At 33.0% G+C, this 551015-nt stretch overlaps 38 protein-coding genes, 2 long non-coding RNA genes and 1 pseudogene across 59 annotated transcripts; 19 read left to right on the top strand and 22 right to left on the bottom strand.

Annotated features, from left to right (window-relative positions):
- Nucleotides 1–6651: 6651 nt before the first annotated feature.
- LOC140056201 (pyruvate dehydrogenase phosphatase regulatory subunit, mitochondrial-like) lies at nucleotides 6652–19344 on the bottom strand. Its single transcript, XM_072101497.1, has 17 exons — nucleotides 19251–19344; nucleotides 17990–18315; nucleotides 16750–16883; nucleotides 16381–16462; nucleotides 15703–15866; nucleotides 15316–15437; nucleotides 14765–14879; nucleotides 14434–14586; nucleotides 13951–14075; nucleotides 13085–13277; nucleotides 12263–12412; nucleotides 11756–11898; nucleotides 11268–11416; nucleotides 10549–10756; nucleotides 9712–9801; nucleotides 9135–9317; nucleotides 6652–8220 (listed from the first exon to the last, which is right to left on the bottom strand). Exons 2-17 carry the CDS (start codon nucleotides 18262–18264, stop codon nucleotides 7849–7851), a joined length of 2658 nt encoding a protein of 885 aa, XP_071957598.1. The 5' UTR covers nucleotides 18265–18315; nucleotides 19251–19344; the 3' UTR covers nucleotides 6652–7848.
- An 8609-nt stretch (nucleotides 19345–27953) lies between these two features.
- On the top strand, nucleotides 27954–37677 carry LOC140057633 (pyruvate dehydrogenase phosphatase regulatory subunit, mitochondrial-like). The gene is made up of 16 exons (XM_072103350.1): nucleotides 27954–28276; nucleotides 28799–28932; nucleotides 29382–29463; nucleotides 30395–30588; nucleotides 30843–30964; nucleotides 31381–31495; nucleotides 31713–31865; nucleotides 31971–32095; nucleotides 32376–32568; nucleotides 33055–33204; nucleotides 33322–33458; nucleotides 33955–34103; nucleotides 34906–35113; nucleotides 35590–35679; nucleotides 36239–36421; nucleotides 36629–37677. The coding sequence occupies exons 1-16, from the start codon at nucleotides 27990–27992 to the stop codon at nucleotides 36998–37000; spliced, it is 2694 nt and encodes an 897-aa protein (XP_071959451.1). The 5' UTR covers nucleotides 27954–27989; the 3' UTR covers nucleotides 37001–37677.
- Nucleotides 37678–54081: 16404 nt separating this feature from the next.
- Nucleotides 54082–63983, top strand: LOC140056704 (T-box transcription factor TBX20-like). Its single transcript, XM_072102168.1, has 6 exons — nucleotides 54082–54279; nucleotides 57879–58152; nucleotides 60032–60190; nucleotides 61318–61394; nucleotides 62059–62279; nucleotides 63132–63983. The coding sequence occupies exons 1-6, from the start codon at nucleotides 54137–54139 to the stop codon at nucleotides 63398–63400; spliced, it is 1143 nt and encodes a 380-aa protein (XP_071958269.1). The 5' UTR covers nucleotides 54082–54136; the 3' UTR covers nucleotides 63401–63983.
- A 1396-nt stretch (nucleotides 63984–65379) lies between these two features.
- LOC140056618 (beta-1,4-galactosyltransferase 6-like) lies at nucleotides 65380–71014 on the top strand. Of its 2 annotated transcripts, XR_011846789.1 has the most exons (9): nucleotides 65380–65668; nucleotides 66260–66361; nucleotides 66470–66520; nucleotides 67150–67415; nucleotides 67932–68048; nucleotides 68606–68793; nucleotides 69058–69282; nucleotides 69739–69956; nucleotides 70451–71014. XR_011846789.1 is itself a non-coding variant. In XM_072102046.1 (8 exons), exons 1-8 carry the CDS (start codon nucleotides 65464–65466, stop codon nucleotides 69902–69904), a joined length of 1320 nt encoding a protein of 439 aa, XP_071958147.1. In that variant the 5' UTR covers nucleotides 65380–65463; the 3' UTR covers nucleotides 69905–71008. The 2 variants fall into 2 exon arrangements, 1 of the variants encoding a protein (XP_071958147.1); XM_072102046.1 differs by having other exon boundaries at nucleotides 69739–71008.
- LOC140056619 (uncharacterized) lies at nucleotides 70632–72808 on the bottom strand. Its single transcript, XR_011846790.1, has 3 exons — nucleotides 72024–72808; nucleotides 71068–71208; nucleotides 70632–70692 (listed from the first exon to the last, which is right to left on the bottom strand). It is a non-coding gene; the product is annotated as an uncharacterized lncRNA (long non-coding RNA).
- Nucleotides 72809–78305: 5497 nt separating this feature from the next.
- Nucleotides 78306–84480, top strand: LOC140057634 (adhesion G-protein coupled receptor G6-like). The gene is made up of 11 exons (XM_072103351.1): nucleotides 78306–78321; nucleotides 78414–78626; nucleotides 78816–78925; nucleotides 79129–79272; nucleotides 79646–79961; nucleotides 80412–80575; nucleotides 81383–81535; nucleotides 81632–81744; nucleotides 82343–82614; nucleotides 82845–82911; nucleotides 83140–84480. The coding sequence occupies exons 1-11, from the start codon at nucleotides 78306–78308 to the stop codon at nucleotides 83516–83518; spliced, it is 1947 nt and encodes a 648-aa protein (XP_071959452.1). The 3' UTR covers nucleotides 83519–84480.
- A 628-nt stretch (nucleotides 84481–85108) lies between these two features.
- Nucleotides 85109–95960, top strand: LOC140056189 (adhesion G-protein coupled receptor G6-like). Its single transcript, XM_072101483.1, has 11 exons — nucleotides 85109–85169; nucleotides 88521–88727; nucleotides 88919–88956; nucleotides 90489–90641; nucleotides 90995–91319; nucleotides 91570–91736; nucleotides 92218–92367; nucleotides 92473–92588; nucleotides 92795–93060; nucleotides 93545–93614; nucleotides 94201–95960. The coding sequence occupies exons 1-11, from the start codon at nucleotides 85157–85159 to the stop codon at nucleotides 94676–94678; spliced, it is 1983 nt and encodes a 660-aa protein (XP_071957584.1). The 5' UTR covers nucleotides 85109–85156; the 3' UTR covers nucleotides 94679–95960.
- A 430-nt stretch (nucleotides 95961–96390) lies between these two features.
- Nucleotides 96391–147813, top strand: LOC140056187 (enhancer of filamentation 1-like). Of its 3 annotated transcripts, XM_072101481.1 has the most exons (4): nucleotides 96391–96503; nucleotides 97439–97567; nucleotides 137709–137939; nucleotides 144975–147813. In XM_072101481.1, the coding sequence occupies exons 2-4, from the start codon at nucleotides 97550–97552 to the stop codon at nucleotides 146967–146969; spliced, it is 2244 nt and encodes a 747-aa protein (XP_071957582.1). In that variant the 5' UTR covers nucleotides 96391–96503; nucleotides 97439–97549; the 3' UTR covers nucleotides 146970–147813. The 3 variants fall into 3 exon arrangements, with proteins under 3 accessions (XP_071957582.1, XP_071957583.1, XP_071957581.1); XM_072101482.1 differs by lacking the exons at nucleotides 96391–96503; nucleotides 97439–97567 and adding an exon at nucleotides 115158–115434; XM_072101480.1 differs by lacking the exons at nucleotides 96391–96503; nucleotides 97439–97567 and adding an exon at nucleotides 137282–137403.
- Nucleotides 147814–149913: 2100 nt separating this feature from the next.
- On the top strand, nucleotides 149914–156008 carry LOC140057829 (transmembrane protein 143-like). Its single transcript, XM_072103583.1, has 5 exons — nucleotides 149914–150056; nucleotides 150484–150813; nucleotides 151192–151386; nucleotides 152837–153482; nucleotides 153965–156008. The coding sequence occupies exons 1-5, from the start codon at nucleotides 149979–149981 to the stop codon at nucleotides 154276–154278; spliced, it is 1563 nt and encodes a 520-aa protein (XP_071959684.1). The 5' UTR covers nucleotides 149914–149978; the 3' UTR covers nucleotides 154279–156008.
- On the top strand, nucleotides 150081–210791 carry LOC140057831 (uncharacterized). 4 transcript variants are annotated; one of them, XM_072103587.1, is made up of 9 exons: nucleotides 150081–150097; nucleotides 199772–199823; nucleotides 202022–202161; nucleotides 208295–208393; nucleotides 208501–208591; nucleotides 208866–208983; nucleotides 209194–209288; nucleotides 209672–209868; nucleotides 210656–210791. In XM_072103587.1, the coding sequence occupies exons 2-8, from the start codon at nucleotides 199791–199793 to the stop codon at nucleotides 209864–209866; spliced, it is 771 nt and encodes a 256-aa protein (XP_071959688.1). In that variant the 5' UTR covers nucleotides 150081–150097; nucleotides 199772–199790; the 3' UTR covers nucleotides 209867–209868; nucleotides 210656–210791. The 4 variants fall into 4 exon arrangements, with proteins under 4 accessions (XP_071959688.1, XP_071959686.1, XP_071959687.1 ...); XM_072103589.1 differs by lacking the exons at nucleotides 150081–150097; nucleotides 199772–199823 and adding exons at nucleotides 200126–200241; nucleotides 200865–200951; XM_072103585.1 differs by lacking the exon at nucleotides 150081–150097 and having other exon boundaries at nucleotides 199706–199823.
- LOC140057873 (5S ribosomal RNA) lies at nucleotides 158527–158643 on the bottom strand (annotated as a pseudogene).
- On the bottom strand, nucleotides 159881–181649 carry LOC140056040 (uncharacterized protein KIAA0513-like). Of its 2 annotated transcripts, none has more exons than XM_072101263.1 (9): nucleotides 181571–181649; nucleotides 178097–178853; nucleotides 175124–175172; nucleotides 174533–174651; nucleotides 164606–164682; nucleotides 163951–164020; nucleotides 161547–161624; nucleotides 160805–160980; nucleotides 159881–160348 (listed from the first exon to the last, which is right to left on the bottom strand). In XM_072101263.1, the coding sequence occupies exons 2-9, from the start codon at nucleotides 178816–178818 to the stop codon at nucleotides 160218–160220; spliced, it is 1422 nt and encodes a 473-aa protein (XP_071957364.1). In that variant the 5' UTR covers nucleotides 178819–178853; nucleotides 181571–181649; the 3' UTR covers nucleotides 159881–160217. The 2 variants fall into 2 exon arrangements, with proteins under 2 accessions (XP_071957364.1, XP_071957363.1); XM_072101262.1 differs by having other exon boundaries at nucleotides 164606–164712.
- On the bottom strand, nucleotides 182195–189430 carry LOC140056663 (uncharacterized). Of its 2 annotated transcripts, none has more exons than XR_011846799.1 (7): nucleotides 189314–189430; nucleotides 188719–188768; nucleotides 187340–187884; nucleotides 187142–187186; nucleotides 186102–186157; nucleotides 183954–184052; nucleotides 182195–183762 (listed from the first exon to the last, which is right to left on the bottom strand). It is a non-coding gene; the product is annotated as an uncharacterized lncRNA (long non-coding RNA). The 2 variants fall into 2 exon arrangements; XR_011846798.1 differs by having other exon boundaries at nucleotides 188719–188808; nucleotides 189314–189397.
- Nucleotides 190422–197997, bottom strand: LOC140057635 (uncharacterized). The gene is made up of 6 exons (XM_072103352.1): nucleotides 197466–197997; nucleotides 196990–197052; nucleotides 196163–196258; nucleotides 195276–195446; nucleotides 195032–195175; nucleotides 190422–193790 (listed from the first exon to the last, which is right to left on the bottom strand). The coding sequence occupies exons 1-6, from the start codon at nucleotides 197995–197997 to the stop codon at nucleotides 191551–191553; spliced, it is 3246 nt and encodes a 1081-aa protein (XP_071959453.1). The 3' UTR covers nucleotides 190422–191550.
- Nucleotides 202624–205950, bottom strand: LOC140057830 (lipopolysaccharide-binding protein-like). The gene is made up of 9 exons (XM_072103584.1): nucleotides 205528–205950; nucleotides 205209–205385; nucleotides 204830–204889; nucleotides 204505–204672; nucleotides 204046–204119; nucleotides 203812–203866; nucleotides 203649–203709; nucleotides 203342–203418; nucleotides 202624–203216 (listed from the first exon to the last, which is right to left on the bottom strand). The coding sequence occupies exons 1-9, from the start codon at nucleotides 205651–205653 to the stop codon at nucleotides 203106–203108; spliced, it is 909 nt and encodes a 302-aa protein (XP_071959685.1). The 5' UTR covers nucleotides 205654–205950; the 3' UTR covers nucleotides 202624–203105.
- On the bottom strand, nucleotides 206087–207837 carry LOC140057832 (bactericidal permeability-increasing protein-like). The gene is made up of 6 exons (XM_072103590.1): nucleotides 207642–207837; nucleotides 207424–207512; nucleotides 207050–207181; nucleotides 206573–206646; nucleotides 206389–206479; nucleotides 206087–206216 (listed from the first exon to the last, which is right to left on the bottom strand). The coding sequence occupies exons 1-6, from the start codon at nucleotides 207642–207644 to the stop codon at nucleotides 206096–206098; spliced, it is 510 nt and encodes a 169-aa protein (XP_071959691.1). The 5' UTR covers nucleotides 207645–207837; the 3' UTR covers nucleotides 206087–206095.
- Nucleotides 210394–215517, bottom strand: LOC140057828 (ER degradation-enhancing alpha-mannosidase-like protein 2). Its single transcript, XM_072103582.1, has 10 exons — nucleotides 215375–215517; nucleotides 215015–215125; nucleotides 214629–214774; nucleotides 214408–214533; nucleotides 214029–214240; nucleotides 213788–213929; nucleotides 213023–213147; nucleotides 212143–212287; nucleotides 210962–211083; nucleotides 210394–210879 (listed from the first exon to the last, which is right to left on the bottom strand). The coding sequence occupies exons 1-10, from the start codon at nucleotides 215470–215472 to the stop codon at nucleotides 210394–210396; spliced, it is 1713 nt and encodes a 570-aa protein (XP_071959683.1). The 5' UTR covers nucleotides 215473–215517.
- Nucleotides 215518–215788: 271 nt separating this feature from the next.
- On the top strand, nucleotides 215789–234986 carry LOC140056498 (protein NDRG3-like). Of its 4 annotated transcripts, none has more exons than XM_072101884.1 (13): nucleotides 215790–215880; nucleotides 217247–217433; nucleotides 220282–220381; nucleotides 221324–221444; nucleotides 221911–221973; nucleotides 223524–223584; nucleotides 223839–223925; nucleotides 224238–224315; nucleotides 224871–224974; nucleotides 225104–225221; nucleotides 226723–226858; nucleotides 229684–229752; nucleotides 233283–234986. In XM_072101884.1, the coding sequence occupies exons 2-12, from the start codon at nucleotides 217287–217289 to the stop codon at nucleotides 229725–229727; spliced, it is 1059 nt and encodes a 352-aa protein (XP_071957985.1). In that variant the 5' UTR covers nucleotides 215790–215880; nucleotides 217247–217286; the 3' UTR covers nucleotides 229728–229752; nucleotides 233283–234986. The 4 variants fall into 4 exon arrangements, with proteins under 4 accessions (XP_071957984.1, XP_071957985.1, XP_071957986.1 ...); XM_072101885.1 differs by lacking the exon at nucleotides 233283–234986 and adding an exon at nucleotides 231066–231377; XM_072101883.1 differs by lacking the exon at nucleotides 229684–229752 and having other exon boundaries at nucleotides 215789–215880; nucleotides 217244–217433.
- A 3081-nt stretch (nucleotides 234987–238067) lies between these two features.
- On the top strand, nucleotides 238068–267587 carry LOC140056788 (neuropilin and tolloid-like protein 2). 2 transcript variants are annotated; one of them, XM_072102269.1, is made up of 9 exons: nucleotides 238068–238523; nucleotides 262660–262707; nucleotides 263067–263234; nucleotides 263333–263581; nucleotides 263767–263796; nucleotides 264137–264276; nucleotides 264510–264756; nucleotides 265098–265214; nucleotides 265329–267587. In XM_072102269.1, the coding sequence occupies exons 1-9, from the start codon at nucleotides 238451–238453 to the stop codon at nucleotides 265805–265807; spliced, it is 1551 nt and encodes a 516-aa protein (XP_071958370.1). In that variant the 5' UTR covers nucleotides 238068–238450; the 3' UTR covers nucleotides 265808–267587. The 2 variants fall into 2 exon arrangements, with proteins under 2 accessions (XP_071958370.1, XP_071958371.1); XM_072102270.1 differs by lacking the exon at nucleotides 238068–238523 and adding an exon at nucleotides 248924–249419.
- A 3457-nt stretch (nucleotides 267588–271044) lies between these two features.
- Nucleotides 271045–312374, top strand: LOC140057637 (nose resistant to fluoxetine protein 6-like). The gene is made up of 15 exons (XM_072103353.1): nucleotides 271045–271377; nucleotides 271660–271820; nucleotides 305688–305781; nucleotides 306310–306406; nucleotides 307231–307394; nucleotides 307544–307720; nucleotides 308062–308155; nucleotides 308510–308602; nucleotides 308876–309044; nucleotides 309132–309211; nucleotides 309969–310088; nucleotides 310273–310408; nucleotides 310539–310725; nucleotides 311350–311492; nucleotides 311752–312374. The coding sequence occupies exons 1-15, from the start codon at nucleotides 271272–271274 to the stop codon at nucleotides 311920–311922; spliced, it is 1992 nt and encodes a 663-aa protein (XP_071959454.1). The 5' UTR covers nucleotides 271045–271271; the 3' UTR covers nucleotides 311923–312374.
- Nucleotides 312375–327107: 14733 nt separating this feature from the next.
- On the bottom strand, nucleotides 327108–331002 carry LOC140056234 (valacyclovir hydrolase-like). Its single transcript, XM_072101532.1, has 6 exons — nucleotides 330710–331002; nucleotides 330243–330352; nucleotides 329738–329907; nucleotides 328960–329113; nucleotides 328107–328362; nucleotides 327108–327595 (listed from the first exon to the last, which is right to left on the bottom strand). Exons 1-6 carry the CDS (start codon nucleotides 330853–330855, stop codon nucleotides 327496–327498), a joined length of 936 nt encoding a protein of 311 aa, XP_071957633.1. The 5' UTR covers nucleotides 330856–331002; the 3' UTR covers nucleotides 327108–327495.
- A 1062-nt stretch (nucleotides 331003–332064) lies between these two features.
- On the top strand, nucleotides 332065–365975 carry LOC140056876 (uncharacterized). Its single transcript, XM_072102390.1, has 5 exons — nucleotides 332065–332109; nucleotides 335299–336217; nucleotides 360341–360724; nucleotides 361625–361838; nucleotides 363513–365975. The coding sequence occupies exons 2-5, from the start codon at nucleotides 335726–335728 to the stop codon at nucleotides 363689–363691; spliced, it is 1269 nt and encodes a 422-aa protein (XP_071958491.1). The 5' UTR covers nucleotides 332065–332109; nucleotides 335299–335725; the 3' UTR covers nucleotides 363692–365975.
- Nucleotides 340099–360758, bottom strand: LOC140056880 (uncharacterized). 2 transcript variants are annotated; one of them, XM_072102396.1, is made up of 3 exons: nucleotides 360661–360758; nucleotides 341792–342226; nucleotides 340099–341431 (listed from the first exon to the last, which is right to left on the bottom strand). In XM_072102396.1, exons 2-3 carry the CDS (start codon nucleotides 342198–342200, stop codon nucleotides 341025–341027), a joined length of 816 nt encoding a protein of 271 aa, XP_071958497.1. In that variant the 5' UTR covers nucleotides 342201–342226; nucleotides 360661–360758; the 3' UTR covers nucleotides 340099–341024. The 2 variants fall into 2 exon arrangements, with proteins under 2 accessions (XP_071958497.1, XP_071958496.1); XM_072102395.1 differs by lacking the exon at nucleotides 360661–360758 and adding an exon at nucleotides 342914–343065.
- On the bottom strand, nucleotides 346512–349671 carry LOC140056879 (uncharacterized). The gene is made up of 3 exons (XM_072102394.1): nucleotides 349553–349671; nucleotides 348498–348932; nucleotides 346512–348375 (listed from the first exon to the last, which is right to left on the bottom strand). The coding sequence occupies exons 1-3, from the start codon at nucleotides 349626–349628 to the stop codon at nucleotides 347930–347932; spliced, it is 957 nt and encodes a 318-aa protein (XP_071958495.1). The 5' UTR covers nucleotides 349629–349671; the 3' UTR covers nucleotides 346512–347929.
- Nucleotides 365976–368579: 2604 nt separating the features above from the next.
- Nucleotides 368580–372848, bottom strand: LOC140056884 (large ribosomal subunit protein eL13-like). Its single transcript, XM_072102399.1, has 3 exons — nucleotides 372579–372848; nucleotides 370225–370398; nucleotides 368580–368862 (listed from the first exon to the last, which is right to left on the bottom strand). Exons 1-3 carry the CDS (start codon nucleotides 372822–372824, stop codon nucleotides 368638–368640), a joined length of 645 nt encoding a protein of 214 aa, XP_071958500.1. The 5' UTR covers nucleotides 372825–372848; the 3' UTR covers nucleotides 368580–368637.
- Nucleotides 372849–374020: 1172 nt separating this feature from the next.
- Nucleotides 374021–383642, top strand: LOC140056870 (probable leucine--tRNA ligase, mitochondrial). Of its 2 annotated transcripts, XR_011846837.1 has the most exons (20): nucleotides 374021–374053; nucleotides 374678–374805; nucleotides 374986–375081; nucleotides 375359–375487; nucleotides 375571–375662; nucleotides 375968–376028; nucleotides 376397–376537; nucleotides 376795–376887; nucleotides 377148–377258; nucleotides 377569–377743; nucleotides 378152–378360; nucleotides 378761–378925; nucleotides 379128–379413; nucleotides 379965–380138; nucleotides 380575–380757; nucleotides 381504–381652; nucleotides 382181–382411; nucleotides 382859–382936; nucleotides 383237–383501; nucleotides 383552–383642. XR_011846837.1 is itself a non-coding variant. In XM_072102381.1 (19 exons), the coding sequence occupies exons 2-19, from the start codon at nucleotides 374698–374700 to the stop codon at nucleotides 383414–383416; spliced, it is 2661 nt and encodes an 886-aa protein (XP_071958482.1). In that variant the 5' UTR covers nucleotides 374021–374053; nucleotides 374678–374697; the 3' UTR covers nucleotides 383417–383642. The 2 variants fall into 2 exon arrangements, 1 of the variants encoding a protein (XP_071958482.1); XM_072102381.1 differs by having other exon boundaries at nucleotides 383237–383642.
- A 6504-nt stretch (nucleotides 383643–390146) lies between these two features.
- LOC140056874 (uncharacterized) lies at nucleotides 390147–396813 on the top strand. The gene is made up of 14 exons (XM_072102385.1): nucleotides 390147–390306; nucleotides 391396–391542; nucleotides 391929–392165; nucleotides 392384–392496; nucleotides 392899–392990; nucleotides 393264–393293; nucleotides 393465–393560; nucleotides 393706–393822; nucleotides 393923–394018; nucleotides 394211–394300; nucleotides 394526–394636; nucleotides 395085–395108; nucleotides 395412–395435; nucleotides 395748–396813. The coding sequence occupies exons 1-14, from the start codon at nucleotides 390175–390177 to the stop codon at nucleotides 395846–395848; spliced, it is 1410 nt and encodes a 469-aa protein (XP_071958486.1). The 5' UTR covers nucleotides 390147–390174; the 3' UTR covers nucleotides 395849–396813.
- A 965-nt stretch (nucleotides 396814–397778) lies between these two features.
- On the bottom strand, nucleotides 397779–414213 carry LOC140056869 (membrane-bound transcription factor site-1 protease-like). 2 transcript variants are annotated; one of them, XM_072102379.1, is made up of 22 exons: nucleotides 414092–414213; nucleotides 411598–412014; nucleotides 411063–411217; nucleotides 409892–410006; nucleotides 408389–408504; nucleotides 408111–408231; nucleotides 407587–407807; nucleotides 407290–407406; nucleotides 406819–406886; nucleotides 405822–405924; nucleotides 405155–405306; nucleotides 404861–405025; nucleotides 404682–404778; nucleotides 404377–404469; nucleotides 403768–403905; nucleotides 403121–403293; nucleotides 402912–403027; nucleotides 402420–402576; nucleotides 401438–401562; nucleotides 400763–400978; nucleotides 400327–400576; nucleotides 397779–399784 (listed from the first exon to the last, which is right to left on the bottom strand). In XM_072102379.1, exons 2-22 carry the CDS (start codon nucleotides 411806–411808, stop codon nucleotides 399460–399462), a joined length of 3234 nt encoding a protein of 1077 aa, XP_071958480.1. In that variant the 5' UTR covers nucleotides 411809–412014; nucleotides 414092–414213; the 3' UTR covers nucleotides 397779–399459. The 2 variants fall into 2 exon arrangements, with proteins under 2 accessions (XP_071958480.1, XP_071958479.1); XM_072102378.1 differs by having other exon boundaries at nucleotides 408389–408507.
- A 46-nt stretch (nucleotides 414214–414259) lies between these two features.
- LOC140056866 (uncharacterized) lies at nucleotides 414260–422827 on the top strand. Its single transcript, XM_072102375.1, has 7 exons — nucleotides 414260–414415; nucleotides 415138–418264; nucleotides 418648–418788; nucleotides 419115–419355; nucleotides 420029–420213; nucleotides 420773–420878; nucleotides 421004–422827. Exons 2-7 carry the CDS (start codon nucleotides 415163–415165, stop codon nucleotides 421213–421215), a joined length of 3987 nt encoding a protein of 1328 aa, XP_071958476.1. The 5' UTR covers nucleotides 414260–414415; nucleotides 415138–415162; the 3' UTR covers nucleotides 421216–422827.
- A 4278-nt stretch (nucleotides 422828–427105) lies between these two features.
- LOC140056878 (palmitoyltransferase ZDHHC3-like) lies at nucleotides 427106–433471 on the bottom strand. Of its 2 annotated transcripts, none has more exons than XM_072102392.1 (8): nucleotides 433404–433471; nucleotides 432652–432835; nucleotides 431515–431700; nucleotides 430999–431144; nucleotides 430295–430370; nucleotides 429730–429811; nucleotides 429225–429361; nucleotides 427106–428457 (listed from the first exon to the last, which is right to left on the bottom strand). In XM_072102392.1, the coding sequence occupies exons 2-8, from the start codon at nucleotides 432817–432819 to the stop codon at nucleotides 428293–428295; spliced, it is 960 nt and encodes a 319-aa protein (XP_071958493.1). In that variant the 5' UTR covers nucleotides 432820–432835; nucleotides 433404–433471; the 3' UTR covers nucleotides 427106–428292. The 2 variants fall into 2 exon arrangements, with proteins under 2 accessions (XP_071958493.1, XP_071958494.1); XM_072102393.1 differs by having other exon boundaries at nucleotides 432652–432826; nucleotides 433404–433470.
- Nucleotides 433472–433580: 109 nt separating this feature from the next.
- Nucleotides 433581–438127, top strand: LOC140056882 (exosome complex component RRP42-like). Its single transcript, XM_072102397.1, has 5 exons — nucleotides 433581–433738; nucleotides 434181–434614; nucleotides 435488–435611; nucleotides 436521–436679; nucleotides 436834–438127. Exons 1-5 carry the CDS (start codon nucleotides 433682–433684, stop codon nucleotides 436936–436938), a joined length of 879 nt encoding a protein of 292 aa, XP_071958498.1. The 5' UTR covers nucleotides 433581–433681; the 3' UTR covers nucleotides 436939–438127.
- On the bottom strand, nucleotides 437499–443913 carry LOC140056885 (uncharacterized). Its single transcript, XM_072102401.1, has 3 exons — nucleotides 443841–443913; nucleotides 438875–439270; nucleotides 437499–438499 (listed from the first exon to the last, which is right to left on the bottom strand). Exons 1-3 carry the CDS (start codon nucleotides 443856–443858, stop codon nucleotides 438365–438367), a joined length of 549 nt encoding a protein of 182 aa, XP_071958502.1. The 5' UTR covers nucleotides 443859–443913; the 3' UTR covers nucleotides 437499–438364.
- An 80-nt stretch (nucleotides 443914–443993) lies between these two features.
- Nucleotides 443994–448366, top strand: LOC140056873 (uncharacterized). Its single transcript, XM_072102384.1, has 2 exons — nucleotides 443994–444124; nucleotides 444522–448366. Exon 2 carries the CDS (start codon nucleotides 444580–444582, stop codon nucleotides 446143–446145), a length of 1566 nt encoding a protein of 521 aa, XP_071958485.1. The 5' UTR covers nucleotides 443994–444124; nucleotides 444522–444579; the 3' UTR covers nucleotides 446146–448366.
- Nucleotides 448367–452267: 3901 nt separating this feature from the next.
- On the bottom strand, nucleotides 452268–457761 carry LOC140056868 (uncharacterized). Of its 2 annotated transcripts, none has more exons than XM_072102377.1 (5): nucleotides 457636–457761; nucleotides 456963–457189; nucleotides 456348–456485; nucleotides 455801–456003; nucleotides 452268–455683 (listed from the first exon to the last, which is right to left on the bottom strand). In XM_072102377.1, the coding sequence occupies exons 2-5, from the start codon at nucleotides 457113–457115 to the stop codon at nucleotides 452893–452895; spliced, it is 3285 nt and encodes a 1094-aa protein (XP_071958478.1). In that variant the 5' UTR covers nucleotides 457116–457189; nucleotides 457636–457761; the 3' UTR covers nucleotides 452268–452892. The 2 variants fall into 2 exon arrangements, with proteins under 2 accessions (XP_071958478.1, XP_071958477.1); XM_072102376.1 differs by having other exon boundaries at nucleotides 457405–457761.
- A 130-nt stretch (nucleotides 457762–457891) lies between these two features.
- Nucleotides 457892–460084, bottom strand: LOC140056877 (STE20-related kinase adapter protein alpha-like). The gene has a single exon (XM_072102391.1). It carries the CDS (start codon nucleotides 459946–459948, stop codon nucleotides 458902–458904), a length of 1047 nt encoding a protein of 348 aa, XP_071958492.1. The 5' UTR covers nucleotides 459949–460084; the 3' UTR covers nucleotides 457892–458901.
- Nucleotides 460085–460162: 78 nt separating this feature from the next.
- LOC140056872 (beta-catenin-like protein 1) lies at nucleotides 460163–470806 on the top strand. The gene is made up of 12 exons (XM_072102383.1): nucleotides 460163–460286; nucleotides 460659–460808; nucleotides 461727–461833; nucleotides 462100–462337; nucleotides 462745–462838; nucleotides 463484–463648; nucleotides 464083–464141; nucleotides 464663–464811; nucleotides 465388–465569; nucleotides 465843–466021; nucleotides 468822–469035; nucleotides 469543–470806. The coding sequence occupies exons 1-12, from the start codon at nucleotides 460257–460259 to the stop codon at nucleotides 469629–469631; spliced, it is 1656 nt and encodes a 551-aa protein (XP_071958484.1). The 5' UTR covers nucleotides 460163–460256; the 3' UTR covers nucleotides 469632–470806.
- An 85-nt stretch (nucleotides 470807–470891) lies between these two features.
- On the bottom strand, nucleotides 470892–473872 carry LOC140056883 (glutathione peroxidase 2-like). Its single transcript, XM_072102398.1, has 2 exons — nucleotides 472322–473872; nucleotides 470892–471386 (listed from the first exon to the last, which is right to left on the bottom strand). The coding sequence occupies exons 1-2, from the start codon at nucleotides 472631–472633 to the stop codon at nucleotides 470892–470894; spliced, it is 807 nt and encodes a 268-aa protein (XP_071958499.1). The 5' UTR covers nucleotides 472634–473872.
- A 1000-nt stretch (nucleotides 473873–474872) lies between these two features.
- Nucleotides 474873–483107, bottom strand: LOC140056875 (L-methionine gamma-lyase-like). 3 transcript variants are annotated; one of them, XM_072102389.1, is made up of 10 exons: nucleotides 482819–483107; nucleotides 481921–482163; nucleotides 480719–480877; nucleotides 479695–479829; nucleotides 478784–478959; nucleotides 478300–478411; nucleotides 477701–477814; nucleotides 476715–476849; nucleotides 475863–475999; nucleotides 474873–475091 (listed from the first exon to the last, which is right to left on the bottom strand). In XM_072102389.1, exons 2-10 carry the CDS (start codon nucleotides 482152–482154, stop codon nucleotides 475028–475030), a joined length of 1266 nt encoding a protein of 421 aa, XP_071958490.1. In that variant the 5' UTR covers nucleotides 482155–482163; nucleotides 482819–483107; the 3' UTR covers nucleotides 474873–475027. The 3 variants fall into 3 exon arrangements, with proteins under 3 accessions (XP_071958490.1, XP_071958487.1, XP_071958488.1); XM_072102386.1 differs by having other exon boundaries at nucleotides 475863–476008; XM_072102387.1 differs by lacking the exon at nucleotides 482819–483107 and having other exon boundaries at nucleotides 475863–476008; nucleotides 481921–482194.
- Nucleotides 483108–491391: 8284 nt separating this feature from the next.
- On the top strand, nucleotides 491392–491823 carry LOC140057638 (uncharacterized). Its single transcript, XM_072103354.1, has one exon. The coding sequence runs from the start codon at nucleotides 491392–491394 to the stop codon at nucleotides 491821–491823; it is 432 nt and encodes a 143-aa protein (XP_071959455.1).
- Nucleotides 491824–492693: 870 nt separating this feature from the next.
- LOC140056871 (uncharacterized) lies at nucleotides 492694–520845 on the bottom strand. Its single transcript, XM_072102382.1, has 17 exons — nucleotides 520723–520845; nucleotides 510451–510726; nucleotides 506812–507057; nucleotides 506467–506573; nucleotides 503133–503221; nucleotides 502421–502450; nucleotides 501870–501962; nucleotides 501391–501498; nucleotides 500712–500738; nucleotides 500206–500223; nucleotides 496202–496303; nucleotides 495650–495708; nucleotides 495059–495171; nucleotides 494451–494659; nucleotides 493683–493905; nucleotides 493379–493407; nucleotides 492694–493259 (listed from the first exon to the last, which is right to left on the bottom strand). The coding sequence occupies exons 2-17, from the start codon at nucleotides 510706–510708 to the stop codon at nucleotides 493198–493200; spliced, it is 1773 nt and encodes a 590-aa protein (XP_071958483.1). The 5' UTR covers nucleotides 510709–510726; nucleotides 520723–520845; the 3' UTR covers nucleotides 492694–493197.
- Nucleotides 520846–536481: 15636 nt separating this feature from the next.
- Nucleotides 536482–548112, bottom strand: LOC140057114 (uncharacterized). Its single transcript, XM_072102656.1, has 12 exons — nucleotides 547800–548112; nucleotides 546215–546288; nucleotides 545094–545281; nucleotides 542961–543014; nucleotides 542430–542489; nucleotides 541772–541831; nucleotides 541632–541679; nucleotides 541239–541349; nucleotides 540156–540209; nucleotides 539313–539408; nucleotides 538370–538858; nucleotides 536482–538098 (listed from the first exon to the last, which is right to left on the bottom strand). Exons 3-12 carry the CDS (start codon nucleotides 545276–545278, stop codon nucleotides 537840–537842), a joined length of 1416 nt encoding a protein of 471 aa, XP_071958757.1. The 5' UTR covers nucleotides 545279–545281; nucleotides 546215–546288; nucleotides 547800–548112; the 3' UTR covers nucleotides 536482–537839.
- Between the last annotated feature and the right edge of the window lie 2903 nt (nucleotides 548113–551015).

Genomic DNA, 551015 nt, shown 5'->3' on the forward strand with positions numbered 1-551015 from the left:
AACAAATGATTTAATCATTATTATCCTTTATTGCTCATGATTACTCTTGATTTGCTCTTCGTTCAATAGTATACAATACGAATTCTTTTTCTTCAAAAACATTATTTTAACATTATTCTAAATAAAAAATTAATAATTTATTCAAGATAATATAATTTGATTGGTTCATTAAGAAGCATTGAATTATATATCGCATGATATAATAAACAAAATTATTAATTTTCACTGTGTATTGGTATGAGTCATGTCGTATCAAATAAGTTTTGGTTTTATTTTCATAACTTTAATGTAAATAAAATAACTTACAAAATATTGTTTGAATTATTGAATACAAAGAAAAGTAATACAAATCAGCAGAGATTAGATCAAAGATTGAAACAAAAAAGAACAAATACATGCATTTTTAGTCGCGTGCAACGAGACTCTACAGCTCACTATGTCGGTCGGTTGGTTGGTCGGTCGGTCGCTAAACACTAACTTGAGCACGCGCGCGACTGCAGCCATGTATATGGCCTTGTGTAAACATAGCTCAAATAAAAGAACATACTTTTGATTTAAAAAAAGTCAGATCAAAGAATTTTGACAGATTTGCAAGCATTATGCTGAAATTGAAATGTTAGTTCAGTTTATTTAATACATTTTGGCGCGCAACATTCGCAAACATAATTGTTATACAAATCAGCAAAATTATCAAGTTATAATCTCTTGAAAATATCAACGCTATATCTGCTATCTGCTAACACAATTGGATAATAAATTATTTACAGTGCATATTAGGACACATACTTTCTTTTAAATTGGCAAAATATTACACAGACAACAAACAGCAAAGAACATGAAAAACTAAATATCTTTTCCCGGATAACTCATAAAAGTTTGAAAAAAGGCCATCTTGTTTCAAACGGGGTCTAAAAGATATTTGTTACTTATTTAAAGTCTTAATTTAAATCATTTAACACGATAGTATCTGACATACACTCAAATGGTTTACTGGGATCTATTGGTATATATGGTTTTCAACTTCCAGATACGAGTCATTGTCATTCATGCCATCATCCTTATCTGAATCTGTAAAATCGTCCCAATCATCATCATCATCAACCGTCACAATTTCTTCGTAAACGTTATTGACATCATTGGAATTTATCATGGAAGTAGAAACATGTCCACATACTTCGTCTGTATAACGGATATCAGTGCATTTGTTTTCGATGGTCTTGGTATCATTCTGTATTTTACCTTTGACATTGTCCTTTAATTCGATGTCTAACGACCCTCTTTGTGTTTGACGTCTTCGACAGTTCCTTATACAGCATCCTGTAAAAATGATTACAAGTAGGCATAGGCCTGTGATAAAGCCCATTGCAAACACTAAAACAGAATGTCTCGATATTTTACGGACAGGACTACCGCTTGTTGACGGTGGCAAAGATTTGACTTGTGGAATATCCTGATATTGTAGAAGTAGCAGCGATGACGTTAACGGCCGTGGTATATTCTGATACTGTAGAAATAGCAACAGTCATGTGACTAGTGGTGTTCATGGATGTAGTGGAATATTCTGATACAGTTGAAGAAGTGTCAGCGATGCTGTTAACTGCCGTGGAATATTCTGATACTGTAGAAAAAGCAGCAGTCATGTGACTAGTGTTGTTCATGGATGCCGTGGAATGTTCTGATACAGTTGAAGAAGTGTCAGCGATGCTGTTAACTGCCGTGGAATATTCTGATACTGTAGAAAAAGCAGCAGTCATGTGACCAGTGGTGTTCATGGATGTCGTGGAATGTTCTGATACAGTTGAAGAAGTGTCAGCGATGCTGTTAACTGCCGTGGAATATTCTGATACTGTAGAAAAAGCATCAGTCATGTGACCAGTGGTGTTCATGGATGTCGTGGAATGGAAATGGAAACATAATTGTTATACAAATTAGCAAAAATATCAAGTTATAACCCCTTGAAAATACCAACGCTATATCTGCTATTTAACACAATTGGATAAGAAATTATTTACAATGTATATTAGGACACGTTATCCTTAAATGCTCCTGAGTAGTCCGTCATTCAATAGTATATGATTTATTTTCTTGCAAAAATATTATTCTAAATAAAAAGTTCCTAATTTATTCAAGATACTCTAATTTGATTGGTTCATTAAGAAACATTGAACTAATAATTTTTACGGTGCATTTTTGGTATGAGTCGTGCCCTATCAAGTAAGTTTTGGTTTTATTTTCATAACTCTAATGTAAATAAAATAACATACAAACTATTCGATATTCAATTGCAGGGAAAGTAAAATAGAAGCATTGGTTCAATTATTTACAGACAGAAATGTTTAAAATTGTAGTACAAAGGAACACTGTCATTATTTGAATATGAAGGCAAGTAATACAAATCAGAAGAAATTAGATTTGTATTTACATAAATTGAATAAAAAATGAACAAATACACACATAGCTCAAAAAAAGAACATACTTTTGATTTATAAAAATCAGATCAAAGAATGTTGACTGATTTGCAAGCATTATGCTGGAATCCAGATTCCTACATTGAAATGTTGCTTCAGTTTATTTAATACATTTTGGCGCGCAACATTCGCAAACATAATTGTTATACAAATTAGCAAAAATATCAAGTTATAACCCCTTGAAAATACCAACGCTATATCTGCTATTTAACACAATTGGATAAGAAATTATCTACAATGTATATTAGGACACGTTATTATTATGGAAAAGTATTACGCAAAGACAACCCGTAAAGAACATGACAAACTAAATATCTTTTCCCGGATAACTAATAAAAGATATCTGGTAGACGAAACTTAACAATATTTTAAAATTTTACTTATACAAAGTCTTAATTTCAATCGAAATAACACGGTAGTATCTGAAATGATTAACTGGCATCTATTGGTATATTGGGTTTTCAACTTCCAGATACGTCATCCTTATCTGAATCTATAACATCGTCCCCCCAATCATCATCATCATCATCAACCGTCATAAGATCAATCTCAATTTCCTCGTAAACGTTACTGACATCATTGTCCACATACTGCATTTGTTGGTGTTTTCGATGGTCTTGGTATCATTCTGTATTTTATCTTTGACATTGTCCTTTAACTCAATGTCCAACGACCCACTTTTTGTTTGACGTCTTCGACAGTTTCTTATACAGCATCCTGTAAAAATTATTACAAGTAGGCCTGCAATAAGGCCCTTTGCAAACACTAAAACAGAATATCTCGATATTTTACAGACAGGATTATCGGTTGTTGACGGTGGCAAAGATTTGACTGTGATGTCGTTAACGGCCATGGGATCTGATACTGTAGAAATAGCATCAGTCTTGGAATGTTCTGATACAGTTGAAGTCGCATCAGTTATGTGTCTAGTGGTGTTCATGGCTGTCTTGGAATGTTCTGGTACAGTTGAAGTCGCATCAGTCATGTGATTAGCGGTGTTCATGGCTGTCTTGGAATGTTCTGATACAGTTGTTGAAGTCGCATCAGTCATGTGATTAGCGGTGTTCATGGCTATCTTGGAATGTTCTGATACAGTTGAAGTCGCATCAGTCATGTGATTAGCGGTGTTCATGGCTGTCTTGGAATGTTCTGGTACAGTTGAAGTCGCATCAGTCATGTGATTAGCGGTGTTCATGGCTGTCTTGGAATGTTCTGATACAGTTGTTGAAGTCGCATCAGTCATGTGATTAGCGGTGTTCATGGCTGTCTTGGAATGTTCTGGTACAGTTGAAGTCGCATCAGTCATGTGACTAGCGGTGTTCATGGCTGTCTTGGAATGTTCTGATACAGTTGTTGAAGTCGCATCAGTCATGTGATTAGCGGTGTTCATGGCTGTCTTGGAATGTTTTGGTACAGTTGAAGTCGCATCAGTCATGTGACTAGCGGTGTTCATGGCTGTCTTGGAATGTTTTGGTACAGTTGAAGTCGCATCATCAGTCATGTGACTAGCGGTGTTCATGGCTTTCTTGGAATGTTCTGATACAGTTGAAGTCGCATCAGTCAGGTGATTAGCGGTGTTCATGGCTGTCTTGGAATGTTTTGGTACAGTTGAAGTCGCATCATCAGTCATGTGACTAGCGGTGTTCATGGCTGTCTTGGAATGTTCTGATACAGTTGTTGAAGTCGCATCAGTCATGTGATTAGCGGTGTTCATGGCTGTCTTGGAATGTTTTGGTACAGTTGAAGTCGCATCATCAGTCATGTGACTAGCGGTGTTCATGGCTGTCTAATTGGAATGTTCTGATACAGTTGAAGTCGCATCAGTTATGTGATTAGCGGTGTTCATGGCTATCTTGGAATGTTCTGATACAGTTGAAGTCGCATCAGTCATGTGACTAGCGGTGTTCATGGCTGTCTTGGAATGTTCTGATACAGTTGTTGAAGTCGCATCAGTCATGTGATTAGCGGTGTTCATGGCTGTCTTGGAATGTTCTGATACAGTTGTTGAAGTCGCATCAGTCATGTGATTAGCGGTGTTCATGGCTGTCTTGGAATGTTTTGGTACAGTTGAAGTCGCATCATCAGTCATGTGACTAGCGGTGTTCATGGCTGTCTAATTGGAATGTTCTGATACAGTTGAAGTCGCATCAGTTATGTGATTAGCGGTGTTCATGGCTGTCTTGGAATGTTCTGATACAGTTGTTGAAGTCGCATCAGTCATGTGATTAGCGGTGTTCATGGCTGTCTTGGAATGTTCTGGTACAGTTGAAGTCGCATCAGTCATGTGACTAGCGGTGTTCATGGCTGTCTTGGAATGTTCTGATACAGTTGTTGAAGTCGCATCAGTCATGTGATTAGCGGTGTTCATGGCTGTCTTGGAATGTTTTGGTACAGTTGAAGTCGCATCAGTCATGTGACTAGCGGTGTTCATGGCTGTCTTGGAATGTTTTGGTACAGTTGAAGTCGCATCATCAGTCATGTGACTAGCGGTGTTCATGGCTTTCTTGGAATGTTCTGATACAGTTGAAGTCGCATCAGTCAGGTGATTAGCGGTGTTCATGGCTGTCTTGGAATGTTTTGGTACAGTTGAAGTCGCATCATCAGTCATGTGACTAGCGGTGTTCATGGCTGTCTTGGAATGTTCTGATACAGTTGTTGAAGTCGCATCAGTCATGTGATTAGCGGTGTTCATGGCTGTCTTGGAATGTTTTGGTACAGTTGAAGTCGCATCATCAGTCATGTGACTAGCGGTGTTCATGGCTGTCTAATTGGAATGTTCTGATACAGTTGAAGTCGCATCAGTTATGTGATTAGCGGTGTTCATGGCTATCTTGGAATGTTCTGATACAGTTGAAGTCGCATCAGTCATGTGACTAGCGGTGTTCATGGCTGTCTTGGAATGTTCTGATACAGTTGTTGAAGTCGCATCAGTCATGTGATTAGCGGTGTTCATGGCTGTCTTGGAATGTTTTGGTACAGTTGAAGTCGCATCAGTCATGTGACTAGCGGTGTTCATGGCTGTCTTGGAATGTTCTGATACAGTTGAAGTCGCATCAGTCATGTGATTAGCGGTGTTCATGGCTGTCTTGGAATGTTTTGGTACAGTTGAAGTCGCATCATCAGTCATGTGACTAGCGGTGTTCATGGCTGTCTTGAAATGTTCTGATACAGTTGAAGTCGCATCAGTCATGTGATTAGCGGTGTTCATGGCTGTCTTGGAATGTTTTGGTACAGTTGAAGTCGCATCATCAGTCATGTGACTAGCGGTGTTCATGGCTGTCTTGGAATGTTCTGATACAGTTGTTGAAGTCGCATCAGTCATGTGATTAGCGGTGTTCATGACTGTCTTGGAATGTTTTGGTACAGTTGAAGTCGCATCATCAGTCATGTGACTAGCGGTGTTCATGGCTGTCTAATTGGAATGTTCTGATACAGTTGAAGTCGCATCAGTTATGTGATTAGCGGTGTTCATGGCTGTCTTGGAATGTTCTGATACAGTTGAAGTCGCATCAGTTATGTGCCTAACGATTTCGGCTGTCGTATGATATTCTGGCAATGTAGAAGGAGCACTCTCATACACTCGTAGTTTAGCAATGTTTGAGCCATCTATTACACTGTTATAAATGTTACAATAATAATCGCCTGCATCTTCTTTCAATACATGTGTTATAAATAACACATTTTTCAGTTTGTTTTGGTTGGTAGCATATCTATTTTGAAACTTCGTTTTCACCTGATTGTTTGGTTCGGTAATTCCAACCATTTCATTTTCACTTCTCCGCCACCATCCTATTCCATGCTTTTTTTTAGGAGGTTAATCCAGCTCACATGAAAACGTAACATTTTCACATTCGGATACATTTTGACTCATAGGATGCTGAATGATCTGTAGTGCATTTAGTCTACAGATTACAACACTCAAGATAATGATAACAATTGATTTAGTCATTAGCCTTCTGATTCCCAATGTTTCCTTTCTTTCCCTCATCGTTAATGTAGTGTTCTTTCCTTGTAGCTTTGTACTAAATTGAAATTTGTTATAAATTATTCCAGGTTCTGGAATTTGATTGGTTCATTAAATAGTCAACCTCTGTGAAAAACTCAAATTAATAACAATTTCTCACGATATTTTTTTCTTTTGTTAATACAGATTTGTTTTATTTTCATAACTTTAGTATCGATATTCATATTGTTTAAATGAAGTACAAACCAAGAAAGATGTTATTTATTATTTGTTTTAAGACATACTCAACTGTCATGTCTGATGGCTTTGTGAATGAAGAGCATATAACAAATGAAAACAAATATGATACACAAAATTACTGACACAAAATCGTTTTGTTGTAATATTGATTTGTAATATTCGTGAACGTACGGTAACAATTAATTGTTAATTATTTTAAAAATGAGTAAATCAAAGCAGTCAGAAGTTGGCAAATGTTTTGTAACTTTTGTAACAAAATCGACCTAAAGTAAACAATCGAAAAGGTGGAAATAATCAGAATGTATGATTCGCCTGGACGGTTCCATTTTCTTTTCGAGTTGAGTAAATTCTTAGTGAATATGAATAATTAGCAATGGCATATCTGGGATCGTTCAGGTACATACATAACAGCAGGTTTTTAATCATTATCAATAATGAATATAATATCTCAATAAATCAAATAACATCATGCTTATCAAAATACATTCTTATGTTAACTTACATAGCACCAAAATACTAATTATAAACATATAAACTTATATTTAACATCCAATTAAATAAATTATCAAAACATTTATTAAAAATAAATAATTAAACAGCAACAGTATTATATATATATATATTTATTTTAATAATTGAGTAGTAGTCATTAAAAGTTGTTAGTTGACCCAACAACCTTGATATGATTTAGAAGAATAAAATGATATCCCCACCCAGCCATGTTGGGATGTTTGCATTTGATGTGGACTTCAAGAAAGATCAGCTTTAAAAGATAATAAACAATGCATAATTATTTTCGACGTTTGGTAGAGTAGTCTGGGTTCCAGATGGAGTTTTGACCTAATATTAGTAAAAGATAAATATTTTGGCACATATGACCTTTCATATGTATACCAATTGACCTGTATTTCAGACAAACATCGACAAGTCTCAAAATAACTAGACTTGGGGAAAGTCTAGGTAGAGTACTGATAGGCTAGCACAAAATAATATACATACACTTGCATATTTAGTTTACAGAATCTTTAAGGGTCGTAGTCGTAGCAAAACAATTAATCACAAAATTAATAAATAAAAAATTTACAGAAGTAAATACGGTAGTTAACAGATGATTATTGCATATTAAATTAATATCCTAAAAATAAAATCAATATAAGCATAATTTTGCATATAATTTTAACCAAACTGTGGTTGCTTCAGTTGAAGTTTTACCGGGTAAGGGCTCCCTCTAGCTTGGAATCGTTTACCTGCCAGGTCAATCTCATAATGACCTTTCAAAACGTAATCATTTGTGACGATTCCTCGTTGACCAGACTTGTCATCTTCATTGGTAACCCATCCAACCACAACCATTTTACCAAGTGTCGGTGCATAACCACTGGACGTGGAAAGTCCGGTAAACTTGCCATCTCGGTAAATCGGTTCATCTCCCCATGGCCAAAGGTCATTATCAAGGTCATGATCTTCCAATAGGAACATGGTTAACTTAGATTCAACTCCCTTGCCTTTTTGTTCTATCAACGCTTGTTTACCAATGAAATCGCTTTCCTGGATATCAATGTAAGAAACAATTAATGTATATCAATATTTCATTCAATCAATTCAACATTTTCATTGTAACAAAAAATTTAAAACTACAGATTTAAAGATGTATTGTCCCCCAAAACATGACAAAGGAAGATTAATTAAATCAGACTTTGAATAGGTTATTTTGTAGTTTTAATCAAATTAATCACTTCCACAGAAAAAAAAATGGAAAAAATAGTGTTTTCATTTATTTATACCAAAAACCCATAGGCTGGCAGTTAATTTCGACTATTTTTTGCTTTAAATTACAGTTTTTTGGTAAAGTGGATAACTATTATGGTACATTGAAATGGCATATTTAACACAAATGTTTATAAGAATTATTTTTTCAAGGGGACAATACATCTTTAAACAGTACTCCAATGAATTGATATTATTATAATCGTGAGATATTGTATGTATTACAATGCGTGTATGTTGTATAAAGAATGAATAATTGATATTATTATAATCGTGAGATATTGGATGTATTAAAATGCGTGTATGTTGTATAAAGAATGAATAATTGATATTATTATAATCGTGAGATATTGGATGTATTACAATGCGTGTATGTTGTATAAAGAATGAATAATTGATATTATTATAATCGTGAGATATTGGATGTATTACAATGCGTGTATGTTGTATAAAGAATGAATAATTGATATTATTATAATCGTGAGATATTGGATGTATTACAATGCGTGTATGTTGTATAAAGAATGAATAATTGATATTATTATAATCGTGAGATATTGGATGTATTACAATGCGTGTATGTTGTATAAAGAATGAATAATTGATATTATTGCTTTGCTTTTAAAAATAATTATTGTTGTTGCATAGTGTGTAATACAATATAAGATAAATGAGTATATATTGGTTCTGTATACCTTATTAAGCTTCACTCTGGTTTCTCTTCCTATTTCAAATGGAGTATTACTTGAGTTGAAGTCTTCGCCCCAATAGCCAAAAAACTTTTCAATACGTAACCATCTCAACGCATAGTAACCACAATTCCGGATGCCGAAATCCTGACCTGCGTCCCACAAACGATCATATAGGGGCAGAGCAACCTAAGCAAAAGTATGACATTGTAATCCAGAAATAATTTTGTTTAGGTAAACAAGAAGTATATGAATTGAAACTACATGTTTGTGTATCATAGTATAAAGGTGAATCATATATTGAATATAAATGTATTAATACTAAACTACAAGGGAGGCCAAAAGAGGTGGTTATTATTATTCATGCCGCTTTCTTCATTTCAGATAGTACATCCATATACAAAACAAAAACAAACAAAATTCAACCAGAAAATTAACAATAACATCTTCCAAAAATTAAAATAACCTAAAATATCAATTTGCACCAACACTGCTGCAGATTGTCATGTTTATGTCGATGGATGACAATTCTAAAAGAAAATATTATTTAAATAAATAGATTGGTTCTGATTTGAAAACTAACCTCATTATTCACATATAGAACAAATCCTGGTTCTCCAGCATGTGTTATACTCAGTGCCTTCACATTGTTTGCATAGCCTATACTTATTTCCTAAAAGAAGTTAATTAAATATGTTTTAATAGTTTATCATAGCATTTTTTATTGCAATATAAATGGGTCGTTCCATGCCCCCGGCAACTTTGTCTGAATCTCTGTCTACACTATCAAACTAGTTTGAAAAAAAAGGTGCTCAAATATGGTAGTGATATGACATCTTCTTGTTATTTATATCAAATATTCCCCCACAAATTCAAACCTTCAGCTTAATTAGTCAGATATTTCCCCAAGATAGTTAAAAAAAAAATGTGCATGTTTGTACCAGTTAGTTTTCAATTATAACACGCCTGAGTAGATTGTGGGTCACATGATATTCAATAAACTATTCCAATGAACCCTTACATCATCAAGAGTGCAATTTCATTATATTGTGCGATTTGAATAATGTACTGTTAGCATATTCATTCTTGTAGCTATTTCTACAATGTGCGACACAAGGCTGTTGACTTTTGTGTTAGAACGTCAACCTGTAGTTCTGTTTCCACTCAGCCTCAACTTGTGAAAATATAACCTTTCATCTTTCATCTCATGAAGTTATTTTGACTATTGCACTCATAAACATCTATTATTAGTATACTAATACAACTTTTACTTTAGGAAGCCAAGATAATTTTTGAGCACTGTAATTTCCATTTACAGTATATGGAATAATAAAATGAATCTGTATCTTTAACTCTAACTTGTGTTGTGGTTGTCCAGTAGACAATATATATTTAAATTTGAATTTCATACATACAGTACCTTACAACAGAATGGACGGAAGTCTGTATTACTTAAAGACTCAAAAGTAAGCGTTTGAAGAAGCTCTCTAGCTTTTGGACCAATCACATTAATGCCTGTGTACTGATGCGTAACATTATGTAAATCAACTGATCCATCTTTAGGTAGATGTTTAGAGATCCAATGGAAAGCTCTAGTTTCTTGTGTGGTTGGAGAAATAATGAAATATCTAGAAACAGATATAATTATAATGAAAATATGTAGTTCAGTGAAAATACTGTTGATTCGCAATACTGTTGATTCGCAGTAGAAATATTTAACGTTGGAAAAAGAAGGACTATCAAAAAGATAGAGATATTATCTCAATAATCAAAGGTACAATGTCTCTTGCTGTAACACAGTAGCATGAACCACTATAAAATACAAATGTGTAAATTAATCCTTGACACATATAAATAGAGCAATCAGGCTGCGCATATGATTTTAGACACGAGTATGTTTATATTTTTTTACGATATTAATAACTAAAATTAATTTTTTAAATATAATTAACAGTTAATGTACACATTTGTGCTGTAGCAAGTTCTAAAGAAATGTATGTTTGATTGACAGCTGTTTTTCAATACAGGCTAGTGGATTGGATTGTCCTTTTATTTTATAGTGGTTGCTTCTCTTCTATTCTTCTTGATATGTTAGTATAAATGTTAGGTATTCAACACACAATACATACAGTTATATACCTATTCTCAGCTAGCCTAGCCACACTGCAGTCATTTTGGTAGTGACCATTCTCATCTAACATTGGGGTGTGGACAAGTGTCCCTACAGGAACATCCATCTCATTTGGACAAAGGCGTTGTAATAAGTCTGTTGCTTCAGAACCTGTTGACTAAAATCAATGGCACAAAATATTGTTTTGTATTCTTCAAGCTAAATACTATAGATTATTCTATTTTCTGCTTATGTCTCATTTCCATTCTCCCAGAAAATCCTCATAAATTCTGAAATTATTTTCTTTAGACCAAAACATCCCGTAAGATAATGGTACTTATCTGGGATACAGTAATACAGACCTTATTCTGCCACAATGTAAGTGTCTTATTAATAGTTATACATTAATAGATTTTTTTGAGGTTAGTAGTTTGTTGTTAAATTAAATATCAATGTTATTATTGTACCAGAGCCTGCCAAAATAACAATCATCACTAATACTGCTTGATGTCATTACCTTGATTTCAAACTTAGAGAAAGTTGACATGTCCATAAGGCTAACGGAATCCCGACAAGACCAGTATTCTGCTTTCACGTTATCAAACCATGATGGCTTTCCAAACGTCTTTTTACTCTTTACAGAAACGAAAAAGGGATCATCTATTCAAACAAAAAGAGATGTTAATTTCATATATTTTAAAATTCTAAACACTTACGCTACAATACTTCATTATAAAGAATGAGAAAGGTAGTCTATTACATGCCTAGCTTATCTGAATAAACTAATATTTGCATTTTCTCCTGGAAGACTGATAATTATAAAATTCAATGAACTCCCCTAATCTATAAATGGTACAATCGATAATTATAAAATTCAATGAACTCCCCTAATCTATAAATGGTACAATTGATAAACTCGAAGCATTTACAACATACTATCATATTCATACTATCGTTTTGAGACATGTAACGTATACAGGTAAAGAAAAAAATGCTCTTGGACTAAATGGAATAAGATGTTTACCTTTATTATTAAAATATTTTGGCCTTTCGTAACCCATTAATTCTCCAAATACAGCCCCAGCCGCTTGTTGTCTTGGATACAGCGGAGAGCATCTTTGGTTACGTGCATGTGTGTAATCATCATCAGGGTAGTTCACAGCATAAAATCGACCTTTTAAATTGAACACAATAATTATAATTATATTTAACAAAATAATCATATATTGAACACAATAATCATAATTATATTGAACAAAATAATCATATCCTAAACACGATAATCATATCTTGAACACGATAATCATATCATGAACACGATAATCATATTCTGAATACATGCAATAATCATATCATGAACACGATAATCATATTCTGAATACATGCAATAATCATATCCTGAATACATGCAATAATCATATCCTGAATACATGCAATAATCAATCTTGAATACATGCAATAATCAATCTTGAATACATGCAATAATCAATCCTGAATACATGCAATAATCAATCTTGAACACATGCAATAATCATATCTTGAACACATGCAATAATCATATCTTGAACACATGCAATAATCATATCTTGAACACATGCAATAATCATATCTTGAACACATGCAATAATCATATCTTGAACACATGCAATAATCATATCTTGAACACATGCAATAATCATATCTTGAACACATGCAATAATCATATCTTGAACACATGCAATAATCATATCTTGAACACATGCAATAATCATATCTTGAACACGATAATCATAATTATCTTAACACGATAATCATATCTTGAACACGATAATCATATCTTGAACACAATGATTCAAATGTTACTTACCAACAACCTCTTTAACTCGTTCCTTCAGAAACAACTGATTGTTGTGACAATCAGTAAACCTTTGAATGTCAACAGTAAGACTATCATGAGGAGCTTTGCCACTAATGATCCAATCAGCAAGAACGCTGCCTACACCACCACTGGCTGATACACCAATGGAATTAAAACCTGTCATTACAAAATAGTTGCTCACCTAGTAGAATATAAACATATAGATATAATGTTAGGTGCTGCAGCTAAGGAGAAAATGAATCTAGTTTAATTTGGTTCTTTTGAGTGTATAGTACATGGAAGTTGAAAAACATAAAAAGTTTTGAGTAATGGTGTTATCGAAGAATACCGTGGATGTCATGGATGAAGAGGAGAACAAACAAGTATGTGCTGGATAGGACTGGAGGCTTTTTGAAATTCATTGAAAAACAAAAACTATCGCTTGACACCAGGGGACTCAAACAAGACATATGGCAGCTCTGAAAAAGAGCAATGCATGGATGGAGTAACAGAAAAGACTAGTACAGCTGTGGGAACAGTTGGCACAGGATCGTGAGGCATGGAGGAATCTCATCGGAAACTCTGATTCATCTGTATCAAAAAGGAAGAATATGACTTCACCAACTTCTACACCTATTGTACATAATGTGTCCAATCAAGTGGAGATTTTGACATCTCTAGTATAGATGTCTGGTTCATTGCCTACCTCATCAAAGAGTCTTTCAAACTACAAATCTAAAGCTCTGTTACTATCAAACGGGACAAACAAATGTGATGTGCCCCTTACTACCATATTTGGGCACATCACACTTGTTTGTCAAACTAGTTTGATAGTGTAGATAGATCTTAACTGCTCCTGGTAATCAAGAACCTACTTCAGGTGCTTCACCCAAAAGAAAGTTGCCATCTGGTGTAAAACTCTCAGGTCCATTAAACAGCTGTTGAACCTCTGCTGTCTCTGCTGCAGGCGCTCGAAGAAGAAAACTGTCAAGCAATGGCTCTATAGAAAAGATAGACTAACAATCATTAGTTTTGTTTCCTATAATCTCTTCTAAAAAACATGAATATTCAAAATAGGGAGATACAGAAATATATTTTGAAATACGGAAAGTTTTGTATGAACTAAATTTGAAGAATATTCAATATAATGTTTCCATTTGTAACATTGTTTCCAAAGAATCATTGCTTATGGCACTGTGGACTTAAATGTTACACTTTTCAACTAAATAATTCTCCCTAAGGGTCATGTAAGTGCTACCAACGCTCTCTCATCTGTCCATGACTTCACATTTCTTGAGTGGCAATATTCTATTTTGTTAGGATTTCCCCTTTAAATCAAATCTAACTATGGAACTTACGAAATTGGTCCCAATCAGGGGGAAGTGTTTCAAACATGAAAGGCTTTGGAATTCCATTGCTAAAGATTGGTTTGGCCATTTTCTCGAATCCACCACAAAGGAGGCCTCGGCTCCATTCTATAATGTATATACCACCATCGTAATCACGAACATCTTAAAAAAAAGTTATAATTAGATTAGGTTTAATAGGGATTCCGAGTTTTACGAGTATCTTGAAAACCACAGTATAGCCACGAATCATTTTCTGATATGACAAATAAAAGGACAATCTTTCTTGTTGCAATGAGACATGACAGCACTTTTTATTAACAATCAAATTATATATACTTACATGGCATTGATGGTGAGATTCCTTCAATAGCTTTAGTAACAAGGTAATAGTGCTCAGCAGGATGCAAAGGTATTTTGACATTTGGTGTGCTTTTTAATCCTAACTCACGACCCCACTGAAAATGGCAAAATATATTGAGTTTAAGGTGCTTTAAAGATATCAGATTGTGTAGTGGTGTTGGAGTAAGCTTCTTCTAAGATGCATACAATTTTAACTACATCAATTCCTATATTTCTTATACAGTTTTTTTTTCAGATTTTATAGATTAAAATATCATTAATAAAGCTAGGTTTGCAGTAAAACATGTTTTCCAAAGGGAAATAAAGTATGGTTGAGAATGTCTTGACGTTTTGATTGTTTGCTACAACCATCTTGTGAAGAATACTTGGCAATCACACTTTTGGAAACAAAACTCAACTTTACTATTTTAATGTTAAACTGAATAAGAAATATAGGAATAACTAACTTTGACTAGTGTTCATTTGCCATGCAAAACTTTATATTAAAACATTGCTTCTACAAATTGTTAAATAAATTGGAGAATACTATACCTGGCCAGCTGCATTTACAAAGTATTCACAATTTACAGTACCACGACTAGTCTCTACTCCTGTAACTCTATTATTTTTTGTTAAAACTTTTTCAACTTCAACACCTTCTAGTATTTTAACTCCTGTAAAATGTAAAATGTACAGTTTTTACACATGCTTTACTGCACACAAACAACATTTGTTTAAAAAAAAGAGTAGACAAAAAAAAATTATGTGAGAAAATTGCTTCATTGTAGGGGAAAATCACAAGAATTTATAATAAGCAATAACAATAGTAATATTAGGAAGTGCACTAGAATAAAAGTTTTTATCTTGAATAACATTTTAAGAAACAAAATCCTTCTTTTTGGTTAAATTATCCTAAATTTGCACTTCAATTATCCCAACCTCTTTGTTTAGCAGCAGCTGCTAAGGCCGCTGCTGTGTCGGATATATTTGTACGACCATCTCGAGGGAAATAAACACCTCCCAACAGATCATCAACTTTGATAAAAGGAGCGAGTGATGCAATTTCTGATGGCGTTACCATTTGAAATTCTTCTCCTCTGGCTCTGAAAAACATTTTGATAGTTTTATGTGGTCGGTAAAAACAAAGTCAGTAATAAAGTTTATTTGAATAAATATGTGTTTATAGATCTAACAGTATCCGCACTCACAGTAACTAATTTGTGCTTCAAATGGCGACAAAAAATGGTTTATGTATTTATTGGTTTTAAGTTTATCCCCCAAGGGACCATAAATTTACCTACTTGTGGTATACCAAATAATTATACTGGGAGACTGAGAGATTAGAATGTTCCATTCATCACCAATCAATACGTTTGTATAAATGTATATTAAGTCTATTAAAAGAGTATTTTTTAAAGAACATTATGATGCTGTACTCGAGCTGTTTGACCAGTTTTCAGCTATTAAAAACAATTATTTTACTTTATATACCATCAAGTAAAAATTAGTAAAAGTAAGGCATGATTTACCAAATTTTGCCCTTATGTAAAATTTATAAATAGAAGCTGGTACATTAAAGTTGTCTTTTTTAGGGTTTTATCGAATAAAAATGCATACTTCATAAGAGATGTAGAGCGTTTCAACAAAGTCATTCTCTCTTTTGTTTTTGCTACAGCAACAGAACCATTGCAAATGCGCCCTAAATAGAAAAAATAAAAAACATATTTCTAAATATATAATGAATATGTTCAAGCCGGAATCTTACAAACGATGTTTAGGTGTGAGTGTAAACGTATGCCATGCGCTACGGAAAAATTGATGTTTTATAAATCTGGCTTAGTAGACGCAATTGTCCTTGCGTAAGATTGCCACTGATTTAGAAAGGGCAATTTAGGAAACCTACAAACTGCACTGGCTGCAGGCTTCTGTCAAACTAATTTAATCACAAACTGCATTTTGGACGGTAGACAAGGAGACGTTATTTACCAGTGCTCATTCCCGTTTCTTCTTGTATGCTTTCATAAAGCTGGCTACTCATGCTACGACATTCACTAATAAAATCAATGTGATGTGATATGCCAAGTAGACCAACTGAATGCCATGTTGTGCCACATGTCAGTCTGCAAGATACAATGAAAGAGAAAAACAAATAATATTTCATATTTTGCAACACCTGCGCTTTATACACCACCTGTGCTAAGACCCACCTATGCTTTGTGCACCACCTGCGATTAGTGCACCACCTGCGCTTTATACACCACCTGCGCTTGGTGCACCACCTTCGCTTTGTGCACCACCTGCGCTTTGTGCACCACCTGCGCTTAGTGCACCACCTGTGCTTTGTGCACCACCTGCGCTTAGTACAACACCTGCGCTTGGTGCACCACCTGCGCTTTGTGCACCACCTGCGCTTTGTGCACCACCTGCGCTTTGTGCACCACCTGCGATTAGTACACCACCTGCGCTTTATACACCACCTGCGCTTGGTGCACCACCTTCGCTTTGTGCACCACCTGTGCTTTGTGCACCGCCAGCGTTTCTGCACCACCTGTGGTTGGTGTACCACATGCGCTTGGTGCACCACCTTCGCTTGGTGCACCGCATGCGCTTGGTGCACCGCCTTTGCTTTGTAAACCGCCTTTGCTTTGTAAACCACCTTTGACGTACACCACCTTCGCCTTGTGCACCACCTGTGCTTTAAACCCCACCTTTGCTTTGTAAACCACCTTTGCTTTGTAAACCACCTTTGACGTACACCACCTTCGCCTTGTGCACCACCTGTGCTTTAAACCCCACCTTTGCTTTGTAAACCACCTTTGACGTACACCACCTTCGCCTTGTGCACCACCTGTGCTTTAAACCCCACCTTTGCTTTGTAAACCACCTTTGCTTTGTAAACCACCTTTGACGTACACCACCTTTGACGTACACCACCTTCGCCTTGTGCACCACCTGTGCTTTAAACCCCACCTTTGCTTTGTAAACCACCTTTGACGTAAACCACCTTTGCTTTGTAAACCACCTTTGCTTTGTAAACCACTTTTGCTTTGTAAACCACCTTTGACGTACACCACCTGCGCCTTGTGCACCACCTGCGCTTTATACTCCACCAATTGCGCTATATACACCAAATATGCTATACCCTGTGCTGTATACAGTACACACCTCCTGTGAATTACAAATGGTTGTGGTGATTTAATAGATAAACCTGAACCAAAATACATACTTTCCCTGTTCTAACAGCAAGACATCTGTCCAGCCTGCTTTCGCCAAGTGATAAGACAATGAGATGCCGGCGATACCACCTCCACACACCACAACCCTGGCTTGAGGAGGAATACTAGAACTTGTGTCAGTAGTGGCAGACCTCACACCATCACTTCTCAATCGATTATGTATGTTAGATGTAGTTACAGGTAAATTAATTGCATCTACTCCTCTTCTGAACGCTGTCAATGGTGGCAGCCTCATTTTAGAAGCGAATACTGTCCAAAGGGGCATGATGTTGATTAGTGAAATGTTCTTTTTAAATTAGTTCCTGAGATAATATATCTAAAAAAATAAAAAATGTTTCAATCTGTATTAATTTCAATTATAGAATCTGAACGCAACAAATGTATTGCTTTTTGGTAGTAAAATTTCACTTAAAGCACAATTGACTACATCAGGATGACATCACAAAGAAATTCGATTTATTCATTGATCCCACACGACACGAAAAGCCTACAAATACACACAAAAAAAACCATGAAAAATTAAGATCAATTAATACAGTTTATAAATCAAATCAATTTAAATTCAACAAAAAACACATTGGCTACTGGCAGCCAATTCAAATATTTTTTTTGCTTTAAATTTACAGTTTTTTGAGATAAATAATTTGTTTTTTCGATTCCAAGTTTTGGTCAAAGTGGATTATGTGACATGAAAATGGCTTAATTAAAAAAAAAATTTTAACTATTTTTTCAGGGGGACACATCTTTAATAGTTTGATTGTCGCCCTCTATAAATGGGCTGACCTGGATATAGAGAGAGGGACATGACACCTGAGCTTGCAGTTGCTCTAAGGCCTAGCCTAGATTAGATAGTTAGTAGTTCTAGTCTTTCTACACTACTTTGTTCGCCGGCGTACTTTGTTGGTGAAGTAATTATTTCATAGTTGTCTACCTAGGTACTAGCATCGGCTTAAAGGGATTGCATTAGTAAGTAAAGTAATATTATTACTACTCCTAGTCGTGCTAGCTATAGGCCTAGGCTATCATTAGTACTATTAGTATTAGTAATAGTAGGCTAGCTAGGGCCCAAGCTAAATAGCCTAGGCTAAAGGCCTAGAGTAGGCTAGATAGATTTTTTTGCAGCAATCTCCTTTTAGCTTCTTATATTAGCGATCCTGTTCGTTGGCTTGACGTGACCTTCTAACTAGCTAAACTACTATTACTAACTAGGCCTAGGCTAGGCCTACTCGTCGTACAACATTAACATTCTACCTTATTTGGGTTGAATTTATTCTCCCTATTTTCCAATCCACTGAAACGGATGCATTTTTGTTTACATTAGAATTAGTACTATCCCTTGATCGAGCGGTCAGTCTAATTACCGAAAACAACCGAAAACAACCGAAAACAACCATAAACAACTGAAAACAACCATAAACAACCAAAAACAACCGAAAACAAACCGAAAACAAAATAACAATATCTAAATACCGAAAACAAATTTGATGCAGCTACTATATTGACCTCGCACGCCAAACAAATTTCTACAGTATATTTTTTTAATGTCGCCCTCTATTGATAGGTGTTTCTAAAGCCAACAAGACCGCGCGCGCAAAGCCAAGGAGATAGAGAGACCATACGAAATGGAAGTGTGCACAAAATTTAACTCGATATCGTACAAACTCAATGATAACACCGTACCATTTACTTACAGAATCTACAATATGTTAGATATTTAATATATATGTTACATGAATCTTACAGAGACAAGGAATTGTCTGTAGTCGTAAGACCCTTTGAAAAATAAAACATTATCATAAAGAAAAAAACATGAAATAAGGTTTTAAAGATACAAGTTGGAAAGTTAAAGTATTGCTACATATAATATAAAAGAAACTACATAATAGTAGCCTAACACTCACACGCACCACGCATAATATATAAGCATTTTAATATATAAGCATTTTTAAGTACTGTAATTCGATATAATCACTTATAAAATATTTTTTAGTATTTTATAACAATTTTAACAACTAGGGATGGTTCTCGAATACATAGTATAATTTCAGCGATTTCAAATGTACGTACCGCATGACAATAATACACCACTTCTACGACGTTTATTTGTGTATATTGTGTTTATATGTAAAACAGTTTGTGAAAAACACCTCTATTCGGTGCAAATCGTAAATTCGCTTTAACACTAGGAATTATGTTACAGATTTTCAGTTGTGTTCTCATGTATTATTTAAAACATGAAAAATGTTATTTATTTACTACACTATGTTATTTAAATTTAGTTTGTTGTAGTTAAACAAACATGGCTAGATGTTGATAATACATCTGATATCTTGAATCGAGTTTGTACCTCGAAAACAAAATGAAATTTAGTACTTAAAAGATGTTACAGACTTGAGTTGTGTTCTCATGTTCTCTCAATATGATTAGGCCTAAGGTTAATAAAGATTTACAAGTTAATGTAAAATGTTTGTGTTTTCACTTCCTGTCATCATTTTTGTCAGACTATTTTATATATATATATATATATTTCAACGGAGAAAAACATTCATTAACTCATTAATCAGGGGAAACAACATTACGTTTAATTGTTAAACAACTTAATCAAAATTAAGCTGTCGCTGCAAAAGGGCACTTAAAATGAATCCTCTCTAAAACGCACACTGCTGGAATTAAGAATTTAACTTATTTAATAAATGTTTTATTAACTTTATATATTTTTTTATTTTATTTTAACCTTGATTTTAATTTGTATTACAATACTTGTAAAGTCTAGTGGTGAATTGGGCATTACACCAGAAGGCTAGCTATACTCTTTCTTTTCAAAGTGATTTTTTAATGAAACAAGTACTTTGAACAAATTCATGCGTGAGCACATAGGCATCATTTTCTCTCTATTTGCATTCAAATAAATTACAGTTATTCGTTTAGTGAACAAATAAATTCAAGAATCAACATTAAAATAACGTCAAATGATATGAGGTTCCATTTTTCATGAATTTTACGCGCGAGAGTACCCATTTCCGGCCATCTAGCTAGGGGTGTCATGGGAGTAAATTAGCTTCGCCACAGGCCCCACCATGGTTCCAATACTTCTTATCATTTTATCAGAACTAAACCCACCCACCCACAATGATTATCTCAGGCATTACAAATCTCTTAGTAGGCCTACTAGCTGTTATATGGCCACCGAATAACAAAGTTTAATAAATAATAGACTATTGAATTAATTTTCAGTGGATTATTTGTGGGGTGGAGGTATAGGCCTACTATAAAACAAAAAAACACCTCTGACGTATTTAGCTTTGCTTTTTGCTTCTCAGTTTGAAATGAACATGTCATAGGGGAAAACTTTACCTTTGCCCCCCCCCCCCCCTCCCACCTCCCTATTTCAAAATCCTGGATCCGCCCCTGATATTGGTGCCGAATACTCGTCAGATCCTGACAACCAAACCAAGGCTCACGTGTAGTAACGCAGTGCTATCTACTTCAATATATCATTAATATAGAGGGCGACGTAAAAAAAATTTGTTTTCGGTAATTAGATTTTTTCGCGCCGCGGCTCTAGCCAGCTATGTCCCAGGAGGACACATTCATTAATAAGCTGTTTCATAGCGGTAGCTTTAGTATCTAAGGCTGACAGTTTTGTGAATTTGGAAACTCGACTATAATTTATAGGTAGCTGCTGGACCCAAAAAACGTCTGGGAGAAGAGAGTCTATATGAAAGCCTTTGCTGATAATACAGTATTATTGAGATGTAGACGGAAATCTGTAAAATCTTGTTCAATAAATAATAACTTCGTTTTTGCTGTCAACCAGGCCGGTATTATAATAGGTCACTGTCAAATAATCATTCGATAATGGTCAAAACTTTATGTTGGCTCTGTCAACATAAAGGGAGATATTTACAATGACTTTCTTTTGACTGTCAATCTAGGCCAATGTTATAATAATACGCCGTCAGATATTAAATCATTGAAACAGTCCTGGTAAATTTTTTTTTTGGTTATCAGATGCCGTGGGTGGGGGGGGGGGGGGGGTCCAATCAATTATCGTCAGAAGGTGAACAATCAGTCTAGGTAGCAGCAGCAGATTATTAGGAACGCCTGCTTCATTAATTAATCCAAAAAGGTTTGTACATTATCTATTTGTTTATTAGCCTTCTCCTAACACAATTATATTTTCTTTAAAAAAAGGTTTATAAGTGGTTTCAACATTTATGATAGTAATGTCACAGTTCTGTGTCTGGACGCAAGTTCATAGACCTACTAGTTATATTATTCATATTAACTGATATTTACTCTTCATTTACCGTAAAGTTCAGTTTTAATGAAATATATAATATAAATTGGCTTCGTACCAATTAATTAGTGTTGAAAAGGTTAGTTTTTTGGTGATAGGTGAAAATGACATGTAACTTCGTAATCAATTTATTTTTTTTGTATAAAGGCCCAATTACACTATGACGATAACGACGGACGATAAATATATAGCATGCATTTTTTTACATAAACCAAAAGAAATTAGAAAGGTTTTCGTTCTAGACCTATAGGATAATCATTTATGCTGTCTTTGATAAAAATAATGTTTTTCAAATTCCAATCAAATGACGTCATGATAAATAAAAACAATAAAATCGCTGTATTGTCACGATATTATTGGTCTTACTAATCATGACGTCATTTGATTGGACGTGTGAAAATATAATTTTCATCAAAGGAATTGTTTATATTTCTTTTGGTTTATGTATTAAAAATGCACATTTGTCTATTTATCGTCAATCGTTATCGTCCTAGTGTATGGGCCTTATGCTGTAAATGTTCAATTAATTGATCATTCCGATTTTATTAGTTGGACTCTTGCACAGTTGCTGTCTAATCGTTGTTGTGTAATATCATTTCGAACCATATTAAAATCATAAAGAGATTCATATTCCTTAACATGTGGCTGTGCATGGAAGTCCGGTCTACAAAAACTCGGGCCCGGGATCATTGTTATTGGGCCTGAAAGTGTTGGTGAATTCATAATTATACTTATTATATTTATCTCAAATCATTAGGACTAGAAATTTGGCTTATCAATCAAATAAATACTTTCGTTCAAAATGAAACTCCAACCTCTCTAATAATCAAAAGATTGAACTCGAAAACGGACCGTTTTTTTGAATTGGGTATGTTGAAACATTTCAATATTCATTTAAAAAAGTACATTAATTATGGTATTGATCAGTGGCTATAGGCGTAAAAACCCTCGGTCAATATCATGTAAAATGCACTGTGGAAGGGTCATATTAAGACTGCAAAATTGGGCTTATCAACAAATAAATACTTTCGTTCAAAATGTAGCCTAAAATCAAGGCTGAAAAATTGGGCTTATCAACAACAAAATATTTTATTATTAGACGCGATAACATCAAGGATAATCAGTATAATTATTAATATAGCCACTGTTACTAGTTTTATTCTACATGCTAAAGTAAATAAAAATCCACTAGAAAACAAACAAGTCTGAATGTTATGCTTATTAGCCATGTTATGTTTGTTACTGTAGGCCTATGATTGTTTGCAATGTCCACATATTATTTCCGTGGGCATATCCATAGTGTATCACTCACAAAAAAGACGTGTGAGGTCCTTTCTTTAGATTTTGAAGAATGATTTGTGTTACAGGTTGACACATGAGTCAAATGCTCAAGATATCGGCTAACGCCATGGGACCCTTGGCTTATCAATGAATAATAAATACAGTACTAGGCCTACTTTCGTTCAATTGAAATCGGAATCTGACTGTTTCATTAAATTGGGTGTGATTAGGCCTAAACATATAATAATTTATTAAAAAGGTACAATAAAAACAAATGCATCAGAGGCGTAAAGAACCCACGGTCAATATCATGTAAAATGTATATGGTATAAGCACTTTGGAAGGGGTCATTGTTATTAAACTGGAAAATTCGGCTTATCAACAAATAAATAATTTCGTTTAAAATGTAAAATTAAGACTGGAAAATTGGGCTTATAAACAAATAAATACTTTTTTTCAAAATGTAAGAAAACATTTTTTAAATATAATCCTTAAGCTCTGTCTATACTATCAAACTAGATATGATGTGCCCATATTATATAGACATGACGATGTCATATCACTACGATATTCGGGCATATCACTACCATATTTGGGCACATCACACTTTTTTTGTTAAACTAGTTGGGACAGTGTAGACACAGAACTATGTGATCGAAACATAAGTCGGAATTGGACTGACGCGATTGATTTAATTGGGTATTTTTATTAATGTAATGATTCATTAAAAAATATAATACCGATACGCGTTTGGTATTGATCAATGGTGCAAAAAACCCTGAGAAATAATGTTATAACGCGATTTGGTGATTGCTTAGCAATAATACAACCCATATACTATTATTATAAATACCTATTACAAATGCATTCATATAACTTTTCATCGCGAACCGAAAATGCATAAATGCTATTCTACAGACAGTAATTATATATTCAAAAGCCATATTATTATTATTATTATCAATACCTAAATGCGATAGTAATAACCACATAAACATACATTATTCCCAATACAAGTGTGTGCGTTTAATTCTAGAAAGAAACGACTGTGCTGACAGGCCAATGACATAAATCACAAGTAAAGTCCCAATTGTTCACTTGCGTTTTGATTGGCTGACCTATTATATTAGATTAATGAAGACTGTTCTTGCAACTGTCCAGTCAAAAAGTTACGCGGCGTTTTTTGTAAGAAATATTTCTTGTTTAGTTTGTTTTCGGTTTGTTTCCGGTTTGTTTTCGGTTGTTTAGGGTTGTTTCCGGTTGTTTTCGGTTGTTTTCGGTTGTTTTCGGTTATTTTCGGTTGTTTTCGGTTGTTTTCGGTAATTAGACTGACCCTGATCGAGGCCTCGGCTCGTCCGTCCACTTCACATGCATGCATTGCTACTACTGCTGCTTGACCTCTGAACTAAAAATAATGATGTCATCAAGTAGATGACGTCAGTTTTTGACGACGTTCTGTATAAGTCTTATGACGTCATTTTAAAACCCAGGTGACAGGTGTATTATTAAATTGTTGTGATGTTCATCATAATCAATAATAGTCTTAAAAGTTTCCAAAATTCATTTCTTAGAAGAAAAACTATATATAATGTCGTAGTTTAATACAATTAAAAAAAATCAGACCTTTTAACTAATTTAAAGATGTATTGTCCCTTTGACTTTAATAAAAAAAAAAAAAAAAAAAAAAAGTGGGTCATTTTGAAGTATCGTAATAGTTATTAGTCGAAAAAAAAATCATTTAACTGAAATACAGACGTTTTTTTGTTCAAAAAATAACTTTGACTTCCAGTCAAAGTTTTCGATCAAAACATATCTCATAATGCAACGTGCTTGTTTGTCTACTCTGTATACATAATCATAAAACTTCTTCGTGATCTGTGTGAAAACACCTTCTCAACCGTGACGAGTTGTAAACAATTCTAATTTGCATCATGCATAATGCATACTCGTGATTTGAAATCTTTGTTTACTTTCGCTCGCGATGATTTTCTAGAAGAAATGTAATCAAATTAATTTACCTGTTAATTACGTAAACTTGTTGTTTTTGGCTCGAATTTTCGCCTTAAAATGAATAAATTTAATATTACTTTGATATGGCCAATTTAAATTTAAAATATTTTGACTTTCATTTTTTTGTGTTTCAAGGGACAATACATCTTTAAATGCCATCAAATTAAAAACATTTATTTCCAAAATGGTGGTGTCACCAATGAAGCAAATGCTTGTGTCAGGGACGACAAAACAAAACATACAAAAGCAAACAATATATATATATATATATATATAAATCCAAAGGCAAACTAGATATGAACTCGTCACTTGAGGACGAGTTTGGTTATCCGCCGGCAACAAAACGTATCTTACCAAAGTCGGTTGCACTACACATCGAGCCAAATGAGCACCTGCTGAAGAAAATCCGAAGAAAGTTTACTCGTTCATTCGGTATGTCGTAAACCCCTCGATGCAAATAGATTATTACATACCAAACTAAATCATAATTTTTACTATGATGAAATCTTCAAAAATTTTTAACAGTGACATATTATGAAAGTGCATGCTTTTAAGTTTTATATATTAACATGTGAAGACAAAATATAAACGTTATGTTTATTGTTCTGCTCTTTGAAAATGTTTATGTTTGTTTGATGATAAAAATTTCAAAAATTATATTTAATATGCAAATAATGTAGCCTTCAAACACGTTTTAACATTCAACACTATAATAAATCACACCTATGATTCATACACTGCAAGAAAATAAAATAAAAAATAGGCGTAACCTTGCATTCTGATGAACTGTATCATTTTTAAAAATAGACATATTTTGCAACATTTTCACAATTTTTTAACGTTTTACGTGGGCAACCAGTCATGTTTAACGTGCTCGTAGAACACCATTTCAAGTTGAATAGTGAATAAAATAACGTAAAATTGTTAACCGAAGTTTGAAAAACACAATTTATGTAAAAGAAATGCTCATACGTGTTCCCTGCGCCGTGCGTGCGTACAAATGTGCGCACCTGGTGGCAAGTTTTCAAATGCTTAAAATGACCTGAAACGTGTTCTAATTTAATCAGAAATTGATTTAGAGCATTTTAAAATTTCAAACGCCGTTTACGCGCACACTTTCTAATGTTACAAAATTCGGTAGCAATAAAAAAGTTAACAATTGATGTGAAGCAAACGTGGCTGAAAGTTACGTTAAAAAATATTTATCTGTTTCGAAGTTATGATCAACTTAAGATTTTCAGAAAATCGCGCGTGACTTACGCTACGCGGATCTGACATCGTCAAAAAGCTTGGCTGCACATCTTCAGTTAAATGTCTAAATGGTTACGAAGTTACAACATGTTATGTTAACACGTTGCAGAGAAAAGTTGAACACAAAAAGTGGCGGAAATATGGAAGAATAATAAAAAAAAGAAACACTACAATTCCAAGGGCTTATCCGCTTGAGGCGGATAACCAATTACTGACAATGCTGTGGGTATCAGTGGCTGGATCTCAATGGAGATACAAAAAAAAAACGAAAAGCTAAATCAAAACGATAAAGTAAAACAGCCAGAAAAGTTAGCAGAGCTTTCGGGAAACACTAGCCCTTCATCAGTGCAAATATATATATAAATGACAGAAATGAAGATAATAAGACGTCAAGCGGTATACATTTCAATTGCAGTATAAATCATATTAATACATTTTCAATTGGTAGAGGAAAATATAGTAACAAAAACATGGCCGCTAAGTATCGTTTGATAATAAATAATATTTTGCAATCTTTTTGAAACTATTTATTTTGTGTCTTTTGGAATGAAAGAGGCAAAACATTCCAAAGATTTGCACCAGACAGTATCTAATACTTTAGTGTAGTCCTGTGGTTTGGGAGATAAATATAAGAGAATGACCCGGGAGATGACCTATAGTGTTGTAATTATAGAAATTAACATTCAATTTAAACATATCGTAAAATCTAGGATAATTATGATGAATACAGTTATGAACAAAAATATATTGCTGATAAGTATATCTTTAGTGTCATTAGATTCCTTAAAAAGAGGACCCGTGATTAGCTGTAAAAGAAGATTTTTATATTATACGTATTCTTTTTGGAGCAATGTTAATTTAGTAAGATTTGATTACAATATGAAAAATAAGGAAGAACAAGAGAATTATACAAGGTAGAAAGAATATTTACAGGAACGTTTAATTCTGTTGGTACACCTATACTTTTACATATTTTAGTCACCAATTCGGTGATATGGTATTTCCAAGTTAACTGCTCATCAATGAAAATTGATTGTATTTTTGAAAATGTTTTTTCTTTTAAAATTGCCTTTTTGTGCTTATTTTTTTCAGGAAAAAAAATGTCAATATGAAAACCTTCTTGTATCGTACTATATAGTGCAATAGCCATGACTTTCTGTATCGGAACAGGGTTTGCCTGTTTCTCATCAACCATCAGAAGACGCCTGTACTCCTTGCCATGGTTCAGAAGAAGCAGACATGCGATTCAAACTATTTCAAATGGCATACATATTCAACTGAGAAGTGATGGTATAAGCAGTACGTCTGAAACGAGTTCTAACATGCCTACTCAAGCCAGGGTTGTGGTGTGTGGAGGTGGTATCGCTGGCATCTCATTGTCTTATCATTTGGCCAAGGCAGGATGGACAGATGTCTTGCTGTTAGAACAGGGAAAGTATGTATATTAGATCAGATTTATATTACTATCACCATGGACCTTGACCATATTACAGTCATTCACAGGTGGAACCAGGTGGTGCACAAAGCGCAGGTGGTGCACAAAGCACAGGTGGTATAATATTAGGTTGTCTACAAAGCACAAGTTGATTTTAATTACAACTTTTTTTTCTTCATGTCTTCCATAATATAAAAAAATCAAATTTAAAATTGTATTTAAGAAAGTTTTGGTTCAGGAGTGACTAGATTTTAAATTGTAATTGATTGAACTACTAGGGAGAAGCTTTGCATCAGGGTATTTAGTAATTGGTCAGATGTCCTATAGCCATCAGCGCAAGTGCTGTGGTTTAGAGGTATGAATGCCAGTGGCTGATCTAAAGGTCCAGTCCCATCCTAGAATTACTTGCAAATTTCTCAATGTACTTAATATGAAGTACAAATTACGTCAGAGTAGGGCAAACACCTCACCAATTAGATTTTAAATATTACATATCTACTATTCATTCTATTATTTCACTAGATTAACATGTGGAACTACATGGCACTCGGTTGGCCTGGTTGGACTTAACCATAGTGTTGAGTTCATTGCCAAATGCCGCAAGATGAGCAGTAATCTCTATGAGAGTTTAGAAGAAGAGATCGGAATGAGTACAGGTAAACGTAAAAGTAATCTACTAAAATAGATAAAATTAAAATAATCTTATTATGTTTTAATGCATGTTATTTAGGCTCCTGTTATTGATGAGATAAAGACATCCTGGTTACGGGCGAGTCAAGTTTTCATCTGTAGAAGAAGAAGATATCTGGCTTTCTTTTACCTCACAACAAAGAGGAAGATGAAAAAAACTAAAGTCATATATTATTGTATTGAAAATGTACTGGACTTACTGCAGTAACTGCAGTATATTTATTTTGAATTGATCCTTAAATTTAAGAAAGGTGATCTCAGGTATTAGATTGAGTAATAACAATTTTTGTTTAAAATTTTTTATTTTCATGGTTGTTGATTGTTGTATTTTTAAACAACGTGATTTCTGTAATTTTCTGTACTATATCATGCATTGGAAATAGGCCAATTAGAATGCTATTTTGTCTCACAACAGGTTTTCTTCGCAATGGTTCCATAGCTGTAGCTCAAACAAAAGACAGAATGACCTCTTTCCACCGGTCAGCTGCCATGCTCAGGTATACAATCAATTGTATACTGCACAACTAATATGATAATTTTCACTTTAGGGTCATACTTGATCACGAAAATCTTTCTTTCATACATGGGTTGTTTATTTTCTAATTTTAAATTTATGTTTTTTCATTAGCTCAGCATATAATGTTGTATATTTCTTGCAGTTAATTTTCTATATTTTCCTTGTACAGTATACATTTAGTCTTTTAGAGTAGAAATAAACTACTATATATTACACAATCTGTAATCTTTATTTATTTTCTGTCATTCTTCTTTTCATGGGTTTGTTACATTAATGGATACTACAGTATATTATATGGTGGTCATTTACACTGTACAGTCAGGTTATTTCATTATATTTATCATACAATTAATAGACACTATTTATAATATGTCTTATAATTTACTAAGTCATCAAGATGGAGGATCAATGTTGCAGATTGTTTTGGTTAAACTTCATTCCATGTTTCACATGTATTTATTGTTTCAGAATAATCAAAATCTCACAGATGATGGCCTACAGTAGCCAACAAATCAATTATTTATTGGAATAGAAATAACACTATCCTACACTAACACTATTATTAATGAATGTAATCAATTCTATTTCTGTTCTTGAGTCCAACCAAGAACACAGTGTTGACAATCTGAATTTAAAAGCCCTTGTGATGTGCATACTTCCAGGTTGTTTGAATTCTTCTCTTATAATTTCCTCATTTTTCCCATTTCTAAAATGTGGTTTCAAAGTTCAAACCATGGTTGACCTTTTATTAAAGCCTTGAATAATTATTTCATCTTTGCTGTTTATAAATATTCATTTCACTGCTAACTGATTTAGAGTTTTCCTTTTTCCATTTACAATATATTATATTCATCTCAATTTTCATTTCTCTTGTTTATGTATGTCATTTTTAATTATTTTATTTATTACAGAGGAAAAGGCGAAGATTTTCAAATTTTAACTCCTTCAGAAATTACATCACTCGCTCCTTTTATCAAAGTTGATGATCTGGTGGGAGGTGTTTATTTCCCTCGAGATGGTCGTACAAATATATCCGACACAGCAGCGGCCTTAGCAGCTGCTGCTAAGAGAAAAGGTGATTTTAATTTTCTTGTTTGCACTTGTAGTTTGTCTGAAAATGCTTTTTTTCTTTAAGATCCATGCTTTTGCTAAATAAACTTTATTTGAGTTAGAGAACAATGTGTAATTATTCATTTAACTGTAGAAAAATAATAATACAATTTTCTTTAAAAAAATGAAACATGGACATTGTCGAGTCAACTTTATGATGAAGTTTTATAACCTTAAATTATTATCATAATTATCCTACTCTGTCTTTTGGATGAACGAAATTAGATCTAAATTCTCATTTCCTTTAAGGTGTCACAATACTAGAGGGAGTTGAAGTTAAGAAAGTATTAACTAAAAATAACAGAGTGACTGGTGTTGAGACTAGCAAAGGCACTGTGAATTGTGAATATTTTGTAAATGCTGCAGGGCAGGTAAAGTAGGCCTCTTTGGTGTTTAAACATTCATGGAATTCTGCCTTAAATTATACTAGTTAAACTAAAGCGTATATGGAAAGATACAATATAGAAAATGTATTTGTAATGGGATTTATACTGTCCAACTGTCTTAAAGCTCAGTGCACTAGATGCTAACAACTTTCATCTCTTCTAAGGCTCCCTTCATTGATGGACCCATATACCCGGATAACCACCTACTTTTTTAAAAGATGCACACAAACCAGTTGTGTACACTGGACAGGTTTTAGTTCCCATTCCAGAAGAGAAGGGTCAGGTACTATAACTGTGGTTCTGCCCTAACTGCTTGGCCACTCGACTTGATAAAATGTCATAGCATTACAATCAATACAGAAACAAGCTTGTTTCAAATATAGCAATCATGTCTTTTTCAGTGGGGTCGTGAGTTAGGATTAAGAAGCTCTCCAAGTGTAAAAGTTCCTTTACATCCTGTTGAGCATGGTTACATTGTTACTAAAGCTATTGACGGTATTTCACCGTCAATGCCATGTAAGTATGTTACGCTTTCCCTGATTGCTTATCTCTACAATAGCAAAATTAAAATTGTACTAGAAAATTCATCCATATATCCATAGGCCTACACCAAGAGAAGAGATATGGTAACATAATGTAACATACCAACGTCAAAAAACTTTGCCACATGCATTTTTATACTGTAGGTATGTTTATGTAATTGAATCTTCCATATATTAATTTCTATACATAGATATACGAGATTATGATGGCAGAATATATATTATAGAGTGGAGTAAAGGTCTTTTAAGTGGATGCTTTGAAGAGAAGGCTAAACCGATTTTCATGAATGGTATTCCAAAGCCTTACGAGTTCGAAAGCCTGCCACCAGATTGGGACCAGTTCCGTAAGTGACATTTGACAATACCTACCAATTTGTAATACCGTATTATATAATAATGATAGGGTTGATACTGTGAAATTTGTTTTTTTTTCACTTTGTTTCTATCAGAGCCTTCACTCGACAGTTTCTTACTTCGAGTGCCATCAGCAGCCACAGTTGAAGTTCAACAATTATTTAATGGTTCAGAGAGCTTTACACCAGATGGCAACTTTCTCTTAGGCGAGGTGCCTGAGGTAAGTTTTGTAATGTAATGGTTCAGAGAGTTTACCACAACATAAATGCCTTTTAGGTGAGGAGTCAGTATCTGAGTGTAATGGTTGAAAGAACTTTATACAGGTTGGCAATTTCCTCTTGAACTTGTGGTAGGTGTTTGTCATGGTTCAAATAACTTACACAAGTTGGCAACTTCCTCTTGTACCTGTGGTAGGTGTCGTAATGGTTCAAAGAACCAGAAGAAGTTTTTTATTTAAATGCAATTTTTAGTTAGCCTAGATATTCTTTTTTTGAATTTAGGTTGGACACTACTTTGTGTTAGCTGGTTTTAATTCTGGTGGCGTTGCATGTGGTGGTGGGGTTGGTAGCATTCTTGCTGATTGGATAATCAGCGGCAAACGTCCTAACAACATCCTTCCTGTTGACATTCGTCGGTTCACTAGTTGCCATAACAACCCATCATTTCTCAGAGACAGAGTCCAGGAAATAGTTGGTGGGCCATTTATTAGTTTGTAGTAGTGTTTATTATTCTTTACTTGAAATTAATAAATTTTATCATTTTGACAACAGGATTCAGACCCATGAGAGTTTATATAAGAAGATTCATGTATCACATACTGCATATTATGCCCTTTCCACGTTAAAACACTGGCTCTATTTGAAACACCAAAGTTTGATCAGGGAGTTGTAACTCCCTGGTTTGATACAAGACTGTCTGGGAATACAAAAGAGCTATTATGGCAAATGATAAAGGATACCGGACATGTGAAAGACATTTGATTCGATACCTGTCTGTGCCACATTGCTTGTATTCTTTTACACAAATTACTCCCATTGGCTCATCCTTTAGTTGCTGACCCGATACAGATATGCAGAACAGAACCGTCTTGTACAACCTAGATGTGTACATCCAGTAGGTAGAAGGTAGTACCTTAGTACAAGAAATTTTACTAAACACTTACTTACGTTTGTTTTGAAGGTCGGCACTATGCTCTGAATTACCCTGGTGAAGACTACAAGTATGGCCGAAAACAGAAGTGTTCACCTCTCTACTCCAGACAGAAGCAGGCTGGTGCTGTATTTGGGGAATATATGGGCTATGAGCGTCCAAAATATTATCTAGATAGAGGTACTATTTTTAATGGGAATATCTTTATTATTTACACTGTATCTTAAAATATAATTAGTTGACATCACCTGACTAAAACAATACACTTTGAATGTCTCTTTTGTTTTATTACAATAGATGATTTTTTACCTATCAACCCTAAAGGAACTTTTGGAAAGCCAGCCTGGTTTGATAAAGTTAAAGCAGAATACTGGACCTGTCGTGATTCTGTTAGCCTTATGGACATGTCAACATTTGCCAAATTTGAAATAAAGGTACTGATACTGACTTAAATTGGTATAATATTACAATATTGTTGTAAAGTTGTCTAAACTAGTAAACTTTACCAATAACCTTTGTTTGAAAAGTCTTAGTTTTCCATAGTTAGTTTGTTGGCTGTTACTTTGTGTATCTACAGGATCACATGACCACAAAGAATGTTATTTGATTCGCTGAGTTCACATACAGTACCTCAGCAAACAAATTTGTTCACACCTACTACTTGTTTTCTCTTTTCCGAAGTGTGTTAGCAGTACTTTAGAAAACTTAGAAGTTTACTCAAATTTGCCAGTGTAGACTTTCTTATTTTTGCCTGCAACAAATCGACAAACTTTCTTAATAGCTTCACATACTCCACTACTGTTGACTAAACCTACCAAAAGTAAAGAAATTGAACCAGGTTTTAGCATGTTAGGAATATAAACTGTTCATGTTGTCTTTTTATTACTCTTTTAATACCTCTTGTTGTTTCATTCTTTTTTATTATTTTAGTCTGATGGTTATGAAGCAACAGACTTACTGCAACGCCTTTGTCCAAATGAGATGGATGTTCCTGTAGGGACTCTTGTCCATACCCCAATGTTAGATGAGAATGGTCACTACCAAAATGACTGCAGTGTGGCTAGGCTAGCTGAAAACTGGTATGTTTAGAGAGCTTTGTTTATATATTATGACAATGTTCCTACCCCTGATGTGTTGGGATTTAATGTATCTTTTTGCTTTATGAAAGTGTATGTAATAATGTTGTCCATTTTTAATAATATTTATTGTTCTTGCCCTAACAGTGATGATTTTTTCTGTATTCAACTTGTTTTATAACATTTTATGAAATAAACACAACAAAAATTATTATTTAATATTTAAATGAACCGTTTCAAATTGAAGAGTGCTCTACAAAACAACATACTATATGTATATAGCAGAAAGTAGAGGAGCGTAATATCCAATCTGCAGACAGTACTGTTTCAATCTTATTAGATCTCGTCAGTACAGCTAAGGTTTCGAAATGAAATGGACCGCAGTTAATTGATGTATATTAATTAATTCATCAATATATTCCTAAGATTTTGTTGTGGTTCAAAGGTTAAATATTCTACTTGCTTAACTATATCCTTCCATCCATAAGCAAAGCATTATCATTTGTGGTTTGTCTTGGCCCTCTGTGTTTCTTTCCTATTTCTGCCCATCGAGCAACTTGCTTTAATTTAATGTATATTTATATTTTTATATATATTTATGTTTTTAACTTAAATTTTATTTTGTATTGAGGCATATACATAAGGCGCTATTCATTATCATCCCTGCATTAATGATAATGTTCTTAATAAAGATTTTATGAAATACATTATTGATATTCATTTTTATTCCATAGTGAAAACTTCTTTCCACCATTATTGAGACAATTTGTTACTTAAGCATAACTACACATTCTGATTCATCCAGGTATTTTATCATATCGCCAACACCGCAAGAAACCAAAGCTTTTCATTGGATCTCCCAACATTTACCTGAAGATGGGTCAGTTCATTTGCATAACGTTACTGGTCAGTATGCAGGCATTAATGTGATTGGTCCAAATGCACGAGAACTTTTACAAACTCTTACACTTGATTCCCTAAGTACTACAGACTTCCGTCCATTTTGTTGTAAGGTAAGAATGAACATTTTTCCACATGCTGGAATTCAAAATAGCTAAAAAAGTACAACTTTTTTTTTATAAAACCGGTTGTAGTTTAAGAGTTGAGTGTAATAATACGTAAAAATATCTGCTTAGGTTAATTTGGAGGGCTTTAAAATACATGAATTTGTGTGAGCTTCACACTGTTACTAAATTGTTGAATAAGAGATTCGGTTCAAAGAAGATGGGTGATTTTGGGTGAGGTCGAGTCGGAAGGCTTAAAAGGTTGTAGAGGCCTGTGGCGGGTTCTCTTATTATGCATGTCCACAATATTGTTTGCAGTGTGATACACACACATATAATATGCTTATATCACAAATCATTTTTTAGAACAAGCTATTTTTCAATATCCCAATATAGATAGATTGTAATAATATTTTGTTTATACTTTCTGAAAATATTTTAAAAAGTGAATTACAGCATTCTCTGTCAATATTTGTCTTGGATAGAATATGAGTATTGGTTATGCTAATGATGTGAAGACTATGAGCATAACGCATGTTGGAGAACCAGGATTTGTTCTTTATGTACCAAATGAGGTAAGATATGACAGACTACTATCTTGTCATTGGCTGTAAAAGCTCTGTGGCTGCCATTTCTTCAGACATTTTGACATGGCTGAAATACACCAGTACACTACGGTTCTTTTTAAGTGCACAGGAGCCAAATGCGTATCTCTAGTCCTTATACAAGTTACCTACCATCAGAACTACATGGTCAAGGATTGTCTTGAAACTATGCAATAATAGGGAACTTCAGATCTGCAACGGATACTAGGTCAGGTCAATCTATGTGTCATCGGTTGTGCCCTGGACCTAGGTGGGGAGCAAAGAAATGCATCCCAATGCGCACAATGAAATCATGTGACATATTTTGTTCGTTGATCGTTGCAAATCGAAAGCTTCCTAGCATGGTTAATTTGCGGTGCCATTCCTTAAAACCACTCAGCCCTAAACTTGATTTGCAATTACTACCATCTTTTCAACTACATTTATACCCTATTGATGCAAAAGTCAACAATTTTTTTTATACTTAGACAAAATTGTCTGGTTTGATATTCAATTTTTGCAAATAAGTTTTTCATTCTTTTATTTCCAGTTTGCTTTGCCACTTTATGATAGTGTTTGGAGGGCAGGTCAAGATTTTGGTATCCAAAAGTCTGGTTATCTTGCATTGAGATGGTTGCGTATTGAAAAGTTTTTTGGTTATTGGGGAGAAGACTTCAACTCAAGTCATACACCTTTCGAAATAGGAAGAGAAACCAGAGTTAAACTTGATAAGGTAATTTTTGTTGACCATATCTATAAAAGTGCACTATACTGTATACGAGATATCGGTTCGAACTCCCGAAAGTGATTTTTACTGTTTTACTGTCTTGTAATGGGAATGGGAGGGTATTGAAACTTGATAAGATAATTTTTGTTGACCATATTTATATGTGACATATATTATATGATTAAGCATATAAACTACAGTGTTTTGTTTCAGGAGATTGATTTTATTGGTAAACAAGCATTGATAGAACAAAAAGGCAAGGGAGTTGAATCCAAGTTAACCATGTTCCTATTGGAAGACCATGATCTTTATAATGACCTTTGGCCTTGGGGAGGTGAACCGATTTACCGAGATGGCAAGTTTACCGGAATGTCAACATCTGCTGGATATGGTCCAACGCTTGGTAAGATGGTTGTGGTTGGATGGGTGACCAATGAGGATGAGAAGTCTGGTCAACGAGGAATCGTCACAAATGATTACGTATTGAAAGGTCATTATGAGATTGACCTGGCAGGTAAACGATTTAAAGCTAGAGGGAGCCCTTACCCTGTGAAACTGCAGCTGAAGCAACCTCAGTTTGGTTAATAAATTGTAAGTAATGCTGCACTTAATTTTCTCCCACTTTTGGTTTTGTTATTCATCACTAAAACAAAAGCAACTGCCATTTCTGCAGCTCAATTGAGGATTCAACGAAGGCAATTATGTGCACAAAATTGAAGCCTACAGGCGGAGGGGTGGAGATTCTGTAACAATAGCGGAAAATATCGATTTTAACTAGGCTATGTAAGCATATTTATCATAATTTCTGGTCTCTATGTATCTAGCCCCTAGGCTACGGGCTAGACCAGGAGTATTAATGGGTTCCTGAGAGAAAGAGTACAAAGACTATGACACTAGGATTTCTGAAAAACAATGCATATACATTTCAATAGACATTGACTTAAATAATAGTGTGTAATTGGGTAAAGGTATTTAATTAATTTAAGAGACATTATATACAGTACTGTTCAGGGATTATTTCTAAAATAAATAGTAAGTAGGCTAATATAGAATATATTATAATTATAATATTTCATATAATTATATAGAAGTTACATTTCAATTGCTGCATGACAATACCAGGCTCCATAAGAGAATCAGGGGTTTTTTTTGTTACTAAAATATCACCTCTCATACAGTACTATTAAAGATTATTTTTTCAACAAAAAAAATATATTTGAAAATGTATAGTTCATCATATTAAAATAAACAAAATAAATAAATCAAGGATAACAGTATATATTTATATAATAATAATCTGACGTCTTAATAGTAATATATACAAAAATATATAAAAAAAGGTACTAATACTTTTGAAGATAATTTAAATATATTAAATTTCGTTTATATCAGTATATATTAAAATTGATTGAGTAATTTACAAAATCACTTTCTTCTGGTTATTCAAAACAAAACATATTTGTAAAAGACCAGTGGAGGCATTTTGTCTTATCTGTAGTAAGTGCTTAAGTGAAAACTGACGTTTTATTTATCAAACCAGTTCTTTTTTTCTTTTTTGTTTGTTTATATACATTTAACAAGATATTAAAAAATTCATGCCTGTACACGAACTTTAAGGAATGGACCTATCATATTTTTTAAAGAACATACCTGCTTATGTTATTAAAAAAATAGGAGGAGTGGAGCTGTGGCTTGGTGGTTATGATGCTTGGCTACCAATCTAAGGGTCCTGGGTTCAAGTCCTGTCATATGTCAGGGTTTTTTTCTCATGACAATTTACAACTCCACTCCCAAAGACTTAATAATAAGTCTTTGTTTATGTAGAGCATCTTGTGTATATGTTTGTCTTGTGAAGTTATTAAATAGTTTATCCATCCTGTAATTGGCGGGTTACTCGCTGTTGGATGAGTATGAAATAAAATAAAAATAAAAAACTTGAGCAAAATCATTGTCTTACAATTGCTAAGAAATTGTATTGACATTTTCATATTAAAATCATAGATTACATTTACATTTACATTTGTCCGTTTGTTCTACACTTTTTTTTCAAATAATTCAAAGAATAGAAGTTGTTTACTTTGTACACATTTATTCACAATATCACACCGACTTGTTAAACACAATTAAAACTAGCCGCCATTTGCTTTTGTGATTATTTTAAATATTTTAAAATTGTGAACATTGTTTGCTGCCATCATACTATTGACGTTTGGTTAATTTGTATTCGTCTATTTTATTTGCCTCATGTATTATTCATGAATTAAGAGATCGCTCATATGCACAAATAGTGTATACACTATTTAAAAAAAAAATTCGGATAGTTATTATAATCTAGTCATTTTCTGACTTTCATGATTGAATTATTGATCGATCAATCGAGGAAACTCGTATATTTGCTCTTCTCTTCTACAGCTAGTTTCAATCCCTCCCACGTGTGAATTTACTATTGTTTCACACCAGTCCCACCCTTTCCACTTATATTCGAAGTTTCTGGACTTTCTGCATTCTCACTCCTGAGGATGATCAAAGCATATTGATCGAAACGTCGAGAAACTCAACAGTTCTTTTCAGAACTAATATACGTGGTGTACCGCAAACTTTATATCATTTGATTTCGCAAACCTTCAAACTGTATATATAGTTTAATACTTCTACCATGGAGTTATAGTTCAATCAATCATCAATCAAAGTAACATTTATTTTCTTCAAATTAAAACAGTATACAAAATGGTGTAAAAAAAGGTAATTAAATTGAAGAAGGCATGTTCAAAAAAGCAAAAAGCTTGTGACAGACATGCCTAAACAAAGATGAAATTTAAACAACACAGAAAAAGAAAGAAATAACAAAATATAAATGTACATAACATGGGTTAAACTAAATAAGAAAATAATGTTGGTATAAATTATGAATTGTTCGTTATTATTATCTATTTTATACATCCATGACTTGTACAATGTTGCATATCGGAAGAAGTCGACATAAAATACCCGGAGGCACCCGGATTTTTTATTTCAAAAAGTGCGCGATGTTAGAGATATCGGTTTGAACCCCCGCGAAAGTAATTTGTACTGTTTTACTTTATTGTTGTTTGTTTGCTTGTTTTACATACACCACCAGTAAACAAGATTTTCATTGGCGAGACATTTTGAATTTTTTCGATTCATATTCAATGATGAATACAGGTAATAACCAGTGGCTATGCGCTCACTGGCTAAACCCAGAAGCCCCGGTGCTTACGTGGCCCCTTAGTAGTTCTGTGCCCAGCATTAAAATAAGTCGAAAAAGGCTAAAAACTCCCAAGGCCTCCAGCGTCGGAGGGCCACTTAAGGTTTCTAAACCAGGGGCCAGGTCTCGCCACTGATGATAATGTCGAGCTTAGATGAAGTTAGATGATAGTGAAGAGAGGCACAGGCCGATCCGTATGACTTCATTTACCATTTGTGAGCCCCTCCCCAACCCCTCAAACATCGTGGTCTTGTAAACTCGCTGTTCTCGCTTATATCATGTGTCCTGAAGACGAATAATAGTAATGAATTATCGTGCGGTTATTTGTATCCATCTATCTATAGTATCGATCTATAGTAATCGGCTAGGTAATCGGTCGTTCGCCCCATTCACACTAAAGACATGATGATGTATAATAATTATAAATTGTAATCATTCATAAATCAGCTTTGTATTTCCTCGTGGGTTATGAAACTCAGATAATACCATTACGTAAAATACCTCTCACAATCATTGACACAGTTCGAAATGTTCCATCGCTACCCATGTTCCAAAAATGTCGTAAAGCTATTTATTGTCATTTTTATAACACTCAAAGCGTACCTGCACTATTAGTAGGTCTACCTGACCGTGTTTCTTCTCTGTGCGTTATTTTTAATTCTTATGGCTCGAAGGTGTGACCGAATTCTAGAACAGGCCTGCAGTAGTTTTACCCGGCTTGCTAAGTCAGTTCCCCCTCACTAATCATCAAAACTGTTATTAATTAGCTTAAAATGTGTCCTCTTTATGGTTTAAAAGAAACTGTGTTTTTATTTCAACTCAACGGATGTAGGTTTCGTGTTAGTAATGCCCTATGACCTAATTCAATAGCAGTTTTTGACCGATTTTTCTGAGCGTTTATGATTTTAATGACGCTTTTAGTTGTCTTCAGATTTAAATAACCTGCTTTGTTTTTTGTATTAAGATAGACTCCTTTTTATTTTTGTCAATGCATTGTGTAGTTCTCTATCTTAATTCTAAGTAACTCTAGAAAAGAAAATAGATTAGAAAGTATAGGACAACTTCTTTCGATAAAATAATATGTGCACAAATTAAATAATTAATATATCATCAATAAGAACAATACAACCGTATGTTGTTAATGACCATGACGTCATTTGGTTAGTGAACATATTCTCATCGAAGAAAGTGGTCATCCTAATATCTCTTTATTTCTGAGGATGAAAACATTTATTTTGTTCAATTATTTCTCTTTTTGAAGAACCAGTACATTTCCGTGGTTGTTCTAACAACATATGCTAAACCGCATTTATTACTTTCTGTCATTTTCTGTCGTTTGTATAATGTATCTTTTAATCGGATTTGCAGTGACAACCAACATTTCTTTGTTTTTTAGATTTTACGAAGACAAATAAAGTTTTTTGTATCTTGTATCTTGACAAAGAAACAAAACAATATTAAAAGCTCGTTTTCATTTTTCTTTAATTTTAATTTTTTTTTAAATTGATTTGATTTTAACAGTTACATTTTTGCTTTTAGGCCTATCGATATTCTACTGGTTTTGCATTTTTTGTAACCTTTATTTTTAAACGTTTTTAGGTTGTTATACATTCTACGATTCAAATTAGGCCTAAAATATTAATGATGATGTCTTTGTTTTTTCTCCTGATCTTTTGGTAATAACGACATTCTCCTTTGACCTGTCACATCGTTGTATCTGGTTAGCGTCAGTGGCCAGACCCTCTGGACAGCGGCGTGTTAACGGCTCAGCACTCGTGTAAATTATGTAGACAAGCCTCGTTTTAATTACTCTGTAGTTTAATGGCTTCTAACAATCACACCCGTATTAAATTATGAAATAAATGCGAAGAATTCCTCCGTAAGTGATCTTGCGCTGTTTATTTTCTGATGGAAGATAACAATTGGAAATTTATAGAAGTGACATTGACTGTTCATGTAACAATTTGTTTTTGCTGAAGTGGTTCACTGGTGAATTATAACAACTCAAGTAGTTACAAGAACAACTTCGTATAAACAAACAGGGAACAACTGTCCAAACTTACCAAAATAGAATATTTGTAAAGATCGAAGTAGGCGACAAATTGAGACAAATGTACCTTGCCATCGCAAGGTAATCATTTACCTATAAATTTACAGATCCTCATTCTCGCCGGTCTAAATGTTTTTGTTTGACTAACCCAAATGTTTAATTTAATAGCCATCTGAATTTTAAAATATTGAATTGGATAGTTCGTCTTATTGAGAGTAGAAGGTATACAGTTATATTAGGTGCGTCTCGCTTATCCGTTCTCGATCGATTCCTCCCAAATTTCAATCAATGTTATTGCTGGAAAGATTGTTCCCATACTTTTCAATTTTGATTAAATATGTTAGTACACTCATTAAAAAGTTTTGGTGTGACGACACCTATGGTTGAGATTTCTCATTCTGGTCATAGATAAATTACACCTACTGTAAATCACACGCACACGTATTTCCACGTGCACGTTATGTTGTCGTAAGAAGTATTGTTTCTGAATAATTATATCTTCACGAGACATGTACTGTTATCACTATTTCGATTACCAAGGTCTGTTACTCGTCCATAGGCCTATACTGTTTTCTATTTTCTTTGTTTCCCAATTGTCGAATTTCCATTTCTTCATTTAGTTTTGGATATGTTTTATTGAATTATATTATTAATTTGATTAGTATTATTTTTATTAGGCCTACTAGGCCTAAATAAACATTGTATTTGGGGAAAAAAACCAAAAAAAAAAACCAAAACAACAACAAAAAACACTTTTAAAAATCATGGTTCAGAGACAAACACTAAATACATATACATTTTTACTTAATAATAATAATTAAATAATAAATTCGGGTATACATGTTTGAGGTCTACTTCATTGAACCTAACATAACTTGTAATGATGTTATGATGTTGACCGCAGTGTTAGTTTACTTGCAATAACAACTCGGACTATAGAAGGTCGTGTTGAGTCGCGGGCTAATAGACGGCAAATTGACTATTTTAACTGGCCTAAACACACTCCCTGAATGCTAAGGGACGTAATGAGGCCACGTGATCAACACTCTGGTCATTTCTATGGTCATTTGTAATAATAAACTGACGCAAAAGGCTATTTCAACGGCAAACAGCCTCGGGTACGGAGACTTCTAGCATCGGAAAGATTTTAATATTTTTGTATCGTATACGTATAGAGAATTTATTATAACGAATGAAGTTTAGTTATAATTATCTGAAAAAACGCATAAAAACGAGAGAAATAATATAATCAATGGAAACCGATTGATTAATTATTGATGAATATTGTATTAGATTGGAATTTATTATTCTGCAATCTGAAAATATTAAATTTCCCAGATTGAAGAAGTCAATCCAATTATCGAACTCAAATTGATTTCTCAACTATTCAATAATTGTTTATAGAACAATAGATAATTTATTAATTTATATACGTTGATTCCTTCATTCGTTCATTCAATTAGTTTAATACGACTTGATTTTTTATCTACTCGCTAACTGATCGATTCAATAATTGCTTATTAAACAATCGATAATCGATTGATGTCTTTTGCATTCGTTTATTTACTCAATCGATGTATTGGGTGATTTTCTGGTTAATTGATTTATAGGTCTCATCGATTATTGATAGATTCATTAATTGCTTATGGAACAATTGATAATCGATTTATTTATACGCTCATTCCTGCCGTAGTTTATTAGGCTTACGACTAATTTTATTAATGTAGGTCTCCTTGCTGATTAATCGATTCGTTTATTGATTATAGAACAATCGGTAATCGATTGCTGTAATGCATTACATTTCTGCATTCGTTCATTCAATTAGTTCTTATCGATTATTGTTAATTGTGAACAATCGGTAATCGATTATTGATTGAGGTAATACATTCATCTTGGCATTCGTTCATTCAAGTAGTTCAATCGATTTGTTTTATTGGTTGATTGGTTTATTGATTATCTAAATGATTGATTGAATTGATTTATTGTGTTGATTTTATCGATTAGTTTATTAATTCGATTGATTCATTGTTTATTTTTATTGTCATAATTGATTATTTAATTGATTATTGATTGATTGGAGTGATTGTATTTTATTGATCCTTTCGATTTTGGAATCATGGGACACCGATTATTAGTCAATAAAATCAATACATGCATACCTTTGTATAAACGGTCTGTATAAAGGTATTGAATTGTGTTAGTTAATCGCGTGTAATTTAATGTATTTATTGTTTCTTGTTAATCTTAATAGGTCGCAAAACAAACGCATTAAATAGAAATTGCGTTAATACAGACAAATGATAAGACATGTAAATTTATATCTGGTATTAATAACCTACCATAAGCTATTAATATAAAATTAATACAGTGTACACACGTCTATCAACAACTATTAGGCCTTGATGGCTTCCGTTTTTTTGTAACAATACATATCAATTGATAGCGGGTGAAGGCGTTGTATCCGCCCTTATGAGGAAGTACATGGCCTGTAGTCGATAATAGCACGGCCTAGAGACGCCAATCGTAATCCTAAGGTACCCTTGCACCTAGATATTAATAGGTTGTTAACCTCACGGATTCCCTAACCCATTTTCAATCATTAGGCCTATATTAGCCTGTAAAAATGTTTTTAATATTTATTGCTTATGCCTAAACACTCATACCATGTTTTTTTTTTAATTGTTGTGTTCTCCCTGTTTTTATATCCTAAAGTCTAAAAGATGGAAAAAGGAAAAACAATCTCTGAAAAAGAGAATCCCCTGCACACAATTGTGCATAGGCTATGCTATTGGGAGAATTTATGGGGGACTCGCTTTTCCGATGCCAAAAACAACGACATTTTTTATACAAAAATTTGTTTTAGTGTGTTCGACATTTCGATATTTTGCTTTTTGGACGTAAGTCTAAAATGTCAATAGTTTAATTGCGGTAAATGTTCTAAATATAGGAACCTAAACATTCGGTATCTTTAATTACGATAACGAAAATATGAGAATCCCCGCCTCCATCTCTCAATTCTCCGCCCCCCCCCCCAACAATCCATACATAATAATGTTCAATATAACAATATGTTCCACATTTAAAATTAAATTTTGCAGGGCAGTGGATTGATTTTATTAGGCCAGTGGCCTGGTTCCCTGGGCTTGATTTAACGCCTTAGCCCGACATCTTTAAGCTTTACAATAAGCAGAACGGTTGTTAAAATTTAATTCTCGGTATAATTCGAGCTGATCATCTCCAAATGACCTGCAAGAGTTGAATATCTTTTGTATGATTCACCAGCAGCTTCTATTATTGAATATGATAACTATACAACAAGTAGATTCCGTTTTAGAAGACTATTGTAATTGCCCTTCATTAGCTCCTAATGGACAAAATAAAACTTGTTGAGTGAGAGAATTTTCCTGTAAAAATTGTAAATTTGTTTTATAACGTCATCAAAATGCAGGAAATTAAGGTCATTGACACCTGCACTGATTTTGATATTTCGAAAAAAACAATTTGACCTACTTTTGGTCAATACTTTATAAGTACAATGAAATCGACAAAGAAAATAATTTTATTAAAAATAGACCGACTTCGTGTAAGACCAACACTCATTAAAACTTATTGTTAGCAATGTCCTAGTAGGCCTAGATATCAAGGCAGAATACCCCATTCATGCTGCTCCTATTCCCGAATTATATTTAAAAAAAATTCCAAATGAACTCTTGCATGTCTGATAAAGGGTATCCCGGATAGTGCAAGTGTACATTGTACGTTGCCATATAGTATTTTTATTTTATCTACAGCTCACTATGTCGGTTGGTCTGTTGGTCGGTCGGTTGGTCAGTCGGTAAACACTAACTTGAGCACGCGACTGCAGCCATGTACGGCCTTGTTGTTAAGTATTAGAGAACATTGGTGGGACGGAACCCAGGTGTACAAATGGGTACCTGCATCTCTATGGTACCTGGTATTAAGGTAAAGACAAAACTTTGCGCTGATTACTAGCTGCATGATGGGCGTATGTTTCCATATTAACATGCCTGGGGTAATAATGTCCGTGCTGCGAGCTTTCACAACATTGGGCGCTTTATAAATCAATAGTACCGTATTACTATCATTACCGTATTATTAACATGTAGCAATTCCGTATCAAATAAAAATAAAAATGTTTATGTAATTTCAATGGTATTGTCAAGCTCATAATATTAATGTATTTAATCGTTAATTATAATTACCGAAGTTTTTTCCTGATCACCAGGGACAGCAAAATTTAAAAAAGATTAACAGATTAGAGTGTGGATTATCCAATTAAAACATACTAACAATAATTGAGATGTCATTGCATTGTCATAGACCTGTCACATGCCTGAAACAACAATGTAAATGTAGGCTATTCACATAAAGCAATGTCTACCGCCCCCCCCCCCCACCTCATAATACGTCACTGTGTTCCGATTCTAAATTACAGGCCATTATGGTCATATTTACCACTGATAACGAATTGAGAAATCTTAATTTTTTGATATTCTAATTTTGGATTTTTGTTCTTCACATTCTGGTATAAATAATTCTTTTTCTGGGTTTTCATTATAATCTGCACTGCATACAATGTGTATACCATACGGCATAAAATGGAAATATTTTACTGAAGTGGCTTACTAAGTCTTGTCGATTTAAAATGATAAATCTTTAGGATATTCTTTTGCTTTTGTCTAGGCATAATGTGTGAAATTTTCTGGGTGAAAGTTTGCTTTAGGGGTTTTGGATAGCTGTCATAGTAAAATAAGTGTTGAATTGAATATTACTTGACGTATTCATTTATCTGTTTGTATACCGGCTTATCTTCCCGAAGAATTATTCTGGATGAGTGCTAAATGGGCAGTTATCTTCGTGTCTCCAAAAAGCTTTCCTTGAAAATAATGAGCTGATGTTAAAAGCCTTTATTACGCCTGTACTATCTCTCATCCAGCTTAGTAAATGTGATGGTTAAAATTGCTTTTTGGCTCGTTGGCTCCTGTGCCATTTCAGGTCGTCTAGACTTAACAGGCCTAGCGTGGTCATTTGACGGAGACGGCCGCTACACCGGCAAGGTGTTGACGTGGTTCTAGGTGTATATTATAAATCACCGACTTAGACCCGCTCTTATTGGTCGCTTGTGAGCATGTGTGGCCCGCGGCTTCAACTCTCGTAGAGCAATTAGCTAGTCCACACATCCTCAAATTATAGGCTTGTATACTTTACAAGTTGACATGTTATCGCCATTCATCGTTAAGTCCTTCGTGACGACCCATACCACTCGTTAATAGATTTCGTAGCCACGCCTTCCGTTATCATCCAATATTTGTAATTTTTAATACAACCAGGTTAAATGATACGTTAAAGTTTGAAGATAGGAAAAAATGTTATCGTGCGTAAATGCGTTTGCTGATCGACTTTGAAACTTGATGGTGTGAATCACGTGTCAGGTATTGATTATAGAACAACTTTAAGAAAGAAGCGACTGTATTTTAATGACATAGGAGCTTGGTGACAGGGACAGTGCTAGCCAGTGTCTTTTCAACGGATCGATTCATCTCTTCACTTTTTGCAGACTTTTGTTTCATTTATACGGCGCTGGAAGACGATATGGAGGAGAACACAAAGGCGAAGCCGCGTTCCTCCTCGTTGAAGTCGAGTAACTTTACAATAGACGCGTTGATGGGAAATGAACAACCTGCAAGCAAGGTAGACAAAAAAGAAAATCGCAACTTCCTTCTTCAACCGTTAGGTAAGATAATATTTTTTTTGAAATAAATAATTAAATTTTCACACTAAATAAAATTGCAATTATGTGCCTTATTAACTAAATACAATTTTTAACAATAGGCAATACATCTATTGCGTATCACCTTAATATATTTTAGGCATATAGACGTCCCTAATCCTATATTACGGTACCGATTGAATGAAATGCTCAATCCTGGCTGGTCGTTAATAAACAAAACATTGAAGCTATATAAGGCAAAATTAGTTACATAATTTATATTTAATATTGCATTAACTATTTTAGTATAAATAGTAGGCATATTTTGCCTTCTACATCCTTCATTGATGTTTTATTTTGTCTAAATTTCAATCAATGTTTAAAACGTAGATAGCCTGATAGCCATATAATGGTATGTACATTTGCCGTAAAGTAATAGGCCTAAAAGTGGTCCTTTCAAAATAAAAAACATATCGTTAAATACATTAAAATTAGGATGTACTATAAATAATAGGTCTAATGTAGACCTATAGCGTATGGTACGTATTGTATTATATTACACAATTAATATCTAATCTCTCTAGTCTCTAGTTTGAGACAAATTAAAACAAATTGATTGGATTGACAAAGAAACAATACAAAAAAGCGAAAACAGGAAAAAAACTACAACTTACTTTGACTTAAAACAAAAAGTGTAATGCCTTATATAGTATTTATTTGGTCTAACCTTTACGTTTATATGTTGATATTGGCATCCCACCTTGCACTGCTCCATGGAACTAAAATGAAATAAACTTCCAACAGATTGAATTGAATTATTACATTCAAAATAACAAAGTATACGGTAGTGTAACAAGGTAAAACAAAACATTTGTATTTCAAATTAAGAATAAATTATGTTTTACCTGCCTGTCCGCTCCATAATAGTATACATGATTTATTGAGTTACATTAATGTTTATATTACATACATACTACGGGGGAAATTATATAAATAAATACAATGTTAAGAATAACAATACACAAAGTATTGCGTATCACCTAGTCACTGTTTTACCTGTCCGCCGAGTTCAGTATTTGGTATTTTTCAACTTCGCCAAAACATTAGAGGCAATGTGTTTTGTTCTTTTTAAACATAGACTTTATTATAAAAAATAGAAATCGGATTTCTTCAGCCTTAAAATCTGCTTCATTTTGTACAGGTATATATTTCAAACAGGAAAAAAGGAACATTAATCATCTTATGTAAATATACATTTGTTTTAACATTGTGTAAAATTAGAGGAAATATTTAGTTATCACAAATGTACATAACAATGAATTTAAGTAACCACACAAGCCAGGACAAATAAATATAGAATTTTTCATCACGATTTTGATGATTTTTTACTGCACACAAATGTTCTTATTTGGTTTTTTATTCTTAAATGTGTCTTATTATAAATTTATGTTTTATTTTTCTGAACTTTAAAATTATTATAAAGAAGCGACAACCTTATTTTTATTTGAAACTGTTGTTATTAATTTTATAATTCAAAATTTCGTTGTTTTCTGAACAGGCAGTACCAGTTGAAAAATATTTTAATTTAGTATGTTCGCAAAAACATTTAAGATATCAATCCTCGAATTTAAACAAACATTTTGTTTGTGTTCATCGAGATTTCAGTAGGATAACAAATGTCCACCGTTGACCGATCACCCAATTTACTTTTTTTTGGTCTCTTATTTACTTTAATTTCTTTATAAACAAATAATAAAAGTAAAACATACCCATAATTACATTACAAAATTCAATTTTTTTCCAAGAAAATTTAAAGGACATGCTTATGGCTACCACAAAAAGAAGTGTCTTAAATTATTTTATGTATTTAAATTATAGTTTCTCATCCCGGCTAGGCATCAGAGCATGTAAAGTACTTTTATGGCTACTTATTATTTTTTACAAATGCAATTTCGCCAATTGTTTTTTTTTCTTAGATAAATTCATTATTTTTTTAAATCATAATTTAATAACCCCTTTAAAGCGTCAATTTTTTTTTTGGTTCTAAAAACAATTGCGAGTATTGTAACGTTGACGCTAACGAGCCATATACAGATCACATAAAATGTCTATATTGGAATTTGATGTACACATCACCTTTCAAAATGTCTCAATATCCCATCAACGCATATATATTTTCACAGGTTTTAAAATGAATGATTATTGCTAGTAAGGTTGTTTGTACCCAGTAGTTTATTTGATAAGTTGACACAATTTAAACTTCTTTTTACCCTTCTATTTGTTATTAGCTGTCTACGTTTAATAGAATTATGAGCAATCCGTGGCCTACTGTCGGCAAAGTTCTTAATAATAATTTTTTTACTGTGTACAGTATTGTACGAAGGTGATCGGCGCATTACTTGATCCCCCGCCGAACCGGCAAATAAGTATGTCACACCTGTGCGTTTGCTGGGTACGGTTTCCGTAAAGTTGGATTAGGAGAAAGGGGTGGGGTGGGGTGGGGCTTGGGGTTGTTTAGCATTATGTGATGTATTGTTACCAATAAAAAAATCTTCCTTCTATTCTACATTAGAACGAGAAATGTTACGCACTTGTTTTTGTTTTGGTAAATAATAACTTATTTCAGGAAAAATTTTAAACAAAATGTTTTTTTATGTTGCAGTTTTAGTGATTACAGAATAATTTTGTGAAATAAGTTTATTGGTTTTTTTTTTCTAACTACTCAGGCCTGGCCTGCTAAACTCAGTTTAAAAGTTGGCCTAAGCCTTAGCCAGAAAAAAAAGTGTTAAACCATTAGTCTTCAATTAACACATTATAAGCTGCATTCATTGTCAATTTCCTTTATATTTGTAACAACATGACCATCACTTGTTTGAATAACGTATACCCTAAAGGAAATGTTTAAATAACTTATCGTAAACACCCGTGGAACTAAAATAACACCGTACTTTACTACTGTCATATTCATGAGCATATTAAACTGTCTATTCCGATTTTATAGCCACTAACATTCGGGGACAGTTGATTGAAATCTCCACATTTACATAGTATACTGTACAGTGTACAGTATAACGTTTTCAAAAGAAAATAGCAAAAAAAGAGGGCTAAATTGCGATTAAAAAGGTGATTACAAAATCATAATTAATTGATTAAATTGTATGAAGCATATAATTGAATCAATAAAATGGTGGTACAAGCCAAAAAATCGGAAACAAAACTTGAAAAAAAAACAAATGTTAAAATAAAATATAATACAGTACAGTGTGTATTTTAAAATAATTTAATCGTGATTGCTCTTATTTCGTTTGATCTTTTTCGCGTGCATATTTTATTTTTGTTTTTTGTTTGTTTAAGGGTTTTTTGTATCTTGCTGCAAATTTGTTTTAGAGTTTATTTATTGAAAAACTAACAAAGCGAACGAATTTTTGAATTATAGCAGTATTTTTAAAATGTTTAAAAAGCCTAAACAATTTTCTAAAATTGTAGCCTAATTTAATACATTTTTGGTAATTACTATACTGACCAAAGGATTAAAAGAAACATAACGTGTACATAATCACATGCCACCAACGTCATAATTGACCTAACTTACCCTCAATTTTATTATATAATTTATTTTTTGAAAATCCACCTTAAATTGATCATTAGCAATAACTAAATTCGTTATTAATCACAAAGGAGCACCTTTTCTATCGTAAAATGACAATTACGGTATATAAAGTAAATAAAGCTCTGTCTACACTATCAAACTAGTTTGACCAAAAAAGTGTGATGTGTCCAAATATATGATAGTAGTTATATGCCCAAATATGACGTCATCATGTCCATATATGGGCACATTCTTTTGTCACATAAAGTTTGATAGTGTAGACAGGGCTTAAAACAAAGTGGGTTTAAAATTGTAACAAAATCAGATTTTGTTGGGCTCGTACAAATTTCATTCACAATTCAAAACGAGTATAAAGTATGTGCTGAAGGCATTTATCAGTCTATTTATTATCATAATGCAAAACAAAAAAATGGTATTATAGTATATTGTAAAATAGATTAATTCATAATCGCAAAATGTTTCAGTTTTAGTAAAGATATTATTGATTCTTACAAATCAGTAATGATATTAGATAAATATCTTATGAAAACATTTTTGTTTTATTCGTTGATTTATCTGTTTCAGTAAAGATATTACTGATTCTTACAAATCAATAGGCCTAATGATATAAGATAAATATCTTTTATGAAAATATTTTTGTTTTATTCGTTGATTTATCTTCGGTTTTATTTGTTATTTCGGTATACCTTATTAGGCCTATAGATGTTGTTATCGAAATCTTAAAACGTTAATGTTCTTGGTGCAGACAATACGACCATGGGTTATCTTTCACAAAAAACATGTGTATGTAAAGGTTGTTAACAGAGATAGAAGAAAAGAGTATATTTTAAATGTTCTTCTTGGTCTACATAACCTGAAATCAATATAACATGTTTAATTTTGACATTGTTTAGTTTTTATTGACAAAGAAAAATTGATTTTCAAGTGGTAGGTAAGTTTCTTTTTGCTCGTTGAACAATTTACGGGTTTCTTTAAGCCTAGGCTTCGCGAACTTCGTGAAAGCTGGTTAAGTTTGACAAATGATAACGACGTTCGAAACCTAAACATCAAACATTAACTAAACGATTTGCCGCCAAAATTGAAGTAAATCAGCATCAATTTGAATCTTGTTGTGTGTTTGATGAATGCTCGGCGTCATGCTCTATGGACATTTAGTAGAATGCCTTTTTGCAACTTTGCTACATATATCTTGATGCGAAGATACTCTTAATGTTTTGATGACTATGTATGCATTTTGTGTGACAGAATTTACAAAGGTTGTGGATAGATGGTTTATATCACACGTGCTAAAATCAATATAACAATACCGATGCTAAGATTATAATTGACATTGTTCAATTCAACCGCCGTAGCTGAGTCGATGCCCAATCGGATTTAAACCATTTTATAATATTTGAAAAATAATAAAACTCCCGATTCTTGGTGTTTCTCAAGATGTCTTCATCTTCACGGTTGATAAATTAATTAATAATTAAATAATTTCCAGAGATCTATAGTCTTATACCACTAGGCGGTTTGGAATTCCTCCTGAATGTCAAATTTATATATTATAATGATTCAGAATTTCATGCGATAGTGTTTTTAATTGAAAATTCTTCAATTAGAAATTAACAATGTAGGTGATATCTCGATTATTTATAAGGGCGAAAATTATAATTACGGATAACATTTTTAAAATATGATTTATTAATGTTCATAAGAAGTAGGCCTACTTACATTCTTCAAACTTTATTTTTATTTTTAGGCCTACTAACAATTCTATCGCAATAAATTGAATACTGTAGGCCTACACAATACTATTGTTTTATAAATTAAGTCCTATTGTTGATTCGGTCTGATTGTCTGAAGGATCTGCTCTTTGTTCCTAATATTAAGGAAATAAATAGGGCGTAGATAGTGTCACCATGGAGATTTTGTTGTTCTTATTGCTTACAGTTTTCGACCCATGCTGCGCTCACATTATTTGATCGAACCAAGTACCGTTATTATGTACGACAGTAATAACACAAGTCGTAATAATTGTTTAAAAAGGGCTTGCTACTGTCGACCCCAGCTGTGCCTTACTTGTTGCTGTAGTATAATAATAACATCACAATAATAATTGTTTAAAATAGGGCTTACTGTCGCACCCTGTGCTTTACTTGGTAGTATAACAACACAAGTCGCAATAATTGCTTTTCAGGGCTTACTTTGTCGACCCCTGTGCCTTACTTGATAGTAAAAAAACACAAGTCGCAATAATTTCTTAAATAAAGGGCGTACTATTGTCGACCCTTGTGCCTTACATGGTAGTATAGTAATAACACAAGTCATAATACTATGTAAATTATTGCCATGTTATTTTTAACCTGGGTAGTGGACAGGTGTTAACGCCGTGCAAAAGTTAATCGGCAAAAAGTTTACGACTTGTCTTTTATTTTTGTCTCTTTATCTATTTCAAAAAATTGAATAATTCTTTATATAAATAATAATCTATGTGCATAATCGCAATGCAATGCCAACGGTATGGTTCCATAAAAAAATTATTTCATTCAATGTAGAATTATGTTTGAGGAGACCACTGAGATCCTATTTGGTGGTTCGGCCGACTCATAATAACCGATTCTCTATATATTTCCACTGAGGCATTATTATGTCCAGTACCTTCACGTACAATGTTAGGTTAGGTTAGGCTTATGTAGTGTGGTAGGCACATCAGTGGTATGGTACATCATTTTTTAACGTCTTTTTACAGTACAAATGCACTAAGAATAGGTTACACAACATTGACCGATCAAATAAACTGTAGCTTTAGGATTGGTAAATATTAGGCCCTACTTAGTTTGCGTCTGATGATGGGAATTAGGAGAGTTTTTAGGGTTTCGCTATATCCTTTGTGAAACTAGGCCTATAAACTGTCATTATCCATGTTATAGTAATACTAACTACTTTTATTTATTACTATTTTTATAGAAATTCTAATTGACAAACCTAATCACATTTACGATAACAAGTACAAAGAAGACGGCATATACCACCGTTACCCCCGTCTACAAGTCCAACCGGTATCTCCGGCATCGTCGTTAGCGATACCCCGTCGTTTCACTACCTGCCCAGTGTCGTCAATGTTTGGTGGTCTATCCAGCGGCGTCGGGCGCACTTACACCGGGAGTGAGCTTAGGACGATTGATTGCAGGCTAGAGATGAAGGAATTGTGGGATAAATTTCATGATCTCGGTACAGAAATGATCATCACAAAATCGGGAAGGTGAGAATACTTTTTTTCACAATTGAAATAATTGACATAAACTAATAATAATAATATTAATAATAATAATGATAGTATTGAATAAAATGTCTTAATTTTACGACTGTTTATATAAATAATGATGGTATTTTAAGAGATGTGGTGGGTTGGCTGGTGTTTGAATGATTCTAAATAAATCACAATATCCGCCTTGAAAATATCATACGGTGCGCCGTTCGAGACATTAATATTTATTCATTCATTCTGCGTAAACATAAAAATGTGTATAATCCATATATACCACACATTTTTTATGTTAAGTTTTTTTCTTAAATCTTTCTCCCGGTTATAAGCATTGTTGTCCCCCTCCACGTGAAATGTTGAAAATGGTGTATGATGCATGGTGACTGCTAGAGAATAGTTATTATTATCATGATTATTATTAATCATATTACATACAGTTCTATACTGTCATTTTCCTTATTAAACTGGAGATGGATCTAAATGTATTGTATGTATATATGATGTTGAGAAATGTTCGTCATATTAAACATTGAGCTTATGCTGTGGTGTTACAAATGTGCCTTAAATGCTACGTGCAAACACGCGTCACTTCTTTTGACACAGATATCCCTTCATAGATAACTCATTTGGTCTGTGACGCTACTACCCTAGTGCCATAGCACTTCATTCATCGAGAGGTACTGGGTTAAAAGCGATGTCGGCCAGCACAGATAAACGATAAATTACCGTAAACACACCGCATTTGTCATTGTAGAAATCGTGACATACCGTTTTCGGCAGACTTGAGGTGGCAAAATATTTTCTTTTGCGGCTCGACACGAAAGTAAAGTGGCACTTTTTAAGGTTTTAATAAGCAGTTAAAATGTAAATGTTAGTTATAAATCTTGAATAGATCACTGGGTTTGTTGGTAGCTAATGGTATTGTGACAGAGCTAGGCGACTTGGATCTTACAAATTAATAGAACGTCTGTACACTCGCGAGAGGTTTCACTGCCGAGTAAATAAAACGTTCCTATACGTCATACATTTGTTTAGACCATGGTTATACAACATTACAATTTACTGTTCCATCTCTCTTATATAATAATACTTACTCAAAAAATCAGACAAAAATTTAATTATACATTATAATGTTCGTTTGAGTAAATTTATATTTGCATTACTATTCATCATAGTGGATGCGCTTTGTGCTGTTACTGAAATGCAAATAAATATAATATATAGGCCTACTCTGTCTACACTATCTAAGTTTGACAAAAAGGCGGGATGTGCCTAAATATGGTAGTGATATGCCCAAATATGGAAGTGAAATGCCCAGTGGTAGTGATATGCACAAAAATATGGTGGTGATATGACATTGTCATATTTTTAACATAAATGTTGTAGAAGTATATTATGAGTGTCATATTAAACAACTAATCACTTATGACTTATAGTTGAGATCGTGTTAATTTTAATACTAATTAATTATATACTAATTAATTAAAAACGAAGGAATGACAAGACTAATAAATCCTATTTTACATTTTAAATATAAAATATTGTTACTTAAATAACGAGCGCTAAAAATAGAGTTCCTAAGAAAAAAATAGTGTTTAGATTTTCTCATTTATATATTAAATTAGGTGATTTAATTGATATTGTATGCGGCGGTGTGTATTTGATGGATGCCTTAGTCTTAACAACTTGTTAATTAAGGCGTGAAGAATTATAGAATATTCGATTATCTGCCGAATCGTGTTTTAAAAATATTCTCACGATGATAAATTAATTTGCACTCAGACAACAGAGAGAAATTCTTCAAAATCTACACTTTAACTTGACAGGTATAGTATTAATTTGATAATTTCAACAATAAATATTAACTATGATTAATTTTTTGTTGAAAAGTTTCGTTTTTAATGAGTTTTTGATCACACGAAACGTTGGATGAGTTCCACAATGATCATTCACTGAAAATGAAACTTTTCAACATAATATTATTATTTGGAGATGAACTTATTTAATGCTATGATTAATTGATTCCTTATCTATGTTTAATTTTACAGTATTTAATACAATTACACTAAAGCTTTGAGCTAAAACAAAATTGATGCTATAGAAGAAAACATTTTGAGTGTAGAACTCTTACATAATCTGATCATGAGAAAACGTTATGTACTGATAACAAAGAAAACAGAATATAGGCCTAGGTTTTGCTAGTGTAGGCCTATATAGTACCGGTACCCGGATTACACTAAAATAGAGCCAGTGGACTTGTAAACATTTTGCCAATTACTATAGCATAATTTCAAAGTATTTTTTAAGAGTTTTTATTTGAATAATTCACTTCAATAAAAAAAAGTTATCGCGTGTCCAAAGTATAGGGTTTAAAAAACTATTAAACTATAGTGTGGCGTCACAGTTATTCAAGATTTCAGCCTTAACATTATTAGGAAAAAAAATGCCCGGTCTAGTTAGAAAACGTGGCATAATTTAGTATGACGTCGGGTCCACGTCTTCTGATCGCAGTACTGACGTAGGTTTTCGTCTTAGCCTTATTTGACCAGCCTAATTTGTCGATAGCGAACGACTCATTTTTCTATTGCTGACATTTTCAACTCAATTTATAAACTTTTATGTATTTGATGAACAGCCCAGAACTTTCGCTGAGAAATTCATGCTTTTAACGGGAAGGTCATATTTTATAGCAAGTTCAACAACAGTGAATTCATGCTTGATAAAACAAGCACGAATGTGCAATACTCGGGGTACAGCGAAAGAAGCTGTATACAGACGTATACAGTTAGAAAGTAAAGAAAATAGGTTTCGCCAGGGCTCGAACCGGGACCTTCTGCGTGTTAAGCAGACTTGACAACCACTACACTACGAAACCTCTTACATTAAAAATGTGGGTTACAGAAAGTTTTTTAATCCATTTAAATTACAAATAAATGGTAATAAGTACAAAGCAAAATAAACATGTGTAAAAGTGATAATTACCGATTACACAAAATAAGTATTTTAAAAAATAATAAAAATAAGATATACTCTGTATAATTATCATATTGCGTATACAGTACTTTTCACCATAAAGTTTAAAAAAAAGGTTTCGTCCGGGCTCGAACCAGGTACCTTCTGCGTGTTAAGCAAACGTGATAACCACTACGCCAAGAATCCGCATATAACCATATAACTACATAACGCTGTGGTGTGTCACACACATTGTGGCTTCTTAATTAAACAAATTAATTAACAAAAAATTAAAAATCCGGCTCTATAGCTTTGAGGACATGTCCCTGTAGTATGTTCATGCCAAATCCCAGCTCAATACTATAACGAATAAGGGAGGAGTAGTACTTTAAAAATCGCACTTTTTACTCAATAGTGTCCAGATGGAGGAAGAGAAGGAGAAAATGAGTAAGTACTAGACTCGGGTACCCCGAGTAAAAAAAACATAACCTCATGCTTTTATGAACAACAAAGATGAATAAATGGGATATACGAACAACATAATTGACCATGGCCAACGAAGACGTTATTTTTAATTTTATGTTAAGTATCGTTTAATAAATAAACTTTCTTTTTTAATTAAATATTTAATTATTTTTTCCCAGACGAATGTTTCCGACAATCCGGGTGTCTTTTAGCGGACTACAGCCATCATGTAAATATGCAGTTCTTCTCGATGTCGTTTCTTTAGACAATAAGCGCTATAGATACGCCTATCATCGGTCATCGTGGCTAGTGGCAGGTAAAGCAGACCCTCCCCTCCCCCGGCGGCTCTACATACATCCAGACTCTCCGTTCACTGGTGACCAGTTACTAAAGCAAATTGTCTCGTTTGAGAAGTTGAAGCTTACCAACAATGAGATGGACCAACATGGCCACGTAAGATTTTTTGATTTATTTTAGACAAATGGAGCGTTTCTGGGAAACTGAATCAACAATAGCTTTAACAACAACGATTGCGCATGCGCCATAAGTGCATACTAAGTGCATGACTTATTTGTATTACGAAGTAGGTAAGACTATTTTAAAATATTTTTCTTTAACGAAACGCGTTTGTAAACTTTTAACCAATCAGAAAGCGATGCTTTACTCTGCTTAAATGACTCGCTTGTGACGTTTTTGGTGAAGTTTACTTGTTCCTTTGACTTTTGTATTTTTCATTAACAAAACAGTGTGTGGAAGTAGAGATTGCTTCCCACATGACGAAAATGCAACCAAAGCAATTTGACTAATCACGACGTGAAAGAGGATCCTTCACGCCGTGATTGGTCAAATCTCTTGAGTTGCGTCCTAGTATAGAAACACCTGTTAAACATTAATGTAAACATAAAAATACATATACATACATATAAACAAATGAAACATCATCAGTCTATTGTATGCAAGTTTAATATATAAGTTGATAATTGAGTAAAGTATTTTGGTTGTAAAGCAGTCTTCTACATCGACGGTGGGCCAACGAAAGTCCTTGTTAAATTACTCAAGTCAATAAATAATATGTTCATTTCGTCATCACTTCGCACTTCAGGCCTATGTAATCCCAACCACGTAGATTCAACAAACGCGGTTTTTATCGACGAGTTGGTTTGCTAAATACAATTTAACGATCATTAATGGTTTATTTCTGGTATCAATGTTTCTGTGATTCGTTACTAATCAAAACATGTTCATTAAAAATATGTCTGTTTTTCGTCTATTCGGCTTTGCATTGAGCCCAGGATTAACATGTTAGCAGCACCGACAAGCCCCATGTAGACAGTTTGGCGCCTGCCGGTAAAGCACCTTGGTTGCGGGCTTGCGTTCCTCTTCCAACACATTCCAGGCTCATCGTAAAAACTTGACACAGTAACCGTTTATGGTTCTACTGTTTGTTTGAACTCTCGTTTCAGAAGAAAGGGTTAGAAAAACGTTAACACTTCCATAAATTGTCCCAGTAAATGCCGAATAACCACAAACAAATTAATGAATACGTTTAGTTTCAGAGTTGACCTAATGGCAAGAGCCCAGTTATCAGGCGGAAAGTGGAACTTTATACACTTACACAACAGTCTTGTTAACTTATACGTCAATGGTTGTTGTTAAATATCTATACTTATCGCGAATCTATTAATTATTTAATGTTGGGTTTTAGACACAGTATGGCACGCGATGCAGACATGAACAGAATATAGGCCTATTGACTGGTGGCTGCTTTTATTTTAATTCGAAATATATGATTTCATTCGTTAAGTTAATAGCATTAGCGGTCCATGACATTGGGACGGGACGACAGTGAGAGTATCCTGTCCCCAAAATGTGGCTGTTACGTAGTGTAATATATATAATCCTTAAATACCGTGTTTGTTTGTTTATTTTTTTTTTCGAATCCGTCGTATACAACATACATAAAGACAGACAAATGAAAAACATCAGAGAAAAAAACAAAAGAAAAACGTTTGATGATGAATTCAGGACAACCCAATTATTTTAATCATAAAAAAAAGAATTAGTTTCCATTGGGGTCCGAATAAAATATCAAAGGCACAAAACAACGTTGAAAAGTATGAAATAGAGATAAACAAACAGTGATATCATTGTATGTTCCTCGGGATCTAAGCATGACCTTGTTGTAACTTTGTTGTTAATAAGTAGATGTTTCTTTATGTTTGAAAGTGGTCTTATTGTCGATATCCTCAATGAAACAGGGAGAGAGAATTCCAATTAGAGATGCAATTAGAGAAAAAAAAAAGTATTCTAAAATAATCCTTTTTTTTTGTAGATTATTTTGAACTCAATGCATAGATATCAACCTAGGGTGCACATTATGAAATACAAGGACAAGATAACGACAGTTGCAGCTCTGGAGAAAGAAGAAGTACGGACGTTTGTATTTGACGAGACTTCATTTACCGCCGTCACCGCCTACCAAAATCAATTGGTAAATACAACGAATAATAAATGAATACCGTAACATTCAGAAATCGATTATAAATATAAACTATAATGTATTTTAAACCATGGAGAAAAAAAATTTCTCCATGTTTAAACTAAGGAAGAGTTTTGTTTGACACCGCACGACGGATGTGACACTTTACACATTGTTGGGCAGCAGAGAAATATTGTGCATACCTTTACCAAGATTATACCCTGTCCGCGTTTGCCATATAGGCATGTGATGTATTTAAATTATAATGGCGATCCACAATACACTACCTAAAGCGTGGTTCCCACTATAACGCAACGCATCGACGTATCGACGCAAAGTGCTGTATTGCCTAATCACAAGTGGGAACCGACGACGCAATAGTGCTGAAACATCGCAGGTTTGATTTCACGCAGGCGGAGGCAAACACAATTATTAGGGCATTTGCTTACGTTGCGTAGATTGCGTTACGTTGCGTCGCTAGTGGGAACCACGCTTTAATACCAATTATAATTAATATATTATACGGCTGAAGTGAGTCTATTGTGCAGTATGTTAAACAAGTAGTCTGACATACTGATATTAACTAGCACAGAGGTCCTGTCGTAGATATATCCTTTTAATTGGTCAGATGTTTGCATGCCCTAAAGATAGATCTTTCTAGTTTGTATTATTATTTATGCCGAATCTGTCTGTTTCTACTTAGTGATATATGCAATTTATGTCACATTAGAAGAGGGGGAAATATCCCCTCCAGCCTAAGAATGTACCTAAGTATGAGTTCATTTACTTCTATTTGTCACCTTACTACGCAGTTGACACATTTTAGCTGCTGCCAGCCCGTTGTTCGCAGAATAGACTGCGTGTCAAAATTAATGTGCGTGAAATTTCTCGCAGTGACAAAATGTAAAATATTGGGAACGTCGTGAAGTTGTAAGGCATATTTTAAAGCAAATGGATTTTCCCAATTAAAGCTTGTTTTTAAAAATATAGCCTTGGTTACTATAGTACTAAATAGTGACATGCCCTTCATTGATCATTTTGAAATATCATTAATGAATTAATTTAGTGGTTTCGATTAATTACCGGGATTATAACTGAGTAATGTGTAATGTTGAAATGCTATCCTGTATTTATTTTAGATAACACGGTTAAAGATAGATAGTAATCCATTTGCTAAAGGTTTTCGAGACTCATCTAGGCTGTCGGAATTCGAAAGGTGAGTAAGATAAAAGTATAATTATCACTGCTTATCACTGCATCTTATTTGAAACAAATTCAATTTAGAGTGTTTTTTCTATGCAGTTTGGATACTAACTGACCTGTGACCTGACTAAATTACCACAATTATGTTAGTTTAGGCCTATTTAAAAAAAATTGAAAAAATTGCTTCCATTTATTGCCATTTGCATATAAAATATACATAGAAATTATTTAATTATTTAAACAAATTATTTTACAATATAAAAACAAGAAATTAACAGAAGTATATAAATGTTTAAAATAAAATTTAATGACAAAAAAGATCGACGTTTCGGAACCATCATGGAAACGTCGATCTTTTTTGTCATTAAATTTTAGTTTAAAGTTATACATATAAATGTTGTAAATTATCTGATTGAAAAAAATAGAATGTATTTAAATGGTTCACAATTACGACTTGTGGGTGTAATCATGCATTGCATGACGAATGGGTATAATCAAATTATGTTAACAAACCATATTGCAAATATATGAATGAACAATGAATGAATAAAAGAATGAAAAAAAAAATTTTTCTATAGGCCTTTAACAAATTTTTGAAATAGTTATAACGCTTAGGCCTACTACTGTACAGTTTTGAATAGCATAACAAAGTTATATCATCCATTTTTTTTCCGCAGAGGACGTATAGATAAGATGATACATGGGCATACGTATGCACGGTCACCAATTCGGAGTATTTCAGAAACCCATGGCGGATCATCTAAGGATAGGCCTATCTCAATTTCACCTAATTTAATATCATCTAATTTTAAGCGTCCTCAACGATTTCGCTACGAAATGGTACAGACACTACCCCCACTTGTTATGCCGATGCCCAGGCTTCAATCGGGTCATCTTGGTACGTGGTAACTATATTAAACTTGATACACATCTTAAGTAGATACCTTTCTATTTAGGGACTGCCTTATGCTTGGTTCCCACTAGAGTCGCAACACAAGCACGTAACGCAACGTAAGTGAGTTGACCAATCACAAGCGATGGATTATTTGAACTTTCGCTTGTCATTGGTCAAGCTTAAATGATAAATGATGAGAGGGTAGTGTACAAAAGACGAATTGCCCAATGTAATAGACATTAGTACGATGGAATTGACAACTGTAAGTATATTGTATAGGCCTACGTTTAATATAAGTAGGCTTATATGCACTACTGTAAAGTAGACATACGTGTTAGTCAAGCTTGGTTCCCACTTTGACGCAACGCAATGACGTATGCACAGCGCAAGTAAGTCTACCAATCAAGCAAGATTCGGATGATCCGTCCCGTCGTGATTGGTCAAATTTCAGTGCGAACCGCTTACGGTCGTTGCTTTGTATCCTACCAGTGGGAACTTGCGAGCTTGCAATTTATTTACGTCACCCCTACCCCTGCCCTTGTATCTCCTTAAGCTCATCCTTTTCTTGGCCTGAAGTTTCTATGTGGGATGAAACAGAACGTTAACTCACCTGAACGTCGTTAATCCCAACCCATACTATCCACCATTGCCCATATGAACCTGGGTTGTATGCAGTCGAGAAAGCAATTAGGTGTTTCTACTGATAGGATCTCGTTTATTTATATAAATTAAAATATATGATTAGCAATTTACTTACAGTAGTGAAAAGTATTAGTAGTTGAATTAATGTTTGATGACCAACTAATGCATTACTATAAGAAAAACATGATAATAAATCTCTTTAATCATCTTTAGGTATGCATTCATTAATATCGTCGTCGTCACATCTGCCGTTGAGTTCTGGAACGTCTATGCCATTTTTCAGCAATATAACAACATCGTGTTCTGCCCCCGGCCTTCTCCACCCTGTGCTAGGTCAACCGCTCTGCGACTTAACCACCGACAACTCGTTACATCATAGTACAAATCATAGGTACCATCGACTGTTCTCTCAAGGTCCATACGCCTCGATTCAAGCACTCAGAACAGCTGCAACGCAAATATCAACACATCAACCTATGTAAAATGAACTACAGTGTATTAATAGTTTAAATAAAAAGAAATTAATAATAGTTGTAATATAATGTAAATAATATATTCAAAGGCTAAAAATAAAATGAAGAATATCGTATCAACCGAATTGTCAACGACACAGAGTGCGCTGCAACTGCAGTAGGCCTACTACCGGTATTATCTGTCGACGAATGGGCTTGATGATCGTCAAGGGAAATATTGTGTTTCTATTTTATTTTTGTATTATGTTATTATATATTAACCCATCTAAAACAATAGTTTTTTGTCAAAAGAATATTCATAAACTCACAATTGTCTTATTTGTTCAATAAAACTCTTCTTTTGTAAGAATACGCGAAGGTTTGACACGATGAGGGCAGTAGAGTACAATCCAAACGATATCTGGTTCTTTTTTTACATAACACTAACAGTGAATCCGTGCTATTTGATTGGTTAATGCATCATTAATGAACTTAAATCAATGTAAAAATGTTCTGCCACGCGAGGTCGTTGACTGACCTGCTCTTTAAATCAACATATGGTGCGCGCCGTCTATAACTGTTTTTCTCCGCGTCCGAAATTGGAGATCTTATTTTTTTGGGGCCTAGGTTCCCGGCCTAGAATTGAACGATGATTCAAGATGGATTAATTGAATAAAAGTTTATTTTAGATCAGCAAATGTGTTATAAAACAAAAAATGAATGTTCTGTATTCGTTAAATGGTGAGAATACTAAATACATTGAAAGAATGACTGCTTTTTAAACTAGGCCCCGCCGTTAAATAGCATCATTATCCAACTCATGCAAACATTCGTTATTTGTAGGCCTACAAAATGTACAGTTAGGCCACCTTCTTGTATACATTATCACTCACTATTACAGAGATATTCTTTTTATTACAATTCGACACAACAATGTTTAAAAAAGGCCTCCTTTGCAAGCATTTTCGTCAACTAACAAAATGCGTAAAGCAAAAGTTATTCCATAAGCTCACGTATAATCTAGAAGGAAGGACGCGGGCAGGCGGCGAGGGGTGGTGGGGGAAGATGATCCTCCTCCTATTAGGCCTACCAACTTAAATAAAAACAGGCGTGTGAATAAATTAATAATAAAACTCTCCGAGTTGACTTCTTTGAAATAAATATTCTGTAGAATAAGTTTGTCTTTTTCATAATTGTTACAGTATAGGCCCATGTAATTATAATATGTAAAAACAAAACGTTTTTGTTTTGTTGCGCGAGTCGTTTTAACATTTTGTCTTTATACAACTGATGACGTATTATTTAAATGCATAGCATTACATGTCAAAATACTGCCTTAATTTCTTTTCTTTTTTCTGATGTTTTTATTATTACAACCTAATTATTATTATACTTGAAAAATGTATTTTACTCAACAAAATAAAATGATTCGTGGTTGGACAAGTAGCCTATACCATAACACCTAAAAAAGCCCCCCCCCCCCCTTTCCCCCCCTTTTTTTATCTCTGATAGTGGGATTATTTTTGAGATAGACGAAAGTATTTGAATATCAAAGGAACAAGCTGATTCAATGCCAGATATGTATCTATCATATATATATCATTAATAATTTATATCATTACATTTATTTTACAGTTTAAAATGGTGATATTTTGATAACAAAATATGTAAAATTTGGTAATTTCTAGAAAATCCTATTACTGGTAGCAATTCACATATTTCGAAAAGGTCATCTTGAAAATAAGCCCACCCAAACGTGTACTATAAATGAAAAAGCCCAAAGTTGTTTCTTCGCAAACCTGGGCTAGTTTTAAAAGGGAAGATTGTGTTGGTGACTTTTGAATGGGGCCTGATAACGAAAAGGAGTGACGTGACTAGAATCCTTTAATTGTTTGATACTGTTACGCCTCTGGTGCTCAATCGACTGTGTTCACAGTTCTTTCACATGCAAAACTATTATTTCAATAGGTTTCTTTTGAAAAAAACCCAACAGTGCTTAATCTTTTGTTCAGTCGTAGAGTAAATACCGCATGACAAGAACACAAACGTTCTAAAATGATTTAGGCCTATCTATAATAACTCTAGTCGTCAATATGACGAATATTTTTCTCAATAAACCAATATTGGTTTGGCGTAGTATGTATACCTGTGCTATGAACATAAATTGGCCTAAGATCAGTTTAAGAAACATTCTGACGGATTTAAAACTACGTTACGTACTTCGGACATTGTGGATTCTTGTCTGTCTTGGTGTGATAACGACAATCATGTTGTGGAATGAAGTAATGTTAAAATCAGGTGAGCTTGTTAAGAAAATATATACTAATTATAATACTAACATGGCATATATGCCATATGAAAGGGATAAATGAAGATCAGTGACTCCCCTATACTTTTTTAGGCCTGTCTCCTATTCTATCTAAGTCAGTGAGAATTACCTAAATACTAAGCCCTATCAATTATAACCAAGCCGGCCCAGTGTAAATTATACAAAATAGGATATATAGTGTTACTTGAATTTTTATCAATAAAATCATACGTTTGAGTCGATTTTGGCGTAAAAAATTGTCATCACCCTCGGAAATGAATAAATGCGTCAATAATGTTTGTATTGCGTCAACTAGTATGTTTGCGTTGTAATATGTTGTAATATACAATGTTGACGCGATAGATTTTCAGCATTTATTTTATCGCCTCAAAAGTATTTTATTGAGGAAAATGCAATTAACAATCTAAATATATCCATTTAAAAATGGAGGCCTAGCGACTTGTTATTGGTTCCAGAATTTATCATTTGCATTAATTTTCCATTTCATCAGCATGAGTTAACTAATGTAGGCCTATGTAATTATTGTTTGTAGCTTACAAAACATGATATTTTGATTTCAGAATCGGTAGACAGAACCGGGATGGGTATTCCACTCACGGTACCAAGAGATAAATCTGTTTTTAGGCACGTACGGTCTTGGATGAAGAAACCAAGACATAGTAGTAAGTCAAAATGTAGAAAACACCATAATAAGAACGTTATATTTTAATAATTCATCAGCAAGGGTGCTGAATCGTTTTTAAATATTATTCTTCTTTTCTTTTTGTAAGGTGACCAAGCTGGCATAGTATGTCCATCTGAGTTTGAACTAACAGGTCTACGTAAGTACTACTATAAAGGAAAATATAAATTTTACCAATCACAAGCGATACTAGACTTCGGATGATCATCACGACGCGATGATCATCCGAACTGTAGCTTGTGATTGGTCAACTTACATGCTGTTACCTGGGGACCAAGCTTGAATAAAACATGGTCGACAGATTATTTGGAAATACTGTAAGTACCTAAACATTGTAAAATGATAACATTAAGAAAAATGAAACTTTGCCTTAATTTATCAATTTTTGACAGAAAGTGATTCTAAAAAACATGTATATACAGTAATGTACAACACCAACAAAACAACAGTATTAAAACTCATTTACCTCGCCATGTTTTATGCTTAGGCTTGTTGCTACAGTATAATAGGAAACGGGAGCCCTCATGGAACGTCACAAAATAAACCTGAATATTCATTAGTCGTATCCATAAGGTGTAACGTAAGAATTGATTAGACTCTGGACATTGCAAGCCGATGTATTGAGTTCGAACCCCATTACCAATTTCTTTTTACTTTATAGTGAGAGAGGGATTATTAAGAGAGATGGGTTAAGTTTTATTTTATTATGAAGTACTTCGGCAATCTTTTACAGCCAGTCCAAATTTATGTCTTATTTTCAAAATGTAGGTGGCAACTTATCTGCAGATTTAAATGCAACTACGTTAACTTTTACCGAACAAGAAATATTTAGAGAACAAACAGAAGAGGTTCTTCAAGTTACTCATGATATGAATTTAAGACTGAATGTGAACTTATTCAATAGAAGACATAAGCGAGATTATTCACCATTGACAATAGAAGACATTTTATTGCCATCAATTCTTTATGTTAAAGATTATTTATATATTCCTGGAGGACACTGGAAACCCACAGACTGCCTCCCTAGATGGAAGGTAAGCTATACTTGTGTACAGGTATTTACCCTGTCCCGTTTAGAGACCCGACTACTGCGCGCTAAAGCGAGGATAGGCTGGTGCGTGACGAAACAGCCTACGATTCGAGGTTGTCGTCAAAACACCGTTCCCTGATAATGTTGACGTAAACATAGAGGATCTGCAAAAAAGAGCAAAATGCAACACCCAGTAATAATTATGGCGTTCGATTTTCAACGACCACCTACTATAGGACCAAGTACAGGACTTCTGTCATATTAATCCATTGTGCGCATTGGACATTGGTGGATTGATTCCCCGACGGCCCGACACAAAGCGCGTAGGTCGCCATAACACAATTACCATCAACAGTTTGGATAGTCTATCTTCGGATTGGTCAAATTGTCTGCGTCCATGCGTTGCGTCCTAATGGAAACCTATAGTTTTAACAATTTCTCAATTCTTTTATCATATGCTGTAGTAAGAAATAGTAAAAACCAGGACCGAATACTAAACCTCTTCTATTTCCTTTTTCAGGTTGCAATAATAATTCCATTTCGTGATCGGTATTCACATTTACCAATATTTCTTAAACATATTATTCCAATGTTACATCGGCAGAAATTAGAGTTTGGTATTTTCGTGATTGAACAGGTGAGTTTTGTAACGCTTAATTAACTATCGACTTTAATGATATTTTTCTCCAACTTTATTTCACCACGTCATGGAGGGGGTCTTGCAGGGATGTTGTAATGTGTGTACATTAATAGCTGTCATGATAGGTTGTATAGGCCAACTCAAACTTAAATATGTTTAAAGTTATCCCGACGATCTATAAACTACGCCCGACGCTAACTCAAGACAACTCCGACGAGTTAAGATGTTTGAGTTTGAACTTTACATTCAAAACGACAAGGAAACTTACCACCCCGTGGCCTCTTTCAAATCCTGGAGGAAATTTATTGTATCCAGGGGAGGTTCTACGAATTAACGGACAGCGCCAACATAATATAGTAGTCTGTCAAAAATAGATATCAAATTAGTAGTTTCCTTCAAAGAAGTACTTTTGCCAAAGGAAGAAATTCTCCTGGCATCCGGACGTCATGTCGGAAATATATCGGCGGTAAAAAATAAGCGCAAAAGGTGCTTACAATAAAATAAAAACGGAACGTGCTCATTATATGATATTTACTCGTATTTCATCATTTCAGGATAATATGCTGTTATTTAACCGTGCAATGTTGCTCAACGTTGGTTTTCTCGAATCTCTAAATTTTACCAAATGGGATTGTTTTATATACCACGATGTTGACCACGTCCCATACAATGACGGTAATTACTACGGTTGTATAGGAATGCCTCGTCATTTTATCACAGGTGCTGATAGATGGGGATATAAGTAAGTTCATTTTGTTTAGAAAATTAAAAACACTTTCTGTCCCAGTTCCTCATACAGCTTATCACTTGAACCAGTTTGTGATTGCCGTGTCTTTGCTGCCTAGTGACAACCATGTATGCCTATGTGTATTTTAGCTGTGTTATTGCTGATTGGTCAAAGTTTAAAAAAAAATCCAGTACTATGGTAAAATACAATATGTAGTAGCTAGTTTGTTTCAAAATAGCATACATGATAATATGACGTGAATTTTATTTTCATTTACAGATTACAATACAATAGTTTTTTTGGTGCTGTGACGGGTATGACTAGAGGGCAAATTTTTGAAATGAACGGGTTTCCAAATGTGTATTGGGGATGGGGTGGAGAAGATGACGATATTTGGCAACGTGTAAAAAGTATAGGTTATACAAAAACAAGACCACGGTCATATATTGGCTGGTATGACGTCATTAAACAAGATCATAAAAGTGCACCCCATAATAAGGAAAGGTAGGATGAATTTAAAATATACTATTTTAATGGTGATTTTGGTTAAGACGATAAGAATAATATACTGTAGGCCTATCACAGAAACATTGTAATCAGTAATTAGATGCGGTGATCATAAAGCCGGTATATTGTGATTGTGTGACGGTGGTGATGATCGAATCGTAACATGCCAGGCCCTCCCTGTAGGCCATTGGCTCTTACCAACTGTCATAGTGTTATATCTTTGTGTTGGTTATGATGGCGGCAAATGATAATTTCAGTAATTATTTAATGGTGTCTTTAGGCCTAATGACGTGTCCGAGTTCTATATGCGTATAACATCGGGTGTAGTACTCGGTAGAATTCGTTTTGGGTGTGATGTGTTAGCAAGTTGTAAGGATATGATGACACGTTTTATTTTATTTTTACGTATTGAATAACTGTATTTATCTTTTAATTGTTTTCTTTTGTACGCAGAGTAGCTAGTTTGAAATACTGGAAAAAGCGGCATCTTATCGACGGATTGAATAATATCGTTTATGACGAACCAATCATAACATTGTATTCATTGTACACAAATATTGCCGTTAATATTCAAAAACTAAATATTGATATTGAATACGAAGACTACCCAACCGATTGATGTACTGTATGTGTTTATTTTGATGTTTCCACCGATCTAAGCTGGGAAAATTGTGAGTTTTAATATTAAGTTTTAATATCAAGTCGATCAACAAAGTTAATACAGCGGTTCACTATCACAAGTAGACGTGTATGCCTACTTACAAGATCCAAGTAAACGTGCATTACTATTACAAACCCCGTGATAATCTACTAATTATGAATTATTTATTCAGAACTTAGGCCCTACACCTACTGTTAAAGTTGTGCCTTCTTTTCGCATTCGCACAACTCCAATGTTTCGCCGAGGAAAAAATCGCACAAACAATTCAAAATACCAACTTCGCTGAAGCGAACAACTCAAGAAACTAGAATTCGTCGCAGAAAGGGATTTGGAAGATGGAAAGACAAATTAAATTCGCATGCGTATAAGTAAGACGCTTTCGATTCGCGCGAAAAAAAATTCTAGTTGAAAACATGCCTTGGGTATAAAGCGTTGCTGAAATCATGAATTATTCATTATAACGTGCATACTGACGCTTTCTCGTCATGTGTTTTTTTTTTTCAGTCTGCGACAACATATTATGAAATACCATTGAAAATTATGCTCGAAGTTTAATTGTTGCTACAAAAACTAAAACGACAATATACACTATATAAACACTATTTTGTTTGCAAACAATTCTTCTTATGAGTAGTGATGGATTTCACTCTTCTTTATGGGATAAACTTTTGTCATGCGCCACATGTAGGCATATCTCTAGGTGGTTGAGGGATGGTGTGGAAGTCAACAATCATAGCTTGTCCAGTCTGCAATAGATTAAGTAACACAATTGTATTTCATTATTTATCATTATTTTAAAAAGAATTTGTCTACATGTAAATAAATTGAATTAAAAATTTCTGTTTGGAAATTAAATTTTAAAAATTGTTTATAGGCCTATAGCAACGTATTTATAAAAACAATTGTTTTGTTGTTTTTTTTTAAATCTTTTTAAAAATATACCTGTCTCTACCCAGGATCTCCTTTCTATAATTGTACGTTATTTTATTTTATATATTGTGCATTATGTAACCTATTATACAATTTTAAATATTGATGCAAACTCCGAGTTTTCATCAAAAGTTTAGTAAAGTTTAGTTCCTTATCTCCTCTTTGGCGGAAGTAAATAAGTTAATACTTACTTTTAAATGACTGTAGATGCATGGATAAACCAATATCCAGGATTATCTGTTTTCCATCTTACGATTACATAATCGAGGATGCAGAAGCATTACAAGTATCTTTAATGGTAGCATTTTCAGGAGAAATTCTTGCAAGTAATCCTAAATGGTAATTATGGTAATTGATATTATAAATTCCTCTTATTTGATAGGACGATTGTGGGTCACATGGCGTACAGTAGCACGCACCATTGAACGGTCGCTCTCGTACGAAAACAATTTTTTCGCGTTTTGAAATATTTTTAAACAATTGCTTTTGAAATACAATAGCGCCACCTATTTTGAACTTCCGCTGCGAATATTGAATGTTATGACTGGTTTCATATTTTTGGAGAGGTAGGCCTAATTATGTAGGCCCTAGTACTAATTTTGACATTTAAATTAGCTTTAGATCGTTTGTATGATTTTGATTAATTAATGGGAACATCTCTACAAGACGTAATCGTTGAAAAAAAACCCAGAATTAGCCTAGACGAGTTCCAGTTGCCTGTCGAAGTTTCGATGGTATCACTGCCTTTCTAGCCTAGTTAGGCGTTTAGGCTAGTAGGCCTAGACGCGTCAGCCTTGCTAGGCCTAGGATTGTTTGTTGACATAATTAACTTAAAATCAAAATAAATATAATATTAATTTATTATTAAAAAACAAATCTTATGTGAATCAAATGTAAGCCTAGGCCTTATTTTATTCAATCTGATTCAATTGACAGGAATCTATCAACGTTCAACGTTGCGAATACGATAACTAAAACACATACGTCACATTTGCTAAACATTTGAGCTGATCCCCCTCTTTCAAATTTATATGGATGGGGCCCTCAATATTTTGCGAAAGTTTTTGTATGTCTGTACTGTAGCTCTCAGGAATACAGTATTTTGATTTGACACCAAAACAATATCTTAACGTTTGCGCATACTCACAAATCGTTATGATAACTTCACGCAAGCATCAAGCACTTGAAATCGTGGAGTGTCTGTAAGATTCTCCGGAGTTTGGGCATTGGAACCTAGTGTACGTCTGAATGAAGTCCAAACATTTAGTATCTTCCGTCGTGAGTTTCAATAGCAACAGATAAATCCTGTCTTTTCTTGACATCCCAAACTGTTGATTAAACTTTAGGGTATTGGAACATTATTTCAATATACGAGATATACAAATCATTGGAGAATACGAGAATAATGAAAATATGAGGTATTGGCCCCCAATAAAATACGAAAAATAATAATAAAGTTATTTATTTCCACAGGAAAATAAAAGAAAAATAATAAAAGAATTGCGCATAATTAAAAATAACTCCGCCGTAAACCAATGTAAAGTAGTCCTCTGGGGAAATAGTCATCTGAGAGAGTAAACTCTCGCACAAAAGTATTAATAGTATCTAAAGAAGATCTGCAAGAAATTCAAAAGCTTAACAAAAACCCTGAAACAAATTTTAAAATACATAACACAATTAAAACATGAAAGAATGTCGCAACAGGAGACATAGCCTTAGGCTACTTGGCCTAACTGGGCTATTCATGGGGTACCTAGTCGTGGCGAACTTCTTTTATTTTCTGCATGTAATGTATTATTTTTATGTATTATATTTCCTGTTTGACGGTTAAGGCCCACCTTAACCAGAGCAAGTAAACATTTGTTATCTTTCAAATTAACGTCGAATTTAGAACATTATTATCCTAATAAATAATCATTGCAATTTATCTTTAATTAAAAAAAATAGGTTCATACTGAAACTTAATGAAAAACATACAACTTTGAGTAACAATGACTCCAGATTCATTTGAACATAATTAATTGTTGCCACGCCAAATCAAAATAATTAAACATTATCAAAATAATAATAATATACATTATTTTGATTTAGAATTCTACTTTTATCGAACACCATATGAGTAGTTAGAAATATATGGAAAGGCAAAACAATAATGAAAGCCTTCCTTTAGGAAGTGTAGACGATGGTTCTCGGAATGATAATGTTCTCCTTGTACGTTTTCTGTCGGTTACCATTATTGAAAATGCTTGACATTCGTAAAACTACACTACTTTGTTTCACAGTGTTTTAGATGATTAATAACATTTTAAAGTATAGTTTTTATTGTTTGGTAGGGCCCTTTGGGGAGGCGGAGTTCATTTGAGGGAGGTGCTTATTCGAGGGATATATGTTAAATTGTTTAGTTTTAATAATATGGTAACATTTATAATCAAATAAAATCCTCTAATAGATATGAAAAGTGGTAAAAAAGAATAACAAATGCTTGGTAAATTGTAGATAACAGTGCGATGAATTCTACTACAAATAGTATAATTGTGTTATTATAAATGTGGATGGACGTTTATTAGATAGTTGGGTTGGCGGGGTGGGGATTATTATTCAAAGTGATGTTTTATTGGAGAGGCGTTTATTCAAATAAATACCATCCTAATAATTATTAATACATTATTTAATTTAAACATCTTTTGCCCAAGAAAGAAGACATTACGGCTTACAACATGGGCAGACATCTCGGTCCTAACGGGACACAGGAAGATAGCCTACAGTTATTCCTGCCAGCTTACTCAATAAAACTCAGCTATCGGGATTTCACTCGATTTTAAACAAAATGTCTTATCATCAAATCTCGCTATGTAATTTTATAATAATATTCCCCACAATATATTCCGATTCTTTATGGCGTATATTTAATTTGATCTTTATTAATTTGCAGTATAATTTCTATTTTTTAACTACTGTACCTTCACACACGCGCGGTATGTTTTAAAATAAACAAAAAACTGAAATGCCTATGACTTAACTTTAGCTCCAGTCCTACTATCTATTTTTTTCTTCCTTCTTCCAAAGGGACACTGTATTGATTGATGGAAAGTGCCTGTTTCCAGTCACCTTTAGGGTCAAATCTATTATTTTAACTGCTCCCTTGTGTATACAAGAGAGAAAATAGTTGAAACCAGGTTGTTGCAAGGTGAACTTATCGTAAACCCGGAAATTACTTTGACCGCGAAGAATTGAAATTGAGTTGAAAATCTACTGTTGAAATCATAAATTTTGTTAAAAACCCTTTATAATATCTTCCTAAGATAGAAATATGGAACACTAATGTTATCAAATCTACGTTTCGCGGTACATCTGAGATAGATAAGGTAGGTATCCAAGGCGGAGATTTGTACCGAAGTTTTTGCATTGTGCTCGCCTATGTCAGAATTAACCATAATTTATATAGATACACCGTACATTCAGTGTGTACCTTGTCGGTGCATTCTAAACCAATGTACTGACAGTGCTTCCCTATCTTGTAGATTCTTAAGTAACTTTACTGGAATATCATTTTTAAAGTATAAACAACTAATTTATTAACGATAGGTCTGATATAGTAGAAAGTTTAAGAGATGTTGCTTCCTTAAACGGCGATTCGGATTAATGGAACCTTCACCTTTCTTTTTCAATTCTTGGATATAAACATTCTAAAAGTATAATTTTCAATGTGATACGTTCTCTTGGTTGAATTCTGTTCTTTGAAGGCCTATATTACCCACCACCTCTGCCACTTTCCCAAAACAGAATGTGTAGGCCTATGCAAAATCAATTATAATAATATAATAAGTAGGCCTTGTTGTGAACAGCTTGCTCAAGTACAATGGTACTGGCGTAGTGCTTTTGAAAAAAGATGAACAAATTCTTATTATTTTCTTAAACTTATCGAGGTTAGAGCTGCAAATTCAGAAAACTGTAAATGTGTTTTATTGTTTGTACTGTACTATGAAAATATAGATTTTATCTGTAAATGCACATTGTCATCTTTTTAACTATGATTCAATTATCCATTTTAATCTTAACAATACGGTTAAGAATATCGGGGTAATAAAAGATAAATTTAGACCAGTTAGTGAACAAATGTTATTTTACTATTTCACGACTCAATGATTTTATACAATCATTAAATGTATTAATTGGCGTCATAAATTGAATAAGTAGATAGTTTTATTCTGGTAGCGGTTATGTTACTAAGACGCCATTTTAAGATTTTCGCATTCGTAATGCACGATAATAGGTGTACCATATTTAACAGCAATACTGTTTTTTCTTTCATTCATAATTATGATAAGAGTGACGGCAGCCGTGTGTTTCTGATCTTGTTCTGTGTGTTTAACTCTCTCCAAGGAGTTGCAATATTTTAATGTTTTATATTCAGAAACAGAAAATCAACAATTGAAGTTTTAAAGAAGAATTAAATAAGAATTACATTTTGCTTAGTAAAGTCATCATATCTCAACCACGGAGTTAAATACGGAATTAACTTAACTTGAAGTTAAAGTTCATAAAGTTTAGAATGCAAACTGGAACTTCTACAAGGAAACCCGTCTATTCCAGTAAAATACCTACAGTATTATTCACTTTCGTATTAACAGAAATTGAACAATTGTTTTATTTAAAAAATTATTAACCAAGTCCGGTCAATCTATTTAGGTTTAGTATTATTTTTTTATTGTTTTATTTATTTTTTCCATAATAGATAATATTGGACAACAACATATTGGTTTTTAGCAATAGTAAGAGCCACTTCGAACATTTTTATTTATTTGATTGATTGTTAAACAGTGTATATTATATTATTGGTTTATGATTAAATTATTGTGTAATCAATGTGTGTACATAGTTTGTTTATTTTTTAATTCTTTGCGTCAATGGATGTAAACACACAAATATAATTTGCAATGTTACACGTTCTCTCGCTTGAAATATGTTCCTTATTTTGTAGGCCTCTATTATCCACCACCGCTTCCAATCCTCCAAAACAGAACGTGTATGCAAAATAAATTATTGTTGTAAACAGCTTGCTCAGGTACAATGGTACTGACGTATAGTGCTTTTGAAAGAGAATAACAAATAAAGTTGTATTTCCTCAAACATAATATGTAAGTTAGAGCTGCAGATTCAGAAAACTAATTAAAAATAGTTTCAATGTGTTGTATTGTTTGAATTGTTATTTGGAAATATAGATTTTATCTGCCGTGTAAATGCACATTGTCATCTTTTTAACTATGATTCAATTGTGCATTCTTTATCTTGACAATACGGTTAAGAATATCACTGTAATAAAAGTTAAATTTAGATCAGTTAGTGAAAAATGTTAGTTTACTATGTCATGACTCTATGACTTTATACAATCATTCAATATATTAATTGGCGTCATAATTGAATAAGTAGTTTTATTCTGGTGGTAGCGGTTATGGTACTAAGACGCCGTTTTTTTAAGATTGCAGCAATTTGTAATGCAATCGATAATGGGTATACAATATTTAACAGCAGTACTGTTTTTTCTTTCATTATCAACTGGTAAGTACATAATGTATTATTTTTTATTTGAATTTATGTGTGTTTTGTTTTTTTTCAGATAACAATCTCCACTAAAAAATCGTGCTAATACTAGAAATTGCAATCTTATTATTAGTATATTTAGTAAAAAGTTGTAGGCCTAGGCCTATTTCATTTCAAGAAAATGTATTAAACCAATATTACCAATAACAATACATATAATATGATTAAGACATTTTAAAGATCATCATTATTCAGTTAGGGGGTCAGCTGTGGTCATGTTACAAAGAGAGAGTTGTCAAAACAATATAGATAACTTAACCATATAAAACTCCTATAAAGTAGGAATCATTTTGCCATTTCCCCTAAATGTATTTGATCTTGGTATTATAAAACAACGTTTCCTGTCGCATGCAAACGCCCAAAGAAACAACAAAAACTACTTGCATTGCACCTTATGTATGTAAATCAGTAATATGAAATTAACCTTTTTAAATTAAAGAAGAATTAAAGATAGTTGTGTCTGTGTCTAAACTAAACTAAAGGTGCCCGACTTTATGAACCACCCTCATAACAGTTTTAGGGTATGTTCAGACTCAAGGCGTTAAGGTAGAGTTATGTAAGCGACGTACACATTTTTGTGTCTGAACCAGTCCGCGGATATTTATTTATTATTTAATTAGCGTTAGGGAGCTGTTACTCCGCGCCAGTGGCGTTAATAACCCAGCGGGAGAGAGTAGGTTTAATAACGCTAATCCAGTGATGCATCTGTGATTTTAACCTTAACCAATTAAAAGACACGCTCTCCCAAATTTAGCTCAAAAGGGATACTAAACTAAAATATATTTTTAGCAGGCCTATAAACAAACAAAATATATCAGATGAACCTTTACCCTAGGCTCTAGGTTACACATGGCAGGCAAGAAATCGATCAAGGCTGAGGAATTTCCGTGGCAGATTGTAGAATTAATTCGATAACTTCACCCTGCTTTATGAACTTTTGTGAACTTTTGGTTCAATTATTAAAGACTTTTTATTTTACCATAATGTTATTATTTTTTTTTTTTTTTATTTTATATATTTAGGCAAATTGCCAAGGATAACCATAAGCAAATTCAATCACTATCCTTCTTAAAGGTGGCAATCCGTTCACGAGACAAACATATACACACAATGCTCTACATAAACAAAGTCTTTATTACAAGTCTTTGGGAGTGGAGTTGTAAATTGTCATTAGAAAAAATCCTGACATATGACAGGACTTGAACCCAGGACCCTTGGATTGGCAGCCAAGCATCATAACCACCAGGCCACAACTCCACTCCATATACTTATCTTCCATATGTATTAGCCTAAATTCTGAAGTCATTTTGTATACTTGCAATTTGCTTGTCCTCATAGTTTCTCTTATAATGCCTCTTTGGCAACATTCTCTTTTGATGTTATTCTTGCCCTTTAACAGAACTGATGACTTCAACAGTGGCAACATCAACAGAACTGGTTACATCAACAATGCCAACAACAACAGAACCGATTACTTTAACAATGGCAAAAACAACAGAACTGATGACTTCAACAATGGCAAAAACAACAGAACTGATTACTTCAAAAATGGCAACAACAACAAAACTGATGACTTCAACAATGCCAACAACAAAAGAACTGATTATTTCAACAATGCCAACAACAGAACTGATGACTTCAACAATGGCAAAAACAACAACAACAACAATACTGACTACAGGTTTCTTTCTTCTTTATAATAATAATAGTAATAATAAAAAGTATGAAGCTGACGATGATTTCCACAGTATTAAAATCAAAACAGTAATGTACACAATGTCTGCATGAGAGAAAGTTTACCTTCATTGATATTTGTATTGATATATCCATGAAGAAACAAAATTGTAAACGCCTGAATAAATGCCTAACTTCACTTTACATTCGAGTACTGTATTCTAGTGCACTTGATATTGACTATAAACCATTTTTACGACAGCTCCACCAACGATTGTGTGCCCCGATGATGTATTATCATATACATCATCTCCGGATTGGGTAGTACCAATAGCAAATACGAATGAAACACCGGTTAATTGTACAAGTCAGCCCGGAGACTCTTATCCAATCGGATCGATTACGAATGTTACGTGCAGTACAACAGACGAAGAAGGACAGAAAGAAAGTTGCAAATTTAGAATTGTCATTTTTGGTAAGAATAGAGATGTTCGAGATCCTTGGTTAATACAGGATCAAATAATTTGATTTCACAGAGAGCAATAGACTAGGCTTACAAACCATTTCATGTCGTCATCGACATCTCTATCGCCCAACACAAATGACCAAGCCGATTGTCGTATTAAACTATCTAAATAATGAACTTATTATTTTAAAATTAAAGTTCGAATAAAAGAGTTCAAATGTGCAGACATGTATAATACTTTAAAAATCGTATTTATTTTTATTATAGCAACTGATGATCTTTCTACAAAGATAAGCGATCTCACAAAGGTACTGTGCCATAATGTATACTTTTTATTATAGTTATGTGATCAATGATTGTATATTTTTTTCAGTGTAGGCCTACAGTAGACGCAAGTGACATACAATCGTTATAAAAATAGAGTTTACACACCAGGGTTTTGCTGATCAATGTTAACCTATATTTTCCCTTTCCGGACCTTGATTATCTTAACTAACACGCTTCTCTTCAGGACGTTAATGAAGAAAATGTTGAAGAAATTGCGATTGAGCTTGAGGAAATAGTAGAGAAGGCAGACGACTTTCAAGCAGCTGATGTACAAGAAGTATCTGTAGCTTTGGATAGAATAGCTGACATCGAGTCACCAAACGAAATGGTAAGTTAGAAAATATTACTCTGTATTCGATTTGAAAGATAAAATGAAAAATAAAACATACAGTGCTGATACAGAGGGTAGTAGAGTAAAAAGAAAATTGAAAGAACATAAAACAGAATAGCTAGTTATAGAACTATAAGAATAAGCTAATTATATCAATCATACCAGCGTGGTTTTATTCCATGGGCTTAAGCTAGACTATGTATATGCATAATGTTGGTGGGTTTTGCCTATCCTAGATCCGAAATTCCCCAATTAAATGTTGGTATCCTATAACTTCATAAGGTGGAAAATTGAACAAGCCTCAATATCACGTGTACGTATGGTGTAAAAATATCATAAATACGAAGGCACAATCTATGTCCCATTGTAGGTTACTGGTGCCGTAGTCGGTATCGTCGATGCAGTACTCACATCAGACACGGAATTAACGCCTGAAACCACCTCTGTCATCCTTGAGTCTTTGGAGCAACAAATTAGTACAGCTGCCACTGATGGTCAGAATTACACTCAGAATGAAGAAACGTTGTCTGTGCAGACTTTAAGTTTTGAGTCTGATGTTCTTAAAACTGATGTTGTATTTATGGTGAACGACAAACAGACAAGACCTGAGATTTGTTTTGATGATCAGTGTGGGGTGATGTATGACCAGACGTCTATCACATTGCCAAAGAATGTGGTTGCAAATGGTATTAACAGTGTAAAAGTTGTTTTTAGATAATACTGTAACTATACTCTCTTGTTCTGAGTAACCTAAGTAGCATTTATTGACAATAACGAATACTTAGTCATCAAACCTTTTAATGTTCAAATAGGACTAAATAAAGACACTTGTGAAACAAGTATTACGGTAGGCCTACCCATGTAAATAATTATTATGCCTAGCAAACAGCCTAGTGCATCTCTATAACTAGAATTACTAATAACTCTTGGTAAAGCACCGGCGGATACTACTGTACAGCTGTATCATTCAGTGCACAAATATATCATTGTTCTTGCGCTACATTTATGGTGGACACTACAACATTATTTTTCTTCAGTTGAGTTCATACATAGGTCTAATAATAAGTATGATATTGTATTCTCATTTATCACTTATTATTGAGTGCTTGATTAATTGTTTATTTTATTTGAAACAGATCAAAAATCCAACATCAGTTTTACATCTTATTACAATTCAAACTTGTTCCAGAGCTCTAGAAATATAACGTTATCGAAGGTTATCCTATCTGCTACTGTGTATGATGACAACCTACCACATGTGTTTGAAGAACCGATTACAATTGTGTTCCAGAATATAGAGGTTGGTGTGTTTTTTGCTTGAGTTGTGTTTTGTTCAGGAAAAAGGAAAAGGCCTCAGACATTAGAATAGGTAGCCATATGGATGGGTATTAAACATGAAGGTTGTAAAAACCAGTAGGCCTACTTACGGGTATCCAAAATATTCTCGGTGCTGTGTTAAATCAAGGCAACCCAAGAACAGGATTCTGAGTTCAAAAAGTTTATCTGTGGCTGCATGGGTGCTGAATTAACCAAGTCATCGGGATGCTGAACTCCGGTTAATTTAACGCTTCGACAGGATAATTCGTTGTCCACTAAAAACTTTTTGACTGTTGCGATTGGCCAATTATAGACATCCCCGAATGTTTAGAACAGACACCGCGCCGTCGAGAATATGTACCCTATGCATACAGTTTACTGTGAATATTTCTCGCCGTCAAACATAAGATCAAGGGACTGTTACGATTTCTTACCTTGCCAAGGCGAGCTCAGCCTCCTGTTGCCTTGGTTAAACTGGATAACATTAACATCAGTTTTAGTGTAGAGATTTTTGTTCTTACTAGTAGTGACTATTTTGTTTTTATTTCGTACGCATCAAACAGTCTTGCCAGGATGGATAAATTATGGATTATAATTCATCGTCCTTATAAACTCAGTCTCATTTGAGTTACATCCCTGGAACCAGGGCAGGATTGAACTCTGGACTCTCGGATTGGAAGGCAAGCACGTTAACCACCAATCTACAGCTTCACATATAGCCAAATACTAGCACGTAGCCTAAATTTTCAACACTGTTTCTAACTTTTCAAAACCAATTCTAATTGAACAGGATTATGTGAATGCCACCTGTGTATTCTGGAACACAACACTCAACGGCTTTGGCGATTGGTCAGAAGAGGGATGTACGCGTGTAAATGTGGACGATGAGAGTGGTATAACATGTCAATGTACCCATCTTACCAATTTTGCTGTTTTATTTGATGTACGTTTTACTTATTTTCAAAATGCGTGTAAAATCTAGTTACTGACTTATATTTCACCAATCATGAATATGGATTTTTTTTTCATTTCTTTACAGTTTCAAAATACACCGAAAGGTCTTGAAACATTTTTGGACATAGTGACGTATGTAGGCTGTGAGGTGTCGATATTTTTCCTGCTGCTTACAATGGCCGTTATTTTATTTACAAAGTAAGTTACTAGTTACTACAGTTCTTGTTGAATTGAAATTTATATTTATACTGGGTAACCTCTTCAGTCAAAGACTGGTCTCCCAGAGGGCCCAGTTGGTGATCAGTGGCTGTGATGTACTAATACACCGGGGTAACCCCCTACTCGTCTCGAAAGATGTACTAGGTTCTTTAAAGTGCACACGAGCTAGATGTGTACACTGGACCTACGGTTTATAGTCCTTATCCGAGAAGACTCGTTCTACCACCAGAACCGATGTTATGGCTACGTAATTACGGTTCCACTGTCTTAACCGCTCGGCCACTCACTCACTCACTCACAGTTTGTATCTGGAATGTTATGAATTGTATATTTAAATGCCTATGAAAGAATCAGGTAGTTTCTATAGTATTTTATAGTAGGTGACAAAAAATGTGAACAGTCGCTATTTTTTTATACTGAAGCAACTATATTCATGTTTGCTTTAGGCCTATAAATAATCCAGTTAAAAATGTTCAGTTCCATTCCATAATCTTAAAATGTAATAACTGCAGAATATTTTAATGTATATTTTTATATGAGGACAGAATAGTAATGTCTAAAAATCTAATTTAAACAGATCTCTTCGTAAGCTTCAACCTCAGAAGATACTTTTAAACCTTTGCGCCTCTCTCACTTGTCTGTATATCACATTCATATGCGGTATTGATACTGCAACTCCTGGTACTGTACCGTGTATAGCAATCGCTGTATTGTTACATTACTTTCTCTTGGCATCTATCGCATGGACAGCTGTGGAAGCAGCCAACATGTACTTGTATTTTGTTAAAGTTGTTCGGGCCAAAACTTCAAAATCAAAAATATTACAGTGTTCGATGGTCTTAGCTTGGGGTAAGTACTGATGTCTATTTTCTAACAGAGTTTCCTAGTTGCATCGTAACAAACTTGTTAATAATGTTGTAATGACTAAAAAATAGTAACTGTCCATCATAAAGTGCAAAGTTACAATTTGAAATAATAATGTAGGCCCTGACAATGTTTGTTGTTAACCCCGCAGATTTTTAGTATTGGGAAAAAAGTTAATACGTTAATTATATTCTTTGTTTACTAATTGTTCCTAGGTCTTCCGCTCATACCACCAATATTTCTACTCTTATTCGATTTGAAATTCTATAAAAACACAGATTAGTAAGTACATTTATTATAAATAATTCATTCTCTATACCGGTAGACTACTGGTTTCGGTTTCTATAGGCCAAAGTCCAAAATATAAAAAGGAAAACAATATGATGAGATTGATATATTTTACATGCTAGAAAAAAAAACTATAGGCCTAATGTTTTATCTAACATTATAGGCTTTAAATGGTAATACTATATCTGTTTTGTGTATACATATTTTTTTTTAACTTCACAGTTGTTATGTTAACACAGATGACTCAGACAATTTCATCTATGCTGTTGTTATCCCGATTGCATTTGTCATGGCCTGTAACTGCATTATGTACATAATGGTTCTTAAAAGTTTGTATTTTTCTCGTTCTAAAGTACGGGCAAATATGTATAAGCCTAATAGATTGAAAAAGAAGAAGAATCGAATCTCAAACGCGATCGCACTGTCTTTCCTCCTAGGCCTGACATGGATGTTCGGATTTCTCTCTTTTGTAAAGAAGGACAGCAGTCTTGTGTTTCTGATCTTGTTCTGTGTGTTCAACTCTCTTCAAGGAGTTGCAATATTTTACTTTTTTATATTCAGAAACAGAAAAACACAAATTGAAGTTTTAAATAAGAATTAAAGAAGAATGAAATTTTGCTTTAAAGTAAAGTTATTAAGTTAGCTATCTCAACCACAGAGTTGAATACGGGGTTAAATTTCATAAAGTTTAGAATGCAAATTGGCGACTTGTTTCATACAAGGAAACCCGTTCAATAATTTCGTATTAAAAGAAATTGAACAATTTTTTTATTTGTAAATTAATAACTAAGTCTGGTCAATCCACGTTGTTGACATTTAGTAGCTATTTTTTCCATAAAAGATAAGACTTGACAAAAAAAAATGGATGTCGTTAGTAGTTTTCAAAAGATGGCACTTCGAACATTTCTCCTTTTGATTGATTGTGAAACAATGTTTATAGTTATACTATTGGTTTTATGATTACATTATTATGTAATCAATGTGTGACGTGTACCATTGGTTTGTTTTGATACCATAAGAAATTATCATTTTAATAGACGTAATAAAACATTGTTGCTGTCAAGATTACAACGCAATTACCTATACAGCCTTTAGTGCTATGATAAAGTAGCATGTTATGTAACTGCTTTTATAGACAATTATATTAGACTAGTACATGTGTGAAGTCTTATATTTTGTTGTTTGTTGTTGACGTGATACAGCTTTGTATTATAGGCCAAATGCCCACACTATAATTTTACTTCGTTACTATTTCATGAGAATGTCGGGTAATTTCTCAAAATGTAGGAATATACTATTGATTTTCTCAAAACATTCTTTAAAATTTAATTCAAATTTTCAAACCAATACAACTTAATGTAGGCCTACAGTATAAATGACGTATAGGCAGACCCGTAATACTTTCAAAGGAGAATAAAAGAAAATATATTTCTTGTTATTTTTATTCTAATTCTGCCTAGGATTTAGTAAACTGTACCAGTACTAAGAATCAAAAAGATGTGCGACTTTTCTTTTTTATTTGTACCTTTAAGAGCATTGAGGAAATGAATTTATTTTCTCCATGTTAAGAGGTAGTTAAGTATGTGCCTTTGTCCGGATTGTTATCTCTTTGACTATTCTTTATTATAACTTGACAATACACCTAATCATAACAACGATCAAATATTGATATAACTTTTTTATAAATTTAATGTCTTGGTGATTTTTGTCACGCAAACATGACATTATTCTTACTATGGTAGTTACCGTATGTAGACCTTCCTAGATTGCAGAAAATTAAAAATTCAAATGACAATCACGATGGGCATACCATATTTTAAAGTCATACTATTCTTTGCTGGTAAGTAACATTTTATTAGTAGTAGGCCTAATCACACTAACAAGAGAAATATTTTTTAGGAAAAACTGTTGAATTTTAATATAAATTTTTAAGACGCAAAACATTTATAGGCCTACGTATCAGTGAGATTATTTTTTAGGAATGGACGTGAACTATTGTAATTCTAACCTGAACCAACCCATTCCACTATTTTAACTATTTTCAAAAAATATAAGGAAGGAAGAAGTTTAAATTATTAGTTATCGTTTTACAGTACTGCCGCTTTATGATGTTGCTGCTCCATGGCCAACTACAGATATTTCGATGACAGTGGAATCATGGAGATCCCCCTCCAAATCTGACATATCTTATACTACGTGGGTGGTATACTATAATATTACGATAACTGCAACAGAAGAAATGCTGACTACAGGTTGTTTTTTAATACCGTATATCATGGACAAATGAAACCAGACTTGTATCGGTTTTTAGATGAAAGCTACAATGTATCTTGCCGCCACCGCGCGAATCTCCCATAATTGTTAAAATTAACAACCGTCTTCTTACTGCGCATGCGCCGTTAAGCTGAAAATCTCGCATTAAAAACCGCGGTTTGAGACATGCTTGCATTGTACACTACTTCACATGGCAATGCAATGATCATAAACATTATTTAAAGATATATTGTCCCCCTAATTTTAATGTATGCCGTTTTAATGTGGGAGTTTTCTGGAACAAACTAATAAAATAAAATATTTTTAGAAATATGTTGACGAAATACTAAAAATACAATCTTCACAATCTTCACCAACTTATCTTTGTTGTCAATTAACACTCGACATGCATTTTTTTTTAAATATGCCGTTTTAATTTCACATAAAATTTATTCTCACTGACCAAAAATTGGCTTGAAAAATAAATTATATACCAGAAAAACGGTAATTTAAAGCAAAACATAGTCAAATTGACTGCCAACCAAGAGGTTTTTGGTTGAATTTAACCATTTTATTTGATTTTTTATAGGTAAAATCATTATTTCCATTTTTCTTGCTATGGAAGTGATTAACTTGATTAAAACTATAAAATGACATATTCAAAGAAGTCTGATTTTATTAATCTTCATTTTTCATGTTTGTGGGGGTAGACCTACAATCTTAGATTAACGTAACTTTGAGCTTTGGGAGTTTTCCGGAACAAAATAATAAAGCAACTATTTTTAACAATATTTTGACGAAATACTAAATATACAATTTTCATTAACTTATATTTGTTTGTTAATTAACCTTTGACACGCATATGGTTATACATGCCATTAGAGCAATCAGACTGCGCAATACCATCACACTCACGTCATATTGCGAATTTTGGACAAAAAGTGTTTTGAGAGCGCTTTTGATTTAAACATTAGCGCGAGCCTATCTTTACCGCTGAGAATTGTATTGAGAAACCCGAAGACTTCACGCGAGCGAGACGAACTGACTAAGAACATTATTACTATAGATTTTCACTTCATACACGCTTATTATTGAACAATAGTTAGTATAAATAACTGCTAGTTAATTAGAGACATTCGATGTTACTAAGAATACTAAAGAAATTACTTATAATACAAATTTAAAAGATTTATAACGATTCTAGTTTAGGTAACATTCGCCCATTAACAATGAAAACAAACAAATCCTGCGTAGGAAATCGCGGAACTCTAAAAACTTTGTTTTAATATCACGCTAAAATTGTTTCCGAATTTTTAAATACATATTTGTAAATATTATGTTAAATTTCAATATCTTTACTTTTAAGCCTCAAAAAATCAAAATGTTGATATTTTTTTAAAGAATTTTATGATCATTTGAAATCGGGTATATTTACTATCGATCGCGCTCCGCCGGTGCCCGAGTAGGTGTGTACGCGTCGCTTTTGCAGGCTCTATTCCCAGTAGCGAGTTTCGGTCGCGCTAACATAAGCAATGTTTTCTACATTTACATGCATTAGGGGTAAATTATGTTTTAATTGTTTTTACCGCATAACAAAATTCCCAAATTTATTTCTTTTCTTGCCTAACCGTTTCTGTCACCCTAAAATCAAATGCTTTAACTGCATAATTTTAAGCGACAATAACATACAAATAGGCCTACTATAATTTGATCACTTCTGCGCAATACTTTAAAGTTGTTGTATACAATTATTTTAAGAATATAAATAAAAACACACGGAAACTAATAAAATGGCAACTAATTGAAAAGTCAAACTCATTTATTTCATCAATTAAATATTTGAAAAAAATCAAATCAAGTAAGGTACTGCTGTGTAGGCCTTAAATATGATTACTGTATTTTTTTAGTTTTAATTTGTATAATGGCCTAGGCCTAATAATATAGTACTAACAACATGTTTATTTCTAAAGGCAAGAATAACAAACAGCTTTATTTATTTACCTTCAATATTAAATCTATGAGAAACCTCAATTATGAGAATCATTTAAATTTCTGTCACCGTACATTTCATTATAATGAAAACCTTTAATTTAAAAGACATTTAATTAATAAGAGCTGGTCAAATTTTTTTTAATGTCAACATGCTGTCCATAAATAGCCGCTTTCAAGTGATGCAAATGTTTTCTGGAGTCAGATCCTATAAAAAATATAGAAATATAAAAAGTATGTTAATTTAAATATGTATTTGAAAGATGGGCTAGAGGTATAGGCCTACTGCATGATAAATTAGGCTGAAAAACCTAGCATGTGGTCCTAGGCCTACTATAAGGCCTAGCTTAATGTTTTAAATCCCATAAAACGTTTAAATTTAATACAAGTACAAAATCTAATTTATATAGAGTTGTAAAGTGTTGTACATTCAGTACATTAATTAAAATAAATGAGAATGGGGCCTAATATTAATAAATAAACATGTAAAAAAATTGGCCTAAACGACTACGTGTGTATCTTATACGCATTGATTAACACGCAGTACGCGTTGGACCATCAAGGCTAGGCCCAGCTTCGCACAAACCACCGTTATACATGTGATTTGTTTACCTATTTCAATCGCCATTTAAAAAATATCTGAAAATATCAACATGCCCATTTTTTGTCAAACGAATATTTACATTACATAGTAACTTTTTATTTAGTCACTCGTTTACTCAAAAATTGAGGAATTTTTTTATGGTCTCGTAAAAATGTACAATATTATTATTGATAAAAACCGTATAAAATCTAACAAAAAGAAGAGCAAATTCAATGATTACCTGACACGATCATAACTGCTATCCTGTTCCAAAAACCAAGTCACATGCTTCTTCAACCCTTGCTTTAATTATTCTCATGAATTATTCATAAGAAACTATAATTTAAGGCTTTCAATTGGTTAAAAGAGTTTAACCCTATTAAAATTTTTAATTCACATCATTTCCGGGTGATGTTGTCGCGCTTCGATGAATCTCAGAAATCACAAATGACCGCTAGAGGGCTCACTACTTTTTGTCTAGTCTAAATGAATGTGCCATTTAAAAAGTAATTCTCGTTGATATTTATTCACGATATCACCTGTTGATTTGCAACTTCCTTAAGGCCACGGCCGGCAAGATATATGGTGTTTAAAAGTGTTTGCTTTAGAACAGGCTTTCATCTTACCACTTTGTATGTATGTCTTGTTTAATTTGTCCATGGATTAATATATTTGTATTTACTTTATTTTTCTATCACAATGGTCGCAAATTCTAGTAACAGGCTATTGTGTCTATTGAATATACATTACTGTATTTAAAATACCATTTTCACGACAGCTCCACAAACACTCGAGTGCCCCGGAGACATATCTACGAATACATCATCTCCAGTTTGGGTAGTACCGATAACAAATACTGTACAATTGGTTGATTGTACAAATGAGCCCGGAGACTCCTATCCAATCGGATCGGTTACACAAGTTACTTGCAGTGCAACAGGCGAAGCAGGACAGACAGACAGTTGTACATTTTACATTACTATTGGTAAGTAGACGAGACTATTGTACATAACGACACTGTACTCTCTCGATAGTGCTACATAACATTTATTTTATATCATGTGACACACAATCGTCCAATCAACTAGAGACATGGCAAACACATTCATGTAGAAATCTGCATTAGTAGGCCTATTGCTAAATTGTTAGTAAGCCTACTTATTTATTTTATTACAGAAACTGATCTATCTGTAAAAATAAACGATCTCACAAAGGTACTGTATAATGCTTGAATTTGTACTTACTATACATTTAGTGAGAAGACCTCTGAACTATCCCGATATTTTAGTCATCTCCTGCTCTCTCCCCAAATTGCAATTTCTCCCGATATTTTGGATAAACCGTAAATCACCCGATATGTATCAATTTATAATTTCTACTACTCTAAATATTAAGAAAATAGAAAACATAGGGAATATCGGTCAGTATATGCCTAATTAAAGTGAAATAATGAGTTGCAAGCGCATTTTTTGACTTCGGCACGCATTATAGATGCCAATAATATTGTTTTATTTTGTTAATAGCGCCCTCTATGGGTTGATGTAATATTATAGCGCCCTCTATAAGTGTTCAGAACAAGTTTTGTCGATTTTATGTGCGTAAATTTGGTTCTATTAGCAAAGATGTTCTTATTAATTTAGCGGGTAGGCGTAAGTTATTTGATTTAATTTTTCTTTTTAAGGCTGTGAACTCAATTTTCCATGGTAATTTTGAAGTGTACTTTCCTATTTCTGTTCCACAATATCAATTGCGTAATCCTGCTTTATTTTCTATATCAAGAGGGAGGGTAAATATTACTAAAAATGGTTTTGTTAATCGTTTGCCTAAGTTATACCACTCACTATGTAAAATTGATGGATCTGTTGATATTTTTTTTGATTCCCTTGCTTGTTTCCGTCACAAGGTTTTGTCTAATGTCAGTAATATTTAAATGTTGTCTTGTTATCTATTGATTTTTGCTTGTATATAATATGTTATATTTTACGACTTTCAACCCTGTTAATGGTGACGTTTGGTCACTGTAGGGTGATGATGAAATAAAATAAAAAAATAAAAAAAATAGTTTCATAAAAACATCCCGATAATTCATTTTCCAAGTTTGGAGATCTGAGTAGAGACAAGACTAGTTTACAAGAATTGTAATTAATATAAAATAAAATAAAAGTAATTTCACACTTCCCCGATACAATGAATCTGTTTAAATTGCGTTATTTCAACGCACTCACGTGACTCTTGTTTCTTACTTTGAGCTGATTTAATAATGAATTTGATATTTAAATGGGGTTTTTTTCTTTTATAAGCATCTGCTTCAAGAATTTTCCCCTTTTCTTTGTTTAAATCAATTTTGTAATTATAAATGTTAATTTTGTCGTTTATTTATCTACTTTATTTACAAAGAAAATAAAGAAGTTGTCATTGTCATAACAAGAAAGAGCGTTCAGGCTTCAAACTTAATTAGGGCCTACACGTGTCATAAATAATAACATTTTCACAGCAAGTTAATATTTCATGTATCTTTTTGCACTATTAAGGTCAAATTGCTCTTTATCTTGCGGTTAATCAGATTTCGGTTTAAGGTGTAATTAACAAATCCATCTTTTTTGTGGGAGTTGGATTTTTGGAACAGCTGGTTTATCTCAAAATTTACCATTAGGCCTACATGTGTAAATTGTAAAGTCCGAAGGAGCCCTTGGATGGGTTTCTCAATCCACAAACAGACCCCGTCTATGTTTAAGTTTCTATTCAGGACGTCAACGAAGAGAATGTTGAAGAGGTTGCTGTTGAGCTTGAGGAAATAGTAGCGACAGTAGAAGATTCTGGTGGCCTTCAACCAGCTGATGTACAACAGGTATCTGTAGCTTTGGAAACCATAGCGGATATTGAATCACCAAATGAAATTGTAAGTTAGATTATGTATAACACTGAACATGTCATTTAGTTAGGACTACAATTATCTATTTGAATTTACCTCAGTGCCGGTCCGAAGTCGAGACCTACGTTTTTGTTTACACTTGGGCAGAGCCATGAAAGAGTGAAATTAATTTGAAAACAATTCCTGGGTAGAGCATACCGATCCGGTTCGGTGTGTGGATACAGCAACGACTACTCAATTAAAAGCAGCTGTCATGAGGCAGAATTAAATGTTGCTGACTATCGACACCTAGGTACGAGTCTAGGTGTATTATTTATCTACGTCATATGACAGCTGCAAAATCAGTCGCAAAATGGTAAGCACATTTTTTCCATTTTCAGGTTACTGATGCCGTGGTCGGTATTGTAGATGCAGTATTAGGCACGTCCGAGTCATCAGACACGGAATTAACGCCTGAAACAACCTCTGTCATCCTCGAGTCTTTTGAGCAACAAATTAGTACAGCTGCCAGTGATGGTCAGAATTATACTCAGAATCAAGAAACGTTGTCTGTGCAGACTTTAAGTTTTGACTCTGATAATATTAGAAATAATGTTGTATTCGTGGTGCAAGAAGAGAAGAAAACGACTGAGATTTGCCTTTATAGTGGCTGTGAGGTGTTCGACCAGTCTACTATCACATTACCAAGAAATCTTGTTTCAAATGGTATATTTTGTACAAACAGCAACATTCTCTTCGGGCCGCTAACCCGGTCTCTTTTTCTTATTGGTCAACTAAAATAAGTAATATATAATAATGATATATTTGCAACAACCTTAACTTACTCAATAACAATGTAAAGCACTAAATAGTCAAATAATTATTAGGTTAAACTATGGTCGCCTACAAAATCATGTATGAACACAGCGTACTATGTGTCTGAAACATTTATCATTATTTATTTTATTTGAAATAGATCAAAGGTCCAACGTCAGTTTTACGTCTTATTACAATTCAAACTTGTTCCAGAGCTCTAGAAATATAACGTTATCGAAGGTTATCCTATCTGCTACTGTGTATGATGACAACCTACCACATGTGTTTGAAGAACCGATTACAATTGTGTTTCATATTATAAAAGAGGTAAATGTTGAACTTGTTTAGTGTTATAACAATCAAAGGTTAGACTTACCTCTCCTTAACTATTTTATACACAAGTGATCTCAGTACTGTATACAATGTTTGCAGTCAATTGCCGTTCTGCACATAATTTCGGTCTAGTGCCTAACCTAAAATTACCCCTTTCTGAAATTTGATCTTAATTCTATGAGCACTATATCATAATGATAACAATACATAGCCCGAAAAAAAACACTGAGGCTGTGTTACTTGGACAAGTATTTTTTTTTTTTATTTTGACCATACTGACCCTGTGTGACCTTTGACCCAAACACCACAAAGTAACATTGCCAGTCCATATATCTAAAAAGTAAAGGTGATTAATCAATGAAGTTTAGGAGTGTCCTCTAATTCGCAGTAGTTAAGCCGAGATATTACATATACTTTATCAACACACTTTCTTACTTTCTAATTAATAATACAGTATACTAATACATTTTAACAGGATTATGAGAATGCTACCTGTGTATTCTGGGACACAACACTCAATGGCTTTGGTGATTGGTCAAAAGAGGGATGTACGCGTGTCAATGTGGACGATGAGAGCAGTATAACATGTCAGTGTACACATCTTACCAATTTTGCTGTTTTATTTGTAAGTTTTACTTTTTTTTGTACAAAAAGTGTGTATTGTCTCACATTGTGAACCCGTTCATTAATCTGCTGTTTTATTTATAATTATTATTATATTATTTTATAGTTTCCCAATGAATTGCCAGAAGAATCTGGTGTGCTTTTGGACATATTGACATATGCAGGTTGTGGGTTGTCGATATTGTGCCTGCTTATTACAATAGCCATTATCATATCTACAAAGTAAGTTACTATAATTTTTGGAAAGTATATTTTTCTATCTGAAGCATGCAACAGGCGTGCATATTGCTTTACAGGAGACTATAGGTGACGATAACTATCAATTTCTTTATAAAAAAAAAGTGCCAAAATAAACTTTCAACCGCAATACAATAAGTAGAATAGAAAATTTATAGAATACTGTAACGTAAATAAATTCGTTTGAACAGATCTCTTCGTAAGCTTCAACCACAGAAGATAATGTTAAACCTTTGTGCCTCTCTCACTTGTCTGTATATCACATTCATATGCGGCATTGATACTGCAACTCCTGGTACTGTACCGTGTATAGCGATCGCTGTATTGTTACATTACTTTCTCTTGGCATCTATCGCATGGACAGCTGTGGAAGCAGCCAATATGTACTTGTATTTTGTTAAAGTTGTTCGGGCCAAAACTTCAAACATTTTACTGCGTTCTATGATCTTCGCTTGGGGTAAGTATGATTTATACAGAACAATGATAAAAAATAACCCAAAATGTTGATACCGAAATTCATTTTGAGTATAACAGTACAATGCATATTAGTATTTTATAAATATTTTAGTTTTATACTCTCCTTTTTTTTAATCTAGTTTAATCATTTCATTTGTTGTCTTTTGCTGTTTTAATTTGTATAATTGTCAAAAAAGGCAATTGTCCAATTTATGGTCCAATAAAGGATCTTGAACAATAACTGTTGACATCATCATCATGAAATGCACAATTAATAATTTTAAAAAAATGTTTCCTTAAAATCTCGACGTAAGGTTTTTCCGTAATATTACGCACATGCGGGCATCAATTTGTTTACAAATAATAATAAAAATATAACGTTACCGGCACATATTGAGAAACAACGTTATAAATAACCGAGATGTAGATGCAGTTACCACTCCCTACAAAATAATATAAATTCTTTGTTTACTAACTTTTTCTAGGCATTCCGCTCATACCACCAATAGTTCTAATGTCAGTAGACAGGATGTCATTCTATGAAAACAAAGACTAGTAAGTACTGTATATTTAGTAGTCATTCATTCTCTACTGGTTTGTTTTCGTTCTGGTATATAATAAAAAAAAAACATACAAAAGTCAGTATGAAATTATATTTGTAGTAAGGAGAATACAAATGCATAATAATAGCAAAAACTAATGAAATAGAAATATTTATATAATTGATATTTATAAGAAATTAAATTCAAATACATTTTTATTTTATTTCATATTTACAATATTAATATTGAAATATATACATATGATTATAGAAATACAGACACTTAGGTCTTGCATTAGTCTCCATGTGGAAATGCGTCTTAGTATTTAGTCACTCATACTTCTTTAATTGTTAATCTATGCGTAATTGTTAATATCTATGGACCACCAGAGATTTCGAAATAAAAGAATGAATTGAATTACGACGACTGTAACAGATCCTGAAAAATAAAACAGATGAGCCAAATTCATAATCTATTTATTCCAAACAATGAAAACAAGAAACAAAATGAATCCATACATGATAGAATAACAAAAATGTTTCGGTTTTATCTTTTTTTTATGTGAGGTAACCCGTATACAAACTATTTTTACCTTTCAGTTGTTATGTTAACACGCATGACTCAAACGTGTTCATCTATGCTGTTGTTATCCCGATTGCATTTGCCATGGCTTGTAACTGCATTATATACATGCTGGTTCTTAACAGTTTGTACTGTTCTCGTTCCAAAGTGCTGGGAAATAAGTATTCTACGTTGGAAGAGAAGAAGAATCGAATCTCTAACGCAATCGCATTGTCTTTCCTCCTGGGCTTGACATGGGTTTTCGGATTTCTGTGTTTTGATAAGAATGACGCCAGTCTTGTGTTTCTGATCTTGTTCTGTGTGTTTAACTCTCTCCAAGGAGTTGCAATATTTTACTTATTTATATTCAGACAAAGAAAAACAAGAAAAGATAAAAAACATAATTTTAAAAGAGGTTTAAAGAGGAATGTTTCGGGGAAAAAAGCTATTAATACGGCAAATAGCGATAGCACCATTGAGTTAGCTATCTCAACCACCGAATTCAATACTAAGTGAGTTCGAAAATCCAAACGAAGGTACGGAATAAAGGTTACCTTTAAAATGCAAATTGGAGATTTTTGCATACAAGCACATTCTTTTCGCATTCCATAAACAAAATTATTGTTATTGGGCCTAAGTTTCAGATTAAAACAAATTGAATAACGAAATGTGTTTGTAACAATTGCAAGACAATTTAATATATTAGAGAAACTATGCCTATACATCAACCGTGTGTTGAACCCCCGGATTATTTATATAACAAATACGGTATGTTTCATCTTAGGATTTTTTTTCAATATCATGTGTCAAACCACCTCATTCATGATTTATCCAAAACAAATGTAAAAACTATTATACATTAATATAAACTGGTTTTGGATCAGAAATTCTAAAATGAAAATAATTTTTCTTCACTCTTTTTCTTTCATTTTTATTTTACCCATAAATATAAATTATATAAACATTGTAACATACAAATAATAATATATCAAGGGAAGGGCTAAAAATAGTTAAATACTAATCTTGATTATATGATTACATTTCCGTTTACATAATATAGTATAGAAGAAATATGAAAGAAATTATATTATATTATAATAATTATTTTCAAAACGCTAAATGCGAGATACAAATTTAGGCTCATTACAAGGTTTCGCGCTTTTGTAGATAAGCATTGTTTTACCAAGAGATGGAACACACTAAAAGGTGTAATTGAAAAAAGTGTAAAATGAAATGTCATGCTGTGTCGTTTGAGGTGATTTTGTGCTTAGGTTTTTTGACAATTGTGAGCTAAGCTCTATTTTATATAAATCATTTCAAATTACAGTACTATTATTTTATAAATCAACTCCAAAAAAGGTTTGAAATTCCTCTCCTTTTCATAGTTCATAGTTCATATACATTTATTCAGTTATTATTAAAATGAGAACAACAACTGGGGCCCGCACTAGAAGCATAAGCTTGTCTCATGAGGGCCCCAACAAAACAAGATGCAGAAATACATAAAAGAAAAAGCATGATAAAACAATAAACAAAATATAAGTCAAAAATGAAGGAGAAAAAAAAAATATAGAGCGTAACAAAAGTATGTTGTTTAAATGGCTAATAGGTAGCGTTTTACAGATTTTTTAAGAGTAATTAAAGATACAGAAAGTTTTATTTTAACAGGGAGATCGTTCCATAGTTTAGGTCCAGCTATTGAAATAAAAAATTGATTTCTAGTTAATCTTGTAAAGGGAACATATAAACGTGTCATTCTCAAATGATAATCATTACTTAAATTACTTTTTGATAAAATTCCAAGATTTTCTTTGATTGATTGTTGAAAAATGTTTATTAATTTGATTAATTAAATGTATACTTTTGTTTTTGTTATGATTACTTTGTTGTTTCAATTTAGATTGCATGGCGGATATCAAAGATTACAAAGCAATGGACAAAAACAAAACTTCATGAAACTCAGTTTGATCAAAATAAAATTGCAAAATTACAGTATTCTGATTCATCCGCAAATGTTCAATTTATAAAAAGGAGGAATATAATGATGTAGATGAGTCATATTATTAGGTGGTAAGTGTAGACGACTTTTGTTGCGTATGGCACCCCATAATTTCCAACAATTTACAAAACCATGTGGCGCCTCGATCCCCTCCTATGCTGCTGATGATGACTTATGAAAATGTTGTCTGCCGCCCTCTTTTTTGTTTGAAATTCTGACAACACAACCCCGGCAATTTAAGCGATCCACCTGCATCGTCGTACAGTACTGTACACTGTTGTGTTAGTTACGGAAGCTGCAAGTGTTTTGTTTCTCCGTGAGGTTGATTATAATCTTGTAGAGGTAAGTTATTACATTTTAAGAATTTAAAGAATACTATTGCAGTTGAATAGATATTGCATTATAGTTAATTGTTAAAATTGGTGTACATCATCATTCTTTTACACCTGCAGCAGAAACAGGACCCACCCACAATCACACACACATACAGTAGGCCTACGGTGTAGTGACGTGAGTAGCTTGTCTGTCCACGCCCACCCACCGTACCCAGGGACGTATGTAAAAAGGCCAGGGTACACTAAAAGTAAATCATAATATTTAAATACTATAGACTAGTTGACTTTCCACCTCCTTCTGCCCAAAATGTTTATTTTGTTGGCCTATAGATACCCCTTTTACACCGGCGGAAAAAATGCGGAGATGAAATCCGTAAATTGTGTAACCCGCCGAGTCGTAACCGGAATGCAGAAATCGGGAAAAATGTAGAACAGTGTAGTAAACGATGTAAAAAGTTGATCCGTGTAAGTGATGCGGAATGTATTCAGCATCAAGTCAACCTGGCTGGGATGAACCAGTGTTCGGGGTGTAAATAGTCCTGCAATTATTTTCCCGGGTTGTTTGTACATTACTGAAAAAATCTAAAAGATTATATTCCCATCTCCTAGTCCTATGGGGCTGGGTATTATTACATTTGTGTGAAATTAGGGGGTGGGATTACATTCAGATGATTGCCATTTTACCATGGGTCTTGGTATTATTACATTTGTGTGAAATTAGGGGGTGGGATTACATTCGGATGATTGCGATTTTACCATGGGTCTTGTGTAGAATTTAGTTAAAATTTGGTGTGCGATAATAACACTCAAGCATGGTATTATATTTGGTCATTATTTAAAATAATAGATAATTAATAAAGGTTACGTTATCATTTCAGTATATTTTATTATACATTGACTTTCTATTCTATTACATTATTTCATTTATCTCACTTTTCTTAGCTTTACAAGATGTACTGGAATCTTTAACATTGAAGCACGGGAATAAATTACTTTCAAAAAAATTTTTTTTCAATTTCTTGGCATTTTGGAAATACAATTCATTCTCTAAAGATGGCTTATCGAGGCTTGGTGAGTTTTTGCTTCATTAAAAATTAATAAACAATTTTTGTTAGCTTTGTTTGGCGGCATCTTGTTAATTATTTACCGCAAAGATACATATAATAAATGAAAGTCAGGGTAGTTAAATGTGTTTTTTAAAGGTTTATTGAAAGGATTTTTGTGTCAATAGAAGTTGTTTTAATAGTATTGATTTGACATTGTTTGTTTGCCTTGTGCCTTTATAAAGATGAATTCTTTGATATAATACAGTAGTACATGCTGCAAATTTGTTAAGACAAATGTTTTTTTGTGTTACAACAAGGTTGCTGAGGTCTAAATAGGTCATTGCAAAGTGTATCCTTGAAGCCAAGGGCTAGAGTCAATGGAGACAAATTCCTTTAATATTGACTGTAGGCCTCCATTTCTGCTGCAATGGTATATTTTATGATTTTTTTTAAGCTGAAAAGAGAATGTTTGTTGATAAAAAGAAATGTTGTTCCATAGTGGAATAAAGGAATAATTAATAATAAATTGGTTTAAAAAAAATAATGTTTGAATTTTCATTTAAAAATTTTGTTTAGCAATATTGCTAATCAAACTGATTTTTAAGTCGAGAAACATAGTTTTGTATAGTATTTTTTGCTACACAATTTTCAAAATGTGTAGCAATAAGGTTGTTTTGTATAGCTTTTTGCTATGCTACACTGGCGAAAATGTTCCCTGCGCACACACACTTTATGACAACAAACAGGATATATATTTAACAGTGGAATTAAATTTATTCTCACTGTTAAAAAACCAAAAAATAATGTATTAAAAGCAGAAAAATATAACTGAATGCTATGAATCAAGTTTCAGACAGCTGTGGCTTTATTTTTTCATTTACTATTATGCCAGTACAACTGATGCTGCTTATTTTACACAACACAGTATACCAAGATCCTTCTTATTTTACAGCGATGATCCATGTGGATTAACATTTCCTCCCGGATGGTAACTCAACACTGTCATACACATGAGAACATTAATTATTATTACATTTTTATTGTTTTCTCATGAAATCCTGTTTTAATTTGGAATAGCCAAGTATTACTGAATAAAATGGAAACCAATAAAGCATAAATGGTATGGACAAACTTATTTTATGTATTGTCCCCCTGAAAACATTTTAAAAATATTTTTTTTTTTTTAAATATGTCATTTTAATGTCATGATAGATATCCACTTTGACCAAAATAATGGATTGAAAAAAAAATGTATTGTGATTTTTGTGATTATGTAACTTGATTAAAACTATAAGATAACATATTCAAAGTCTGATTTCATTAATTTCATTGTTTGTGTTTTTGGGGGTAAATACATCTTTAAAAATATCAGAACTCATTACTTTTTACAAACCATTGATTCATTAAAAATTATCAGTAAAAATACGAATAAATATTTGTATGCCTATGGTGCAATTATTTCATCATCATCTGAATCTGATAATCTCATTTCCCATCAACGAACCAAAATAATGGTTAAATTTGCAGTTATTGTTAATATCATATTTTCATAATTAGTCACACATTGGTCAGTCTTCAAATAACTTTAGACGCTCACGAATAGATAACATCCTTTTTAAATTGTCTATCAGATTGGAAATGTTTAGCTGATTATTTACGCTATCCTTTTTTCTATTTCAACCATGCATTCACAATTGGGCTCGTCCTCAAGGTAGCAACAGTTGTTTTGAGACATGGTTGACCGAGTAACAATGAGGGGGTATTTGAAGTTCCCCGATTTTTAAGTATTGATGGTGCATTTGGCATGAGAATCAATGATTTTAGACTAATTTGGAATGTTTACATTTCAATAGACTATCTCCATGAATCCTAATTAGCATAATTGGCATAGCAAAAATAAGTTGTTTATTGATACTCTACTACTAACTGTAGAATAGCAGTTTCAACTGTATGTGTACAAAAACCTCATTACAATAATACTAAAAAAAAAACTATAATTTGCATGTTTAAAAATCGTTTGGTGCCACCTTTTAAGACTTGGGTGAAGCCGAATAGGAAGACTACTGAACTCAAACAATAAGTTGCCCTCGGTCCCATGGCAACAACAATTTTACATAAAAACAGTACTTCACTTAACTAAATAATACCCGGCATGCCTTACTGTGATAAATCTGAATGTATAGTACTGATATGTACTTAAAGGCCAATTTACACAGATGAGCGGTAACAATAATAAAATATAGAATCTATGTTTTTCTTTTTGACCATTTACTGCTTTTTGACTGATTTCTGCTCAGGATAGACACAGATTCTATACATGGTTTTCCGCTTTCCGTTACCGCTCGTTTGGCCTTACGAGTCAGACATGGGAATGTCATGAAATACAGTAAGCCTAATGTACAATAGTTTTCCCTCCCTGGTATTACCAGCTTACGAATACTGTAAATTAAAAAAAAAATGTCTTCAGCAGTTCTACAGTAACATCTCTGACCTGAAAATTTGGTAAAACACCATAAATGCTCACCACGGTTATTGTCATTCCTGAAGATACTGCGAATAGTGAATCACAAATTGTCTTTTTTTAGTTATTTGCTACAAAATGTAATCATTGTTTCAAGTGAAATTATAATATTTTCATGTTTCAAACTTCAATTATGAATTGTCATAATTTTCTAAAAATATAGAATCATATGTTAAAAAACATATACAGTATTGCTGCAGTGAAATTGCTTTGTACATGCTAAGCCGTGTACTCAACATGCCATGTTTATAATTTATGGTATGAATCCAACATTCACTGTGAATATTAAATAGGAATGGCAATTAGCAGTGTTGGCCTATTAGAAATTGAAATAATTTCACTTGCAAAGTCATAAACATCAGACTAGAAAAACTCTGGAGTTTACCACAAGCAGTGTTGGCCTATTAGAAATTGAAATAATTTCACTTGCAAAGTCATAAACATCAGACTAGAAAAACTCTGGAGTTTACCACAAGCAGTGTTGGTCTATTAGAAATTGAAATAATTTCACTTGCAAAGTCATAAACATCAGACTAGCAAAACTCTGGAGTTTTATCACAAACCAGGTTGCATACAATACGAAAATACTAAACATATGTTGAAGACCTGGTTGGTATTAATTTCAGATAAATTTTAGACTAGCAATTAGACAGAATTTTTTATTTACGGTAACACAAATATAAAATACTGTACATATTCTTATTTCAAGTGGGAATAACTCCTGATTATGGATCAATGTTGCTTTCCTTGGTAAAATAATCTAATAAATTAATTTAGGTAAATTTAAGTCAATTAGCAGATGCTATAAGTAAATTAGATAAAGATTTTACGCATATTAAAGTCCATGATTCACAGTGAAATCCATAAAGTAAGTTTAATAATGGATGAATATTACAGTGATGCTATTTGAAGCTATGGATGGCACCTGCAATAGTATGCAAAGCAGGTGATAATTAGTAGGTCAGCACCTGTAGTATTCAAAGCATGATTCATCTTTAAGAGTTTTAATTAACCCAATATTTTTCTGAACTGTTGTACAGTACTGTATGTTAGTTATTTATTATGTTCTTCATGGGAAAATGCAGTTAAAATTTAATCATAAAAATAATTGCGTAGTAAAGAACAAACTTTTCATGTGACCCAACCCTAGACAAGAACTCATTCTGTTTCAATGTTTGATAACAATATGCACCCTTCCATTTAACCAAATCTGATTCATGCTTTCTTGTCCTAGTTTAGAAGAAATAATTTTTGCGCTGCTCCTTTAGGCATGAGAATGGAAGCATTAGGAAGCAGTTACCATGCGGTAGCTAATAGTTTACTACGGCTGAAAAAATGTGTATTGGAAACTCGGACTGGGAATGCCCACACCCTAAAGCACGTCTGGGAAAAGAGAATTTGTGAAAACATTTGGTGAGAAATATTGAGATGCACGATACAGTAGTTATCGTGAGATGAGCTGTGTCAGTGTCTATAAAATATAGTTTACTTAAAAAATTAATATTTTTAATAATGCATTCTACAAGTGTAGTACCGCGAGTATATGCTTTTAGTTTCAACATTGACATTTCCAGGGTATATCAAACTATTAATTATCTTAAGAAGAAATAATGTATTTATAATCTCTTTTATTGTACAATTTCACAACGTGTACCAGAAATAATAAGATAAATCCTATGTCGTGCTCGACCCCATTTATTTGTTTGCCCAATATTGGCACATTGCTGCGTAGGAAATCTGTATTTCCTCTACTGTATTCCAGCCAATCAGGGCAAGGGATGCTTAGTATTTGATACCGACAACTGAACGTGATGAGACCCCAGCCTTTGAATCTGTGGTAAATGACTGGTCTCCAGATACAAGTCACCTTAGCCACCTCCTTCCTATCGTAACTTAATTACATATTTTTCATACTTTGATAAAGACATCACACAAACTTGCGACAGATACAGGCGTAGCCTGGCACTGGCAGGCAATTTAATTTTTTTTTGAGTTAAATGCTTTTTAGTTTACTTTCAGCACTCATCAGGATTTTTTAATTGAATTCATAGAATACAGTAGTTTGCTGGTTGATGAATTGGAGAATTTATAAATTAATCTTTTATAGTTTTACTACCTGTAAACTATAACTGTAATTTGGAATAGTAAGAATTGATGATATTTTTTGAATACTTTTAATACTTAATTTCCGGATTTTAGCAAGCCATGATGAAGATCTGTGAGTGTGCAAGTTCCCTCGAGGTAAGATAGTATTCCTTTTTGTTAGATTGCAGGTCATTTTTGGCTTAATGGAAGCACTCTTTGTACTTCGTGCATTTCTGCTGTGTACAGGCACGTGTCCCCTTTTTAAACTATTTTAACAAGATAATTGTTTTAAAGCTGAATGACATGTCGTACAGTATTTTGCAACCATTAAGGCATTCTAACGTTAATGGTTTCTTTTAATGACATTTTGTCAAGCTCAACATTCTTATTGAGTAGACGTTTCCAGTTTCAATTTAGCTCATAACAACTTATTATACACGTACATTAATGTGTTAATATTGTTGGCCTTAATGCCGTTTTTTCTGTGTTATTGATTAAAATCGAAAGTACTCTATCTGTAGAAACACACCAATTTAATAGGTAATTTTAACATTTTGTATTAACAAAAAAACAATCATATATATAGACAATGGTGCATTACCCGTGGATCCAAGTTCAGTCTACCCCTGTTATACTCACTACTTGATACTGTAGGCCTACTAGGATTTTGAACATAATATATTACGATTCTTAACTTGTTTATACTGTAGATGTATTGATAGGAATTCCTAAAATGCTGTAACCCGTTAATAAAGGTTTCTTTTAAAATTACATGACAACTATCTTTCATACAATTTAAAGACTACTTTAATTCTGTGTTTCACTGTTTGTCCAGTGTAGTCCGCTACTCAAGTATAACCTGCAAGTGAGTTGATAAAAGAACCTTTCAGTAAATTAAGTGTTTGTTTAATTAAGTCCCAGTCTATTATTTCTTATATTGTTCAAAGATTGTTACCGTATGCACTTGTTATATTGTCATTCTGTTCTCTATTAGAACTTAAACCAAGCAAAGGATTACATAGTTTAAACTTAAACAAGACAAATGCAATGTAATACTGTATGAATCCAAGGTTGGTTTTTATATGTTGTTAGTTAGACAAGTTTTGTCTTCAATTCACACACATGCATTATTCTTCACAGCTCATTATCCTAAACTTACTGTCTAAAATCCCAAAGTTTAAATACTGTATGTTTTTTATTCACATCATTCTTCGGTCATGAGAAGCTCATGATCCTGACCTACTGTGTGAACATGACTTTAACTGAAACTCTCCAAAACATCAAGGTTGGATACTGTACGTTTTATACTGTATATATTTAGAATAAAGCAACTTTTCACACTTGCTTTCATTTCCCAGAATGTACCAACATTCAGTTCTTTATAGAAATAGTTTCTCTATATTCTAACGAAAAAGTGTCATCTTTAGTTCTTTGAATTCTGTTCCACAAAATAGAATTTAATTAGTATGTAGCTTACTGTATTTCCAACAGATTTGAAATGGTTAATAGTTATTTTTAGTATTTTTATTGAGTTAAAAAATGTCTTGAAGGTGAAGAAGATCACCTATATTATCAAATCGATCAAATAAAATGTGAAAGTCAGATGTGAAGGTAGTAGTAGTATCATCAATACAAGATGTTTCCTTTTTAATCCTTTTAAATCGTTTAAACCGTTCATGGTTATTTTTCAAACAATGTGGTTATCTTGTAATCCGAAAGATGGTAAAGAACTTGAATGAAAACTAAAACTACTATATTATTGTTCACATTATCATTCGTTATACAGTACTACATTTGCTATTATGGACATACTTTTTTTTACTGATTTACAGTAGTCCCAAAATTAGTATGAACTTCGGCGAAAATGTAGCGGGTGCCGGGATTAATAATAAATTATATTTGTTAATTAACTTAAAATTTCAATCATAATATCATTGGTTATTAAATTCAGTTATATTCTCCAATATATACCCATTAATGTCACATTAATGACTGACAAAATAATGAACCTGTCTCATTAATTGTACACTTTCTTTAAGGTGATATTGTCATTTCATTGGATTGTCCTATAAATTACAATGCTGATAAATAGCCTTCTGTTTAACACAGTTGGTATAGTTCCCATTACTGTAGATCTGTCCCATTAAAAGCAAGACTATTAAAGTAAATTAATTGCCAACTATCTTGCATTAGAGTTGTCCAACCAGAAAATGATTGGTATGTCATCATTGTTTTCTCTTTGTATACCTGGTTAATCAATTTGTTTCTGAACTGTTTTATTACTACAGTATTAGAATTCCTGTGGCAGCCTTCTCTTTTTAATGACTAGATAGTTGTTTTTTACCTCAAAATATTGTGTATCCATCTTGTTAATTTGCCATTACTACATTACTATTACATTATTATTATTACTAATACAGTTTTAAACACTTTATTTACATAATCATTACTGACATACTTCTGTTGGCCAACTTCTACAGTACAGATTCATCACCATCACCACAAAACCACAGCCATAAAATTGAAAGTAAGATTCAAAGGATCTCATTGGCCAAAGATCTGGTGGTAGAACAAGTCTTCTGATAATGACTTAAAGCTGGAGGTCCAGTATGGACATGGTTTGTATAACTTTTGAGTAGGGGGCGTAACTCTGTTGTAATACTGGTCCATTTCGGCCACTGTTAGATGAGCATCGTTTGGTGGCAGCACAAACTAAATGACTCTAGTGCGAAATTAAGCCCACTTTACCGTAGCACACCGGTTAGTATCCCACATTTTTAAAAAAGAAGTAAATTGGTAATATTCGATGGAAAAATGTTTTGCACTTAAAAATTAAAACTAAGAATGATTTATTGAAGATTTAGAGATTCAATTTATTATGGAAAATGATTAATGATGTAATTATTGAATAACTTTTAATTGGAAAAAGATTCAAGCATACAAAGTATTTACAAAATTATAATGGTAAATATACTGTTTGGAACTTACTTATTTCAAAATAATAGATCCCCCCCACTGAAATGGCAAACTCTGCTTGGCTTTATTCAATTTGTTTTTTACAATAACCTACAGTAATAATGTTCAAGTCTTGTTAAGTTACAATTAGATACTCTTATAATCTTCAAATGTCCATTTGCATAGTTACCACCTAGACAGTATTCTTTATTGACTGTAAACCCCAGTGTATTTTTCTATGAAATATCAAGATCATTATATCAAATGTGGCTATTAAATTGTTCTTGGGTATATTATGTTGGACACTTGATATCAATGAGCCTTCTGACTTAACATTTGAATTTACTACTTTACTAACTCCACAATAAAGAAAATTCTTCAATTCTAGAATTTCTCTCCCACATTGTATTAATAGTTGGTCATAAATCTGGATTGTTAAACAAAGATTGTTGTTAAAACTAATGTGATGAATTTACAAAATGGCAAAACCACTCAACAAAGATAAATAAAAGTGTAATTAAATTAAGTCTGAAGAGAAATATCACAAAGAACAAATTTATCATATATTTATCATATTTTTTTATATGTTTGAAAAGAAAACTGCATACTGCACAATTAGGAACACAGGAAAAATTGAGCTAAACCTAAAATGACTTATGTTGGTATGTTGCTTAAATAATTTATTATATAGGTTTATGAGATCATACAATTGGAATAAAATTGCAAAACAATTTAAAACAAAATGTGAACAAACTATTACTGTATCAGAATTTTTAAAATTGCAAAAAAAAAACCAAAACAATACCATACAAAACTAAGTTTTATTAGGTTATATGCATGATATGCATATAACCTCTTGATTCTGTCAAAATCTTTATTTATTTATTTATTTATTTATTTATTTATTTATTCTTTCCTTAGCACTATTTGTCCGTGAATTATCTTGGCATCAGTTTCATCTATCTAAGTCAATTTTTCAGAGTATATTCCTTATGGCCAGGAATCGATGTGGTTATGTTTTCACGATGCGCAATCAAAAATTACGCGGTCTACGCGTGATTTAACGAAATCACGTTTGTAATCATATCTTCACAAACATGAATCACTTTTAAACAAAATTTGGTACTCATAAATTTCAGGTCATATTTCATCATATGGCAATACAATTACGTGCGTAGCGCATATAACGCATGCGTACGCGCGCTTAAAAGGTTGAAAATGGTCAGAATTTATTTTCGATGAAATTAGAGTACGTTTCAGGCAATTTTAAGCGTTTAAAAAATTTCCATGAGTGCGCAGATTTTTGCACGCGCACTGCGCGTCAAACGTTAATGCGCACTGTTTGTGTCCGATTACTGTTGTATAACCTTTCTTTAATAATATCATCATATTTTATTCACTTTTCAACGCGAAACAGCGTTATACGAGCACGTCAAAAGTGACGGGCTACGCACGTGTAAGTTAACAAAATGGTGAAAATATGCTAAATTTTAAAATTAATATATATCGTTAGAATGCTCGGGAACACCTATTTTTTATTTAATTTTCTTGAAGTGTATGTATCATATGTATGATTTATTATGAAATTAGAAGAACAAAAGTTGATTAAGTCATCATTAATGGCATATTAAATTTAACAAAATTAATTTCGACAATCAAACAAATTATAACATTTTCTTAGGCCAAAATAACAAACTTAACGTTAACTTTCTTCCTTAAGAAGTTCATATATTAAAGTTAAAAGTATATAGTTTGACAGTGCATCATTTTTTTTAATTTTTAAAGATGTCATCATAGTAAAACATTATAATTCATTGCGGTATGTAATAATCTATCTGCACCAAAGTGGTTACTGCATAGTAAATACACGGAGGAATTTTTCTCCAACTTTTAGTCAGTTGTGTATGGCTCGATGGTCTGTGCTCGTGTCAATGGCATTCAAGGTACCGAGTTCGAGTCTCACCTTGGGAAACGAAATAAGATTTTTTTTTTATTATCCGTATTGTTCAAATTTATTTATGTATAGATTATACACATGATTTATAATGAAATCTAGATAAAAAGTTACTTTATGTCTTTATTATTATGTAACAACAAATGCGGTTTATGACATTATACGCAGAGGGATCTTTGATCGGATTGTGATACCGGCTATGGTGTTCGCGTTAGCAAGGTCCTATCATATATTATAAATAATTAAAGATTCTGAGAAAATCAATCAATCAATATATCTTTTAAAAATCAATTATCTTTATTTAAATCAATGCATATAACCTATAATTCGTCATAGTGACGAATTAAATCTAGTTTATTTATTTATTTTTTTATTTATTTATTTATTTATTTATTTATTCTTTCCTTAGCACTATTTGTCCGTGAATTATCTTGGCATCAGTTTCATCTATCTAAGTCAATTTTTCAGAGTATATTCCTTATGGCCAGGAATCGATGTGGTTATGTTTTCACGATGCGCAATCAAAAATTACGCGGTCTACGCGCGATTTAACGAAATCACGTTTGTAATCATATCTTCACAAACATGAATAACTTTTAAACAAAATTTGGTACTCATAAATTTCAGGTCATATTTCATCATATGGCAATACAATTACGTGCGTAGCGCATATAGCGCATGCGTACGCGCGCTTAAAATGTTCAAAATTGTCAGAATTTATTTTCGATGAAATTAGAGTACGTTTCAGGCAATTTTAAGCGTTTAAAAAATTGCCATGAGTGCGCAGATTTTTGCACGCGCACTGCGCGTCAAACGTTAATGCGCACTGTTTGTGTCCGATTACTGTTGTATAACCTTTCTTTAATAATATCATCATTATTTATTCACTTTTCAACGCGAAACAGCGTTATACGAGCACGTCAAAAGTGACGGGCTACGCACGTGTAAGTTAACAAAATGGTGAAAATATGCTAAATTTTAAAATTAATATATATCGTTAGAATGCTCGGGAACACCTATTTTTTATTTAATTTTCTTGAAGTGTATGTATCATATGTATGATTTATTATGAAATTAGAAGAACAAAAGTTGATTAAGTCATCATTAATGGCATATTAAATTTAACAAAATTAATTTCGACAATCAAACAAATTATAACATTTTCTTAGGCCAAAATAACAAACTTAACGTTAACTTTCTTCCTTAAGAAGTTCATATATTAAAGTTAAAAGTATATAGTTTGACAGTGCATCATTTTTTTTAATTTTTAAAGATGTCATCATAGTAAAACATTATAATTCATTGCGGTATGTAATAATCTATCTGCACCAAAGTGGTTACTGCATAGTAAATACACGGAGGAATCTTTCCATAACTTTTAGTCAGTTGTGTATGGCTCGGTGGTCTTTGCTCGTGTCTATAGCATTCAAGTACCGAGATCGAGTCTCACCTTGGGAAACGAAACAAAATTAGTTTTTTTTTATTATCCGTATTGTTTGTTCAAATTTATTTCTTAGTGTATAGATTATACACATGATTTATAATGAAATCTAGATAAAAATTAACTTATGTCTTTATTATTATGTAACAACAAATGTGGTTTATGACATTATACGCATATGGATCTTTGATCGGATTGTGATACCGGCTATGGTGTTCGCGTTAGCAAGGTCCTATCATATATTATAAATAATTAAAGATTCTGAGAAAATCAATCAATCAATATATATTTTAAAAATCAATTATCTTTATTTAAATCAATGCATATAACCTATAATTCGTCATAGTGACGAATTAAATCTAGTTTAAGCTTGGTTTTCTCTATAGGACACAATGATGACTCAACTTGGTAAAAAAATAATAATAAAAGACCATTACACCGTAGGATAGAGCTACAGTAAAACTGGCAAAATAAAAATAGATATCCTGTGTCCTAGAAAGATGTTACATGGAAATAATACAAAAACTCATCATTTTCTCTTTACCAAACTAGAACAAAATGTATAACATTATGTAATAGGACATAATATAGTATTACCATTGATTGCTTGTAATGAAATTAGTTTCAATAAATGATGATGATTACAAATACTAATTATGTTTCATTGTTCAAGAAGAAATGCAAATAATTTGTTAATTGTGCTAATTGTTTGAACGATCATTATTCCATTAGTCAGAGGTGTATATTAGCATGTATATCAATTGTAGTACAACTAATTGTTTTTGTTTTATATCATAAAGTACAGTACAGTATTAAATTACAGTTTCAAGACTGTAGTTTAGAATTGTGTCAGAAATAGGCAATGGATGAATACAGTACAATTTAAACTTACTGTAGCCAAATGTTATAATACCCATAACTGTAAACCTTATGCAACAAATCTCTTCTTGCCTGGTAATGCTAGTATTGACTACAATCATTATGTCACAAATATTAAAATATTAATTATTATTTAATTTAACATCTTTTGCTAACTCCTGATTTTATGTTACAAAATATGTAACTGGTATTACAGTATTTTTCATTAAAAAAAAGTTAAATGTATTTTTTACACCGTGCCTTTAGCCAGTTATATTCAAGTGTACGGAAGCATTAGGAAACTGTATCACGCGGAAGCTATAGTTTACAACGGCTAAATAAAAAATGAGAACTGGGCATGCTTAAACGTTAAAGCATGTCTAGGAGAAGAGTCACTAAACAATGTTTTCGTATGGTTATTGTTAAACTAAAAAAAATTGATAACTCATTCTTTTTTTGTAAGAAATATTTCTTGTTTAATTAACTTTCAACTTGTAATAAGATAAGATAAGATAACTTTTATTGATCCTCAAAAAGGAAATTCATTGCTCGTCATAATAAAAAACAAAGAAAACACAATAAATACAAATATAGCATACAGTATAACCATCAACATAAAAACATCTAAAAAAATACAAAATAATAGTATCTTCTTGACTTCCTGTTGTACTGGATGATACCGGAGGGAATAAAGAATTTGACATATCGATTTATTTTCACACTGAGGAGCTTCAATCTACCACTTGGATTAAGTTGGTCAATGATTACTTTGTGAAGAGGATGAGAGGCATCCGACTCAATGCGTTCGAAATCTTTCTGGAGGGTGTTCTAGGTGCACATCGGTAATGGAAGGCAGTTCCAGACCAATCATTTTACCAGCCTGACGGATGAAAGTTTCAAGGCGTCCTTTATTCCCTCCGGTAACATTACCAGCCCAACAGGAAAGGCAGTACGTCCAAACACTACATATTACGGATAGAACGAAAGAACATCAAATCACCGGAGTTAAATTTAGATAAAATTCTCATACAATACAATACATTCTGGAATTTAATTTTTTGCTGATGAAGTCTATATGGTCTCCCCAACTCAGTTTATCATTGAAAACAATGCCTAGTTACTTGTACTGGTCAACAATGAATCAGTTTACATTTGTTGTACCTACAGCACCTATGGTTTGTAGCATCACTGCATCTGTGTTAGTACTGTAGGATGTGATGATAAGAATCAAATAAGAATTTAGAAATAAACTCAATTGTAACAAAAACTGAATGTAGTTTTATTAATACTGTAAAATTAACCATTTTCTTCTTGAGGATGAGCATTTTAAACACCATTTAATAGTATTCTATACTACAAATACTCATCTGAATCATTGTTTTGGTATTGAATATTCCTTATAATTTGTTGAGTCACTAAATACCTAGACCATTATAATAATTAATTTCTCATTTGACAATCCACTATTAAGGATTTAGAAGATTAACCCATTTATCAATATTTTTGCGTACTGTTATACTTTTCATATGTCATCACTTTTATTATAGGCTTCACAGTACCCTCTTAAATATTACATGTGTGTACATTACAAACGCTTTCGTTATTCAATATCAATTCAAAGTTGCCGCAGATGTACACGGTAGGATACTTAACCTAGATATTAAACTAATTTTTGTAGGTAACCATTAACTTTTGATAGACACCTGTACAAATAAAAGGCTCATGTAAACCCTAGTTGATTAAAACTACCCAACATTAGTTTTGTTAAACTTAGGCCTGTTGCTAAAAAGATTATTAAATTTGAGGTATCCGCAAATTTGTAAGCAATAGAGTGTAAAAAAACAGGTTTTTTAAAGGATTTTCACTGGAGTGTCGGAGAAACAAAATATGTTTGTAATGTACAGTACGTGTCTTTTTGAAAATTTAATCAGACTACTGTAGTTTCTCGTTTGCTTTGCATGATCTTTGCTAGGATATACCAAGGCAGACGACATAATTCAGACGTGTAGTATTCATTAGTTGTTATTACTGTTCTTTGAATATTGTTTATAAAACTATATTATTAGATCTCAATAGCTCTTAAGATGTTGAGACTTTGGTTTATTTCATTTGTCATGGCTAATCTATTGATTAGATCCCTCTATGGATTACTGGCACAAGATCACATAATCAATGTAATTCCTTAATAATAATTCAGTTTGATTATCTCTATTGAACACTGGTAGAATAATATATCTTAATTGGATGCGTTTGAAGATCTGAAGGAGAGACTGGAGTGGAAACCATTGACTGTGAAGAGGTCCTAAAGTGGAACGTCTCTAGAAAAAAGGCAATATCGGTTGCTATGTTATCAATACATGCTAATCTACTATGACAATAACTGTATTAACAGTTAAATGAAAGAAATTAGACCATTGCTGTAACTATATCATTTCTAAATTTATATTTTATTAATTTTCAGGTGATTTAGCTTTTGTTCTGTGTCTGTTAATTTATATTTAAGTACTTAATTATCTATAACACAATGTTTTTAGATGGTGTATGTATACTGGTAATGTTGTACTAAAGAGAAATCTGTAGAGAAACTGAATTCAAGAGAGATACTGTACCGGTATATATAGCAGTATCTATCTATTTAATTAGACCAAATTTCTATAAATTATTATTTGATGTGTATCTAAATAATGGTTCTAAACTAACAATGTTCTGTCTACAGTATATAGCATGTACTACTACTGTATCAATACTGACAATTTTACCTATGGTAACAGTAATTCATTTATTAACTCTTTATTGGCTATGCATGATAGTTTTAAGGAGAAAATTGTTTCCATGAATTAGTTATAATAGCACAATATTATTAATAATATAATATGGTATTTTTATTATATTTCCTGGATAACATTGTTCATAGTTTTTTTTTTCTAAACTTATTTCTTGTCCTGAAATTATGAAATACTGTATCAACATATTACACATCTTCAAAAAACAAGTCAAAACGTCGCACACATACAATATATTCATGAATCGGTTTAACGTTTACACACTTATTCAAATTACTTCTCCAAATTATAGACATTGCTATAGACATTTGCTATAGAAATTTGCTAAAATATTTTTTCAGAATTTTTTTTGCAAACTCTTACTTGTACAAGTGAAATATGTGTGAATACAATTGAACAGAATAGATTAAATTAGTTTTAATACATTTTGGATGATTCACTTTGAATCTAAATAATTTACTGTGTTCTCCTACTATATACTTTAAAATTTTAAAAGCAAAATACTGTAAAGCACCTTACAGTATTATAAGGTTCGTCAAGAAGAGGTTATAAAAATATACATCAGATATTCAGCATAGAGCAAAAGTTCAGCAGACCTTTAAAAACATGTTTTTACAGTGTCTGTGTATACTAATACTTGATTTAACATTTTAAATATTCATTTTAACAATTCAAATACAAACAATTATGCAATACTCAAGTATTGTGTATTTATTATCACTAAAAGTTCAATGTCTTCATAAATATTTCTTTATCCCTAAAAAATATTCTGTCTACCGGATGCCAAATCATACACATGAACACCTTGGTATAGTAATGGTTTAATGGTAGAAGAAGCAGTGACAGTGGTCTTATGTTTCGATTATTATATAGAACCTTCCCACTCAACTGCAGTCCAAAGTTGAAACTATAAAGTATATTTCATGACAAGCTTAACTGAACCTAGCCCGAGACATACGCCTGTCCCCTTTTGAGGGAGAAAAGTATGGTGAGGCATGCATGGGCATAGTCGCACCCCTGAGGGTGTGGCTCATAGATGATAACACTGTCTTTGAGGGGGGTTTTATTACTTTTTAGTATGTTCTCTCCTCCGTGGAATATAAAGTTTATAAACACCACTTTTATTAAAATAGTCAAATGCTAGGACTCCAATATGTCAAAAAGCAAGTATATTCAAACTGATATTGACTAGATGTTTGTTAGTACCATATTATTTTTTTTTAGTTGCGTTTCAAATTTGGTTTTACCACACTCGCAAAATGACATTTTATAGATCTAGAATTTCCCCAATGGAAAATATTGCTTGATTGCTTTTCTGTATGAAAGCGAAATAACTATGCATCCGGCAATTTTCTAGATGTCGTTGTGTCTGAATTGAATTAGATGTTTTGCTAAAAGTAGGTCGGTTAGAATGACCTAGTTAAAACATTACCAGACTGAGTGGTCTGCCATATCAATTGTGTGAAATTATTTTATTAATTGATAGATACAAGTACTTAAATGATATGACATCTTCATCCATCGTTTGATAGTTTTACATATCTTTTCAAATTACATTTTGAGTGTTTCTCGCTTTTAGCATGCAGTACACGGCAAAATAAGATCCATTTCGTTAAAATTAGACAAATGTATTTAGAGAAATTTTGACAGAAGATAATACTTGGCTTTTCTTCTGTTTTCGTATTGGAGTTTTATTGGATTTTGTATGTTAAATTAAGGTGAATTCATTTTTTGTTTATATCTCACACTGAAAGCTAATTTTTCAAAAACTACTGTACAGTGGAATGCAGTAGCAATGCAAATGGTTGAGGGTTAAAAATAATAATTATGGATTGTAGAATTTCATAAGATGCTCACTTTGAAACAATTCCAAAAGAAAAGATTCTTCAAAACCGGTCTTAGAAAAGATCGTGTTACGGCTAAAAATTGCTCTGCGGAAACCATTTTTAATGGAATGATAATCAGAAAACTACTGTATGCATGCCTAAAGCTTGGTTCCCACTAGGATACAACGCAGCAACACAAGTGCTACACAATGATCATCCAGATTGTTTCTTGTGATTGGTTAACTCACTTGCGTTGTGTGGACGCCTTTTGCATTGCACATCAAAGAGTGAAAAACAAGTTTTAACTCTGTGCAGTGAACACGTACAGCAATTTGGGGTGCTATCGTAGCGATGTTTGTTAGTAAAAGTGAAAGTAAAATCAAAGTGTGTTTATATTATAATGTAGAGTACGATTATTTTTTTTTAAATATAAGTACTGTGTTGTATTAAAGGTGAGCATTCTGTTGTTTGTGTTGAAAAGCAGGTACCAAGGAGCATATTGTACAGAGAGCCTATTAAAGTGATGATGACATAGTATAATATCTTGAAATACTGAATACCTATTCACCAAAAAAAACAAAATTCTTTTTAGAATTCACCTGAAATGCAAATCTTGCACATTTGTTGAAAGATTGCCATAAGCAAACTTTTCACTGTCCTGATATATTATACTATGTCATCATCACTTTAATAGGCTCTCTGTACAATATGCTCTACAGGAGACAATTCATTCATAAACATAGAGACAACAAAAAAAGTTTTTTAACAAGTTATTGGACCTGTTTCTAAAAAACCAACAAAATCTAAAGTACAGTATTTATTCTTTAAGGCTAAAAAATACTATTCTTTCAAAAATCTGTTAAACTGTTATAATCATTTTTTCTCCCCAGTTAAGTTTTTAAAAGACATCTGGTAAAAAGCTTTTGCTACTTTATTTGTAAACATATTAGAAGTTTTAGTTTAAAGTGTTATGTTATGCCCTAGAAATGGGCTACATTAAAAAAAAACAATAGGTGCATTTACTAAGTATTTTATTCATAGTTAATGTGTAAATAATACATTTACCCAGAGTTATTGTGTCTGTTCCAATTGTTTGACCCCTCTTTGAAAATGGTTCGAACCTATGACATTTGCATGACATAAACAAGTGTTTGTTCTGATTGGATCATTTCCTGGCTGGTGAGTCATAAGGTAAAGTTTATACACTTTAGTTTAAGGTCATGCACTCCTCCTATTGCACACCCTGTGTTTATAAGCCTTTACTACCTGTCTAAACCTGGTGATCGCAACAAGTACAGAAACTGTTAAGAATTAGGAAACTTACGCAATCATCCTGCTAGATAGCGTCTTGTAGAACTCCATTTTCGAAACTTTCTCTAAAGTTGCAAATAACATTTGTGAGAGGATTTTGTATTCACCTTAGAAGCAGATATTGTCCCGCATGTTGGATATCTAAAGTCAAAATGAAGGTAGGATTTTGCATTACAAAATTACTAAAATGTACATGGAAATATGCAGCAGTAGGCCTGATATGTTGCTTTTTATTTGTGGTGTAGACATCAGGTGTTGAGTTAAGAGATGAGATTATTTATTAAGCATTACATCTTAGTTTGACCATGAAGGATGATTTCAGATGATCAACAACACATATTTCTGCAAAACAACCTATTAATTTAACTGAGTCATTCTTTCTAATCTATTCCTAGTAAATATTATTTCATCAGTATGACAAAATTGAAAATTACTCTTATTCTGTAAATCTAATTAAATTCGAAACAAAACCTACTTTTAAGATTGTTTTATTTTGATAGAAATCTTGCAATTCTCCTAAATTAAAGATTACAGTACTCTCACTTTTGGAATGCAGATCTAATGTTAATGTACTGTACAGTATCTAATTGTGTTTTTCAAAAAGGTCTAAAGGGTCTCTCCTTCTACTGTACTGTACAGTAGCCTTTTTTCTGGTTTTTATCTACACTAAATCTTCAAGTTTATTTTTATAGAACTTGAATGATTCTCTGCTCTCTCTGATTGATACTTTAGTAAATGGTATTACTCTTACCATAGAGTAATTATTTATCTAACAATTCCTCCATGATCTTACCATACAATACATTTCTTATCTTCAGACTAATAAAGACTGTTTGATGTTCTAAAACATCATTAATAACTGTACTTACTTCATTGTTTAAGTTAATATAGTAATGACTTTATAGCTAATAGCAGAATAGAAACTGCCACAAATATGTTACCACTCAGCATAGCCTGCTAATAACCTAATTATCAACTCAATCAAGGCACTCATAAGCTTGTTATTTGACCTTAACTCTGTGGGTTCTTAGGGAAACAGTGTGAAAACTTCTGTTTCAAATTCATGTGTAATAAATTACTATACCTGTAGATCATAACTTTTATAATTTAATCTCTTTAGTGTGGTACCGTACAGTACGTCACTCAATAGTATTGTTTTGTATCCTACAGCCTACAGTACAGTACTACAACAGTTTGTTTTTGTATATATTACTGTATTGTATATGGGCAGTAAACCAGGATAAAGGATTTCCTTTAAATTTAATAAATGCTCAACAGCCTCGAAACAAAGTACAATTATTATATAAGGTATCATTATCAATACTATTGTTACAGTACATAAGAAATGTATACAGTACAGTAGCTACATTTCTTTTACATTTTTTAAAACAAATTACAGTACCACAAAAGGTGGTATTGGTTGGTATTACTGTATATACCTTGTAAGATGTCTACTCATTGATGAAAGCCTGCAGCCAGGATTTTTACAAGGGGATCGTCATGATTAGCATTTGTAAGTCACATCAGGATGGGTGGTACAGTGTACTGTACAGTAGGCCTACAAGCTACAGTACGTTGAAAGTCTGTTGAGGCTTTTGACTTTATAGAGTAAAGCAGAAACGGAAAGAACATGTTGAAAGTCAACAGGTTGATGTGTAGTCATACAGATAAGACTGTTCATATGATTATTCTTTTGTGAAGATGTTTAAAGTAAATTTATATACCAATGAACTTTGGACTCCAATGATTGGATCAGATGATGGTACTGAGGTACAGTTGTTGTACTGAAGTACTGTATATTAAAAATCAATCCCTGTTAAAATGGTTGCCCAATGGACGTAAAATAGGTTTTCTATAAAGATTGTTTAATCAATTATACATGACATTAAAGTTGCTCTGTAATGATTTATAATACAACATATCTTTCTAGAGCCTTTTACTGTATATTATGGCTATGACATCTTTGAAAAAACATTTCTATTCCATACTGTAGTGTGTACTACAGTATACAGTATATTGTAGACACTGTACAATACGTATGTATAATAGGATGTGTGAGTAAAGATATAAAACAGTAATTTCAGATACCCAGTGCCAATAGAGAAAAAAATACACCACAATCGTCCTTCTCTTTTGTGTAATGATCTTTATTATCAGACTAGCATAACAATATTACTGTGTCACAGTGACCATGATACAGTACCAGCTGGATACATTAGCTGTGCTGCCATCAGACTGCCACAGAGGTTTTTTTGGGTATGTACAAAATGTCACATGTGTTGAAATTTGACTAAGTGCAACGCCTGTCATAGCATTTTACATGGATAGAGAAGAAGGATTTGATGGTGGTCCACCACCAGCGCAATTACATCCATGTACATTCATACTGACATATACAATTTTTGTTTCTTTTAAATACTGTACTTGGCAACATACTGTACTCTTTATTTCTTTAGAGCCTGACTACAGTAAATGGAGATTTGATTGATTATTTGATTTTTCAACAAACCTAAAATCTATTTGAAAAACATTTATTGTTTGATTGGGTAATTAATATCGGCGTAGTCGTTCAGACAAACTTAAGCAAACGCTTGTTAGTGTTAAAAATATTTTAATTTGCCTACAGTAGGACGCTGTTAATTTCACAGTAACAATACACCAAGTATAAATAGTGTATTATAGTTGTTGAGCAACTATTATTCTAAGGTATTAACTGTGGAAATACAATATTGTAAATTGTAGACTTTTCACATATCTGAAATTCCACCGTTTTTAGAAAGGTGACTCCAACAGGTTTGGAATAAAGTGACAATGTATTGTGTTGTTTACAATGGCTCATATGATATTGGTGACCATTAATAAAAATACTTTGTCAACAAGCACTGGTTGGTAGTCAGAATTCATTTTCAAAGTATAGTCTTATTTTCTGTTAATACTGTTCAAGCATTTGCATTACTGTATAATCAGTTACCAGACATGGGTGCAGTTGTTATTTTTATTGCCAATTCATTTAATTCTTTGGGTTCTGCTGCGAAAAAGTAAGCGATTAATCTTTGAATTATATTTACCCCCTATTTCTTGAAACAGTATGCATTTTAAACAATTGGTTAAATGGCAGTCTAAAAATAATCGTTCAAACACCCAAAACATCATTTTAATTGGTTATGTATATCACCTCCTGTAACTTAAAGCTGCAACACAAAATAACGGTGTTGACCGTCGTTGACCTTTAAACCTATACTGTAGAATTGTGAACATTTGACCGCCTAAGCAATGCCCATTAATAGTTTACACTTTTATTTGGGAGCACAATTTTAGCAGAGAAATAAGAAATTAATAACAAATCCGTTTCAGTAAATGATGTTACAGTCTTTGTACTGGTAAATATTCTAACATTGTGAGTGAATAATACATGTTGGATTTAAAATTATTTTTACCTAGAGTATACTACAACTCAGGCAATTGTTGGATTAATGATCTAATGTGTATTGTGTATTATTTTCACACATGAAAAGTACCGCCAAAAGCACTTCTTGTAAAAAAGCAAATGTTAAATGTCTCCGCATGACCTCCTCTTGAACCTCAAATGTGCTAATTGGATCCTTATGGGAACCAAATAATCTTGAACCAGAAACATACATTTAGTACTGGCAGTAGAATACTGTAGGTGCTTGCTTAGATTTTCCCCAAGTCTGTATTATTGTCCTTTTTTCATGTTAGTAGTCCACCAGTCGGCATTTCGATTTTTGTCCTTAAGCTCAAGTAGTATACAGTACGTATGAAATGCCATATGTGCCAAAATATTTAAACTCTGTCTGGAACCCAGACTAGTGCATGCTATGCAAATGTGTGTTGCATAGAAACTGAAAGATTCAATAAAGTATAGTGGTGAATCTGAATCAACCTCACATATGAAAGTAATTGTATGATGCATACACCCAAGAAATCAAATACTTTACAGTACACACGTCATTAGATCATTAATAAATACTGCAGTGCAGGTATCTATATATATTTATAGAAAAGTTTAGTTACAATACACAGTAGTAAACTCCAGAAATGAGAATAATACACATGAAGATTTCTAGTGTACAGTGCAGTCATTACTTATTGATACAGTACAGTACTACTGTATTCAATACTTTTGTAAGCATTTCTTGTCTGAATTTAGAGTTTTTCTTGCCTTGTTAATTTCTTACACGGTAGATTTTCACAGTCGATTCGCATGTGTATGTGTACAGAAATTTAGTATCGAAACCAAACTAAATACTCTTTCGATTATTAGTCTCTGTCAAATGCCTGCATTTATCTACTGAACTGTACTTTCATAATGTTTTGATAAAATAAATTGCCTAGAGTAAAACACTTATATTGATGCCTTGTTTAAAGTGTTTACTGGTATTTGTTTTAATTTGATACCAAAACACCAAAAACTTGATTTAACACCTAATATAATTATTGTACACAAAGTTTTAATCCAAGACAAATGTCCCCAGAAAATCCAAGAACTAATTGTTCTACTGTACATAAATAAACATCCTAAGAAAAGAAAGAATAATGATAACAATTACTACCATAGGCTTTTTTAAACCAAATTCTTCATTCAGTCTCTTTTGATGTATTTATTCAGTATTTTATTTAACTTGGACTTTATGTTCAGTTACATATTTACTTAAATTATCAAAGTACCAATTGTTATTTTTTAAGCTATATATTTTAGCCTTAAGGTAAAGTTGGAATGGTATTGTTAATCATTTATTCACCAATGCGACCAATGCAAGTTTACTGTATATTTAAATAATACTGTATATACTTTATCTGTTTAGTGTAGTTCTTGTCAGAATGATTTCAGGAGCAAATTTTACATCAAATAATATATTAACCCAACTCTGATCCAGGATTTGTTTTGATGGGGATGCATTACAGTAAATATTAATGTCAAAGATAGGTACTGTATAACAAAAGTAGTTCATTAATTAAATTTAGCTGTCAAACGTGCAGGAAGCATGCTACTCCCTGCTGAAATGAATGGTAATGATGTTTCATCTAAAAGAAATTATTAATTTTCTTGCCGTACTGTACAGTATTTGTACCAATACCACCTCTTATGTGAGAAGGGGATTCCATGTGTAGTTGTTTATATAAGTGCCTAAATGAATTAAGTGCTGCTGAATAAACAGACCCAAAAGGGTCATAATAGAACCACGCTATAAACTGATTCCCAGTTTTGCTAAGACGTGTGCGTCTATTAATATGGACATCAACTCAATTTTCGAAACTTCCTACCTTGGCAATGACCCTGATAGTCATTGGGTTAAGAGATTTAAAGAGTTGATGCATGACACAGAAATTGCATTTTGGAAAAGTGAAATGCTAAGAAAATCGTCACTCCAGACATACTCTCTTATTAAGTCTAATCCGTGCCTTGAAAAATATTTATTGGATTGTACAGACTTTCTAGGATCTAGCCTCAAATTCAAACTACGTTCTAACACCCTTCCTTTAGGTCACAGGAGTTGTAAGTGGCTTCCTGAATATGATGGTATCTGTAAAATGTGTAAGAATGGTTTAGAAGACATTCAACATTTTCTATTCACATGTAACCAACTCAATGGCATAAGGATTGAAGAATATACCAAATTAGAATATATGTTAATCGATATCAATCATTTAGATGTATGGGAAAATTTTATCTCTGGTGACCTGAACACCAAATTAAATCTTGTATTAGGTGGAACTGATAACTACTATCATTATATGTATGACGTCGATTCCATATCAAATGTCTTTGATTGTTACTGTAAGCACTATGTTAAAAGAGCATGGGCACACAGATGTATGTTCTGGGCGAGTAATGTTCATATCAATCAAACTAAATGATTGATATCTCATCTCATTATTGTGTTAGGTCTACATTGTTGTTGCCCAATTCATTTTATATTGTACAGTTCCTACCTACAGTATTCTATTATTGTTTATTTCTTGTAATTTTGTATTTTTAGGTGTCAGTGGGTTTCCTGCTGCTGTAGTGTTAATTATCAATGGTATTGTAATTACTGTAGTTGAATTGTTTTGACATTTTGACCTACGTCGACTTTTTATTGTAATTGTTATTTTCTATATCATGTTTTTTTTTTTGTACATTTCTTTTGGATGCACCTTCCATTTGGTCGAGTGTCACTGTTGTAAAAGCGTATTATTTCATTTGACATTGTTTACTGGTCCAAATTTATATTGACAGACTTTTTATTTATTTTCTTCAGAGGAAAAATAAACATCTCTCTTGGATAGTACTGTACTGTAATATTGGTTTGTTAAAAATAATTTGTAATATGGTATTGTGTTTGTTGGTTTCAGTGTCTGCAGTACACCTTGAATGAAGAAAGGTCTGTACGGTACACTATGTTCTGTCATGCTTTTAGCACCAACAAAAACAGATGTAATATCTGTATAATACATTCCTAAAGTTGTTACAGTAATCATCAAAATGATATGACTTGAGTTTATAAGCTTTTAGAATGTAAATGCGATTTCAAGCCTTCAACATCTATTAAATACTGTATCATTGGTGACCAATTGATAAAAAAAAAATTGTTTTCTAACAGATGGTATGGACTTATGATTGATCCCCTCAGGAGTTTTATTCAACTACTAGATGGTTAGTCTGGCCTTAAAAATACATCAGTGTTATCTTTATATGTATCTTTAGTCAGCATGAATTATCAATGGTATCTGATCTTGAGCATACTTTGATCTTTTAATCTTGTCTCTTACGTTTGTTTGCTGCATTGATGATGCGTAAATGGTCGGGTAAATGACTCTTGTTAATGATATCCATGTGAAAGAATTGCTATTGGTTAAAATGAATCAACATGGCTTTTCAGTAAATTTTTACCTGTGAAATTTTTACAATATTTAATATTGGATATTCTGGAAAAGCTGCTCCATAATCTCAATACCTTTCATATTTTTCCTTATCTGTATTCTAATCAATTTAACACCAACTACTGTAAGCCGAAGTGCTGTTAGTATTGCTATAGCTTGAAAATGTTTTAATTTTCCTCTTGTTTTTTTTAATGATTTAGCTAATTATAAGTATAAAATAATGAACTTGTATTTATTGCAAACGCATTAAAAAAAATGTTTTCTATTTCTTGACAAATTTTAATCATATACCAAATGGACCTATAAATTAAGTCTTACAGTAAAAAGTTTATAACTTTAAACAGATTTTTGCAAGAAGTGTGATAGGGTATCAGTGTACTGTACGGTTAGGTTAGACCAGTTTGGGAAGCTTTAGCAACTGCAGTCATTATGTTGTTGAAAGTTGCTGAGGTTTGGAACAACATTTCCAATCAAATAACAACAGAACCCACCAGTAAACTACTGATAACCTTTGATTGTCACAAAATCAGCAGGGAATAGTTTAAAAGTAATTCTAAGCTTTATTCTGCCAACAAAGCTTATTCATTTGTGAGCTGCTGTACTGTACATTTAGAACACCTCCTTTTAATCCATTCTTATCAGACCAACAAGGTATCCAGGTATCCACCATAGGTGTGAGTAGCTATATTGAAGCTATTCACCTTCAAAACAATTCTTTTGAATAAAGTGGGTAAAGAATACCCACTTTTAAACCAATTCAAATCAAAGACTTGTTCTCAAATTCTGTATTGATTGGCATTACTGACAGTTGTGGGAATATACAGTTGATGCACATTCAGTAATAACTTGATATACAGTTAATATTGACATTGACTTGTATGCATACTCTTTAGTGCAGTCAAATGTGCGGTCCTTCAATCACATTCAATCAATGTTAAGTGCCTCATTCTTTGGATACTCTAACTAAGGCGAAATGTAACAAGTGAATATAGGCTTGATAAATCCATACTTGTTAATAGTCACGTTGAATGAGATCTCAAAGTGTTTAAACACACGCTTAAATCACCGTAGCAAATGTTTTGTAAGGTTTGTTCAGACATGATCGAATAGTATAGTGTTTTTAAGCATCAAGGAAAACCAATTTCATGTTCGCCTTGTTGTGTTCATAACAATAAAGATTTATCTTATCTTATCTTATCTATATCAGTTGTATTCATACCAAGTTTGTTTGTAAACTGCATTTTCCCCAAGAATGACAGATATTGCATTGTTTATGAGAACATACAGTACTATAGACCATCCATTCAAGGCCCAAGAAAATATATTATAATTATGCTTCTTGTCATCCATGCAGAATTTTGGTAACTAACTTTCAGATTTTAACACTCAGCAGTATCAGGTTGTAAGTTTATGTGATAACCTAGTTTTGCCTAGATCTTCTGTAAATTAGAAAGAAAATAAGATTTTTTTTAAATTTTTTTGTAAAGTACAGTATGTTATTGTTACACAACAAATACGGTACAACTCACAGAAACAATAATTTAAGATTTAAATCCATAGATTGTTGCCATAGGCTTACTAGGAAATGAGTCTGCTCTCATTGGTCTGTATAATTTCCGATTAGTGGGCAATCGGTTGGTAATAATGTACGGTAAATGTAGTTCCTTTATACTCCTTCTTTTGTTGGGATTTTAAAGTAATTGAATACAGTAATGCAGATAATCGAGAACATCATGAAAACCAATTATGGGGGTAGATGTCAAGTAGACAGTAGGCTGTAATAGTAAAGTGTGTGTAGGAGACAGATCTAATGTAACAAGTGAGGGCTACTGAACTACTGCCTTGTAACCTACTGTATCTCAGTTATCAGTGGCATATCACATGAGGCAAAGCCCCTGTTTATAAGCCCTTTAACGCTGGGTAGTTGCAGTGGAGTTGCTTATGCACTGATGCCCCTATGTTTAGCCAATGAGCGCCCGTAGTCGTTACGCCACTATGCGTTATGCTGTCATATCATACGCAGTGTACCACTCCATACTGTAGGTCTGAACCAGCAAATGATTATTGGACTGACCTCTCGTTTCGTTTGAACACCATGAACACATACGGTATAAATATTTTAAACTTGAAAACAAACTATGTTCACGTATTTTGTGCTGTTTATAGTTACAACACAAGTAAAAACAGTACTACTACTGTTTTAACTTTGACAACCCTGGGAATTATCAGCAAAAAACACCAACAAAGTACATACCGTATAGATAAAGTTGAATGAGGTTTACAGTAATGTAGTATAAAAACAAAAGTTATTATTGTGGTTATTAAGCTTTACACTGGGCCTGTTTCTGCTGCAACTGCTCAAAATACGGTATAAAAATACGGTATTTAAATATATGAATAAAATACGCTAATATATTTTTTAGAAATGTCTTTATAAATGTGGTTGTTCCTTTTATTACCTTTTAGTTGGCCAGACATTTTTTAGCTTCCCCACACACATTTATTTAGTAAATTGTGACGTCTTCGCTCCACATTTTCGCCGAATATATCTATACACGTGTGTAAAGCAGCTGACAGCGACAGAAAATAAAAACACGAATGTTGACCTTTTGTCATGTAAAAAAAAAAATACGGTATTTTTTATTGGCAGCAGAAATGGGTACAAAAAATACGGTATAAATTTGTAAATACCGTATTTTATCCACAAATTTTGTGGGGAAAATACGGTTTACAAAATACGGTACTGTATATTTTTTATGAGCGCAGTTTCTGCTGCCAAAAATATACCGTATATATACGGTATTCAAAAAATACCGTATAATATACGGTATTTAGTTGGCAGCAGAAACAGGGCCACTCAAACTTGTTTGACAAAAAGTGGGATTTGTCCAAATAATGGTAGTGATATGCTTAAATATGGTAGTGATATGCTTAAATATGGTAGTGATATGACATCATCATCTCCATATATGGGCATATCACAAAGCTTGATGGTGTAGGCAGAGCTTTAGAGATTTTTACTTTTGATGGCTCACTGTAGAGAGAGTATAACTCTTTGGCTTTAAAATTACACATTGTGTTTAGGTGCAGATGATATTGGCTCGATACTGTACACCTACACTCTTTAACAATCTATTAAATATTTAATGTCATTACCATGTTAAATCCATTTCAAGAATTATCTCATCTACAGTGTTTACCTATTATTGGAAGGTAATTACCTGAAAAGTCTCAATTAAATGCTTTTGCCCCTGGCTGTTAAATTGTAGAACCATAGGTCTAATTCAGGCTATCAGCCAATCAATTTAAGTCACTCATTACTTTCATTATGTTTTATACTGTATTACAGAACATGCGTCAATTGAGCAACATACATTGAGCATGATCTATAATTATCTTTTCGTAACATATCTGTGTCGCATTAGCGGTAAACTTGATCTATTGTATGTACAGTAATTAAAGTCTAAATATTATGAATTTAATATGATGATGTATAACTGTCTGTAGTATAGTAGTAACATCTTAATATTAATAATTTTTATCTTTTTATTTCTGGCTAGCAGCACACAGGTATAAATGGATTAAATATCCTGTGGTGTACAGTAATAATAATGTTGCATAATATTGCGCACATTACCGTATAAAGCTTTGAATTACAAATAATTTAGAAAAGGAATAACTAAATTAAAAATAATATGAAATTAAACATTGTATTGTACAATACATTACAGTTTTTAGTCGCGTGTAAACGCGACTCTACAGCTCATTATGTCAGTCGGTTGGTTGGTCGTTTAAAACTAACTCAAATTTGAGCACGCGACTGCAGCCATGCAGCCTGTAATGCACAATCTTCGGATGAAATTTTGCTAAAATGACAGCCTAAATAAATTGAATTCAATCAAAATAATTCTTAAGCATAACTTTAAAAGTCATTTTCAGTGAAATTGTAGATTATCAAACAAGTAGAATGTGATTTCAGCTTGATGTAATCAATAAAAACATTTTGCAGAACATAATCGATGAATATCTAGTGATGCGGTGTGTTCACACTCTCAGCTGCCTCATAATATCATGCTTCAACGACATTTGTTAACAGCAAACATAATAAAGTCTGTAGTAACATAATAAGGAGTGTGAACATAGGTGTAAAACAAAGGGCCCGATTTACGATTAGTCTGCTCTCCATATGATGTTGATATTGGCTAGCTAGGAAGTTAGCATAGTCACTGATTGTATGCGTATCTCGCAAATAAAGCGTCTTTTTTAGCAGGATGCGTTTATTTTATGCAGCTATTTTGGTTTAACTTTAGTCTACTTTTTCTGTTATTTTGTAAACTTAAATTATTTTGAAATTCTCAAAAATACTGAAAATTAAAATTGTACAAACTTTTATCAAAGGTTTTGAAAAAACCCTGTGTACTACTGTATTAATGAAATTCTGTAAATTACATTACTGTATGTAGCATATGGAGCACAAGTTGGTCATACAGTGCCTTAGATTGCCCATGAAACCATATCATATGACTTCACATTGCAGGCTTAAATGGGTTTGCCAAAGCCTTCTAAACTATAAGCATACTGTACAGTAGCTTAAAATTGATAGTCAAACTTCATCAGATTTTCATACTCGTCACGTCAACTGTTGTTCAACACTGTCTACATTCAGCATGTCAATACAGGTATCTGATATACTAGTATGCCTCAAAAGTTAACATTAGATGCTTTTTGAATAATTTAGATATGATATTACACCAAGGTTGTGCCGATCAAATTTAAAAAACCTTTTTTTTTTTAAAGTAAAGTATGTTTACTGTAATACATGCTTTAGAATGCTAGAAATAAAGAATTGATGATGACATGGAATTAAGTTTTACTCAGGATTTAATAAGTGTATTTTCTGTAGATACTGTAGAATTGGAAAAAAGGTTTATTTCCCTTGATAGCATGCAGGCAACAATCTTGTAAAAATTGTAATGGAAATTATTTTGTATATTTGGCTGTGTGCAGCTGTTTTGGAAATGCAAAATGGAAAGATATACTGTGCTCATTGGGAATTTTATTTTACAAAACAAATATATGATCCATAAGAGAAGTTATTATTCAGGATGTAGAGATTGATAAGAGCAAAGTTCTCTGATTTTATTTTTTAATATACAGTAGAATGAAATGTCTGTGTGTTTTAATTGCAATCTAATCTTGTACTCTTTAACTCAAACTTTGGTTCCTACTAGGGCGCAACGAATCTTCTGTCATTTGTGTTTAGTAACGTACTTGTTGGCATACGTTCCAAATCTCTATTGTTTTTGTGTAAACCATGCTTTTGAAGATATTAAAACGAGAGCTGTCTGTACATAGTATTTAATCGTATTAACGTTGCTGTTTCTCCACACAGTTTTGTCCAGACAACGACCGGCAATACATCAATGTGTAGATCTTAGGTCAACAATTAAAAGCTCCCTTTTGTCTTTGCATGCAACTCTCGATTGGTCCTCATTTTTGGAAAAATCTTTTCATTTAATACCACACAGTTTCCGAGCCAATATTGACTCTCATTTTCTTCATTGTGATTTTAAATGCAAAAATTGTGGAATTTGTTTAAGCCTGTATTTTACCCCTAGGCTACTGGTTCCATATTTCAGGGTTCATAAAAAGGCTAAGGTCACTCTTCACTATGCTGTCATCAACAGTAATCAAATACCACTTTACCTACTTACAAAAATATAAACCAGTCAATATTCCATTTGGCATTAACTTTTGAAAGCAATCCATTTTGAAGAAATTAAAAACAAAATTTAGAATAAACAAATTTTAATTAATACCAGCCTTGTTCCATGATTAATTAACAACAAGCTTAATTAGAGCCAACATGACAGTACAGAAAATGTCAACAAAATTAGGAAGTACAGTAGAGTATTTATTTCAGATTTACGTTTTCGAAAAGTTGTTTTAATTACTTGCAACCTTGTGAAAAAAATTAGTCGGCTTAAAAGCTGATGCGAATATGAGTATCCACGTTCTTTTTAAGTACCATAATCTGCTCCAACTAGTCATGGTACCATAATAGAATGAGCAATGCCATCTGCCTCCTGTATAAATCAAATAATATGACAGTTGTAATTTTTCTCCTCTATAAACTGTCCTTCCACCTTTAATAGCTGAGTGACTATAGGATGAATCAGACAAAAAGACGTCAGGGAACCATTGCTGTTTCCCCCTGAGGAACGAAGCAGGCTTGATGCACCAACCTAATATGGGGCTTGTGAGTGCTTAGAAGAAATCAGATACTATAAAAAAATCCTGGTGACTTATTGATGGCTCCATTAGCAATAAGTAGTGAAGATTTTAATGATTTCTATAATATGTTTTATATCCTAAATGATTTTCTTGAACTCCATTCTTTGTCCAAGTCATCCGTAATAAAATAGATTTACCTTTATTATATTATTTTAATTTATATTGTGAAATTAGTTTTTGTTTTTACTTATTTCTTTCCTTTAAGTATCACTAAAAATTAATGTATTCATATAGAAATTTGATAAAATGAATACATACAGTAGGATCTTCCTTTATAAACTTCATAGCCTTTCACAGTATTACAGTATATATTTATTTATTTGCAATTAAACCATTTAGATCGGTGGCACACTTAGCACAAAGGTGTAAAATATAACAATTAATTAATTTACATACAGAAAAGTATAAAGGCAAAAACATCAATATATTATGATGACAATATACTAATTTTAATATTTTAACAGAACCATGATATTCCCATAATATCAATATTTTTTTGCCAATTATTTTATCAAAGATAAAATGACATTTTATGGTAATATACTGTAATTGCATTTTTGTAAAAAGAGGAATAAATACAACTTTAGTACTGCAGTAAACCTTTTATATTCTCACATTCGAGAATCTAGCTATTACAGTAAATTGTAGAGGGCGCTAGTATACATTTGTGTAACATGTGCAGAGTAAGAGTAAAGATTGAAAAATCTTAAAATCATAAAGGTTTCATTTCAAATAAAGACAGTACAGGCATGCATCCATACCAAATATATATTTTAATATTGCTACATGTCCAAAGGTAGAGAATTGTAAAGAAAGTGTAAACAAATGGAAAATATACGCCAACCAATATGTAACTTTGCTATCATTGTGTTTTGTTTGTTAGAATAGTTTAACAGTAATATATTCAAATATTAAATTCACCATATAAAGGTGTCGGGCAAATTTTTTAAAAAGGGTTCCTTTTCAATAAAGCATTTGCATATTGGAGAACAGTCTTGCCAGTTTTCGCTCAGATCTCCTTTCTGAAACTTCTCAAAATGTTATATTATGTTAACTTATTTTACAAACTCCCTGGTTATACCACAGGATTATTAGAAATGTACTTTCAGAAATGGAACCTAATTAGCATGTTGTTATTGACTGTTCTGTCGCATCAACATTGAATAAATAGTCCATCTTCATGCTACATTGACTCGGATGATGATCTTGTCATAAAAATGATTGGATTATGAAAAATTAATTGAGACAATTATGCATCAAGGTTTAAATCATGTATTTATCCTTCTTAAATTATCCTACTAAACAAACAATATTCACAGGATAATTTGCTTTATAATTGCAGTAATTGAAGTTTATTGATGCAGTGCTTTGTTTACTCATGCGTTTACTTCAGATCAGTTTGAGCATGGAGGAAACTCCATGGTTTGAGCAGGGAGTTGAACTCCCTGGTTTGAGTGAACATTGATATTGTAACTGTATGATCAGACTTTGATTGAAACTTCTCCCAATGCCATGTACACTTGATATCAGCCTACTGTACTGTAGGTTAATATTTCCTCAATGATCAAATACAAAGATGTATCCATAAATATTGAATTAGCTTTTGACAATTGCTAAAACCAACTCCCTGAATACAGAAATGTCTTGCAAAACATCAATTTTTTTTGATAACTTTTATCAAAGTTCTATTGTCTTTTTTACAAAACAAATGCATTCTAAAAAACAAACAAGATGTTTTTATACAGGAACACCATATCTCTTGAAATTGCAAGATTTATTTTTAGATCTATACAATCTTTATTTTACATCGTTAGTAGGTGCCATGTCACTGAATAAATAAACTATACGAACTTATTCATGGTAGTTTTCTGAGGAAGTACTCTACACAAATAGAAAGTTACTGTATATTAGGAATGTCATCTTAAAGAATATCAATTGTCGTTAGACATCTAGCCCATTCTATTTTGTGCCAATTTTTTCTGTCATGGGCCAGGTACCTGTATGTCTCAAGTAAGCCAGCCTTATTTAATACTGTTTTCAAGTCATCCTGATGTATTGTTCCTCAAAACTAAAAGAAAAAACTTTGAATAGGCATATTTTAGTTTTAAAATGTATTCACATTGGTAAGAACATAAAATAATGATTCTTGTTTTGTTTTATTCCAAATTTTGGCCAAAGTGAATAATCAATTTCTTTTTTTTTCTTTAGACTATTTTTTCAGATGGGCAATCTTTTTAACTAAAAAATTCCCAGTATGTTTTATAGGTATTTAGGGTAAAAAGTTGAATTTTATGAATTTATTGTTGATTTCAGAGTGCCAACCCCCACAAAGCTTGTCCTAGAAATGATGGTAATAAATCAAAGTGATTTGTTTTCATTTTAAATATGTTTTGATAGATAAAAAATGCTAGATATCACAACAATGGATTTACAAATATGTTTCATAAGAATGAGGAAGTTCGATGTACAGTACAGTAATACTACAGTAGTATCCTTCTTTTGTACAGTATTATAAAGTTATACAGTATCATCCTAAAAGAAATGGTGTTCCATAAATTGACAGGCACAGAACAAATTCTAAACTGTCTGGTGTTACTTTTATACTAAATATCAATTAATTAAAATATGAAAAAATTATAAAAATATTAAGGAAATCTGTTAAAATTAGAACCGAGATTTGTATGCAGATGCTACCATTAGACCACTGGGCTCATCATGGTATTTTTCAAATTTGATTAGATAGCGAATCTTTACACTTTCAGCGTATATATACAAAGTACTGAACAACAATCAAAACTTAACCAACAATCTAAACATTTTATTCACTGTACATGTAATTCATACAGTAATATTTACTAAAATTTATTATGGAAAATTCTTGTTGGACCATTTTTTTTTTTTTTCTATCCCTTTAAAATAACACATTATTGAACATTTTGATATTTTTTACTGAATAATGGTAACAACTAGTTTTATTTTAGAGTAACACATTTCTGTTTTGTTCCCAAAATAACTGCTGTGTGTGTGTACAGTACAGTATGTTAAAAAAGTTATTAAAGTGAGCAGACATCTTTTACCTCCAACGTTGAAACTAAATAACTCTTAAGTTGCTGCTTATTATTATTATTATACAGCTCATTACTGAAGTTTAAACATGTTTATTATTTATTTGAGAGCTCTTTGTTTTTTCTACTGTTTTTCCAGAACCTGCTAAACTCTCTGTTTACTTTTAGCTTGATTTGTAGTTTGTTGAGAGTACATTCAGAGTTAGTTAATGTTTAGATTCGTGTGTACAGTACTTGGAATTTAGTAATCATAGAACATAAGCTGACGTAAGCAAATACTTGATGAAAGAAATATAGTTAGTTAGGCTAGTGTGAACGAAATGTGATGAATGATTTTATTGCTTTAAAAAAAAAACGCTTGTGATGAAAATAAAATTCTAGTAGTGACAGCCAGTAATTTTGAATATTTCAATTCAGGTCTGCTTCCTGAAAACAACCAAATAAACCTAGTTTGTAATTTGAAACAGTTGACAGGTTGTCAACAAAGTGTTGTTGAGGTATACAGTACTATCATATTGTATTTATTCAAATTAATGCCCCAGGGCAAGAGGTTTTTTAGGTGGGTGGGGGGAGTTTATTTGTTGGGTGTGGCTGGTAAATACCCCTCAGATATAATATGAAAAATACAACACAATTATTTATTTATTTATTTAGGAAGTGATGACATAAGGTAAAAATTGTATCAAAATGCTTGGTAAATTTTAGATCACTTGTCAATCAATGAATTGTACTAACAAATAGAAATATGTTGTAATACAATATTGTGTATATACTGTATGCATGTGGCAGGGTGTTTAGTCAATGGAAATAAACGCACCGGGGAATTTAATTGAGGTTGGTGTTTGTTCCAAAGAATTATCTATGGGTGGGGGTGTTTATTTGAGGGGAGAATTTATTCAAAGTGGGGCGATTATTATTTAATATATGTGCATGAAAAAAACCCTACGGCTTTAAACTCTAGATATATTCCATGTTCACTGCCTTAAGTAGGTCAGACACAAAATGTATGCTGTGTGGATTTCTGTAGGCCTACAGTTTAAAGTGTTATCAAACTGTACTTAGTCCAAAATAGTACCAAATCATCACTTGCATTCTACCTGGTTCATGAATTATTTCAAAATAAAAATGTTTAAAAAGAATACAGAAAATTCTTCCACTGTCAGTGTCAGATCTTAATAAATTGTAATCTCTAAAAAGATGTTGACATTTAATTTAATAAAAACAACAAATTTGATTGTTCTGTCTTGAATAGACAAGTATATTGTATAGATAAATTGATGACACACCTACCATTGGATGTTTCGCAACATTAAAGAGAATAGAACATTTCCTACCGGTATCATTCTTAATGGGTGTGTCATCATCTCACATTACGGTATTTCATTTGATGAAACTTACAAAGCCTTCATCTTCAAACTTACTTTGGTGATTGGTGATTGTTTTTCTATACATCGCAATATCATTCCTTGGTTTACTAGGCGTACAGTAATGTGCCTTGGGGAGGTCTAACACACATGACACAAATATTTGCTGTGGCTTCTTTCTCCCTAATTAAACCATGCAACATGAAACTGATCTACAATTTATCTACTTTAACATTTTATTTTTTACAAAATGAAAATGTTTTTAACAACCAACAAATTCTCAAAATACTTTCAACAGTTTGGTCAAAGTTTGTATTCCCTCTGTTAGATTGGAAACAGTTTAGAAATTACTTTATTGATCAGATTTATTAATTAATCAATTTGTTTTCATCAGCAATGACAATAAATGGAATGGTTGATGTCAATGGCATGTTTTATTTATTCCTTCTCTCTTCGGTACAGATATTTTCTGCATATACTCTGTAAATGATGTAGATATATTAAAATTGAATTGAAATTTGTATGATTTGTAATGATGGTCTGTAACACATTTAACACTGTTTGACTGGCATTACATTTGTTTACAAACTAAGGCTCTGTCTACACTACAAATACTGTAGTTTGATAGTGTAGACAGCTTACACCTGTCATAATTTGAAGATCATATAATAACCCAATAAAATAATGTCTTGAAATGAATATCATATGTGCTGGTCATGACACTGTGTTATGTTTGACTTACATCATACCATATGTCAATCAAATATTTACTTTATAGAAATCTCTATAAATTGACGTCATTGTAGAACTGCTTTTGTACTAGTACGTAAAACTGGTTGAATAGAGAGGTGAATGTACAGTAGTACGTAAATAAATTGGGTCTAAATTGTTATGTTGCCCAAGCCCAACCAACCCAATTTATTCAAAGCCAGGGTCAGCTTTTTGTGTGTGTAATGTAATTAAATCGTGTTTGTCCTATATTTTAGATTTAGATTTTTTTCTTATCCTATTTTATTATCTATTTTATTATCTATTTTATTACATTATATTTTATTATAATTTATTATGTGAAATTAAAATGGCATATTAAAAAACAAAGTGTTTTAAATATTTGTTAATGACGACAATTGCCGTTATTTGTTTTTGATAGGACTGTTAACTAAATTTGGGTAAACAAAAACTTACTTATTAAAAAGTAAGTGGATAACGGTTGTTATTGTAAATTATATTAAATTTGGCCTAGCCTAGTATTATCAAATTTGCAGGCTACACACCAGGCTTTTGGAATTTTATAGTTGATTTATACTGTTATAATACTGCACGTTTTTAAATTGTTGCAATATTGTTGTTTTAATCTACCAAGCAAAGTGAATTTCCATTTTTATGGACAAATAAAATTTCTTGAATCTTGAATCTTATACAAGAGACTACTTGTTGTAGTTTACTGTAGAACTTGGTTGAAAGGTTTAAACATTACAAACATTAATGTTACTTTAAATTGCATCATTTTATACATTATTGGCGAATACACATTAAGGTTGAGTTCTTTCAATATTTATGTGTCTGGCGAATTACTATCCCTTTAGGCTATTGTAAATTTGATCAAATAAAAAAGGTTGATGTTCGTTTAAAACAGACTAAATTGTGCAAATTACTAAATTTTGAATGACTCAGATACTGATATTACTTTAGGGGGCAGTGATTATTTACGAGGCGGATAGTAATTCTTTGAGATTTCCTATCGGCTTAAAAACAAATTGAATATTTTGCAATAAGCAAAATAACATTACGGAATCTTTGTCAATAATTACTTTTTGTGTTTAAATTCTTTTGTTTTTAATAAATTGTTTATTTCTTCTGTTCCAAATTGTTACCAAGGGACACATAAAAAATGCTAACCATTCTAGATGTTTTCGCCTGTAAATTACAATCATATAATTGTATTGTTTTCTGTATATCTTGTGTAGATTCGTATTCATTCATTACAAGCTCACTCCAAAAAGTGATTTTGGCACTGTTTATAAAACTTTTTAAAAATGGCTGATGTAGTTTGACTTTAGCTGGGCTTCATATGGGAAGAGGATAGTGTTGGCCTAGTATTATCAAATTCGCAGGCTACACACCAGGCTTTTAGAATATTATAGTTGATTTATAATAATTCTATGCAAATTGTGCAAAATTTTTTTTACTGACGAGATTCAAAGAACCGGTTTTCTGTCGCAGCAGCATGTTTTTGGTGCTTTATTAAACATTTAATAAACAAAGCATTTTATATTTTCAAGATATGCTGACATTGACCCACTGAATTCATTGGTCCATCTTTCCTTTCAAAAATTGTCTCCAATGTAGGTGGGCTTAATTATAAGTCATTCATTTTATATTGTCGTTTTGTGTTATTTTTGGAGTTTTATGCTTATTTTTGGATGGGATTTTATGTTTTGTGGTGGAACAGTGGGTGTACTGTACTTATCCACAGTAAAAGTACTACAAGTGAGGCTTTATTGACTAGTTCAAGGACACTGACTCATGGACTTGACAGCAGTCCGAATTATACTATATCATACTTTGTACATTAACAGAGAAATCATTGCAATTAATAAGTTCTAAACCATTTCTTGAACCTGTAAGTGCATTGTACATACAGTATGGCACTTGTGAATAAATGTACAATTCTCGCGTGTTAATGTTTGTAAAAATGGGATTTTTCGTAGACTGTAGACTGTCAGTCATCTGCTTATATAATAGTTTGTGTAATTAGTTGATTATTGTGAATTAGACATTTTTTATTGTAGTTTTTCTAAATTTAATTGTCTGATACATAAGTTGGTTAGATAATTTTAAATAATTTTAAATTACAGTATTTTATTAATGTTTAAATATGAATCTAATTGTTATATACTGTAGTTCTTATTTATACAGTATATGTATATTTTCATCGTGTAATTGGTGTTTTACACTGTTGGATGTACAATAAATAAAAATAAAATAAATACAGTACTTTCCAGACGGGCCTTGCTCCTTACTGTACATTGCAGGGAACAGTGCGGTGGAATCATCTTTGTTGTTTTTTGTTTATTTTTGTGCAAATAAAATAATATTTAAAACATAAAATGTAGGTCAAAAATTAATTTAACTTTATATTAGAAAGTGACTCACCTTGTGGTACCAACCAGTATGCCTATTATCAATATGTTGAAAACAATTTTTCAAAAGGACTAATCAGAAACATCCTGGGATTTAAGAGTGGATTGGACATAGGACTGTTTAATTCAAGGTCAAGCACCTGGACAACTAAACCACAAACTTTTTATTAAATATATTTTAGTAAAAATACATTTTCAGCAAAGTTGACAAAATGTTTATTTTGCGTCCAAAATTAGATTGACTGTGTCTGATACAATTATAGGCTCAGTGTGTGATGATGTATGCACAGGGGGTGGTGTTTTGTTGTGACTGTGGAGATCAGTTTACGTTATACAGTACAGTATGTACTGATGTCTAGGCACATTGAACAATGTTAAAAAATGGCCTGTGATGTCATCGACGGAAACATGAGGCCATGTTTATAATATTTGTCACTCATATGAGGAATGTTAATTTTTTTTTTGCTAGAATGTGGTGGTCTATTGTTTATTTGGAATGTTGAAAAAATGAATTATTATTAACATAGCAAGCCCCATGAAATATTATTAAAAGTTTAATGTCTACTAAACATATACAGTAGTCCTGGCAAAAGGAATGTGCCGTAGATAAATGTTGGTACAAGTGTTGGTATATAATTAAATATTCATAAAGTGATATGATTAGTATTTAATACATGAATTTGAGAAGAAAGAAAAAGGTTTTATTTAATTAACCACACATAAAGAAATTATAATTAATAATTGTCCATTGTTGTATGGACCTAGTCTAGTATATAGAATGGTCAACAATATACTTCCTACTGTATGCTGTTGTCATAGTTACCTATGTGGTTATTCCTGACCTATGTGTGACATCACTACCTCATATTATCCTAGGACCTTGTAGGAGGTCCATAGCAAAAGTTAGTATAAAGTTTCTAAAGTTGTTTTCATTAAAGGTATAAATATTCATAAAGCTTCCTTTGACATCACAGTTTACCTTGCTTTGATAACCTTATCAAAGGTCATCTTTTCCAAGAAACTAATGAATAATTAATGAGGTATTTATGTTTAGCCCAATAAGGTTGTGTTTATAAGTGTCTAAATATGAATATGTATAAAGTCTACAAATTCCATTGCTTGTGTGGAGTATCCTTGTCTGGATGGTGAATCCAAAGAGGAAATCCTGTATACCGGAAATGGGTGATAGAGTTAGAAATACGTAGGTGTATATTGACAGTTGAGAGTATAAGTACTTTGGTATAAGATTATCTGACTCACTTGGCATTCAGGTATTTGTTGTATGGGATGTATAGCTGTTGGTGATAGGAATTATGTCCATTATTTACACAAAGGATAGTTTAAATATGGTTGTAGATGAGTGTAATAATTCTAAGGTAAAATATATTTATTTAATTTTTAGCTGATGATAATAGTTTGCTTTGTGTACAGTGTACCTTTATATTTGAGGGTATGGCCATAAATCATGTTACTGTGTCTTTATTTTTCATGTTCAATAAACTCTTCAATGTTCTTAAAATAAAATAAATAATGTAACATAACATAATGTACATTGAATTTGTTACTTTATATTATACTATAGTGCAGGTATTTTACTAAAATATTCTTTTTATTTGCTTAAAAACTATAAATACAGTAATTGGAGATTTATTAATAACAAAATATTTTTTATATCTTACAGCATGCTTTGGCTAAAGCCTTGTATGACAATAAATCTGAGGCTCCGGATGAACTTGCTTTTAAGAAAGGCGACAGAATCATTGTGATCGAACAAAACACTGGTGGTCTTGAGGGATGGTGGCTTTGTTCATTAAATGGTCGTCAAGGCATAGCCCCAGGAAACAGGCTGCAGATTATTCCAGGAGTTTACGATAATGGTTCTGGTAGCCGATTTGCTGGCAGTCCTAGAAAGGTAATACTAATAATTTGCATATTTAAGTTGGATTTTTGCCCATTTTCTTAAATGTACTGTACTGGCAAAAAAAATGACCAATACCTCTCTGACAAAAAATTACTTTCGCTATAGTTATATTATCTAATTTGCATATTAATTATTTGTACTGTACTAGATTACGAAATAATTCACTGTACCATATTTCACAGGTTGAATTCCACATTATTTTTTGAACTACAGTACTGTAGTACATATTGTACAGTTCATTAGTTTATTATGCAATTGCAGGTTATACTATACAGTAGTATAAATAGCAATGTATTAAGTTATTTTATAGTTGAAATAATACTGTACACTAATTTAGCCAGGCATTAAATGATCATCTCTTCTCTTCCACAAATTATAAGTTCAATACTCACAACGATCAAATATGTATTTGCAATCAATAAAGCAAGATTATATTTTACTTAACATTTTTCTGATTTTCTGATTACATTGGTATTACTATAAATTTAAAATCTATTATGCTTAAAATCGCAGGTCTCTGTGGGAAAATTATTAGGTGTGTTGAGGATAAATTCTTAAATATGAACAGGTGGGAATGATTTAATTTATGGAACTTAGAGCTCCTCATGCATGGGCGTGTCCACCTATCCATCTCGTAAATATTGAAATTGAACCACTTGGTATTTCATGATTCACAGACTAGACCTTGAGCCAGTGGGCTAATGTTTCGTTACTTTCACTTTTTGATGAACTGAAAATCTATATAATTAGTAATAGGATCATAAAAGGATAAAGTGAAGAAATCTACCTTGTGGAGATTTGTTTAATTTTGTAAGATTGGTGGTAATATTCCGAGTATTGATTTACCACAATTTCTTATTCACTCTTGGTATGGTGGTTCTTCTCTACTTTCAATTCAATATTACCCTTTAGAGGAGTTTTAAAAATTCTGTATCTAGAACTTAAGAAAGTTGGAGATTTAAATGCATTGAGAAAGAGATACTTGTAGAAAAAACCAATTCTAAAGTCAGATATTTATAGAAATGTGAGAAAATCCATTCTTCAGATAGTACGTCAGTAGATAGCTTTCTTCATTTGCTCTGATAAATAAATTTAATAATTCTGGATGACTTATGTACTATTGCAATTTCAAGCTTCACTACTTTAGTCTGACAATAAATGAAAGTATAAAAAAAATTTGGTTGTTTTAAAAACATTTTAACATTTTAAGTTTAAATATTGTTATATAATAAGTTCATAACCATTGATAGTAGGGTTTAATACCACATTGTGCAGTATGACAGTACTGTATTAATGTACTTTTGCCTTCACAATGACATTTGTCCAAGAACTAAACCTACATTTGAAAATGAAACAATAAAATAAATACAGTATTTTCTTAAACAATTGGCAATTCAAAGGATTTACTAAGTGTTTTGTTTGTTCAAGAACTTTTATTAGTATGTCACCTAAATATTTACTTTAAATAAACATTCATACAGTACTTAATAGTAAATACACAATTCTATTGATTGTTACTGTACCATATCTGTACAAAGAGGATTTCCTTTTGTATTTAACAAGTCAAAAACTAAAGGTATTATTTACAAGGTAATCTGTTTAATAGTTAAATAATTGTTTGGTTTGAAGGTTTATGTGTCAAAGGTGTTAATTAATGTATTTGTATTGTTTGCTTTAAAAGTTTAAAAGGATATAAGAAATGTATCAATATTTTGGTTTTCTTTGAATTGTTTTATTGTAATTTGTATTTTTTTTATTTTTTTACCTCGAGTCATTTGGCTTATTAATGACAATGCTCATTATATAAATAAATTGAACATAAAATATATTGTTGCATTATAAAAAAAAATCAAAAAGGAATCAAAAGTTTAAACAAGGTAAACAAACACATCATTCACACGTCCAGGATTGCGTCACGTCAATATTTTACCAGTTCATGAAAACACCATGATTTTGCTTCATTTGTACTGTACTGCTTCCAAGATTGAAGATGTCGATTCTTACACATTGGCATTTATTTCTTTCAAAACAAAATAATAATAAAAATTAAAGAACATTTCTTTTAATTTACAAATATTTTATGAAATTAAAACAGACTGGAAAAGAAAGAAGTGTCCTAAAAAATGGTAATATATTTCTTTGAGGTTTGAAAGTGGCAAGATCCCAAAAAGTAAAATCAAAAGAAAAAACCAAGAGAAACTTGTGTTGGGCAAGCCAATGCCAGATTATTAATGTATGTTTTGAAATCTATAGCAGCTACAGCTATAGGCTACATTGACAATCTTCTGATATTTGACCTAGAGTATATTGAGGACCATGTCAAAATGATTTTGGGTTTTTTTTTGTGGATAATAATATACTGTTTATTGCAGTGACTTTATTTTAAGTTGTTAAAACTAAATTCATAGGTCTTTGCAAATATGATCTACAGTAGCTAGGCCCTTACTACTGTATAAGGTTAATGAATAGTCATGAGACCTACAGGAGTACATACTGTATAGGCTTTTCACTACTGTAAATATTATAAATGTTTTATACTCTACTTTATCTCTTTTTACAAAACAAATTGCTTCCTTTATTTTTCAATTCTTTAATACCAAACTCCCTGTGACAATGTCTAATCTATTAAGTCATCATACAAAATAACACAAGTACAATTTACGTATCGACAATAAATTTCAGCATCTTAATGTACCTCCTTTTAGACTGAAAATTTCGGAATATTTTATTTCTGTTTCAGGACCGTGAATCTGGAATGATCTTGATGACAAACTAAAGCATTTTAAATCTCTTTATACTTTTCGTAAAAATTTTTAAAAATATCTTATTTCTTTATACTAATTTTAATATTATTATGATTGTAATACACTGAAAGTATCTATTTTTATTTCATCGTTTTTGTTTTTATTTATTATTTTATGTAGTAAATTGTATTAGTTTAAATGTATGTGTATTGTTTCTGGGGTCTTTCTCAAGACAAGAAACTTGATTTCTTCTAGAGAAGACCCAAATGATGGCTTATTACTAATGTTTTCATTTATGTACACCATCTATATATTATACTGTATAATGCCATTGTTGAACAAATAAATGTTTTTTGAACATTTGATCATTTGAACATCTAAGAAGTTTTAATTTACAACATAGTACATACAGTAAATGTATTCCATTTATGGGTTGTAGTAACTTTTTTTAATCTCTTGGAAACATAAATGTCATTCACCTACTCAATTTATGGCTTATTCACCTTTTAAATCATAACAACATGACGTTACTACTAGTACTACTGTACCGGTAATTTCATAAATAAATGCAGTCTGTCTATGGGAAAAAGGACACAAAATATCTTTAAAAATTACGATTAATAAAATATAATAGTAAAGAATGTTTATTACGTAGCAAACATGATAAAGTTTAAAGATGCTTTAATATTTGAAATTAAATTAAGAAATTTACATTGTTTCATTATTAATTATTGAAAATATGCTTATAAATATTCAAACAAAAAAATTGTTACTAACATACACATAAAAACATTAAGGAACTTTAATTGTTATTAATTATTATTAGTATGGATGTACAGTAATATAGTATAATGGGAAGAAGACACACCCCTACTACCAGACAATGGTTAGATAAATACCACAGGAAAGTGCGAAGACTCTTAGAATTCAAAACAAAGACAAACCATGAAAAAATGAAAAAAACAGTTCAAACTTCCTGCCGCTCCTAGACCAGAATAAACATTGTTATGATTAGATTGTTAAATCTTTATTTTGTAAGAGTTTGTATCTACTGTAGTATTAATGGTTTTTTAATATAAAACCCCCAAAAACAAAAATGGCTGTTTCTGCAGGGCGCAATAACAACATTTTTTCAATCCATCCAATCTTTATACTTTTTTAATAAAACTAGTTCAAAATGCAATATAATGATTATTTTGATTGACCTTATACTTTAGCCAGCATCTTGTCCATTGAACATTTTTTGTCAACGACTACTCACAACGCATTTTTTTTATCAGCGCAAATTGCGGTTGATAAAAAAACGGATGTTCGGCAGTTCCCAGCAGCAGAAACCAGCCCCAAGACTAAGACTAAGAGATGTAGTTTGTAAAGTGTATTAGAAATTCATCAAAGATTATTTATTTATTCGACTTCTCACTAACTCAGTTAGTGAAGGATCTGGACCAACAGGTGGTAAACACCTCTAAAACGGTCCAGTCCCAATTTGCACAGTGGCTGTGTGTGACAGTGGCTGTGTTTGTGTGGACTAGTACACCGGGGTAACCCCCTACTCGTCTCGAAAGATGTACTAGGTGCTTTAAAGTGCGCATGAGCTATGTGTACACTGGACCTACGGTTTATAGTCCTTATCCGAGAAGACTCGTTCTATCACCAGAACCATGGAGCAAGTGAGCCTCGAACCCTTGCCGATGTTATGGCTACGTAATTACGGTTCCACTGTCTTAACCGCTCGGCCACTCACTCGCCGAGTACTCTATCCAAGTACATAGAGCTATCATACGTTGGTAGAATTTAGGAATTGTTCTCATTCCAGCATGTCTCTTTGGTGGGCTATAAGTATTTAGGGATTTATGTTTACAGTATTTCTAAAACAGTATAAACAAAAACTGTTAACAATTATATAGACTTATTGTCATATTATTTATTATCTTTATAAATTGTAATGCCATAATTCATTTTGAAACCCTTTATAGGGGACAGCATATTACTGTATACTTATAGTTGTCAAATTATGACATGATAAAGGTACATGGTTAAAAGGGTGTTAATATATTATAGATCTTTGTAAAAATAATAATTAAAGGATACTGTACATACCAATTACTTACTAGAAATCTTAGCCGATTTTTTTCTGTAATCTCATGGGTCAGATTTTAATTAAAATAATATGTTGAACAATTAACCTAATTAATAACTAATACATTTAAACCTATTCTAAATCGTACAGATAAAACTATTTTATTACAGTGACCATCTGCATTGACAGGAATTAAACTTTGTTTTCTTACCAACAGTATTGTAACTCTCGTAAAATTACTGGGGAAAAAGGCAATGCAATGGGTAACAAAAAAATAACAAATATCAAATCCTAGTATTAGAAACGTTTTAAATTTGTGTTACTGCATGACACAGTACATACAGTACATGCATTCAAAAATAGCCTATTTTTGTGGTTTGAAATTTGGTGATGATTTAGCAATGTGATTATACTGTAGTGGAAGTATTGGTTTCAATGTGGTTTATATACATTAATTTAGGATATTGATAGGCCTTTATAGGTACTAATAGGTTATAGGTACCGGAAGTGAGATTAGTGGTACCTGTAGTATGGTAGAATACGTGATTCGTTTTCTTTTATTATCAAACCTTGAAAACTGATTTAGCAACTAATTATTGGTAAAAGAAAGAGTTTACTTTTCCTTGTCGTTTGCCGCAACAGCAAATTATAAATTTATTATTGATATCTTAGCAATTCAGCTACCTCTTTTGCTCATGATGAGTTATTGTAGGAAGGGCTGGCGATACCTTTTTTGAGCACAGAAATTGTAAATGTAAATAGAGCTGCCTAAACCCATGCATCTTGTGTACAGTAATTGAATTCAAATTTGATGGTTGAACTTTATGGACTGTATTTTGAATGAATGTATTAATTAATTAACATTACATACACAATACTTACACTACTGTACCCCCTCCCTACAACTGAATCCCCCTTGTATTAAATTAATTTAGTTTTGGGGATGTGGGGCTGGGGACACTGGATATGAAATTTGGAAAAATTAGGATATTATTTATATTATTAATTTATACTTTACTCTCTGTAGTGTATGGTATATTTAAACATCAGTATCACCAGTTATAACTTATGAAACATTATTGCTATATTATGATTTAATGGTGGAGCCTGTGGAACTGACATGCCACAGGATACATGATTATAGCCTATGATTTATAAATAGTCACAAAGTTACATTAGGCCCCATCGGGGCAGAAAAGCGTGTGGATTCTAGTGTGAGGAACTACCATGGGGTATGGTGTTCCTCAACCTTAGATAATTAACAGGAAATGATTCAGTTAATATACAATAGAATAATTGAAGTGGTGTCATTAAAGGGCATGTGAGTGTACTATTATTTATTAAACTAAAGGGACAGAGTTACTTTATGATGTGTGTGATTGTACTATTAAAGGGACAGAGTTACTTTATGATGTGTGTGACTGTGAGTGAATTATTAAAGGGACACAGAGATCCTTTTTTTAAATGTGATAACATTTTCGTGTGCAAGTGTATCGTTTACTGTACTTTGTGATTTGATTATATTGTCATGTGTGAGTTTAACAAAGGGACAGAGTTACTGTACCTTTTTGATGCTTTAATGAGTGTATGCTTTTTTTTTGTGATGACATACTCACACAGAAATGAATAGATTAATGTGGAAAAAATTTGATGGAAATAATTATAAAATTTAAAATTATTAAATTAAATTATTTTAAAGAATGCTACTATAAATAAATGTTTATGTACAGTATAACTAATGTGGTCTTGAACTTTCTTGTTTGGAAATCATTGATTTCCTACTATTGTTCACTGTATGTGCCACCAACCTTGAATAAGTTTTGTACACTCATTACAACAGAAACTACCATAGAATTTCAATAGCTTCTGTTTGTTGTTATTTACTTTGAATTTTACCTGTTTTTTTTTATTGTTCATAGTATAAAGAATGTATAAAGTACAAAAGTACAGTTAGAAAAAAAACAAAAACATGTAAAATTATAAGAAAGCCCAATGATAACATGTTTGGTATTTCTAGGCATATAATTATTTAAACTTATTTTATAATGATTATTCTTTTTATATATATTTTTTGGTATACTCTATTACTATTTATTTATTAGGTGGACTTTTATTTATGTAGATTGTGGAAATATAACATTTTATGTTCCTTTTTCTTTATTAATTTATTAACTTGTACTTTGTTTCTTATTTGTCTTGTAGGTTGTTACACCAAATTACACAAAACCATCAGCTCATGTACAATCTGATTACGATGTGCCACCAAATCCCAGACCTGCTGGTCACTCATCACCACCATCATTGGTATCTGCGTATGACACGCTACCAACAGGAAACCGACAAAAACTTGAAATTGCTAATCCAGATTATGATGTTCCTCCACCTGCTAAGAAATGTCTGACTCCTACTACTGAAAACAGTGGATTTGAAGAGTATGATGTACCAAGACCTCAGGCTGCTCATAACGACGAGCTCTACGATGTGCCGAAAAGTTTTGCAAAAAAGGGGAATCCTATGACTGTGAATGCTCCCAATTTGATTGAAATGACTTATGATTTTCCTGTGCCTCATAGAAATGCTATGGTTCTAAACAGCTATAAGAATACATCTAACGATATTTGCGATGGTTTGGCAAAGCAGACAAAGGTGACTGTGTACAAGGCACCACAAGGAAATGAGCCAGACGACACATATGATACACCACCCTCTCATGGTCTTACATTACACAACATCAATAATACATCAATATCATCTAATGGAGGTCCAAGCGAGATATATGACACGCCACCATCACGGATTATGCCAGAGCAGGAAAATTCTGATTTGTATGATACTCCTCCTAGTCATTACCCAGAGAGTTTGTATGACACACCTCCACCAAGTCGAGTTATTCAGGACAATTACGACACACCAGTCGTTGACAAGTTTCGAATGATGAAACTAAACGGTCATCAAGATTCCGTTTATGACGTACCCCCTCAAGTAACCAAGGACAAACCCGGTAGTCTTACTCACCCAAGTCAAAGACACTCTGTTAACGAATTAGATTCCCATGTACCATTGAACAACATATCAACACGATTATCAAAATCCGTAAACGACCTTGACGACGTAAATCACGGTCATTTGAACTTGGATCGTGATGCTGCTATGGACTTGTTTATACAAAAGCAGCAAACGTTAGAGGGTTGCACTGCAAATTTCTTAAGCTATGTGAGTAGTACTTGGAGAACTCGCGAAGTACTATCGATACGATTACAGGAAATTCGCAGTGCTTCCGAACAAGTGCGTGTCGCTATGAAAGACATTGTTAACTTTGGTAATGGTGCATTGTCAAATGCAGCTTCTCTTCCAGAAATCAAGAAGAAAATTAACTTAGAATTTCAACCATTACTAGACTTACACGCCACATTATATAATCTTGGAATTGCTCTTGACGAACAAGGATGGGACATTAACAAACTTTTGAAATTACAGGCAATAAATAATGCAGATGAATTAGATAATTTTGTGTTTACATCCAGAAGTATTCATGATCAATTAACGAGATTTGCGTCGGTCATTAGCACATACTCTGCACAGATATTCAAAAGGTCAGCGACCTCCGCAGCAAGACCGCTTCCAGAAACACCAAGTAACACTAATTGGGTGACGGCAGAAAAGGAATACTCACCCAATAGTAGAGATGTGTCAAAAGTGCGCCCTCTACCAGATATACCACCACCCTTGAGTCCGAAAACAGCACCTTACAATAAGATGATCATACCTGAGAAACAACCACTCACAGTGTCGCAACACGATTTGGAGATTTTAAGTTACTATCGCAATGAAGTTGAAGCACATTCGTTAGAACTTAGCAATGCGACCGCGCTGTTTTTCACATGTATTGAAGAACATCTCCCACCAAAGATTTTTGTTGCTCACAGCAAGCATGTAATTTTAACAGGACATAAAATGGTGTTTATTGGCGACACACTGCATCATAATGTTCAAAGTATTGAACTACGCAATAAAATTATTCACTGCAGCGATTTAATGTGCGAATGTTTAAATACAGGAGTGACTGCAACAAAAACCGCTGCATTACAGTTTCCAGCCGTGCAACCTTTACAAGATATGGTAGACAAAATGACGGAGATCGAAGCTGCAGCCAACCAATTAAAATCTAGTATTTTATTCTGTTTAAATAATAAATAATTAGACACCAAGCAATCTGTACTCCTGTACTGTACCGGTATGTAAAATAGATACATAACATTTACCTTGCGAAATTTAGAGTATTGCTAAAAGGGCATACATTTTGATTAATAAATTTTATGTACATTTATAAACCTGTTTTCAATCAGAATTTGTACATTTTATTAATTGTTATATTAGAAAAAATAATATAATTTAGCAACAATTGTTAAAAAACATTTTCAGATTTAAAGCAAAATACTGTGGTACTTGAAACCATTTTGGTACAAATAATATCTAATGTAGTTATGTTATATTCCAATTCAACTGTTAAAACATTCTGAATTTTGTTGTTTGATGATAATTATAATAAAGACAAATTTTCTTTAAAATTCAAAGTATGTTTTGTTATGAAAGTTTTAAAAAAACATTTTTCAGATTAAAAATTTAGTTGGAAACAATAAGTGGGCAAGCAGGAATAGCTTTATAGAAGTTTTTTGAAATAAAAAAATATCTAAACAAGTATTACGCAGAATAATATAGAGGGGGCTATGACAATGAGGGTAAAATGAAATGAAAACTAAGCAGGAAATTGGGGATACTCTGTGAAAAATTGTAGATGCTATTTGGGATATAAAGAAGGGTGTTAAACCGTATGCAAATTAATTGCAGTACTACATTATGTTAACATTAGTTCCACAAAATTAAATCGCTTAAAAATAGAGTTAAATATGTTCTACACAGGTTGCTAGATAATAATTAATGTATTCAATAATAGCTAAATATCTACTCATATATTCATGTTAAATCTCATGTTTCTAGCTTTTAAGTTGCTGAATAAACTTTCGATCAAGTTCACTTTTTGGATGAATGAATTTTGTGTTTGTTTTTTCTTTAATTTAGATTTATTGTCCAAAACTTCAATCAGGCTCTGAATTTGGAAATGACAGTTTTCTAGTATAGCTGACAAACTTAACAAACTGCAAAAAACTAGTTTGTAAAAGTTTGGTTTGACAAATTAGATTGCTAAAGTTTTGGTGAAAGCAGCAAGTCAAATATAAATACTTGTAAGTGCTTTACAATCTTCTCAAAACAATGATAAACTCACAGTTTCCAAACAAGATTAGCAATCTAAGCTACCATTAAAAGCCTAGACAGTCAGTGTACACCAGTTGACAAACTTTCGGTAAACTAAAGAAACTAGTTTTTAACTGGTAAACTTTAGTTTGCAATCTTAAGCAAACTTTGGAGTTCAGCAACAAAAATGTTTAAGTTTGCCAGTGTCAACCAGTTGTAAACTGTTTTTTTCCAGTTTACCATGTTGTCAACTGGTCTACACTGCCAAAACTTTCTTGGGCAAAATTTTCTCAGTTTGCAAACCAATGTTTTTTTTAGTGTAGATCATTTTTAAACTTGAATACCAAAGTTTGTCAACTGACCTACACTGGCAAACTTTTCTAGTTATACCAGTTTAAACTAGTTTTCTTCAATTAACCAAAGTTTGTCAACTGATCTACACTGGCAAACTTTTCTAGTTAGACCAGTTTTAAACTAGTTTTCTCTAATTATATCAAAGTTTGTCAACTGACCTACACTGGCAAACTTTTCTAGTTAGACCAATTTTAAACTAGTTTTCTCTAATTATACCAAAGTTTGTCAACTGACCTACACTGGCAAACTTTTCTAGTGTAGGCCAGTTTTAAACTAGTTTTCTTCAATTTACCAAAGTTTGTCAACTTCATTGTTTGCTAGAGTAGACTAGGTTTAACATTATATTTCTTAATTTCCAGTTTAGAAGAATGAGATCAGAGTCATCATTACAGTTTTTATGTATTCTAAAATGTATTTGAATTGAACAATGAACATAATAATAAATACAGTGGTAGGAAATCCTAATATAGTATACAGCAGTTCGGTCAACTGGCAGGTGGGCTAGTAGCCATCAAGTCAAATCATGTTTTTTTATACTATAGTTCTTCACATTTTTGCGATAACAGCTTGGCGTGAGAAGGATTTACAAACTTAGATATGATCAGTTCACCCGAACCTACATTTTATTAATGGACCCATTGGCGGTATTAACTTTCAAGAATTAATTTTTGAATATGTAAACAAACAGCATCGCTCTTTTATTTATAGTCTTCAACATCCAGACCTATATAGACAAAAGCTGTCACAATTTGCTAGAGGCTATTTTTATGAGCATGTTACTGGTGAAAAGGTTATCTTATGCTATCATTGGTTTACTTTCAACATCAAAACATAAAAAATGAAGATTAATAAAATCACATTTTGAAAAGGCCTTTTCTAGTTTAATGAAAGTTAAAAAAAGAATGTTTTCACTTTATAAATGAAAAAATTGAACTAAAAACCAATTTGACTAATTCTGTTCTATTTATTATTTTCTGCCACATGCATATACACAATATTGTATTACAACACATTTCTATTTATATAGAAAAATTCATTGATTGACATGGTTACAATTTACCAAGCATTTTGATAACATTTTTACTATTTTATCACTTTCTGATATTAATTTTGTTTCATTTTTTTTTTAGAGATTATTTATTTGATTACGTTTATTCGCCTCCCCTGAATAAACGCCTCCCTTGAATGATGAATCAATATAAACTATGTATGTGATTAAAATGGAATATTCAACAACAAAATGTATTAAAAGAAGTTTTTTGTCAGGATAACAATATATTATTATTAAGTACACTTTCATACGAGAATTTCTAAAGTACTGGGATACTGTATATAGTTCTATTCTAAAGTAATATCAAATCTGAAAACAAAAAAAGCCCCAAAAACTTTTTTTACATCTTGGTGGCGTCTTTCCAGAAGAACCTATCTAGCGCCATCTATATTTCAATTCTACTCCTCGACATGACTTTCGGACATGTGGGTTAAATTTGACCCGGACGTGCCGGCCGGCAAAAAACCTCCAAGTATGCGGAAATAGTAAATGCAGATTTCCCATCACACACAGAAATTAGCTAAAAAACATCGGCTTTTAAACAAAATATGGCTGCTAAATTATTGTTAACAGAATCTATTAACTTCCTGCAAGTTTCCAGATTTTCATTTTTTAACTTTAAACAGGTAAGATTGCCTAGGCCCTAGCTAGCTAGGCCTAGGCCTAGGCTAGGCTATATATAGTATAGAGGCCGGCTGCTGCAAGCTAGCCTACTAATTAGTCTAGCCTACTAGCCTAGCCTAGGCCCTAGGCTTCTAGTAGAGAGGAGGCAGAACTACTGTAACTGCCACCTTACCTAGTTAGACTCTACAGCTAGGCCAGGAGGTTAATTGAGTTTATTAGCTAGGCTAGGCCTAGTAGTAGCAGGTTGGTTATTTAGAAATAAATTTAAAACTAAAACTAAAAGTAATTTGTCCAACAAGAACTATGGATTTTAAAGTAACTTAACCTCATGTTCACTGTGTTTACTCTGTTGGGTTACAGCTGTATTTCTGTTCATGCTTTGCTGCACTGCACTCTTTGCAATAGATCAAAAAAAGGTTTCTATTTCAGAATCAGATTTGTCAAAATGCAGTAACATCTTATAAAAAGGGACATCACATTGTTCGGCTATGCTCCACAACATCAGCACCATCCACCACCAGTGTTGACAGTGATGCCAAGCCAGTGTCTACTACAGAACAAGAAGCAGCATCTAGGCTACCACCAGTGCAGGATTTTCGTGAGAAGTTCATACCAATGTCAAGAAGGAGCCTAGTACGACAACTTATTCAAGAGGATAATTTTTTGGATGATGATGAGAGGAAAAGGTTTGAAGAATTTGCAGTGTCTCTTGACAATGCAATTGTCAACCAATACCATAGCACACTATCAGAGTTAAAGGTTTGAAACTTATCCTTTTGGCAGAATAATCTGTGTTTGTATTTCTGTTTACAATTAACAATGCAAATATAAAGAAGTACTCATCTTCACTTACCAATCTCCAGAAGACGGTTCTAGCTTATCAGCCGAAATGTTGAGACAGTCTCCACCATACTTTACTTCCTTATGGAAACACCTGGTGATAACGCGAACCTAGCGTTACTAGTGTTTTATTTGCCATGCAAACCTATAAACAATATTATATGTATACAGGAAAATTAATCGTGTATTTGCATAGTTTGTTTTTTGAAAAGCTTAAATTTTGTAGCATTGTTTAATAGTTTTATGTCATTGAAATATTTGCACTAAAATTCTACTACTTTTTTATTTTTTTTTCAGTCATTATTTGATCCTCTAAACCCAGATAAAGATACCATCTCAAGTCGACCAGTCACTAGGCAGGAGAGAATGGACAGCGAGTTTTGGCTCCTTCAAAAACTTTCTTTAGTGATGGAAAAGGCAAACTTCCATGAGCTTCCAAAACATCAGGTTGATGAGGCTCTTGCAATTCACGCTGCTGGTGAAGGCGTCATGGTGAGTATAACTGGTTTATGATAATATCAATAGTTTTTTATTTGTTGCCTTCAAGTTGAGCTGCCCAACCAATAAACATACTTTCCCCACCAATAAACATACTTTCCCCCAAACAACATCCAAGATGAGTGAGTAAGTTGAGCCTAACCCTTGTATTCAATAAACTTCTTTTTTTCTTTATTACTAAATTTCATAATGAATTTTCATAACATAATCATTTCTTAACATATTCATACATATTCATTTTCTAACACATTCATACATAATTATTCATTTCTTAACACAATTCAAACAAATTCATTTCTTAACACATTCATACATATTCATATCTTAACACATTCATACATACTCATTTCTTAACACATTCAAACAAATTCATTTCTTAACACATTCATACATATTTCTTAACACATTCTTACATATTCATTTCTTAACTCATTCATACATATTCATTTCTTAACACAATTCAAACAAATTCATTTCTTAACACATTCATACATACTCATTTCTTAACACATTCATACATATTCATTTCTTAACACATTCATACATATTCATTTCTTAACACATTCATACATATTCATTTCTTAACTCATTCATACATATTCATTTCTTAACACATTCATACATATTCATTTCTTAACTCATTCATACATATTCATTTCTTAACACATTCATACATATTCATTTCTTAACTCAATTCAAACAAATTCATTTCTTAACACATTCATACATATTCATTTCTTAACACATTCATACATATTCATTTCTTAACACATTCATACATATTCATTTCTTAACACATTCATACATATTCATTTCTTAACACATTCATACATATTCATTTCTTAACACATTCATACATATTCATTTCTTAACACATTCATACATATTCATTTCTTAACACATTCATACATATTCATTTCTTAACACATACATATTCATTTCTTAACATATTCAATAAACATGATATTGAGTAGAAACCTGATGATCAGTAGATGATTATTAAAATCTTTTCTAGTGGTGCTCCATACAAAATAGCAAAAGATAATTTTATCGTGACCAAAACAAAAAAACTTGAAGCTATACATATTGTTGTCATGACAACAGATGTCCTACTTGAAACATTATGACATTGAATTTTTAATCAACCTACTGTATTTTGTCTGTTACTAAGTAACCATTTGTTCAATAATGCAACGAAACTTGCAGTAACATTTTAACAGGTCTGACAGTGGATGGCAAAATAAGTATTAAAATATTGAATCCCACATGGGGTTAATTGGGTTAATTTTATTGCATATGTATTACATATGGAAAGAGAATAAAACAAATCAACAATATTTTTATTTTTGGTATATTGAGCAAATATGTATTATACTTTCGCACTTTTGTGGTGAATTAAATGAACTTTTTGGTTACCTAATATTTTGTACATGATTACTTTCAGGTTAGCGTAGACACAAAAAACTATGATGTGCTTAAGTACTGGGCTCTGGGCAAAGGCACACCAGTCATCAACAAACCTTGGTACAACAGATTGGCATCAAGTGCTTTCTACAGAATTTCGAAGCGAACACCACCAAATCCAATTGAATATTTTAAAAGAGTGGTCGTTGCCGTCAGAACAAAGAACTCTCCAACACTGATGTTGAAAATGTTCAAAGAGGTTCCAGTGACAGCCCTGGAACAGCTTCTGCCAGATGGCAAGATTCAAATGACCAAATTAGATCAAGGAATTCTTGCCACCATGATAAGCATCGGTAGTCTAAGCATCTTTGTAAAAAGCGTCAGCTACCTCGCCGATTTAAAAGTACAGTGGACTTTGATAGCAGCCTCTGTAACTGGACTTCTAGCATTGAACGCATTTAACAGCTATAAGAACCGGCGCACACGTTACATGGTTAAGTTGTCGCACATGTTGTATTACAAGAACATTGCTAATAATCGTGGGTTGTTGACGCTTCTTGTTGATCGGGCAGAAGATGAAGCGTTGAAAGAGGTGCTTTTAGTTTATGCATTTCTTCTAACTCAAAGAAATTCTTCAACTCTAACAAGTGAAACCCTTTCAACCAGCAATGCATTATCAGTAATAGGTAAGTATTATTTACCATAGTGATTTTAAAACACACCACCAGACTACACAGCTATCAAGTAGGAAAGTCGTTCTGTGCACACTTAGGAACATAAGCATGCGCAGAATGATTTTTGGTCACAATAGCTACATATTCAAGAGGCGTGTTTTGGAATCGAAAAATCACTGTCATGATTTTAAAAATTAATACAAGAAGCTGCCATTTCTGAGAATTATAGTATATAAAAGTGTGTTCTAAAAAAATACACATAAAACTAAATATTTTGTTCAATATTCTAACATTTTAATTAATTTAATTTTAATAAACAGGATCTTTCTAGAATACAGCATACTTTTTAGCTGAATTTACAATATATTTTATGATTTTTTATGACAGTTATATCAATTATAATAATAAAAAAATATACATACAAAATATTCTTGTTAACAACATATATAAATAATAAAAATGATTTTAATAGTAAATAACATTTTCAATTTTAGGTGGATTATCATCATCAGATTTGGAACACAAAATTGAATCTTGGGTAAAAAGTAAAACAGCAGGCAACATCCGCTTTGACAGTAAGAGTGCCACCAACCTTCTGCAGGACTTTGGCATAATGGTTGATAGTGACGATAGTCTTGCAGTGGTGCCATTAGATGCTGCCCTCTTGAGTCTCCCTAGGAAACATGTATCAATTCTTGAGCGAGCTAAGGAGTCTGATTTAGAAGAAGACTATGATAAGGTGTACTTTGAAGAAGAGACAAGTTATAAATTAAAAGATAGAAAACAGAAAAAGCATGGATGGAAATGAGGTTATAGCATAACCAACAGACTATAGATTTAAAAAGACACAGATTAAATTGTTTTAAAGGAGGAATGCAATATCAACCATATTATACTATAATATATATATATATAGTTTATATATTATAATATAATTAACTATATTGAATTGTGGTTCATAAGATTTACTACAAATAGTTAGAAAGGATCACATTGTTTACGCCAAATAAGGGCAATTTCGCATTATATTGGAGTGGTTTGTAAAATCAATATTTCCCTCTTACAAAAATTACTCATTAAAAAAATTGAATTACACAGATTCCTATACAAGCAATATTTTTAAAATATTGCACACAGTATGTCTGTTTTATGGCACTAATTTTCAAATAGTGTGCCACTCACTACTTGTTTAGTGCACAGTCTAATTTACTGTATACTTTCTGTACAATGAAGATGTTGTTTCAAGACCTCTAATTTTTCAATGGTGTATGTTCTATGAACCCTATTTATCTATAGTGCACTAGCTATACATGTATTACTTTTCAAACAGTATATAATCTATATACTGTTTGAAACAGTTGCCCAAGCTGTTTGCCAAGTCTAAATCATACTGGGCACTTGGTAGTTAAATGCCCAACTCTTACAAACAACCCTAATCTTTTTTTCAATTAGACCTACAAAAATACTAACTTAATATTGTTGTATTTATTCTAATAAATTATTTAGTGCATATTACTTATTAGTTTCTAAATATTGCAGTTCTGGAATTCTGAGATTCTCGTCAAGTTTAAATTCTGTATTCTGCGCAGGCATTGTCCTTATCAAGCGTGCTTGTTGGCTGGCTCTGCATTGTTGGTAGTAAAACTGCAAAATAATATGCATCTTCAGTGAATGCAAAACAATATGCTGCATTTAAATCCTTTTTTATCTGTCCCTGCATATATATTTTATGCAAGGGTAATATAAAACAGACTATTTCCCTGCTAGCAGGGCATATTCAAATATCAGCTGCCAGAAAGTGTGAATTTCCACATCATACATGGTACAGTATATTAAATGTATTTTATATTTCAGGTAAAATATTCTATTAATTAAATTTACGCCCTAAGAGATTGTCATATAATTCCACAATTTAAAACACAATAAATAAGATTAGAAATTGAAATTACATATTTTATTTCTGAATGAATTAATGGAAAGATAATGGCGTGGACAAAAATAAACGTAGTAAATGTGTTCATATTTAATTCATTTACAGTTTATACTTTCAGGTTTGTTTTGAAACAGTTTAAAGAATTGTTTACAATTCATAAGCATAATGAAATAAAATGTTTTAAAGACAAACTGTAAATTTGCTTTGTTCTGTTTAGTTGGTCGTCATTAATGCGTGGTTCCCACTAGTGACGCAACACAACGATGTAATGGACTTGACCAATCACAAGTGATGACCTGTCGCTTATCATTGGTCAACTCAATTGCGCCGCGCCTACGCCCTTAATGGTTAATGCATTATAATAAAACATTATTCACCAGCATAACATTTTTCAAAATGTTTTTTAAAAAGCAGTGATTTGTAGATGTGTGTATTTCATTAAAATCATAATTTTCAAATTTATCTTTATCAATTCTATTTTTATTTGCCTTGTTGTTATCAAATGTTTATTATATAAATATTGAAAATTGCAATCTGGCAGTGATCTGAAAATGAAACTATTGTAAACACAACATTAAAAGTGGAAATTACAATAAATGGTATTTGTTTGTTTAATTTAGGTGCATGGTGTTATATAAGACATTGGCATCTCATTTGCATCTTGGTGTTGTACAGTTGGGTAATTCTGCCTTTTGTTCACTTGTGTTTTCAAAGGTAAACAAGCCACTGTACTAAAAGTGTCCTGCTCTGAATTCTAGTTTGGATTTATAATTACTGTATAACTTGTTTGGATATATTGATAGAACATTTTGAGATAATTGCTATGTATTTCACTGTGGATTATAATTTACTTGGATATATATATGTATATAGGCATCATTGTGATGAAGTTTTCAAGATAGTTTTGTTAATGGAGGACCAAAGACTGTAGAAAATGATGTACAAGGTATGTAAATAATATTGACCAATCACTGGTCTTGTTTTTAAAAAAAAACCTGTCTTATGATCTGTACTAGGGTAAATGTACATCATTTAGTTTAATAAATTTTAAATGCTTGCATTTCAAACATTTGGCTCTGTTACAGTATCAGATATGGTTTTTTTTACACTTTATTTCTTATACAGAATTTTATATGCACTGTACAATTTGATGGTAGGCCTACTGTACACATCTGTTTTATGATGGTGTTTTCTTTGCCTGTATTTTATTCCAGTACCAGCATATTATTTGATAGTATTTTTTTAAAACATAATTGAGTAGCCTATCATAAACATCAAAGTTATAATCATTATAACTTGGATGTAGTACGGTACGTCACAGAGGGATGAACTTGCTTATTTTAAACCTATCGTTTTGACTTTGTTCTAAAATGCCTTCCTGTGTTTCAAATATCAAATGTAGGTCTAAATCTCATTTAATAGATATTTTAATGGTGTGGTGATGTCACTTGGTCACACCAACCATACAGTTTACTAAAAACTAAAAAATCATCTTTTCTTTCTCAATTTATACACCACTAATTTAAAAACATGAAAAGAATATTGTCCCACTCTATGTTGGCACGTTAATGGCGCGACTGCTGTATCACCGACTAACGTAATTTTATGTTAACTGTTGGCATAATTGTAACTTGACTATTGTTTATCATCATTAACATCCAAGTGATGGTCAGCCCACTGCTTTACTGCACTTGATAAATTGTCACCGAGCGGTTAAAACGAGGGAAGTGCAAACCACAGTAATGAATCAGGCATATTGAAAAGGCACTCCTTGTTCTGGAGGTAAAAAAAATCTTCTGGAATAAAAATTAAAACTAGAGGTTTAATGTACACATCTGGTCAGTGTGTCTTTTGAAATCACCATTTTAGCCTCTGTCGTTTTATACAGTAAAAGCAATCGCTTTGTTACAGAACAGCAAGCGTGGCCCTATCCCAACGAAAAGGGAACTAAACTCTTGCATGTCTCACACAAATTTTGTAATGAACATAATCTTTTCATTTCATTCATGACTTACATGCTGGTTGTGCATTGACTAATTTGCATTTTGACTAATTTATTAATTAATTAATTTTTGTGAAAGGAGTCGAACCTCGATTAGTGAAAGCTATTTTTTTTTGGCTCCCTTTGAAAGAAAGAATTTAAAAAGAAAAAAGAAAACAAATTTCATTTATACATTTTTAAACATTTTAATAATAGGCAAGTGGTTATAATAGCAGAGTCTGATAGACTTGAATAATGTTAAGTTTAACAGAAATTTCATAACATTCTTTTGTTGAGTATAGGTAACATTTCCTAGTTGTATACTAAGGCATTAATATATGTTAATACATTTGAAAAGAAATAATACATTTTAAACAATAATTGCATTGAACATAAATAACACAAAAACATGAAGCGTTATACATATCTGTAAATAGTAAATTAGTTGGGTATAATATGAAGATGCAGTTTAGATAAATACAATGTACATATTGCACAAACATTTTTATATTTACAGTACATGAGCAAACTAATAAATATACTGGTTTATAAACTTTATTATCAGAATTCTAGATTTTCGCATGATCCTTGAAGCCTTTGTGATGACTACAGAAAAACATATATGATTATAATACAAATATAATATATCACAATTTTATATTAACAAAAATACGGATAGGTAGCATCCCAAACAGATCCTACACTCTCTATTTATATAAACCATACAGTACCTACGATATGGAGAAGTTAGACAAAGGGTTATTTGGGAACAATACAAGAAGATTGACTGCTACTGAAAAATGTAACGATTTGGTCCTTAGCATTTAGCACACACATTTAACATTTATTAGTTTTTATCAATGGTAAAGCAATACATTAAAAGAGTGGTAATTTTTTTTAAATTTTTTTTTTTATTTTATTCAATCGAAACCAACAGCGATAATTACCGCCACTAACAGGTTTGATACAAACAAAGCCAGGACTGTTTAAAGCACCTTGATTGGTCCTGACATTGATCAAGGGCTTCTCTCGTCCAGTGCCCACCTTGACCAGAGGTCTGAGGCAGATACTAGATGCAGGGGCTGCCATAAGAGTCAGCAGTACTGATTTCAAATGCCTATGCCTAACGGGACCCCAGCTCCGTATACAGCACCCGCTATTCCCAGATGGTCTCCCATCCAAGCTCTAACCAGGCCCAACGTTGCTTAACTTCGGTGATCTGACGAGAACCGGTGTTTCAACGTGGTAAAGCTGCGACAATACAAAAATACCATTAATAGAGGATCTTGTAAGAAATTGTCACGCAAGACCCATAAACAAAAAGAAAAAAAAAACACATTTGTATTATTATATCTAGAGATTATCATTATATTTTTCTATCTGACTTTTTTTTATTAATTTAGATAATCCAATATTATAATCATTATATGGTATTGAATTCAAGAGGTTTTTTTATTCTGAAATTGTAACTTATAAAATGCCGATTTCTAAAGGTCAATAAAAGTTCTGTATTACTGTATATCCAATAGTCTTATTGTAACTCTGGTACCCACCCCTTAAAAATAGATAGATGGTCCTGGTTTGTTTTTATCCAAGGACTAGCATTAGTAATAGGAAATATCATGTAAGAATCAAATAAGAAAAAAAAAAATTTACTTCATGTTTGGGTAGGGTTTATACCCCAGGTTGAACTCACCAATGTCAGTACGTCACCTGACACAAATGTATAAATATATATTCATATCTAGGTTAAATTTAAATGTCCAATTCTAAGTCTTATTTTTTAGGTAACGCACTAGTGATTATTACATATACCTTTTAAACACTTTAATAGCAATGCAATATAACTATATAATATCATAAAATATATTTTCAGTAGTCATGTCATGCAAAAATATTGTATAATATGTTTAAAAAATTGTTATTATTGTACATGAAGAAAATATATATCTCCCAACCCCTTTTTTCAATCATATCATAAAAATGTTATCCTCTTTATGAAAATATGTCTTTACAAAAATAATTTCAAATTTCATAATGCAACTTTACCCTCATGATATTGTATTAATCTTAAAGGAATGCAAATATGATATTATTTGGTATTTAATAGTTGAGTTGTTTATCTTGATTAGATTAGCATGGGATTCAGGCTGTGATGTACGTTGCAATAAGATGTACTGTAGGCCATCAATATATAATTTACTGGCTGAGGGCCAATTAATTAGCACCAAAGTAACTAGAATATCCATTAAAGGAAGATGCATCATTTAGAGTGAGGATTATTACTGCAACTATTTATCACAGTTTAGCTGACATATGAGTAATTAATGAAATACATTTATACTAAATAAACCTATACATGTTGAGATGGCTCCTTTATTCCTAAGGTGTGCCTTGTAGCATAGCATTAGAGATGTTCACTATAATATATCTATGCTTGTTGAGAGCAATAAACAAAAAGAATAATACCAACCCCCCCCCCCCCCCTCCAAAAAAAATACTGAAGAATAGCACCTGTGTCTTTGAGTTGATATTAATAATTTCACCTGTGTATTTGAGTATGCAAAACGTTGGATTGCTACTAATAACACCTGGGCCTTAGAATATGCAAAGTATTGGATTGCCATTAATAATAACACCCTGTGTCTTTGCATTTGAAAAACATACTTTTGATTTTTATAATTAATTTTACCTGTGTATTTGAGTATGAGTTTAGAGTATTTAAAGCATTGGATTGCTATAACAAAACCACCTGTGTCTTTGAGTATGCAAAACATTGCTAATTAATAATTTCAGTTGATACAACATACTGCAGCATACTGGACATATTTCATCATGATACCCCTGGTATTTTGCGCTTTATTTTATTGATACTTTTTTGCAGACTTGTCACTGGTTTTTCTTCTATAACCTTCTCCACCTTGTAATGTTCATTTATGTTGCCAATTATCATATTAATTTGAACTGAAAAATAAAATGTACAGTAATGGATATTTAGAATTTAGAAAACTGCCTCTCCCTCTTTCAATGATGCAACTTATTTAAGATTAATTAAGATTTAATAGTCCAAGTGATCTCTTGCTTCACACTAATGGTGCATTTTCTCCAGATTGATTTGAATACAGCATATGATAAAAACATCACAATAGTGAACAAAATTTACCAATTATGCTTTACTATAAGCCTCTGCGGTTTACTAAAGGCAAAAAAATAAATTACCAACATATTTTCCAAATTTAGTTATTAAAAAAACACACAATGTACATTGTCAGTTTGCATAGATGCTGAGCTGAGCACCCCCGAATTTAATTTTATATCATTGTCTTATGTGTTCTAAATATTTAATTTTCCCAGGGAACTTTGGGCAATGCAGCAATGTCTCGGCTATTTGCCTACTAATTGCTAACAAACAGAACTCACAGTCATTAAGGCTTCCAATAACACTTTGCTTATCCACAAATTCTTCACACATGCTACGTGGTAGGCCAAGGTGCATCATGTTATGTACAAACGCTGCCAGTTGACCAAATGTAATGTTTTCGTGAAGTAACTCTGTGTTCTCCCGTTCTTCTTGAGTTTGTTTCCCCCAATTTTCTCTTTAAAAACATAAAAAATGCTGTTAGTAAAACTTTTCACTTAAAGCTTTTTTTTTATCAGCAAATAATTCAATTCATGCTTTCAATTCATGTTTATTAAACAAACAGGGGCGAAGATCCAGGGGGAATGTTCTTCTTGATATTTAGTTTTGGCAGACTATTGATATGTTAATAGTGTTCCTCCATTTAAACCATTTTTAAAACAATATTTGTTCATGTATAAAGCCTGCTTTGTTGTGTAAATGAAACCGAAACAATAAAAACAGTATATGGTTTGTTATTCTTTATCCAAAGCCATGGATTTGTTTGCATACTGCATATAAATGTGGAATACTTTACATTGAAAATGTTAAAACTTCCTGGTTTTACACTACCTGCTGCATAGTATGGTAGGCAGCAATATTTAATGTGTGGTAAAGGGGAAGCATTCTAAGAATAGAGTGTTAAATCCAATGTACACTAGGCATGTAGATTTAGTTTTCTGGCGTATTTCTCAGGAAATGGTGCTTTTTTGCAAAAGGGAAATAACTCGGGGCGAAAAAACAGGTCTAGCGTTTTATCCTCACCTTCCAGTAGGCATCCTTTTCTTTTTTTCTGAGTGAACTGAATCCATAAAGGCAGCTGTCCAAAAACGCTGATCCCTCCTAAACAACAAAACAAAGGATTTAAATTAAAATAAGAAGAATACAATAATCATAAATAATAAATATATAAACAAAGGTCACAGTAATAAATAATAATTAGCATAAAACAAAGGTCACAATAAAGTACTCTAATATTAAATTGTAATTGAATAAATGCTGTACGTATATTCAATGTATATCTGTCAATCCTGTCTATGAGCAAGATATAATTGTGACTGCTAATCAATCAATCAATCGTTCGATTTATATAGCGCCATTCCAACATTCATTGCTCATGGCGCTGTAAAAAATCAGAAAAGGTGAGTTTTGAGTAGTGACTTAAAGTGACTCAATAATGATGTGTGTTTAATGTTCAAGGGTAGGTGGTTCCAGAGCCTAGGTCCAGCAACACTGAAAGTCCGATCTCCCCAACTATGTTTGCTCCTTGGAATGTCCAGTAGCACCTGATGACTAGATCTTAGTTCTCGCTTTCCCTTCTTGACTGTCAACAATTCTGAGAGATATTTTGGAGCGCAACTATTTAGGCATCGGAACACCCGCAGCAGGATCTTAAATTTAACACGTGACTCCATGGGTAGCCAATTTAACTCTTTGAACAATGGTGTGACGTGATCATACTTCTTGGCACACATCACCAAGCGAGCTGCCCAATTTTGCACCTTCTGGAGAGTCCGCAACAATAATTTTTCATACTGTAATGATTGCTTGCAATAACATTTGTCGTATTGTAATGATTTATTATTATTAAAGTTTTTTGTTTTTTTTCGCTTAAACATATACAACAATGAACTATTACAATACATATTATTAAATTATTCTAGACTATGAATAATTGGTTAACAACATATAAATTAAAGGAAACACGATTGATTATATTATATCACCTCAAGGGTTCTGTTGTCATTGTGAAATGTCTGAGGAATTCCTTGTCATTTATTATTATACAAAATAATTTTACTACAACATTTATTAATAGTTGATGTAAGTTTCCCAATGATTTTATTTAACTACTTTCAGAGTGATGTTACATGGGAAATTTTGTTCATTTTAGAATTGGAATTAAATTATGATTACCTAATACAATATGCATTCAATTAGAGGACATTATATATTAGGAACAATTTGGTGAAATTGAAAATTAGGTTTTAATTAAAACCAATAAGTTTGACAAAAACAGAGGAAATACTTAGATACAACTCACTACAACTGTCACGCAATATTTTGGGCCTATGTTCAATTCTATTGTTACAATAGTTTCTTGTAAGCATTTTGGGGCCATTTTCCTACATTTTAAAAGCACATAAATGCTAGACATTTTTAATCTTTGAAATTACTAGCTATACCTTATATCCTAACTTTCCCTACCCCACTTTTCTCATTTGAAACAGAATCTGAAAAAGAAGTATTGTTTATTTTCTGCATTTTAGATTAGTATTTAAAGTGAAAGAAAACTCTGATCCCCTTTATAGATAAAAGTCAATAGGTAAGAAATTGAATGACCAAATTAGCTATTTGTCAACAAAATTAATTACACAATTAACAAACTGACCTAATAAACTTTTAAATTAATACTCAAGAGAGTCCCCAATGATGATGCCTCTTGTAATACACTCAATTTAATCTTTGTGTTAATCAGAATAGGTAAATTGTTATTCTGACACTTTTCCTTTCATATCGTTATAAACCATAGTATTGAAATACAGTTTTAAAACAGAGCAATTATGTAATTGTTAATGTGATTAAAATAATACTGTAACTTTATTAAATTTTCTTTAAACAAAATGAAAGTGTACAGCTGGGTTTCTATTTGACTTTTACTGGTTATAATTCCATCTGAGTGTTTAACTTTTGGAACTTCCCCTAAAATCTTGTGGTCAAGAATATGCTGTAAAATCTTAACCTTTATCCTTGTAGGTATCAAGCACAACATTTGCAATACTGTATATTACAGGATATGTTGTTGCAAAATTCAAATTAACAAATAAGTATGCATTTTTTGATACAGAAAGTTTTGTAGGACCTAATTGTCTATTTCGTGCCTAGCATACCTGGATAAACCGACAATAGCCTGTGCTCTTCAGAGGGAGGACTTAGATACGAAAAATAAAAACTTCCTATAGAGAACCCCCTTTACCATAATATACTAGTATGCAACCACAGCCTCATGTGGAAAAGTTCCGACATCCTCACCATGACGTATAATACAAGCGTGATATGTCTTCATTCGAAAAGAAGCCCATACTACTAACTTGAAAAGAAGCCCAGTGGATTTCGTTGAATTGATATACAGTACATTATTACTCAAAGTTTATAGTAAAACACTTACCATATTTTTTGATTATTCAGATGTGTATATAGGTAGCTTTGGTGGGTGGTATCATCATTGCATGGAATACCTGGAAACAGAAAAATAATAAATAAATGGCTATATAAATTGAACGATTGATTGATTATCATTTAAAGTAATAAGGAATGGATGCAATTCCCTATGTTTCAAATTAATATATAAAAGAAATTTTTTTTAAACACACACACACAAACTGAATCAACTGCTTATTTTATTATTTTGTGAGAAATGGGTGGGTGGAATCTATGAACGGACTCAAACATGAGTTTATCAATTTGGACACTCGCAGTAACAAAAATGAACCAACCCAACACCTTCTAAAATGAAAAATAGATTTCAAATTTTGGGGCCTCATGATTTGTTTTAAACTATTAAAATAGCTTCATATTCAGTAAGAAATTATAAAAAGGAGGTTTGCAACTGTGCTTTTTAACAACCATTCTCATTGGCACATCATAATAGGTATTAGTATTAAGCTTATAAAGCCAAATCCTGGATATGAAATAAATGATTATTATTCTAAAGCCCTCCCTCTGGAGAGCATGGGTTATTGTCGGTTTATACAGGTAAGCTAGCACTCATAGACTACTAACACCACTACTGGTTTGTGTAATTCAGCCTATTATTACAGTACCTTCTTGTTCATGATAGAAAGTGAAGCACATATTCATGAGGTGCTTGGCTGGAGAGAAATCATCAGATTCTTTACACCTGAAAAGAATTAGTTCACAAAAAAACAAACTACATAATAAATTATCTCAGCATAAACAATTACTTGCTAAAGTAGTATTTGTTAGTTGTGTATTTATACATACCCTGGTACTTATCATAAAAATGAACAAAAGGTCAATAATATTCTAAACAAATCACATTATGTTTATAGAGGACACACTACTCCTTTTGAAGCATGTAAATACTGAGCTATTTATGGAGTGAATTTAAGATATATTATATGTACGTTTAAGTAACTCATAATCAAGAGTCAGGTGTAGGCCTAGCCGTAAGGTAATCTGAAATATAAATATGCAGTTCAAAGTAGATTTTTTTTTCAAAACAGTTAAAAAATACCACTACTTCCAGCAGACAGGGTTTGCACAAGTTCATGCTGTAATTAGAATTGTTGCCTTACAATGTTTATACTTCAAACACCATCTACACTTGTTCAATTGTCAGTGGCAGATACATTATTTTGAAATAAGGCACGGTATAAGGTGGAGACTGGTGATAGGGGCTAAAACTGATTAAATAAAGTCCTGAGCTTAATTTGAAGTCTTGTCTTTTGCATTAAAATTTGTTTTGACCAATTGGGGGTGGCACATATATGATTTCAGTTTGATGCTACTGTAATGATGCTAATAGTAATACACATTTTTTCTTTCTTTAGTGGAGACTTGCATTGAATATGCCTGTGGTAATCTGCGCCAGTTTGGCTGTTATGTCACGTACGGCGCTCCATATGAGCCCCCTCGTGTGGTTGTTTTACATACGAATGTTTACTGTTTGCTTTGTTAATAAAGTTACATTATTGTTATACCTCAAGTATCGGTTATTCAGTTGTATTATCTGTGTGAGTATTGTCTATATTATTACCAAGTTGGCGTGGTGGCAGCGTCGGGAGACGAAAATCCTACGCAACACATTTTACTGCCCACAAGAATATCGACTTACCGTCTACACAGGAGGCAGACCTAGGCCTAGCCCTATAACTATAGTACTTATACTGCCGTTATCGCACATCCACAGGCGAGCAACTGACCGGCGCATACTGCAGTCGCTGTAATTCTCCGTTCGTCAATAGAGGAATAACGTTTCATTCAGTACACTTTGTATAAACACCACAACAATGGCTGCATCCAATCGTGCCCCAAGCAATGGTGCTTAGGTAAAAACGAAACAATAAACACATTTGAGAATTGGCGTCAAAACCTCATGTACACGTTAACATTAGACACTAAATTCGCCAATTTCCTGGTGGAAGGTTTCTCGTGGGGCAAGAAAACCAGAGCTTCCCCACTCCGAGGGTTCACTGATGACAATGGTTTTGAAGACAACGTAGCTAATGCTTTATCTGCACAACAGAAAGTAACCATGTTGGAACTAATGTTAGGTCAAATTGCTAACTATTGCCCTGTAATCTCAAGAAACACTATCGTAAAATCATCCACATCACTACCTTGCATCTGGCAATGCATACGATTACATTACGGGTTCCAATCTAGTGGGGCTCATTTCTTAGAGTTTGCTAACATTAGTCTGGGCCCAGATGAACGCCCAGAGGATCTATACCAACGTTTGCTAGCTTTCATTGATGACAATCTTCTTCAAGCAGACAGTGTTATAACTCACCACAATCAACCTATTACGGAAGACGAAGAACTCACCCCTTCACTTGAAAACCTACTCACACTGACATGGCTACGCTTAGTTCACCCTTCACTTCCCCAACTCGTCAAACAGAGGTATGGCACAGAGCTTCGCTCACGTACACTGGCGTCCATCAAGCCTGAAATTTCACAAGCTATGACTTCCCTATTAGAAGAAATCAAAACTTCCGATGACACAAGAGTCATGCGTTCAGCGATTTTACCGTTTCAAAGACCAGCTTCTCTTCCTTCTCAACCACCGCGTTCCCGCTACCCACCTAAGACATTCAATACTCAGACATACAATAACAAACCAAATAAATGCTGCCCATTTTGTAAACAAGGTGGACGACCAGACCGCCACTTTCTCAGTGAGTGCAAGTTCCTTCCGGAACGCGACCGCCGCTACATGGCACGTGCCCGGGCCGCAAACATCTTCGACGATGACGACAGTTACTGCTATGAACAGGATTCCACCCGTGTCGAGGATCCCAACGACCCACCATCTGGTTCATCCTCAGCTCTTCGAATACAGGTACGTCAGTCGCCATATCTCGAAGCCTTTCACGGCTATAATACCGTACATATTACTATAGACAGCGGTGCTACTGGCAACATGATCCGTGAATCAACTGCACGTTTACTTGGCGTTCAGATTAAGCCCAGTAGTCAATCAGCACACCAAGCCGATGGATCTTCGCAGTTACAGGTTATGGGCGAGACAAACGTCACCTTTACACGTGACAATAAAGACTTGACTTTCAATGGCCTCGTCGTTAAGGACCTCGACGTTGAGCTACTCGCTGGTACACCGTTTATGGAACAGAATGATATTTCTATCCGCCCCGCTAAGCGTCAAGTAGTTATGGCCGATGGCACAACATACATCTATGGCTCCTTGCCTACCACTTTGTCCGAATGCCACTCGATCAGACGCGCTCATGTTCTCCGTGCTCCCTCAACACGCACTGTGATATGGCCAGGTAGTTACATTGAACTTTCACTCCCAAATGACCTCACCGACATAGACACTGTTGCTATTGAACCTCGCGTTGATGCACCAATCTCGAAAACATCTTTGCCATCTCATGTTTGGCCTGAACCACGTATCATATCGTGCGTTGCCGGACGAATTCGCATTCCTAACCTGTCAGACGAACCCAAAGTGCTTTCACGCAATGAACAGTTTTGCCAAGCTAGCCCTGTGTTTACACCTAACCTACCTGACACTTCATCATCCCCGATTAAACCACCAAAGCTTAGCACTACAACAGTTCACACTTGCTTCTCTGATAGCATTAAGCTGGATCCGGATAGCATTCTACCTCGCAACATACTCGAACAATTTACTAGCCTCCACAAGGAGTATGATGACATTTTCAACCCTTCCTTTAAAGGTTATAATGGTGCTGTAGGCCCGTTTGTTGCCACCGTAAATATGGGACCAGTCCAACCCCCACAACGCAAAGGTCGCCTTCCTCAGTATGCAAGAGACAAGCTCCTCGAACTACAACACAAGTTCGACGAACTCGAAACACTTGGAGTTTTTGCCCGTCCAGAAGATGTTGGAGTTGCTGTAGAATATCTCAATCCGTCATTCCTCGTGAAGAAACCCAACGGCGGTTCCAGATTAGTGACATCCTTTGCCGATGTCGGCAGGTACAGCAAACCACAACCGTCACTCATGCCTGACGTCGACTCCACTCTTCTTAAAATCGGACAGTGGAAATACATTATAACAACGGATCTTACCAACGCTTTCTACCAAATTCCACTTTCAAAACCGTCTATGAAATATTGCGGAATCGTCACTCCATTTCACGGTGTCAGGGTATATACCCGTTGCGCAATGGGCATGCCGGGGTCAGAAACCGCATTGGAAGAACTTCTAAGCAGAGTAGTGGGTGATTTTTTAGAAGAAGGTTCAGCTACAAAACTCGCTGATGATCTTTACTGCGGCGGTAATACAGTTGAAGAGGTCTTGAACGTATGGAGAAGAATCCTTCATGCACTATCCAACTCAGGACTACATTTATCCGCTACCAAAACCGTTATCTGTCCTAAGACTACTAACATTCTTGGGTGGATATGGAGCCAAGGGACACTCCGAGCTAGCTCTCATCGCATCTCAACATTATCTAGCTGCCCGAGACCAGTCACCGTGACCGGATTACGATCGTTCATTGGCGCATTTAAGATGCTATCTCGCGTTCTCCCGCGATGTGCACCTATTTTGTCACCTCTTGAAGCTGCTGTCGCTGGACGACAATCCCAAGAGAAGATAGACTGGTCTGACGAATTGCTCGCTAGTTTCGCAAGTGCGCAATCTATCCTCAACTCACCACACACGATTGCCATCCCACGAGCAAGTGACCAATTGTGGATTGTAACTGATGGCGCCGTCAAGAAATATGGCATAGCTTCCACCTTGTATGTCTCCCGTGACAGCAAACCATTACTCGCTGGTTTTTATAGCGCTAAACTACGCGGACGACAAATGACCTGGTTACCATGTGAAGTCGAAGCTCTTTCAATTGCCGCATCCACAAAACACTTTAGTCCATTTATCATACAATCCGCACATCAGGCACACATTTTGACAGACAGTAAGCCATGTGTCCAAGCCTACGAAAAGTTGTGCAGAGGTGAATTCTCTGTGAGTCCTCGGGTTTCAACCTTCTTATCCACTGTTAGCCGCTATCACGCATCTGTTCACCACCTCGCAGGTTCCGCAAATATGCCGTCCGACTTCGGGAGCAGGAACGCACAACCTTGTGACGCTCCTTCTTGCCAAATCTGCTCTTTTGTCCAACAAACCGAAGACTCTGTTGTTTTCCAAGTGAACATTAAAGACGTTATATCTGGCTCCACAAAGCTACCTTTCACTAGTCGTCCTGCCTGGCTGGCCATCCAGTCTGAATGTCCGGTCCTACGACGCACTCACGCTCACCTTTCTCAGGGTACTCGCCCCCACAAAAAAATCACAAACATTAAAGATGTCAAGCGCCTTCTACGATTTTCTACCATAGCCAAGGATGGTCTTTTGGTCGTTCGTAGGGATGAGCCACTCGCACCCGTACGCGAATGTATTGTTGTTCCTCGTGATGTCCTCGGGGGCCTTCTCACAGCACTTCATCTGCGTTTTGACCACCCTTCGTGCCATCAGCTTAAAACGATCGTTCGTAGATATTTCTTCGCTCTCGACATGGATGCCTCTGTGGAGCGTATCTCAGCAAGATGTCACCACTGCGCTGCCCTTCGCTCTATTCCACATACCGTTATCCCGCAGTCCACCGGAGACCCACCCGATGCAGTTGGTACCACCTTCGCTGCTGATGTAATTAAGCGTGAACGACAACTTATTCTAGTGATGCGAGAGTGTGTAACATCATTTACAGTCGCGTGCATTATCGACAGCGAACGTCACGACAGTCTACGAGACGGTTTAATCCGCCTTTGTATTGAGCTCAGGCCTCTTGACGGCCCACACGCTGTAATTCGCACCGACCCTGCTCCTGGATTTGCTTCGTTGGTCAGCGATAAGTTGTTAGCGCACCACAGAATAATGATTGAGCTAGGAAGAACCAAAAACCCAAATAAGAATCCAATCGCCGAAAAGGCCGTACGTGAAGTAGAAGACGAACTTCTTACACAAGAACCCACTGGTGGATTAGTCACCCCAACTATGCTCAAAATTACTATGGCTTGCTTAAACTCTCGACTACGCTCATGTGGTCTCTCTTCTAGGGAGATGTGGACACAACGCGACCAGTTTACTAACGACCAAATTCCTCTGTCTGACAGTCAATTAATTATCTCACAGCACAAACGTCGTTTAGCCAATCATGCACATAGTGAAAGATCAAAGGCTCCAACGGGCCGTTTTCCAGCAAGCTCCGATATTGATGTTGGTGATCTTGTGTACGTCTTAGCCGATCGCAACAAGTCAAAGGCCCGTCATCGCTATCTCGTAACGTCGGTTGATAACACTTGGTGCAATATCCGCAAATTTATCGGTTCTCAGTTACGTAGTACGGCGTACAAAGTCAAGCGTACGGAATGCTACAAGGTTCCCTCGTCACCATCTCCTCGATCGCAACATTATTACCAAGAGGACTCGAACAGCGATGATGATTATCAAATTCCTGAGCCACCGCGTACAGAAATACCTATTGAGCTGTCAACCCCAGCCGATCACGCTTACCAGGTTGATCCATTGCCTGCTGGTACCGACTCAGAGTTCTTAACTCCTGCTGCTTCTGATGATGTCCGCCCTCTCACCGACCTTCATAAAGTCGTTATTCCACCACCAGTGATAGAACCCAGACGATCTACTCGCAGTCATCGCTTACCCACTCATCTTAACGATTTTGTACTTGACAAGTGATTCCTGATAAGTATTGTGGGGCAGAATAATCCCCAAGCTGGAGGGCAGTCTACCCGATGACAGCTCGTTTTTCAATTTTTTGTATATGATTCACAGTTTGTCCCGATTTGCCGTTTTTGTTGTTGACTTTGTTTTTTTTTGAGAAAAGGAAAAAAAAAAAAAAAGGTAGTCACGCCAGTTTGGCTGTTATGTCACGTACGGCGCTCCATATGAGCCCCCTCGTGTGGTTGTTTTACATACGAATGTTTACTGTTTGCTTTGTTAATAAAGTTACATTATTGTTATACCTCAAGTATCGGTTATTCAGTTGTATTATCTGTGTGAGTATTGTCTATATTATTACCAAGTTGGCGCTGGGAAGGTTTATTTGGTGTTTCACAAATTAACTTCTAGCAAAACAAGCATCCATACAGAAAATGTTCTGTTCTGCCAGCACACAGCGGAACTGTTTAATTCTTCAATTTCAAATCTACAGTGAACTTGATAACTACCATATTTGCAATATTATTAACAATTTGACACTCATATTGCACCATATGTTCAATGCCATTATTAGCCACCTGCCATCAACACACCACAAGCTATAAGCATTTTATCTCCTAATGTTATATCTCAGGTCAATGACCTTGACAATATCTAGCAATATGCAACAGGATCTACAATTTCTACATGTCACTTCTCACGTATGTAAATATTGTTTATAGCAGGGAGGTGTTTAGTATAAACAAAATAAATAAAATGATACAATTTTCAATAATTATAATCTATTTTATGCCTAGCTTTACCTGTATAACCCAACAGTAGCCTTATTCTATGTGAAGCTTACCAAGATGGCATGGTTTGTGTACTGTACCATTTATGTTTAATGGCAATTATCTATACTTTGGAGGATATCTTGCTCTTTGAGGAGACTAAGACCCCATTTACACTTACGTTTGGGTCCAGGGCCGGTCCTGGGGCGGTTGCAAATATTTACCTTTTAGGCCGGCCCCAGAGCGTTTACACTAGCGACGCAGATTACTGGTCGTAAATAATGTTATTGGAAGTACCATTGCATGCTATACGAAGTACAGTTTGTTTACATTTTTCTCTCTCAATCGTCAATTCAACTCTCCGCGCAAACCGACCGTTTTATATTTATACTGTATTGTTGTTTTTTTGTCCCATTAAAAACAAAATGAACACCACTGTTTTATATATAATATGGCTGTATTTTATATATATGCGAAACAAGCGGAGGAATACTTTATTGAAAGATGATGTCTGAAAATAAATTTAACTATATAAATGATGAAGAAAACAAATTGTAGCCCGAAAAGGAGGAAGGTATGTACTGAGAATGTCAGATAGTCATAACAACAACCTCATAAAAAGGTCAAACGTTGTTCACGGTTCACTGCGTAAGCCGGCCCAAACGTAAAAGCCGCTCCTGAACCTACCTGGAGAGGTGGCCCAGATCTGCGTCCGGCCCAGGGCCGGCCTAACTTTTTGGAGTATTTACACTTATCAATTGCCGACCCAGGGCCGACCCAGGGCCGGCCTAAATCGTAAGTGTAAATGGGGTCTAAGGCTATTGTCGGTTTGTCAAGGTAATCAGAACTCATAGACTACCAACACCATTGCTGGTTTGTATAATTTCAAATTCCATTAAGCATTTTCAAATACAAAACCAAACACAAGCAATGAAATACAGTAAATAAACATCCAAGCCTGCTATAATATACAGCATGATGTATTATTTTTAATTTGTTTTGAAACTTTAGTTTATAATTTTGTGAAATGCTTGGTTATGTGTTGTAACATTTTTATTTCCTTGCCAATTGATCAGTAGAAAACAAAAGTAATTTCTTTCATTCCATGTTTTTGTTTCAAGACTCTACTATTTAGTTTCTATGTCTGTGGATGACAGCATTTATGACTCAATATTATTTGTCATGGCAATAAAAGTAATTTCCTTGATAATGTTGTTCATTAATTGTACATAATGAATTGTTAATTTCAAGGATATAAACTAGCTCTTTATTGACATTCAATTTATAATATTTAATTACAACAACCGTCTAACGTCCTGCTATTGGCAGTTAAGTGTTTGTTCAGAATTGTGGCTTTTTAAGAAAAGTAGCGTTTTTTTCAAATGGAGCTATCACATTTTTCAGTCTGAACAAGGCAACAAATTAGTGCAAAGATACTACCAGAGGTGGCTTAAGAGAATTGAATATAATGAAGTCTCCTGTGACCATTATTTGTGGTTTTAATTTGGTAAAGACTCATTTTGTAGTTTTGATGTCTCATGGCCTTATATTACTGTATTATTTAAAATAACAAAGAGTAGTCTAGAATTGGGATACTGGTCCGGATAGATTAATGTAATGGAGTCCTTCATGATCATATATCCATCTGCGGTTTAAATTTGGTAAAGGTCTGTCCTTTAGTTTTGACATAGAGCCTTACTGTATATTATTAAAGAATAAAAAGTGGGCCTGAATTGGGATACTGGTCTGGATTGCTTTCAAAATTTAATGAAGTTTTCTGACAGACAAACAAACAAAAATCGGAGAAAAACATGGCTGATAGAGGTAATAGCAGATTGTTTATATTCTAAAATATGATTTTACTAAACTTTAATTTCACATGGTAACATAATACATATTTCTCTTTGATATCTTCACAATTTAATTGTACTGTATTAGATTGTATTTCATATGCATGATAGGTGTTATTTAAAAAAGATTGAAATGTATGCATCAGTAACTCAATAGTAGTTGAGATATGTTTTTTTTCCTAGCAGAAGCACACGCCGTTAGTACACCCTGTGTAGCTACAAGCAGGGAGAAGGTGGTTGCTCAGGTGATTGAACGCAATGAACCCTACAGTATATGCCAAGCGTACGTTAATCTGAACACATAAGTTCCTCTATTACTCTTTTGTGTTGATTACACAATCAAGTTCTGCATGAAATTTAAAGTATGTAATCCTTTACACACTTGCTGGGATCAATCAGACAATTTTTACACAATACGCCTTTAATCACTGTAAGACTACTTGTTATTACACACACGCACACAAAAGTCTATAAAAGTCAAAGGGGTGTCATAGTACAGTACTCATATTCAGCATTGACCGTAATACAAATAAACAGGCCATAGAGCTACAGTTTTTCTGTTGAAGCATAGAGTTGTGAAACAATATTTACATTTTACAGTATAATACAACAGTAAAGGCTTTAAACTTATTTTTAACTGAAAATAACTATACAAGTTGAAATCATTTTAAACATTTCGCAACCATCAATTTGGGATAGATTGTAGCGCAATTTTTTTAACTGCTTCCTGTAAGAATGTTTGGCAGAATTAAAAGTAAAAATTCAATAATGGAGACAGTTACAGATATTACATTACATAGGAGATACGAGGGCAGCTAGAGGGTAGGAAGAGAGATCCATACCAGTCAGAAGGAGTATATAAAACATATTATGATAAAGGGGGAAACAGGAACAACAAGAAAACTCTTTTGAAATGGTATTATGCAATGGCAATTAGAGGTAAAAGGAAGAGAGCAATGCCAGTCATACTGGTGGCACACAGGATTGCTGTCAAAAGTAACAAGAACTTTTAAGTCAAGCCAGTGAGTAAATAGTGCACACCCAGAAGTAAAAATAACATCAATACAAATCAAACTGGTTGGAGCAAATGAAAGTATCCTGATAAGTTATAGAGAGCAAATGACCCATATACAAAAGGAAATCGTCTGCATGAATATCTTCCCCTTCCTCCCACCCCAACCAAAAAGGAAGAAAACACAAAAGACTTACTCAAATAAGCAGACAGCAAAGAATTGTACAAGTCTGTAGAACGTCTGCTCTGGTACACATTTGTTGTAGATGCGTTTACCATCCACTAATCTTGAAAACCATTTCCTTCCTTCTGCCGTCTGAAAAATAAATTGTAGTGAAGACAGTTTTGAACTGAATAAATTATGTGTAAATCTGGTACAAATTTAATTATTATAGGATAAAAAACATTTCAAGATTATAAAAGGGTGAGGGTTTGCGGCTGTGCTCTCCATTGGATCCAATGGACATGAAGTAATGGGGTAAATATGAGGGAGAGGCAAAGTTTAACATTCAGGATTGAATAAACCCATCACCAATGTTGTTGGAAGAGCAAAAACTGGGAACAAGATTTACTCCAAGAAAAAGAAGTGATAACAAAATGTGTCATCAAGCGATATATACTGTATACTGTACACATTTTTCATCAAAAATTGAATTTTATTTTTTTTTTAAATTTTAATTCTTAATATGATGTAATATTAGAGATATTTTCAATTTTAAATGGATTCAAATTCAATGATACACATAATTTTTTCTTGATTTTTCTGAATAATAAAAAAAATCACTTACCCGACAATATAGATCAAACTGTTGATTATCTACCTGTGTTATTGACCCACTGTAAAGATAAAGTTTAACAGGATACAATTAGTTTAAGTGGACTCAAACTGTAGGTTGAGTCTGATATTATGATCCTTTCATTGATAAGTGTCTAAATGACCCTGATACCACCTTTTATTTTAAAAAAATCTAGAAACATTATTACAACCTAGAATTCTTTGTATTTGTTTCTCTTTTTTTATTGTATGTATGTTTCATTATCAACAGTTTGTCTGAAATAAAGTTTAATTGAATTGAATTTCACTAGTTGGTTATGTACAGTAGGCGTGGCGTCCTACATTGTGGCGTCCATTATTTGCAAATGAATGTATTATATTCATGGAATGGAGATAATTCATTCATTGGAAAATGTACCTTTTTGGTCTATTCAATTCAACTTATGAAAATATTCTCTCCAATAATTCCACTCATAAACATTTATTATTTATATATACTCTAAGGCTCCAAATATATTATCCTTACATTTATAGACATTTTTTTGGAATGTCAAGGCAGTGTGTTCAGAGTATTCCCCGGGAAGGAAGGCCCCTAGTTCCTTACCAAATTCCGTCTTGTTTAATAATAATAATAATAATAATAATAATAAATAAACAGCTCTAAGCATTACAAGCTATTATTTTTGGTCATTAAGATCAAACTGATTTGCCGTAAAGTATTTGAAATTTGCATGTGGACATGGATATTTGATTGTATGTATGCAGGATGAATGATTCCGCACAAAAGGTTCGAAATTTAACAAATATAATTTACATACTGCACTGTATCAAAACAGTTACATACTGTGATAGTATCCTCCGTAAAAATACCTTCCACAAATTCTAATATCAGTTTTACTGAAAATATTTTAGCTTCATATCAAAATAGTCCATCAATTAGACTACAAAGCAACACAAGTTATAAAGATTGTAACTAAAGATTGTTTGAAATTTGATGAAAAAAAAAGGCAAAGCAATATGTAGGATGGTATGGTATGGTATGGTATGGTAATGTATTACATGATCTGTTATCAATTTCAGATATCTAGACACTTATATTTAATGACAAATTTGTGTTTGTTCAACAATATATATCTATTAACTTGATAGTACACCTACGCAGATATTCAATAAAATGCAAAGACATGTAGTCTCTTCTTTAATGACATTATCTATCAGGCCTATATTTTAATGAGTGAATATAACTTTATCACCTCCATTTTTACATTTCAGAAAGATTGTATCTGCAGGCCTACACAGTAAAACTTGCGACAACCCCTATGGGACAAAGTGTCCCTTAATAGGGTTCTAATGCTTGCAGTAAACATCATACAAAATTTAATATTCATATCTCAAATATTTCTAAAAAGCATTGTCTTTTATTATGCATTTGATATCCCTTGAAAATAATACATTCTGAATTGGTTATCTTTCAAAATTAAAGAGCATTTACGGAGCCATTGAAAATACCATGGAAACAAACATGGAGCATTAAACACACATAAATGTCACATGACATGTCTGAGCTATTCTGGTTTGCATCTCATTAACTACTACAACCCACAATTATTATATACTGTACTGTAATCACTGATTACTTTCTAGTGAATAATTTATATATAATAAAAAGTGAGTCACCTATGATAGTTGTTTTAAATTGGTAGGCAAAATGAACTGTCAGACACAGCTTTGACAAATAATATCAGTAACACTCTGATAATGACATCAATAAATCATGCAATTTTATTCAATTTATTGAAGAAAATGTGAAAACCACTGTTTAATCCAATCAGATCTGATCAGATATTGAATTGTGTATCTCTGTAGTACAGTACATTGGTTCAAAGAACTGAATATTATTAGGAAATTGCAATTCTATAGAATATTTGTATTAGCCTTGTGCATGGATGGAGACAATAAAGTAAGATCTTTTGAAAGACAGTGTTAATCTCTCTAAGGAATTCCACACTTCTATGAGATACACAAGTTTTTAATTATGAATTTTATTAAAAAAAATAGAGGTAGAAAAATTGGAAGCCTCTATGGTATGGTTTTACTGTGTGTGCTTCACAGTATCCAATCATATACAGGAAACATGTTTTATTGATTGATCAAGACCGTTTGCAATGCTGTACAGTATACTATGTACAAGTAAGCATTATTAAGTATAGTTTAACCTAGGTACCAACATAAATATTTATTCGAAATACAGTACACAGTATAAACATGTGACATACACGCAATATGCTGGTTAAACAAGTTGTATTTCATTTAATAGCAGGCATGTGATTATTACAAATTTACTTGTTTGTTTATTTTTTTAATAAACAATAGAAATTCATGATAGAATTTTAGAAGTTCCATATCTGAAAATATTAAAGTTAAACAGATTGTGTAGAGTGTACTGAGTTATGTTTGTTTTGTTGTTGATTTATCATCTTTTTTTTTTTGGTTAAAAAAAATTGTGAACACAATATTCTGTTTTTAAAAAAGGTACCAGCCTGTGATGTTTCATGGACCAGGTATGGACTGACTCTCCTTTATATGTAGGCTGAATTGTTCCAAAATATGTGTTTACTGTCAGTACTTAGTTTTCCATTGTATAGTTGTTAATGTGTATACTAAGAATAGATGTGTTCAGTATTAGGAAAAAAAATCGTATACCCAGAATAGCAATTTTATAACATCAATTTACAGTAATAATCATTCCAAATACTGTAATACTTGGCAATATTTAATCATATTAAGCACAGATTTCATAGATAAAGATGTGTACAAAATCATAAATAAACAATATTTATGTCTCACAGGACAATTTTGTATATACACAAACATGACATTATATACACTATGATTAATTAATTTTACAATATTAAATTGAAAAATACAAATACCTATTAATGTGATGTATCTCACAAATTATTTAAATATAAATTGTTGTACAAACCTGTCATGAAATATACGTCTCACAAGATCTTTCATAAATACTTTGCATTCTAGGTCGTAATCATCCAATTCGTCGTCACTGCTTGCCTCCGTTGTGTACTCTGTCGTTTCTCCTCCTGTCGTGTCCTCGCTCATCCGTCCCTGTGTTGCATCATCTGCTATATTTTCCATTGTTTCCGCTGAATTTTCGGTATTCAACTCAATTATGCCATTTATTGGTTTGGAGTTCAGTTTTTCTTTTTCTTCAATATGTACTATAATTTTCTCAATCTCATCCGGTTTCATAGTCGTAGATTGTTCGTTAATTTCGTTGGCATTTGTAGTCTTGCTATCGTTACTTTTCACATTAATTGAATTTGAATTCGCATCACAGATATTATGAAGGTCTTTGCTAGTTTTTCCTTTAGTGATATTGCTAAGCAATGAAGTAACTGATTCAAAATGACCTCTCAGTGCAGCCACGCTAACACCAGATGTCATATTATCTACGTCCGATGACGGTTCCGAGTCGGTGTCCTCACACGAGCTTGTCCCATTAGTTGCACTTGATTCCGAAGTACTTGTCAGCTTACGAATAACACCATTGATGTATCCTTCCTTTTGGGTTGATTCACCGTGGTCAAGTGAACTTGTTGAAGTACCAGCAGATGTGTATTCATCATTATCAATATGCGAGTTGTCGGAGCCTCTCCTTACTATTGGGTCATGCATGGATGACATCATTACTTATATAGTAGCATCAGGGATTTCCAAAGTCTCTATGGATAAAAATAGGGACATTGTTACTAGGGATCACAAGCTATCAACGTTAACAATTCTTTTATCAAGCATGAGTACACTACACTCAATTATATTTAGTAGTTTTCCTTTTTAACTTTGTATTATATAGCTAATCCTATCCAGTTACGTCCTGATTTAAAACCCAGTTTCAGCTGGTTTCGGTTTATCATTTAAACAAGAATAGATTTATAAAGTCCTTTCCAGATTTCAGATCTTGGACCTCAAAAGGAATCTAGTTTTAGGAGAGTTTCCATGAGTCCAGTAGGAGATTACACTGTATAGTACTGATACTAATTATGGGACATACACACTCATTAGATTGTTTACATTTATTATGACTGCCATCTGAATAAAATAAAGTTGATTGTAGTTTACATAATAACTCATTGAAATGCTTGAAGCTAATTTAATAGCTTGATTAAAGGAAAAGTATTATTGCATTATGTTTTGTCAATCATTATCAAATGAACATCACACTACTGTAGACAAAATCCAGGGATATTTAATAATAAAAGCCTTGATATCATATTGAAAATTCCAATATTTAAAGAAGATCCCTTCTATGGCATGATTCCAAGAAATAATAACCAATACTAATATTACAGTGAGGCACCAGATTCCATATGGAGGAAAAGTATATAATAATTTTGGCAATCAAAATAATATTATACATTAAAAACCGCATTCTGTACAATATCCAACCTTTAAATTGGACGAATCAAATAATTTTTTTATCATATTTAATAAGTAAGTTAATATAATTTTTATCTTGGCAAATAACAAAATAATGATAGGCAATATAATGTATTTAAAATATTTATTATTAAGTCAGGTCTATTGGTAGCCCTTTCACCAGAACCATCTCATCCAATGGTGTATTGATTTATTTTTTAAAAGTGGGTTGGATGCAAGAAAGCGTGATGTTATGAAAAAGATAACACCTTTAGGTGGTTTGCAATTAATTTTTGTTTTTTCTTAAAATTCTTTTATTATTTAAAAAAATAGAGGAAAAAGGAGATAGGAGAGGGGGTGGGGGGATGAGGGAAAGAGAGAGAAAAAGTTACTACACCCTCAGTTCGTTTCATCCAGCAACAGGCGCGTTAAAATATACTCCCGAATATATTTCTGGTGATTTATACTCTCATGTAGCAACCGCCAGAGAAGATAGTGAAACAAAATATTTCAAAGAAGCCAGCTTATCATGTTAATTTGCATTTTGATAAAGGAGATACCAAGAAAAAAATATTATAACCGACTTCCGTAAAATGTATATAACAAATTGACGCAGTTTGTGTGTTTGTAAACAGATTAAAATGACCTGAAATGCTCTAAAAACTATACTGTAATATAAAGAGGTTTTTTTTATGTTTACTACTGTGGATATTATTTGCCGACGACTTTTGGCTACCTTTTAGGTTTGGTTTTTGGTCATTTATCCGTGTGTGTTTGATGATCTTGACCGGTTAATTGCTTAGATTTTAATTTCTTAATCTATTCTACTATTATAAAAACAAACAATCCATAGTATTTGATGACCTAGACATGGGATTTAGAATTAGGTCCTGGTCTCCAATATTCATTGAACTATAAAACAGTGAATGTAGGCCTACTAAAGTACCAGTTTTCAATGTCAAAGAATTATTTTATATGATACAAAAATATAGGTCAATAGAAAACACTGAATCAGTCAAATTTGGATAAATAGATCAAGGTTAATGAGAAACTTATAACCATACAGTAGGGATGGGATGTGTTGTCAATCAAAATAACCTTTATTTGCGTTTTCAGCTAAAAAATGAACACCAATAATAAGTTAAATGGCGCTGTAACATGCTATCCATTGGGTGATTTTAACCATTCTTTCTTCTTTTGACAAGAAATTAGGGTTAATTTAATCACACAGTTATAAATCAGTTACCAATCAATCTTATCAAATTTAAAGTTACTAATATTTTTTTGGTCCGGTTTTTGAAGTTTTCTTCTCTTGACCTACCAGTTTCTCCACCCTAGATATTTGCTTCACACAGTGGCAGACGTAGGATTTTAAAATAGGGAGCCTCCTCAATACCTAAAATTATTGAAATGATGTGATGCGTTCAAAGTGGATATTCATCCTGTACTGTACCAAATCCCATGTTCTTACAGTAAAACTGTATTGTGTATGCGTATAATTATCTGTAAAGTTAAAATCTTATTTCCATTGGCTTGCATGACCAATTTTTTTCTATTCATTCATCACTGATTTTTCAAAATCGGATATTCAGAGTTAGGTTTCATGTTCGAAAACACAAATTGGTGCATAGATTTCCGTTGTTGGTTGCCGATACCGGATGAATACCCGCATGCAAAATTCAGGACCCTTGTCATTTATACTTATTATAGAGATATTATGTAAATTTAACACTTGTCACTCTTCCACCATTATAACATTCTAATTATTTGATTGTGAATGAAGTAAAACATTATCAGTTTTAGAAAATACTATTAAATTGTGAATGATAACAATTTATAATCATTTGATCTAGTAGAACAATATCAGTGGATTTGTCAAAATCAGTCAACCGTAACATCACAATCAATAGCCTACAGCAGGGCACATCGATCAAACTACTGATCACATTAAAATAAGGTTATAGCCTATAGGCCAAATCAGTACAACTTTTAATATTAAATGCTAAATAATGAATTTACAAACCTTTTTGGAATCACCAACTAAATCCACCCTCAACCAGTGGTAAAATGGAAAGAAATTACCCGTTATCCTCCCGTGTCGTGCTTAGCAATAACATCGACTCTTAAGTCTCAACTCAACCTCTTGATCACAATTTGGGAATTTATATAGATGGCGCTCTGTACAATAAATGAAAATTCAAATACTTTATTTTTTTCAATATATCCTTCCAACTTTTCGTACTGTCCCGACATAATCAGCATCAAATAATTCAAGATTACAAATTTGCAAGCTTGTAAAATAGCATAATAATTATTAATTTGTGTTATTTTAATTTAAAAAATTATTTATTGTTGTGTAGAATATCAAGAGGCGCACATGATTACTTTTAATCTCAGTCTACATTAAAGAGTTTTTGTTTGTTTGGCGAATTCAACCAAAATTCCCAAATCAATTATGTATTATAAGAAATCTTATTTTTTACTAGTTCAATGTAAAGACCTGTGCAATATTTTTTAGACAAATGCAAACACTTTTGGCTGGCAAATTTGATAGGCCTACGGTAACTAGTCCTAGGCATACACCATCTATTAGATACACTATCATTATTATCACGCATAACGTAAAAGCAAAAACGACTCGTTTTGTGTTGATTTCCTTTTATTTCAATAAACAATGGCCTCCGGCCCATTTCACATATATAAATAAAATATATATTATTTTCGGACATACAGGTTCTTCATTTTTCATAAGCTTCATATAAGTAGGCCTAAGTCGCAACATTTTTTCCTAATGTTTTTATAAAATGGAAAGTAAAAAATAAAAGTGTATTCACCTTCTAAACTTAATTGATCACAAAACATACATATTTTAGACTCACCGTTAATTTTTAAATGTCGCCTCTTTTCAATCAACAGATTAAGATAATCTAAAGTATAATAAATGTCCTATACTTAAATCATAAACATAAGATTCGTAAAAACTGTCAAATTTAATAATTTTGTAAAAATCGAGACCTACATTATTACTATTTTTTTTCATTTGATTTCTGCAATGCAACATTCCTAATTCTAATGCGAAAATAGTACAGTATTCGTGTTATTAAAGCAATCCTAACAACAGGATTCTGAGCTGCGTTAGATCAAGGTTTTATCTGTGGTTGCGAAACGATCAGTTGCACGCCCCCTAAGAATAATACGTAGGCCTACTTGATACTGTAACCGCAACTAGTATGAATTTGTAGCAGCCAATCATAAGATCAAAGCATCATATTGTTAGACTGCCTTAGTTTTATCTCCAAACCTAAGCACAACAAGTAAAAAACAATAAATAGTGTATTCATACTTTAATAACAACTGCAACCTGTTAACAAACCATCAAACACCGGCTCTCGGCTTATTCTACGGAAAATGTATTATACATGACGCTCAAAGCGCTTCGATATTATGTATATACTTTAAATATTTAGAAATCAATCACGCATAACTACTAATTACAACATCTCGTATCTAATATAAATTTTAGAAGAAAGTAATAGCAACTTTATTTCGAAGCGGATACAACACAGATTGGTGTTTCTCACAAGGCCAATTTAGCTTACTTGAACTTGTTTACAAATGTTATCATTTACTATGATTCAAAACTATTTACAAAAAAGGCACATAACTGACACAATTTCAAAATATGAAAAAACAGAAATTCAAAGTATACAGTATCGTATCTCATTTGGTTATATGTACCATGTCCCACATAACTGGCTTAGCCTATATATTTTGCCAGTTCTGCGGTACATTTCATTTTGAAACCTAAGCTGCAATGACGAGATCTAATAAGATCGAAACAGTACTGTCTGCAGATCGGATATTACGCTCCTCCTCTTGTTCATGCATACCTTACATGAGTCCATTGACAATACCCAATAGTTCTTCTAATGATGTGTGTTTCTGCCTTCTTTTTAAAGTTGTAAGTAATATTGGATCAGTAAACAGTTGTGAAATATCGTAGTTTAAATGTTGTTGCAATGTTGGCGGTCTTTTGTTTGGGTCTCTAAATTAAAATTTCTGCTCTGCTATCAGAAAGTTTCTGATAATTTCATCTGAAAATAATTGGCAAACAACCCCACAATTTTGAAAAGTTGCAAAAATACGTTTTATAATTTATCATTGATTCTGTTTTGAATTCATAACATCTTGATTGCTGTAGAAGACTGGCCAAATCTTTCAAATAAAACAAATTGAAGAATAAAATTAATTAATATATAACTATTTTCCTTTATTAAAAAAAACACCCACAGGATCCTGTAAGTTCTATTGGAAACAGAGTTAGTTAATCCTATAGTATTATTGCTGAGCAGTTCATATCTAATTTAATTACTGTACAACCAAAAGAATGTTCGTAAGTATCTTACCCTCTGTAATTAATTCATGGTGTGAAAATTTAATGGCAAACCCGTAGTATGTTTCTGAGAGTAAGAAAACAATAACGAAAACAACAACCAGTAGTAAATCTACAAAGAAATAAAAGTAGATTCAAGATTCAAGATTCAAGATTCAAGAAATTTTATTTGTCCATAAAAATGGAAATTCACTTTGCTTGGTAGATTAAAACAACAATATTGCAACAATTTAAAAACGTGCAGTATTATAACAGATTAAAAATACAAGATAAAAAGTTAAAAATACTGTTAACAAGGCCAACAGCCATTAAGTCGCGTGCTACAATGCATAGTGATACCGGACCGACAGACAAACAGACCGACAGACAGACAGACAGACCGACAGACAGACGGACCGACCGACATAGTGAACTATACTGACCGAAATTACTGAACATGTTTAAAAATGTTGAAATGTTTAAAAACATTTATATTTTTTTAATTTACACGTGCGTAGCCTGTCACTTTTGACGTGCTCGTATAACGTAATTTCGAGTTGAAAAGTAAGTCAAGAAAACAGAAATCGGGCAAGAAGAGTGCGCAATAACATTTAACGCGCAGTGCGCGCGCAAAAATCTGCGCACTCATGGCAATTTTGTAAACGCTTAAAATTGCCTGAAACGTACTCTTATTTCATCGAAAATAAATTTTGAAAATTTTAAGCGCGCTTACGCATGCGTTACATGCGCTACGCACGTAATTGTATTGCCACATGATGATTTATGCCCTGAAATTTATGAGTACCAAATTTTATTTAATTGTGATTCATGGTTGTTAAGATATGATTACAAACGTGATTTCGTTAAATCGTGCGTAGACCGCGTAATTTTTTATTGCGCACCGTGAAAACATAACCACATCGATTCCTGGCCATAAGGAATATTCTGTGAAAAATTGACTTAGCTAGATTAAACTGATATCAAGATAAGGTCATAAAGCGATAAAACGCATAGTGATACCGGACCGACAGACAGACAGACAGACAGACAGACAGACCGACAGACCGACCGACCGACAGACAGACCGACAGACAGACCGACAGACAGACCGACAGACAGACAGACAGACAGACAGACCGACAGACAGACAGACAGACAGACAGACAGACAGACAGACAGACAGACAGACAGACAGACAGACAGACAGACAGACAGACAGACAGACAGACAGACAGACAGACAGACAGACAGACAGACAGACAGACAGACAGACAGACAGACAGACAGACAGACAGACAGACCGACCGACCGACATAGTGAACTATAGAGTCGCTTCCACGCGACTAAAAATGTGAAACTATTAAAAATTGCATTAACTTCTTACATTAGAATTAAAAATATGAATGCTATTTACAACGAAGGATTTTCTAGTTCTACAAAGATTTGCTTTTGGAGGTCGTAGCCTAATGCCTGATCTATTTAAGTTATAACAGTAATGTAACGGATGAGTGGGGTCTTTCATAATATTGTTTACTTTTTTTTAAATACTCTTTCATAGATAAATGAACAAGGCGTTAGATCAGCTTTAATAATACGTTGTGCAATTTTACGTGGTCTCTCAATATTTTTCTTATCATTTTCAGTAAAGTTACCATAAAAACATCCAATGCTAAAAGATAAAATACTTTGAATAATACTTTGATAAAATAGAATTAAAATAGTGTTATCAACTCTAATTTGCTTGAGTTTTCTGAGAAAGTAGAGCCTTTGAGATGCCTTCTTGGAAATCATGAGAGAGTTTGACTCCCATTTTAATTTGTTGTCAATTATAGTACCTAAGTATTTGTATTGGGTTACTCTTTCAACCTCGGTTTCTTTAATAGTTATTACATTATGTTCAACTGCGGTTTTACGAAACTCAATTATCATCTCTTTGGTTTTAGTAATATTAAGTATTAAGTTCATATCCTCACACCAATTAACAAATCTTCCAACTTCATTAGCAAATTCATTTACATTATGCTTACTATCGCAAAGAAAACCACTAATTACAGTATCGTCAGCGTATTTTACAATATTGCAATCTTTACTTAAAATATTAAAACTACTAGTAATTATGATGAGCAAGTTATATATTAATATTGAGCGATGTTAATACAATGCACTAACCATTCATACTTACTAGTTAGAATTGCTTTAGGTTTACATATACGATTTCTTCAATTTGAACTGGGGTTTCTAAAAAATAAATAATTTTCAAATACCAGTTGGGCCTCATGACACTGCCACGTAATAATCACAATACTTCCATGATTAAAAAATACAGATTTATACCTGTATTTAATTAAGTCAACGATGGTATTTTTGTAAGAGGATCAAATGCAAAATGTTATTGATAATAAATCATATATTGTATGTGAAAAGAGAAGTATATTATTAGATAGATAAATATTCTACTGGTCTAAAATATTGATTAACCTACTTGTTGCTATATAATTGTTGTTGTTATTACCAATGGAATCGGACCTTTGTTGTTCCGCTACCTCAACAAAAGGCGTACATTTGTAAATAAACAAATAACATATTTTGTAAATACATTCACATTTCTGTTTTTTATGTATCATATGATGATACTATATTTTGGTTTTAAAAAACAAATATAAACTAATGGATGGAACACGGTAGTACGTAACTTAGCTTTATATTATCAAACAACTGTTGATGCATACTTTTATTTAGGATCAACTTTAACTTCTGATTGCTAATTAGCGAAAAGCTCGGACGAGTTCGAATTTGAGGGGAAAAGGTCATAACTAACAAAAAACTATTTTACTGCCTAGTTTTTATCAGATTCTCACCAAACTTAGCTCATCATATAATTGTGGTTAAATTTTGAAGGTTAAGGGTCAAAGATCAAGGTCCACCCAAAAAAATAAATAAATAAAAAATAATATAAAAAAAAAACTTTAGCGGGACTTCAACCAGCGATCTCAACTGTAAGAGGCTGGATACGGTACATAACCATTCACCAAACTCTCATCCACAACTTTGTAGTGTGCAGTTAGCCTTTACACTTAGAACTAATAAAAATATATATATATATATATATTTTCCGGGGAAATTTTATGTAGGGTAATTTTAATTTAAAGTAGGCGGAGGTTTGTCCTCTCGGTGTACCATCAAATCTTATAATATTATATAAACAAATCTAATACAACTAACTTGGCAATACACTAGATGATTTGACTAGGTGATCAGCTTCTGGATCTGCAAAATAAAAAACAAAACCCTTAAATATCGAACGTACAGTAGTATCTGTTTTCGTTCATTCTATGCAACATATGGAAAATGATGCAGTGTTAAATCACACTTCTTGAATGTTATTAAATGGAAATATTATTATCATTGGTTTGAACGTACCCATCAATATCCTTTTTGCACTTGCATTCAACTGAATGGCAAATGTTTCCAATTTCATCTGTGTGTTTAATTTAAGTTCTTTCTCCAGATAAAATACTAAATCCCATTTATTTTTAAATTCATGTGAAACCAATCCATTGAACGCAATCAAGTTGTGCAAGTCACCCTTCGTGATTTCAAACATAGCTCATGATAAAGGTTTTTTACGATTTGAATTGAAGACAAGCTTGCCTCCTCACACGGACCGGTGTCGTCATATTGTTTACATACGGTACGTCTTGATATTTCTTTACACTGGTTATTGCTTTGGCATTTTCTGACACGCCTGCAATTTCTGACATTATTTCGACATCATTGTAAGCGATTTTGCCTCGAACTTTAAGTTCATTAAATAAATTCATTCCTGTGTGGCGTTCATTTCACAATACACCAATCGGTAGGTGATCATGTAGAAGAAATCTCCTGTCGTTTAACCCCCTGGATAAGCGTTGCTGAATTCTTGACAAAAGTCTCTAAGTCTATCATCGGCATCAGCCGTTGTGTTACTGTAAAAGAAAATAAATAAATACTCTAAAATTGCGTTTTGCATATTAATCTTTCATGTAGGCCTAATAAGCAAGGTACTATATTTTACGATTATTATTTTATTGCAAACATAATGCATCTTGTAATGCCGCAGGAATATGCATATTCTCTATTGAGCTGAGGTTATGTTGTCTCCGTAAAATAATAAATAAATAAACCGAGTCCTTAACATCCTTTAACCTTTGACTCGAAAAATGAAAGTATTCTTTTTTAATACACAAAAAAAAAGAGAATACCGAAGAGAATGATTATAAAAAAAATGTTAATTTAATCTATAAAAATAGATGTGTTATAAAACAAAAAGTAAAATGTTTAATCGGAAAGAATAATTCCATTCGCTGCAAGCCTACAACTTGGCTTCTCTAGGTAAATTTTTTAAATTATAACAATAATCTCCCCCATTATTTATAGTTTTTGCGTGTGCAGTCGTTATCATACCATGAATTGGAGGAACTCCGACCCAGAGCAGAATTCATGGCAGTTGTAATAGTTAAATTAAATTTAAAAATTAAGTCAATGTAATTCTACAATCCAACCTGTGCTATAACGTTGGAGAAAATTGATACTTTTGGAGGCGCTCGCCTCGTCTGAAATTGTCAATTTTTACCACACACCCCAATTCCCCAGCACAGATCGTCATAATAATATTATTATTTATATTAATAATTATGCAGTATTTAAATAAAGCATCTTTGCTTCGGCTGTTTTTAACCTCTCGCTACGGCCTTGGGATATACTGTTCTTAAACAACAAATCATTTGTTGTTTGCATTAATATTATGTTATTATTCCTACCTTTTATCTTTCATTTTGTTCTTGCCTCTTTCCGTCGTCCAAAATACTCACTGTTAGAAAAGATCATGTAGGTCTATCAGAGTCACAATTCTGTAACAAATCAACTTAACTGCGATTTATAATAATGGAATAATGGGACCCTATAGTTGAAAGTATTTAATGCCTGTAGGCATAATCGTGTGCTATAGGAAATCTAATGAAATAATATATTTCATTTGCTATGGTCTAAAAGTAGTTTGAATCCGTTTAAATCATAATCACATCACACTGAGAACCAATCGAGATCAAAAGTATTTGTGTTATGCTCGATTTTAGAAGATAAAGTAAAAGATTAACAAATTATTAAAATTGAGCAAAGATTTCCTTGCACAATTTCAAATTACACAATGTTGTGCAGATTCGCGCAACGGAAAAATTGTTGCGCTACGGTATTTCAAATCGCGCATAATATTTTACATTCGCTTAAAGATTATACCATACATAAACAGCCTAACTTAAACTCAGTAAACAAGTTTAATAGTATCATACCAACTTCAATTAAATTCTTATTCAATTAAAAAATTGACATGTGCCTTGTATAAATTGGAAAATTTACCTGGTACCGTTTAGCCTAATCAAAATTCAGTTTGTTTCTTTACAGCAACACTCTAAGCAGAAATGTTGGTGTGTCCTACTATTTCTCACAGTACACATACTGTAATATTTGTATATCATATCTAACAACGTCCTGATTTCGTATTACATACGTTATGCTCCAATGCAATTTAATAAAAAGATGTTTGGCAATAGGACCGTCTATTCATAATAGTACAAAGAGACTGTTAAATAACTCAAGTCAGCCATATTATATCCAAACCGTAAAAAGAGACATTGTAAAACCTAACTTAGAGGCATGCTAGTGTAGCATTTTAAAAAATGGTGGCTTATAGAGATTCGTTTTTATCCGTTTCTCTGTTGAACACTATGTAGAAATAAATATCTTGGAAATGTATCCCATTTCTGAGATCACAGAGTTTTCCATATAGATCCATGAACTGTATAATTGAAACGATATGTGTAATAGAAAAAATTCGTATGATTAATGTGATGGAATACTTGACGGTTGTTAATATTACCTTACCAAATCCTTAGTGAATACAAATAATTACGGTTAGGCCTATGATGTTTTAAACTGGATTGTTGCGGTAATCCACATATTCAGTTCTCAAAGAGTTTCTCGACGTTTCGATCAATATATACTTTGATGGTCCTGAGGACCAATATGATATAGTGCACATTGTAAGGCTGTGGTTTAGTGATTTTTCGAAATCGGATATTCAGAGTTAGGTTTCATGTTCGGAAACACAAATTGGTGCATAGATTCCCGTTGTTGGTTGCCGGTACCGGATGAATACCCGCATGCAAAATTTTTTGATTTCTGCAATGCAACATCCCTATTTTTTGTGAGAAAATATTAAGTATGTTAGATTAAAATATTAATCTAACAACAGAATGCTGAGCTCCGTTAGATCAAAGGTTGTATCTGTGGTTGCGACACGATCAGAGAATAATGTGTAACCGCAACTATAGTATGAATTTGTAGCAGCCAATCATAAGGACTGAGCATAATGTTGTTGGAAAGTCTTAGCTTTATTCCATCTCCTAATTTAAGCACAACAAGTAAAAAATAACGACAACTAGTTAAACTTCATTCTTAGGCCTACTTTAATAAACAACAAACACCTGAACATACGCCGATCAGTCGGTCTTTTCTATGAAAATGTGCATAATTACTAACCTCAACACGTACCGGTATCTAATATAAATTTTAGATGTGTAACTGTATTTCGAAGTCGATACAACACAAGATTGATGTTTTCACATGGCCGTTTTAGCTGACTTAAAGGTGGGCTCAGGAAATAAATAAATCTCTAATCTTTTACTTGTAATATTGTCTTATGAGATTGTAATTGGCAAAATGAATGTGAATGCCCAATGTAAGAACAAGGCTGTCAAACTTTGCCCGGCTAGGTAATTAGTAAAGGATAGGCGATTGTGTGTGTGAACCATCTTCAGATGACTTGTATTAAATAACTATACAATAAAACATAGAAATGAATGCTATTTGACCAATATTTACATTAGTATAATAGCCTTTTTTCATGAAATTATCTCATTTTACAGGAAAATTGATTGTGGCCCAATTTTCAAATAGCTTAAAATACATACACATTATACATTTTTTTACAATATATTTGCTACCCTACAACTTTATTTAAGACATAGTATGATAATGATACTATATGTACTTACTGTACGTATTATATTGTTGTGACTAACGTGTACGTACTAGATAATAATTTGTATAGGCCTATTATTTGTATTGTGTTTTCTCTGAGGATTTGTACTTACTAGTAACAATGCATATTGTTTTTAATTCTAACAAATTTTAAAACTTTTTCTCAATAGATTAAGTTTAATTTATTTTCAGTATAAGTATAGGCCTATCTTTAATATGAACATACATGTCTAACACTAAGATATTAGATATTATTATAATTAAGCGATTAAGTTGATCTTACTTTTAGTTTATATATCAATTTATCCATCCCATTTATCATATTATTTTTGTTATAAATTGCTATTTTAATTTAATATTTTCATTTCATTTCATAGTAACATTTATATACATAGTATTAACCTTAAATTTGGAAATAATTTATATTATAATAAAAATGTTAGTAGCTAGTAAATTAATTGATAGGTCTACTAAGCCTAGCACTATTCCATCTAGCAAATTTAAAAAGCTTTGTAGTGTTTGGCTGATATATCTAATCTAAACAAGAACAACACTTACAGGGCGCAGGGTATCAGTTTCCGTAGGCCTACATGTGCATCAATATCTGAAAGGTTATTTAATTGAATAACAATATATTTGGACTGAAGATAATTTGCATCATATATCTTCAACGTATTTAATAGCGTATCAGAAAATGTGCAATACATCAATAAATAAAAACCTTCTAAAGGATAGAAGTTGATAATGTTACCTAATAATTCTCTATTAAAATAGTTTAATTTCAAAAACATTTTACTGTTTTTACATTTGGGTGGTTGATCTCTTATTTCGAGAATCTTTTTTTTTGATACAACATAATCGTCTTCCTCTCCCCGGTGAATTTGATCAATACGACATTGACGATATTCTTTTTTGTTGAAATAGAAGTTTGTTATGTTTAACCAACCGTACGTAGGTAATTTAGGTAAATGTATTTTTTCCTTTAAATGATACCTCCGCCATTCTTTTGAGATAATTTTAATAGCTGTATCACCCCATTTTTCAACTAACATAAGCAAATATAAATCGCACATTTTTTCATAACATACCGTGTCTTCTGGCGCGTGTAGTTGCATTATTATTAAAAGGTGTGCCACGAGCCTGCAAACAGTTTCAGATGATTTCTTAGTTGATTCATTTATTAATACATTTACTTTGCGTGTTACGTTTTTTGGATATTCTGTAAGTTCCTTATACAGCAATTGCAAAAGCTGTATGCAGTGTGAATTGTTGTGAGTATAAATTATTTTCAAGGAATTTCTAAAACGTTCAACTTGTACTTTCATTTCTGCGGACATGTGTTTATCTAGTGATTCCAATAACCTTTCGTTATGATCTTGGTTTACATATTGAAAAAATTTGGAAAAAGAGTAATAATTTGAAGCATTGTTCACCAACCAGTGTTTCATGATTTTGTCTGCATCCAGACCTAGAAAACTTATTGTAAAAGCTGTTGTCATATGTAAATAATTGTTTGTCCTTAATTCTTCACTTTCTTTAAAATCTAAAGTCTCAAATTGATATTTGTGGGACAAGTAAAATCCCGCTAGTGCTTCGGCCAATAACTTATGTGGATATCGGTAAGTATCCAAAAACCTATCCTGAACAATAGGGTTATCTATGTAAACAAATCCCAATTTAAGTGATAAGTCAACTAATGTTTCATTTTTTACTAGCTCTCTTAATTTCAATTTAGTAAAATGAAGTACATTTTTCTGTAGAATTGTATAACTAATATTTCCTAATATTAGAATGGAATGTTTAAATTCAGGTGGAATGTGGTCAAGTGTTTCTATCGCTTTTGTAGTACCCCTTCTGTTAATGTATTGATTTAAAATGCAACGGAAAATTTCTTTAAAAAGGTCCTGAAGATTGTTAGGAACTTTTTGTTCGTGTTCCCATATGGTACACATTTTAAGTAAAAAATATGGAAATGGCAAGAGTTCAAATATTGTTTTGTAATCACCACCCCAATCTTCTTCAAATTCCGAATTAAGTTTCAACTCTTCAATCAATGATTCACCAAGTGTATGATTTCTAATAAGTTTGAAATATTTGTTAATAAATTGTTTTATGTTTTTTTCAGTAAACCCTTGTACTTTTACATATAAATCGCAATGTTTTTTAAGTAATTTTACTGTAAACCCCGGTCGTGATGTAATGATAGCTATGCTTTCTCTCAGTTCGGTACCTTCTAATAACTTGTCTGGTCCTACGACACCATCTTCTAACTCATCTAATCCATCTAACAGCACAATTAATTCCCTGTCGTATTTCTCTATAAACATTTTTATAATGGTTTTATTTTCTGGAAAACTAGTATTTTTACTAAAAATATTTAGTGGAACTTCATCAACAATCATATCTGTAATTGTCTGACCCGCTTTGATGTCTCTGATGTTGATAAGAAATAATATTTTACCAGTAAATGTAGAATGTGAATCAGTTGCCCAGTTGTAAGATATATACTGAAGTAATGTAGTTTTACCAACTCCTCCTTCTCCTGTCATGCATACTTTACATGAGTCCATAGACTTGATAATACCCAATAGTTTCTCAAATGATGTGTGATTACAGATTTTTAGATGTGGGTATTTATCCTTCTTTAATATCTTTGGAATCAATTTTGGATCAGTAAACATTAATGAAATATTGTATTCATTTTCAAAGTGAGAGTTCCACGTCGGCGGTTTTATGTTTGGATTATGAAATTTCCTTTTCTGTTCGGCTGTTAGAAAGTTTCGGATAATTTCATCTGAAAAGGTAAATAATTGTTATTTATTATTCTCTTCTAGTTATCATTTGGCCTACTATCATTTTACAGCTGAAATACTGTAATTACAACTTCTTATATCAACACTTATAAACATGCTTATTTCAAAAATTTAATACAATCTTCATTTTCTTTGATTTGTCCAAGCCAATATCTCACTACTGTATATAAACTATCTATCTAAGAATTTCGTAATTATTATGTGATTGGGTGAAGATTGGTTTTGCCACATATACGTAAGTATGTATGTAACCATAACATTGCAATTAAAGTTTATTGTAATGTAAAATCGGCATAAATGTTCTGTGGTCAATACGAAACAAAAATGTGATGCAAATTCATTTCCCATTGTTGTGTTCCACAGGATTCCATTCTTGGTCTAATACTTGTTAATATATCTATGAAGAATGATCTCAATCCAAATGCTACAAAATATTCGCATTAGACATTACATTTGTATTTATTATGCAAATTATATGTTTTAAAATAATCTTTTTAGATTCTTTAAGATTTATTATTAATCAGAAATGTCACATAGGTATTACTGTAGACATATTGAATCTAAAAAATTTGGATTATCCAAAAATGAAAAATATAATATTATACGCTTGTAGAATGTTGTCGAGTACAGAAACTCAAAATTATTCATTTGTTATAAAAGAATGTACACAGTTTGGCCTCTTCTCATATTCTTTTATTCTAATCCATCCGTGTTTGCAATCTATATTATAAAATGAATTATTATTGTTTGTTTAATTCAAAAGGAAGTCACTCATATTGTACACGGTGTACTAACCTCTTCCAAACCATCCCCTCACCAACCCCAACTATTTTAACAATTTATTTTATCTTTTAAAATAAATCTGAAATCCGTATTGAATTTAAATTAATTACTAAACCCTTATAATTGGAAAGAACACAATTCTCTAATTACATTATTATTGTTATTAATTTTCAAATTACAATATGTATTAACATTATTAATACAATATCAAATTATTGATTATTTATTTGTCATTTTATTTGTTTAGTTATTATATTTGCCTATTATACAATATAAGTATTACATCAAGGGTTATACTGCACAAATAAGTTATTAAATTTAGTTCTTGATGTGTTTTTTGTTTTTTATTCAATACATTACCAACCCATGTTTTTTAACTCCTCATTTTTCACGATTGCCAATTATGTATCCTTCATGAAATAACGATAACTGTACTTACCTTCTGTTAGTGTTCTAGCGTCTAATTCTTCACTTTGGTCTCCTAACATATATTTATTCTTGCCAGCCACTCTGATGTTGTATAGTTTCGCTGATGACAGTTCTTTGATTGTGTACATTTGAAAATCTTTTTCATTTTTATTCTCTGATGAAATAATATTTTTTTTAAAGAAATAAAGCACACATTCTGTATCAATATCAACCAATAGCTTATTATTTATTTTACTTAATTTATGTAGACTTACTGTAATCAAACATTTCGAAATCACCAACATACTGACGCTCACTTTTATATCTAAAGCTGATGTTGTAGGCAACTAGGTCAAGACCACCGGTGTATTCAGGGTCTTCTATTCGTAGTGTGATGGAATTGAGATTTTGTTCCAACAGTGTGACTGTAGGCGCATTTGGTGGATCTATAATTCAATTAACATTTAAAAGATAAATAAAATAGAAATTAAATTAACTATACTTACAGTATGCTGTATAATAGGCAAAACAAAAATTTTGTTTATAAAAAAGACAAAATTAACAATTAAATTTAACCAAAAACCTATTGAATTCCAAACCAATAGGCCTAGGTTTGAAATATAAATAAAATTCAAAATAAATAAAATACTTATGCTGTATAATAGGTAAACAAATATATACAAAAATGAGTCTACTTATATACAAGACAAAATAAACATTTAAATTTACACTTTTTATTGACTTCCAGACCATATGTTTAGACAATATGTTAAAGATAAATAAAATACAAAATAAATAAAATACTTATGATGTATAATAGCCACAAAAAAAAAAGATTATACTTATAAAAAAGACAAAATAAACATTTTAATTTAATCAAAAACCCATTGACTTCCAGACAATAGGTTTCAGTACTTTACAATTTGTATAATTTGTCAATTCTGTCACATGTGATGATAGGCTATGCCATTATATGACTAACCAAAACATGATGCAGAGATTTCGATCATGGTTGTGCATCTGATTCTTCTTGTATCTAGAATTATGCAGTAGGCCTTCTCATAAGAATTCCGGAATATAGCATCACGTGTTTCGCGTGTATCATCTAGTATCATCAACCATAACATAACCTAACCTAACCATAAAAAAGATAAATCATTACCCCCAATAGGCCTGGCAGCAATGAAAGCGATGACAACAGCGATTAAAGCGATGACAACAGCGATTAAAGCGATGACAATAGCAACATCCAGTGCTACTGTATAAAGAAACAAATGATAATAAATATCATCACAAACCGTGTACCGTACTGTACCGAATTAATGTATACAGATGTTGTTGATTAAAAATATTAGGAAATGATAATAAAACACAAAAAAGACACACAAATATACATATGAAAAGAAATACAAAGCCAAAAATATACGTTTCTGATAGTGACACGTCCGTGGATAGGCAATTACTTACCAAGTACTGACTCAAATCATGGCTCTGTCACAGTCATGATGGCCAATAATCAATTATACTTTTGGCTTAGAAGGCATTGGTTTGTTTCTCACCTAAAATTGGTGAGGACTGTACTACCAAAGATTGTATAGCGCCGCTAAGCGGCGCTATACAATCTTTGGTAGTACCATGCGCTTAATTGTAACGAACATAGACACATTTATTTTGTTGTCAGTAGAGAATATCAAATTCAACTCAAATCGATTTTAAGCAAGAAACTCGAATATTCGATACAGAAAAGAATCGTTTATCTTCGATAAACGAATTAAGAATAATAATAAATGATAATAACAATCAAATGTAATTACATATTTTAATTATGATGAATAAAACAGAGAAATGTATTTCAATTTTTAGGCATTCGATTAACTATTAGAGCTCCATTCCTCGTGCCTTTAAAACCACAATGCAATCGATTAATATAAAAAATTGTTTGATTAGGGTTTAAAAAATCAATTAGATTTTTCTAACAAGTTTACATACCTGTTTTTTTTATTGCTGTTCTTGATAAGTTTTCAACTATATCAACTTGTTGTCCACCTGTATCTATATAGCAAGTAAAGAAACATTAGGAGGCTTTTGATTCGCGACGACCGCTTATGACCAAACTACGCTGTACCACTGGGAATGATCTCTTATTTTTTACCATTACCTTTACCATCAATTAAAGACTCTATATAATTATAGACCAAAGACCACGGTTTTCCTTCACATTTTCGCTCCAATATTAAAGACCACTTTAAGAATAAACTTAATGCATTTTTAGGGTAGTAACATCCATTGGGAATTGAAAAGAAATCAGGAAAATACACACATATGGACAGAAGGGCGAACAAACCACTTGATTACATTTACCTTTACCCTTCTTCTGAAAGTAAGAATCCATTCTGACATTTAATTTCCCCCAGAGACCTGAACGTTAAATGTGCGAATAATGTTGCAATTGTTTGAATACCTACCTAGTAATATCGTTTTTGCACCTTCATTCAACTGATTGGCAAATATATCCAACTTCATCTGTGTATCTAATTTGAGTTCTCTCTCCAGATAAAATACTAAATCCCATTTATTTTTAAATCCGTATGAACGCAGTTCGTAGAACGCAATCAATTTGTCAAAATCACCTCTCTTATTTTCAGTTATACTACACATAGCTTTATAAAGTTGTTTACGCTTTTCCTTCAAATTTGCCCAATACGGACCGAAACCATCATAATATTCATCAACGTCTTGTTTGTATCTCATTACACTGTCTTTTGCAGCAGTATTTTCTGTCAAGTCTGCAATTTCTGACATAATGTTAACATCATTGTATGCGATAAGGCCTTTTTGCCGAAGTTCTGTAAATAAATCCATTCCCAAGTAGTGTTTATTAGATAATACACTAATCGATAGGTTATCATGCAGAAGAAATCTCAATTCCCGTACTTCATCCCCAGGATAGGCATTACTGAATTCTTGAAGAAAATCTCTAAATCTATCATCATCCATTATTTTATTATTACTGTCAAAGAAAGTGTAGTGTCGTTATAAATTTTTAATTTCGCTTTATTATCTTTTATACTTCACATGCTATATAGTATACAATAGTAATTATTTCGAACATAATGCATCAATTACAATTTTAACATAATGTCTGAGAGTGCCAATGATGATTTTAGCTGCAACATATTATTTAGTACACTCTCAAGTCAATTGTGACTCACACGCGCACCTCCCTTTTATGATATGACTTTAAAATGTTATGCGACCAGACCAATACAATGATATTATACTTTATTTTGAAACATTCAAGTTGTATTGAGGTTGACTTTGTAAGCTATTTTATTTTAATTTTATTTCAACTATCTATAATTTTCTATGGAGTAATTGGTTCATTCCTCTGTGCTTCAACCGTGCCACACAAAGTTTATATGGTATGATGTATTATGTACAATACATCCTTAATGACTGATTATGTATTTTTTTAAAGGCAAACCATTACCATCGTACCACTAATGCTTATTTAATGTAGGGGCCTATCACAGGAAATACAAGAGTATAGCCTACTGCAGTTCTTAGATAAAATCAACTGGTACATGTACACAGACCTGCACAAATGCCATACACAGTTGGTGGTAATAGATGATTGACTAACTTTTGGATTAACTAACTTCTGTTTAGAATAGAATCATGATTCCGAAGCTGTCCACTGTGAGCCTCCACCATTCACTAGATTGCCTTGCTTAACCTCAGTTTAATATTTAAAGCAATTACCGTCTCTCATAATTACCATGTATAAACATCTTTTTCAATGTTTAACTTACCTGTACCTTCTTTTAATGGAAAATTGAAATTATTCATCAGACTCTCTATGCCGTATTTTCACAGCAACCTTGATCTTCGCGTACTTATGGAACAAGCCTACATTCTAAAACTTCCCTCTAAAACGGTACACTCTAATCCATGGTAGGCCTACGAACAGTACATTAATATTATTATAATATCTAGCAGCTTCTTTTGTTGTTACCTTACAAACTTACGTTGTGCTTCATTGCAATTTAATAAAAAAGATTGATGACAATAATAATAATAGTTCATTCTTATATAGCCCATAGGGCTTTCTATTGATAATAGTACAATGAAACTGTCGGTACGAAGTTACGATCTCTATTTGAACTATTAGTATTATATCCAAATTCCAAACCCTAAAGCAGTAGACATTGTAAAATGGAACTAACTGTATAGTTTACTTTACCCAAATTAAATATTATAGGATTCCAAAATAAAATGTTTCTATAAATTCGTTTTTGACGCTCTTTTACTGTAATTTTTGCTGAAATAGTCGAAGATTCTCATCATATATTAGTAGCCTACAGACGTATTCTTTTTTTTAATTGCTTAAATATAGGTAATTTTACTTTCTTTGACCAGAGATTCTGAAATAAAAGATTAATGAACCTGTAGAAACAGATCTTTCAAAAACTGACAGGCACATTTCCTTCTTGAGCTTGACTGAATAAAAACCGATGTTGATGTTTTTACTTTAGGCCTATTGCGACGTAGAATTTAGGGACTTCCCCTACCCTTCATAATATTATAATCAGAATAATTAATTAGTGTATAGAGTGGGCGTGGCAACGTGACATGACACGAGCTGAAAAAACGAAACCCCGATAGAAGACGACGTAAGAGGGCGTAAAGAGAGCGCGGGATTTTTGGAAAAGGAGGAAAACAAGTTTAATGTCAGATCTTGTTCTAGGCTAGGCCCTAGGCCTAGGCTTAGGCTAAATTGATCAAAAGTGATGGATATTCCAGAAATCCATAGATGTTTGCATGTGAGTAAAAAGCTCAATAATTAATAAATAATGTGAATTGATTATTATTCTGAAAAAATCATCAAATTAGTTAGGCCTAGCCTACTAGCTAGGGTAGCTTTATTTAATATCGCTAGAGGGCGCTGTGTATAAGGGAACCAACAATTTAAATACAAAACATGTGTCCCTCCGCGACGGGGGAATACCTATGTTTTTTTTTGTTTTTCGGCGGACTTATTGTAGTTATGCTGGAACTACTTTCGGATATGACGTCTTGAATATTTGCCAAAAAATATAAAATAACCTTTGACCGCGAAATATAATTTTTAGCGTATTTTACGATGGTAACAAGTTTTTGATCGGATTTTACTTACGGAAAACATTAAAGATTAAGTTTTTTGATCGCATCTCTGTTTTCCTTGGATTTTGAAATATAAAGGTAAGTTTGTTAGATTATTATATTCCTTAGCGCAAAAATATGAGAGAGTGCGAAAAGTGACCCTATTTAAAAATTGATTAGGCTAGGCCATTATAGAGGGCGCACTACATTTCGCCTAGGCTGATTGAGAGATTTTCCAAGGCAGGCAAAGTAAACAGATGGCGTCACCTTGTTGGCCTAGACTATTAAAGATAGTTAACTTGTCTGATTTTACTTTCTTTGTATTAAATTTACCTTTATTTTATGTTATATCCATAAAAACAACACCAAAAGTGAAATTTTTATTTTTAGGCCTAGCAAACCATTAAATAATGTTGATTTTTTTCCCTCTTATTCCTAGGCCCTCTAGAACTTTTTTATATTATTAATTAGTACTGTAACTAAATAATTTATTTTTATTTTAACTTTATTTAAATGTTTTTATTTATTTTCCTAGGCGTATACAGTATATAATGTGAACTAGACTTATGCTCAGCAAGACTAATTAATTAATATAGACGTGGTCAACCTTGAATATTGTTTTTATTTGTATTCCTCATTACTCAAGAAAAGTAGTTTTTTACTATATTGTTCATTTGAACACTAATATTAACTTGGTTTTCTTTTTTTTCTTTACATTCTAGAATAAATATTTCTGCAGTTTCTGGATGATGTACAGTAAAGAAGTCCATTGAAACCAATTGACTAAAGAAGAACAACTCTATTCAAATGTTTAATGAACTGTATTTCTTATAGCCTGGAAAAGAAATTAAATCAAATTAGTTTCATATTAAACTCCACTTTGAGTATTTGATTTCCAAATTAGCACATACAGTACAAATTATCTAAACATTTACTTAAACCATGAAAGGTCTTGCGGCATTGAAAAATGTTAATATTTGATTCCATATTCTAAATTTACTGTACTAAGCGTATGAACTTAACTGCTGACCAACATAAAATCTTGGATTTATGTAGATATTCAATGATATCTTATGATAATAAACATACAAATATATCATTATTATATCTATTAACCTTTTAAAGTATGTTTTCTTAAAAAAATTTGGGTTTTTAGGATGGTAAATATATATTTATTAGTGTTTATTACAAATTGACCTTTGACCTCATATGTGATGACCTTTGACCTCTTGAAAAATTTAAGTACTTACTTAATTGTTGGTGTTGCCGTACTAATGTTTCGTAAGAAGTTTATTAAAAAAATATTCATACAAATGATACTTGAATTTTCTGTTGTGTATTTTTTTACATAGGCTAAATACACACTGATTACACACAAGGGAAACAATAATAATGCATTATATAATAGGGATATCGGGTTACAAAAGGTCGACACTTAAATTGCAATATCTTTGGTGATAATCGGCCAAATTTCATAATTTTTGTTTTAAAATGATTCTTTCACTTACCTCTATAATGTAATATTGTTTAAAAGACTGTAAATTAAATTTAAAAATTTAGGAAGTAACCTAGCTAGGGGTAGGCCTAGTAGGCCATCTCTACTAGGCTAGCCTATAGGGCCTAGTTCTACTACTAGGCCTAGCCTATTTATAGGCCTACTAGAGGTAGGCCTAGGCCTATAGCTAGGTACGTAGGGCCTACTACTAGGCCTAATACTCTCTCTAGTAGACCATATAGGCTAGGCCTAGTAGGTAGGCCTACTCTAGGCTAGACCTTTTTTTACAAAAAAAAAAAAAAATCCTATTATTATATAGGCCTAGCCCTAGGCCTATTATTACTGTATTATTATAGTAACATTTTATTGCCTTTTATTTCCTAGTTCTCATTTGAAAATGAACAAATGCGAAAAAAGTTAAAAAAACTACGAAAAAACAACAAAAATCTTGAAAGAGAGTTGAAGGAAATTGAAGAACAAAGCAAAGTTGAGAAGCTCCTTCAAAGTTATATCACCACAAGAGAGTAAGTCTGTGTTTAATAATTATAAATAGATCAAAAATGTCTGTGTGGCATCTTCATCATTTTGAAGTCTTTGTGTATTTCATTACTTTCATATTTTCATTTGGCTTTATTGATGGGAAACTTTTGTACACAACCAGAAAAATTATTGTATTTAGTCTTTATGTGTTACAGTCAACTCTCCCAATACCGGACACCTTTGGGCCGGCCAAATAAGTCTGGTTTTCCGGAAAGTCTGGTATTCGGAATGTGTTTTTAATGGTAAATATAAATTTGGGACCTTTTGGTCCTCAAAAAAAGTCTGGTATTGGGAGAGTTTCTGGTTTTCAGAGAGTCCGGTATTGGGAGAGTTGACTGTACTATAGTACTGTATACAAAAACTATACTTATCAATTGAATAATAATAGGTCAGAGGTCACAGTTACACAGACACAATACAGTACAACTTTGTCTAAAAGCCAAGAACTTTATTGACATAGAATAAAATCCATACTAAATCTCACTGGGTGTTCCATACCTCTTTCCTGTAAGTAACATAAGTAATTTATTTTCAAATCAGAAAAATAATAGTCAACAGGAAATCCACAATTGAATTCATTGTGGTCAATGCGGTTTTGCTGCTGGGGGAGGGGGAGAGGGGTACTGCCTAAATAACTATAAAACATTTACTGTTTTACTAAATAAACCAATTCCCAAAACAAACCTAGCATACAGTATAATATTAATAATAGTGTTGAAAATAAAAGTTCTTTATATTACAAACCATAAATGATTACAATTTTAGATAAAATTAATTCAGTTAAATTGTAATTTTCTTAATAGTAAAATGTCCTAATTCTATCTAAATAATATTTTTAAATGACCGTCACTTTTGGTTCTTAAAATGAAAAAAAAAATCCATTTCTTTTATGGTTTTAGTTAACGTATCTGTGACGAGTTGTACAGTTTTAAAGCTCATCTTTACGATTATAATTTTTAATATCTTTATACATTTTCATGACGTTGCTGTATTCAAGAGAGATCGTGTGGTTGATGTCTGTAGCTATTAGTATATAACCCTGAAAAATAAAAGACACATTTGTTATTATCACCATTGCAGCTGTCATTGTGTCCATTATCACTGATTACTATCATTACCTCTACCATAATTTTGCACGATTTAAAAAAAACATTTTATTCTCACCTTTCCAAAACTGATTTCTGGTTTCACCAGCTCAATTCCTGGAAAAATTGGTATTGGAAGCCCCTCTGCAGCTTTTTCTAGAAAAAAAACACCCCAAATACTTTCAATGAAAAATACTTAATGCAATCGAATATACAATGTTTCCATCACAAAAAAAGCCGCTAAATAATTGCATAAACAGGTTAAAGGGTTTAAAAAAATGTAGTTTACTACATGCAGTACTACAGTAGAATCATTTTGACATGGTCGTTTGAGGGCAAATAATGTAAAAATTTGTGATTAAATGAAATACTGTAGCAATACTCACCATTTACTTTTGGAATTATCGTGCCAAAAAGCGTATCCATCACTTTGTCTAATTTCTTAACCTAAATAGGATAGAATAAAATAATATTCAGTTTAGAATATTCACTTTTGATATCCAAACAAATTTGAATTCACAACAATTTTTTTTCAATAATCTGACTTACATTTGCACTTATTTCGCCTAATTTTTCGGCAGATTCGGCAAACTTGAAACTAGACCTAATTTACAAAATAAGAAATATAAATATCAGACACAAGTTCACATTGTTACAAAAAGTGTAATATTGCAAAGAAGAGAAAACAATTTCTATTATTTGTATGAAACTCTACATAAAGTGAACTTCATAATCTGTTATTAGTAATTTATTGATAGTCACATATTCACACACGTTACTTACGAATCAAGAGTAAAGCTTCCAGTTATTGCATTTTTCTTTGTATTCACACTGACAGAAGCTGATAAACTCATACTCTACAGAAGCAATTTAAAATCATTAGTTTACAAGCTATAGGTCTTGTTCACACTATAGTGATTGTACTTGTATTCACACTGACAGAAGCTGATAGACTCATACTCTACAGAAGCAATTTAAAATCATTAGTTTACAAGCTATAGGTCTTGTTCACACTATAGTGATTGTACTTGTATTTACACTGACAGGATGATTGATAGACTCGTACTCTATAGGAGCAATTTAAAATGATTCATTTCTAAGCTACAGTATACTGTAGGTCTGGTTCACTAAGTTTGATCTGAAAGTGGTATTGGATGCTAGATTTTGATTACAATAACTTTACACTATTTTCTCCAGAATAGACCAATTTTATATATATAGAAAATACAGTAATCTACATACCACAGACAGTGAGAAGACGAATGCTGCTTCCTTGTTTTCTTGAGTGACGTAAAAGTTGAGTAGTCCAACCAAGCTACATTTCAGACCTTCGGTGGTCATATTGAGGACAGGTGGACTGGTCACTTCAAAATTAGCGACCATATCCAAATTGGGATATTCTTTTTCAATCTGTGAACAAACAATGTACTCTGTGTAAACTATTTGATGATACATTTTATTTCTGTATACATTTTATTTCTGTATACAGGTATAACAAACAAAACAAATACTGTACAAAAAACCAAGGTCATAAGCAGTTTTACAAAGTACCTAGGCAAACACTAACCTGTGGAATTGTCTTGTTGAACGGATACTTTGAAGTATTCAATGAAAATTTACTTGGAACCTGTGTAATACATTTGCAAAATAAAAAATTATGTTGTAAGAGCGTGTGGTGTGTTGAACGCTGGATTCCCAATCGTGAGGACGTGGTTCGAATCCAACTCTCGCCGCATTGATTGTATCCTTAGGCAAGGCACTTTACTTACCTCTCTCCACATAAAATGGGTATTCAGTTAACTTAAACTTTGCGCTGAAATACTAGCTGCATTATGGGAGTATGTTTCCATACGTGTTTGATGACCGGGGTAATAATGCTTTTAAAGCGCCTTTAAAACATGATTACTTTTGAAAAGGGTGCTATATAAATGTGGTATTATTATTACCATGTCATTAGTAATGAGATATTCCATAACTCCTGCTTTGAAATAGACATTTGCTGCGGAAGCAACTCTATACTCGGTCAGCCACAGATATATCATTCGAGATGTTTCCGTATGAGCTGGAATCTCGGGGTTGGGTACAGAAACATTCTGCTGGTCCTTTCGAGACAGAATTTCTCCCTGAAATAAATTGTTTTTAATTTAAGATTTTACGGTTTTTCTAGATCGCTGTTTATTTCATTCACAAAATTGTCATGGTTTATCTGTGGTCTGTGAAAGTCTTTCTTCAGAGAAGCATCTGTTTAGAAATTGAATTTTGTACCTTGTGTAAACTTTGAAATGCTTGTTCAGAAAACTTGGGAGCTGACACAAGGGATAAGTCCGCATAAGCATATTCATCAATATTGAATACCACTGAAAATAAATAGAAAATACTAAATACGACCATTCAGTTTGTGTGTATGTACTGTAGATATACATAGGGTTGACTTCACTGATGCTTATCCCAACTAGAAAAATGTAATCTTTAAAGTATGTAGTGAGCATCACCATATTTTGTAAGTAATGCAAAATGATGCAGTGTAGGACCGACCAAAAAATTGCATTATGGTTCAAACAATTTGTGGGACAGCCACGTTGTCATTGTAGGGTAATCAAAATGACTACATACTAAAGAAATACAATTTTACTTTACATTTGGTATCCATTGCACTTTGTAACATTCCATTCACCCCTGTAACAATTTTATGACACATCTTAAACCAATAAATAGAAAATATGTTTCTTTCATTATCTGACAAAATCATTATAAATATAATAAGGCTTAATTTTCAGTAACTTTATTTGAGCTATTAATTTAATTAAATTTGATTGAATATACCCAAGTTAAACTATACAATGGCTTTTAGAAAAACTTTTGAAAAAACAAAAACTTTTACCTCATTCAACTGTGAACGCATTTTATTTCTAATTTGACTTTTAATATCATCGACATACATGCCAACCATCGTACTAAAAATTGAGAAAAAATGAATGTTTTAGCTCCAAATAAAATAGTGAACTGTTTGTGTTTCATTTTAAAAAAACAAACAAATTGAAAACAAAAGTCCTTCCGATAAATAATTACAAAGTAAAATACATTAAAAAATGATATCTCGCATATGTACATACTATATATACTTACCCAGCACCATAAATGCCTACATGTATTGGTCCATAGTTAGACACGCATTGTCTGCTGGAAGTTGATATTACAAATTGACCATTCTTCTCACCTACATAAATAAAAAAGTACTTTATTCATGAAATATTTTCACCATTTAACTTATAAACATGCATTATATGTGTATTGTATATAACATTCTTACCAACTCCAATAACAAGAGATAGTTCAATTGATGAAACACTGATATCAAGAGACCCGGAATCACTGAAGCCAAATCTGATATATCAACAGAAAAACAGAAATATTACAGTATATGGACATTTGCACATAAATAGAATAATTGACATTAAATGTTATTTAGTAGGAATGAATAAATGAAGTTAGTGTTACATTGAAACATGAAGATTGATAAATCAGACTTTTTGTAATTTTAATAAAGTTAATCACTTCCATCAAATTGTTTCAATTATAAAAAGACTGAATTCAACCTAAAAAACCTATTAGCTGGCAGCCAATTTGACCACTTTTTGCTTTAAATTACAGTTTTTTCGAGTAAATATTAATAATTTTTGTTTGCAATACAATTTTTTGTCAAAGTGAATACTGTACCTATATTATGGGACATTAATATGGCATATTCATATTGGAAAATATATCTTTAGTGCTATATCATACTTACAAACCAGACCTATAATAACTCCATGAACCATCAATTTCAAACCTGGCATTAGAAATCCTAACCTTCATTCCATTATCTGGTACACTAGGACTGATGGTAAAATGTGGTAGAGCCAAACTGCTTACTCTCAAACTATAATAATATGTAATAACATATGAAACTTATAGGTTTCCTCCAGGTTTTCCTCCACCCCTAAAGTTGGCCCAATTTTGTGTTCTAGTTGGGTGGGATTATACCAGAGTATATACGGAATATATTTTCAGGGAACAATATGTTCTGAGAACCATGAATTAGTCAAGTCAAGAATAAGTATAAGTAAAGACTTATGGCATTGGCAGTTAATTAACAAATAAATAAAGTGAAATTTTACATACTTTTTTACTGTGAATCCAGAACTAGAAGAACTAGGCAGTGTAAAATAATTTAAATTTTTTTTCACCAATTCTACTCCCAATTTTGCTAACTGAAAGTATTAAGATGTAAATACAGTAGTTATATTTCATTTCATTCATAAAATACAATAATTTCCTGTTGAAAGGCATTTAGTCTATGGTTGGGGTTTCTAATTTGGAATAAATACATCACAGCTTACCATATTCAAGTCCCTTTTTAGTTACTTTCATTTGTAAACCTGGATTTGTGCTGTTGACCATCACCATGCCACTAAACACCACCACTCCAACCACCCACAGCAACAGGCGATCCATTTCCACCAGTGTTTATTTCTTGAACCAGAGAGGATAATGTTGACTGGTCTACTACAAAATTGTTCTGTGCTTTTGCGCGGATCAAGTCCGTTTTTATATGGTGCCTGAATAAACAACAATGTTTGATGTGCATACATGAATTAGGATAGACAATAATCAATAATTGGAAAATCACACCCTTTTTAGAGTTTGTTTTGATTGCTTTTGAAATTCACAAAACACAGTACAGCACATCAGTATATTGATTTTTTAAATCATGCATAAGGTTTTCCAGGAATTGTAGCATTCACACGCTGGATGAAAATGATGTTGTTTTGACTAGTTATTATCACTTGTCACGCAATGTGAAATTTAACTCCATGAATCCATCTTTGAACAAAAGGCTAGCACCTACAGTTATACACCTTTGTTTTGGCTAACTACACTGTTGTTGAGTGTCAAACCCTGGTGTCAAACACATCACTTTTTAGGTAACATTTATGTATTAAATAAATAAATATAGTGTTGATTCAATAATGTCATTTGTTTCATTTTATAGTTGTTCAACACAAACTGAAAAAACAGGTCGTGTACCTCTGCGATTGACCACAACAAAAAAGATCAAGAAAGAGGAAAAAGAGGATGAAAGTACTAATAGGTAAATAAATAAGGACCTTGAAAATAATTTTGATTTTTCTCCAGCAATTCTACTCCAACTCTTCTGGCCATTTGTTAATTTGTAATGTTTTTGTTTCCTTAAATCAGGCTATTATCTTTACACGATATATTAATGCGACGCTATGAAAAAGAAGTAAGAACAAATACACAGCATATGGAAACAATATCTTCACTTATGGTAATTGTAAAAGTATTTCTTTAGAAACTTTGTTGTAATTGCTGACTCTTATGGCAGCCCCTGCATCTAGTATCTGCCTTTCCTCTGGTGAAGGTGGGCACTGGACGAGAGAATCCCTTGATCAATGTTAGGACCAATCAAGGTGCTTTAAACAGTCCTGGCTTTGTTTGTATAAAAAAAAAAATTATTGCAATTGGTTTCGATTGAATAAAAAAAAAAATGCCATTTTTTTTTAAATAGTTAAGAAAATTATTAATGGTAGTTTTCTTTTTAGATAAAAATCAATGAACTAGAACAAGAATTGTTGAAGGCTCAACAACAAAATAGAATTAGAGACAGGAACACACCAACACCGAAAAAAAGACGAAGAAGGAAACTGGATGATTCACTTGGTAACATTCGTTCAAACTAGTTTGACAAAAAAAGTGCCCAAATATGGTGGTGATATGCCCAAATATGGTAGTGATATGACAACATCATGTCCATATAGGAGCACATCACATTTTTTTGTCACATAAATTTGATAGTGTAGATGGACTTTATTCTCAACCTTTCTATTTTGCATAGAAGATATATAAATTTAATTTCACCTTATTTTTTAGACCTCAGAACTGAGTTACAGAAGATAAAAAAGGATAGAGATCAAATTCTAAAACAGAAAAAGAAGTTGTCATCTGAACTGAAAGGGCTCGATGAGGTGAACATCATTTATTTAAGAGTAATGTTTGATAATAAGTAGCAGAACAGAATAGTTCCAATGTTTAGAAAAGCTGTCACTAAAATAAAATATTGATTATCATATTGACCCTGGGATTAATTTCTGAATATTATCTGTTCTAAACTGCTTTAATATTCAATTGATATCTATATAGTATTGAATTGCATTGATTTTGATAATGAAATATGCTTTAAAGCTCTGTCTACACATCAAACTTTGTGACAAAAAAATGTGATGTGACATGGTGTTATATCACTACCGTAATTGGGCATATTACTACCATATTTGGGCACATCCAATTTTTTTGTCAAACTAGTTTGATAGTGTAGACAGAGCTTAAGGACTTTAATTTTAACTTGAAGGGTTTCTTCGAAGAAATAGAAGACTTGAAGTTTGCATTGCAAGAATCTGCCAAACTGAACAAGGAGTATGAAAAGGCTTTAGAGAAAATATGCACGCAATTCGGTGTTCCACTGCCGTTGCACAATAAAACGTCTTCCAAATCACCGTACAAGAGAACAAGTACAAGAGCGAGTCATCGACCTGGTTCATGTTGAAGGTGCGAGATCTAGAGCTAGGCCTTTGTCACCTCAGTATGTTAACAACTACAGTACCCGATATGATTAAGCGCTATAAAACTGTTAATGACTAGTTTTTGAATGTTGGTTGCAAGGATGACCTAATAAACAATTGTTATTAATATTTCACTTTCAAAAGCTGTATTCGATTCATAAACATTTTACCAAATACCAATTCTATTACTTTAGCATTAACATAGTTCTTTTATGTTATGAGAATCCACGTTTGTGGCAGATTTGTAATTTAAGTCAGTATCTCTTTTGTATATTTGGAAGTCTACCAAATGTCTAATTCAATTTTGCAATAAAATGTAACCTACTGTACTTTTTTTATTTTATTCACAGTTTGATTAGAAATGATTCAGTACTGTAGAAATTGAAATTTACTCTGAAATTCTATATTTTCACATCTTGAAAATATTTACTTACTTATTTCAACAACAAGATGTTTATTCCTCTGGAGTCTGATTTTATAAATAGAAAAAAAATGTAGCTAAACATATGAATCATGGTTGGGTTACTGTTACTGTCGAATCTTCACAAGTATTTTGAGGTAGTTTAGCTATTTTAATCTTCTCTTCCTCAAACATTTCACCTAAAATAGACAATCTTGAATGGAATGGTCTTGCAGAGCAATTATAAACAGTAGATAAACTATCATGTTTATCGCTATTTGCATATTGTTCTAAAAAATGTAATCTTTTTTTATTGTTTTTAAATACTTTAAATGCAAGTTCTATTTCATCTTGTGCTGGTTGTTTTTTACAGCAATCAAGGGCGCCGATGTCTATGGGATGCGCTTCTGTGTTGAAGATGTACCCGCCCGCATTCACTACGCACGTTCCATGGTTAGTTTGTACGACGTCTCCACTCCCGCCCGTTCGATGAATTTTGTTATCTTCGTCAAATAAAAGGTATAGATATTTTGTTGTTTCCGAGAGGAAGAAGGATTCCATACGATTATCAAGTTTATGAGTTCGGACATCTTTTATCTGCAAAAAAAAAGACATTTTTCATGACTTGCTTTGGTTTAAATAAAAAATTAACAAAAGGAACATTTGTAATGGTACTTACTGAAGTATATCCGCAACTAGTTTTAGCTACTTTCTCTATTGATTCTAACATATCTCGACCCATTCGCAGCAGAAATGGGTCCTTGGTTGCACGGTATAGGTACATGATGCTCTCTGCAAGTTCTGTGAAATGAATCCAAACAGGATAAATCAAAATGTAAAGATGCTTGCATATACAGTTGAACCTCCCGTAGGTGGCTGCTTACAGGAGATGACCTTTCATTTATTATTAGTTTCAAGAATAAGAAAAAAACAACACACAAGCTATGCTAAAGTACAATATTAAAAAGATGATATTTGAAACATATTGCTAGCTACTATTGCTACTGCAAAATTGGGGTTGTAAATATTTTGCTTAATCTCACTTTGTTTTTTTTCTTTTTCTGTCTCAAAATGTCATTTTTTGTTAATGTAATGCGTCCGTTTATGTTTATGCTTAGGACTGCAAAGACAAGCCACTTTGGTTTCTGTGTATCTTAACCCATAAACTATGTAAACTGTTGAATATTGAATAAATGTATGTACTATGAGGTAGAGACAGGATTCCTAAAAAGTGAAATTAATCACTGTCTAGTCTCCTAATTGCACTAATTTGATAAAAACACATAGAATGTTTTGTAAACATATGTATAAACAAAGATAATAAAAGGAGAAGATACAACAGTTCCGTTGGCGGTGTAAACCACATCCGGGTTACTATTTGCCTATGCCTGAAGGTGGCGCACTTCTTTTTCGCTAGAAGAAGTGCGCCACCTTCAGGCGTGGGTAAGGTAAAACTTTTATTGTAAATATCTATAAAAATGCAAAAACGATGATTATTTATCAAAATGTTTATTTATCAAAATGATTATCTAAAATATTAATAATTTCAAAATTAGTAAAGCACAGACGCGAGAACATCAGATCATCACGATCCATCCAAACGTAGGATTAGACGGGAACCATATCTAGAGCCCGCCGTCGTTCGGCTGCTGGATTCTTACGCGTCCATGAAAGCACGTCCGCGTTTCCTATCCTTCTATATATAACAGCGCGTACTGTTGATTCTTAACCTATTTATATTCTTTGGTATAAATTGTCAATGCTACATTATTCAACCCCCTCGCAAATTTAAGCGATTGCATATGTAGTAACTTACATCTTTATAGATCTATATATTCATTTTCATTTATAAAACCTTACCTGGTCTGAGTGGGTATCCATATCGTTTATCCACAACTTTACCGTGAATAATATTGTAAAATTCTGGAAGAAAACCCAACTGCTGCCAGACTTGGTAATAATTATGTAATGACTTCATTGCATCATCAATTTTGCCAACCATGCTCTGAAATAAATGAATTAAAAATAATATTCAATAATATAATATCTTAGATTTATAAATTGCGTAAAGTTGTGAAATCTCCAAGCACTATATATAATATTATTACCCCGGTCATTTTTTTAATCAAAATGCATATGGAAACATACTCCCATAATGCAGCTAATAATCAGCACAAAGTTTTGTCTTGACCTTACCAGGTATCCATTTGTTCACATGGGTGGAGATAGGCAAAAATAAGTGAAGTGTCTTTTTGAAAATTCTTTTTATGTTGTGTTATTATTATGTTCGATATTATTCAATTATTTATTATACAAGCAATGTCACGGTCATTATAGCCCTTACGATGATCCATTTATACATACATAAATTTGACCCATACTATATCATGTTAGATCTCAAATCTTCGCCTATCCATCGTTTCCCTGTTCTTTGGTCTTCTCTTCCTTCCCCTCTCTCTCAAAGACTCGTCTGTCCTTTCTTCTCTTCATGTTTTCCTCAGACAGTTAAAACAACATTTTACTGAATCTTAAATCGACTCTGGTGTGCTTTCTTTTTCTTTTTCCTCTTTTTCTTGTTTTTAAATGTATTTTGAACTGTATTGATTTTAAATTTCATATAGTTAAGTTCTTCTGGTGACTCTGTTGCTTTTGGGGTCCCAGGATAATAATAAATAAATGAGAAACAATCCATATTGAATATTACCCGTTTGGGTGCTAGAATCTTTGTTACCACCCTTACCTGTAACCCTGGCCAAAAGGCCTCCAATGACTGGAATACAGGGGCTGTCATTGTTCCTTTGTTCATGTTCACCCACATATACCAATCATCTTTCTTTATAAAAGTTTCAATCACTTTTTCGTATTCTGAAAAATGACAAAAATTACAATAATTTAACATCGGCAAGGGTTCAAGGCTCACTCACTCCATGGTTCTGGTGGTAGAACAAGTCTTCTCGGATAAGGACTATAAACTGTAGGTCCAGTGTACACATCTAGCTTATGTGCACTTTAATAAACCTAGTAGATTTTTTGAGACAAGTATGGGGTTACCCGGTGTACTAGTACAATTCAATTCAATTCAAATAAACATTTATTTCTTTCATTCATATTTGAGTAAAAAAAACATTATAATTTCTGATGTTTTATAAATAAATATTTTTTTTTTTTAGAGATATAATACAGTAAATCATAATGTATAAAAAGATGATTCAGTTATATACAAAATGAAAGAGGCAAAAAAACCCAAGAAAGTATCGATCAATTGGAAAAAAAAAAATCCAATTGAAACTTGTATGTTGGGAAGCCATGTAAGAACATTATATACTTATATATATAAATGTAAACATATAAATACACAAACACATATAGATCAACAGACACACACACAAACACTGATCATAACTGGGCCCTCTGGGAGACCAGTCTTTGACTGAGGTTACCCAATATAAATAACAAATTCAAACATAAACAATGTGTTAAATTCATATTATATATTGATGCATACCATGAAACATGTCCAGTAGTCGACTGTTGCCTAGCAATAAGCCACCTTTGACCAGATATTCAAAGTATGAGTCGATACCAGCACCAATGCCTCCATCGATGGCGGTCCATTTACCCGATTGAACCGATATATGATTGCCTACCTATTAGATAAATATCGAGACAAATAATTCAACCGAGATAAGACATTTCATAATATTATGATTACCTCATGAAATATAATCCTTTAGTTTCATTCTTACCAGACCAATTTCAGATCGCCTATCCCATAATGCTTCTAAGGCCTTTATTGCTGCATTCTCAAATATTGAATTGCCCGTCAGACGGCTTAGCGTTCCAAATTCTACGATGAACGTACCAACCCCAGCTGTACAAGTGACAGGAGTCTCATCTTTTGGAACTCCATACATCAAGTTGACAGTTCCATAGGGCATACCTGTCTTTGTATCAAATGCTGGAAGAAATTAATGAAATATTAATATTAAAATGTTATATATAACTCTGTGGTCTAACAGTATGGCACCAGTCCAGAAACCATGAGGTTCCAGGTTGGGAAAGAGATTTTTTCTTACACTTGGTATATTTATAAGTAATAATTAATTAGATTAATTGAAAAAAAACCTGCAAGAATCTTTTTAGCAGCTTGCTCTGCAAGATCAAGAAGTGGTCCTTCGCACGGCCAGTTGTCAGACACTTGAAACCTGGTGTCGCGAGACATTAAATGTGCCGAAATAAGACCACCAACAACTGTGGGGAAAAATAAATTTTTAGTTCCAATCTTAAATTGGCACTGATCTTAAGAAATTACAAATTATCATATACATTGCACGTAGTATAGTTACCTCGTATATTGGTCTCAAAGACAGAAACATTGATGTCTTCGTCAAAATCCAATGTGTCCAGTAACAGGCCGGAAACACGGTTGAACTCTGTGTAGTTTCCCATCACAGCCAGTGTGTCTAAGGCATCGATAAGCGTTAGAGAATAGCTATAGTCAGACAGAAAGATAATAAGTAAAAGACAAATTTCATTACATGGTTAAAATTCACCGGGAAAAAGACCTTTGCTTTAACACTACAGAATATTTTCTCAATCATTTTGCTCCTCCTAGCTGGTGTCAAATACTACACTGCAGTAGGCCTACTACTGACTACGGGTGGTGTTGAAATGAGGACTTCAAGAATGCAATACACTTTATATAAAAAAAATGACAAACTACTCTACACACCTGCCCCAAGTGTCTACACCATCACATGTCAAAGGTTGCAATTCATCGTACGGATAGGCGTGATTCAGATATCCTTCATAACTGAACTGAAACATTTTCCTTACCCTTTCCCTATAAAAAAATAAATAAATATTAAAATAGAAACGTCAGAAATATTTAAGTATTACTTATATGAATGTGTACAACTTTTCAGATAATATAATACCAGTGAACTACGTTGTTACACTTTATGGTATGAATCGACTTATTTGGCTGACTGTACGTAAATTAAAACCACTTCACTAGGCGGAGGCCACATAGATAGACAAGCTGGGCCTAGATAGGAAATAATGCATTTATTTACCATGCAACAGAACTCACCGATAGGATATTATCTCATCATTACTAAATAATGATTCTGAATACGTTAAAAATATAAAAAGAAAGGAAAATAGCCTTAACCACATCCCTTTTTCCATGTTCTTTACTTTTCAGTGACGAAAGATCAACAGTATGGGCGCAGCCATGTTTGTTTCGATCATTCCATTTCTGAAAAGGGGAACCAAACTAAGTGTGTGCTCTATTATTATTGTCTACATTTTTGATAATGAATAATAAATGCTTGTTTCATGATTAGTTATATAAATTTTACATTGCTTTATGCTATTGTTAAAACTAAAACTATTTTATCAATTCAGCGTTTATTTCTAATATTTGCTTCCCAATATTTAAATTATGAGAGCTAGCTGTTGATAGTGGATTCGTCTCGTGTGCTATTTTTTTATTATTCAGAAGAAAAAAAATTAGTCGCGAGGTATTTATTCAGTAGAAAAAACATTTTTTCATTGCCAGAGACCTTCGTCAAATCTTAACTGAATATAAACATTGTAAGCACCTTTTTCTTTAATTGTTTTGATGATGACAGTGATCGTTTTTTAATGAGGGCAACTGCGAGTTTAATGTAGAATAGATAGGCCTGACATTGCTACCCTACCAGTAGGCCTAGTCCAAGTAAGATGATAACGCCACCTTTTCACCCTCGAGTCGGGGGCGAATGAAGTTATATAGTGGGTAGCTAGGCCTAGCTTAGAAACATTTAAGTAATTTGTAATTATTATAGGCAAATGACTCATTTAGTACACTACAGTACATATGTTACGCAGAATAAGATATAAATATATAGATTTCAGAAATAAAGTTCTTATTTAAACAATACATAGGCCTAGCCTAGTAGTAGGCCTACTACTTACATTACAATTATTACGCCGTGGTTAGGATTCCGGCACCGGAACTCAACTGCCCAGCGTTATGGAATCCGACACGCTATTGCGCATGCCCAGAGCGAGGTAATCGGCGCGCGACTCTATACTTATCAACAGCGCGATGGATCATTTCATAGCTGCGCCACACGGCGAACTAGCCTAGATGCCTACTAATTATGGTATCCACTAATCTAGGCTAGAGGGCTACCAGTTAGACCATGAAGGTACCTCCATGGTTAGACGTGACCAGTGGGCCTATAGTATTTATTTTGTAATTAAAAAGTGGTTGCTTCATTCATATATAAACTTCATATCATTATGAATTATATAATTACATGACTAGTTTTATGATATTTCATAACGCATTATACTGTACATAACAACATGCAATCACAAGTTGATTTGTTGACGGCAGCCACCGCGTGCGTGGATGTGAAAAAACTGTTCGGGAAGTCAGGGTCGCAACGCTAAAAAAACATTACGATTCTTAGATAGATACTGATACTTATTAATATCATTTTAATTATTTTAACGCGTGGCGTAGTCGTATTTTAATTATTAAGTTTCATCCATCGCTCTCTCGCTCGCGGAACGACTATCTAGGCTACAGTAAATCCCTATAACACTCCGACTCTCCGTGGTGTGCCACTATTAGTGCAAGCTATAAATAATTCACTTCCAAGAGCTCTGGGCATGCGCAATAGCGTGTCGGATTCCCTAACGGTGGGCAGTTGAGTTCCGGTGCCGGAATCCTAACCACGGCGTACAATTAATTAGCCTTAGGCCTAATAATTTACTTACTACTTATTACAGTACTGTCGTATAAATAAACATTTATTTCCATTAAAGAGTTAATTTAACTTAAGTTAATTTTTGTTAAGTTAATTTTTGTTACGTTACAATTACTACCACCGTTAATAATTAGTAATGTTTAGTTTAAATAATGTTAATTGTTTTTTGTTGTTGCCATTTTATTGATTCAAACCAGCAGGATCTTAATCCAGTAGCATACCATTACATCTTGTGTCAATATGTCGTATTCTAAACTTGGATTTGAGGAGGATGATGATGACTTCTCACTCGAAGCAGTGACGGTGACCGACACAAAACCTCGATCTTTCAGTGGCTTCGATTCTGATTCACCACTACTCACAGATACTAATGGAACACAGTATCAGGTAAGAAACACAAATATTAAATGTTTTTGCGATGGGTTGTGAACTTTTTTATTAGCCTACTGTCCTTGAATATAAGTTTGGATTGTGAGCTTACTCACTGTGAGGACTAACTTGTGAAAATTTCTCCAAAGTTATAGGGTGGATTTTTTACCCCAATATGGGCTTATTGTATGGGTACGTTGAAGGCTCTCCTTGGCTTTTATGGTGCATACTCTATGTGTACGCTGCAAGATTTACGGTACCTCCTTATTGAACTTCCGACAAGTTAATAATGTGTATTGTTACGTTTAAATGTCGACTCAATATCCTCTAGTTAGTATAAGATTTAATTTGGATGAAAATAGGTTAATTTGTCAATTAAAAACCTGTGAAGTGTGATATTAATTATTTGTGTTGTTGATAAAATTGTTTCAGAATTCCATAAACCAAGTGTTTAAAATAACTGGTACCTTTAGTACTACTGTACTACTACTTGTAGTCATACCAATAATCAAGCAAAGTATAAATAATGCCGATGCTTTCAATTGTACAGGATTTAGTTAAGTGTATAAAGCAGATTTGTATGAGATTGCAAGCCAAAAGTAATGTCACTTAGAATGACTTGTTTTAATTGATGGTGTCAAGTTTTGAATCTATGAAATGACAGGATTTAAAGCTATTAACCTTTTTGTTTAATATAAGGTGTAAATTTCCAGTATTCATCTGTCAAGGATAAATGTTTGGAATTTAAGTTTGAATGTAATTGAAGATATGTACTGTAAAAGGTTTTAGATAGGGTATCATGACAGATCCTGCAGGGAGAGGAGGGCAAGCAGCTTGTCTGAGACACCTCCATTTTGAAATTTACAAATATAATGAAAAAGTGATTTTCCCATTTTGCAATACCAATGTTTTCTCACTTTTATGGAGCATTCCTCAATCCTTCATTATTGAACTGTTTGCTATGCTCTGATTAAAGACATTTCTGTAGATTTAAAACAAATAATTTTCATACCATTACATGATTTTTTCATAATGCAAGTGTATGACCCACTATACAACCCTAGGAGAGGTGAGTCAATTACCCGACGTGCGGCATACCTTATGAATACCATGATGGACTTGTGCGTCAAAAATGTGACTTACCTTTAAGTGACCATGACGCACTATAACCATGTTGTTTATGATATGGTGGTTGGTAAAGTGATGGACATTGACCCGCCATTGTTCATTGATGTACTGTACCATCTAGGTTTTTTGAAGCAGTAATTTAGTAAATGACACACCTCTCCCGGGGGTCGGGGGTCGTACATACAGTAGTGGGTCATACAAGTGCATTACCTTCAATTCAAGCTTTATAAAAAAAACACGGTTTATTGGACACTTGTTAATTCTGATACATGTTTGATTTGTGCTTGTCGTAAAGTTGGCTATAAGTAACTACAGTATGCTAGAAATTAAAACTGTAATTTGAAAGGACAGTTAATTTTAAAATGTCTGTCAAAAAATGTATGAAACATAAAAGCAGGAAACTTAATCGTGCTTGTAGGAAAGGTGATCCTTTACATTAAATACCTTTAACATTACATCTAGGATCAATTTCAAATTGAAAAGAACATCTTGTTTGACAAGTTTAGTACTTTGATGTCTAGAAAATGTTTTAGAGTATATGAACTAGAAATGGGAATTATATTGGTCAATAATGTAATATTGGAAATGCACTCAAATATCTTGACAGTCTCACACACACAATCTGTGTTCACACTATATACCAAGGTCCGTGCACAAATCTGTGTTAAAACCAAATAACCTGTGTTCACACCTATAATTAATATTTATGCAAAATTAAACTATGATCTGTTTTCACACCAAAGGTACAGTAAATCTCTGTCTACACTATCAAACTACGGAAGTTTAAAAAAAAAATGTGATGAGCCCATATATGGAAGTGATGTGGTTAAATATGGTAGTGATATGATGACATCATGTCCATATATGGGCACATCACTTTTTTTTGTCACATAAAGTTTGATTCTGCAGTTTGAAATGGTCTTACATGTACATGTAATGTAAACAATATTACTTTTATTAAATATTATAAAACATCCTGTTGTGGTTTGATGTATTCCAAGGTTACGATCATTGACTTTGTTTTGATCTACTAGTATTTGAATTGTTTCAACAAAGTCATTGTAATTGCTCTATAGATGACAATGCAAATATTAACTCTTCAGTATTCTGTTTTTTGACCTTTATCTCTATTATAAAATTTGATTTTGAAAGGAAAAGGTCAAAATATAACATTTCCTAATATTGTTCAAATACAGAAAAAAGCCAATATAAAAATCCTATTTATCTTGAATGTAACATGTAAACAAACTGGTATTTTAAGCATGTACAAGTGTGTACATCAATATTTACACTAGCCTACAGTAGGAATCTGCTACAGTATAACATGTAAACATTAATGTAACTGTATTTGACAGCTGTCCAATTGTGATTTAAACAATCAATGATGTTAATGTTGTAATGATAATGATCTGCTCTCATGCTGAACATACTCTCTAGGTAATGGGGATAATGAGACTTTAATAGTAGTAATTACAAATCAGTTATATTAAATTATATTGTTTGTAATGATAAAATGAAAACATAATTCAGTGAAATGAATATTAATCTCTTTCTTTATGTCTCCCCCACCCACCACATTAAACCGTCCCCTTCTTTATCTAAAACATCTCCCTTTCCCATCTCAAACCTTCCCTCTCATCATTAATCTAAATATCAAGCTTTGTTTATGGTAATAAGTTCCAACGAACACATCTTAGAATTTGTGAAAATAAATTAATGAAATTGCTTTTGGTTACAGGAGGAAGACATACACTGTGGGAATGGTACCATGCACGTTGCCATCCAAGGGAATAGCTCAAAACCAGCATTATTAACATACCATGACATAGGCTTAAATCGTAAGTAAACAATGCAAGGCCCTTAATCCAACTTAATGCACTACTACTGTATGTAATCTGTTCTGCCTCCATGGTCAAAGAAATACCGTTGGCCTTGGTACCTAATTTGGTGAAAGTTAGAAAATGACATTATACAGTACTGTACAGTTAGTTGGTTAACAGGCGCCGTTTAGTGGCAGCACTCACACGAAGTGACCCTTAGGGGAGAAGAAAGTTATTGTATGCATTGTATTATGTTATTGTTATTCCCCCACAATTTACCAGTGTCTTGTGTCCAAATTTAGTCTAAATTGGGGTGATTATACATGAGCATATATTGTTTTATTTTTGCATTGCTTGTACTGTAGTTAAAAGGAACAAAGTACTTGTTTTCCGTAAGGAATGCTGTCTCATTCTAACTAAATTTAATCCTGAACTTTAATCTATTCCTATCTTCCTCAATTGGTTTCAAATATTTGGAAAATTGCACGGATGTATTTATGTATTTCAATTCTATAGAAAAGTATTGTATATATCATTTTAATACCTTACTTCCTGCCATATACTTACTTCCTTAGTTTAATTTTGTTATAATTTACTTTCATAGAAAAACAAACAATTTGGTTATGTTTTGCATGGTGATTAAAATAACAAGACTACTATTAATATGTTAAATTTCAAATTCTACAAATGATATTGGTATTAACTTTTCTTTCTAAAGCTCTGTCTATAATAAAAAATTTGATGTGTCCCAATATGGTAGTTGATACACCAAAATATGGTAGTGATGACAGCATCGTGTCCATATGTGGGCACATTACATTTTTTTGTTGCATAAAGTTTGATAGTGTAGGCAGAGCTTTAAGCAAAAACCTGGCATATTATTGTTATTAAAATCACTGCTTTTTTTTTCTAAATATCCCACCTATAATGTTTAAAATCATGTCTTGTTAAATATTTCAGATGTCACCTGCTTCCAGGGATTTTTTAACTTTCCCGACATGCAACCAATTCTAAAGAATTTTTGTGTTTACCACCTGAATGCACCTGGGCAACATAGAGACTCCCCAGCACTACCACAAGGGTAAAATATTCTTGCATTTCTAGTATCAGAATTCCATTTTATAAGGTATAAAGCTCTCGTAGCCGATTTGGCACAACTTGAAAAATCATTTAACACCTAAAATGATGACACTTTAGTATATTATCTAAACTTGTAGTAAATAACACTATTTCTTGGTTTGTCATACAAACTGTGTAAACATAGATTATGGTGCAACTGAATGAACAATTTTTATTTATTTAAATTCAATAGTTGTTCAGTAGCTTTGAATGAATAGAGTAGGAAAATTGTTTAAAAATACATATTTGCATTGCATATTATGTGTCAATTATATAGAAAGTTTATTATAAAAAGAAAGAATTCCCTCCTTCCCCTGTCCCCACCTAAAAAATAAATTAAAAAAATAAAAAATAAGATAAATATAATATTTTAATTACCTTAGTTAATATATTATTTATAAACATTTAATTGTTTTTAATTATTTCAGTTATGTGTACCCAGATATGGATGGATTAGCGGAGATGATACTTCCTGTACTGCAGCATTTTGGGTAATTTATTATACTATATATTTTTAATCTATGACTGCTTCCTGACATTCACAAATAAAAGTGTATTTATTCAATTGGAACTGTTTCACTCATAATAAATTTATTAGTAAATTGTAAAAATATCTAACCTCGTATATGATCACTATACCCTTGAAATTGTATGTACATAATTCATATAATTTGTATATAAGAATTTGTATTGAATTTTTGACATTTAACAAGTGCTGTTCAAAACACATTGAAATTTATTATTCACTAATATTCACTGATCGAAGAAATGTATGATTTATATTAAATGTTAGAAAACTAAAAACAGTATTTGAATTCTTATTGAAAACATATTATTAAAAAGGTGTATTTGAAAATATTGAAAATTCTATTTCATCAGAAATCACTATTGGTGTTTACAGTGAAAATGCAATATATTTTAAATATTTGAAGTTAATTGAAATTTCTAGTTATTATTTCAAAATGTTCAATCAATTCTATTTTGTATGATTATTCTATTTTGTATGATTATTCTATTTAAATGCTAAACTTGTTTTACAAGATGTGAAAAATAGGTTATTTTTATAATGATCAATTGAAACTTGCATTTATGCAAATATCTTCTCTGATAAGGAGTTCACACTAGGCTAAGAGAAACACCCTTAAAGTTGGGGAAAATCTCCTATTTAACTGAATACAATTTAAGGAAAATACTTTATTTTTTATTGAGTTAAGAGAAACGCTTAATATTGAAGGGAAATATTTCACATAAGTGTGATTGGTGAATACGGCCACTGTATCTCCTGTGCACTTAAAAACCCAGCACACCTTTTGGTAGATTGGTCTGCGCTGCGCTGCGTCTGGTAGGCGCTGCACTGGGTTCATAGAAAGCCTAATCCAAATTTTCCCAATTGAGGACAAATAATGTAAAAACAGATCCTATACAGTACATGATCGAACGTTGAAAATCTGTTTGTCTGTCTTTTGACAACAATTTTCATCTCATATGGGATAGTGTAGTATAGAAAGAAACACTTAGAAGGTTAATTAATATTTAGGAGATAGATGCTATGGTGTGGGCCTGTTGCCATCAGCAGAAACGATTTAAACTGCACGATTTTTATTGCTGCTAGACATGATACTGCACAAGAATTTGGCTGCATAGAAGTAACACATATCTTGAAAATCTGAATATTAGATAGTGCTCTCTCTCTCTTCGCATTTCATACATAATTTTGTCAATCTGTGTCTCTTTAATAATGGAATACAATTTAGTTTGAACCAGATCAATTTAGAACTGTTACAGAGTTCAAGAACACCTGATTAGTTTGAGGCGTTTTGGTGGCAATGCTACGCATCATTTGTAAAAAGCAATTATGGAGAATATGAGATTGAATTGAATCTCCTGTTTTATTGTTGAAATTGCGTAATTAACCAACATAGTAACATACTGGAAAGGTTAATGTAAGAATTACCCTCGACCTAATATTATTTATTGAGTTTTAGTTTTATAATCATCACTTCATTTTTTAAATTTTTACTAGTATAAACTTTTTTTTTAGAATTAAAGAGTTTGTTGGTTTTGGAGTTGGTGCTGGTGCCAATATTTTAGCTCGATTTGAGGTAAGTTTAAAAAAGTTTTATATAGGTTAAGGGCACACTTTACTGGATCCAGAATGTGTCCCCTTGATAGAGGTTTATTAACATATTGTTATAATTGCCCTGCTTTAATTTATTTGAACTTTGACCTGATATTACAGTACTATTATTTTACTAAAATTAATTGCTTTTGATTTTAGATCTTCAGTTGAACTTTGAATTGTTATGCTTTTTTTAATGAATATTACTTGTTTATTATGATTACTTTCTGTATCTAGTTGGAGCATCCTACATACGTACGAGGACTCACACTTATAAATTGTGTCGCGTCAACTGCAACATGGTCGGAGTGGGGACATCAAAAGGTAATTTGTGATTAACGATTAGAATCCTTCCTTTGGGACACTCCTATTAAAGGGACACTTTCCTTTGAAAATAACGACGGGGAAAATATACTTTCGCCAATTCAGAGAACACCCCCATTAAGAAAACACTTTGTTGCAACACAAAGGAATTGTTTTCTTTTTATCATATTTATTACAATCATCATGGCTTAGTATATGCTTTCAGACCATTTCACCCTCTAGCTGATACTGTTTTATGAAAATGATTCTTATATTGTAGATTGGTTGATTGATTGTTATATATAATGTACTATTATTTTCTCTTCTTTTCAGTTCTCATCATTTTACCTTAAAGGTAAAGGAATGACGAATTTCACACAAGAGTACCTGCTTTGGCACTATTTTGGCAAGGTAATAGTGATAGTTGCACCTTAAATTGCTGGTAAACGGAACGCAGTTATGTGGGTTTTGTTCTGTTTTGGTAGCTTTTAGGTTTCATAAATCAGTTTCCTAAATGCTAGAAAAATTCAATTTTATTATTATTGGTCGATTAATGTTTGATCTATTGTTTCAGTTATATGTTAAGTTAATAGCCTATAGATAACCATCATACGTTTGTATACTACAAACATGATGAAATAACTATGTATGCAGTAAGAAATTAGTCCAGAGTGGGTATTGAGTTGAATACTGTAAGAATATTATTGTAAATAAGGAAAGAATAATTGAAGGAACATTTACACAGGCGAGCGGTAATTAGGGTGGAAAACCAAGTAGCTTCTGTATCTATCCTGAGAACTGCCCACCTGTACTTCGTTTTGTGTAAATGGTCATAAGGAATAACAACATCGATTCTAAATTTTTATACTGTTACCGATCGTCTGTGTAAATTGGCCTTTAGGTGTAAACTTCATTTTTGTCACACCTTGGCGGTATGCCTAAAAAGTGTTTTCTATGTTTTAACAGAAAACCCTTGAATCAAATCATGACTTAGTAGCTGTGTATAGAGAAAATCTAGCAAAAAGTGTGAATTCTGCAAACTTAGCACAGTTTATCAACACCTATATCAAGTAAGTATTATACTATCAAAAGGAGAATTACTTTAAAAAATGACAATTATACTTATATGTATGATATCTTAGAAGAGAATGAGAGACAACATCCCTCCCCATCCTTCTTTCTTATTTTGTTACTTACAGGAGGACAGATCTTAATATTGTACGAGAGTTAGACAAGGGTAAGAAGAAAAATGCAAGAACGCTCAAGTGCAACACCATGCTTATATGTGGTAAAAACTCTCCACACATTAACGACACTGTGAGTACTATTCCTTGGACTTGTTATTAATAATAATTCTATGTACTGCGGAAAATCACATACATGTCTCCTGATGAGTTAAGCACTGCGCTGTTTGTGCACTATTCAAAAAGAGTAGTGGATTATCTTCCGGTATGCTTTACCATGGTCCAGTACTGGAAAACAGACTTGTACAGAAGAAATAAATAAATAAACAAATTATTAAAATGTCTTTAGATAATGTAGTGTAGTGGTGGCATTCATCACTCGTATACAATCCAGGAATTATTTTCTATCTTTTTCTCTCTAGCTCCCTCTTTTAAAATTTCAGGCCATAAAGTTGTTAGTCTCCCTCTAGCTTAAAATGATTGTTAAAAAAAAACCTATTCCATACTGCGGAAGAAGAGAGAATTGGGATTTCATTGACCTTTTGAAATGACTTTCGAGGTACTGTGAAAGAATTGAATTTGTTTACATAAATGATGTTGAAGCCTTAAAATAATTAAACCCTCTAGGCTTGCAAATATTAACTAAATTGCTACAACATTAGTATATCTGCCTTAATATCCCATCTTTTGTTCTACCTCCCCCTGTTCCATGTGGAATTAACAGGTGGGAATATATTTAGTAACATATGTTACATTTACAACAAAGTATATTGCATAACGCCCTCATTCTGTACGTTGTCATCGACAGAAGATTGTGCCGAATGTTCTTATCTGTTAATTTGTTGGCCTTCAAATAAATTAAAATAATTACCCAGTTATTAAATTTAATTATATAATGGAATATAAAAATAATCAATTTAAAATCATATGGTTGTTTTGAGGACCTTGACTACTTTGTAAGATGCTATGTTTCATTCATGTGTCATAATGGTAGAAAACCCGAAATCAAGTGACAGAAGAGTTGATTTTTTGTTTTGTATAACATCAGTAGTAATGTTTTTATTATTTATTATGAATAAAATAAAACTACACAAATTGTTCTGCACAGATTTAAATTTACCTTTCATTTCTGCTTCAAGATGATATAAACATTTTACGACAACATTTCTTTTAAGATGTATATCAATAATAGTATTTCTTTTATTCTTATTGTGAGTAAAATAAACATAGTTGAATTTATGTTTCTACGACATCGTTGGCTAAATCCACTTATTGGATTCAAGTTAAGATGTTTTGCTCATCAACCTAGGTCTCTTTATGAGAATGTAGGAGTAGAGTGGTTGTTTGAAGCCATAAAATAAAAACATAACTCAATTTTTTGTTTTTGGCATTTGAAATTCGAAGCAATCTTATTTGATGAAAATAACATTTTGGAAATTATTTAAATATCATAATAATATTTATTTTAATTCCATAAACAAAAATGTAAAGAAACCATTTTCTTTATTTTGATATTGAAAATTAATTTTTTATGATATGATTAAATTGTTCAGCCATTTTTCAGGACAAATTGGGTATGTTCTTATTTACAAAAAATATTATAACACCTAAATAAAGTATAATTTTGTTCAAAGGTTGAGATGAACGGGCGATTAGATCCAGCAAAATCCACATGGGTTAACATCTCAGACTGTGGTGGCATGATCCTTGAGGAGCAACCCTCCAAGCTTGCCGAGTCTTTCCGTTATTATCTCCAAGGAATAGGTTATGGTATGTATCAACTAAATATTTTTATTACATAAATATTCTAATTTCTAGAATTCATGGAACACTTGATGGTTTTATTTCTTGACAAGTTTCGATAGCATGTATTCTTTGACAAAATATGTAGTCGGGTTGCTTCCATAAACTGACTAGTTGCTATGAAATAGCGCAAATATCAACAAATTGGTTGCCATGGCACATTTAGGTAACAAATTGCTTTATATAGAATGCTCATGACTTTGACAATATACTTGTTGCTATGTTACAGCGCTTCTGTCAAAAATTGGTTGAGTACATCTGTCAACTTACTGGTTGCTATGGTCATGTCCACACACGACAAAAGATGTGTAAAGGCTTCAATTTGATTTCTATATTCTTAAAGATTACAAAAAAAATTAATGTAAATTTTGAATGCTTTCATGCCTATAATTCTCTAAAAAAATTGTTGTGGCTGTGGCTTCCTCTATGCAAGCAATGATTGAAACCAATGTTCTTCGTTTAAGATTGCTTTTATCTATAATTACAGCAGCAGTATAAACAGCATCATATCATTCTCCAATTCCCTATTTGTTTGCTATTTGATATTAAAGATTTGTTCATTCTCACAGATTTCTCATCTTTACCATTAGCCGATCTATTCATTTATTTATTTGATCACTAAACGGTTTACAGTTTTTTTCTTTCAATTAAAAATTTGTTTATATATTATTGATCCTTGTTGATTTATACTAAATATGAGGGCGTTGTTTTCTCGGTCATGTTTTAAGACGTCATACCATCACCATATTTTATAGCATGTTTTTTTCTTTTAGTTAGCCATGAAAGCCTTTGTGATTTTATTTTAGTAGGGATGTGATATTTCTAGGTTTGTCTACCCATAGGTACTTAATATATGATAGCTTATGATAGGCTAGTAACCCATGTACAGTCCACTCTCTCAACACCTTTGGGCTGACCAGAAATGTCTGGTTTTCCGTGGAAGGTCTGGTATTAGGAATGTGTTTTAATGGGTAAATAGAAATTAAGTTTAAGTTTAAAACTTAAGAAACGTATGGTATTGGGAGAGTTGACTGTAAACTGTTATATTCATTTTGTGAAACTAATAATAATAATTAATGTTACCAGTAATGATCGAAATATGAGTTAATAGAATATGGTAAGATTTTTATAATATCTGTAATTTATTTTACATAAAAAAAATACATGCAATATAGGAATGGTTTGAAGCATGACACTTTATAACACCTGATATTTCAATTCCATCTCTGACAAATTTTATGTTCAAAAAATTATATTCGTATGAAGTTAAATTATTATTGATTGAAAAAATCAATGAAATATTAGCAGAAATACTAAATAAAGTATCCTTTAGCAGCTGTGTGCAACATTTTAATATCATCACCATCGTACCAAATAACAACTGGTTGAAACTAAAAGCTAAGGTTTACAATGATACAAAATTATCATAATATTATTGAGCTCGTTTTTTGTTGATGTATTTTATAATGTAATATGCCATTGAGTTTTTATAAGGCAATTGCTTTACCAGATGTATTCAATATAACCCGCCTATGAGCATAAGAAATCACTCGAACATGAACACTACATAAATTTAAATTCATTCATTTGTTGAATGTTTCTAACAGTTATACTAAAAAGTTAAATGTATCAATTTCTTTTTTTGTTGTTTCCCAAACTATTAGTTTTAATAAATGAATAAAATTGATATTTATTCACAAAAGACATTCAATTTGAAAAGTGGATTAAAAGTAACAAAATTTGCTAAAATATATTTGGTGAAGGACATGGTTTGACTTCTAGGCTCTCTGCAAACTTCCAAAGGTTGATAATAAATAATTTTGCCTTTAATGAAATATAGGCATACAGTAGAATCCCTACTATAGAGGACACCTTTAGGAAAAAATGTCTTAATAGTGGGCCTCTAAATATGAGTTGTTAGTAACGTTAAAACATATAGCATATAGAAAAAGTATCCCCTTAGTATTAAAGGTGTGCCCTAAATATTGGTTGGCCATAGTGTAAAAGTATCTAGCCCATCGGTTGTTAGTGTCTTAAAGAATGTTCTACTGTGTTTATCTTTAACATTTTTCTGTCATAAACATAAAATAGCGGTTAGATCCAGCAAAATCCACATGGGTTAACATCTCAGACAGTGGTGGCATGATCCTCGAGGAGCAAGCCTTCAAACTTGCCGAGTTTTTCTGTCATAAACGTAAAATTATAGTAAACATTCAATTTGAACTTTGTTCAATTGCGTTTAAAACGTACATAATTCTTTTTCATTTCTGCTTCATTTACCTTTCACAACATGAATTGTAAGTCACAACAATCTCATCATCGTTGGTGTTGATTGCTCAGACATTCGTAAATGTGGTGTTAACTTTAGGGTCATTGACCTGTTTCTATGGCAACTGATCCGCAATGAAACTTGTACTTACGCAAAGCAGAAATTAATAAGTATCAGACAGATACTGTATATTTTATTCCAAAATGAAATATTCATATTATGGGAATAATGTACTTATTTGATTATTGTGCATTTTCATCACTTCCATATATAGTAATGTGTACATATTTAGTTGTGATATGCCCATAATGATGTGTATTTGATTGTGATAGACCTTCATCACATACTAATGAATAACGATGTGTACATATTTGATCATGGTAAGATTTCATCATGCTGATATATAAAAAATTTACAATATATTTCATATGAATTATATTGGACATTTTTGGGGAATAAAATGTTATTTGTATCTGAAATATAATCTAATTTTTTTGTATAATATCTGTTCCTTGAATTACAGCACAGAAATTCCTAGGGGCTTTGGTTACGAGTCGATCTCTCTAACAAGCCAAAGACTCCCATCGTCATGGTATTACATTTTCATTTTTAACTTTATAGCATTCAAATGGCTCGTCCTAATGGCATGTTTATGTGTATGAGAATGTTTCTAACCCAGAAAACCATGGACAAAATTATCATTAAATTATGTTAGCTCAATCTCTAATGTATTTATTGTAGTCACTTTAAGGGATCATGTGAAAAATACTGCACTTTACTGCAGTAACTTCATGTTGTTTACTCTTTGTTTGTTTACTGTTTATGCAAGAGAAAAAAATAAATCAATATTATATACAGTATATACTAATAATATTTGAGATGCATTAAAAAGTATATACAATATTTATTTACCAGATACTGTATGAAATACATTTTTTATTATGTCTTGACTTAAATAAGAATGACATGTGTAACTAGTTGAAAAGATTCAGATTTACTGAGCATGAATTATGTCTGAAATTATTACATACATTTTATTACCACGCAATGAGAAAAACTGTTTGACCTTCTCTGTGTATTGTATGCTAGAACAACATTATGCATAGAAGTCAATACATTTATACAGCTGTTACTGCAGCAACTATAATAAAATTACTTCAGTAAATGGATCTATTATTATCTTTCCTCCTGTCTATTAATTATTGTTTTCACATATGTTTCCATGTTTATTCCTACTGAATATTTGTCCTCTTTAGTCCCTCCCCACTCTTCCTCTACACTGTGTAATTTTCCTCATAATATCCCATTTATTTTTACACTCTCTTTTTTATTTTTCTTCACCACAGTTTTTCTCTATTTCTTCTTTAATTCTCTCCTCTCTCATTTATTCCTTGTTTTTCTGTGCCCCATCTTTCATCATTTTCCTACTGATTAATATTTGTTACTTCTTCCACCACCACTCCCCACACCCTTTTCCGACAGTCACTTCCTCATTCTCATTCTTTCAATATACTTCTCTTCATCCATTTTTGTTCCTTAAACTTTCCCTTCACCTTTCCCTTAACCTTTCACCTTTTTCTTTGTATATTTCGATAATTGAAATATTCCATCTTTACTGTTAACAACCATGTCAATTTCTTAGAATTCAATAAAGGCCCTGGGCTGATCATGTGTCAAAATTGATCATCTGTCACCTGTATGCAAATGAATATTGAAATTAATTCAGTTTGTATTTATTTCCATTAGCAGATACTAGCCTACAGTAACACAATGTGTCAGGCTATCCAATTTGTATAAACCAAAATATGTAAATTATGTCTTTCTATTCGTTTTTAGTTACCACATAAAAATTCTTAAACCTGTTCTATTAATTCTTCTTTTCTGCTTCAATTTTTTAATATCCAGGAGTCTGTAAGTTTTTTTGTGTCAGCTTCAACTTGCCATGCATGATAATATGTGGCATGAATGTACGGCTAAAAGCTAACATGCTATTAACCAATTAATAGATTTTAAGATCAGATTGTTTACATTTCGAAGCTATATTAACCAATTAAAACAAGTCAATGCAGATCTGTGTGTTTAAAGCTATATTCACCAACTAAAATATGAGTTGGGTGTTAATTAAAGATGTATTGTCCCTCTGGACAAAATAATTATTAAAAAAAATGTTTGTTGAATATGGAATTTTAATGTCACTTAATAGTTATCCACTTTGATCGGAAAAAAATGTATTTACAGTACGTGAAAAAACTGTAAAAAAGTAGTCAAATTGACTGTCAGCAAATGTATTTTTGGTGTTGAATTTAATCATTTTTTTTGTCATTTATTTAAGTCAAAACATAATTTTTTTTTAATTGTTTTCCTTACAGAAGTGATTAACTTATTATTACAAAATAACATATTCAAAGTATGATTTAATTGATCTTCATTTTTCATGTTTTTTGGAGAACAATACATCTTCAATATCAAAATAGGTTATAGACAATTATTTAATTATTATTTATGTATGGATAATGCATTATTATTTCTGTATAAATGCATCAGCCTATATCAATCATCTGTTTATTCAGAAACCAAGTCAATTATTGAAATTGTTTCGTACTAGCTCATAAACATGCCAATATTCCACAAATTTATACATATAAATATTCGTGGAATGTTGAATCGTTGAATCAATACACTACATATCATACATACGTTGAGCACAATAAACTGTCGTGTTGCGCTTAAAAGCAAATCACGCACTCGGGTAAAAGCCCGTCCTCTTATGACAGTGGGTTTTTTCTAGGGGGAGAGGGGTGGGGCGGTGCTTTCTCTCCACTTGACCCTTATTTGTCATGATTACCATGATTTGTATATTCTAATGTTTCCATGTGTTGCATGCTTTAATCAACCAGTTGTCATAATATTTTACTGTACCCTGTAATATGTATGTATGTCACATTAGAATATTAAATGTTGTACCATACCAAAAAAGAGCATATGTAGCCATGTCAAAATTATTCTACTGTAGTTACTGCAGTAACTACGTTTTCTTTAGAATTAAACTATTCAATTATTTAGCAATTTTATTTCGTCATCATCATATACACTGTTTATTGAAGTTGCTGCTTCATGAACTTCTACATTGAAATTGTACTAAAATCTTTTATTGTGGTAAATAAATTTAGTTACTGCAGTAACTTCAGCAGAATAATTTTGACATAAAATGCATGTTAAAGAACAATTTATTAAAGTTTGTCCAAGGCCCAAATTCTTCCCTGTTCTGTTTTTATAATAAAACTCTGAACCATTTTTCTTTTACACTTCGCCTCTAAAATCAGGTTGAAATTATAAAGATTATAGGCGAAAATAATGCAATCTTCGCAGCAGAACAAAGAGACATACAGTCAGCTTTACACGAGAGATGTCCGGGTAATAAAACCGGGTCATGATTAGTGCTATTGTGCAATAACGCATTTTACAATGTATTATAACAGTCAAAATCAATGTAGTCCCCATAGAGTGATTTAAATACATTGCAATTGCGTATTATTGTTTTACCATTTAAAATGATGTATAAGTGTGTGATTTTCGTAAGTGATATTTCAATAATGTTATACAGCATGTAATTATCGTTTTCAACTAATATAATTTAGTTTTATGAATTTATTTCATGATTCGACAGTTTAGAAAATGTGTGGTTGTTATAATTGTGCCTGTAAGCATGCTGTGTGGAAATAACTGTTTTTTGTTTTGTAGTTTTATTATAGTTTGAATAAAGCAATTAATTTATGATAATGATAATGATATCATAATAGTATTTTTCCCATGTCATAAACCTATATTGTCATTCTCATCACCACACTATTAGGACTAATTCAGTTCGTCATCATCATTCTCATCATCATCACCATCATGGTCATGATCATTACCATAATCATCATCATCATCATCATCATCATTACCGTTATCGTCATCATCATTACCATCATCGTTATAATCATCATCGTCACCATCATCGCCGTCATCATCATCATCATCATCATGATAATTACAACCACCAAACATCACTTAGGCCTATATTATTTCTAACATAATATTACACATTCACCATAGTTTTAATTGCTGTTTTCGTTACAGCTGTGAAGTTGAAAGTACTGGGTCCTGCCAAAGCACAGGAGCAGCCAGACACCTTCAGAATGAAAAAGGGCAACCCAGCACCAGTAATGCTATGAAAAACAAATGATATAGGCATATCTTCTCATCCATCTTCCCTATTACAACACTTTTTAAGGAACCAACAACCTAGAGAATAACTAACCCTGACAACAAAAGATAAAAGAATTACATTTTGAGAGATACTCGAGGTTCCAACAAAAAAAGGCAATAAAATATAATTGATTGTGATTGTAAAATGTTTTAATAATGTTAAAATTGAAATTATTTTTAAGTAAATATATTGTTTGCATATATTATATAAATGAAAAACACTAATTTCTATGTCAAAAGAATAAATTAAATATTGTGGCCGTTACCGTTTACTGTCAAAATTGCTACTGTAGATAAAATATAATTGCAAAATAATGAACGCGGCAATTTGCTTAATATTGGCACATATGGCGTTCCATATGTATACTTGAGCATTCAATACAGATATATATGTATATATAAAAATATGCTGATAAATAGATATTATATTCCTATGTATATGACGTGAAGAAATTGATTCAATACAAGACTTTCTAGTTAAATAAGATTTAAATTCGATGGTGAATCATTGATTCTATGCCACTACCGAGGTTCGCAAATATATTCTAAAATCCGAGAAGATTTAACTTGCTCTACTCTGCTTAATAAAGACGAAACTATATTTAAAAAACATAAATTATACACACAATAATGTCTAATTATTAATATTCGAATTCGTGACAGTGTATAAGTTACGAAGTGTTTTGTTTTTAAGCCACAATTACTATGTATTCGGTAATTATACCGTACTAACTGAGAGAACATTTGGTTGGTTTTTCTTAGCAATTTACGAAATAAAATTTGAAATTGTTCTCTTATATATCGGACCAAGTTTAGATTTGAAAAAGACGGATAATTTTATCATTGATGAAGTCAATTAAGTTGATTTTTTTCGGGCTACACTGGTTTTAAATGAAAGGTTGCTCTCGTGCAGAAAGTCACATGGATAATGTTTAAAAATGTCCAGCACGTAGATATACAGTTGTTATATACAAAAGCGGATAACCATTTATAGTATGTATGCGAATGACCGATTAGTGTAAACTAAACCACAATCATTCGTGTCCAATACTCGCGTATCGATGTGTCTTTATTTCTCCCTGGATTTAAACGACCGATAATTTATCTATGCAGTTAACGCAACTTCGCTCTTGTGTTCTGTTTTTTTCGTTTGCGTTACAAAGTAATTCGTTATTACCACTATAAAATATTCGATCAATGTTTTTGTTCATGGTATATACAGTATGGTCATATGCAGTTTTTAATATATATTGCGTTACATTTATCGTCATTGCGTCAACCACCGGGTCGCATAAATTGTGATATTAGTTCAAAGCTATATAATCTCAATATTGAAAACGCGTTTTTGTACTTGATACATCCATGCGGTGGTGTATATTGTGTCAAAATCATGTTTAAATTTGTATTGATTTATGAATAAACTGTGTAATATTTTTTGTTCCGCTTTATAAAAAAGAATAATAAGCAATGCAATTGTATAATGGATCTATTCAAGATAATCATAGCAGCTATAGTAAGATTTATTTGATGTAGTGAACGTATGTAATATCATTAAAAATTCACAAAGAAATTGAATACACTCAAGTTCTAGTAATTGTGTTTATTAGTAACGTTTCTGAAATATAAAGCTGTTGTATATAGTTGGTTTTGGAACGAGTTATTTCGAGTCACCCGTACACTAGTACAGATTTTGTACTGCATTAATTACTTTATTATTGTACTTTTGTGCTTGCATGTCTTTGCTAAAACGCGTATTTCGAATATACAACGTGGCTTACATTTTTTTAGGGAAAGGTGAGATTATAAATTCAGTAAAAAGCAATGAGTTTCTACGTCAAAGGTGTAGTTAAAATACCATTAAACTTCTCCAACGAGTAAATACCCTCTGTTATCTCATGTCCATGGTTATCTATACATGATTTGAATGTGATATGAATCGGTTCTTTCAGCGGCGCGTGCTAATTGTGTTGGAATTTATACAGCAATCTGGCTGATGCGTCATTGACCGTCACAAATCGTTTGCGACATCACCAAAGACGTGCGTTCAACAACCGACAGCATTGCTTTTAGTACGCGCGTGTACATTTTGTGATGATAATGGATATTATGATAGCTTACTTAGTAGCCTAATGTAACTGTAAGCGTAAATTGAATATCTTTATTTTATGTTCTTTTTAATTTAGCCCGTGTTTTTGATATTCGATCCATCGTTGCAGTAGAAATACCGCTTAAACAGTCGACACCCAGCCGTCGATAAATATAGGTAGCAGGTCGTATCAATATTTTTCCATCCCGTACGCCTGCTAAAATAATATGCGAAAATATTTTACTTGTGACCCTAATTAACTGTTGGTGGACCTTCTAATTCTGTCTTTTTATGAATGACAGATTGGCCATGTTGGATAATAATTATGCTAAGTGCGATTTGACGTCATCGAACTTTACTGACCACGATGTAAATTAGAACATTTGCATTGTTTTTCAATGTTTTTAGATTTCTTATATTTCCCTATCTCATCAATTAACATTATTACATTTTCATGTTTACCTCGATGCTTACGAACTTTGTAAAAAAAAAAAACCGTAAAATGATCTGTCAAGCGGCACTGAACCTCTACGCGGTGCCGCTATCGACTTAACGGTGCACATAATGAAGGAATGCGTTAGTTTATTGATTGTGTTTTCATAGTCGAACACTGTGATCCACCAAGGAGTTGTTATAGTTGACTTAACTCCTTGAATACACTTACGGTATTAACCGAATGGAATTTATTTCAGAAATACTAGATTCACCTGAATGTAATGTGAACATTATATTAGGCCTAGCTGGACTACATTCTGTGAAACCCTTGCATAGATATATGTTTTATTAGCTTAATGATTTATGGAAATCGGAAGCGTAACTGTAATGTATAGCAAACTGGCACCGGCCATCGATTGCTATCTTTTTTTCATGTTTTCCAGTTACTACGTTACCCTATTCTCGGAAATGATTTCTACTTCAATAGAGTCTAAAAAAATATTATAAATGTTATAGTAAACCCCTTCTTTGTACACCCCTATTAAGGGGACATTTTCCCGTGCAGTAAAACGAGAAGAATGTCATAACACTACGACCAACCTCTATTAAGGGACACCCCTATTAAAGAGACAATTTGTCTGCTTGACATATAATACGGTGGTAGGCCTATTCTATTTTAAGTGAATAGTATAGTAATAGTATAGTTTGGTGGTTAAGATGCTTGTCTAACGAGCTCTCGGTTCCAATCATTTTGTGACGCATGACGTGTATACGTTTATTTATATTTATATATATATGGCAATTTGTGACACAGGTTGTCAATTTGGACACTGATATTTCATGTCATGTGGTCAGGACAACGTCCGAAAGAGTAGCACAACTGTGCATGTTTGTTTTAACCCAGTATGTATGTCGTTTATCTTTTATTTAAACACTCTTGTCTAACGAGGGGACACCTCTGCGGGGTGTCGTCTCCTAACACCAAGTCATAGCAAAGAAATAGATTTCTTTACTCTATGATGTTCGTCTACGAACACAGCTTGATCGAACAAACTCTGTTGATGAATCGAGGCAGCTGGAAGTAAATAAGCTGAAACTTCTCTCACAAGATAAACATACTGCCGAGTCGTCCAAATAACTGACCAAGCGGGGGAAGTTACATAATCTGGGCAAAATAGTATTGTTCTATTAGTTGACTATTTGTATTGTCAATTTATTTGTAAGAAGTAATGGAAAAAAAAGAAAAAGGGTGGAAATAATAATTGAAGATGGGTTGTTCCGACGAAAGACAAAAAAAGACTATTTGTATTTCCCACAATTGGCAATCACAACAATTTTAATTGAACTTATAGACCTACTGTATAGTTTGATCTCCTAGGCCTATCGTGAATTACTGTAGCCGAGTGGTTAGGATACAATTTCCAGAAATACCGGGTTCGATTCCCCACAAAACAACTACCCGCACCCAGACCTATCTGGTTGAACAATACTGTACTGGAGTGGCTTAGGCGGCGTAGAAGGCCACACTACTACATAACGCAAAGCTTAGTAATTCCATACGTTCAGAAATAATGGGAATACAATTTGAAAATTATTTGTTGAGCATTTAATAAAAAAATTATTTTTATATTTGTATGCTTAATGACATTTTCAGATAATGTTTGTAACGATAACGCGTCATTATGGTCTCGGTTTTAGAACAATATTTGATCGTAATTGTCCTTTTTGATCCTCCTTTTGCCATTCACGTCTTGTTCCGCCCCTACTCACATTCATCATATTTCATTCTTTCTCACTCGTACACATCGAAACGTACTACACAACTAGGTCATAATACTTAAATGGTCAACTTGGCTCTAAAATTTTGAAATTACAACGTAAATTGCTAATGTATCTCCGATGGAAATTTGCATTTCGTATTATTAGTGTTATTGATGGTAGTGCTGGTATTCAATAGAATGAATAGAACCGTGCGCAAACAACGCAAGCCCCACCCAAATTACGGTCGCTGCTAATTCTTCTAACCACTGTTAGTGGAACACGAAAATCACATGACTCGAATCAAATTACAAGAATAACTTTATTAAATGTACAGTGATCTCTTGACTAGTATGTCTGAAATATTAATATTATTTTGGACGTTAGGAATCTAGAGTTTAGTTGATGGTATCGTGTGTTAATGGTTACACGATCGACGGTGTTGCACTTTTGTGTGCGTACGCTAACTGTATCGTCTGCTTCTGCGCGTCCGCCAGCCGGAAACATAACATTCGCTTTTTGACGAATAGTTCAACATTTATATTGATGATAATTGGTCATTGATTAATAGGATAGGAGCTTATCGGGATTCTACTCTGGCCTAATCAATAGGCCTATATTTTTTCTCTTCTATTAGCACGTCAAATGATCAAACGGTAACTGACTTCTTGAGAGATCATACGCTATCTACCTGGAGCATAAAACGTCCATGTGTTTTTTTACTTTTGGATGAGTGCTAATGAACATAACGAGTATTTGAATGGAAGGGAATGCGCCCTACTTTGTCCTGCGTTTGCCGGCCACATCTTTTGTGCATAAACTTGTATTCTCAGGTGAGTGTAATTATATATTCTATTGATACTTCATTCTATTTTTTTTTACTGTAATCGTAAAATTATATTATTTCTTGAATTTTACATTTGAGAAGCGATTGTTATGTTGTATTCGTCGGCGCGTTGCATATCAAAATTTCTGCTTTAATTTCCACCGAAGATTTTAAAAATATTTTAAAAATTCATAAATTTGACTATGGATATAATGTTACTTGTTATTTATATACATAGGTTAAATTATAAATACTAAATAATTAGTGTAGGCCTATAGTATCCGACCATGTCTGTATAGTTGAGTATTATACGTTTCATGGTTTGGGTTACGATGGGAATCTGATCACTTTACCGTACCATTTTTTTTAAGGATTCTATTTTGGCTTAGACATCGAAATACAATTTTATGTTTCGCAATGACATCATATCGCACGTTATGTCACGTTATCATCAGCAACGTAGTTGAAACATTGCCTCAGTTTTTTTCTCACCCAACAATGTTCTTACATTATTTTCAATGCGTAAATCAACTATGAAATACAGGCATGTTGAAATCTAGATACATAAACAATTACCAACAATTAGGTTTAGAGCACAATAATGAAATCTCAATGTATGAGACGTCATTAGGGACAAAAATTATGACACATCTTTAAAGGCTATGTGCGTGCCATAATTCATGAAAACGTATGATATGTGAAGGACAGCAGTGATATAAGATCTTTTATTGCAACTATTAAGAGAAACATTTTTTGTTTGTTTAATGGCATTATATTTAAAATATATTCAATAGGTAATCTGATGTTGAGGATAAAGTAAGTCCACATGTAGAAATAGTGCATGTATCTGTGACAGCACAGACGCGTGCGTGCGTACGCAAATAATTTACAGTATCTGTAAAAATGTTCTGCTTGGTATCATTACATTACTCATCTTAATCTCAAAAGATTAACCAATACAATTATTATAAAAAACCATCTATAGTGATTAAGAATTGGTTTATAGTAATGTAATTTTATGGTTAAGTGTTTCAAAAATAATAATAGAAATACCGTAAATAGTAACCCCCCCCCCACCCCACCCTTCTAATAGTAACCCACCTTCTAATAGTAACCCACCTTCTAATAGTAACCCACCTTACCTATTTTCAGGTAACTAATTAAAGATTAGTAACAGTAACCCACTACTCTAATAGTAACCGCCCACTACTCAAATAGTATCCCACCCTAAAAACAATCAAAGAATGATAACCCAGGGTTACAATTACGGTAGATTTTACGGCACCCTTTTCCTGTCAGATGAAGACAATTAGAACGGCACAATGTGCGTGCCATTGTTGTAATAATACATCTGGTTTGCCGTTGTCAATTATGCAAATACCAATGTATTGTAATAAAATACCTTTTCTTTTAAAACAGGCCATTTGCAATTTATATTTACAAATTACCATAATGCATGAAACACGCGACGACCAGCCATTTATTTCAACCATAATGACATTTTAAACAAGTTAAACCGAACAATGTTGGGCCTCGGAATGACACTAAAAGTGTTTCGCATGTAATTGTATACTATATAGTATTTGAACAGGATTCAGTATAGGAGGAAAAATCAAATGAAAACTCATTTTATCATAAACCCGCAACATAAAGTTATGTCCGTCTTGGCTATTCTCATATTTCAACAAAAGTTTCTAATTCTTGTAATCCTGTTAAAGAGTTTCTGTGTAATTCTTGTAATCATGTTTCAGCGTTTCTGTGAAATTGATAAGATGATACCGTGTATACACATATCTAGTAAAATTAGTGAAACCAGCCTGTCACATTTTTGGTTACGACATTGGCGAATTGCCCGACCTTTGGGTAATAATAGCAATGAATGTTGATTATCTGTCAATTCTTGGTAATATTATTGTTTTTTAGACATCCCCACGCTTTGCGATAGCATGACTCCTACTCCCATCATCCACATCATGATCTACATAGTCAGCATCATCTAGATATGGTTACCATCGTTATCGTCATCATCTACATCATGAACTACATAGTCAGCATCATCTAGATGTGGTTACCATCGTTATCGTCGTCATCTACTTCATCTACATCATGATCTACATACTCAGCATCATCTAGATATGGTTACCATCGTTATCGTCATCATCTACATCATGATCTACATAGTCAGCATCATCTAGATGTGGTTACAATCGTTATCGTCATCATCTACATCATGATCCGCATAGTCAGCACCATCTAGATATGGTTACCATCGTTATCGTCATCATCTACATAATCAACATCATGATCTACATAGTCAGCATCATCTAGATATGGTTACCATTGTTATAGTCATCATCTACCTACATCATCTACATCATGATCTACCATAATCAGCATTATCTAGATATGGTTACCATTGTTATCAGCATCATCTAAACCATCTACATCATGATCTACATAGTCAGCATCATCTAGATATGGTTATCATTGTTATCTTCATCATCTACATCATCTACATCATGATCTACATAGTCAGCATCATCTAGATATGGTTACCATCGATATCGTCATCATTTAAATCGTGATCTAGACATGGTCATCGTCTTTTATCCGTCATAACTATAATTTTTATTTCATAATCATAATACATCGTAATCTCTTTATTATTATAATCATCATTATCGACATCATCAATTATTGAAGTTTTAAAGCTGACAAGCGACATTTAATTTAATGTGATTCAAATTGTACATATTATCCAGCGCAGTCCGAAATAATTAAATTATGAATCCTCAATCAGTAATTCCATTAGACTTGTCGCTTCGTCCCATTTTGGAATTTAAATGAATCTATGGTGATTAGTATTATTGATACGATCCTTTGGAAATTGTAATATTTCTGTAAACTAATGCTACAATAATAACCAACTAACCTAATATCAATTAGTGTATACTTACATTTATTATTGACTTTGTAATTACAACTGAATATCACGTGAACAGGTGGTGATTTTTGAACAGCGTGTTCAGAAACCTTTGAATATGTTTTACATATCAATTTACGTTCAAGTACCCTCGTCGTCTATGATGTAATGTGCAATGGATTCTTTAAAGGGTGGCTCCGGGTCTGCAAAAGTGGGTTTAATTGACGGTGCTCGTTGCATGCTTCACCACCGAATATGTTTTACATATCAATTTACATTCAAGTACCGTCGTCATCTATGGCGTAATGGATTCTTTAAAGGGTAGCTCCGGGTTTGCAAAAGTGGGTTTAAGTTACGGTGCTCGTAATGCTTCAACCTCTGTTGGAAAATAAATACGGTTATTATCAAATGCTGTTGCAAACTGTTAAAATAAAAGTAGTAAATGTTCATATCCGAACCTACCCTTTAAAACAATACGCACAGTTCGGTGCCCACTAGGACGCAACGCAAAAATGTAAGCCGCAACGCAAGCAAATATTGACCGATCACAAGCAAAACTTTTATTGATTGGACGTAGGCATATTAAATCAGAGAAACGACATATGGTTGTGTGTAGATTGTACGAATGTTTGGAAAGATCGAAGAAATAATATTGTTCAATAAAGATTTTAAATACAGCATTAAACTGTTACTGTATGTTTAAAATATTATTTTGTAAATTTCAGGAAAGACAGAGAGAACGATCCTTAAATATAGATGTTTACATTCAGAAATATAACTCGCCAAAAAAACTATGACTCTCTTTAAAATCATAGTTCATGTCGGCCATATGTACGTAGGCGCTGCATACATATTTATTTTAAGTAATAAGAATAATGTATTTGAATTCGTTGTAAAAGCAATCGTTAATTTACAACCTTACATATGTTTCATAAATATTCAACCAATATCATCGTATTTTATGATCACTTTTACAGATATTATTACATAACACCGTATTTGCAAAAATATATAACGAATGTGGTTAGTGTGGATGTAAGCAATATGCATGAATCGTTAGGCGGGGAATATATCTAAGCAAAATGTTAAATGTCAAATGTCCCATATTTTGGCAAGCGTTGATGATAAATGAGGGTAATAAATGCTGGTATTGGTCTATACATTGTAGTGACCATTCTTGCAACTTGCTTTTTAAAAGATTATTTCTTCCTTTTTAAAAGATATTTTCCCTCCTAGAAAGGAAGGTTTAGTTCAGAGCATGTTCTGGAATGAAAGGTTAGCTTCCATTACTACACCGTGGAAGAAGCAAAAATGTATAATAGGTACTAACTCCTTACTGTCTACATAATTAACAAATAATGTTGTAATACAGTGTCATATAACATGAATAACTTTCTCAGTATGTTATGAAAATTATCACAATATAGGATGTGTTCTTTGGGACCCAAAGGCGCTGTTGCAGATTAGTTCACGAGTTGTTTTATTTATTTTACTCAATCTGTCGTCAAGTACATAATTAGGCCTACTAAAAACACAACCTGCTAAGTATCTCAAAATTAAGCACAATATCTGTTTTCTTGTCTTGTTGCTTTATTGCTTTTATTTGGTGAATATATTTTGATTTTCGACGGATAGGTGTTTATTAGACATTATAATTTATCTTAGGCTAGGTAATTTTTAGCGTAGATTACGTTCTCAATATATTAATATAATAATGTTTGTAAAAGCAAATTGTTTGTTTACCCGAAGTACCCATGTCTACATAGACCCGTTTCGCACAGTTCTTCAATATATCTTTGATATTCTTTATTTATACGTACATGTTTAGATAATTTGTAATTATCTTTTACTAAACTTTTCCCAGGCTGTATGATATTAAACGATACTCAACATTTAATTTTAGCCAATATGGTCATCTTACTATTACGTTTGTTATTGACGAATCATTATAATTATCACACAAGGTGTCAAAATCGACACGGATTTCGCAGACTCCTAAGCCCAGTTTGAACGTGCCATTGCATTAATTTTTTAACCCATAACCAAGTATCCTGTAATTTGAACGTAACATATTATTATTATTATTATTATGTCCTGGGCTCCCTGTAATAATTAACTGACCCATCGCCGTATGTTCAACATTTGTTTTTACGGATTTTGATATGTGTCACAAGATGTTTTGACAGCAAGGTGATACTGATGCTAGGATATGTTACGCGGGCCACTCTGATTGTAGATAACATTCCAATCTGCCAATCAACAGTTCGAACTAAAGTGCTTATAAGAAATTAAATGGCGATAGTTATGACGTCATATTCTTACCATCTTAGCTGTGTGATACTTTCTGTTATTCGTACCTACAATTTGAGTTTTTGCGGCGTATACTTTTGGACTCGTCATTAGCTGGACATTTAGGCGCTTACAATGTTAATCTATTCAACAAAAATATTGAAAGGCAATTTAATTGAGATTAACAAATTTACTAAGTGTAACCTTATAAATGTTGGAGAAAGTTAGAGTAAAGTCGTTTGCATGGATATTAGATCGAGGATTCTGTTACATAATAGATTAATAATTATAAAGACTCATAGACCAGTTGAATTTGAACCATACCGTGAAAGCGCCAGTGGTCTAATGGACGTGAATATCAAGCAGAAGGTTCCTGGTTCGAATCTCGATCGGTTCCTCAATCTCGCAGTTTTCCTAATCTTCACCGTTTAATTAATTAATTGTTAGTATTTATTGTTTCTTCTATGCCTGTCAAATTATTATATCTTTGTTATACAGTACTTATTATTATTAGCTTGAGGGCGCTGTTTTCAATTCCAAATCATAATGTTGAATTATTTTGTCACTACAAACAATATTGTTAAATATTGAAACATTAGTAAGTTCACCATAACTAGTTCAAATTCAGCAGATGAAATAACTCCTTCTTCTAGACTAGTGTAAACTTGAAGGATCCTTTCCATTGTTTGACCGCATAATTTTGTCCACAGTAGCGTACCATGGTGTTAGGTTTCTTCTCATCTATTAGCATTAATTTACTACTACTTTTTTACTATAAATAACCCTTTTAAAAAATAATTTCAAACCCCTAAATTATTGTTGAACAGGATTGTTGCTAGGCACTTCTCACAACTTTAGCTACCATTCACACTAGTAATTTTGTTTTAATGTCAGCAAATAACAAACAGTCAGAAATAACTTGTTGAACAGTGAAAACATAACCTTTATCGCGATATCATGGTTGATGACAATAAACAAACAAGGAACGTTTAATATGGGCAATATTCATTTAAATGTTCACTGTTAACCATTTAATGTATAGTATCTTAATAATGCCTGTTCTTAATAATTACCCCTTACTGGGGAATTTAATAATATATTGAAAGTATAATATGAAAATTATTCAGTCAAATATTACATAGAGATTGACATTAGACCTACATCTAGCTTAATATTATAGGTACTTTCAGCAAACGAAATACAAACCTCACCAAAGAGAATTTGCTTCTTAGTTTTTCCTTGATACAGTTGATGTTAAATATCGAGTTACCTTAAACTAAACTCGAGATCTTTGCACAAGAAAAAACAATATGAAAGTCGAAACTGAACACTATTAATTCCATAAAGTAACGAAATACGAAATATAAGGATCAATCAAATATAGAATTGCAGGCATAACCAATTATAATAAATGCATTCTCTGCAATTATCTGGACTGGTTATACCGAAAAATATTGATTCCAAAGTTGTTAGTAATATTATGTTGTGATCAAATTTAAGAAATGAAAAAAGTATAATGATCAATAAAACAAACTTGTAATAAAAATTAATAAGCACCTAGAACTGAATAAAATTAGGAGCGATAGAGGGCGTGCTATTTTATATTTTGACCAATACTTAAAATAAAGATGCTCGAGATTTTAATATGCTTTGTGACGTCACAAATATATCGATTTTCCCGAAAATTAACAGACATCGTATGTTTATCTATTTGCTAAACAAAATTCAGGACCATAACAATAAGAAGGTTCGTTTGTGTATGATAATGTATAATAATGTATAATAATAATTATTATAATGATTGGTTCTTTTTTTTTTTTTTTGGTCTGGACGAGATATCCAATTCGTTATCATTAATTGATTTTTTTTGTTGCACATTACACAAATAAATAATAACTTAATCTGTCACCATACTATGAATATAAAGACTGGTTATAATAATCTTGAAAGAAAGACGAGAAGCAACGATTAAATACATTTGAAAAACAATTTTACGTTGAAATAGAATCTTTGGTTGACTTCATTTTGAGTGCACGCAATATTAGGTCTATTTATTTTAATAGATGTAATGAAGCATGTATCTTGAAAACATTAAAAATAGTTATTTATAAATTGAAAAATCGCTGTCACTTAATGCTTTGAATAAATAGAAATAACATTCTATAAACATTTTGCGAGTGGTTTATTTTTCACAAGCAATACGTCCCCAGAGTTGAACAATTATATTCCAGTAAATAGGCTTTTCTAGCTACTGTATGTTCCAATAGTTCACACCCAGGTCAGGCTAGCCATGGGATATGATGACACTATTCACCACATGGTGACATAAATAGATGAACACATATACATGCATGTGTGATGTCTATATTAATACAGTTGTCAATGTACCATAGTTAATTTATCTTACATAATTTGCAACTGTTAATGACTCCTTGGTGAGTGTTTCAAAGCTGTTTGATAAATGGTCACCGCACGCCACATATACTACCACCTCGCCTGTTGTTTTACTTGTAGGGTAAAGTCAAGCTTAAATATCAATAAGGTGTGTAATTTGTAAGCTGTGACTTGTGGCCTGTGAGCCATAATAAGCTTTAATTTTACTCTGTTAGAAGTCCCAGACGTTTTATCGAACAAGTAAACAAATAAACTATTCCAAATATAAATGTCAATATACTTTCTGATAAAGTCAATGATAACATTATGTTATCTATGTATTGTATTTGCCACGAATTGTGTTTTATTGGTAGGCCCCTACTCAGTGCTACTTCGTGGTCTGTATCTATTTATTTGCTCTTTGGTCATTATCGATAGGCATAGGATAGATTAACGAAAATGTTTGTTATCTGCGTATGTTTCCCCGAATTGGTTCTTAGAACGTGTATAATTCCGTTTTATGATACAATTTTTATTTTATGGATTTATTCTCTGAAGAATCCTTTTTCTCAAATAGTTTCACATTAGCATATTCGTTATATTTGCGTTAGCATTCTTGAGGAAATCATCATCCGTTGAGTTCAACCACTTCTGTGCTTATGTCTTATATAGAACAAATCAGGCAAATCAATCAAAAGTAACATTCAACGGAAACTTGAAGACAGTTATTACTGATTACGGTCATTCTGGCCAATTATTAATATCATTTTACGCAGTGCATTATTTTATTATCCATCATCATCACCATTACTGTATCATCATTATTATTACCGTATCATCATCTTTATCATTATCATCATCATTATCAGCGTCTTCATCGTCATTATCATCTTCACCATTATCATCATTATCATCATCTTTATCATTATCATCATCATCATCATCATTATCAGCATCTTCATCGTCACCATTATCATCACTGTCATCATCATCAGCACTATTATCATCTTCATCATCATCATCATCATTATCATTATCATTTTCATCATTATTTTGATCATTATCGGCATCATCATTATCATCGTCACCTTTATCATCATTATCATCATCACTATCATCATTATCATTATCATCGTCACTTTTATCATCACCATTATCGTCGTCATCATCATCATCATCATCAGTCATCATCATCATATCATAGATCATTTTACTTCTTCACCCTCTTCCTCCTCGTCCTCCAAACACCTTCACTGTCCTCAATATTGTTTTCAAAATGCAAGACACATATCAATAGTAGACAACAATATAAACAAGTACAGTAATCGAATAAATCTGAAATGTGGCTGACATGGTTTCGATATCAACTTATTGAATGATTAAACAACGTATACGTGACAAAATCCATGTGTTTCTACAACACAGCACAATCACGCCTAATTAGGTTTAGATTATATTATGTTTATTAACGTAATTGAAAAAAAAAAACCAAATTATACGTCGCTTCAACACTGTTTTTAAACCAATTGTATTACGTGATTTGAAGATGAAATGAGATGCCAGCGAATAATGTATAATGTTTGAGATCGTAGCATTTTATTGATAAATTTTCGTTTTCCTAATCCGCTTCACTCTATCATTATTGTTGTCATCATTATCTTCATTTTCACTATCTGTAATTCTCTTTTATGTCGCCTTCGTCTCCTCATACATGGCTGTAATATAATCATCATTACATGCTGAGCGTTTCTTTGAAATTGAATAAACTGATATATTCGACAATAAAAAAACACAATGTTATAAAAAGGAAGATCCCGTACATTTAACATATTTGTTATTATCATTTCCAATTACTTTTATAATGGAGCATATGTTACATCAATTATTTATGTTGAATGCGTCAACACGTTAACAATCTAATACACATGGAACATAGGCTCTATAATATACACAGGCCCTGTATACGACGAATATAGGACTGAGATTAGATTGACTTCAATGCATAAACACTCGATCGAACCGGAGATGGGTGGGGAGGGGGGCGGGGGGTGAGCGGGTACTGTAAATTATCTAAACATTTTCATCAGATTTTAAAGTTAGTCATACAATCCATTTTTTAAAGGAATTCCAATCATGTTTAGCAATGTCAACAGTCAGCTAGCCTTAAGCTAATCATCGATTCTTGTAGATTTCTTATCGTCTGATATCTTTACTTAAGTCAGTCTTATTGATATACTCAATTTATGGACAGGCCTAAAGCGTATGTATATCTTGTTTCGTACAAATACCAACGGCAGTTAGACAGCCAATGTAGCAGAGATGTTTTCTCTACCTAAATTGGTTATCGCATAAAGCACGATAGTGTAATACTTAATACAATTCGGAACGTGAGGTAAAGATGTAAAATGAATACACAATACGTGCTAAAATTATCGGCATCTAGACGCGCTCTTCAATCCATCACCGATTAGGTAATCCATTTGTAGATTAATTAAATTTCATGGAAATGTATTTGTGTCATTAGTTTAATTGATAAATATCTGAAAATAATTGATAAGGATATTTATCATTAATTTAACGCGCTCTTCAATTGTCGTGTTTCTTGTGGTATTATAAATAATAATAATAAATCATCAAGATCATATTGATTTGTTTATAACGTTTCATATATTAAGTTATTCAAAAAAGGAAATATTAATAAGCACGGTGAATGAGTCTTTACAAATATAATACGCGAGACAATTTTCTATTTATAGCACGTACATTAGAAACATAATATGAATGTAGATCCCCATTGGTAGAATTTCAAAGACAACCAATCAGATAAGTTCTGACAATTTATATCAAAAACAATACTCTGGTGGAAAACTATACAGTTATTGAAGAACTAACGGAACGTTTGCTGAATGAATCCCAAACATGCACTTACTATTAATTGCCGTTTAACTCTGGGGTTTAGTAATCATAATTGATCAAGACCACCCTCAATGAATTATACAACAGGAATATGATCAATTTCAGCCTACTGAGTGTATATCATTAATAAGTGTGTATGGGCAGCCGTTGTCCGACGACGAACTTCTCACACTTCGTCAACAGACGTTCAAGAAATGCGTGAATAGGCTCCCTCGTCGTGCACGTTTTATCAAGGAATATGATGAACATCGCTTGGAATGACGCCTATACATTCAATACTTTGATTGCCTTTGGATTGTGTGGATTTCGATATTGATATTTAACGGTTGGAATTTAAAAACGTGATCTTGGATGATTTACGTTGAATTATGAAAATATTAATGGATTTTCATAACCTAAGAGGTAGGTAGGAGATTATAAACTTACATGCTTCATATATTATGTTGAAGTTTGCAGCTATAACAATTTTAATATTTAAACACTAGCAAAATTTAGAAACAATTTTATTAAACGCATTACATTGCATTAGTAATTTCGCTGCCCGGGGTATCTCATTTATCATAAGGAGAAATCCCCAGTGATGCTGAAATTCGTCACCGAGCACTACGTAGGCCCATACTGTAGGCCTAGTTATTGTCAACATTAGTATTGTCAACATTGGTCTGCCCAGAAATCAGAAGATATGTACCAAGTCCTATAGCAATAATGTTAATTATTATTATGTTAAGATACCGTATATAAAGAAATGTTAGGCCTACTAATCGTACACACTTACACCAAGCAGTCTGTCGGACGGTCGGTCATTTGTTAAACAGGACATTCAGTTACCTTGAATATTTGTTTTATAAACAGTACATTTTTGCTCTTATTTTGCGATAACATTATGCTCTAATACTTTGCTCTTGAGGAGATAAGATATAACACTTCAGTGAAACTGTAATATCAACTAGCACCAACAAATCCTCTCTTAGTATTCTGTCGCCTAAATAAAACATCAAGTGCAATAGATATTCTATGCGCTTAAACTTCTGTTGTCTGGGTCTTGGGAGGTGGCTGGGTTACAGTTGTGTCCCGTGTATCAGAGAATGCACAGTTTTCTGTTAACCTCTGTGGGACAGGAGGTTATACAGTACAGTACTATACCTGGGATGTCAGTGCATTTTAGAATGGCGGGTTTGTGTACACGTATCCTCTGACGTGTTTCTCTCTCATAAGTAGATAAATCCCAGTGGATTTTTAACGATAATTCGATGTGATTAGATACAATATCCGTCAGATAGTGTATTGTGTTTAGGTAACTATTGAAATCCCTAGTGAGAAACATAGATATGTGTTTACTGTATTTATATACCATTCCTGAAATTAACTGATATTGCTGATATATTATTACCGTAGTCTCAGGAGAGATATAGATTACGTTGGGGGTAATATTAGGAAGCACTTTGAGAACGGCGCTGATAAAAATGCGTAAAAAATGATATTGCTGTGTTTATTGCATTTTTAGTGTCGGCGTCATTCACTCAAAGAATTTCTGCTACTTTCCACACAATGGAAATCAATCAATCCTTTATGTATGGGAGTTTTGATATTTATATTCGTTTTATTCCAATTCAAAAAACAACATTGTAAAGTTTAAGAAGAAAAGCCTTCACAATGGTGTAATTTTTTCCCCTCGAAATTCGTCTTTGTCGTTGTGCGAGAATGTGATTTATAACACTGTGGGCCTATATCACAAACATCATAAACTTGCTCAGTCGCCATAGACACTGATTGGTATCCATAAACAATAGTGAATAAGATGCAGTGTATCTGGCAAATATCGTATAGGTTTTAGTATAATTTTAGTTAGTGAAAACTGTGACACAATAAAAAAAAATAATATACTTCAGAAACGTTTTTTATACTATGGTAAATGAGTGACGTTATAACAATGGGATTTCATCGCTTATAATAAATCGACATTTTAAACCCGGAGTTGGCCTTTAAGGCTGGTAAATCGTCATTCTGTATAAATGACGATTTATTAGCTGAATAATCATTGTTCATAGCGACAATGAATAACACATCACTCAACAAATGTATGTAAAACAATGTAAATGTAATTCATATATATATATATATCTTAAATTAGATTGTCTAATGAAAGAATACATCGGATTTATTAACCATTACTGTAACAATGTGTAAAATTGTCATATTGAAACAAAGATAAAGGTTGAAACAATATAATGTATATAAAACACCTAAATAAATTTGTCATTTGATTGGACGATTATTGGTCACCTAGCGTGCAATAGTACGCAATATAATGCATACATTTATGTTATGATTATTATTTGCATATTGCGTGATTCAGAAATGTTTTATAGATTTAGCTGGTATATTATACCACTTATTGTAACAGTTAATCATCAAATAATAATAATAAATGCTGTGAATAAATCACGAACATGCATGTACATATATTAACTGTACTTCATTCCGTTATATTTGAAATTGTTACCTTCTTTTCTTTTACATTAATTATATTAATAATAATGAATTGCCACTGAATCAGAGTTGCCGTAAAACATTAATATAACGTTCATTTAAAGATGTATTTTCCCCAAAAAACATGAAAAATGTTAATAAATGCTATTTAATATTATTTCTTTATTATTTATTTCTTTATACTGGGTAGGCTCTTCAGTCCAGAGGGCCCAGTTTTTATCTGTGGTTGTGTGTGACAGTGGTTGTGTGTGTACTGTACACCGAGGTAAGGGGCCTACTTGTCTCGAAAGATGTACTGAGCACTGGACCACGTTGACTTGCCCTAAGTCTGTATTCATTGACTTTTTAAAAATTTATTTATGAAACGCCTTATGTCCCAAAATAATTATCGTTTTACTTATCTCTTTCTACCACCAGAACTATGGAGCGAGCGAGTGAGCCTAGAACCCTTGCCGGTGTTTTGCCAATGTAATTACTGTTTCACGGCCATTTTGTTGTTTTAACAAAATTAATCCCTTCCTGTAGAAGAAACAACCGAAACAACAATTTTCTTAACAAAAAACAAATATTTTTTGGCAATATATATTTGCAAGGTTTACTCCCATCCTATGCTTCTATTCATATTATAATGAAACCCCTATTAATGTGACGCCTTTGAGGCCTAAAAAGTGTCCCTCAATGACAAACATTTCATTTTCAGTTTCGATTCAACAGTAATATATTATTTTAAAACTAATTAAAATTGTATACGATTTATCAGAAAAGGAATTACTGTGATACGAGATACAGGTAATGATCTATTGTGATTTTTATTCGTTTAATCTTGTATATAAATATAACATTTTATTATCCGGGTTCTAAAATGAAAACAAACAAATTAAAATGAAAAACTCACAAAGGGATTGTTCTTTCTGTGTAAAATATTTTAAAACGAAAAAGATGATAATGATGATTATTGTCAAGTGTATAGAAAAATATAAGAAAATTAATGAAAAAAGAGGTAATACGGAATTTCAAAAATCTAAAAATGTTACTGATGCATTGTAACGACATTTGGAATTAACAAAAATGTGTTAAATAATATGATTTTATGTAATAACATGAGATAATATGAATCTGAATAAAAGTGGTGTTTGCGCCACAAAAGAGAGAGAAAAAAAGTTTATTATTACCTAGGCCTGTAGTAGTACTGTATACTGTAATTGTATTATGCATAACAACGAGACTGGAATTTTATTATTTTTGGTTCTAATTATAGAAATGCGAATAAGATGGGTTATGAAGATCATGATATTCTGATTTTCGATTTATATACAGTGCAATAATATAAAATCATTTTAGTAGAATCTCATAATTGCTTTAGTATTACGTTTCACGAGTATCGGGAATATGATGAATCGAATTTATACCCACACTACTAACACGCGTCGTACTTTTGTACAAAACAAGTGAACGTGGTGGCACAAATACTGTGTCTTCCATTATTTCGAATGTGTCACTATACTTACACTATTTTCACTATAGGCCTACTTAAATTGTTCAAATCGTTTCACTATCATCTCCGACTGTAGTAAATGTGTCCTAAGAGTTGAAAACAATATAAAGCTCTGTTCTACACTATCAAATTAGTTTGACAAAAAATTTTTGATGTGCCCAAATATGGTAGTAATATGACATCAACATGTCCATATATGGGCACATAACATTTCCTTTGTCATATACAGTTTCATAGTGTAGACAAGGCTATTGGTGATAACATTTATGGAGGAGACAGTTTTAGAATCAACTTAAAATTGGCAATATATATTTAAAGAGAAAAAAGTGATCTAATATTTTTTTCTCACTTCTGTATTCTACACTCACTCACTCACTCTTCATTCACGTGATTAAATGTCAAAGTTTACATGAAGTTAACACTAGTTCTAAATTGATCTGTGTTAATGTAATATAAGCACAGTTGCTACCTAAATTAATTTAATATTTTTAGGATACATTTTACCTAACCAATAATCATTTGTGAATACAACGGAACTACCATTTGTTTTAACTAGCTTTTAACAAATAAATCAAAGTCACAATATAATCAAGTCTAATTTGCCTGTGGCTAGAATTTATATTTATTTGACTATTAAAGGTTTTATCTCAATAGTCATAAATATCTGACCTTACTGAAACGTTATGTCAACTGTGTGTCTTAAAGCCAGAGGCTAAAATTAAATTACATGCGTTTTATTATGTTATTTCAAATTACAGATATATAGATTTATGTTTTCATTTCTAAGTGGGGTCAAAGTTAAAGGTATTCTTGTACGTGGTTAGGAAAACATAATTTGATTATTGTAATGATTATGAATTTTATCGTGGCATCAGAGTGAAGTATCGAAAGCCAATGCTATCAAAACAATCTTGAAAAGATTAGCCCTGACGAAGGATTGGAAGGGAGGTCTGTTCATGTTTTTGAACATTTTTAAATTGCTTCTTTACTGTTGTGCCTCAACATTAGATTAGATTGATTGTTGATTAGGTTCATTGTAACCACAAATATAGTAGTGGAGCTGTAGCTTGGTGGTTAAAATGCTTACCTTCCGATCCCTTGACTCAGTGTTCAATCCTGGCCCAGTGCAAAGGTTGTAACTCGCGACTCTTTCAACTCCACTCCCTTGACTCATTAAAACTTAGTTTATAAAGCACGATCAATTATAAAATAGCTTATTATCCTGTAATTTACAATTACTCGCTGGTTGATACGATGAAATAAATAAATAAATAGCTATCATAATGTCCTATAGTTTAACTGTATATAAATACCATCATTCATCATAGGCCTATTATTATAGATATATCTGGAAACTTGTTAACATTTGATATCTACTCGCGTCTTCACGTCGCATCGTTTGCGTAATTTAGCCTAATCAACAATTCGCTTGACCCTACTAAAATAGCCTCACACCAAGCAATCAACGTAAAAAAACAAAATAAGCATTGCATGTCAATGGTTAATGGAGGTGTTTTCATTTTTAAGTAGGGAGTCCATTCTAATACACTGCAAAGTGAGCGAACGGCGCGTGTCTGTGACTGTCGACGGCTGACTACTTTGCGGAACTTTAGGTGAGCGCATAACCTTCATCTATTTAGCTACATACGGATGTATATAAAGCTCTCTCTAACAAATACTATCAAACTTGATGTGATGTGCCCATTTATGGACATGACGATGTCATATCACTACCATATTTGTATTGTACCCCAAACATGAATAATAAAGATTCATAAAATCAGACTTTGAATAGATTATTTTGTAGTTTTAAAGTTAATCAGTTCCGTAGAAAAAATAAAGAAAAAATCACGTTTTCACTTATAAAATGACAAAATAAATAATAAATAATAATAAAAAATTAATAAATTCAATAAATTAAATCCATTGGCTGGCAATTTGACTATTTTTTTTGCTTTAGATTACAGTTTTTCAGGTAAATTCATTTTCGTTTCCATCTAATTTTTTGCGTGGATAACTATTAGTATTAGGTGACGTGACATTAAAATGACATATCCAATAAACATTTTTAAGAATTATTTTTTTCAAGGGACAATACATCTTTAAGCATAACTACCATATTTCGGCACATCACACTTTTGTCACACTAGTTTGATAATGTAGACAGAGCTTAACAATGACATAAGGATGGATATAATAAGAATGACATAAGAATGTATACACTTTGGTGAAATAAATAAATTAGGCTAAACGAGGCTAAGAATATAAAAATGGTTAGGTTTCACAATTAATAACCTCTTATCCTAACTTATTAAAGATTAGTTGTCGCCATTAAGAAATTAAAATGTTTGTTAAATGTCAAATAGTTATTCAGTTTGACCAAAAATTGGACTGAAAAAACTGTAATCTAAAGAATAATTTTAAAAAATAGTCAAATTGTCTGTCAGACAATGGTTTGTGGTTAAATTTAACCGTTTATTTTTTCTTTTTGTAGGCTATAAGTTAAATCATTATTTTGGGTTTTTTCTACGGGAAGTGAATAACTTTGTCAAAAGCTTAAAGTCCGATTCTGTAAATGTTGTTTTTTGGAAGAACAATACATTACAATTAACAAAGAAAGAATGGTAGTACAATAATATGTATATAAGTAGTTTTATTACTGTAATTTAGGTGTGTCGTCATATTTATATCTTAGATATCCGGAGTTCAGTTTGTTTTTCCCTGAAATCCGTCTGTAAAGTCGGTATTCTGCCATCAGATTTTACAAGCAACTATACTATTTTCCATCTCACATATCCACTGTATTTAAGCCTGTAGTTTTAACTTATATGCGGAGTGTTTGCTTGTACACGTACAGTGCTGTAAGAAATATCCAAACCGACGTATATTTCTAGATTTTTAGTTATTGTTATATTTGAGCCAGGGAGTAAGGTAAGCAACATACGTCACAATCATGTTTAGGGTATTATTATGTAGGCATGCTTGGGGAGGCGACAACCGTATGCTAAACGTATAACAATGATAAATAGCATTGTGGCTCAAAACATCGAATATCTTCCTATACTATAAGTCACTAACAATAACATATAGATAACACTTGCGACTCACAATGTCGACTATCTCTAACTGAATTAAGTCACTATACAACAGGATAATGATTATGTAGGCATTGGATTGTATCTCGTAATTTGTTACAAATTAGCTATTATGCTTGAACGTAACGCATGGGTTCCGCTGCGTATATCCATGGTCTATCAACCACCCCGTGAAGGGGGAATTATTGGTAACGTTAAACCTATATGAGTGAAATGACATTATAATAATACGAAACAATCAAGGGGATTCCGCGACTGATTTTCCAGCTGGATCCAAAGGGCCAATTCGGTAGAGGATTATTTCCAGGACTACTTACTTACTTGATACTTGACCTTTTATTTCTGGGGAAGGGTCCTCAGTCCTCTTTTAAAAGATGCCACTGATGATGCAGAGACAACTTCAGGCTTTAGTAAATTCCAGCTGTCGAAGACTCGATTGCCAAAAAAATTACTTTCCAACGTCGGAGTTATATTTTACTTTTTGGATCTGACCTCTAAGACCAGCACGTTGGGAAAAGTGGGGAACGGGAGGTTGTTTGTAGCAATTATTACCATATTTGTATATTTCAATTAAATAATTTTTTTTTCTCCTTTCCTCAAGTGTACGCATTTTTATTTCAGTTTGAAAAAGTCGTAGGTCTTTTTGTTCCGTCCCTTCTTCAAGATAAGATTCATTTAATGAGTAAGTCTGACATGTTTTATCCCGCTACCCAAGTTCCAACTGAGCAGCCAAACATAGGTCTATTCGTACGGAGACCGGTCGAACAGTTTACTATTCTACACTCTGCGTATTGCGAAAATGAATATCAAACCAAAGGTGAAACCTTCGATAACAATGACCTCTTAATAGGGATTTGATGTCCCATTAATAAGGGCTGGTCTATATAGTGCTAAAACACATATTTCCCCTCATTGTTTCAGGGGAAATTTACCCCTTATAAAGGGTGTCCCAAAGAAAGAGGTTCCCCCAAAAATGTTGATGAAATGGCTCTCACTTGAAGGCAACGCAAGTAATTTGACCAATCACGAGTTGATTATGGATCATCCATCGCGCCGTGGTTGCCTTGCGCTTACATCCTTGCGTTGCGTCTAAAACGTGGTTCCCACTAGCGACGCAACACAAGGACGTAACGCAACGCAAGTGAATTGACCAATCACAAGCGATGGCTTATTCGCTTGTGATTGCTAACTGTCTATAACTTCGCTTGTCATTGGTTAAAACGCTTGCGTTGCGTTTACGTCCTTGCGTTACGTTCTAGTGGGAACCAAGCTTTAGTGCGAACCAAGCTTAAATGTTTGTTTGAAAACTAAAAGGGCGTGCAATGAAAAAAAAAGGATTTATATATAGTCTGCATAAAAATATTAATGTATGTATTATCGGTGAAATTTGTTTATTATTACTAGATTCACTGAGTATCACGTATACTCTACTCATTGATGTCGATATGAATTATAAATTGTGCTTAGTGTGTTTGAATATATAATGTCCGAAAAATGTATGTGAGCAATACAACCGGCTTCTGTTTTGTTAGGCCTATATTTGCCTATAGTTTTAAAATTGTCCTATCTACTGCATAGAATCATGTTTTTTAAAAAACATTAATTTAATCTTTTACCCGTGTACCATCCATGAATAAAACATGTTCGATGTGTTGAAAGATTTCTTTTTAAAAACAAGATAACTGGCTTGTCGGTGTATGTAATGATTTTAAGAAACTAAATGTGTTTGAATCTCCATAAATTTAATTTAAATTGTGGTCTTTTTAAAAAAATACCGGATAAGTTGTACATGTATGTTAACCTTTTTTCAATTTTTTTTTAAAATCTCTCTAGAAATATCAAAACCAATGGATGAATAAAAAGAATTCTAATCTTTAATAATGTCGTTCATAAATAACAGATAACATAGCCGGTGAGGATGTATGACCAAGAAACCTACAGTACGATATCTCATATAAAAAGATTTATTATTTCGTGTCCAAATGTATATAAACTTCATTTTTACTTTGGTTAAGATTAGTAAAAGAATGTTATAGATATTGCAGCCGATTATTCAGCTGTCATTAGGTAAATCGTAACTGATTATTGACAGTCATCTAGATACGAGTAGAGTCTGGTATGGTCAGTTAGGATATACAGTACCTACGATCAGCAACATCATCGGTGCCTATGGATTTTTTTAAAATTAATCTTTTTATGTCTAAGGCAACCAAAATTGATTTGGTTGATCGTATGTTTTTTATATAAGCAATTCGCATTACTGTGTTTAAATGCATAAATGTTTTTTTTCGATGAGACGACGGTGCATCTTTAAATGTTTAAATATCTATTTTTAGTAACTTATAATAAGTACATAGCATGGTGACGTAGAGGTGACGGCAAACAGTCGTCTCTGATGGGATTTCATTACAGAAAACTAAATAAATGATGACCAAACCATTATAATTATACCGGAATATTTATGGAAATTATAGAATATTTTAAACTTCAATAAATTTAATACATTCTTGCTGTAGGGCTCTGTAAAATCAACAGTTTGTGGAATTAAATGTATGCACTTTAAATATGTATCTACTCCTGCAGGCTTACGTTATCATTAAGTATTATTAATAATATTTAATCTGTAGCAATTTGAATTCGGCCTTTCGAATATGATCATTGAAAGCATGCGCATGCGCGACTATGGTTTATTAAATAGCAAAGAAATGTTAGAGACAGAGTTCTGAAAATGAGTTTTTAGTTATTGTCCTGTGTTATGTTAGTGTTTCGATGTTTGTCAAGCTTATGTGTTATACGCATGAAGCGCCATATGTGCCAAAATGTTAATCTTTTTACTAATTTACGGTCTAGAGCCTAGGCTAACTGGTAATGATGCAATAACTTAAAAGCACGGAGTCTGGCAACGTCAAATGCAATTTCCGGCTAAATGGGATCGACAACATCGCAGTAACTCCTAGTAGTTTTAAGTTAATTTTTCTTGAATATATTGTGATGTGTGTCCCTAGGATACTTAGTGTGTCACATGTTGTTCTGTTTGTTAATGTCATTCGTAGCATTGTCGACGTTTTGATGTTAATATACAATAATACTATAATGTACAGAACACTTTGCGCCCAAAAGGCTTTAAATCGCGTAATTCATGATATAAATTTGAACAAAGAGTGGGGAGACGAAAGTTTAGCTTATTGCCTATTCAAGTGCGCGTGACTAATTGCGCTTTCAATAATATTATTTGAGTATTATCTTTAAGACCCCGGCAACGACCCACTTCTACCAAGTTTGATGTGGCAATTCGGTAACGGTCACCCCTTACCAATTAACACAGTCATGCATATATGAGTTTTGATAAAATATTACTTAGTTGGGTGCATGTTCTTGTTTCTGCTTTTCCATTTGACGCAACCATGTGTGTCAAGCTAAAAAGGCCTACTGTATAATATATTAAAATATAAATCACTCTAAATCATAAGTTTTATGACAGTGTGTCTGTCTATGATTTATTTCTTGGCTTTATTTTAATTGTTCTAATCAATCATCATTCTACTTAATCAATATATAGTATATCCGTCATTACATATTAATTTTCTACTATATTCAGTAATAATGTTTGGTAGACACTTGACGTGTTAATGTTATACTTTTTATACTGTTATACAAACAAACTGAGGATCTATATCTCGACATATATGTCCAGTATCGTATTAAAATTGTGTCACATATGACACCTGTATCATGAGTTAGGCTTTTGCTCATGATACAGGGGTAACGTGTGATACACATGTGATGCTGTATTACAGAATTTGCCTATGGTAGTGTAAATATCATGGATATAGATGCCTACTGAGAATAGTAATAGTAATAGTATAGCTAGTATTCAAACCCCATTTTGACCGTTGTTCATAATAAAGAACAGTTATTGTAAAATGAAATATGAATACCCTTTGACAAATATACCTGTGTAGACATATTAATGCCTATAGTAGACAGTGGCGTCACGTAGCTGATGCTAATATAACAGATACTGTGTATATTATAGATGACATCAATAATATACTGTAATATAAACGATACTATATCCTTTTGTAAACCCGAAACTTTACAAAATATCAACTTCTGACATGTTAAGTAAAAAATGTAGCAGATATGATTATATATTTCAATAATGAAAGGATTCAACTTCGTAACAATTGTGTGTTTAACGTTTTTTCCAAATGTATTTAATGTATTACTATTAGTTTTATTTTGGTAAACTGTGTTACACCTTTATTAAGGGACGCTTTCCCGTTTAACGAACTCGAGGTCGAGGAATTATTTTGAACAATACAAACAACTTGGGTTTCAAATGTGTCCCTTTTATCTATATATAAATTATGGTTAATTCTGACATAGGCGAGCACAATGCAAAAACTTTGGTACAAATCTCCGCCTTGGATACCTACCTTATCTATCCGAGATGTACCGCGAAACGTAGATTTGATAACATTAGTGTGCACGCCGACGCTATTGTTCCATATTTATATCTTAGGAAGATATTATAAAGAGTTTTTTAACAACATTTATGATTTCAACATTGGATTTTCCTCTCAATTTCAATTCTTCCCGGTCAAAGTAATTTCCGGGTTTAAGATAAGTTCACCTTAGTTTCAAATATTTTCTCTCTTTTATACACAAGGGAGCAGTTAAAATAATAGATTTGACCCTAAAGGTGACTGGAAACAGGCACTTTCCATCAATCAATACAGTGTCCCTTTGGAAGACGAAAAAAAAATTGGCCATTAATCATAGCCATTTCAGTTTTTTGTTTATTTTAAAACATACCACACGTGTGTGAAGGTACAGTAGTTAAATAATAGGAATTATACTGCAAATTAATCAAGATCAAATTAAATATACGCCATAAAGAATCAGAATATATTGTGGGGAATAGTATTATAAAATTACATAGGGAGATTTGATAAGACATTTTTCGAGTGAAATCTCGATAGCTGAGTTTTATTGAGTAAGCTTGCAGGAATAACTGTAGGCTATCTTCCTGTGTCCCGTTAGGACCGAGATGTCTGCCCATGTTGCAAGCCGTAATGTCTTCTTTCTTGGGCCCACTCTGTCACGGCAGTTAGTTTCAAAAGATGATTAAATTAAATAATGTATTAATAATTATTAGGATGGTATTCATTTGAATAAACGCCTCTCCAATAAAACATCACTTTGAATAATAACCCCCCCCCCCCCCACAACCCAACTATCTAATAAACGTCCATCCACATATTTATAATAACACAATTATACTATTTGTAGTAGAATTCACCGCACTGTTATCTGCAATTTACCAAGCATTTGTTATTCTTTTTTACCACTTTTCATATCTATGAGAGGATTTCATTTGATTATAAATGTTACCATATTATTAGAACTAAAAAATTTAACATATGTCCCTCGAATAAGCACCTCCCTCAAATGACCTCCGCCTCCCCAAAGGGCCCTACCAAACAATAAAAACTATACTTTAAAATGTTATTAATCATCTAAAACACTGTGAAACAAAGTAGTTCAGTTTTACGAATGTCAAGCATTTTTAATAATGGTAACCGACAGAAAATGTATAAGGAGAACATTGTCATTCCGAGAACCATCGTCTACACTTCCTAGAGGGGGAGCGAGCGAAGCGAGCTCACCCTCTAGTAGTACAAATTTACGTTAAAAAAATACATATTGGGGGTGCACGGTAACCCCTCCTTCCTACCCTATGATAGGGGTTCTTATGATTTCATAACTATATACGTCGTCTATAACACTATCAAACGCTATGTGACAAAAAATGTTATTTGCCCATATATGGACATGATGATGTCATATCACTACCATATTTGGGCATATCACTACGATATTTGGAGACATCGCAACTAGTTTGATAGTATAGTTTCAATTTAATTCTCAATATTGAGTGACGTCAGCTTTTTAAACTACTGTCATTATGGCATTGTATTCCTTATTTTAGCAATGGCTTTTATGACGTCTGATGAATGTTCTTTCAATTACGTTTACGACATAAATATAAAGATAAGAAATAAAATCCATTAAAATTGTTGTTGCTCATAAAATAATGTTTCAGATTTGTTATGACGAATGGCAGTCGGTATTGTTGATAATGGTGAAAGCATTTACCATGAGTAGAATACGACTTTTGCCATTAAATTGATGGCCGTTATTAAATTGCAGAAATTAGTGATTAAAACAATAGATTACGTACGTGCCAGTTTGTATGTCTATCTCTGTGAGTCGCAATTATGATGGTGTAGACTTACTAGGCTAGGTCTAGTGATATGTGTGCCCCTTGCTGTCGCTTTCTGCACTTTTTTTGCTAAGTATCAAACATTCGCTTAGTAACCACGAGCGGTTTATCAGAACTGTCGATTGCGATTGATCAACTCATGTGCGTTGCGCTTACCCCCTTGCGCGCGTGAAGTGTAAAAAAATGTAATAATCGTTGATTTATCTTCTAACTACTAGCTATCGAACATAAACAACTTGTGTATTTGAAAACTAATTTGTTTATTTCTTGCAGCAGTGATATCTTTACTCATCTTCCATGGTTCAAGCCAAATTGTCGGAGGTAAAGTTTAATTTTATTTCACATTTTCACTCGATTTAGACTAGAAAACCGAGGGTCTTTGATTTTGACACTTATGTTTAAAGGAAAGAATAAGCATACTATTATTGTAACGCTACACATTTACTATATTGTTGTCGGAACAGTTTAAAATAGTATTGAGCCTAAAGCTCGTATGTGCCCATACATGGACATGATGATGTCATATCACTACCATATTTTGGTATATCACTACCATATTTTGGTATATCACTACCATATTTTGGTATATCACTACATCATACTTTTTCGTCAAATAAAAATGTGATAGTGCAGACAGAGCTTAAGCTACAGAATGAAAGTATGTTTATATTTTCTTTTAGGGGATGAAAATCCTTCGATGGAATCAGATTTTCCCTATCCTGGTTACTATCTAGAACCGCCTTATTACGAAGAATTTTCGAATGATACCGGTATGTCTGGAAGTTTTTATAGTCCTTTTTACCCAGAGGAATATATCACGAACGATGAGCAAGTATATTTGTTTAAAGGTAGGTACTGTAAAAAAAGTTATCGACAATTTATTTTTATGAGACCAACTTTTCTAGTGCTCTTTATTATTATCTTTAAATTATTTTCAAATTTTCAGCCCCCGAAAATTACGTTGTTGAATTTTCTTTTCCAACTGCCCTTTCAATGGAATCATCAGAAAATTGTAAGTTTGATAGGTTAGAAATCAGAGATGGTATGTTTGGATTCTCGCCGCTTCTTGGTAAATTCTGTGGCAGTGGAAAGCCTTCTCCCTTCAGAACGACTGGTAGATATGCCTGGGCACATTTTATAGCTGATGATATGATCGATGGAGAAGGATTTCACGCTTCTTATGAATATATAAAAGGTCAGTTAATATTATTCATGTCAAAATACAACAATCACTACTAACTATACAGTTGATCATTGGAGTTTTCGATTTGCGTCTACTGGGACCTCTTTATGTTTTGTTGGTCGTGGCATGGACCATAGGACGCTACGTCATTTATTTGTTATTCAGTACCAATTCATTTCTTTTTGTTTTCTGTCTAGTTGAACCACCACCCGAGCCACCAGAACCAGGTAATTTTAAAAGAATTCAAATTCAAATTAAACAATAATTTTGTGTAATAATAGTTTCTTAAACTTGGTTCTCACTTTGATGTGCGTAGGCGCAACAGAATAGAGACGATTGACCAATTGCAATCGCACAATCAGATGATCCATCGCGTCGTGATTGGTCAAGAAGTTACTTGTGATACACTTACGCCTTTGTGTTTTGTCCCAATGGGAACCAAGCTTTAATAGCTTTCAAATCATAGCATAAGTCTAACAAAATTGAATTATTTTCTTAACCATTTAGATTGCGTTTAACTATGTATTATTGCGTTTAACTATTTGTTTATTGCATTTAACTATTCAGATTGCGTTTTTATGCTAGAAGAACAAGATGGAATTATTTCATCGTCGGATTTCCATAATTTATATAATATGTCGGGTTTTTCAGCAGATGATGAACTGGAGTGCGTCTGGATAATTTGGCCAAGAGCGTTAGGTTACAAGGTATAGAAACATAGGTCTGTCTTATGTTAAGCTCTGTCTACACTATCAAACCAGTTTAAAAAAAATTGTGATATGCCCAAATATGGTAGTTTAATGGCGTCGTCGTGTCCATATATGGAAACATCACATGAAGTTTGATATAGTGTAGACAGAGCTTTACACGCACACGTCGCACTACATCAGTCTCATTGTCATTATTAGTCCTAAACGTATATTTTTCTTTCTTTCTTTAGCTATTATTTCAATTTGACATGTTTAACCTTAGAGTACCTCATAGTTGTGAAGATAATTCTATCACTCTGTATGAACGTTTGAGCAGTGATTCTATCAAAGAATCTCCAAATCTGCAAAGAGTGCGATACTGTAGTACGTCGGCCCCTTATGTAGCAATGATAACGAGTAAAGCGTTCGTTAGATTTAAAGCGAATGGAAACGGTAGAAGAAGTTCGTTCAGGATTATTTATTCAACTTATAGAGATGGTAAGATTTATGTTTCTATATCAGGTTGTAAAGATCAAGAAATATTTCAGCTTTGCGACGATTTGCGCATGCGAGGAATATTTGAAGACGATGACGACATTAGCTCACCTGAACTAAATTGTCTCTGATTCATTTTACCTCTCTCCACCCGGCTAGATCAAACACAAAGTTGTGATGCATTACGGGAGTATGTTTCCATACGTGTTTGATCATAAAAAATGACTGGGGTAATAATGTGAAGTGTTGTGCAGTAGGCGCTATATAAGAACGAATATTATTATTTTTATTTTTTTTCCATGATTCGTCGAAATAATGACGTAACATATACACCTCTTTTTCAGGTCCTTGTAATGAAACAATAAATTTCTCATGTAATGATGAGATTTGTATAGATAAACACCTTGTATGTAATGGAATTGTAGACTGCCACAAATTATCATTAGATGAACAGGATTGCGGTAAGCTATCTCTCTTCTTTTTTTTATCTAATGCATGTTTGTTTATTTCCCATACGATGTGTTACTTGTGTAAATTGTGTTTCATTTCAATTCTCTATTTCTTTAAACCAACAGATATAATTGAAAACAAAAACTTTTTTGACAAAGTTGACACAATGCTTGGGTGCATGATAGGTGTCATCAGTGTCGTAATCATTGTGACTTTATGTTTCGTCTGTCGTCATTCCATCCATAAAACAAAGAAAAAAGCCATAGTAAGAGAGAAAGAACGAAAAATAAGCGAACAAAACTTCCAAAATATAAATTACCTAATGGACACGAACGAAGATATTCCAGGAGGAACAAGACATAGACATCATCAGCAAGGAAGAGACTATTTACCTTTGACCTTAAATCCCGTATCCAATGGGATACAATCAGTTCAAAGTGCATTCACTTACGAGACTATGAATGGTGACCCTATACCACGTGACAATAAACCAGAGTCGGTGAAGAAAACACAGTCGAGTAAATCCACAACACATCAAGTGCAATTGCATAGTTGCTATAAGCCACCTGGATATGAAACCTTGGTTTTTGATCCGCCGATTTGAAGATTATTTTTAATGTTGATACTTATGCATGGAAGAACAGACATCAATATTGTGCGCCAACTGTAGTGTTTAATCAGGAAAGATTGCCAAAAACTGAATGAGGCGGCGCACAAAGATAGCGTACCAGGATTTAAACATAATGGTTGCTCTTTTTAAAATTAAACTCAACACGTCACATCACGCCAATCGTGACTGAAGTATTTTTTCGTCATGATTTAAATAAAGTATACAGCCTTCCACTGAATGGTGGACACATAAGCACATATGGAGGATATGGATATGAGGATATCATTTATTAATTCGATTTAAACATAGAGTTCAAGTACGTACTTCTGATAAGCGTGGAATAACGCATAATTTAGAACTATCATTAGAATGTTGTCTGCCATACACACGTCATCAATATGCTAAAACAAAATAACAAATTGATGTTTTCGAGAAATCCATTTTGTAGGCTATATAAGATGTCATACCATAATATGCTGAATGCCAAAACTAAGCAAATGAATATTCGAATAAAAAGATATGCTCATTGTTAAGCTAGGCCTATCAAGTTGTTAACAATGAGGGGCCTAGCTGAATTTACTAACAGGCCTTGGAGGTATAGTCTATACCCATTCTGTATAATGACAACGGATATTTCGCAATACACGTACAATAATATCTATTTTGGGGAAATAATTATGGCTTTGTATTTAATGGTCACGCGCACCGTGTTCTTATAAATAATAGTTAACTTAAACACTTTAAGGATGTACATAGAAGTTAAGAGTGTACAGTGTATATACTTACAACACGACAGTCAAACGTTTTTATATAAGTAGTTAGGATAAAAAAAACAAAATATATTTTTAGCAGTCAATAATGTTTGTTTCACAGCCTATACCGTAGGTTATATGGATTAAATTAATGTTCAACATTCAACACTACGTTTGTGTAAGACGGTAAACTAGCATATCAAACGGTTTTGGCGGCCCTACATGTTTTGTTAACCCAGTTATTGGGTTTTATGTTTATCAAACATAACTTATCTCTCTGTGGTTATAAAGGCATTATTTGCTGTTGCTTAGACTTTTTTTTTAATCGTCGAAGTTTTGACCAATGGCAAGCGACAGTTCGAATAATCCATCGGTCGTGATTGGTTAAGACGTTGTGCTTACGTTGGGAACCAAGCAATATTAAGAGGAAGAAATGGTCGATTAAAACGTTTAAATATACGTGTTTGAGCATGCGCAAACATCGATACTTACATGTCATGTAGATAATAAAATAAAAAAAATACTAAAATTCTGGTTCATGTTGATTACATTTCTATTTAACACATTACAATTCTATCTAGCTATCATAGGCCAGTGTCATAAATAGTAGGCCGATACAATTGTTACAGTAATACAATTATAATTTTGTTTTAATATATTGTTTTTTTAAATGTAAAATGAGGTGTTAATTACATTTTCACATTTCAGATGAAATAGCAAACTAGGAAAAATAGAAGCTCTAACAAAATATATTGAAACACTGTAATTGTATCTAATTTCAGTGATTATCATAGTGTTCAGTTAATGTGTGAAATGCAAATTAAAAGAACAGTTAATTAAAAGATAAGGGATTTTTTTTTTCAATTTAAACAGATTATTTGAATGGTATCAATACAGTAAGGTCTACGCATGTCTCAATGCATTTCGGTAACTTCCTACCTCTGTACTCTTACTGAATGTCGTAATCAATAATACCTGTTATATATTGAACAGTGTATGCCATTACAGTATACTTTTTTGTCATGTTACTAGAGATCAAAGGTCATCTGGTACGTTCCAGTTGTGTGATTCATAAATATTCATGATTATACTACTGTAGGCCTACTATTCTATCTAAGGTTTGTTTTAATGATGGTCAATAGGCGGCGCACAGTGGGCCAGAATCAATTCAAAGTGTGCCAAAAGTCCAAATTGGTAAATGTTGCAATCCAATTTTTTAAATATTGGATTAGGAAGAAGACATCTTAAATTATATAAATCCACTAATAATTTTATATTTTGTAAATTTTAATAGTGTCTTGTAACCAATGAAACTGGAAGAAACCATGACATTTTACTTAAAGATGTATTGTCCCTTGAAACACAAAAAATGAAGAAAAAAAATATTCTAAATTTAAATTGGCCATATCAAAGTAATATTAAAGTTATTCACTTTAAGTCGAAAATTCGAGCCAAAAACAACAGTTTACGTAATTAACAGGTAAATTAATTAGATTACATTTCGTCTGAGAAATCGTCGCAAGCGAAATTAAACAAAGATTTCAAACCATGAGTATGCATTATGCATGATGCTAATTAGTCTGGGCTCCAGACGGAGTTTTTTCTTAATATTAGTAAAAATATAAATATTTTTGCACATATGGCGTTTCATACGTGTATTACTTGAGTTTGGAAACTCCGTCTGTGGAAACACGCAAAAGTCACGTGGTTTGACACCAAGAATTCTTGGTGCATAGATTATCCGGTTGAATAGGTTCAGCTGCATGCGATTGGCTACTCACTCGTACACTGTTTTAATGTTCATATTTCAGAATTTCAAAGACTCAACAACTAAGATGGTACGCATGCGCTATGTAACGTTTAGACAATGTGTACTTGGGTACATTGATGAAAGTTTCTGAAGGCTAGAAAGGATTTTATATGGATCATTTAATCAGGGAGATGTAATTTACATCTCCCTGATTTAATATTACGCGCGGAGATAATTTGATTTAATTCCCACCCAGACCCTGTCCTGTTCAATTCTGTGTAGTGGTGTATAGCCCTGTCTGTTGTGTGTGAATCCTGTTGTGTGCCGGTGGTGGTATTATGTAGGCCTACCTTATTGGCGTTTTATTTGGCAGGTCATACTTGCGAGTTGAGTAGGACCTACGAAGGAGGCCTAGGCTAAGGACTAAACAATTAATAAACAAAACAACTTGGCAACACGATTTCATATTTCAACAGTCTCGATCGTACATTCAGCACTGTACGTACTCGATCTTTTTCATTTTTAAACAAAATGATCATTGGTTGATTCGAAATCCATATTTAAATACCGCCCGCCCCATATAGCCAAATACGGTATGATAACCTACGTCATTCTTATCGGATGTTTGCGGTCTGCAAATCGATTTCTAAACGTGTTTCACAAGTCTGTATTTTCAGACAAAAATCGCGGTCGAAATAAAAACAAATAAATAAAAAAAAAAACAATACAGACTTGGGGCAAGTCTAGATGCTAATTAGGATTGTTTACAACTCATCACGGTCGAGAAGGTGTTTTCACACAGATCGCAAGGAAGTTTTATGATTATGCATACAGAGTAGCCAAACAAGCGCATTGCATTATGGGATATGTTTTGATTGAAAACTTTGACTGGAAGTCAAAGTTATTTTTTGAACAAAAAAACATCTGTATTTCGGTTAAATTATTATTTTTTTGACTAATTTTTGGTGATACATACTATTATGATACTTCAAAATGACCCACTTTTTTTCGAAATTAAAAAAAAAAAATGTTTTGGAATTAGTCAAAGGGACAATACATCTTTAAAATGAGCAAAAAGAACAGTTTTGATAAATTCGCTGTTATTTTTTCTAGAAAAAAGCAATGGATTTGATATTGCATGGAATTTTTGTTTGTTTTTAATCATATTAGGAAGTAAAAATAAAATTTCCATTATTGCTTTATTTTGTGGTTAAAAGTCGCCAAATATAGCCAAAAAATACCAATAAATCGTCTTTTTAAAGTAAAACTACTAAAATAGTTTGAATTCGCGTCGATTCGCGCGCTAATTTTGACATTAATATTTCGAGCGATGATTGAGCTTTACGTTAATACCAAATTTGGCTGCGACAATTTGCGACATTGCATATAGGAAGCGATTTAAATGTCCCTATGCGTGCCGTTTTAAAATAAATGTATAACATTCATTGACACACATTGATGTACCGCAATCGCACGAACTTGACGAAGAGAAAACCTTTCCACGACGCGTCTGTATTGGAAAATGGAATGCTACCAGTGTGGGAACAAGCAAGTGTAGGTACAGGTAACATGGCCTCCATATCAAAATACAACTTTGAAGCTGTCCATTCGGCTGGTTTAGTACCAACCCTGAACTAGCCTGCAATGTATGTTTACGTGAATTGCGTTTACATTACAATGTAAGGAAGGAATGACGAGAACATACCAAAAGAACTTATGGAGTCTACTAAAAATATCAAACCATTTTCTTTATTATTTACGAAGAAGATGGTACAAGTATGGCCGTCACAAAGTTCATTTCATCAGCTATTACTATTGGTAGTCGGAGAACCAGAAGAACTTCCCTATGCTGCATCACAAGTCTATAAGCAAAATTGACATTTAAAATATGTGCTGAAGTTTGCAATGCTTACACAATCAAGACCAGCTAAAATAAGAAAGGTAATAGGCCTACCCGAAAAAAAAACCAGAACCGATCAAGTTTACAAGTGAAGAAGCTTTGTCACTTTTAGTTGAAACTGATATGACAAAACAGTCATACCAAACAGGTTGGCTGCAAAAGGCAAACATACAGATATTTACCCACCTGATAACAACTTGAGTGAGGCTAAGCATAAATGCTACCCAAACAATATAACGGTTAAAGAAGATTTGGCAAGAGTACCCCTTCAAAGCTTGCTGGACAAAACTGTACTTCGAATTGTTCAGGAAAGAAAAGAAGAAATTACAGAAGTAGGCCTAGTTGAAAATTTAGAAAGATACTTCCTCGCGATTTTGCCGACCTTATAGGCCTACACCTGCAATTCAAGAAAGAAACGACTCAACTCTTACAGGTAGAGAATGAATTTAAAAATACTTCCATTAAATTCTACGGTTCTGAAAACCTTTTAGATCCATTAAAAATTAACGTAGTCAGTATTTATTCATGCGTATAGACTTTTGGCACACTTTGAACCAATTCTGGCCCACTGTGCGGCGGTCTATATCCGGTTTTTAAACTATTTAATAATTTTGGTAAAATAGCTCGCCACATTTTCCCAGTACTGTTAATTTTCAACTATTATGCTTAATTACCTATAAACACCTTAAGGGTCAGGTATAATGCTCATGCATAATATGTCATGTAATTCTGTATTTTGTTTTAAGTTCAACCTTATCGGTAAGGTTACACTGTTGCTCTTCGTGTACTGGAAAGCGATGCCCCTCAGATTAAACTTGATATCAGATATCTATTCTTAACTATTGAAAATGCTGGTACTGATGATGTCTTTGTGAACTTGTATAAATCCAGGGAAAGATTATATTGGAAGCCACTAAATCATCGCATGGCATAATGACTGAATTTTTGTACCATTCTGCAATAATTCTGCTTATTTTTTAGACTGTGATTTAGTTTTGTTTTCTCAATAATTTTGTCTACTGTAATGCATTATTGTTCGAAATTAATTTGTTAAAAATGTGTTCGTTTCACCTAATAATACTATCAGTTGCCACATTCGTAAACGTTGTTGAAAGTACGGAATGCCAAGTGGATCTACAGTTATTATTTGGTAAAAGTTTCGGTAAGTATGGAATGCCATTGGACAACAATTACTATTTGGTAAACAGTTAGGCAAGTATGGAATGCAAAATGTGTCTACCAATTAATCGTATGTGGTATACAGATTTCAAATACACCCACAGCTTATGTATGTACGTCTTGTCTGTTTTAATTTAAGTTTCATAAATACGAATCTAACCCAATCATGTTTCTGAAAACGCGTCAACCTTGTCTCTCATACATGAAAAACGCGTCAACATTCTCTATTGTATTTTTTTTCCACTTTTTTTTTCTTGTTTGAAAGGTTCGTTTACCAGCATGTCTGACGATGCAACAGGGAAGCTACCAGCCGGTCTTCTCGTTGGTAACTGGGTTGCACTTGGACACTTCGACGAATGTCAGTCCATTTCTGAATTTAAGTTTTGCTTAGCAGACTTACACGTGTCTGTAAATGATTCTGAATCGGTAAGTTCATTGTAAAATTATCTTAATTTCTAAGAATAATAAACTTCAATTGTGAAGTTTAATGGTATTTCACTTTTAGAATACCCAAAGTAAAGCAAAGGTTAATTTAACATTAAAAACGTATTTATTTACACAATGAAGTAATCGGACACCGGTACTGCATGAATATATTAAGTAATCAACATTACGACATTGGTTACTCGTCTGATATGTTTGAGAACAGTCAATGAAGAAAAAGTTCTCTCCCAAATCTAACAAGGCGAACAGCCATAAGTCGCGTGCTCTCAGAAAAAATATACTTTCAAAAAGTAATGTACTTTAAAACTTTTCTGTACATCAAAACAGTTCAAAAAGTACAGAAAAGCGATAAAACGCATAGTGATACCGGACCGACAGACAGACCGACCGACCGACATAGTGAACTATATAGTCGCATCCACGCGACTAAAAATATACTATAAAAATGTATTACTTATTTTATTTAAAAAATCACGAGTCTCCTCTCCTTAATTGCAAACACAAAAAACGATCTGAGCATGTGCAACGGTATATAAAAGCACTCAGATAATGTACAGAGGGCAGATAAAGATATAAGCAGTGAGTTAGGCAGATCATAAGTCAGCTCTCCTTAATTGCCTAAGTCACACAGCTGACTTAGGCAGAAACACACAAAAACGATCTGAGCATGTGCAAATGTATATAAAAGCACTCAGATAATGTACAAAGGGCAGTATAAAGATATAAGCAGTGAGTTAGGCAGATCATAAGTCAGCTCTCCTTAATTGCCTAAGTCACACAGCTGACTTAGGTAGAAACACAAAAAATATAGTATATTGATATAAGCAGTGAGTTAGGCAGAAAAACAAACAAAAAATTATTACTTAGACACTTTTGTTATGAGGCTGTCGATATCATCTATATAAAAAAAATTCTACCTTTAAGTAACAAAATTTAATAGCATCAGCTCTTCAGATTAAAATTAACACTGATAATTTTAGAAAAGGAAAGTATCAATAAAAGAGAAAGAATTTGTAACAAATGGGTTAAAAAATATACTATAAAAATGTATTTCTTATTTTATTTAAAAAATCATGAGTCTCCTCTCCTTAATTGCCTAAGTTACACAGCTGATTTAGGCAGAAACACACCAAAACGATCTGAGCATGTGCAAATGTATATAAAAACACTCAGATAATGTACAAAGGGCAGTATAAAGATATAAGCAGTGAGTTAGGCAGATCATAAGTCAGCTCTCCTTAATTGCCTAAGTCACACAGCTGACTTAGGCAGAAACACACAAAAATATAGTATATTGATATAAGAAGTGAGTTAGGCAGAAAAACAAAAACAAAAATTATGACTTAGACACTTTTGTTATGAGGCTGTCGATATCATCTACATACAAAAAATGCTACCTTTAAGTAACATAATTTAATAGCATATTCAGCTCTTCAGATTAAAATTAACACTGCTGATTTTAGAAAAGGAAAGTAGCAATAAAAGAGAAAGAATTTGTAACTAATGGGTTAAAAAATATACTATAAAAATGTATTTTTTATTTTATTTAAAAAATCATGAGTCTCCTCTCCTTAATTGCCTAAGTCACACAGCTGACTTAGGCAGAAACACAAAAAAACGATCTGAGCATGTGCAAATGTATATAAAAGCACTCAGATAATGTACAGAGGGCAGTATAAAGATATAAGCAGTGAGTTAGGCAGATCATAAGTCAGCTCTCCTTAATTGCCTAAGTCACACAGCGGACTTAGGCAGAAACACACAAAAACGATCTGAGCATGTGCAAATGTATATAAAAGCACTCAGATAATGCACAGAGGGCAGTATAAAGATATAAGCAGTGAGTTAGGCAGATCATAAGTCAGCTCTCCTTAATTGCCTAAGTTACACAGCTGACTTAGGCAGAAACACAAAAAAACGATCTGAGCATGTGCAAATGTACATAAAAGCACTCAGATAATGTACAGAGGGCAGTATAAAGATATAAGCAGTGAGTTAGGCAGATCATAAGTCAGCTCTTCTTAATTGCCTAAGTCACACAGCTGACTTAGGCAGAAACACAAACAAATATAGTATATTGATATAAGCAGTGAGTTAGGCAGAAAAACAAAACAAAAATTATGACTTAGACACTTTTGTTATGAGGCTGTCGATATCATCTATATACAAAAAAATGCTACCTTTAAGTAACAAAATTTAATAGCATCAGCTCTTCAGATTAAAATTAACACTGATGATTTTAGAAAAGGAAAGTAGCAATAAAAGAGAAAGAATTTGTAACAAATGGGTTAAAAAATATACTATAAAAATGTATTTCTCAGTTTATTTAAAAAATAATGAGTCTCCTCTCCTTAATTGCCTAAGTCACACAGCTGACTTAGGCAGAAACACAAAAAAACGATCTGAGCATGTGCAAATGTATATAAAAGCACTCAGATAATGTACAGAGGGCAGTATAAAGATATAAGCAGTGAGTTAGGCAGATCATAAGTCAGCTCTCCTTAATTGCCTAAGTCACACAGCGGACTTATGCAGAAACACACAAAAACGATCTGAGCATGTGCAAATGTATATAAAAGCACTCAGATAATGTACAGAGGGCAGATAAAGATATAAGCAGTGAGTTAGGCAGATCATAAGTCAGCTCTCCTTAATTGCCTAAGTCACACAGCTGACTTAGGTAGAAACACAAAAAATATAGTATATTGATATAAGCAGTGAGTTAGGCAGATCATAAGTCAGCTCTCCTTAATTGCCTAAGTCACACAGCTGACTTAGGCAGAAACACAAAAAAATATAGTATATTGATATAAGCAGTGAGTCAGGCAGAAACACAAAATTATGACTTAGACACTTTTGTTATGAGGCTGTCGATATCATCTATATACAAAAAATTCTACCTTTAAGTAAGAAAATTTATTAGCATCAGCTCTTCAGATTAAAAATAACACTGATGATTTTAGAAAAGGAAAGTAGCAATAAAAGAGAAAGAATTTGCAACAAATGGGTTAAAAAATATACTATAAAAATGTATTTCTTATTTCATTTAAAAAATCATGAGTCTCCTCTCCTTAATTGCCTAAGTAACACAGCTGACTTAGGCAGAAACACACAAAAACGATCTGAGCATCAGCATAAGTCAGCTCTCCTTTATTGCCTAAGTCACACAGCTGACTTAGGCAGAAACACAAAAAAATATAGTATATTGATATAAGCAGTGAGTTAAGCAGAAAAACAAAATTATGACTTAGACACTTTTGTTATGAGGCTGTCGATATCATCTATATACAAAAAATGCTACCTTTAAGTAACAAAATTTAATAGCATATTCAGCTCTTCAGATTAAAATTAACACTGATGATTTTAGAAAAGGGAAGTAGCTATAAAAGAGAAAGAATTTGTAACTAATGGGTTAAAAAATATACTCTAAAAATGTATTTCTTATTTTATTTAAAAAATCATGAGTCTCCTCTCCTTAATTGCCTCAGTAACACAGCTGACTTAGGAAGAAACACACAAAAACGATCTTAGCATGTGCAAATGTATATAAAAGCACTCAGATAATGTACAGAGGGCAGTATAAAGATATAAGCAGTGTGTTAGGCAGATCATAAGTCAGCTCTCCTTAATTGCCTAAGTCACACAGCTGACTTAGGCAGAAACACATAAAATATAGTATATTGATATAAGCAGTGAGTTAGGCAGAAAAAAAATTATGACTTAGACACTTTTGTTATGAGGCTGTCGATATCATCTATATACAAAAAATGCTACCTTTAAGTAACAAAATTTAACAGCATCAGCTCTGCAGATTAAAATTAACACTGATGATTTTAGAAAAGGAAAGTAGCAATAAAAGAGAAAGAATTTGTAACAAATGGGTTAAAAAATATACTCTAAAAATGTATTTTTTATTTTATTTAAAAAATCATGAGTCTCCTCTCCTTAATTGCCTAAGTCACACAGCTGACTAAGGCAGAAACACAAAAAAAACGATCTGAGCATGTGCAAATGTATATAAAAGCACTCAGATAATGTACAGAGGGCAGTATAGAGATATAAGCAGTAAGTTAGGCAGATCATAAGTCAGCTCTCCTTAATTGCCTAAGTCAAACAGCGGACTAAGGCAGAAGCACACAAAAACGATCTGAGCATGTGCAAATGTATATAAAAAGCACTCAGATAATGTAGAGAGGGCAGATAAAGATATAAGCAGTGAGTTAGGCAGATCATAAGTCAGCTCTCCTTAATTGCCTAAGTCACACAGCTGACTTGGCCAGAACACAACAAATATAGTATATTGATATAAGCAGTGAGTTAGGCAGAAAAACAAAACAAAAATTATGACTTAGACACTTTTGTTATGAGACTGTTGATATCATCTATATAGGCAGAAACACAAAAAACGATCTGAGCATGTGCAAATGTATATAAAAGCACTCAGATAATGTACAGAGGGCAGTATAAAGATATAAGCAGTGAGTTAGGCAGATCATAAGTCAGCTCTTCTTAATTGCCTAAGTCACACAGCTGACTTAGGCAGAAACACAAAAAAATATATTATATTGATATAAGCAGTGAGTTAGGCAGGAAAAAAAATTATGACTTAGACACATTTGTTATGAGGCTGTCGATATCATCTATATACAAAAAATGCTACCTTTAAGTAACAAAATTTAATAGCATCAGCTCTTCAGATTAAAATTAACACTGATGATTTTAGAAAAGGAAAGTAGCAATAAAAGAGAAAGAATTTGTAACAAATGGGTTAAAAAATATACTCTAAAAATGTATTTTTTTTTTTATTTAAAAAATCATGAGTCTCCTCTCCTTAATTGCCTAAGTCACACAGCTGACTTAGGCAGAAACACAAAAAAACGATCTGAGCATGTGCAAATGTATATAAAAGCACTCAGATAATGTACAGTGGGCAGTATAAAGATATAAGCAGTGAGTTAGGCAGATCATAAGTCAGCTCTCCTTAATTGCCTAAGTCACACAGCGGACTTCGGCAGAAACACACAAAAACGATCTGAGCATGTGCAAATGCATATAAAAGCACTCAGATAATGTACAGAAGGCAGATAAAGATATAAGCAGTGAGTTAGGCAGATCATAAGTCAGCTCTCCTTAATTGCCTAAGTCACACAGCTGACTTAGGTAGAAACACAAAAAATATAGTATATTGATATAAGCAGTGAGTTAGGCAGATCATAAGTCAGCTCTCCTTATTTGCCTAAGTCACACAGCTGACTTGGGCAGAAACACAAACAAATATAGTATATTGATATAAGCAGTGAGTTAGGCAGAAAAACAAACAAAAAATTATTACTTAGACACTTTTGTTATGAGGCTTTCGATATCATCTATATACAAACAATTCTACCTTTAAGTAACAAAATTTAATAGCTTCAGCTCTTCAGATTAAAATTAACACTGATAATTTTAGAAAAGGAAAGTATCAATAAAAGAGAAAGAATTTGTAACAAATGGGTTAAAAAATATACTATAAAAATGTATTTCTTATTTTATTTAAAAAACCATGAGTCTCCTCTCCTTAATTGCCTAAGTCACACAGCTGACTTAGGCAGAAACACAAAAAAACGATCTGAGCATCATCATAAGTCAGCTCTCCTTTATTGCCTAAGTCACACAGCTGACTTAGGCAGAAACACAAAAAATATAGTATATTGATATAAGAAGTGAGTTAAGCAGAAAAACAAAATTATGACTTAAACACTTTTGTTATGAGGCTGTCGATATCATCTATATACAAAAAACGCTACCTTTAAGTAACAAAATTTAATAACATATTCAGCTCTTCAGATTAAAATTAACACTGATGATTTTAGAAAAGGGAAGTCGCAATAAAAGAGAAAGAATTTGTAACTAATGGGTTAAAAAATATACTATAAAAATGTATTTCTTATTTTATTTAAAAAATCATGAGTCTCCTCTCCTTAATTGCCTAAGTCACACAGCTGACTTAGGCAGAAACACAAAAAAATTATGTGATCATGTGCAAATGTATATAAAAGCACTCAGATAATGTACAGAGGGCAGTATAAAGATATAAGCAGTGAGTTAGGCAGATCATAAGTCAGCTCTCCTTAATTGCCTAAGTCACACAGCTGACTTAGGCAGAAACACAAACAAATATAGTATATTGATATAAGCAGTGAGTTAGGCAGAAAAACAAACAAAAAATTATTACTTAGACACTTTTGTTATGAGGCTGTCGATATCATCTATATAAAAAAAATTCTACCTTTAAGTAACAAAATTTAATAGCATCAGCTCTTCAGATTAAAATTAACACTGATGATTTTAGAAAAGGAAAGTAGCAATAAAAGAGAAAGAATTTGTAACTAATGGGATAAAAAATATACTATAAAAATGTATTTCTTATTTTATTTAAAAAATCATGAGTCTCCTCTCCTTAATTGCCTATATCACACAGCTGACTTAGGCAGAAACACAAAAACTTTTGTGATCATGTGCAAATGTATATAAAAGCACTCAGATAATGTACAGAGGGCAGATAAAGATATAAGCAGTGAGTTAGGCAGATCATAAGTCAGCTCTCCTTAATTGCCTAAGTCACACAGCTGACTTGGGCAGAACACAACAAATATAGTATATTGATATAAGCAGTGAGTTAGGCAGAAAAACAAAAACAAAAATTATGACTTAGACACTTTTGTTATGAGGCTGTCGATATCATCTATATACAAAAAATGCTACCTTTAAGTAACATAATTTAATAGCATATTCAGCTCTTCAGATTAAAATTAACACTGATAATTTTAGAAAAGGAAATTAGCAATAAAAGAGAAAGAATTTGTAACTAATGGGATAAAAAATATACTATAAAAATGTATTTCTTATTTTATTAAAAAAATCATGAGTCTCCTCTCCTTAATTGCCTAAGTCTCACAGCTGACTTAGGCAGAAACAAGAAAAATTATGTGATCATGTGCAAATGTATATAAAAGCACTCAGATAATGTACAAAGGGCAGTATAAAGATATAAGCAGTGAGTTAGGCAGATCATAAGTCAGCTCTCCTTAATTGCCTAAGTCACACAGCTGACTTAGGCAGAAACACAAACAAATATAGTATATTGATATAAGCAGTGAGTTAGGCAGAAAAACAAACAAAAAATTATTACTTAGACACTTTTGTTATGAGGCTGTCGATATCATCTATATACAAAAAATTCTACCTTTAAGTAACAAAATTTAATAGCATCAGCTCTTCAGATTAAAATTAACACTGATAATTTTAGAAAAGGAAAGTATCAATAAAAGAGAAAGAATTTTTAACAAATGGGTTAAAAAATATAGTATAAAAATGTATTTCTTATTTTATTTAAAAAATCATGAGTCTCCTCTCCTTAATTGCCTAAGTCACACAGCTGACTTAGGCAGAAACACACAAAAACGATCTGAGCATCATCATAAGTCAGCTCTCCTTTATTGCCTAAGTCACACAGCTGACTTAGGCAGAAACACCAAAAAATATAGTATATTGATATAAGAAGTGAGTTAAGCAGAAAAACAAAATTATGACTTAAACACTTTTGTTATGAGGCTGTCGATATCATCTATATACAAAAAATGCTACCTTTAAGTAACAAAATTTAATAACATATTCAGCTCCTCAGATTAAAATTAACACTGATGATTTTAGAAAAGGGAAGTCGCAATAAAAGAGAAAGAATTTGAAACTAATGGGTTAAACAATATACTCTAAAAATGTATTTCTTATTTTATTTAAAAAATCATGAGTCTCCTCTCCTTAATTGCCTCAGTCACACAGCTGACTTAGGCAGAAACACACAAAAACGATCTTAGCATGTGCCAATGTATATAAAGGCACTCAGATAATGTACAGAGGGCAGTATAAAGATATAAGCAGTGTGTTAGGCAGATCATAAGTCAGCTCTCCTTAATTGCCTAAGTCACACAGCTGACTTAGGCAGAAACACAAAAAATATAGTATATTGATATAAGCAGTGAGTTAGGCAGAAAAAAAATTATGACTTAGACACTTTTGTTATGAGGCTGTCGATATCATCTATATACAAAAAATTCTACCTTTAAGTAACAAAATTTAATAGCATCAGCTCTTCAGATTAAAATTAACACTGATAATTTTAGAAAAGGAAAGTATCAATAAAAGAGAAAGAATTTTTAACAAATGGGTTAAAAAATATAGTATAAAAATGTATTTCTTATTTTATTTAAAAAATCATGAGTCTCCTCTCCTTAATTGCCTAAGTCACACAGCTGACTTAGGCAGAAACACACAAAAACGATCTGAGCATCATCATAAGTCAGCTCTTCTTTATTGCCTAAGTCACACAGCTGACTTAGGCAGAAACACAAAAAATATAGTATATTGATATAAGAAGTGAGTTAAGAAGAAAAACAAAATTATGACTTAAACACTTTGGTTATGAGGCTGTCGATATCATCTATATACAAAAAATGCTACCTTTAAGTAACAAAATTTAATAACATATTCAGCTCTTCAGATTAAAATTAACACTGATGATTTTAGAAAAGGGAAGTCGCAATAAAAGAGAAAGAATTTGTAACTAATGGGTTAAAAAATATACTCTAAAAATGTATTTCTTATTTTATTTAAAAAATCATGAGTCTCCTCTCCTTAATTGCCTCAGTCACACAGCTGACTTAGGCAGAAACACACAAAAACGATCTTAGCATGTGCCAATGTATATAAAAGCACTCAGATAATGTACAGAGGGCAGTATAAAGATATAAGCAGTGTGTTAGGCAGATCATAAGTCAGCTCTCCTTAATTGCCTAAGTCACACAGCTGACTTAGGCAGAAACACAAAAAATATAGTATATTGATATAAGCAGTGAGTTAGGCAGAAAAAAAATTATGACTTAGACACTTTTGTTATGAGGCTGTCGATATCATCTATATACAAAAAATGCTACCTTTAAGTAACAAAATTTAATAGCATCAGCTCTGCAGATTAAAATTAACACTGATGATTTTAGAAAAGGAAAGTAGCAATAAAAGAGAAAGAATTTGTAACAAATGGGTTAAAAAATATACTCTAAAAATGTATTTTTTATTTTATTTAAAAAATCATGAGTCTCCTCTCCTTAATTGCCTAAGTCACACAGCTGACTAAGGCAGAAACACAAAAAAACGATCTGAGCATGTGCAAATGTATATAAAAGCACTCAGATAATGTAGAGAGGGCAGATAAAGATATAAGCAGTGAGTTAGGCAGATCATAAGTCAGCTCTCCTTAATTGCCTAAGTCACACAGCTGACTTGGGCAGAACACAACAAATATAGTATATTGATATAAGCAGTGAGTTAGGCAGAAAAACAAAACAAAAATTATGACTTAGACACTTTTGTTATGAGACTGTTGATATCATCTATATACAAAAAAATGCTACCTTTAAGTAACATAATTTAATAGCATCAGCTCTTCAGATTAAAATTAACACTGATGATTTTAGAAAAGGAAATTAGCAATAAAAGAGAAAGAATTTGTAACAAATGGGTTAAAAAATATACTACAAAAATGTATTTCTTATTTTATTTAAAAAATCATGAGTCTCCTCTCCTTAATTGCCTAAGTCACACAGCTGACTTAGGCAGAAACACACAAAAACGATCTGAGCATCATCATAAGTCAGCTCTCCTTTATTGCCTAAGTCACACAGCTGACTTAGGCAGAAACACAAAAAAATATATTATATTGATATAAGCAGTGAGTTAGGCAGGAAAAAAAATTATGACTTAGACACTTTTGTTATGAGGCTGTCGATATCATCTATATACAAAAAATGCTACCTTTAAGTAACAAAATTTAATAGCATCAGCTCTGCAGATTAAAATTAACACTGATGATTTTAGAAAAGGAAAGTAGCAATAAAAGAGAAAGAATTTGTAACAAATGGGTTAAAAAATATACTCTAAAAATGTATTTTTTATTTTATTTAAAAAATCATGAGTCTCCTCTCCTTAATTGCCTAAGTCACACAGCTGACTAAGGCAGAAACACAAAAAAACGATCTGAGCATGTGCAAATGTATATAAAAGCACTCAGATAATGTAGAGAGGGCCGATAAAGATATAAGCAGTGAGTTAGGCAGATCATAAGTCAGCTCTCCTTAATTGCCTAAGTCACACAGCTGACTTGGGCAGAACACAACAAATATAGTATATTGATATAAGCAGTGAGTTAGGCAGAAAAACAAAACAAAAATTATGACTTAGACACTTTTGTTATGAGACTGTTGATATCATCTATATACAAAAAAAATGCTACCTTTAAGTAACATAATTTAATAGCATCAGCTCTTCAGATTAAAATTAACACTGATGATTTTAGAAAAGGAAATTAGCAATAAAAGAGAAAGAATTTGTAACAAATGGGTTAAAAAATATACTACAAAAATGTATTTCTTATTTTATTTAAAAAATCATGAGTCTCCTCTCCTTAATTGCCTAAGTCACACAGCTGACTTAGGCAGAAACACACAAAAACGATCTGAGCATCATCATAAGTCAGCTCTCCTTTATTGCCTAAGTCACACAGCTGACTTAGGCAGAAACACAAAAAAATATATTATATTGATATAAGCAGTGAGTTAGGCAGGAAAAAAAATTATGACTTAGACACTTTTGTTATGAGGCTGTCGATATCATCTATATACAAAAAATGCTACCTTTAAGTAACAAAATTTAATAGCATCAGCTCTTCAGATCTAAATTAACACTGATGATTTTAGAAAAGGAAAGTAGCAATAAAAGAGAAAGAATTTGTAACAAATGGGTTAAAAAATATACTCTAAAAATGTATTTTTTATTTTATTTAAAAAATCATGAGTCTCCTCTCCTTAATTGCCTAAGTCACACAGCTGACTTAGGCAGAAACACAAAAAAACGATCTGAGCATGTGCAAATGTATATAAAAGCACTCAGATAATGTACAGAGGGCAGTATAAAGATATAAGCAGTGAGTTAGGCAGATCATAAGTCAGCTCTCCTTAATTGCCTAAGTCACACAGCGGACTTCGGCAAAAACACACAAAAACGATCTCAGCATGTGCAAATGCATATAAAAGCACTCAGATAATGTACAGAAGGCAGATAAAGATATAAGCAGTGAGTTAGGCAGATCATAAGTCAGCTCTCCTTAATTGCCTAAGTCACACAGCTGACTTAGGTAGAAACACAAAAAATATAGTATATTGATATAAGCAGTGAGTTAGCCAGATCATAAGTCAGCTCTCCTTAATTGCCTAAGTCACACAGCTGCCTTGGGCAGAAACACAAACAAATATAGTATATTGATATAAGCAGTGAGTTAGGCAGAAAAACAAACAAAAAATTATTACTTAGACACTTTTGTTATGAGGCTTTCGATATCATCTATATACAAACAATTCTACCTTTAAGTAACAAAATTTAATAGCATCAGCTCTTCAGATTAAAATTAACACTGATAATTTTAGAAAAGTAAAGTATCAATAAAAGAGAAAGAATTTGTAACAAATGGGTTAAAAAATATACTATAAAAATGTATTTCTTATTTTATTTAAAAAACCATGAGTCTCCTCTCCTTAATTGCCTAAGTCACACAGCTGACTTAGGCAGAAACACAAAAAAACGATCTGAGCATGTGCAAATGTATATAAAAGCACTCAGATAATGTACAGAGGGCAGTATAAAGATATAAGCAGTGAGTTAGGCAGATCATAAGTCAGCTCTCCTTAATTGCCTAACTCACACAGCTGACTTAGGCAGAAACACACAAAAACGATCTGAGCATGTGCAAATGCATATAAAAGCACTCAGATAATGTACAGAGGGCAGATAAAGATATAAGCAGTGAGTTAGGCAGATCATAAGTCAGCTCTCCTTAATTGCCTAAGTCACACAGCACACTTAGGTAGTAACACAAACAATATAGTATATTGATATAAGCAGTGAGTTAGGCAGATCATAAGTTAGCTCTCCTTAATTGCCTAAGTCACACAGCTGACTTAGGCAGAAACACAAACAATATAGTATATTGGTATAAGCAGTGAGTTAGGTAGATCATAAGTCAGCTCTTCTTAATTGCCTAAGTCACACAGCTGACTTAGGCAGAAACACAAAAAATTATGTGATCATGTGCAAATGTATATAAAAGCACTCAGAAAATGTACAGAGGGCAGTATAAAGATATAAGCAGTGAGTTAGGCAGATCATAAGTCAGCTCTCCTTAATTGCCTAAGTCACACAGCTGACTTAGGCAGAAACACAAACAAATATAGTATATTGATATAAGCAGTGAGTTAGGCAGAAAAACAAACAAAAAATTATTACTTAGACACTTTTGTTATGAGGCTGTCGATATCATCTATATAAAAAAAATTCTACCTTTAAGTAACAAAATTTAATAGCATCAGCTCTTCAGATTAAAATTAACACTGATGATTTAGAAAAGGAAAGTAGCAATAAAAGAGAAAGAATTTGTAACTAATGGGATAAAAAATATACTATAAAAATGTATTTCTTATTTTATTTAAAAAATCATGAGTCTCCTCTCCTTAATTGCCTAAGTCACACAGCTGACTTAGGCAGAAACACACAAAATTATGTGATCATGTGCAAATGTATATAAAAGCACTCAGATAATGTACAGAGGGCAGATAAAGATATAAGCAGTGAGTTAGGCAGATCATAAGTCAGCTCTCCTTAATTGCCTAAGTCACACAGCTGACTTGGGCAGAACACAACAAATATAGTATATTGATATAAGCAGTGAGTTAGGCAGAAAAACAAAAACAAAAATTATGACTTAGACACTTTTGTTATGAGGCTGTCGATATCATCTATATACAAAAAATGCTACCTTTAAGTAACATAATTTAATAGCATATTCAGCTCTTCAGATTAAAATTAACACTGATGATTTTAGAAAAGGAAAGTAGCAATAAAAGAGAAAGAATTTGTAACTAATGGGATAAAAAATATACTATAAAAATGTATTTCTTATTTTATTTAAAAAATCATGAGTCTCCTCTCCTTAATTGCCTAAGTCACACAGCTGACTTAGGCAGAAACACAAAAAATTATGTGATCATGTGCAAATGTATATAAAAGCACTCAGATAATGTACAGAGGGCAGTATAAAGATATAAGCAGTGAGTTAGGCAGATCATAAGTCAGCTCTCCTTAATTGCCTAAGTCACACAGCTGACTTAGGCAGAAACACAAACAAATATAGTATATTGATATAAGCAGTGAGTTAGGCAGAAAAACAAACAAAAAATTATTACTTAGACACTTTTGTTATGAGGCTGTCGATATCATCTATATACAAAAAATTCTACCTTTAAGTAACAAAATTTAATAGCATCAGCTCTTCAGATTAAAATTAACACTGATGATTTTAGAAAAAGAAAGTATCAATAAAAGAGAAAGAATTTTTAACAAATGGGTTAAAAAATATAGTATAAAAATGTATTTCTTATTTTATTTAAAAAATCATGAGTCTCCTCTCTTTAATTGCCTAAGTCACACAGCTGACTTAGGCAGAAACACACAAAAACGATCTGAGCATCATCATAAGTCAGCTCTCCTTTATTGCCTAAGTCACACAGCTGACTTAGGCAGAAACACAAAAAATATAGTATATTGATATAAGAAGTGAGTTAAGCAGAAAAACAAAATTATGACTTAAACACTTTTGTTATGAGGCTGTCGATATCATCTATATACAAAAAATGCTACCTTTAAGTAACAAAATTTAATAACATATTCAGCTCTTCAGATTAAAATTAACACTGATGATTTTAGAAAAGGGAAGTCGCAATAAAAGAGAAAGAATTTGTAACTAATGGGTTAAAAAATATACTCTAAAAATGTATTTCTTATTTTATTTAAAAAATCATGAGTCTCCTCTCCTTAATTGCCTCAGTCACACAGCTGACTTAGGCAGAAACACACAAAAACGATCTTAGCATGTGCCAATGTATATAAAAGCACTCAGATAATGTACAGAGGGCAGTATAAAGATATAAGCAGTGTGTTAGGCAGATCATAAGTCAGCTCTCCTTAATTGCCTAAGTCACACAGCTGACTTAGGCAGAAACACAAAAAATATAGTATATTGATATAAGCAGTGAGTTAGGCAGAAAAAAAATTATGACTTAGACACTTTTGTTATGAGGCTGTCGATATCATCTATATACAAAAAATGCTACCTTTAAGTAACAAAATTTAATAGCATCAGCTCTGCAGATTAAAATTAACACTGATGATTTTAGAAAAGGAAAGTAGCAATAAAAGAGAAAGAATTTGTAACAAATGGGTTAAAAAATATACTCTAAAAATGTATTTTTTATTTTATTTAAAAAATCATGAGTCTCCTCTCCTTAATTGCCTAAGTCACACAGCTGACTAAGGCAGAAACACAAAAAAACGATCTGAGCATGTGCAAATGTATATAAAAGCACTCAGATAATGTACAGAGGGCAGTTTTAAGATATAAGCAGTGAGTTAGGCAGATCATAAGTCAGCTCTCCTTAATTGCCTAAGTCAAACAGCGGACTTAGGCAGAAGCACACAAAAACGATCTGAGCATGTGCAAATGTATATAAAAAGCACTCAGATAATGTACAGAGGGCAGATAAAGATATAAGCAGTGAGTTAGGCAGATCATAAGTCAGCTCTCCTTAATTGCCTAAGTCACACAGCTGACTTGGGCAGAACACAACAAATATAGTATATTGATATAAACAGTGAGTTAGGCAGAAAAACAAAAACAAAAATTATGACTTAGACACTTTTGTTTTGAGGCTGTCGATATCATCTATATACAAAAAATGCTACCTTTAAGTAACATAATTTAATAGCATATTCAGCTCTTCAGATTAAAATTAACACTGATGATTTTAGAAAAGGAAAGTAGCAATAAAAGAGAAAGAATTTGTAACTAATGGGTTAAAAAATATACTATAAAAATGTATTTCTTATTTTATTTAAAAAATCATGAGTCTCCTCTCCTTAATTGCCTAAGTCACACAGCTGACTTAGGCAGAAACACAAAAAATTATGTGATCATGTGCAAATGTATATAAAAGCACTCAGATAATGTACAGAGGGCAGTATAAAAATATAAGCAGTGAGTTAGGCAGATCATAAGTCAGCTCTCCTTATTTGCCTAAGTCACACAGCTGACTTAGGCAGAAACACAAACAAATATAGTATTTTGATATAAGCAGTGAGTTAGGCAGAAAAACAAACAAAAAATTATTACTTAGACACTTTTGTTATGAGGCTGTCGATATCATCTATATACAAACAATTCTACCTTTAAGTAACAAAATTTAATAGCATCAGCTCTTCAGATTAAAGTTAACACTGATAATTTTAGAAAAGGAAAGTATCAATAAAAGAGAAAGAATTTTTAACAAATGGGTTAAAAAATATAGTATAAAAATGTATTTCTTATTTTATTTAAAAAATCATGAGTCTCCTCTCCTTAATTGCCTAAGTTACACAGCTGACTTAGGCGGAAACACACAAAAACGATCCGAGCATGTGCAAATGTATATAAAAACACTCAGATAATGTACAAAGGGCAGTATAAAGATATAAGCAGTGAGTTAAGCAGATCATAAGTCAGCTCTCCTTAATTGCCTAAGTCACACAGCTGACTTAGGCAGAAACACAAAAAATATAGTATATTGATATAAGCAGTGAGTTAGGCAGAAAAACAAAAACAAAAATTATGACTTAGACACTTTTGTTATGAGGCTGTCGATATCATCTATATACAAAAAATGCTACCTTTAAGTAACATAATTTAATAGCATATTCAGCTCTTCAGATTAAAATTAACACTGATGATTTTAGAAAAGGAAAGTAGCAATAAAAGAGAAAGAATTTGTAACAAATGGGTTAAAAAATATACTCTAAAAATGTATTTTTTTTTTTATTTAAAAAATCATGAGTCTCCTCTCCTTAATTGCCTAAGTCACACAGCTGACTTAGGCAGAAACACAAAAACCCGATCTGAGCATGTGCAAATGTATATAAAAGCACTCAGATAATGTACAGTGGGCAGTATAAAGATATAAGCAGTGAGTTAGGCAGATCATAAGTCAGCTCTCCTTAATTGCCTAAGTCACACAGCGGACTTCGGCAGAAACACACAAAAACGATCTGAGCATGTGCAAATGCATATAAAAGCACTCAGATAATGTACAGAAGGCAGATAAAGATATAAGCAGTGAGTTAGGCAGATCATAAGTCAGCTCTCCTTAATTGCCTAAGTCACACAGCTGACTTAGGTAGAAACACAAAAAATATAGTATATTGATATAAGCAGTGAGTTAGGCAGATCATAAGTCAGCTCTCCTTATTTGCCTAAGTCACACAGCTGACTTGGGCAGAAACACAAACAAATATAGTATATTGATATAAGCAGTGAGTTAGGCAGAAAAACAAACAAAAAATTATTACTTAGACACTTTTGTTATGAGGCTTTCGATATCATCTATATACAAACAATTCTACCTTTAAGTAACAAAATTTAATAGCTTCAGCTCTTCAGATTAAAATTAACACTGATAATTTTAGAAAAGGAAAGTATCAATAAAAGAGAAAGAATTTGTAACAAATGGGTTAAAAAATATACTATAAAAATGTATTTCTTATTTTATTTAAAAAACCATGAGTCTCCTCTCCTTAATTGCCTAAGTCACACAGCTGACTTAGGCAGAAACACAAAAAAACGATCTGAGCATCATCATAAGTCAGCTCTCCTTTATTGCCTAAGTCACACAGCTGACTTAGGCAGAAACACAAAAAATATAGTATATTGATATAAGAAGTGAGTTAAGCAGAAAAACAAAATTATGACTTAAACACTTTTGTTATGAGGCTGTCGATATCATCTATATACAAAAAATGCTACCTTTAAGTAACAAAATTTAATAACATATTCAGCTCTTCAGATTAAAATTAACACTGATGATTTTAGAAAAGGGAAGTCGCAATAAAAGAGAAAGAATTTGTAACTAATGGGTTAAAAAATATACTATAAAAATGTATTTCTTATTTTATTTAAAAAATCATGAGTCTCCTCTCCTTAATTGCCTAAGTCACACAGCTGACTTAGGCAGAAACACAAAAAAATTATGTGATCATGTGCAAATGTATATAAAAGCACTCAGATAATGTACAGAGGGCAGTATAAAGATATAAGCAGTGAGTTAGGCAGATCATAAGTCAGCTCTCCTTAATTGCCTAAGTCACACAGCTGACTTAGGCAGAAACACAAACAAATATAGTATATTGATATAAGCAGTGAGTTAGGCAGAAAAACAAACAAAAAATTATTACTTAGACACTTTTGTTATGAGGCTGTCGATATCATCTATATAAAAAAAATTCTACCTTTAAGTAACAAAATTTAATAGCATCAGCTCTTCAGATTAAAATTAACACTGATGATTTTAGAAAAGGAAAGTAGCAATAAAAGAGAAAGAATTTGTAACTAATGGGATAAAAAATATACTATAAAAATGTATTTCTTATTTTATTTAAAAAATCATGAGTCTCCTCTCCTTAATTGCCTATATCACACAGCTGACTTAGGCAGAAACACAAAAACTTTTGTGATCATGTGCAAATGTATATAAAAGCACTCAGATAATGTACAGAGGGCAGATAAAGATATAAGCAGTGAGTTAGGCAGATCATAAGTCAGCTCTCCTTAATTGCCTAAGTCACACAGCTGACTTGGGCAGAACACAACAAATATAGTATATTGATATAAGCAGTGAGTTAGGCAGAAAAACAAAAACAAAAATTATGACTTAGACACTTTTGTTATGAGGCTGTCGATATCATCTATATACAAAAAATGCTACCTTTAAGTAACATAATTTAATAGCATATTCAGCTCTTCAGATTAAAATTAACACTGATAATTTTAGAAATGGAAATTAGCAATAAAAGAGAAAGAATTTGTAACTAATGGGATAAAAAATATACTATAAAAATGTATTTCTTATTTTATTAAAAAAATCATGAGTCTCCTCTCCTTAATTGCCTAAGTCACACAGCTGACTTAGGCAGAAACACAAAAAATTATGTGATCATGTGCAAATGTATATAAAAGCACTCAGATAATGTACAGAGGGCAGTATAAAGATATAAGCAGTGAGTTAGGCAGATCATAAGTCAGCTCTCCTTAATTGCCTAAGTCACACAGCTGACTTAGGCAGAAACACAAACAAATATAGTATATTGATATAAGCAGTGAGTTAGGCAGAAAAACAAACAAAAAATTATTACTTAGACACTTTTGTTATGAGGCTGTCGATATCATCTATATACAAAAAATTCTACCTTTAAGTAACAAAATTTAATAGCATCAGCTCTTCAGATTAAAATTAACACTGATAATTTTAGAAAAGGAAAGTATCAATAAAAGAGAAAGAATTTTTAACAAATGGGTTAAAAAATATAGTATAAAAATGTATTTCTTATTTTATTTAAAAAATCATGAGTCTCCTCTCCTTAATTGCCTAAGTCACACAGCTGACTTAGGCAGAAACACACAAAAACGATCTGAGCATCATCATAAGTCAGCTCTCCTTTATTGCCTAAGTCACACAGCTGACTTAGGCAGAAACACCAAAAAATATAGTATATTGATATAAGAAGTGAGTTAAGCAGAAAAACAAAATTATGACTTAAACACTTTTGTTATGAGGCTGTCGATATCATCTATATACAAAAAATGCTACCTTTAGGTAACAAAATTTAATAACATATTCAGCTCCTCAGATTAAAATTAACACTGATGATTTTAGAAAAGGAAAGTCGCAATAAAAGAGAAAGAATTTGAAACTAATGGGTTAAACAATATACTCTAAAAATGTATTTCTTATTTTATTTAAAAAATCATGAGTCTCCTCTCCTTAATTGCCTCAGTCACACAGCTGACTTAGGCAGAAACACACAAAAACGATCTTAGCATGTGCCAATGTATATAAAAGCACTCAGATAATGTACAGAGGGCAGTATAAAGATATAAGCAGTGTGTTAGGCAGATCATAAGTCAGCTCTCCTTAATTGCCTAAGTCACACAGCTGACTTAGGCAGAAACACAAAAAATATAGTATATTGATATAAGCAGTGAGTTAGGCAGAAAAAAAATTATGACTTAGACACTTTTGTTATGAGGCTGTCGATATCATCTATATACAAAAAATTCTACCTTTAAGTAACAAAATTTAATAGCATCAGCTCTTCAGATTAAAATTAACACTGATAATTTTAGAAAAGGAAAGTATCAATAAAAGAGAAAGAATTTTTAACAAATGGGTTAAAAAATATAGTATAAAAATGTATTTCTTATTTTATTTAAAAAATCATGAGTCTCCTCTCCTTAATTGCCTAAGTCACACAGCTGACTTAGGCAGAAACACACAAAAACGATCTGAGCATCATCATAAGTCAGCTCTCCTTTATTGCCTAAGTCACACAGCTGACTTAGGCAGAAACACCAAAAAATATAGTATATTGATATAAGAAGTGAGTTAAGCAGAAAAACAAAATTATGACTTAAACACTTTTGTTATGAGGCTGTCGATATCATCTATATACAAAAAATGCTACCTTTAAGTAACAAAATTTAATAACATATTCAGCTCCTCAGATTAAAATTAACACTGATGATTTTAGAAAAGGGAAGTCGCAATAAAAGAGAAAGAATTTGAAACTAATGGGTTAAACAATATACTCTAAAAATGTATTTCTTATTTTATTTAAAAAATCATGAGTCTCCTCTCCTTAATTGCCTCAGTCACACAGCTGACTTAGGCAGAAACACACAAAAACGATCTTAGCATGTGCCAATGTATATAAAGGCACTCAGATAATGTACAGAGGGCAGTATAAAGATATAAGCAGTGTGTTAGGCAGATCATAAGTCAGCTCTCCTTAATTGCCTAAGTCACACAGCTGACTTAGGCAGAAACACAAAAAATATAGTATATTGATATAAGCAGTGAGTTAGGCAGAAAAAAAATTATGACTTAGACACTTTTGTTATGAGGCTGTCGATATCATCTATATACAAAAAATTCTACCTTTAAGTAACAAAATTTAATAGCATCAGCTCTTCAGATTAAAATTAACACTGATAATTTTAGAAAAGGAAAGTATCAATAAAAGAGAAAGAATTTTTAACAAATGGGTTAAAAAATATAGTATAAAAATGTACTTCTTATTTTATTTAAAAAATCATGAGTCTCCTCTCCTTAATTGCCTAAGTCACACAGCTGACTTAGGCAGAAACACACAAAAACGATCTGAGCATCATCATAAGTCAGCTCTTCTTTATTGCCTAAGTCACACAGCTGACTTAGGCAGAAACACAAAAAATATAGTATATTGATATAAGAAGTGAGTTAAGAAGAAAAACAAAATTATGACTTAAACACTTTGGTTATGAGGCTGTCGATATCATCTATATACAAAAAATGCTACCTTTAAGTAACAAAATTTAATAACATATTCAGCTCTTCAGATTAAAATTAACACTGATGATTTTAGAAAAGGGAAGTCGCAATAAAAGAGAAAGAATTTGTAACTAATGGGTTAAAAAATATACTCTAAAAATGTATTTCTTATTTTATTTAAAAAATCATGAGTCTCCTCTCCTTAATTGCCTCAGTCACACAGCTGACTTAGGCAGAAACACACAAAAACGATCTTAGCATGTGCCAATGTATATAAAAGCACTCAGATAATGTACAGAGGGCAGTATAAAGATATAAGCAGTGTGTTAGGCAGATCATAAGTCAGCTCTCCTTAATTGCCTAAGTCACACAGCTGACTTAGGCAGAAACACAAAAAATATAGTATATTGATATAAGCAGTGAGTTAGGCAGAAAAAAAATTATGACTTAGACACTTTTGTTATGAGGCTGTCGATATCATCTATATACAAAAAATGCTACCTTTAAGTAACAAAATTTAATAGCATCAGCTCTGCAGATTAAAATTAACACTGATGATTTTAGAAAAGGAAAGTAGCAATAAAAGAGAAAGAATTTGTAACAAATGGGTTAAAAAATATACTCTAAAAATGTATTTTTTATTTTATTTAAAAAATCATGAGTCTCCTCTCCTTAATTGCCTAAGTCACACAGCTGACTAAGGCAGAAACACAAAAAAACGATCTGAGCATGTGCAAATGTATATAAAAGCACTCAGATAATGTAGAGAGGGCAGATAAAGATATAAGCAGTGAGTTAGGCAGATCATAAGTCAGCTCTCCTTAATTGCCTAAGTCACACAGCTGACTTGGGCAGAACACAACAAATATAGTATATTGATATAAGCAGTGAGTTAGGCAGAAAAACAAAACAAAAATTATGACTTAGACACTTTTGTTATGAGACTGTTGATATCATCTATATACAAAAAAATGCTACCTTTAAGTAACATAATTTAATAGCATCAGCTCTTCAGATTAAAATTAACACTGATGATTTTAGAAAAGGAAATTAGCAATAAAAGAGAAAGAATTTGTAACAAATGGGTTAAAAAATATACTACAAAAATGTATTTCTTATTTTATTTAAAAAATCATGAGTCTCCTCTCCTTAATTGCCTAAGTCACACAGCTGACTTAGGCAGAAACACACAAAAACGATCTGAGCATCATCATAAGTCAGCTCTCCTTTATTGCCTAAGTCACACAGCTGACTTAGGCAGAAACACAAAAAAATATATTATATTGATATAAGCAGTGAGTTAGGCAGGAAAAAAAATTATGACTTAGACACTTTTGTTATGAGGCTGTCGATATCATCTATATACAAAAAATGCTACCTTTAAGTAACAAAATTTAATAGCATCAGCTCTGCAGATTAAAATTAACACTGATGATTTTAGAAAAGGAAAGTAGCAATAAAAGAGAAAGAATTTGTAACAAATGGGTTAAAAAATATACTCTAAAAATGTATTTTTTATTTTATTTAAAAAATCATGAGTCTCCTCTCCTTAATTGCCTAAGTCACACAGCTGACTAAGGCAGAAACACAAAAAAAACGATCTGAGCATGTGCAAATGTATATAAAAGCACTCAGATAATGTAGAGAGGGCCGATAAAGATATAAGCAGTGAGTTAGGCAGATCATAAGTCAGCTCTCCTTAATTGCCTAAGTCACACAGCTGACTTGGGCAGAACACAACAAATATAGTATATTGATATAAGCAGTGAGTTAGGCAGAAAAACAAAACAAAAATTATGACTTAGACACTTTTGTTATGAGACTGTTGATATCATCTATATACAAAAAAATGCTACCTTTAAGTAACATAATTTAATAGCATCAGCTCTTCAGATTAAAATTAACACTGATGATTTTAGAAAAGGAAATTAGCAATAAAAGAGAAAGAATTTGTAACAAATGGGTTAAAAAATATACTACAAAAATGTATTTCTTATTTTATTTAAAAAATCATGAGTCTCCTCTCCTTAATTGCCTAAGTCACACAGCTGACTTAGGCAGAAACACACAAAAACGATCTGAGCATCATCATAAGTCAGCTCTCCTTTATTGCCTAAGTCACACAGCTGACTTAGGCAGAAACACAAAAAAATATATTATATTGATATAAGCAGTGAGTTAGGCAGGAAAAAAAATTATGACTTAGACACTTTTGTTATGAGGCTGTCGATATCATCTATATACAAAAAATGCTACCTTTAAGTAACAAAATTTAATAGCATCAGCTCTTCAGATTTAAATTAACACTGATGATTTTAGAAAAGGAAAGTAGCAATAAAAGAGAAAGAATTTGTAACAAATGGGTTAAAAAATATACTCTAAAAATGTATTTTTTATTTTATTTAAAAAATCATGAGTCTCCTCTCCTTAATTGCCTAAGTCACACAGCTGACTTAGGCAGAAACACAAAAAAACGATCTGAGCATGTGCAAATGTATATAAAAGCACTCAGATAATGTACAGAGGGCAGTATAAAGATATAAGCAGTGAGTTAGGCAGATCATAAGTCAGCTCTCCTTAATTGCCTAAGTCACACAGCGGACTTCGGCAAAAACACACAAAAACGATCTCAGCATGTGCAAATGCATATAAAAGCACTCAGATAATGTACAGAAGGCAGATAAAGATATAAGCAGTGAGTTAGGCAGATCATAAGTCAGCTCTCCTTAATTGCCTAAGTCACACAGCTGACTTAGGTAGAAACACAAAAAATATAGTATATTGATATAAGCAGTGAGTTAGGCAGATCATAAGTCAGCTCTCCTTAATTGCCTAAGTCACACAGCTGCCTTGGGCAGAAACACAAACAAATATAGTATATTGATATAAGCAGTGAGTTAGGCAGAAAAACAAACAAAAAATTATTACTTAGACACTTTTGTTATGAGGCTTTCGATATCATCTATATACAAACAATTCTACCTTTAAGTAACAAAATTTAATAGCATCAGCTCTTCAGATTAAAATTAACACTGATAATTTTAGAAAAGTAAAGTATCAATAAAAGAGAAAGAATTTGTAACAAATGGGTTAAAAAATATACTATAAAAATGTATTTCTTATTTTATTTAAAAAACCATGAGTCTCCTCTCCTTAATTGCCTAAGTCACACAGCTGACTTAGGCAGAAACACAAAAAAACGATCTGAGCATGTGCAAATGTATATAAAAGCACTCAGATAATGTACAGAGGGCAGTATAAAGATATAAGCAGTGAGTTAGGCAGATCATAAGTCAGCTCTCCTTAATTGCCTAACTCACACAGCTGACTTAGGCAGAAACACACAAAAACGATCTGAGCATGTGCAAATGCATATAAAAGCACTCAGATAATGTACAGAGGGCAGATAAAGATATAAGCAGTGAGTTAGGCAGATCATAAGTCAGCTCTCCTTAATTGCCTAAGTCACACAGCACACTTAGGTAGTAACACAAACAATATAGTATATTGATATAAGCAGTGAGTTAGGCAGATCATAAGTTAGCTCTCCTTAATTGCCTAAGTCACACAGCTGACTTAGGCAGAAACACAAACAATATAGTATATTGGTATAAGCAGTGAGTTAGGTAGATCATAAGTCAGCTCTTCTTAATTGCCTAAGTCACACAGCTGACTTAGGCAGAAACACAAAAAATTATGTGATCATGTGCAAATGTATATAAAAGCACTCAGAAAATGTACAGAGGGCAGTATAAAGATATAAGCAGTGAGTTAGGCAGATCATAAGTCAGCTCTCCTTAATTGCCTAAGTCACACAGCTGACTTAGGCAGAAACACAAACAAATATAGTATATTGATATAAGCAGTGAGTTAGGCAGAAAAACAAACAAAAAATTATTACTTAGACACTTTTGTTATGAGGCTGTCGATATCATCTATATAAAAAAAATTCTACCTTTAAGTAACAAAATTTAATAGCATCAGCTCTTCAGATTAAAATTAACACTGATGATTTAGAAAAGGAAAGTAGCAATAAAAGAGAAAGAATTTGTAACTAATGGGATAAAAAATATACTATAAAAATGTATTTCTTATTTTATTTAAAAAATCATGAGTCTCCTCTCCTTAATTGCCTAAGTCACACAGCTGACTTAGGCAGAAACACACAAAATTATGTGATCATGTGCAAATGTATATAAAAGCACTCAGATAATGTACAGAGGGCAGATAAAGATATAAGCAGTGAGTTAGGCAGATCATAAGTCAGCTCTCCTTAATTGCCTAAGTCACACAGCTGACTTGGGCAGAACACAACAAATATAGTATATTGATATAAGCAGTGAGTTAGGCAGAAAAACAAAAACAAAAATTATGACTTAGACACTTTTGTTATGAGGCTGTCGATATCATCTATATACAAAAAATGCTACCTTTAAGTAACATAATTTAATAGCATATTCAGCTCTTCAGATTAAAATTAACACTGATGATTTTAGAAAAGGAAAGTAGCAATAAAAGAGAAAGAATTTGTAACTAATGGGATAAAAAATATACTATAAAAATGTATTTCTTATTTTATTTAAAAAATCATGAGTCTCCTCTCCTTAATTGCCTTAGTCACACAGCTGACTTAGGCAGAAACACAAAAAATTATGTGATCATGTGCAAATGTATATAAAAGCACTCAGATAATGTACAGAGGGCAGTATAAAGATATAAGCAGTGAGTTAGGCAGATCATAAGTCAGCTCTCCTTAATTGCCTAAGTCACACAGCTGACTTAGGCAGAAACACAAACAAATATAGTATATTGATATAAGCAGTGAGTTAGGCAGAAAAACAAACAAAAAATTATTACTTAGACACTTTTGTTATGAGGCTGTCGATATCATCTATATACAAAAAATTCTACCTTTAAGTAACAAAATTTAATAGCATCAGCTCTTCAGATTAAAATTAACACTGATGATTTTAGAAAAAGAAAGTATCAATAAAAGAGAAAGAATTTTTAACAAATGGGTTAAAAAATATAGTATAAAAATGTATTTCTTATTTTATTTAAAAAATCATGAGTCTCCTCTCTTTAATTGCCTAAGTCACACAGCTGACTTAGGCAGAAACACACAAAAACGATCTGAGCATCATCATAAGTCAGCTCTCCTTTATTGCCTAAGTCACACAGCTGACTTAGGCAGAAACACAAAAAATATAGTATATTGATATAAGAAGTGAGTTAAGCAGAAAAACAAAATTATGACTTAAACACTTTTGTTATGAGGCTGTCGATATCATCTATATACAAAAAATGCTACCTTTAAGTAACAAAATTTAATAACATATTCAGCTCTTCAGATTAAAATTAACACTGATGATTTTAGAAAAGGGAAGTCGCAATAAAAGAGAAAGAATTTGTAACTAATGGGTTAAAAAATATACTCTAAAAATGTATTTCTTATTTTATTTAAAAAATCATGAGTCTCCTCTCCTTAATTGCCTCAGTCACACAGCTGACTTAGGCAGAAACACACAAAAACGATCTTAGCATGTGCCAATGTATATAAAAGCACTCAGATAATGTACAGAGGGCAGTATAAAGATATAAGCAGTGTGTTAGGCAGATCATAAGTCAGCTCTCCTTAATTGCCTAAGTCACACAGCTGACTTAGGCAGAAACACAAAAAATATAGTATTTTGATATAAGCAGTGAGTTAGGCAGAAAAAAAATTATGACTTAGACACTTTTGTTATGAGGCTGTCGATATCATCTATATACAAAAAATGCTACCTTTAAGTAACAAAATTTAATAGCATCAGCTCTGCAGATTAAAATTAACACTGATGATTTTAGAAAAGGAAAGTAGCAATAAAAGAGAAAGAATTTGTAACAAATGGGTTAAAAAATATACTCTAAAAATGTATTTTTTATTTTATTTAAAAAATCATGAGTCTCCTCTCCTTAATTGCCTAAGTCACACAGCTGACTAAGGCAGAAACACAAAAAAACGATCTGAGCATGTGCAAATGTATATAAAAGCACTCAGATAATGTACAGAGGGCAGTTTTAAGATATAAGCAGTGAGTTAGGCAGATCATAAGTCAGCTCTCCTTAATTGCCTAAGTCAAACAGCGGACTTAGGCAGAAGCACACAAAAACGATCTGAGCATGTGCAAATGTATATAAAAAGCACTCAGATAATGTACAGAGGGCAGATAAAGATATAAGCAGTGAGTTAGGCAGATCATAAGTCAGCTCTCCTTAATTGCCTAAGTCACACAGCTGACTTGGGCAGAACACAACAAATATAGTATATTGATATAAACAGTGAGTTAGGCAGAAAAACAAAAACAAAAATTATGACTTAGACACTTTTGTTTTGAGGCTGTCGATATCATCTATATACAAAAAATGCTACCTTTAAGTAACATAATTTAATAGCATATTCAGCTCTTCAGATTAAAATTAACACTGATGATTTTAGAAAAGGAAAGTAGCAATAAAAGAGAAAGAATTTGTAACTAATGGGTTAAAAAATATACTATAAAAATGTATTTCTTATTTTATTTAAAAAATCATGAGTCTCCTCTCCTTAATTGCCTAAGTCACACAGCTGACTTAGGCAGAAACACAAAAAATTATGTGATCATGTGCAAATGTATATAAAAGCACTCAGATAATGTACAGAGGGCAGTATAAAAATATAAGCAGTGAGTTAGGCAGATCATAAGTCAGCTCTCCTTATTTGCCTAAGTCACACAGCTGACTTAGGCAGAAACACAAACAAATATAGTATTTTGATATAAGCAGTGAGTTAGGCAGAAAAACAAACAAAAAATTATTACTTAGACACTTTTGTTATGAGGCTGTCGATATCATCTATATACAAACAATTCTACCTTTAAGTAACAAAATTTAATAGCATCAGCTCTTCAGATTAAAGTTAACACTGATAATTTTAGAAAAGGAAAGTATCAATAAAAGAGAAAGAATTTTTAACAAATGGGTTAAAAAATATAGTATAAAAATGTATTTCTTATTTTATTTAAAAAATCATGAGTCTCCTCTCCTTAATTGCCTAAGTTACACAGCTGACTTAGGCGGAAACACACAAAAACGATCCGAGCATGTGCAAATGTATATAAAAACACTCAGATAATGTACAAAGGGCAGTATAAAGATATAAGCAGTGAGTTAAGCAGATCATAAGTCAGCTCTCCTTAATTGCCTAAGTCACACAGCTGACTTAGGCAGAAACACAAAAAATATAGTATATTGATATAAGCAGTGAGTTAGGCAGAAAAACAAAAACAAAAATTATGACTTAGACACTTTTGTTATGAGGCTGTCGATATCATCTATATACAAAAAATGCTACCTTTAAGTAACATAATTTAATAGCATATTCAGCTCTTCAGATTAAAATTAACACTGATGATTTTAGAAAAGGAAAGTAGCAATAAAAGAGAAAGAATTTGTAACAAATGGGTTAAAAAATATACTCTAAAAATGTATTTTTTTTTTTATTTAAAAAATCATGAGTCTCCTCTCCTTAATTGCCTAAGTCACACAGCTGACTTAGGCAGAAACACAAAAACCCGATCTGAGCATGTGCAAATGTATATAAAAGCACTCAGATAATGTACAGTGGGCAGTATAAAGATATAAGCAGTGAGTTAGGCAGATCATAAGTCAGCTCTCCTTAATTGCCTAAGTCACACAGCGGACTTCGGCAGAAACACACAAAAAACGATCTGAGCATGTGCAAATGCATATAAAAGCACTCAGATAATGTACAGAAGGCAGATAAAGATATAAGCAGTGAGTTAGGCAGATCATAAGTCAGCTCTCCTTAATTGCCTAAGTCACACAGCTGACTTAGGTAGAAACACAAAAAATATAGTATATTGATATAAGCAGTGAGTTAGGCAGATCATAAGTCAGCTCTCCTTATTTGCCTAAGTCACACAGCTGACTTGGGCAGAAACACAAACAAATATAGTATATTGATATAAGCAGTGAGTTAGGCAGAAAAACAAACAAAAAATTATTACTTAGACACTTTTGTTATGAGGCTTTCGATATCATCTATATACAAACAATTCTACCTTTAAGTAACAAAATTTAATAGCTTCAGCTCTTCAGATTAAAATTAACACTGATAATTTTAGAAAAGGAAAGTATCAATAAAAGAGAAAGAATTTGTAACAAATGGGTTAAAAAATATACTATAAAAATGTATTTCTTATTTTATTTAAAAAACCATGAGTCTCCTCTCCTTAATTGCCTAAGTCACACAGCTGACTTAGGCAGAAACACAAAAAAACGATCTGAGCATCATCATAAGTCAGCTCTCCTTTATTGCCTAAGTCACACAGCTGACTTAGGCAGAAACACAAAAAATATAGTATATTGATATAAGAAGTGAGTTAAGCAGAAAAACAAAATTATGACTTAAACACTTTTGTTATGAGGCTGTCGATATCATCTATATACAAAAAATGCTACCTTTAAGTAACAAAATTTAATAACATATTCAGCTCTTCAGATTAAAATTAACACTGATGATTTTAGAAAAGGGAAGTCGCAATAAAAGAGAAAGAATTTGTAACTAATGGGTTAAAAAATATACTATAAAAATGTATTTCTTATTTTATTTAAAAAATCATGAGTCTCCTCTCCTTAATTGCCTAAGTCACACAGCTGACTTAGGCAGAAACACAAAAAAATTATGTGATCATGTGCAAATGTATATAAAAGCACTCAGATAATGTACAGAGGGCAGTATAAAGATATAAGCAGTGAGTTAGGCAGATCATAAGTCAGCTCTCCTTAATTGCCTAAGTCACACAGCTGACTTAGGCAGAAACACAAACAAATATAGTATATTGATATAAGCAGTGAGTTAGGCAGAAAAACAAACAAAAAATTATTACTTAGACACTTTTGTTATGAGGCTGTCGATATCATCTATATAAAAAAAATTCTACCTTTAAGTAACAAAATTTAATAGCATCAGCTCTTCAGATTAAAATTAACACTGATGATTTTAGAAAAGGAAAGTAGCAATAAAAGAGAAAGAATTTGTAACTAATGGGATAAAAAATATACTATAAAAATGTATTTCTTATTTTATTTAAAAAATCATGAGTCTCCTCTCCTTAATTGCCTATATCACACAGCTGACTTAGGCAGAAACACAAAAACTTTTGTGATCATGTGCAAATGTATATAAAAGCACTCAGATAATGTACAGAGGGCAGATAAAGATATAAGCAGTGAGTTAGGCAGATCATAAGTCAGCTCTCCTTAATTGCCTAAGTCACACAGCTGACTTGGGCAGAACACAACAAATATAGTATATTGATATAAGCAGTGAGTTAGGCAGAAAAACAAAAACAAAAATTATGACTTAGACACTTTTGTTATGAGGCTGTCGATATCATCTATATACAAAAAATGCTACCTTTAAGTAACATAATTTAATAGCATATTCAGCTCTTCAGATTAAAATTAACACTGATAATTTTAGAAATGGAAATTAGCAATAAAAGAGAAAGAATTTGTAACTAATGGGATAAAAAATATACTATAAAAATGTATTTCTTATTTTATTAAAAAAATCATGAGTCTCCTCTCCTTAATTGCCTAAGTCACACAGCTGACTTAGGCAGAAACACAAAAAATTATGTGATCATGTGCAAATGTATATAAAAGCACTCAGATAATGTACAGAGGGCAGTATAAAGATATAAGCAGTGAGTTAGGCAGATCATAAGTCAGCTCTCCTTAATTGCCTAAGTCACACAGCTGACTTAGGCAGAAACACAAACAAATATAGTATATTGATATAAGCAGTGAGTTAGGCAGAAAAACAAACAAAAAATTATTACTTAGACACTTTTGTTATGAGGCTGTCGATATCATCTATATACAAAAAATTCTACCTTTAAGTAACAAAATTTAATAGCATCAGCTCTTCAGATTAAAATTAACACTGATAATTTTAGAAAAGGAAAGTATCAATAAAAGAGAAAGAATTTTTAACAAATGGGTTAAAAAATATAGTATAAAAATGTATTTCTTATTTTATTTAAAAAATCATGAGTCTCCTCTCCTTAATTGCCTAAGTCACACAGCTGACTTAGGCAGAAACACACAAAAACGATCTGAGCATCATCATAAGTCAGCTCTCCTTTATTGCCTAAGTCACACAGCTGACTTAGGCAGAAACACCAAAAAATATAGTATATTGATATAAGAAGTGAGTTAAGCAGAAAAACAAAATTATGACTTAAACACTTTTGTTATGAGGCTGTCGATATCATCTATATACAAAAAATGCTACCTTTAGGTAACAAAATTTAATAACATATTCAGCTCCTCAGATTAAAATTAACACTGATGATTTTAGAAAAGGAAAGTCGCAATAAAAGAGAAAGAATTTGAAACTAATGGGTTAAACAATATACTCTAAAAATGTATTTCTTATTTTATTTAAAAAATCATGAGTCTCCTCTCCTTAATTGCCTCAGTCACACAGCTGACTTAGGCAGAAACACACAAAAACGATCTTAGCATGTGCCAATGTATATAAAAGCACTCAGATAATGTACAGAGGGCAGTATAAAGATATAAGCAGTGTGTTAGGCAGATCATAAGTCAGCTCTCCTTAATTGCCTAAGTCACACAGCTGACTTAGGCAGAAACACAAAAAATATAGTATATTGATATAAGCAGTGAGTTAGGCAGAAAAAAAATTATGACTTAGACACTTTTGTTATGAGGCTGTCGATATCATCTATATACAAAAAATTCTACCTTTAAGTAACAAAATTTAATAGCATCAGCTCTTCAGATTAAAATTAACACTGATAATTTTAGAAAAGGAAAGTATCAATAAAAGAGAAAGAATTTTTAACAAATGGGTTAAAAAATATAGTATAAAAATGTATTTCTTATTTTATTTAAAAAATCATGAGTCTCCTCTCCTTAATTGCCTAAGTCACACAGCTGACTTAGGCAGAAACACACAAAAACGATCTGAGCATCATCATAAGTCAGCTCTTCTTTATTGCCTAAGTCACACAGCTGACTTAGGCAGAAACACAAAAAATATAGTATATTGATATAAGAAGTGAGTTAAGAAGAAAAACAAAATTATGACTTAAACACTTTGGTTATGAGGCTGTCGATATCATCTATATACAAAAAATGCTACCTTTAAGTAACAAAATTTAATAACATATTCAGCTCTTCAGATTAAAATTAACACTGATGATTTTAGAAAAGGGAAGTCGCAATAAAAGAGAAAGAATTTGTAACTAATGGGTTAAAAAATATACTCTAAAAATGTATTTCTTATTTTATTTAAAAAATCATGAGTCTCCTCTCCTTAATTGCCTCAGTCACACAGCTGACTTAGGCAGAAACACACAAAAACGATCTTAGCATGTGCCAATGTATATAAAAGCACTCAGATAATGTACAGAGGGCAGTATAAAGATATAAGCAGTGTGTTAGGCAGATCATAAGTCAGCTCTCCTTAATTGCCTAAGTCACACAGCTGACTTAGGCAGAAACACAACAAATATAGTATATTGATATAAGCAGTGAGTTAGGCAGAAAAAAAATTATGACTTAGACACTTTTGTTATGAGGCTGTCGATATCATCTATATACAAAAAATGCTACCTTTAAGTAACAAAATTTAATAGCATCAGCTCTGCAGATTAAAATTAACACTGATGATTTTAGAAAAGGAAAGTAGCAATAAAAGAGAAAGAATTTGTAACAAATGGGTTAAAAAATATACTCTAAAAATGTATTTTTTATTTTATTTAAAAAATCATGAGTCTCCTCTCCTTAATTGCCTAAGTCACACAGCTGACTAAGGCAGAAACACAAAAAAACGATCTGAGCATGTGCAAATGTATATAAAAGCACTCAGATAATGTAGAGAGGGCCGATAAAGATATAAGCAGTGAGTTAGGCAGATCATAAGTCAGCTCTCCTTAATTGCCTAAGTCACACAGCTGACTTGGGCAGAACACAACAAATATAGTATATTGATATAAGCAGTGAGTTAGGCAGAAAAACAAAACAAAAATTATGACTTAGACACTTTTGTTATGAGACTGTTGATATCATCTATATACAAAAAAATGCTACCTTTAAGTAACATAATTTAATAGCATCAGCTCTTCAGATTAAAATTAACACTGATGATTTTAGAAAAGGAAATTAGCAATAAAAGAGAAAGAATTTGTAACTAATGGGATAAAAAATATACTATAAAAATGTATTTCTTATTTTATTTAAAAAATCATGAGTCTCCTCTCCTTAATTGCCTAAGTCACACAGCTGACTTAGGCAGAAACACACAAAATTATGTGATCATGTGCAAATGTATATAAAAGCACTCAGATAATGTACAGAGGGCAGATAAAGATATAAGCAGTGAGTTAGGCAGATCATAAGTCAGCTCTCCTTAGTTGTCTAAGTTACACAGCTGACTTAGGCAGAAACACAAAAAATATAGTATATTGATATAAGCAGTGAGTTAGGCAGATCATAAGTCAGCTCTCCTTAATTGCCTAAGTCACACAGCTGACTTGGGCAGAAACACAACAAATATAGTATATTGATATAAGCAGTGAGTTAGGCAGAAAAAAAAAATTATGACTTAGACACTTTTGTTATGAGGCTGTCGATATCATCTATATACCAAAAATGCTACCTTTAAGTAACAAAATTTAATAGCATTAGCTCTTCAGATTAAAATTAACACTGATGATTTTAGAAAAGGAAAGTAGCAATAAAAGAGAAAGAATTTGCGTTACATGCGCTACGCATGTAATTATATTACCATATGATGATTTATGCCCTGAAATTTATGAGTACCAAATTTTATGTAATTGTGATTCATGGTTGTGAAGATATGATTACAAACGTGATTTCGTTAAATCGTGCGTAGACCGCGTAATATTTTATTGCGCACCGTGAAAACATAACCACATCGATTCCTGACCATAAGGAATATACTGTGAAAAATTGACTTAGCTAGATTAGACTGATATCAAGATAAGGTCAGAAAGCGATAAATCGCATAGTGATACCGGACCGACAGACCGACAGACCGACAGACCGACCGACAGACCGACATAGTGAACTATAGAGTAGCAAAATTAGTGAATAGTGAAGTGAAAAGGATAATGTTTTTTTTAAACGGAAAACTCATCGATTTTTTGGGTTTTACGAAAATGTAAACCGATGACAACTAATTTATATTAAATAATTTGGTGTTTATTATTAATATTAATAGATCGGATGGTTATCAAACGTGTTTCATTGGGGATTGTGTGTTCCGCAATCCTGTTCAGATGAAGTTTTATCTAATAGCTTGACAGATTCATTAGGTAATACTGCAACAGTCACGGTAATGTAGATTTTACTCAAGCTTGGTTCCCACTATAACGCAAGGACGTAAGGCGCAACACAAGCGAATTGACCAGTCTCAAGGAACAGTTCGAATAATCCATTGCTTGGATTGGTCAATTCACTTGCGTGGCGGCTTACGTCATTGCGTTGAGTGCTAGTGGGAACCAAGCTTAACGTAAATAGATAATAGTCATAGCTTTAATATCTGAAATATCGACAGGATCTAGTAGGCCCACCCTTGTTTTTCATATTGAGGTACAGTTTTCGTTGGGTTTGGTTTGACATTCTTTGTCTTCATACCCGATTTGATCGATTCTAGTGACGATCTATTATCACAGAATGCGCATTTGTACATGTTTTGGGTATATACGGTAGTAAACGACTTTAACAGACCTTGAGAACGACTTAAAAAATGATGTAATGCATACTGTAGGCCCTCGTACTCCCATTCTGCTAGGTCGTTGCACAACGAAAGCTGCCTAATGATACGATATTTGTTATTTCAGCAACATTGCCTTTACAGAGCGTACAAATTAATCGAGTGTTGTTGAACTGTGCACAAAGTCCAGTCAAACCTTACGATCATGGCTTCTATGGCGTTGTGTAAGTATCAATTACCGAAAATTAACTGGTAGTTTGTAATAATAATATATCGACTAAATTATGGTTTTTAACATGCATCGATTCCAATGTCTTCTCAACATCCTATATTGTAGCATCTTTAAAAATGTCTGCGCTACAATAAGAACAATGTGGTGCATGCCATATGTCGTGTGGAATATTTTTCACATTCAGAAATTTCCTCTATAGTCACAGTTCCTTTCAACTTCCATGTGTATTATTGTTGTCGTCACTATTTCAGTTGTAGCTTGGTGATTATGATGCTCAGCGTGTCCCGGTTTCAACTACTATCATGTCAGGATTTTTTTCTAATGACAAATGACAAATTACAAAGTAGTGGAGTTCTGGCTTGGTGGTTATGATGCTTGTCTACCACTCCACGGGTCCTGGGTTCAAGTCCCGTCACATGTCAGGATTTTTTCTAAGGACCAAATTACTCCACTCACAAAGACTTATAATAAGACTTTGTTAATGTAGAGCATCTTGTGTATATGTTTGTCTTGTGAACCTCTGAGGGTCCCTAATGATCAGCAATAGCTGGATTGATCACCCTCATTAAATATAATAAAAAAATAAAATAAAAAAAAAAACTCCACTCCCAATGGCTTGCAATAAGACTTTATTTTGTCCATGGTTTATGTAGATCATCTTGTGTTTTGTTTGACTTGTGAACAGGATTGCCACCTTTAAGAAAGATATTGAATGAATTCGCTTATAGTTATTCTTTGCAATTTGCCTAAATATATAATAATAATATATATTTAATATATCGGTAATATAAAACCGATATTTATTTTATCTTGCAGAGTATTTTGTTCTATTTTGGTAATATTAATCTTTACAAGTGGCGTTTATGATGAATATTGTAAATTTAAAATACGACGAATCAGTGCAAATGACGAATTTGCTATGAGAGAAGAGTCGACTCCACTGAGCCCTACAGATAATGGCGATGTTAACAAACAACATTGTAAGTATGCGCATGCAACACACGTGTTATTCGTGAGACAGAAACTATTCAAGACGAGAGTTTTGCGTCAACCGATTCATTCGGAAATGAAATGTTTTTATTGCAATTGGTTTGTTTGAGATTTCTCAAGTCACTATTTTTTTTTACAGCAAGTTTTCCTACCAGAATTTTTCTCTGTTTCGCAATCAATCGAAACTTGATGAAATTGTTAAACACGACGCAATCAACAAAGGCTATCACATGCCTGAACGGTATACGAGTGGTCAGCATATTGTGGGTTATCTTCGGTCATACGTCTAGTTATCAATTTTCGTCCGGCATTGTTGGTATTTACTGCATCTTTATAATAATTCTTTATCATGTTTATTGATCATGTCATGCGATAACACACGGTATATTTATTGTTTTTAATGATGACGAGGGATGATGATGTTTACGGCGATAATGACATTTACGACGATAATGAATTAATGAATGAATGAAGTTGATTTTGAAGAAAAAGATATTTCTTTGATTGTATGATGATGGCGGTGGTGTTGAGATAGAATGACTGTTACAATTATAGTGATGGTAGTTATATTGATAGTGATGACAACGATGAGAACACTATTCGAGATAGTCTCCTACTAAATTTTCATTACACGGTTTATTGTATAATTATAACCAGATAATCCGGCACGTCAGGTGGAAGCAGTTGGTGAATTTTGGATGCAAATTGCGGCCAACACTGGGGTGGCTGTGGATAGTTTTTTCTTCTTAGGGTAAACTCACTTTATTTTTATCAATACCTTTATGAATCCACATTAATACATACAAGAATTAGGTCTCAAGTAAAGAAAACACTTTTTAAATATGATAATTAATTCTGTGTTTGTTTATTTAAATCATATTCTTTGCTGTGAATTACTAGATTAATAATGTTGGATCGTTTTTTAGCTTATGTGACCCATCGCATTTCAAGATGTTTTTTTTAAAATTTCATTTATTTTTTAAAAATATTTTCCACTATTACAATAACCATGATTATTAAAACAAGATGATTATTTCTATACATATTTTACACAATTTAGCTTCTCAAGTAGTTAAATATATTATGACCAATTTTATATTTGTAGTGGCTTGCTTGTAAGTTACTTAACATTAGAGAAAATGAAACAAAACGGCGGATCAATATCACTGATTTCGTTCTATTTGTATCGCTTTCTGAGGTAAGTCTACAGACACTGTTTAGTATTATATAAATATTTACACTATTATTAATTTAGGCCTATATTTTGCGAATTTACAAAATATATAATTTAATATGGAATTCATTATGCCTACCTGCGAAAACTATATACAGTACATATACAGACATTGAAGCGGGTGAAATTAGTTTTTGTTTTAGTTAAGAATAAGTTTACAATAAGTCATGTGAAATGATGCAACTTTTTTGCCTTCATGTCATTATTGTTATACATTATGTTATCTATAACTTTCAGGATACTACCAAGTTACATGTTCATAATTGTGTTGTTCATATTCATCGTGCCTTATCTGAGTCAAGGGCCTATCTGGTTTTCGATTCTGCGCGCAAATGACTGTAGATCATACTGGTGGACAAACATGCTTTTTATCAACAATTTCTACCCGATTTCATTCCGTGATCAGGTATGATTACAACTGCCTTATTAAGATCAAATTTGTTTATAGGATCGTTAATGTTAATAAACGAAGCGATTATTTCTTTTTTTGCAGTGTATTGAATGGTCCTGGTACCTCGCAAACGACATGCAATTCTATGTCATTAGTTCTTTCTTGCTGGTTGTGCTATATAAGTAAGTGCTTAGGAAAAAGTAGCTTGTCGTTTCAATACACATTACGTCATAAAGACGAGATGTCGTATGTTGAAATCCAACATTAAAGAAAACAAAAATGAAGCCTTTCTGATGTTCTGCTCGAATGCTGAATCATACGGTATCATGTTTTTAAAATAGCTCTAAAATTTATAATTTAAAGATGTATTGTCCCTTGAAACAAAAAAATGAAGGTCAAAATATTGTAAATTTAAATTGGCCATATCAAAGTAATATTAAAGTTATTCACTTTAAGTCGAAAATTCGAGCCAAAAACAACAAGTTTACGTAATTAACAGGTAAATTATTTTGATTACATTTCATTTTGGAAAATCGTCGCAGGCGAAAGTAAACAAAGATTTCAAACCACGAGTATGCATTATACATATAATAATTAGGATTGTTTACAACTTGTCACGGTTGAGAAGGTGTTTTCACACAGATCGCGAAGAAGTTTTATGATTATGCATACAGAGTAGCCAAACAAGCGCGTTGCATTATTAGATATGTTTTGTTCGAAAACTTTGACTGGAAGTCAAAGTTATTTTTTTTACAAAAGAACGTCTCTATTTCAGTTAAATGATTTTTTTTCTCGACTAATTTTGGTGAACGTTAATAACTATTATGATACTTCAAAATGACCCACTTTTTTTGAAATATTAAAAAAACAAAATTGTTGGAATTAGTCAAAGGGACAATACATCTTTGAACGAAGATTTTTGTTTATTTTCTTTTAAAGGTCTAAATTTCTTGGAATAAGCCTAGTGACTCTCATATGTTGCGTCAGCATTGCAACCACCTTTGCCTTGATGGCTGTCAATGAGTTCCCATCTGGATTTTTAGGTATTATTGATCAAAGGTAAGACAGCTACCAAAATCATTCTAAGCCTAAATGTAACGTTTTTAATAGTATTTGTGAGTATTGTGTCAAGCGTTTTTAAGGTTTGAACCGGCGAGAATTACTTCTTCCACGTTTGAGCTAACGGCTAAGGATTAAGAAATTCCGAAGAAAATATTGATACACTAATATCTTCTTATTTTAGACCTAAAGGTGAAGAATATGTGTCTGTCGTGTATGCTAAGCCGTACTGTCGTATTTCGCCATATATGGTTGGCCTTCTTTTGGGCTATGGTATGACACGCTTAAAAGCCAACGATCAGGTTGTTAAACTATCACCAGTAAGTAACACTTATAACCAATATTTTCATCTTAATGTAAGGGTTATAAGCTAATGACTATTATGTTCTATACTAAATTTAAGTTTTAGGGACCTTTTTCATACTTAATTGAAACTTTCTAAACACTAAGGTTGCGATGCTCTGCGGTTGGGGGCTCTCAGTTGCTACTATGATACTGGTTGTCTTTGGATTGTACCCGTCCCACCACGGTGATCCTATAACGGTTGCTGCGAATTCAATTTATGAGGGTCTAAGTCGGATTTCGTGGGCAATAGCACTTGCCTGGGTCGTATTTGCCTGCTTCTGCGGGTATGGCGGTAAGTGATGTTTATTTTTGTTATACGGTATACATGACCAAAAGGGTGTTATACTCCTTAACACAACTTCTTAGACACATGTGACTATATTATTTACCTATTTTATTAGCTAGTATTTAGTATTTAGTAGGCCTATGGGATGGTAGTATACCTATATATATATATATATATATCAACACATTAGGCAATGAACATTAATTCGAAACCGCCCGGTGATATACTGAAATTTAATTAATTAATTTGAAACGATAAAGATGAGGAAATCTGTGAGAATGAGAAAAAGTCGCCCCAACCGAGACTCGAACTCGGACCGCCTGCTTGATATGCAGATGTCCTAACCATTAGACCACTGGGGCTTTCATGGTATTGTTCGAACTCGATTGGATAGCGACTCTTTAACATTCTCGGCGTGGTACGGCGGAACAGCACTAGTCCTCAGTTGTACGCACGCGCAACAGAGATCAAATTGAAAATTATCAATTGCTCCTCCACGTGCAACATAACAGACGGGATCTTGAAGAGCTGCGTCGAATATTCAAAGGTTCCTAGTGACTAACCTACTTACTTAGATTAGCATCATGACTATTGATAAATCAACGCTTATCTTGATTATTTTTTTGATAGGATGGATTAATAAGTTTCTGAGTTTTTCGGCTTGGGTGCCACTCAGTCGCCTCGTATTTACCACTTACCTGGTTCACCCAATACTCATGATGGTGTTCTTTTACAGTGCATTCCAGCCGATTCATTATTCGTACACAATGATGGTATGTTGCATACTTTGCGTTTTTAGTTATTTAATAGTTACACTACATTGGGTTCTTGCTGACATCATGTGCAATGATCAATTGATTCAAATTCTAGGCGCATACGTCACGTTCCTTAGAGTTTACATCAGTATTCTTTCTATTGCCTGCCGGCGAATCATATGCCAAACATTGCTCCGAATTATTATGACTTTTGAACAATTTGACCACTTAGCCTGTGATGTGTGTGAGTGTAATGCATTGTTTTTTTCTATTTCAGTGTTTTTATTTTTTTGCATTTGTCTTGGCGTCGTTTTCTATTGCCGGGATTGTTTATATCTTAGTGGAACTTCCATTTTCGAACTTAGTTGAACTGTTTAGTAAGCTGAAAAAATCAGGAAAACACAAACCTTATGATAAAAAAAGAACAGAGAATGATGAGCAAGTCTAATAACAAATGAAATATCTATTTGCATACAAATGTCTACACATTCAGAGCTATGTAAACAGTTTTGCGAAAAATCAACCAAAGTATGGATCTATTTGTTTTTATTTAGTTCAATAAGTCGATATTTTGTCATTTTTTGAACAAAATCCCTTACTATAATAGTACATGGACATTTTGAAAAGTTGATACCTCAACATATCTTTTAACAGTAAAAAATATTCGTGTGTCAATTATGCTACAGTTATATCGAAAAAAGGAAAGGTCGAAACTTGGCAATTTTTTGAAAAAAAAATCATTATACTAAAATACAGGGAAATGAGTCGAATATTGTGTACTACGCATGTTAATAATGCTATAGCAGCCTGTTGTGTCGAAAAATAGAAAGGTTGAATTTTTCCATTTAGAAAAAAAATTTTTTTTAGGCCTATTTATAGTAGAATTTGCGACCCTTTTATTTGTTGACATAAATAGTTACTATAGCATAAAAAACATGCGCAGAGTCGAGTAGTGGGTTCTGCGCATGTCAATTATGCTATAGTGACCAGTTTTATCGCAAAATAATACGGTCGAAAGTTGCCCATTTTTTGATAAAATCCCTGTATTTTTCATTTCATTTCATTTATTTCGTCTCACATAGTTATAAAAAAAAAATAACAAACAAAAGAGAGAGACAGCATTCCCAAAAGCGAACTAAATCAAACTATCAAGTGGGTCTCCACTACTATTAGTATAGCATAATTGACATGCACAGAACCCATTATACGACTCTGCGCATGTTTATTATGCTATAGTAACCATTTTTGTCAAAAAATAAAAGGGTCGAAAATTTGACATTTTTATTTTTTTTATGAAAAATAAAAATTGTCAATTTGCGACCCTTTTATATTTTGACCTAAATGGTTACTATAGCATAATAAACATGCGCAGAGTCGTATAATGGGTTCTGCGCACGTCAATTATGCTATAGTAACCAGTTTTATCGAAAAATAATAATGTCGAAATTTGCCCATTTTTTGAAAAAATCCCTGTAATATAGTACAGGAAATTTTCTAAAAATGTCAAATTTTCGACTCTTTTATTTTGTGACATAAATGATTACTATAGCATAATAAACATGCGCAGAGCCGTATAATGGGTTCTGCGCATGTCAACTATGCTATAGTAACCAGTTTTATCGAAAAATAATAAGGTCGAAACTTGCCCATTTTTTGAAAAAATCCCTGTACTATAGAAATTTTCGAAAAATGGCCAATTTTCGACCCGTTTATTTTGTGACATAAATGGTTATTATAGCATAATAAACATGCGCAGAGTCGTATAATGGGTTCTGCGCATGTCAATTATGCTATAGTAACCAGTTTTATCGAAAAATAATAAGGTCGAAATTTGCCAATTTTTTGAAAAAATCCCTGTACTATAGTACAGGAAATTTTCGAAAAATGGCAAATTTTCGACACTTTTATTTTGTGACATAAATGGTTACTATAGCATAATAAACATGCGCAGAGTCATATAATGGGTTCTGAGCATGTCAATTATGCTATAGTAACCCGTTTTATCCAGAAATAATAAGGTCGAAATTTGCGACCCTTTTAATTTTTGACCTAAATGATTACTATAGCATAATAAACATGCGCAGAGTCGTATAATGGGTTCTGCGCATGTCAATTATGCTATAGTAAACCCGTTTTATCAAAAAATAATAAGGTCGAAATTTGCCCATTTTTTGAAAAAATCCCTGTACAGGAAATTTTCGAAAAATGGCCAATTTTCGACCCTTTTTTTTTCATGACATAAATGGTTACTATAGCATAATAAACATGCGCAGAGTCGTATAATGGGTTCTGTGCATGTCAGTTATGCTATAGTAACCAGTTTTATCGAAAAATAATAAGGTCGAAATTTGCGACCCTTTTATTTTTTGACCTAAATGATTACTATAGCATAATAAACATGCGCAGAGTCGTGTAATGGGTTCTGCGCATTTCAATTATGCTATAGTAACCAGTTTTATCGAAAAATAATAAGGTCGAAATTTGCGACCCTTTTATTTTTTGACCTAAATGGTTTCTATAGCATAATAAACATGCGCAGAGTCGTATAATGGGTTCTGCGCATGTCAATTATGCTATAGAAACCCGTTTTATCAAAAAATAATAAGGTCAAAATTTTCCTATTTTTTGAAAAAATCCCTGTACTATAGTACCGGAAATTTTCGAAAAATGGCCAATTTTTTACCCTTTTATTTTATGACCTAAATGGTTACTATAGCATAATAAACATGCGCAGAGTCGTATAATGGGTTCTGCGCATTTCAATTTTGCTATAGTAAACCGTTTTATCAAAAAATAATAAGGTCAAAATTTGCCCATTTTTTGAAAAAATCCCTGTACTATAGTACAGGAAATTTTCGAAAAATTGCCAATTTTCGACCCTTTTATTTTGTGACATAAATGGTTACTATAGCATAATAAACATGCGCAGAGCCGTATAATGGGTTCTGCGCATGTCAACTATGCTATAGTAACCAGTTTTATCGAAAAATAATAAGGTCGAAACTTGCCCATTTTTTGAAAAAATCCCTGTACTATAGAAATTTTCGAAAAATGGCCAATTTTCGACCCGTTTATTTTGTGACATAAATGGTTATTATAGCATAAAAACATGCGCAGAGTCGTATAATGGGTTCTGCGCACGACAATTAGGCTATAGTAACCAGTTTTATCGAAAAATAAAAATTGCCAATTTGCGTCCCTTTTATTTTGTGACATAAATGGTTACTATAGCATAATAAACATGCGCAGAGTTGTATAATGGGTTCTGCGCAAGTCAATTATGCTATAGTAACCAGTTTTATCGAAAAATAATAAGGTCGAAATTTGCCCATTTTTTTAAAAAATCCCTTTACTATACTACAGAAAATTTTCGAAAAATGGCCAATATTCGACACTTCTATTTTATGACATAAATGGTTACTATAGCATAATAAACATGCGCAGAGTCGTATAATGGGTTCTGCGCATGTCAATTATGCTATAGTAACCAGTTTTATCGAAAAATAAAAATGGCCAATTTGCGACCCTTTTATTTTGTGACATAAATGGTTACTATAGCATAATAAACATGCGCAGAGTCGTATAATGGGTTCTGCGCATGTCAATTATGCTATAGTAACCAGTTTTATCGAAAAATAATAAGGTCGAAATTTGCCAATTTTTTGAAAAAATCCCTGTACTATAGTACAGGAAATTTTCGAAAAATGGCAAATTTTCGACACTTTTATTTTGTGACATAAATGGTTACTATAGCATAATAAACATGCGCAGAGTCATATAATGGGTTCTGAGCATGTCAATTATGCTATAGTAACCCGTTTTATCCAGAAATAATAAGGTCGAAATTTGCGACCCTTTTAATTTTTGACCTAAATGATTACTATAGCATAATAAACATGCGCAGAGTCGTATAATGGGTTCTGCGCATGTCAATTATGCTATAGTAAACCCGTTTTATCAAAAAATAATAAGGTCGAAATTTGCCCATTTTTTGAAAAAATCCCTGTACAGGAAATTTTCGAAAAATGGCCAATTTTCGACCCTTTTTTTTTCATGACATAAATGGTTACTATAGCATAATAAACATGCGCAGAGTCGTATAATGGGTTCTGTGCATGTCAGTTATGCTATAGTAACCAGTTTTATCGAAAAATAATAAGGTCGAAATTTGCGACCCTTTTATTTTTTGACCTAAATGATTACTATAGCATAATAAACATGCGCAGAGTCGTGTAATGGGTTCTGCGCATTTCAATTATGCTATAGTAACCAGTTTTATCGAAAAATAATAAGGTCGAAATTTGCGACCCTTTTATTTTTTGACCTAAATGGTTTCTATAGCATAATAAACATGCGCAGAGTCGTATAATGGGTTCTGCGCATGTCAATTATGCTATAGAAACCCGTTTTATCAAAAAATAATAAGGTCAAAATTTTCCTATTTTTTGAAAAAATCCCTGTACTATAGTACCGGAAATTTTCGAAAAATGGCCAATTTTTTACCCTTTTATTTTATGACCTAAATGGTTACTATAGCATAATAAACATGCGCAGAGTCGTATAATGGGTTCTGCGCATTTCAATTTTGCTATAGTAAACCGTTTTATCAAAAAATAATAAGGTCAAAATTTGCCCATTTTTTGAAAAAATCCCTGTACTATAGTACAGGAAATTTTCGAAAAATTGCCAATTTTCGACCCTTTTATTTTGTGACATAAATGGTTACTATAGCATAATAAACATGCGCAGAGCCGTATAATGGGTTCTGCGCATGTCAACTATGCTATAGTAACCAGTTTTATCGAAAAATAATAAGGTCGAAACTTGCCCATTTTTTGAAAAAATCCCTGTACTATAGAAATTTTCGAAAAATGGCCAATTTTCGACCCGTTTATTTTGTGACATAAATGGTTATTATAGCATAAAAACATGCGCAGAGTCGTATAATGGGTTCTGCGCACGTCAATTAGGCTATAGTAACCAGTTTTATTGAAAAATAAAAATTGCCAATTTGCGTCCCTTTTATTTTGTGACATAAATGGTTACTATAGCATAATAAACATGCGCAGAGTTGTATAATGGGTTCTGCGCAAGTCAATTATGCTATAGTAACCAGTTTTATCGAAAAATAATAAGGTCGAAATTTGCCCATTTTAAAAAAAAATCCCTTTACTATACTACAGAAAATTTTCGAAAAATGGCCAATATTCGACACTTCTATTTTATGACATAAATGGTTACTATAGCATAATAAACATGCGCAGAGTCGTATAATGGGTTCTGCGCATGTCAATTATGCTATAGTAACCAGTTTTATCGAAAAATAAAAATGGCCAATTTGCGACCCTTTTATTTTGTGACATAAATGGTTACTATAGCATAATAAGCATGCGCAGAGTCGTATAATGGGTTTTGCGCATGTCAATTATGCTATAGTAACCAGTTTTATCGAAAAATATTAAGGTCGAAATTTGCCAATTTTTGGAAAAAATCCCTGTACTATAGTACAGGAAATTTTCGAAAAATGGCAAATTTTCGACACTTTTTTTTTGTGACATAAATGGTTACTATAGCATAATAAACATGCGCAGAGTCATATAATGGGTTCTGAGCATGTCAATTATGCTATAGTAACCCGTTTTATCCAGAAATAATAAGGTCGAAATTTGCGACCCTTTTAATTTTTGACCTAAATGATTACTATAGCATAATAAACATGCGCAGAGTCGTATAATGGGTTCTGCGCATGTCGTCAATTATGCTATAGTAACCCGTTTTATCAAAAAATAATAAGGTCGAAATTTGCCCATTTTTTGAAAAAATCCCTGTACAGGAAATTTTCGAAAAATGGCCAATTTTCGACCCTTTTTTTTTCATGACATAAATGGTTACTATAGCATAATAAACATGCGCAGAGTCGTATAAAGGGTTCTGCACATGTCAATTATGCTATACTAACCCGTTTTATCGAAAAATATTAAGGTCGAAATTTGCCCATTTATGAAAAAATCCCTGTACTATAGTACAGGAAATTTTCGAAAAATGGCCAATTTTCGACCTTTTTAATTAGTGACATAAATGGTTACTATAGCATAATAAACATGCGCAGAGTCGTATAATGGGTTCTGTGCATGTCAGTTATGCTATAGTAACCAGTTTTATCGAAAAATAATAAGGTCGAAATTTGCGACCCTTTTATTTTTTGACCTAAATGATTACTATAGCATAATAAACATGCGCAGAGTCGTGTAATGGGTTCTGCGCATTTCAATTATGCTATAGTAACCAGTTTTATCGTAAAATAATAAGGTCGAAATTTGCGACCCTTTTATTTTTTGACCTAAATGGTTACTATAGCATAATAAACATGCGCAGAGTCGTATAATGGGTTCTGCGCATGTCAATTATGCTATAGAAACCCGTTTTATCAAAAAATAATAAGGTCAAAATTTTCCTATTTTTTGTAAAAATCCCTGTACTATAGTACCGGAAATTTTCGAAAAATGGCCAATTTTTTACCCTTATATTTTATGACCTAAATGGTTACTATAGCATAATAAACATGCGCAGAGTCGTATAATGGGTTCTGCGCATTTCAATTTTGCTATAGTAAACCGTTTTATCAAAAAATAATAAGGTCAAAATTTGCCCATTTTTTGAAAAAATCCCTGTACTATAGTATAGGAAATTTTCGAAAAATGGCCAATTTTCGACCCTTTTATTTTGTGACATAAATGGTTACTATAGCATAATAAACATGCGCAGAGTCGTATAATGGGTTCTGTGCATGTCAATTATGCTATAGTAACCAGTTTTATCAAGAAATAATAAGGTCGAAATTTGCGACCCTTTTATTTTTTTGACCTAAATGGTTACTATAGCATAATAAACATGCGCAGAGTCGTATAATGGGTTCTGCGCATGTCAATTATGCTATAGTAACCCGTTTTATCGAAAAATAATAAGGTCAAAATTTGCCCATTTTTTGAAAAAATCCCTGTACTATATTACAGAAAATTTTCGAAAAATTGCCAATTTTCGACCCTTTTATTTTGTGACATAAATGGTTACTATAGCATAAAAACATGCGCAGAGTCGTATAATGGGTTCTGTGCATGTCAGTTATGCTATAGTAACCAGTTTTATCGAAAAATAATAAGGTCGAAATTTGCCCATTTTTTGAAAAAATCCCTGTACTATAGTACAGGAAATTTACGAAAAATTGCCAATTTTCGACCCTTTTATTTTGTGACATAAATGGTTACTATAGCATAATAAACATGCACTGAATCGTATAATGGGTTCTGCGCATGTCAATTATGCTATAGTAACCCATTTTATCGAGAAATAATAAGGTCGAAATTTGCGACCCTTTTATTTTTTGACCTAAATGATTACTATAGCATAATAAACATGCGCAGAGTCGTGTAATGGGTTCTGCGCATTTCAATTATGCTATAGTAACCAGTTATATCGAAAAATAATAAGGTCGAAATTTGCCCATTTTTTAAAAAAATCCCTGTACTATAGTATAGGAAATTTTCGAAAAATGGCCAATTTTCGACCCTTTTATTTTGTGACATAAATGGTTACTATAGCATAATAAACATGCGCAGAGTCGTATAATGGGTTCTGTGCATGTCAATTATGCTATAGTAACCAGTTTTATCAAGAAATAATAAGGTCGAAATTTGCGACCCTTTTATTTTTTTGACCTAAATGGTTACTATAGCATAATAAACATGCACAGAGTCGTATAATGGGTTCTGCGCATGTCAATTATGCTATAGTAACCCGTTTTATCGAAAAATAATAAGGTCAAAATTTGCCCATTTTTTGAAAAAATCCCTGTACTATATTACAGAAAATTTTCGAAAAATTGCCAATTTTCGACCCTTTTATTTTGTGACATAAATGGTTACTATAGCATAAAAACATGCGCAGAGTCGTATAATGGGTTCTGTGCATGTCAGTTATGCTATAGTAACCAGTTTTATCGAAAAATAATAAGGTCGAAATTTGCGACCCTTTTATTTTTTGATCTAAATGGTTACTATAGCATAATAAACATGCACAGAGTCGTATAATGGGTTCTGCGCATGTCAATTATGCTATAGTAACCCTTTTTATCGAAAAATAATAAGGTTGAAATCTGCCCATTTTTTGAAAAAATCCCTGTACTATATTACAGGAAATTTTCGAAAAATGGCCAATTTTCGACCCTTTTATTTTGTGACATAAATGGTTAGTATAGCATAATAAACATGCGCATAGTCGTATAATGGGTTCTGCGCATGTCAATTATGCTATAGTAACCCATTTTATCGAAAAATAAAAATGGCAAATTTTTTACCCTTTTATTTAGTGACATAAATGGTTACTATAGCATAATAAACATGCGCAGAGTCGTATAATGGGTTCTGTGCATGTCAGTTATGCTATAGTAACCAGTTTTATCGAAAAATAATAAGGTCGAAATTTTCGACCCTTTTATTTTTTGACCTAAATGATTACTATAGCATAATAAACATGCGCAGATTCGTATAATGTGTTCTGCGCATTTCAATTATGCTATAGTAACCAGTTTTGTCGAAAAAAAATAAGGTCAAAATTTGCCCATTTTTTGAAAAAATCGCTGTACTATATTACAGAAAATTTTCGAAAAATTGCCAATTTTCTACCCTTTTATTTTGTGACATAAATGGTTACTATAGCATAAAAACATGCGCAGAGTCGTATAATGGGTTCTGTGCATGTCAGTTATGCTATAGTAACCAGTTTTATCGAAAAATAATAAGGTCGAAATTTGCGACCCTTTTATTTTTTGACCTAAATGGTTACTATAGCATAATAAACATGCGCAGAGTCGTATAATGGGTTCTGCGCATGTCAATTATGCTATAGTAATCCGTTTTATCGAAAAATAATAAGGTCGAAATTTGCCCAGTTTTAAACAAAATCCCTGTACTATAGTACAGGAAATTTTCGAAAAATGGCCAATTTTCGACCCTTTTATTTTTTTAATAAATGGTTACTATATCATGAATAAACATGCGCAGAGTCGTATAATGGGTTCTGTGCATGTCAGTTATGCTATAGTAACCAGTTTTATCGAAAAATAATAAGGTCGAAATTTGCGACCCTTTTATTTTTTGACCTAAATGGTTACTATAGCATAATAGACATGCGCAGAGTCGTATAATGGGTTCTGCGCATGTCAATTATGCTATAGTAACCCTTTTTATCGAAAATTAATAAGGTTGAAATCTGCCCATTTTTTGAAAAAATCCCTGTACTATAGTACAGGAAATTTTCGAAAAATGGCCAATTTTCGACCCTTTTATTTTGTGACATAAATGGTTAGTATAGCATAATAAACATGCGCATAGTCGTATAATGGGTTCTGCGCATGTCAATTATGCTATAGTAACCCATTTTATCGAAAAATAAAATGGCGAAATTCGCGACCCTTTTATTTTTTGACCTAAATGGTTACTATAGCATAATAAACATGCGCAGAGTCGTATAATGGGTTCTGTGCATGTCAGTTATGCTATAGTAACCAGTTTTATCGAAAAATAATAAGGTCGAAATTTTCGACCCTTTTATTTTTTGACCTAAATGATTACTATAGCATAATAAACATGCGCAGAGTCATATAATGTGTTCTGCGCATTTCAATTTTGCTATAGTAACCCGTTTTATCAAAAAATAATAAGGTCAAAATTTGCCCATTTTTTGAAAAAATCCCTGTACTATATTACAGAAAATTTTCGAAAAATTGCCAATTTTCTACCCTTTTATTTTGTGACATAAATGGTTACTATAGCATAAAAACATGCGCAGAGTCGTATAATGGGTTCTGTGCATGTCAGTTATGCTATAGTAACCAGTTTTATCGAAAAATAATAAGGTCGAAATTTGCCCAGTTTTAAACAAAATCCCTGTACTATAGTACAGGAAATTTTCGAAAAATGGCCAATTTTCGACCCTTTTATTTTTTTAATAAATGGTTACTATATCATGAATAAACATGCGCAGAGTCGTATAATGGGTTCTGTGCATGTCAATTATGCTATAGTAACCAGTTTTATCGAGAAATAATAAGGTCGAAATTTGCGACCCTTTTATTTTTTGACCTAAATGGTTACTATAGCATAATAGACATGCGCAGAGTCGTATAATAGGTTCTGCGCATGTCAATTATGCTATAGTAACCCGTTTGATTGAAATATGATAAGGTCGAAATTTGCCAATTTTATGAAAAAATCCCTGTACTATAGTACAGGAAATTTTTCGAAAAATGGCCAATTTTTTACCCTTTTATTTAGTGACATAAATGGTTACTATAGCATAATAAACATGCGCAGAGTCGTATAATGGGTTCTTTGCATGTCAGTTATGCTATAGTAACCAGTTTTATCGAAAAATAATAAGGTCGAAATTTTCGACCCTTTTATTTTATGACCTAAATGGTTACTATAGCTTAATAAACTTGCGCAGAGTCGTATAATGGGTTCTGCGCATTTCAATTTTGCTATAGTAACCAGTTTTATCGAAAAATAATAAGGTCGAAATTTTCGACCCTTTTATTTTTTGACCTAAATGATTACTATAGCATAATAAACATGCGCAGAGTCGTATAATGTGTTCTGCGCATTTCAATTTTGCTATAGTAACCCGTTTTATCAAAAAATAATAAGGTCAAAATTTGCCCATTTTTTGAAAAAATCCCTGTACTATATTACAGAAAATTTTCGAAAAATTGCCAATTTTCGACGCTTTTATTTTGTGACATAAATGGTTACTATAGCATAAAAACATGCGCAGAGTCGTATAATGGGTTCTGTGCATGTCAGTTATGCTATAGTAACCAGTTTTATCGAAAAATAATAAGGTCAAAATTTGCCCATTTTTTGAAAAAATCCCTGTACAGGAAATTTTCGAAAAATGGCTAATTTTCGACCCTTTTATTTTGTGACATAAATGGTTACTATAGCATAATAAACATGCACAGAGTCGTATAATGGGTTCTGCGCATGTCAATTATGCTATAGTAACCCATTTTATCGAGAAATAATAAGGTCGAAATTTGCGACCCTTTTATTTTTTGACCTAAATGATTACTATAGCATAATAAACATGCGAAAAATAATGAGATCGAAATTTGCCCAATGTTTTTTATTGTATAGTAACATAAGCATGTTATCTCAATAATATACACATACATACCGTATTCGAATAAACGCACCGCTTTGAATAACACCCCCACTCTACCGCTGAATAAACGGTTAGGATTATGGTACAGGTGTCTAACGGCGCAGATCCAATTTTAATAGTCGGGTGGGGGAGGGAACGTATAAGAAACCTTAGCCTGGGGCCAAGATCTTTGAATTTTCAATCGATTTCTGAGCACATGCCCAAAAGAATACAATAATTGTTCGTTACGCCCTTTTTAGGAACTGGTCCTGATTTGCCACTGCTTATATTCACGCAAACTGTTTCTTCTTAGATACTGTATTTTCTTAAATTACATAGGATATGTCTACAGAAGTCTTACTTTCTATTTCATTTCAACAATTTAATGATTTTGCTGTTGAAAAGTCAGGTGACAATCCCCCAATAAAAATGGGTTGGTCCCACCAGGAGCTTCGCCGGTACAGGTGTCAAATGTGATACTCTATTATAGCATTTGTCAGTGATAAAGGGGACAAAATAAATATAGTGTCGAGAATCGGCTAGATTATTATTTAGATTTCCGCAATTTCAGGATGCATTCCTTACAATTGTCTTCCGCTTTTTAAACCATCAATATTATGGAATGACTGTACAGCTATAGTGATAAAAGGTAATACCCACCAATGACGGTACCTTTCAAAACCATATTTCGTAAGGCAAACTCGATTTAAACAATAATGTATAGGTGTTTTATGAATGCGGAACACACTGTGTGTTTTGTGTGGAGTTGGCAAGAAATCATAAGGTAAATGTTATTGTTAAATGGTGTATATAGTGGAGGAAGTCACCTTAGGCCTAAGCTTAATTGTAATAGGTCTTAAACTGTTCAAGGTAATTAAGTGCGACACAATGCTTAGATTGTATATATTTGGAGCATGGAGGTACATCTCCATGTTTGGAGTAAGTGTAAGTTTGGTAATATATAAACATATACGAAAACGACGAGTAAGTAAGGTTTTTGGTGGAAAAAACACAGACGTATAGTAATGTATTATGCTCAAATCGTCCAAAAGGTCTATAGGGTACACAAAACAATAGCTATTACAATATCAAATATGGGAAACAACATCTATATATAAATTTACGTAAGGGAAATATCGCTAAATCGCGCCTTATTTCTAGAATTTTTACTCGATAGTATATAAAGTATTAATAATTACAACAAATATACCGTAAATCTTCTAATTGTAACCGTGGGTTATTATTCTTTGATTGTTTTTTGGGGGTGGGTTACTATTAGAGTACTAATCTTTTATTAGGCACCTGAAAATAGTAACCCACCCCTAACTTTTCCGGTCAGCAACTCCTAGCAAAATAATAAAACAGTACAAATAAACAGATTTTGTTGAACTCTAACTTTATTTCATAAACTCAAAAACAATCACTCCCCTCCTGATTTAAACATGCACTATCTCCTTATTTTCAAAATACGGCTGCATCATAAAAGACCAATCATTTTGTCAATAGTGTTTGTGACTCTAATAGTAACCCCCGTGGGTTACTATTAGAGTAGTGGGTTATTATAGATTGACATTATAAGGTGGGTTACTATTAGAAGGTAAGTAGAGTGTGGGTTACTATTAGAGTGCGAGTTACTATTAGAAGGTGGGTTACTATTAGAGTGTGGGTTACTATTAGAGTGTGGGTTACTATTAGAAGGTGGGTTACTATTAGAAGGTGGGTTACTATTAGAGTGTGGGTTACTATTAGAGTATTGGTTACTATTAGAAGGTGGGTTACTATTAGAAGGTGGGTTACTATTAGAGTGTGGGTTACTATTAGAGTGTGGGTTACTATTAGAAGGTGGGTTACTATTAGAGTGTGGGTTACTATTAGAAGGTGGGTTACTATTAGAAGGTGGGTTACTATTAGAGTGTGGGTTACTATTAGAAGGTGGGTTACTATTAGAAGGTGGGTTACTATTAGAGTGTGGGTTACTATTAGAAGATTTATATAGTATTTAGTGGTACTGTCAGGATCGTGGTATACACCCTGTCTAATGTCCATCTTGAAAAATACTTTGTTACGGACAGTTGCTTCTCATCGTTTGTAATAATTACAACAAATATAAACGCTGTAGTGGTGTATCGTTTTATGTACTATAGACTATGACAGTGATATGTGTTACTGTATTTAGTGGTACTGTATATTATTTATAGGCCTATAAAATATAAAAATATTTTGAACCACCTGATGTAACTCTGTTCACTAATTAAATTGTGTTAGATAATTAGTTATTGACAATTAAAACGAATTTAGGTTCAACGATTTGCCCTAAATATGGGTATTTACTGATTTTGATAGATATAAGTTTATACAAATGTATTGATTTGAAGTGAATGGAAAATTTCAAATAGTTGGTTTAACACAAGTAGGTAAATTGATGGGCCCTTGGAGAATAAACTTAAAACCTTAAGATATAGTATTGCGATACTGTAAATACGTATTAACCACTTTTGGTCGCAAATTTGTTACTGTGAGTGTTGGTACTGTTAGATATAATATAACAATATATACAAATACATTTTATTCCTGTGAGTGTGTTAGATTATAAACACATAATATACAAATAAACGTTATTACTGACAGTTGCTTCTCAATGTTTGTATAAATTATAAAAAACTATAAACGTCGTAGTGGTGTATCGTTACATGTACTTTACTATTTCAATCGACTATGAAAGTGACAGTTTTAACAAAGGAAAGGTAAGGTAAAGGTAAATTCTTTTACTGTATTTAGTGGTATATTATTATTTATAGGTCTATAAAACATGACAACAATATTTTGTTATCTGAGTGGATAAAGAATCTATTTAAAAATAGTTCCTTTGCATTCATCTTCTTCCCCATCCTTCAACCTTAATGTTACATACAAATACAAATACAAAACGCGTAGTAATTACCAGGGTGCAAATTTTATTGACTAGGCCTACATAAATTAATCGTGTCTATTTATTCATTTCTGTAAACGACAATATATAAATAGTCCGGCGGTAAGTACATTTGAAATCGCCAGTTTGTTTACGCTGAAATTACTGTGTATTTGAGAACCATCTGTGGGCATGACCTAGATGATATGCTCGCTTCGCTCACGTACCATTTAGTTAATAGAAAGAAATAAACGTTATCAAATACATATTCGCCCAATAATAACATAGACAGCGCTCTTGGTAACTATTAAACAATTATTGTCGTCGAATACGTAGTGTATTCTCCCAATAATAACATAGGCCTGCGGTAACCTTTCTAACCATTTGAGATACAGTAATGTTATTTTTTTCTTTTTTTTTCAAGTTGAGGATCGGAATAAAGCCATACCCAAAAAAGTACTATTTAGACATAAACTGCGATAAGGCAAACAAATGAAGCTGTAATCTGGTAGATTAAAGATAATGAAATGGAGCGTTTGGAAAAATCTTTGATTCGTCATAAAAGCTGGAAATACGTCTATAATAATAATAATCGATACAGTACTTTTTCTGGAGCTTGTGATTGGTTGAATGCGTACGAGCGCAGTTATTGGCCACGGTTTTACATCACGTGGGAATATGAATCATGTTCAAATACTGACGTATGTCGTGTCTGTTCAACAAATATTAGCGTGCCAATGTGTTATGACAAAAAAGTTAAGAACGATTACAGAAGACATATTTTAGATTTATCTGATGTCTACTTTTAATATAGACTGGCAGTTTAAAACTCGTAAACACCTCGCAGTGATTCCAACATACAAACAGCAAAAAGATTGAGGAGCTAGAAGAATCCTTTGATTATCTCAACAGGCCAGTCGAATACGCCAACAAATGTACCGAAAATGGACCTACGGCTTAGGTCTGCAGGTTTGTTTTTATGAACAGCGTATTGTGCTTTGTCTACCCAAGAAATTACCTATATTACCCCCAATAATTAATAGCTTTGTTTTTATTTACTTATTCCAATAACTAATCATTAAGCAAATAAAATTCTTTATTCGCCATTTGCTGTATCTATAATTTTCAAATACATATAAACATATATTTATGTTTATTTCGATTTATGTAGTAAATCATGTTTTTGTATTATACTGTTGACCTATTGTATCTTTATACTGTTACTACTTACTATGTATAAGTATTTTTATTATTTCTTTTTCATCTTAAGTTATGATGATCCGTCAGACATTTTGTAAGTAAATTAATCATGAGTGTGTAATTACTACTGACCTATTGTATCTGTATATTGATTTGCTCGTGATTCCAATTGTTTAAGTATTTAAATCTATCATTACTACATTAGGTTTTTATTTGTTTACTTTTGCTTTTTTTTCTTATTATTTATTTATTTATTTATTTATTTATTTTGTTCATGACGATTTGTCATGTTTACCTGAAATTATGTAAGTTTAATCATCGTTTACTTTTTATATGTTGTTGTTTATATTTGTATTGAAGCACCACCGAAAGGTGTGTGCCACGGATTCTAAAGTACTGAATCACTGAAATAGTATTAACTTAAAAACGAAATGATGCTGAAGGACTTGGCTTAGTGCAAATGTATCAAAAGCATACTCTGTGGTATTTGGTAAAACATGAATAAAAAAACTATAAAAAACTCTTTCGTACTTATTCAATGAAATAGTATTTCAAAAAATTAATTTTTTTATTCAAGTTTCTTTATCAAGTTTATAATATGTGTTTGTATTTCATTTTGTTATTAAAGAAAAAAATAAATATTAACATCATTTGTTAAATAAATGCTAAGTGCACCATCTGAAGGAACAAATATATTATTCAGAAAATCTTGAATCATACATTTTCTTTTCGTAAAAAGATATCCACATGTCGGTTAAACTGTTCTGCGTATCTCAAATGGATGTTATGTTTTCCATCTAAAAAATGTATTAATCTGAAAAATAAGATAATACAGTATTGATCAATTAATTACCAAATGTAATTATCTTAAACCAAGAAATGTAGGCAGAGCAGAATAGACATAAATACACTAGTTATAACTTAAGTTGTCTATTATTTTTACACCTATAATCTATAGAAAACGTTTTTTAAATGTTTTAATAATTTTATGATTCATATGCATTCATTTAAATTTTACAATAGTGGTTCCTTTCAACCTAGAGTCCAAGGATAGCATGGGCACATAACAAATGTGTTTACACGTAAAAACTACTGGGGGAAAATATACGGTATCGATTATATGATCAAAAGTAAATACAGTACAAATAATTTCATGCTAAATTTAGATATTAGGAACTTTAAGTGTACACATCTGGCTTGTGTGCACTTAAAAAAAAACAAGTAGTTTTCTGTTAACAGGAGTGATGACCCCATTTCTATTACAGAACAAACGATCATCTCTGATGCGTCCGCTTGATATATCTAGTGTATCAAACTACCTTTACCTTGAGCCCATAATATTTTGTTGTAGAAAACCTGGATGTATTTTTGGCACCATTGGGTCTTTTTCTCCATGCAATACTAACGTAGGACATCGTATCTTGTGCAAATTTCTTGTACACAGCTCTCCTTTATTTTCATTGTATATTCTTGTTATGCATTCAATCCATCCTAGCCACATCTCTTGAAAATATTCTTTGCCATACATATCCAACATTGGTTGCATCATTCGTTTGCTCCAGTCACTGACATTTTTAGTTTCTAGAGGATTGAAGAGTTATATGCAACTGTTTTACCAGTTAAAGGACATTTTATAATGTGATAACTTTGTCAGGTTTATGTATGTAAAAACTACCACACCTGTATAATTGTTATATTTCATGAAGGTCTTATTGTCAGTTGCCAACCTTGTAATCTCAGATTACTGGGTTCAATATTTGTTCGACCTAGACTTAGGTCTAGTCTCTATTATTGTATTTGCATAATACTTTACAAGCTCCACCACTTCAAGTTGTATTTGTAAAATAGATTCCAGCTCAAGTGTTAAATGTATGTAACGCCATGTGTGCAAACAATTACCAATAGAATCATGTAGAATCTAGACTAGCTTTACCCTCGTACTGAATTGGTTCAGAAGACCAATTAACAGTATAGTTTTTTATTGTAATGTGAATAGCTACATTTTTAAATATATTTTTCAATCTTTTCTTTATATGCTTCTTTGTATTTGTAATGTATGATTCTTATAATCCATGGTATGGTAAAATAATACATTTTTTTAAACATCTTACTTATCATGTACTATTAGCATGTACTATTAGGAATATGGATGCAATATAAAAGACACACGATTCTCACTTTCATACATGTCTAAGTCTTCTTGAGCTACAAATGCATTAGCTCCCCAAATAACAAGTTTTCTCAAGCTCTCTGGATATTGAGAGGCTAAAACTAGTGCCGTTATTCCGCCATCACTCCATCCAAGTGGGCTGAATTTTTCATAACCTAAAGACTGCAATTTAAATGAAAATGAAAAACTTTGATCTTTAAACATCAAACACTGGATTAAATCTCAATACTGTGGCACATAGTATGTGAAAGCCTTAGCCCAGAAAGCTTATAGTTACTGTAATTGGAGTACAGAAATAAAATTGTGGCTGAGCTTAGTCCCAAGTGTATCCTATTACAGGCTATCACTTAGAATCTATTTTGTATTATCAGAATAAAACAAAATTTGTTTCCTTCTGGGAGGTATTAGATTACTAAAAGTTTTTATTATCCATCTTGCTGCAATTTGTCATTTAATAACTTGCATCCTTGCGTTGCCTTCTAGTGGGCAGTGGCGTAACTCATGAGCAAAGGCCCCTGGTTTATTCTTCCAACGGTGGGTAGTTGGATTGGAGTTTTCATGCTCTAGTGCCCGTTATGCTCCTGGGTTTAGCTAGTAAATGTTCATAGCTAATGGGAAACCAGAGTCTTGGTTTTGTAGACTAGGGAATTAAGGAGACATTTTTGTTCAGTCTTGAATGTTTCCATTAAAAGGATTTCTACTGTATTAAACAAAGAGTGTTGAAACGGACAATCAATTATTGTATTATAGTAATTAGAATGTTCAGAAACATGAATGTAAGTATACCTGCATCAAATTGTGTGCATGATTAGCATCTCTTTGAAAAAAGTCCAATGGAAAGGTTCTCTTAGGTGGTCTTGATTTGCCATAACCACTAGGATCCCATCCAATCACTGTGTAAGTTTCAGGATCAAACCCACCATTCAGCTGAGGACCAAAATCTGACAATGCTGAGCCTATTATTAAAGTACATGAACAAATAAAACGTGAAATTGAAGTACTGTATGCTGGTAGGATGTTTAAAATAATTCTATGTAATGTAAGCTTTGTGACCATCTCTTTTATGCTGTGACAGTGGCTCAAACAATGGTATATTTTAGTAAAGTAATTTAACAGTATCACAGCTTCAATAGAATCATACCAAGCGTTGGTTTAAAGGAACAGTGTGAGCAATGATTTCTTACCATCAAGAGAGGGACAGTGTGACTTCTTTGTGTCGTAACCAGTAAAGGGACAATGTGTGACCAATGTCATTGTACCAAATTATTTAAAGGGGAGCAATTGATCTTACCAAGAGCTCCTGGCATGAGAAGTAATGGATGTTCTCCATGTCCAAATTTAACATAATGCAACTTGACACCATCAACATCTAAATAGTCAGATTTTGGCTCAGTAGATAAACTAGTTTGGAAAAATATGTATTCAATTACACTATACACAAATTTAATTACACTGTCTAGGCTAGGTATAAAACAACAATACTTTTCCTTATTTAATATTCTCTCTAATTAACCATCTGCTGTAGACATCAAAAACAAAAATATTTCAATGTAGGCCTAATACGAATTTAGTCCCATGGTGGAGGTTTATATTTAAAGAGGAGTTAAGCCTGTCTAGCCTAGGCCTAGGCCACTGACTAAACAATTGTCAAGCCGAAACAAAACGTTTCTTCCGCTCACATCATCACCCACCACTGGTCACAACAAAGTAAAAAACAGGCTTGATCCAGGGGCCTACTAGAAGGCATAGGCGGCCTACCTTCTCGTCGAAACTGGAGTCACACATAGCCTCTGTTTGTTGTTAGCACAAACCCCAGTAAACAATGAGTTATTATGTTTTAAATAACATAGCAAATAGGAAGACAAAGCAGGATTTTTTACAAATTTGCAGTATGAATGTATCATGATTTTTCAACAACAACACACGTACGCCGTGTGAGTTTTTATTTGCACTACACATGCGTACATCAACCTGACTCACTAGAGCGTGACTAAAGTTGTACAATTTAAAGGGTAGCTCCGAGATTACAATTTCTATTTGTTTTATTTTATTTACTGTATTTATTTCGGGAAACACATTATATACAAACATAACAGTACAAAAAAAATCTAGATTGCGCCAAGGAGTGAAAAAAGAGGTCAACAGCCTATCTCACCAATTAGGCGTGCCACTCCAACAAAAAAGCTAAAACGAATCGGGAAAACAATATATAGGCCTATAATAAAATTGGTTATACAATGATTTTTTTGAAATATCTTTAAAATGTGTCCAACTTTTGCATAGGAATGAATCGAATTATTATTATTTTTTGTGGTGCATGCTACGTGACTTTTTCGTAATATAGGCCTATAAGATAGAAATTTTACACTGATTTTCAATGAATTACAACCGTTAATCAGGTAAATAGTACTTTCCTTGATTGTTCTTTTGATTTATGTACATTTTTCTTTAAGAAAAATCTGTACAAAATTAAAGTCTTGGTGAGCTACCTAATCTTATAACATTACGAAAAAGTCTCCTGTACCACTATTAATTCAGGAAACTCGTCCTGTATCGATGCCTAAAAAATATATCTAAGGTTAGTAATAATAATAAAGAAAATAATTAAACCAAGATCTAAAAACATTGAGGGGACATCCGGTGTTCAAGTATTAATATTACACTGATGAATAAAATGTTTTCTGAAAAGTCTATTAAAGTTTGTTGTTTTAATCTGGATTCAAGAAAATCTGTTGGCATATGGTGTTGAGTTATTTCTTATTTGTATTATAAATTGTTCTATTGTTTCAAATTACAATAATGGAAAGATTTTGATTTGCGAGGACCTACTTAGGTTAGGTCAACAGGCCGGAGGTCAATACATGTTTCGTGGTCAGGACCACTTTCTCAAACTTTACTTTTCCGGAAAACCGGACACCGAGTACCGAGTACTATTGCGTAGTTCTAAAATAAACTCGACGTAACAGTTCTTTTCAATTTAATGTTAGCGCCCTCTATTCACAATGTCTACAATTTTTTTCATGCGATTTATAAAACCCGTTTCACACATTTGCTGAAATGAATTGTGTATCGCACACTCGGAGTTTGTATGGAACTAGTGCTAATCAAATTATCTATCAACAGCGACACACACACACACACTTCTCATGGTTTTTCAGGTATGTTAACATTGGGGATCACAACGAAAACGTGCTAGTAAATAAGTCTATTTTATTATTATATTGCATGGTTCTTTCTGCTTGCTCTTATAGTTTAAGTACAAATACTGTATTTTACGTCAATGCAAATAATTGTGAATAATGTATTATGTAAATCTTTTTTAAAAGGATTGCGTGTGAAAAGAGCTGTGTTCGTATTAGCCGACTTTTTTTGCAGATATTATATAATACTGTAGGCCTATATTAGGACCATTGTTGTATAATAACATTTTTTTTTAATGTCTGCTAGCCATGTTTTTTTTAGTTTATATTATAAATTCATAGAAATCTATTTCATTTCATAAATTATCTTGGTAACATGTGGTAAAATTATAACAATACGCGCGGACCAACGGTGGTACTAACCATTCGCACGGACCATCGAGGTAGAGGGAATGGTGACATTTCCAAGTGCATCTTCTTGTAGAAGGAAGAAGAAAAGATGCATGTTGAATACCAGCCTACACAAACAACAGCCACAGACAGGATAGACCTGATTTCGGAATATCATAATCTGTACCATGTAGATCCATACCGATATTCATTGTAATGCAATTTTATCTTTTATTTAATTAAGTTTTTCTTTTTGTTGCACACATCATCATCCGCAATTTATCTCTCTGCTGCCAATTATCGTTACATTGATGCTTACAGCTTAGTTAACAATCGACGGTTCTTTGTTACCAAGATACCATTAATTATTGAATCAATATTTTTCGCTAAATTTAGACGTTGTTTGTCCTTCATAATTATGTTTTTTTAGATAATACATTTACGTCGTTGGACAATAAACCCCACAGTATATTAAAGGTTATACGATTTATAATGACGCTTTGGAAATTCATTCATTTTTATCTTGTAATCAAAATATCCGTATACTGTAAAAGAATGAACAATGAATTTAATCTTTAATATAAAGATGTATTGTCCCTCAAAAACATGAAAAATGTAGATTAATTTAATCAGATTTTGAATATGTTATTTGTAGTTTTAATCAAGTTAATCACTTCTGTAAAAAAAAAATAGAAACAAAATAATGCTTTCACTTAAAAAATTACAAAATAAATGGTTAAATTCAGCCAAAAACCCATTGGCTGGCAATCAATTTTGACAATTTTTTTGCTTAAATTACATTGTTTCAGGTAATTACATTTTTTGTCCATCAAATTTTTGATCAAAGTGGATAGGTCTAACTACGTTACATTAAAATTGCATATTCAATACAAATTTGGTAAGCATTATTTTTTCTTTAAAGAAGTAAAAAGAGTAATTTTTGACCCGGCAAGCGGATCGTTTCATCATTATGTTAGCTTCGAAATGGGAAAGCGTACTACTGTGAGATGGATACCTATAAAGGTTGACCATCTATTGAATATGTTACCAAATTTCAGGCAAACATCTGCGATACCAATGCCGATACAACTAACTCATCAGTCTACATTTCTTCCATTTGAGACTGGTATCAATTTTTCAATTGAGATTTTATAAACAGAAAAAAAAACCCAAAACAAACAATTGAAATAGCTATACAGTTAGGCTACAGGTACTCTAAGTTTTGAAATGATATAAATACTAATAGGCCTACCCATAGTTTCGAATACAATATACATATAATCTCAGAGCTGACAATAGAATAATAAATATTTTTAATTAATTGCAATGTTTGATTGCTGGTTTGAATTGTGATGCACAGTCTTTAAAAAACGTATTTATCATTGATTGTATTTATGAGATTAACATTATATAACCGTAGTGATTCAATTACGATTGTTTAAACAAGTGTATACCAAAGCAAAGCAAAATTAATCAACCGGTTGGTTTGTTGTTACTGAATTAATCATAATGAAATGGCTGAAGGACACGGAGAGGATTTGTAGCCTCATTGTGAACTTTTCCTCACAAGAGCAGGTGAACTGAATGGATTAAGTTAGGATTTACTTCAATAAACTTGCTGTATTTATCCACTTAAAGGGCTTTCTATTAGTATCATGTCGGGTAGTCATCATGTTTTCATTATTATTATTAGAGGAAGCTGTCGATTTATTAGCGATCTAGGACCCAGAACTATTAGAGTTACGTAATATTCATTGATGCGGGGATGGACGTATTCCCCTTGACACAGATTTTACGTCGACGATGTGCGCGAACAATATACGTTGCCTCCAAAAGCGAAGTACACTTATATAGTAATTGTTGCATCTCATCGCGAAGGTTTTTAGTCGCGTGCGCGTGTAAACGCGACTCTACAGCTCACTATGTCGGTCGGTTGGTCGGTAAACACGAACTCAAATTTGAGCACGCGACTGCAGCCATGTGTATGGCCTTGTTTTATAAGAAGAGAGCTCAACTTTAAATATTACCCTAGCACAAATGTATTGATGGCTTGATTATCACGTAATGTTGTCATAATTCATTTAAGTTGTTATTAGTTCAAATTAGCATACTGCACTTAAATTCATTAGCCGTTATGTGTTGTCAATTGGTTACAATTTGTCTCAGGAGGATGTTGAAATGCATTCAATATAAGCAATGCGCAATTTAAACAGTTAAAATTACACATTATTAGGTCTACATAAACAAGTTAGTTGTATTATGAGGAAATCAAATATCTCTTGCTTATTACTAAAACTGTATGAGGTAAGTAATCCTTTGAAAGGCTTTGTGCGCTGCATTTGAAAGAATTACCGCATCGTGTTTATCAAAGCAAGTGAACAAATCCACTATGTCAAATATGATTTTATATTAAGTTTACCGATTAAATTCTCACGGTTATTCAATAGTGTTTGTGACCCGATACATCAGGCGATGTAGGGCAATCCTGCAGCGATGAAGTTAAAAATAAATGAAGTAGGCCTATAGGTAAAATATCGGTCATGATGAGATCGTTTCGTCGCGGCATGTCTCCATGCACATCAACAAATCTAAGTTGGTTATTTGTTAGAAATGTTGAGATATAACATTATTGTTATCACATTGCAGCTCATAATACATTGTGTATGATGCCGTCACAACAGAAACTAAAGTTAGCTCATTTTGGAAAAACTTGATACATGAATTTAGATAACATTACATTCTTCACGAGTATGTAGTGTATTGTGTTTAATCACCAGAGAGAATATGTTTTCAGAATATATACTATTTTTCTTTCAGTGATCAGTTATTATAGAAATTGTTTTGGTGGAAAACAAACCAGGATACCTTTAATACTAATAGCCTGTTGATCTTGGAACAATGCTTTAAGTGCGTTCTTCATCCGAGAAATGATTATTAAAACAATCCCGTGTTGACGAGAATTTACATACGTACGATTCGAGGAAATTAACGAGCGTAAGGTGTTTACAATCTTTCAAACCTTCATGATTTCACTTAATACCGACTGTTGCTAAAGCTTACAAGTGCGTGTTAATGATACACTCGATAGGATGCATATTAGTCTATGCGAGCTAGATTTTATTTTCGGTAAATGCCAGACCACCACGGATCACAGGTTTACTCACTTCATTAGCTATCTGCGATGCTGAACAACCAGGCAGCATTAGCAGATATTATATCGTAGAGATATACGGTTTCATGTAACATGTCGTCTGAACAGACAGCAAACATTCTTACTGAGTGCATTGAACGACAAGGAATGATGGCAGTAGCAGACAACCTGAGTTCACACTTCCCAGAGACAGCTATTGTCACCGTCGTTGTCGTCTGCTGTTTTGTTGCCACCAAATCAACTTACGAGTACATAAAGAAACGGAATAGAAAGTTGGACCTAATTATTGTTGGATCTGGGCCTATCGGGCTAACGACTGCTATAATAGCTGCCCAGCACAGCAGAATATCTAAAATAACACTATATGAAAGTAAACCTAAACAGAATCTGTTTTTACGACCGCAGCAAATTTCCCTAGATAAACGGTCGATTCACTTTTTAAAGTCATTAATGATTGATTTTAACGCTATTGAAGGATGTTGGCAAAACGATCGATTTTACACACGTGTAGGCACTTTCCAGGAACACCTATTGGAAATACTTAAGAAGTTGGATGCAAATTTGGAGATCAAATTTGGATGCAAGGTAGGATAGTTTAGTGTTGTATGTTTTGATGGACATTCCTGTACTGAATTTTCGGTACTGACGTATCTTTTTTCTAGTAGGAATGCAAAGTCACATTATGTATCATGTGATATGCCTGTATGCCATAAGCCTAACTAAACCCTCACCTTAACATATTACAGGAGCCACATGTTATTTATATGTAACATTGTATAGAATTAAATTGCCTATTATACTGTAAGATAATGCCATTGAGCAGAGATACAGATTCGAGTGGAAATTGGTTAATTTTAAAAGCCCCGTTCTCGAGAATCGTCTTAAGTAGGCTAGACCCAACACAGGTGTACCGGAGATACCAAGACTTACCAAGTTTAAATGTTGTGATAATACCCTTAAAAATAAATAAAATGTCACTTCAAAATAAAATGTTGATTATAGTGACAAGAAAAGGTTCACTGTGTTCAATTCATAACATCTTCACCAACCAAAATTGATAGCTCCATGATGTTACCGTAAACCCAGCGTTTATTCACAGGTAACGCGTCACATGCCTGCGTTGGTCTGTTTTATACACGATAAGAGAATGCATCGCAATGCATCAAAACCAATATCTTTTCTACCAAATTACATCAAATGAAAATGTTGTTGATACTAGTTAGCAGTGCATATTAAGGTATGATAATATCAATGGTCTATGACTAAATGTATTGTCGTAGCCAAGGACAGTTTAGTATAGTTACACCAAGATGAGTGAGGGTTAGAGCTGTACACAAGACCAGCCAGTTTTATTCTGCCATTGCTAACTGAAGGGCTGTTACGTAACATATGGATAAAACAACATATGTGGACTCTCGTTACAAGGCTTACGTAATAAAAAATATCAAATAAATAATAATAATAAAAAATATCAAAATCGAGAACGGGTCAAACATGGGCCTATTATTTATAGGACCATGGTTTAACTGAAAATAGAACCATGTTGCTAAATATTGCACAAGGTCTAATGATATCCTAACATAATCAACTCGTTCTATGACGGTTCAGCTGAGTGAGACGTTATTCTGTGAATATAATGAATAGTTAATAATTAGTAACATTTAATGACACAACAGATCACGAATACGACGAAAGGTCACTGAATCAATCAGTGAGTTCATGAGAAAAGAGAATAAGGCATTGAAATTAAGTGATTAGAATTCAGGCCCGTAGCCAGAATGCATCAGAGGGGGGTTTTCTTGACACCAAGTATTTTGCGAGCGCAGTGAGCAACTGTAGGCTGGGGGGCCAGGGGGCCGCCAAGGGCCCCCGGTCGGGGTCCAGGGGGCGAAGCCCCCTGGAAGCTTTGGCTCTCAGAGCAATTTTGGTTGTTTTAATAAGCTTACAGAGACATTTTTTACCTACTAAAATCTGGGTTATGCAGAGAAATTATATAGTAGGCCTACAGTATGGAAGTTAGTAGTACTGATCATGAAATACAGCTTTATTGTTGCAAAAAAGTATATTATATTAGGCCCTTAAGTAATTTCTTATCCTATAAACATAAAAAACAAATAGTACCGTATATTTCGGTGTACAAGTCGCACCTGTGTATAAGACGCACCCATAACGGAGACTGAAATATTAGTATTTTTTATGTAGTCGATGCATAAGACGCACTTATTTCTAGGCCGAAATATAAACATTTTACAATCAAAACAATGGTATTTTAATAATAAAATAACGATATTTGAGACATATTAGAATCAAATGATATAATTTTGTTTGATTGCCTTTATTACATCGTAATCAGTCTCTACTTCAACTGAACGTTCAATGAAAAGGGAAATCCCCATATTGTTTCAGTTACGATGCACTGTGTGGGTAGGGCTAGCGCTGCCTAAGTCTATTTAAGTAACTTTAATTTCATATTATTTAAATTTATACCTTCTTATTGTGTGTATGACCATTATAAAATCAATCCAAATGATGTTCAGTTTTTTGGGCTGATAATGAACCAGGAATATCATGTTGGGTAGGCCTGTATGAAAATCTTTCCTATTTCCATGCATGCATTACAGCAATATGAGGAGAGAGCACTAACCATGTGCTCCTTGCCTGGTGGCCAGCACTGTTGGCCATATACACTATAAGATTAGGGGAAGCTACTTAACACAATAACAACACACTCTTTTAGATATCGCTTGACATACGAACTATTGACTACATGATTATAAAATTATGTGATTGTTGACATAGAGATGTAATAAAAATAAACCACCGTGATCAAGGGAAATAGTTATTGTGTAAATAAAATGTGACACCACCGTAATTAATGGACTCTTCCATAAATGTGTTGCGCTGTGATGATGCTGCATGCTGCTAGAATACACACCCGCGAGTTCAGAGAGTATTGCTAGGCCTGGGTAGAATATCCAATGCGTACTGTAATATTAATTAATACAGTCGAGGATGACAATTTACCTTAACTAAAAATTCAATAAACAGTAATCCTTATTACCACACTGTGGTTAGACAGGAGTGAGTAACTAGCTAGGCCTACATTGCAGAGTAGTAGGCCTACACTATTTTTAATTAATTTAAGTATTAGTAGGTAATTAAATTAATTAGGGTTACATTTAGAGGTCAAATTTGCGTGTCAAAAGTGCGTCTTATACACCGAAATATACGGTAGGCCTACGTACACGTACCGATTTAACTCAGCATCATTTTTATTCAAGTTTAAACAGTGAAATTCTTTGGTTTAATGAAAAATATTTCCAGGAAAAAAATAAAAATCCCCAAAAAGATTGAACTGAACTGAACGTGATCTTGTGCGTTCCGAAGCCCGGCCGAAGCACGCGATTGGTCAGTCCATTTTTCTGTCATATTTATAACCATCATCTCTCAACAATCTCTCGATCTCACGCTCAGCAGTGACTTTGACATCGGACAATCTGTATATTCGATCGATTTAAACATAGTCAATAGAAGTAAAATGACCAAAAAATCTGCTATAATTGATAATTAATTGCACGATTTTGGAAGTGGGGCCTTTGTTTTTCAAGGGGGGTTCGCTGGTAAAAGGGGGTTCGCGCAAAAGGGGGGGTTCGCCCGAACCCCAAAAAACCCCCCTGGCTACGGGCCTGGAATTGGTGTGTTAGTGCGTTTAGATCAATCAGTGGCCTACATTTAATCATCCTAATTCATCAGGCCATGGTTCAAATGGTCTTATTAACTCAAATAATTTGCAAGCACATTAATGCTTCTATGTTAATGTATATTTCATTTTAATATCAGGCTCAATTTTCGTTTCGTTTTAAAACTTTTAAAATTGGCAGGTGACTATGGCCTAGTATTACTATACACACATGGAACGAAAAAGCCCCGTCTATTAATAGTGTACAACATCGTTAGTATGTATAGGCAAGCAAAATTACACAACTAGAGGTATATTAATGTCGATCGACAAGTTAGATAATTGAGGAGGGATGGGGTTATGTATATATACAGTATCTAAGTACACAGGGTGGAGGCCCCCTACGGGTGGGTTTGGTATCGCCAACAACGATGTCCTGTCTACCCAGAGTTTTCCATCCTACTCCTGTCAACAATATAAATAAAGATAGAATAATATTTGTTTAGGTTCACTGTTTCCCCTTTTTATACCTATTTACTCCAAACGCAAATTATCGTACCGATGCTACGCAGAACGCCTCCTTCCGGATGAACACCGCTATTAAAGAAACTTCTTCGTGAAACGAAACCCGAAGGCGTCACGTAATCAGGTGTCTGTACGTACACCTCTGATACTTCATTGAAATTATTACAAATTAGCATCAAAATAGGCCTAGAATGAGAATGCTTAGCGCAATGATTGATTTTTAATATTCAAGCTTTATTAACTGTTAATACAAATACAAACCTAATATTTCATTACGCATTATACACGTCAAAAGGATTTCTTGGTTCGTTACCAGTCATTTCACGTATTAATAATGCTTCTACTTTGTGTACGTTTCCTAATTATTTGTATTGTGCTATTCAATAATTAGGCCTATTGTAATATACAAAATTAGAACGTGTGCCAACGTTCGTGAAAATAGCTTAATTAAACAATTCGAAATGCTGCGAATTTCTCTCAAACTGATCTCAGATTAATAGAAAAAGTATAATTGCATAACCACGTTGAAAGGCACATTTTTAGATTGCATGAATGAAAGATGGAATGGTCATATCATTTTGTAGTGTTGAGCTGTGAGCTGTAGCAGTGCAAACACTTTACTTTACCTCTTACATCCTAGAACATACATTATTATAAATTTCATTATCACAGTAAACCACAAGAATAAACTCAATGTGTTTAAAGCTTTAATTTTCTTAGAATTGTGCATGTTTTAGATAATACAATGTAGGTTAAAGGGTAGGCCTAGTTAGAAAAGCAGATGGGTGAAAACATTAGGATGTTCAATGTCTCGCATGTTGTTCAATTTTACATCTCTTAAAACTGTCATTTCCAGCGATTATTAATTTATTATATCGTACGTGTCCAAATTTGGGCCTAGGACCTACGACCAAGCTCTGTTTCAACAAGTTGTATTTTATTTACCATAAAATAAATTTCATACGATGACATTTTTTACCTTGTTGAATTAACTTCATAAACCAAGTAATGTTTTTACAGAATGTTGTTAAAATATACATGTAAAATAATAGGGCAATTAAATGACACATTAACTATTTAGTGGATGTGTAAAATCTTTCCTGGAAATAGCAGTGTTTGCTTTTAAACACGCGCACTTTATCGTCTTGTTACATCCGAAACCTTATTACATAAACAAAAGTAATACGTTTAGATATACGTTTCTACGTCACTGGAACTTGTGATACCCGTATGGCGGTTTTGTTTAAAGTCATATTGTTCATCACTAATTATTAGGTACTTTGCCATTACTGATTCATAACTCGGTGGAGGCTCAGTATCTGACGAGGAAGTGCCTTCCTCAGTCGACCTCTCGTTCCTTCCACCCTCCATACATTTTTCATAAGAGGGGGGATCTAGTTCCAAAGACATTGTTTGATTGTGTATTCCTCTAGTAGCTATAAAGTTGTCGATGGATGCTGTGTCATCCAAGTTTTTAAATAATTGTCTTGATATTTTCCTCCAAAGAAATCTTAAAAACATAAGAATCGGCAAAAGGAAAAAAGCAAATAAACCGAATATTCCTTCCATAGAATTAGTGTTCGTTATAGCTTGTTCTGTAGGATAAAAAAAACAGGAAGTAGTGATGTTTGAGCATGCGTATTACTGAAAACTAAACTGCAGACGACATTGGAGATGTAATAATAGAAAATAATTTCCTAGGAGGTTTCAAAACATTTACGGATTTAAAGAACATGGTGCTGAAGTAAAAGAACAAACATACCTGTGTTTTATACATAATGGTATTTCGAGCCTTACGTCGTTCATAATAGGATTGGTGGAGAAAAAACATTAAACTTTAGGCCTATGGCAAGCTGAAAAAGACGCAATACCTAGATTTTTTTCAGAAAAAATTTACCTATGCTGAACTCCCCATGCTCAAACCTGCCAGCTTACTTGCTTTGAGGCATACTTACTATTATTACAGAAGACAAAGTCTCCAGATAAACCAGCACCAGTTGCAATTCCAACATATCGCGTATCAAATGCATACATGTCTGTCCAGGACAACAATATAGTTCCATTAAAGTGACCAAATTCTAATCTTCCTGATTTCAATTTCACCCAGAACTCTTTGTATTCGTTGGCCTCAAGTAACCGGTAACGCGTTGTTATTGACTTCTCGTCATCACATTGGCGACACCTTCTTATTGCGAGTGTGTTAGCTTGTTCTGAGTTCCCGATGGCAATCTCATACTGATTCGTAGTGTCATGTGCCACAGGAGACAATGTGACGTAGGCGTATTTCATAACTTTGACTTTAAAATGAAAGTTTATGTTATCTTGATCGTCTAACATATCCATGGGGTATTTATACTTGCCCATTATACCTGTTTTGTAATTGCTGCACTCTATATAAAGATCAATGATATTTGTAAACAATTTCTACCGTGGTACTATTAAACTTGTATTCTCTCATATTACATAATAATAGACTTATTACAACATATTCAGGGATAGGTATACATATCGAAAAAGTTGTTACTATAGGATTGAAAAAACCCCTATTACAACATTCAATTCAAAATATGTACTATACTTGACACTAAAGTTAAAGCTGCTTCGGTATGGGGACATTTTAAATATACATATACGTTTGGATTAAGTGGAAGCAGCTGGAGGAAAGCCAATTGATGAAACACGTACAATACTGGAAGAGTATTAATAGAAAATTGTTATGCTATAAGATGTCAATATACAAGCGTCACTTCATAGATCGCTTTCACGTGTGGGATCTTGGTTCGCTCGGACAAAAAAAAAACAAGTAAACACAAGTTAAAAGGAAACATCCGGATATAATACATGTTTAGCAAAACATTTCTACGAATTCTCAAATTATAGTTCTGAAATAACAACCGCTTAGAACGTAGCCAGGTATGGCTTGAAAGTTTGTGCACGGTTTGGACTAAAGTCTTTAAGAGATTAACTGGTCTTTGTACGGTAATAATCAGTAGGCCTAGATATTGTGCAATTATAAGTAAAAGCCTAGTCTAGGCCTAAGAGTATTTACATTATAAGAGATTATCTAACTTACTAACCTGAGCTGCGTGACAAAGAAAATAAGGTTGTTAAGCAAATAAAACAAAGCTGACATATGTGTCCAGGACTCATCATTAGACTCAATGTAGGCCTAGCCATGTTTTGTTGACGTACTCATGTCCATGTATATACCCTTCGGTGTTCGTTATGATGTTACTGCAGCAATTGATAATATGTATTAAAATGTAGGTGGAGTAAACTAACTGCATCGATTCAATAGCTCGATGTACATATATTCATGAATAATATAATAAAATCAATTTAATGACGGCATTTCTTGTTTTGAATAATATAGAAATCAATATTTGGAAACTTCAACTATGAGCCTGTTACGCATATAATAACACTGGAATGAACTTTCAATAGTTTAATACGTAAATGATATGGTCTGGATCATACACAGACTCCATCGTTCCCATCCGTTTTCTTCCCGGGGAAAATTATACTAATAATTCTAAACAATTAAAGAAAGTATCACTAGATTTTGAGTATGTGTAACTTCGTTATTTCACAGTTGAATGACGTAATTCTGAAAGAAAATACTGTATAATGAACAGCATTTATCTAAATTAATAAAGATTATAATCGCTCTCAATTACATCAAAGATCAGAAGTTAAGTCGGGTTTAAAGTATATTATGATAATATGTAACCTTGTCTACGGCTTGAGGCAAATGCAATGTTAATATGCAGTTTAGAAGTATTTATGAGTTCGGTTCATGCCTAAAAGGTTTGGATGTGAATTTTGTGACGTAATCTCCTAAAAGGACCACTTTGTGTTTGTGCTAAGAAACCTAATGGATCTATCAGCATTTCATTGGTAAATTGTGATTTACAGAAAGCAATCACTAAGTGCAAACTTCTTTTCAATTCACCATTATGAGGAGTAAGACAAAAGTTTACAAGTGCGAAATATATTTCATTCGGGTTTGACGTGTATGAAGTAAACACTCCATAATTACCCGTTAAGCTTGGTTCCCACTAGGATGCAATGCAAGGACGTAAACGCAACGCAAGCGTGTTGACCAATGACAAGCGACTGTTCGAATAATCCACCACTTACGTTGCGTTACGTCCTTGTGTTGCGTCTCTAGTAGGAACCAAGCATTAGGAACGGATTACCATTGGATGCAGTATGATCCAGACATAAGCGACTCTGTTCACGATGAATTTCAGGATCCTCCTAGTCGTAGAGGAGAGCATCTAAGGTATTGCCATCGGCTATGCTAATTGAGTTATTTATCTATTTAACTGTGTATATGAAAAATAATAAATAATTTAAAAAAATATATGTGAAGCACATAAATGCAATAGTGACATGACGTACTCAATATTGAGGACGGTTATCAAGTAACGAGAAGTAAATGACGTTTTGTCTATTGTGACAAATACTAAAAATCGGAATTTCGTTTATTTTGTCTACAAATTAAATTACATACTATGATAAATCATAAACAATTGTTCAAGTCTGAAAGTGAAATAAAAAAATATTTGACGCACCTTTGTCCAAAATGGCGCTCCGTATCTTGTAACCAATATTTAGTAATCAAACAAGTATCGTAACAAATATGTACGCAATGGATTTTTATATTTAACTTATACGCGTTAAATCAAATGTCAGACGGTTTAGATTGAGATTAGTGAGTGAGATTTATGTGTAAATGCAGTCTTAAGTATATTGATGGATTCACACCAGTGCGTGTATGTATCAATCCTGTGTGATTCCTGATCATTTAGAAAATCGCATGACACCTATACCAAAGGTTAATCTTCGTTTCAATATATTTTACCTGTAGGGCAATTTACTCTTCAAATATTTTAAAAGAACTAATGGACAAGCGTGTTATTTCGTCAATGAAAGACAACGTATGTATGTATGTATGTATGTATGTATAGCTAGCTATCATGTCCTGTCCGTCTCTATAGTATTATTCATAATGCATTTTGTTTTAGATTCGCCCATTGCCCGTTTATTATCATCGGACACAATTTCCACGCATAACCACAATGCTATTGTATAATATACTCCGTGGTACTGATATAATTTCTAGTATTAGGCCCACTCATTTATTTTTAGATAAACAATTATTAGAAATGTCTTGGTTGAGACGATAAAAGGAATTCATCCATTGGCAAAACGCACTACATCGTCTGCTTACTACACTACATCGTCTGCTTACTACACTACATCGTCTGCTTACTACACTACATCGTCTGCTTACTACACTACATCGTCTGCTTACTACACTACATCGTCTGCTTACTACACTACATCGTCTGCTTACTACACTACATCGTCTGCTTACTACACTACATCGTCTGCTTACTACACTACATCGTCTGCTTACTACACTACATCGTCTGCTTACTACACTACATCGTCTGCTTACTACACTACATCGTCTGCTTACTACACTACATCGTCTGCTTACTACACTAGATACACACACCATTTTTATTTCTAAAAATGTCTACATTTTTGCACCTGTATAAAACAGATAGATACTACATTTGCTATATCGGTTTGTTTGCATACACACTGTGTTTTCCCACCACCCAATTAATAATTAACACAGTTAAAACATTATAAATGGAAGACATTATTATGAATCCCTTATTCTTATAATTGTAAAGCCATTCATAACCATAACCATTGATGTTTAATGTTGCAAAAAAAGGTATGAATTAACAATCAGCACCAAAGAAACGAAAAAAAAAACCACTAATATTATTGGAATAAAATTGTCAGACAATAGTATTAATATACAAATGTTGATGATAAGGAAGGGGAGAATTTTCGTTATTTTTGTATAATCCACTATCCATAGATTTGTTTCCGGTGGGGTCATTCCGGTGGTAAATTGGGCAGTACGCCGGTAGACAATCCCTTTTCGAAGAGTGTACTGCGTTCTTTATTGTATGAGCCATGTTGCACACGGGACCAACGTCGTCGAACCGTGGACCAAATATTAGGGTCAGAATCGTTACACAGATGACAAAAGTTTTCAAATTTTGAATATATGTTCACTAAGGCATATAGACTCGAAAAATCACGGTAGCACAAACAAATTGTTGGCTACGACCATATTTGGGGCATTTCAAAATGGCGGCCAAAACTAAACTATGGTTTATATCTTTGTAGGGGTAGAAAGTTCGTATTAGTGTCAAAATGCTCAGAACATTATATTTCTATTCACTCTAATACAAAATGTTGTCAGAAAACAGCCGGAATCACAATTTCCGTAATTGTAACCTTTGACCCTAGTATGCTCATATCTTGATAACTACTTGTAGTAGAGACATACGATTGGGCTTAAATTATATATATACATATAATGTTAATATTTGGTCTAATGAAATATTTTGTCCTAAAGTGACCGGAAACTACAGTATTGACCCTTGACCTGATAGTCTAAACTTTCGGTAACCAATGGGCAATAAAATCGTAATATTGGGCTTAAATTATGCAAGACGTATATATTTATATTTGAACTAATGACTAAATTTGTTAATATTTTTTGGTGTAATTATTTTTTTGTCTTAAAGTGACCGGAAACCATACTGACCCTTGACCTGATAGTCTCACATTGACACGGTTCAGCGCACAGTGGGTGTGATTTATAATAAACACATGACATATTTTCAAAAGTGATGCATTCTTTTTATTACACTGGTATTCAATTTCTATAATATTGATACATATTGCCATAATACAATACAATAATGGTAATTTTACATATCCGGGTTGATGTGAGTTTGTTTTCTCGTCTCTTTCGGTTGTAAATGCAAATTACAATATCTATATTATAAGTGAGAGAGTTTGTCTGTCTGTTTGTTTGTCTGTTTGTTTTTGTTTGTTCGTTATACAAAATTTTGTTACTGCACATAATCTTACATATGGGGTATCAAAATGACCGCAATTGTACCGGGAATGTTCTAAGCTATATTTCAACATCATCCGCCACATAGGATCCAAGTTAGGGACCAAAATGTGGTCAAAACCCCCACTTTCGATGTTTGTTCGGTATACAAATTTCTGTATCTGCACGTAACCATACGTATGGGGTATCAAAATGATGGCAATTTACCACGATTTACATATACTGTATATTATGTATTTTGCGATGCCTGTCACATGTATACATAGATAATTTACATAATAAATGATACAAATCAATGAACAGCATCAACCTTTTCTCCTATGGTTGGTGAAATCCGTCCATTATTATAGGGTATTTTCTGTCCACTAGAGGGCGCTTGTTGTCCAATATAGGCTCGAGCCATATGAGAGGTGAGGCATTTTTTGTCCACTAAAATAGGAGCGCCATGCATGCTGTTACCAACCCCGCTCAACATTTAGATAAACCTCCAGGTGTGTCATGCTTAAATATAAAAAGGTACATTACTAAAAGTATACATACGTAGCTCTTAAAATTATTGTCTTATTCTAATTTTGACCCGAAATTACGAACCCTTATTACCAGGAATCAAGGGTCAAACTATTAAGTTAAGTATCATAAATATTGCAGCAATTCAGATCGATGATCCAATTACTCATAAATAAATAATTGTCTGCCAAGCATTTATAATACAAATTTACATAACACGTTTCAGTTAAATATTATATCTATCTTTGTCAAATGTGCTGCTTGTTATTGATTATCAAATTAACATAATGCATGAATGTGTTTTAGCATTACATTACCATACCACATGGAAACCGTGATATAGGCGCTAAACAGTTAAAGACGAGTCATGTCCATCCTGAATGTTGTAAACGACCAGTTATTATAAGCTGCGCGTTATGGTAGGGTGGCCAACTCCTTCCTATGCCGCGTATCTCATCTCTAGTATATTTTAAACTAGGTACTCATTTACAGCTGAGTGGACTATGGCTCTCTTCTAATCCGGGAATTGAATCCGGGTCTTTCTCTATGTTATTAGACTTGACTTACTGAGGCCACCTGATGTATGCAATTTACAATCGCACGCCATGTAACACCACAATCACTTATGCTATACGAAGGTTTCCAAGTCTTCATTGTCGTTCATACTGTGTCTATACCACATACCAATAACGCTTTTATTGGATTCAGTATCACAATTCATATCATATAAACAGTTTGCCATAGCTGTTTCATAGCTTGGCGGCGACTCAGAATCCCGTGATGACGATTGTCCTTCTTCGTCCACTGATCTCAATCTCTCTCCGTTTTTTTCCATACATTTGTCGTAAGACGGTGGGTCAGGATCTGGAGTTTGTATGCTGGGATTATCTATCCCACCTGTTGTATTATAAAAATTGTCAAAGGAATCGGAGTCGTCGCCCGCACTCATTGAGTCCTTTATCTTCCTTTTTAATTTCTTTAAGTAAGATCTTATCAACAAAGCTGTTACTGGCAAGATAAATATGCATAATACGAATACTCCTTCTACTGGCACTTGTGAGCTAGTTTCAAATTCTGTGTATTTAAAAATAGATTTACATTATTATTAGTATTTACTAAACGTTTGTTTCTACAGAATTGATTTAATATATACGATATTTTATTATCTGTACAACAATGATAACAAATATACTTACTCAGATCGCAGAATATAAAATCCCCCTCAAGCCTCCCCGTAGCAATTCCTATATATTGAATATCTAGTGGATATTGGTCCGTCCATGACATAAACGTCGTTTCATTATAGCGGCCTATTTCTATCTTTCCATATTTAAATGATATCCAAAACTGCTTAAATTCGTTGAAATCAAGTAACTTGTATGGAGTGGTGACGGACTCTCTATCTTTACAGTCTTGACATCTTCGAATGGCAGCCGTGTTGACCTTTTCTGAGTTGCCAATAGCAATCTCATACTGACTATTCGAGTCTCTTGCAACTGGTGACAACATAATATAAGCGTATTTCATTACTTGTACTCTGAAATTAAAACTGGTTACCTCCGCTGCTAATTGTTTCATCGGATATTTGTATTTTCCTAATGTACCTGTTCGGTACTGTTGACAATTTGTTTCTGCAATAAATCAATCAATAACAGTTGCAATTTATGCCTAATTGTATTATGAACACTGTGCATGTAGGCCTACTGTAGGCTGATCCAGGAAGCAGGTAAGGGTGGAGACACCTAACTCTCCGTAAATTTTGAGAAATGCATTCATGAAGATAAATTATTAGGACAATACAATTTTACATCTTAAAATGTTTAGGCCTATAGTGCCTCCTACATTATTTAAAATTCGTGGAGCCACCACCTGTCTTACGTACTAAGGCCCTAACTAGGAGGAAAATGATTTGTTTACCCATGGCTTTAACAACAAATAAACAATAATATTTAAACATACAGTACGTAGGTCCACAGTACACTAATATAGTAATACAAAATAAGGAGACGACATTGACAAATCTCTCTAATTGTTGAAACGATCGGATATAGTATACAGTATATCATATTATAATACAGAGGAAAATAATAATAGATATATATCTATTATGTGTGTGTGTGTAATTTACGTATTATTAAAACCGTCTTTAGGATAGAGTTTTGCTTTAAAACGACCTCCAGAAAAGAGCTGTTCTAAACATAGGCTTATGAACAAAAGGATTGGTAAAACTGAACAATTAACATGACCTTACCTGAACAATGTGAAAACGAGAATAATACTATGAAGATAATATTAATTAGCCAGTATTGTACAGCAATCACCAACATTCTCAAAGCTGTCTAGAAAATAGGAAATGAATCCAACGCGATGACCTAGCACATTCGCATCCATACATTCAGTGTATCACTGAATATCTATCAGCTATTGGGCGGGTGTGATATTAGTTTCATTGATTTTTCACGGTCCTGTCCGTAGAACGATCAATAATACGTGTAACGTCAATGCAAATTTATTTACTGGAATAATACATATTAATCAGAGATAATCGATTCGACATTCCAACAGAGAATCAGGTACAAGGCCTACTCTACCAGTACAAATATCGTACACGTTTAATTAACGAACGTTGTGTGCATTTTCAAAATAAAATTAATCTTCTGCGATTAATAATAATTTGAAATATAATATTCAACATCGAGAAAAAAAATCTAAAACCATCAATCAGTCTTGTATGGAAAGTCCTGTTACAGTCACTTGACAGGAAACAGCCCCTAAGTTTATAGTCGCTAGACATGAGATTGTAGTATAATCGGTTGTTAAAACAAGTTCAAATACCAAATGCATAACCAGGGAAGACTACTCTTTCCTGGTATAACAATGATAAATTCTCCATACAAAATTCCATGGTAGAGCTGAAATATAAATGTTTCAACGTTTGTCCTGAAAAAGTGTAGTTTCTATACTACAGGCTAAACTATTTTGCTGCACAATAGCACCTTTCACTTAGCTTGTCTGAACTTTCTGAATAACATTTTCGAATAAATAATAAAAAAGATCTATTCTAATAATAAACAAATCTACTAAAATACTGAAATATTTTTTTTAAAGTTTGTTTAAAAAAAACCCGTTTTACCTCCAACATTTATATTGAAAATCAAATCACATTTATTGACAATCATGGCAACTATACTAATTTTCATTGTTTAAAAATTAATGTCTAGCTTCGTTATTAATTGATAAAACACACGTAGGCTTTATATTTTATGATTTATTCATTTTACTCGTTCACACACGTGACTCCATAACATGTGAGATTACTGAATAAGGCTTGCATTTTTACAAGGGTTCATTTTATTACAAGGTACGTAAAAAGCTATCGGCACATCCATATCATTACTCATGTATGATTTTAAATCTTTATTAAATAATGTTTATCATACAATAACCGGAACTTAACGTGACATTAATACAACATGATGCCATAATATTTACAGCATAATATGCCGTTCCGAGATCTAACCACATAGTGACAACATTAATTCGTACTTTTATTATGGGTACCCATACGTATTACGTATTTAAACCGTTATGACGTATTTATATTATTCACACATAACTAAGTTTTATCTAGGCATTTTTTTTTCGATCCAATTTTTGGTCAAAATGGATAAGTATATGTGACATTAAATGGCATATTCAATTAAAAATGTTTTAAGAATTATTTTTTCAGGGGGACAATACATCTTTAAGAATTCATGAAACAAAACAAAAATCATGTGATCATATATTTAAATGAAATATTCATAAATCAAGAAAGCGTAAAAATAATGAAATTTTAAGAACATAATCCTATACTTTTTATTTCGAATAAAGATATCTAAAACGGAAAGTTACCGCGGCCGTAATTACCTTTCCATGGAATCATCGTTCACCGCCGCAAACAAAATCAGCCGCCGTAAACGATAGACACCAGTTCTTTTACAGTGTGAATAATAACATTATTCACGCGCGGCGTCAATTATACTTATTATGCGGATAATGTATACGACGGTCGTACAAAAATGCCGGTCTCATTATTTTCAAAGTAATGGAAAATAGTATATGAGAACCGGCCAATCTTTTGTACTAATCAAAGTCTATAGCCACTCAGTATAAGTATACTGAGTATGGAAAAGTGTACTTAAAGATGAATAGAGGTTTATTGGTCATCCATCATCTAGCTACGTGACATTGAGTGCGCAAAATGCTCTTGTACAAGAAACACAAAAACACATCTGAGTAATTTTCTTCCACATTACCAAAGACTAATTAACCGACTATAACATTGTATTACGGTAATGTATAATTATTCTTTCCTTCCTTCCTAGGAATTGTTCATTTCATTATTTATATATATACATAACAAACAAAAAACTGAAATTGGGGAGACCAGGGTATAAGTGAACTCAATCACTGTAGCTGAGCCGATTGACCCAAATCACTGTAGCTGAGCCGGTTGAACTTGGAACAGTGCCTAAGACATTTATTATACATAGGCCATTGGCCCGAATACAACAATAAATAAACAAATAAATACAATTAAAATAAACTTAATAAAACTTTTAGTTTGGGACGTTTTGCTATGAAAGTTTGGAAATCAATTTTATTTTTATCCTCGGTTGTACAGTAGGGCGCAACTTTTAAAAAGTTCGCCGGTCTGTAATGTAAAATTAAACATAAACTGAAAAGGTAATACTTATTACATTTGATTTGAAAAAAAATCCACCTTACTGACGCATGCGCACAGCACTATTCAAGAAAATCCACGGGCTTAAAAAATATAATAAATGTGTTTTTGAAATGATTATCACTCTATTGAGTAAGCACTATACTACATAAATATTTTTCTAGTTATTATGACAGGTAGTATGCCATTTATCACCGGGAGCCATAATAGACAATATGATTAATTATCTGCAAGATTGCCTGTTTTGTGTTTATATTGTGTACTAGATATGACAATATTTTAGAAGTTATTCTCTCAACGGGAAAAATCTAGAAAATTCAAAGATTTACATTAAATGGCTTCGATGGGTATTGTCGGTATGTTTTAAATCCTTTCCCAATTCATCATAACATTCTAAGCTCTTCGTTGCCACTACAAATATTAATCATAATCCATGGATTACTCTGATTACAAACCGGTCTGGATTAAAAGATATATGTGCACTTGAGGCGACATTAATGTGCCAGTGTACTTACCTGATTGATTCCAAAGGAAATCTTATTTTACTTTTTTTTCTTGTCAGTATTAAAATTATTTGAATGCAAAAAAAAAAAAAAAAAAAAAAAAAACAGAAAGAGGGGAGAATGGCGCCCCGGGAGGCAGAGCTAATTGTCCATACATAATATGGGCTTCCGTTATAGAATTTTCCATATTAGATATGGAGGGCGCAATATTGTGCACAAGTAATTCATTAATGATAAATTCAGTCGTCTGTCTTAAATTTCACAATATGTTCTAATCTTTTTATTTTACTTTTGAATTTAACTGTTCTACTGGACAGTGCATTGAGATGTTTTAATCAATTAAATAAAAGATGTGTTTAGAGTAAAATGTCCGCCATCTTATGTTCTATTGCCCACTGCCGTTGCCATGGTTTAATACTATACTTCTACTCAAGTTTGAAGGTGAGAATCGCATAAAGCTTGGTTCAAACTAGGGTCTCAGTGGTAACCAGGCTTTAAAGGGGTAGTGGTGGGGAATCAACATTGTAGAAATTATTTTAGTAAAGGTATAATATCAATGATAATTACATTATTAAGAACATTGGCATGTATATATATATATAAATCAATTGCACATATATCTTTATATATATATATGTTATGGTGTTGAAAAGATCACACCATCATCCTGAACATGAACAAGTCATTCATAAGTTATGCCCTTCTTCAATTTATCTTCAATTTATCTTCAATTTATCTTCAATTTATCTGGATAACCATACATCGAAAGATTTCCAGAATGTAGTCGGTGAGTGTTATACGTACCTATTTACATCAACCAAAAAATTCTCGCATTATGATTATAATCTTCATCGGAACCCCAGACAGCTTGCATGTAGAACTTTAATTATCTGCTTACTATGGTGTGGTGACATCGAATCCAATCCTGGACCAGCGAATGTACCTGTATCAAACAATTGTTGTGGTAAATGTCAACGGCGCGTCACTACCAGAAGCAGAGCCATATCGTGTGATGAGTGTAATAAGTGGACTCATATAAAGTGTACTGATGGTTTCATGACGCCCAAAAGATACAAGTACATTGTAAACAACAATACTGAATTTGATTATGTATGCGTGGAATGCAGCTGGAAACATCTCCCATTTGATTCCTGTGGAAATCATAACGATGACATAGGATTAAGAACACCACCCCCATTATTTAATTATAACGTCGCTCCTGAAGACTTCATGCGGTTTAAACAGAAAGGAATACACATTCTACACTTAAATACAAGATCAATGATCCCCAAACTACTGGAACTGCGCGATATTGCATATAAAAGTAAAGCTGGCATTATCTCCATTAGCGAAACATGGATTGATGATTCGGTATCTGACAACGAAATTAAAATTGAAGGTTACTCAGTTCTACGAAGAGATCGCGACCGCAAAGGCGGTGGCGTATGTACGTATATAAGGGATGACATCGCGTTTAACCGGCGTTCAGATATTGAATCCGACGAAGCTGAAGTACTTTGGATTGAACTGATCCTGCCTAAAACCAAACCCATTATAATTGGAACATGTTACAGACCACCAAAGCAAACGAACTTTCTAACTCTGTTTGAAAATATGTTATCTAAAATTGGAATGGACAGTGAATTAATTGTTGTTGGCGATTTTAATATATGTACTTTAACAAAGTCATCTTTATTGAATAGCTATAATCAAATTCTAAGTATGTTTAGTTTAAGTAACAAAGTAACTGAACCAACTAGGATATGCCCTACAGTTGCTTCATGCCTCGATCATATATTATGTAATAATGAGAATAAGATAAGCCAATCGGGTACAATCGCAACAGGTCTAAGCGATCACTTAATGACATTTTGTACACGGAAAACTATTAAACTTAAGTTCAATGGACATAAAAATGTATATATCAGATCACTAAAAAACTATACCGTTGATCAATTTAGAAACATACTAATAGATATCGATTGGTCAGTAGTTACCTCTATCGGAGATGTAAATGAAGCTCTGTATAAATTTAATGCATTACTTTTGGCTGCTATTGATTCCATTGCCCCCCTTAAAAACATTAGGATGAAACAAAGAACGGAACCATGGTTAACTAGAGAAATATTACAAGACATTGAAACCAGAGATAAATTATTAAATATGTATAATAAAAACAAGAATAATACCGACTTATTAATACAATTTCGCAAACTAAGAAATAAAATACAGCGTGATATAAATAAAGCTAAATCAAATCATTTGTTAAACAAGGCTGAAGAAAATAAAAATAACCCTAAAAAATTATGGAAAATGTTTAAAGGTCTAGGCTATAGTAATACATCTAAGGATAGTGCTAAAACGGTTATTGACCTGCCCAATGGTACTAAATGTTTTGACCCAGCCAAAATTGCTTCTTGCTTCAACGAATATTTTACTACTATTGCAGCCAATTTGGTCAGTAAACTTCCATCCCCTAAGAATGTGTATGACTGTACGTCGTCCAAACTTAAGGATTTCTATAGAACCGTTAGTGGCAATAACTTTATGCTCAACTCAGTGGACGAAGACTTTATATATAGTGAATTAAACAAACTCAATGCGACAAAAAGCACGGGTGTCGATAAGATACCTCCCCGCTTCATAAAAGATGGGGCTGAAATTCTAAAAGTTCCCATTACCTACATAATTAATTTATCAATTAGTACCAGTACAGTCCCAGAAGACATGAAAAAGGCCAAGGTCATACCTCTTTATAAAAAAGGTAGTAGAACCGATATTGGAAACTATCGCCCTATAAGTATACTCAGTACAATGTCTAAAATTTTAGAGAAGGCTGTTTTTATTCAAATCGAAAAATACCTTACTGAAAACAACGTATTGTATAAATATCAATCTGGATTTCGAGCTGCCTTCTCTACTGACACATGTTTGATAGACTTAGTTGATTCCCTTAAAACCCAAACTTCTAAGGGAAATTTCTCGGGTATGGTGTTGGTCGATTTAAAGAAGGCATTTGACACTGTAGATCATGACATTTTATGTAATAAGCTTAAATTAATGGGTATTGGATCTATTGAATGGTTCAAATCTTACTTATCAATAAGAAAGCAAATAGTAACTGTTGATGATCATTGCTCTCAATCTTGTACTGTTACATGCGGGGTTCCTCAAGGAAGTATCCTTGGACCCCTTTTGTTCTTATGTTTTGTTAATGACATGGTAACTTGTATTGATCCTGATTGTAAACTCCTTCTATACGCTGATGACAGTGCAATTGTTTATTCACACAGAAATCCAGATATTATTTCTAAGAAGCTAGGGTCAACACTAGACTCCTTGTGTGATTGGCTTGTAGACAATAAGTTAACAATTAACCTGGATAAAACTGAGTGTATACTATTTGGTTCTAAGAGAAAAACTAAAAATGTTAACAATTTTAATGTCTCAACAAATGGTAACAATATCAACACTAGTAATTGTGTCAAGTATCTGGGTATTGAAATAGATCAAATTTAACGTGTTCTGAATATGCATGTAAAACCATTAAGAAAATTAATAATAGGCTTAAGTTTATGTACCGCCAACGTAAGATACTAAGTTGTAAGAATCGTAAACTATTATGCTCTGCTCTCATCCAATGTGTTTTTGATTATGCTGCATCTTCTTGGTTCTGTGGAACCAGTAAAGCTATCCAAAGAAAACTACAAATTGCTCAAAACAAAATGGTTAGACTCATAAAAGGAGTTGAACCCAGAAGACATATAGGTGCTGATCAATTAGACGATTATGGATTGTTAAATGTAAAATATCGAGTAAAGTTCTTGCAAATTAGCCAAGTTCATAAAATATTTATGGGCAGAAGTGCTTCATACCTAAACGAAAACTTTCGTAGAGTTAATAACTTACATGGTCACTTCACTCGTGGTAGTAAACTCAATTTTGTTGTACCTAAAGTCCAAGGCATAGAATGTAATACGTTCTATTTTAATGCAATCAGAGAATGGAATAACCTTCCTGACTATATTAAACAAATTTCCAACACATCTAAATTTAAAACTGAATTGAAACAATATTACAAAATTAAACATAGATAAATTATTATTGTGCCATTATATCAGATGTTTTGCTTATATGCTTATATATTTATGAACCCCGTCTTATAATGTTTGTTTTGTTAAAATTATAATTACTATCTTTTTAGGGACCACATTGGAATTAAGTTGTTTTACTTTAAACGACTTTATGTGTTTTCCCGTGCATCGTCAGACTTCATTAATCCCGCCATTTTTATTTGCTTTTTTGATGTACATGTATATTAATATTTAAGGTGATTTTATATTTTATTGATGTATTTTTTAATGTTATTTATTGAGATGCCAAATAAATGAAAGAAAGAAAGAAAGGCATCATTATGTTATTAGACTCGGACATTATACACATGCGAATCACTATTAAGTGAATAACTCTATTGAAGAATAATTAGGCCTAGTAACATTTATTTTCATGCAACCATAGAACTGAATACACTGTACTGGTTAAGTAGAGCTAACTGAACAAACGCAGAAGAAATGAAACAGTTTGTGGAAGACATTTATATCCAGTGCTTCTGGAATGTTTTGATAAATGATTCCACCTACACTCCCTTTCTACTCGTCATAAAACAAACCGTTATGGGTTATTAATATAATGAAAAACGGTAAATTAAGGTACAACACGTTTTTAAAGATAACAACACTGATTTAATACCGAATGAATAAATGAGTCGAAAGAATAATGTCGTAAAGACGATTAATGTCTAATTGATTAAACGTCATGCAAACCAAACATTATCCGGAATAAGATTTATTGCAAGAATTCCTTATTTTCCGTCCAAGATTAATGCAATTGGTCGGTCCTAACTCTGGTAAAATTGGGTAATCGAGAATAATACCCATCGTTAACTGGACTCACTGAATGTACTAATGAATCTTGGTGGTATTTCAAATGACCTACTTTATAACCACAAATTTCCTTGAATATACTCATGTTCAGTAATCAACTCTGACAAATTATTACCTTCAGAATTGAAGAATGTGGATTACTTCAGCCAAACCAATAATATCCAGGGCTTTACAATAAAACATGTACGTGGCGATTACTTTATAAACAGGTTACCTTTTAAACTCTCGTGACGTAATTGTTGTCATTGATTTTTTTTTTGTTCGAATACGTACGCTACTAGTTTAAGTTTGTAATTATCAACGATAGTTAATTAAAGACATTCTACATATTAAAAAACAATAGTGAGATTAATTGTAGGCGTAAGGGCGAATTGGCAACAAACACTAATAATTAGTTAATTGATATCCTAAAAACCTGGAAATGTCCACACGTAGAAAGAACAAAAATTAAACGTTCGTATTTAGAAATTATACTGCTTATTAATGATCAATGATAGGACTAATGGAATAAACAAAAGAATTGTCACGGATTTAACACTAAGAATTAGGAATGTTCGTAACGAGTGTACATGGCACGTGCGTTTTTGAGAAACACGTCTACAAAAATGAAAGGATTTCATGTTCAATACTCCAACTACTCAAATTGTAATCAACATAAATTCGGTTAAAGAATTATTAATATATAGAGTAGGCCGCAATTTGAAATTACAATTCTAATTTCCTATAATGGTATTATACCACTTATTCCTAAAGAAAATGCACATAATTGCCCGATTTGGTATAATTAAAATCGTATTCCGTACTAAATGACGTACGTGGCTAATGTGTGAGAATGGAGTCGTATGTTTTAGTTTAAGATTGATTCAGAATTCAGAGTAGGCCTACATACGGTAGCTAAATTGTTGATTAATACAAATACAGTCATGACATGGTATTACTATTAAAAAATGAATAACTATGTAGGCCTATGCTTTATGGTAAATTGAAAAGCAATTACATTTTTTTTATCAATAACATCTTTGTTAATGTTATCAAACGTCGGAATTATTTTCGTCTCCACCTGTTGTATATTATAAACATAATGAATGTTTATGAGTTAGATGAGGATTTTTCATGAGTTGAAATATTGACTGCCTGCTCTATTTAACGAGGCGGAGCCGGGTGTAATAGTCATTCTTTCAACGAATGAATATTCTCTCCATTCAACGAATACAAAACATTGCCTGCAGAGAGATTGTCACTGGCGGATATTGAGCGGAAGCTGTGGCCGTATTTACCATTCACACTTAGATAGACTAAGGAAATACTTAAAACCTTAACATTTAAAAAAATCTTATAAGGGAAATAAAAAAAAGAAAAATAAATTATTAAGTGAAATGAAATGTGTACCAACTTTGGACTGTGGAAGGTTAATTCTGGGGGATTTCTTCCCTGTTTCCCAAAGAACAAAAGCCTCTTATGCTGCAAGTAGGGCTTAATGAATTCGAGTATTAAATGTGTAAACATTTTTTCGGCTTCAGCACCGATTAATGATTGTTTAGCTTATGTAGTATTATACCTAAACCTTCTTCACCTAACTATTATACATAACTTATATTTTAGATCAAACAGAGCAAGAGAGTTTGAAAGTAACGCGATACTCGTGTGTTCCAATGTAAAACAAGGCCATGTAATACGAGGCTGAAGTCGCGTGCTCAAGTTAGTGTTTACTGACCAACCGACCGACCGACCGACTGACATAGTGAGTTGTAGACATACAGCAGCGTACATAAAGATACAAAGAGCGTTAGGAGAGAGTTTGACATTTATCTAAAAGGAAACAAATTAGGCCTACAGTATATAAATCAACACATATAATAATTATGAGTTGAATGAGTAATCATAGTATATACGCCAATGCTCCGAATCGCCATAAATCTAGGACACATGTCATATTAGATTGGAAATTATTTTAACGTAGGCAAAATTCTGATGAAGATTATATGAAGTCAAATTTCCTGCCACTTCATTGTATAGTGATTATTAATGTAAACAGGAAGACACTGCGTCTTCAATATTATTCCTATTGTTGCTTCGAAATGAATTCATTGATTTGTCTCAAGAAAGTACGTTACAAACTCATTACCGGTACGTGTCTATCCATTTACAAAGATTTGTTTTTTGCATCAAATTCTGTATAGGTGCTACACTGTTTTTATGAACGAATTGTATGTAAATCGCTGATGTTTTCTGCTGTTATATCCATTCAGTAACTTTGTTTCGTAAATAAAAAAAAAACAATTATAGAAATATACAATATAAGATACACACTATATTTTATGTCTGGGTATATGGATAGAGATTGACAACATTAGGTAATATGATATATCTCTATTATATTACCTATCGAGTCAATTCCATAGGTAATGTAGTAGAGATCACACTCATCAAACACCGCAACAGACACTAATGCCCACAGGGTAAATAAATAATGCATAACGTTCAAGAATATTAATAGTTTTTGCTTTCATATTTGAATAAAAGTGTGTGACCAGAAATGGCCTTTTTAAGGAAATTTTAATTGGCGCATAGCTTTTAACTATGGGGCGCAATCTCAACAACAAAGTGGGTGTATTATTATCACATACTAACTATTATTATTACTACTTATATAATGCATAGTAATACTGTTACTATAAATTATCTAGCAAAAAATAATTGCATGAACCTCCATGGAATACAACTGTACACCAACGAGTACCGATCTGAAAAGGTATCGTTAGTGACGAAAATAATTAAATAGTAATTTGTAATTACTATATATTGGTGTATGATTGATTTTTATTTTTGAAAAAAAGATTTTCGTTTAATTGCAATTTTTCCTTCAGTTCACAGGTGAAATTATGCGAAGTATTTCCAAGAATCAAAATAAGAAACTTGGTATGATAGTTGTCTGCGACGGTGTACGCGGAGACACAGCGTCACTGCTAGGTCTCAGTGACGAATACATCCTTTGCTCTTGCAATGCATATGGTGCTATGGCTAGCCTGGACAGAATGTACCACAAACACGTTGCCGTCCCAGAGACTTCCAAACATAACTTTAAGCTAGACTTATCAGCGTTTGGTTCCGAGTATCGCCAGCCAGAACTGAGTAAGCCTACGTTTAGGTTCAAAATATTTGGAACATATCGACATCGATACCTTACCTTGTCTTGTCCAAAGAATGGATCAAACGTTCTTCGTCAATTAAGGATTACCTCCGATTCATCAGTAAGTATTATAATCGACGTTATCAATCATTAATTGGTTTATATCTGTGCATCTCTTTCTATTCACTTTTCATAGATCTGAAGAAAAATGGAACACAGTTGTAACAGCTACAAGCGCCACAAATATAGAATGGCTTAAAACTCTTTTTAGTTAGAAATCTATACAATACATATTTTAAAAATAATAAGCCTACACAGCAAACAATTATAGATACAATTGGCAATTTCTACATAGTTGGTACTTTCCGTAATGATACCTCTATTTTCTTTTCACCATACAGTAGGCCTATAGGCCTACATCATTTATAAAAGAATCATGATTTGTAAATGCACCGTTTTTTAAACCGACTTTTGATGTCACGTATATCTTGAAAATTTATAAAACCAGTGACATAGGCCTATGACATTTTTTTAATCCTAATCTTAAAATAATGTCATATTTTATAAGATAATAATGTATTCATATGTTGTAAATATACTATTATGTAAACATAGATGTTGACATTTGTACTTGTTATACTTGTTATTGTAAGCTGATGTAATCCATCTCCTTCTCTTGTTAATTGCCCCATGAGGGATGAGAACATAGAGTTAATAATGATACTGTATAACAAAAAATTCGCATGATACTGAAGTAGATAACGGAGGCGCATGGCCGATAAAATGATTGTTTTTATTATTGTTACTGTAGGTCTCAATGCAGGTAATTAGTTAGTTTAGCATACTGAAGACGAAACCAAACAAAATGTATATATGGACATAATACGAAATGAAACAAACATTAGGCCTATGTAAAGTACAGATGTAGTTTACTTTCTTCAAGAACGATAAGATTCGTTTAAAAACAAGAACAATACAATCAAATAAACAAATAATAATGAAAATTAACATCTCTTTACAGGTCATACGACATATCTTTCAAGAATCTTTCAATAGCTACAGAACAAAACACGAGAAGAAAATTTCAGATATGGAGGCAATTAGTATGCACTGCAGTCGACGTATGACGGAAATCAAACTGTCGTACAGAAGGGAAAACGTAGCTCTTATTGAAGACGAAAATCTAATCGTGTCTGTTGAGGGCGACGCGACGCGCACAATTAACTTCCATACAGGTGAGTAAATTATTATTTTAACGGTATTTTGTCACGTGAATCTTTCTGACGTGCCAGATTGCACATACCTACGCGTTATTATTTTCTTACAACAGAAAATGTTGCCCTATGCTATGCATAATCATTCTATAAACATTATTAGCAAAACCTACCCAGAAACAATACCCGAGTATAGGTCTATTACCTATAAATGACTATGGCTATTGAATGGCTTCTGGCCCGTTTTTATCACCATTAAAAATATAATACTATATTAATAGGCATAACTATGCCAACAACACTGCTGTATATGGCTAAATACACGACGTCTATAGACAATTAAACGTCATTCACAGCCAGCATTTCTATTTTGCGTTGCTTATGTCTATAATGGTAAGGCCATTACGGCGCAATCTGATCAGAGTTCTGACAAAATTCGTTCTATTAAAAAGACCTCAACTAATAAGGCCATACATTATGATTTAGTTTATAGAAAAAATAATATTACTTGGTAATGTATACTGTATTTCACCTTTAGATTCATAGGATTGATGACAACTAGGCTCGACCTTTTTGGGGAACTAACGCGGGTGAATTTGAACTCAAAACGCATGCTCAGTTAAATATTTTGTTAGCGCCACCAAAGAATAGTACGAACTCACTTATTTGTAAAATGGTTGTTGGATGAACATGTAGGCTACAATTCAAAAACTGTAATTAACTTTTAACAGTGATATATACATGAACAAGCAAATGATCAACGACACAGATATAAATTACGTATATCTAATTATAAACATTATCTTCAACTAAAATTATATACAGAATACAAACAGTGGTCAAATAATTGCAATAATACTTTTCTTGAATCATCGAGTTACATACATTTTATGGACAAAGATGATTGAAAACAAGCGTTAGTAAGATAAATATTGATAATCTGTTATTGTGACTGTCAATTTACTGAGGATAATGCAATGTCTAATTTAATTATTTCTTTTGACGAGTAATTTTTTCCTACTTGTTTACGTTATGTATATATCTCCTATGCAGATGTACCATACCTATCTAAAGATGGTATATGGATTTGCTTTAGCGTGAAAGAAGGTTATAAGTTAGATTAATGGGTTAAATGCTAAAGATTTTAATACGATTTACTTTCAAATACAATAAGCGCATTAAGACGTATCAGTATCAGATAAAAATCTATAATAAATGCGTTTTCCTAATCAAAAGTTCAGCTGAAACATCAGAATCATACGTCAATGAATGAAAAACTACAGTATTTTATTTAGAGTTCATTGAGATGACAAACAATTGTACGTATGAAATGTGCGTCGACCAGCAACTTTGGAATTAAAACTATACTAAAGTAGTTAGTGGATTTTCCGAGAAGACTTATTGACTAAAACATGGACATAGGCCTATACGCGGTGCTTCCTGAAATCATCTGTATTGACCCATAATATTATTATTCAAAATACTAGTAAAAAAATGGCAAAATGTTGTATTTTGATATTACAAAAGTTATCGTCCTGTTTATCGTCTATTAATTTCCAGAAAATCAAACACATTGGTGACGTCACAAAAGCTGAAATCTCGAGTTATCTATCTTGGTTATGTGTGGGAATATTCCAAAAGGCGCCCTCTGTCAGTATCTGCAATTTGTTTTTCATTATTTCTTTTCTTTTACAGGGTTTGAAGTAAATATGGGATTCCGAGGTTTAGAGAGTATACACCAGTTTATAACAGATATAACCATGGCCAACAAAAAAGACTTGCTTATTGAAACACTCACGCAGAAAGTACGTCATTCGCAAAAAGTCGTAGATGAGTTCCTTCGGAATGGACTGTCAATACCGATACACGGATAAACGTTTATGATCACAACATTTGTATTATAAACTATTTAGTAGAGTATTATTTTCTTAAGTATGAACTATTAGTACAATATTTGTATAATTTTATAAACTATCTAACTATAGCGATGCATTTTCCTATTATAAGTCTGTCACTAATACAGGAGCAAGAGTGGGTGTTGGAGAGATGGACTAGGATATGTAAAATTATACAGTGTTCAGGCCTATGTTGTGTTGTTCTAGTGTTCTAGTGTCCAGCCAGTGGTTTTTAAAAATCATGACACAAGGAATACAATGTTTTTAGATGCATTGGAACTTGGGGTTACACGAGTTTAACTTTACACACAAATTCAACACAAGAATATTGGGACGTTCAGAACAAAATTAAACTAAACTAATTAGCATACGGCAACTATTAATTGTTTATGTCACAGTATGTCACAAACTGGTCAAATACAAATGTGACTATAGGCAGCTTGCGTTGCGTCATAGTGGGAATCAAACTTTATGTAGAATACTTTTGTTCTGTTATACGGTAATGTCAAATAATATTTTACACGATGACGTATAAAATGACGTGTTACACATAAATTGCAAATTTCGATTGTACGACGTGACGTCGACCACAAGGCCTACAAAGTAAGAAGGTGACGTCATGCAATTAAGAAGTACCTATAGTTATGATTAGTCAGTGGTGAATAATGCACGTTATATTAGTATTCAATCCATACTTGTAATACTGCTTCACAATTCAAATCACGCCATGTTTATTACAAATTGACTTGTTCATATCAAAAAGAAATAGTAAAACAGTAGGCCTAAACATGTCTACATTTTTATTTATGCACAATTAATTTGATATGACACGCTTACGCATTTTGGCGTACTAATGCCTATGTATTCCACTCGATAAAGCGTGGTTCCCGCTAGCGACGCAACACAAGGACGTAACGGCAACACGCAAGTGAATTGACCAATCACAAGCGATGGCTTATTCGCTTGTGATTGCTAACTGTCTATAACTTCGCTTGTCATTGGTTAAAAGGCTTGCGTTGCGTTTACGTCCCTGCGTTACGTTCTAGTGGGAACCAAGCTTAATCAGGCGATTTGCCGAATCTTTATACTTTACATGTACATTACGCTATATGAGATTGGCTAAAGGCAACGTTATATTACAATGTTATATTTTATGTAAAGATAGATAAAATAGCATTCCAGTGTTTATTACCAAAAATAGTATATATTTGTCCTAATTATGGTTTGACAAGATCATTTTTTGCACATTTTCACAATATATCTTTGATACAGCCTATATTTTATAATCACAATAATGGTGCAATATTGTATAATGTTTAGATTTGATAATTGTGATATATTTTGAAATAGTATGAAACGGTACAATTCCTTTATAATATATTTGTTCTTAGGAAAAAAAACACCTATTTAAGCTTGTTTGTAAGCACACGTTGTCGTTTGAATATATATTTATCGGTGACGTATTATTTGAAACTTTTTAAGAATGTAATTTTCCGTTAACACCACATTAGTTAAATGTCGTATAATGCATATGTTACAAGGAAGTTTTAAAATTGTAGATACTAAATAACTGTCCTTATATCTTTATTATTTTGTTACAACATTGTCGAGTTCTGATTTTTACATGACCTTTTTGTAGAAGGTTAGCTGTATGTTTAAACTTTGACATTTCAATGTTTTCAAAATATTAGCCAGTATAACACGTGTACATTTTTAGATACAGTATCTTGAATTGCATTCACCTGGTGATATATCAAATTTTGTGACGTAGTATTTGTCTCAAAATTTGGAACTGATAATAGGAGTTACAAAAAGATTGCATTGAATAAAGTTTTTTTTTTTCATTATCGCAAGTTTTTAGTTTAAATATTTGATATTCGAGTGTTCCTTGAATTCATTGAATATTTACAAATATTTAAGCCTATCTCTTAATAATTTGTTGTCTCGTTTTTAATTTCGATTCATCATATTGTTGTAAAATCTTCATTTCATGTTGGTCATTTCTTTTTTATTTGTTACAACCCAAAGTAGTTGAACATAAGGTTATATTGTTCCTTAATCTCATGATATGTGTTTCAGATTTTCAGTAAGTCTCATCAAAGATGGATTGTCAGACTAAGTAGGCCCGGTGGTGCTATTTAAAATAATGCTTGTGTAAAATGTTTATTCATTGTTATTCCTGTTGCCATAGTTAAAATATTTGACGGATCAAAGCATACTTAAATGTTGTTTGATATTTGTCCGCAAAACGGGATGTTTACGTGAGATTTATATTATTGCTTAATAAAAAAAAATATTTCGAATGTGTGTAAATCATTTTCATTATTATGAGTATGCGAGATAAATAACAAAGTCCATGTATAAGCCAAAACATTCCATTAGTAGTAGATGAATTTTGTATGCGTTTAAAGAATAAATACGCGTTGTTATGACCGGCTTTATCAACTAATCCAAGTAGGATAAATCATTTTGAGTGGACGTTTTTGGATTAAATTAAAACGTGTAGACACAGGCGCGTGTAGGAGGCCTACTAATTACACGATGGAAAGCATCCATATTTACCTTCACTTCACGTAAAGTATTAATAACCATTACATTTTGTTCTCAATTGTGTAAAAAAACGCACCAGCACAGACTGAAAACCAAGAGCAATCTAACATGAGCTCCGGAGATCAAATGCTTTATCTGCGGCTGCGTCAAAATCAGTTCAATGCCTCTCGCCGCAGAGAATATGTACATTGTATAGTACCGTACTGTTCCTATCTTGGCAAGCACAAGTAATTTTAAATTGGTAAAACTGTGATTACATTTCTCTATACAATGTCTATAAATCGAACACTAATTTACATACTGTATAATATATGTTTGTAGACAACTTTTTTTGTTTAATAACCTTATTCTGTGCGCGATGAAATAATCTAGTAATCTATGCTTTAATAACACATCGTAAATGAAAATTAAATCTCCGAATTTGCGTGTATTTAGTATCGAAAGTGTAATTCGTTAAGGTCGGTAGAAGTCAGATCATGAATAAAATTAATAAATACTTACTTTATCCATGGTCAGATATAATGAATGCTTAAAAAATAGGCCTACTGACGCAAGATCATCGGATAACTGCTTACTAAAGAAAAAAAAATTAATAAGACGATAGCAATCAAACCTCGCTTCAGGTATTAATGTGTAGGTTATTGCCCAGACAAACAAGTGGAAATAATTATAAAATGAACTATTTTGGTACAATCTTTCATGAACTCTAATGAATATTTGTATACGATTAATAGTCACTTACTGTTACTTGCAATTGTTGGTATTGATCTTGACCATTGATTCATAACTTATCAACAGCATATTGAACCGTTTTAATGTTTGGTTTGTTTTCAGAAGATTCTCGTCTGTCCTAATAACACACACAGCAAGGACTCTCTTTGCTAAGATTTAGATGACAATCTACTGTATCTATTTCATTTTTAATATACCTTACCATTTCTGTTTATTATTTTGTATTGTATTGCTATGGAGGAAAATGTCTTTTTGAATTGAAAAAGCAAAGCAAGAAAAATCTTGTGTCTCCTTATAAAACTTCGTTCAAATTGTAAAACATTTTACACCCCTACACTGTACTAGGCCCAGTCCATGCCCAGCTAACAATGCTATGTCGAAAAAACGTATCTGGTTTTGAAAATGTTTTAATATTATACATTTTAAAGACGTGCGTCTTGACTTTGCTTATTCGACACAATGAAAAATGTTTATTGAAATTTACCTGTTCAACTATGTTTGGTCAATGTGAACATGTGACTTGAACAAGTTTGTGGATGTCCATGAGCATAACACTGCGATTATGCAAATGGTTTATTCCATATGCCATTTTTTATGCATAAAACCTACCAGACGTTGATGATGATGAATGTGTACAATTTGCATTAATAAAAAGATCTTGTAGACAAATAACAAGCACGAATGTGCGATACTCGGGGTATCGCAAAAGAAGCTGTAATAACGTCATAAGATAGGATGAGACATCACATACACATCAATAACCTCGGTACCAAATACGGCACCATCTTCAAAATGTCATATGGCATCCGGTTTGAAATAAAAAAAATCCGACTCTATAGCGTTGAGGACATGTCCCTGTAGTATATTCATGCAAAATCCCAGCTCAATACTACAACGAATAAGGAAGGAGTAGTACTTTATAAATCGCAATTTTTACTCAATAGTGTCGGATGGAGAAGATGAGAGAGTCCTGTTTTAAAAGCTGTTTAGTTAAAAATGTGTATACAGAAAAAAACGTTAGAATAGCGGCCGATTTGCAGGTAGTGGCTACAAAATAATTTGTAAATGTGTGGATAATTCCAATGTATTCTGTCTCTTGCTCTACAGAAATACAAACAAAAAATATTTAAAAAAAAAGTATTTAAATTTGAACTGTTGAATCAATACAATACAAGATATTAAGTCAGACATTAAGTTATTAATTCTGACTTGGACTGCAGTCGTTGCTTCGCTTGTTTTTGTTTGGTCTTCCATCTCTTCTCTTTCAATTCATTCTAAACACAATCCTTTCTTACATTTGTATGCTTGAAAATACTAAAAGTTGCATGCTTACACTTTCATCAGGATGGGTCCGAACATAAAACATACAGTAGATACATTCTTGCAGCTACCAGAAAACGTTGAACAACATTTGTATAACACTTAATTTTACACTAAACATATTTATAATGTTTTGTATTTTTAACCTAAACTTTAAATGCTGAAAACTCGTTTTGATTCTCTTTGAAACACTGAAACAAGAAAGTACTACAACATAATAATAAAAATAAAGTACAATTAAATAAAACTCAACATGATAACTCTGTTCTTTCCAATTTGCAGGTTTATTTTGAGTGAAGCATAAAATTTACAAATATACGAGTTTACTTCTTCTTCGTTTGTTTCTCTGCCTCAGCTTCTGCCTTTGCTTTAGCACGTTTAGCCCTGATTCCGTGCAGCTTTGCGTTGGATCTTGCCATTCTTAGTGATTGGTACACGCTGTGTTTCTTCTCATCCTCGGTGACAGCACGTCGTTTCTCTCGTGTGAAAGTTTCTTTTATGGGCATAACTGGGCCATCAAGTTGTGTGGCAATCTTCAGATCAGCCTCCTAAAAGAAAAAGTATGAATATGGTGGTAAAGGCAAACATATTACACATAAACCGATACAAATTCACGTATGGTGCAGAGGTTGACATATAACATAAATACAAAAAGACACTTAGCACAAGGATCTTGCAGAAAGTGGCATGCAAGAATGTTTTTGCACAAATTTGTGAACTTATGCACTTCATGGTCATTCAAATAGCACACAGTTCACCACATAATTTACATTACATTGTTTTTTGTTGTTCTTAATGATACATAGGTTGCAATAGTCTTTTTGTAAAGATCTGAAATCTGCAGAGTTTTAGTGTAAGCAAATAGAGATGTAGATGGGCCCTTTTTTCCAAATAAGAAGTCTGTTCAGTCTAGATGCGAGGCCTAGCTAGAAAAGTATATGCAGGCTATGGGATGTTAAAATAAAGTATTATAAATAAAAATCCATGTTCTTGTATTTTCTATCAATAAAACAGTTGCTGCTGCAAGAGAAATGCACATGTGTAGCTTGTCTCACAGCCTTGGGTTAGTGGTTTGTTAAATTGCACCAGGCCTCAATGTAAGAAAATACAGTTTACTCCACCTAAGTCGAATCTAATAGAACTGGTATAAAAATTTGAGCTATGCGAACTTTGATTTACAGATTTGTAAAAAATGCTAGGCCTAGAGCTATGTTCACTCACTAGCCGCGCTACGGCTAAACCTACTACAGTAGTAGACCCGTCGCGATCGGGGCCCATACGATGAGCCTTCTTGAATTGAGTTTTCTTAGCTAGGCCTAATAAATGCTAAGCCTCCTTTATCGGCATTGACAAACTGTATTTTTTTTATGGTTTAAGCCGTAACAATAAGAAAACGTAAAATAAATACATTTGACGGTTCTTATTCGAAATTCGAACAACTCACAGATATAATATACTAGCTCGAGTTATAGGACGCCGCCTATACTATACAACCTGCTTGAGAGAACCGATATGGTCCCACATTATCACCTCTGTCGTTTGTTTATTGAATTAAGCTTTGTCGGCTTTTTTAGCGGGTTGTTGCCGCATGATTTGTGACTTCGACTTATAGGATATAAATCACTAAAGATTGTATGTATTCAGGCCGCAAAAAGATGTTGACTTAGATGGATTTCGACTTACAAATAAAAATTACACAGGAGAGAATAAAAATTTGACTTTCGCGATTTTTCGACTTACCCGAAATCGACTGCAACACTATTTATGTAATAACTTTCTAAAAATGATGACGTCATCGGTAATTTTATGAGTGCATACATTTTAGGAAACGTAAAATCAGGGTACTTAAAACAAAGGTTCTATTGTAAAACTGTAGTAAAAATGTAAACATTTTATAGCCGTATACTAACCTCACTGTCTCCCTTCTTGGTAACTCCAGCCTTCCTTGGGAAAACGATCAATTTAGATCTATATTCCTTAAGGCGTTGTACATTGGCTTGCAGACCTTCTACAGACTTGTTTCGTCTTCTGTGATCTACAGAAATTCCTAAAGAACGAGCAGACTTCTTGTAGATTCCTGCAGCCTGTCAAAAAACATTTGGTGGTTAAATAAAATACATGTTTTCTGACAAATACTATGGATAACTACAAAGATAACAGGAAAAAGGCCACACCAGAGAGGGCTCAATACTTGTACTAGTTTGCTACAGGATTTGCAATAACATTGGCATCTAGTTATCATTGATTCAAAGATAGGACCCCTTTAACAATTGGGCTTTGCATTCAGTACAGCTAAAATTGTGGGGTGTCTAGAAAACTCAGATATATGAGTTTTCTAGATCTAGAAAAGTCAGATATCTGACTTTTCTAGATCTAGAAAACTTGGATATTTATTTGAGATCCGAGTCTAGAAAACTCAGATATATCGGAGATCAGAGTTTTCTAGACACCCAAAATTGTGTGATGAATCGTGACTTTTTACACAGGACGGGTCAGAAAAAAAAATATACCCATAAATAAAACACTTTTGCTACCAGGCCCACGAAAATATACCCTGTAAATGTGGCAACTCCCCATGGAAATATGGGGAGGTTGGTTGAATATTAATATTAACCAACTCATATGGTTTAATGAATATGAACCAGGTAGCCTGGTTTCCAGTGGACGCAAGACTTGCTTCCGCTTACGTCGTTTTCTTACGATTACGCTTGCGTTCCGATCAGTTGACCAAAAACTAACGTCGATAAAAAATTGTCATAATCGCGTTGGACCGCAACGATTAAGACTATTACATGTGCTGATTTCGTCTTTACGAAAGTTGAATTTATCGCAAAGTCTGTCCTTTACGTCGAGTTGAATTTTTTTTCTTGCAATTACGATGCATGACGCGGAATATAGGAATTTATTCTGATTGATTCTCAAATTCTGTAGATGATGGCATCTTGTGAAACGATTTCCACATAAAAACTGGACGGGGTAGGCCTACATCCGCATTGTAAAATTGAGCAAGAAAATACCTTAATCCTTTGATTTGTGAAATAATTGAAATGATATGATACTAATCATTTATTTTCATCATCAAACATCAAATTATAATAGGCCTATACATTCGTTTAGATTCAAGAAAACTTTCATGAATACTGAATTTGTAGGTCTACATACAATTGCTTATTCCAACAATACTGTACACTACGGTGAAGAGTCAATAAATATTTATTATAGGCCTATTATTAATATGTTATCCATCCTGTCTGCATTCTATACAATAATTCCAACAATACCGTACACTACGGTGAAGAGTCAATAAATATTTATTATAGGCCTATTATTAATACGTTATCCATCCTGTCTGCATTCTATACAATAATTCCAACAATACCGTACGCTACGGTGAAGAGTCAATAAAAATTTATTATATTATTAATATATTATCCATCCTACCTTCATTCTACAATGAAAACAAAATTCATTACGTAATTCTTCCCTCTTATCTGCTATACGAGGCTTTTGAGTGCAAACTTTGTTAGTTGAATCGTATTTTTATCCAATTCTTCTTATATGTCACTGTTCTCTAACCATTTAATATTTTAGCTGGCCATATTTTAAATTGTTTTGATATTTTAGTAGCATTTGCATGTTATCCTATTAGTGTGGTTTAGCCTTATTTTACCCATCATGTTATCATTTTTCTATTTTTTTAATTCATTATTTCTATAAAGTGATAAGCAAGACTTTATAGTTCGCAGAGCTATTTCGTAATATTGTGCTTTATAATTATTATTTAGGCCTACGTATTATTTTATAATGTATATTCCCATATACAGTACTTCCTCATTGCCTCTTTGTACTGTATTTTACCTATGGATGCTTGCCAACATCACATAATCCCCGTCACTGATTGGCTAGTTCTTACGATCGTTGGGCTTGCGCTTACGAAAGTTAGACTTCAAGCCAACTTTCGTAAGCGTAATCGTAAGGGTGTAAAGTCGCATCGTAAGGCATGTTCATCCAGAAATTCACCGGTTTCCTGTCGAACCGTCGAATATTACGCAACAGACGGAAGCTTCAGTCACCGGTTTCCTGTCAAAGACCTGTACTACGACGATTTTTACTTGCGTTGTGTCGTTTTGACATTTAGCCTTTTTTCAATCGGTTTCCTGTCGATTTTCAATTTCCAATGTAAAAACGACGCAATCGTAAGAAATTCAAATTTCTTACGTCGACTGGAGACCAGGCTTTACTAGTTTGCATTTGCTGTGCTTACCTTAAGTTCTTCAAGTGAAAATCCTCGGCCAGTCCTTACTTTTGTGTGATATTTGAAAGTAGGACATCGTACTGCAGGTCTCAAGGGGCCAGCAGCTGGTCTTGGTGCAACAACCTTAGCCTTCTTGATTCTGTTGTTGTGACGACGTTGTTTACGTGCAGGCTGGTTAAACCAAGTTTTCACCCTGTTAGCCCAGTCCTTACGCAAATGGATGTTTGGAATGACATTATTCCTTTTTTTAGCCATCTGTAAATAATTTAAGAAACATAATCAATGCAGGATATATTTTATTGTAACACATTAACTATAAATATAATATTAAAGTATTAAACAAAAATAATCCAATTAAACATCATAAACTATTACTAACGATACGTTCCTAAATAAAAAACTTGTTCCTAAATATAAAACTTGTCCTAAATAATAAAACTCGTCCTAAATAAAATAAAAATTATCAGAGAATAGATCCCGCAAAGACTAGGTATTAACATCAATGCTTTCATAGTGCCCTCTATAATTACCGTACCTTTAGAGTTTATAAGTATGGATAAGATTCTGTCATGGCGATGATAAATAATGAATGCAGTTATACTCTACAGTATATTCTAAAAGGTACAGTAACTATTTAGACCTAGTCTAGGCTTCCTCTGCAAGTCATTTAAAAAGACAGATCTGATAATACTCTCACTGCACTAGGCCTAGCACTAGTAGGCCTAGAATTCAGTCTAGACCTACTACTAGGCTGGTGGTAAACAAAACTAAAGTACTGCTGTAGCCTACCTTTTCTAGGTATTCAAATTACCTTCCATTCAGGCTTAGGCTAGGCCTAGTTCAATGTAAATATAAGACTAGGCCGACACACGCATGCATATATACTTAGTTAGTAGGCTAGGTCTAACTTGTATACTATTTATCGAGCAGGTCTCCAAGACCAGGAATACCCAGAGCTGGCAAGTAAGGATTTCCTCACTCCATAATCCCTTTCCACAGTACAGTGTAACCAAACGAGAAACAAATGATTTTCACGTACAGAAATTATATAATAACTAAAATAAAGCTTAAAATGTATTCTAAAATATATATCAAATGAGCTAAACCTATTTCTAGCACATGATTATGTATATGAATGTAAGAAAATCTAAGATTTCAGGACCAATATAAAATCACGATAATAACCTTTAGGCCTTAAAGTTAAAAGAGGAAGTACATTAAGAAGAATTGTGGGTAGGTCATTTATGTAAATATAAAAATAAAATTACAATCTAATAAGGATTTTTAAATTCTAAATATTTATTCAATAATAAATATTAAATAGCATTGAAAATAATTATTTATAAGTATGTATTGTGTTATAAACATTTAAAACTAAGACATTAAATTTATATAAAAATATATTATGTTAGAGCCTAAACATGGCGGCGCCCATGTGTAGGATGAAAACATGAACATATTTGAAAATTGAATTAAAACGTACGGTACGCAGTGTATTGGTTAAAAAATTTACCAAATATAATCAAATGCATCAGGATTAAAGTGACATAATCTAATTATTTAGTGTCAAAATCAATAAATAGTAGGCCCTAGTACAGGCCTCTCTAAATAAACCTACTAGTAGGCCCCCTACTAGTAGGCCTAGCTAGGCTATAATATATAAAATTAAAAGAATACTAACTAGGCTAGCCTACTATTCTAACTACGTAGAGTAGAGTAGAGCCTAGCTAGACCTGGCCGACGATGCCTAAGTATAACTGTAATAATGAGCTAGGCTCTAGTTTTAGGCCCTACTTTTAGTATAAATATAGGCCTAGGCCTAGTTCATGTTCTTATTTAATCGTTTATAAATAAAATGTTTATTCAACATATTCCATGGAAACCATTATTTAGGCCTATACAATATTCATAAATAATGACATTACATCTATTCTAACATAACAGTATTAACTATCTATTAGTAACCCCACCAACTCTTTAGTCAGACCTATTTTATGACCTAGTAGCCTAGGTAATGCCCAATCAACCACTGCAGACATCTTATATTAACTACAAAAGGTAATAATAATATTTTAAACAACATATTGGTTTAATTTCTTTTGAAACAGAAAGTGAAAACGTTCTACAAATGATGGTCTTGTTGCAGTCAGATAAATTAAAGTATCTGAGAAGAAGTCATTGTGCAAGATGTTTTAATACCATTAAAAGATCAATTTACAGTCTAACAGGAAAATGGGTATAAACATTTAAAATTACCATAGGACTAATTACAGTATTGAGGGTGCTGAAAGCATATTGATTGAAACGTTGAGTTCTTTTTATAATTACATACAGCAAACTTTGCATCAACAAACCTTTTTTATTTCATTTCAGTGAATAACATTTCATTCTATTTTATTTCTTGTTTGTTTTCCAGGTAGATAATTTCAGCATTAAGATACGAAATGAAGTTGAAGAAACATGGAAAACAAGGCTACAGAAATACAATGACACATTAACCGTAAACAAAAATGTTAGTATTGACATAAATGTAAATTGCCTACCGACTGTTCTTCCAATAGCTTAATTTGACACTTATGCAATTATTTTGCTTCACTCTGTGAAGTTTTAACCTGTCATGTCAAAAGTAATGGAAAAGTCATGAAATTTTGTGTAGAAAAGTCATAAAAATTCATCATTAAGATGATAATGTGCAAAAACAAATTTGTTTACATTTTTTTTTAATTGTGGAATGTCAGTTTATGGAGGATGCATGTTTTATATTTATTCCATTATTAATTCTGTTTCAGGACAAGAAACCCAAGTATTATGTGCTATCAATGTTCCCATATCCATCGGGAAAGCTGCATATGGGTCATGTGCGGGTTTACACAATTAGTGATACAATGGCACACTTTTATCGTATGAATGGTAAACAGGTAACAAGTTATTTTCTTTTCATTTTAAAGTCCAGAAAATTTTTTTTTAAAGTTTATTAATATGAATATGATTAATATTTTAGGTGCTACATCCAATGGGATGGGACAGTTTTGGGTTACCAGCTGAAAATGCGGCAATTGAAAGAGGCCTACGGCCTGATGACTGGACATTTAGGTAAGAGTATATGGTTGGCAAATTCTATTACATCAACTCCTTTAGGAGCATGGTGTGGAGGGTGGTTAGACACACATAAGGGCATCGGTTCAGGTATTTTACTATGGTTCAGGAGAACCAACGACGGCCATCCGGGAGAGATATGGCGTATGCCTGAGTGTCGTATAATGATGAGTACTATTACTGTATCTCGTCTACTACGCCCCTATGACCACCAAGGTCATGGGACAAACGAAACGAATAGTTTATGAAATTCATATTGAAAAATACTGTGTTGTATGTCTCTGTTTTTATTTCTTTCCCAGCAATATAGATCATATGAAGAATCAGCTGAAGAGTCTTAGTATGTGTTTTAACTGGGAAAGGGTATGTCATTAAATATTACTTGTTTGACAGTTTATATATCTACATGTACTATAATAGTTTTAGGTATACATGGATTAATTTAACCATACACATTAGATAAATTAGGCAATCAAAGCCACTGCCCAGTTTATTCATTTAAGAGACTGTTGAATAGAGGGTTTTTCACTGCTGAAAATGTACCAAATTCCAGTTTTACCGCATAGACAAAAATACCCCAGAGGCAGATCCAACACATTTAATATTAATAGTCTGTAAAATATAGATCAAATATTAGTTCATAATTTTGTTTTAGTTGCCAAAAGGTGGGAGCACCACTCTATCTGCCTCTGTATACAGTATTAAAAACGGATATAATTGTATCTAAACAGGAGGTTATGACGTGTAAGCCTGATTACTATCGATGGACGCAGAGCATCTTTGTCCGTCTCTTTGAAGCTGGCCTAGCCTATCAGAAAGAAGGACTTGTTAACTGGGATCCAGTCGATCAAACAGTATTAGCTAATGAACAGGTCAGTAGAGAAGCACATCATATATCATATTGTACATAAGTGCTTGTTTTGTACCTGAAAATGTTGAGAAAGAATTAATTTGGTTTCCACTGTAACTGGAATATTATTACTGACCTATTTGCTTGATTTTTCATACAATTGCAAGAAAAAGTTCTGTAAATTCAACAAAGTCTTAATTTTACAAGTACAATTCACTTTTCGTAATAGATTTGTAAATGTGTTGGTTATGTCTATTATAAGTCTACGTTTGATTGAAGGTTGATGAGGATGGTTGTTCATGGAGGTCTGGTGCTAAAGTAGAACAGAAAGTATTGCGGCAATGGTATTTGAAGATGACACAATATTCAAAGGTAATCACTGTTTGGTTTACTCTCAGTTTTATAAATACATAATTTATCAAATACTTGTGGTGAAACCATTTATTACCTCAATATTAAGGAACAAGTGTTTACTCTAGAGAACTATTAAAACCCCCTTTTCACCTTTGATTGATTGATTGATTGAAATATATATTTATACTGGGTATAACCTCTACAGTCAAAGACCTTTCAAAATGACCTGTGTGATATTGAACTAATCTAAAACTATTTTATTGTATACTGTGTCTTAGTCTTTGTTAGATGGTTTGGAAGACTTGAAGGATTGGCCGGATAGTATTAAAAGTGCACAAGCACATTTCATTGGTGATTGCAGTGGATGTTCATTTAGCTTTACTCTTCAGGTAGACAAAGTTATGAATTAATTTACAAATAATGAATGTTTATGAGTTCAATGGTACAAATAATTTCATTCGGTGGATAGGAATAATTTTCACAAGATGAAGCCCAAGTAAAAATAGATTTTTTTTCGTACATGAAAAACCAAAAAAAGTATTATTACACATTCGTTAGATAGTGCGTACTATTGCATGCCATGTGAGTCACAATCATCCAATCAAATGACAGGAATTTGTTTAGCTGTTATATAATTAATTAATAATAGGTTGTTGCTTCCATTGCATTCATGTTATATGTTTATTTTATTATGAGCAGTTACCCGGCATTGACACAGACCTTCCAGTATATGTCAGCAATCCAGAGCTGATATTTGGCGTTTCATATATACTTATTTCTCCAACTCACACACTTCTTAAATCTGAAAGTTTACTGCACAGTGTTCAACCAGATGTGAGAAATGCACTAGATGAAATTGACTCAAAACAATTAGGTAAGTTAAACCTTTTTATTCCCAAAAATACACGCCCTTTGGTGATAGTGGTTGATGATAGTTTTTTCTCTCCACAGTGCTTCACTGAAAGGAATAAAAAAACAAGCCAAAAATTAGCTGGCTCATAACTATTTACAGTAGGTTGATGGCAATGATTCTATAATCTATGCTAAAACGTATTTATGTCTTCTTAAGCCTTCCATACTGTACTTTGACAAGGTGCTTCACATTAAAATTTCATAGTAGTTATTTTCTCACCGTAAGGATTAAGGTAGGACGGCATATAGATAGTCGCCTTTAAGTACCTTCCCAAGTCCCACAAAGCCTCAGTACCGCCCTCTGTGTATTTGCAAAGGCATTACTTTATAACTATCTCAATGTTTTTATTTTTCATTTTCTTAATCCAAGATATCACACTTGGTGTATCTGCCATTCACCCATTCACTAAACAACAAATCCCTCTGATTGCATCCGGTACACATTCCTTCCCGAAATATGTTGAGCAGTATGCAGGCATACCAAGTGTGTTTGAAGAAGACCAAATTTTTGCCAATCAACATGGATTCAATTCTACAATTGTGATTGACAAGGACAATATGCTAATAAATTCTGATGAGGTATATTTTTGAAAATATTAAGTTCATTGATAATAATTGTAGAGAAACGTCAAGATTTGCAGTAAAATTTGCTGGGATGATTATTTACTTGCTGGAAGAGAAATCATGGCAGGGCATGGAAAACAAGCCATCACCAATTAATAGTGTTATATTTCAGATGTGCTGAATTATCCACTGTTCTATTTACTTTTTTAGACCACTTGTAAAATTATAACTATTGCTAGTCCATAAGCTCTGTCTATCACTATCAAACTTTATGTGATAAAAAAAAAAGTGATATATGGTCATGATGATGTCATATCACTACTATATTTGTGCATATCACTAACATATTTGTGCACATAACACTAGTACTTATGTTACACTGTACATACTCAATATCTTGATCATTTTCATTTAGTTCACAGGGATGAATCGAGCCGAGGCAAAGGAAGCGATCATGCAAAAAGCCAGAGAGCAAGGTATTGGAGGTCACATGACCAGCCAAAGGCAGTGTGATTGGTTGATTTCACGACAACGGTACTGGGGAGCACCAATACCCATCATTCATTGCAAGAATTGTAAGGTACAGAAAGACTATTTTTAAATAGTATTTTAAATTGTATTTTAAATTTTATTTTACATTTTACATAAAATAAGAGTGTGCAAGAATTGAAAATGGTTTCTCACGTCACATGCAAAGCATATTGTATTATTACAATACGTAAAATATATACAATCTAAATCATAATATGAGAAGCTAGCAAAATATATTGATTCTTCTGTAGGCTGTACCAGTACCAATTAATCAGCTACCAGTTGAGCTACCAAAACTTGCCACACTGACCGGCAAAGGAAAATCAGCATTGCAGCAAGTACCAGAATGGTACAACAGCACATGTCCTAAATGTGGTGAACCATCTCAACGAGAGATGGACACAATGGACACATTTGTGGATTCTTCCTGGTATTATCTACGGTTTACAGACCCACACAATGAGCAAGAGGAATTCAATAGGGAAATAGCCAATAGCCTAATGCCTGTTGATTTATACATCGGAGGAGAGGAGCATGGTAAGAGGTGTTGTACTGTACAGTACATATGACATGTGACGCAATAGAAGAACATTGTTTTCTTCAGAATTGAAAGAATACATCTCGATACAAAAGTAACAATTCTAAGCAGTCAGTTAACGAACACAGAAGTTGACAAACAAATATTGACAGAGGTTACATCATAGTGCATTTTTCTAATATACAATTTATATAATATATAAATCCAAAGGCAAATTACTGAAAATAGTGACAATGCTGTGGGTATCAGTGGCTGGATCTCAAACAAAATAAGCAAAAAGCTAAATCAAAGCAATAAAGTAAAACAGCCAGAAAAATTAGCAATATATATACTGTATATAATAATTATTTTATATTGGTCAGATGTTTTTCCCCACTCTGACATAATTTGTACCTTATACATTGAGAATTCACATGTGATTTTCGTGTGAGATTCAAACCCACGACCTCCAGACCACTGAGGTTGTGCTGATTGCTACATTTTCAAGCATTTGTACAAATTGATTTATATACACTTTTTATTTCTACACTATGTTAATTTATTCTTTAAGCAATCTTGCATCTTCTGAAGGCCAGGTTCATCAGTCATTTCTTGCACAGCCAAGGCTTAATTGAGCATAAAGAACCATTCAAACGCCTGTTGGTACACGGTTTAGTCATGGGGCCTAGCTATATGCTACCATCAACAGGACAGTACCTTACAAAAGAAGAAATCGATTTTTCAGGTGTGTTTGCAGTTTTTATGTTATTTTATCTGATTTCAAACTTACAAATATGTTATATATTATATTATTAAGTTATATTTTTGTACAAAATCTCTCTTTATTCCTATTTGTTTCTTTCTGTACAAATTTTGTTCAACGATTATTTCAAAGAGTTGAATTTCAAATATTTTCAAATTTTCACAGTGTGTTCCTCATATTAAAATCTGGGCATGAGAAACTTTTTAGTGTGATCACTCAACTGTGACATCATAAAAGAACATTTTGTGAATTTACAATACCAATCGTGTATCCATAACAGCATGTCAGATATTCATGACATAAACTATCTATATAAAATAATGTATGATTATTTTATTTCTAAAATCCACCTGTCTATCAATGCTATTATGTTTAAAAAAACTATAAAAAAAGATTAATTGTATAATATTTTTCAAAGGGAATGAACCTGTAGAAAAAGTATCGAAAGAGAAACTTATAATAAAATTTGAAAAAATGAGTAAATCTAAACACAATGGAGTGGATCCAATTGATGCAATAGCTGAGCATGGAATTGACACAATGAGGCTGTTCATTTTAAGTGGAGTACCCCCTCAACGTAATATGATGTGGAATGTTGATTGTAAGTTTAAGTTCAGTTTTTTTATTTATTTAATTTTTTTATTTCATGTACATTCAATGAGCAACTCGCCAATTACAGATAAACTTTTTATAATTTATCATGCTTATAAACTAAGTCTCATTGGAGGCTTAGGTAGTGGACTAATTGTGAGTTATGACCCTTGTCAGGATTGAACTCTGGACATTGGGATTGGAAGGCAAGCACGTTAACCACTCAGCTATAACTGCACTACTTAGAAAGTTTACTGTTAATCTACACACAATATAATGGAGTATCTTCACACTAAATGGTTGTTATTTTTTGTTGAAGTACCCCCTTAACATAATTATGATGGGATGATAATGATTATGTTGTATATTTTACAAGTAGTGAGTTGAATAGTTAGTGAGTTGAATAGTTAGTGAGTTGCATAGTTAGTGAGTTGAATAGTTTATGAGTGAAATGGTAAAAATAACTTCATGAGAAAATATAACAAATTGTCATCCTTCATGGAATGTAATAATTTGTACCATTGTATGAATATAAATCATTTATTTTTTTTTCATAACACACCTACTTTTAACAAGATGCTAGGCAAATATCTAAGCGCCTTGAGCACTTTGTGGATATGTGCGCTGCACTCTTTATTTAACATCATGTGACCAACAATCCTCCAATCAAAAGATTTTCCTTTGATTGTGGGCAAACCTCCTTATAATTACTATAATAACAGTTTAGTCACATTAGAACAATTGTTTTATTTCCAGCAATTGTCGGCATAATACGTTGGAAGAATAAGATGTGGCAACTGATATCTAGACACATTAAATTAAAAAAGGATTCTAAATCAAATGATAGTGTGGATAAGGATAAAGATTTACAAATATTAAAAAAAAAGAATACTGCTATAAAAGAGGTAATGCTGTAATGAATAATTACATCCCAAGCAATTTTCTATTTTTAAATGTTGTAAGTGATCTGAGTATTTAAATCTCTGCACTTTTATATACTGGCCTTTATAGAATTTTAAAGTTAATGATTAAAAACAAAGTTAATCCTTCCCTTAAGATCACCATGTACCATTTGTTTCTGGAATCACTATGAGGCCTATTTACACATTCCAGTAGAAGCTTCCCTTACCCCTCACTAAACCCAGGAGACGCGCCCAGAGTTTAAGAGGCCCAGACCATGAAAAGCCCCAATACAAACTCCCTAACCTTCCTCCACGCCAGCCCCTGCTGTAGGCCGCTTCCCATATTCATTGAAATCACTGCACAGACATAGATAACTGTGGATAGACTGCATAGAAAATGTCACTATATTTTCATATTCAACAATATTGGGCTTACACTGGATGGGCTTACTTCTGAACCACTTGGGTTTGTTTTTTGTAACATATAGAAAGAACACATATATATACAAATAAACATTGATTTATCTTTAGGTTAGTCAGCAGTATATTAACAACTATATGCTTAGTGTTGCCATCACAAGATTAATAACCCTAACTAAAGTTCTAGGATCAGTTCCAGACACAGTCTCAATGTCAAGTGTTGAATATGAGGATGCCTTGGCTAGTCTATGTGTTATGCTGGCGCCGATGGCCCCACACATTGCATCTGAGATGTGGCAGGGCCTAGCAAGTGTCGCTGAACCTTCTAGTAAATATCAATGGGTAAGAAAATTGGTATTAACAATATAATTAAGTATACTCCCCTGAAATTACTTTGTAATACTATTTCTACATTTAGTTCAGATTTAAGTTTAAATTAAATTGTATCAATGTTTTTCATGATTAACTTAACCAAAATGCATAAAGCAAATTTGCTTTGAAACCATTACAGATGTTTCTAAATACATTGGAACACCTTCATTGGGACAGCCTTGATTAGGGGACAGTCTTAATTAGTGGACATTCTTAATTAGGGGACCAGTTGAACAATAATATATTAAAAGCACACTTTTGGTCCCAACAGTGTCCCCTTAATAGGAGTATTACTGTAGGTAGGATCTACCATCTTTTTTTTGAGTCCTTAATTGGGGTGGGGGAGGCGGAAGTGTTGATAGTGAGATTTGTATTATTATTATGTTTATAATTTTATGACTGTGTGAATTGTTTTAGGATAAAACTGTGTTAGAGCAAAATTGGCCTGTACTAGAAGAGTATTCTACTGAAGATATGATAAAAGTGTTTATAAAGGTATGTTATCATGTAAATAATATATAAACTGTAATAAATTAAATTCAGGTGTGCTTTTATCCCTCCAATTAGAGACCACTTTGTGTTTATAGTGGTCACTCATGACAATTTTTAATTACAGAAAAAATTTGTATTAGTAATTAATTATTAAAATATTAACACTGAAATAAGGAAATGTATTTTATAATAATTTATTGTGAATATTTTTGTTTTATTGTTTTTGATAGCACAAATGAAAAGCAATAAATATGGCAAGGAAAACAGCAACATAAATAAATGTAGTATACAAATGTTTTACAGGTTAATCACAACACTAAAGGGTATGTAATGGTCCCAAGACATCTTCGAGATAACCAAGACGAAATTCAAAAGCTCGTAGACAAGAGTGATTTAGGGAAGTCATATTTAAATGGAAGAACCTTTACAAAAGTAGTGTTCACATCAAAAGTAAATTACAGAAGTATGATATTTGTAAGTTAGTCAAAATCCCAATGTGATGTAACATTTGAAAAACTAAAACTTTTACATTGAATATTTGTAAGAAGGGGACTTTTCATGAAAAATCTTCATCTAGTAGTAGATACATGATCTATTAGATTATTTTAAATATCATAGTTTCAAGTAGGTTCGGCGTAATACTTTACTTTTATAAGTGAAATGAGTTTTGTTGGTCAGGGGTTTAGCCGAAATATAATTGGACCACTTGCGTCGATTGTTGTTTTTTTGTTGCAATTGTTCTCAATGCACATAGTATCCAGTACAACTCAACACCGTAACTTAGTTTTAAGTTTACCCTATACAAATACAAATTAACATACTGACACTGGAAAACAGGTTACTGTACAACAAAAATAAATGTTTTTAGTTAAATTATCATTCATCCACTAGAATGTCTAACGGTTTCAAAGTTAGAAAGAGAACATTATGGACCATTATGGTGAATATATTCACGCGAATCGAACATTTGTTTAGTTCTGATTGGCTATAATTTTTCACATCACAGAAAGTAGATGATAATACGTATGCTCGTTATTCAACTACAGTTGAACCTCCGTAAGCAGCCACCTCCCGTAAGCTGCCACCTCCCGTAAGCAGCCACCTCCCGTAATCTGCCACCACGGCCGTATTTTCAAAAGCCTGTTTGTTCTTCCTATTAAGTGCATTTGGTACCTCCCGTAAGCGGCCACCTCGCGTAAACGGCCCCGGCAAATTTTTTTACTAAACATTTTTTGTATGATAAATTACCGTAAGCGGCCAGTCTCTGTGGTTCTGCCAATACAGGGCAAACATTATCCAGGTAATCTTTTATTGTTTGAGATCAGGTGGTTTTGTATTATTTATGATTTTCAGACAAATTCTAAAAGCTTTTATTATATGAAAATGATCAGTCAGAATCTGTGTAGTTTTCTCATCTAAAAAACATAGTGTTCAGAAATGTTTTTAAAACCGCTTCGAATAAGCACAATAAGTATCAAAATTGTATTTTTGTTGTCAAAAGTCAATACGATTTTGTTTAGGTTCATCTGTATTTTGATTCGCGCCAATAAATTCACTTAATAAAAAAAAGACTTAAAGAAGGGCAACTTAGACAATGAAATGCGGAAAACTTTGATGTTAAAAAGATCTGTCCAGCCAGTAGATCTCCTTAACTAAACTATATCGTGTAAAACAAAACTTAAATATCATAGTACATTAACGCACTTTGTTCTGTCGCTGATTTATATTTATGTCATAACCTTTTAAAGTTGTTATATACAAGTGTTATGTTGTAATAACCAAAACCATCGATCCGAAGAATTAAACCTTTTTTTAAGATAATGGCCATTTACTATGGATAATTCCATCTAGTAATCTTAAGTTTATTTGCATGGTGTTTCTTGACCACCTAATTACCTTTTGAACTTAGCTAAGTAGACGACAGTTTGTACTTAAGTGCACAGGTCTTACCCCATCTAAATGCCAGTGACAGAAATAATGTAAAATGGCATTTCATATCAGATAGGCCTACAAACTGTTTTATTACGTCTGCTACTGATTACAACACCTGATGTTCAAGAAAAAAATGACGTGTAAGTTTTATGAAAATATTCTTCTTGATAAAAATAATATATTATATGTTGTTTGACTGTTTAAATAGAAATACAATAAAGTAGTAGATACATTAATCAACCAATTGGTAACATCAATTATGAATATATCGAAAAATATATAGGCCTACATTCGATTTATAATAACTGAGATATTTCCACGACGGCCGTGTCTTGAAAACAGAACAGAATTCCAAGAAGCCAAAACGTGTAGATACAGTAAATAAAAAGACGTCATCACTTGTTTAGTGCAATTATAACACATTCTAAAGATGTTTTCCCAAAATGTTAAGGTCGCCAAATAAATTGATCTGCCCAAACAGTAAATAAATCTAAGCATGATAGTCACGTTTTTAAAATGTTTTCCCCAAAACTTAAGTTTTTAAGTCGCGCGAATGAGCCTAATTACTAGAATAGTACATAAATCTAAGCTCAGCTAGCTTAACCTAATGTTTTGAGTATGTTGACATTTCTATCCCATGACATTCATTTACATTTGACATCAACGGTGTCCTAGATTTTTAAGACGGAAGTGAGCGGGTGTTGGTGTTTAATTTTACATCACTCATAAATTCCACCGTCACAGTATCTGTAATTATAGCCATTACTGGTAATTCCCATTTTGAGAACACACTGTTTAATCGTCTTTGCCGAATTTATCATTGTAATTGCCATAAAATAATGAGGCATTAACAAAATATTGTTTGAAAAGCTCTTATCAATATTTCAGTTCCATTGTTTATGTTTTTTAAACATTTTGTAGGTATAGGCCTTTTCTTAACGTTTGGCTGTACGATATTTTATTTTTTTTTAAAATTTTATTTCCAAACCCAACAAAAGAGCAAAGGAAATTCGCCAATAAAAGGAGGATATCTTGATTTATCAGAACAACTCTAGATATTACTGTAGCAATGCAATAGGGACAAGAGGACGAAAGAATGTTTTTCTAATACTTCTGACCACAAATGAAACACAATGACTTCGTAGCATCCACAATAGGGAGAGCACACATACTGGTATTTAAAGTGTGTTCATAATTCAATTCAATTTCTTTTATTTCGGAAATTTCATCCATATCAACAAAAGCACAAACAGAAAAAGAAAAAGCTTAAATATATAGGATACTTCTCCATCTACAATACATTTTTGAGTTATGGAGCATATATTTGCAAACACAAGCAACAAGAATATTACAACTATTCAACATACGTTGCATGCTTGATTTCTCAGCAATTGTTATCACGAATCATAATCATCTGAAAAAAATGTTGCTTGGAACTTCCAAATAAAATCAATGTGGTTTTTATTCTTAATAATCATGATGTTTACTTGTTAATGTTGCATTTGTACTTTAAGGTTTACTCTTATGAGGTATATTTACCAAGCCTTAACAAACTACGGTGATCAATTTTTAATACATACACGCCATTGATATTTGAAAAAATATATACATGTGAAGTAAGCAAAGTGACGATCATAACGACTTTTCTAGTATATCACTTGCTGGGGTAGTTACGATTTATAAATTGCCATCATTACATATAGAGCAGGAATAAAATTTTATTTATTTATTTATTTATTCGGTATATAAAAATATATTACAAAACGACAGTCAAGGACTGAAATGAAATGTATTACAAATGACTAAAAATTAGTTAAAATTGCTATAAAAATAGAAACATCTTAATAAAATTAGATATCGTACCATACAATTAAAAACATACATGAATAAAACACCTTAAAACATTCACTTATTACATATCTAAAAAAGAGCTAGTGGTGCCTATTAATTATATCCACCATGGTGGGAACTGGAGACGACCTAAGTCTGCTGGTTTTACAATGAGGTACTTCTAGAAAGCGGTTGACTCTGATAATAAGTCTTCTTGTTTTATCCATTCATAGAGAGTATAATTAAATTAAAAGAATAATGTTGATTCAATCATGCTGATGTAGTTTGATATGATAAAGCTACTACTGATGATGATGACATATTAAAGATGATGATTTAATTGCTTATTAATTTAAGATCGTTATTAATGTTAGTAATACTGATGAATGTTAATAGGCATTGTTAATGATGACGATGATGTTAATTATGCATTCAAAAAAACAAAATATTTCACCTGAACTTAAGAACTGATTTAACAGAAATGGAAATTTCATTAATATTTGTGTTAAATTCTGTATTGTATAACATTTATTTTCTTCAAAATCTTTAGTGCGATGCTAACAGATGGAAAATTAGCGGGGGAGGGGTAATTAAATTGAACATACAATTCTATGTCGCACTGCTCTATATTATCACAATGAATGTTCCGACGTCGACAAAGTTGACACGGTAACCTCTAGAATATATTGCACTTTTGTTAAAAGGAGTTAAATCCCCCACGTCCCCCTTAGTTGGATTAATAGGTTATTCAAAAATGCAGATAGAATCAGTTGTTTACATTATGACAGAAATTAACCCGTCGTGGTAAGAAGAAAATACTGTAAAGTGTTTTTATGAGGAAAGAAATCTAATTTCGAGAAACGAATTATTGTAAAATACAATCTGAACTTTAGTACGCACTCTGAAATAGTAACTATACCTATCTTTCTACGAAATGCAGCGTGCCTAAGGTCCAAAGTACAATGAGAAAATAACAATTTATCATGTGATTGAATTGTATAGGCCTAATAATACGTGATATACGCGCGCGTGATGAAACTAGCTTGCATACATTATTAAATGTTGATTAGTTTACAGGTGCCCTGGTTGTAGATACATTCTGATTGTAGGAAGGTAGTAACGTCCGCTTTGTATTAAGCATTTCATTATATCTGGGTATCCTTTGAATTGAAACAAACAAAAAATAATTAAATTGTGAATGGATTTTTATAGATAACGCTATAGATTACGAGATTTAGAAAGGTTTCCCACAGGACAGTCACTTATCGACGATAGAGGCTACTGACCGTTTGACTTTTTCAAGTTGTGTTGTTGGGGGCACTAATGGGATACCCTATGGGATACATGAACTTTCTAACCTAACTAAATCAGGTGTTTTACCATTAGGCTGAAAATATCATTTTTGTAATATTTAAATTTGTTTAAACAAATACGTGGTTTGCAGTCTGTAAAATCTAAACTTCTTGTGAAGGATTGTTCAGACCAGGTAGTATTGGATTAAAATTACTTCACTATTGATGCCAGGGAAGAATGAAAAAGAGATAGGCCTATCGCATGAATCACGTTAAAACACATAGTTTTAGGAACTGTTTATAACTCAAATTCGACCTGCTCTCTGATATGTCTATATTTTAATCTTTCATGAAAGTGCTCCACTAGAAATAAATGTGTCTATTGAGATTTTTAAAAAAAACTCAAATGAGAACATTCATCATTTTGAACATTTGACAAACATATGCTTAAACAAATGTTTAATAGCAATAATGTATTCTCTAAGAGGCAACATCTTAAGAAACACTATATGCCTATACTACATGAAGAGTTTCTTGTTTGCACGGAACTGTGGAACCTGCAAAATTAACTAAATCTTAAATGTGACAATTGATTTTTAATTTGAAAAAAAAAAATCAGTGGTTGGCTCTAATAGGTTGACACATAGGCCTAATAACATTATGCACTTTATTGTTGTTGCAACGCCTAACGCATGTACAACCCGCATGATGTAAATATTTGAGATTATTATAAACTATACACATGTGCCTAATGGTGCTGAAAAAGTGGCTGTGCACTCTGGTTAACGTATTTGGCAATGTATTGTATATTTTTAATGAGAAATGGTATAGTCAGGAGATAAAGTCATTTTATATTGAAAATATGGAAAACACAATTACGTCATTGTTACTGAAGCGTAAATAGGCCACTTCTCCACGCGAGCCATTTACCCACATTCAGTAGCGTAGGCCTACTAATACTATTCCCAAGTCCACTCTTGTTAAAATTATTTTATTTAAACTACTAAGTTTTCCAAATATTATACAGCAACTTCCACAAAAACAACCTACAATATCTAAAATATCAATTTGCACCAACGCTGATGATCTATAAGCCTTAGGCCTAATGAAATAGGCCTACTTGCTACTCGAGTTGAGTTGCCTAGACCCTGAGAGAGGCTTGGTTGTTTCGCTGGTTGACACTGCTTTGTAGGCCTACAGTGTTTTGAGATAGGGAAATTTTGATTTATTTTGACTTTAAAATGTAATGAGGCAATGTTACCTGAAAAACGAAAGTACCTAAAATAAAACATCTGTTAAAATTAACAGTGAAATTGAAATCATTCAGGTTTTTCTTAGCAAAACAAAAATACACAGTTTTTTTTTAAAAGAGAGCTTGATTTTCTTGCTAAACTTTCTATTTTCATAAGGTAAATTAAATTGAATGTCACCTTTTCTTCAAAACTACAGATTTATCGTTCGTTATACAAACAGTGTACATACAGGTACAGCCTTTTTTCTTATGGACGTTAATTTTGATATCTAGTGCTACTAAGAAGAAGAAAAAAAATTATAAAAACATTTTGACGAATCAAACAATAATAAAACCAAATTGTTTTTTATATCATTAACATGCATCAATATTTTCTTAATTTAAAACACGAGGATCACATGAGCTTTAATAGATTTATTAGAAAATTAAATACGGTAATAATTTAACTACTTAGGCTACAAGTAGCAAAGAAGTCATTTAACGTCATTGACCATGGTGGACATAAATGAAACAAAAATATAAAAGGAAATATTTAAGCTCGGGAAGTTATACATTTTCTGTTTATACAATTTTATTTTCAGAACCACAGTTCTCAGAAGAAAAGAAAAGGGGTTAACGGCAACTATACACTTTACTCCAATTACATTATAAGGGGTAAAGCTAATTGAGTAAACTACCGTGACAAATTATGACCACCCTATTTACACAAAAAAAACACAAGATATAAAAGAAATCGCAGAACTATAAAAATCCGTGGGAATTTAAAGTACCGATATGACGTCAGAGTAAAACGTCACACTGTTAAAGGTTCTTCAAAACGGGCAGACCAATCATAACTTATCTTAGCTGTTGACTTCGACATAAAAGAAACATCATTATACCTACCTGCATCATAACACAAGTTTTCATCTTGAAGCTAATATTAATAACGCAACATGCTAGGATTACATTTTCAAGTTTTATTTATTTGCGCTTTAAGTGTTTTTGCAGAAGAAGACATTTTAGAGAAAAATATAGCAAAAAGAAATGAAGATATACGGACAATGCTAAATGATAATGTCGAATTTGTAAGTTATTTCAAATATTATTTTATTAGTTGATCACAGTTTATACGTTCAATGATGGTGCTTATTTCTTTTTTCATTTTAGAGTCTTGTACTGGCTATACTATACTATACTACTGTATATAGATTTATTTTTTACAAAAAAAGCGTCTTGTCTTAGAGTCTTGTACTGGTTTAAATAAAGACAGTTAAGAAGTAACTGATTCAAAACGCTGAGGCTTTATTGTCACTACATATACTACTTTATTAGTGGACTTCATTATCTAAAATATGCAAAAATGGGTGTGCTAAAAGAATTCTTGACTCCTAATGCCAACATAAAGTCATGATACTCTGAAACTTCCTGTAGCCTTACCGCTTGTAATGTTTCATCGCATGGCCTTTGTCATTGATTTGCAATTGTCTAAAGAGTGTGGAATTAGGATAGAGTAAATTTGCAAGTTTACTCTTCCTGGTGGAATACAGTACAAAGGTATCCTTGCTTTGAATTTAGGGACAGTCTTTACGCTAAATTATAGAGGAAACTGAATCTGTTTTTCATACAAAATATAGTGAGTGAGAGCAGATCTACTTTTTAGATACTAATCATTATACAGTAATCCAATTAGGTAATACTTAATGCGTAGTTTAATTAACCTAATTTAAAATTGACCTGATAGATATATATCATTGATAATGCCATGTGACCATATTTGGTTATTGGTTAAATAAATAGAAATCATCGTTACTATTTTACTGAATGTTTACCGGTTATAATACGAGTAGTGAAGAAATGCTATTAGTTGAAAAGTGTCTTTAAGATGGCACTTACTTAAATTCACTATATCTAAATACAGAAGTTAGTTTAATTAGGCAAATGCCGTTTTTAGCTGGGAGGAGTGATTACAATATCGCCTTTTCCTTGTTTTGACTGACTTAAATACTGCTTTTATGGAAAATCAAAGCAATTAGAACAAGTAGAGGCATATTCTATTTTCTTACATGAACTATACAGTTTGCACGGACTTCAAAATCTATAATTTATCTATCATTGTGTTTGTTTACCAATAGGATTCCTATCATTTTATATCAATCATTTTATGTTTGTTTAAGGGTGACGTTGGAGGTGATGTAGTTAAGCGACGACGATCATCAAAGAAACGAAGAGGTCTATCTAGTAAAACACAACAGGCTTTGCTGAATATTCATAATAAATACAGGGCTATGGCTGATGGTCCTGCCTCAGATATGGAAGAAATGGTAATAATATGAGTCTTTCCGACAACAATAAAGAACAGTAATAGTTAAAAAACACAGCATTCCTAACAAACCTCATGACATCTTACAAATCGTAATAACTTTTCTTGTTAATTAGCCTAGAGACATTTATATATGAGTAATCGTTATTTCCAAACATTTTAAATGTTAAAATACAATAGGTATAGTGGAAAAGGATATCACACAACAAGTTGTGTTTTAAACATTGGACCTACACAACAAAGTATATAATACTGAATAAAAAAACATTTTTTTAAGAATACCATTTGAGGATAACATTACATACCGTACTCTGTATGTAAAAATCTAGAGCATCAAATTAATATAAATCGTAGTAAATAAGATGGTATTTGTAATGCATATTACAGGTATGGGACAATTCATTAGCTGAGATGGCTCAAAAGTGGGCAGATAATTGTGTATGGGAGCATGGTAACCCACCGAATACTTCACCATACTCAACAGTTGGTCAGAATTTGGCATTTGGAACTAAAAAGATTAAAGCCGAATTATTGGCAAGTTGGTGGGTTAGGTGGGAGAAGCCTCATTGGAATCTGGCTGATAACACGTGTGCAAAGGGAAAAGTTTGTGGACATTACACACAGGTACGATACCCATTTAGGCCTACGATACTGAATTATTTATATTGTTTATTTTGCAAATAATTATTGTGGGCCCCTGCATTAAAGGGACATCTTTAGAAACAAAGTTTCTCTCATAGAACTATAGCCATAGTGGCTAAAACATTGTGTCCTCTGAATAGATTCAAGGAAAAACATGTATATGTAATGGATAGAAACAATACAGACTACTTGTTTTACAGCTAGCATGGGCCCAGAGCAAGTACGTTGGGTGTGGTGTTAATGTATGCAAGAAACTTGAAAACTCAGGAAAGAAGCAGGATGCTAAATATTTAGTTTGCAACTATGGACCAACGTAAGGATAATCTAATCCCCTCTAATTCCACCACTGTTTTTACATAATATTGAAGAATACAGAGCTGTAGGTTAGTGGTTTAGATGCTCGGCTACTGGTACGATATTAAATTATTGGGAGGCCGCCTTTATATTATTAGCCACAAGCCTTAACGGCTATGTGGCCTCTCCAGGAGACTTGTCTCCAAACTGTCTTAACAAAAATACAGGGAGTGTTGAAATTAGAGTTGTTTAACCAGGAAACCCATTGGAAACCGTGCGGGCTTATAAGAGTCTACGTAAGTAGAGATAACAAGAACCGACGATTACGAATGTGCATGCGAACGCAATACATTATGACACAAATAGTAGTATAGGTTTGAAGGGCCCGCCATAACAAGTTATCTATTCTTATTAATTTCAGTGGAAACATACGAGGCATGCGTCCTTATAAGATCGGTGATCAGTGCTCAGAGTGTGCATCGGGCAAGGGAACGTGTCGCAATGGATTATGCAGTAAGTTTTAATGCAGTCAACCAAAAAAAAAGAGAAACAGGTCGGCGAGGACCGAGATTGTTCATCACGGGATACAACATGATCCACTTAAATAACCGAACTTAGAGTATGGTCATAATACTATAGCCTAGGCCTACTACTATTCTATACATAATTTTAACATATATTTTAGTATAATATCAGTCGAATATAAACTTATGAAGGTTTGAATTTAAAGTTCGGTTTTCTCTAGTAGTGTATTTACAATTACTACTTTGTATTTCTCATTTTCAGGTACATGTGATCTTTCACAAAATGACTGTGGTAAGTAACAATCATATTAGCCTATTTAAAAGAGAAAACAATTGCCGAGTATAAAATATAAATAAGGATAGAATCAGCAAGAAAGACTACACACCAAGATATAGTTATCAATAAGACGTGGTCAATCTAGTTTAGTTCTTCATTACTCTAGTTTGTGTTTCTATTCTTTAGAGTGTGCCATCAAGAAGTGCGAGAATGGAGGTAGCTTTAACAGACGTGATTGTTCCTGCACTTGCCAAAACGGCTTCATGGGGGCTACATGCTCAGGTACATGTATGATATTTAAAACGAAAAAAAAAATCTTAATGACTTTTTTTTTGGCGTTGTGTTATATGAAATACTGAAAAATATTCCAAGGTCCTATAATTAGGCTACTCCAGTTAACTAAAATAAACACATTTTGTTTTTATAGATACTTGCGGAAACTTTGACGACAGATGTGCTAACGGATGGCCACAGCAGTGGTGTTTCAAGAAAGATGACAATGTGAATGTAGAATCGTTATGCCCCGCCCTTTGTGGGCTATGCCGTAAGTACAATAGGATATTCGTTTTTTCATTAGCTTACACATTCAATGTAGGCCTAAGTTAAACTTTTTTACATAACGTTTACGCTTTTCTATTAAACAGAATGTGAAAACACTCCTTGTGAGAACGGCGGTGTAAGAGACCCAAAGACTTGCAAATGTAAATGCAAAGCAGACTGGACTGGTGAAACTTGCTCAGGTATGAATAATGTAAGCACTTAGGTTTGGTGATGAATGGAAATAGTTATAGTCGAAACAATGGCCTACCATCCAATCTAACTTCCGATACAAAAAACAAACCTGATCTAACTAGACAAGACGAAGGAATGCACATCTCTGCCTACTTTGATTTACAGTACTTTTACTACAGTACCTCTATTTCTTATTTTAGAATGCAATTTGGATTGTGGTAAGGGGTCTGTAAACAGGAAGACGTGTCAATGTGAATGTCCAGGCGGATCGTTTGGACCAGACTGTAATGGTAAGTAAAATGGGCCCGTCTAGAAACTCGGTAGAGGTTGAACAGGCCTTGCATAACCTAATAGACCTTCATTTACAATAAAAATAGAAAAGATAGTATTGGCAGACATTTACACAAGGGTGTATTAATTGTGCAACTATTTAAATTCTATATAAATTTATTGCTGCTTCTGTGAACGGTCAGATCATGATTGTTAATATTTATTGTATACTTTCTTTTGCTCAGGAGTGTGTGAAAATAAAGACTCGACTTGCTGGACTGGCTGGTTCCCGGACTGGTGTAATGACGAATACCCGTATGTACCTGAAAACTGTCCAGCAATGTGTTCATTGTGCGGTAAGAAAATGATAATTTAAATACATGTGCAATCAAAGGAGGATTCAAATGATCAACAAAACATCTACCAAACAAGCAACTAACTAAAATAGAAACACAACAAACAATGTAACAAACGTTAAATCATTGAAGATAATTCCACAGGCAACCAACAATTAGCTGCTACTATAAACCAACAGAATACGAACAAATTAATAATTGTTTCACGATTATTTTTTCGCCAATACGCATCCAAAAGCGAGAAACTCGCAAATGTTAAGACGTATAAAATAGGATGCTACAATGCTTATACACCAAGTCTCATTTTAGGCTTTTTAAAAAGAGTGGAGAGTTATGCCTGGAACATTGAACTCTGGATTGGATGACAAGAACATTAACCACAGTTCCACTTCAATGTTCTGAGACGATTGTCTAGTTTATAATAACCTATTTTTCCTTTCTTTCGCAGATATTTCTAAACAACAGAAAACAAGTAAGTACTTGATATGTGGGTAGTGTATGTGTAGTATGCAATACTGTTCTGGTGCAAAATGTCTTAAATGCAAACAAGGGCCTACCTAGCTCATTTAAACCTTGTAATACTTTCCTATCTAATAAACTTGTCTTTGCTGTCGACCACTAAATAATACTAAACACACTGAGGCCTAACTCTGCTATAACACAAATCCCGTGTCCTAAGCAGGAAATTTAATCACGTCGTGATGAAACTGTATTGCACAAGTACCGTAACAGTTTATACCGTAACTAACATGATTGATTACTACCTTTTTTACAGAAATTTCAAAATTATCAAAAAATAGTAAGTACTGTATTGTATTATCTAACTTTAATAAAGCAGGATTAAAACACGAACATAGACCATGTAACCAATTACATTTACAGTTATTGTAGGCCCTTACCTTTGAAAATTGAAGATACTGTAGATATAAACACAAAAAACATTGTAGAAGAAAAAAAGATGGAATAGGCTAGTTACATCCGTTTAAAAAAAAGGAAATAAAATGAAGTTACGCTATACAAATGTACTTATCATATTATGATTACTAAATAATACAATTACTAAATATTGTTATGCTTTTACGTTGAGTCACACAATTTCTTCTCTGCATAGAATGCAAGGACAGCGATGTATGCATGTTCTTCGGCAACAGTTACTGCAGCATTTCAGACTACGCCTTCAACAAGTGTCCAAAGACGTGCAAAAAGTGCTGAGAATGTCAAATTGTTCTCAGGCTGAATGTTAAAAATGTAGAGTTACCGTACTAGTTTTAAAAACACCGAAATACGGAAAACAGATCCCATACATGTTTCCGTAAGGATTTGTGGAATGTGTAGTTAGTAGGCCTACCAATGTGTATAGTTTTCAAATAAATTTAATAAAGTGGAGCAAAACGTCGATGGTTATGTTATTGATCAAAACCACAAAGAACTGATTTCCTTTCCAAATATAATTGTATAAGCGTACAGAAAATGTTTATCAAAAGATTAACACAAAAGTCCTATGGTAATTATTTGGTTTTTAAAAGTTACAATTAGGCCTATAATTGTTATTCCCTGATTATTCTAGACTATAACAAAAGTGTAATATGTACCAAAATATGGTAGTGGTATGACATTGTGTACATATATGGGCAAATAACATTTTTTTGTTTTATAGTGTAGGCGGAGCTTTAGAACATTCTATAATTTATAATGTGTAGGCCTATAAATCTGTATTTTAGCTATATTTAGTCTGTTTATGTTTGTATAGGCCTGCTATATATTTGTATATATAGAATAAATTTCAGAGAAGATGGTCCAATTTTAAATAGTGTAACGTACTAGTGCATTTTCAAGGAAGAGTAGGCCTACGGTACAATATCACACTTTGATAATTATATAGGCTTACTGTAGTTTTTCCTAATCCGGTATTAAACCTTTGTACTTCTATTTACGGGTTGAATAAAGTAACCGACTTAGATTGTTGTAATTAGTACGATATCATATAAGAAGGAACTAACAGATCATTATCGCCTCATCTTCGTATGATGTCATAATTAAGCTCTTTAAAAATTGTTTTCGTTTATATTTGTGCAAGATTTTCACAAGTGACGGTGCTTATGGGGTAATTTATTCACTGATGTGTACATCGTATGTCTTTATGGTGATAACCCATTAAAATATGTTTGTTTATTGTACTTAATAAGTTTTGTGATGTCTGAATAACTGTAATTATAGAGAGAAAAAGCTACTAGATTTTAAATATTGACCTATAATTAGTACAATGTGACGCAAAAGGTATATAAAAAAAGTCAGGTTAGTCTGTTGACTGTTTAAGGGTTTACAATGAACATGGAACATAATTGACAGGCTTTAATTACCCACTAACGATCGTAGAACTCGACGAAATGACTACAAAATCGATGAATACAGACAAATTAATGAGGACCAAGTTCTATGCAACAGACACATTTATAAAAATAGACACATACTCACTAAGAGAGTTATTACAATATGGAATCAATATCACATATTACTCGACAACCCTAAATGATGAAAACACTCTCAAAACATGATAATCGGTCGTGTAAGACGCGCGATAAGTTGATAATCGTCTGCCTACTGAAAATATCTAACAATCGTAGAACTCGTCAAAAAGACTACATAAATCGATGAAAACACAAAAAATAACTTGAGTAAAAAGTGGTATACAATAGACACATTTGGAAAAAGACTACTGCTTGCTAAAAGACGATATTGAAATTTATGGAACCAATATCATAACACCAACAACGCTAAATACTGAAGACGACACTCAAAACGGTGATGCGATAGTCGTTCGTGTACATGATAATCGTGGGATAATTGTGGTCCTGATGATAACTAACGATCGTAGAACTCGACGAAAAGAATACAAAATCGATAAGAACACAAAATAATAAATGAATGAGGAGCAAATTTTATGTAATAGACACATTTTGAAAAAGGTACCGTAAATGCTCCCTAAAGACGATTATTGATACATGTTAGTTCGTGTAAAAGACGCGATAAATGTGTATAAAACGCGATAACCGTATAAAATACGCGATGATCGCGTGGTTTTTTGAAAAAATGTCAGAATAGGTCTACGTTGAACGGTTTATCGTATTACACCGATGCGGCTTTGAAATAAAAACTGTGAATTGTATAAAAAATATATATTTTTATAGCATTTAATATTTCAACAATGAAATGTAATGAATTTGTATTTTCACCAAAATTGTCATAATTGTTAATCATGTAGAACCCTAAAATGTACACAATTAAAAATAAGGAAAGAATTCATATAAAATAAAATACAAATATTCATAAAAAATTACATTAAAATTAAAACATACTACAGGGACGACATATTCATGTTCTGTACCTCATTACACTACAACGCCCTAGTTTTCATTTTATACACTACGGTATTCTTATTACATTAACTGTATTAATATTCATGAAAATCCAGTATTTCCTGATTAAACCAGATAATCTGATAATTTTGTTAAATGGTGATGACGTTTACATTTAATTTGTTTCCTTTCACTTGACTTGCAATCTTTCTATTGTATTGTACTTCTCAACTTCTTACAAATTATATCTTCTGATGAAATTCGCTAACAGTTGCCATGTTCACAATTCACACTTGGGCTAAGTAATATACTGTAAAAACAACTTAACTGAAATCCTTAACTATTTATTCACTTAAGTGAAAATAGAAATATCTCGCTTATAGAAACCTCACCATCATCGGATCTTTGGGTGGCTTTAGTAGATTATTCTTGATACACGTCATTTACTAAAAAATCTAAACTATAAATTTGACATATACTGTACATTGAATTGAAAATATAAAATTGGGTAAATGAAATATATTACTAATCATAACAAATACGTAAGTTATACACACTATTTACAAACAAAATATTGAAAGCTCAAATTTAATCTGAATACATACAAACAATTGAGTATAAAAAGGTCAACAAATTATACCTTCTTCATTTTGAATAAGGTCCGAATTGGGATTCCCTGTAGTGTAGAGACATTAACGATATAAAATGTGTATTGAATATCATACATACAATGCAGCATAAATATGAAATCTAATCTTAATTATTAGAAATAAATTATTCAAGCAAAGAAATGATTGATGTTGAAAGGATAATTACGTACATCCGGACTATGAAATGATGATAAAAATATTCGCATTTTATTTACGCTTTTCATTAGACACGACGTCAACTGTACCGATAGAAAAACAATTTTACATGCACAGTTGACTGTGAAAAGTGCGGTTCTGAATGTGGTTATTTTTTTTTTTCAATGAAAATTGAACTACGCTATATAAAAGTATTAATAATGCACTCATTTTCACATTGTGGCTAATCAACATTTTGTACGAGAAAAAAAAACCTGTTTGCATTTTATTATCAATACATTTCCAATAAAAAGCCTTCGTAATAGTTATTTCGATATTTGCAATATGACAGACATTGTGAGATAATATTTCAATTTAATGAATATAAACATGAAAACGGAAGGCAAGACTACTGAAAAAACAAATATAAATATTACCATGATTATATCAGGTTTATATTTCAATTATTAAAAAACATAGTATTTTTTTTACATAATATTTTTTAACATTATGTTCGGGAAATCAAAAACAGTATAAAAAAAATGTAATTCATATTGGCATATTTATCTTATAAAAGATACATTTATAAAATCCTTAAATAAATATTAAAAGAAGTACAAAAAAAATATTAGTTATTATTTATTTACATGTATTATTATTATTATTATTATCAAGAGTTTTATTACACACTTGGAAACTTGCCATAAAAGCGTTCTTGTAACCTAGTGAAGCGTTTCAACCGTGGCCCTTTTCGTCGCTTTGGCCTCGTTTTCCTCTTGTGTACGTGAACGAAAAAGAATACGAGTACTAATACAGTACTGAAGAATGCAATTAAAGGATATGCATTGGAGTTGTCCAGTTGGTTCGAGTGACTCATGCCTGGTGGTAGTTCCCAGTCATCGACTCGTTCAATTGCAATGCCGCTACGCTGTTGGACGTTAGGTTGTTTCACAACCATAGGCCCCGCATCCATAACAGATAGCAATTTCTGATGTTGGTATAGATTACTTGAGATACAAAAATAAATATTCATTTTATTTTCAAAGAAATGTTAAAAGTATGCATATCTCAGGTAGAACTGCTACCCTAATAATGCATATCTGGGGTACACACTCTATAATTATGCTAATGTTCTTAGAACCAGCATGTACCATATCTGGGGTACACAAACTACATCCTAATTTCCTAAGAACCTGCATACCCACATAATACATATCTGGGGTACACACGCTACATGCTCGTCCTTACAACCTGCATACCCAAATAATACATATCTGGGGTACACACACTACAGGTATATGCTAATTATGTCCTTAAAACCTGCATACCCAAATAATACATATCTGGGGTACACACGCTACCAGCATACCCTATTAATGAAATTTGTAGTAGACATTAATTGCTTATTGCCTGTTCATTCTAATACTGTATCTCTGAGTCCTAAAAACTATAACAATGCATCTAAGGAAGGCATGTTACTTTCTTATACCCTATAAAGAGCTACCCTAATAAAGCAGAATGCATACCTTGTATTTTTATGGACACTTACCTTGGTGCCGATATGTTCAACGGTTCCCCTTTAGCCCAGGCCAAGTGAGGGCAAGCAGGTAGTGGCCTAGGCTTTGGCTCCCCTAAGTGACTGTCCAGTACCTTTGAGTACCTATGCAGGTGATTGCCTTCCATGCGTTCAGGTAACTGTCCTGAAGGGGGTAGACTTATTGTTGACTCATCACTGAGATCAATTGGCAAATTACTAAAGGACGTGTATTGTAACAACATTTCAAGCAACCAGAAACATTCTGAAGAAAATAAAATTATTCTATAATTAAAATTATAAATGTGTGTACACATATGTATACATAAGAGCAGAATAAACTGAACCACAAATTACTGAATAATACATTACTGAACAAAAACTTGCTCATGTGAAACTTCTGTAACATACTTTTACTGCCTGTTTTCCTTCGCATCTATCAATAATATACCTTTTTGCAAATGACTGCTGTCAACACAATTAGAATCCCCATAGAGCACAACACGTCCTGATGTAGGGTTCTGTTGATGTAGGCCTAGAATAGGAACATCATCTTGTGTCTTGGTTTCACCTGTAAGCACCTCATGTCCTTGGTTCTTCAGGGAACGACCAATAATGAGGCCATCGCTTGGAAACTTTGCTATAGAAGTGCCTGATGCAAAGTGCGCTATTCGGAAAATGAAGAAAATACTTAGTAAATCTGCATAGAAAAATAGAATGGTTAGGGAGAGGCCTTTGCCCTTGGATACAGGTTGAAAGTAGTGAATGATGATGATATATGATGATGTATGACGATGATGTATGACGATGATGTATGATGATGCTGATGTACAGTATGATGATCATGTATGATGATGTATGATGATGATGATGATATATGATGATGATGACGTATGATGACGATGTATGACGATGATGTATAATGATGATGTATGATGATGAGGTATGATGATGATGCCGATGATGTTGATGATTATGATGACGATGATGCGTAATGAATAAGCTTATAATTTAATTTTTAATAAAAGAAAGTATAAATTGATCATTTTGGGCTATTTTCAGTAAAATGACTTACAGAAATTACACTCAACAGTTTAGATTTGTTAAGATAATAAGAAACACTTACTTTGGTGGTCTCCAATTGAATACATTCCTTCATACACATTATCACTAAAGGCCATTCCTAACGGAGCTAACAGATCATTCAAGGCAGGAATGTTGCTACCACCTGTATCCGGCATCCACCATTGCCTAAAAAATAATCAGGTGAACATTAGAAAGGTCAAACACTGTTTGATTCAAGCAAGGCTAAGCTTCGGAGATCAAATGGTTTATTTGTGGCTGCGACACAATCAGTTCCACATCCTTTAAAAGACACCATGCACCACAGAGAATCTGTACATAGTATACATACACATGCATGTTGGTATTTGTAGCAGCCAGACATAAGATCAAAAGACAGTTACGGGTTTGTATCTTGGCAAGGCATGCTCAGTGTCCTGTTGTTAGATTGCCTTGACAGCTACAATTGTGTAACATGTATTCCTATTGTGATATCTATATAAATGCTACTAAATTTTTCGCATATTTTAAATATCTTGTCCAAAACTGAATGGTACATGCTCACTTTCCTATTAATTTGAAAGATAAACACTAAAAAAAGGCAAAAAAATAGCAGTAATTTGACCATGTTATGTCACTGCATAAACAACACAATCTCCTCTGTTGTGTACCGCCATGGCCGGATCTACAAATACCATGCCGGGCCGCCAAAAAACAGTCTTTAGTTAAAAGTATTGAATGGTCGCGTCGTTGAAATTTTAATTAATTACACCTATTGAAAAGAATGATTTTGGATCAGTGAGTAAAAATGCTGTGGCCATTTATATCAATGCTTAGTACGTTCAAGTTCAAATCCGCAACATGTGTAATAATTAAGTATGACCGCTTAAAGCTAAAAATCAAAACTAGACCACAATGTAATTACAAAACTAGCAAAAAAGATACGAAACCTCACACACAAAAAAAGTTGCAAAATCGACAAATATTCCTACTTTCCTAATTTGCTTAAAATGTATTTTGAAAATAAATTTGGTAAATAGACTTACCTTGTATTTTCATCATAAAATTTTACTTTTTTCATAACAGATACATTGTACCAATCTGCCAATACCATGACTGATAAGCCATTCTCAACATCACGTCTTAATTTAGTTATTTCTTCTGGAAAGTATTCTTCCTCTGCATCTGCTATCAGTAATGTACCTAAAATTGAAATATACACATAATGAATCTATTAATAATTTGCAGAATGAATGTGTAAATCATACTGTATTGAGATGGAGTCCTGAAACAAAATGACAGTCAATCAAAATGGCTATTATTTATTTTGAGCATGACTATCTGTTCCATTAACAAAGTTTAGTACGGATTCTAGTCCAATTCTGGGCTTGAAAGTTCTACTAAGGGTTGGTAGTTCTATGTGATAGGCTAGCGTTCTACCCACACAACCAGCACAATTCAACTTCATATATAAAAGCAGTGGTATACTATCAATTTTATATGTTAATATAGAAGACACAGAGGGGAATACTACCTACCATATTGCTTTGCATCAAAACATGTGAATGGCTTTCCGAGCACCTCAACAAAGAAGCCTGCATTGCGTAAATGTACATACATATCTTTAAAATTTGTGTGTATATGATCACCATTCCTATAAAACACAACATAGTATCAGTAATCATTGCTGTATGTATATTCATTGCATGTTTAATTATAGTTATATACTTTAAACAGACCGACTTACCAATCTAATGGATCGTTTTTCATCCGTAGATTGTCCCTTGGGAAGTATCCAGGAGGGTATCTGAGGTTGTGATACTGATCCCAGAGTATCCTTCGGCTTCGTGGAGGTGTTGGCACTATCTTAACCTTTATTGGCAATTTCAAATGAGACCGTCTAGGAGCATCTTCACCATTCTGGAAAAAAAAAAAATATTTTGAAGAAAAATAGAGTGTAAATTGCTTTTTACTATATACTAAATTTGTATGTGTCTAGCAGGGGTAACAGAGACGGAATAATTTCAGTCTCTATGTCGTCCCTCGACCAAATGATATCTTTTTTTTTTGTGTTTTGTGAAAGTACATCCTATGCCGCCGTTTGCTGATTTCGATTGGAATAAATGTTGAATGAATGAAAAAAACATTTTATATTTTTAAATAGTTATATAGATTGTTTTCTTTATTTGTTCCATATATAAAAAGGTGTACATGGAAATATTGTTTTCCTTCGACAAAAATAGTAAAATAAGCAAAACAAATTACATCTTACATTTGATAAAATTACCATTTACAAAAATAATTTATATTTTTATTATACATATACAATTATATAAAAAAGAAAACTAAAAACACTTCTAAACTTATATTACCAATTTTGGACGAATACAATACCTGAGGTGGAGACTCGACCGTGAGGGTAATCCTACCCTGTGCAATGCCTCCCCAGCCAGCAGCATCCTTTGAAACAGTCAAAGATACAGCAAGAAAGCCAGACCATGGCCACAGTAACGATGAATGGGATATAGCAACCTACAAGACAGAATATCATTCATTATCTGTTTCATAGAACACAAACACTATTGTATTGTATTTATCCATTCATCCACTGTTTCAATCATGAATCAATCTGTTGTGGCTTGGTGGTTATGATGCTTGGCTACCACTCCAAGGGTCCTGGGTTCAAGTCCTGTCACATGTCAGGATTTTTTCTAAGAACTAAATTACTCCACTCCCAAAGACTTGTAATAAGACTTTGTTTATGTAGAGCATCTTGTGTATATGTTTGTCTTGTGAACCTCTGAGGGTCCCCAATGATCAGCAATAGCTGGATGGATCACCCTCGTTAAATATGGTTAAAAAAAAAAGAAAAAAAAAAAAAAAAGAAAAGTCTCAAAAGATATGCCATTAAAAGAAAGCTTGGTAAAGTAAAGCTGTGAACTAACCCTTGTATAATAACCAATAGCTAATACTGTGTATAATAATAATAATCTGGAAACTTACTTCAATATAGTTGCCATTTTGAGGTGTATACGGATGCCAAACAGGCTTGTCGATGATCCGTCCAGAAACTCCCATACCATTCAAAATAGTCACCTGAAAATTGAATAGATAAATTTAATAGGATAATAGTTGTTATTATAGTAAATATAGTAAATGTTTATATGTGAAGGGAAGTTTCCTCAGATGTTGAGAGGTTGAAATTGGTTCTGTTCACTTGGGGCAGTGGGCTGGACAAAATAGGTGTATCAATTAACAGCATTTGAAAGTAGGCTTTAAAGTAGCCAAAAATATAAATCTTTGCTTACATTAACAACTGACGGCATGCCTCCATGGTAGATAGGTTGCGAGCAGTAAGGCCACATGTACGGACACTCGGTGAAATCAATGTAGCTTGGGCTTAAACTGGAAGAAAAACACTAACTAATAACCAATGTAATTTGAGAATTACAATCTACAAATATATATGATTGATATACAATTTTACCTTGCTTGCGGTTTGTAATTGCTAAGTATCTGGTGAGCTCGTACAAGATCTAATTTTCCCATGCCTTGTTCAAAGATGTTAGCTGTTGGGAGACGTCTGGCTGATGCCATGAGGGCCTGTTTCATACTAGCAGGATTCAATACATTGCCTTTTTCAATAACAGCACTAGAAATGCAAAAACAAACTTTGTCACCAAAAACTTCCAAAATGTTGAAAGTGATACTTTTAATAATTTGTAAATAAAATAAAAATACAACGGACACAAAACAGTAATAACTGTTTTAATACACTTACCTTGCAAGCAGTGTGACGGCGCCTGCTACTACCGGTGAGGCAACAGATGTACCTGACAATGTGCGGCAACCACTCTTGAGACCAGAGCCACGCACTGCAGAACCATAGGTGACTATGTCTGGTTTCACACGACCATAACCGCCTGGTAGTTCCTGAATTGTAGTAAGATTCAAGAAATTGTATTGGTCCATGTTAAAATGGAAGTTTGTTTTGCTTGGCATAATTAAGACAATAAAAAAACAAAAGAAAAATACATCAAATTGCAAAATGCAATGTTAAAATACTATTTATAAGCCTATATTAAAATACTATTAAAAATGCAGATTTAAAAAACGCCAGAGATTTAAGTTTTGCCAATGAAACTTTACACTGTGTATTCAGTAAATAATTATGCTCTTCTTTTTTGTTTAATTACCCATGTTTTTTTTAAATATTTTTTTTTATTAATATTTATAACACAATCTTATTTACAAGCATGACCATATTCTTAACAATGAACTTGTTCAAAACCTGAACTTATCCATTAATTATTTTTTAATATAAAACTTATAAGATTATCAATTACATTTCGTTTCAATGAAAGGAACATGCCAAAAAATATCATTACAAAACATCTTGAATAAATTAGGCCTAGATCTATGCTCGTAAAATAAATTTCTAAATTTACCCATGTTGTCATTCCCCTTGATGAGAACTTTGCTATACTGTCCTCAAAATTGATACCACCAACACCAATCACATCCATCTGATCTGCTGGGTTGTTGAGGGTGCTGTCAATGTAATGAATGTAAACGTAAATGAGGGAATAACCTCAGGGTTAGTCGGGACGACGTGTGTGAACGACACATAGCACAATTTTCTACTCCCCTAAGGGGCCCTTCCAAACGGCGCTCATTCGTCTGTCCACAACGACAGGGGCTGAATCCCCTACTCTTCCAAAAGATGTACTGGGTTTATTAAAGTGCATACAGTACAAGCAATATGTGCCAGAGAAGTGAAATAATTTTTCATAAACACTATAATAATATAATAACAGGATTTTTATAGCGCACATAGTGCTCAAGACTAAACATTATCCATGCAGTTTGTGAACACAGTGCGAGTAATTCTTTACCAAGTAAGCAACGATGGAGACCATGTCATTAAAAAATGATATAAACAGCTTTTAAAGAATGGTATTTAAAATTATTCGATTTTGGTTTTTCTAATAACCTATTTATGTATACAAAATTATTTCAAACGAAAAAAAAACAGTAGAACCACTATTATGGGACCAAAGTGTTCCCTAAATAAGTTTGGCTGTAGGATTCAAACATCTTGCTGGTTTCTTGGACATAGGGGTGTACCAATGGGAGGATTCTATTGTATTAGGTTTGTTTGTGCCATATTTAAATAAGCTTGATTTGAACTGTATATCACTTTATTGGCATTGTTTCAGAACTATACAGTTATATCCCATGGGGTATCACAGGTAATTTAATTTAAACACAAATATACCATTGATTATAATTTGTGCACAGACAGTGTAATTTAAAATTGTTTATATGTTTTAAATAGATAATAATGAAAAAGAAATCACTTGGTCCAATGCCAAGGTGATATAAAGTTAACGAGTCAGCACATGCCTATTAGCTTGAAACTGAATAATAATATGGAAGTCTTACCCATACAAAGGTCCATCATTTCCAATAGCGGACACCATGATAACATTATTTGCTGTAAGTTCCCATACCTTGAAAAAGAAAAACCAATAGAATAGTTATAATCAAAACAAATGTAACCCTATATAATTATTATTGAGGTATTAATTAAAATGTTATATGGGAAATGAAGCATGCACTATATTAATTAGAAACTAACAAAATTATTCATTGCATTCAATCTCTGAAATGCTATGGTCTTTAGATCCAAAAGGTATTTTTTACCATTTAATACGCTCTCTGGATATCTCAAATACTCAAATACCAGACAAAAACATTTGGCACCAGCTCAGAGGTGTGCAGTTTGAGAGGAGAGTTGGCTGTATAAATAATTAGTATTAAATGATATATTGTATTATAATTATGTACTATACAAAACATCTTAAGATATATTTTAATGTATTTTAAATGGAAAAAATTCAAAATATCATTCACCTTGTCAACAAATGGATGGTCCATAAAATCTGGTCCCCCTATACTTAGATTTAGAACATTGATTTTCTTTAATATGGCGTAATTAAATGCATCCAAGAACCATGATGTATACGAAACCTACAATGAAAAATAGACACAAATCAAAGCTCAAAATTGGTATGATGACTTACAATATTCCACTATAGGGTTTAAACCACTCTGTGCAGGTTCAAACCACACTGAGTTGGTTTAAACCACTCTGGACTGATTCAAATAACTCTGTGCTGATTCACATCTTTCTTTTTGTTTAAACCTTACCTGGTTGTTTGTAAAGACTCTAAAAATAAAGAGATCAGCATCAGGAGCGAACCCAAGACACTCTTTATTACTGCTGATGACACCAGCTACAAATGTACCATGACCCAAACCATCATTCAATGTTTTCTCATTGGTCCAGTTGGTTCTTTCTTTTACTTTTTTAAAATGCGGATGATTTTCAGCTAGTCCAGTATCAAACACAGCTACCTTTACACCTTTGCCTGTAGAAAATAATTAGGTTACCTTTAGGATATTTGAATATACCTTATTTCACTATGCAAAAATACATGTACAGTTTTCATATAATTATAATGTATAGGTAAATAACTCAAAAAAGTAATGACATGACAAGACAGAGGGAATACTACAGGTGAAATTCAAACATTTTGTAATACTAAAACCTATCTAACAGCTACAACTATGCCTATAGTTTTCAAATAAAAAGGGGTTTTTTCTCAAAATATTAAAACATTTTTTTGTTGTTGAATAGTCAAAGGGACAATACATCTTTAAATATAGTTTACCCGAATAGCCAAGATTCCAAAGAACATCAGCATGCAATGCTCCAGTGATTTGCCTTGGAAGCGCCCTCAAGAGTCTACGACTCGAGTGCCGGTTGTTTCCATGCCAGAATCCACTAGTACTCTAGAGCAAAAAAAAGAAAAATAGAATAAGATGATATAAACAAAAACTACAAATACCCTACAATGTATTTCAATAAATAATAGATGGAATAAGAATAAATAAACCTTTCTTTCACTTCAAACAAAGTACAATTATATTTTTTAAATAAAAAGCCTACCAAAGCTAAACTGGTTCGTTTGAGGGGACGAGAGGAACGCCAATTTTGTGACCAACATCCTTCTAAACATGGCTTTCCTTTTATTGCTTGTAAATCTTCATCTTCATCTGTAACATCTTCTACATCAAAAGATAGCAATATTAATAATGAATAAAAAAAATGAAATTACATATAATTATTGTATATTGTACTTGCACTAAGGAATGGTTAGTAATAGCTAGTGTTGCCCAAAATATCTGGCAATATATTTCATTGTCATTGTTTTCCCAGAACTTTGTCTTTGGATATAATTAGTATTTAATATTATTAAATACATAATTCATTCACATAATGATGCTAGTTTTTTATTTATGTATAGTATAACTACTGTTATTGATTGCGAATAATTAGTATAGCAAATGTTTTATTATACTATACAATGTAAGCTTATCTGTGTACACTTTAGGTTTAAAGCAAATCTTGTGTATGTTGGATTGAATAAAAGACAATTCCATATTTTGGCATTCAAAACATTTTATTCATTTTGCATCCAATATAACTTGGCCTATGATACACAATGCATTCTGTATTTTATCCAAACAAATAATTCATTTAATTAATTAATCCAATCCAACTTCCACTAGCATAGTAATTAGTAATATGGTAAATTAAATTTTTACTTTTTAAATAAAAATCATGCTTTTTATATAAGTTCTTATATAACGAAGCTTAGATATTAGTACTGGGCAAAAGACAAATTAAAAATTTCATTTGATAAAGCAAGCTACATACAACAATCTCTATAATTTATTCTTGCAATTGTATTCAGTTTAGATAGCTTTTTTTATGTAAATTTGTTTTGTATAATTTTAGTAACAGATGACATGAATTGAATTACAATTACTATTGTTCAATAGAACTATACAGCAATATTATGGGTATTGAGTCATACAGGCTACAGGCAATATTGTTATATTCAGTGCACAAAGGGTTCCTATAGAATGAATAATAGTATTGAAAATCAAGCTTAGAAAACAAGCATTATTAAATTTACTTAAGTGTGGGTGGGGAAAGGGGGAGGAGTGAGAGTGGGGAAGGGAAGACTAGGAGTGAGAGTGGGGACAGGAAGACAATGAATGAGGGTGGGCAAGACTAATAGTGACGGTGGGGAAGGGGAGACTAGGAGTGAGGGTGGGGAAGGGGAGACTAGGAGTGACGATGGGAAGGGGGAGACAAGGAGAGAAAGTCGGGAGACTAGGGTGAGAAAGGGAAGACTAGGAGTGAGGGTGGGGAAGAGGAGACAATGAATGAGGGTGGGAAAGGGGAGACAATGAATAAAGGTGGGGAAGGTAGATAAAGGCTGGAAATAAAACTACAACTACACAAGTGTTGCTTAAGCAATTCAACATTTTTAGTTGAAACGAACAAACCTGATTTTCATAATAATATTTGTGGGGCCTTACTGTAATATGGTGGGAAAATATGTAGAAGATTTTAAAAATTGTTCAAAAAGAACATGCTAACCTGTTTCATGAACTGTTTTTAATGCTCTTATAACCTTGCGTTGTGGTGTTACACGTTTTACAGCTGGGTGGTCCAATAACAGATCTAACCAAGATTTGTCATCATCATTTACCAACTTTAAAAAAGGGAATTCAATAATAGAATATAAGTTAAAATGCAATTAATATGGATAAACTTAAGCTCTGTCTACACTATCACACTAGTTTCACCAAAAAAAAGTTCTATGTGCCCAAATATAGTAGTGATATGCCCAATAGTAATTATGACATCATTGTGTCCATATAATATGGGCACACCACATGTTTGTTGTCACATAAAGTCTGATAGTGTAAACAAAGCTTTAGAAAGCTTAAAAGACCTTAAGCAACCTATGAGAGATTTCAGACTTAACACAGGGTTAGCAACAAATGTTTTCATCTTTTCGTATTGATTATAACAATTTTATTTTCTTTATAAAATTATTTCGGCCCCGAAACCTTGACTCAGAAATACCGGGATGGTGTCCGGCGGGGGATAGTTTTACCTTAGTTAAGCATAGTTAAGCTTAGTTACATTTTTTCACATTATTGATAGTCTCCATCCCCGAAACCTCGACTAAGAAATACCAGAATGGTGTCCGGCGGGGGATAGTTTTACATTAGTTAAGCTTAGTTACATTTTTTCACATTATTGATAGTCTCCATCCCCGAAACCTCGACTAAGAAATACCGGAATGGTGTCCGGCGGGGGATAGTTTATTACCATTAGTTAAGGTCTAATGTAAAGCACCTAGAGGGGTCAGTGATCCAGTAGGTGCTATATAAATACTGTTTATTATTATTATTATTATAAGCCTAATACACAACTACTTAAGATACAGTATTGTACCCCTAAAAAATAATTGTTACAAACTTTTTTGTTAAATATTTGTCAACAAATGTTTTGTTTAAATAGTAAGGAAGACAAATTGTCTGTAAATGTTTCTAATTAGATTTAAATTTATTTTTTAGAACTAAAATCAGTATTTTTTTTTGTTTTTTGTTTCACATTGAAAGTAAATAACTTTACTAAAACTATATTTGTTATCCAATCTTTATTTTTAATGAGTCAAATAGAATGTAGTTAAATGATTTATGCCTCGAAAAGAATTTCCATGGAGAAATTATAAGTTTAAAAAAAAATTAGCTGTTACCTTTAAAACATCAAAATCACTGGGATAATGAGTGGCAGGATTGTCCCTTTTAAGTATGCTCCATGTTACCACTTGGGGATACTTTTTAATTGCTGCTTTTATGTAGTTATATCGACTTTTTGATGAATAATAATTGTCAAATATCACAATATATTCTTTGGAAAAAATAAATGAAAAGAATGATTAGGACGGTCGGCTATATTTTTTAAATAATAGAAACTTAAATTTCACTATTTCACAGAGGAAGTGGGAAGTTTACTTATTAAAATACAAACTAAACAAAGTTACAGTTTTAAAAAGGGTAACTGTATCTACTGTAGTACAAGAAAAAATAAAAAACAATAAGATAAAACATTATAGGGATATATGGAAAAAATTGTTTTGACATAGAATGATATATTATTCATATTTTTAAAAGCTTTGATTAACTGTAGTGTACTGTACCGTACAACATAAATATATTTTTATTTTAAATAATAAAACACTGTATTACAGTATTTTTTTGGAAATAAAGAGAATATTGTTTAAAACCTACCATGTTCAACATGTTCTGATGAAAACTCTATTTTTAATTCTGGTATATCTTCATCTGTGGTAACATTACTAAGGCAAGGTAAAAACTGCAACACGTCAACGCTATCAGATGTATTGAGACTAACATCATCGTTGTCCAATTTTATTGCTATTGTCCCAGTCCACAGTATCAAAAATAGCACCACAAAAGAAATTGAGCTGAACAAATACATGTTCTAATTCAGCCTAAATGTTTGTATCTATAAAACCTTGTGTTACCTATTGAAACAAATTGTACCTTTCCTCCTCTTCATTTCACAAAGTCTATACAGTACACTCAATATTAATGTACAAAATGTTTTTAAAATTATATATTTTTATTACTGATCATCGAAGGATTATTTAATGATGTAAGTGCAGTATTGTTTAATCCAAAGATCTGTAAAATATAATGTCGGTCAGAGTAAATTACTAATCTACAAACTGAAATATGGTAAGAACATTGATGAATACATTGTGATATAAGGATCCTACATACTAAAACACACTCGTTGATCCTGGCCTGTAACATATTTCATACAGTCAATACTCCCAAAAAAAATTGATTTTTACATTGATGTGGCCTAAGATCCGTGATAAACAACATAATTTTATTACAAATTTAGAAAAACAATATGCCTTTTTCAGGAAACGGAAGACATTTTGATCAATGACAAACAATGCTGTGCAACAGAAATAACATACAGTAGTGTTTTCAGGGGATTTCAGGACACCATGTTTTTGAGGGTATTACTGTAAAACGATTGGCCATGATTAAAAAAAAATGTTGATTGCCTAAAATCCAACACAAAAAAGAAACAGTGTTGAAGCATCAAGGCATACTGTCTACACCATTTTATTTATTGGTGCATATGCTATTATACTGTACACTGTGTTTTACAATACAAATCATTTTTTTTCATTTCTTTTTTAATAATACATAGAGAGATGTAGGCCTAGGCTAATATTTTAGGAACATTTTACAGTAAAAATGCTGTCCATCAGTTTGTCCGTTAGGGAATTACGAATTTTTAAGTAACTTTTCCTCTAAAAATATGCTTGCAGCGCTATGTTATTTCTGTTGGTATGCTTCCCAGCACAGCATTGTCATCGATCGAAGATGTCTTCCGTTTTGTTAAAAAGGCCTATTGAGATTGGTGAAAGAAGAGCGTAATTTTTGATGCACGGTGTGAGAGCTTGATATGTGTGTATATAGCTGCAATCCACTCGCAAATTTAATACTCTAGTACTAACTAATAGTCTGTATTATAATTATAAAGTTGTTAAATAAATTCTAAAATATGCAAATAATATTCCGGTCAAACTGTGCCTGTGAGTGGCGTGCTATCCTCTGTAGATAGGCTAGTGCAATTTATCTCTCCAAAATACATTAACTAGATGGCTTCACTTGTGAACTACAAGGCCTAGGCTAACTCTACTATCAATACTATAGTACTAGGCCTGGATTAGGCCAAGTTGAGCCGCCGACAAGTTGAGCCGCCGCCAGAAAAACGTTATTTTCTATGAAACGCCAAATGCTTACTTTCGCCGGTGCTCGTTTCTATTTAATAGAAGTTCTATTTATATTAATTATTAGATATAACGATGTATATTCCAAAGTTTATATATCACGGTTTTTAGTATATATTATTAAATATTATAATTAAAGAGAAATAATTATGAATATCTGACTTGTAGATTCCAAAATATAAGGCCTAAAACATGACCGAAAATGATCGTTTTTAGCCAAAAATGACGTAAACATGTTGCCCCCTTAGGCGGCAGTTGTATGAACTAGGCCTACTCCATTTTCGGTAAAATAATTGCATAAAATCACCGTTTTTTAGTAAAATATTTTGTGTATTAACATTGTAAAATTCAATAAAATATGATATTAAAAGATAGTATATAAAAAATAATAATTATTTAACCTCATTCGAAGAGTATCAATACTCTATTATAGTCCTGAGAGACAACGTGATTTTACGCGAGAAAAATATTATGGAGTGCACTGCATTTTTACCTTGAAAGATTAAAAACAATTAAATTATTAAATATGACTACTTTCCTTTGCTGTGTTGTTATGGCGGTTCAAACCAACAAAATTGTAGTATGTAATTATTATTTATTTTCATGACACAATAAACCTAAAGACCATGAACTTATGTACTAGGACACCCCTCTATCACTACGCGAAATGTCGTAAAAGACGCACTGGGCGTTTCATAGAAATTACCGGCGGCTCAACTTGTCGGCGGCCCAACCGGTCATATCCCCTAGGCCTATAAGACATCCTCTCCCGCCTGTCCCCTGCTGCTGCTCTGACTCAGTTTCAGGCCTAGGCCTAGCTAGGCAGCTAGGCTAGGCCAGCAAGCTGGCTGGATGATGGGTCTTGTTTTACCCAACTATATTATACACAAAACCAATATACCTATGGCAGCGAACCATTTCTATACTTATCTGTGTATTAAACTTACATTTATTATCATAATCATGTGTAAAAGTCTAAATTATTATGAATAAAAAACGATTTTTAAACTCTTCTTCTTATTGTTCCTCTTTTTCTCTCTTTCCATGTTTTTTTTGTTGTGAATTCCCATGATGCATTTTGTTTGTTAGTGAAAGGTCAACAAGAGGTCATCATCACAAAATCATGTACAATAGTAAATATTAAAGGCAAGAGGCCTAAGAAATATCAATAAAAACAGATGTAAACATAGTTTAAATGCGATTTCAACGTCATATTTTAGTGATTAATTAATCAGGAAGCAATAGAGATTCTAAAAAATGTCACATAAATTGTAAGTAGACTGTGTTTTCATGATTTTTTAAATAGATATCGGAGGGAGTCTGGAGTGTGTGGTAGGCCTAGCTAGGCCCAAGTTCCATACGGAAGTTGCTCATTGAATTGAATGCTTTGGCGGCTATACTAGCCTAGCTAGGCCAATAGTGAGGCCTGGATTGCCTGACAAAAGTTGTACGTGTAGTAGATAAAGGTTTGCGTAGGCCTATGTTCTAAATACACTATAAACTAAAGTAGGCTTGATTCTATTACAATAAACTTACTAAAATTAAACGTTTATTATTAATTATTTAATTGTTCTTTGTTTTTTTTTTGTCGTGTACATTGATGCTATAGCCTATTAAAAGTATTATGTATGTAATGTTTTATGCTCGCACACTAGGTCGATGGAAGAGGAAGAAAAAAGCCTGTATGTTATGCGCATTTGAACGATTTGCACAATTTGCAATTATGCAATTTTGCAATTTGAATCAAAATACTCAATTCAAATTGCACAGAGAATTTCAGTAATTGTTTGATAAAACGTTTTGTGTTATTATACTTTGTGTTCAACATATAATATATACATATAAAGCCTATAATGTAATTATTAAATTTCATTCAATGACAATCCACGCATAACTGTAGCCTAATATATAAAATTTCTTTTTTAATGAAATCATCCTTTCTAAACTATGCCAATAGCAATACTTCACTTTTAAAATATTATTATTATTACAGACCAAAAACTTGAAAATAAACTCAAATGGCAGCACAACAGGATATGGAAGAGAATGGTGGTATAAGAGATGAATTATCGGAATCCTCTCAAACAAATGGTACAAAAAAGAAACATATTCAAATTCAGTTTATGGAAAACAACAACTCAGAAGATTGGCACGGTACAAGGATGAGCCTTCTAAGCGAAATTCATGTAGGCTACAGGAACATTGAAAGAACACTGAATGAGAGGCCATCATATACCATTCCTTTCCAAGCCAGATCTGATTATCCATTTGATTTTGAGAATGAACAGCATATTGCAAGAAATCATGTTGGCCCAGAGTGTGTTGATCACTTGAATGGAGATATGTCCAATAATGAATCACATCATAACAGACATTTAAATGGCTTCTTTCTCACAGACATAAACAGTAGAGACGGGTTAATGCCACAAATGACAAATGGAACTTCTGCAGATCATGTAACCTCTGCAGATGTAACTTCTAACAATGATGTCCAAACAAAGAGTGAACATATAAACCACATTGGCACTTCTGATAGTAATTTAAGCAACTGTACATCTCTGCCAGATACCTTACCTTATGAAATTGATGAAAATCAATTTGATACACAGAGCACACCACATGAAAGAAGAGATACATTTAGGCTCCAATCAAATGTGTTGCCTGAACGAGACACCAATACCTCAGAACATTTAAATGAGGATTTTAGGGAAGAGTTTGTTCAAAATGGACATCATTCTGTGGCAGAAGATGCTGTAGTCAATCAGGATTATTTAAATGAATATAGAACTTCAGAAGTATTTCAGAACAATTTAGATCCTTGTGATGCTGTTTCAGAAGAAAATCGTAGATGTTGTGCAGATGCTACAGAATCAGTTCTTAATGTCATTTCAGGAGAAGTTGAAGATTTTGATGAAAGACAAAGTCATAAAAACAGTGAAACTGATCTTGAAGTTGAACTAAATAACTTGTTACTTGAAAATTTTTCAGAGCAACAAGAAAATAATGTTTGTGAGGACAAAGGTGATGATGTTGATAGTGACCTCGATGCTGGAAGTCAGGATAACTCTTCTTCATCGTCGTCATCATCCTCTGATATTGTTGATGATATGGTTATGAATGTAGAGATGGGAAACCATTTGCTTACATCATCAGGAGCGACACCAACCTGTGTTCCAGGAGCAAATTCATCAGATGACAGTGATGAGGGACTAGAAGCAGATGTTTGTGATGATGTCAGCGAACGTGAAGATGAATCAAATAATGATGAGGTTAAGAATCTACCAATGGATGATGGAGATGATGATGGCTGTCTTGACATTTGGGACATGCCACAAACAATAGCACCAGAATTTGATGAAGATGAACAAGAAAGACTTATTGATAATAATTCAATGTCTTTTCTTGATTATTTACCAGAAAATTATACATTGATTAACAATGATAATTTATGTAGGAATGGCAATAATGATGGAGCTTTTAATGAACTTTTAAGACATCATTCCGACTTCCAACATAGTACCAATTTTGTTGGAGATTTTTCTGAGTGTTCTGAACATCTTGATACTCACAGACCTTGCCGACAATCATTAGCTACTGGTCATAACTGTAATAAGTTGGATGAGCAGTCAATATCTCTGGAGGCAACTCATGCCTCATTTGGTAGAGTTTCAATGAATTCTTTTCAGGCAGTGCCACATCAACCTTCTTTTAGGCAATCTATTTCAGAAGGTGAACATGTTAAACCTAATTCCTTTAATAGAATTGATGATGAAAATATTCTGGAAGACATGTCTAATGTCTCTAGTACAGAGTATGGGTTTAATCATCATTTGGAGAGCATGCATAGAGAGTATAAGGATTCTAAAAACAAGGGTATTAATGAAATGTTTTCCACGTCAGTCTCCCATAATCAGTCAAGCCCATTTTTAAATACTGAAGATCACCCAAACGTTAGCAGCACATGCAACAGTGCATCCTCATTTCTGTCAGAAGGTGTCCGGAACTGTCATCTTTCAGAAGATGGCATGATGTCCATTAAAAATGACAACATATCTATAAACCAGAGACAATATTTTGGTATGGCTACTGGTGGTATTCGTGATCAATCTAATGACCAAGAGGATGAAAAACATAGCAAAGAAAGGCTTCTTTTGCAAGAGGTAAAAGATCAAATGGCATTGCAGTTGAGACGACTTGATGAACGTCGACAGGAGGAACTACGTTTTGAAGAAGTACTACAAGCAGAATTTGGAGAGGAGGAACAAGATGACCTTGAACTAGATTACGAAGAGGATGAATTACCGCTGCGGCCTAGTAACTTTGTTGTAGGAGATCTAATACAGGAAGATTCAATAGCCAGTGAGGAAGAATTGTCGGATGTAATAGAATCGAATCCTAGTTTTGCTGTTGATGATCTTGCTTTTGCAGGAATTGAAGGAGCATGTTGGTGTTTCCAAGAAGAGCAATTAGCCAATGAAGCCTCTTCGTGTAATAAAAGCGAGCAACAACCTTGTATAAAGAGTAATTGTAGTACTTGGCATAGTTTACAAAATGAGGATGTTGGAGAAGAAACAATGGATGAGGAGCAACAAAGAGAACATGATCAGCCATTTATTGTATGGCGTCGCTCATTATTGAAAGGAGAACACGAACCCAATGATGATCAAATAAGTGATCTGGAAGGTTATGTTAATGATAGAAATAATGAGTTTGTGGTACGAAGAAAACGTCAGACAAATCAACCTGGTAATACAGACAGAGACTGTATGCTAGATAGTGAAGATTTTAATCATAATCAAAACGATGAAGAAATTGAATCTCCAGAAAGTGTAGTTGAACTTGAGGAGAATGTTTTGCGTGACAGACTTTTAGCATTGAAAAAAGATGATGCAGATGCACCTCTTTGGGATGGTTTACATCCAAGGAATGTTCTTGGCACTTCTAATGAATTAACAGACATACATCAATCAGATACAGCTTCGGCACATGTGGCAAATAGGACTTCTTTTGTACAACATAATGAATTTAAGAGCGAGTTACCTGAAGATTGTATTAATATTTGTAATAATACTAAATGTGTAGGAAAAGACGATAATACTTCAACCCATAATATTGTACGGGTAAGTTCACATATTGAGCTAAAATTGATGAAATTATAATTTTGTGTGTTAGCAAGAAAGACATTTTTCTGGCGGATCCAGGATTTTTTAATTAGTTGAGCGCTAATATTTTTTTAATAGTCTGTCAAATAAAGGTATCACATAATATTTAATAATTTCATGTCAAAAGGTGAACAGGTGAAAAAGTGAACGCACTAGAGCTACCCACTGGATCAACCATGGAGGTGCCATGGAGTTACCTCCATGGATCAACCCTGCAGTTAAAATAACAATCCTAACTTGTTCTATAGTTTGTGGGCCAATATTGAAAGTTTTTTTTTCTATTCATTAATATTGATAATAGTTTAGTAATTTATTATTTTGATACTTTTGTAATACTTTAGGTTAAAAAACAGAGACCAAAACCTGTAGAAAAGTTACCAAAAAACTCGGCCTTTATATGGACACCATGGAACGCTGAGAGAATACAAAAATGTCATAAAGGACCATTACCTTACCTACCAAATGCTGTGAGAAATGCTTTGGTGAGTATTGAAGGCCCATTGAAGGTTCTTGGGGTTCAAAATACCTCCCTTTTTCCTGAAGTGCCCTTTTCAAACTAGAGACCAGCAGACCAAACATCCTCTGTATTTTCAGTCCTTTTCGAAATTGCTAAGATAATTTATACACAAGTTTATGCAAGAAAAATGTTTCTTCTGCCATGAGAATAATATTAATAATGTAATCCTGACAATCAGTCCTCTAATGTTTTATTATATTACAATTTTGTAAATAAAAACTTGTATATTTTGATGAATAGGGTATATTTAATATATAAAAAGGGGATAAATGATGTTTTCTTTATTTTCAGGTGGCGTTGGGATACAACCCAAACATAAAGGAAGAACAGAACTTAACACAATACATCAAGGAGAACTGTTCGACAGTTCCAAAATTTCTTATTTCCAGTCGCAAGCATTTTGGACTTCCTGAGGATATCATAGCTAGCTTATCCAAACATTCAAATAATGAAATGTTCTCACGGTTTTTTCCTTTTTTTCCCCGGAGGAGTGTGAATCTTTACAAATGGCTAAAAGAATGGATATCATTAGGTAAGCGTACAGTAGCAATGAATAATGAGAATAAGCATCTTTTCATTTACAACAACTAGTTACAGTCATTGTGTGCAGGCCGTGGGGCTTCCTACTGTAACTTGTTTTCTGAACACAGTGTTCAGACGAAGACCAAGACAATGCTTAGGTCATAGGTCATCATTAATCAAAATATCGAGAGTCAAGCCATGTTTAAACTAGTTGATATTATTTTGATCATCATCATGTTAGTTAATTAATTAACACTTCGTGTTAGTTATTAGTATTAAAATTAAATGAAATAACTTGGTTGACAATTCATTAAAATATAACTATACATATTTCAATATATACAAAAGATGAAGGGCTAGTGTTGCCCGAAAGCTCTGCTAACTTTTCTGGCTGTTTACTTTATCGTTTTGATTTAGCTTTTCGCTTTTTTTTTGTATCTCCATTGAGATCCAGCCACTGATACCCACAGCATTGTCATTTTTTTCAGTAATTTGCCTTTGGATTAATATAAAAAGAGAAATGTTTAATCAATTTACAAATGTAAAATGTAGTTGTGTTATTGGATTGCAATTTTAAATGAGTTTAAATTTAATTTGGAAATCATCCATTTTCCCACCTGCTGTGATATACCGATTTCAGTATACATGTGAATGCCTTATACTTTACTTTAATTTCTTTACAGGTGTGGTTCCAATTGCGTCTTTCAATCCACAAGTTGGAATTGATTCTAATTGTCCGATTCCTAATGAGTGGCACCATCAGATGATTTACGGATTGGATGAGCATCAAGTGTACTTGTGTACACCAAACATAACACTAAGTTATAACAAAATAGAGACACAATTAAGCAGTGATTCAGTATTATTAGTAAGCCTTACATTTTAAAATTTAATTCATTTTTCACTCACATAACAATGAATGGTGATAAGTTGAGGGTGTAGAATATATGGTGAGCTTTAAAAATTTATAGTATTCAGTTAGGTGAAGCCAAGCCGATTTGAATATAAAAATGGTAAGAATGAAAATATTCTCCCAATACATTCATTTTAGACTTTATTCGATTAATCAGCCACTTTCATCTGGAATCAAATGACAAATCTATGACCGGTAACAAAACTCATAATTTAGACAGTTACCAATGGCACAGAGAAACGTATTGTCCATTACTCTTTTTTCGGTCAATCATATAAAAATATTTTCGTCTTAAGCTCTGTCTACACTATCAAACCTTATCTGCCAAAAAAATGTATGCCCATATATGGACATGATGATGATGATGAGTCATATCACTACCATATTTAAGCATATCACTACCATATTTAAGCATATCTCTAACATATTTGGGCACGTATCACACTCACAAACTATTGATAGTGTAGACAGAGCTTTACTTATTTTTGTTTAACTTAATAACTGTTTTCTTTAGGTTGCCAGAGAGGAGGTAGTAAACCGATGGGATAGGCGATCTAGGCTAGGTGATCTGAAACAACCACCTGATAATGATTCCAGGTGGATACAAATGAATGTGTTAGGTAAGTGTTGTTTCAATGCCTAATTCCCTATAATCCTGGATGCACAACTGTGTGCACCCACTTTACAACACAACAGATGCATTCATAAACATGTAAATCAAATTTCTTTGCATTACACTTAACAGGGCAAGTTGTGAATGTAATGAGAGAGCAAAGTGCCCCGAAACCCCACGAAGATTATAGTAGACGATACTATTACAAGCCTCTGAAGCAGCGGCGTACTACTCATGTACAGATACCTGCCTGTTATAAAGGTGGAATTACATTATGTGTTAAGAAAGAGGACAAGAAGGCATACGAGGCAGTAAAAAATGCTCCAGAGTTACCATTGAGGTGAAGAACGAAGCCATGTTCTACACACAATAAGAATAGCTGTTTATATAAGGAATGGAATCAACTGTGTGTTTGAAGTGAAATGAGTAGTAAGTCTTCTGATAGCTTGTGAAGGTCCTATTCACATGAAATACCTTGTGAATCATCATTATGAAGTACCTTGTGAATTATCATTATGAAGGTCCTATTCATTTGAAATACTTTGTGAATCAGCATTATAAGGTCCTGTTCACAAGAAATACCTTGTGAATCATCATTATGGTCCTATTCACATGAAATACTTTGTGAACCATTGATAAGAAAGCGTTAATGTTAGCAGCAATATTAAACTGTTGATTCACATTGTGACCTAAAATTGATATCTTTACACAGAAATGTAAATTTTAATGCATGTATATGCAGTCACTTACACCTAATTTGTTATTGTTTGATTATTTTAATGAATTATGAATTTTAATGCAATATTGAAAAGAGGATTATTATTATTATATATTAGTTTCCTTTGGGATAGTCAATGGAGTATATTAACCACAGTATACTCATTTCTCTACGAACAATTAGAACTACAGTTGAAAAAAACATCTTCATTTATGTAAATTGAAAGGCTAAAAAATGTCCTTATTTTGCACAGTTATACAAAGTATGAACTTTGAATTTAATTATTTAAAAAATACATTTTAAAATTGGTGTATTGTGTTCTTCCTCAACCTATAGTTTGTACTTGCAATTTTCTAAATTATAAATCTTGCCATAAATTTCATTTTTTCAAATGCAGTGATTTTGGTGCATGTTTTTCATTTTAATTGTTTCCATTTTTCATTGTTTGCCATAAAAGTTTCCCAAGTTTGTGTTGAGCTTGAGAACTTGACTGTCACAATGTACCATTTGATATGTGATTCTCATATTAAACTACTGAAAAAGGTAGTTATGGTAAAATTCTATTGTTTTAATATATTGTCAGCTTTTCTGTTTTCATTTTTAAAATGCTAATTTCAGCCCTTCACAAAATTATAATTATAATCATCTTATCATTGAGTTTTGATACAGTATTTTATATTCATCAAGTGCATTGAAGACATAGGTAGAATAAAGTTCAATGATTTACAATAATTGTCATTAATTAAGCTAAATGAAATCTTTATCCATAAAATGATGGAGGTAAAAACATAGTATTATATTACTATAGACAGTTACTAGAAAGGCATTATTCAAAATGGCCACTGTATCTATTCCATAATCAAACTAGCCTATGTAATTGGCCCATAATAATTCCTCCATGAATGTGATTGGCCAATTGAGTATTCAGTCACATGATTGGCTTGCTGTTTCTCTGATTATTTTGCAGTTGGTTTAAAATCATAAAAACATAAATTTGGCACATAACGTAGATACTGTAGATAGATGTTATTACATTTTTGTCGTAACAAATTACTTGTTATCAAGTGTGTGAGGAAAAGTTTTGTTATGTTTTATGTACTGTAATAAATTAGTTTTACGTTTTTATACTTTCCTATGGGAAATTGTTGAATCAACTGGAAAATACCAGTGTAGAGAAGTGGAAAATGTACTATACTATTGTAATTTTATTTATTACGCCTAAATATTAAATAGCATAGCGATTATACAAAACATGTGTTGTGGTTAATACTGTATACACTTTTTATATTACACTTATACAACATTGTGGTTTCCACATACAGACAGGCATATTCTTAGGTAAAAAGCAGATACTGTACGTCAGCGTTCCACAACTGTTTTTGCCGCGACCCCATGATCCTATTTTGGGAATTCTCGCGACCCAACATTGTGTATTTGAGCTTACAGCAGATTTTACAGACTGCAAACAATTTAAATGAAGACCAAGCTAAACACTTCTCAATACACCAAGCTTTTAAAGCTGTCTACACTATCAAACTTTGTGACAAAAAATGTGATCTGACCATATATGGACATGATGATGTCATATCACTACCATATTAGGTAACATCACACTTTTTTTGTCAAAAGAGTTTGATAGTTTAGACAGCTTAAAAAACTATTTAACCAGACAGTGACTTAATAATGATGTAAAACACTAAAAGAAATTGCAAGGAATGGAAGTCAACTAAAAATCCTCGTTAGAAGAGCAGCTGAAGCGGAGATTTCTGAGGACTTCTCTGAGGAACAGCCTTAAGTCATACAGACAGATAGTGTCACTACTCAATATGGTTGTTAAACTATTGTTTTATGGTTGTTAAAATATTGTTTAAAACAAGCAAATCTCTGAAAAAAGATATTGAAAATGAACAAAAATATATGAACTCTGAATAATGTTGATGATTATTGTAATCTACGAATTCATTTTCTCACAAATTCTGATATTTCTTTTTGCATTTGACAACACTCATAAGGAAAATAGTTTACATGGCCATGACTAGATTAAACTTAAGTTTATAACTCTCTGGTCAGACCATTGAGAAATAACTTATCTCTCAATGGTCTGACCAAGGAGAAATAATTTATGGAACATGGTCAAATAATCATTTGGTCAGTCTAATTACCGATAAACACCAAAAACAATAAAATATTGTTTTTGGTTGTTTCAGGTAGTTTTCGGTAATTAGACAGACCCCAGTGGTCTGGCCCATTTTATAATAATGGAAACACCAACCCCAAATCATCAGTAACCCTTTCAAAATATATCTGTTACGATATTTAAATGACAATAACTTGAGTAAAACATGACAACATTCTTTCATATTTTTGATTTAAATTTATTTATCCACACTAGGAATATAATGTATCTACAGAATCTTATGTAAAAAATAATAAGGGATGTGCCAAGTGCTGTGGTACAAAGGTTTTTAACAATAATTAAGATAATATAAGTGACAATGCACCATAATTTGTTCATGTTTTCCTAAGGACAATACAACAATATATACATAATCTATTTTATAAATTTTAATCAGAATTAATTAATTTTTAATATCAAAACACTATAACCTTCTGCTTTAATACAGTCTCAAAATATTCATTTCTAAATAATAATTTGTTCAATATTGTGATGCAAGAAATTAATTTTTAAATTAATTAAACCATGGAGGAAAAAATATTTATTTTGTTCAAACTATATGAGCATCTAATATTCTATAATAACGTAAACTATTGAAAAAATAACCTTAATTTTTTTTCAGTTGAAAGTGAAGCCTATCACGAATATAAACAGCAAAATGTAAAAGTTATGTATATTTTTTGGCAGTTCCATTGCAGATCTGTATGGATGTATGATACATATTTTGGCAAGCAACAAAAATGTTTATTGAATATTATCTAACATTAGGAGAAAATAATGTACATACAAATACAGGTCTCTCTCTAATTAAAGACCCTCCAATCAGCTACCAAAGTTACTAAAGACCACTAAAACCAGGGTGCCAAAAGTGGTCTTTAATTGGAGGGAAACATGTAATATGAAGAGACATTTAAGTTTTACATAAATACTATTAATGCATCATTGTAGGAGATAAAAGATTTGTGCTGTAAAAAGTCTATGTAAACTATACTGTGCCAACTATTCACCTTTATAACAACATGGCTGTGTGACAGATTCTTTAAATTGTCCTATCACATCTACTGCACCATTAATTTACATAACAAACATTCAATATATGATTACGGAAAACTATAATACATTGAATAAAACTATCATTAGTTGGAAACAATATGAATACACTGTACAACACACCACTGTTGTTTCCAAACAATGGATGTACACAGCACAAGATACAAATAAAGGTCACATTAATAACAAGGTGGGAGACTAGCCCATTCTCGGTGTACATTATGTATTGTCCAATGTCCAGTATCATAGGCAAATTCTGTAATATCTGTCACATGTGACACCTATGACATAAGCCATTGAACTTAATACATAATACAGGCACCACATGTGATACATATGTGACACTGTATTTACTGTGTGGAGATACAGTACAGAGAATTGAGAAATGGGAAACAACAAAATATTGACAGTACAGTATAAAATATACACATCTTTGTCCAGAGTAATAAAAGGGTACATACTGTACTGTAATAATAATAATAATAAATAACATTTATAAAGCGCAAGAGACAAAGGTTTCAAAGCGCTGTGTTTTCCAAGATCAGTGCAAGTAGTAGCGTGCGATTATGCTTCTCTGAAGAGATGAGTTTTGAGTTTAGTTTTAAATGTGATAACAGATTTTGATGAGCGTATTTCGAGTGGTAGAGTGTTCCAGAGTTTTGGGGCTGCGACAGCGAAAGCACGATCACCGTAAAACCGAGTTCTGGAACGGGGTCCAGGTTTTAGAAGAAGTCTGCTGGATGAACGAAGCGAAGAGTTGGTTGACGGAGTAATGATGTCACATATGTAGGCTGGAGCACATCCGTTGATGGCCTTATATGTCAGCAACAGGATTTTAAAACGAATGCGCTGATCAACAGGCAACCAGTGTAAGTCACGTAAAACGGGAGAAATATGTTCATGTCGTTTAGTGCCAGTGATAAGTCTTGCGGCGGAATTTTGGATTCGTTGAAGAGGAGACAGATAAGAAGTTGGTAGGCCGTACAGAAGCGAGTTATTACAGTCCAGACGAGATGAAACAAAAGCATGAACAAGACGTTCAGTTGATGTTTTGTCAAGGTACTTACGAATCTGGCCGATCTGGTAAATTCCAAAGGAAGCACCACGGCAAACATAACGAATGTGTTCTTTTAAACCGAGGCTGTTGTCTAGTTGGACGCCTAGATTTCTGGCTGAGCTGGAGGTAGAGACACTAGTATCTCCGATATGGACCAAAGGAAATGATGATGCCTCACGGAACTTTGAATGAAAATGGATCATTTCAGTCTTGGAGTCGTTGAGCATGAGTTTATTTTGAATGGCCCATGAGCGAACATCTGCAATGCATGATTCAAGGCTGTTAACAGATTCAGAGTGATGTGTAGGTTTCATGATTAAATATAGTTGAGTGTCATCTGCATAGATCATATGACGAACTTCCGGGTGGGAATCAATGATGTTGCTGAGTGGTCCAGTGTATAAGATGAAATCGAGTGGACCTTTTACGGATCCCTGTGGTACACCCCAGGGTAGAGCGAACTCATCAGACATCGAATCACCCACAATGATTGCTTGTCTACGATTCTCAAAATATGAAATAAACCATTTCAATGCGGTTCCGCTTATGCCGTATCTTTTATGAAGACGTTGAAATAATAAATCATGATTGATAGTGTCAAATGCTGCGGAGTAGTCGAGTAGAATAAGTACCGCTTCATTACCTTTGTCTAAAGCAAGTAGTAGATCGTTTGTAACACGTAATAAAGCGGTTTCAGTTGAGTGGAAGCGGCGGTAGGCTGATTGGACTTTTGAAAACAGGAAATGTTCATCCATATATGCTTTTATCTGAGCAGTTGCAATTCTTTCCAAGACTTTGAAAAGGAAGGGAAGATTTGCTATTGGTCTATAATTTTGTAGGACGTTGGAGTCGAGATTTTGCTTTTTCAACAGTGGCATAACGAGGGACAATTTAAATGCAGATGGTACAGTACCTGATGACAGTCCTACACCCCTATTTAATATTTTGTATGTATAATTGATAAACTTTGAAATTCAGAGCCGGATACAGTACCATAATGATGTGGTAAAATACAGACTTCCTATAGAAAAGATTGTACCGTATATGACCTAGAAAATCCCATGTGATCGAGTAAAAATCCCACCACTAATTTAGGTATTATCCCACCCTTAATTTAAGTCAACTTCACCATTAAAGGGAAATCCAAATGTAACCCCATCATTAATGTTTGCCAAATTCTTTGTTCTATAGACTACAATATTATGAAATACATACAGTACCTACATTAGTTACACAATTATATTTAATTTGATACGAGATATAATATATTTGTGATTTTGTATTGATACAAGTATATCAAGATGCTCACAGTATTATACTTTACTTTAAAAAATAAGCACCACTACTAAAGTGCACTAAAACATATAAAAACAACTTGTTTTCGATCAAGGTTTAAAAGACTATAAAACTATTTGCCAATACTGCTATAACTACTGTACTACTGTTTGTATAAAAGTTGTCTGGAGTCACTAACCTTTGACCTTAGAACGTATTAAAGTTGCTGTCGCTTTATTCTTCTCCCACTATGGACTATTCTTGATATATTTGACTAGCATTTTAGGAGCAAATATATTTGCCATGGTTATACACAGAAAGAGTGTTATTTATATAATTTAGGGTGCCTAAAAAATTGGCACCTTGTTTAAAAAAAAAACTATTTATATTATAAAATAAAGATTTATAGACACATTTTTAATTAAATTGTTTTTTAAATCACTGTAAAAAAGGCCTGTAATAAAAAGATCAGTAAAAATCAAATGTTTATAGAAATAAACGTTTAAATAACTAATTATTGTACAATGTTTATCAATAGTTTATCTATTTTTTAGCAATTTAAATTGGAAAAAATGTCCAGTAATGATATCAAAATGTTGTTGTTTCACGGTAAAATGCATGGCGGTATAAAATTGTTACTGTATATCTTCATGGTACATTACACTATTCTGACATGATATTCATAAAGTCATAAATTTTCTTTTTTTTGATCCATATAAATGGATTTGACTTCTAGTGCATACCTATTATACTAAACTGCATTTTCAGCAGCTGAAATATTTGACATTCTACAGTATACCACCTGGCAGCTGAACAGATCATACACAAATACAACCAGTTGCGAAGTCATGAATCCCAGAAAAAAAAGAGACATGAAACAGCAGTTACCAGAAGGTAGCAACTATACTCTCTACTATACTGTGGTTGAATAAAAGTATTTTATACCTCAATGGTCTGTTGATGATATGCTACATTAAATTACTGTAAGGCTCTGTCTACACTATCAAACTTTATGTGACAAAAAAATGTGATGTCATATCACTACCATATTTAAGCATATCACTACCTTATTTGGGGACATCAAACTAGTTTTATAGTGTAGACAGAGCTCAAAGATATAAACATATTAGAACTCCTTAATTAATCTATACATTGTACATGTATATCTCTTCTTTACCAATATGATTTCTAGGCGTGGCAAGAGGGTTAAACCAGTGTATTGACATTGGGCTTCCAAATACGGCCTTCATTCCCAAACAACGAGTTTTCTTTTCCCATCTTGCCTTCTCTCTCTTCAGCTGCTCAATACCCTGCAATACAAGAGTAGTACAGTGTTTATATTCAGCGTCACAGTCTCACCATCCTCTTCCCTCTTTGGTGGTGGTCAAATGTAGTTCAAAACCATCCCAGTATAATTTCCATACTCCGTTACGCACCCCAAACCCCAAAATAACCCTCAACCCATCCCTAGTGTGGGATCAGTTAGTGTAAATACTTCCCAGTACAATTCTCATTATTTTTATTTTGATACTCCATTACTCACCCCCCCCCCCCCTAACAAAAACAAGCACGAATTTGCGATAGTCGGGGTACCGCAAAAAAAAGCTATAATGACGTCATAAGACCGGATGTAACGTCACATATACATTAATAACCTCGCTACTAAATACGGCTATACAGTACCATTTTCGAGACGTGATATGGCTGCATCCGGTTTGAAATTTAAAAATCCGGCTCTATAGCTTTGAGGACATGTCCCTGTAGTATATTCATGCCAAATCCCAACTCAATACTACAACGAATAAGGGAGGAGTAGTACAAATCTTTAAAAAAGATGAGTACTAGACTTGGGTACCCCAAATAAAAACCCCTCAAGCCATCGCCGGTGTCGATTCTCATGTAGTTTAAAACCTTCCCAGTACAATTCCGGTCATGTTGATACTCCTAATCTAAAACAGACATTTTAACTCTAAGCGGGTTAATTTTTTCCTTAACATCTTAATTTATAATTTAATGAATACATAATAAGTAACAACAATGAAGAACTTAATAGATATAAAATATTAATGATTCTTACCGTTTCATCAGTGCAAATTGCATGAAGTTGAGTGCTAAACATTATAATTGTGAAAATGCCAAAGAGTAACGATTCAAATCCCAAAACGATAAGGAAGACAGTGGTAGATGCTGGAGAAATTGTAGAACAAGTGGGCACTATAAAAAAAAATAATTAAAATTCATAATCAATCATTTTTCTATTGCTCCATTGCAAAAATCTCCCACATTAAGTTTCTTTAAACACATTTAAAACACTCATTCTTGAAATTTATATCAATAGAAATAGTTTTAGATAAATATGTATTGTCTCCCAAAAACATGAAAAATGAAGCTGAATAAAATCAATCTTTGAAAGGCCATTTTGTAGTTCTGCAGTAAAAAATATGTTTTCACTTGACAAAATAAACGGTTAAATGCAACAAAAAACCATTGCCTCTGGAAGCCAATTTCACAATTGTTTGCTTTTCGATTCAGTGTTTGGTCAAACTGAATAACTATTATGTGACATTAAAATTGCATATTACCTGCCCAATTTGCTCTAACACAAAGAACAAAATGTGTAACTGCCAGAGATATTGCATGAAGTGACATCAGAGCTATATATAACTACAAGAAAACAGGAAAATATAGTGTAGCAAGAAAATAGGAAAATATAGTGTAGGTGTAAACTAATAAAGAAACTTTTGTCATTGTTAAATAAAAGTTGAGATACAGTATCACAAAAACACAGGCCTTTCAAGCCACAGCCAAGATTTTTACTGGGGTTCTTGTTTCCTTTAAAGGGGAAAGTGCAAGCGTAAGCAACTGAAAAATTTAATTTAGGCCTAGTCTAGTAGAAGTCTTCTGGCTAGGTATAAGATTGGACAATAAATTGTCAAGGGGTTCTTTCGAACGCTAAGAATCCCCCTGGCTATAGCCTTGCCTTTAAAAGCCTGACTGTTTTATTAAACCTGGCTTCACCTCAATATTCAATTTCAACTCGTCCATGAAAATATTCTGTGTTTAAAAAATTTACAAAACTACAGTATTTTAGAAGAGAAGACCACTTTTGAACCAGTTTTTTGTAGCTTAGTCCAGTGTTATACTTACTGTAAATAATGCAAAATATTTTTGATTGTTTTCTCCAACACAGTTGTTAACCCAAGGGCAGTGATGGTCCATTTTTCTGTAATGTTAAAACAATTCAATTTAAAAGCAAACACAAAATCATAATTTAGAAAGGTTTAGATACCTGTTGATAATTTACTACAATTAAAACTACAGATTAAAAAATTGCTTATGTATAATAAGTATAATAGTGTGTTGACAAGTGTGACATCATAATGAAAGCCTTAATTAGAGTAGAGAACGGGCATCAACAAAATCATGATTGGTTGGTTAATTTGACTGGCTTGGCATGGCATAGTGATGTGATTTAGGAAGCTGAGGGTTGAGTGTTTTTTTGAAAACATCATCTTCAGTACAAGGGTTAGGACACCTTTACTCAGCATTGTTTACAGGGATATTTTTAAGGAGGTAATCTAAGGTACAGTATCTTGCGATTTTAAGGTTGAGATGAGGATCCGTCACAGTGCGGTTGAAACATGTTATCTATCAGCAAACTCTTAGACTTGGATCCCACTAGAGACACAACACAAGGACGTAACGCAACATAAGGGAATTGACCAATCACAAGCGATACATTATTTGAACTGTCGCTTGTCATTGGTTAACACATTGGTTGCGTTTATGTCCTTGCATTATGTCTTAGTAGTGGAAACCAATCTTTAGGCCTGGTTGGCAATGGTACTTACCGTATACACCTTCTACAAATACTACAGTGGTGGGCTCTATCTGGCTTGATACAAATACATTTTGGACAGCGATACACAACTTGACCAATTTTTAAACCTAGATCATTTAACTTTTCTCTCGTGGCATTGCCTAGAGGTACAGCACCCTGAAAAAAATCAATAAAAGTGACTCCATTGATAAATCATTAGGATAATAATTAAAGGTATGTACATTTATGGTGTATCTAGGCAAATCATAATTTAAATACTATATACTGTACAGGGAAAATCTAGAGTATCTATGCAAATCATATAAGTAGTATATATAGGGAAATTCCTAAATACAGACTAGTATCACATGTAACATCGATTTTGACTTTATTATTAAAATAAAGTAAAAATAAAAATGATACAGTATGTGACAAACATGTCAGACTTTAAAAACAATATTACTAAGATACAGAACAAATATTAATATATTTTACAGTATGGAAAATTGTGTGTGTTCGATTGTATTTGTTTCAAATTTGGACTTACCGGGTCTGTCATCATAGCTTTAAGATGTGATAAGAAAGCCATGATGGTGAAGAAGTTAAATATAATCATTTGCGATATACTATAAATATTGAATCCAATTGGTAATAGAATGACATGCATCACAGCAAACTCTCCATAGAACATCAGCAGGTATGTAATCACTACACATACAATTCCACATGGATCCTGTAAAAAGCAATTTGTCTCTTCAGCATTGTCCGTCATATCATATATTAAAATCACAGTACATGGTAAAATAATTGATTTTGGAAATTTCATTTTTAACAAACCACTTGAAACAAAAACATATGGTAACAGTTTTATAGTTTATTAATTATATTAATTATACAATTTTATTTTATAAGTATTATTTTTCCTTATTAATTCTCTTTACTTGCTTGATACTTGCTTGTTATGCACTTGTCAATTGCATGACCCACTATACGACCCCCGGGAGAGGTGCGTCATTTGTCCGATGTGCCATGCGTCATACCTTATGAATACCATGTGACCTACCTTTAGGTGACCATGACGCACCCATTTTGGCACACTGTGACCATGTTTTTTATGACATTTTTAGTGGTAAAGTGACGAACATTGACACACCATCGTTCATTGATGTGACGTACCTTCTAAGTTTTTTGACGCACCCCTGCGTCAGTAATTATTTGTAAATAACACACCCATGACGCACCTCTCCCGGGGGTGGTATAGTGGGTCCTACAATTGACAAGTGCATTAATGGGTTGAAAACAAATTAAATACATTATATGACACTTTTTTTATAATATTATTATAATGATAGGTCTACTAAAAGTAGAACAGATGTTACAGTATGTATGTAGGACTACAATTCTAAATACTGTAAGTGTATAGAAATAACAAAGTTTAACAGAATTTTATTAATTTTATATATTTAGTTTTTGAACTTTCGTAAAAATATAAAAGCGGAAAACTGCATAGCTTGTCCCACGTAGAATCTGTATCTACTATCCTGAGCGGGAACTGCCCGTCCACTCCGTGTTGTATGTAAATGGTCATAATGAATAACAAGATTCTATATTTACCGCTCGTCTGTGTAAATTGGCCTTTACTGTGTTATTTCATTAAGTATTGTTTATATATTTATATATTTACCTGTACAAACCAGTTATCTCGAATTCCCAATTTCTTTGTAACTCCACAGCAATTGCAGCACTGGTTAGTTCTTTTTTCGATCAACTTCTTGATAGTTGCACTTTCCACGTTTGCCAATTCATCCCTCTCTTCTGGATTTAGAGGTTGCAACCGAAGTGCTGTATTCATCTTTAACCTATTAGTACTAATTAGAAATTTACATAATTATTAATGCTTCAGTTAACATATATAGGCCTATACAATCCACAATTAGGCAGCGGATAGTAAACATAAAGGTACATGTTGCCACAAGACACAAAAGAGAAGGAAGGCAGAGTAGCACAATTTGAAATTGCGCAAATCATTCCAATCCCGCATATATAGGCCTAGGCCTACCCTATTTTAATTTTATCTGTAAAACACACAGTCGATTATTATGTCTAATATTTAGAAAACGTCGAATTAACCGGCTATTTTATACAGTATTATGTACAGCAGCATTGGAAATATATGTTCCATTCTGTTTTTTAAAAATGTAATGGTACGAAACGACTTGGAAAATAGCACTGGGGTGGAAAAATAAAGTTTAGGTACCTGATCACTGGTGAATGATGAGGCCTGTGTCTGTGTTGTGAGAAGTGGGATGGGCAAAAGAAATTAGTGTTTGCTTTATCATTACCCTTTTATTATAACCTAAAATGAATTTATCTTTTTTATCAGGAATTGTATATAGGACAAATAAACTTAATATTATATTCAACAACATTACTTACCGTGAAACAAGTAAAAACTATCTGTTTAAGTCCTACAAAACATCGGATTATGATTTTTCAATGATCTCACTCCCGGATAATTGCTACCACCCAAGAGTAGAAATTTGCAGTCCGCAACGATCAACAATATAATATTCTCCTATCGTCTCACGTTTTCTCATCGGTCTCAAACGTTGTTTACACATGGTTTGTGTTTAGAGATCATTCTTCAATTTATATTGCTGATTTATTTGTGTAAAATGTCAAATTTAAATTAGTTGTAATATATTTAATATAAAATGGCATCCATATCGTTAAGTGAAGCTGAAAAGACATTTATAATCCATGGTATACAGGTATGCCACAACATTTATGCTAGGCTATCTGCTCCGCAATTTCATTTGTTTCTCGCATCAGCAGATATACCGGGAGAAACGTCTGGTATGCGCTGCCTAATTGTTGATGGTGTAGGCCTAGCTATAATCAGTATTATTAAATGTAACAATGAATATATCTCTAGTCTAGGCCAAGTTCTAGTACTCCCCATTTGAATAAAATGATCTCCTAATTTATACCTTATTTATTATTAACCACCTCCCCCCCCCCCCCAACCCTTCTTAACAGTTGTGGGCGGGGGGGGGGGGGGGAGGTTTTTTAGTATTGACTATTAAAATATTATTGCGGCAAAAACTCAGATGTGATTCTCACAATTAAAAAGGTTGTAAAACAGGAACCTATATAAACAGCAATTAAATCCTTATCTTTTTTTTTTCTTTTAAATTTCTATTTAAAATGTAGGATGATTTACGTTCTGATGGCCGAGAATGCGAAACCTACAGATTAATAGAGGTCGAATGTGGTCTTGTATCCAACTGCAGTGGGTCTGCTAGACTCAAGCTTTCAAACACTGACATTCTTGTAGGAATTAAAGCTGAGATGGGAACTCCTAAAACCAACCTACCTGATGAGGGTTATTTAGAGTTTTTCGTTGACTGTTCTGCAACAGCTTCTCCAAAATTTGATGGAAGAGGAGGAGAGGACCTGGCTTCAGAGATTGCTACTACCATGGCAAGGATGTATGGTAGTACTAAGACTTTGAACCTTAAGGACTTGTGTATTTTGTCTGGAGAATGCTGCTGGGTCTTGTACATTGATGTAGTGGTACTAGAATGTGGGGGTAACTTATTTGATGCGGTTTCACTGGGAATTAAAGCAGCCCTAGCTGATGCAAGGTGGGACTGTCATTAACTTGATAAAACTTTGAATTACTAAATTCTCAATTAACATTTCTTAATTAACATTTCTTTTTATAATGTAAATGAAAATGTATGAAAAAATAACCTGTTTAGCAGAATCACTGCGTTGATACAGCTTTCATCTCCCCTAGGGGGCCCCTCTGTGTCGAACAGCCATCAAACAGCGCTAATTTGTCTGTCCACAATGAACTATGGTCGAGAACAACCTCGAACCTTTGTCAATTTTATCATGGTATGCTGTAATTTGTTTAATACTAAATCAATCAAACCTTTACATTACCCATGTATGTTGTGTACAACAATTTGGAATTTTTGTTTACCATATTTAATGAGGGTGATCCATCCAGCAATTGCTGATTATTAGGGAGGACCCTCAGAAATTTACAAGACAAACATATACACAAGATGCTCTACATAAACAAAGTCTTAGTCTTTGGGAGTGGAGTTGTAATTTTGTCCCTAGAAAAAATCCTGACAATTGATGGGGGACCCTTGGAGTAGTAGCCAAGCATCATAACCACAAAGCCACAACTCCACTCTGTGCAGAAAAAAATCAAAGCATTTATTACACACCACCAGTGGCATAATTGCTATGAATGCTCACTGACTAAATTCAGAGATTAAAGGGCATGAGCAACCACAATGCAACTACTCAGCATTGGATAGTGGCCCCTTAGAATTTCCCTTGACCCCTACAGTACATTCTGCCACTGCACACCACCCGACCAATAGTTGTGAAATCTAGGTTAATTTCTTCAAATAAATTGTTCAGAGTGACAAGTTATCTTCCATGTATAATTTGTTCTAAATATTAATTACTTAATATTATAAAACGGCCCTTTTGGTTAGAATTCCCAAGGTGACTGTGCAGATGGACGATGAAGGAAACCAGGAGATGGATGTATCTGAAGATCCAGATGACTGCTACAGATTTCAAACAGATATGGTGCCACTACTGGTGACAATAAACAAGGTACAGTATCATAAGTTCACAAAGAAACAAAAAATCATCATATGCTTGATTGAATTGAAATATATATATTTATACTGGGTAACCTCTTCAGTCAAAGACTGCTCTCCCAGAGGGCCCAGTTGGTGATCAGTGGCTGTGTAGTACTAATACACCGGGGTAACCCCCTACTCGTCTCGAAAGATGTACTAGGTTCTTTAAAGTGCACACGAGCTAGATGTGTACACTGGACCTACGGTTTATAGTCCATATCCGAGAAGACTCGTTCTACCACCAGAACCATGGAGTGAGTGAGCCTCGAACCCCTGCTGATGTTATGGCTACGTAATTACGGTTCCACTGTTTCAACCGCTCGGCCACTCACTCACTCATATGCATATGCTTTTGTCTAGTGATTCTTCATGTCTACAGTGTGATATTTTTTTTCAACTCAACTTCTAAATACTTTTTACTATGGATTGATGACTATTAATGTAGGACAACGATAAAAGGTGCTATTAGAAAGAAGTCAATCCTATCTTCAGAAAAAGGTTGATGTTCTATTTCTACTCACCAGATGTTAAATCCATTAGTAATAGTTTGAAAAAGCAAATGTGACCGAGTGTGTGCAACTTTACAGTATGCTTACAGATACTGTACAAGAACAATTTAACAGTTCACAAGGGAACAGGCTTTGCCATTATCTGGAAGGAGGCAATGCGATGTAGTTTGTGTACATACCTTTTCCCATGTGACAAATAAGATCATGTTTCGTAAATCAAAACAGCTTATAATTTGGGACGAGGAAGGCATCCCAGGAGCAGTATTTCACTTCTCCGTGTAGGCACTTGGACAAACTCCCTATTATCATTTTATCTGATCCGTTGAGGCTACACATAACATCTTATTTTATTCCATGCTTTTTATAATTAGGTAAATCAAAAACATATAATAGATGCAACAATAAAAGAGGAGGCATGTAGTCTAGCCTGTGTAATAATGAGTGTGATGCCGAAAACTGGTAAAATAACATCAATCGTTAAAAAGGGATCTGGAAGCCTAGATCCGGACAGCACAACAGATATGATACAGGTGGGTACTTGTTTTGGTCTTGCATTGGTCCAGTTGTGTAATGGTTACGAGTTAAATATTGCTTGGAAAAGTAAAGCAAATCAACACTGTTGATTCGCCTAGTGGAAAGATTTTAGAGAAACTGACTGAACTTTTATCGATTTTATTTTGTTAGTGTGGAAAACGTGTTGCAGACTTGCTGCATACAAAACTTAGAAATATCTTGTTGGAGATTGAAAAGTCTGGCGACAATGTAGAGAAGGTTGGTTTCTTAGCATAACAGATTGTTCGATTGCACCAAATTGTCTGTGAAGTTGTTTGCAATGAGGAATGGACTGTAGCAGATCAAGTGATGATAGGATATATTGCTGAGAAGAATTGATTTGATTGCAGGTCAAAATATGCATAATATCTCAAATCTTGCTTATGCAACAAACAAACAATGTCAGAGAACACTATGTATAAGTACAATAAAAACGTTTATTAATCAACAGTTGACTGTACATTAAAGCCAATACAGTTGGTTTAAATACTAATTGGAAGACAATATCACTACATTAAAATAAAACCTTATACAGTACAATTCCTCATGATTATCTTGACATATATAACAGTATTAAAAAATGAAATCAAAATGCTTAATACAATTTTACCAAACATTAAATTACTAGGGTGGGTGTAAAAGCAGGGCATGCCAACTGATAAAAACCAGGTAATTGTACACCAACGAGGGTACTTTCACTTTAATTTAATCCATCATACACCCATCCATGAATCATAAGTGTCATGTAATTTATATAAATGATTAAACACTAACGTGAACAAGGTTAATATATGGCCTAACCACCCTAAACAAACAATCTTAAAAACCCTGGATGTTTTATTACGTCATATCTAGCCTAATGTCTGCATGAATGACATTAAACAAAAATTAAATTACTGTAAAAAGTAAAAAGACACACTGTAAATAATACATGCATGGGTAAAACTTAGCATTGGATAAAACATTATTTTTTAGCATTTCTTTTACTTACAAAATGGTAAAATACTTTTTTCTTAGGTCTTAAATGTTTGATTCAAAATTTAAAAAAATATACTGTATTAAGTGTTATTTTATGGCTTATTATTTTGTTATAATTTGGACCTAACATTTTGGATTTAGGAGATTGTTATCAATTAATTTTTATATATTTTCTTTCTTTTTAAAAAAATATTCAGCTTTGAAATAGTTCAGTCCACTTCACTTATTGTTTCCGATTGGTTTTATGCAAATTCAAAAAAGTTCAAAGATATTGAATATTTACATATTTTTCCAACTAGTTTAATAATTATATTAATACTGTTTAATGTTCCTGAGTCAAGTAGTTTAGTAGGCTGCCTACTTCAATCTAAGCACTATTACAATTTTTCATTTTTGTGGGCCTTTTTTTTTGGACCATGTTAAAGTTATTAGCAGTTATTAAAATAAATACTATATAATTGTGTTTACTCTTTCAAAAATGTTAGTTTACTGGAGTAACTGAAGTCAGAGTGATTTTGACATGATCTCTTAAGCTATGTATACACTATCAAACTAGTTTGACAAAAAGTGATGTGCCCAAATACGTTAGAGATATGACATCATCGTGTCCATATATGGGCACATCACTTTTTTTTTTACATACAGTTTGATAGTGTAGACAGAGCTTCACCCAACAATTATGTGTTCATTTCTGAAATGTTATTTGATGCTCATCACTAACCTTATATGGTAATGACAGAAAAACAATAACAAATATCATGATCAAGCAAAATACATAAAAGAAAGACTTCACAGGGCACGTCTTTGTATTCGAACATACCTGCAAAAAAAAGACAAACTCTATAACTAATTATGTACCATTAACTAAACTCCGGTTTTTCACGATCTCCAACGTGCCAATTTACTTTTACTTGAAATGCGTGTGGTGCATGTGAAAGACCTGTTTAATATGTTGCTATATTGTTAGTATTTTTATGACATTTTAGAACCACTGCAGTACTGCTTGATTAAATAACCAATACATAAACGAAAGTAAACACATTTTTATGTAAAATTGCAAAGAATGGCCAAAACGTAGATTTTTATTTGAAAAAACATCACCTGAATTCAAAATCATATTCCTCTTGTTCCTGGTATGTTTTAAAACAATTATTATTTGTTTACACTAAAATAAATATACAGTATAATACAGTACCTTTGATGTACCTCTGTGATACTTTGATGATGTCATTTGTGAAAGCTCTTCTGATTGTGGCATTGACGTCTGTACATTCTCACTCATCTTCCGCAACCTCACTGACCGTCTGGTTAACGGCGTGGGTCTTATTTCTGTTTCAGTGCTTTTTGCCGTTACTGCAGTTATTGTTTTTTCCTTTTTATTAAATGTCTTCTTATTGACTGTTTTCAATAGTTCTGTTTTCCCCTTTTTTTTTTTTTTTTCCCTTTTGGCATAAAATGTTTGAATGGCCTCCTGACAGTCTGTAAGATACTCCTCTGGTTCCCATGAGTCATTGCTGTGGTCATAGTTTTTCCATTGAATAAGGTATTTCTTTCCTTTTTTTGTAACCCTAACATCTAAAACTGAATCAACCTAATAAAAGAAAGAATTTTTTTTACAGTTAATTTTAGCCTATTCAGTACTGGGACAGATCCACATTTTGAGGAAGGGGTGTTCATGGGGGAATCCGGACCCTGAATATTATATAATAAGGCGCCCTTTTATTATTAATAATTAGGCCTTACTAGAGGTAGGCTAGGCCTGTATTTCTAGTATGGTTGGCCTAATATAAAAAAAATATAAGGCCTATACAGTAGTACTACTAGCCTAGGGCTAGTAGGGCTAGCAATCAGGTGCCGTTTTCGGGCCAGTTTAACCTGTATGGACTATACCATTATAAAAAAGATGAGAAAATAGGGGTGTCCCATTCATTGGTGTGCTAATTTGTTAAAATATGCTGCTTTTGTTCAAGCTTCTATCTTTTGTTTGTGTCCCAAACAAAGGTAAAACAACTGCGCCCTGCACTTTTAATTTATTGATTTATATACTGTATACAGAAAGTATATAAAGAAATTGATTTTTATCCCAGTTACAAATACAAAATATAATACCAGTATTTACTAGTCATAAAATAAGTGACACACTTAAAACCAAAAGAAATGAAACCCAGAATCATTATTAATTCACAATGCGTTGTGTACAAATTTCAATGTGGTTTACTATGTGATACAAAGTATGTCTGTTACACTTGCCGACACCTTTACAAACGCATTAATGAACATTATTTATTATTATTAAAAGTATTATAGGCGATCACCTAAAACAACATGGCATAACCATGGAGTTATAAAATTAGATTAATTTTATAATATATTTTACTAATACTAGATATCTCAGAATACTTTAAATGTAACAATAAGTTTGACAATTGCCTTATTAAGGAGATGCTGTGGATCAAAGAGTTAAAACCTACACTCAATAAACAATCGTATTCCATCTTGAAGCTAAATTGTTTATCTAACTCAGTAGGAGGAGCTAATTACTTTCATTAGCCCTCAGTAGCATTTCCTAGCACCAACTTTGGTGCTTAGTGCACATAATTAATAACATTTTGTATTTACTTGATCTTGAAAATGGTTCTATGATGGTACCGAAACGCCGATCTCTCTTTTTGTCAATAAATTTTATATTGAAACTAATCAATAACAATACAATACATTCACTAAAACAAATCATTTTCAATTTTTTAATAATACAGTGAGATAGCAATATTTGCTATTATGATAGACAATTTTAGATGTGTTTTACATATATTGAAATTGAAATGGTTTATGATTTTTAAAACTGTGAACAGCATTGTTTAAAAAAAATAAAATGTGTATGTACGGACTTGTCACGATAAATATGGTCCGGGGACAAAATCGGTCCGGCCGGACCAGTTTTGGCTCTAAAATTGTGGCCAAAAGCAGTCCGCCACTGCCAAAATCGGTCCGGGCTTTTCTTCTGTCGATTTTAATTGAATTACTAGGCCTATGATGCTGTTTTAAGTTGTTTATGGCTAGAAAAATATCCCATGATATTAGTAAGTTATCTTGTCGGATAAATACTATAAATAAATGTATTTTATCTAAAAACATGACTTAGGTGTTCACTCATATTTCGGCCTGCCACACACTCACACGAACGGGTATGAGACGCTGATATTGCCAGCTAGATTTTATTTATGATTGAGGCCTTTTTCCTTCCTCAGCCTAATCAATATTGGATAATTGTTTTATAATAATTGTATTGAATTGATATATTGATTGATTAACCATAAATAATTAATAAATTAAATTGTTTTTAACATCATGGGGAAACGAAGATGTTAAAAAAGAACAAAATGGATTAAAAACAGGCAGAGATACATATTGTATACAAAAAGACTAACAATTACAGTAGTACTAATTATTGATGAGTTACTACTAATAATGATAATAAAAAAAACAGGCTTAATTTATAATATTAAAATAACAAATAAAACCCCATAGTTTTCAATAAATGACTAATCATGGCCTTTTTTTAATGATATATACATTATGACTCATTTTGCACACCATATATTTGTTAGACCGGACCATATTTGGCGGCCAAAAACAGTCCTACTGCCCGGACCGATTTTATCCAGGCCGGACCAGTTTTGGCGGCCAAAATTGGTCCGGCCGGACAGGTTTTGGCAGCCATAAATGGTCCCCCGGACTGATTTTGGCAGCCAAAACTGGTCCGCCGGACCGATTTTGGCCCGGACTGATTTTGGTGTGACAGACTTATATCGTCGCCGTTTCGATATGTACAACTGGTTCTTTATAAAACCACTCTCTTATCTCTATAGTTAAAAGATAAAAACAGAAAATAAAACATACATTGATTTCTGGCAATTTTCTGATTCTAAAATGGCCCCAGTTTAATCAAAGTATTCATGAAAAAGGAGCTGTTTTGAAAGGCATTTTTATTGTGATAATATTAAAGATGTATTGTCCCTTTGACTAATTCAACAAATTTTTTTTTTATATTTCGAAAAAAAGTGGGTCATTTTGAATTGAAGTATCATAATAGTTATTAACTTTCACCAAAAATTAATTTAACCAAAATACAGACGTTTTTTTTAGAATTTAGAATATTTTTTTTTTCATTTGTTGTGTTGGCGCTACTGCAGTTTCGCACCACACTGTTATATCTTCGATTTCTTGCTTCATTTTTTTCTCGCACTCACATCATACAATTTTGGGCCATTATGTAACATGTTCCCATGATTTAGCCACCGTTATATTACCTTTATCACAATAAAAAATGCCTTTCAAAACAGCTCCTTTTTTCGCGAAAACTTCGATTGAACTGTGGCCATTTTAGATTCAGAAAATTGCCAGAAATCAATGTATGTTTTATTTTCTGTTTTTATTTTTAAACTGCAAAGAGTGGTTTTATAAAGAACCAGCTGTACATATCAAAACGGTGACGATATGAGTCCGTACATAAAACATTGATAGGAACCATTAATATAAATAATAATAGTAATAAGTAATAATTAAATATTAATTTAACCTTTATTTCGCCAGCTGAAAACATTTCTTGCTTTTCAAAACTAAATAGGGTAGGCCTATATGTGTAATCGGATTTTATAACACTGCCCTCTATAGTTTCTACAATTTTTGGGGTAAAATGAAGCATAAATTCTGGCAATTCAGTGATAAATATAAGATGGCGAACATTTCGCAGTGTGTTGACAGCGAGTTCAGTATTGTTTAAAATGTTTTGAAAAGTATTGTTATTTAAAAAAAATTACTTCGTAAGTGGTCGAATCGTATAAACATGTTACATAATACGCCGTACATAATATTATGTTGTGAGTGTAAAAAACGAAAGTTTAGGTGAGAAATCGAAGATATAACGGTGTGATGCGAAACTGCAGTAGCGCCGTTGTGTTTTAATAAGGGACAATACATCTTTAATAAAAGGTAATTTAACGGTGGCTAAATCATGTGAACAATACATGTTACATAATGGCCAAAACAAAATTGATTGATGTGGGTGTGAGAACAGATTTAGGCCTAGGCTAGTAGGTCCTACTAGGCTTTAGGTAGCTAGCCTAGCTAGCCTAGCCTACTACTAGCCTAGCTAGGCTAGCCTATAATAATAATGTTATGCGCGATTTGAACGATTTGCGCAATTTGAAATTGCGCAAAAAAATCCTTGCGCAATTTGAAATTGCGCAAAGAATTCTTGCGCAATTTAAAATTGCGCAAGGATTTTTTTGCGCAATTTCAAATTGCGCAATCAACTTGCGCAATTTCAAATTGCGCAAGAAAATCTTTGCGCAATTTTAAATTGCGCTGCACAATTTGTCAATTGCGCAAGATAGTTCTTGCGCAATATGACACCTTTGCGCAATTTGAAAACGAACTGTAAATTTTCCCATACATGGCTAGGCTAGGCCTAGGCAGAGGAGTTTAAAATTTAGTATTTTATTATATAAATAAGACCATTTCAATGAAGATAATGTTTAAAACTCACTTTTTAAGTTTTTAATATTAGTTTAAGCTAGGCCATGTAACCTAGTCAGTATCAGTAGTCCAGACCCTAGCTAGGCTAGAGTAGTATAGACGGCCGCCCGCGCCGCGCCCGCCTGGTGGAACACCACCGCTTCGTTTCCCTTCGTCGGTTCTTCGACGGTATGCTAACTTATAACAATATTTGCAGTACTAAAATAAGGAAATGCGATATTTATCTTTAAGTTTGAATCATTCTTAGAAATTACTATAAAAATATGGGTGTGCATGATTTCACAATCTGTCGAAAAACCTTGCGCAATTTGCAGATTACTTGCGCAATTTAATACGTTGCTTGCGCAATTTGAAACACATGTTTCAATTCAAATTGCGCAAGGATTTTTTTTGCGCAATTTCAAATTGCGCAAATCGTTCAAATCGCGCATAACAATAATACTTTAATATTAATATAGAGGGGGCCTAGAGAAGAGAGTCCGTGTTTGTTGGTTAGAGGCATACCTACATAATAGCATAGGCTTAGCCTACTGGCTAGTACAGTACTACATTATTATTATTTATCTAACAACCCCTAAATATGTCATATTTTACAAGCCTAGGCCTAACCGCTAATAATTTACCTCGTAAATGCCATCCATTTTTTCCAATTTCCCTCCTCTTCTTTTTCGTGTTTTTTTTTCGCGCGCATACACGACGTCGTCACACACCCGAGGGCTAGAGAGAGGGCGTATGATATTATAAGTGAAACGACTGGATAAAAGGCTAGTTGTTATTGATGATTGCCAAGTGATAAAGTTGTTTTTAGCTAAAATAACGCGAAAATGTTTTAAAACCATGTATTTTGGTTCCTAATATATTGATTATACATACTAAATAGACAACATGGGCTAGTAAAATACATAAGGTATGTATATATAAATTAACCTCTGTTATAAAAGAACATATTTTAGTGTGATTTGTAGACTAGACTCTCTACTACTACCTACTAAATAGGGCTCCCCTATAGGCTAGCTGGCTAGAGAGTAGGTAGGGCCTAGCTAGTAGCCTACCTAGATAGTATAGAGGAGGAGGCTAGACTCTAGATTAGGCCGGCCTACTTTCACCTAGAGGCCTACTAGCTTGACCTACTACTACTATTAGGCTACATCTGTCCTGTCTCTACTACACACCAGACAGGGCAATTTTTAGGCCTAACCTTATAGGCTATAGTAGTAATACAAAATATCTCTACTGCCAGATATTTATTTTACTCTCTACTACTAGCCAAATCAACTGTTTTTATTTTTTAAAATTTATTTTAGAAAATTGTCTGTGGAATGCCATCGGATCATTTTTGAATTTATAAACTTTAACAAATGGATGGGTTTGTCTGATAACAAAACAAATAAAAATATGTATAACAAAAAATGTAGCTTCAGTGCAACACCTTTACCATGGGAACAAGAAAATTGTCCGGAAGATGCTAGTGAAGAGCGCAGTGTTATCAATACGCTATTAAAATTTAGTGAAAATGAGGAGTACTTTCATCAGATTATCAATTGCCAAGAATGGGCAGAAGCAGTGAATGGATGGAAGGCAACTGTGCCTAATCCTAAGTATATAACTCTTTCTTCTACACCACAAGAAGAGAAATCAAACAAACGACAGGATAAAGAGAATAAAAAAGAAAGACAAAACCACAGAAAGGGTCTTAATCACGAATTATTATGGCGAAACAAGATTGAGCCTGGGACGTATCGGTATAATCCACGCTATAATCCAGATTATGCGTGGAAGTTTAAGGGACACAATACAACAAGAATGTATACCAACATCCAAAAACGAGCAACTGATCCGCAATTGGTAGAACATATCGAAAGAGTTCGCGAACATCTTGAAAAAACACTCATGAAGAAAGATTCCAGCCAAGTAACAAAAGATGTAAATAAAGGAGAAACACTGCAGTTTAATAAAACCAATATTCAAGATTTTATATCACAATTGTCGGAACACAACCAGAAGATTTCTGATCACATGCCTGTGCGAGTCTCACAAAGTCTAACAGATTTGAAGGGTTTAAATGATAAATCATTAGTTTTGCAACAGACAAAAATACAACCACTACAGGATGCCCAGCCTTGCCATTTGAACTCCGACAAAGTTGCAAAGGCAGGCGGCGATTTTAACTCAAAACTTGAAGAACCACAGTTACCGTTTGTCACAGTCATATCAAAGAAACAAATGGATATAAATCGTGACGGTGTGGGGGATAATAATAAAGTTGTATCTGTGAATCCTCTAACTTGCGACATTCAAGAAAAAAAGGACAATGTTGTTAAAAGAATAAAGAAAACTCCAGAGAGACATAGCGCTGATAACCTGCCTACAGCAAATCTAGCTTGTAGGAGTTTTGAAAAATTTCCAGCCTACACAATACCACAGCAAGATTTAAATCCATTGAAAAAACTCACTCCATCTATGAGAAGAGTTTCGGATAATAATGAAATTATTATGGTTCATTTAAACGGCAGCCGATTTGACTCTTCTCCGTCATCGGCGCCCCCAGCATTGTCAACTGCAGTTGAACGCACACCTGTTAGTAAAGAGTCTTCGCAGCAGTATTTCACTACAGTAGATGCTCCAAATAAAAATTTCATACACTCAGGAATAAGCGGTAAGTCTGTGTCGCCAGGAAATCTACGAAAATTGAAAGGTACATCTTCTAGGTTGGTTACAAAAGATACAAAGCCATCTAGAAAAACACCGACAACTCCTCACAGACTTGCTAGTCTTGGTAAGCCCAGCGACTATGCAGCAAATTCTCTTCATTCCCTGCACAGAGGTGCCTTTGAAAGAGACGCAGCGACTGCCATAGCATCCGAGATTCTTCCAGGAATAAGTGGTCGTAAGGTCGGTGTTCCCGTATTAAGCCATCGTGTTTTGTAAGTTGTATAAATAATGTCTTTGAGTTCTTTGAGAATTAATTCAATCAATGCTTCCTAAAAATTGCAAAAACAAAAAAGTTTACGTCTTGTTTGCAAACTTTATTAGATTTATTCAACCAAGAATTCATTGAAGTTATAAATACAGTTATTAATTATAAATGTTTTTACACAGTAAATGGTGGTTTTATATTGTGCAACATAATAGTTTATTTCAATGGCCATTCAATAAGTAATATTCCTTGCATATTTTACAGTATCTTTATCTACAATTATTTATTAAGATTTTAAAGTTTACTGTATTGATAGTATATACAATATATTTATGGTTTATTCTTATGTACTATTAACATTGCAGCACTATTTCTCCGTATCTTATAGATTACATGGCTTATATTGCACATCATGTGACCCACAATCGTCCAATCAAATGACAGGAATTTGATTAGATGTTATATAATATAATCTATTTAATAATATTATTTCTCCATGGTTTAGATACTACTAAGTGTACTGTATATTATACTTCACAGTGCATACAACAAATTACCACCCTCATCTACATGTTATATTGTATGATTGTAATAAATCTCTGTAGATCAATATTGATTGGTAATAAGAGACCACATGGGCAGTTTTTATGTAAACTCGGGTAGAACAGTATTTAACAATACTAATTACTGTACTGCTTAGTTATTTAGAGGCTGTGAAATAAAATATTTTATTCAATAAGTAGCTTCAAAATAACTGTACAGTTAAACTGTGTCATACCATTTGCATAGGTGGATTTATCATTTAGTTCCCAAGTTTGGGGGAGGGGGATAGGTATAAAAACCAATGTATTTTATTGTAACAAATAATATGATAGTATTAAGAACATCTAAAATTCAAAATTGAATTGTGTGTTGATCAAAGTATGATTGTATTATGGTATATAAACAAAACAAACATAAAGAGTATGTCAAAAACTAAACTATGATCCTTCAAATGCATGCAACATGTACCAAACTTCAATAAAATAACCATAGTACAGTATACAGTTTATATACAGTAAGATAGAATAAAATTATTTCCTGTCGAATGTGTGAATATAATCATAGATATACTTAAACAATTATTACATCTACACTATCTTATATAACTTTATGTGACAAAAAAATGTGGTGTGCTAATGATGGACATGATGATGTCATCACCACGCACCATATTTGGGTACATCGCACATCACACTTTTTTGTAGAACTATTTTCATAGTGTAGACAGAGCTTTATGATATAAAAATAGGTGTTTATAGGAATACTGTACTGTTTCCCTAACAACTACTACCACAAGGCACTATAAAACCTTGTATACACACGGTGTTCATTGTAGTCACGTGTACATTTTAACAATACACTCAGTAGGTAACTTCTTGTGAAATAAAGAATGTATTGTCTAGTATTACAGAGTAGTACTGTAATGTGCGAAATGTGATCTTAAATTAATGTTTTAAAAAATGCTTACACAAGGAAGTGAATATTATTTCATTTTACTGTAATACCACTTTTCAAATGTTGCAAGAAAGGGGTGGAAAATCATTATCAGTATTCTTTTTATCATAAAATTTTGAATTATTATTATAATAATTATTAATATTATTATTTATATTTTGTATGTTACATTCCAGTGAATCTATGGCTGCACCTTGTTAATGTTAGAAACAATTCTTAGTACACCAATTAAAAATAGTGATATGGAAAAGTAAAGACTGCATTAGCTTAAAAAATAAATAACATATTGTCATCAAGATGTAGGCCTACTTTGGTCTTTGGTCGAATCTGAAAGACCACGCGTTACCTAAGCACTGACCACCCGACCTGTTTATAGTTTTCTAAATTCCTGATGTATTGTTCAATAAATTATTCTTCCATGCCTGAACCGAGTGTGTGTATACGTAGGCCTACAGTAAAGCATAGAAAAATCGTATTAGTATTGTTATGTTTCATACTGTATATTTTTTAATTCGGTGTTCGATAACAAATTTAAACATTAATAGTTAACTATATCTATTGGGTATAAAAAAAACAGTGTATTTTCAGTCTAGGCCGATCCAGACAAAATTATCGTTAAGAGTTTAAGAGTTGATTATTGTTACAGATGGATGTATGAAGTTATTTTTATATTATATATTGCAAAATGAACTTTAAAACGTTGTAATTTTATTGAATTGATATTAAATATAATAATCAGTATACTATTTTCGACTTGAGTGTTGTTTACGATTGATGTGTGTTTTTCATTGGCATGGACACGGAAAGAAACTATTTGTATTGAATCGATAAAGGATAATATAATAATCTATACACATAACATAAAACGTTTTGATTGTGTTTAATCTTGGTTTATTATGTTATATCAAGACAAGGAGAAATACTACGTTTATGATGCAGTTCACTGCCATATAATTGGTTCGCTTGGCTAAAAGATGGAGGAACTATTTCATGGCTAAAATATTCAGTTGGCAACATCTCCATACCGAAAAGCAATAAACCTGTTTGCTCATATGAATAAACCATATTGCTCTCTTACATTAGTTCCAGTACAATTTAACACAGTAGGAAAAATATGTTTGTTAAGTTGAGATGTTGATATGTCATCTCTAGTGGTTGTAGTGTCAGCGGGTGCGGATACAATGAGGTGAATCACCCCTAATGTCCCATATTCCTTCTTCCCGTAAACGTCTTCTTGGGAAATACATTTTCATTAAAAAAATGTTGTTCTGAAACTCAAATAGTCAGGTTAAAAGATGTCATAAAATAGGGGTCCGTGTGCAATTTGTGGTGAAAGTTGGCAACATGTCTAAATATCTTAAGTGGGTCAAAATAAACCCAAAAATACTTGTTGCCCAACCTGTAACCCCGTGGTTTTTATTTATGGGCCTTTTCAAGATGGCGGCCAACATATTCAAATAGCTTATATCTCGGTAACCGCTGGTCATACGGAGTTTATTTTACTTTCAAATTGTTCAAAACATATATATTTATATTCACTCTATAACATTAATTTGTCTAAAAATGACCGGAACTACCATCAAATCGTTGAAATATGCATGCTGTGAACTGTTCTGCAAGATCGTTACAATTTTTGATTGCACACAAAATACCTCTTTTAACCTGACTAAAAGGAAGAGAGAGATTGTAATGTTAGGCTATAACATTACAATCTCTCTCTTCCTTTGAGTTTCAAAACAAAATGTTTATATATTAATGTAACTCGGGGCTTACAAATTTGCAGAGTGCAAGCAGTATAGTAATCATAGAATATAAAATTATAATATTATAATATAACAATAGCGCACATATCCACTAAAAGTGCTCTAGGCGCTAATCACAACACTGATTATACTTCATTAATACCATATGCCTCGGCAAAAAGGTATGATTTTAATAATATAATATATATATAATAAATACTGCACCCCCTGTAGGCCTAATAGATAGTTATCTGTTTTTTTTTTTTAAGTAGAAATTTTGAAAATTTGTCGCAAATTTTCCAGGAATTTTTTCGAAAAACGGGCAAAATTTCGACCCTTTTATTTTTTGACATAACTACTTGCTGTGGCTCTAAGATGATGTTAACACGACAACGACGATTTATATAGCGCTTACTGTTGTGAAACCTCTAAGCGCTGAACATTATTACCCCAGTCATTCTTTTTATCTAACACGTAGGGAAACATAATCCCACAATAATGCAGCTAGTAATAAAGCGCAAAGTTGTGTCTTGATATAACCTGGCTTCCATTTATACACCTGGGTAGAGAGCCAAATGTAAGTAAATATCTTGCCTAAGGATACAAGCAATACTGCGAGAGTTGGATTCGAACCTCGAGCAGTAGTCGAACGTCAAAACACACTTGCGCCACACGCCCACCGGTGACACGCCCTTACTATTAGGTGATATGATACAATTACGGACTGTCCAGATGTACCCCCGTGACAGATTGCAGTCCCCCACAATTAATTGTGCTCAACAGTACTTATATTTCGCAAACCGTTTGAGCGGAGGATAAAACTTCTAAAATTAAGCATTATGAATGGAACGTCAATTTTAGCGGTTTTGTAGAATCATTTTTCGATTTCCCCACTAGTCAAAATAGTTATTCATCATTCTAATGAAGAGCTTTCGTAGCCCAGCCCTTTTACAGTGTCGCCAATAAAAATAGTATAGATTTCATTTAATTGTTTGACAAAAACGTTTGGAGATTCTTAATAACTTTGAAAATATTTTTAAAACAAAAATTATAGACTAGGCCTATTCATATTCGTTTTTGCCTCAAAATGATACACACAACAAAATGTATAATCAAACCAACTGAACTTGTTGTTTCAGTTAAGTATAGTGGCAAATTGTTTACCTTTTTTTTCTTATGCATTTTCCTGGATTAATGACAACTTACATAGGCCTACATGGACAAGGAAGAACCAACCAGGCATGGGAGTGGGGGAGGGGGGATTCCCCCCACAATAAGGAACTATATCACTAATTTAAGTAGGTCTTATAATGATTAGAGAAAAAACTTTTAGATAGTATTTAATACATTATGTTTACACTGTATAAATTATACCAACGCAACAACATGCACTATCAAAGTGACTTTATCAGATATCCAGCTTTTCCTTGGTGTTTTAAATATGCTCAATACAGACAGACGATAGGTCAACATCGCATCAAGACAACGATCGATTTTTGTACGTTAAAAAAACCTGCTGTTAAACAGAAATTGCTGATGGTGAAGCACTTATAATTTACGATAATGTATTGTAAAGAGAGGATAATTAATAGAATATAAACAGCCATTGTTCAGTTCGTCTTAATCATTTTGTTTTCAAACAAAGCACGAACGAAAGACGATTGAAATTAAAAGGAGACAAACGAAAAGACATTATTGATCCGGTGAGATGGAGGAATGGGATGCCGACAAATAGGACAATCGGAGGCTAAATCATACGCCCTTATAATTCTCTTATACGATATCAAGACGCACTTTTATTTATATTTTATTTTATCAAAACCAACAGCAACTTAACGGAGACTTCTAACAAAAAAAGACTTTGAAATTAAAGAGGCGCATTGCTATAGACCTATAGCCTAGGCCTATTTAGATGAATCTCAAAATTTACCCGAGTATAGGCCTAAACCGTGTGCCACAAAAAAAAAGTATAAATAATATAGAATACGGTAATCATTATCATCACAAATACAAAATTATATGTACAGTATATTGACGTAACTCGTACGCATATTTCAAAATACATTGCAGTTTAGATGCATCTGTAGCCTACAAAAACACTTCCGAATCAATAGTTGTCTCATCATCAACAGGAAATTACTAGTTTTGGAAAAAGATTGTAATTTTCATGTAGTCCTGACCTTGCCTAGTTCACACTTACATAGAATATATCTATAAAAAAAAAGAAAAACTTTGTTGATTAAATGATGATTAATACGAATACTTTCCGTCACAAAGACCATTGTTAGATCAGAGCGGCGACGTAGACGACTAAGACTATCAAACTTCATGTGACAAAAAATACGTGATGTGCCCATATCTGGACACGATGTCTTCATATTACTACCATATTTGGGCACATCACATTTTTTTTGTCACATAAAATTGTAAAGTGTAAACAGAGCTTTACGTCTTCAATTGAACGATACGCGAACGGTCAACGCATTCAACAGAGTCAACGCGTTCGCTCCCCATCAAACGTATTTAATGTCACTGTTATTTGGTATTGAATTTCAGAGAGAAACCAGACTCTCACACGCGGGCGCGCCTATATACACATACGTACTGCTAGAAAATGTATAAAGTAGCATCTATAATACTGTATTGAGAAACATACATTTTCGATAAATTATAACACATCCGTTGAGAGATGAAAATATAATTGTCATTGGCCCACGAAAGAAACGATACAACAGGGAGCCGGTTTACAGACTGTGTTTGATGTTGAGCCTTGTCTACAGTATCAAACTTTATGTGACAAAAAAATGTGATGTGAACTAGTTTGATAGTGTAGACAGAGCTTTAGTCCACCACTTTATATAGCCCTTGACGTACATCCAACTGTTTGTTAAAATTTTGCTACCTATTTTTATTTATCACATGAAGCTATGTGCTAAGTTTATAAATATACAAACAATGTATTAAGCATGACTGCACCACGCTGAAACAGTACATTTCAGGTACATTAAACATAAATGGAAGGAATTTTAATTAATAAAATATAATTTATATATATACAGTATACGTAACTATAACAGACATCAAACAGTTCAAAAATGAAAATCCATTGATAATTCTAGCAAAATTTAATTACATATCTTTGCATGCTTTTTAAATAATTTCAGTTTTCAGCCTTCTTCATATTACAGTTCGCAACATAATTTTTATTTCTACACAAATACAAATGGCGCAACGCACAAGATCTCTTGTTTATTATAATTAATAAAAATTAAATATATTTTTGTTTTTTTTATTTTTATATTAGAGTATATAGGCCTAGCTATTTAAAGCTAATGGCGATAAGACAGCTGGCATAGGGAGGACATTTTTACTCCGACATGCACGGCATTAATACATTGTGGATTCCATTGCTCATATTTTTAAAGCTCTCACTACCATCCAACGTGCACGGTTTACCGTACTTTAATTGTTTATATCCACTTCTATTTTGCAACTGTTTTACACAGTAACCATTATTCGTTAAGTATAAGTTAAACAATTGTCTACGCGTCTAGTCTGTGTCTCCACACTCGTGGTACCTGCACTGCCTGTGGTATCATCTTTGTTTCGATTGACTACAATAATATCTGCTTGGATCTCGGCATTACAGTATGTAGGGGCATCTCTAATCTGGTTCTGTGTTGATGACCGATGTGCATTGTGTACATATTCAGATGTAGTCACTTTGCGATGATTGGCAGCAGGTGGTGGCAATGGTATTTGATTACTATTACATGATGTAATTGGATTACTATTACATGATGTAATTGAATTACTATATGATGTAATTGAATTACTATTTGATGATGTAAGTGGATTATTATTACATAATGTAATTGAATTACTATTACATGATGTAATTGGATTACTATTACATGATGTAATTGCAATAGTACCAGATGAGGTCATTGCAACACAACTAGATGATGTCATTGCAACACTACTAGATGATGTCATTGCAACACTACTAGATGATGTCATTGCAACACTACCAGATGATGTCATTGCAATACTACCAGATGATGTCATTGCAACACTACCAGATGATGTCATTGCAACACTACTAGATGATGTCATTGCAACACTACTAGATGATGTCATTGCAACACTACTAGATGATGTCTTTGCAACACCACCAGATGATGTCATTGGACTATTGGATGATGTAATTGGAATGTTACTAAACTTTGTCTGCGTTTCATTATGGCTCATCTCAGCACTAAGTCTACTTCGTTTAAAAGGATAAATATCAGCTTGTGTTTCCACATCACTGAACTCAACATCTCCTCTTTCAATCGTCTGATGAACATAAGATTTCATCTTATCTGTAGTAATATATTCATTTACATTATCTCCTTCTTTATCGCGTACAACAGATTTATTTAAATATGCACCTGTGTGGACTGCTGTAGCTCTATCCACGTCTGAGACAATACTGGAAACTACTTCACTGTCATTCTTACACATGGTTTCCGACAATAATAGTTTATCTTTTCCTGATTTTGAAATATCTTTAAGTTGTTCAACACTACTATTAGTGCCTTCATTGTGTGCATCGTCATGGACAGAAACAGCATCCTGATCTAAAGGATGTTCTTTCATTGAAATACTCTCTTGATTATTACCACTACTATAGTTTGTTGTGACAGACTTTACTGTATTTTCTATGAACTGGTTTTCAAAAATGAAATCTTGAAATTCATCCGTTTGACTTCCAGAATCTGTATGAAGTAAATCTTCAAAACTTTCCCCCATAATGTTCTTCAGCAAAGGAGAAGTCGGTGCCCTATTGTCCGCTAGATTGCTATGAGGAGACTCGTGTAAAAAATCATTGAAATTTCTCAGTTGTTCATTTGAATATGTTTGGGTTGCAATGCTTTCTAGAAACACATCACCAAAATCTGGAAATGGATCCATCAAGTCGATAGTTGAAAAACCACTCTGTTCATTGTTTCCATGTTGCATGTCATTTTCTGCTTGTATCCCTATTGTGTTTCTTTCAGTTTGACATTCTTCCATATTCAAAGGTATTGTGGATTTGTGTGGAGCTTCTCCAGAACATGACCTCTGGTGCTCTAACCCTGTTAAGTAACTGGTAGAAGATGGTATTGTACGAATGGACTTGTCATGACATCCGTTTCTTGATTCTTGTGACAAGTTCAATACTCCATCATCATACTCACCTAATAAGTGGTCAGTGTTCTCCAAATTCATAGTAGTTTGGGTATCAGAAGACACCTTTAAGTTCAGAGATGAAATCTTTTGAAACGATCTTTTTCGTTTACTTAATGAAGCAACATTATCAGCTACTTGATTTGTCTGTGGAATATTAATTCCTTGATTGGTTGTAGGTACATATTGTGAACTTGTGACATAGTTTGGTGGAGTTATCATAGTTGATTGGTGTTGTGTCTGCGTCTCTGACGAAGCTCTCACAGTTATTGGTTGTATACTTGAAGATGTACAAGGTATGTTCAAGTTTGCACCAACAAAATTGTTGGGTGTCACATTCAATGGTTGGTTTACATAGTTTTGTGGAGTTACGACTATTGAATGTTGATTTATTATATCTTGATTAACATCCTGTCTTTGCAGAATTGCAGAAACCATTGCCTGAACAAGCAGATCACTGGACGTCTGAGTCTCCATATTCTGTCCACTAGGATTTAATGGATCTGGTGCAACAGGTTCTACCCGAAAATATGGCATGGTCTGCACTAATGCATCACTCACGCTATTACCAAGGCTCATGTCTGATGCAAAATTTACATTTGCATTTGCTGGCATATTTGTCTGAGTGTGAGCGTCTGTTTCAGCAATGCCAGGAAAGTTTGTTCCAACCGTCAACATTTCAGGAAGAACTTGATTGTTCAAATGTGTATTTGTGGTACTATCTTGCTGCCAGTCTGCTGTGTCCATTGCACTCCACTGGGCTTGAGCATCACTTAACTGAGGCCTCTCTATGGAGGGTTCATTGGAAAAACCGTTTTTGATGTCCAAATTGACAGTTTGTGGGAAGTTTGTATGCCGAGTTTGTACAGGCATGATTTCTTTGATGTCTGTAATAACTCCATTGTTGACAGTCACTAATGTGGTGTTTTTTGGATGCAATGAAGCTGCCTGGGATACAGACAGGACTTTCGGTTTTGGGAGGATAAACTGTAGTTTTGGTGTTGAACTACTAACTTGGTTTTGAGCACACTTTGGTAGGACGTTCATTAACACTTGGTGGTTGGTTTTAGTTGTTTTGGGTTTCTTTGGTAACTGCAAACTATAACAAAAAATTAAAACAAATTTATAAATATATGAAATAAAATAATATCATCGTATTTCAGGATTGGGCAATAATATTTTAGGCATTATTTTTAGAATAAGGTGAAATACTTACTTTTGATATTGCACAGGGACTATATGTCCTTGTCTTTTAGCATGCATTAGGAGGGACTCCTTAGATTTGAAGGGGCACTGACACGAGCAATGGAAAATCTGACCACATATAGTCTCATGTCTCTTTTGTGTTGTTGCTGTCCCAAAGCCACGTCCGCATTTACAGCACACAAATGATTTTTCCCCATGGCAAACAAAGAAGTGCTAAAAGAAAAATAACTGTTAAGAACTTTTAAGCTAACAAAGAAAAAATTGCAGATATATATAACTAATTAATAATAGTGTTCTCCCACAGCAGGTTTAAATTAGTATCAAAAATAGTGTAAGCAAGTGATGGTTAAGCCTAGCCATTAAAAGACCTTATTTAATTCGGTAGTTTGCTTAATTGTCCAGTATTAATTTTTATATTGTGAGAACACTGAACTTTATATAAGCTTTTTCCTACATCACCAATGTCGAAACAGTGCTCACATCCGCAAGTATGTATATGTTACATAAGTAAAAAAATACTGTACTCAACTAACAAGTGCAGTAATAATATACTTTACCTGACGTAAAGAATTTCTTCGATTGAATGGCTTTTGCAAAGTGACACTTCTTGAGCAATTTTCTACTGGACAGTAAAATACTTTGACTCTGCTTTTTCTCTTTCCACCACGCCCATATGTAATACTTTCTGACTGGTTCTATAAACAAGATATTTACAGTACAGTACACATAAGGAAGGTCAATATTGGTTGCTTTTGTATTCTCAAATACATTACTACTGAATGTCCATAATTACTACAAAAAACACTTCTGTTTTCATGATGTGCAAAACTATATATCTTTCATTTATTTCAACAATATTTTATGAGGGTGGTCCATCCAGCCGAAGCTGATCATTAGGGACTCTCACAATAATACATCATGACGAGAAATAAGCATGTAACAATAAAAATTATATTAAAATAAATATAATTTATAAAGATAAAATAAAGCACAAACAAATTAGAATCAAAACTATATATCTGTCAAGTTTGAAGATCATTCTGCACAAAAATATGTGTGCATGAGGGGGTTTATTAATTGATGTGACGTATAAAAAAAGACGGAAATATTTTATCAAGACTACAGAAATCCTACTACAGTTAATCCTACTACAGTAACAGTAGTAACTGTACCTGAACCAAACCATGTGTTTTTACAACATGCATATGAAGTGATGGACGAGTTTTAAAGATCATATCACATCCTTCTTCAGGACAAGGAACATTTTTTTCAGGCTGACGGGAGAGCTCTTCAACAGTAGGAATAACGACCTCGACATCATCCATTGTAATCAATTTTTGCAATGTATGTATTAAGTATTTGGTATGGGACTTATTAACCTGCTGTAACCATGATTGTGCTGTAGTTAAAAAAACAAAGATAAAGGTATTAAAATATTTTAATCTATAATATTATTAATAATTAATTCATTTTCAATCAAACTTCATATTATTCTTAAATTAATTATTTTTCTTATTATTACAGTATGTGATTAAACACATTGCCATAATATGTTAACTCGTATAAAATGCCTACTAGGCTAGGCCTACTGTACTGTATATACAAACATCTTACCTACTGTACTGTAATGAAGAAAGAACGAACCGACTAGCAAAAAAACCTCATCAGCAACTAAACGATTTCTTCCGCGTACTTTATCTTAACCAAACAACCCCTTTGTAATGGCCTACTAGGTTTGTTACTATTTTTATGGATAGTTATTGTACAACTACATCTTAAATTGTACTGAAATTTAATAAATATTAATATATCTGTTTTATGTTTATAACTTAGACCCGCTCTTACCAAAATAGTCACATTTTGCACCGTAAATTCTGTTTAGTTTAGGCCTAGCTTCGAGGTGTTTTTGTTTGCTTACTATAATATCTATGGAACGCCGCCAACGCCTTTTAAACCATTGATTCTAAAATAAATAGCGGTTTTTTTGTTAGTTTTTTTCTGTTATTCAAAAGATATCATAGTCAAGATATACAGTATACAAAAGTCCAAATAACAAACAAAAAATCAACGAAACATAACATTAAATGTAGGATGAATCATAGATTGATTATATAATCCTGGTAAATATTATAGACAAAATCACCAACTACTGGCCAGAAGAAAAAAAAACTGACCACAACACAAATGATAAGCATTTACCTTTCAGAAGATGCTGAACCCTATTTTAGGCTAAATTCAGACATTAGACTCTGGAGGTAAATCAATTATACAATGTCTTTTTACATTTTGACATTCAATACCTTTAATATTTATAATCAAACTATACTCTAAAATTGAAGTCATCAATTTCTATTAACATTGTTTGACAATATATAACTGATTATTAATATTTTCTATAATATTATCATAGGTTTATACAAATATTTGATAAATATAGTATGCCTGGAGAAGAAATTGAATTCAGCTTAAATTCACATTTATGAATGTGGAATGGATTTTGGAAAGTAAGTTAAAAATATGGAATATTAGTGAGTCTAGGACATTTTAATGTTAGGTATCACAGATAGGAAAGTATATACTGTAATATAATGTCATTTCCAAAAATACCATGTAACTTAGATCCCTCCAATTAGACACTATATGATAAAAATCTATGATTGCATTTTGACCAGTGACCAGTTTTAACAATAACACATTTTTACATACAGTATTTTTAGTCACGTACAAACCAGCTCGCTACGTCAGTCGCTTAACACTAACTCAAATCTGTAGCTACATATCTGGCCTTGTGTTTTAACTCTACCGCATAAAAAAAAATAGGGGGATTCCTTTTGTTTATAATCTATACTTTTACTTGAAATTAGTGACACTGACATCATCATGGTTCACCATTTTTCTCAATTCAAGTACAGTTTATCCATTTAATGCAATTGAAACCAAGCCTGTAACAAGGATTTTGACATTGGGGGTTCGTTTTTCCACAAAAAGGGCAAACATCATCACGAGCTAGGCTAGTTGAAAATAAAATAATAGGCCAATAATGCATTACATACTGAAATTTAAATAATCTATATGACCATTAATTTTTTATATTTAAACACTGAGATGCAATTAATACTGTCCATCAATCCTTTTCTGTTGCTGTTCTGTGTCTGTTATTGGTTTTAAATATTGCAATATAGAGGTTATTAGTTCACTTGTTCTTTTCTTAACCTGCTTAAAAAAGGGATGAGCCAATAGCACGGCAGCACTCGGCCTTTCCATAGGATCTCTCTGCAAACAGACGTCAATAAATTGATGGAATTGCGATGAAAACACTCTTGTATAGGGGTTTGAACTGTTTCTACTTGATGATGGCCGGTTGCCAACTGTGCCGCTTCCTATACCTGAATCCGCCTGGGACATTAATTGTTCCTCTCCAAGAGTGGTAGCATCCAACAGTTTTGGTGTAGTGCCATTGATTTTCTCCAATAACATTTTAGTTGATACCATATCTGAAAATGGTATGCAGCCATTGGCTAGTTCGCATGCTGTAATTCCAACACTGTAGATATCGCTTTTTGTGTCGTAACCAAGTAAATTCTGCTCTAGTATTTCTGGAGCAAGCCATTGTAAGTTTTTGACAGCTTTGCTCGGAAAATCATGAATTGCTCGCAGTCGCTGACCATCCTTGACCATGCTCACCACTGTGTTGAGTCCAGTTACAACAATGTGACCATTTTGTGACAGGAGAATGTGACTGCTTTTGATACTGCGATGAATAAATCCCATCTTGTGAATGTAATCAAGTGCTGTAAGAACATCACGGATTATGTACGCAATAGAAATTTCATCCAATCCATCCGGGAAGTTTGCAGAAACAATATCTTGCGCAGATCCGTAATTCATAAGCGGCATAACTTCCCATAATTCATGATCACTTACGAATGCGCAATGATAGGTAAGAAGATGTTCATGCTGTAAAAGCCTCTTCTGATGAAACTCATGTTGCAAGTTTGTAAATGATGTGGTGTCCGAATCTAAATTCGTTTTCCGCACGGCAACAAAAGTGCTCGATGGCGTGTGGTGAGCTACATAAACTGCATTAGCTAGGCCGAGACCTAGCCCAATGTTTGACAGCAATTTATAATGACTGGCATCTGGTTCGTAGACAACCATATTAACCCCAAAATAATGTTTGATAGCAAGGTGAAAATCTAATGTTACAAATAGTGGTACTTTCAAGTTCAAAATTCAGAAAATAGAAACTTTAACAGGTAAATAACCATGGTCAAAACTGTCTTCATTAAAAAAGATGGCCTGGAAAAAAATCTGGGATTTTCAGAGGAGGCCCTCTCTCGGTGATATTTTTTTGTTAAAAAAGTCGAGCGATTGTTGTTTGTATCGCATGTTTTTAGGTTTATATATAGGCCTATTCTTATTCAAAAGAGCATTTACATCATAAAAATCATTTACAATTACAAACAATGGATGTTGGAGAATTACTACGCTTTAACGTAAGTTTTTCGTACAAGAAATACTATTTTTTTTACAATTTTGCTAGGGTAGTTTTAGCTGGACCTTGTTCGATGTTGTATCGAATCGTCCGCGGCGGGAAGAAGACCATGTCTGCCGCAATGTGCATTGTTGTTTGGATTGGATGGCCTGGCCTAGCGCGTGTATGGGCGGATCGGCTATTATTGAAATTGAAGATTTTCTTTTTGCCAAACCAGGCGCGCGTCGGACATCATGTTATTTAGTAAATTTAAAGTAGAGATTATAGATCTACATTTTAGCCTGTTTCACTCAGTCTGTATTATTTATTAATAATTATATTCTATTTCTATTCATTATGTATTCAATTGTATATAAATTTAATTATATCACAGCCTGACAAGCCAGACTTGAAAAGAAAAACAACAAATGATGAAACATCTGTTGAATCGAAATTGAAGCGGTCAACCGGTGAGGTGACCGGCAATGAACTTACAGAAGAAGAAAGAGAAAAGATACTGCGCATGGTGGAACAAGAACCCGATGTAAGGACACAGTTGTCATATTTTTAACATTCAAATCAATTATTCAATTTAATTTAATGAATATATTACAGTACAATATATATGCGTTAAATCAATGTTCTCAGTACCGTATCTATTTTTGTTTGTTTGTGCAAGAAAGGCGTGATAGCTGGTTTATGCATGGAGTTTTACTCCATGGTTTATGCACGAAAGGCAATAACTGGTTTGTGCAAGCAAAGCATGATAACTGGTTTATGCAAGCAAAGCATGATAGCTGCTTTATGCAAGCAAAGCAAGATAACTGGTTTATGCAAGCAAAGCATGATAACTGGTTTATGCAAGCAAAGCATGATAGCTGGTTTATGCAAGCAAAGCAAGATAACTGGTTTATACAAGCAAAGCAACAACTGGTTTATGCAAGCAAAGCATGATAACTGGTTTATGCAAGCAAAGCATGATAACTGGTTTATGCAAGCAAAGCATGATAACTGGTTTATGCAAGCAAAGCATGATAGCTGGTTTATGCAAGCAAAGCAAGATAACTGGTTTATGCAAGCAAAGCATGATAACTGGTTTATGCAAGCAAAGCATGATAACTGGTTTATGCAAGCAAAGCATGATAGCTGGTTTATGCAAGCAAAGCAAGATAACTGGTTTATACAAGCAAAGCAATAACTGGTTTATGCAAGCAAAGCAAGATAACTAGTTTATGCAAGCAAAGCAAGATAACTGGTTTATGCAAGCGAAGCAAGATAACTGGTTTATACAAGCAGAGCAATATAACTGGTTTATGCTAGCAAAGCAAGATAACTGGTTTATACTGATTTATAATTTCATTTCAATTGTTGATAACTTCGGGCTGATGAGTAAACCACAAACAGTTAATCTCTTTTAAATGTGCTTAACCAAAAGTATTGTGTTTATCTTGTTTTTATCTAGGGACCTGCAATGGATGAGGCAGACCTAAGACAACTTATACTCAGATTTGAAAAAAAGGTTTACAAAAATCAAGAAATGAGAATCAAATATCCAGACCAGCCTGAAAAGTAGGGAATCAATCCTGTATTGCAACTTAAAAACAATATCTATAACTGTATATGGTTGCTACTATATTTATATGATTTAATAATTTATTTAAATAAAGTTTTTAAAGTGTTACAATACATACATACACTCATAACTTATAGTACCTCTGAAAAAATAATTCTTAAACATGTTTTGTTGTATATTACCATTTTAATGTCACTTATCCACTTTCACCAAAAAATAGATCAAAGTGCCGTGTTATATTATTTTATTTATTTTCTTGCAGATTCATGACATCTGAAGTGGATCTAAATGATGCAATCCAAGAAATGCATGTCATAGCCACTAACCCAAACCTGTACCATTACCTGGTGGATCTGAATGCAGTAAAATCCTTACTTGGTCTCATTTCGCATGGCAATACAGACATTTCTATTGCTGTCATAGACCTTCTACAAGAACTCACCGATGTTGATACTTTAAATGAAAGTGAGGAAGCGGCAGAGGCCCTAGTTGATGCACTGGTGAGTAAAGCTCTGTCTACACTAACAAACAAGTTTGACCAAATGTGGCCAAATATGGTAGTGATATCCTTAAATATGGTAGTTGATAGTGTAGACAAGGCTAAAGTAATAAACGTCATTCTACTGCAGTTGAACTCTTTACTTTTTTTAAGAAAATAAAACAACAGAAAATCAGTGTAGGGTCCAGTCTGTACAAAATCTTAGATGTATTACCTATAGGTTAGATCCAGCTCCTCTACTTTTGTAAGTTAAAAAGACACTCAAGTTTATAAAAAATAGTGTGTTAGCCTATACTTTGATTGTGAGATGTATTGTAAACATTTTCTTTTTGCTATTTTTTATATAGTTTTTACAATTATTTTTATAGTATTGTATTTTCAACATTCAATAATTTGTTTTTGTTTCAGCTTGAAGATCAAATAGTGGCAACATTAGTACAAAATTTAGATAGACTCGATGACAATCTCAAAGAAGAATCAGAAGCCATTCACAACACATTAGGTAAAAATCAAAGAATGTATATAAGGAGAGCGAAGTAAGTGATGCAGCCATATCACATGTTCCTTCTCTCCGTGGTGAATCACTTTTTTTAAAGCTGTGATTACATAGGAGTTAACACTGACTCTAGCTAATTATACAGCATCTTGAAAAAATGGAAGAGTTTATATAAAGGCTAGAGAACTAACAGTAAGTGATGCCAACAGAGCAGGGTCACTGCAAAATGGTGATGCAGTCATATATATGACCCTTCTCCGTGGTGAATCACTTTTGTTAGCTGATTACATTGGAGTCAAGACTCTAGCTAATTATACAGAATCTTTGACAAAAATGGAAGAGTTTCTATAAAGGCCAGAGAACCAACTAAGTGATGCCAACAGGATCTTTCTCCGTGGTGAATCATTTTTTTTAAAGCTGTGATTACATATAAGTTAAGACTTTAGCTAATTATATAGCATCTTTGCCCAAAATGGATTTATTTTCAGTGCAATAGAATAACTATTCATTATTTTGGTATAAGCTTCTACCCTCTAGCTGTCTCATGGTGAAATTATTTTCACTTACATCCTTGCATGTCTATCATACAATGTTATAATAATATTCTAATTTCTTGAAAACACAAATTTTAAATTAAAAGCATTTTTTTAGGTATTATTGAAAATATGACAGAGTTTCGCCCTGAGATGTGTGTAGATGCTGGCCAACAGGGCCTAATGCAGTGGCTGTTGAAAAGGCTCAAATCAAAGTTAGCTTTTGACGCTAATAAACTTTACTGTAGTGAAATACTGGCTATTCTACTGCAGGATACACCAGGTATGTTCAGTGAGGCTGGCATTTATCAATCTTTCTACTTAAGTCAATATAGTTAAGAACTACTTAAGTGAAAAATCTTGCCGCTTTATTGTTAAACCATTACCTTTTGACAGATGATGAACACATTAATCGGAACATATTCGTTTCCAAATACAGTTCAGTTTTTATAAAATTAACTATCAATTTTTAAAAGATGATAAATTTTGGTTGCTTACAAAGGCCATATGATATGATGAACACTTTGCAACAGAGGTCTATCGGAGTATCTGATTGGCCAATGTGATGCAGCTATAGCATGCGCTCTCAATGTTCACTCTAGACTCATTTGTTTAGCTTTGATTGCATAGGAGTTTACCTTCTAGTTGTTATACAGTAATATCTATTACTACATGTAACCATTGTATGTTGAATGTGGTGTAACTTTCTTATTTCAGAAAACCGTGAGTTACTAGGTGAAGTCAATGGAATCGATTCTTTACTTCAACGTCTTGCCGTAAGTTCTTACCATATTATAAGCTAATGAGGACGCTGTTTTTCATGGTTTCACAACCTTTGTTGGCAGAAGTACCATTTTTACTACTTTCGATCTATTGGATCAACAAAAAGAAGTAAAGCTCTGTCCACACTATCAAATTTTATGTGAAAAAAAAATGTGATGTGCCCATATATATGGACATATACATATCACTACCATATTTGGGAATATCACTTCCATATTTGGGCACATCATACTTTGTCAAACTAGTTGATTATGTAGACAGGGCTTAAAAGTAGTAGAAGTATACATTGTATGGTAACTGTAGTTTTGCTCCATCTACATGAATATACACTGCTGGCGTTTACATTGCCAATCATAAATGTGGAGTTGAGACTAATCAAGTGCTATTGAATGTGACTACAGGTACTGAATCAAGTTTAAAGTGGAAATTTATCCAGACAGCACAGGTAAAAGAGGTGTAATTTATAGAGTAATTTTTTCATGCACTAAACTAATTCTATAATACGTTTCTGTAGGGTTTCAAAAGACATGATCCAACTACTACTGAAGAGATAGAGATGATGGAGAACCTGTTTAACTGCATGTGTTCCGCATTAATGTTGCCTTCAAACCGTGGCAGGTTCCTAAAGGGAGAGGGGGTACAGCTTATGAATCTTATGTTGAGGTATGTCGTTTTTAATATGTTTATCACTTGAAAATAGTTTACAAGGTTTTATTTCTCAGTCTTTATTTAGTTTTTAAATACTTTGAATTAGAATATTTCACATTATCGTTCCACTGTTGGCAGTCCTTGACTATGCCAAAAAAAAAATCCTGTGTTATTAAAATACTGTTTTTATCTTTTAATAATATGATTACAAATTTAAGGAGTTTATCATTCCATCTTGTTACACTGACTTCAAATCTAACCATAGTAAGGAAATTGAAGTAGATGTTGTCAGTCCATTAAAATTAAAATAACTCTACCTTTTTTTCTCGGATAAGGGCTATAAATCGTGGACCCAGTGTACACAATAATGCATGTATGCACTTTAAAGAACCTAGTACATCTTTCGAGACAAGTAGGGGGTCACCCCAGTGTACTAGCTCACACAGCCACTGTTGTCAACAGATGACATGACAAGACCATTAGAGGCGAAGAATGTTGTTGAAAAGATTTACTAACATCTTAAGTCCATGAACGTTATTGCGGATATGGCGGCATATAAAACTTTATTAAATCAGTATTTTTTGGTTACAGAGAGAAGAAATTGTCACGTTTTAGTGCCCTGAAGGTTTTAGATCATGCTATGACGGGTGACGAGGGAGCAGAGAATTGTAACAAATTTGTTGAGATCTTAGGCCTGCGTAGTGTCTTCCCATTGTTTATGAAAACACACAAAAAACACAAGAAAGGTGGCATAAGTGAAGACGACCATGAAGGTAAGAAGTGCACCTTGTTAGGGCTAGGCAATCTTAACAACAGTATGCTGAGCTCCACTAGATCAAAGGGTTATGTTAGGTTGCGACATGATCATTTCCATGCCACAGAAACCAGAAAATAATGTAATTGGTACTGTAAAACCGCAAGTAGTCAGAATTTGTAGAAGCCAATCCTAAGATCAAAGGACTGTTACAAGTTCCTATCTTGGCAAGGCGAGTATTTGTCTACTGTAGTATTTAATAACCATCTCTATAATATGTTTATTTTGACAGAGCATGTTAGTTCAATTATTGCCTCAATGTTAAAACATTGCACAGCAGCAAATAAACTTCGAGTTATCAATAAATTTGTGGAAAATGATCATGCAAAAGTGGATAGACTAATGGAGTTACACTTTAAATACTTAACAAGAGTACAGAATGTCGATGACAGGATCGAGAAAGAAAAACAGGTATGTGCGTATATTATTCATTTTATTTCAAACGGCCTTATCACTGGTTCTCATCTGTAAAGATGTTGGTCCTGTGTATATACTTTGCTCATGTGCACTATAAAGTACACTATTAAAACAAGATGAGGGGATCGTCTCCCATTGTGCTGATCTGATAGCATATTCCTGTATCACTAGGCCTGTCACACCAAAATCAGTCCGGGCCAAAATCGGTCTGGCGGACCAGTTTTGGCTGCCAAAATCAGTCCGGGGGACCATTTATGGCTGCCAAAACCTGTCCGGCCGGACCAATTTTGGCCGCCAAAACTGGTCCGGCCTGGAGAAAATCGGTCCGGGCAGTAGGACTGTTTTTGGCCACCAAATATGGTCCGGTCTTACAAATATATGGTGCGCAAAATGAGTCATAATGTATATATCTTTAAAAAAAGGCCATGATTAGTCATTATATTGAAAACTACGGGGTTTTATTTGTTATTTTAATCTATATATAAATTTACGTAAGGGCAAAATTCGGTAAATCGCGCGTTATTTCTAGAATGTTTACTCGATGGTATATAAAGTTGGTTCGTACTTTCGGTACTGATTTTAACCACCTGATGTAACCCTGTTTACTAATTAAATTGAGTTCGATAATTAGTTATTGACGATTAAAACGAATTTAGGTTCAACTATTTGCCCCAAATAGGGGTGTTTTTCGATCGTGGTATACACTGTCTAATGGATGTCCGTCTTGAAAAATACCCGCCACAAAAATGCGAGGAGGCTTCGCATTTTCCTATCTCCTCCTACGATAATTGTTTTTAATGGCTGAAAACCGGTTGAACAGCTAGAGTACACCATCATAATGTTGAAGACAGGCCGATTTTCTTTAAAAAATACTATTTTGATAGATTTGATATACGATATACAAATCTATTGATTTGCGATGAATGGAACATCCCAATCTCTCAGTCTGCCAGAGTTTGGTTTAACACAAGTACTGTAGGTAAATTTATGAGCCCTTGGTTTAACACATACGGTAGGTAAATATATGGGCCCTTTGAGAATAAACTTGCGAGATTGTGGATAGGCTCTACTGTTAGATATATAAACACATTATTATATACAAATAAACTTTATACTGACAGTTCTTTCTCAACGTTTGTATTAATTAATAATTACCAAATATAAACGTCGTAGTTGTGTATCGTGACATGGTACTTTAATATTTCAATCGATTATGACAGTGACAGTTTTAACTAAACTAAATAAAGAATGTTCTCTAATATAATTAGGAATCTCTTGCCATACACGGGGAAAATTAGTGTACAATGAATATTTAAAAGAAATAAATAAATAAATAAAATAAAAAAAGTATTAAATCGCAAATGTTTTACTGTATTTAGAGGTATATTATTTATAGGCCTATAAAACATGAAAAAAATATTTCGTTAGTGAGTGGATAAAGAATAATAATATTTTAAAATTGTTCCTCTTTGTACCTATCCGCTTTCCCATCCCTCAACCCTAATGTTACATACAAAACACAAATTGGGTTTCTTTAAATGAGTCCAAATCAAAAACTTGATTTTGTGATAAGTTTCTCCTTCGGAAGTAATTCCCAGGGTGCTAATTTTAGTTGACTACATAAATCATCGTGTCTATTTATTCGTTTCTGTAAACGACAATGTATATAGTTCTGCGGTACGTACATTTGAAATCGCCAGTTTTGTTACGCTGAAATTACTGTGTATTCGAGAACCATCTGTGGGCACGACCTAGATGGTACGCGAGCGAAGCGAGCGTGCCATCTAGTATTATAAATTAAGCCTGTTTTTTTTATTATCATTATTAGTAGTAACTCATCAATAATTAGTACTAAATGTTAGGCTTTTTGTATACAATATGTATCTCTGCCTGTTTTTAATCCATATTGTTATTTTTTAACATCTTCGTTTCCCCATGATGTTAAAAACAATTTAATTTATTAATTATTTATGGTTAATCAATCAATATATCAATTCAATACAATTATTATAAAACAATTATCCAATATTGATTAGGCTGAGGAATGAAAAAGGCCTCAATCATAAATAAAATCTAGCTGGCAATATCAGCGTCTCATACCCGTTCATGTGAGTGTGTGGCAGGCCGAAATATGAGTGAACACCTAAGTCATGCTTTTAGATAAAATACATTTATTTATAGTATTTATCCGACAAGATAACATACTAATATATATCATGGGATATTTTTCTAGCCATAAACAACTTAAAACAGCATCATAGGCCTAGTAATTCAATTAAAATCGACAGACGAAAAGCCCGGACCGATTTTGGCAGTGGCGGACTGCTTTTGGCCATAATTTTAGAGCCAAAACTGGTCCGGCCGGACCGATTTTGGCCCCGGACCATATTTATCGTGACAGGCCCTCTGGGAGACTTTTTCTCATTCGCACAGATTTCCTCATTTTTATCATTTCAAATTAATTAAGTAAATTTTAGTATATCACCCAGTGGTTTATAATTCATGTTCTGTGCCTGTTTATATATTTAAATAAATAAAATTTTAAAAATATAATATACAAAATGTGTTAAATTTTGGATGGCATAAGAATGAAATCGGAAAGAAATTAATATATAAAAAAAAAATTTTGTTTACGAATTAGAAAGAATATTATATCAAAACTAACATTGCATTTGTGCTATTTTGAGTGCTTGACTGGACAGTATATGTTAAACATTGTTGCTACTTACCAATTCCAATTATATGTGTGATTTTTAATAGGATATTAAACACTGTTATTTTAACACCTGTCCAGGCACGACTGCAGGGTGGTGATATAATAGACGATGATCAAGAGGATGAATATTACTTACGGCGATTGGATGCTGGGTTATTCACACTGCAACTTATTGATTATATAATGCTGGAATTATCGTGTTCATCCGGTGTGTCAACAATTAAACAACGTATTTTACAATTACTCAACATGCATAAGGGCTCAATCACGGCTGTAAGAAATGTTGTTCGAGGTAAGTTTTTCAAGTGTGGTTTATGCCTGTGAAAAATGCCTGTTTTCCATATATATTTGCACGAGTCAAAGATTCATGACTTCTGTTTGGTTACACACAGGAGTTCATGACCTTCACCATGCGCTTCAAGTTACATTTTGGTAAACCATGTTAAAACTAACTGGATAAAATTATCAAAGTGTGAACAAATTTACCGATGGCCTTGTATAAGTATAGTAAAGTTAGCTAAATTTTGTTTTGTTTTTAAGTTCAATGTGAACAGGGCTTTAAGTAATATATGCCACTGTGCTTTTTCAAGTTCAGTGTGAACAGGGCTTTAAGTAATATTTGTCACTATTTTTTAAGGTTTAGTGTGAACAGGGCTTTAAGTAATAGTTGCCACTGTTTTTTTTTTTTAAGTTTAGTGTAAACAGGGCTTTAAGTAATATTTTCCTCTGTGTTTTTTTTAAAGTTCAGTTTGAACAGGGCTTTAAGTAATATTTGTGACTGTGTTTTACTTTTTTACAGAGTATGCTGGTAATATTGGAGATGCAAAAAGCAAGGAACATGGAGATGCAGAACGACAGAGATTATTGGAACTTGTCAACAGGTTCTAAGAAATATTTGCAGAGTAAATGATTTATAATTTTTACTGCACATGTGACACTGAATATCCAGTGGCGTAACTGCTATGAGCGCTCACAGGCTAAACCCAGGGGCCCCAGTGCTTATGGAGGCCCCTAAGGAGTGCCCAGAGGAAAAAAAATGCATTCAAATATGTAGAAAAGGGATAAAAACGACGAAGGTCTCCAGCATTGGAGGGCCACTTAGCGTTCCTAAACCAGGGGCCTCAGGCCTCTGCGTTACGCCACTGCGAATATGATGCACTGAATTTGGACATGAACTGGCTGTAGTAGTCTAATAATGTCTGTCGTGTGAAATTTATGTAAAAATATACCAAAATCTTGAAAACATTTATAAAAATTTTAATGTAACCGTGTTCGCGGCAATTAAGGTATACATTTTCACAGGTCATTTACAGTCAGGCAAAATATTTTGGTACAGAACCGAGAAAATACTGCTGTTTTTATTTTTATGCGACTTAATTGAAGTGTACATGCAGTTATCATCAACACATGCAATGGGTTTTTTTTTTCTAAAAGCTATTTTACATTACTAAAAATAGCCTAGCGCTTTAAGGAACTGTACGACATAAAAAATGTTAAATTATGCGGAGACTTTACAGAAAAGGGGTGTTTTTTCAGCTCAACTACAGAGATAACTTCTAAAAATTGTGTTCCTTCTGCTGAACTACTACATAGAAACAATGAACTAATAATACAAGCGGTTATTCAGAAGATAAAAATACAAGAAATTATGAAAAAAATTAAAATAGCAAACTGTAAAAAGGCAATACTGTTTTGATAAACTTTTTTTTACAAAATCAAAAAGAAAATTTATTTATAGTTTTTTAAGAAAGAAAAACAACAATTAACATCAGTCGAAAAGCTAAACAAACTCTTTGTTTTTTTAAATACCATTGAAGTTTCTGTATGTTGCTGTCGGACATAACCATGTACCATATATATTTAAGTTTTGTTTATACAATCTGAGGAATTTTTGCACAATTTCTACTTCAATTTAAACAGATCTTGTATTGGTTCATTTTACAATCGAGTACCCAATCTTTTTATAACCATATCTTCTATCGGCTCATTTTACAATAAACTGCTCAATCTTTCACCAGATCTCCTATTCGTTCATTTAACAATCGATTTCCCAATCTTTGTATAACCAGATCTTCTATTAGTTCATTTAACAATCGAGTACCCAATCTGTATATAACCGGGTCTGCTATTGGTTCGTTTTATAACTACTCAGTCTTTATATGATTTGTCTTGAGGTTCATAGTGAAAGAACTTGTTTCCTTCTATCTTCATTTTCGCTATTCGCTTAATTTGAAGTTCTATGTCATAGCCAAGAGCAGACGCTCTTGTTCTAACTGTATACCTCCTTACTGGGAGTCCATCCGGTCCAACTAAAAATTTCTCAAAGTTCCACATTATGTCAGATTTGTTTAGCGGCGACCACGTGACGTCATTTTGATTTTCTCGAAAGAGACTCTCCGAATTATCGCTAGTGACTGGCATACGATGTTTAAGAAATTCGAATATCGGGTCTGCAAATCCTCCGTTGACGTCACATTTTGCCATTACTTGGAATTTTGGAATGAAGTTGCATCCGGGCCTGACGTACTGAAGACACTTCAGGATCTCGTCATTCTCATATGGTTCATTATGTCCGAATTGGTTGCATGGAAAAGCCAGAATAGTCAAACCTCGACTACCATACGTGGTAGCTAATTCATTTAGCTACAAGAAAACAAAAAAATAGTGATTAGATTTCATGTATAATTGCATTGCATTGTTTTTGTTACTTTAAAAGTGAAGTGAGCTATGGGCTGTTCAGAACCAATAGTGCAGTAGCGATTAAGGAAAAGTAAAACTAGAACAAACAATTAAAGATACATGTCGCCTGATTTTTACTCGATGTACCCGAGTCTAGGACTCTTTCATCTTCTCCTCTTCCATCCGACACTATTGAGTAAAAAGTGCGATTTATAAAGTACTACTCCTCCCTTATTCGTTGTAGTATTGAGCTGGAATTTGGCATGAATATACTACAGGGACATGTCCTCAAAGCTATAGAGCCGGATTTTTTAATTTCAAACCGGATGCAGCCATATGACGTCTCGAAGATGGTACCGTATTTGGTAGCGAGGTTATTAATGTGTATGTGACGTTACATCCCGTCGTATGACGTCATTACAGCTTCTTTTGCTGTACCCCGAGTATCGCACATTCGTGCTTGTTTTATATTGTAATTTAATAGGCCATTTTAATTTAACATAATATTTTATTGTAAAATGTTCCGTTTAGTCTTTAAAAAAAAATGTCTTCTGTTAATTTGTTAAGTGAAAGTGAATAACTAAAACCACAATATGACCTATTTCAAACTTCATTCTATTCTTTAAATTTATAATTTTTTGGGCGGAGGGGGGGGGGGGTGTGAGGGTAGGGTTAATACATTTTTAAAAGACATTTTCTCTCTAACACTACATTAGTTTAACCATGGTTGAACCTAGTAGTATAAGTACGTATATTCACAAATTAATCAATAGGCCTATAGCATAATCATTGGTTTTCAACAATTTAGGCATGAACAGTTATTTATGAATTCGTGTGGAAATACATTGTTGATTTAAAATCATGCACAGAATACTAATATTGTCTGGACTATGATTTACCTGATTTAGTTCGCGTACACAGTGTTTATCTGCACTTGCAATATTTGTCAATAACACCATCTTGCCTTCAAACTTGGCAAAAGACATTATTTTTCCGTCTAACATCACACCAGATAGTTCATAGAGAGATCGCACGACATGTACTGGTAAAAGTTGTTCAGGCCTAGGCTGTGTGAAGTTGTCCTCTATATTCTTTCGAGGTATCCCAGGTAGAACGGAGCCCTGGTGGTTTAAATTTTTCTGCGAATGTTTCTTGGATACCAATGTGGCAACTCTAGCCGTTTGCCATGGCCGTTTTCTTTCGGCTGCCATTGTAAACCCGCTTAGTATTAAAACGTGATTAAAATATCATTATCCTGACATGACATGTTATTTCTAAGTATCCCTTTGTGTAAGCTCTTGTTAAGTATTACTATTATTACTACGATCTACAACTTATTAGGTCTATATCTGATGGTAGTTAAACATCCGTCAAAGATAAATACAGTACACAAATGTTGTCCAAAGGTTCACGGACACAAATAAATACCATTTAATCGTAATTTAAAACAAATTGACCGCTTGGTCATCTGCGCTAAATAATTAGGTGATATTTTCAAATGTTCATATCAGCCAGATTATTGTTTTTTTCTTCTTTTTGTCTTTATTATATAACTTCGACGCAAGTAACAGTAAATCACTGTAGATGTTTTGTACTGTATTTCCAAGTTGTCGTTACTGCTGAAATACGTTTTGTTACAGCTCTACAACAACTTTATCCTCTTGCATAAATCCATAGATCTAACCACGATTTGAAAATGACTTCTTTCTGTTCCAACTAGGCATTGATACGCTACCGTTCACGTCAGTATTCTGGTTTGTTTCATGGTCTCCATTACAAACACTACGTTATATACCTATACATTTGTAATATGGATTTAAAGTGCCTCATTAATTCCCATATCTTCTATCACGTCTGAAGTGTCCCGAATGAATGTCATCATCAAACAGGTTTAAATCCAGCAAAATGCCTTTAGATCACAATCATGCGTAGTGATTGTTCGTGAAAGTGTTTATTTACAGTCTTATCTAGTTATTTAAATGCTAATTCTGTTTAAATTTGTTTTCTATAACCACTGGGGCTAGCCCAGCAACTACAACTCTTTCACATCCCTGCGTATTGAGATTCATGTTTTGTTCTTTATTATTTTCATTGACAGTTAAATCTTCTCTATTCTACCTGTCTTTTCAAGGTTTCACACAATAGTGTTACTATAATATTTACAGTACTTTTAAGAAATACTTAGTGCATATTTGATAACCCAACAACTGTGTTAAGAACTCGCCTTAACAACATACATTTGTTATTTATGTTATCGATTATTGTTTGAACGTTTGCATAGCGAAGTTGTTTAGCAGACAGTATGCGTTTATATTTAACTCGACAGTAAAATTATTATTTTAATTATACGATTAACAAGGCCATATATATGGCTGCAGTCGCGTGCTTAAATTTGTATTAGTGTTTACCGACCAACCGACCGACCGACATAGTGAGCTGTAGTGTCGCGTTTGCACTCGACTAAAAATGAATGTTAATAAGGGGAAATGTTATTCCTTTTTTATAAATCGCGCCACATTCTTCGTACATTATTACAGTATTTTTAATTTATATGTAATACGTTGTTTTCACATTGCCATACCGTATATTGTCAGAAGATACCCGCACCTCAACCTCCCTCTCCGATACCCCAACTAAGAGATAATAATAATTGCACTGTTTGCAATATTCTATCAAACAAATGGAAGCAATCCGAACAAGTGTACTATTTGGATGCTTTTCAAAATAAACGGTTACTCTCACATTTAAAACATGGACACTATTGAATTAGATATGAGTTCATACACTTGTTGCCAATCAGGTGTTGTGACGTCATTATACTTTGCCAATCGAATTTAAAAGTAGGACATTCACCTATTTCGCACATGCATGAATGGTCGATTTTCTTCCGAAATTGTAATGTTTAATTTTCATGACGTTGTCATACAAGTGGGTATTACGTGCTGCACTATGGACACGATTCAGCACTATAAACGTATTCTTCAGGTCATATGATAGCATGCATCCTCTTTTCGCGCTCATACTTTAGCGTACGACGTGCATGCTGTACGTTTGGGCGATTAAAGAGTTTTTATGTAGAGATTATCTGTTTTAATCACGAAGATCACATATAGTTTGTCTGTTGTCTGTCTTAGTTTATCATTAATTTGTGGCAAAAAAGTTTCTCAACTCAAATAAAACACTGTATGGATTTGCTAAAAACAAACCCCTCCTTCTTCCCCCTCTCAATATCTATTGAATATCCTGTTTTTACATTGCCTTTAGTACTATTGTACTGGAAGCAATAATGTTAAGTTATCATACTTACCCGTTTAGTGTTTCAACATTACAATAACCTATATCGTCTGAAACATAGTTAAGTGAAATACATCACAATAAGTTGTTAGTACTCAATTTATTATAACAAATACTTAACTGTATCTATTTTTAAATAAATAAGTGATCCTTTATATAAGGTAATGCTTACTTATTTTTTAAATGTTTATCTTTTTTTACCTCTATGGTATAACAAACGTTTGGTTATTTTCAAACAATAACTAATTCAGTAATAATTCCATTAGAACATGCTACGAATATCGGAAGAAAGTCGCGGTTAGACAACAAAACTACATTTTTGCTAGAGCTTGTTCAAGATCCTTAATCAAATCGCTCGCATTCTCAAGTCCAACACTGAAATGAGAAAAAAATATATATTATATAATATTTATATCAATCAGAATGATTAATATGTAACAGATAATATGTAGTTGCAATGGGCATATTATGACGAAGTAATTGTCTTTAACAACCAGTAACATTTGCGATATTAGTAGACCCTCTGTTAAGCGTGGTTCTCACTAGAACTCGACGTATCGACGCAAAGTGTTGTATTGCGTAATCGCAAGTGGGAACCGACGAAGCAACAGTGCTGTGAACATCGCAGATTTGATTTCACGCAGGCGGGGGCAAGCACAATTATTAAATTAGGTTGCGTAGATTGCTTCACGTTGCGTCGCTAGTGAAGGGAGGGAACCAACCTTTACTATCGCTACACAATGGAGCACTAAATGGCATACTAACACACCATTGAAGCTTTCTACACAGTGGAACCCCTCACTTTCCACAGGGACACCCTGATTACTAACAAAACTAAACGTAGTTCCCTCTGGCAACGTAACGCAAACTACGCAACGTAAGAAAATGCCCTTCCAATCATTGTTTTTCCCCCCGGCCGCCTGCGTGAAATAAACCTGCGATGTTTGCAGCACTGTAGCTTCAATACGTCGCTTCTAGTTGGAACCACGCTTTGCAAAGAGACAGTTTTAACACTGCACTGCAAAACATCCACTGTATCCCGAAGGTTTCCCCCTGGGCTATGCTGTATGTTTAATACACGCCCAGACCGATTACTAGGTAAATGAATAATTTATTTAAAATATAAATTTAAATAAATCTATTTACCTAAGGCGTATCAGTCCATCCGTAATCCCGCCGTCCTCTCGTTCTTTTTTCGACATTATTTCTTCACCATGCGTCATTGATGCCGAGTGTTCAATCAGACTCTCATGGCCTCCTAATGACACGGCCAAAACAATTAGCTTCACGTTCTAGAGGCACAACAATAAAACATAACTATTGGTCAGATGTTTTGCCCTACTCTGACGTAATTTGTACTTCATACTAAGTACATTGAGAATACTTGCGAAAAAATACCTCATACCTTTAGACCACCGAGCTTGCGCTGATGGCTAGGGGTTAGATTCGAGCCCAAGTAAGCAGCGGGTACTGCACCAACAAGATTTTAATTGTTTGTAATACTGTGGAGTAGCTTCGCGTCAGGGTGTTGAGTAATTGGTCAGATGTTTTGCCCTACTCTGACGTAATTTGTACTTCATACTAACAACTGACCAATTACTCAACACCCTGACGCGAAGCTACTCCACAGTAGTTACAAACAATTACACAACATAATTATTGATATATATATATATAATATAAACAAAGGTCATATATCTATAATGTTTTTATTTTTAAAACGTTGGTGCTGTTTAAAGGCCAATTTACACAGACGAGCGGTAACAGTAAGCGGAAAACCGCGTAGTTTGTCCCGCGTAAAATCTGTATTTATCCTGAGCTGAAGCTGCGTTGTGTGTAAATGGTCTATATTTGTATTACCGTTACCGCTCGTCTGTGTAAGGCCTTGTGGAGGTTGCACGTTTCATGAGCATGTTGACAGTTTACGCCGGATTAGCAAGTACCCGTAATGTCCAAACCTCTCCATACAAGCATAATATTGAGAAAAAACTGCATTACCGCTACCAACGTTTTGCCAGCTTCCAATCCTCCCGCCACATCAAAAACTACCATACCACTGAAATCTGACATCTGTTTTTTTGCGATCACATGTTGTGGATGTGAAGCAAGGCCCGGATAGAAAACCCGAATAATCTGTAAATAACAATGCATTAGACAATCATTCATTTCAATGTGCAGAATTAACAAAATGACCATGCATTGAAGCTTCGGGTTTACCATTTACAATGTATATTTTAACCACTTTTAAAAATGGCGCCAATGGATCTTTGTTACCGATAAAGAGTCTGTACCCTGCTAACATTGTTCTATGCGTGCCTATTTTTATTTATTTGTAGCATTGGTTGTGTATCTTTTCTTTAAAAAAAGATTAGGCCTAAATATGTTAACAAGTAAAATGGCCGAGTGGTCATGGCAGAGCGCCGTTTACTGAACTTAAGAGTCAACAATATCGGCATGGTTAGGCGCGCCTATTGAGGCCGACTCGCATCTAGTTATGGGAAAATTCTTCTTGGATGAGGATTATAAACAGTGGGCCCAGTGTACACTACCAAAGTGCATAGGTGTCTTTTTTTCTCTTGGTGCGCTGCCATATCTGTTAGACAGTTGACTTCATCACCAGTGCATTCTGTCTTTTTATCATTACCATTCTTAATCTTTAGCGTAGTGCAGGTCTCAACTGTGTTTCACAATCTTTACTGCGCAGTATGTATTCATTGACTGTGTCTCAGCCTAGTGCAGGTCAATTACTTAGTGCGTTTCACCATTCTCAATGCAGTATGTATTGGTCATTGATTGTCTCATTCTCAACGCAGTATGAATTTGTCAGTATTGATTTTGTCTCACCATCCTTGGCGTACTAGTCAATGACTGTGTTGCCCCATGGTCATACCCGACTACTTACCTTCGGATGTGGTTCCAGATACTGGGCTATCACCAGTGCATTCTGGCTTGTGTTTTCCCATGGTCAATACCCGGGTACTTACCTTCGGATGTTGTTCCAGATACTGGGCTATCACCAGTGCATTCTGGCTGTGTTTCACCATTCTCAAAGGAAGTGTTCGAATTCCTCGTAGCATCAGGAAAGCATCGAACGGAGACTTTAACCAAGATAAAATAAGTACAGTATTTAGTTGAAAAACACATGTAAATTGTTAAATGTCAAACTATTAAATATGGTAAGTGCGAAGTAAGGTACATATAATAAACCCTTCTGTGATTTCATTACGAGTACACAACGACACGTTAATTTAAATCAGAATTTACCTCCTAGGCGGATGTAAAAATGATGGCATTCTAACAAGTACATACATATACTCTGATACCAGCTGTGGACACTATAGATATCAAATTTGTATTAATACCGGTATAAATTACGTAATGTTCTATCAGTAACGCGTAAAACTATTCCTAAACTATCAAACATTATATGACCAAAAAAAGTGAACTTTACATGATGGACACGATGATGTTATATACTATAATATTTGGGCAAATTAAACTTTTTGTGTCAAACTAGTTTGGTAGTGTAGGCTTAACGAACGAGTAATACAGCGCCATGACAAATAATTGAACGGCAACTTACCTGTATGTTACCCATCTGCCGTTGTAGTTCAGCAATGTATTCATACAATTGCTTATTTGAAGTACAAAGTGAGCCTCCAATAACGTCGCTATGTCCACCAATATACTTTGTACTATAATGTAAAATGTTAAACAAAATATACGATACCGGTATCAAAACAATTGTACTGAAGAAATGCACTTTCTTCTATCAAGTTGGGATGTCTATTTCGCCTTACGCTGTTTTGTAAAATCATTTCATTTTCCGTAGACTATTGTCGGTGACGCCAACAGTCAATGTGCGACATTCATGCGTCTACGTCACCGTGATTTCGATTCACATTTTCTAAGGTTATTTTTTAACGGGACATTTCGTTGACCAGTCGTTATGATGCGTCCTACAGTGGGTTTTATGTTTGCAATTCTCAAATAATACGATTATGGTGTGAATAATCCACTGTGCCTTTGCTCTAAAGAGATGGTGTTACTCAAGTATTATAACTTACCAACTATGAATTGATATGTCCACACCATGTTTCAACGTTTGTTGTAGATAGGGACTTGCAAACGTTGCATCCACTATAGTCAGGGAACCACCTTTTACGCTCTTTGCAAGTTCAACAAAAGCATCAAGATCAAGAATAGTCAACGTAGGATTGGTAGGCGTCTCACCATACAGAACCTGGAGAACATTAGTTCAATACGTGTAATATGACGTGCGTTTACATTACTAAGGTAGGCCTCTAACTTGCTTTTGGGGACATATCGTTGGGTGATTCTGGATCAGGAATCCGGGCTATCCATTCAGCCACGGATGCATCTGATATGGTAAAGAAATGCCGACAAATTATGCTAATCAACAGGCGATGACAGTACCGTATAATTTGCTTATATTGGCCTAGCGGTTTTTGTTTTATTAAAGCGCTTTATAAATCATAATTCATAAAGATAATTCGTTTTGTACAAAGATAATAACACATAAGCGCTTTCATCTTACCAATGGTCCATTCATGTCGAACTGCGAACAAGCAGTGCTCATTCGTCCACGATGAAATGGACCTAAATCACGGTAAACCTCTTCCGAACGATGCACATGAGCACTGAGTATTCATCTTAAATTAATATCTTTAAGATTTTGTTTAGAGACCTAATTCAGAATTTGAGGTTTTTAAATCCATGGTGTAATAATGAATGTCTAGTAGCAAAGCTACTCCAATCATTGAATGGATTCGTATAATGTGATTTGTCACATTCAGAAGTGCTGGCCAAACGTGACTAACATGTGTTAAGATATTTCACGCAGTATCACATGTTTACCAAAGAAATCAATAAACGGTAGGCCTGTTATAGTAGTCTCTGCCTCTGATAAGGGGTATTTTCTACTAGTTATTTTTTCGTGAATAACTTTAAATCTCACCTTTGTATTGGGCCGTATTTCCTTCCGATACGCCTCAATGTTACCCGCTTCAACGATTGATATTTCAATGCCGTATTTGTGCAGCATATCTTTAGCAAATCTATAGGTACCAGAGTACAATGGGTCTGGAAATATCTGAAGATTGAATCGTGATTTTTCTAGTTATATAACTACAGTATATACAAACACATTAGGCATAGAACATGAATTATAAACCGCCCGGTTATATACTGAAATTTAATTAATTAATTTGAAACGATAAGATAAGGAAATCTTTGAGAATGAGAAAAATTCGCCCAAACCGTGATTCAAACCCGGACCTTACAGAATATATAAATATATAACTATTTATAAATTGCACTGATGAAGGGCTAGTGTGGCCGAAAGCTCATTTATTTTTTCAAGCTGTTTTACTTTATCATTTTGATTTTGCTTATTTTATTTTGTATCTCAGTCACTGATATCCACAGCATTATCATTATTTTCAGTAATTTTCCTTTTGGATTTATATATATAACAATACTATATACTTGCCAAATAAAGGATTGGCTTACTAAACAAATTACATTAATAGTATTTTGTTTAAACCAAGTCTTATTTTTAGGTTAGAGGGTGGGGTAGAAACGGTAGTGCGTTAGTAGTAGTGTTAGTGACACTAGGTCATATTTGAATGAAGGCACATTAACCCCAAAGCTATCTAGCTTTCTATTCCCATTAAAGATGTAAAATGAAGATTAATAAAAAGACGTTGAATTCCGCAGATTTAGCTAAATCCATTCCGTAGAAGAAAAAAATGTTTTCACTTATAAAAAAAACACACGATAAACAGATAAATTCAACCAAAAATTTCCAATATTTTTTCTTTAAAATTAGTTTTTTCATGTAATTTTTTTTAATGTAAATAATTTGTTTTCGGTCCAATAACAATAACATTAAAATAGCATATTGAACAAAACATTTTGAACAGTTTTTTTTTCAGGGGACAAAATCTTTAAACTTACACTTCGACGTGTAGATATCTTACCACGTGGTCCCCTTTTTGGAGCACAGTTAACAATGTTGTTGTGATAGCAGACATGCCGCTGGGGAATATTAAGGCCCCTGTTCCTCCTTCTAGCAAGTTGATAGCCTCAGCAGCAGATTCGCATGAGTGATTTGCCAGTCTACCATAAATATAGCCTTCCTGTGGGAAATGAAAATTAAATCAATGTTGGTACACTGCCATAATATATCCTGTTAAAAGTATTTTGTGCAAGCTATCAGGTACAATATACAACTACTAGTACGTTTTAGGGCTTACTACCTTTTTAATGCGTGGTTCACACTAGAGACGCAACACAACGACGTAAACCGCAACGTATGTATATGCGTGAAAACTTTTTGAAAGTTTCAGAAAGACATCACCATAATACAAGGGGCAGCATATACGATTATTTTAATATTTATAAAAAATCCAGTTGCATTGCTTCTACATTTTTTTATAATAGCATAATTCTCTGGAATAGTTTACCTCAGAATATCAAAGAAATGAATTTAAAGTCCACCTTCAAGCTTCATATAAAGAAAATCCTCAAATAGCCAATTGACTAATTTAGTATTCTCTCACTTCCTGCCGTCTGATTAATTGTTCTTTTTTCCTTTGTTTTTTCTTTCGGGACCCCTCATGATACAAACCTCCGGGTTTAGAGGGTTATCCCTTGCTCCTACTCGTTTTTTGTTGTCTTTGTTCTGATTTTGTTGTTTGTTAAGTCTGCGACTTTTGATGTATATATATTTTCTGTACCACTGTTGATTTTTATATGAGCAAAAAATAAAAACAAGCAAACAAATAAGCAAGTTACTTGACCAATCAAAACCGATGGTCAATTCGCTTGCGTTATGGCCTTGTGTTGCGTCGTAGTGGGAACCCATCTTAAAAGTATAGGCTACTGGTTTTGTCCTTCAAAAACATGAAAGCCTAAGATGTATAACACATTGAATAGGTTTAACATTTGTAGTTTTAAATTAATTCCCTTTTACCAAAAAAGACCCCCAAGGATTTCGCTTATAAAAATAAACAAAATCAACATATTTAACCAAAAATCCACTGACTTCCGTCCAGACAGTCTTCCTTTTGACTATCTTTTCCTTTAAAGTACAGTTTTACAGTCATATGGCATTAAAATGGCCTATTCAACAGAAACAAAGTTTTACATTAATAATAAGTAACCGATAGTATCACTGTACCTCTGCACACTTTTTATATTCGCCAACATTGTTAATTCTGAATGTAGACGATAGACTTATTGATGGCACTACAGGGCTGGCCAGATTCTGATCCCCCAATTTGCATTGAGCAGTTACAGCAATCGTATCAAGCTTCGTGTCTGCGTCATATTCGTGAGTGTTTTCCAATTTTCTTGGACTACAAAACGGGTAGTTACTCAAAAAGCCAAACTTCTTTTGATCCTTATCTGCCATTTTGTGTAGCTGAAAAAAATGTGAAAACTTGTCAGTGAATCTGTCTACACTATCAAACTATTTGTGATGTGCCCAAATATGGTAATTGGTATGGCATCATCATGTCCATCTATGAGCATCACATTTGTTTTGTCACATATAGTTTGATAGTGTAGACAGAACTTCAAACATGCATTTGAAAATATACGACTGGAATTACTTATAAGTATTTCTCTTTATAGCCAAAGCTATGCAATGTGATGTGCCCATATATGGACATGATGATGTCATATCACTACCATATTTTGGGATATAGGCCTACATAATTTGGGAACACCACACTTTTTTTTTGTCAAACTAGTTTGTTTAGATAGAGCTAGTGTCAAGCTGAGCTACATACATTCCTCTATTTGTATCAGATGCTTAATAAATATGATTCTGAATATGCTCTACAGAATTAACCTACATAGTTAGATAAAGGACCTTGTCCTATCTAGTAGTAGGAGGACCGGATCATCAAAAAGAGGTAGGCCTACTTACTGCTAGGGTGATTCGGATTCAGAAGAGGATCTTCAATTAAAGGTTAAAGATATATTAAAATTGTTTGGTAGAATATGTCATTTTAATGTCACATTATATTAATTATTCACTTTGGATATAAAAAAAACACCAATATTACGCTTACCTTGTTATGTTAGCAATAGTAGGCTTGCTGTGTAGTCACGGGAAGCGAAGTATGGTAGATAGTGGGCTACACTTATTTATATGATCAAGATAGCTACGTGCGAGGCGTTATATAGCCTAGAATGCCGTACATACAAAGAGGGCGATTTACTTATTTATGCTAACGGTTAAAATCCCAGTTGTAGAAATTTCCTTCGGAATTTTATTCACGGATTTATGCCACTAGGTATAGTTACCCCGAATGAGGACATGGAAATGCACTTTCTGGGAACAAAATATTGTAAATAACAAAATGCTGCTCTTTTTTTAGATGATTGACACATGGGATTGTTTTAGTACTACATTGGTGATGGCGCAATTTTTCAATGCAAGATCGAAGGGAAGGAGGGACGGATTCTATACCATTGTTTATGCTTGCACAATAAGATGTATACATTTATAGACATAGGTAAGTACTTAAGTAATATAAGTAAGTAATTAATAATAGTAGAAAAATACATTTTTTTAATCCGTGTTGTAAAATAATAGTGTTAATATAAACATTTATAATTAAAGAAGATACAATTCTATCCAAGATCGAAAGTAACACTCGAGCCTAGGTAAGCATGCATACAGTATACTTGGCAAAAACACCTGTGTGGTTGTAAAGAATGCACACCATTCAATAACAGTAAGCCCTACAGGTGGTGCGAGCGAGCGCTTAGACACTAAATTGAAGAGCTTGCATTAGAGTGTATTAATTTATTGGGGTATTTGTGAAAGAAGATTACCTATGACTTGCTCTACATTGATTTATTTTGAAATGTGTATAATAAAACAGTACTTGTCGTTAGATCAAAGACGTCAACCGAATTGAGAATAATGTACAGTGATATACGTAAGCATTTTACCCAACCAATCAGAACTGGATTGACATCTTTGCTTTATGTTACGTAGGCCTACACATAAGGAAAACAATAAGAAGACTAGATTGTGTAGGATTACGCTTACTAACTGTATATTTTATTGAAATTTAGAAAACGATAACAAATTATTCGACAACAACATGACTAGGCTTATGAATATTCAAAATATTGAAATTATATTTATTACGTGTTATTTATGTAATTTGTGAAATCTTACAGTGTCGCCCTGAATTATTCAAATTATCAATTAAATTCTCTTTTAAATAGTTTGACCTAATACATACAGTAGGATCTACTGCTTTAGTATGACATGATGATTTAGGTGACACTTCTATTAAGGGGACACTTTCCCGTGAAACATACAAGGCTCAATATATGGACCAATCCCACAGTTTCATCAAAGAACTTATAACACAAGAATCTCCTGTTCGTCCGAAGCGCATAACAATTTCGAAAGGCATTGTGGGATAGAATAGAGCTAATGGGTGGCGCCATTGTGAGCCATGGAGTAGGGCGCCCGCATCAAATTAGAAAGTCAAAATCATAGAGGGGATCTGCTAATACTCTAGGGGGTAGAGTAATTGACTTCCTAGTTTGGAGGGAGCGCTGCTCCATGCTGTGAAATGGCGTCGCCCAGTTTGACCTTTTAACCCTGTACTTCCGATACTGTGTTTTGAATGCAAATTGGAGATTCTTGTGTTATAAGTTCTTTGGTATCATCCTTTTAAGGTAGGTCTCGAATGTGTCCCCTTAAGCTTGGTTCCCACTAGAACGTAACGCAAGGACGTAAACGCAACGCAAGCGTTTTAACCAATGACAAGCGAAGTTATAGACAGTTAGCAATCACAAGCGAATAAGCCATCGCTTGTGATTTGTCAATTCACTTGCGTTGCGTTACGTCCTTGCGTTGCGTCGCTAGTGGGAACCACGCTTTAATAGGGGTTCTACTGTAAATAATAATAAATACAATAATATAAGGCGAGCTTCGTAGCATTTTTTATCAAATAAACAGGGCTAGAAACATCGTCATTTCAGTCCGTTTGATTGCATAGATCTAGTATTTCAACTTATGTAGATACGTTCAGTACACTGCGTGACCGTAACGCCAGGACAACTAATAATGCGTTTTGTCCGACGTCGTAAAATTAAATTATTTGCATATAAATAATGACGATTCTTTTTAAAATTAATTTATAAACTATATGTACACTACATATTCACAAGTACGATTTAAGCAACACAACTTTTATGCTTGTCGAAATAGGCTAAGCATCTGACCCAGGTGTTTGAGAGGGGTTTACAGTACCGTAGGTTGTGGTGAAGGTTATTTAGATGATAACGTAATTAACGCACCAGCCACCGATCGCCAATAAAATTTACCGAATTGAGATACTTCTCTTGAATGTATTTAGGCCTAACTGAAGTAATTAAACACACCTAACCATTTCTTATTGCAAAATGCCCTGTTTTACTATTAATTGTTGAAAATTAGAATAGAATAAATGAGCCTTATAATTAAAGAACACAATATTATTTAATAATAATACTGACTGTTCCGGAGATAATAAGACTGATAGAGGGCGCCAGATATTTGGTTGCCAGGAGGAATAGGAGGTGATTTGTACTGATGTAATGTTTGAACAGGGAGTTGTTAATATTATCTAATAACAACTCCCTGGTTTGAACACGTTCGAAGTTTATACGAAATAAAGTGACAGTATCTGTGAAATTCTTCCGTATTGAATTGAATTGAATTATAATTATGATGGTTGAGACTTCTCCATAACATTTTGGTAGCAGAGCGAGGTTTGTAAAAAGAAAATATGGCCATGCCAATTAATACTTTGAGGAGGCAATTAGGCCAAAGATATCGATACATAAAAGACCTCGTAGAAGAGGCCCGGAGAGTACTCAACATAGACCTACCGCTAAGACTAGGCCTAGGCCCAGCAGCGATAAAGAAAAGCACTTATGTTGAGATTGAAAAAAATTACAAACTTAAAAACGCTGTTGGTGAAGTTTGAAACATACACAGAAGTGAATAATAAATTACTAAATGAAGATCAAGAAAACGAAGAACAGTTACGTGAGTACGAAGAACAATAATATGATAGTATCGAGAATATGATTGATGACACGGTCGCAGCACTTGCGGCACGTGAGAAAACATTGCTTACCCTGACAACCGAGTCTAGGCCCTATACTAATACTAGTAATGTTTTAGGAGGCAACACACATGAGTCTGTAATCAAAGCTGAACAATATAAACTGGAAAACGAGATAGAAAAGCTAACATTAGAATTAGATGATGAGTTATCCCAACTGAATTCTATTACAGTACAGAAAAAACAACAAAAGGCCAACTCCAATAATATTAAGCCAACAGTTAAACGATCATCCATCTCAAAACTGGACTACACCTATAACTCATCATCCGTCTACTACTACACAAAATATAAACCAAATTCCACAATACATGCCAGTGCCGCCAATACATACAAGTACAACTACTAAACAAAGGGCAAGTGGACTCGAAACAGACACGCATTTCCAATGCAGCAATGGACCACAAATGCACACGCATGTTCCTGCTCAACTCTCAGGGGATGCATGACGACTGCTCACACGTGTAAAGATACCACAGTTTGAAGGAGATAAAAGAAATTATGAATGTTGGAAATCGTTTATGGCATGTGTTGACAATACAAACTCCACAGCAGAGTATAATTATTAAGACTAAGGGACAGCTTGGTAGGAGAAGCACTAAAGGTAATAGAAAGTTTAGGACATTCAGCCAATGCATATACAGTCGCAAAAGAAAGATTGGAACGAAAATATGGTCCAAGTTTCACCGTTGGGCGTTTGACAATGGATACACTCAAAACACAAACTCCATGAGAAAATTCATTAATCAAGAAGCAATGTTCTTAACTACTGCATGTGAGGCAGTTGATGGAATCGGGAAAGAAAACAAGAATATCAGAACATTTGTAACAGATACAGAAACCAGCAAAACCCAAAAGACTTGGCGAGACTGTGTAGTCTGTGGTGAAGGACATGCACTATATGCTTGTTACAAGTTTAAAGAATTGAACGTCGATCAACGATGGAACAAAGTGAAAGAAGAAAAGGCATGCTTCTGTTGTTTAAGGGGAGGACATTTAAGAGACGAGTGTAAACGAAGTAGAACATGTGGATTGAGAGGCTGTCGCCGAAAGCATCACCGTCTACTTCATGATCCAGATTACAACAAAAACCAAAACCGGACCTAATAACAACATAGATGCCGATGATGAACCTTTAGTCACTCAAACTCATAATAATAATAACACCGCAGTCAGTCAGCATAGTCCATGTTCGGAAAATATGCAACCGAGTGCTAGCCCTGAAAATACGCTCCATAGTTTTGATCATGTAGATGAAAACCCAACAACCATGAAAACGGGACATAGTAGTGAATCTGTAGCTCTTCGAACGATACCGGTATTTGTATGTAAAGGTCAGAAGAGAATTAAAATAAACGCTCTCCTTGATGAGGCAAGCAGCAACAGCTATTTAAATGCGGTTATAGCAGCAGAATTAGGACCCGAAGGTCGCACGGAACGGGTGAGAGTTAATGTTTTAAATGGAGTACAAGAAACACTGGAAAGTTCTTTAGTTGAGTTGGGAATCGGCAGTCTTGATGGTAAAATAATGAAACAGATATCAGCATATACAACAGAAAAAGTCACTGGAAATATGCATGCAGTTGATTGGACCATCAAAAAACAGTAATGGAGCCATCTGAAAAATATTCCGTTCTCAAGAAGAGCAGAAAAAAAGTTCACGCTGCTGACTTACTAATAGGAGCTGACCAGGCCGAACTTATGTACTCAATACAAGAAGTAAAAGGAAATCCGGGAGGCGATTTTTTTTTTCGTACATAAGTTGGGGACCCCCTCATGAAACGTCACAAAATAAACATGAATAATTCATCAGTTAAATTTTCTTGTTCCGTGTGCACCCAAGCGTATAGCAACAAGAAGTGATTACACAAGTGCCGTACGATTCTAGGCCTATCTCCGCTGTTGTTGTGGCGTGCGATTTCATAGAAGAATAGCGGCGTTTTGTGTGGATTGTCGAAATAATCAGCCTTTAGTTTATGGTGTTTTTAATATAATTTATTACTAAAGAATTACGTGTTAAAATTATAGTTTCTTTTAATACTATTAGGCCTAATTATTAGTCTCTAAACCCCGCTCTAAACCCATGTCTATTCTAGTACTGTAGTAGCTGTGTGGGTGTATGTGAGGTGTGTGTGTTAGGTATGACCAAAGATAGTTACACTATCTTTGGTATGACACAATCCGAGTAATAAGTCAGCAAAATTAAACAATAAACATTACACAAAAATACATTTTTTATTCTCGTGAGTCAAATCTTCCCATCTCATGTGTTCATATATACGCGCATTTTTAAAGTTCCTTTGAGTACATGCATGTTGTTTGATAATAAAATAGCAGAATTAAAAAAATACAGTACACAATTATACACATTCTTTATTCTTGTGGGTCTAAGCTTTCTGTCCAATGAATTACTACTTAGTTTAATGTCTTGCCTAGCTGTCCATTAGCCTCGACTCGACACATTTTGTGTGAAGAAGAGTGCGCGAAGGCAATCACGTGAATTGACTTAGAATCCTAGGCCTACTGTAGAAAGTATCGTATCGCAGTTGTGTAATCACTTCTTGTTGCTATACGCTTGGGTGCACACGGAACAACAAATTTAACTGATGAATTATTCATGTTTATTTTGTGACGTTTCATGAGGGGTCCCCAACTTATGTACGAAAAAAAAATCGCATCCGGGAGAACCGATAGCTAGGTTAACCCCACTTGGATGGACATGTATCGGCAATCTGGGTAGTACACCAACAGAAATTGAAACAAACTTTACATTCTTCAGCAAGCCAAGTGACGAAATAACGAAGTTAATACATCAATACTGGGATATACCAAACATACCAGAAAATATTCACACTATCAATCAAGACAAAAAAACAACCCTGGAGACGACTGAAAAATCACTGTCTTACCAAGATGGCAGATATAGCATAGGTATCCCATGGAAGAGTGAAATCAAAACTCAGCAAATGCCAGACACCTATCCCGTAGCAGAACAGCTTCTTCGGAACACAGAAAAAAGGTTACTAAGATCACCCCTGCTGGCAAAATCATATGATGAAATAATTCAAAAACATCAGGAAAATGGGTATATCCGTAAAGTGCCGCCAGAAGAGAAAACCCCCAACAACGTATGGTATCTGCCTCACTTTCCCATTATACGTCCAGAGAAACAGACTACAAAGATCAGAATCGTATTCGACGCTGCAGCTCAAACTCAAGGTAAATGTATGAATGACTACATCTTTACCGGCCCAAAACTCCAGAATGATTTGATAAATGTAGTAGCTATTATGTGTGACATAACTGAAATGTACCTACAAATTCCACTTTCTACTGAAGACCGACCATATTATCATCGCTTTTTGTGGAGAGAGAATGACACAGCTCGAATTCCAGATGTATGAGTTTCAACGAGTAGTGTTTGGAGTCAATTCATCCCCATTTATGGCACAGTATGTAGTAAAAAGACATGCCCAGCGGTATTGTAACGAATTCCCGCTTGCAGCGAAAACAGTGCTCAAGAGTACTGTACATACATGGATGACAGCATGGATTCTACAACAAATGTAGAGACAGGGATACAACTTTATAAAGAATTATCACAGCTGTGGAAACGAGGTGGAATGCATGCCAGAAAGTGGATATCAAACAAGATTGAGATACTTGAAATAATTCCACAAGATGATTGTCCTACCGAAGTTGACTTAGATAAAGGGGATCTTCCTCAGGTGAAAACTCTAGGCATTCAATGGTCACCTAAGGAAAATTATTTTACATTCAAAGTAAATACATCAGTAGTTGAAGGAATTACGTGGACAAAAAGAGGATTTTTGAAGAGGATCGCATCATTGTTTGATCCTCTTGGACTACTTGCACCGAACCTCATTATAGCAAAGACTTTACTTCAAGAAATATGGATAAAGGGGTGTGAATGGGACGACCCCCTGGATTTAAACATTGCCAATAAAGCAGATCAGTGGATTAAGAACCTCCAACAGCTACAAGATTTGCAAATTCCACGTTGTGTACGCTATGATCAACAAACAAAAGATGAGCAACTCCATACATTTTGTGATGCATCGGAGAAGGCGTACGGAGCATGTGCCTACTTACTCTATACGTACATGGATGGAAGTCGTTCATGTGTTCTTGTGGCATAAAAATCTCGAGTAGCACCACTAAAAGCAGTAAGCATCCCAAGACTAGAGCTGATGGCAGCAGTTGAAGGACTTCAACTAGCACAGAAGATTGGTGAAGCCCTACAAATTGATCAACAGCAGTGGACCATGTGGTCTGATAGTATGGACACATTGTATTGGATTAGGGGTATGAGCAGGAGGTTTAAGCCTTTTGTTGCCAATCGAGTAGGGTTAATCCAAGAAAGAACTGATCCTGCACAATGGAAATATGTACCGACAAAAGAAAATCCAGCAGACTTGCTCACAAGGGGTATACAGGTATCAGATTTAGCCCAAGAAACTAAGTGGTGGAATGGACCAAACTTTCTGTTACAAGAAAATTCAGAGTGGCCTAAATGCAAAATATACGCAAACGTAGAGAACAATTGCGAAATGAAAACTTCGTTTAATGAGAACAAGGCCAACAGCCATTAAGTCGCGTGCTACAATGCATAGTGATACCGGACCGACAGACAGACCGACAGACCGACAAACAGACCGACAGACAGACCGACCAACCGACATAGTGAACTATAGAGTCGCGTCCACGCGACTAAAAATCAAGAGACATTTTTTGTTGTTGATAATCAATTTGCAAATAGTCGACTGGAACCTACGCGATATTCGTGTTGGACTAGATTGAGCAGAGTCTACGCAACCGTTATTCGTTTTCTACAAAACTGTAAATTACCTGTTACACATCGCCACTTCGGAGGAAATTGTAGAAGCCCAATGCAGACTAGTCAGGAAATTTCAAAGTGAGACATTTGGGGATGAAATAAAAGCTCTAAAATACAAAAAAACAAATTCTCCATGGATCCAAGTTACTACCATTAAATCCAATGATTGATTCAGATGGCGTATTAAGGTGTAATGGCCGGATCCGATACAGTGAATGTATTGCCTGGGAAACTAGATACCCTATTATCTTACCGAAGATCATCATATCAGTCAATTTATAATAATAGATGCACATGAACAAGCATTACATTCGGGGACAAATTATGTTCTATCCCAACTGTCAAGGAAATACTGGATTATATCGGCTCGAGAGGCAATCAGAAGCTGGGAGAAAGAATGCTATGAATGCAAAAAGAGAAACGCAAGACCAATTCAGCCAAAGATGGCACCACTTCCGAAGTATCGATTAGGCACATCTCTCCGTGCTTTTACCTAACATCTCAGTTGATTTTGGTGGACCATTCATCACAATACAGGGACGAGGAAGGGCAAGAGTGAAAAGATACTTGTGCTTGTTTGCATGCCTAGAGGTACGTGCAGTACATCTAGAAGTAGCTTGGAGCCTGGACACAGATTCATTTCTCAATGCATTTTTTAGAATGGCGTCAAGAAGAGGTATGCCTGAGCGTTCTATCAGATAACGGAACCAACTTCGTGGGAGGAAATAATGAACTAAAAGAGCTGAGAAACTTGGATAATCATATAACCACCGACAAAACAGCAGCCCATGGAGTAAAATGGAGATTCAATCCACCAGGAGCGCCCCATTTCAGTGGAGTGCATGAAGTTATGATAAAAGCAGCTAAGCGGGCGATAAAAGCGATATTAGAAAACGCTGACATCACTGATGAAGAGTTAATCAGCGCCGTAATTGGACCGGAAGGACTGATAAACTCAAGACCTCTCCATGCTCTAACATACCAATCGGCAAGTCCTAATGATGTAATTCCTTTGACACCTAATCATTTTATTCACGGTCAGATAGGATCAGAGGGAAGTTTGCACCCGAAGCTGTAGATCGAACAAAATTTAATTTAAAAAAAACGCTGGAGAAGAGTACAAGAGCTGGTACGACATTTCTGGTGTCGATGGCTAAGAGAGTATCTGCCGGCTTTGAACTCTAGAAAAAAGTGGAATCGATCAACGAACAATCTACGAGTGGGAAATGTAGTGTTGGTCTACAGCCCCGATACACCCAGAGGAAAGTGGCCACTTGGTATAATTCAGAAGGTGTTTCCAGCTGAAGACGAACAAGTCCGTGGAGTAGAGGTGAAATTTAATGATGGGATCATAACTCTACCAGTCAATAAACTATGCCCACTAGAATGCACCGAGGAGCAGAACTGAACTTTGCTAATGAAAGAACTGTATAATTAACATTTTAATTTAGTAGCGTATAATAAAAAAAATAATCAATACTAATAAAACTGGAAATGTCATGTACCGACGTCGCCATAATTAGGCCTATCAATGTTCTGTTGCCTAGTGTTGAGGTTTTGTTTGTTGTTAGTTACAAGATTAAACCGTAAAAATTGAATGCTATAGGTTTTCCAGCATGTTAAGTTAATAATAATACAGAATAGAAAAAGTAGTTAAAATTCAGTTACTAAAAAAGTATAAGATGATTTTGTTGAGACCAGTTTGCGTTAGGCCTACATTACGAATTTCTATAGATTTAGAAGTTGTTGAGAATAATTTTTTGTTTTTAATTGAGTTTGACATCAGTCTGTCAAGAAGGGGGAGGATGTTCCGGAGATAATAAGACTGATAGAAGGCGCCAGATATGTGGTTGCCAGGAGGAATAGCAGGTGATTTGTACTGATGTAATGTTTGAACACCTTCGAAGTTTATACGAAATAAAGTGACAGTATCTGTGAAATTCTTCCGTATTGAATTTAATTGATGGTTGAGACTTCTCCATAACACTGACGATAATAAGACACTGGACGGAATGTTAAATTAATTAATTAGGGACTATTACTTGTTACTTGTTTGCATAGCTATCCCCATTATTGGGGACATTTCGCCGTCATTGACATTATGTTGACCTAGCACAACAATGAGAGACATTAATTTTGATGAGAAGGTCATGGGACACTAATTAATTTTAAAACAACTAAAAATCTGAGACCTGTAATCCTTGGTAGGGACCATGACGGGTACTCTCCCTCCGGGTCAAAGGGATCCCGAAACTCATCGGTGGGCAGGGGCGCTCATCTCCCTGTTCAGGACTATTCCTGATGATTACCCAACCTATTTACATTTAAAATTAAACATCAAGACATATAAATTAATCAACTTAACTACTCAACTGAACTACTGGACATAGTAGTTATCATTATTTATTATTACTATGCAATTGTTACGCAATACAGCTTGGAAATCTGGTTGCTAAATATTGACGTCTTGTTGTTCCATATCCTCGATTTTGTTTTTGGATTTCGAAACTCGAACTTGAAAAAGGAAAAAAAATATATAAATTATTACATTTTAATTCAAATGTACTGATGATGATAATTTATAAATTATCACTATAAATGGAAAAACAATAGAAAACAATGTATCCCATTACCGTTTTCAACTTTTGTCGACTTCTTTCCCCTAAAAAATATAATAAATAAATAAAAATGAATTCAGATTGCTGCGTAGCATTTATTTATATTCCAGACAGCAATTTAATTGCAATCATTGCTTGTCAGATCCGAAAGTTCGTTGTTTGTCTACAAAGCATTGGCCTAAGACAACTTAGGGTAAGTTTACAGCTTTCGTTCTCTGCGGTTGAAATCAGTTATTACAGGCGATGATAGTAAACTGCATACTACGTGGGAGGTATTTTTTTTATCAAATGACAAGCATAATATAAACATTTGGTTTACCTGAAAACAAGGTACAATACACTGAATGCAGCGACAATAACGGCGATGACCACGATGACAATCGCCGCTATAACTCCGTCGGAGATGCCGCCGTCATCTTCATCTTCTTCTTCCTCAATTACTAATCCTCTTTGTACTTGTTCTATCGGTACGCCGATAGCTGCCGAAATGTCATTTACGCTATCCGTAATAACGGCTAGTAGGGTGTCTTGGTCAAAATATACTACGTAATTAAGAGAAATAATAATCGGTGACTCATGCGAGTTCGATATTGTTAATATTGTTATGTCCATGCGCTGGACATTCGGACGTACTTCCTCGCTCTATTCCTTTAGGTCGAGGTGACCTGACAATCTAACAACAGGATGCTGAGCTCCGGAGGTCAAAGAGTTTATCTGTGGCTGTGACACGATCAGTTCCACGCCCCTTAAGCTTGGTTCCCACTGGCGACAAGACGCAAGGACGTAACGCAGCGCAAGTGTGTTGACCAATGACGAGCGAAAGTTCGAATAATCCAAAGCTTTTGATTGGTCAACCCGTTTTCTAGTGGGAATCAAACTTTAACAGATACGCATGCCGCGGAGAATATGTAAATAGTAGAGTACTGTTGGTATTTGTCGCAGTCAGACATAAGATGAAAGGAGCTCTGTGTCTTGTTGTTAGAATGCTTTGACGTGACAATTCTGGATAGGTCGATTGATTCCTCCCTATTATTTGTACAGTAACCCAACGATACATACATTAATTTTTTTTAATTAAAATACGAACCTACTACATCTCTCTTTATTCTTTGGTTCAGCAATCGATCAGTATCTCGTCGTTTACGATTACCAGAGGAGCTCCCGGCTGCACACAGTTCGTTGTCCATTTCGGGTACAGCGTAAATCAGAATGTTGAATGAACTTGGATCTATACTTACGGGAAACCCATCTCCTACGTAGATGTCGTTTGTATCTATGTAGTTGTACGTTCCATCCCTGAAACGAAGAACAAGAAGATTTCTTTTGTGGTATATAATTGATGTACAACATGAAAAATGAATTAAATCAGATTTTGAATAGGTTTTTATGTAGTTTTAATAAAGTTAATCACCGGGAAAAATAATGTTTTCACTTATAAAATGATTAAATTCAACCAAAAAGCCCATGGGCTGATCAAAGTGGATAACTATTATGTGACATTAAAATGGTATATTGAACAAAAAAATGTTTTAAGAATTTTTTTTTAAGGGGACAATGCATCTATAATGATTACGCCTTGGTATGTTTTTTTTTATTATGTTTTGTATTAATTGGGTTGTATGATAGCATTTTAAAAACGGTAATAACACATGATACAATATAGGCATTTCATTGTTGTTTTCTCACGGGCATTACCCAGTTTTTGATCCACTAGATGGACAGCAGGTTTGGTAATTTTCGTCCAAATTGCAATATTCGTCAATAGCTGTTTTAACGGCGGCTAGCAAATCTGATTCAATACTGCTCCACTGAAAGTAAAATACAATAAAACCTTCATTAGGCGTGGTTCCCACTACGGACGCAACGAAATTACGTAAGCGAAACGTAATCAAGTGACCAATGATTGGATAGTCCATCGATTGTGATTGGTCAAATGTTTTGCATTGTTGTTGCGCTTACGTCCTACCGATTACGTTGCGCCTCCAATTCATCTTACGTACATCTGATTCATTGGATCGTAAGCTTGGTTCCTAGAGACGCAGCGCAAGGAGGTAGACGCAAATCAAGCGAATTGACCAATAAACCGACAGTTAGCACAGCTAACATAACTTTGTGATTGGTCAACTCGCTTGTGTTTAGTCTACAGTACGTCCTTGCGCTGTGTCTTTAATGGTATCCAGGCTAGTATAATAATGTTATCTAAATTTTGAAAAAAGCTTTACATATATATAAATTATAGGCCTATAATTATTTTCGCTCATGATTAATATTGAATTGTTTACTCACCGCTGATATCTCGGCTGTGATAGTGATTTGGACACCGTTTTGAACTTGTTCTACGTTTTCTGTAAGATCAAGTAAATAATTTTATAGTAAATTTAGGTCCTTTCCACCATAAGGGTTCGCCCCTGTTGCTTGACTGTGATGTATACAGTAATTTGTTAAATTGTACGTTTGTGTTTTAAATCGTAAAATCTAGGCATGTGTGTGTGAGACAGATATGTATTCTAAACTGATACTTTCCGTTTCTAGAGAATCAGACAGGACCTGATTTTCGATCTTCGGCGCATGAAATTTATTATAGGCCTACATTTCATGATTATGGCATAAATTATAACACAAGGGGCGCTATATAACCACGTCATATTTTGTCGAGGGTTTTCCACAAGTAACAGCTGTGTAGCTTAAAGGTTAGACTTCAGGTTGTAAAAACCAGAGGGTATGTTTAACAGCTGAGAGAGAATAATTAATTCTTGTACCATAGAGTCTATAAGTCCAAGCTTAGAAAAAAACGCTTCTGGGATTAGAGTTTGATACCGATAAGAAATCTAATCCTACCTTCACAATTATTGCCTTGATATTCACTTGTACATGAGCAACCACACGTGTTGCTGTTGATAGTCCCACCGTTTTCACATTCATTACTGCAGCCAGCAGCTTCTAAATAAAAATTAAATAAATATACTCAACCTTACATAAATAAAACCAACTTGCACTATCGTACGAATGTGAGATAAAATGTTAATTCAAACTTCAAACAAAAACTTTTAACAAACACCTTTAACAAAAACCTGAATTCATTATTCACACATCACATCATAATTTCATTTCATTTATTTCTCTCATAAACATTATACAATGAAAAATGCATATCAATAAAACACAAGGCCTGTTCACACTACACTATTTTGACAACAAATGTGATGTGTCTATATGGGATGATGATGATTTAATTTTACTACCATATTTAGGCACATCAATTTTGGACACACCGAACTAGTTTGATAGTGTAGATAGGATAGAGATTTAGTTATTTATCTAGGTTAGTGACCTATTCATAAACATTAATTGGTCCATTAAACCAATTTACCCGGGTAAATAGTCTGAACGGATTCACAGTCAATAAAAAAAACATTAAAAAGAGAAAGCAAAAACCAAAAGTAAACTGAATAATCAACAATCGCCAAGCAATTTACACATCAAACAAATTGGTGTTATGTTAAAGAAAAAACATCTGTAAACAAATATACACAGAATGTGTAATTAATTCACCAGTAGGCTGTTGATCTTGGGTTAAACCAGTGGTTGACATCGGTTCAATTGATTCTTGCGTTGTACCTGCGTATTTATTTAACATAAATGAAACAAACATGGCATTTGGCAACAAAAAACTTATAGCATAGAACAACATTAACACATGCGCTCGTAAAACAGAAACTTGATAGTAATATATATTATTTTAATACAGTATAATACTGTATATCAATATTTATATGGTTGAAGTTTGACGTTCGAAACAATGTTTCTGCGAAAAAATTAAGAAAATACATTGTGGTAATTTGTATCTGCCAGCATAATCTCTGTATTCCTCCTCTGTTTATGCTATTAAAATAGGTAAAAGAAAAGTAAAAGAAATGTTTACATGTTATTAGTTAAAAGAAATGTTTACATGTTAGTAAGCAAAAGAAATGTTTCAAAAGAAAATATTTTTTGTGTTATTACGTAAAAATCTCAATTCTTGAACATTTATTGGCATAAAGTGAGTAAAAAGTACAAAGTATATAAGTATGGGCCCAGGTTAGAAGTAGAACTTTTCTCACTAGGACCTACCTAGCAAAGACCCAAAAACAGATTACGATTAAACTAACCAAGTTATAATTACAATGTGTTATTAGACACCATTTAAAACTCAGGTACAGGCATGAATATCTGGTTAATTGTACATAAATCAAATATTTGTAATAGAAATCTAGACGAAAAAACATTAATTTCCCTTAAAATGGTCAAATACAAAATTCTGATATAAAAATCAGGAAGACTTTTTTTCAGTAGTTAGGTAGTTTAACCTAATGCAATAACATGTCTGGTGACTCCCTAGAAGGTCAAAAAAGATGGTGGATATTCAGTGGATAATTTTTGCTATAGCATAAAAATAAAACTCTGAAGTTGAATAAAAATACCAGAAACGTAAAATTCAAGTTAAATTATCTATATTTAATCATCTCATAAGATTTTTTACCACGTCGTTTATTTTTCATAGCTTTTTAAAAACGCCTCTATATTTACAAACATTTGTGTACAAAAGAATAGAGATTTTGCTGTGTAATTTGAATTACTGATAAGAAAGTGCTTATTTTCAACAAGCTCGTGTAACACAAATGAAATCCCAAAAATTATGAAACATAGTCAAACTATACATCGATAATTATTGGAATGTATGATCAATAGAAATTTTTTGCCCGCACCTGACCTTTAATATTTATACAATTTAATACAAAAAAACAATAGCACGGAATTGTATGTGTTAGTTAAATTGTGGACATGTTAAAGTAAAAGAACTGTTTACATGTAAAGTAAAAGAAATGTTTACATGTATATAAACGATATGTTGACATATTAAGTAAACGAAATGCTTACACGTTATTAAGTAAACAAAATATTGACATTTTATTAAGTAAAAGAAATGTTGACGTGTTAAGAAAAATAAATGTTGACATGTTAAGTAAACGAAATATTGACATGTTAAGTAAACGAAATGTTGACAAGTAATGTAAAGAAATGTTGACATGTTAAGTAAACGAAATGTTGACAAGTAATGTAAAGAAATGTTGACATGTTAAGTAAAAGAAATGTTGACCTGTTAAGTAAAGGAAATGTTGACATGTTAGGTAAACGAAATGTTGACATGTTAAGTAAAAGAAATGTTGACATGTTAAGAAAAATAAATGTTGACATGTTAAGTAAACGAAATGTTGACAAGTAATGTAAAGAAATGTTGACATGTTATTAAGTAAAGGATATGTTAACATTTTATGAAGTAAACGAAATTTGTACATGTTATTAAGTAAAAGAAATGTTACCCAGTTAAGTAAAAGAAATTTTGACATGTTAAGTAAAAGAAATGTTGACCTGTTAAGTAAAGGAAATGTTGACATGTTAAGTAAAGGAAATGTTGACATGTTAAGTAAAAGAAATGTTGACATGTTAAGTAAAAGAAATGTTGACATGTTAAGTAAAAGAAATGTTGACATGTTAGGTAAACGAAATGTTGACATGTTAAGTAAAAGAAATGTTGACATGTTAAGTAAACGAAATGTTGACAGGTTAAGTAAACAAAATGTTGACAAGTAATGTAAAGAAATATTGACATGTTATTAAGTAAAGGATATGTTAACATTTTATGAAGTAACGAAATTTTTACATGTTATTAAGTAAAAGAAATGTTACCAAGTTAAGTAAAAGAAATGTTGACATGTTAAGTAAAAGAAATGTTGACATGTTAAGTAATGGAAATGTTGACCTGTTAAGTAAAGGAAATGTTGACATGTTAGGTAAAGGAAATGTTGACATGTTAAGTAAAAGAAATGTTGACCTGTTAAGTAAAGGAAATGTTGACATGTTAGGTAAACGAAATGTTGACATGTTAAGTAAAAGAAATGTTGACATGTTAGGTAAACGAAATGTTGACATGTTAACTAAAAGAAATGTTGACCTGTTAAGTAAAGGAAATGTTGACATGTTAGGTAAACGAAATGTTGACATGTTAAGTAAAAGAAATGTTGACCTGTTAAGTAAAAGAAATGTTGACATGTTAAGTAAAGGAAATGTTGACATGTTAGGTATAAACGAAATGTTGACATGTTAGGTAAAAGAAATGTTGACCTGTTAAGTAAAAGAAATGTTGACATGTTAGGTAAACGAAATGTTGACATGTTAAGTAAAATAAATGTCGACCTGTTAAGTAAACGAAATGTTTACATGTTATTTAAGTAAAAAGATAACTAAAAGAAATTGTATTCTTCTTGCGTTGTAGGCCTACCTGTGTATATTTTTTACATAAACATGAATGAAGCTAACATGACGTTTTGGCAACACAAACATTATAGAAAAAAAAATGGAAACTATATTGTAATATCTATATATTAATATTAATACTGCATGTAGTTGAGGTTTGAAGTTTGAAAAACAATATTAACAATAATGTTGGGGCGAAAAATTAAGAAAACAAATGGTCGTAATTTGTATCTGTCAACAGCATCTCTGTTTTCCTTCCCTGTTTATAATCCCATTTCTCACAAAGCCATATTCCGATATTAATAATATTATAATCATAACCATGTCGGTGTGGTTTCCGAAAACACAGCCATCGTCTTCGGGGCTTCCTCCATCGTCGCGACTTTATTCACCATCAGCGTACGATACCAACACCACCCCCCCCCCCCCCCCACCACCAACAAATATTACCAACGCCCTCATCTTTACTGGGTTATTACAATTATGACCTTTGTTATCGTTACCCTGTACATAAAGTGATGAACACATTATAATATGTATATACTCACCACTATCATCTTCCTCTTCTGTTAAAATAAAAAACAAAAATTATATATTTTGGAATCGTAATTTCGTAGAATCTGACGTGGTCAACTTAGTTAGGAGAATATCAAATTGGCCTAAATGATTTAATGTTTTACAGAAATAAGTACTTCTTATTTATTTCCATATTTACTTCTTACTCCAATCAATTGGACGTTATTGTGTCAGAAGTCAATATTTCAACATTGATCATCATGATTATGATTACAATGACGTATTTCATTTCCGTATTTCCTAATTAAAGTGGATTCGTGGACCGTTCAACTATTATTATACGCTATAAATAATTACTCTCTTTATAGGTTGGTTTCATGGTTTCGCATCATTCGCACTACTACCGCGTGAAACAAATTTTGACAACGCGGTGCCATTGGATAGAACGAAATTATCGGCAAGAACGTGAATAATAATATTAATAATTAGCATTTACAGTAGTATTGATAAAAGGACGATAGGAATCAATTATACATACCACATACAAAATCATCTGGCAATGCACCTAAAAAAAAACATCTATTGTTTTATCGGTGTTCTATGTAATTTATCCGATTTACAAATAAATTGATCGCTTGTACATTTCAACGATTTATGAATTCGTTATGTTTATTGATTTAAGAATAAATAATTGTTAACGTTTGTTTTACAGGTGAATTTTCTATTTGTTTGGCAGGACAACTCTCAAATATCATGGAAAATTACTAAAATGGTGTACATGATCTCAGATATGTACGTGAAATCGGAAAGATTAATCGTTACAATGTCTAAATTCAAGATAAATGACGTAATTGTGGAGAAGAAAAGCAGAAGAGAGCTGTACTATGTTTATTAAGCTTGGAAATAACACATTAATATTGTAGTAAGTACGATCTCTTAATTTTATTTATTTTTTATTTAAATCCTAGTGGCCGTAATTTATTGTTTCTTAAAATATAAACAATAATTCACTTAAGTCATTAAGAAATTAAGAGGCACTTGTAAGGATGTTTCTATTCGCCTAGTTATTCGCGAGTTGACCAATGACAAGCGAAAAGTCAAATAATCCATCGCTTGTGATTGGACAAATCGCTTACGTTACGCTTACGTTCTTGCATTGTATTCACGTGGGAACCAAGCTTAAGTAACTACTGTATTTGAACATACTGTATACTTACTACATTCGTTACACATAAGTGGACATCCTTCTCGTACGTAGTCATAACCAGTGCATTGCGCTGGATACCATCCCGCATAACAGTAGGCATTAGTGTCTTCACATAGTTCTTTAAAAAAGAAAATAAAGTTTTAAACACTTAGTGTCCCGCAAAGCAACAAAATAAAGTCATAACTTTTAAAGGCCATCTTTCACCGCAAAATAAAATCAACAAAAACTTCTACAAATATGAAAAAAACCACAAAATAATGATTTTTTTTAAATAAAAAAAGACAAAATAAACGGTTAGGCCTACATTTAAACAGCGGTTGTCTTCCAGAAAATTGAGTCACGTTTAAAACTTTTTTTCATCTTCAAATTACGATTTATTGGGTAAATATTTACTTTTTCAGGGGATAATATTACGTTAATGGAAGTGATCGGGTCTAATTGTTGAGTTATTAAGAATTACAGTTCTCGGTCCGATCATGGCATACTTACCAGAGCAGTCATTCCCCATGTAACCTTCAGGACAGGTACAGTTGCAGTGAGTTTCACTCAATGTGCCGCAATTGGAACATTCTTGATTGCAAACTGTCGAATTAGAATCATAATATTCGATTAAAGGTAACTTCCTGGTCCACATACTCAATTACCAAACTGATATTTTGAAACAGCACCATATCAACCAGCGGATCAAATTAGACTTCCGCATTTTGTATTTTCTCCACTAATTATGCAAAATTTGAGATTTAACTACAATGCACTGTCAAGAGTGCTGCAGTACATTTATTTCATATCATGTGACACACACTCGTCCAATCAAATGACAAGCATCTCTGTTATCTCTGTGTTATAATACCGTATTATTTAACATTATCAATTATAAGTATATACATGAGTGCTTGGTAATGCGTTTTTTGAGTACATGTTGGAAATAAATAGTAAAAATAAACATACAAATAGGTTTTGGTTAACGAAAGAGAATGCATCATCATTTTTATTTTCAATGTTTCCTACTAATAAATAAATTTAAACGATTTTTAATTTACCACACGCTTCCTCGTGTTCTGTACACGAACCTGAAACGAAATTAAACAATAATTCAATAACAACACTACTTAAGATTTAATCAACCTCATTGTGCATAGGCCCACTTAAATTAATTGAAATCCTAACCATGTATTGAGTTGTGGTAGGCTATAACTAGTGTTTAAGAAAACTATATTGTGACTATACCGTACTAAGTGTGACTTGTGAACACGGCCACATTATCAAACTTTATGTGACAAAAAGCATGTGATGTGCCCATATATGGACACGATGACGTCATATCACTACCGTATTTGAGCACATTACACTTTTGTCCCATAAAGTTTGATAGTGTAGACAGATAATGAAGTTTTGGAGTGTGTCTGTTAATGCTGTTGGCTTTAGTTTTTTCGTCTATAGTTAGCATGTCGGTATACTGATTATTTTTTAATTACATTACTTTCATTTATTGAAACACTTGATTAGAAGTAAATATTGAGAAAGGTTGACTGATCTGCTCAAATGTATAAACAATAATAATTATGATGATAATGTCATAATGGAATACAGCGCTTAGATTATTTTAAACACAAATATTTACTATTTTTCTTTTTATGTATAGTTTTTCAAAAGTATAACAATGCTGCTAGATATACAAGCGCCACAGATTGTACGTTGACGAGTTTAGGTCTAAACGTATTTAGTCCACCATCTTAATGTACTTATACATACGGCATTGATTGTTGTAGCATTGTCCTGATCCAGAGGAACACTCAGTACAGCTTGATCCACTAAGGTATGGATGTCTCTGGTAGTTACCTCTGTAAAAATCACAATAAAATGTCATATTAAAATATTGGCATGATCGTGCCTATTAGTTACATGAAAGTGTGATGTGCTCAAATATGGTAGTGTTATGACGTCAACGTATATATATATATATATATATAATGCCATATCATATTTTTTGGCCACATAAAATTTGATAGTGTAGACAGAGCTAAAGATGGGAGCTTAGCAACGAGCCCAATTGATATTTTAAAAGAACAAATACAACATTTCGAAGGTTTATACGCAAAAAATTTTATAAACCCTGGAAAAATTACCTTTGAAAGAAATACCTTTGTAGTTCTATTATAAACAAGCTTTCAGAAATAGAAAAAGAAAATTGTGAAGGTTACATCACTATTGATGAATGTAAAAAGGCCATTTCAATGATGAAAAAAAAATAAAACACCAGGATCGGATGGTCTAAGTGTTGAATTTTATGTGTTCTTTTGGAATAATATTAAACATTTAATTTGCGATGCGTTAAATGAAAGTTATAATTCCCAAGAATTATCCTTTTCGCAAAAACGAGGTGTAAATCACCCTTTTGTTCAAGGATGGAGAAAGAGAAAATTTGAATAATTGACGTCCCATTACCCTCTTAAACACCGATTACAAAATGCTTGCACATGTATTAAGTAACAGACTTAAAATGGTTATTAAATCAATAGTAAGTTCAGACCAAAAAGGCTATATAAAAGGCCGTTTCGCTGGTGAAAACATTCGGTTAATAGAAGACCTGCTTTATTATACAGAATGTAATGATATCGAAGGGGCAATAATTACCTTAGATTTTAAGAAGGCTTTTGATTCTATTAGTAGAGATTTTATGTTCAATGTACTAGAAAAGTTTAACTTTGGAATGTTCTTTTGTAACTGGGTAAAAGTATTATATAATAAAGTTGAATGTGTCACAGTTAACAATGGTTGGGTTTCAAACAATTTTAAAATGGAAAGAGGTATTAGACAAGGTTGTCCTCTATCCGCTCTGTTATTCATTTTAGTGGTCGAAGTAATGGCATCTAGAATAAGAAACAAAGATGACTATAAGGGTATTAAACTTCCAAATAATGAAAATAACATAGAAGCTAGAATAAGCCAATTAGCCGATGATACTGTTTTGTATGTTGGTAATGACAAAAGTATTAAGTCAGCAGTCAGTGTAATTGAACTTTTTTTGTAAAGTATCTGGAATGACACTAAATAAAAAAAAACAATGCTTTTTGGATTGGTAAATGGAAGAACAGAATAGATAGGCCTTTAGAATTAAATTGGGTAAAACACCCGATCGAAATTTTAGGCATATATGTAGGGTATAATACAGAAGAATGTACCAGAAAAAACTGGGATGTTAAATTAATAGAGCTAGCAACGACTTTAAAGCAATGGAATGCTAGAAATCTCTCAATTTTTGGTAGAATAATAATCCTGAAAAGTCTTGCACTATCTAAATTAACATATGCTGCAAATATCACTGATGTTCCAAAATATGTATATACACAAGTTACAAATCTAATATATAATTTTATTTGGAACAATAAAAGGGAAAAGATAAAAAGAAAAACTCTAATTGGTGATGATGAGATGGGAGGCATTAAAATGCCTGATTTTACTCTTCATGTTAACGCACTCATGTGTGGCTGGTTAAAAAAAATTATGAATGATGATGGTGCTAAATCGAAAACTATTCCAATGTATTATATTAAACAAATATGTGATGTTAATGTTTTACTTAATATGTCATGTTATAGCATTATTGATGTTAATTCTGATAAAATTCCACGGTTTTACAAAAATATGATAAAAGCCTACATAAATTACAACAGAATCTCTAAAAAAAACCTGAAACTTATAACGATATAATGAATGAGCAACTGTGGGGAAACCACTACGTTAAACTAAAAAAAAAAACGCTTTTCTACAAGCATTGGATTGACAGTGGCATTATCAGTAGTATTAAAGACATTGTTAATAAGAACACTTTTTTAACATCAAACGAAATACTGGTGAAGCTACAATGTAAAACAAACTGGTTAAATGAGTATTTGTGCATTGTTAAGGCAATACCCATTCAATGGAAACGTGTTATTAAGGAGGTAGATACTTTCAATTGTGATGATAATGATGAGTTAGTTGGGACCAAGTATGAGATTAATACTTATACCAAATTAATATACTCATGGTTTGTGAAAGAATATTTCATTATTCCAATGTCACAATTAAAATGGGAAGAGTACTTGAATGAGAACAACATAGATTGGAAAACATCTTGGTTACGGAAAGTATGTAAAATGAAAGATAAGAAATTAGCACAATTCAATTATAAGATGTTACATAGAATACTGCCGACCAACAAACGGCTGTATCAGTGGAAAGTTAAGGAAACACAAACGTGTGACAAATGTGGAGAAATTGAAAATGAAAATCATTTGTTTTTTAGTTGTAGATTTATTCAGAAATTTTGGAGGAAAATGCTTAGTATCTTTGTAAGTTTAAACCACAATAATATATCAATTAAACAATCAATACTAGGAACGGGAGATAAGCTAATAGATTACATTTACACTTTTGCAGCATTTACTATTTATAGAATAAAAATGTTATCAGCACTAAATAAGCCAGTGGGTAAATCGTTATGGAATTCATTTAAAAGCAATATGTGGTATATAACATTGAATGTGAAACATATAACAATAAAGAAACAAATATAGAAAAATGGATAGCTTTAAGAAATACTATTATGCTAATATAATTTCTAATTTGATACGATTATCAGAAAAGGAATTACTGTGATACGGGTTACTGGTGGTACTGAGCTATTATTGTTTTTTATTTTTTATCATGTATATAAATATATTGTATAATCCGGGTTGTAAAATGAAAACAAGCAAATGAAAATGTGTGAACTATTTTAAAACGGGATAGATGATAATGATGATCCTGTCAAGTGTATAGCAAAATATAAGAAAATTAATGAAAAAAGGAGTAATACAGAATTCGTATATGTAAAAATGTTACTTATGAACTGTAACTACATTTACAAGTTAAATAATACGATTTTATGTAATATGAGATAATATGAATGTGAATTAAAGTGGTGTTTGCGCCACAAAAGAGAAGAAAAAAAAGTGTAGACAGAGCTTAATACAAATGTGAGGAATTTTACAATAGTTGACTATATCGAATCGATTTTCGAATGTTATTTTTTGTTCGAAACATATAATAAAAATAAACTTACGCAGGCCCATAATTACACGTAAGTAACCAGGCATTTGTTTGCCCCTCGCTTGTTTCCGAACAGAATGTTATACCACAGCCTACTGCATAGGAGTCAGCCCAAACAACCTGCAATCAAGACAATCGGTGCATTGAAAATTCCGCTAACTATATTAGTCATTATTATTCAGATTAAAGCTTGGTTCCCACGCAAGGACGTAAGCTGCGCACGTACCGCAAGTTAATTAGGCCAATCAGGACCGTCGCCAGTTATTGGTCAACTAGCATTCGGGGGAATTTGAGCTTTCTTTTTAAAGATGTGTAGGCCTATTATCTATACTTTTTAATTTAATTATGACTTTCTAACCTGGGTATAATGTCCACAAACGCCGGTACAAGCCCTTGATTCGTACGTATACATGCTCACTTCATTGTACCAGGCTTGCGTAGCACCGACTCCATCAGGTTGGACATCGGCAGTACCGCTGCCAAGCCATAGGTTTTGCCCTATCGGATTAAATACAGATGTTGTGTCGCTGTCTGGTTGTCCATGATCCCAAGTACAAGTGTCCGACCACTCTTGAGCCAATGTCGCCAAATCATCATCCCATTTCTATGTTTAATTAATGTAAGTGAAAGTCAATGACATTCAATAATATAAATTGAATAACATCACTATTTAGAGTTTTAAAAATGTTAGCGTTGTGCGAGAGTTTATTAAGTGTCTGTGAGCATGGAGCTATAAATAGCTCCATGCTGTGAGTAAAGTAAAAAATATATACATACATCTAGAAAACTAACTACCAATTCATTTATATGTCTAATTTTCTCATTCCTATTTCGTATTTTCAATTATTATAATCTTTTTTTAAAGAAGTCCTACACCATATTTTCGAAGTGCTTATTTGGCGCAATTTTGTGATTTTTTTCTAATATTATTTATTCATTATAAATAAAGTCCCAAATTCTTATGTTTAATTAATATTATAAACAACTTAAAACGCGAGTAAGTCTACGTTAGCGAGACTACTATTTTCCTAATTAAATGATACCATTACCAAACACTTTAATAATTAATTATGATCTTTCTGCAACGACCCATAGTATTTGATTAATTGCAGACGAAATCAATACATCGAGTGTTCAAAGCTACCCTATTAGACAGGCGTTGGTAATCTGATGGTGAATTATTTATCAGTTTTTATAGGATTACAGCCCTTATACAACTATGTTATAAGGTTGCAGTACAAACATGTTGTTGGGGTTTTTCGGTAACTATACTACGATGTTTGCCGTATCAATTAGCTGTGTTGATGTATTGATTTTGATACTAATGATCTAAAGAGTAAAAAAGAGCAATCAATAAGTTAGTCATTTAGCTGATTCTAGGCAGCAAAAGTCATACTATGTACAGTATCATGTAACATTGTGTGACTCGACCCCACGTTTTCCCGATTCAAGCCCCCCGGCGCCCAGACCTCTAGACCACAGAGCTTTGGCTGATGGCTAGAAATAGGTTCAAGTCCCACATGAGAATTACTTGCAAATGTATTCACAAATGTACTTATTGTACAATTACGTAAGAATGAACAAACATCTGATCAATTAACTTAGCTCCATAACGTATAGTTTAAAAGTACTTATTATATCATCCTATTTTTAGTGTTTAAACAAATTATTATAGCCTAAAGGCCAATTTACACAGACGAGTGGTTACGGTAAGCGCGTAGGTTGTCCCACGTACAATTTGTATCTATCCTTTGTGGGTTTCCGCTCATCCGCCCTTTTTGTAAATGGTTGGTAAGAAATACTGTATATAGATAGACAGATTCTATATTGTTTTCCGCTTACTGTTTCCGACCACGTTAGACGAGACTATTATTTTCCTAATTAAATGATACCATTGCCAAACACTTTAATAATTAATTAGGATGTTTCTGCAACGACCCATAGTATTTGATTAATTGTAGACGAAATCAATACATCGAGTGTTCAAAGCTACCCGATTAGTAGACAGGCGTTGGTAATCTGATGGTGAAATATTTATCAGTTTTTATAGGATTACAGCCCTTACAACCATGTTATAAGGTTGCAGTACAAACATGTTGTTTTCGGGAACTATATGCCTACCACGATGTTTGCCGTATCAATTAGCTGTGTTGATGTATTGATTTTGATACTAATGATCTAAAGAGTAAAAAAAAGCAATCAATAAGTTGGTCATTTAGCTGATTCTAGGCAGCACAAGTCATACTATGTACAGTATCATGTAACATTGTGTGACTCGAACCCACGTTTTCCCGATTCAAGCCCCCCCGGCGCCCAGACCTCTAGACCACAGAGCTTTGGCTGATGGCTAGAAATAGGTTCAAGTCCCACATGAGAATTACTTGCAACATGTATTCACAACTGTACTTATTGTACAATTACGTAAGAATGAACAAACATCGGATCAATTAACTTAGCTCCATAACGTATAGTTTAAACAAATTATTATAGCCTAAAAGCCAATTTACACAGACGAGTGGTTACGGTAAGCGCGTAGGTTGTCCCACGTACAATTTGTATCTATCCTTGGTGGGTTTCCGCTCATCCGCCTTTTTTGTAAATGGTTGGTAAGAAATACTGTATATAGATAGATAGATTATATTTTGTTTTCCCGCTTACTGCTTCCGACCGCTCGAGTAAATTGTCCTTAACCTTAACGCCATATAGAAAACAAAAACAAACATACTGACAGAACAATGTAAACCAATGAGGCAGGATTACCTAAATGTTATAAAAACAAAATATCAGTCGACACGGGCTCTCCACAAAGAAATACATACAAAGAATAACATATTTTTAACAATTTAAAATTGCATGAAAATTATATATTTACCTTTGAACAATACTATGAAAGCCCCAGTGGTATAATGGTTAGGACAACTGCATATCAAGCAGACGGTCCGAGTTCGACTCTCGGTTGGGGCGACCTTTTCTCATTCTCACAGATTTCCTCATCTCTATCGTTTCAAATTAATTAATTAAATTTCAGTATATCACCGGACGGTTTAGAATTAATGTTCTTTGCCTAATGTGTTTACCTTAAATCAGTAAAATATGTCTTAATACTACGTTTGAAAGAATTACAATTAGTTTAATAACATGTGAATCTTTATCATAAAACTTTTCTGAAATAATCAATACATTCAGTACAAAAAAATAGGTAAATAATTTAGTTACATCAACGAGAAGGACACTTAATGCATACGGTACACTGTACATCTGAATAAAAACATTTTTTATTAAAAATGCAATTATCATCACACGCGATGTCATACTTAAGTAGTTTCATACAACTTTACAAATATTAGTTCTATTGGTTTTTTATAATTTTAAATAAAAATCAATGATCTAAAAAGCAATGCGATCATTTGTTAGGTTCTTAACTTTGCATCAATAAGTAATTAAATTAAAAAGTATGTTAACATCAATTACAAACGTACAGGCCTAGTGAAATTATAAATCTATTATTAACAATATAATTTTTTTTTTGAGAAATGTCTATAATTTGATGGGAATACGTGTTCGTAAGACACTTTTTATCACCGAATTCTCATCCATCTCATCATGTTGCGGGCCTATCTTAAATTTGAAAAAAAAAATAAATGGAATAATGAAAGAATATCAACTCTGAAAGAAAACAGAATTGATGATAATCGGAGAGCATTCTCCAATTTTGATATAACCCTAATCCTTTTATTTTTATTTGATGTTATGTGTACAGTAATTATCAATTACCATGGTAATAAACAATAATTGATTCTTATAACTGGTAAATGTCTGGTGTTTATTCGTTTATTTTCAAATTAATTAAATAGATCAATTTAAATTAATTAAATAATGTTACTTAAAAACTTTTAATGTTAGAATAAATTTTATTATAACGTTTCATGTACCATACGTTGATACCCCAGAAATTAGCAATGGCAAAAAGAGTGATTAAATTGCAAACAAAACTTGCCATAAATATCATATCCGATGCCTCCGGATTTACTCCTGATCTCAACTCATTGTGTTTGTCCAAAATCGCTTGTATTTCACTGTTTGAATATACCGTAGAGCGTCTTCTTCTTGAGTTAACTGTATCATTAGCTCGTTGCGTACTACCAACATATGGGTTAGGGTCTATTACTCCTACTGATGTGTAGATGATCTCTTTTGCGTAGCAAATACAACATACCCACGCTAACAACGGGATTACACACTGTCCTGCTCTCATCTTGGCTCTGACCTAAAGCTTTAAAAAAGACAATTAAAGAGAATAAATTAAATTAATAATCTTCATTGTTAATAGTGACAGCAATAAGTTCATTATAATAGGCAAGCTGTAATACAAGAGTGTTGTTAGGCTAGGTTTATGATCTGTTACGGTTGTCACATGTGATGAATATGTGACTCTGTATCACATAATTTTCCTTTGTTACTGTACAAATTATAGATATAGTACCGAATGGTAAATTCCCATAAAAAGCTACCGTACCGTACCGATATGTCACCAAAGTCCACTATAACTTGCATGAATTTACAAATCCACCAGCAAATTAGGTAACCAAGCCAATGTGTATCCAATATTTGGGGCAATTGTTTCACTCTTGCATGCACATTAGACCTACTCGATATCACTAATTATCAATAGGTTGCATGCCAAGAGCATGCGTAAAGTAGCCTTTTAAAGCCGACCGACCAACTCAAGGATGTCGTACCTGTGACAATCTTCGATCGTTAATCGTTTATGACAGTTATTATAGTTCAATTGGATATCGGACCATCTTCTTCTGTCCGGAATATCGATGCGTTTGTTTTGTCCTTTACCGTCACTTATTAACGGTCACTGAGTGACAAAAATTAACAGCGTGATAATTAATATATGTTTCAGTTATATATGTTTCAGTTGCAACTTCGTAGCTGTCTATTTCCGCCACTTTGGCCGTATTCCACAGCCTAAAAATAACCGATAAGTCTATTATTATACAAAAAACACTCCGATAATTGCTGTTATGGCTGCGTGCGGCATCTGATGTAGGCTATTACACAATAGGCACTAAACATTGAGAACAAACTCCCACTGAGAAAATACTCGGTATTCAGTAAAACATTTTTTTTAGACGGCTTTCTGAACAGCAAAAATGTTCTAGTGTTTTTACAAGTATTATCACTTAATCGATGTGGGCACAGCATAATTTACGACCTAAACGATCAATAATATTATTAGTTGTATTTTTTTCTAATCGTTATTAGTTAATAAAACAAGAGGTTCATATATAATACTCACGCCTGCATGGTGGCTATGGGCTGAAAAATTAGCCAAGAATATGATATACGCATGCGTATAACAAACGCTTTCGATTCGCGATGGCCTAAAGAACAGGCGTTAATTGCAATTTGATAGTTGTGTCTAAAGGTAAAGGTCCCGTATTCAATTCTGAACATAGGGTTATGAGCTGTTAGGAGCTCATTTTACTTGAGCCGGCTTGTGTCGTAGGGTGGCCAGTTCCTTTCCATGCCGCCTTATCTTCCCTAAGTATTTTCAACTCATTTTCGTACTCATTTATATCCGAGTAGACTGGGAGTTGTGGGAATTGAACCCACTCTCTGACAATCAGGTGTCCTAATCACTCGACTCCAAACTCCCGTGTGTACTACAGGTCTAGTCTATAAAAAACAGGAATGGGAAAATAATTTGTCTTGATCTATATTGTTGACATGACAAAGCCGGTGAATGTCAATTAGGCCTAAAGTTATGTATATTCAACCCACTTAGATTAGTTTATTATATGAAATTTAGCTTGTATTATTTTACGCACCATTACCCAACCCCTTTGCATTTCGAGAACGACCTGGATTTAAAATTAGTACATTCTAGGGGTTAATGGGATCGCAATAGATCTATTTACAAATAGTACAAATCGGCCTTCCCAAATGTATCTTCAATACCCACCGGTATCTGATTTTGTTAACATAACTTTTAAGATACAATTTTATGATGACCGTACATATTCGTTTTCAGAAATATGAATTTGCCTAAACTGACAGTTTTTATATCAGAATGGATTAAAATTCACAACCAGAGGTCAGTATTATTATTATTTTTTAATTTAAAAGGCCTAGTAATTTTTATTTATGCAAAATACCTAGCTTTTATAAAATATACAAATGCATAAACATAAAAACGCAATCCTATTAGGGACTAAAGTATCATATTATAGTTTTTCGATTTTGTTATATTTCCCGAATTCCGATCTGAACTTAATATCTTTCCAGGATTCCAATGTAAATAATAAATTTCCCGAATTCCAACCTGAACCTTAAATACTTCCCGAATTCCAATATAATGTGTGGAGGTTTTACTGCGTTAAAGACTCTACTCGCTTGGTAGATTGAATATCACAGTTGTTTATTCAATAATACGTTATAATACACAATACGATATAATTATAAAGAAACAGGAACAAAATATAAGTGATGCTGTAAGTGAGTATGCTTGAGGAAGTGTCGGTAAGGTGCGTCTTCGAAGAAGTGTCTATGAGGTGTGTCTTCGAAGAAGTGTCTATGAGGTGTGTCTTCGAAGAAGTGTCTGTAAGGTGTGTTTGAGCTATTCTCAAATAATATGAGATAGGAATATATCGGCTTATGTTCATTAGCATATGTCATTACATCATCTGTGAGCTTAAGGATTGGTCCTAAGTCTGTCCAGGTACGTTTGGATGGGAGTGATTGATTTTATCTGGGGTGCGGATGGATTGGCCCTATCGAATCTGCTTAAATCTGTCAATATATCTAACAGTTTTACGATGGGAGACATCATAAAGTCAAATCAACTGTTTTCTTTTGTGGTTTAATTATGCCTAATGGACATTACATCTGGACAATTTCTTCACTGGAACAAATTGGTAAACCCAATTGAATTGTGATACTAATGTTGATTTTTCAATTATAAATCTATATCATTACATTACATTACACTAAACCCGCCTATTTTTCCCGAATTCCAATTTAAACCTGAATATTTTTCCCGAATTCCAATTTAAATCTGAATATTGTCCCGAATACCAATCTGAACCTTAAATATTAACCTCTCTCCTGTAATCAGTGAAGCGTTTTTAATCTTCCCTGGTTATATGAAAAAAAAATTGTATAATATTCATACTGAATTAATTGTATGTTTGTGAATTACCGTTAGTGTCCGTCAAATGGACCGTAAATTGACACAATTATGCAGTCTTATATAGATTATATTTAACAACTAAATTGGATAAAGCCTACCAACCTCTTATGTGTTCTATTATTAGTTTTCAATGTCAGTGTTGCCTCTTTTCGTCTACACTCTCATCTTTTGTTTTCTCCGTGACGAATCTAACTTAAAGTACAGTGTTAATAAATGTCAGCTATCTGAAGTAGGCAAACACATTATGAAGAAGCTAGCTTCGTCTAAAATAAATGGCTATTTATACGTGAATAATGAAGTAACATGACTCGATGCTATTAAATTAAGTAGGCCTAGTAGCTTATGCCCATTACTTGCAATGCAATGAGAACTGCAGTGAGATGCGCGGCAAACCCTCTTACAAATATTGGTAAAAATTTATATAAAAGGGCCTGAAAGATTGTGTTCAAAAAGCAAAGAAAAACACACAAAAAAGCAATCAAAAATGATGAACGTACGATTTAAAAATGAGATATAATTCTCATTAATATTCGGTTAGGCTACAGGTTTAATATTCTACTACCGGTACCGTACAGATCTCGTGTTAACCACAATTGCAATGTCAACGAATTTTGTTAATAATGAAACCGATGTAGCCTGGTACTTAAAACTTCATTGATCTTTATAATTACATAGGTGTTTAATTAGAAGAAGACCCCGTCGTAATCGGATAAAGCGGCGATATCCGACCGAATATTCTACCAAATTTCATTATAATTATATATCGAAAATAAACTATATCCAGGTCAATAGGTAACAGACCGTTAATTCTATTTATGAATTGCAGCATTAGATAATTTTGAGCGGGAAATTAACGGATCCATTCAGACAATACAATGAATGCAATCGATTAATTGACTGTAATGAAGGATCTATTTTTCATTAACACCTTTCCTTTTTGTATGATATTTTCGTTCGCGCTCGATCAAACAGTACCATGAGTATTGAAATAATTATTATAAAGGAAGAATTAATTTCTATAGGCCTAATACTTTTGATTTAGAGTTTGATCCTCACTATGAAGATAACAATTTTTGTGAATTCTGGTACTGCTGGGGCCTATTTATATATTAATGTTGTTGCGCTGAGAAGCCTTCCATAAGCTGCACTTCGTATCTAAAGCTATCACTATCAAACTAGTTTGACAAAAAGTGTAATGTGCCTAAATATGGTAGTGCTGTGCCCACATTATGGTAGTAATATGACATCAGTATGTCCATATATGGGCACATCACATGTTTTTGTCACATAAAAAGTGTAGATAAATTGCTTTCCGGTTTAGTGTTATGCGCAGTGTCTTTCTTGGTCTTTATCTATCTGTCCGTGATAGGATTTCAAATCCGACTTCCCCAGAATCTAGTTTCTTGACCACGAGAAGCTCTTGATATTTTAAACCGGGTCCAACTATTTCTGGATCCGTAACTGGTTAATGTCACGTCAGTGGCTAAAGTACACTTAAATCTACGTACGAGGGAGCGCAAAAGGCAAAGTTACCGGATGAATATGAATCATAAGAATACGCTAAGAAATTAATACCGGTACGCTAAGTGAATGTGTTAAGAACTTAACATTTAAAGAGATGTACTGTATATGTTAAGTTATGAATATTATGAAATGAATATATTTTTAGTAATAAATAAAAGAAAAAAGTTACCGGATATGCGCCTTTTTTTTGACTGATCAACTTTTATACCTGAAGTATTTTATTTCATTCATATTACGTTGTAAATTTGGGATGTGTTGTTACACAGGCTAATCCCAGTTTATGTATTTTTACTCAGGACGTTTAATCAGGTATGAAAAGTTGGGTGTAAACTGTGTACAATCAATAATGTATCACATTTAGTGAGAACTGTTACGTTATGGTGTTTGACATTATTTTACCACTGTGTGTCAATGACACGGTGTTATTAAATTGATTAGCACAGACAGACCATTCAAACAGAAAGGCGCATATTTTTCAATAAATTATAATAAAATAATAACAATAATATTCTGGATTTATTTAGCGCTTAATGTTGTGAAACCTCTAAGCGCTGAACATTATTACCCCGGTCATTTTTGGAAACATACTCCCATGAATGTAGCTAGTAATCAGCGCAAAGTTGTGTCTTGATCTAACCGGGTACCCATTTATACACCTGGATGGAAAGAGGCAAACGTAAGTAAAGTATCTTGCCTAAGAATACAAGCAATGCGGCAGAGTTGGATTCGAACCGCAATCTTACGATCAGTAGTCCAACACAGTACTGCGCCACCAACCCATACACTATAATATATACATATAAGTTCTCAGCCTGTTGTGTTTATATATAAGATATTATATAGGCCTATATATTCATAATTTATTGAAACATATCAATGCGTTAATAACACCGTGTAATTGAGAAAAAATGGCTGTTTGACTTTATCGATTTGATTTATAGCTTTTTGCTTATTTTATTTTGTCTCCAATGAGATCCAACCACTGATACCCACAACATTGTCATTTTCCAGCATTGAGATTTACTGTATATATAAAATATAGGGCCTACTTTAAGAAATCAATGTTATTCTGGTTTCTCCATGGTCATATCAGTAATCAATGTAATGTAATATATATACCGTGAGAGGCAGAGACTTTTACGCGGCTTGTCATACCTGTTTAAACGTCTGGAGTTAGCCTGTGTAACAACGCTTCCAATGAATAAAATAAATATTTCAATAATAATTAATTCGGTAAAAAACAACGCACATCAGTAAAAATGCGTACCTACCTTTGGATTTGAGATTATTATTAATATTAACACATAATACAAAACACATACAAATCTGCTTATTCTATCTAAACACGTGTTTATAATGTTTATAAAGTTGCACTAGCAAATAATAAATAATTATTCAAATTATAATCATCATAAAACTGTATTATTTGCTTATAAATATTGTTTGATTGTATAAGTATTATCTTAAATGGCAAAATAAAATATCTGGAGCCTACCTTATTTTTCAAACGAGCACGATTTAACGAGCAAATGCAGATTTCAAGTCGTCTCAAAAAGTAAATAAAATGATGTTATTCACATACTGTTTATTAACAGATATCGATAGGCGGTGGATGTGTTATTGTATCTAGTTAAGTTTGTGTGAAAACAGTGTGTGTGTGTTTTCATTCAGCACGAACGAAAGTAACACGTTTAATGAAATCAATCCACGCGTTGGAGGAGCTATAATTATAGATGTCAATAAACGAATTATTACATAATAATATAGCTATTATGTATTAATAATACTGTAGTTGTTTTCTATTACATATCGTAGGCCTGTGCCTACGTCCAGCAACAGCCGGCCTCCAACACAAATCATCATCAATTGATTAGGCGCGCGCGCCTGGTGGGGGCCGCCCTAGCCTAACTATGCCATGGCCAGAGCCATATCCTTATATATATGGCTCTGGCCATGATGGCCGGGTAGGCCCCAGCAGCTAGACTTTGCCTAATTAAACCGGGCCTATCCTCTAATCTCTAGAGAGGGCCTAGAAGTAGTATTGTGTTTTTGTCGTATTGTTATAAAATAATATGACATTTTAATTATTACTTTTAAAAAGAGTGCTAATTTTTTATTTCTGTTACAAATATTTGATTTATAAACAATTAACCAGATACTATATTTGAGATGCATGCCTGTACCTGAGCTTTAAACAAATTGTTTTGAAATTCGATAGTTAAAGCCTTTTGAACGTTATACATTTTAAAAACAAAAGACTCATCATAATACTCTATAGGAATAGTTGGACACAAAAACCGACCAACCGACCGACATAGTGAGCCGTAGAGTCGCATTGTACGCGACTACAAATATGTTGAAAGAAGATGAGATCAAAAAAATGTAAAATTTCACATACAAAATTAAAAGTTACGTTACTAGTAGGCCTAGGCCTACTTAGTTTTATATTTGTTTTCTTCCATAACTTTATGAAGCGACGGCACAACTACAGTTTTCAATACCTTGACTGCAACTTCTTCTAATCTTTCATTTAAAAACGAAATAAAGTATTAAACTATATATACTATTTTAGCTTTATATTTGTATTTCTTTCCATAATATTATGGAATCCAAGATCCAACTACTGCTCAATGCCTCAACCGAATCATTCTCTGGGGTTTAATAAATATAAATAACTTTGTATAATTATTTAATCCCATTCAATTATTCAATATTGTCTTGCTTGTCACATATAAAACACATAAGTAAAATAATATGGTAAAATACGCAACGAATACAAACATGGCATAAGATGGTTAGAAAACAGTGTCATATAAAAAGTTTACAAATATGTTTTTGGTAATTCCTTCTAATGTATTAAAATTGAAAACAAATATTTTACTAGCTGCTTGAATGTAAAACAGATTGTAGAACAGAATAAAATAGATATAAAATATTAATTAACATTAAATGTCTTTATTCGTCTGATAAAATATAACCTCTGATTGGTTTATATTGTTTTCTTTCCATTACGTCATTTAAAAGACGGTTCAACCAACTATCTCAATGCCTTAACCTTCACATAGTCGTTCATTTGCCATTTTAAAAGAAAAAAACTTTGTGTAGGCCTATTTAGTTTTCTATTTGTATATCATTCCATAATGAAAATGACGGCCAAACGAATTACTGTTATCAATGCCTCGCCGACATTTCCTATTATCTTTCATTTGTTTTTAAAATAATTATATAAATAATATAATAACTTTGTATACAGTAACTATGATATTTTTGTATTTAGTTCCATAACATTATGAAACAAGAAGGCCCAGCCATCTCATGTTCTCAATGGCTGTGTTTATACAACACACTTCTTACTTTACACGCCTACTGTAGGCCTAATAATGCGTGTTTCCTCTAAACTACATGAGCCGTCCATACATTTAATGTTAACTGCTGTGCTATGAACAGCAAGGTCAGTCATAGCCACACGTCTGCCCCTATAAAAGGGCAATCTGTCCCTGAGGCTACTTAAAAGGGCTGCTTCAGCTCACCAACCGGCCAAATTTGACCGGTCCTGAAGAAGTAGCCTTTTTAAGTAGCCTTTCTAGGTGTTTTAGTAATTACACGGATCCGTTTCGATTCGTGTTGATTTAGCGTGTTGTCGGGACCAATACCTCGCCTGAAACTTCCTAAAATCGTTCCTTTGGGGTTTTAAATAATAATATAAATACCGTAACTTTGATTCATGTTGTTGATAATTATTAACATAACAGTAAGTGAGACAAAAATTTCAAAATGCACCATGCATTACTATCAAGATGAAACGTATCTTGAAGCAATTCAGTTGTGCTTAATAATATAATACGCGTTTGTTCACACAGAAATTGGCTAGACAAAGTGCAGCAGAAATTGATAAAAATAAAACATCTTTAATGGTTAAATTACGTTTGACATGTCATTAAATAATTACTTTTCTTTTGTCAATTGGTTCTATTTGTCTAGGCCAGGTCTGACCTGTACTATTATTCCAAATTAAACAAGGTGACGAGGCGAAGTGAAATTTTAGACAAAACAACGTGGTGTTCCCACTGAAAAGTACATTTACATCTTCAAACAAGATGTGATGAATAACCACTGTTAAAAATGACAAGCAGCAAGCAATGTGAAGCAGTAGCTACTTTAATTGTGGACTAACATTTAAAACTTGTCATTTAAAAATTGTCATGTTTAAATCCATCTACGCATGCGCATTTATAAACCTGTTCGCAGCGACAGTAAAGCCAGTTTGACCAATCTGAATCTTGTGTTTCTTTACCATATTTTACTGTGCACGATGAGATGCTAATGATGACATCATTATATTAAATTTGAGTTCACAACTTTATCATAAACAAATTGATTCCATGCTGATAATACTAATTATCCAGTTATCGAATTTAGTGGGTTAAAGTTATGACACACATTTCATATTTTGTTATCATTTCTAGAGGCATACCTAATTCAATTAACCATGATAGCGTAGGCTCTATTGTCGGATGTAAGCCTTTATCATCAAAGGTTAAGTCTAAGTGCAGTCAACAAGCAAACAAACTTGTGTAACAAAATGAGAATAAAAACAGCTTGCCATTATTTTGAGTTTACAAAAAAAAACACAATATACCTAGTAACGTATCCAGGAGGCAATGGTAGTCACGCAATAACAGTCTGATGATCGACTTTTAGACTATTAGAGGAACTAAACAAAGAAAGATCATTTTTAAATACAAAGGGTTCATTCACAACTAATAGTTGGGTACTTGGGTTATCTTGTCCCAGATTGTTTCCTGATACTTATATTATAACAGAATGAATGATGCTATAACGTTGCCTTGCAATTATTTAGGTCAACAAAAAATTTCATTTTACGATTGTAATCATAACTTTCACTCCTTAAGAATTTATAATAAAAATACTTAAGCTAAACGCAATAGAAAACAAGGTTTTTTTTTTGTATTTTGAGAGATAGTCATCATTATTAACTCAGTAGTTTTCATATTCATTTTAACAATAATAATTCTATTACACAGACATTTCTATTTAAAGATGTTGTCCTCCAAAACATGAAAAATGAAGATTAGTAAAATCAGACTTTAAATAGGCTATTTTGCAGTTTTGATAAAAGGTATTCACTTCTGTAAAACTATTACGTGACATTAAAATGGCATATTCAACAACAAAATGGAAACAAACATTTTTAGTGGGACAATATCTTTACTGTTTTTTTTTTCTTAGATTATTTTATGTTTCCCATTGTGTAGACCTCTTCATACCATTTAAAAACTCATAACAATCTGCAGTTCTACCAAATGTTTTAGAAAAAACTTATGTTTTCACCTACTCGAATTTTTTTTTTATCTTTTTACCAATAAGACAAATTGCTATCTAAGAGCCTAGATTAATCAACACTAAACATTTATACAGTTTTAAAGTTAAAAGTTTTAAAGTTAAGATTCAAGATTAGCGAAAATGAGCTATAAAAATAACAACAATGTAGTGAAGCTGTAGCTTGGTGGTTAACGTGCTTACCTTCCAATCACAGTGTCCGTATTCGATCCTGACCTAATGCCAGGGTTCGATCCTGACCTTTTGCGAGGGTTGTAACTCAACTCCACCCCCTAAGCCTCCAATGATTTATAAGCACGATACATAATACATTAGTTGGCGAGTTGCTCGTTGTTGGATGCGTATAAAATTAAAAAGGATACATAAATACGTACAATCCTATCAGCCAATCACGGCAAAATATATCGCCAACGTGATCTTATCTTGCTACTGTCAATAACGGAGAATGATGATGGGTCATGGATGGTGGTTTAAAAAAAAATTAAGAGGACAGTTTACCTATATTCACATCTTTCATTTATTGTTTAGCCGACATCAATTTCAATAAAACTATATAAGGTAAAGTACAAAGATTGCAAGCAATATACTATAAATGGGAGTATAACACTTCAATAAAAGTAAACGTTGTCAATAAAATAAAAGGAATTAAAATAAAATATATAAAATAATGGCGACATAATTCATATGCAGTATAAATTCATATTTTGTTTCTATGTTAATTAAGCTAGGTTCTCACTAGAGTGCTAGTGGGAACAAGCTTTAGGTCTACAATAATTTCCAGTTTCCCTTCTCCAAACTACAATATTACTGATATATACAAAATACATTATTTTACGTATGGAATTGAAAGTACATTTCAAAATGACGTTTGTGTAAATAAAAAAAAGTGTGATCTATACATTGCAATCTAACAACACAAAGCATTTTTTTTAACGATTGAGTTAAGGCTTCTGTACTTTTTTTTATTAATTATATACATAAGCTTTATATAAATATTATTCTATCAGTGTTGGATATGATTATTATTATGTCACCTAGGTAACAACTCAATGTTACTATAGATAATATGTACTGTATAATTTCAATCAATACATTTTTATTGCCAAAAAGCAGACAGTAATAATAAGTATGGCAATATAGCTGGGTTAATGAATATAATATTATTTATATAATCGGTTTTTTTAAACCCCTTTACAAATTAAGGAATAAAGCAGCATAAATATTAATGAGACCTTTTCTTTAATAAATTGTATTACCAACAAACGAAAATATTATTAGAGTATGCTATATATGTTATTAATCATCTACTAAGTAGATTCAATGGTCCAACAGTTACATTAATGCATCCAAAGTCAGATGGGAACATGATATCATTGAAACTATTGATAATGATTTTATGAATGCTATCTCTCAAAATAAAATTGATGAGGCAGTTTCACATTTATGTAAAATTTTTGAATACGTATGTAAAGGAATTAAGTATACACAAACAAGTAAATCTTCAACTTCTACAAAACGAAACGAATGGTTTGATAAAGATTGTAAGAACCTTAAAATGCAGGTTAAACAATCATTAAAGAGATTTAGAATTATGCGCACTCAACCTTTTTTAAATAATTATATTCAGATAAAAAAGCAATATAAATCGCTATTAAAATGCAAAAAAAAATAACTTTCATAAAAGAATACGCAAACAAATTATCGATTCACTCAATACAAAGGATAGCAAAACGTTTTGGATGAAGTTGAAGACAAAACAGAAATTATCTTGCGAACTTTCTATTAATCAATGTTATATTCATTTTAAGAACCTATTTAAAAACGATGAGTCTATTGGTAGCGCTGAGTTGCCAAAAATCACAGAATGCCAACAGAATGAAGACGATGATAATTTAGACCACGACATAACGTTGGATGAAATAAAAAAAGCATTTAATTCTCAAAATAGTGGAAAAGCTCCCGGCATTGATGGAATGAATTTTGAGTTTTTGCTAAACGCCCCCAACATTATTTTTGATATTTTAAAAATTCTTTTTAACGCCATTTTTTTAGTTGGAAAATTTCCCAAACAATGGGCAACAAGCTTAATCGTTCCAATTTTTAAAAATGGAGATAAAAACAAACCTGAAAATTATAGAGGTATTTCTTTAATTCCAATCCTAGGAAAAATATTTTTACATATTCTTAATTCTAGGTTAACACAATTTACAAATAGTAAAAAGTTAATTCATGAGGAACAAGCAGGCTTTCGTAAGGGATATAGAACGACAGATAATATATTCATTTTAGATACCCTCATCTCTAAATACTTAGATAAAAAGCGGGGTAGGATTTTTGTTTGTTTTGTTGATCTTAAACGTGCCTTTGACTCTATAAATCATACACTTTTACTACATAAGTTGAATTGTATCGGTGTTTCAGGCAGAATGTTACACATAATAAATTCCTTATACCAAAACTTATCTGCTCATCTTAAAATTGGCAACAAACTTAGTCCATCTTTTAATTGTTCGATTGGAGTACAAACAGGGTTCTCCGTTGTCGTCTTTACTCTTTAATATTTACATTAATGATTTGAGTGGTATACTTAATCAGGTAAACGATTTCATTCAAATTGGAGATTGTCATATGAATCATCTTCTTTATGCAGATGACTTAGTGCTTGTTAGTGATACGGTGAAAGGTCTCCAAAAATTAATAAATAAACTTGAACTTTATTTTGATACTTGGAAACTTACTGTAAACACTACAAAATCCAAAATTATGGTTTTTAAAAATGGCCGCAATTTAAGGAACATTGAAAAATGGAAGTATAAAAATATTCAATTAAAAATTGTTAATTCGTATAATTATCTTGGTGTTATTTTTAGTTCAAATGGTGCATGGAACAACTCAACGCAACATAATCAACAAAAAGCAAATCAAAGTTTATTCTGCTTAAAATCATTTATTTATCGTAACTTATCTTTTCTTCCAATTAATACATGGAACCATATTTTTGATGTGAAAATACTTCCTATTTTAACGTATGGAAGCGAAATCTGGGGAATGTCAGATAGCACAAACATTATAGAAAAAACACATACTAAATTTTGTAGATATTTATTGCAAGTTGGAAAAAATGCACCAAATGCCGCTGTTACTTCTGAGTTAGGTAGATTACCACTATCTTTGGATTGTTTAGTTACAGTTATAAGATTTTGGTTACATATTATTACTTTAGATCATGACAGATTCATTTTTAAGTGTTATGAGTTTCAACTTAGAAAAGTTAACGTAATGAGAATTGTTGGGCACAACAGGTCAAACACTTACTCTTTTCTACTGGTTTTGGTTATATATGGTTACAACAATATGTTAATAGTAAAGGTTTATTTTTGAGAGAATTTAAGTTGCGCTTATGTGATATCGAAAAACAAAAATGCATTCAAAAATTTAGTATACATAATAAGTTAAGGCTCTTTTCTCTTTATAAAAAAGAAATATGTTTAAGTTATCACTTGACCAACATCATTAATTTTAAACAAAGAAGATTATTAACTAAGTTACGTTTAGGGATATTAGAGCTAGAAATTGAAAAGGGCAGATGGGAGGGTGTAGAAAGATATAAGAGAACGTGTAAATTATGTAAAAAGAACATTGTTGAGGATGAATATCATTTTATTTTGCAATGCACATTTTATAATGATTTAAGAAAAAGTTTTATTCCAAGATTTATTCGTGTTTTTCCTTCTATTAATAAGCTTTGTTTATTACTTTCCAACAAAAATTTTACTTATAATTTAGGAAAATACGTCTACTTTGCTTTTGAAAGAAGAAACCATTATCTTAAGTTATAGTTGATTTTTATTTGTTTGTATTAGGGCCAAAGGCCAATATACTTTGAACCAATAAATTCCCTGAAAAGGGAAAGAAGAAGTAAGTCTGAATTTAAGAATAGACTATACGGTATCTCACTACTTGTGGATTCGGTTCATTACTAGACACGATAGTCATAAAGATAAAGCATTTTGATAATATTTTATAATTACATTATAATCATATTGTTTTTGTTGATTTTGACAGTAGTTGTGTTTGCTATCATAGTCGAGACACTTTACGCGCGTGTTTTAAACGTTGATATTAAAACGTGGACATAATTGTAATACACATGATCGTATCCTTGCAATTTGATTTGTTAATTACGCAACACGTGTGCCGTACGGTATTAGTTCTACATAACGGAAAAGTGATAATAATTATGATAATTAATAGACTCCAGTGCACGTTACCCGACGTGGCTATACAGTTGCCTGCAAGAAAAAGCAAATAAACAGATTCAATACTCTTATATGACAACAGAGTATAATGCCTTCCCCTTGACTCATCTCCCTTACCCACTGACGCTGGTGCCACAGTAAACCTGATGATTTAGCCTATATACGTGATGTACATTATTGATATTTTAATGTCTTCTTTCTTTACGTTTCATAGTCAAAATGAGAGCCCAATGTGTATTCATGCTAGCCGTGTACATGTTCACTGTTTGCTACGCAGATATCATATACACACCAACAGGAGTGATTGATAGTAATCCATACGTGGGTACAAGTAAATTGAAAGTCGATCAGGTTCACTCTCGACAGAAACGGAATACTGATGACGGGTGGGTAAACAGCGTTTATACAAGTGACCAGAAACAAGCTATAGCGGACAAACACAATGAACTCAGGAGTGGTGTGGATCCAGAAGCCGCCAACATGCAGTATATGGCAAGTAGTAACAATTATTATTTACCATTCCCCTTTTTAGCTTTACAATGAAAGAAACTCCTTTCACATACCGAATACTCGACTCCTACTTACTACCAAACACCACCAGTCTAAAATTCAATTAGGCCTACTTTCCTTGCATTCGGTACTCATACAATTGAAATTGTGTTGAAAATCTACCTATGAAATCAGAAATTTGTTTAAAACTCTTTTTAATATCTTCCTAAGATAGAAATGTGGAACAATATCGTAAAAGTGAAAACTAATGTTATCAAATTTACATTTCGCGGTACATCTGAGATAGATGAAGTTTTATATAGATGACGTATTTTTAAATAAACGTATACTTTCTCTCATACACTTTTGTAATGCTCCATTTATGTCATTGTTATCAAAACAAATGTAGAAAAAACCTAAATTTTGTTAACGTTTATAACATTTCGAATATTACTCCTCCTGACGGCTTCTTTCATGCACAGATCTAAAGATACACTATCCTTGCTTTTATGTGGACTCTAACCGTCTTCTCAAGCCGCAGTGTTTGGCACCTAACATTAAGCACTAAACTTAACCTCTATCTTTGGATTAAATACTGTATACTAATAAAGATACAGAAAATAAAGGTTTATCAACCATTAAGCATAAGTTGAGAACACGAAGCATTTTCCAAGTTTATAATGACTTTCTTCGTATGTTAATTTCTAAATAAAACCTCGAGTTATCTGTATCTTCAATATGGGCCTAAATATTGAAATAACGCGCCCTCTGTCGCTGTCTGCATTTTCTCAATTATAAATTAGCCCTCGGTTTCAGAGCACTTCAAGTTATCTTTAAATTTATAAACTTTTCATATTTCACTTAAAACGATCAATATCTAAATATTGTATACATAACGTTGATTGCCTTCCTTTCTTTTGTTATGCGTTGACTGTGTTTCCAACGTTGCCGTGGAAATTATATAATTATATTGTGTTGCCATTGTTACATAATCTCGCTGTATTTTGCACTTTATAACGTATCTTTTCAGTGGGAAAGCCACTTCGCGTTTTGACCGTTAAATCGTGTAAAATCGACTTACTTCCGCATTGACGATTTTGAAGCGCCACCTATCGTTGAAAACTGAAACCACGATTTTTCGTCGCCTAGCAAATAAGTGCTGTTTTATTTTAAGCTCTCATGAATATTTAAGAACCGCCCAACATTACCTATTATGGTAAAAGCATTTCCTAATAAGTATAATTGAATAACCAATCGGTTTCTTTCAAAGAAACCGAAGCTAATACAATACATTCGGCGACTGAAGTCGGGACTCGTGAAATTTATAAATGTGGTACGATTTGACTACTGTTTTGTTGTCCATTTTCTGAATAGTCGGAGGTGCATCCCAACAAATTAAAACAATTATAATCAATTGTTTTATCAAGAATAATATTAGTTTAATCGAGTATGATATATTTCTATCCTGTTCAAAATTTTTTGGTGTATTCTCAGGCCTCGAAAGGTAGGTACATTTTCTAGCTGTGAGCGTGGTTTCGGCAACGCGAGACACGTGTGTCAGTATAGGCGATAGCGAGACGTGTGTTGTACTGTGTTGATGCTGATCCGATAGTCGTTAAGTTGTACTGATTACGAGTATCATTGGTCCTGGCCGGCCTAGCCTGGTGATCTGATCCCCCCAAAAAAATACTTTTTTTCAATCAGTATTAATATATTATTTGATTTATTAGGCTCAATAGATGCCTAGCTAGGCTACTAGTAGGCCTAGGCCTAGATTATAAATAATAATAGTAAATACTGTAATTTAATTAATAAAATACAGCTTCCATTTGCCTTTCTTTTATGTCCTCTCTTTTATGTCCTCATGTAATATTATAATTATATATACAACCAGACATTAACATTTTTTAAAATAATATTTATTATTTTTTCTGACACTTTCAGGAATCGTTGATGATGCAGAGTTCTTTTTCTTTGTGACTTCAAACTGAGAGTGAAGTGGATAAAAAGATGACACCGGTACCTACCGACATTGTCATACCCAAACTATAATTTAATTATTTAAAACAAAATGTTGAATTACAAAAATGTATGTTGCAGAGGATTTAGATGAATATTACAATACAAATATTTATGTTGAATGCAAACCTACTACACTATACTCTGTAAATTATGTTATTGTCATGTGGTAGACCTTAAAAATTGAATATTTATTGTATGTTAGGCCTATTTTATATTTTATTATTATTAATACTGTATTAGTTTAATATTTATACTACAATGTATTAATTTATATTATACAGTACTAGTTTGTACATGTTTTTACCAAAAAAAAATGAATAAATAATTTGTTATTCAATCTAATTGCTTGTTTGTTCATCAATAGCAAAACAATTGTAAGCAAGTATATAACAGTTCTTGTTAGCCGCTTATTTCAGGTCATATTATTAATATTAGCTAGGCCCGACGCGCCCGATCACAACGTCACTAAGTGACTTTCCGCCCCTGGAACAATCGCTGGCTAATAGGGCTAGGCCTCGGACTCGTATAAAAGCTATTATAATAGTTATGATAAATATTCCTCAACTAAAATGTATACTGTGATAAATAAACAAGTAATAATATACGTTGTATTGGAATGTATTTATTTATATGAATTCTTATACGCGGACAATTATAAACATCGCGTATATCGTTCGCTATAAATAAATTCATAAACACGATGACGATGAGTTTACAAAATGGCGGTTTCGCTAGTTTTCGATGGAACAAATAGTGGTACCTTTAGTTTGAATAGTCGGAGCTGCATCCCAACCACCGAATTTTGTATCTTAATATCGTATTCTGTAGATTATTAATTTTTCTAACAGGGATTTTAAATTCAGGACTGTTCAATTTTTCTAAACATTTTATTTTAATGATTTTCTAGGGTACAATTTCGGAAAAAAGACATTGGTTGATTTTGCCGTTAAATTACAGATTATCGTTTTGTTCAAATACATTTAATTTTACATGACAATATATTAAAACCATTTATGAATTTATTTCACTAACAATATTTTTCCGATAATCAGCTAAATTTACAAATATTGTGTTTTTCCAACACCCTAAAATTTAGCAATTTTCAACTAAATTAGAAAAGTAGGGCGGCCTCTCCGAGTCGAAATTTGACACGATTTGTCGACTGGCTGTCCCACTGTTTTGTCAAATGTCAAAGTGTATTGCTTGGACATTGTTACAACTACTATTTTATTGTCGATGATGGTTTTACTAGAGATATTTATATTTATATTTAATTACAAAATAAAAGGACATTCTAGAGTTACGACGGTAAACAGTTTGACGTGATGTGCCCAAATATATGATAGTGATATGCCCAAATATATGATAGTGATATGCCCAAACATGGTAGTAGCATGACATCATCATATCCATATATGGGCACAGCACATTTTATTTGTCACATAAAGTTTGATAGTGCGACAGAGCTTTACACCGATCATAGAGAACCACCACAATTCAATTAATCTATTTTTAGAAATCGAAAATGTTCTTGACACTTTCAAATGTAAGTCTAAGATGTTTGAAGTAAGGTATAATATATTATGTATTTTATGGATAAATTTGATGGCATGGTACTTGGAGTACATTTGATAATTACCGATAGAGGGAGACACATAACAATCCATGTGACTTAGGAAAGACATAGATTCTAATTAATAATAATTATATGATTTTGATAGAGGGAGACACATACAATCAATGTGACTTAGGAAAGGCATAGATTTTAATGAATAATATCTGATTTTGTAATTTAGTAAACTACTGTGGAGTAGCTTTGCGTCAGGGAGTTGAGTAATCGGTCAGATGTTTTGGCCTACTCTGACGAGCTTGCGCTGATGGCTAGTGGTTACTCCACGGTAGTTTCCTACAATTACAACCCTCTTGGTGCAGTACCCGCTACTTACTTGGGCTCGAGTCCCACCCGAGAACTACTTGCAACAAAAGAAAAACATGACTTTCCTTTAAAACCGCCACTAACATGATTGATAAACATACAGATACAGATACAAACTGAAATACAAACTGCGATGCACAATCAGGGAAGACTAGACTTCCCTGTTCTTATGAATTGGGAAAATATTGGAAAACACTAGAATTAAATAATACATGACTACATCATTAATTTGATGTATCCAGATTTTGTAGAATCAGATAATATTAGGAAGTTTGTTTTAGTGAATTGTAAATATATGTTTGTTTTACTCCGCACTGTTGACCAATTTGATCATAACACAGTGAAAGTGGAGGTGTATTTAAAAGAGATATTTAATTTAAAATGTTATTAGTCATTAGACGCATGTGTAATACACATACCCTATACGTATTCCCTCACATATATTTATTTTATCATTAGGTTTGGGACGACGATCTTGCGACAATAGCTCAGACTTGGTCTGAAAAGTGCATCTGGGATCATGGACAGCCAAACAACTTCAAAACCTTGACTGATTTCAACGAGTTAGGGCAAAATCTGTGGCTTGGCGGCAGTACGGCAAACGACTCAACACCAACGGTATAGATGCAACACAGGCCTGGTACAATGAAGTGAGCATGTATACATATGAGACAAGGGCATGTAGCGGCGTTTGTGGACATTATACCCAGGTAAGAAAATTCCATACATAATATACAGAGGGCATTATAATCTTCTCCTATTTATGACATAGTTGTAATCATGCAGAAAACTCTTATAAAGAGTGTCTGACCTTAGTTAGCGTATGGATGGACTTGCATTTGGTGTGGGTAACATACACATTCCTTTTTTCTAGACCTGTTTTGATTCAGAAATCATGAATAAATCATGAAATGAACCATGTCATAAATTAGGAGATTATAGAAGGAGCTAGATACAACATTGTTATAGCGGAAAATCAACATTACCTTCTGATCGCCTAACATTTAAAGATGTATTGTCCTCCTAAAAAATAATTCTTAAACAATTTTTTTTTAATATTCCATTTTAATGTAACATAATAGTTATCCACTTTGACCAAAAATTTTATCGGAAAAAAAATGTAATTTATAGCAAAAATGGTCAAATTGACTGCCACAATTTATTTTTGGTTGAATCTACCCATTTATTTTGTCATTTTACAAGTGAAGACATTATTTTTTTCGGTTTTTTTTCTATGGAAGTGATTAACTTTATTAAAACTAAAAAATAACATATTCAAAGTCTGATTAAATTAGTCTTCATTTTTCATGTTTTTGGGGAACAATACATCTTTACATCTTAACGCTCGAAATATCGATGCTTTTAAACAGCCATTTTGCGCAATGTTTGCATTACATTTTTAGAACTGTACTTAATTAGTATTGAGATTCCTTGCTCGGTAACTTGCACCTCTATTCCATCCACATCCCCTCCCCATTACCTCAAACCACCAAATGTATGTTACTACCTGTTTGTGTATAGGTTGTTTGGGAGGATTCTTATGCAGTAGGAAGTGGTGTAAATTTCTGCAGTGAGACCGTTGAAGGTGGAGCAGAAGGTCCATCAAATTAGTGCGTGGCTTATAACGTGTAATTATGGAAAACCGTAAGTAATCATAAGATGTGTCCACACGCATGCCAAATTAATAGTGAATAGAACATAGTTAAGCTGATCGGAATCGTATCAGAGTTATATACGATGTGCGTGTTCTAGTGATTGGTTAACACCGGCGTGTATCGATCGATCAACCAAATTATTGAACAAACTTTCAACAAATGACACAAACACATACTGTAAATCTATGACACTTTCAACTTTTAAAAAATCAAACCAAAATATTACTGATTAAGTATCTTTTGCCTTGAATTCCTTACATTATATATATATATATATATATATATATATATATATATATATATATATATATATATATATATATATATATATATATATATATATATATATATATAAACACAACAGGCAAAGAACATTAATTCATATATATACACTGTATGCTTTGTAGATAGTTACCTTTTTGTAAATGTGTGTGTACTAATGTAAACTAGAGTTGAACTCGTCACTTTGACGAGTTTGTTATCCGCACGACAAACGCCACGTGCACGTCATACGTTGGAAAATTGCACACAGAAAAAGATTATAGCATTAAGACCTGAACTGAAGAATATGATATGTTGTTATTGCTGAATTCTGTCAATTTTGTGTCATATAGTATATACAATATAAACAATATTTTCTGTATACATATTACATACAGTTTAGAATAGGTGAAATTACGAGACCGCCATTTATTCCTATTTTTAACATGGCGAAGGTATCAAAATGAAACACTAAGATAGCAATTTCGGAAGGAAATTATATTAGCAACAACATATGATAATAGTGCCTATGTGCTTATATGATAAGTGTCAATTTCAATGATCAATCATTGAAATTCATAAAATCAAGCGTAAGTCACGTTGCGCAACTTTGACGTTATTCAAAAATACGAGGTGTGCAACTTCACGTAAATGTCCATATGCAGGCAAAGTTATGAAATGTTATGTTTACAAGTTTTTGAGATAAGTGAGACACAAAAATGGAGGAGAAAGAAAGAAGAATAAATATAAACAAACAAAAAAAGAAACAGGACGATTACAAGGTGCGGATAACTAATTACTTTGTTAGTTGTCTTTGAATTATTTTTATTAAATTGTTATATATTTCATATATGTTTCTCTACTGAATCACTTTGGAAATCAATGCTTTAGCACTGAAAGTGTCATTCAGTATAAAGACAGAATAATTAAATAATCTTATTGGATGTTTATCCGATGTATTTGCGGTTGAATGTAGAAAAAACCGCTGAATTGACTGTATAACTACGATAGATCAAAGAGCGTGTAAACATATAAATAAATCTGTGTGTCGTGAGATTGTGTATCATCAGACAAATTAGTATTATTAATGTCAGAATATAATAATATCATCATTAATATTCGGATGGGACGTAAAGCATTTGGTTCCTGTGTAGGCCTACATATAGTTCACGTTAAAAACTTGGTACACTATTCGTAGAGAGTAGGAGATCTTCTCCCGGTTTGCTGATCTCTGGTAGGCGCTGCACTGCTGGCTGCCGTTGGTCCATAGAAAGCCTAATCCGAATTTCTTAAGTTTCCGGTTACGCTTTAGGACCAGTATTAGTACCTTTACCTTTTACCTTTATTCAGTGTCACCTTTACCCGTTAAATTAAGTTTTTAATGTAAATAATAATAATAGTAAATAAAATAAAGATTACAACTTACTTACTTTCTTTAATTGGGTGAGTTGACTGCCATGTATTTATGAATATAATCCACTTTTCAACTAGACCCTATTGGCCCGATACAGGAGCGAAATCAAGTCAAGCGACGATACACATCCTGTAGCAGTATCACATCTTCTAACAGAAATCTTCATGCCATGACACAAGAATAGTGAGAGATTATTCAGAGGGTAAGGTTATGTTAATTTTGGTGTTAGATGCTTTGGCATGGGCCTATTGCCGTCAGGAGACACGGTACTACAAGCTGTGCTGTCGTTTGATATATCCGTACGAGAATCGATTGATATTTTGTCTGCTAATTGTCTAAACTGGTTTTTATAAAATGAATATGATATAATACAAATCAATACTTTACATAACTAAAACAATTAATTATTTCATTGAATTGTTTTCGTTGATTTTAGTGGTAACTACCCGAGACATCCATACGTTGCTGGATCACCATGTACGAAGTGTGCTTCTGGTTCAGGACAATGCTACAACAACTTATGCCGTATGTTTTGCTCGTTTTTTTATCCATGCAGTATAGACTCTCCCGTAGGCCTACGCATGAAGTATTGGACAATGCCTGCCTTAGGAGGTTTAGAGATACACTATTCATACATAAAAATACAAATTATGATATAGCAGAGGTTGCTGAATTGCCTTTCCTTTTTTGGCAGAATCCGTTAATATGTAGATCCAGCTATGATATAATTAGGCTAAACCTGTATAATCACTTTTTTTCACAATTGATTATAAGGTTATGTGTGAGTTTTAATCAATTCGTTTAATATGCACATTGTTGAATGTCCAAAAAATAAATATTTCAGAAACATAAGCAACATATACATTTAATAACGTTATTTTTATTTATTTTGTTTTTGAATACGCAGTTACAACGATTTCCCATGTATATAGAGGGAATAATTCATGTTATGTCTAAAAGTACAATGTTAGACTAACATGAAACATGTGTGTCATTTTAGTGTCAAATTCTTAATCAGTTTCATTTACACTCAATTTCTATTACTATACGTACGTAGGTCCGGCTACATGGTTGGTCGGTGTTTTGCAGCAGCTACCCTAGAAGCAGCGACGAGAGATCATTTTCGGTTACCAAGTGAAAACTATTTCCAGGGTTTTCCGTCACATCATGTATATTCATGTGTGATTTCAGGCCCTCTATAGTTTCTACCTTAACCTAATAGGAAAAAATAATTCTGCCGGGCTGCGGCAAGAGACAGTGTTGAAAGAGGGCGTTTGTTTATTTGTTTGTTGATTACTTTAGCGTAGGTTAACAGATGTTATTCTATGATCCGATAGAATGTTCTTCCTGCACCTACAGTTCCTTTAACTTTGATCCACCAGTATTATTTTGAATGAAGTTAATATTTAAAATATTTATATCTTATAGGTCCATGTTCCGATCACGACGAGGAATGTGGTAGGTTTTATCATAGCGATTGACTTATGGCTATCCTATATATTTTTTTATTTCTAGTTTCTATCCGTTAATTAATTATCGGTTAATTTTTAGCTTCGGAAACACGGCCAAAAATAGAACTGAATGGTTATTAGGTAATTCGGTGGTTATTATTCTGTTCATTGGAACTATGGTGCATTTTTAGATGTTTTGTTAAATTGTTTAAATTATTATTATAAGATCTAGAAAATAGAATAAAAATATGCAATTGTATTTTTAACTGTTTCCGTCCATTGGAAAGATATATAAGCCTATATATATATATTGGATATATTTTGTTAGAGTAATGCTATCGTCAGGACGTGTGTGCCAATAACTTTAATTATTTTTTAAGGAGATTAGGAGGAAGGAAATTGTGAGATTGAATAACAGATTAAGTATTTTTATTTATTAATTAATTTAATTATTAATATTAAATAATAAGTATTGTTAAATCAGAGAAGAATTTTATCAAAAACTGTTAAATATCTATGAATGTGACAGAAACGTATTCATTGTCTGCATTTTTGTGAAAGTAAATTTTTATATACAACACTACTATTGTTATCAGTAACACACAAGACATTTCACTTTATAAACGTTCACAAAATCAGAAGCAATAATTGTTATACTAAGTATATGGGTAATTAGAGTTAGGGCCAACTCAGACAGAGTCGTTCGACGAGGCTCGATTTGAGTTGTCTTGAGAACTCTAAACATGTTTAATTTTCTCCAGACGAGACGACTCGTTGGGCCTCGTCGTAAGACCCTGTCAGAGTTGGCCGTAGAACAGAATATTTGTTTTTATATTATATATATATATATATTTAATGTGGTTTTTTCAGCGTTTTACTACAAAACATCTTATCTGATATAAGTTAATTTTAAGCAAATAATGAAAAGGTCAAGTAAAGTTATAGGCTAAAATTAATTTAACAATAGACTGTTCATTGTCTTTCTAAAATGAATATGTATAATATGTTATCGTCTTTTTAAAAATATTCTAATAAATTCATTTTCAAAATGTGTGGTAAATAACGATAAAGTATCTTTAATCTTTGATGTACTAAAACATTGCTTTTTAAGTAAAAATTAAATTTCATTTTAGGTCAGAATACATATTATCTAATTCATTCATTTTCATACTTTTCGTCAAACTTATATACAGTAGTATTTCTCGCTACTCAGTGGTCATGTTGGCATCCGGATCTCGGTACCAGTACTGTACTAAATTTCTACAGTTTAGGAATACCATGGTAATACAGCATCACATGTGTGTTTCACATGCATTTTCTACCATAACCATTAACTTAACTTACATGATACAGACACCATGTGATACACATGCGTAATGCTGTATCATCGAATATTCCGTTGACGGGTATACGGACTTTATGTGAAGATACAACGTCAAGAACCTGGTGATATGAGAGAGTGGTGTGTTGATAGACACACACCAAGAGAACTGTCTAGAGTAAATCAATTGTATTCATACAGAAAATAGAAATATTATAGTATCATGGTCTTCAACATACGAATAATAACATATTTAAAAACCCACTGTACGGGAGCTTCAAGCACCACAACATAACCAAAGCGCATGCGAATGAACACATGATTACGTTAAAACTTTATAATTTTATCGTAAGAGCAAGGTAAGAATAATATTGTGTAAAACAACCTGCCCAATTTAACACAATGTTAAGGCCAATCTACACAGACAAGCGGTAACGGTAAGTTTGTTTTTAAATAATAAAATTTGATTACAAAATTGCATCGATTGGTACAGATTTTTTTATGAATAAATTAATACATATGATTGCTGATATCAATTTGATTGGTGCACGTGCTTACAATTGAGGGACTAGTGCTGTTCCGCCATACCATGGTTGAACTATAACATGAAAGCCCAAGTGGTCTATGGTTAGGACATCTGCATATCAAGCAGAAGGTCCGGGTTCGAATCTATTTCTCATTGAATTATTATGTAAATTAGGTTATATATGCAGATGTTTAGAACATTATGTACTTCCAGTACCCAAATAACGCATGTCTATTAATATTATTATGTACAAATGGTTAATTTCTGCTGCCGATAACATTTCTAACAAGAAACATTTTACCACATAGATTTACCTCATTCAATTTTTATATTAGGATATATATTCAGGTGTTTAGAACATTATGTAATTCTCCGTACCCAAATAACGTATTTCTGTTATTATTTACAAACGGTGTAGTGGTTAATTTCTGCTGCCGTATGACATTATTAAACACGTATAATGTTAGCAACGATTTCCACGTGGATTACCTCATTAAACTTTTATGATGCAAATTATGTTATAATGTATATGTTTAGAAAATGTTTAATTCCTTCCTACTTAAACTTGTCATTGGCCAACTCGCTTACGGTGCGCTTACGTTCTCGTGTTACGTCATAGTGTGAACCAAGCTTTACGACATTCCTTAAGCAGTTACACTACCTACTGGACATGCGCAGAGAGGAATAGTATTATGATACAGATACCAGCCTCACTCTAGTATGTCGTGAAATACGTGGATTTTACTACCGTTACACACACTGAAATTGGCGTCGTATGCCTACATCTTTTGGATTAATATTGAAGAATACAAATTAAAAGAAGAATGCAAGTCTAAAGATAAGGACATTAACTGGCGTAATGGTTTATTGATATACCACACGAAGGTACGGTAGGTGTTCAATTCATAGTTCTCTGTCATATAAAAACCACTTGCAGCTGCAACGCATTGGCTTGTATGTAGGTAGACCAAGTCATCGTGTACACTACGTGAAACATTGTTTTTATTATCAAGGTAAAAATTCTATACTACGGTTACTACACAGATACTGTTTATAAACGTCTACTTCTTAACATTCGTGTCGTCTATAGCCTATTTACCATACGTGTTTTGTCCGTTCAAAATACCCTCACTGAACGTTTTTCAGCGATAATTAGTGCACGAATTCTCTCAGCAAATCACGACCAATATATTTTTAAAATGTAAATAACTATATTTACAATCGCAGTTATTAGTCAATAAATAAATGTAATGTAACTCAAGTGTATAGTTCTACTAAAATATTGTACTATTTATTCATTGTATATATCAACACTGCACAAGATATGATATAGAATGATTATTTCCTCATTAAATAGAAGAGATTTTACAATTAAACAAATATTTAAAAAAATGTATTAACAATATTAAACATCAGGTGGTTAAAATCAGTATCGAAAGTATATATATAGATAATACGATTAATTTTTTGTTTGATATACTATTTATTCAGGCTTAGGCCTATATAGCGTATAACGCATTTAGGTAAATATCTCAATGTGCATAACAGAAACATAATATGCCAGAACATTAAGAAACTATAAAAATTAACCTTTAAAGTGGAGGTCTAAAAATAGTATGTTTCAGATATAATATGTCTGAACGATAAAGATGAGGATAATAATAAAAATGAGGAAACACATTTAAAAAAAATACATCTCTAAATAAAAACATTAAACATAATTTATACAGTAAAAGATTGATGTGAAACAATATTAATTAAATTACATAGTGGTTGGATGGAATTACATGTTCCTATGCTATACCACGGCGTTAGGCATAATAGGATTTTTCCAGCATACGGTTGACAGTGCATACAGTTCAGCATACTTTTGAAATAACTTTATTATATACGATAAAGTTCCCTCGTAATCAAATAATGGATTACCCTTTTTTTTGGCATGTTATTGGAATGTAAAGAAAACCACTTAGAAACATGGTTTTGTTCGAAGTCTTAAAGCACCGGATCGATTTAGTTTCATCAACAGTTTGAACTCCTTTGGAAGATCGTGACCCATGTCAAATTCGTCAATAAAAAACTTTTCGTAATAGTGATAACGTGTTGGATTTCCATTTGGTAACTTACTATATGGATAAAAGCCGTAAAGAGAGATTGTCTTACACAGTGGAGCAGCAATTGAATATAGAAATAGGCCAGACGAAGGATGTTCTGTGATGTCCCAAAATCTGTAGAAAAAAGAGTACTATTGATTGAATAATTGAAATTATTTGTAAAGGTTTGATTTGATGTCATTTGATTACCGAAGACAGTGTAAATGGTTATCGTATGATATTAGGATGAAACTTTCTAATTTCTGTTGTTTTCTGTAGGAAATATATCTATCTCTATATCGTCGTTTATTATCGCCATAGTGTAAACATGTCTTTAAATAAACAAGCATGAACTGTCTTTCACGTGTATGAATTGAACGAGAATGAATTATTAGAGATCACTTACTTCATTAATTCTTCACTTAGCGGCTCCGATGGATGCGTTATTGTTGAATTAAAATGTTTACCTATAAGACTTGTAAACTTCTGATTTAAGCTTCCATATTTTGAGAACCAAATAATTGATTTATCAATAGTTTTCATACTGTTGTATATCCTCCGGCATGAATCATTGTACTTTTTAATACATTTTAATAGAGTTTTTGTACCTTCGCCGTTCAATGTCATAAAGTCAACTTTTGAGCCAACATCTTCTTCAAAACCATCAATAGGGGCCATGTTTGATCGCATTACAAAGTCATGGGCGTCTATCTCTGGTCCGCAGTAACTTCTATCTAGAATACCGCCATTTCCAATGACAGCACAAGACTCAAACGGTGTATGCATTTTGCTTTCTAGCTTCCGCTTGCGTTCCTCTGTCTGTTCTTCTGTATCATTTAAGATTAGTGTAGTTACTGTTCTTTCAAATGATAGCCCACTTTTGACCAGGTTTTCTCTGTATTAATTTAAAAAAGAAACACAATTTAGGTAACACTGAAATTCGTAAACGTCTGATATCTTTCTCTCCTTTTTTCAATCTTTACTTTTCGGATACTAGAAAATTATTTCTTTAAGCAGTGTTCGCTGTTATAACTTATTTTATAACACTTAAAATTGATCCTTACCATTTAATTGGCGAATTGCGTACGTACCGTGCATTATTTCAGTTTTTCAATATTTTGAAAGATGTTGCTTTTACGTAAAAACTCATAAATGTGTATTTTCCTGAATATTTATGTATTATGTATCTTTGACATCCAGCCACTGAATTTCATTTTCCGTAAGTTGTCTTCATTTATATTTTTATATTTTAAACATTGTTTAATTCAACTTTGTGCTGCACTTATGATATTGTTAATAGCCTTCAATATATTAAAAAATACTCAATGTACAGTTATTGATATGCTTACCGAATATGAGTCAAGTGATCTTGGTTGATGTGCTTGTTTAGAGATTTCTGGAGATTAAATTTTATTACATTTGCTGGAGGATAGTTCTTCACATCTCTAAGATACACAAAAACAAAATAAGTCACCAATTAAAGATAATGTGTACTATCATTTGGATATTCAAGTTCTATTCAGTTCTGGTATGAATGTCCTTTGCATTGGGTTACTGGTGCGTATCCGACAATCATAAGAATCCACTTAGGCCTGGCTCCTATAGCCTATAGCAAACAACCCACCAGTTGGCCTAGTGAAAATATCTTCACTAAAAATGCTTGCTAAAGTCATTTCATTGACATCTCAAAGTTCAACGAATCTCTAGTAACCAAGAAAAACTACTTGATGATGATGGTGGTTTGTTGGGAGGCTCCCACCTGAGATCATAGTCTGTGGATTATACCATTTGTGGAGAAGGGTATTCAATGAAAATTTCTACTTTTCGTGGTATATTTCGCTCTTCGAGGAGAAAGGCTATTGTCGGTTTATCCAGGTAAGCTAGGTAAGAAATAGACTACCAACACCACTGTTGGTTTATGTAATTTCTAAGTTTGTACACTATATGCTATGCTCAATATTTTATCTCTTTCTTTTTTATTTATTTTATTGTTTGTTTTATACAGTATTTCATTGTATGTATTATGCATATACTTGTATTGTTGGGGAGACTACAGGTATTGCTTCTAGTGCGGGCCTCAGTTATTGTTAAATAACTGAATAAATGTGTATGAATGAATATACATGTGAATGCTCTGTTGGATTTTTTTACACAAACACATAAAAACTTTTATAATGTATATAATAACTCACCTTGGTGGACCTTCATGCGGATCTAATTCAAAATTTCTTAACCCGTCTGACAAACTAAAAATATGAAAAGATTGTATATTCAATTCAATTTCTTTTTACTTCGGAAATATCATCCATATTACTAAACTTATAAACAGAAAAAGAAAAATCGTAAACTCTAAACTTAAGTATATTGATCTTCTAATATCATATTCAATTAGTGTCAAAGTTCAAACTCATATCTACCATTGTTGGGAGAATATTTTTAGACAGACTTCATCAATTGCATTAAGTGCATCGATGAGTAATGGGAAAACAGATAAATTGTCCCTCTGAAAAAAATGATTTTCCCCAGTTTTGCCATTTTGATGTTCCATAATATAGTTATTTCACTTCGAAACTAACTTATTTACCTGAAAAAAACTGTAATTTAAAGCAAAACAAAATGTCAGATGCCAGCCAACAAGGTTTCTGGTTGAATTTAACCGTTTGTTTTGTCATTTTATAAGTGAAAACATCTTCTTTTTCCGCAGAAGTGATTAACTTTATTAAAAGTACAAAGTGGCCCTTATTTTTGTGGAACAATACATCTTTAATGTTGATTATTACACCATGCCTTTGAAACTAATCATATTCATGATGTAGGCCTATTTAATATTAAATTTGAAAGATAGCTTTAGACTCAATGGTAGTTATGATGCTTTATATATTGTCTTTGTATGCATATTTGCATGTTTCAACCAATCACAATTTCATATTTGCATGTTTCAACCAATCACAATTTCATATTTGCATGTTTCAACCAATCACAATTTCATATTTGCATGTTTCAACCAATCATAATTTCATATTTGCATGTTTCAACCAATCACAATTTCATATTTGCATGTTTCAACCAATCACAATTTCATATTTGCATGTTTCAACCAATCATAATTTCGTATTTGCATGTTTCAACCAATCACAATTTCATTTTTACCATGTTGTTTAAATGACAATTATCATATCGTATCATACATTATAATTATGTCTCCATTGCATAGAAGGTGTCTTATTTGAAGGCTATATTAGGTATTATTAGTTTCAGATTGTAAGTGTACTTACTCTAGTTTCTTTTTATGTTGTTCTTTTTTAGGTTGTTCTTTTTTAGGTTGTTCTTTTATAGGTTGTTCTTTTTTAGGTTGTTCTTTTGGTGGCTGTCTATGAATATGGTCTCTGTAAACAAAATGAAATGAAAGCATTTTAATAAATATTAAATAACTTAAAACCAGTACTGTACCAATTTTAACACATCGCTTAATGGTCTTTCACATCTGTTCGGGCAAGGTTCTGGTCCGGTGTCAAAAAATAAAAACAATGTTTCGTTTTCACGAGGCTACGCACATATCGATTGGTTCATAGCCGCGTGAAGCGTCCTGAAAACTGAACATTGACATTGAAAATAATGATTTTCATAACTAAAATATGATAATGACGATAGAATTATGCAAAACTTACTTTAATTGCACTGTTTCAACTATTGGCTTAAATTGTAGCATTCCAGGACTAAAATAAAATAAATTAAATGAAACGATTATGTGTTGGACATTATTTTATTAAAACAATGTATTGTAATTCAGTAAGACGATACAACTTACCCACTATCATTTTGTTCTTCCATTGAAGTCAATTTGGAGGAGATTCTGTTTAAAGCATTCCTGGAAAAATATAATAAATTCGTTGGATTAAAACCTTAATTAAACTAAAAAAAATATATATTACTATTTTGTTTACCAAGTTACCTCCTATACGTAGATTCACAAATGATACCACCCATCCTAACCCAACGGTACAAGTGTGTGATACACACAAAAAATCAATAATTGCAACCCAATGTTTAAGTAAATTCTATTTTGATTAGGCAAATCCACTTCACAATTTTTATTCATGTTGCCAAGTATTATTTTTTAGTGATACAGAGTAATACATACTGTTTCATTCCTTTCATCCATTTTGTCTTGATGAAAGGGGGAGGGGGGGGGGGTCGGGGAAGATATATTTAGTTATTACCAACGCAACAATTTTAAACAATTTTAATCGCTTTTAATATGTTTTCATCTTAAATTGATTTATTTAAAACATTGTTGATATGTCCCTATTATGTATATAAATGTATTTTATTCCCATGCATATTATACTATGTGAACACTACTACAAAGAGTAAGGTAAAGTATTGTATGCATATTAAGTATAAATTGTATTACAATAAAAGTGGGACTAACCCACGAAAGAAAACAAATATAATACTGTACCTACCTTGATATTTGTTCTCTACTTCCTACTAAGTCTGGAAGATCTCGTAATTCTATACCATTTCTATACGTTGACAAATAACACAGTTAATTATGTAAACATCGAATGCTTTTTTAGTGTACATTAAGAGAAAGTAGTGTAAGAGAAAGTTATATTGTCCCCCTGAAAAAATAAATTATTTTTATTTAAGTATATCGTGTAAGATTTAAATACAAACAAGGTTAAATCTACATAGGCCTAAACATTAAAATTAAAGGTCATACATGGTTGAAGTTAGGCCTACAGTACTATACCCTTAAGTAATATAACATTTTTGACCAATAAATTTATTAAAAATATTTTGCTTGTTACTTGTCAGTAAATTGAAAGTCAGTCCGTCAGTCAATCGTCGTTTACAGACGTGTGCATTGCCGTAATATAATGCATTTTTTAATACCCTGTTGTTTCTAATCTCAAAACTTAGGTGGGTCTTCAATGTTATTTTTTCCGGTGATAAAGGGCCTACATATTAAATGTAAATTGTAAAATACATACCTGATTTTTTTATATAATAACTCGTCATCTTGTAAAAGTTTGGATAATAATTTTCTGTTGATAAATTAAAGTTGTTTATAAATACTTACTAGCACTAGAAACATAATTTGGCAACTACCCTACTATGCAATCAACTTTCCCAATAACCGATTCTTCTTGAGATCCAAAAGGTTCCAAATTATTTGTTACCATTAAAAACACATCCGGAATAGCAAATACCCCTAAACAATTATCACTACAAATCACGTCCTCGCCATGAATCATGGGATATTTTTTGTTCTATCTGATGCGTAGTTATAATTTATTTTTTGAATTATTGTACATACTATTATTTTTTGTGATTTGATGAATAAATGTACTTGTAATATCCTACTTGAGTCCGTTTTTTCTTACAAAATAAGTATTGTTGATTAAAGTTTGCGGTACACACGTGTATAATAATAATAATAATTTATTTGGAGAATACACTTTTACAACAGTGGCACTCGACCAAATGGAAGGTGCATCCAAGAGAAATATACAAAAAAAAAACATGATATAGAAAATAACAATTACAATAAAAAGTCGACGTAGGTCAACATGTCAAAACAATTCAACTACAGTAACAACAATACCATTGAACTGACACCTAAAAATACAAAATTACAAGAAATAAACATATAGAATAGGTAGGAACTGTACAATATAAATTGAATTGGGCAACAACAATGTAGACCTAACACTATAATGAGATAGATATCAATCATTTAGTGAGATAGATATCAATCATTTAGTTTGATTGATATGAATATTATCGCCTAGAACAATACATCTGTGTGCCCAAGCTCTTTTAACATAGTGCTTACAGTAACAATCAAAGATATTTGATATGGAATCGACGTCATACATATAATGATATATAATATAATAGTTCTGAAAAGACTGTTGAGTATCTGACGTTTCGATCAATAGGCCTACTTTGATCGTTCTCACTCGATCCAGATTATATATACGTGGTGTACCGCAAACTTCATATCAACATATTGATTTCATGCAACCCTTAAACAACAAATAAGTATAAATGTTTTTCAGTTGGTTTCAAGAGGATCAAATCGTTGGGTTAACGGAATTATAAGCATTAGTATCAGTATTATATATAAAATTAGTAGTAGTCAATTTGTAATATGTAAATGTTTTGGGCACGGGATAACCATATTCCGTTCCCTGTGAACGTAAGCTTAACAATGATACTGTGAACTTTTGTTTGGATGGCCTCGAGTAATTTAGTTTGGTTGGGTGCGGGCGTCTGATGTCATCATGCTGACTGAATAGAAGTGCGTAATACCATAATTAATTGTTTCATTCAATCATACACAAACAAAGAAAATTCTATGAATAGAAAACCACAGATATACGCCGGTAGTAAAGCTGATTTAGAAAGACACACTGGGCATAGTGACAAGTCAGAAAAGTTTAATGTGAAACCTAGACCTACTTAAATAGAAATACAATTATCTTCCACAATCATACGTTATCAATCAATCAATCAATTCAATCAATTTCTTTTTATTTCGGAAATACCATCCATATTAATAAACGTATAAGCATAAAAAAAATTCGTAAACTCTAAACTTAAGTATATAGAATGCTTCTCCATCATCATTTTATCTTTACACGACGAATATACCAGATTATCAGTACTGTATCTCCGCCTACTACAATATTTGCCCAGTATTATAGGAAAATTAGGCGATACAGCATTTCATTTGTATCACATGGCTGTTAATTAAGGTTAAGAGTTAGGTTATGGAATGTGATACTAGAAATACATGTGGTGTTGTATTACCGAATATTCCTTGATACTACTGAGCAAATCTAGATACAGTACCGAGAGTTGGTTGACATTATAAATAATCTAATATTTAACCATGGAGGTAAAACAAAATGATATGCCCATATATGGACATGATGATGTCATATCACTACTATATTTGGGAATATCACTACCATAATTAAGCACAACTATTTGTTTTGTCTGTTTGTAAAATATGACAATAACAGAATTCATAATTGTTTCCCAGTGCATACATACATACGTTGCTATAACTATAACATGCAAGATGATAGTTAAATAAATTTGAATTTAATACTCACTGTTGATCAAACTGGTTTCCATTTGTCATAGAGTTGATAAGCGCGTAAGTTTTCAGAATAACCTGTTCATTGCAGTCTCTATTATGCATATTGATAATCATTCCTAATATTACCAACGTACTCGAGAACACGAGTAGTAAATATATTCCTATCCACTTTGTTTGTATTGATGACCGTCTAACCATTGTCTGTATCAAAGAATAAAACATTAAACATTAATAAACATTATTATTCATTTATTTAATGATGGCCTAGTGTGTCGCACACAATCGAACAAAATCTACAATAATGAACAAAATCACTTAAGCTCTGTCTACACTATCAAACTAGTTTGACAAGAAAAGTATGATGTGCCCAAATTTGGTAGTGATATGCTTAGATATGGTAGTGATATGACATCATTATGTATCATATATCATGGGAACATCACACGTATCACTTTAGATACGACGGCACGATGTTTTAACATTTGAAATTCTGTCGAAATATGACGTAAAAAGATTTTTTTTTTTGTATAATACTAGTATTGGTAATGTTGAAAATATTAATTCAAGTTAGGTTATGTCTTCAATTAATTAGTTCACAGAATATGACTTCTGTGTTGTAGTTTTATTGTGTCTTTATATACAGTAAAATTAAATAAATGAAATACTTGGCCTACAAAGATTCGTAATACTGTATTGTACACACATAGAACTACAATGATTCCTGAAACCATATACTGGCCACAAACAAACAAATATTTATTTACCAAGATAAATAAATGAAGCTATTTAATGGTATTTAAGGTATTTAAGTCTTTTTAGCACAGAACTATAGATTTGTATTGAAACAAAAAGTGTATAAAATGTATCAAGTAGCAACCCCCATGAGGATAACAACTCCTAACAAGTCAATCTAACAAAAGGACACCGAGCTCGCCTTGCCAAGATCTTTTGATTTTATGTCTGGCTGCGACAAATACCAACAGTACATATTCTCCAGCGAGGATCGTATCCCAGTCACAGTTAAACAGATCTCCGGAGATCGGCAGGCCGTTGTTAGATTGCGTTGCCTTGGTCAAACCATTGAGACAACCCCACTAATGCTTTGTCTATTTCCAAGTGTTTAGCCATACTTACCACTGTTTTTGGTTCATGTACATGCTCAGTAGAAAATGTATACTACACGTTTAAGTATGCCTTTTTATAAAGCCCTGCAAGGAGAAAAACACGTAGTGATATGACCGTGGGTACATCACATTTTTTATCACATAAGGTTTGGTAGTTTGGTACTTTAGCCTCTAATAAGACATTTTAATAAAATTATAATTGCACCAATATTGAATTTAAACATTACTCTAATATTCCTTGGAAAAGGAATTGCAAAGAGCATTTGCCAACTAGTATTACTTGCTATTATTATATAACAGTATTTAAGATTGTTTGCACGATAGCTTCAACAATTCCCAAGTAATCGTCCTGAATTCTGTATTTAGAATATATCAGATATACCAACAGACCTTGCCTATTGATTTTTTAAAGAAAAATCGATATATTGGTTACGTCATAAAATCTTATTAAAGATGTATTGTCCCCTGAAAAAATAGTTAAATGTTTTTGTTGAATATTCCATTTTAATATTCACTTTAAATTGAAAGAAAAAAAAAAGGTAAAATCGACTGGTTGATTTTAACCGTTTATTTTGTCATTTTATAAGTGAAACATTATTTTATTTTTTTTTTCTACAGAAGTTATTAACTTTATTAAAACGGCGAAATGGCCCTATTTTTTTTTTTCATTGTTTTTAGGGGACAATACATCTTTAACATCTCGAGTTATTTTATCTTCAATATGTAACTAAATGTTAATTAACACGCCCTCTGTCGGTCGTCAAATTTTGGCAAGTTTTATAATTTTGGTTAATGATGCATTCCTTAGCCTTTGGTTCACACATCTCATCCCTTCTATTGTTCTTAGCCTTTTATAAGGCCTACCTCTAATCCTACGTCACAAACCATTTCACACCTTTTCAAAGCAGACGCATTATCTCTTTATGTTTTGTAATTATAATCACAGTAGAAGAACTTTAAGTAGCTGTCTATATCATAAGTTGACATTTGCATTTCTTCTACTCTCTATTTATTCTTTATATTATTTAAAAAACTAAAATGTAAAAATAAAATATATAGTCTAGAATGTACAATCAAAGGAAATGAACCCCGATCAAAGTATTGATATTAACGTAAATTCTTTGATTACCTGACACGTCTGGGCTGACAGTAATAATGTCTATCTTATCATCAGGTTGTTCCCAATATTGCTTTTATTGAATTTTGACCTTTCTTGGCCTGAAAAGGTATGTTTTAGAAGAGTTTTGGGGTTTTGGGGATAGTTCGATATTGAGAGAGTTGACTTAATAATAAGAATATTAATTCGTTTACCCATGTGCGTTACGGTACACCAGAATATAAGCCCTACTTATACACACACAACATAGTTAGGTCCAAAAGTGGAATAATCATACTATTTCTAGTTGTATCCCGATAATAATGTAATCTAGTATTTACTGTTAAACTAACCTTTTATAATACTGATCTAATGTAAATTGACAGCCGTTTCTTTGTACCGTATCTGACTGTAGTTGTATAGTCTTATCCTATTATTCAACAGAGATTATTACTATAAAATATAACCTAATGTTTTCTTAAAACTACTGTTACATTACCTTTATTATAGTAACTTGCCAGTAAGGTCTGTTCTAGTAGAAATTGTTTCAACCTCTAGGTAAAAGCTAGGTTATCCCTTCAAACTGTTAACTGTAAAAATGTAACATTCCACTGTGTATAACTGTACTTCAGACGAACACAAATTCTTACCAGCCATTGTCAAGTGAATGAGGTTTCGGTACAAATTCGTTCTATATAAAAGGCAAGCAATCGTTTACAGTTTACAGTATATTGTTTGATGAATGGTTCCACATGGGTAATTTTCAAAGAAAGCATTATTCTGTATGAAGCAATCAAACACGCGACCTGTAATAGTAGGCATGTTAAGGTGCATATTTTAGGCAAATCCTTCAAATTGTGATAATATTTTGAAACTTTGCACAGTTATTCATTAGGGTGTCAAAAACATGAAATGGAAGGGTTGCACAAAATTTGGTCAGGGAAAAGCCGCCATTTTGGATTTCAAAATGGCGGACCCCAAATTTTCACTTTTCAGGTATATCTCTGCTAAAAAGGCACCTAGAGTTCTGATTTTAGGTGCAAATTATATGGTAGTGGGGTCACCAAACATATTGGTATAACTAAGATTTTGATTGCATGGCGGCCATGTTTGATTTCAAAATGGCGGACCCCAAATTTTCACTTTTCAGGTATATCTCTGCTAAAAAGGCACCTAGAGTTCTGATTTTAGGTGCAAATTATATGGTAGTGGGGTCACCAAACATATTGGTATAACTAACATTTTGATTGCATGGCGGCCATGTTGGATTTCAAAATGGCGGACTTCAAATTTTCACTTTTCAGGTATATCTCTGCTAAAAAGGCACCTAGAGTTCTGATTTTAGGTGCAAATTATATGGTAATGGGGTCACCAAACATATTAGTATAACTAACATTTTGATTGCATGGTGGCCATCTTGGATTTCAAAATGGCGGACCCCAAATTTTCACTTTTCATGTATATCTCTGCTAAAAAGGTACACAGAGTTCTGATTTTAGGTGCAAATTATATGGTAATGGGTCACCAAACATATTGGTATAACGTCTTTGATTGCATTGCCACCGGCGGCCATTTTGAACGTAGCTCAAACTGTACTGGCTTTACACTATTTGTTTATGTTTATAGTTACATGCATTTAACATGGACACTTATTGTAGGTCACATTTTCCCTGGCAACCACACAGCTCTGTACATCGTAAATCACTCTTTCTGCATTTACAGCGTCCAAGATCACAGTCGGTGTGTCCACAGCGAATTAAAACCTTTGACATCTGAAAGTTCCAGCAATGAACTGTTTCACTAACATCCCCTACAGACAATGGAGTGTGGAGCACTGTGGCGCAGTTGTTAGAGCATTGGACTTGCAATCAAGAGGTTGCTGGTTCAAGCCCGGTCGGTCACTGCAGTGTTGAGTCCTTAAGCAAGATTCTTTATCCACATTGTTCCTCCCCACCCAGATGATAGAAATGGGTACCGGTATGTAAAAAGTACTGGGAAGGTAAATCAGACTCGTTTGTGCGGGAGGAGTGGCGTACCCCCACAAACTTACACACTTAGTGGAGTCTGGCTCAAACGCTAAAGAAATGGAGATGGGCACCACGGCCATTATCATTAGCTTAGGTCTCGACACTTTACCTTACAGACAATGACATCCTATCGAAAACTGAAGTCATTCATGGCATCTTTTTCCAAGTCTCGTTAAATGTAGCTTTACCTTTTCCTTGAACAGATGAAGTTGTATCACAACCGCTAAAGGAATGAAAGAACAAGTAAGCGGCTGATGCTTGTGGTCCAAGAGAAGAAACAATCTTGTGTATTGGGATGTGCTTCCCCACTCCAAACTCGATCCAAAGCTCGTGGATCCTAGGTATTCTGTGGAAAGCTGACAATGCAATAACAATAACATCACTGTCTACAGTCTTGACAAGAATACGCGGAAAAATTTCAGCGGCATGTTTAACATGAACAAACATACATTCATCTGCCTCTATGTTACGTGGCATCAGCAGTTGTATATTTACAGACTGGTTTGTTGCAGCTCTTTCTCCTAGAGACCCTACAAACATTCCGTGATTTGTGTCAACTTCGATTAGTGACACGACTAGATTTGTTTTTCGATAGATACTTTAATGACAGTTTAAAGTCTGGTACGCGTTCAAGCCGCGTTTCTGGTGTAAGGAGGGTCGTTAAAGCCAGCGGGAGCATGCCCAACAATTGGACCACATTTTTTAGATTTAATTACAACAAATCGGAGTGGTTTTCATTTATTGTAACTGAAGTAGTAGAGAACATTGGCACAAATCACGGAATGTTTGTAGGGTCTTTGGGAGACAGAGCTGTAACAAACCAGTAAATATACAATCGCTGATGCCATGTAACATAGAAGAGGCAGATGAACGTATGTTTGTTCACGTTAAACTTGCCGCTGAAATTTTCCACGCATTGTCAAGACTGTAAACAGTGATGTTGTTGTCAGCTTTCCACAAAATACCTGGCATCCACGAGCTTCTGATCGAGTTTGGAGTGGGGAAGCACTTGAAGTACATCCCAATACACGAGATTGCTTCTTCTCTTGGATCACAAGCATCAGCCGCTTACTTGTTCTTTCATACCATTAGCGGTTGTGATAGAACTTCATCTGTTTAAGGAAAAGGTAAAGATACATTTAACGAGACTTTGAAAAAGATGCCATGTGTGACTCCAGTTTTTGAGAGGATGTCATTGTCTGTAGGGCATGTTAGTGAAACAGACACAGATTATCTAGAACAGTTTGTTGTAACTATGTCTACTGCAGAACATTTAATGATGCAATACGATATCTTTTTACAACAAGAGAAAGACTATTGAAAATATCCCCCAACATCTGCGGCATTAAGAGAACATGTGAAACGGAAGCCAGGAAGTGGTACGACTGTCTAGATGCATTCAGGGTTGAACAGGACCCAGCGAACTGGGGATAGAGGAAGGACGGCAACAAATTTAGTACAGCTTGGAGTTCATTGCTTGGAGAACTTTCAGATGTCACAAAGGTTTTAATTCGCTTTGGACACACCGACTGTGATCTTGGATGCTGTAAATGCAGAAAGAGTGATTTACGATGTACAGAGCTGTGTGGTTGCCAGGGAAAATGTGACCTACAATAAGTGTCCGTGTTAAATGCATGTAATTATGAACATAAACAAACAGTGTAAAGCCAGTACGGGTTGAGCTACAT

The sequence above is a fragment of the Antedon mediterranea genome, chromosome 8, assembly GCF_964355755.1.
Source record: "Antedon mediterranea chromosome 8, ecAntMedi1.1, whole genome shotgun sequence".
In the NCBI taxonomy this organism is placed as follows: Eukaryota; Metazoa; Echinodermata; class Crinoidea; order Comatulida; family Antedonidae; genus Antedon; species Antedon mediterranea.

Excerpts from the sequence above, each read along its gene's own strand:
- LOC140056618 (XM_072102046.1), top strand. The coding sequence starts at position 65,464 with ATGACGAATATTTTTCTCAATAAACCAATATTGGTTTGGCGTAGTATG. Across the intron at positions 66,521-67,149 it reads GTTTGAACTAACAGGTCTAC|GTGGCAACTTATCTGCAGAT; the intron begins GTAAGTACTACT and ends TTCAAAATGTAG. Across the intron at positions 68,049-68,605 it reads GTATTTTCGTGATTGAACAG|GATAATATGCTGTTATTTAA; the intron begins GTGAGTTTTGTA and ends TCATCATTTCAG.
- LOC140057114 (XM_072102656.1), bottom strand. The coding sequence starts at position 545,278 with ATGGTTAGACGGTCATCAATACAAACAAAGTGGATAGGAATATATTTA. Across the intron at positions 542,490-542,960 it reads TTATTATATAAAAAAATCAG|AAATGGTATAGAATTACGAG; the intron begins GTATGTATTTTA and ends GTCAACGTATAG. Across the intron at positions 540,210-541,238 it reads CAACATAAAAAGAAACTAGA|TTTGTCAGACGGGTTAAGAA; the intron begins GTAAGTACACTT and ends TCATATTTTTAG.
- LOC140056187 (XM_072101480.1), top strand. The coding sequence starts at position 137,341 with ATGTCCATTATTTACACAAAGGATAGTTTAAATATGGTTGTAGATGAG. Across the intron at positions 137,404-137,708 it reads ATGAGTGTAATAATTCTAAG|CATGCTTTGGCTAAAGCCTT; the intron begins GTAAAATATATT and ends TATATCTTACAG. Across the intron at positions 137,940-144,974 it reads TTGCTGGCAGTCCTAGAAAG|GTTGTTACACCAAATTACAC; the intron begins GTAATACTAATA and ends TTTGTCTTGTAG.
- LOC140056704 (XM_072102168.1), top strand. The coding sequence starts at position 54,137 with ATGTTTGGTGGTCTATCCAGCGGCGTCGGGCGCACTTACACCGGGAGT. Across the intron at positions 60,191-61,317 it reads CCGCCTACCAAAATCAATTG|ATAACACGGTTAAAGATAGA; the intron begins GTAAATACAACG and ends TATTTATTTTAG. Across the intron at positions 62,280-63,131 it reads GCTTCAATCGGGTCATCTTG|GTATGCATTCATTAATATCG; the intron begins GTACGTGGTAAC and ends AATCATCTTTAG.
- LOC140056234 (XM_072101532.1), bottom strand. The coding sequence starts at position 330,855 with ATGATACATTCATACTGCAAATTTGTAAAAAATCCTGCTTTGTCTTCC. Across the intron at positions 330,353-330,709 it reads ACTCCAGTTTCGACGAGAAG|TTTATCTACTGAGCCAAAAT; the intron begins GTAGGCCGCCTA and ends TTTCCAAACTAG. Across the intron at positions 327,596-328,106 it reads CAAAATATTATGGGCTCAAG|ATTAATACATTTTTTAGATG; the intron begins GTAAAGGTAGTT and ends CTTATTTTTCAG.
- LOC140056880 (XM_072102395.1), bottom strand. The coding sequence starts at position 343,013 with ATGGCTAGGCCTACATTGAGTCTAATGATGAGTCCTGGACACATATGT. Across the intron at positions 342,227-342,913 it reads TTCTTTGTCACGCAGCTCAG|AGTGCAGCAATTACAAAACA; the intron begins GTTAGTAAGTTA and ends ATCTTTATATAG. Across the intron at positions 341,432-341,791 it reads CTTTGTCTTCTGTAATAATA|AACAAGCTATAACGAACACT; the intron begins GTAAGTATGCCT and ends TTTATCCTACAG.
- LOC140056870 (XM_072102381.1), top strand. The coding sequence starts at position 374,698 with ATGATGGTCTTGTTGCAGTCAGATAAATTAAAGTATCTGAGAAGAAGT. Across the intron at positions 375,082-375,358 it reads CATTAACCGTAAACAAAAAT|GACAAGAAACCCAAGTATTA; the intron begins GTTAGTATTGAC and ends ATTCTGTTTCAG. Across the intron at positions 377,744-378,151 it reads AATTGACTCAAAACAATTAG|ATATCACACTTGGTGTATCT; the intron begins GTAAGTTAAACC and ends TCTTAATCCAAG.
- LOC140057637 (XM_072103353.1), top strand. The coding sequence starts at position 271,272 with ATGTGTTCGTTTCACCTAATAATACTATCAGTTGCCACATTCGTAAAC. Across the intron at positions 309,212-309,968 it reads TTGCTGGTTGTGCTATATAA|GTCTAAATTTCTTGGAATAA; the intron begins GTAAGTGCTTAG and ends TTTCTTTTAAAG. Across the intron at positions 310,726-311,349 it reads CTGCTTCTGCGGGTATGGCG|GATGGATTAATAAGTTTCTG; the intron begins GTAAGTGATGTT and ends TTTTTTTGATAG.
- LOC140057831 (XM_072103587.1), top strand. The coding sequence starts at position 199,791 with ATGGATATTCCAGAAATCCATAGATGTTTGCAT. Across the intron at positions 208,394-208,500 it reads GAGGATGAAAGTACTAATAG|GCTATTATCTTTACACGATA; the intron begins GTAAATAAATAA and ends TCCTTAAATCAG. Across the intron at positions 209,289-209,671 it reads AACTGAAAGGGCTCGATGAG|GGTTTCTTCGAAGAAATAGA; the intron begins GTGAACATCATT and ends TTTAACTTGAAG.
- LOC140056878 (XM_072102392.1), bottom strand. The coding sequence starts at position 432,819 with ATGAATACAGCACTTCGGTTGCAACCTCTAAATCCAGAAGAGAGGGAT. Across the intron at positions 429,362-429,729 it reads TGTTAGAGCAAATTGGGCAG|TGCCCACTTGTTCTACAATT; the intron begins GTAATATGCAAT and ends TTTTTTTTATAG. Across the intron at positions 428,458-429,224 it reads CAATTTGCACTGATGAAACG|GGTATTGAGCAGCTGAAGAG; the intron begins GTAAGAATCATT and ends CTTGTATTGCAG.
- LOC140056884 (XM_072102399.1), bottom strand. The coding sequence starts at position 372,824 with ATGGCTAAAAAAAGGAATAATGTCATTCCAAACATCCATTTGCGTAAG. Across the intron at positions 370,399-372,578 it reads TTTCACTTGAAGAACTTAAG|GCTGCAGGAATCTACAAGAA; the intron begins GTAAGCACAGCA and ends GTTTTTTGACAG. Across the intron at positions 368,863-370,224 it reads CCAAGAAGGGAGACAGTGAG|GAGGCTGATCTGAAGATTGC; the intron begins GTTAGTATACGG and ends TTTTTCTTTTAG.
- LOC140056869 (XM_072102378.1), bottom strand. The coding sequence starts at position 411,808 with ATGTATTTGTTCAGCTCAATTTCTTTTGTGGTGCTATTTTTGATACTG. Across the intron at positions 403,906-404,376 it reads AAAATGGCAACTATATTGAA|GTTGCTATATCCCATTCATC; the intron begins GTAAGTTTCCAG and ends TCTGTCTTGTAG. Across the intron at positions 400,577-400,762 it reads CAGCAGTCATTTGCAAAAAG|AATGTTTCTGGTTGCTTGAA; the intron begins GTATATTATTGA and ends TATTTTCTTCAG.
- LOC140056040 (XM_072101262.1), bottom strand. The coding sequence starts at position 178,818 with ATGATGTCATCCATGCATGACCCAATAGTAAGGAGAGGCTCCGACAAC. Across the intron at positions 164,021-164,605 it reads TTTCTATCATGAACAAGAAG|GTATTCCATGCAATGATGAT; the intron begins GTACTGTAATAA and ends TTCTGTTTCCAG. Across the intron at positions 160,981-161,546 it reads AAAAGGATGCCTACTGGAAG|AGAAAATTGGGGGAAACAAA; the intron begins GTGAGGATAAAA and ends ATGTTTTTAAAG.
- LOC140056788 (XM_072102269.1), top strand. The coding sequence starts at position 238,451 with ATGGAAGGGAATGCGCCCTACTTTGTCCTGCGTTTGCCGGCCACATCT. Across the intron at positions 263,235-263,332 it reads GCAAGTATATTTGTTTAAAG|CCCCCGAAAATTACGTTGTT; the intron begins GTAGGTACTGTA and ends TCAAATTTTCAG. Across the intron at positions 264,757-265,097 it reads TTATTCAACTTATAGAGATG|GTCCTTGTAATGAAACAATA; the intron begins GTAAGATTTATG and ends CCTCTTTTTCAG.
- LOC140057830 (XM_072103584.1), bottom strand. The coding sequence starts at position 205,653 with ATGGTCGTATTTAGTATTTTCTATTTATTTTCAGTGGTATTCAATATT. Across the intron at positions 205,386-205,527 it reads CATTTCAAAGTTTACACAAG|GGAGAAATTCTGTCTCGAAA; the intron begins GTACAAAATTCA and ends AATTTATTTCAG. Across the intron at positions 203,419-203,648 it reads GATAATTCCAAAAGTAAATG|AAAAAGCTGCAGAGGGGCTT; the intron begins GTGAGTATTGCT and ends TTTTTTTTCTAG.
- LOC140056498 (XM_072101883.1), top strand. The coding sequence starts at position 217,287 with ATGTCGTATTCTAAACTTGGATTTGAGGAGGATGATGATGACTTCTCA. Across the intron at positions 217,434-220,281 it reads CTAATGGAACACAGTATCAG|GAGGAAGACATACACTGTGG; the intron begins GTAAGAAACACA and ends TTTTGGTTACAG. Across the intron at positions 226,859-233,282 it reads TCTCCAAGGAATAGGTTATG|CTGTGAAGTTGAAAGTACTG; the intron begins GTATGTATCAAC and ends TTTTCGTTACAG.
- LOC140057828 (XM_072103582.1), bottom strand. The coding sequence starts at position 215,472 with ATGGAAAAAGGGATGTGGTTAAGGCTATTTTCCTTTCTTTTTATATTT. Across the intron at positions 214,241-214,407 it reads TGCTAAAAAGATTCTTGCAG|CATTTGATACAAAGACAGGT; the intron begins GTTTTTTTTCAA and ends AATTTCTTCCAG. Across the intron at positions 213,930-214,028 it reads GGCGATCTGAAATTGGTCTG|GTAGGCAATCATATATCGGT; the intron begins GTAAGAATGAAA and ends TTTATCTAATAG.
- LOC140056876 (XM_072102390.1), top strand. The coding sequence starts at position 335,726 with ATGTCGTCTGAACAGACAGCAAACATTCTTACTGAGTGCATTGAACGA. Across the intron at positions 336,218-360,340 it reads AGATCAAATTTGGATGCAAG|TTCACAGGTGAAATTATGCG; the intron begins GTAGGATAGTTT and ends TTTTTCCTTCAG. Across the intron at positions 361,839-363,512 it reads CACAATTAACTTCCATACAG|GGTTTGAAGTAAATATGGGA; the intron begins GTGAGTAAATTA and ends TTTCTTTTACAG.
- LOC140056868 (XM_072102377.1), bottom strand. The coding sequence starts at position 457,115 with ATGGATGATGTCGAGGTCGTTATTCCTACTGTTGAAGAGCTCTCCCGT. Across the intron at positions 456,486-456,962 it reads AAACACATGGTTTGGTTCAG|AACCAGTCAGAAAGTATTAC; the intron begins GTACAGTTACTA and ends TCTTGTTTATAG. Across the intron at positions 455,684-455,800 it reads GTCCCTGTGCAATATCAAAA|TTTGCAGTTACCAAAGAAAC; the intron begins GTAAGTATTTCA and ends TTTTTGTTATAG.
- LOC140056883 (XM_072102398.1), bottom strand. The coding sequence starts at position 472,633 with ATGGCAGCCGAAAGAAAACGGCCATGGCAAACGGCTAGAGTTGCCACA. Across the intron at positions 471,387-472,321 it reads GTGTACGCGAACTAAATCAG|CTAAATGAATTAGCTACCAC; the intron begins GTAAATCATAGT and ends GTTTTCTTGTAG.
- LOC140056875 (XM_072102386.1), bottom strand. The coding sequence starts at position 482,154 with ATGGCAGATAAGGATCAAAAGAAGTTTGGCTTTTTGAGTAACTACCCG. Across the intron at positions 478,412-478,783 it reads GACATATCAATTCATAGTTG|TACAAAGTATATTGGTGGAC; the intron begins GTAAGTTATAAT and ends TTTACATTATAG. Across the intron at positions 475,092-475,862 it reads GATGGACTGATACGCCTTAG|TGTTGGACTTGAGAATGCGA; the intron begins GTAAATAGATTT and ends TTCTCATTTCAG.
- LOC140056189 (XM_072101483.1), top strand. Across the intron at positions 91,320-91,569 it reads AAGAAATCTTGTTTCAAATG|ATCAAAGGTCCAACGTCAGT; the intron begins GTATATTTTGTA and ends TATTTGAAATAG. Across the intron at positions 93,061-93,544 it reads TTCTATGATCTTCGCTTGGG|GCATTCCGCTCATACCACCA; the intron begins GTAAGTATGATT and ends AACTTTTTCTAG.
- LOC140056874 (XM_072102385.1), top strand. The coding sequence starts at position 390,175 with ATGCTAGGATTACATTTTCAAGTTTTATTTATTTGCGCTTTAAGTGTT. Across the intron at positions 393,294-393,464 it reads TCTTTCACAAAATGACTGTG|AGTGTGCCATCAAGAAGTGC; the intron begins GTAAGTAACAAT and ends TCTATTCTTTAG. Across the intron at positions 393,823-393,922 it reads CGCCCTTTGTGGGCTATGCC|AATGTGAAAACACTCCTTGT; the intron begins GTAAGTACAATA and ends TCTATTAAACAG.
- LOC140056872 (XM_072102383.1), top strand. The coding sequence starts at position 460,257 with ATGGATGTTGGAGAATTACTACGCTTTAAC. Across the intron at positions 460,287-460,658 it reads GAGAATTACTACGCTTTAAC|CCTGACAAGCCAGACTTGAA; the intron begins GTAAGTTTTTCG and ends ATTATATCACAG. Across the intron at positions 460,809-461,726 it reads TGGTGGAACAAGAACCCGAT|GGACCTGCAATGGATGAGGC; the intron begins GTAAGGACACAG and ends GTTTTTATCTAG.
- LOC140057635 (XM_072103352.1), bottom strand. The coding sequence starts at position 197,997 with ATGGATGATGATAGATTTAGAGATTTTCTTCAAGAATTCAGTAATGCC. Across the intron at positions 197,053-197,465 it reads TGCAAAAACGATATTACTAG|ATACAGGTGGACAACAAGTT; the intron begins GTAGGTATTCAA and ends CTTGCTATATAG. Across the intron at positions 195,176-195,275 it reads TTTCGAAATGTTTGATTACA|AGAATAAAAATGAAAAAGAT; the intron begins GTAAGTCTACAT and ends TTATTTCATCAG.
- LOC140057638 (XM_072103354.1), top strand. The coding sequence starts at position 491,392 with ATGCATTTTTTAGAATGGCGTCAAGAAGAGGTATGCCTGAGCGTTCTA.
- LOC140056877 (XM_072102391.1), bottom strand. The coding sequence starts at position 459,948 with ATGGTTGTCTACGAACCAGATGCCAGTCATTATAAATTGCTGTCAAAC.
- LOC140056873 (XM_072102384.1), top strand. The coding sequence starts at position 444,580 with ATGGGTTTGTCTGATAACAAAACAAATAAAAATATGTATAACAAAAAA.
- LOC140057829 (XM_072103583.1), top strand. The coding sequence starts at position 149,979 with ATGGCTGCTAAATTATTGTTAACAGAATCTATTAACTTCCTGCAAGTT. Across the intron at positions 151,387-152,836 it reads CTGCTGGTGAAGGCGTCATG|GTTAGCGTAGACACAAAAAA; the intron begins GTGAGTATAACT and ends GATTACTTTCAG. Across the intron at positions 153,483-153,964 it reads CAATGCATTATCAGTAATAG|GTGGATTATCATCATCAGAT; the intron begins GTAAGTATTATT and ends TTTCAATTTTAG.
- LOC140057832 (XM_072103590.1), bottom strand. Across the intron at positions 206,647-207,049 it reads AGTTATTATAGGTCTGGTTT|ATTTGGCTTCAGTGATTCCG; the intron begins GTAAGTATGATA and ends TTGATATATCAG. Across the intron at positions 206,217-206,388 it reads GTAGGCATTTATGGTGCTGG|TACGATGGTTGGCATGTATG; the intron begins GTAAGTATATAT and ends CTCAATTTTTAG.
- LOC140057634 (XM_072103351.1), top strand. Across the intron at positions 78,926-79,128 it reads AGATAAGCGATCTCACAAAG|GACGTTAATGAAGAAAATGT; the intron begins GTACTGTGCCAT and ends GCTTCTCTTCAG. Across the intron at positions 79,273-79,645 it reads TCGAGTCACCAAACGAAATG|GTTACTGGTGCCGTAGTCGG; the intron begins GTAAGTTAGAAA and ends GTCCCATTGTAG.
- LOC140056871 (XM_072102382.1), bottom strand. The coding sequence starts at position 510,708 with ATGAGAGCAGGACAGTGTGTAATCCCGTTGTTAGCGTGGGTATGTTGT. Across the intron at positions 503,222-506,466 it reads ACGTGTAATTATGGGCCTGC|AGGTAACTACCAGAGACATC; the intron begins GTAAGTTTATTT and ends TGATTTTTACAG. Across the intron at positions 502,451-503,132 it reads ATGCTACAACAATCAATGCC|GTTCGTGTACAGAACACGAG; the intron begins GTATGTATAAGT and ends ATTTCGTTTCAG.
- LOC140056879 (XM_072102394.1), bottom strand. The coding sequence starts at position 349,628 with ATGTTGGTGATTGCTGTACAATACTGGCTAATTAATATTATCTTCATA. Across the intron at positions 348,933-349,552 it reads CTCGTTTTCACATTGTTCAG|AAACAAATTGTCAACAGTAC; the intron begins GTAAGGTCATGT and ends GATTTATTGCAG. Across the intron at positions 348,376-348,497 it reads TTTTATATTCTGCGATCTGA|AATTTGAAACTAGCTCACAA; the intron begins GTAAGTATATTT and ends TTAAATACACAG.
- LOC140056201 (XM_072101497.1), bottom strand. The coding sequence starts at position 18,264 with ATGCCCCTTTGGACAGTATTCGCTTCTAAAATGAGGCTGCCACCATTG. Across the intron at positions 14,880-15,315 it reads TTGTAAATGCAGCTGGCCAG|TGGGGTCGTGAGTTAGGATT; the intron begins GTATAGTATTCT and ends TGCCATTTTCAG. Across the intron at positions 10,757-11,267 it reads GCTAGGCTAGCTGAGAATAG|ATATTTCATTATTTCTCCAA; the intron begins GTATATAACTGT and ends ATCTGTTTCTAG.
- LOC140056866 (XM_072102375.1), top strand. The coding sequence starts at position 415,163 with ATGGCAGCACAACAGGATATGGAAGAGAATGGTGGTATAAGAGATGAA. Across the intron at positions 418,265-418,647 it reads CAACCCATAATATTGTACGG|GTTAAAAAACAGAGACCAAA; the intron begins GTAAGTTCACAT and ends GTAATACTTTAG. Across the intron at positions 418,789-419,114 it reads ATGCTGTGAGAAATGCTTTG|GTGGCGTTGGGATACAACCC; the intron begins GTGAGTATTGAA and ends CTTTATTTTCAG.
- LOC140056885 (XM_072102401.1), bottom strand. Across the intron at positions 438,500-438,874 it reads ATCACAGAGGTACATCAAAG|GTATGTTCGAATACAAAGAC; the intron begins GTACTGTATTAT and ends TTTTTTTTGCAG.
- LOC140057633 (XM_072103350.1), top strand. The coding sequence starts at position 27,990 with ATGACTTTCTGTATCGGAACAGGGTTTGCCTGTTTCTCATCAACCATC. Across the intron at positions 32,096-32,375 it reads TCTTAGGCGAGGTGCCTGAG|GTTGGACACTACTTTGTGTT; the intron begins GTAAGTTTTGTA and ends TTTTGAATTTAG. Across the intron at positions 35,114-35,589 it reads TCCGTCCATTTTGTTGTAAG|AATATGAGTATTGGTTATGC; the intron begins GTAAGAATGAAC and ends TGTCTTGGATAG.
- LOC140056882 (XM_072102397.1), top strand. The coding sequence starts at position 433,682 with ATGGCATCCATATCGTTAAGTGAAGCTGAAAAGACATTTATAATCCAT. Across the intron at positions 434,615-435,487 it reads GCAGCCCTAGCTGATGCAAG|AATTCCCAAGGTGACTGTGC; the intron begins GTGGGACTGTCA and ends CCTTTTGGTTAG. Across the intron at positions 436,680-436,833 it reads GCACAACAGATATGATACAG|TGTGGAAAACGTGTTGCAGA; the intron begins GTGGGTACTTGT and ends TTATTTTGTTAG.